General features: G+C 37.9%; 3 protein-coding genes across 9 annotated transcripts; 2 read left to right on the forward strand and 1 right to left on the reverse strand.

Moving 5' to 3' along the window:
- Positions 1-8791: 8791 nt before the first annotated feature.
- LARP6 (La ribonucleoprotein 6, translational regulator) lies at positions 8792-17307 on the reverse strand. 3 transcript variants are annotated; one of them, XM_049813009.1, is made up of 4 exons: positions 15514-15824; positions 12289-12386; positions 11987-12179; positions 8792-10840 (listed from the first exon to the last, which is right to left on the reverse strand). In XM_049813009.1, the coding sequence occupies exons 2-4, from the start codon at positions 12324-12326 to the stop codon at positions 9755-9757; spliced, it is 1317 nt and encodes a 438-aa protein (XP_049668966.1). In that variant the 5' UTR covers positions 12327-12386; positions 15514-15824; the 3' UTR covers positions 8792-9754. The 3 variants fall into 3 exon arrangements, with proteins under 3 accessions (XP_049668966.1, XP_049668965.1, XP_049668967.1); XM_049813008.1 differs by lacking the exons at positions 12289-12386; positions 15514-15824 and adding an exon at positions 17007-17307; XM_049813010.1 differs by lacking the exon at positions 12289-12386 and having other exon boundaries at positions 15514-15823.
- Positions 17308-19951: 2644 nt separating this feature from the next.
- Positions 19952-72482, forward strand: LRRC49 (leucine rich repeat containing 49). 4 transcript variants are annotated; one of them, XM_049813002.1, is made up of 17 exons: positions 19952-20102; positions 21022-21084; positions 21640-21727; positions 22442-22639; positions 24154-24253; positions 25202-25405; positions 27005-27071; positions 36865-37008; positions 41005-41066; positions 47547-47694; positions 55272-55355; positions 60190-60341; positions 63190-63427; positions 64529-64714; positions 68622-68731; positions 69414-69564; positions 71568-72482. In XM_049813002.1, exons 1-17 carry the CDS (start codon positions 20049-20051, stop codon positions 71772-71774), a joined length of 2256 nt encoding a protein of 751 aa, XP_049668959.1. In that variant the 5' UTR covers positions 19952-20048; the 3' UTR covers positions 71775-72482. The 4 variants fall into 4 exon arrangements, with proteins under 4 accessions (XP_049668959.1, XP_049668960.1, XP_049668963.1 ...); XM_049813003.1 differs by lacking the exon at positions 36865-37008; XM_049813006.1 differs by lacking the exons at positions 19952-20102; positions 21022-21084; positions 21640-21727; ... (2 more) ...; positions 36865-37008; positions 41005-41066 and having other exon boundaries at positions 25348-25405; positions 71568-72480.
- Positions 72483-116457: 43975 nt separating this feature from the next.
- Positions 116458-451256, forward strand: THSD4 (thrombospondin type 1 domain containing 4). Of its 2 annotated transcripts, XM_049812992.1 has the most exons (18): positions 116458-116595; positions 137130-137237; positions 141146-141215; positions 160095-160537; positions 175231-175660; positions 196166-196268; positions 250593-250729; positions 374206-374410; positions 412190-412365; positions 416146-416242; positions 417160-417402; positions 422789-422918; positions 424646-424850; positions 427403-427576; positions 437091-437264; positions 440518-440697; positions 443508-443652; positions 445046-451256. In XM_049812992.1, the coding sequence occupies exons 2-18, from the start codon at positions 137209-137211 to the stop codon at positions 445186-445188; spliced, it is 3084 nt and encodes a 1027-aa protein (XP_049668949.1). In that variant the 5' UTR covers positions 116458-116595; positions 137130-137208; the 3' UTR covers positions 445189-451256. The 2 variants fall into 2 exon arrangements, with proteins under 2 accessions (XP_049668949.1, XP_049668950.1); XM_049812993.1 differs by lacking the exons at positions 116458-116595; positions 137130-137237; positions 141146-141215; ... (2 more) ...; positions 196166-196268; positions 250593-250729 and adding an exon at positions 307132-307276.
- Positions 451257-567778: the final 116522 nt, after the last annotated feature.

Raw genomic sequence — 567778 nt, forward strand, 5'->3', positions numbered from 1 at the left:
AGACAGGTTGAGCAGCTTTCTGGAATGTTATAGTTACATATATCTTAGTCTCAGGATAAGTGGGCCTACAGTCGAGTGAGATGGCGTTCTCTTGTAAAATAACTTTTATAATATTCTTACAGGTTATGGCCTTCCCGTAACTCTACAGTAACATAGTATTTGGTTTATTAGCGAAGAAAAACTGTCAACTACCAGTTTATTTACTAAGGGGTTATCCTCAGTGTTCATTTTATCTGTCAAGTTTAACACTTTCTAAAGCAAAGTAAGACTCATAATTAGTGTCTGATGAGATTTTTAGTTTCAGACTATGTTATACAGAAGTAAGTTTGATTTTTAAGGTTTACATGTTGAATGTGAGATGTAGGTGTGTTCATTCAGAGAGCATAGCCCTGGTAAATGCTGCTATTTTCAACTTCCTTTTTTTTCTGCAAGCATACAGCATCTTGGAGATCTTTAACATTACGGACTGTTACATGCAGTTCTCAGTATTTCCATTTAATTGAATACCATGTGTCTTCAAAATACTGCCTTGCACCAGCTGTAGTACTGCCCCCAAACAGTTTGGTACATGATGACACATGGGTGCTACATAGTTTTGCAATTTAAAAACAAACAAACAAAAAACAACTTCCCAGATTATTAATGAAACCACAGTGTTCTGGATACATAGTGAAATGTTCTGCTGTCATATGTAATCTAGAGTAATGGACTCACTCTTCTGAAAAGTGTGTACTGACCCTGTCACTTAGACGCTTGCAGATGTGCTGCTGATTCAAAAAAACCACTGCTTTGCGTTTAACAGTATTTATAGTGTCTCAGCTGGTAATGGAAGTCGGGAGGTAACTTGGAGGATTCCGTTTGTGTGAAGTAAAAGAACCAGGAATTTATTTGGATGGCTAAAGAGTGATACAGAGTGTCGGGGAACGTAGCGGGTCTGCAGAATGCCTGACGATGCGTGAGCAGTGTGACCTTGAGCAGCTCGTAGTGTATCCTTGAGAGTCTGGAAAGTCCCGAGAAGAGCTGTGCAAACAAGACAATGATAAGAGGAACCGTCCTGATGACTCACCAATCATGAACTGTTAGTTACTAACTAAACCAATCATATATGAACACATACTTTGAAGAAGGTAATAAAAAGGTTTGTTAGAACAATGAAGTAGCCATTTTGCACAATCTGATGCTTGTCGTGTCCATGTCTACTGCGACAAATGGTGACCCCGATGCGTTCGGGCAAAGTGATCATTTAAAGGCGATAAATCTGGCACTACGGAGGAGTATAGTGGCGGTGGGAGAGCTGCGGAGGAGTATAGTCGCGGCAAGAAGAGCTGCAGAGACGGAGCCCGGTGCAGCTGAGAGCAGAGGGAGTCTGCTCGGTCCGGACCTGAACTTCGACACCTAAAAAGTTGAGCCACTGGGGACAAAACTGTTAGAATGGGGCAGCAATTAACAAAAGAAGAGGAGACGATTTTGTCTACCTGGAAAGCCCTATTAAAAAGAAAAGGGGTTAAAACCACAGAACAAAGCCTGGAAAAGATTTTGATATGGAGTAAGATGCAAGGCTTTGAAGCCACAACAGTTACTGCATTCAGTGTGAGTGCGTGGCAAGCAGTAGGATGGAAAATATTCGATGAGATCTCTAAAGGACAGAAAGAGGCATGTGAGTTGGCGACCATATGGCGTCTATTAAGCGAGACCCTGAAGGAATGGAAAGCAGAATGTGAGGCGAATGATGAGCAAAAGAAAGATGAGAAGCCAGAAAATGTTAGGAAGGGGAAAGATTGTGGCCAAGGAACAAATGAAGCTGATGCCGCAGCATCGGCAGTAGCGGGCAGGAAACCTCTCATGGGCAAAAGCAGATCATGCCCTCGTCCACCTCCTCCTCCTCTGCCATTAAATATTTTACAGGGCAATGAGGGGCCCTCCCCACCTAGTGGTGCAGCAGCAGGAGTGGTGACCCCATCAGCCCCCCCCCGAGGAGGAAAATACGGTGAATCTGGCAAATAACACGGAGCCGGAAAGTGAGAGCAAAAATGAAAACGAGGGAGAAGAAGCTCTAACTGACGCTATGCGAATTCTGCATCTTGCAGATAAAACCATAACGAAAAAAGCCCAGTCATGGACTCGCCCTCCATCCGCAATAACTGTAGTCCCAAGATCCCCTGATCGATTTTGGGAGGGAGTTAGGAGATATGCTGCCGAAGCTGGCAGCTGGGATCTAGTTGAACGCCTCAGCCTGTGCTTTCCAACACCAGCATGTCCAAAGCCTGTAGACATAGCAGCGGAGGCTCCTGATAGATTTCCTCTTTTCAAAGCTGCTGCAGGCACAAACCAGCACGGTGAGCACAATCCAATTGGCTGGAAAGTGGTGCAGGATTTGCAGAATAAAGCACAAAAATTTGGAATCAATTCTCCTGAGGTGATGCAACTTATTCGAATAATCAGCACAGATCTGCTGTGTCCATATGACATTACGCATCTCGCACTAGTGCTGTTTCAGCCCGTGCAGTTGCAAGTGTTTCAATCTACTTGGAGGCAGATGGCACGCGCAGCAGCGCAGAATAATTTACGACTGCCACAGGGTGACCCGAGGTTAGGCCTTGGAGAGGATGCTTTGCTTGGTGAAGGGCCGTATAGTAACCCTCGGCTGCAGGCTACATGGCCTCCGATTGTTCTCGAACAGGCACAACATATAGGGATTATGGCATTAAAGCGAACCGTGGAAATGGCAGCTCCAAAGCAAAAATACACTGCTATCCGCCAAGGCCCCAGAGAACCCTTTTTACAGTTTGTAGAAAAAATATCTGCCGCACTGGAAAAACAGGTAGAAGATGAGGTGTTAAGACAAATGCTGTGCAAACAGTTAGCAAAAGATAATGCTAATGAGGACTGTCAAAAAATAATACAGGCTTTACCAGGAGATCCTTCTGTTCCTGACATGGTGGCTGCATGCTCTAAGGTTGGGACAGTGGAACACACGGTGGCCGCCCTAGCCGATGCTATGAGAAATTCAGGGAAATGCTTTGGGTGTGGCAGAGAAGGGCACATCAAGGTAACTTGTCCGCACAAAACATCACCAGGTAAACAGCCGGTGAACAACAACCCACCGGCGATTAATTGCAAGAAATGCGGAAAACCGGGACATTTTGCAAAACAATGTCATTCCAAATTTCATGCTAATGGGCAGCCGCTACAGAGAAACCACAAAAAGAGCACGAGAGGGCGCGGGACGACAACAAATCCCTTCCCGGCAGCCGGCCAACTCCTCTCCATGAACAGTTATCGGCCGCAACAGCTGGCTCAGCAGGGCTGGATGTGTCCACCGCCAACACAGTCACTCTAGTCACGAAAGACATTGTCAAGGACCCTCTTGATGCAAGGGGTCCTATAGGACGAGGACTGAGTGCGTTGCTACCGGGAAGATCAAGTAGCACGTTAAACGGGCTAATTGTGCATGTTGGAGTTATTGATGCCGATTTTACAGGTCAAATTTGCACCCTGGTTTCAACCCCCTACCCACCAGTAACAATCCCAAAAGGTACTCGCATTGCTCAACTTACTCTTTTTTCGAGTTGTATTTCGAAAGCAGAACGGCGACGGCGATGCGATGGAGGCTTCGGCTCTACGGGACCCCCTCAGGTCTGCTGGTCTCAGACTGTTTCATCATCCCGACCACATATGACGTGCACGCTGTCGAATCACGGACGATCGCCGACCACAGTAAGGCTTGCGGAGCTCCTGGACACCGGAGCCGATGTGACTATCATTGCCGATTATCTGTGGCCGTCCACTTGGCCAACAGAGGACGCTGGTATGAGGGTAGTGGGGCTGGGAGGATCCGCGTGAGCAAGGACGGCAGCCACAGCAGTTCTGATTACCAATCCTGAGGGCCAACAAGCAGTCATTAAACCATATGTGATGGCAGCTCCCCTCAATTTATGGGGGAGGGATTGCATGTCACAATGGGGGGGTGAGAATTACCACAGATTTTTAACGGGGGCCACTGTGCTGCAGGGTGTTAGACAATCCACGCTTGTTTTAACTTGGTTAACAAATAACCCTGTGTGGGTGGATCAGTGGCCCCTACCAATTGAAAAATTAAAGGCCCTGCAAGAACTGGTGGTGGAACAACTAGCTGCCGGACACATTGAACCCTCTCAGAGCCCATGGAATACTCCAGTGTTTGTGATAAAAAAGAAATCAGGAAAATGGTGATTTTTGCATGACCTGTGGCAAGTCAATGCTGTCATGGCCACGATGGGGGCTCTGCAACCAGGCATGCCTGCCCCTGCCATGATCCCTCAAGATTAGGAAATCGTTGTCATGGACCTTAAGGACTGTTTTTTTACGATACCGTTAGCTTCCCAAGACAATGAAAAATTTGCATTTTCTGTACCTTTTATCAGTCATGCGGAACCAGCAAAAAGATATCAATGGAGAGTTCTGCCACAGAGCATGAAAAATTCGCCAACAATTTGTCAATGGTTTGTAGCACAAGCTCTGTCACCTGTAAGGGAAAAATTCCCTACTAGTTATTGTTATCATTATATGGATGACATTCTGTTAGCATCAGACAACAAGGAGCAGTTGAATGATATGAAAAATTTGGCCAGGAATTCGTTACAACAATATGGATTAGTTATTGCCTCTGAAAAGGTACAAAAATTAGAACACTGGAAACATTTGGGAATGACAATTACAAGCAAGCAGGTTGTGCCCCAAGCTGTGAAACTCAACCTTGAGGTTAAGACACTCAATGATGTACAGAAACTGATGGGATCCTTGAACTGGATCAGGCCCTATCTTGGACTGACCAATTAGCAGTTGCAACCTTTACTGGAATTATTAAAAAATTCTAATGATCCAACAGAACCCAGAATATTAAATAAGGAAGCGTTAAATGTAATTCACATGGTGGAACAATGTACACACAAGGAATTTGTTTCTCGAATAGATCTGTCTCAATTGGTACAATTCCTTGTACTAATTGACAAAACTGTGCCATTTGGTGCTTTGGTGCAGTGGAATTCTGAGTGGGATGACCCATGACATATTTTAGAATGGACGTTTTTATCATTCCGGCCACAAAAAACTGCTCCTGGATTGTTTGAACTTATTGCTGATGTAATTATAAAAGCCAGAAAATGATGTTTAGAACTAACAGGACGTGATCTAGCTACGATTGTTTTACCTGTTCAAAATTAGTATTTTGAATGATGTCTGGCGAACAATTACGAGCTGCAAGCAGCTATGGCGGGTTTTCAAGGGCAGATATCGTATCATCTACCATCACACCCGCTACTGAAATTTGCTCGAGAAATACCATTTGGTCAGAAAAATTTAAGCCAGCCAGAACCTGTGAAAGGCCCCACTGTCTTTACAGATGGTTCGGGAAAAACAGGTAAAGCAGCAGTAGTATGGTATGAAAACAACACCTGGAACAACAAAGTAGTATACCAAAATGGTTCTCTACAAGTAGTAGAGCTGCGTGCAATGTCTGTTGTTTTTTTCTATTTTTTCTACTCCTGTAAATATTGTAACTGACTCAGCGTATGTCGCTAATTTAGTTTCTCGACTAGACAAAGTGGTTTTGACCATGTCAGACAATCAATTATTATTTGATGTGCTTTTAGAACTCTGGAAAAGTATTCAACTATGAACAGAACCTTATTTTATCATGCACATCCAGAGTCATACCACTTTACCCGGATTTTATACGGAAGGTAATGCCAGAGCAGATGCTCTTGTTTCTGCTGTGACTCTGAGTACTGTTCCTAACACGAAGCAACAAGCTGTGTTATCACATCAATTTTTTCATCAAGGTTTTCGAGCTTTATGACGGCAGTTTGGTTTGTCCCATACTGAAGCTCGCTCTATTGTAGCTGCCTGCCCTGATTGCCAAGGAACTCACACTCCAGTGTATTTTGGTACCAATCCCAGAGGTATGCAGGCCTTACAGATTTGGCAAACTGATGTTACTCATAAAAATTAATTTGGCCAACAGAAATATGTTCATGTTTCTATTGATACTTATTGTCATGCTTTGGTAGCAACAGCACATAATGGAGAAACTGGAAAAGATGTGATTCGACATTTACAGGCGGCTTTCTCTATGCTTGGGGCGTGTGCCACGCCAAATTAAAACAGACAATGGCCCAGCATATGCTTCACAGAAAGTTCAAACATTTTTTAATCTGTGGTGTGTTACTCATGTTACAGGAATTCCCCATTCCCCAACTGGACAAGCAACTGTTGAGAGTGCACATGGCACGCTGAAGTGGCAGCTTCAAAAACGAAAAGGGGGAACGATTGGGGAGCCACCACAGGCATGTTTAGATAAAGCAGTTTATGTTCTTAACTTTCTCCATTATGGGGATAATTCTTCTCTACCTCCTCTTTTTCAACATTTCTCTTCTCTTTTTTCAACACAGAATTTACAAAAAGGCATCAAAGTACATGTTAAAAATTTAATTACTGGTCAGTGGAGTGGACTATGTGAGCTATTAACCTAGGGAAGGGGTTATGCTTGTGTTTCCACAGATGCCGGTCCTCCCTCGGTTCCTGCTCGGTGTGTTCGGCCTGTATTGAAACCTGCCTCAGGGTGAACGATGGGTGGTCTCACAACCTAAACAAAATGTTTGGGTCACTTTAGCAAACATGACACACCAGGACACCTTGTGTCTCGCCACCACAACCTCTGAAAATCCATTCTCTATATGCTGGGTAGGACTACCTGTGGACACCTGGCCAAACCCACTGCAGATACCGAATCTCTGTAATTCTCCAAAAAGTTGTACAAAAAACTGGGATCTTGTGTATGCGCATCTTTCACCAGTCGCCCCAAGAGTTAGAATTATTAGGATCTGTAATGATGGATGCTTGTGTGTTTTTTAATTACTCTTATAGCAATACCGCTCGCTGAGGCCAAAACGTTAATGCAACTAGTATTCTCTATCGCAGTGCAACTGCATGGTGTAATTATACAGCACCTAATGCTTCACGATCTTCTGTTGTTCGTTTTGTGCTACCTCCTGGTGTGTTTTTAATCTGTGGAGATCGTGCCTGAGGAGGCATTCCATCTAAACTGAACGGAGACTCATGTAGCCTCGGACGCCTCACGTTATTAACACCAAATATGTTAACGATTCTGAACATGACTCGAAAACATAGACAAGTCCGAAGGTCTGTTCATCGGTTTAGCAGTTCCTGTCAAGATGACGTTGAATTCTGGAATCGAGGCCAGATTTTAGCAGCCTCCATATTGGCACCAGGAGTTGGCGTTGCAAATGCCTTAAGAACTTTAAATAAGTTAGGATGTCGGCTTAGTAAGCAATCTAAGGCTACCTCTTTAGCTTTAAGTGGCTTTCTAATTGATGTTGGTAGTGTTAGACATGCTACGCTACAAAATAGAGCTGCAGTTGATTTCTTGCTTTTAGCACAAGGACACGGTTGTGATGAGTTTGAAGGGATGTGTTGTATGAATCTATCCGATCACTCAGAATCCATTTTCAGTAGTATTCAACAATTGAAGAAGGGAGGCAGGAAGCTGACAGAAAGCGATGAATTAGATTGGCTGACAAAGATGTTCAAGGGTTGGGGATTGTCTGGATGGTTGATATCTCTGCTCAAGACTGGGAGGGTAGTTATCCTAGTTGCGATAACTGTGTTCCTAATGTTGCCCTGTCTTTTCAGCCGTCTGCAAAGGGCCCTGCAGAGGGCAGCCGGGACAATATTTTTAGCACAAATACAAAAAGGGGGAATTGTCAGGGGACGCAACGAGTCTACGGAATCCCCGACAGTTCGAGAACAGCGCGACTTTGAGCAACCTGTAGTGTATCCTTGAGAGTCCGGAAAGATCCGAGAAGACCAGTACAAAAACAAGATAGTGATAAGAAGAACCATCCTGACAAACTCACCAATCATGAATTGTTAGTTACTAACCAAACCAATCATATACTAACACATACTCTGAAGAAGGGGATAAAAAGGTGTGTTAGAACAATAAAGTAGCCATTTTGCATGATCTATTACTTGTCGTGTCCATCTCTACCGCGACAGTTAGTTACTAACTACACCAATCACATATGAACACATACTTTGAAGAAGGTAATAAAAAGGTTTGTTAGAACAGTAAAGTAGCCATTTTGCACAATCTGATGCTTGTGTCTGTCTCCACTGCAACAACAGAGAACTGGGGGATTTCTGTACATTGGTTTCTAACTGTGTGTTACTGCAGTTACTTACACTGCAGAAGTGTTATGCTTAGAGTGGAAATGAAAGTTGGAAAGGATGTGGAGAAGTTTGGGAATGAAGAATCGTCTGGTTAGAACGTTGTTGCGCACTGTTACCAAACTGTACATTAGAAACTGAAACTTTACCTTCTTACTGTCGCAGGGCTATTTTTCAGGACTAAAACTTTTTCTAAGTAAAACTGCAGAGGCTCTTCTTTGGCTTCAGGTAGGATTATAGTTAATTTTAAGTGCTTCTTCCTGACCCTGCTTTTAAATTCAGAGTTACCAGTGAGATAACCATTGTTTAGTTTATAATACTGTATAAAAATGACTGTGACATACAGCCGGAGTGAAGCATCACCACTGAAGTAACCATCAGTAACGGGGCACAGGACCTTGGTTTGCCTTTTTTTCTCCCCTGAATGTAGTGGAAATTTCAAGTAACTATTTCTAGAATTTCAGATGGTATAAGATGAGGTTTAAGTATCTATTCAGGTGCAGCTCAACTTATTTTAAAAGTAAAACCAGATCTAGACAGAGTTAATATTGTCATTTATTTCCATCTGATTATATAAGATAAGACTTACAGAACAGTCTTCAATGCTCAGAGTCTTTATTCACGTCACATGAAAATACACACTTTGGTCCAACTGAACAATATTTCCTTTGGAGATGTATGCAAGCAGACAGCAACTGCTCACTGTAGCGTAACTTTCTCAGCTCCTTTTGATACAAACACAGGAAGTCCTCAAAACCTTTATTCCTTATGATTACGCTGGTAATATACCACAGCTTATTATAATACAACCGCTAAACTGTAAGTATTGCCACACTGCTCTTCAGGATCGTAGCTTTGCAAATAATGTAGTTACATGGATGATTTATATGCCTGTTTCAATATTTAGGCATTTCAAACTAATACATTAAAAAAATAACAATGCAGATAAGGGCATTACATTACATAAGTGCATAAGATGATGAAGAGACTGGAGCATCTCTCATGTGAGAGGCCTGTAGAGCTGGGGCTGTTCAGACCAGAGAAGAGACACCTCAGGGGGCGGATCTCATCAGTAGTCTTAAATACCTGATGGGAAGGCATAAAGAAGATGGAGCTAGGCTCTTCTCGGCCATACCCAGTCACAGGAAAAGGGGCACAAACTGAAACACAGGAAATTCCACCTGAATGTAAGGGAACACTTTTTTACTGTGTGGATGGTTGAACGTGGGAACATGTTGTCCAGGCAGGCTGAGGAGTCTCTATCCTCACAGATATTCAAAACCCTACGTGACCCGCTGTAGTGGATGCCGCTTAAGCAAAGGAGGTGGACTGGACAATCTCCAGAGATGCCTTGCAACCTCACCTGTTCTGTGATTTTGTGGAGTGAATATACAAATATACAAATGATAAAGTCTCTATATGAATAAAAAATCTTTTAAAATTAAATACTGAATTAACTCAGTCACTCAAGTGACAATTTCTCACCAGGCTTGAGCAAAAGCAGTTGACTGACTTGTGAGATTTGTTTTTAAAGAACGATTGATTCATTCTTCATAGCCTTCCTTCTTTCACATCCATTGTGGAATCCTTTAGTGCCATCAGGACCTTTAGGCAGCCGCAGCACCCCTACAGGCAGACCATCTGCATTTTGTATTTTCCGAGCCAACATGGGGCTACTGCCGGGACTCTTGTCTTGTGTTACGGTTTGAGATTTTCTTCTCTGTACCCAGGGGCTACCACAAGGAGTGATACTACTATCTGAGGAATAATCTGTACATTTCTGTGGAATTTCAGGGCTACTGCTTGGGTTAAGCTTGCTGTCTTCAGCCAGCGGAGACTTTTTGGTTACTTTTCTCAGTGAAGATGGACTATTCCAAGGACTTGATCTGGGTGACACATTAGGACTCAAGTGGTTGTTTGGGTGGATGATGGGGCTCAAATTACTCTTAGTATTTGTTGCAGTACTTTTGCGTCCTGACAACGGTGATGTAGGATTACTCTCTGGGTCAGAAGAGCTATTTGCTGAAGATTCGTCACCAACAAACTGAAGTTCCTCAACTCTCTTATTAAGGGATCTAGCCTTCTTAAGGCTCTTGCTGGTATCTTCATCTCTGTTCTTGTCTTTGTGAACTTTTTTCTTTGGAGGTTTCATGCCTATTAGGACAACTTTCATGCTGGCCTCTTTCTTTTCAGCACACATGAAGTCATGAGCACGCACGGCAGCATCTACTTCTTCAAATTCTATAATAGCACATTCCTGAGTTGCCAGTTGGGTGTACCGATTGCTGACCCTCCTGATATCAGGTGGTAGATCCCTCCCTGGCTTGAGAATACGAACTGATGAAATTACACCAAAAGTTACAAAGGTTTTGAGGAGATGCTCCATTACCCTTTCTTGCATGCATCCATTTTCTTGTTGTTTGTTAAGAGCCTGCAGCTCAGAAATCATGTGGATATCATAGACCAGTAACATCCTGGTAGGGAGGTTTTCACTTGGAAACACTGGAACTGGAGTATTTCTTCTAACCTTTCTGTTATCGTCATTGAGCTCAAGAGTGTCTGAGTACTTCAGCGCATAGGCTGTGGTCCTCCAGTCACGGGTAAGGTGTTTCACCTTGAAGACAGACACGGGTTAAGCAGCACAACTAATCAAACCCACTCAAACTAATTACAGAAAGCGTAAGGCAGATACAGGCTCCAGTCTACAAAGAGAAACCTGGATTTAAGTTTCATGTATCAGACTTGAGTGAAGAAGTAAACAGTTTTCCTGCTATAATGGGCATCAGTGAGTTCCTGTAAAGCTCATGGCATGTTCAATCTACAGAAGATAGGAACTGATGCTACATCTCAAACTGAAAATCATTACTTTATCTTAAAGCCTGCTCAAGTGATGTTCAGTCATTCCATATCTAGGTCTGAACCATGACAACATGCATGTTCTGTGGGTTTTATTTTGTTAAATTTGCCAAACAAGTAGTTTTGCCAAGTTTAGGACTTCATTTTACTGAACTGATTTTTCTTCCCTCAAAAATCTCACTTTAAAACCCCCCCGAAATGTCCCCATTTCCAAGGAGTGTTTTTAAGAGTTTATCTGTTATCAGTATAATCTGTTTGAAGTGGTCTGAGGAAACTGGGAGTGCCTTAACTTCTAGACCGAATAGCTCTGCAAAACTGTCAAGATTTAGAATCTTGGCAAAGTGTTTCTAACATAATTTAAGAAATCAGTTACATACACATATGTACATAGGAGTTCCTAATGTAAAAAACAAAAAAAAAAAGAAAAGAAAAAAAAAGAATAAAACCCACCTCACCTTTAAGTTACTTCATTTACCAGATACTTTTTACTAGTCTTAATTTTTGGATCTCTGTACATTTGCAAAGGTCAGACTCACCATCCTTTCACAGACACAGGAAAGTAACTTTACATAGCTACTCATGAGTAGCTGATCTAGAAATGACTTTTAATCCAACGTCCCATTTACTATGCCTTGCTGTCTCCCAGAATGGTAATTTAAAAGCTTAGTTGCTTAAAGCCTATGATTTCCCTAGCCAATCATGAACAAGTTCCAGAAGTGAAGTTCTGTATGAGAACACACCTAACCATCACATCAAAACTTAATCAACCCCTGAGAGAGGCTGATAAAGAGGAAGACTGTAAAACAACCTCTATAAAATAAGTTATTTCCATCTTATCTCTCCTAATGTTTTTAGATTCACCAGGCTTACACAAGGTGCTTCAAGTCTTAGAAAGGTAACTTACCTTCTTAAAAGAAGTGAGGAGTTTAACACTGACATAGCCCATCTTATTTCTTCTCACATGCTTTAGAAGGAAGGCATCTTTCTCAAGGTTCTCATCTGAGAAGTAATATTCAATCTGTGCTATTAACTTCTGGATCAGGTCATTTTCTGGTGGTTTCCAGTTCTGGTCAGAGTCATAATCATTTTCCCCACCACTAGAAAACAGTTAAATCATTTTATTAAACAGATCTTCATCTTATATTAGTGGATTCAAATACTCTTTCAAAATGAAAAGGCATAACCATAATGCTGATTCCAACTTACTTTATATGTAGGCACTGAACAGGTATCACCCTAGCCATCTGAGGCAGGAGGCCAGCTCAGAGGATGAAGCTTTCCAGTCAGCGTAAGAAGTCAAGTTCCTGAGCTCATTCCAAAAGCTAATCTCAGTGTAGAGCAATGAGACACATACACTAGCATCTTGAAAACACTCTGTCAACTCAAATCCTACACCAAAACATGAAATGCAGGTGCACAGGCACTTGGTGCTGTACAAAGTTCCTCCAGGGACAGTATTTTGGGTTTCAGTATGAAGCTATTAAACAATGGCTTGACATTTATGTGCTTCATGAGTAGTGTCACGTACCAGCGAATGAATAGTCCAACTTGATGCAACCATGATTTCTCAAGCCTCGTCACTGCATGCATGCAGGAGCCAGTATCCAGGGAGCAAGAAAGACTGGCAGGAGGACTATTGCACTTTTTACAGGTCACTTCCAGAGTGACAGAGTAACTTAACTAGCAGTTTACCAAGGGGCTTAAACTGTACGGATGTTTCAGATTAAGGACTTTGGTGCAGTAGCAGCTCATGTACCTCAGGAACAGCTGTATGGCACTCATATGCAGGTTGTTAAGAAGTCATTCTCATTTCCTCTCTTCCCCCTCCCATCATGTTGTCTAGGTATCTGTGCAAAACGAAGCACTACTGGGCATCCTATCCTCCCCAAAAGATATTGCAACCATGGACTTGAGATTAACTTCTTGCCACATACTGCTACAGCAACATGTTTGTTGCTGAAATACAAACGACCATTTAAATTGTTATCTAGCACTGAGGCAAATAGTTCACCCACAGACTACAGCCATAGAAGTTGCTATACAAACTATAACACACAAATCTGTCTTAACCCAGAGTCACTTTTTTTAAAGCTGTTAGCAGCCCAGTTTTGCTGTAGGACCATCATGAAAGTTTCTGTTAAGAAAAACAAAATAAAAATCATCCACTAAGCTCCGTAGACCCTATAAATCATGTATTATTTGGTCTCCTATGTGCATCAGCAACAAAAAAGGAGAAGCCACACATTTACTCCAAATGGTCCTAAACGGCTTTTTGCAGAGCTTGTGGAATCGTTAAACAAAGGAGCAGGCATCACACTAGAGTCCTCCGAGGGCAATCTGGCAGGGAGGATGCAGGCTAATGAACCACCTTGTCTTGTGGCAGTTTTGTCCTGGAGACAAACTGGAGACTGTTACCTTAATGCTGACTGACGTGCCGCCCATGCCTGGGCGCAGGCAGAAGCACTGCCTAGGCAGGTGCTTGCTGTACATCTGAAGATATTTTTCAGATCAGTGGGCTCTGCACAGGGAACGTGCTCCCAGCTGTGACAAGTTACGGCAGTTCTCTGGGACCTGGCTTTCTGAAGCTAACGATTTATTCACTTCTTATGGTTCTTCTGATGATAAGGCAACACATCAGATATACACGCATACTCACTCACACAATCCTGGAAGTCTCCTTGTTAAAATCTCCCTAGCCACTTAATGGGCTACAGTTCAAAGGAATGAAAAGAGTGAGAGAGCAAGAAAAAGAATTTAAGTTATTTGACAATGCCAGAAGTGGAGGACAGTAAGTGAAGTTATAAGATAGTAAAAAAACATTCAATGGCCAGCTGTGGGTGCTGGTTTGAGAAGGGAGACAAAACAAGGTTAAGTGTTTATTTTTCATTCGTGATTTTCCCTTACTCCACTGCTTCTCATTTTTCATTCACTACCGATTCAGAACTAGTGTGGGCACAAGAAACTTAGAACATTTTAGCATTTTTACATATCCACACTCTGCTAAGAAAAGCTTACTTTCAATTCAGGATGGAGCTTACAGGTTTTCTAGAGGATTTATTAGTACAGACATTTGCAGGTATTTGGAAGGTTTGGATGGAAAGAAAATGGAGCATCATGCTTCGGGGGAAAAAAAAAAAAAAAAAAAAAAGAACTGCATGTTTGCAATGATCAGTACCATCCTTACTTACAGTGTTAACACACTGAATAAGAGTGAGACAGGTCTCATTTCACCTCTCTAAATTAAATATTGGTCACAGTCTGAACGATACACCTTTTCTCTATTTGGTAGACAGTTCAGCTTTTGCAAAATCTTTAGGGCTTTTACAACAGCCTTCACTAAGTACTGCAGGGAAATTCCACTTACAGCAAATGCAGAAATTTGTAACTAGCTGCACATTAATTCATAGTAATGATCAACTGGTAGTATCTCTAGGGTATCAAGTCTGCTACAAAGGTAGTTGATAAACCCATGGCAGTCAACATTGACAAAAAAAAAAAGCCTAATAGTTATTCGCAACTTTCATTTACCTATTTATTTATTCAGAGCTTTGTGACGGATATGCTTGTCAAAACACGATAGACTGAAAACCTAGCTTTTAACACGGTGACTCATCTGGCTATTAGTCACACAAGAAAGTAAACACATATCTGCATAGAGAATAGACTTCGGGTTTTAAACATCAAAACTCACAAACAGTATATTAAATTGTCTGGATAGAGTCTAACCTTTTGACAAGTTTTTGCTGAGTCTCAAAAAGAATAAGGTATTGTATTAATAAGCACTATGTGGCAATATAATCTACAGCATTAAGTTGATGTTCCAAGAGTACAATCTCCCAAAGGCAGTGCAAATCTGCCAACAAAAACTAGTGGATACAATACTGGGTGCCTACTAGTGGGACACGTGGCTGCAGCAATCATTAAATTTCAACTTCTATTGCAAGACATTACATTTTAGACCGACAACATCATAAAGATGTTCACCTTTCAAGGTCAGATTCTTCCTGTGTCTGTCTGCATCCAAAATAAACTTAAGTTCAGCAAGAACAGCTTTACTTTATGTGCAGGAGAACTACCTGTTTGTTATAAACAGTCTGAAGGTTTTTCTGAAGCACCTGGCAGCTAAACGGCTGAGGACTGAATATCGTAAATACTCAGAGATCTCCCGAAGAACTGTGGTGTCTTGACCATGAGGAAATGGTTTTCATTTCTTGAGTTATAAAACCTAGAAACTGAGGAAAAAAATCTAAATTGTCTGCTAGCTTAGCTGGAGAGCTAAATGGCTCATGCCCAGCAGTTTTAGACCATCACTTACTTACAATTTTTCAAATGTTTGGGTAAATAACTTCCTACCAGATGTTTCATTCCCAAAAGTAAACCCGTAGCTAAGGTTACATGCAAATGGCAAAAGCATGTGTGAACTCCACTCACCTACTTCTGATGCAGAGCCTCTATAGTTCTCTCCAGGGCAATACCTCTGGCCTTTCCTGGATCAGGAAGAGGCCATTTACAAAAAGGCAACCTCCACAAGAACTGAATATACATCAGCACTGTCAGCAAACATTTCTGAAGACAGCACCTACTGCAGACGATTAAATTAGCGACATTTAAGAGTTAGCTATTATGTGTTACAAAGTTTGAAAAAATAAGCACCCATTTTTCCAGTCTAGGCCGGGGCTAGAAGCTCTTACACAAGCAACATTGTCAAAGAAAACAAATGTAAAAAATACTCTGAATTTAAGATATCAGTAATTGGAATGCAACACTATAGACTGCTGTACACAATTGATTTATAAAAATACAACAGTCACATATGATTGTGGAAAGAACAAGTAGACTCAGTTTAAACATTTTACTTGTGCCTAGCTACGCTCGCCTCCTGTTTCTGTGGCGCATAGCTGACAACTTCGGCAGCTGGAGAAAATTCCCCCTCTCCAACTACCCCTCTGTAATTAAAAATAATACACCGCAGTTCATTCTGAGTCAGTGCTAGGATATGAAGTTAGAGAATCTATTAGAAACAATTGATCTTCTAACAGAATACTGAATTTCATGCTACTGTACCTAAATAAGTTTATGTGACTCAATTTATTACTGCATCTGCAGCTTTAATACAAAACGTTAAGATGGACTACAACTAACGAGCTTTGTCTCTCTGCAGTTTTCTGGCACAAAAATCCTGGATGTTTCTTTTACAAGTAAGAGATTCTGGTAGGCTTCAAAGTAACTTAATTCCTGCAATTTATCATTAAATACAGACAACACTATTGGCATTACCAAGCAGTAAAGCGTAGAGCAGATTATAAAGTGGTAGTTCCTTCTGCCTTTAAGCTGGTCTCGATTTCATGTCTGGCCAACTTGCTTCCAAAGCCCTAGAACGGGTCTGCTTGTCCGTCTCTTAATTCTACTAAAGAAAATCTCTACGCTTCTACGCAATAAAAACCAAACGGGGAGGGGGAAAAACCCCCAACAACCCAAAACAAAAACAAAACCACCAAACCCTTTCTGTAAAAGGCAGTGAAATGGAAACCTCGGGGGCACCACAGCCCGGCGCTTCTCGCTGCGGGGGAAGCCACGTCCCGCTCCGCACCTACGGCGGGGCTGCGGCGCCCAGCCCCGGCCCCGGCCCCTCCACCTCCCTCGGACACACACACACACACACGCAGCCCGGGTGGGCGGCCCCCGCCCGGCGGCTGTCCCGCGGACGCCGGCCGTCCCCGCTGGAGGGCTTCCCGCGTCCCCCAGCCCTCCCCGCCGGCGTTGCATCAGCCGCGGCCGCACCGTTACGTGGGCGTCCGCGGCGGCCTCGCTCCGCACAGCCGGGCCCGCAGGCGGAGGCGGCCGCCGGCCGCGGCCCCTTCCCTCCTGCCACCACCACCACCGCCGCCGCCGCTGCCCGGCCCGCGCCCCGGCGGGGGGCTCACCTGGAGCGCCCGCACCGCCCCGAGTCCTCTTCGCTGCAGCTGCCGCCGCCCCGCGCCGCCGGGCACGGCGCGCCGCCGCCCTCCTCCTCCTCCTCCTCCTCCTCCGCCTCCGCCTCCCCCTCCTCCGCGGCCGCCTGCACGGCCACTCGGATCTGCACGGGGCCGCCGGCCCCAGCCCCAGGCTCCGCCGCCTCGGAGCCCCCCGGGGTGTCCGGCTGCCGCTGGGCCATGGCGCTGGGCGGCAGAGCGCGCCCCGCCGCCGCCGCCGCGGCGATGCCCCCGGCTGCGGCCGCCGCCGCCCGCCTCCCGCCGCCCCCCCTCCCTGCGCTTCGCTTCGCGTCGCCTCCGCTCCCCTCCCGCTGAGGCGGCGGCGCAACCAGCTGCGCTCCCCCGGGCGCGCCCCGGCGGGGGGCAGCCGCAGGGTCCGTCCCTCCTCCGGCGATGCTGCGCCCAGCGCGGGGGCCCGGCTGCAGGCCGGTTACGGTTTCTTGCCCGTCGACGACCGAACTGGGACTGCTTTTCTTTCAAAACAACTGGCTCCTCACGGAGGACCAACGCCCCGGCTTCTCATCTCCTTGTGCGGCCTTGGGGCTGCGCTGCTGCGTCCTGACTAGAGCGTTGCGTTGTAAGAAATTCAAAGAAAGTTACGCTGGGCTGAGTGTGGTTTTCATATGCCGAGGATGAGGTTTTGAAGTAAGAAAACCGAGTGAACAAGGACACGACTGGATACGTGTTAGTTCTGTAGAGCACTCCTCTGTAATTCTGCATGGAACTTAAACAGAATCGAAACATGCCCACGTAAGAACTTAGTAAAATAGAGGCCCCTTTTCTGAAACACTTGCGCGTTGATTTATTTTGAACTTAAGACTATTGCACTGTACTTCAGTGGACTGTTTCAGCTATTATAAACATTCATGTTTTCAGGATTAGAATTTAAAGCATTTCAATTCACCATGTAAATACTCATTCTTCAGTCAGGGAAGATCTTTCTTCCAACACTAGCTGAACCCAGACTGCTAGATGCAGGTTGGATCTTGAAGTCACCGCTTCATTTGTGGCATCCTTGGTTTTGTCTGTACAATTCATCTGAACCGTACTCCCCTCTACTGCCTCAATGTTTTCTTCTTAAAAATCTGGATGGACAAAAAGTGAGACTGTGCTCAGGGGCCAGTTCTTCTCACCACTGTGACGAACAGTCCTCGTGAGTCAGATTTGCTGGCTTGAACACATAATGGGACTACCACTCTGCCTCAGCGGGTTTGGCTCATTTTTTAACACGCCTTAAGCAACGAAATATTTTGTTTATGAAGCATGCTCACATGCATCACTAACCAAATCTCTAGTTCTCTGCTAATGGACAGCATTTTGTAATAGGTCTTGGGTAGGTCATCACTTTGCTATTGATTTCAGCGGGACCAGAAATACAAACACAAAATAGACATCCTAGGAGAGAGTACGTACAGGGATTGTGGGTCTGATTTTGCATTTGAGTGCGTGGGAATCCCTGGGTAGGAACTAGGTTAGGACCAGTACGAGCAAAGAACTATTTTGTGCTACAGCTAACCTAAATGACGTTTGAGACATTTCAGTGTATCTGATGACTCCTTCTGTCGAGGTTAAGAGAACTTGATTTTATAGGGAAGGACACTAGATCTGGTTTTTCGCTTTACCAGTGGTCGCTGCACACAATTGGCCTTTGGCCTTGTCAATGTTTATAGCTCATTTCTTTGAGGACTCCTACTATCATCATCTAGTCTGCTACAAAGATATTGATAATGTTGAGAGAACTAGCGTAGATGAAGATTGATGTTGTTTCAAACACCCTGTTGATTAGATTTCCATCAAAATTACCAGGCTAATTTTTTTTTTCTTCTTTAATATAGCAATGTTCTATAATGCTTAACTACCAGCAGAGATTAAGCAGTATTTGTAACTGTGGGAGAACTTAAAACTAAATGAATAATGTAGACAAGTCCCTTAGAGGGAAACCCATACCTCAGCTGATCTTCTGATACCCAGTTAGGATCACGATCCCGTGAACCTCAACCATGCAAAACCTTTGACAGATTTCTTATGGCACAGTCCTTGTTAGCACGGTATTGTCTACCTATCATAAAAAACCCACACCCGTATTTTATATTTCTCACAAAGTCAGTCATAATTCCGTTACGCTTCTATCAGCCTTTCAGCAAACGGTAACTGCAACAACAATACAGAAAGCTAAACCCGGGTTTGATGTGGAGGGGGAAGGAAGACACCGCGAGGCAGTTCACAGGCCTTCCGCACACAGCCAGCCACGCCGTTGCTCTTCCAGCCGCTGAGGGAGTCCTCGATGTGCGTGTTTAAAATCATCCGCTGCCCGTCTGTGGGGCTTCTAGGCTCCACGAGCTGCTTGGGGGGATTAGCAGGTACTGACCTGCCAGCAGCAAGAGGTGACGCCAGGCCGAGGCACCGATATCGGACAACGGACAGGACTCCCAGCACACCACGGCGGCACCCAAGCTCTCCCGGCCAGATTTTCACATCTTGTGACAAGTATGTGCCTAACAAGGCAACTTCTTGAGGCAGAGCGGGAACCTGGGAGGTATGTCCAGCTTCTTGCCTTTTCACGGGTTTTCATACACAGTCGCTTTAGAGTTAGCATTTAGAATCCAGAAAAATACAACCGTACTGGCGTCTTTTTACTACTGGGGGGGGGGGGGGGGGGGGGGCAGACGGGCGGACCGCCGCGCACTTGCGGGGCCCCCTCCCGCGCCTCCCCGACCCCTACCCCTCGGCCCCCTACCTGAGGCCGTTTCGCCGGGCACCATCGCTCCCGAAGCAGGCGGCGGGGGAGAGCGGAACGGCCGCCCGGCGCGACAGCACCTCCCGGCTCCCCGCCACTCGGCGCCGCCTCAGCCAGCAGGCGGAGCAAGGGCGCGGCTTGCCGGGAGCGGGCCGGAAGCGGCGGTCGCCCCGGTAACGGCGGAGAGATTTCCGACCGAGGCGGCGGCCGGCGCGGAGGTGTGAGGTGCGGTGAGGCGCTGAGGGAAGCGGCTTTCCATGATGCCCAGCAAGTGCCGGCCCGGCAGGGGCCCTCGGGCAGCGCCCGGCCCGGTAGGTGTTGCCGGGGTGGTGTGGGGCGGGGGTGGCAGCCGCCCTTTCTCTTCAGCCGTCCGTGCGTGGGGCGTCGGGACGCGACCGGCGGTATTCCTCCGCTACGCGGCCGCGTTCCTCCGCGCTGTGCCGCTCCCGGGCCGGGGCGGCCGGCTGAGCCCCCGCCGGTCCTCGGAAGGGCGGGCACGGGGCGGGGCGGCGGCGGCGCCTCTGAGGGCGCGGCCCCGGCCGCGGCCCCGGCCCCGGCGCGGTTCTGCGAGGCCGTGTGTCACCGGCCGGGCGAGCGGCTGCCCCGGGGCCTCGGTGCTTCGCAGCTGGCGGAGTCCGCTGCCGGTAGCCCTTGCCGCTTCGACGGGGGCGGCGGGGGAGGTAAGCGCCGGTGAGGGGAGGGAGGTCGGTCGGTTGGTCGGTCGGTCGGTCTTCTCTGCGCCGTGACTGGCGTGAGGAAGCTTCCCGTGCGTTATTGGTACGCCTCCTGTTATTTGCTGGGATAGTGGGTATAGAAGCCATTTGGTTATTTATTGCTGTTAAACGTTTTGGTTATTTAGCAGGTAGGTGCTACGTTTCGTCATATAGATCCAACTAAAAGAGCCAGCGTATTTTGCCTTTAAAAAAAATAATAATCTTACATTTAAATGTAAACACTTGTTTTCTTCATCACGAGGATAACATCCCCACGAAAGCCATGCTTTCAGTGTATTTTTAAAAACAGCGGGTTTTTTTAAACTAAAAATTCTGTAGTGTTACTTGGTGCTGTGACATATTTTTCATAATAGTTTTGCAGAATAATGCCTTTCTTGGCAGAATTTGCTGTTGAAAATACCTTCATTGTTTTAAAAAAAAGCCACACTCAACTTTTCACGTTGACGCGTGTTTTTAAAAACTGTGAAATTCCATTTCTTTTTCTTTCAATTTGCAGGTTAATAATTGTGGTCTTCAGCTGGTTATCCAGACCTCATCAATAACAGATAAAAGCAAACCAGTAATTATTACCTTTTCTTTAATAGTTATATTAATTAATGCAGTTGTATAGTACAGGCAAATTTGTATGCTTGCAGATAGGAACTGCCTTTTCAGTAGCAATATGTTGACTTTTAATATAATATCTTTTGTATCTGATAGTCTTTTGGTAATTTATTTCATCCTATTTAAGATACAAAGAAGGGCATGTACTATAGCCTGCCATAAACTTTTATATATATGATTTCTTATGCTTCCGTCTGTACCTCTCTTCCTTCTGTAATTGCAGTGCTCCTTATAAGGTGGGGTGGTTTTTTTCCTTTATTTAGTCAACTGTAGATGAATGGTCTGGTAACTTCCGTATTTTCATTTTGGTTTCCAGCACTGAAACTTGTCAGTCATAGTATCTTAATAGAACAAATACTTTTTTTATTGTAGCAATTATTTGATTTTTTTTTTTTTTAAAGCACTTGCAGTTTCCTGAGAACTATCGTTGTTACTAAGGTTATGTTTGTCTGTGTAAAGATGTTATTTGCATTTGGAAACTTTAACATTTGTCTTAAATATTGTATTACAGTTTGAATTCAGGATAAATAAAGAACAGTCATCTTTCCACAATAGACTTCTGCAGCATGATCTGGAAAAAAACTATTCAGGAAGGCAAGGTGATATTCGATAGGGTTTGGTTTGTTTGGTTTTTGCATCTCTTTATTAAGTGAACGGTAAAAAAAGACTGTATTACGATTAGAATATGCAAGAGTGACAGCTTTTCCTAATTGGCTACAGGAATTCAGTATAATCACTGCTGCATCATGTCCTGAACCTGCTATCCTTCTACTGCCTAGTGCAGATGGCTTTTCTAATCACTTTTTGCCCCTCATTCTGTCCATGGAATAGCATCTTTTCTTCTACCTACGAAGCCACTGTCTGTCAAGTGCCCTACTATATACTTTCCCTCAGAAGCCACACAAATCTCTACTGTAACATTTTCTTGGATGTTTAACATTTTAATGTATCTAGACAAAATTAGTTTCTGATTCAGAACACTGATATGAAGAGATAGTTTTCCTATTGTGCTTGTGTGCTTTTGGCTTTGAAAAGCAAGATATTTGGTGATATCACTGCTAACTGTGGTGAAGCCTGGAAGAGCCTTGAAACACAGCACTTCTTGTCACGCTGCTGCTGCTTGCCTGTCATAAAAACAGTGATTGGGTAGGATAGGAGATCAGTTTTATTATTATGGCAATTCTTTATTCATTCTGGTAAAAAATAAAGACCAACAGCTGTTCAGAATGGGTTGATTTTTAGGGATACTATGGAAGAACTTATTATGGAGTAAATGTAAGCCTGCAGTTTGATTTTTTTTGTTCCCCGCACAGGAGACCAAAGAGTATTAAGTCCATTGGTGCGTAATAAGCAGATATATCTTCCAGTACCATCCAGTCTGACAGAACTTTCTGGTTTGGAATTGAAGCAGAATACAGGTTCTTTATCAGGATTTGGTGAGACTTCTGTTCACACACCAACAAAATCCAGATCCCGACAAAGCAGCCACAGTGTTAGTTCACATGCTTCAGGTAACAGTGAAAACTTCTCGGTAGGCTTCTTGTTTGTGTTGTTTAACTGGGTGTCTTACTGAAAAGTTATGACCTGTAAGATACGCTGCTTCTGGCTGTCAGAATGTATGACTGAATAGCAAGTGTTGCCTACTGTTCCCTTTGGGTGTTAAGAGAGGTTAATAGATCATTGCTAGAAAACCACTAGAAATATTTTACAAAATATAATATAAGCATTTAAATACAGGCTTTTTATAAACCTTTCTTTTACAAAAGGGCAGTAATAGTGATCTTTCACATATGTCTTTAGGAGGATGACATTAGAAGAAAAAAGTCACTGGACTGCCATCATGTCATGTTTCAGACTGATTTTTAAGTCTCTGGTCTTATGTTTATTGGTTTAAAAACCTGAGACACAAATAATTTAAGACTTTTGCAACAATGTTAATTGATTATTTTTGTTTTCTATTTTTTTCTTCCTTCACAGCTTCCCCCCACACACACTTTGAAGGATACATAGAAAATGCTGGTTGTTATACTGGTTTGTTAGAGTAGCTAGTGATAAAATGTTAGAGTAGCACTGAAAAGATTCCAAATTAAACAACAAATCATTTAATTTATATAGGTATCTCTTCTAATGGCATGTTGTAGACAACAATGTATTCACTCTCTATAGTAGTAAAGCAATTAATTATCTTTGTTTATTGAATAATTTATGTTTTTCCCATTAACAAATTTGATTTATTTCAAGGGAGGGGAAAGGGGGGGAGGGACAAACACATGGAAGTTGAGCCTATATTCTTGTGGTAGTTTGCATGCACAATGATCTGTGTTTGACCAATATTTTTCAGTGGATCATTTTCCAAATAAGCCAAAGCTCGCAGAGCACATTTGTTGATTTATTTTGCAGTCATCCTCCCTCTTCCCCCTTATATTATCAAAATAGATAAAGATGGATAGCTTTGTAAATATGTTTTAAAAGGCTGCCTGTTTCTTTCTTGATAATGGAGTGAAATATAATACCAGTGTTTACTAGGTATTGCATGTACTTGCCTTTAAAATAATTTGCATTTGTTTGTGGCTCAGTGGGACTGTTTCAATGTTTTGGTGCTTTAGTTTCTAGTTCTATTGACATCTACTCGATCTTTAAAATCATCTTTAGATAATATCTTCTTTAAGTTTGGTTTCCGAAACTGTGAATCAATTATACAACCTTACCTTAAAACATCATTGGGTAATTCTAATTAAAAAAAAAAAAAAGGCACCTACAAAATATCGGTTTACAACAAAATATTGGTAAAAATCTCTCAGAAATGAAACAAATGGATGTGCTTTGGAAAGAGGATGTAGAGGCATGTAGCTGTAAACAAAAAATGGCAGGAAAGAAAACTGATAAAGTGCTGAATGGAGGCAAAAAGCCCTTTCATGTACCGTGTCTTCTAATAAGAAAGAAAATTCTGTTTTTATTATCTGTAGTTAATTAAATGATTTTACAAAGAAGTAGCTCATATATTCTCTGTATGATTGTCTGATAGATAACACAAATTTTGGGAGCAGTTCATCAATAACATTTCCTGTATTGCAACGTACTGCTGAAGAAAAAATACTGAATTCTGATAGACTTACCCTGGAAAGGTGAGAAGGTTATGGAGCACACACCCCATAGCTTGTGACTCTTGTGTCGACCATCTAAAGTGATGAATATCCTGGTAAAGCCTGCGGTCAGTGGTGTGAGTGGTGGGTTTGGTTTTGTTGGTTTTTGTGTGTATATATCCATACAGCAGTCGTCTAAAGCAGTTGGGGCTTTTCATTGTAAACTGAGGAGCTATCTTAAGAGTCGAATGCAAGGTCATGCACATAATCTAGAGAAAGAGGCTGTGTCTCTGTTAGTTCTAATCTGATACACTAACTGTAGAATGGTCTGTCTCTTTTTTTTTTTTCTTAACTGGGACCCAAAAAAAAGTTTTATCTGAGACATTTAATTGTAATTTCTTTTTTTTTTGGTGGGGTTAAGGTTCGTGTAGTCTAAAAAATTTTGTCAGGTCAGTAGGACTCCTTCTGGAATAATCCTAAACTAAGAATAACCATTTTGGCATAATTTCCTATATTTTTTACTTATCATATTAACACTTATTTAATGTATTTATATTTCAAATGTAAAGTTCTATAAACCAAAGAAAAATTGCATAGACATAGAATGCTTTGAATTCTGATCTAAACAGGCTGCTTATGTGGTATCTGGTGGAAAAAAATAAAGAATTGGCATGCTGTGTCTGTTGAAATTTAAATGTGGTCACAACATGAAACTTCTGTGTAGTTTCCATGTAACAAGCAAATCTCTGATTAAGAGGGCAGGCTTTCAGAGAATTCTGGAAGCACTTCTGCTATATTTTCATGCTAATTTTTTGGTATTAAGGGCTTACTGCCTTATTTGCAGAGTTTAATTAGCAAACCTAATTACCTTAGTATTACTTTAATCAAGATAATATACTTTCCTTAGTTCAGTCAGAGTGGGCGAGTAGAAGGTGGATTACCAACTTGTTACTTACATTTGTGTGTTGTTTTGTTTCTTTTTCCTTCCAGGCAGAAACTGACAGTGTGCCCTGTTATCGATGGGGAAGATCATCTTCGCCTTTTGAATTTCCAACATAACTGTATAACCCGAATCCAAAATATTTCTAATCTGCAGCATCTTGTTTTCTTAGATTTATATGACAATCAAATAGAGGAAATAAGTGGGGTTTCAACTCTGAGATCGCTAAGAGTCCTTTTGTTGGGAAAGAACAGGTAAAAATAATAAAAACTAACTTCGAGCACCCTACTTCATGGTGTAGCAACTGTGATCTATCATTGCTTCTGTTACTTACAGAGTTTTCAGATTGTGATGTTGGGTGTGACACCAGTGAGCTGGTCCCTAACACTACCTAAGTGTTCGGGATTCCACTGAGGAAGCACATAGTTTTTGCTCGTAATATTCTTCAGAAACTTCTGTTCTTATGTAAATTTTAGCAACAGTTCTTAAGTATTTTACATGTTTCCATCTAATCTTCTGTTCTGATTGACTATTGAATACATGTTCATAGATTTGTGTGACAAGTGGAATCTCTTTTCATATGAAGTAAAGTATTCATTGAGTCTTTATAACCTACAAAAAGTATTTCTACCTGAGGTATTTAGCTGGGAAGAAATCAGACAGATTAGAATCATGGATTTTATTGCTTATTCATTGATACTAATCTGTTGGGAGATATAACTTGGTAGTTGTATTACTCTCTAAAAATACAGTTCAAATCCTGTAGCCTTTAATTCTAATAATTTAATAGAAGTATCTGTGGAATTGCTCATACATCTAAGGGTTGTGCTCTGGTTTTTTTTGTTGTTGTTTGTTTCCTTGTTTTCTTTATATTCAGTAAAGGAAGAACTGGTAAACTTCTGTTATGTGCAGATTACAAAGAATGTATCTCCTAATTTAGCCTGTATTCAAAATTGACAACTTTCAATAATGCAGTATGTTACTAGAGCTTATAGCTTTTATAGTAAAAATGTCATCTGTAGAAATTAATTTTGTTTATGACAAATTATTGGGGCATGGGAGTGATAAATTTAAGCTGCTTTAAGGAATTATTTTCCAAATTGTAACTACATTGAGTGCTGTGTAGTTTGTCTACTTAGAAGTATGGTTTGGAGGTAGTTAATGATTACAAGTTAGATGCAGTTGTTAGCAACTTGTTTTCAGCTTGATCTATATGTTATCTCTGATTATTCTTGAAGCAAATGCATAATACACATGATGTTTAACGTCACCAGCCAGTAGATGATGCTGTTGAGTATATAATCTAGGTTTGGAATCTGAGAAAATAGGACAGGACAGAAAGGTTTTAAGACAGTTAAGTTGTACAGGGGGAGAAGAAATACTGGCACATCTAGAGAACGATACTGTCTAGAAAGGGCCAGTGGCTTTCAGTGTTTTTTTATTCTGTGTTCTAACAAACTCTTAAAACCCTCTGTGACTATAGTCTTTCTTTAAATTGGTTTGGAATTAGCTGTTTGCCAATAATAACTTTTTTAATTATTATTATTTAGATATCTGGATAGGTTGGTTCTTGACTTTGTTTTCTAGTGGTGCAAGTATTCCCTCCCTTTTCCTCTTCCTAGAAGAGCCACATGCATACTGCTGCTATTGCATTATTGACAGTCAGAAAGGAAAGTGATAGTCTTAGGCATACTCATTCACTTTTTTTTTTTTAACATGGTTCAGAACTTTGTTACTCTTATGTTACTCTTTGTGGGCAGGAACAAATTCCTAAGTTTTGTATTAGCTGGAAAATGAAAGATACCTTTTATCTAATATGAAAAATAATTTATATCGTAATTGAAATTTTGCAGAATAAAGAGGATCTCAAATCTGGAGAACCTAAAAAATCTTGATGTTTTAGATCTTCATGGAAATCAGGTACAGTACAATAACTTGATTCTTTACGTTCTTGTGTAGACATCATGCATTTCCTGTGTCTTTTATCGAACTATTGCTTTTTGGCAAAAAAAATTTGGCAGCAAATTTTGCAGCTTTTGATGTCACAGAAATCAGTAAATTAATAAAAAGTGGTATCACATTATTTTGAATCTTGGTATCAAGTCTCTTGTACTTCCAGCATTGTACTTCTGAAAAGTTACAGTGATTAAAATGCTGAGTCAACTGAGTATAATAGCATACCTCCAGAATAGCGATCTAGCATAAGTAGTTGTGGTAACGTTAAAGTAACACAGTCTTAGAAGTCATAGAAGAATGTAAGATCCCGTTGATTGTTGTGTTGTTTCTACTTACAAAAGAAGATCTTACAAAACAAGATCCCTTACATATCTATAGAAGAGTTAAATTTGTACAGAAAAAGCAGAACAGATACAAGCTCTTGATTTATTCATGCTTCTGAATGGATTTAAGTCACTTAGTCTATTCAGTTTCCCCAATTTGAGACAAAGCAGTCATTTCTGTTTCAAGTGGTGCGTAAAATTTAAGCTCTAGTACATGTAAGAGGAAGATACTTGTTCAATGGCTATGTCAGAAGCAGCATGGAATATTAAGGGCAAGCCGGATATACTATTCTTTTGTAAAATAAATTTAAAACATGTGTGATGCAAAATGTTCCATAATTGAGCTGTTTAAAACAACATATGGTAATTGTGACTTTGTAAGAGCAATGTGTGATTTTTCCGGATTCCTGTTCTGACAGTTTTGATGCCTGGCTGATTCCTGTATGTGTGTATTCTTTATTACACAACTGCTTGACAGTGGGGAATAGGAATGCTTTTTTTTAAAAAAAAAAAAAAAAAAAGAAAAAGAAAAAGGCAAGGTAACACTATAATGAGTTATTGTTAAATTTGATGCTATAAGTTTGTGTGTGGCTTCTTTGAATAACATTAGTCCAGTAGTATGCGTGTTGTATAGTGGCAGAGGCAGTACACAGGTAATGACATTGACCTTGGAGTCTTGGAGCGACTATGTCTGGAGGTGGCTGTTTGTGTAGTTGTAATCCTTTTCTTATTGTTTTTGTAAGGTTGGGGGAGAGTGGTATTTTTTTGATAAAATGACTTGTAGACTGGACACATAGCTGTGCCAGTCAGCACAAGTGGAGGAATTACTAATGGAAATGAAACGTAGGTCATGCACAACTCTTACAAATGATCATGAAGTAGATCTGATTTTTTTTCTTTTTTGATTTTTTTTCTTCCCCTCCAAGTGTCTGTACAACTCCCTTTAAATTAATTAAAACATTATTAGAAGTTTTGGGCATAATGCCCAACTGGCTGCTGCTAGATCAGCTTTGTAATAATAGGCCTCCTTTGGTCCAGAGAACATAACAATTATCGTGTATCAGGAGTTAAATATTAAATCTCTGGAGCATAATAAGTGTTTCTGTTTTTCAGAAAGTTTTAATCAGAAATGTACATGTGAAGGGCACAAATGTTAGGAAATGGAACAAATTGGTTTCTGCCTTTTTTTTTTTTTGGTAGGTTTAATGTGTTTTTCATGGAAACACCAAATGAAGACTGTGAACTTCTCTTCTATTAATAAATTATCTTTCTGTTCCTTTCCACTTTAAAGATAGGCAAGTTTTCATATTCACATTCTTTTTTTCCTGTCTTTGAGGAATTAAAATTTTAAAACACCAGTGTGCCATACGTATTATTAGTTATTTTTGAAGGTAGAAAGGAAGAAATGAAGAAGGGCAGAAATGCTGAGTTTGAGACATATCAGCTTAGTATACTAGTGTCTTGTTTTGAAGTCTGGTTTTTTTTTTCTTGTTTGCTTATTTAATCGTGAAGGGGGGGGGCTCTATCTTTTAACTTTTAGATTTATGTGGCCTTTATTTAGGGCAGCCTTCTAGTCTATCTTAAGTGATATTTCTTCCACATTGTAAATTTCACAAGAACAGACTTCAGCCACAGAATTGGTTTTAAGAACTTCAAAATATGTGTTCCAATATTCCAGAACATAGCAATTTAAACAGCAGATTTGTAGAATTAAAAATGAAGAATAAATAATCAAGAATACAGAAACAGAATACCCTGCTTGTCAGTTGTAATGATAAATAGTAGAAAACAGGATTTGCTTTATCTTGATAAGCTCTTGATACATCTGTTTCCTTAGACCACTTGTGGCACTATCCTGCACCCAGTTCTCACAGGAAAGTCAAAGCTACAATAAATCTAGTCAGTTGTACAGTTTGGAACCAGCGATGGGTAGGAATTTTCCTTTATCAGGATAGTTCTTATTTCAAATAAAAGGTATAATGGCATTTTTGTGGTGTGCATCACTTACGTCGTCTTTTCTTACAACTACGAAAAAATGTAATTCACTTCTGGTGTGCAAAAGTGTCATTGACTGCCAGTGTAATATGAATATCTGTATGTATTGTGTGAATATGAGATTTCCTTTGGACATCATTTTCCGTTGCTCACTTGAGTAACTGTGAAACACACTGTATAGGTTACATAATGTTATAATCTTTACTCTATTTCTTACACTTACAGATATTTTTATGGTACTTTTGTTTTCATTTTACATTCAAAGTTGTGTTTCTTACAGATGTGAGAAATTAAATAATGCTGTGTATATGGGAAACAGATATTCTTCATCCAGCACAAAACTTTAAGGCTATTGCCTAGAAAAGACAGCTGTCTGTGGCATCATCTATATCTTGTTGTCAGGAATATTTTCAGGATTTTCTTAAAGTGATATTCCTGGGCCACAATGCAAAATTCATACTGTTAAAGGCACTACTCAGACTTGCACACTTGGTTTTGCTTTTTTTTTTAATTGTATTAACTTAAAAAGGTTTTTGTGTTTTTGAAGAAAATGTCTCTTAATTTTAATTACAATGACAGATTTTATAATAAGTTACTAGAAGGAGTTTTGATATCAGACTCTCCAGGAAGAAATAATAGATTCTTTCAAGAAAGCTATTGATATGCTAAAACTTGGATGCAAGTTTTGCTTGAATGCTGTCTGCTCAATGAGCAAATTGTTGTGTAGACTGTAATTGACCTAAAACAGGGATGACACATAAATGAGTATTGTCAGATGCTATGAAACACAACAGCCTCACTCAGTCCCAGCGAAAGTGAAGGAACAAATAGTCCTGGAAACCATTTCCAAACATATTGCAGTAAGAAGACAACCAGGAGTAGTCACCATGAATTTATGTAGGAAATGGCTTTTTACAACAAAGTGACAAGTGCAGTGGATGGGTAGAGCGCAGTGGATGTTTTTTATCTTGACTTTAGGAAGGTATTTGACACTATCTCCCATTACATCTTTATAGACTAATTTAATTTAATTTGGACTAGATAGACGGACGGTGAGGTGAAATGACAACTGGCTGGACTGCCAGGCTCAAAGGGTTGTGATCAGTGACACAAAGTCTAGCTAGAGGCCAGTCACTATCGTTGTACCCTAGAGGTTGATACTATGTCAATACTTCTTAACACCTTCATTGATAACCTGCATTATTAACAATGCAGGAAATTGGAAGGAGAGCTTCATGCATGAGATGGTTGTGCTGCCATTCAATGGGACCTTGACAGGCTGGAGAAATGGGCTGAGAGAAATCTCATGAAGTTCAAGAAGGGGAAATGCAAAGTCTTGCACTTAGGGATGAATAACCCCCTGTACCAGTATGGGCTGGGTGCTCGCCAGCTGAAAAGCAGCTTTGTAGTAAAGGACATGGAGGCTCTGGTGGACAACAGGCTGGCCATGTGCCAGCAGTGTACCCATATGGCAAAGAAAGCCAACAGCATCCTGGACTGCATTAGGAAGAGTGTTGCCAGCAGGTTGTGGGAGGTGATCCTTTGGGCTCCCTGGTGCAAACCAGACATGAACTTAAGGGGGCGAATCCAGTGAAGAGGCACAAAGGTGATGAAGGGACTGGAACATCTCTGATACGAGGAGAGGCTGAGAGCTGAGATTTGCTGTGCCTGGAGAAGAGAGGCCTCAGCGAGTTCTTATTGATGTATGTAAATAGCTAATGAGAGAGTCTAAACAAGATGGAGCCAGACTTATCTTAGTGGTGTCCAGCACAAGGACAAGAATCATTGAGCATAAAATGAAATACAGGAAACTTGTTCAAACTTAAGAAAAATGTTATTGTCAGGGTGGCTGAACTGAGCAGGTTGCCCAGGTAGGTGATGAAATCTCCATCCCCAGAGTCGGTCTAAGCCTTACTGGACATGCTCCTGGGCAGCGTGCTGTAGCTGACCCTGCTTTGAGCAGGGGGTTGGAAGGAACGATCTCCAGAGGTCCCTTCTGACCTCAGTTGATGATCTGTTTCTGTGGCTAGGGTTACTTTAGATTAAATTCACCATCTTTTCTTTTCCTATTTTCCCTTTTTAGTGGTAGGGGAAATAGAAGAAAATAATAGTAGGGAAGAATAATTTACTCAGATACTAGTAAAGTGGCAATTCTTTATTGCAAAAATGTCCCCTGTAAAGCCATGAAAAAAATCTGTTGGGTGAACGTGGCAGTTCATTGAGCTGTAGTGCACTGAAACAATGTCCTATTACAGTACTCATTGAAAGCACTTTGTATTTGGGGTTAAGATAGGAGTGTTTCTGTGGTTTTCATGTTTGTAAGTCCCACACATTTGATGAAATTATGCATCAGATCTGTTCTTCTTTAGAGCTCTTTCCATGCAGTTTGCACTGATTATGTCTATTCATCAATACTGTTACTGCTTGAGAGTAAGTTTGATGTGGCTTTACAGAGTATTTTGGCGATTTATTTGTTGAGAAATAAGACAGTTGAATTTTCTTCAAATTTGTTGACTTGTCTTTATTTTTACAGAGTCATCCTCTGTGGTTCATATTCATACATGTATTAGAACAGTGATCTATTTTACAGCTTTTTGTATTCTTTGTATTAACGTATATAGCAGCTGTTTTGACTGGGGGTTTTGCCTTTTGAAGTTGCCATGCCTTAGTTAATAGAAGATGAGGACACATAATTTTTTGTGGTAAAGACAGTTATATTAAGGGGAGAGTATCTGGTGAGCAGCCTTCATCAGTGTAGAGGATTAGCTGAATATTTGCCTCTTGCATACAGTTTACTCGAGACATGAGTTAACTTGCATTCAGTGATTCTGGTATCACCAGCTTTCCTCTAGTCAGACAGACAATTCCAGAAAGTGGTTTAACACATTTGTTAGACTCCAGTAGAAGAGGAGAGTCATGTAAGTAAAATGCTACTATTTAAATGATATTGCCTGGCAACAATAATATTATTACTACAGTATACTATGGAATATAAATTGTTGCAGTAGTATTACTACTTCTGAGTTATGATACAGAACAGAGCTTTTCCATAGTCTTTGTTTTTATGGTTTGGATACTCTGATGTCATTAAATAAACCCCATAAAATTCAATGTAGCAAGTTACAGCAAAATCCAGTAAATCCTTTTGATGCTTTTTGGCAAGTCATTTTAACAGATTGACTCTTCAGTGACTGTGATATTACACAGTTCTTCCTGAGGACATTGAAGGTGCTCACATACCTGGCAAGAAAAAAGTATTATTCTTTTAACTACAATTTTTTCCCCTTTATGTTTTATATGTTATAGGGCATATTTAGAATAAAATAGAATAAAATATCCAGTACATAATATCTGACTAAATAGGTTTCATTCTTACTTCAGTAGTTTAACTTACTACAGGCATATTCTAAGGTGCTTGCAATAACTTAAATTTTTTTTTGGTGTTCAAAGCTATTGTTAATAATGCACAGTATCTCTTATATGTTACCTGTGATCCCAGATGATCACTGAACAATTAAATCTTGTATGAGTTATATTCAAGGTATTTGAAATGCGTTAGACTAACAAAAAATGTTAACTTTTTCATTATATGCGGTAGTTCTATATAAGGTAAGAAATCTCAGTACTCTCGATAGATGCAGAATATAAATACTTAAATGGGATATGGCCAGAATATGAATATTATTAATCTTATCTTTCAAAAATAGTGCTACAGCCTAGCTAGAAATTATTTATTTTTAATGTTTATGGAGTAGTGGCAGCTAAGAGGAAAGCTAGATTCCTGTTTCAGTCTTAGTCCCTCCCTCTCTCTTGGGGTGTAAATCAATCCCATAGATGGAATGCACATTGTGAAACGTCTAAGACTGGAATGTTTCCAAGAGGTTGAAGGTGAGGAAAAACAGAAGGAGGAAAATTCAATTTTTGTTCACTTTTGGGAAAATATTTTGATTTATTTGGGTGCTGGGTTTTTTGGATAATATGGTTTGGTCTGGACTTTGAGACTTCTCCCGCCCAGGTGAGAAAAGTACTGGGAATTTCATGTGCTTTAAAACAAGCTATAGTATTCCACAATGCTTAATGATAAACCTTGTATGATTTCTTTTTTTACAAATCAAGCCTTTTAAATGCATTACTAATGAAAGAAAAATCCCTTCATAGAATAAATATCCAAAAGAAGGTTAAAAAAAAATAATCAATTTAATGGCTAATGAAATACTGCACTCAATGGTTATGCTTTACAAAAAGGGCAAAATGTGAATTCACCTGTCATATTACTACTCTTCACCTGTTTTCCCACATGATTTAGTAAGGCTCTTGATTTTAATACTGCCCAGTAAGAATTTGTAAGAAAATATAGCATCTTAATAACAATTAATTAAATTTTTATGTAGAGACTGTTTCTATGGTTATTAACATAGTAACGTTGACATACAATATACATCATTCAGAGACCCTGCATGTGATTGTGTGGCTGGCATATTTAATGGACTACAACTTACATTTAATTTTGAACTTAACATTTGATTTCTAAATAGTGTGCTTCCAAGCACTCTGAATAGTCTATGGAGAGAAGTCTGATTGTTAGTTTCATCTTTGTTGTCAAGGTAAATACTATAAGTGGTGTATGTTCCATGGAAATCTCTTTAAAACCTTTTTACTTTAGGTAGGGTTAAAATGGGCTTTCGTCTGTCTTCTAGTGAACTAATGCGTTAAAGTTAAGTCAGGTTGAACTCAAATTTCAGGCTAACTTCATTTAAAATGAAATTTATTCTATAATGCTTACATTTTAAAAAGTTATTGGAGTTATTTTTTGTTGTGTTTAATTCTGGGAATAATTTTCCTTGCCAAAAGTTCAAGTATATAAGTTCAGGCCTGAACTTCTTTTCAGTGATCTCAGAAATGTGTGTTAAAACATGTAACTTTTGTGCAGTTTAATTTTTGATGAGTGATTATGTGGTGCATAACAATGTTTTCTGAAATAAATCTATTTTATAGCTGAGTATTCAGACATAGAAGCAAACAAGAATAGAATAGTGTTCTTGTTTAATGTTTACAAGTGAAGTCTTTGACATATTTGAGAAAGCAACTAAAAATGGTTAATAATCCGTCTTTATAATTAATAGAGAAGTCATAGATATTTCTTTTCAGAAAATATTTTTTGAATCCTCTAAAAAGATGTGATAATGACTTGTATCTAATTTTCACCTGATAGTATGTACTAAAACCTGGTATATCTTTATGTGTGCATGCATAATTGAAACAGGAAAATTCAGTAGAGTTAACCTTAGAACTTAGTAAAGTGATAAAGAGTATCTCTATATACTGCTGATGAAATAATTACCTTTGCGATAGCAGTAAAATGCCAGGATTAATATTCTACGTTGTGGCATGCTGTATTTTTAGCTAAGCAGACATCTGCAGAGGTCTGTGCTCTTCGTGCTAACCATCTGCTCTTGGCTTTGCTTTCACAAGTCTTTCTGTCTAATTATATTGTTCTAAATGGTGATATTTTCTGTTCTTTTTGCTGTAATACTGTTGTATCCTGATAATTTTTATTTTCTGCATATTAATAGCCATAAATGGATGATGCATAATAGTTTAATTAGCAGAAAAATCAAAAGTTGGTTTAAGATGTTACTTAATCTTTGGTTTGCTATCTACTTTTGTATGCTTTTGAATGGACAACTTGCTGAAATACTTTTTACAGCAGCTTATTCAAGTCGTATGTCATAGACTTACAGATACATACATGCATGTACATATGTGTACATGCATGTGTGTTTATCTATGAAAATTACCAACAACCTTATGTGTTCTCAAACTTAAACAACAGCTACCTTGCCTCTTCTCCCATTTTAGGAGCTGCTAGACACTTTCTGGAAGCTGGCACGGTCAGACTCATACTGGTCTAAAGCCTCAAAGTTCATTGTCACTGGGAAGGTGTGTGACACCAGTCACTATCTTGCTTGTCTGCATCTAAGTATTGTTGGCAGCTTTGAGGAGGAATAGCATGCCTGAATGCAGGGTGTTGAAGGGAGCTCACAGTGGTCCAGCAGATGATCATTCTAATTGAAAGGGAATTCATTCTATGTGTTAGGAGCTTTGTGCACTGTATCCACATGTTGTGGAAGGCTGAAGTGTTTTCCATGGGAAAACCTGCTGCCTTCTTTCTGCTATATAGCATGGGTTTCAGTAAGAGTATGATAGGAATATCCCCCTGTTCAGTGGCAATACTTCGTCGTCTTCATGATATGTTGACGTACGCAAGTCCCGTGTAAATGTCTAGATAGATGCAGGAGAACAGATCCCAGACCACTATGAGAAACAAGTATCTGGATAGAGATTCTTGAGTGGATCACTCTGAGAAATGCAAACAGCAGGAAATGAACCCAGATTGTGTCAACAGAGCGATAATTAATGCCTTTGTAAAACATGGTTGCATTTCTGGAAGTCAAAGATAAAAATAAGGGGCAGTAGCTATTATTACTCTTTTGATGATTTTTTTTTTTTTTTAGTCAATATCACCTGAATCTTTAAAATAGGGTATTAAGTATAAAAACAAACCTTGGGCAGCTGCCTGTTTACTGTAGTTTTGTCGCTTTGTTTGATCCCTCCATTTTCTAATCACAGGAAGCCATGAGTTGCCGAAGAAGTGCTGGGAACTGTCAAGCAAACGGGCTGTGTATCCAAACTAAGGATGCTGCTGCTTTCTTTTCTAACTTTTGAGTATGTCTTTCTGATTCTAGCAATTACCTGCTTGTAAAACTTCCTTACAAGTTCCAATTTCAGAATAATTGCTTTCTTCTCCAGAGGGCTGTAACTGCTCCTTGCCCCTGACTCACAGCAGGTTCCTGTCCTTATGACCTGCTGCAAAGTCCATCTGTGGAGCTCCTGTAGACAGAGTTGAGTGTGCTGCTACTGGCATTTTGAGAGGCATGAAGGGAAGTTGGTGCAGAGTTCTGTGATGGCAGGGAGATACGATGCCGCATATTCTTGTAGCATAGGTACCAGGAGATTTGGATGTGTGTTTGAGTGCCTTTGCAGACAAATTAAAGATCAACTGTACACAAAATTTCCCCATTTTGACATACAGTGATATCATCAGTGTTGTCTTAGTATTATGGTATCTTAGAGGTTGCTGCTACAGAACAGCACAGCTAAAGTAACCTAATTTCTGATGGTAAGGAAGGGTTGACTGATTTTATTGCAGTATGACTAGAAAGGTACTAGTGAAGTGAATACTAGTACTTAATCTCTATCAGACTGTAGCTTGTTTTCAGCAATTTATGACATGGATTATCATGGTTTAGAAAAATACGCAAGAAGCACACTATGGTATTAAGTTGATCACGTATACTTTTTTAAAAAGTATTTGCCACATATATCTATTGTATATCTAAAACACAGTATGCGTGTTAATAATTATACATCTTTCACAGATTACTAAAATAGAAAACATCAGTCATTTGAGTGAACTGAGAGTGTTAAACCTTGCCAGAAACCTACTAACCATTGTAGAAAACCTTAATGGACTGGATTCGCTCACAGAGCTCAACCTTCGTCATAATCAAGTCTCTGCTATAGTAAGGAACTAAACTCTTGTCTTTTCTCTTTTCCTTTTCTTTTTTTCCCCCTTTGTATTTAACAAAATGCGCTATTATTGTAACTTGTTTAAACCATATAAGCATTTCAAATTTGTGATATCTTGTGTTTTCACGTACTGTGTTGCTTATGTTGTTCTGCTGCAATACTTACTTTTACAACATAAAGGTGAAACAAGCAGCGATTTATATTTGGTGTTATTTTGTTTAAATGCGATCACTTGTAGTGATTCAAATTCTTGATAGCTTGTGATGGTTCTTGGGGTGGGGGGATATTCTGAGGAAGCTTTGTGGTTCTAACATACAAATTTAGATAGTTTTCTTCCGTACAAGTTTGTTTCCTAGAAACAAACCCTCTCAATTTCTGTAGCTCAGCTAAACAGTCTCAGACCATCTTAAATTTCATCTCCTTATGAATATTTCTAGGGCAAATGCAGAGAAAATAGGTGTTGATCTTTAAAAGCAGAATTTCCCAATTGGAGCTTTAACCTAACATTGCAAGTCTTCATGTTCTAAAAAATAAAGCTTTTCACTTTGCAATTTGAGTTCTAGTTCAGGTATGGCAAGTAGATTATTTGAACAAGCGCTTTTTAAAATAATATAAGAAGTCTACTTAAATAGCTATATTTTTCTGTCTCTCATAATTCCTTTAGTTCTTGGTCTCCTATTGCTGTGCCGAGCCTTTCATTTCTTGAATTTCTGCTATTTGCCATATATGAATTGTTTTTACAGTTCAAAAATAAATTTCTGCTCATTGCTGATTCTGTTACTGTACCTTCCCCCTACATCAGTTATGTTACCTAGGATTCTCTTCCCTTGCTTGTAGCTGCTGCCTTTTCATTCTTCTCAGGTGTAGCTTGTACTTTCTCCTTGCTTCCTGTTGTCACAAATGGAGAGTTAGCATGAAATTTATATTAGTGAGTTACAGGCTTGGTCTCTGTGCTGTATCTCAATGTTTTAGTCTTTTATGGCCAGAGGCAGTGTTTCAGAAGACAATGTTCTGTTCAGGGAAGTACTTTATTTTGTCTAATTGTTTATTGGGTTTTTTGTGGTTTTTTTGTAACCCTGGTTAAATTGAATGGACTGGTTTTGGGGCGGGTGTTTATTTTGTTGTTAATTGGATTGTGATTTTTGCAAGTATGACACTAACTCTCCTTCCTCTAGAGAAGCACTCTTAAGTCATATGAAGTCAAGTCTTGGACATGTCATACTGTCTGAAACCTAAAGTAGATATATGTCTCTTTCCTAAAATAAAATATTTTTCTTTTTTAATGATAGGTGTTGTCTTTATCTGTGTATGCAACAGTGTATGTGTATTTCTTTACTTAAATTAGTTTCAATTTTTTTGAAAAAAATTAAAGCTGCATTACTTTAGTATGGAAATTCATTATCTGCTGCAATATGAAATTACTGTAAATCCAGAAACATAGAAACAAATATATCATTTTATGGAAAGAATATCCAAGATATTGTTATATTGTTGCTGGAGTACTTGAGTAGTTGAGGGAGGGGGTTTAGATTTCTTTCCTTGAAGTTGAGGTTTAGGTTTTTGTATGGTTGACTGGGGGGTGGGTGTCATTTTAATCATGATATAGTTATGATGTAGCATGTAACTGTGAAATTTTCAATCTAAGTTCATTAAAAGAATTTGGTTTACGTGTTTTAGGCTTTGGACTGTGCTTTAGGTAGTTACTATGACACTATCATTACAAATAAAGCTTTTAAAACTTGATTATTCCTTTAAATTAAAGAATATAACCAATTAAAAAAAATTGCCATCCCAAAATAATGAAATAAAATCAATATAATTTAAATAACTTTCTCTTTCAGTACACTTTTTGTGAACCTTCCTTATTTTTCAACTCCTCTGCTCCCCCTCCACACCTGCTGTAAGTGTATTATTCTTGCATAGGAAAGATGATACTCTCATTTGTCAAAATGAGGTTCCATACTGAACTCCATACCCATTGCAGTTAACTATATTGAGTAATCCAAGTTATCCAACTAGATTATAGTTTGAGCAATGAAACATATAATCATCTCTTAAAATCCACTGGCCTTAGATTAGTAATTTTGGGACCATTTTTTGCCTTTAAGGTATTCATTAGAGTCTGGAAATCCTTGTATCTTGAGAGTAGTTATTTTTGTAAGAATAAACTGTAGTTCGTCCAAAGGGGTAGGATTTAGAAGGGCAGTCCTGAGGCTTGGTTTATAGCAGAAATGTATCTTACAGGATTGAAAGTGCCTTCAAGAAGTCTGACTATTCTGAAGAATAGCAAACAGACAGAATACATGATTACAGAGTGTCTCATATGGCATTAAAAGCACAAATCTATGCATACAATGAATTATGGAACGTCTGTTTGCTTTCCATCCAGTTGTGAATTAAGGTCCGCTGTTAGGAAGATGGAGTATATTTTTGTTTGAAAGATGGACCTGCTTGATTGCTTTGAGGTATTAAAAGCTTAGAATCTTGAGGTTTGTCATCTGCAGCTTGATCTACTAGACTTGAAGGAGGACTGGTCAAGGTGTTCACCATCTTTTCACAGAAGAACTCCTGTCCTGTTTGTCCACTGCCCTATATGACTTTGTATCAAAACTGAATTAGCTGGACACTTTAGTTGTTTTTAATCCTACTTAAGGTGTTTGCTGTCATGCCTGTGAGACTTAAACATACTTTACAGGACAGCAGCATGTGGTGCCAGTTATGGAAATTTGTATTCTCCAATGCAAAACTCTTTAATTAGTTAAAATCATCTCTGCTTAAGAATTACTGTGTACAACCCTATAATGCCTGTCTTCATGTGTATATCTGCCTGTATCATGTGACCCACCTCTTTAAGCATCAACGCTAAGTAGCCTTAGGGACAGAGCGGGGTCCAGGTGGAATTCTGTTCTGAACTCAATCTTTCCATGGTCTGATCTGGGAGGATTCAGAACCAGGAGTTTTGCAACACAGACCTGAACTAATAAGCCCTGCTTTATTGTATGCAGTGCTTGCTAGCTCACATGAAGTGTTTCAGTAATAGCAGCTACATGTTTTGTGTAGAGCTGCCTTGTGTTCACCTGTTTGGTTAGAATGAACCATCTCTGTTTCTGGAATGCTATGTAGACATGTCACAAATCAGATGGAGAGAGGAAGGGCAGTAGATTTGATTTTTTTTTTTTTTTTTTGTGGCTGAAATCTAGGTAGTGAGCCCTATGGCACTTTCCTGTGCTGTAACAGGTTTGAGTCCACTGCTTGCAAGTTGGAGTATGCTCCTTAGTAGGATAAGGAGATGCAGACTTTTAACTGAGTGGTTAGGTGTGCAGTCTGAATGATGGAAGAATTACTGCAGACTCTGCTGACTGGCCATTGTAGATTTATATTTCATAAATGAAGTTTGGTCTTACTTGATATGTTTCATCTTACTAATATTTGAGCTTTTGCTATTTAGAGGTTTTTTGCAAAGGTCTTTAGTGGCATATATTACATTGACAATTACTCGTTCTGGAAACTCATGCTTCCTTACAAATTTTAATTGTAAAGGTGACAGAGTCCTTCAGATTATTCTCTGGCAGAAGAGTCATTGGTAATGCCAATTGCACTGCTGTATTGTACTTCAAAAAACCTTATTTTAGCATGGTCACAAAATAAACTTTTTTTTTTTACAGTGTGTTTATCCTGCAGCTTAAATGCTGAGACAGCACCTTGGCTTATTTCCCAAAAGCCTGTTCAGAAACCAGCAGAAGCTTTATCCTCTTTTCTTTAACATCATTTGCTTTGCAAGTGATGCAGCTTGTTCTGCAGAGTGGATATCTGCACTGAAACACTCCCTTGCAGTCTGCACTAGGGAGAAGTGGAGCTGCATGTTCAACAGAAATCAGTGTTGCAGCAAGGTTATAGCGTATAGAAATGAAAGTATTTAATCAAGCAAAGTAGAGAGGTTCAAAAGCTACTTTCAGCTACTGAATTTATGCCTCTATCTTTCCTTCTAGAAAGATGTGGATACTTTGCCCCACCTCCAACGTCTCTTCCTCAGCTTCAACAATATATCTAGGTAAGGGAAATAGCAGTTTGCTTCCTATCAGTAATTTGAAGTATCCTATTGGAGCTGTATTTTGTTAAAATTTAAATTAAAAGACTATGAGTGCAGATATTTTTTTCCCCCTAACTTATCAGATGGTATAATCAAGCCATTGTGTATTTTCTACTTTAAACATAAAAATTCTTGAAACCCTTTGCATTTAATTGTAGTTGTACTATGAGTATTCTACCAAGAAACTTAAATTTTTAGTTTAAAAATTATTGTACTGTTTACAATGATGATCAAAATTTAAAAATAGTTTTGTAAGTATCTTCTTTTACTGTTAAACTAGATATCTGTTAAAGCAACATTATACAAGGTACATATTATATTTGACATACCATCACTCTATTTATGGAGTTACACAAACTGCTGAGTCAGGTTCTGCTTATGATGGTTAGATTATTTCATGCTTGCATTTTACTTGTCCATATATTAATAAAGTCTGAAAGGTATATTCATGGTTATTTCTCTTTCAAACCGTATGGCAGAAGCAGAATAGCTCAACTTTCAAAGCAGGGCTTCTATAGTTTCAAGTAAATAAGTGCATTTTGTTATAAATAGATAGAAATGTTTGTCTTCTATGCTTTTTCATATTTATGCATTTTTAGAGTCTGCACTTATACTAGTGCCAATATGTAAAAAAAAAAAAGTGCCTGTGTTATCTTCAGTTTGGTATGTCCTTTTTTTAAATTTTTTTACTCAATCATCACCAGTGTCCTTTGCTTAGAATCAAATAATTTAACGTGGCATAGGGAAAAGATGCTTCATGTTCTAATTACAGGAAATGCTGTGCTGTTCTTGTGGCATCTGCTTTCTCTGTAAAATGTTGTACTAAGTATGAGCTTTTATTGTAATAGCTGCTTGAACATTTTAATTTGACCTGCATTATGTATTTTGCAGACAGCTCCAACCTGCTTGTCTGTGTTCCTTAGGGTCTTAAAGTACCAATGCAGTAGATCTCCGTAAATACTCATGGTAATTAAGCATTTAAAAAAAAAAAAAAGAGATGAACTGCAGGAAACTTTAATATGCCCTTCCCTTAATTAATCCGCTAGAGAGGGGCTTAGCATTTTGCCTTTCTTGAATAATTGCCAGAACTGAAACATGTCTTTTGTTTCTGTTTTTCTAAAAAATGTCTTGGCTTGGCAAGAACAATGAGGGGACTGCAGTAGCTGGCTCCCTTGCCATCAGGGAGCATCACTGCAGTCAGTGTAATTTCTGTATCTTTTTATATACTTGGTATATTTTGTGTAGCTTTCTGATTCCTTTCTCATGTTTTATGCAAATTCATGTTATTTTTACAGTGTTCAAACAAGGAAAAACGTTTCAGTTTTTCTGTGAGGTTGTTAAAGTAGATTTCTTGAACTATGTAATCAGTAGTTTGCTTATTGGTACTTTATCATGATTGTTGTCATTTATTCATTGGGACTTCAGTTGAACTATTGATAGATCTAGTCTTGGTTTTCGTGTAAGCTAGAAATACTTATGTAGAACATTCATGCAAATATATAATTTGGTTTTAATTTGTAGTTGGAATAAGTATAAAAATAAAATCGTAATGTCAAATGAAAGATATTGCTCTTCTATAAATTCTGTATACATATGTGGGTAGGTAGGTGGATGGATCATTTTAACTCTTTGTTTACCAGATATTATTTTAAAACAAACAAATGAAAAATTTCTTTTGATGATCACATTTACCTTGTATTTTTGCAGTAATAACCCTTTATTGTATATGGTAGTTTTGAAGGCTAAAAACTGCCATTAATTCCTGATCTTGAGTTATGTAGTAGATATGTCTTCTAACAGGAAAATGATCAAATATGAAAGTATACTCTTGATACTTGGCTTGGTACTGTTTGTACTAACTGAAGTTATATGCAACCATGATACTAGTGAATTGCTGTGCTACATCTGAACATTCCTACAACCCTTTTAAATGATTTTGTGTGTTTTTGAGTCACTTACTTGGGTTGACTGTGCGCTATATGGTAATTCTGAAAAAATATTTTTCTTGGAAACAGCTGTGTCGATACAACTGACTTTTCTTTTAGGCAATCAAATTGATGCACAGATATTCTAATTCATTTATCTGTAGGTCCATAGAGAAAACTGCAAATGGAAACAAACAACGAAGTATATTGCCAAAACCTGGATTTATTTATGTTACAGGTTCATTAAAATATTATCTTAATAGAAGTAGCTTTTCTGACGCAGTGCTCCCATGGAAAGTTTTGCCACTTCCTATTTTTGTATGTCAGCAAAAATCCTTGAGTCTGAAATTGATACATACTGACATATATGAATTAATATTTCAGTAAAAATTTGGGAATGCCTTTTAAAAATTGTCACTATTTAAGGCATGAGAATCTGTCATAGGTTTAATCACTGACGTTCTTTTTCCCTCATGCTTCAGAGGAGGCCTCAGAATGCTGCTGCTTCTCTACAGAGCTTTTAGTAAAAAAGGATGTATTGGCAATATAATGTAAGCTAAAATCGAACGCTGTAGAAGTCGATGCTGATCTGAAACAAAAGTCCTGTTTCTGGCTTCAGCCCCCCAAAATCTAAGTTACAAACTGAAGGCATTCATACCTGATGGCTGAAGGTAATATATATCTATATATCTATCTATCTATAGATATATAGATATATATATATCTATATATCTAGAGCTAGTTATAAAGAAGGGGGAGAAATCCCATTTTTAATATGTCATGTGGTACTGGAAAGAGATTACAGAAACTTTTTCCTCAGGAAAGATATGCCACTGAGATTCAGAAGTAGGGTTATTGCTCATATTTCACAATGTGAAACCAGGGAGGACTATTTTTTTAATCTTGGAAACAAAATACATATTTTCACTGCTACACTGCTGTCCAGGTCAGCACTGTGTTGTGCTTTTTCATTTAGTAAGGCATGTTGTCTAGCCATACAGAGAAAGTTGGATACAAGCTCCAAGGACGTGTAACTGTTTTTCTTTATTTGGTTGCTGGATTGAAAACCTGAGAGAAGGACTGTTCTTAGCCTAATAAAAACAAGAAAATACCTTTTTTGTAGCAGAATGAAAATGTATAAATACATTTTTAAATACTTGAACAAAAGCAGTACAAGGGGAATGAAAGGTTGACTGTGGTAACATCTGTTTTCAACAGTAATTTAGTGGTTAGAAACCTGGGAAAACCCAAGTTTTCTTCTTTGGCTGCATGTTTTCTGAATATGCAGTTCCCTCTCGGGTGTTCTATCAGACTGTAGTGAGTATGTTGCCTTCCTTATCTTCTCCAGAGCTTTTCCATGTTATGGAACATGCTTTAAAAAAGTCATTGATGCAATGTCTTTTAATGTCATTGAAGTCTTCCTAAGCAAGTAGGCTGTAACAGAGGATAAATGTTCCTGTGTCCTATTCCTGCCTTCTAAATGTGTAAACGTGAATGTGTATCGCTGGTGGAGGTTGAGCTTACAGCATTCCAGAATACTCTGCTGCTTAGTAGTTGCCATGTTCTTGTGTGAGGCAGGAGACGGGGGTTTGCATCCCCTCTGGTAGAGGGGAGAATTGGATGCAGGAATCTGAGCATGCACACGAGATGTAAAATTGATCTATTCTGGAAAGATTTCCAGAAAACATTGTTCTATGTTGCTGAAGCTACCATTTTAGCAAAGAGAAGTTCATCTAGGAAGAAGGAAGGACAGGGAAGGAGAGGTGTTTGCCATATTTTGCTGGGACTCCTGCAGGAGAAGGTCTTTTGGAAAGAGAAGCAGACATTCCATTCAGGAAGATTGCCTGAGGCAGTCTGAAACAGCATCATCCACAGCTGCTTTATATTTCATGAGCAGGTTAAAGACTCCTTTGTGGTGAACAGAGGCTAGAGAGCATTGAGTTGGGGCCTCTGATTCCCGTAGGGTGGTCACCACTTGGCTCTGTCACAGCAGTCTGTGTGCTGGGAAGCAGACAGAGGCTTGCTTGTAAAGTATGCAGTCTGTTTGGTAAGAGTATTACATTAAAGCTTTGCTTGGCTTAGGATTGGGATACCAGTGTGACAAGTACAGTACATTGTTTTCTACACTGAATTTCTAAAGTTCTGGTTTTAATACATGTATACAAAGATGTGAAAACATGGCTATTTTGCACTACTGTTTTGCTCTAAAATCGAGCTGCTAATAGGGCAGCTACAAGCAGGATAAAGCAAGCACATCTGTTTTAGTTCCAGAATGAATGTTCTGGTATGCTGAAGCACTGAGAATTTCAAAGCACAGCAGTATGTATAAGTGGAAGGTCTTGAAAACACTAGCAAACTTTCAACTTTTCTGTCATTTCCTGAAGAGATTGGTTTTATTAAAAATCTGTAAATCATATGTAACGGCAGAAGTACTCTTTGGTTAAATGTTTAGTGGGAAGTGCTTCAAGTAAATATATTTCATGCTTTTAATGAATATATTTACAGTATTTGAAACTAAGTTTGAAGACCAGAAAATTTTCATATTTGTCAAGCAAAATCTATTCTAGCCCAATGGAATTTCAGTTATCTTTTCTTATTCTAACCTGTTAACAAGTTTGTGTCATTTGGGAAGATTATCTTTTATCTTCAGGACATATTGAGTATGTATTTTAAGTAATATGTCAGCCTGATCTTCCAAAAATGTGGTTAGGCAAGCCGTATTATGGAAGGGAAACAGGATCACAAAAAGAAGCAGAAAATGATAATCAAACTTGTCATCTTAACCATGTGTACAAAACACCCAATTCTTCAGATATGCTAAGCACCTTCACTGCCTTCATTGGAATCTGTACCTAGTTGATTTTCTCCATCAGTTCTTATGTTGTTTTAATACACTAAGCAGAAAGGTAGTAGTATCTTGCACTTCACTCTGTCATTTTTCTGCTGCATCCGTTGGGTATATTGTGTAGAAGTTACTTGCATGCTGTATTAATTGCACTGGTTTTTTTGAGATTTGTATTGGGCGATTTCTTTCTTTACTCCTGCTAGCTTATGTTGGTATCCAGGCCTTTATTCTGCTGGCTGAGACTGTTTGCTATTTGGTGATACTATCTTTATATTTTATCTGTATTTCTTGTTGTTGTTGCAGAAATTGTTTTACCTAATACCTAGAATCTTTCAGAGATATCTGATTTTAAAATCTGACATCCTGGTAGATCAGAAGCCCTTTGCAGCTGAATGTTAGTCCTCAGCAGATTATTGTATGTGTTCTTGAAAGTTGAGTGATACCAATGATAAAGGTAGTTGCCAGTTTATTAAATGACAGTCTTAAATATGAACATCTGTACTGCATATGATTTTTTGATCCCTAAGTTCAGGGCCTACTTATGGTTTGGTATCCTTCCAAGTATTAGTGGAGGAAGACCTTTCCTGCCACCAAGACCGAGAACAATTATAATCAGTTGATACAATCAGCAAGATTTTCAGAATATTAAACAAAGGCAGTAATTCCATTTTATCCACTTCAGAAATGGTCTCTTATTTCAGAATGTCATTAAGTATTTGTTTATCTAGTAAAGTGATTCTCTTTATATTTTTGTGATCAATGGTTTTTTTAATTTTCAGATTTTTTTTAACTTCATTCTCAAAAGTAACAAGTCCAATTATTTCATACTTTCCACTTGAACTTACTTCATAACACAGGCTCAACTTTTGGAGGCCAAAGTACATAAAGATGGGTGAACGTTTGCACATTTATACAGTTTAATCAATTCCTTAAAAGGGGAGTCATATTTACTTTATAACTGTTCAGCTTTTTTGAAATGAAGTTAAACAGTTCTCTGTTTAAATACTATTTATCTGAGTCAGCTGCTTTCTTTTCACATTCCATCTTCAATGACAGGAACATGATACAGGCTGTGCATGTCTAGATACATTTTACACAGGCCAGTTATTTTTGTCAGGAAACCAAATCAGATGTTGTCTAAAAAGCCAACTTTTTAGTGTTTGTAGACTGAACTCGGAACAACAGACACATCTGTTTTGAAGAAAATATGATGCTCTTGTAATTTTTTTTTTTCTTCCAATATTTAATGATGTCGCAGACACCCAGGATCATTCTGTGGTATTTGTGGTTGGCTTTTTTCTTGTATTTTTCCATGGTTTTCATGCTGGCTTTGATGGCAAATACACCTTGTATTATTTTTTTGGAATATGAATTGGTATGTATGCTATTTTAAGGGGTTTTTAGGTGAAACTATATTCCCATAGTTATAAGTTCTCCTTATTCTGCATCTCTTGTTTTTACCTGTATGTGAAGAGATTAAAAAAAAATTAACAGCAGGAGCTGTTGGTATTTCAAAATACTTCTAATTTGATTTATCATACACAATATTGATGGGTGGTTTTTTTTCCAGTACAGGTAAATATTAATGTGCTATCCTTAAGAAATAAAATCTTCCATCTCAAAATTATTCCTACTCTATGACATTAAAACTTTAAACTTTTTTGGTTACAGTTTTGAGGATATTCTGTGCCTTGCTGATTCCTCATCTTTGTCAGATATCACCCTTGATGGCAATCCGATAGCTCAGGAGACATGGTACAAACACACTGTTCTCCATCATATGATGCAGCTCCGACAGCTAGATATGAAGAGAATCACAGTAAGAAATTTCTGTTTTCGTCAAACTTACTAGGTACTTAAATTCAGAAGTAAAATGCAGGGGTTTCTGTGTATATATGTATATTAAGAATTACTGCCATTTTTTCTTAATTTAGTATGGAATTGAATGGTATTATAGACATTACAATATTTAAAACTAACCTTTTTTCTTTTGTTCAGTATTATATAAGGGCGTGGGTTTTTTTACTTCATTTTAACATGTTTATTTTTAAATGCTTAAAACTCTTCATTAGTAAGTACTGTGTGATCAGTTGCCATGTGACATGAGAGAATCTGCAAAGCTTTTGGTTAGGGCTTTCTAAACACAATCTTTTCTGGTTTGCTGTATAGCTGAAAAGGAACAGCACAGTTCTTCCAAAGGAATAGTTTGTTTACCTTAAAACTGGTGCTATTGGTAGTTTCTTTCATTTAAAAACCTTGTTGGTTTCTTTAGTCTGTCTCCCTAAGGAAACCTGGTGATCACGCTGTTTCTGGTTTTGTCTGTATTTCTCCCTTACCTAACCTACTCTCCCCATTCATTTCTGTTTCTGCTGCTCAAGTTCAAGTAACCCTGATAAGAGAGGACTTGCAGACAACTAAGTCTCCTACAGACTTCTTGAAAATATACTGTAAGGTAGAGGATGAAAGGCAATCACCGGGGGCATTACCATTAAGTCAACTATTTTATCTCTTAATACAGGAATAGCCATGCTAATTCTGCTGTGTCTACTTAAGTGACATGTAAGTGTAACTTTCTTACAAGAGTAATGCAACCAACAGCAAGATAAGGAGTATAATATGCTTTACAAGCAACAGTGTTGCAGTGTTACTTTTTTTGACCAGGTGCTGATACATATACCTTATTTTAAATGCTCATTTGCTTTGTACAAAGGCTGTACTGCATTATAAATTGCACCTGTTGTTTTACCATCTATCCTGTTGTCCTGTAGCCAATCCACTGTGAGTATAAAATAGAGCCAATTATGGTGTAAAATATAACATGTATGTGGAAAACATTTTAATTTTAAAAATAAAGTGCTTTGGGACATGAGTTACTTCCAGCATTGAAAATATTAAATACTTGTTTGTTTGCAGGTATTCTATGGGTTGGTTTGGTTTTTTTCTTTTGTGAATTTATACTGACTTAATTAAATACTTGCTAATTGCTTTGCTTTTAAAAAGATCATTTTCTCAGTATTATTTCAGAAACTTGAGTCACATAAAGAAAACATCTCTCTCTCCCTCCCCCTCCCCCAGCCCTTTCTCAAGAGGTGAGGGATCCTGGTAGAACTCTCAGTGATGGGAAAAACCGTAGGAAGAGCTCAAACTCCTTTTGAGGCTCTAGGGGATCCATATAGGTAAAAAGCTATTAGAAATGCACAGCCATGGGAAATACTTAATCTGGGTTCACACCTTGTTAAACATCAGAGAATCAACCACAAGACAAAAAGCCATAGAAAACCAGGCTTCACCAGTTGTGCTGCTCATAAATCTACTCGTAAAAAGAATGTGTTTTGCGTTCTTTTTATTTGCCCTCTGGTTTTTAAGCCTTGAACTTTAACATATTCTCCATGTAGAAGGTGCTATATGTTTTCTTCAGTAAAATCTGTGTTATCCAGATAGTCATATGACTTAAACAGGGATTTTAAGAAAAATAGCAAGTATCATGAGATTTGTGATAAAATTAGAGAGTTGGCAATGCCAAATCCATCTATTCTGCCTGGTAATGCAACATGCTGTTGCCATTGGCTGTAAGGGTAAATGTAACTTGGTGGGGGGAATGGAAGTACAATATTGGGTGTGTGCTTTTTCTCGCTCAATTAGTATACATAAACCCTAATTACATTTATAGGATCTTTTCTTCATCAGTCTGAAGAGTGTCCAGACCATTTTGAACTTAAGTGTTGCTTTGTCTTGTAAAGAACTGAGAGTTGGACCAGGATGTTGGTTCTTTCCGACTAGGAATTCTTCCATAACCTGTTCAGCAGCTCTTCTCTTCAAGAACTGAGTTTTACACAATTGTTACATCTGCTTTTAACTTTTCTTTTACTCGCTGGCTTCACTGAGACAAGAAAATTATTTCAAGAAAGAATAAAATCTGAGGGATATTTTCACAAGTTTGTAAGAGACTTTGAAGCTTTATTCATGTTGGTTTTCAAGAAGACATATGCTCTTTGGTGCTAGGCCTTTTCTGTGGGATTCTCTGGAGAAAGGGAACCTCAGAGCAAAAGTCTGGTGGTAACTGCTTTTGCCTTAGGGAATTATTCAGAAACATACAGCTGCCATGAAAGTCAAATACTCTGCACTTGGAATAAAACTTTTTTTTTGCATTGTAATTGTTCTAATATTTCTTAATATTAGGGCAGATTGGCCTTTATTCAAGGAATTGCACCATGTTATGACAACTTTTAAACCCTGACCCATGGGGAAGTTGGTATTTTCTTAGGCCATCTCATTCCTAAGCCATTTCTGAATGTAAGATTTAAGCTCTTGAACCACTGTGGCATGGACCCAGTGGTGGTGAAATAGTGGAGGTTAGTGACCTGTAACGAGTTTCACTGTAAGACTGTAAACACTTATTCATTGTCCACACTAGAAGAGGATTTTTCAGCTGAAAAACCCATCCGCTTTGCACTATCTAAAACATAAATTCAGTGGAAATCTTTTATTTCTCTAACTTTCATAGATCAATCTAGAGGGGGCTGAATTACAGTGGCTGGACAGATTACTGTGTGTCTGTCACTTGTATTAACCATCAGTAACTGTAACAGTTATACTTTTACCTCACAACTAAGGTGGACGAATGTGACTTGATTTGTGGCTCAATGAAATATTCCTATGTGAAATTGAAGTGTATTACAGTCAAAGCAGGCTCAGGTTGCATATGTAGTCATTTACATTGTTTGGTTAATGTAGTAAAATGGTTGTTTTTCTGGGCATTGAAACTTTCTGAATGTGTGTTGTAGTTTGAACTTTTTCAAAAGTGGACCTATCCAGTGGCACTTACAGTTTAGCTGTGACTTATCACTTTTTCCTCCAGTCTTTCGTAACAGTAAGCAGATACTGTCTGCAGACATGTAATAAAACATTAAAATATGAATGAAATGTGTACATATTCATTACTGAGAAATTATTTAACCAGGAAAACTTGCTATCCATCTCTTGAAATACACTTTCTCAACAGAATTTGCTAAGAGTATATATATTTAAATATGTGTGTGTATATATAGTAATAGTTTATATATATTTTTTAAATGTATCCTGGTTCCCAAATTGAAAGACAAGCTGCATATTTTTAACAGTAAAACTTTTGCTGCTTTTCACTGAGGTTTTATAGGTTTTGGATGCTTAAGTAAGAGAGCTGTGCTTTGTTTTGATTATTTGCTTAGATATTATCTCTGCTGATCAGGGAGTAGGTTCTACTGCTTTATCCAGAATAGAATTCATTGTTGATTCCATCACTACTATGAAGTATTCTGGGTTTTTCAGGGATGAATCCCTAATTATTTTTTTTTTTTCTTTCCACTTGAAGATAAGATACTTTGGGAACTTCTGGAGTCATTCTTATGGATCATAATCCTCTCTCTTAAATCAGGTCTTGTGAAAATATGCTAGATTAATACTAAAAGTAAAAAATGGAGGTATATCTCTTTGTCAAGTATTACTTGAAGAACAGTTCATCAAAAACTTTGTGCTTGCTATTTTGTATGGCTGTATTTTTACTAGAAACATCCTTACATTCTTGCTTCTTGTGTAAAGTCAGCCTCTATGGTATACGTAACAAAAGTAGCCTGCTTTCTGCAAGTATGTGTGAGCTGAATTTTGTGTATTTTAAGCGTACTATGTTGAGTCTCTTATGACTTGAAAGCTTAAATGTATATTCCAGGCCATTCTTTGTATTCTCCTTTTTTTTTTTTTTTTTTCATTACCTGAAGTAGTTTATATCAAGTATACTATAGCTGTTTCTAATCTATAGTAAAAATATTTGAATAATCTTAAAGTAGATGTACTTTGGAAACGAAAAATGAAATGCTGTATTCCTTGTGTGCTAACTTAGTATGTTTTTCTCCTGTGACTTAAATGGTATAATTTGTTGAAAAAGTACTTGTTTGACTAATAGTAAAGCAGTAGTGAGGAATAATAAGTGTATTCCGCTGAGGTCTCTTTAGGATCCTTCTCAGGTCTTGCTGGATTTTACCTCTTAAAGGACTGATGACATAGGTTTTGGCTGAACCTATCATTATGTGCTCATGTAGCGGCAGGGGGAGCTATCAGCATGCCAAAGCTACACATACACTTCTGTTACAGCTCTAATGGAAAGTTTTTATAAGGGTGGTAATAGCTTTAATGTGCCTTATTGTTCTTGTGTTCTGTTGCTACTGTTGCTTCACACTGAGAATGTAAACCTGCAGCCTCAAAATCTCATTGTAGAAAGTGAGATTTTATGGTTCTTTAGGAAATATATTTCTCTCTCTCTGATGGCTTCTTCGCCATTTAGTAAGTTTTTAATCTAATAAATGGAGGAGATTTCAATATACAAGAGGACATCCAAGTCCTTCTGTAGTGATCTAGCACTTCAACCTTCTGGAAAAGCATCCCCCTCCTTGCCCAGCAAAGTTTGGTTTAAAGATGAAACAAAGTTACGGACAATAGCAGCAGAATAATGAGGGGAAACAAAGAATAAGGGAGATAGAAAGAATTTCAAAAGAGCTGGAGCTAAAAGAGAAGAAGGGGTAATAGTAAAAATGAGTTGTGGCAAAGTTAAGGCCTTTGTTTTATAACTTTGTGGGTTTTCTGGGGTTTTCGGGGGGTGTTGTATATTTCAAGATTGATTGCATGTGTTGTGTAAGATTAATCAAGAAATGTATACGGATTTGATTTCCATAAAAAGTAAATTTGGCCCTTGATCTTTATTCAGATATTTTCTCTGTCATTCTGCCCTTATGAATATGGAGTAAAACAAGGATATATTTTCTGTTTAGGCTGAACAATTTCTTTTGTAAAAGAAATAGTATTTTTAAATGTCTGTAATTAGGATAAACTCTTGATTAAAAAAAGTCTTATTCAGTTAAGACTTTATTTAGAATGTAATTTGCGTTAGTTCATTTCATTCTTTGTGTTGAGATGGTGTTGGCAGGGGAAGTACTGGATGGACTTGAATGAGGGCAGTAGACCCTCATGTATGGAAGACAGTGTCATGAAGTTCACATTTGAACTAGATTAAGGGAAGGCTTTGAGAAGGAAGATAGAGTAAGAAGAGACATTTGTGGAAGCTGAGAGAAAACTTAGTTAGGGAACTTTGTGGATGTTTGTGTTAAAACTTGAAAAAAAAATTAAGTTGTTTTGAAAGGAACAACATTAACAAAGGCTAATTTCATATAGATTAGTGTCATTTTGTTCTCTAATTCTCACCTTTCCCAGTGCGAAACACAACTATACCTCAGTTTGGAGTTGAGTCTGACTGGCCAGCTGTTTTCTGCCAAGTAGAATGGATAATTTCTGCTTCCTCTCCCTTGGTGGGAAAACTAGTTTACATTTCTTTCTACATATTAATTTTATATAATCAAGCTTCTAGGGAACAACAAAAAAATTAATTTGATACTTCTAAACATACTTTAAGTTACTTAATATGTTCAATGTGTTGAAAAGTCATTAGAGAAGACTAAGACACCAAAATTGTAAACAGCTTGTTTCTTTAGGAAGCCAAGTTGAAAAACATAAATGCAAGGTCAAATGAAGAGATTTAATCAGAAAATTAAAAAAAAATCCAAAACAATTCTAACCCACTTTCTGTAAAAGGATATCACTAATGTAGTTTGCTAGTATTCGTACTTTATTTTGACTTCATGTTTTTTAAAGTAAACACAAACTTAGTATGCTGTGACACGTAATTGGGATAAGCAGCTGTCATAAGAATAATGTTTGTTCTTAACATTTTGAATTGTATCTTGAGGAACAGTACGTTTTTGTTTTGCATTATTAATTATAGATTCATATTTGTGGCATATTACCTGTATGGGGTTTATTTCATGGTTTTCACAGCTTCACCCTGAACCCTCCCATTCAGGTATTGGGTTTTATTGTGTGTCATTTTGTTGTATTGGGATCTAGAAGGCTGCCTGTATCTGTGTGTGGCTTTAATTATTTATTGTTGATCTTCCTTTAACGTGGAATAGTGACCTTTTTAGATCTCTTCTATCCTGGATAATTCTGTAATTCTATGATACCAGTCCCTTGGTAATACCCTGGTTAGGGAAAAACTGAAAAGCCCAGTAGCTGAGGAGGCTGCCAACAAAACATGGATGTCAAAATCCATGGGTTTCAGGGGGGCTGTACACAGATAAGAATAAGTTTGCTATGTGAACCTAACTACTTATGCTTTTGAAATTATTTTCTTAAAAATGTAATAGCAATGCGAAGTGTGAAGTTCCTGTTGTATTTTACTTTCCAGTCAGCATTCACCCATGTGCTTAGGGGTTCTTGCAATGCTCTAAACATAGCATGTTTTATTTATATAGAAATTTTTACATACCAATATGTCTTCATGGTTGATGATGCTTTCTGTTCATTTTTGTTTGTTAATATTCTTAACATATAACTTTATGGAAAGTGAAAGTGAACAGGTTAGGAGAGGAGCTTTCTATTTTGAGCGAAATCAAAACACTTTCTGTATGTTCTGGGAAGATACTTTAATAGGAACACCCAAATGGCATATGAAGTAAATCAAGATAAGTTAAAGTATGATTCCCAAATATTTGTGTTGGAAGGTCTCTACACTTTTTACTTCATAGTGAACATTTCTTTTGTTACTTGGAAAGTATATGTTCTAAAAATACTGTGCTGTGAGAATGTTTAGACTTCTGTAAACAGGGAGCATTCAACCTAATATGGGTGTACTGCAGTATTAAATGATGTACCAGGAAAATTAAGCATCTTCACTTACATGACTTTCATTATTTAGGAATCAGTGGCTTTCTTCTTGAAACTTCTGCTTGAATAGGTAATAATATTGATGAGAAACAATGTTAATGTACTATAGTTAACTTTGAAAATATTCTTTTCTTCTCAAGTTCTGTTGCTGATTGAGAAAAGTAAGCCCCTGGAAACAGTTTAGAATGATAAAAATCAATCTTAGATTATGATTTGAGCATAAATAGAATTGAGCTCATTCACTCTGTCTTTTCGTACAAAAGATTTACTAATTATAAAAACCACTACAAAGATAGGAATATATAATGCACGGTTATATTTTTAAATGTTCTTTTTCACTGTCATACTCACCATATGCTTTATACTTTTTCAAAGACCTTTAGAAATACTAGTTTTAAATAGCTTTATCTCAGTATTTGTATCTGAGTAGGTATTTATTTCTTCTGTATTTCTCAATTTATTTATAATTACCAATTTTACGGATTTTAATAATATTTAGAAACATTAAAATGTTAAAAATCCTAAAATTGTATTAAAATTTACATTTCAAATACTAACACAAAAATATATTAATAATTTATCAGTAATACTCTTCCGAACCTAATTATTTTCTCCTTTTATGAAGTTATTTTTCTTTTTTTCATCCAGGAAGAAGAAAGACGTATGGCATCTGTTGCAGCAAGGAAAGAGGAAGAAAGGAAGCGTGAAAGCCATAAACAGACCTTGCTTAAGGTATTTTCTGTGGCTGTTCTAAGCCTACTGTAAAGCAGTTTGCAGCAATAATCTATATCCTATTATTTTTTGCTGTAGTACTTGCATATCCCCATATACCTCTATCTCTTTAAACTTTTTTTTATAGCTTAAACAGTGCACTCCACAGTTGAAACTCTCTTCAGTGAACTATGCAAGTTATACTGAATACATGAGGGTGATATATGTAAAAGGAGGGCAAACTTCATTTTCATGAGTCAGAGATAAAGTAAATCCAGAGTAAAGTAAAGGACTTTTCAGTGATTTCAAATTTTTTGAACTTGGTCTCCCCCATTTCAGGTGAGTGCTCTCACTGCTGCCATGCAGGGTGTTCTGAAGTAGTTTTTCCTTAATTCTTTCCTGTTGAAGTTGTTCCTTTTTGTGGAAAGAGTTGAGCAGTCATCAGTGCAGGAGCTGGACTCCAGCTGTCTTCTTTTTCAGAAGAACGCTTATCTACCAGACCACCTGGCCTGGTTAATGCTTATATACATGATATGGAATAGCTCTAACAGGGGAACTGAGGTGCACTCCAGAATACTCTTATGGAGCTGGTGAGTAAATGACCTGTGTTGCTAATAGGAGACCAAAGTTCAAGGATCAAAGAGTGTCTGCATTCCTTTTGTTGTGTGAATATTGCCATTTGTCTCCAAATCATTTTTCTTTGGAGAAAAAGTGCCTAAAATTCTTTGTCATCTAGTAATGGTTATACAAAAAGCTCTTTCAATTTGGCAGTCAAACAAAGAATCAAACAATTTTCATGTATCCATATTGTTAAGTTGCCTAGGTAAAATATTTCATGAAGGGGATTAGATTGAAAGTAGTTGCAGGAGGCTGTAAGAAGTGTAGCAAATGTATACAGCTCTGAAAAATAGACACAAACAGAATGTTAACAGTATATTAAAAGGTGTTCTAAGTATATAAGGAAAAACAAACCTAAGAACCTGAATATATGAAGGGGTGGGGGAAGAATTCCATGTCTAGTGCCTAAGAATATACTTTGATTTCCTGTATATTTGTATCCATGTATATTTTGATTTTCTGTTTAAAAACAACAACAATATATCAAAGAAGTCTTAGATACAGTTTTTGTGTTTGTTTTGTATTTGTTGTTGTTTTGTGGTTTGGGGGGGGTGTTGTTGGTTGGTTGGGTTTTTTTGTTGTTTTTTTAAGTGTTGTAGTTTGGCTCCCCCCCCCCCCCCCGCCCCCCCCCGGTAACCTACTGATGTGTTTTAAGTCTCTTCAGGTTTGAAGTTTTGGTGTCAGTTCTTAGTAACATAAAGAAATGGGAGTTAGTAAATAATATTCACATATGGTGTTATTTTATGCCGTTGAAAAGCTAACTGTGTCTTTGGACTGGAAAAACAGTAGGTGTTTATTTGTAGTTCATGTTCTTAACCATTGATGCAATGTTTCCTTGGAGCAGAGGGATTGCTTGTCTTGATGGCCGAGATTTCTTAGTGCATTTACCTAATGGAAACTTCCCTTAGAAGGAAAAAATACATTTTTAATGTATAATGCCATTATTACTTAGACTTCAACATTAAACTGTAGATTTTGTAATTTAATCAAGGTGTCTTTATTACCTTCAAGTAGCTAAGTGGCATAAGAGCCAAATACCAATATCTTCTGCATGATTCAGTGATTTTTGTATATCTTTCCTTTGTAAATATGTTCTGTGTTACGATTCTGGTTTCTTTTTCCCTGTTCCACACATTTGAATTGAAAGGAACATATCTGCTCATAGATTCAATGTCCAGTGAAAAAAGTTGCGAACTACAGGGTTTTCTTCATAGTTAAATCTGAAGAAAATATTTAGAGAATTATATTCTGCAATTTTTATTGCTGTCACTTTTCTCCAAAATTTCTTAAACTATACACAGTGTAAATGAAATTATAAGCACTCATTCAGTAGCAAACAGTTGCTGTTTTCCTGTGTTCCTGCATCAATGAAGTTAATTTCAGCAATGACATCTCTTGTTTTCCCCTTGTTGATACTTGTCTACCCTAGCAGCAGAGTTTCTTCATCTCTCTTTTTCCAGACTATTTTTTTATTGCTTAAAACTCACTCCTCTGAGAAAGTTTGAGAATAGAGGCTGAACTTACTATTTACTGGAACAAGAAGTAGTTATCGGTAGCAGAATCTTCATACTTCTAAAATTTGCTTTTTGTAAAATGAATTCTTGGAAGTTTTCAAAGCTCTATAGGAATCCAGCAGCCCACAGCTGAGGGCTAACAAAGCAGTAGAGCTGTACAGTTGTTGAGGTTATGAGGAGACCCTCACCCTGCAGAACAAACAGAATTTTGTAAATATGATTGGAAGAAAATGCTGACTATTTCAACTTCCCCTACTTTCTGTGACATGGAGCCCAGTCATCACTGAAGTCTGTAAATGTTGGGCGCTTAGTGTTGTCTAACGAGATTAACACCATAACACTCTGGGCAAATTGAATGTGACATAGAGTTTTGAGCTCTTTAAAATGGAAAAACTTTCAGAAGAGGAAAACTTTTCCATGTACTTTCAGTGTCCGTTATAGACAATTATGGACATTATTTTAATCAACATTTAAAGTCTAGTAGATCTATCTTCATTATCAGTCATTGAAACAGATCGTGGTGTTTAATAGCTGCAGCATGAGGGATTTGCTTGTAGGTATTAAATGTTATACAGTGAAACATTTATATGCAGTTGTTCTTTATTCTTAAGGTAATACCTAGATTCCACAAATTAGTAGTCACAGATGATGAAATGCTTGCTTTTTTTGTTGATGTACTATTTTCTGTCGTTCAAAGAAATATTCATTTCCAGTGCTTTACACTTGACATCTCCAACACTGAGTACTGTGAGGAACATTCTTAGTGAACTATGTTACAGTGATGTCCATAACTCCCCCATGGTGAAAGGAATTATGTAAAAACATGATGGCAACAGTTATGTGTTACTTCTATAGATTAAACCTAGGAGCATAGTGAGTATAGGTCAAACTTAATGTATCAAGAGTGTTAATTTCAAATTGTAAAATTAGGTTTACCCTGGTCCCCTGCCTTTCTCCATAGGCATATGAAATAAACTAGCTTTTTTTTTCCCTTATTTGAAAAAACGGGCTATAATAAAACTTGGTGGTTTGTGTTGATTTTTTTTGTCCACAGCCATAGAGTCTGTCTTAAAACAGAAATGTAAATGTTCAATTTCAAAACAAATAAAGCCTTTCTAGCCTTCAGGATTTTTGGTACAGCCTTCTAAATCCTAATCAATATTGTGTTGTTTTCTTGTAACTTAATCAGCCCAACAAAATATTCTAAAGTATAGAGGAACTAATGTAATGATATTTAAAATTATGATATTAGACAGGCTTTTAACACTGGTAAGAAATTGATAAAGGTGGTTAGCTTATGCTCTAAGGAGATAATTGTTGACAGGGATTTACCTTGCCTGAGATCCGTTTGGACCCAATTTGAGGTGATTGCAACTTGAAACTAAGAAGTGATTGCTGTTTCAATTCAAAATTTCATAGCATTGAAGTAGAATATTCATTAGTACATCCAAAGAGTATGCACCTTTTCCCCTGTTTATGGGTAAAATTAGTGACAAATACACAGGCTGCCTATGAACTGCTTTTTATACTATATAGGGCAAATTTGGGTTTACCTCCCCCCCGCCCCCTGTCCATTCCAAAATATCAAGATGTTTGTCTGTATTCAAATTCCAGTAGTGATGTTCTGAAGTATATGAGAGAAATTAAAGGATTCTTAGAATATCATGGTTTCATTTTCTCCATGTTTTGTGGATGTAAATTTATTTAATGCAAAGCTCCACTATAATACTTCTCAGAAATTTTAAGTCACTGAGTTTCATTGTGGGTAGTCTTGACAGTGAGATAGCTGACTTCTGGAGAATGAGATCTGGTTCAGTAAAAACAGATGAAGTGAAACTAACAATGAATTTACCCTTTGATATTATTTATGTTGTGCAGTTTTCGTTTGATGAGAGTTCAGTTGCCAGGCCATGAGGTCTTACAAAGCACCTTGTTGTTTAACCTTTTAAAGTATGTTAAATTAGATGTATTAAACCATATATCTCTATATGATACAATAGAATAATAACCTCCATATATAATTGTAGGTAACTGACACAATTGGCATGACTATACAAGAACAAGTACTTTAATAGACTTTTGAAATAGTGGTTCATTGACAAGAACTGTCTAGAATATAAAAACTACTTAAAAAAACTATTACAAAATATTTGAACTTACATCTGTTGTAGTCCTTGTGTCTATCACAAAGGTAATTTCATTTTCTGTTTTTATAAAATGGACTTTTTACATTTTTCAGAAGATAACTTTTTTTCCCCCCACGCAGAATATGTTGCAGTTACTACTAAGACTTAACAGCAATTGTCTAACTGTTTTAGCTTAAGTGCTAGGATCACTCTAGCAGCATGGAGGAAAGTCCAAGCAGTCTACCCTGTTTTGTGGGAGAAGTATTACAAGCAGCTCCAGCCTGTCAAAATGAGACTTCTGTGGTTATCTAAACTAAATAATTTAACTTTATTCTTTCACGAGTTGTGGACTTATTATGTTACTTTTCTTGTTTCTATTACTGCAAGTCTTGTGAAATCATTCGTTTGCTGGCAGTTATGCAAAATAGCACTAGAGTGGTGCACTGATTTTAATGCATAACCACCAACCAGTACTATCACTTCCTGAATTTAAAACGTTTAAAATGTTTAGATTAAACAGCACATTTCTTTCAGAACAAACAAGTGTGTTGATACTGCACTGTCATAACTTATTATGACTTTTATATCTTGTTTCAGGAAAAGAAACGGTTAACGATTTGTAATATTGCTCGTCAGTGGGAGATACAGCAGAATCGAATAGCTCTTGTGGCTTCTTTAAACCAAGATAAAGATAACGAGCCCTGTCAGATTAATGGCAGTGCTGCATATGTGTTTCCTGAAGAAAGCAGGTATTTTATTGGGAAATACTTCTTGTTCATGTCTTATATTCCAGGTTACTACTTCTCACTTCTGACATCTCACTGTATTTCATTATCAAAAGTAATATATCCAAATTAATCCTGAAAAGATGTTTTACTTTGTGATTAAACCTGTTAGCCATTAGTAATAGGTAATACATATTAAATAAGTAATATAACAGCAACTCATTGACTGTGTAAGCTAAATTATTATGTGATTTTGCTAAATAAGGGAGGTCTTCATGTCTGCAAGAAATGTTAAATATGAATTCTTGAGCCTTCTTAAAGCTGTTAATTTCCTTGACAGCTTAGATTGTTGCCTTCAGTTGAAATGAACAAAATGAGGATGTATGAGCATTACAAATGTTTGTAACCTCTTTGTGTATCAAGACCTTTCATGAACTGAGTGTTGAATTCATGTTCTTAGTTTGAACAGCCACATCTCTTATTGGACACCTTTCATACCCATGCTATTTTAACAATAGCAGTTCTTTGACTTAGGAAAAATTATCTTAGGAATAAAACAAAGATAACTTTTGCATTGTTGGTTTAAAATATAACTATATTATTTTTGTGGTGCACTTTGTGGCTTGCTTATTTACATCTAAAAGGTGGCCATCTGGCATTCTATATAATTTAAAAAACAAATGCAGAATTTAATGAGCAACGTGTGCCTTAAATTGGCTAAAACCAGACTAGCACACTTTCAACCTGGCTACCTCAGGCAAAAGACTGAAAAAATAGGCTGCATGAATTTGGTAGCAAGTACAGTTTCTTGCTGTGCCTGATCAACACTGGAAATATCAGGTACAGGCAAGAAGTCTTTGCCTCTCACAAACCCGTACTACAGCCTAGTATTGGCTAGACCTGGTTTTTATACGCAGTAGAGTGCTGCATCTTTTGAAACATTTTTTTTCTTAGCATTTTTAAATTGCTATAATCCTTTCTCTTCTTGTGCTTCCACAGCTTTCCCCTGAACATATGTTTAGCCACTGCTTTCTTGCCTTTGTGGCTTCTTCACAATTTAATTCAGTGTTAGTAATCATCCCCTGTGACCACATCAATGTAACTATGGTAGCTTGAGCATCATCCTGTAAATGAACAGATTCTCGTTGCTTGAGAAATCATGCTTTTAAGTAACATTAAGACTTTTTCCATGGAGTTGTAGGAAAGATTTTGGTGTATTTCTATCTCTGCTTATGCTGGATACGGTGACTAAAGTTGGTTTATTCCTTGTAGTTTCCTGAGCACAAGTGTTAGGATTTTTTTGTCAAATCTACAGTAGTAAAACATAATACATAAAATCTGTTTCCATGTTCTTGTGAAAGTTTATGTGGTTTACGATTTGTAGAATATGTTGTAGAAATCAAAGTGGTTAGTTTAATGAAATACCAAATTTCAACCTCCCCGAGATGTTAACAAAATAAACCATGTGCTTTATTTGCATATACTATAGTTCTCTTAGGCAAATTACAGTGCATTTAGTTTTCTGAACTGGAGACATAGAGTTGGAATTTTTCTTTTTTATGACTGATTAGAGAAATGAAAGTGTAATAATGATCTTTATCATGAATTTATATTGGTTTAAATGGATTAATGAAGATGTGGCCTTGTGCTTTTGAATTAAGAAGCTGTAGATAACACTGCCTTTTTTTTTGCCTCGAAGCCTTATTGTTCTTTAATCCCCTCTAAGTTAAAATTGACATTGATCTACTACTGTGTTGTATAATGGTGAAGAATTTCAGAAGATATTGTCAAGATGAGTGACTAAGCAATAAAATGGCAGGTGAAATTCAGCATAATTAGCAAGTACAGCTTCACATATGAAGTGATGAACTCTCAACACTTCCAGTCAAGAGTGAAAGTTTAGAGTCGGTTGATTTTGTCAAGAAAACATCAGTCAAGTGAACACTAGTAGTCAAAAAAGCAAAATAGATTAAAAATACTAGGAAGGTAGTAAAGAATAAAATAGTAACAATCATTATACAACTTTCTTAACCTGTGATTTGTGCTCATATTGAATTCTCTGTGCACTACAGGTCCAGCCAGCTGAGTGTATCATGTTGGAAGTTAAGATGCAGAGAGATGAGAGTTGAGAATATCTGGATTTATTGCTTAATTTTAAAATCACTCTTGTGACTTGGAAAGATCCCATTATTTTAAAGAAACACTTATTCATCCCTATTAGTTATGGCTTATTATCCTTGTTTAATCCTTAAGATTATTCTCATTTCTAAGCAGCATAATGAATCCTGATATCCTGATCCGATAATGGGACATATGGGTTTGAGGAAGGAGCAGTACTCTTGTTCCAGAACAAAAATAACTGTTCAGTACTGTGAATAGCATTATCCTGGATTGGTTTTAGCAACTGTCTGTTCTGAAAGTGATGACTTGTGTCATAACTTTTACATTTCATGTAGAAAACAGAATGTGAAGGTGACTTTGCTTTAATAATAGACTGTTTGAAATTGTTTTTACATATCTAAAGCAACACGAAATATATTACCATTCTGAGTTAAAATTTTTAAGCAGATTATTAAATGAATGATTTCTTTCTTTTTTTAAATATTTCCCCCTGCCTCTACCCAGCTCAAATACACCCAGAGCCTTTCTGCCAAAGAAGTAGAACATTTGCAATGTTACTTGATGGAAAGATAATTTTCCAGCCCTTAATATTTTTGAACCAGATTAGTTACTGCAAATGAATGAATGCTGAGAAATGCAATCATATTTGACAGCTGGGTTTTGATAAATGAAAGGACTATCATTCAATAGAATGATGTTACTACCTCAAAATAATCTCATTTATATCACTGCATTTTTATTTCCTCCACAGGTCTCTTGATACAATATTGAGCAGTGCAGTACAAGGCTTGTCTGTTCTTGAGTCTCATTTAGTGGAAGTGGAAGGAGACACTCTTTGCTTGTATGGTGCTGGAGCACTGGAGTGCCTGGATCGAAACTGGAGTGTTCAAACAGCTGGAGTTATTGTCACAGTCTCCTTTATGTTCATAGAATTTGATGAAATTGTTCAAGCATTAACAAAACTGAAGATAAAATTTCCTAATTCTGTGGTAAGAATGCCTCAGATTTCAGCTATGTGAACAGCTATGGAATATGTATTCTCTAATAGAACCTTAATTTGGTATAGTTACCCTTGAGTGCTTTCATATAAATAGATAGGTTTGTGAATTACATATTTGCTTGGTGTTACCCTATAATGCCAACTTTAACTTGAAACTTCCTAAAAATCAAGACTTAAATTTACATTCTCACACAGGATGGTGTTTTCTTTTCAGACTGGTTATTATTTCTCTTAATTCCTTTGACCTAGCTAATTACTTTTAAGTTGGGAAACTGATGTGTAAATACAGTATTGCTCTTCTGTAATACTGTTATGGATTCATGGTATCAGGAGACCTTCATTTGTGTTGCTAGTTCAAACATCAAATAGCTGATAGGATAAAAAGAGAGAGGTAAAATTCAAAGGGAAAAGCTAGCTACATCAGTATAGCCTTTGGAATTCCTCAGTTCTTGAAGCAAAACAACATAAGTGAGATGTCCCTTCAGTACTACTTTTTTCTGTTTTTTTTCTTGGACATTTAAATCAGTTGTTTTGAAGCGAATAGTAAAATAGCGATAACATATATAAAGCAACTTGTTGCTCAGATGATATGACTCTTGAGCTTCCTGATTCTTATTAATGTTTTGAGTATAACAGAAATTGATGGTTTAATTGAGTTCATGGGGAACTTAAGTCAAATTTATCTATCTCAATGAAGCAATTGTTCTGTTGTTGGGGGAGAAATTCTTTGGGGGGGTAGCAGAATCTCAGCTAAATTTTTATCTTCACCATCAATTTTTCCTCCTTCCCCTTCCCTCAGTAATGTTATCTTGTAGCCAAATACATCATGCTCATAGGAGCACTAGTGTAGGGCATGGTTCAAAGGGTGAGCAGGATATGGCTGAATGCCAGCCTGCCATGGACAAAAAAAGCAGAATATTTAAAAACATGTATTGTACTTATTTTTATGTGTGGATGTTGCAGTTGCTTTACTTGCAGAATTAAACATTGTTCAAGTAGTATCACTGCTTTTTGAAACATTGAAAATATTAGTGTTCACTCTTTATTGTTTCCTTATTTAATTTATTGTGGTTTGACTTTTTTTTTTAAGCACCTGAAGTTTAAGGAGACAAATCTTGTGATGCTGCAGCAATTCAATGCATTAGCCCAGATGCATCGCATTGAACAGTTGACAGTTGATCCTCAGGGAAATCCGGTTGTCAACTTTTCTTTGTGGAAATACTATGTTCTGTTTAGACTGAATCATTTTAATCTACAGAAGATAAATGGAGTAAAGGTAGGATAGTGTTGCTTCCTTCCTACTGTTTGTCTTACAAGATAAATTAGCGTTATTTTTAAAAAAGCAGATAAATTGCTAATAAAATGAGCAGAACCCTGTTAGTGTCCTTTCAGTATTTGGGGCTGGGAATTTTAAGACCACTTCACCATGTATTTCTTGTGTTGTGCATTTGTTACGTCTACCTGTACTGTGTTATAATTAACAATGGTGATAAGATTCTTAGTTGCCATAAAAATGTTGTATTGTCTCAGATGTTTGCGATTGCAAATGACAGTCCATATCTATACCTGAGTGGTTGGGATTTGCCTGAAGGGATTTTTTTTTTAATATTTCTGCATGTGTTTCTAAAAAACAAACAAAACCACAAACAACCCCCCCCCCCAAAACAGCTAAAAAAATAAACTTTTAAACTGCACAATTTTATTTGATTTATAAGAAGCACTTCATTATGTTCAAAATGATCACAGTGCTGACACTGAATACTTGTGCAAAAATACGCATTTGACAGACTGCTTAGTAGTTTACAGTATGTGATTATTTTTTCCAGTGTTACACAATATAGCTAAAATCATATTTTCTTCTTTAAGCCTATCACAGGAAAAGTCTGTCAAATAGATTTTTTTTTTCTTCCTCCTGCTTGCTATGTACAAGATTGTTAGTGTGGTTTTTTGTTGGGTGTGTATTTTATGTTTAAATAAATAGAAAGTTAAGACACGAATACTGCTATTCTTTGTACTTTGTATTCCCCTTTACATCAGTTGAAAGTAAATTTATTCAAGCATATAAAATGTTTATTTTATACTTGGGCTTTGATCATAAAGGGAGTGAGAACAGTTATGATGCAACAGTGTTTTAGTGTGTATTCAATTTAAATGCTAAATAAGTTTAAGTGGTGGTGTGGAAGTTAATGAGAGCAAAAAAAATACATAGCTTTAGTGTGTAGATCTGGTATTTTAATTTGGTCATCATCATCATATGTTTTGGATTAGATACTTGTTATCTGGTACAGCCATAGCATGAATGTTGTGGTTTACTTGGTTTTAGTTCTGTAAAACATGCATTAGTTGCATGGAAGAGCAGGAGTTGGGTTAAAGAGCTTACCTGAATTAACTATCAGGGAAAGGATGAGAAAAGATGAAGGCAAATATGACTCTCTCCAACAGCACAGTATCTTGAAAAGAAAAAAAAAAAAGTGGTAGTAATCCCACAAGAACTTTAAAATAACCTTGAATTTACAAAAAATGCCCATCAAAGTTGATTTTAAAAAAACCACAACTATTTAAGCAGACTTTTTGCTACTATCTCAAAGTCAGCAAATTCAGTCTTTGAAGAGAAACTTTGAATTTAATAGTGCTTGGGGATGGATTTAGTAAATGGATTTACATGTAGCACAGCATGCTTTTTATCTATGACATATATCAAATCTTAAATACATATGACTGAAGAACATTTTTGTCCTCAACAAACTTTTTCAGCCAGACCACACTACATGAAGATGTGCACACAGAAATTTTTTCCTAGTGTCATTAATCATTTGAAAAGTGTCACAGCCAAGCAGAAGAAAGAGATGAACTCTGATTGCTGTTTTTCATTAGTCTACAGCAGAAGTCATGGTATCCAGCTTTGCAGATGTATATTACCTTTTCTTTTAAAATCCATAAAAGAAAATCCTGTTTCAATGTGAAGAATACAAACCCCTGAAGTGTGGTCTCAGACCTTAGATCAGCCCTAAATAATAGTTTCAGATGATGGAAAGGGTAATGTGCATATTCTGCTATTCTGATTACCATTTGTGTGCAATGTTTGTGAAGACTACTCTGTTGCCAGCTCTAAGGTACATATAATTGGGGAGTAAAAGCAATATATACTAACTGAAATAACTATATAAATTGTATAACTCTAACACTTTTAAACTTACAAGCTTCCTTATTTTTTTTTAATTTTCTCCCCAGCCTCTCTCTTTCATTCCACTTGTGTTCCAGGCTAGAAGCTGAGTCTTAGTCTTCCCCTAACAATGATTTTGTTCCCTTGTCAAACAGCTAAATTTACTAACTGTGAAGAAGCAAATTCTTTTCATTGAGATACACTACTTGAAGTTTTTCCCAGTGATACTGATCTCAGATTAAGAGTTGTCAAGGTCTGAAGTGACTAAACTCTACAAAATGCTTTATACCAAGTGGTATGGCATACAATGTAACAGATGCATCACATTTACTGAATTGGTGCCTGTTTTCTGTACTTGCCAAGTAGCAGGCATAATAGACTTAAATTTATGTGATGTTACAGTTATAATCTTTTTGTGATTAATGGAGCAAACAAGGTACTGGAGTAAGATAGAGAACATGAGTTTCTGTGAACTAGAGAGTGTATTCAGCATTGCTGGCTCTGTTGACCTGGTCCTTATGCTTCTCTTAACATAAATAAATAAATTAAAATCACTTATTTTTCCAGCAGACACTTCTGCCTGCATTGGTCTTTGTTTCCCTAGCTGCCTTCTGCACTCTTTGTTTTAGACCTTGCTTCTGTTAACAGATTGTTTAGCGAGGTCATCTACTATTGGGCTACTAAATAAAACTTTAAGTGAAAATGAGCAAATCTAAACACTGAAAATGGAATTGACTTTACATTTCTAATTTCCTGATCTATGTTTTCGCTGGTGAATTTCTCCCAGCTTTATGCTGTTGCAGTGTCATTTAGGTAAGGGTAGATTGTATAGTCTATAAACATTAAACAAGAATGTAGTAAAATTACATTAATTTGGATCAAAGTTCCATTTTACTCACACATTTGAATAATACAGAACACAAAAATTGTCTGGAAGTACTTAGTAACTATTGTGAGTATTGAAGTTTATTTAATAATGGATTGCTTTCCAAAAATATGTTATAAGATGAACGGAAATTAAATTTGATCTAGAAGTTAAGTAGTCACTGAGTGAGTTTCATTGTCCTGTGTTATCCAGGTCAGATTTAGATGATCATAAAGATTTCTTCTGCACTCACTGGAAAGCCAGGAGTCTGGAAACCATGCCAACAAACTTCTGGCAGTTGAAGTCAGTTCATAGTCTGGCCATCAGGGCAGGAGAAACACAGGCCATGGTCTCCAGAGGTTAGAGCCAAGACAAACAAAAAACAACAATCGCCACCAAAAACTAAACCGTTTCCACCTTCTTTATACAGAATTGAAATGTGTAAAATTAATTTTGAAAACTTTTCAACTATTGAAAATTAAAGAGATATCTGTAACTTAGTGTTGACAACAACCATATAGATGATGTTTAGAGAAGTATAATGGAGGAACGCTTATTTGGGGGGGGGGGGGGGGGGTGGTGAAAAATGCAGAGAAAATAGTCTGTCTTTTTTTTTAGTTCTCCCTTTTTTTTTTTTCCTCTCTAAAGCCTCTGTTACTATTAAGCCTTCTCTATGATGCTGCCAAAACAAGAGAGACCATAACTTCTCTTTTCACATGTGGGTGCCCAGAATCTTTTCATTTCTCCAGTGTAACTTGATCAAAAATTTTCCAGTAGACCTTCTGTAAGTCTATGCAGTATGGAGCAGAATTAACATGTCTGGCCTTCAGATACTCAATGTAAGAAATTGTTATGAAATTCTTTTCATGAAGACTATCATGAAGCACAGGATAGCATGCGTATACATTAAAGCTTCCAGAATTACAGGAAATAAAACAAGCACCAGTACCTCATTTGGTTTCTTTTAAAGTACGCTTAAGGTGCCAGTAAAAGCAAATCTATGTTTTGAAGATATGCCTGGAACAGATCTGTGTGCAGTGTTCTGTATAACAAATTTCAGTTAATTCTCAATGTACATATATAATGAAATATCAATGTGCTAGTTTTGAAACTTAACTTTTCTTTTTTCTTTTCATTTTCCTGCTTCCTTCACAGGTTACTGGAAACGATATTGTAATGGCAGAAAGGCTTTTTGGCATTCTGGCGTATGTAGCATCTTCTGAGCTGCCACATTATCGCATGCTTTCATTAATTGGAGAATCTAGGTAAAATACAATGAACGGAACTGGAATTTGTCCAGAATTTATTGTTTAATTCTGTTGCACACTGTCATGGTAAATTCTTTTTAGGTGAAGAGGTAAAAATTTCACAAAAAAACATCTATCTTACAGAAGGTAAGTTCTCTGCTTATTGCAGAAATAATAGCATCTCCCGAGTCATGTAGCTAGAGATTTTCACAGAAGTATGAAGTCTGCTGACTAATATTAAAAGGCACATCCACACAAATGTACTGCTTGTTTAATTCTCCAATTGTATTGGTATTGGTGAAGATTTATGGACTTTCACAATGAAGACTGTCTATTTTTAGTGGGTATTTTATAGTGTGTGACTGTGACAGTCAACAGATTTAAGAGTTGGTGCTATAAGAAAAAAGGTGCACAAAATATTTTTAGTCTTCTGTGATATGTAGTTAATAAGTTTAAGCTGCAAGACTTCCTATTTAGGAGATGCGATGTGATATGTGTCAAAAAGTCAGTTGTATAGAAGCAAATTAACAGAGGGTTGTATGTATTTTGAGTAACTTGAGGATGCAATAAACTTGAAAGTTCATATAGTATCTGTTCAAAGGGAGAAAAGAAAAAAAAAAGTTCACAATCACTAGAAACATCTGCACTTTAAAAAAGTTTCCAATAATTAAAACTGTAAATCTCTATCATCTTTTCACAGGAGGAAGCAATTCCATTATCTGCTGGAGGGAAAGGGAAAGAAATCTGGGATTGGGAGTGAGGAAAGTAGTGATAACAGAAGTGGAGGGGAAAGCACAACTCGAGCAACATTGAATTACATGACAAAGGACTTTCATATGGAAAAGCTTGAGGTATGTATATCAATACAAAATACTTTCATCCTCTATTATATAACCTTAGGCTCCTACTCACGGAATTTGTCTATATATCAAGTTTCAGTTCTGCTATTGAGAATGGTGGTCTTAAAATATCACTGCTTACCATATATACACATATGATCAATCATTTCATCTGTCTGATCTTTGCCAGAATACTGGATAATTGTCAGTTTCTGTCTTTAGTGAAGTGGTTCCTGAACAGTGCCACAGTCTCAGAAATATATTCTCACCTACAAGCCTTATGTTCATAACGAAAGGTACCTGCATTAGTAAAATATAAGAAGTGTGTATAGTTTTTTACAAAGAAAAATGTGTATTGCACCTTAGGATTTTCTAATGGAATTGGAAAGTCAGAAAGTTTATCCTAAAATGAATTGGTGAAGAATGCCTTCAGGCAAGATTTGAGATAGCGCAGGCTGGAGTAATAAAGAGCTGTTTTGTAGCTTTTAAATGAGCTAAGGGAAAATAAATATATAGGAAATGTATTAGGTTTAATTATTAATAAAATTGCAAGCTGGCTTGTTTCAGACAAGTGCATCAGTCACGCTTGTTTTAGTTTGCATTTCTGATCTGCTAACTATTTTGCTTGGGCAGAGGAAAATTGTTCCCAGGGAGAACATGCTTCTTTGAGCCACAATCTCCTTTCTGAGCAGTATGCACCCTGCTTCCCACATTTGTCCCGCTACTTGCTTTTTGAATTCAGTTACTGCATTGAGGTTTTGTTATCTCAGATCCATAGCATAAAAAAGAGACAGTGACTGCATGTGTGGAGAGATAAAATTAAAAAAACTTTTTAGTTTCAGAAGCTGTGATAGTAGCTCTTAAAACTTTGAATGGCATAGAGTAAGACAGTGAAGCGTTCCTCTTGTCCTTTACCATGGAACAAGCACTTTAATAAAATAAGCTTGGCACTTGTACAGTCCACTAAATATATACATTGTTTTCTCTTCCCAGTGCAGCAATTTACACCTTGTCCTTTGTAACAGCATTATGTATGTGACAGCAGGTATTATAGGATGTCACAAAAGAAGAGTAAGATAGGCAAAAAAGACTGATGCCAGTTGCCCATCAGCAGTAAACTAACATAATAAATGTGATTGAATAAGTTTATTGCTGAAGATTGCAGTCTGAGTCACTGATAAATAATTTGGTTTTTTAGATGAAACAACTGGAAAGTATTTTCTCTGCTTTATCACTCATTTAAGAAAACTTCTGTTTTGATGGCCTGAAGCATGACCTAACATTTTTAAGTGCCATAAATCAAACTAGTTGTATATTTAGCACTAATATAGCTTACTGTTCAAAGTTTATTATGGCATTTTATAGAAACGGGGATTAATACAGCTCGAGTGACTAAAATGTGGAGCTAGTAGTTGCACAAAGTGCAATATTTTTTATTATTTTTTAAAGGTTCAGGTTCCTTCAGTATGTGATGTAGTACATGTTAGGAACCATGCAGTTGTCAGAGTCCATCAGGTAACCTGTGGAAAGGCTGCATACTGGCATATTTTCCTATGACAATATGCTTAGTTCTTGTTAGGCCAGGTAGGTGAACATGTACTTTCCAACTATTCTGCTATAATCATGAAAAGCTGGGAAGGGAGAGAAAGAAGGAAAGTAGTCTGGTGCCTAATAATTTCTGTAAATTTTCACTGCTATGCCAGAAGACAACAAAAAATCATAATGCTGTTAGAAGATATTTACCTGACTATTTAAAAGTAGATTTCAGATAAATTAATTAATGAATATAATATGAATATTATGAATAAAGTAAGATTCTGTGGCCGCACTTATAAAAGCTTAACTTATACCTTGGGCCATGCAACTTAAAACCAACAGGAGGAAGTATGCAATGGCCTCTTTGCCTGCTAATTGCTATGTTTTTTAATTAATTGAATTTTTGTGGTTTTTTGTTTGCTCTTGTTTAACCTTTTCTTCCTTTGTCTTATACAACGTGTAATGGTTCTCCTATGCAGGAAATCAAGGAGAGAAAAACATTTTGCCAGACATACGTCGAGAACTTAGTGAAAGAAGCAGCTGACATCAATATGAAAAATGAGTCTTTGCAGAAGCTCTGGCCTCAAATGTTCATTGAGCTTGTCAGAGATGCAGTGATAGAAATACGCAATAAAAATTCCTACATGAAACTCTGCTTACAGCGTATCACTGATCAAAAACAATAGAGTCAAGGCTTGTTGTCTTGCAAGATTTTGGTTTCGGTAATCTCTGATGTTTTACAGACTTGAAACAATAGGATATAAAATTACCATCACTATGGCATACTTCACTCACCCCACTCCATGCACACACACCCCTCAAAGGGATGCCTTTAAATCTTAATTTACTCTTGATAGTTTTGAAATGTTTTCTTGGATACTGCTTTAACAATGCTTCCTTGGCTAAAGTGATGACATAGAATAGAAGTAACTTGGTGATTGTCATGTTTTACTAAGTTCTTGTTTATTTTTTTCTGCTACCCTTGCTTGTGTAGTGCTACAGCATTGATTTTTAAGGAACAAATTTACACTCTGCTTGCCTTATTTTTTATTGAATGCTTTTTAATTGTCATGTTTTTGAGTGTTTGCTGCTGTTTAAAAAAAAAAAATCAAGAATAGTAGCTGATTTTTTTATGAGCAAAAGCAAATAAATTATTTTTACACCCTGAACTTGATGAAGACTTCTTATTATTATTATTGACTTGTGAGGTTATAGAACACTTTTTCGCACCCAATGCCATCACACTGCTCAGTATATCAGCATTTAATGAGCCTAATTCTCAACTGAACAAATGGCCCAAACTTGGCTTCAAGTATTTTTCACTAATTTAATTTGTATTCGTTTGTGTGAATTATTATAGGTAAACTATGAATTCGAGGTATATTCACTTAAGTTTTTTTTGTTCTGTTAAAATATGTTAATAATACAATTTTTTTTCTTGATTACTGACTTACTAATTTTTGACATTTGTCAAGGTCAAATGAGCTAAAATGCATGCAGTACATTTGGTAAGGAAACTGATGACTACTGTTCAGTTGTAATTAATTTCTGTGACTGTGTGAAAATTTCATATTTGTTATCAATAAAAATAAATTCTTCACTTTTGCCCTTCACAGATACTGTAAATAAGTACTGAGTGCAAAGAAAAGGCTTCTGCTTAATGCTGCATGAAGAGATGAGACACAACTTGCCCCCCAAAATCAACTGTGAATAGGTGGAAAAAAACCATATTCCATAGTACAATAAATTCCACTGTAAACACCTTACCAGCTTCTGCCCAGAAATTGAATTTAGGAACTGTTAGCAAGCCCAGGTGATTCCCATGGCTAGTGTTTATATGAAGGAAGAAGGTCGTGCCATTTAATAAACTTATTATTATAGTTCCATTGTATCTTAAAACAATCCAGAACCTTTGTGCATTCTTTTACTCAATTCAAATTGATCTTCTTTTACTTAAGCACATTTATAAAAAAGAAATGTTCATAACCAAAGAAAACTTCCTGCAAGGGTTTCTATGGCTCAAAACTTAAGTTTATTTTTAAACTTTACCTGGACAAGTCTCTCTGGCAAAGTAGAGATGCAAATACATGTTTTTAAATTTCTGTGGCCTGAAAATAGCCTTGAATGAATAGCAGGAGTCAGGTGGTCATAGGCATTTTGGAATATACAGTCTACTTGCATTCAGGTCAAGCTGCTGCATCTAAGTTGTCAGAATCCACTTTCAGAGCACAGGTTAATAATGGCATGCATACTGTTAAATGTAATTTTCAATTCAGTTTTTGTTTTATGTGATCTTCTAAAGCATCCTTGGAGGTAGTTGCTTTTCAGTCTTTACAGGATTTAATGGACGTTAAGTCACTTAAACTCTTAAGGAAATGTTAAAAGTCCTGAAGAAACTGCTGCAGCAGTCGGTAGAATTTAATAGAAACAATCACCCCTCCAGGATTTTTGAACTGGTTCATGGAATTTGTAGTAAGATTAGTGTGTTTGATAGGATTTTTTTTCTTTCCATTGGAAAACTGCGCTGTCAAGTTTTATGGTTCATTTTATTGAGGGAACAAATTAAGACCCCACAAAATGTGAGAAAAGGAGAGTTTACCTTAGATAAATAATATAGAAATGATCATGCAAAAGTTTTTTGGATCCATCAGCTCCTTTACATCATTTGGGGGGGAAGTGGAGCAATTCCAGCTTCTGCATGGGGACAGAAACCTCAGCAGCTGTGTGAAAGCACAGAACTCTCCTGATGATGTAGCTGGAGCAGATGGGCCCCTTTTGAATCGGATTCAGCAGCAATAAAAGATGGAAAAAAAATGTTTTAGGAGGGGTGGATTGGTCTAGAGGAACAGGAAGTTCTCCATGGGAAAATCCAGAGAAAGCCAGACTTTGTCACTGAGGCTTTAGAAGCATAATCCTGATTAGAGTCTTTAAGGTAGGGTCTTGAAAAAAGTAAGTGAAATGAATCAGAGGGTGTTGACTCTGAGTTGTAGAAACATCTCTCTAAAATGCTTTGTATTCCCAGTGGTCTGTGAATGCTGCTAGTTTGGACTTTTTTCACTAATAGCAGCTGTTTCATAACAGGATTGCTAAATGGCTGAAGCGAGGGTAGCTAGGCAGCTATTTTAAATGAAAAGATTGATGTTGAGCTGCATACTTTTTTTTTCACATAGAACCAGTAAGAAGAAAAAAACCTTATATTTTTACTAATTCTTTTTAGGAAATACATGAATGATGGACTAAAGTGATGTTAGATCTAAGAGTGTATAATTTTAAGCAGCCAGGTGATCTTAAAATTATTAGCATGCTATATGTTGTTTATGTGTTTATCAAAATTATTTGTCAAGTCATATAGACTTGTGGGATACATTACTGTAGCTGCTAAGGAGTTTGAGTACCTAAAAATCTGAAGGTGGTATAAGCAGCAAATTCTTAGGTGTTCTGAAACTTAAGTACTATACATAGAAATTTTCTGTGGTTACAGGTATAAATTAGGGAGTTAAAGCAGCCATTGATTTTGAAGCTGGGGACCTTTTAGTAAAACCTTCCAGGCTGAAAGCAGTTATTTGTTTCTGCTTCAAAAGCCTTTAAATGCTGCATAAAACTTAATTCTGCTATTGTTAATATTTCATTGATATCCCATCTAAAATGGACCATTTTGGTCCCCTCAGCCTGCCGTTCTGCATAGGAGAGGAGCTATTATTGTAAAAATTATATATGTTAACTGGAAATCATCTTAAGGATTAAAAAGAGAATGTTTTGACTTGTAAGTATTTTGAAAACTTTTTCCCTGTTGATTTTTGGATTATTTATGCAGTTTCCTTATTTTCTGAGAGAAATTTCTTCTACGTCCAGACAAGGGCAGATAATGAGGTATCTTATTTTTCAGTTTCAGTTTAGCCATATCGTGCATGAAGGTTCCATTATGTCATGCAGAGTCCATGTTTATTATGCAATTGAAATTTGATCTTCAGTAAGGAAACTGGTGAAGAGCTATATTTCATACACTCCTTTTGACACAGGATCTGAAAAAGTAATAGAGCTGCAGACGTGCTGTCACAGTGGAACAAAGGGAGAGGTCATTCACTTGATGCAAACCAAAAGCTGATCCTGTCAGTTTTGAGGAAAAGAGGTACTGGGAAGAGGTTTTAACAGAGCATTGCAAAGTAAGTAAAACTGCTCTACTGCCTGGAACCAAGTGTTAGATCTGAATCCGGAAATAGCTGAAAACTCTGTTTTCCGGTCTGTGTAGTTCAATGATAGAAAAGTGAAATACCTTGTTCCCCTGCTACAAATGGTCATACTTTTATCATGTAAACTATTTAAAATAATAATACTTCAAAAAAGGTTAACCTATTAAAACATTGGCCATCTGCATATTAAGTTAGGCTATTGTGCAAACAGTAGTGAGTCCACTATCTATACGTACTGCAAATTCAGGACAAGCAACTACTTTTTTTTTTTTTTTTAAATCAGAGCAATAGGCTGTAAAAGTGACAAACACTGATGCTTTCAGTTGCTGCTTCTTATCATAGTGACACATCAGTATGAACTGCTTTTTGTTAGCTGGTTTGTTTAAAGAAGCTGAAGCAAATGCTTGCTATTTCATATTATTAAGCAACATTCCCAAAGATGTGATTTAGACTGGGAGGTCAGTATGCATATTCAAAATCACCATAACTGCTATTTGCTTTGATTGGGAAAACAGACTACTTGAATATGTTTCTGTTCCCACATCGCACAAACTCTGCTACATCCTGAAGTCCAGTTTCAGTGAAATTCTTTTTCTCTTCAGTTTAAGTTGGAGGCATCAGTCTTTTGGGGATTTGTAAGGCTTGGTGTTTTGTTACACACGTGTAGAACAAGGAGAGGGAAAAGAGGAGACTAGCTATCTTTGTTCCATGCTGTGATAAAGCTGCTTTTACTCAAAAGTGACTATAAACTTTATTTGCATACTAAAAAATAGTCTAGACTACACAGACTTTAAAGAATCTTGTAAAAGACTAATTGGTATCTGCTTCCACACATCACCTCAGAGCTGGATTTTCTTGAGCATGAGCTAAAAGAAAATGAATCTAAGGGACTGTTTATACAACCCAAGTATCTAATTTTGTTGGCTAGCTTTGCTAGGCTCCTGCTCTCGGGGGAAGAAAGATAAGCTCATCTGGAGGAACTCTTGTCTCTGTTTACTGTGGTGAAAACAGCATTTCTTTACAAGCTGTGTATTGGACCTCATATGCCATACTTGTGTACAGATGGGGTGGACAGATGCTTCTGCTTATTGTATCAAATGTCAGGAAGCCCTGGTGAAGAATCAAGAAGTCTTAACAGGGGAAAAATTGAGTCTTCTCAAGCTCTGAGTTGCTTGGTTTTGGTGGTTGGTTTTTTTTTTTTTTTTTAGTTATAGATAGATGTATTGCAAGCAGAAACATATTTGATTGATGGAAGTATACTGAGTGTAAAAAAAAAAAAAAAAAAAAAAGCCTGCAGGTTAGAATATTTATCCCAAATCTAGCATCCCCAAGAACTGTGTTTGTACAGGGCACTGCTATATTCCTTACTACTGACTCCATGACTTGAGGGCTTTATAAGTAATTCTTTTATCCAGCTTTTCAGAGAATACAAACTGATAGCTTCATGATTGCTCTGGACTTTGGCCAATTGGTACAGTATAAAATAACGTAATCAAGACAGCAGGATCAAATTTCTTGGTATTGTAATCTGTTGGTTAACAGGATGACAATGCTTAATCCTACCTTTTGTTGCAGTCTTCCTAATTAGGCAGCTACTTCCATATTAAGGAAAATCTTGTGTGCAATCTTCATTCTTTTTATATAGTGTATGGCATATAGTACAAAGCTATGTCCATAACCAGGATGCTTTCTAGTTTCAGACAAACTATTCTTTTCACTTTTGTTTGACTAGCATGGGTGTCCCAGAGGTTAAATGCTGCTATTAGCAGTGCTTCATTTTATACCGAACAAATCTGGAACTTTACATGAACACTGAGCAGATCATAAACAAGTTCATTCGTTGTGGAGTACTAGACATGGATAACATAAACAGCACTAACCTTTTCAAAGCAGGGAGAATGCTTTCAAGAATAAAGGTAACAAAAAGCCTTCCTGCATGTAGTATTGAGTACTTCACACTTAAGCACATGAGGACATAGCCTGGAATGACATGTGGTTTCCATCTATTTATAACATATCGTTAGACAAGAGCTTGTAAAGTTAATTCAGACTACAGTGGTGAAGAAATTGTGCCCGTGAATGTGATGTTTGTATTACATGCTCACATAGTCTAGACATCTTACTTGGTTATGCAAGTAACAAAGTGGTATTAATGTAATTCACACTCAGTGAAAGAAATCATTAACAGTATGTAGAGAAGCCGTGACTTTACAGTAAGTTTGTATTACATGCTCACATAGTCTAGACATCTTACTTGGTTATGCAAGTAACAAAGTGGTATTAATGTAATTCACACTCAGTGAAAGAAATCATTAACAGTATGTAGAGAAGCCGTGACTTTACAGTAATAAACATCGCTGAGTTCATTGATTGGCTATTGTATTACACTTAGAAATTATATTGTGAGACAATACGAGCTGTAGTTTGTGTTCTATATGGATGTGTAGCACATCTGCTGCCTGTTTGCATTAGGCTTTAATGATACATGTTTTCTAATAAAGTAGAGAAATAATTCTGAAGAGTGATGAAAGAAACCAAAAGCACAGAGTACGACTTGCTTTCTGTTTCTAACTCAGCACTGACAATGGAATGTATTAAGCTTCACATAACTGTCATATCCTGGGTAAAGTACATATCCTGGGTAAAGTTATCAGAGTCATTTGACTAAGAAGCTTTTGTGTAAGTCTACAAACAAGATCCTCCAGAGAAATGTTACTTAGATTCCGAAGAGATGTTAATAACTGTAATAAAATGTAAACATTCAGGGTTTTGTAATCCAGAAAATATGAACCGGCTTGTCAGTTTAGAGAAGAGAAGAACTGGGTAAATATTAGAGGGAAGGTTTTCCAGGTGTGACAAGTGCTGTTGGAATAGAGTGAATAGTGAAGAGAACATCTATTACAGTGATTTTGGATTCTTCTGGAGACTGCATGTGAATGCATGGAAACAGGAATATATAAACCCATGGCAAAACACATAATCACTCCCCAAAAGACATGAGATGAAAACCTCTCTGATGTTGTGGCAGTTACTTGTTGTGTTGTTTTGTTGTTGTTTTGGTTTTGTTTGGTTGTTTTTTTAAAATGCCCAACTAACAAACACTCTCATGCTTTTATAACAATGCAATGAACAACAAAGAGGCTATATTTGAATTTTCAACGTATCTTTAGAGGTTTTAATTCTTCTGTTTTCAGTTTTTATCTAATTGACAGCTGCATAAGCAGAAACATCACACTGTACATTCAAGAGTTATAATAATGCTAGTTGTTTTATTAGAGTTGAGGCCTTCATTGTCCTGAGGATCTGTGTCTAGACTAAGAAGTAATCAGCAAAGCAAAATTTTTTTTTCTCTTTTGCTTTTTAATGCAAGATAACCAGTCATTCTTTCTTATTGAGAATAAATGTGGGAATCTGTAGCCTATGACTCTTTTCTATATGAATTGCCAGCACTTCTAGATGTAACTGTAGACGTTGAGCTCCATCTATTGCATATTACCATTATTCAGCAAAATACTTAAGCACATGCTTACTTCTAATCACACACTTTAATATTTCCATTATTTTTTAGGATTTTGCAAGACTAGGACTCATTATAGCCAAAAATATCTTTGATTTTTGGCCTGAAACGAGATGTAAGGTTAAAGGCAGCCTGTTAATTAAGTATGTTTATTACTTTAAGTCTTTGGATCAGGTCCTTTTTAATTTTAAAGCCTGTTACTGTAGGTTTAATTGGAATTAATATCTTATGCAAGACAAATATTAATATAACCACAGTTATATTTAAATTATTCCAAGTATTATCAGCATTTAAACACATTCATACTGATCAGTTATTTTCATTTATTAATGTAAACTATGAACATTTCTTAACAGGAGGAATTTAATTGACAAAAGTAATTAACGTCTACCCAACATACTGTTCAATCATTGATGATGGAATGCAAAGTAGATTGCTTTATAAGAATATTTCTAGCCGTATGTAAACATCTGAAATTGCAAGTATAAGAAACAAAGGTGTAACTAAAAATGGAAGTAGAGAGCTTGTTTCATGGAACTGTAGATGCTGGGGTTTTGGTTTGTTTTGTTTTTCCTAATTAAAAAGTGAGTGGTGTAGGTCTCCACCCCCTTCCACCACCCCAGTGTAATTTACTGTAGATTACACTTTGGATTAAAGATGCTGTAGAACTGAGTCTAAACTCTACTTTCTTCATTTTGTTTGTAGATTGAATTTCTAGATGATTAACAGTTCTCATGATCCACAGGATTGTTTATGAAGCTTTATTTATGGTGCATTATTTCAGTGTGGACATACATCTCCTCTGCAGATGTAATAATGCAAGATTTAAGTGCAAGTCAACATGCTGCTGAAGATTCTAAAAGGTATTTGCATTGATTTATGCTCCTTATTAGGATGCATAATCAAAAATCAAATTCTAAACTAGGTAACCGATGTGAGCTAAAACCGTGATGCTATTGAAGTTGTTACAAGATTCCCAGTGATTTCCGTGACTGGGATTTCACGTGTGACCTACGTGTAAGGTGGGAATTACCCTAACCAACTTTTTTTTGTGTCTATGCTGATGACACCTATGCCTCAGCTAGTTGTCTAGAGCCTGTGCTGGCTAGAGGAAAGTAGACACATCTACAGTGTGAAACATCTGATGTGGTTTAGATGTCCATCTTTTCAATGCAGTGGAATTGCATTTCCTTTTTTTTTCTCCCCTGTAAGGGTAGTCTAGGCAGTCATCCAGATATTGATGTCTGCAAAAGTTTGAATTTGTACAGCCAAGTTCCATCCCTCCCACCTGTTGTCTGCTTCCCTCACAACTAAAACTGGTGTTTTCTTCCATGCCAGTCAGCACCTACAAAAGTAACCTGCTTTACGATGAACAAGCACATGCTCTACTTGGATTTGGGGTAAAATTTCAGTGTCCTAGATTTCCAAAACGAGAGATGCGTACCCCAAGTCATGCTAGACTTCAGTGAAATCTAAATCAGTAGGTGCTTTTGTCACATTTGAAAATGCCTTGAAGTATGGCACACAGGTTTTCTCCTTTGCTATTTTGTATACATATATTGCAAAAGGAGGAGAGTGACATGGTCACATGGATAGAGTGGGAGACTGTGAATTAGGGTAGATGTTGTTAGATAGTAGATAACTGCTGCTTCGCTCAGGTCATTACAGTACTATGTCCATGTGAGTAGGAAAGAGTGTTGCAAAATATGTTGAAAGTGGTGACAAGCTAGAAATACCCGTGTCTCATTTGTTACATTGACATAAATTTATCTCAGTTCAGTCAGACATAGCCATTTCTCTGGTGGTGAGCTGGCTGGTTGCAAGGCAGCTGCTGTGTCATATACAGTAATTATTATGTGCTAGGCAACTACAAAGAAAGTAGGTAATTTGCAGATAGTACAGGTATTCAAGTTGTTGAACGGATTCTTTGTATATTCTGCAGAGTACCATTTGCAGTATTTTCAGTTTTATTTAAAAGAAAAAAATAAGTGGTCTGCATCTTTGAAGAAAGAGTGAGTTACATAGGTTAAAAAATTACTTCAGAGATGCTAAGGACCCTTTAGCTTTATTGTTATGATTTTTTAAATTGCATGAATCTTTATTTCATTCCTGTTTGGCAAATAAACCAAAAAAGGAACCACAGGTGGTCTGAGAAAGTTGTATTGATTATTTGCTCTTTCTTCATTGTTGATACTGAACTTTTGCCCTTGTTTGATGATGTTAGCTGTAGGCTCACTCTCAGGGATTAACTAGAGGCTGTGTCAGGAAAGTGTTTTAATAGGTCTAGGTGTGCTCAGGGCAGTTTCCAAATTTGATCAGCATATGTTGGCCATTTAAGATTAGTCACTTTTTTTCACATCTTCTACTAACACCTCACTTCAACAAGCTTTGTCACGCTACATGGATAAACTAGCATTTCAATAATGCGTATCTTGGTATGTGATCTATGAATGTGTCTGAGGTATTTCAGCACAACAGATGAGTGTCAATTGTAAAGATTCTCATATTAAAGCTTATTTAATTTAAGGCATTTGTACAGCCTCACTGCTCTCTGGCTTTCACTTTTTATTCCATACACACCTTCTTATAAAATACACTTGTCAAATTCATCCAAAATGGTATTCAAAGGAGGCCATAGGATACAAAGCAGTGACTTGGAGAGGATCATCCCCTGATGGCCTACATTTTAACAGCAGCAAAAGTGAAATACAAACACTTGGTTGCATTAGGTATCTGGCAATGAGCTGACAAAGGTGTTAAGGTAACCATGTGCTGTATATCTCATCTGTAGTATATGTTAAGTGTTGGGCAGCTACAGAGAGTGAGGCAGCCTTGTGTATTTTTAGAGGTGTGAGAACTGTTGTGGGAAGCCAAATCCTACTATATTTCTCCTGCTCTACTCCCCTTAGGAGGCTCTCACTTTCCCCACCCTTTGTTTCCAAGCTCCAGTGTATTCTGTTGTTTAAGGAAAATATTGTCAGCATTGCTTGTAGCTTCAGCACTTGGTCCAACAGAAGGCAGGCACAGGCAACTTCTTCCTTTTCCCCATCTCTACAGCAGGGAACAGCTACAGAGAGGCTATTTCCTAATTAGTATTATTGGTGTAAAGCTAAAGTGGCATAGCTGTGTTATGTGAACAGGCCAAGAGGAAGAATGCTAGGGGTAGGGGCACCTGTCAGTGTGGAGCAAAATAGTTCTAGCACATGTAGGGCTAGACTCAGTGGGATTTTTTTTCCTGGCGCTTTTGTAAAAAATTTTTTTTATTGCTCTCATTTCAATTGAATCAGCAGATGAGAGAATCCATTACTTGGCTGCCACTAACACAGACTTCATTAACTAGCACTTTCACCTGTAACAGTCACAGGTCAAGTATTGCCTGGATTTTTTACTTTTTAAACTAGTCTGCCTTATTTTCTAGGGAGAAATCATGCCACTGTTTTGTTTATTGTTCATTGTACCTATAGAATGAGTGGAATTTGTGGTAAATGCAATGCACTGCAAGTAGGTATTCTTGTGTGACCTTAAGTGCTAAATATTTAACATCTCTTTGAAATATTTGCTGATTTAGAGGAGTCTTCCGCTGTGGGTTCTTTCATACGCATTTGTTTCAGAATACAGTCGATTCAGTGATTCCTAATCAGAAGCATTTGGAAATCTAGAATAGGTTTGCCAAGGTCTTGGCTTTTGGTCTTGCAGTATTTTGCTGTTTTGGGTTTTTTAATGGCAATTTATGATAACAGCTAAAAAAATCTTGTAAAACTTTAAGTAGGTTCTTGGAAATTGTCTTTAGCAGCTCACTTAAAAATTATTTCAAGATTTTGGCTGAAACTTTTTCACCTATTTTAGACAAAGCCTTAAAAGACTTTCTTAAGCATTCAAAACACAGTTTTGTGATGTGCTCAAGGCTACTTCTTTCATAAAGTTTTTTTTTTTTTTTCAAAAGGATTTACAGAATATTCTAGATATTAACTTGGTGAGTGTAACTGTTTGTCTTGTTTTAATTCTGGACTAAAGTAGTATGATGTTGGATGCTGTTTGGCTTTCCTTCATTCTAGCTTTGTGTGGTGACATCAGTCTTCACATCAGAGAAAATTAGAGCTTGAAGGTACAACATATTCTTGGCAGGAATTATGATACTGGGATCAGGATTTTGGCTAGGGTAAACTCCAGGGTGATCTCCTGGAACTGAATACCAATTATTTGTACACAGTGAAACAAAGCAGTTACATGCAGCTTGGTTACTGTGGGCCAATAAAAGTCTTTGTTTTTTAAATTTGTTTAAATTACTGGGATTCTTGGAAAATTTGCATCGACTATGAGATCTGAGAAATGAGTGCCTGCATTAGTTTCAAATTATATCACTCCTTTCCTAGGAGGAACTTGGAAAGGCCATGGGTTCTTTCTTCCAGCTGCATCTAGAAGTTTAGGCTCACTTCTGATCATACATAGGTGAATTAACTGGTTATTTTTGTGGCTGGACATCAGAGGCAAAGCAGCTCAAAATCTGTCACTTAGGTCTTCCTATTTTCATCTCTCTGAGGCTGTGTTGAGAAAGAGAGGAAGAGTGGATGGGTGGCAAAAGTAGAGCACTGTGGGCTATGAGATAGGGAGGGACTGTAATGGTAATCTGAAGTTGGGAAATACGCTTTTTAGAAGGGCTTCTTCTAGAACATGGGGAATCGGGCAAACCAGCTGCCTCTAGTGCATAGTGCTGTGGAGCGGAGGAAGGCCTATGGCACTGCAGTTGAGTGAAATAGAGGGCTAGACACAAGAAAAAGTGAACTGGGAGCCAGGAGTGCAACTTTTGATTTCAGGCCTGTACAGCTTGGCAAGTGTCTGTAATTGTCAGTGAGAAATACGTGCACCCCAACCTCAATGAACATTCATCTTTTTCTCATAACATTCTTTAACTGTTCTCTTTGGTTGCTCTCCCAATTCGTTCCAGAAGGCGGCTTTCTGCAGACTCTGTGTTAAAAGAGGATGTCTCTGTCGTGTCAGGTCAGCGAGTTAGAGTATTTTCTACTGCTTTATTTACTCTAGGAGCTCCTAGTGATCACTTTATAAAATGACAAAGAATTGCTGTATCATATGAATACCTATATCAATTTAGAAAGTGTAGGCCCTTTACAGATGCCTTGTGAGAAGTGTTGATAATCCTTACTACATGATGTCTCTTTCCTGGCACTCTGCCAGAGACATCCGCAGGCAGCACTGTGTTTTGTGAAAACCAGTAACTGTGCAAACTGTCATACAAGTCTGTGGCACCAGTCATCTTCATGTTTTCTAGAGGAACCAGTTATTTGCTCACTGCTATTTAAGGGTTAATAAATTTCTTGAGAAGCATTGTCATAGTAATGTTCTGTGTTAGAGCAGATAAACTCAAGAGAAGTTCAAGCTAGATTAATTTTTTCTGTTGGGGCAGCAGCTTGTTCCCATCTGCTGCCTTTGCTAGGAAGGTGGCAGATCATTTCTACGGAGGCAAAAGATGGCAACTAGGATAAAGTGCCCCCAGTCCTAATTTGAAAAGCACTGCAAGTGGATGAGAAGTGATGGGTGACAGCAGCTGGCTATCAACAGACATCTTTCCTTGGTGCCGTTCAGATATGAACAGAAAACATTCTATGGGCAAATGTCATGCACATATAAATTTATGATATTGTTCCTTTTCCAGACGTTGTAGCAGGGATGGGTCCAGCCCAGACACCTATTTCCCTTTGCTGGGGAGAAGTTTATAGCTTGAACTGGCTGAAATTAGTGTCTAAGGACAGAATTGGACCACTCATCTTTTAATGTTGTCTGGGAGATCATTTGCTAACCTGCCAGCCGTCCGGTGCTCAGTGTCTTCCTCATACATGGGATTTAAGAGGACAGTCTATTATTTCAGGATTTTCTCAGAGGTTATTATGTTGCTGACCTTAAGGAAGACATGGTTGCAGAGCCTGTGCAAGTCAAAGTCCTCTGATCTGAGATTACTCTTGAATGATTTGGTGGCTTGGAAGATTAGAGACAAACATGCACAGAATCTTCAAAGTGGCCTAAATGTCTCTTAAACAGACCATTTACTTTACAGAAAATGGTGCTGTTACTCCATTATGCCTCTCCCAAATATTTAAAAAAAAAAAAGAAAGAAAAAAAAAAGGAGTATTTTCTCTGGCAGGACCTGAGCTTCAGGCTATAGATCAAACAGGTTCAAACATTTTTCTGGCCTTTTTTTCTTTCTTTTTTTTTTCTTCCTTTCTTCTTCAACTTAGCAATTTTTTTGATTGATTCTTTTATATTCCCATCAACATGTACTCATATTTCATTGTGGTCTGGCCAACAGTCTTGATACAGAGACAAAAATCTTTAGTCTTGTTTAACCAAGCTAGTAAGAGATGTGTATTTTCATCCTGAAGTGTGGGGTTGTCCTTAAAATATGTTACAGGAGTTTAGTCTCAAGATTTTTGGAAGTTTCCAACACTAAGTACGTATTTAAATGCTACTTCATTGGCTTTGAGCTCTGTTAGCTCTTTCCTGGAGCTGCAACTAAAATCAACGTCCAACATGTAGCAACATTAATCCTCGCTCCTCTAATGTAACTGCATGCAAGAGGGAATGGAATTAGGATTACATGCAGTTACTTAAAGCATGTTGCAGCTGTCTTTGATTCTACAAAACTTTGTCCTTAAAACTGTACTGCTGGAGAATGCAGCTGGTTTTTGCATTGATGAAATTTGGCTAACTCTTCAGCAACATCCAGGCCTTCTTGGACGCTTCATGATAAAAATACAACACTGCTAGTGCTCCTGCTTTTATTATTAGTAGAGGTGCAAGTATGAAAAATATTTCTTGCTTTAACAAGAACTTAAGCATAGACAGTGCTGCAGAGAACTTCTTTCTGTCTGTGTCTCATTAGCTTGATCTGTATCTGGAATTGAAAAGGAGGTTTCCTGCATAAATAAATCTTTGATACTTCCATGATGTTCCCCTCAGTCTCAGCTTTGATATTCTTTCTTTCAAGAAAGTTAGGCCTTAGCTGTTCTAGTAGCAAAGAAAACCTCAAAAATGTGAAGTTGGATGTAGGTGCTACCAAAAGAAGTTTGCCCAGGGCCTGCAACAGTGGGAGGTGTGAACTACTGCCTTTACTTCTATTGGGTGTTAGCTCAAGTATTCAGCAGTGGTGTCCAATCATGTATATTAAGTATTTCATTCCTTAAAAAGAATGAAAAGACAAGAGGCCACAGAGCTGCATGATGTCTGGTCTGGAGGCATCTCATTTTGATGGGTCAAGCTAGTGGCATTTGGGAGTTGCTTTTGGTTGTTGGATTTAAAAAGGAGAAGCCCAAAGTTAAGCTTTGGCGGGATGGGAAACAAGGAGCAGGGCTGATGTATTTTTGGCAGGTCTGAAGTGTAGTTTATCCTGTAGGTAGAAATCCTATCACCCTTCATCTACATTCCTACTCTCACTATCATTAAACAGGAAAACATTAAAACGCTTCCAAGACTGAAATGGGACACTCCTTCCTGAAGTCCTGAACGCTTCCTGGTTGGTTGGATTGTTTTGGGGTTTTTTTACCCTGGTGCCTATCACCTTCTTCAGCCCTTTTTCCTTTAATAAACTCTGTTTTGAACCTGATCAAACAGGACTATACGTGCCAATCTGTGGATATGGGAGGTGAGGGGGGTAAAAACAAGCTTCTTTATGAAGGAAAAAACTACATCCACCTCGCCTTGTTTGGGTCCAGTGCTACAGCTGATTCTTTAACTTCATTGAGTTAATGACTCACTGGATGACTTGCTGCAATTGCTCAATTTTTTTTGCAGTATGCAGTTTTTCTACACTGGAAGACTTCTTTCCTGTTGGTATTGTTCCTTAAAAAAAACAAAACAAAAAAGGCATTTACCATGTTAGAGCCATACTGTGTTGTATGTACACATCAGGTACATGCTTACTCCATGAAGCTGTTTACCTAAAGCAGAGTTTGAAGGTCAGCAAGAGATTTTAACTGTAGAATGGGGTCTGGTACTTTCTTAAAACTTGGCCAACACAGTACAGATTTAGTGTTTTATTACTAGGAGCACAAAAGCATAATTCTGGTACAAGCATTAAAAAGCAAAACAAAAAAGTGCTTCTCTAACAGTTGTCCATAGTGTTTTGGATAACAGTATTTTGCTAGTGTTAGGAATCCTAACTGTTGTAAAGATGCTCACAAATTAAGCCCAGTAAGTACTTTAGTCCACATTTCCCTAAAATTGCTTATTTTATATTCTGCAGAATTACATGGAACTTTGATTGTTTAAAATATTATTTTGAGTTCTATGCTGTATATACTACTTACCATGCTAAAGCTGTTCCTACCAACAGAATAGTCTACGGCTAATTTTCATAGCTGTGCAAACTACTTACCTCCTCATATTTGTGCGCTTTTTTGTGTTTTATTTTTCTGGAAGCAAATATGTTAAAGTGCATAAACCAACTTCCCTGACTCTCATTCTCTGTTTTATTAAGTGTTTCATTTTGAGCATACAGTTTTGTCCCACTCCACCCACCTTTCTCAGTCTACAACATTTATCGGAAGCCTAGCAAGTTAAAAAATCTGAGAGAAAGAGTTTAGCCTGTGTTATCTACTGCACTAACTGCTATGCTTTGATCATGTAAGTAAAGAGGGGACCACCTGCATGCTTGCAGCAGCTTTAGGTATTTGTTGAATGTTGTCAGTCCGAAGTCGCCTTTGGATCAGTCCCACATTCAGACTTGTCTTTGTAAGAATAACAACTGCTCTGTTGTGGGAACCATAAAACAGTTCATATCCCCAAAATTTTTAAGTGAAATATCCTATTTCATAATGGTAGAAATTTAGGCCAGGTGTTTAGAACAAACAAACAAATGTAAATACAAACCCACTTTTTGAAGTTTTTTTCTTCTTTGCCCATAAGGTCTCTACATTTGGGGGGGGGGGCGGGGGGGGGGGAAGAGAGAAAACTTTTTATCTAGGCAGAATAGACTTTATCTTAGAAATTCACGAGGTGACTAAAAGCTTGTCTTTACACTCCTGTCATCCTTTTTTCAGAAGCTGAGTTGATAGATTAATACTTACATTGCAAGTGTATGCACGTGCATGTGTTTGCATGCATGCTTTTGTATACACTGTGTCTCAAATAATTTTACCAAGTAGCTGCCAACAGCAGGAAGTGCAGTTGTGTGTTTCCCAGTGACGTACATTCTAGAGCAACCTGAATCTATGTTCTAAATTAGTGGGTCGTAAAACTGAACAATTTATCTCAAACCAAAGATCTTGATAGGACACTTAATGGTTCAGCAGGCATTACCAACATTTTATTAAGTGGAAGCACTGGAACTTTATCTTGTGATTTTATGAATCAGCCAGAGCTGGTTGTGTCTGGCATTTTATAGAGATCTACTATACACATCCTACTTTACTTTTTTCATTGATAAGTGGAACTGTAACCCACACAATTCTCTTAATGCAGACCTGCAGGAGCTTAATTTTCTTCCATTGATTGTTTACAGTTAAGAATAATAACCCTTCCACTGTTTCATTAAGTGCCATTTTATACTTTTTGTAAGGAGAAATCCAATCGATAGAACTATTTCTATTGCATTTAACCTCTAGTGTAAATTATTTTAAATAGATAAATCCTATTTCTTAGACAATGCTTTACATTTCATCCTAGATGTTTTCCCTGTCCCTGACAGCTGTAAGGATATTATGAAAGAGAAAGTTCTGATGGGAAATATATTCCATTAAGTAGTTTATTCTTCAAATGTTACTACAATTGTTCTTGAATACATTTCTGAAATTACTGTAGAATTCAATTTTAAATAATAAACCTTGCCCCATTTTTTTGTTACTATTGTCTTTCACAAAAACATGTACTAGGTGAAGTGTTGCCATAATTGTTAACTTCATGCATCTGCCCGTACTTGTGTCGTATTTCAACAAAGGATTTATGTGAAGTTTAAGAATGTACTTAAATACTGCACTAAGTGCTTTTAGTGGAGCCTGACTCTTATGTGTTGTTGAGTCAGGACCCTGCTGGTGATAGTAGTAGCAATCTAATCTTCTCCCTCTATGAGATTATGGTTGCATTCTCTGCTCCTTCCAGGTAGAGGGGGTGGTGTAGATTTTTTCTACTCCTTTTCAAAGTTGAAACCATGAGAGTGAGAACATTCTCTTCTTTGGTGGTGTTGGAGTGCAGTTCATTTCCTTAAATTTACTGACAGTGCTGGAGGAAAGATTTTGTTTTGTTTAGAACCAGGGGCCAAGTAGTTGCAGAGTTTAATAACCCAAGACAAGGTTATTAAACAGACATATGAAAGGCCTTTTAGGACACTGGAAAAAACTCAGAAAACCAGAGCATCTGGCGAAAGAAAGGAAAACTAGTTTTGCCATGGGACTTGAGACCACACAGTAGGCGAACAACTGTAATATGCCACTTTGAAGCCGTTGCAATTTTCTTACAGACAAGTAGGACGACTTTAATGTGTGGACTTCCACCATTCTACAGTTCTTTCTTTGATTGGGTAATAAGTCCTTCTGTTTACCATTTCACCTCAGTGTGATTTGTCAATGTCTTAAAATCGGTCACCAAATTTGAACCAACATCTTCCATGAAACAACAAATAAGGAGAGGAACTTAGCAGGCAAAAAACTTAAGTCTATTCACCTAAACACTGCGGTTGTCAGTCAACAGTTGTTTGAGCCTGGCAACTGAGTGAAAAAGGCAGGAATTTGCGCGTTAGTCTTGAGGATGATTTGCTTAGCAGGGTCTCCCTCAGCTTGCTGTTGATTTTCAGCTGGTTCCAAATTCTTCATTCCAGAGCTTCTCCCTGAAAAAGTTCCAAGCAAAGTTTTGAGAAGTGTAAAATAAGTATATATAGTTTTCTAGGAGGCTTCAAAAAATGAATGATGTTGTTTTAGTGTCCCTTTGGACAACTAGTAAATGAGTAATTTGTACCAGTTCCTGGAGATCAGGAAAAGATAAAAGTAGCAGCACAGTAACTTTAAAACCTGCATCGACATGTGTACTGAGAACCTGTAGCCTTCATAAGGGCCCTGTCCCAAAAGTAAAAGACCAAGTTTATCTTTGCAAAGACTGTAAGATTGGATATTGGAAGTGAGGTCAGTTCTATAGATTTTAAAATAATTAATTTTTGTCTGCTGAGTTTTCTTTTTCTCTGCAATAGAAAGTTTCAGGTAAGCCCTGTTGCATTTTTTTCCCCTTACAGGACATGAAATTCACTATACTAGATAAATGTATTTATTTGACAAGCCCCCCTGTCTCGGTCAAAAATTGCCCATCTGTTTGCTGTCACTTACAAAGAACAAAGATTCGCTTCCTCATCCAAATACTTACCTGCAGGTTTTGGAGAAAAAGTATGTTCTATTTGCTTACTTTGTGCCTCAGGGAACCTTCAGAAGGTTCTTTGGGGTTTTGTCTTTGTGTTTTGGTTTGGTTTTTTTAATGAAGTGAAAAAGGAAGAAAAGAAGGGGTGAAAGAAGACAAATTGGGTGTAGAGGAATCTTGTAAGAAATGAAATTTGATTGATTCTAAAAAGTTAGAAATGTTTTGCCCTTAACTCTTGACATATTCTTTTAGCTTTTCTCTTTAGTAGTATAGATACATGTGAACAGACACTGTGGTGTGTTTAATACTATAATAGTAATGTCTTTTCCATGCTTTCCATAAGTTCTGCTATCTTATAAAACTTGATTTTTTTACAGGGTGTGTGGGGGTAAGAAACTGAAAAAAAAGTATGCTAGATGCTAGCTTTTTTTTTTAGTTTAGTTTTTTTTTTTTTTTAAATGCTTGGAACGTTTTGTTCAACAGCACGCACGTCTGTGTGATTTCACAGACTGCTGCCTAGGCAATAGCAGGTTCTCTGAAAATCTTGATTCTGTTCAGGAGGAAGCTGTCCAAGCGCACTGGGAGCAGGGCTAAAAGCAGTCTATGAGCACGTAAGACCAAAACATCAGAAAAATTTTGGAACTCTTCCTTGGAAGGGCTTGCATGCTCCAAATGCTAGACTTAGGGATGAAATATGGCTCAGAGCACCGATCTCAGTAAGAACCAAGGGGATGGAAAAAAAAATGTAGGAGATTAATATGTAATTAAAATTAGTGGTAACTTTTCTTTTTTCAACAAAACATAGCCAAACAATCGTTTAGGTAATTGCTAAAGATGTACAGAGCATTTTTCTTGGCACTAGGTAGTAGATTGTTATTGTTGTTTTCAAGTATAGTGACAGTTGTTCATAACACTAAGAGTCCTTTTGCAACTGCTAATCTTATTGCTAGAGACAGGGCAAAGATTGGACAAGCATTAGAGAAGAAATGGAGAGACAGAATTGTTTAACTCTGGCATTCCCCTGAAAAAGATACACAAGAAGGTAAAGAATTATTTTCTTGTATTTTGAGTATCTTAGAGCTTAAGACCTGGATCCAGCCATGCTTAATGGTAGAATTTGTACTTTAAATATATGTAATACTCTTGATAGTCTTCTAGTAGTTTTAAAGGAATAACTGTGAAGTGAACGTGTGGAGACTGTAAGTCAAGAGTAAACTGCTATGAACATACCAACATTCTTGAATGTTGCAGGTATTAGTATGAGGAATTCCAGCAGCTGTATTAATGAAGTATTTGTGGCTTAACTGTGAGGCAACATCAACTGTCCTTTCTTGTCCTACAATGCCAGTTGTCTCCCCACACCTGAAGTTTCATAGTATTTAGACTTCCAATTCCAAAGTCAGTGAATGAAATACTTGAATATCTTGTTTAAGATCACACACTAATTACATGGCCAAGATGGGAGAAGAGCCAAGTATTTTAGCTCATTATCCCACTCTCTAACCTTTATACTGCACTTGCCACTTTTATTAATAATTACCAAATCTTTATCTTTATCAAAGCAGGCAGTTCATCAAATAGAAGTATATTTGGTGATCTTCTATAGAGATACCAATATTTGATACTGCTGGTACAATTCCCAAGGATGTGATAATACTTAGTTAAAATAAGATAATGTTAGATCAATATCGGAAAAAAATATTTCCTCATGCTTTTAATCTGGATCAGCTAGATAATGATACTTCTCCCATTCTGGGGAAGCAGTAGTTCAAGTGTGACAGCAAAACTTGAAAGAATTTCCTTGAACTAGGCTCATTCCCAGGACTCACTTGAATGACTGTAATTTTACTGGTAGATACCAAATTTTTTTAATTTTTTTTTTCTGTTGACTCAGGAACAGGTACCTGAGCAACCTGATCCAGTGTCAAAGTCAGCCATGCTTTGAACAGGTGTTGAACCAGATGAACTCCTGAGATCTCTGTTATTCTGTATTGTCAATAGGAGCAGAATTAGATTCCCATTTGTATTGTCCTGTCTTATAGTCCCTCTTATTAGTCCTCTTAAACAATTGCTTTCAAGATTTAAATTGATGCTAAAAAAGTGGTTAAGCAATTCTATGCTAAATTTTTTATCTTGCAACAGTCATTCTTTTTGTGTGTGTTCCCCTGAAATATCATTTACTTATCTGTTATTAAAGGATTTTAAAAATGTATGAGTAATCATTAACTCAATTTCATTAATTTCACCGTGATTTTTTATTATTGAAATTACTGTAGTTGAAAATAGCCAAGCAGCTGTGACAAATTTGGGTAAGGAAATTAACTTGGCATTTCTTCATTCTCCATGTGTGTTCTAACTGTGTATTGTAGTATGTGCTGGTATTTTTTTTTTTTTTAATTTTTTAAAAAATCTGTCATGGGAGGCTTGCTTCATACAATGCTGTGTACTGAAGAGAGAAAGCTTTTTAAGAAGACAACATCCAGATCAAGCTCAAAGTTTGACAGGCTTCAGGTTTTCTGGCTATTACATACAAGCCTTCAACTGACAACTTAGGATTGTTCATGGGTTTCAGGCTGGTGCAAAACAGTGATTTCTTGAAAACTGCCAGTCAGTGTTTTCACTGAGCTAAAATATCAAAGAGGAGGACAAGTTTAACTTCTTGTCTGATAAAAGCACTTTATGGAAGTTTTGAGACATAGCGACATACTCATTTCAGGTGCAAACTACAACATTATCTTCACATGAGATTGCCTGGTTCTGCTAAAACTATTGCCATTGCAGTACTGTGAACCTAAGAAGCAAGGCTCTCAGTTCAGTAGATATTTTCAAAGTGTCATTTAAACCTGTTCAGAATCTATCAGGAGAAGAGATATGGAATCCATAATTACTCTACTCATAGGATCTTTGTCTACAATGGTGATTTCAGTTTTGCTTATAGAATCACATCACCATACTTAGAAATGTGTGGGTTTTCTTAGAAAGTTTCTGTAGTGGGGAATGTCTAATCACAAGGCAGAAACTCAGAGTGCATTAACAGGAAATCTAAGGCTCTGAGGAACTGTGGTGTGAACGCTTCTGCTAATCCTCCACTGTAAAACTACGGGGGGGGGGGGGGGGAACACGTTGTCCAAGTTGTAAAAGTTGAAAATCATGACTTAAGGGTAGGTTTGGTTTCTAACTCCAGTATAATTCATAAAAAGTTTTTCTGTCAGGCTATTAATTTGAAATCAGCTTCTTAATACCTAGACCCTAGCAAAGAGGTCAAGTAAATTTTGGTGAAATTCAGAAAGGAATAAAGGAGAAGAAAACTACAAATGTTCATTCAGAGGATCCTTGCTTAATCTGGACAATGGGTGCTGTAACTAACATACTCTGAAGCGGTGCATTTCTTGACTAAGACAACTATGCCCTTTCTACCTTCTCTTGGCCCCTTTTACCATGGTAATGCAGCTGCTGTGCCAGCTGACTTCATTTCAGCATATCTCGTTAGCACCTTTGACCTCAACAATTCTTACTTCTTTTTGGGAAGAAGATACCAAGGTAGCATCCAGCAGCTGCCCTCCTTGAAAGTGGTTTTGTCATGGTAAGGTAAAGGAGGGTGTGGCATCTTGCACTGCAAGTATATTTGTCTTTTTTTTTTTCTTTTTTCCCAGCACAGCTGAATCTAGTCCCATTCATGTATGGGTGTCTACAGAAAGACCTGGAAGGCACATGCTAAGTTGGATTTGGAGCCAGTTAGTGGGATTATTGTTTTCTCAGGTTATTATGCAGCGTATGGTATGTGAAACGCTTCCCAAACGCTGCAGTGTTTGGGCTGCAGTTTCAGTGATGGTTAGGCTAGACTGCAGCAGGGGAATGGAAGGGCTTCGCTGTACTACTTTAATGTGCCCTGGGTTGTAGTAGGTTGTCCTGGAACAAAGGACAACAGAAAATCACAGAATGCTTTCTGCTGTTTAGTTTAGTGAAAACCGTGTGAGAAGGATGGTGTTTAGTTATGGTGCTAGTTTAGAGCACCCAGGTTTACTTCCCAGAGAGCTAGGCAGGCAGTTCAGTCTCTCTGTGCCATGTTTCCCTAGCCTTAAAGTAAGTAAAAATATCCTGTCTGTGGTTCATCTTACTTTTGCTTAGCTAGGCTATAGGCTTTTAGGGATGGTGGTTTTCACTTGTCATTTGTACTAGTCTGGCATTATTAGCCTTGGTGATCTTTCTCAGGGCTCTTAAAAGCTACTGTTACACTATTGCTACTTGTAATTTTTAGAAGGCCTCCAATAACTTAAACTATTGTAGGAAATACAGTTGTGTGGCTGTTTTTTGATTCCTTACTGGTCAGTAACATTGGAAGAAAGTGTTTGGTAATTGCAGTCCAGTTGTTAGTGAACAGATGTCTCTCTTCTGGAAAGTTTGTCTCTGCAACTGGACTCTTTCCCTGGCAGTTTCATCAGCTAACTAGAGATATAAGCAGCCTCTTCCTGGTTACATACTTGAGGAAAAATTGCATTTGACCTCTTACTATCAAAGTGAAACTTTGGAAAAGGACAGAAATCAGTATACCTTCTAAAGATTAACACAACAGAGATGCTCTCTATTCTGAGGAATGCAGTTGTGCATTCTGGACATCTACTCCTGTAGGACAGTTTCCATAAAATACATGTTCTTGATCCAGCAGCTGACAGGAGAAAAAAAAAAAAAGAAAAAGAAAAAAAAAAAGGACTCTGGTACAAACCAGCAGTTCTTTGGGATGTGGAGAACATGTGAGTGTGTTGTGAATAGGTGTACTAAAAAATAATGACCCTGTAACATGCTGTTAGACCTTTTGGATAAACTCAACAGATGATTTGGTGGATGCTTAGGAGCAAGTCCTGAAACTGTTGGAATCAAAACTGTATAAGGATGGATTAAAAAACTTAAGGGTTTCAATACTGGATACTGAATGCTTATTTTTGCTTAGTCAACTACCTGTTTGTTAGACATGTTTTCTTCAAACTGTGGAACTATTTTTCAATATAATACATTGCAATTTACAGTGTAAGTCTTTATGTGAAGATCTGAGGTTCCTTTGGATTTTTGCTGAAGGTGCTGTAGGACCTTTTAGGTGGGATTTTTTTCCTTTATGTGTCTCTTTTACCACCAAACTATTCTTAAGCAGGGTTGTTAATGCAGATACTCCTGTTGTGTGTGGTTCAAATGTATGCAGCTTTCCCAGGGTTTTTGCTAATTTCTCCAGGTAGCCAAAAGAGGTCTTCCTAAAATATTTACTGGATTGCTTGGGTTCAGAGTCCTTATGCATATGTTGGTCTTTGAAAATTTATAAAGGATCTATATGCAGATCTCTATTCAGTCACAGACACACAGGTGAATGACAAGTTGGAAGGCAAGCCAAATGTATCACTACTGTAGAGAAGGAAAGAGAACAGCCCTGCAATTGTGGGGCTTTCCTGTATCTCTGATTTGTGCTCAGGACAGCTGAAAAATAACTGTAAATAAGGCCTGGAACAAATACTGAAATGGATATACTGATGCTAGCTTTAAGATTTAGCTCCCTGAAACCAGAAAGATGCATTTGAATGAGAATAAGTGTAACTAGCATTTGAAGTGATTTTGACGGCTGCTTCTGCCAGGTGGCTGCCAGCTATTGGCCCCTGGCTTGCTGATATGTAGTATGTGGGGTGCACATAACTACCTGAATTTAGTTTAGGAGGAGAGTCTGGTTATTTCATTGCGGTTGCTTAATATTTGTTGTGATCACATCCAGAGCAATTGTCAGCACTCATGCCAAACAGCATTCAGTGTAAAAAACTATCTTTACCATGCATTGTTTCTAGTCTACAGTTCATGCCCTCTAAATGAGAAGGGCAGAGCAAGTAGAAACCTCCATCAAGCTGGGGTTTGAAAGTTAGCGAGCAATTTACAGCAGCCTTTGATTGTGAACATAGATAAACTTTTGTGCCCAAATACACGTTTTTGGAAGTTTTGCATGCTCGTGGGGCTTTGGCTTCTAATCCAAAGGGGTTTTTCATATGATGTTAGCCTGAAGATGACCAGAGCATATTACATTAATGAAAGGAAAGGAAAAATGTGAATTTAAAATATGCTTCATGCTCTTGTATAGGCCTTATCAGCACCATCAACAGAAATGCACAGATTTAGACCATTCAGAAATCTGGCCTTCTATTTCATTGACTTATTTTCAAACCTTTCAACAGTGATAGGCAAAATGAGTTCAAGTAGAAGTTATTCCCGAGGGTTCTATGGCAAAGGGACTTGGCCTAGTATTTATGAATGACACAAGTTTAATATCTGGCAAGAAAAAAATACATGTCTGTAGTAGGAAAATTATATCTTGCTGATAATAAATGTCAGCAGTAATGCAGCAGAATCACAGATGAATTTGGGTTTGCTGCCAGCACACACAAGGACAAAGTCTGTTCAGAACCATTTTGGGAACTGGCATTCATCTGACGCATTCTGCACTTAGCTTGTAGTTACATCCTTTTCTGCAGTCCGAACAAGCAATAAGTAATTTCTCTAGTGTAAACAAGGATAAAGAGACTGATCAGAAAATGCCTGGAAGAAGAAAATAATCTGAAGTCAAAGGAATAAAGCAGGACAACTGTTGATGCAGAGCCATTTCATAGTCCAGTTGCCTCACAGGAAACCAGTGAAGCAGCTGCTGAGAGGGAGTGAGTGCCCTCACAGCAGCCTTCTAAAAGTCTGCAGATGCCATTACACATCAGTGAATAAAAGATTACTAAATGTATTTTTCAAAGGTGTTAAGACAGTCATAGTGGGACTTCCTTTAAATTTTGAAGTTGTCAGGAATGGTGATAATTTTTGACAATTTGAATGCAAACCTCAGCACAACATATTGTATATTATGTAAATGCATAGTATGAGAAATAAAGTGAAGATCTAGGGTACAGGATGCAGACAGCTGATAGTGAATTGAATAACTGGTGTTTAAAGAAATATTTCAGCATTAGTGTTGATGGCTGTTATGAACTTGACATTTTGAAGAAGTTGATGGAAGAAAATTGAATGGGCACAGGGCTGACATTTGGCATAGAAGTTTTAAAAATTCCTTGTGAAATACACAGCACTAGAGAAAACTGCAAAAGACTTCTGTGTACAAAATGAAGTCACAGGCTCAGGCACCATGATGACAGGTGGAATGATTGTCAAATGCTCAGTAGCATGCAGTGGAAGGAATAATTTTAGCCAGTCACACATAAATTGGCTGCAAAGCTCAGGAAAAAGATGAAATATAATTGTAAATGGCTCAATGAAATTATCTGCTCAATATGAAGCAGCAATCAGAGAAGCAAGCAAGCTGTGTAGATGTTTAAAGAAAGGTACAGAAAGTAATACTGAGCTTATTGCAATGCTGTGAGAATGAAGGGTGCTGCAGCCACGCCCTCGTATTACAAGGAAATGGAAATGGAAGGGGAACAAAGGGACCTCAAGTCCCAGGAGGACCTGTGTGAGAGGAAAGTAGGACTGTTACTGTTGATGAGATGAGAGAAGGCCTGACTGGTGTATTTATAATGATGTGTGCTCTGAATAAGCCCACCTGTGTTTCTTTTCACCTTTTCCATAGCACATGGACAAGAACATTCAAACAGTTTGGAAAGCAGTGTTTTTAGAGTTGCTTTTTAAATTTCTTCTTTTTTGTGCATGAACAATAAAACAATGAACAATAAAACTTGTCACCATCAGATGTCAGTGAGGCCAAAAGAACTGCTGAAATCTTGGGCTTTTTTCTGAAGCACTATCGTTAGTCACAGTAGGAAGAAAAACAATAGCAGATTTAACTACTAGCCTGATTTACAATAGCAGTTCCTATATTTCAAAATCCCATTTGAAGTGCAAGGCGATGGTATTTCTATTAGTGTTATATACGTATCTTCATTCCTAGTCAAACTCCCCTAAATATAGTGCGCATATCAAACATTTATTGAGGGGTATTTACTAGCCCATTCAATATTCTACCAGTTCTTACTGGAAGACCTTTATATCAAAATGTTTGTTTTTAAAGAGCAGGTATCTTCCTTTAAACAGTATTCCTTTAAACTCTACAAAGCAATTATTCTTTAAAATTCCAAGTCAGTATTCATCTTGCTAACATAGACTAAAGCTTCACAGTATATTAGGGCAGCAAGTTATAGATGCTCAGTTTTTAAAAGCTTATAAATAAGGATGGCAACCTGGCTCTGCTGTTTAGAAACTCTCACTAATTTCAGGGCACCAGGATTTGATTCACTGTTGCTATCCCTACTGATCAATACTTAAATAATGCCTTCAGATACCTAGAAAACTAATACAAAGTAGAAAGAATAATGTGTTTTCAAGTTCTGATAGGAAAAGAGATAAAGAACTTGAATTGCAATAAGATAAATTCTGCTTAGTTTTGGCTAATGCTTAGTTAGGGATAAGGTACTCCTCTTTCCTTGGGAGATTGTAAAGTCTCTGTGACTTGGGCTTTTAAGAACAGCTCTAACAGGCAACTGTCAGGTAGATCTGATCCTGCTGTGGGGCAGAATAGAAGTTCGTAGAGTCCCTGCCATTAGCATTTTCTATGATTCTGTGATTACAAGATTCATAGTCTCTGTGGGTTTGGTTCTTCAGCCTATCTTTGAAGTAGAATTATTGGGTAATTTAATAACATAGACACAAATGAAGGTGCTAGAAAGACAAGGAGTCATAAATTTAAAGAGATTAAGAAAATTGTAGCTATTTTGATTAAATACAAGAAATATAGTGAGATTGCAAGGACAGTATAGAAATAGTTTAGTCTGTGTTTAGGTGCCAGAATGTCTGCACATAAGCTTTAGGGAGTTATTTCTTTTTGCTGTCCATAGCTGACGCTTACTAACTCCAGCTGTGACAAAATTCTCTCCTTAGATTAATGACATCTAGGCAAATTCCAGGAAGGAGGTGAATTTGGATGTGAATTTAATATCTCGAAGACAAGGGAAAGACTTTGTCAGCCTAAAACGTAGTGGTTTTACAGGCAAAATTAAAATGTTGCTCCTGTTCCTTGAGACTTAAAAACTAAAATGGACTAGTAATATGTAGTATAGGAACAATCCAGGTGGGCAGAGGAATGGCCTACCTCAATCAATGTTTTCTGTCAGTGACTTTTATTTTGTGCCTGAGTAGAGCATAAAGCTGCACAATTTATGATGGTACTGAGAGGCTGACTTGATGACTTAAGCTCCTATAGCATATTGTTCTTCAGGGATATTGCAAAATACATATCAGATTTCTCAAGTCACATTTCAGGGTGTAGTTTATTATATAATAATCTTCAACTGATATTTAGGATTATTTTTGTACTACAGGGCTTGAGAAATAACTTATGGCTTGAACATAAAGCCCATGCTATTTTTGATCAGCTTTATCTTCACACATCATAACTTTGATAACAAGTCAGAGTATAGGGAAAATGGGCAAGATGCATACTTGGCCAGTGCTGAGCAGCAGTTTGCTTTTGAAAGCCTTATTAGAACTGTGACTTGACAACAAGCTCCACACCTCCTATTGCCTGGCAGTTGTGATGAGGGGATAAGAGATGCTGGTTGTCCCTTGATTACTGAACTTTTCTGTCACCCTTCATTAGGGGTGAATGAGCACATTATTGACTGGTAAAGCAGTGCACTGGCATCAAAAACAGTGTGTTGGAATTAGAAACAAACCTGTTGAAATGTACGTACTGCCAACAGCAGTGGGTTTCTTTTTCTGTTTGAAAACAAACCAAACAAAAAAACAATGCTGTAAAAGAACAAGAATTATAGCCTCAGAAGTTTTCATGTTTATGGTCCTGTGACAGTGAGTACCCACAGTCATAGAAGAACAGGGAGGGTAAAGGAATGACTATCAGAGTAAATACTGAGGAGGGAGTGTGACCAAGCTCGACCTGTCACTTATATCTGCTTTGTGGGCCAGAACCAGCAGTGTGGTAGGTAAAACCATTGCAGCAATTTATCGTATAAACAACAAATCAGGCCAGATTTATCTAAGCAGCTTTTTGTGATTAAAATATGTCCAGGCTCCTTTTTCTAAAACTAAAAGAGTTGCAGCAATGGCAAGATTAGGAATAGATAATGTGTCTCTCTGTGTGCATATGTATGTATCTATTTTGCGTTTGTTTAAGCATTTACCCTTATGAGAGAGTAGACAGTAAAAAAAACCAGTATAGAAGCATAGGAGTAAGAAATGGGGACCACTTCAACAAGAGTTGGCAGTTAATGTTGGCACGCTGGAAAGCTTTCAACAGCTAGGAACATTGTTTGGTTTTTTTTTCTATTTCAAGCGGAGTGGTGGTTGTTCAAGATGAGCTGGCAGAAGCTTTCTAGACAGCACCAGACCTTGGATGAAAATCTGTCCATGGGAGATGAAGTAGAGGAGGAAGCTGATACAGATTTCTTCTGTCACTTACTTTTGATTGACTTGTTTAATTCATCCTTCAGCATTTAGGGGACTGCATTTCTCATCTGCTTCTTGGTGCTCTGGCTTCTCTCTCAAGGTGTGTGATTATCAGTGATACATATCTGGATCATGACTCACCTTGTTATGTTACAGCTGGGCTTTGTAAGTGCTCCTCTTTCCCATATCACAGTGCTATATGCCATGAGCCAAGTGAAATGGTGTAGGTAGGTGTGAACGTCTGTAACAGAATGGACACATTTGAAGCCTTCTGTGTTTTGAAAGGGAATACAAGAATTTTTTTCTACGTTATTTAGTCTAGGGAAGACTTTTTCCTTCTCACTCCCATGTCCTGTCACTTTCAGCCTATTTTCCTCAACAGAAAAAAAAGTGCTCTGTTATTCCTAGCCTTGGAATCCTGTCATGAAGAAAAGTGTGAGAATGCTGAGTGTCAACACGTGATTCTCACAACCCTGTACATTGCCATAAGGATTTAAAAAGTTGGATGTTGTGTGTTTATAAATGTTACTGATTGTGTCTTGAATGTAACAGGTCTTAGTGCTACTCTTCAGAAGTCTATGGAAAAGTTTTCTTGCTTTCTTTTGAGCTAAGAGGCCTTTGATAATGCTTTTGATGGCTCTACAGGCCAGGGCCCCAGCAGAAGCAAAACAGAAGACAGACAATCTAGAATGCTTTTGGATTTCCTGGAGTGACATAGTTCCAAGGATAGTTTAAAAAAAAAAAAAAAAAAGGAACAAGAAATTCTGATTAAGTGATGCATTGAGTCTCTATTTTGTGTTGATTTTGTGTGATGGGCCATGAGGTCCTCCAGTCTCATGGGAGCCTTGAAAGTGCAGAATTATGATATCCGTGGATGATGCATTATCTCTTTTCCTAGAGTTCATTCATAACTTAGCCATCCTTGGACAGCCAAGCTGAGCAGGATTTGGGCTCGCTTTAAGATAGGGCTCTAGGAAGAGACAGTTCTTCCACCTTGTCAAACAATCCACTGATGTGTGAGAACCTTTGATTTCTGTGGTGGTTACTAAGGGTTTATAGATGCACTACAGTTTTTGGTGTTCGTTATATGTTCCCCTATCTCCTGCAGAGAAATGGTATTATTTCCTGAAACATACTTAACAGTTAGTTTTAAGGTTTGATTCTTTTTTTTTAATAGGTTCTTCCTATCAGTTCTTCCCATCAAAGATTATTATTATCTTTCAAAGTTTATGACCATCTTCAAACAACAGCCATTCTCTTTGTAAAAGGAGGCACAGATATATTTTCCCCTTTCTGTTAAAAAGGTGTTTGCTTCTAAATAATGCTTATTCCAAATCTTGTCTGATAAAACATGGGCCAGTACACATGTCAAGATTTGGTATTTTGTAAGCTATTCTAGGTTCCATAGAGAAGGTGTATGCTCTTGAAGGGTCTGTTATAGCAGGTTGAGTTTCATGTTGTATTTCTTATCTAGCTAGCTAAGCAATATCTCTGGAAGATGTCTGCACTTGCACAGGGCAGAGTAAGATTATGGTCAAGGATGGACAGATGGTCTTTGCTGGCTTATCCTGTAATTTCATGGTGAAGCAAGTGGGGAGGCAATAGCTTTATTGGTAAATGAAGGGTGCTGAACTCTTCATGAGGTGTGCTTCAGGATCTGTACAACTGGATTCTACGTCATATATGCACTACTACTTGTTGTATCTGGGCTTCTGATTTATTGCCCCACTTGAGCAATGACCTGATGCTGCTACAGTTGCAACTAGCAAGGTACAAAATCATAGAAGTGTTGCTCCGACTCATGTTCTTTGTTTTTGGTTACCTATAGCTGTGTGATTCAAAGACTCATCTTTCTGGACAGGAACTTGGTGCAGGAGGAGAGCAGGCAGAGTCTTTGAGAACCTGCAATGCACAGGCAGGCTGGGTGTCCTGTGGAACCTGATGAAGAAAAACCGAGTTTGCTTGTACAGTTGCTTTTTGACTCTTTAGGTACTACCCACTTCTGAACAGTGTGTATACAGAACACACTTAAGATAAATGTCTTTAAAATACTAGGCCGTTGTACTTCCTGGCTAAAAAGATGCTCTCAAGGCAACAGTCATGGCTGAGATAAAGGATTTAATTTAATTTGAACCATTTTTGAACAATGCAAAGGACACTAATGTGTTTGCAACCTAACACACCTTTTATTACCTAGATCAATAGCCCTTGATTTCATGTCTTGATCTCTCAACAGTAGAAGTTGTATAGAACTTCATTTACTACCAGGTAAAAAAGACCTCATCTGAGCATATTTGGAAAAATTGTATCTATCTGCTGAAACACTTAATTTTGCAAGATACTGGAAACTTTTCTGTTGGAAGATATTGAACCTTTTTAGCAATTGAAGTTTGATATTCTCACTTTTCAACAGTAGTGACTCTAGCACTTCTTACAATTGAGCTTTCTAGGGTAACTTTTGATGTTGCTGTCCGAGCCCAAAGTAATGTGAATCAGAATTAATCTGATTAAAAGAACCTGAAATTAGTGGTACCTACTATGAAATGGCCTGCATCTGACTTCATTTATCTGTCCCACTTTTTACTTCCCGCTTCTTTTTTACACAGGTGACCACAGAAGTAATTTTTCATCTTCTTTTAGACACTAAATGGTGCCAGTCAGTGTCTTTGGTATGGGTCTAAAAGACCTTGTAGTGCATTCTGGTAGACACCCCACCCCCCAAACAAAAACCACCCCACCCAACAATGTCTTCTAAAAAAAATTTTGTCACAAATTCAGTTTAATTCTTTAAAGTTTTATAATTTCAGAATATTGTACTCCCATTGCTTTTTCATTGCTTAGAGTTCTGATCCCCTACAACATTACAGTATTTTCTGCATCAGTCTACTGTGATTCTAAAGCGGAAGTGTTTCTAAATCATGCATGTTTAGATTTTGTTTGGTTTATTTATTTCTTTTTTTCCCCCAGACAGTTCCATCTGCTGTCAGCAAAGTTCTAAAGGTCTCATTATTTTTTGGGTTATCAAAAGTTTATGATAAGTTTTCTTCTGCCTACTGCTAAAGAAGTTCTTTTGGAGCTTGGTTTTACCTTGTACTAACAGTAATCTTGGAATTCCAAAAACTCTGTAATTATTTGCATTTCATGACTTTGATGGATTGTGCTTTACAGTTTGAATCCTGACGCTCTTCTGGGTTACATTTGGATTATTTTAGCAATTAGAAAAAGGCTGGTTTTGCACTTACGCATTTTCTTACTAATCTCCATCTTTTCTCCAATTAAGAAACAGTTTTTATTAAATACTTGGAAACTAGTAGGGCAGGAAGATTCATTCTCTTTTCCTTCCCCAACCTCTTTTCCCCCAAACTCTTTTCTTTCTAGGGGACATTATAGGACAAAAGTGAGAAAACCCAGAAAAGTATAGGAAAAAAACCAAATAACTGCAACTTAAACTTCTTTGGAAAACCCATCATCTCAAAACTATTAACTTTCCCCTAGGGATTAAAAAACCCCAGCTTTCTATCCAGCTCCAGTCAGAGATTGTGAGGGAATAAAGTTTGCCTTCCTACTGAATGGGTCCAGGGCTGGGTCTCTGGCCAACTAATTATTTCATAATCTGTAAGGAAATTCTCTAGATCCCAAAGTATGCGTAGGATTGTCCCATCCAAAAGAGAATGCCTTAGCTGAACAGCTTCATATTTTTCATTGCACATATTAGGGAACTGTGAGTTTGTGCAGGTAGAAAAACAAACATTGTACTTAGAGTTACTGCTGCAGAGCATTTCTATGATGTGTCAAAAACCTCAGCTGTGCAGAGCCAGGGCTCTCTGGCTACACTTCTGTTCCAGCCAGCTACACCCCATTGTAACCTGGAATCCCCAAATGCATGGTACCCTGGGAACATGGGAAGCGGAGCATAGTGCTAGTAAGATTGAAGATCTCTCTCAATCTCCAACAGATTTCTGGGCATTGTAATGCATTTTCTGTTCCTTTCATCTAGTCCACACCTTAAGTGGAGGTTATGACTTGGCTCTAGCTACTTCTGTTCACAAGCTGTGCTTAGGCTCTGACTCACTGTGCAGACAGTATATATAATATATGGAGAGATGTAGATTTCTCTCTAGCTTTCTGAAGGTTGAAGTTATTTCCATAATTTTAATAGAAAATGCTAAACTTTCAAAAGGAAGGCTGTTGAAGAAAAATAAATGGAACTACACTGGTTTTTTATAGATGAACGTTGAACCCTGGAAAAACATGACATAAGGTAGGCAAGATGTACAGATGCTTCAGTGGTGCAGTATGGAATTTAGGGAGTCGGTCCAGTTGTCTCTGGCTCTGAGCTGCAAAATGTTCCAAAAGATGTAGCGGTTGCTAAAGAAATAGTGGAAGTAAATTACATAATAATATGGAAAGTAATAACCAACTGACTTGGAGCAATTTTAATAGCCTGTAAAAAAGTCTGTTTTGCTACAACCTACTTGGTAGTTACGTAAGTACCAAAAATACTGCATATTATCTGAGATGCTATACTGGAGAACTGTTACTTTGTAGCAACAGAGATTAATGTGAGCAGAGGCACATTCTCTTACTAGTTGTTGTGTCATTTTAGGATATGGTAGTGTCCTACCAGATCAAGGGAATTGCAGCATCTTATCACAGAATGATTTATCAAAAATTATCTTCAAAATTTAAATAAAATCTCAGTCTTCTCGATGACATGAAAGATCTATTTTGACTTCAGGTAAAAGAATCTAAAAATGTGTTATGCAAAGAGCTACTCTTACCATAATTTTTTTCTGTTCGTTTACACAATGCCTGCCTCCTAAATTGCACAGCTGACATGTGCACCAATGCTATTTCAGTGAAGATGTTTTACTCTGTTCTGTGTTTACCACAACACAGTGGTGTGCCATGAATGTAGATGTGGAACTCTTGCCACCCATGTGCGCTGCTCAAACTTGACAAATGAAGGCAGAACAGGCAGAATTCATTGTAGCTCTTTGCATCTGTCTGTTGAATGTTCGTGTACGGAGAACTAGGCAGATTCTTCTTTCTCAGCCAGAAGCAGATGTACCTCCCCTATCGGTATGATTCTTTTAACTCGGTGGTGATGTTGGCATAAAACATTCAGTTCATCTCACAGCTCTCAAAGTCCCCGGGCAAGGATGTCGGTGTGACTAAAGAAATTTCATTCAAAGCTTATCAGTGCCATTCTGTATTCTGTATGTTGCAAGTTATACCTGAGAAGAGTAAAATGCCAGGTTTCATCAAAAGGAGTAACATTTAGTTACCACAATGAATGACTTTGGCAGGTGGAGATACCACAACAAGGAAACAAACTGTGCTCTTCAGAGCCCTGAGGAATATGACCTCTTAAGCAATCATGGGCCCATCTTTCTGTATAAAAATGATTACTTAAAAGTTGAATGTAAGCTGTTTCTTGCTTGCAATGTAAGGGTCTGACCCAGCTGGCTGAAATCCATATGGTATTTCTTCATTGATTTAATTCCATTTTGGATCATCTCATGTATTCGAAAATCCTATACATATGTAGAGGGTAAATAGAATCTAGATTGGTTTATTTGATCATATTGATTGTTCTCACATCAGTATGTGACTGGTACATATCACTTACAAAGGCTGCTTCTTAATTCCTATAAAATCTCAGAGTAGAAGGTCTAAAACATTATCTGTCTACAATGTAAGGACTTTTACATTAATAAAATGTCATGGAAACTAGCTTACATTTTAGTTTGTGAAAATTATGCTGAAGCCACATATGTGTGCATGCATACATACACACACACAAAATTCAAGAAAAGAACCAGCTACCAAAACCGGAATGCAAGGAGTGATTGCTCTGGTCGAAGTGCAGACTTTCCACAGATGTTTGATTGTACACATGGGGCAGGCTTCACTCAAGATGAATACACGGTACATAAAATGCACACTTTCCCTCTTCCGTTTATCTTTTGTTTATCTGATTTTGTAGAATGATATTAATTAACCCCACAGAACTGCAATAAACTAAAGGAACTGTAAAGTTAACATCCAGAAACACTGCAAATATAAAAATTGCTATGTAGCTGTAAGGTTATGTTTTTCTTCTTTTGTGCCTGTAAACACATCTGTTCAAAGCTACATGTAAACTTCTTTTCTTCTCTGTGCAGCTGAAATGCAGAAGGCAATATTTTTCCTGAAAAAAATTAGCAATGCCTACTCTAAGGAATTTGGGAATTGCACGGTATTTAGATAGCGAGGTGTATTGCACTCACTCTCTAAACATCTCTAAGTTGTTCTTCCAACATGAGAAAAGTGCCTTCCACAATAGTACTTCTATTTACGTCTTTATAGAATGTGAGAAACTGTCTAATCTGAGGCTCTGTTTGTGTGTGTGTATATATGTAAATATATACTTACATGTATAATTGTCCTGCTGAACAGATGTTTATATTACGTAGATTAGATTTTAAGGAAGGTAGATCAGTGAAGCGGAGTTCAGGTGTTTTGTTATGCTGTATGTAGCGCATAATAGCCCTCAGAATATGCCTACACTGAGATGTTCCAAGAACCCTATTCTCCTCATCCAGTTGTGCGTGCCTGTGCTTATCCCTTGTTTCAAGTGCTTGGAGTCTATAGACCATCTACTTGGACTGAATTTTGTTTATATTATGGACAAATAAAGACAACATATGAAGTCTAGTTTACTAAATTATCCTCATGTTAATCTTTCAGTGAAATAGAATATTTTATCTCTCCTCCCTACCCCCTTTGTTTCTCCCTTTATATCACTGTAGCAGATAAATTAAATTTGATTCACGGTTTAGAAGCAACAGCTTTTCTGGGAGGCCAGATTTTGTGTTACTTTAGAGGGCAGGCAGAGAACAGGCAGCTAAAAGAGCTGCTGCACAAGTGCTTGTTGGGAGGGATTATCATTGGGGCTCAGCCTTTGGCTGTGTAGAGTCCAGCTCTGTTTGGGTCAAACTTCATGGTGACAGCTCATCCTTGTGCTATGCCTGGCCAGGGAGCAAGCCGGAGATAGATGGGGCCCTGCACAGCTCAAATGGAAGAAACACAGTCAGGCTGGGTGGGCTGTGCCACCCGAGATTCTTATGTAGCTCAACTATGCTGTATCATCTCAGGGAAAAGATACTTCTTGCAATGAAATATCTGTTATTTGTGTGAAGTGTTTGGAGGAAGGCAGGGAGGAGACTATACTGACAACCTATTTTACATCTCTATGTAGGGAGAAATAAAGGAAAAAAAAAAAAAAAAGGCAGGATTTAAACAATTCACTACAGTCTAATGCTTTTTAAGAGCCCAAACTGAAATAAAAGGAAGAGTGTGTTTTGTACTGTAAGCGTTTGGCACTTGTAGTTAATCAGACTCGGTTAAATGTTGAATATTAGGCAGTTAAAAATTGTGTATCCTGTAGTTGCTAGATTATATATTGCTAAATCTATGGTCTGAATCTCTAGCATAGAAAATATATTCAAGTGCATTAAGGACTTCTTCTAGTTACTCTGCTGATAAACTTTTCAAGAATAAACCCTAGGGTGGGCTTATTAGATGAGGGAATTGTTGTTCATGAGTTATGTGGAACATGTCTTGGTTTCTTGCTGCAAAATCACTCCCTCTTTCTACAGAGGACAGGGTAAAATCTCGTTCAGATTATGCTCATAGGGGTTTGGCTGTAAAGATGACCTTTCACAGTGTAGAAAGTGTGTTACAAAGCAGCTGGATAGTCTTGGCCGTGACCATTTATGTACAAGGATAACTTGTACGTACCCTCCCTGAACTGCTGCGTGCATATGCCTCATCCTAAAAAACCCCCTTCTTTTCAAAAAGGGAAATTGAGCACATCTCCATTTTCCACTGCCCTGTCGTCTTCTCTCTTTAATAGCTTAATAATTCAGTCTGTACGCAGTGTTCAATTGCACTTTTATTCTTCTTAGTGCAGAATGGAAACCTTGACTGTATGAGGGCTAACACCCTCCAGTGAGAGTAAAAGACGATGCAGACCTATTACTGCTCAGGAGGTAGAGGGGAGGGGGCAGCCACAGTGTTTTCTTTCATGCTGTTCCTCATCCATTGGAAATGTTTTGAGGATAGACCAATGTTTTGACATAAGATTTGCCTGCAGGTCAGTGTGCAGGTTGCCTGTGGTCCAACTGTGTTCATGAATCAGGGGAAAAACATCTAGGCATGTCCACTGTATGGGGAGGCAAGCCCCATAGCTCAGTACTTATATCATCCATAAGCCTTTTATTTATTTTTGGTAAACAACTCTTTTCTGCTTCAAATTAATATCCTGATTGAGTTGCTGATACAAACGTTAAACTATTTAGCATCAAGTTGCCAGCAAACAGCATGACAAGAAATGATGACAGGAGTGTTCCTGCCAATGACTTACATTCAAAGTATCTGATCAGAGCCATATCACAGAGGCTGGATCTCTGGATGTTGTTCTCCAGGTTAGACATTTGGCGAGTGCTTGAGGATGGATACTAAAGTTTTTCTCAGTGGCATGCAATGGTTTTCAGATAATTTTAAGTTCAGCCATGAATCATTAAATCAGGAAAGTGGGTAATGTTGAAGAACATAACTGTCTGAAACCAGCCTCTCTTCCAAGCTAGATATGTGAGTTCAGCTGGGGGAGGGGGTGGGTGTGGTGTGTCTGATATAGGTGCAGTGATGTGTGCTGAAGTGCGGGGGCAAGAAATAATGAGTACAAATTATATATTAATACTTGACTCTTGCATTCCTGGAAATATTGCTGGAGTCTACCAAGCGACCTTTGCCATTGCCAAGGGAGAGCATAGCTAAGTGCTTTATGTCATATTTAATCTCCTGTCTTCTCAGATGTAGTTATTGTCTGCCCCCATTCTTCTCTTGGTTCTTCTTTCAACCTGTTCTGTTGAGAGTAAGACTAGAAATTTGGGCCCAATTCAGCAAAACACAGAAGCACTTTTAACACTGCTTTTCTAGGTGAAGAAGTGTCTAATTTCCCCTCCAAATCAGGGAAGCTGTTAGTTTCTCAGCGTACTTGTCTTCACTGTAACTTCGTGACAATTTTGCACTGGATCAGGGCTTTCCTGTGCATAACACTGGGAGAATTGTGTGCTGGTGTTGATTGGGTGACAGCTGTCGTGACTGCTAACTACTATAGCAGTGCACTGAGGCAATTACAATGACATTGCAGAGTGAAAAATAGTACTTTTCTGGAGTATGTTGGACCTAATTCTAATGAACTGTATAGGTATCATTTCCCTGAAGTAAATTATGTTGCTTTAATTTTCACACTGCTGCAGATGAAAGAAAGAATGAGGCCCAGCTTGTGGCTAGTTGTAGCTGAGAAGATTTCTTAAAGAAAAAAGACTCATGGGTAAAATTGCATTGCTTCCTGGGGTGGGGGGGGTGGGGGGGGGCAGCAGTAGGGAAAGAGGAAAACTGGTAAGTGTAAAATTAAAAAAAGACTTTAAAACACTATTTCAGCCCATAATCAATAGTGCTCTGACATGTGTTGGCAGGAATAGCACTGAGGTGACAAAGACTCCAGAGTAAATCAAACAAACAGCATGACGTCCAACTATCAATCAAAATCCAGCCTTTTTTCATTTCATGACCAAGCAATTGCATCACTATTCAAAGGGCTTATTCTTGTGTCATGTATGTTGCCTTAAGCAAATTAGCTCTGGGAACCCACTTGGGAGGAAAAAGAGAGAGAAAAAAAAAACACAAAACCCAAAACAAGAACCCAACCCCAGAATTTTGTCAGATGATTTATCCAAAGTCAATATTTATGAAGTCGTAACAGCCTGGGAGGAATCCATGCTGTTTCAGTACCACAAGCAGTGCCATTGCTTCCACAGCGTTTTTTGGAGTTTCACACCTCTGAATCAGCAAATAACTTCACAAAGGCAGCTAATGTGCCAGGGACTTGTCCAGACCATGTGTCTCATATTCACTGCCTGGAAGGGTCAAAGCTCACGCTCAAGAACAATTTTCTCAATATAATCCTGTTATTCTCACACTGCTTAGAAAGCTCAATCGTTGAGCTCCAGCATGGGGAGAAAAGCACAAATTTGTGATGAGTGAGGAGATGCAGAGCAAGGAGAACCGGTGTGTGGATTCTCCCCCTATCATTGGTGCTTAACGGAGGTGGTTATCTTGGCTGCAGAGCTTCTCTACTGGAAGCTTCTAGCCACATGCTGCACGTTGTGGCAAGCAGTACTACATATTTGCACTACAAGCACTGCTATTTATGTTTTCCCACTGATAAATCCCTGATTTAGGAGCACTTGAGGGAGTTGGGTGTTTATAACTACTCTTCTCAGCATTTCCTATCCTTTCTCTCATAGCTGCTTTTCGGCTAGAATACGGGAAATTTTGAGTCTTAGGTCTTTGTAACTGTCCCTTTGCATCCAGAGGAAATAAAGATGTCTTAGGCAAATATTGTTGGTGACTGGGCATCTACAGTTTCTAACCTGTGAAAGATGCTAAAGTCCATGATTATTTCTAAGGTCCAAGAGTTGAATTCTTACTTCTTTTCCGTGGCAGTATTAAGCATTAATAGGCTTTCTGCCTAGCACCGTGGCTTGCTTCCTGGCTGCTTGTTTCTGAACAACTTGGGCACCCTTTGCTCCCACTTACCATAGGATAACTAGTTGGTCACTAAGAGGTTTCTAATCCATGTTTTGGTCTAAATCTCCAGTTATTTAACAGTTGTCAATAGAGCTACAACTGTGAATGGCTATTTTTGGAGGAAGTTAGGTTTTAAACAGCTCAGATCTCCTAGCTCTTGAGGCGAGCAGGCCCATGTGGAGAATGCCTCTCTAATGGCAGACAGACTGCACCCAATATTGTGCCAAGTCACTCTCCATTTGTAAATATTAGAATGTGTTGTACTTACAGATACCGTAAAAGAAAGAAGGTTTAAATTATGCAGCTGAGAAACAACAAAGGAAAATAAATGTAAAACAGCACATGCTGTGTGTGCTGTAGGTCTACAGTCTTGCTATTAGATAGTAAAGATAAGAAAGACAAGCTAAAAAGGTCACTCAGTTGAATGACTTTCATGTTTTCCTAATGCATATTTTTGCTTCACCTAAATCTATGTAACCTTCTGCTTGTCTTTCATTCATATTTCCTGCTGTGAAGAAGGTGTTTTGAGAAGGATGCTTAAGCAGAGAACATGTGTAGGCAGGTTATTTGACATAAATTTTGTAATGCTAGCTTGAAGGGACTAAAGATGGTGATTAGCAAAAAGGCAACGGAAAAAAGTAGTATGTCCACTTAAAGTATCGATGTATTTGCATGTAGCACAGTAGTAGGAGCAAGGGATGTGGTCTATGTAGTTGTAGATGATCTGGCTGGTGCTTATCCAGAACACAGAGAAGTCCTCCAGTGTGACCAAAGAGAAGTATTTGTTATGGAGGAGGAAGTCTTTTTTTGTTTGACTAGAAACTCAAATTGCCCTGCTGTGCTTTGTGGCGTTTTCCTTAAGAGTGAGGCAGTGGTACCACAGCCCAGAGTGGCTGCAGGTCCCAGTGAAGTGCCATTCCTGGAACTCGCCCTCACATGCAAAGTAGAATAAGTATAAAACAGGCATGTTCTCCCATTCCTGTAATGTGACCTATTAACTGACAAACTTCCCATCTTCTATGCATCTCTGCTGTTCTCAGGCAAGGATCTGACAGGGGTGATTGACTTAGCACTGGGGAAAGTCATAGGTAGGGGATGTAAAGTGAAAGCTTTTATGAACAGAGTGTCTGGGTGTGAACTACAAAACACTACTGTTGTCCAGGATAGCTAAGCTGCAACTGAGCTAGCTACTATTCTTTTCCATTGGTGTCACGTATTCTTTCTACTAAATATTCTAGCTTAAAGAGTAACAGATCTAGGGATGAAGAGAAAACTTGAAAAACTACAATGTCTTTCTTCCAGGCCAGCAAGCTAACTCATGTCTCCATTTTTAATTTTTTTTTTTTTTCTGTTTGTTTTTGGGGTTTGCAGTAGTGGTTCCCCCCTCCCCCCCCCCCCATCTTGAAATCTAATGCTTGTATAGAAGGCACTTTCCAAGGCTTAACTGTGCCATTGACCTGTGCTGGACGTGTTGCAAATTTGACATTGTCTTCTGTATACTAGGCAGCAGATTTCTAACTCTTTGCAATGTTGACGCCTGCGCTCACAAAGAGAAGGAAATGAAGCAGAAAGATCCCACTGCGACAATTAGTGGCTCACAGAGAAGTATTGAAACAAATAATAAGTGGCTGAAACAATTCAAGGGAGGGAAACTCTAGCTTCCTACTCTACCACAATCTGATCTTCCTTCTCAGATTCTCTCCTTCCTTATCCCAATGGGGATTTTCACACACTTTCATTCCCACTATTAGTGCGAGATGTTTCTTTGTGACTAGCGAGCAGCAGTTCAGTCCTGCAGGGCAGACCCCTGTTCTACCCTGTTATCTGTTTGGCAGTTTTACCATTTTATTCTGTAATCTAGTCTGAATTTTCAAAGTAGCACTAATGTCTTGTTCCCAAACTGCTGTAACCCAAAGCATTTTAATGAAGCTGACTGAAATAGAATTCCTATTCTTTCACTGGGACAGCTGGCCAAAGAACTGGCTCACGGGCAGGGAAGTCTTTCAGCTGTGGAAGTTAAAATACCCCGATACCCCTTGCATCTCAAACTTGAATCTTTGCAACTTGCTGGGTGAGTTGCGCTGGTGGCTATCCCTGCCCTCACACAAGGAGACAAGATGTGGCTGGATCACCGTGTGCTGAACAGATGATCAAGTAGGTTGATTCCTGTCCTCACCCAGATCTATCTTTCCTTGGTGAGTTGACACCTCCCGCAAATGCATTATTTTCTACTGCAACTTCTGCTAGCAAATTAAAACTTCAAACAAGCACTTCCTTTGTGGTTTACCGCAGGAAAAATTACATTTAAAATCCTTATAAATGCTGTTTTCTGTCAAGCATTTATGTTTTGCTCTCTATTTAAAAGAATGATACCATTTCACAATCCCCTTCATGAGCATCTCTTGGATAAGAACAGCCAGTAGCCTGACTATATTGTTTTTTTCCTTAGATAGTCACGTTTGTTATGTGGGACCATGAAAGACTTCAGATAACATTGCAATATAATGAGAAGGGGAGACTCATAGCTCTGCAGTTGTTCAGAACAAATTGAGTGTCAGCCGCTCTGATGCACAGATAAGGTGTGGGAAGGACTGCTCCTCTCCCCCTCAGCAGCACGACAACAACTTCCTCTTGCACCGGCTGGGAAAATATGACGCATGCTGTTCCGAACAGTGCATGGGCAAGGGAAGGAGGAGATGGAGGGATGAGAGATAGGACTCTGCGTTAGCCCTTGGGAGGGAGCAATCATTCCAAAAGTCAAACAGAAAACAAGAGGGATATTAGGGAAATTAGAGTAAAGGCAGCAAAAGAGACAGGAGGGGAAAACAGAGACAAGTGTATGTTCCTTGGCTTTCCAAAAGGCCTCGTTGTGGTCTCTGCTTTAATGTACCACGGCTCTGACTCTTCTGATGCTATTAGTGTCCAGCCGAACTGGCCTTTGGGACCTCCAGCGTGGAGGCTAATGCTGTTCAGTTTCCCTTAATGTAGAAGCAACTCTTCATCCCCCTGAGGGCTGGCAGAGTTCAGCAGCTAATTTTCAGACTGGTACAGGTTAAGTAATCTTTCCCCTAGTATCAGGAGTTAGGAACTGTCTCAAGCAGATCAATCCCACCCTGTTGGCTAAGTACATTAATTACTTTATTAATACCTAAGTCCTTAGGTCTTTGCTTTTGAAAAGAAACTCTTGTGTCTGGTCTATCTGGCCGCAGTTGTCTCTCCCCCAGAAGCAAACGGTAGTTGTATATTTGGCGGAGTAGATGAAGTAGAACATCTACTTTGTAGTAGAGATTAGAACTAAAACACTGTAATCTGCTGGAGCTATTCTTGCCCGCATTCTACCTGGCTTAGAAATTAGTTACTTATTTATGTACTTCATTAGATCGTGGCCAGAGTAGAGCAGCTTTTGCTTCCTGCTAGATTGTCTACCACTGCCAAACAGGATTCAGTCTAGCTTCTGAAGCACAGAGACAGGTTTACCTGATACCAAACCACAGCATCACTCAGGACGGACTGGAGGAATTATCTCTAGATTAAATCTGTGGTTTCCAAACCCATTTACTTACTGCAAGCGAGACCTCGATCTATTGGAGGTAGCATAGCTACCCTTCTCTTAGCGTTATAATGCAGCCTTTCTTTGCCTGTGAGAAATGTTTAACATACAGCTGTATACAGCTGTCTTTTTAGAACCAAGATCTGCCATGGAGCCCACAAGACATCTGAAACCGCTGGGGAGTGCTATGCTGCGGCAATTGCCTGGTGAACGTACAGGAAAAAGTAAGTTTTCTGCAGTAGATCTTTTGCTTAGAGCCTCTTGCTATACATGAGCTTGGGAATGGAGTAGGTTTTTTTGGTGCAATGAATAGCACAGTCAACACATCATCTTTTACTGGTTCAGCTGGGTTCAAGTGTAAGTGAGCCCAAAATGTTGCCAAGAAAAAACAACCTGTTTTGCTGTGCTTGAAAGCAAATGGGTTCACCTGGTTGGGTCAGTTCCAGCACAAGAATAATAGTCTGGGTTTTTTTCTGAAGCATAAAACTAAATGTTGCAATGAACCGTTGCCAGTGACTATCTGGTTCTAAGGTTTAGAGCTCATGCTGGACACTTTATTGCACTGTTGAATAAAAATGCCCTTAGGGATCTGAGGTCCAGTACGCTTAAATGTAAAGCAGGAACAGAGAGCCAAACCCAATTTTTCCTCAGCTGCCGGCTCAAAAGTTATCAAGAAAAGATCCTCCTCATCTATGCTCCTCTGTGGTTTGCTTTTCCTAGTGCCAGCGTATCGCTCTTGCTGGCTTGGTTTCAAGTCTCAGACTTTTGGGCAAACGCTGGCAAGGATCACGCATTATCTTCTAGCCGTGAGCAATTTCGCTAGAAGCAGATGGTCTTTCATCCAGCCAGGGGGTAGGAAGGCGGCACTCGTCTCTTCCCCCCGTTTTCTCGTGGCGTCGGCGGGCAGCGGCCCTCGTCGCCAACACCGTGAGCCTGTAGGGACGGAAGAAAACACGGGCTGTTAACATACTTCACGACATAAACAATGCAGAACGGCTCTGCCAGCGGAGGAGACGCTCCCCTCCCGTCCGCTGGCAGCCCCGGGGCCTGTTGCGGCCCACCCCTCGCTCGGCACCTGCCCCGGCCTCTCAGCGTTCCTCGGCGATGTACCACCCTCCCAAACGCCGGTGTTACCGGGGCGCGGGGGAGGGAGCGCAGGTGCTACCGCGCCGAACGGCGCGGTAGCACCTGCGCTCCCTCCCCCGCGCCCCGGAGGGAGGCGTCGGGTCCCCCAGGCGCCGTCGTAGCCCCCGCCATACGCCGCCTTCCCCCCCGCACGTCCGCGCACCGGCGCTGCTTGGAAGGTGCGGTTCCCCTTTGCCTCCCCCGGGCTCCTTTCAGGCGGGTCTCCGCCTCATTCGGCGGCTTCCCCGGGGCCGAGCGTCGTAGCGCCGGCCCGCCTGAGGGAGAGGGAGAGGGAGGGGAGGACGGGCGGGTCGGGGCGGCTGACGCCGCCTCGCCCGGGCGCGTCTCGGCGGGGCGGCGCGGCCCCCAGGTGGCAGCAGGCGGCGGGCGGCGCGCCGCCGTTCCCGTTGCGCGGGAGGCAGGCGGGGAGCGAGGGGGAGAGGCTGTCCCTCAGCCCCGGAGCCGCCGGGAACCTGCCTCGGGTCTCTGCGGGGCGCCCTTGCGGCCGCGTCTCCGGCGTTCCCGGCGGAGGGGCCGCCGCCTCCCATGCGCCGGAGGTCCGCGCGGGTGTCAGCCCTCTCGCCCCCCGCCGCCCGGAGAGCGCCTCGTCGCGGGGCGACCGGACGGGACGTGCGCCGCGAGGGACGCCGGCGCGGAGCGGTGAGGAGGAGGCAAGGCCCGGCAGCGCCCTGAGGAGGGGAGCCCCGCGCCAGGTGGGCGGCGAGCGGGTCGGGCGGGCTCTCGGCGCTTTGCCGGGGGCGGCGGGGAGCGGGCGTCCGGCCGGCGGTGCCGGCTGCGGCTGGGGTGCGCGGGCAGTGCCGCGGGGCGGCCGCGGCTCGGGGGTGGCCGGAGCTGCGAGGCCGCGCTGAGGGCTGCTCTTGGTCCGGATCCGGGTCCGGGTTCGAAGCCGCGGCCCGGGGAGCTTTCGCTCTCGCCGGGCCGCGAGAGAGCTTTCTGGGCCGCTCCGCGAGATTCCTGCGCCTCGTGTTTTCGCCCGGTTTTGGCTGTGTAAGTAGCCATTTCAAAGCCGCTTTGCTTGCAGGCTCGGTTTCGCGGGGCTGCATCCAGAGGGTGTGCGAGGAGGAGCCGCTCCGCGTTGCCGCGGTGTCCCACCAGAAGCAGTAACCGCACGTAGCCTGAGCTGGATCCAGCAGTGTGTACGAGAGAGTAAAAGACGCGAATAACTTTCCTCGCGAAGAATGCGTGTCGCAATTGTTCTTGTTTCGGGCCAGATCTTTTGGTCTGTCTAAGCACAGAGTGCAACGCATGAACTGTGTTTGGCGTTCGGGATTTCTCTTCACGCTCTCCCTCCTCCTGGCTTTGTTACGCTCCCTCCTGCGCTTAAATTCTAGCAACACTCGAGCTGTTCGTGTTCCCTTCTCGGGCTACAGGGGTGTACGCTGTAGCAGGGGGGAATCTCGGAATGCCACCTCTTCTCCACCTGTAGCTTCACGTTTTCTCAACCGTCAGCGTGTCCACGCTGCTGCGCTGAATAGCCCTTGACACTTGCCATTAATTCGTCCAAACGTTTGTTTTTTTTTTTTTTTGTGCTAGAAGCACGAACAGTTCAGAAAACCTGTCAGCAGTGAGTTCCACAGGTATTATTAACCTGTTGTGTTGAAAAACTACTTCCTCTTGCTGCTTTTAAATCTATTGCCTGATGCTCTTTTATGCTTGTTCCCTACTTGCTATCTTTGCGCTATTTCAGGACCGCGTTCTTCTGTTGTCTACCTCAGCTGTCCCTTATTTCAAGGTAAAGAATTCTTAGCTTTTTAGTCACTTCTTGTATGGGAGTTCTTCCGCATCTCTTGCTATTGTCATCACCCTTTTCTGTGTTTTTTTCATTCTTTTATGTGTTTTTAATCAAGGGATCGGCAAAACTAAGAGTTACGTTCAAGATGTACTAATCTACTGGTTGATGTGATTTCCACCCATTCGGTATCATCAGGGATTTAAAATGAAACCTGATACAGCTGTAATTCTTGGTGCTTTCTTTTCCATCACCTCTCTCCCGTGGAATCTAGTGGGACAATGGAGTTAAATAGACTAGGAGGGACTGCCTTTCAAGGAGGAAAGTGCCGTAAAATGGGAATTTTTACTGAAGTTAGAAATAAAAGGTCAGCTGGTTTGGGTTAGCGTATAGAGAGAGGCCTTCAAAGTGAGCGTAGGTAGGAAACATGGATTATTTGTCACAGTTGTGCCCTGAACATAGCTTGTCAGGTTTTATTTAGGAGCAGGGCTAATCCCAGGTTTTGCTGATGATGACTCTAATCTGAAACAGCTCCGCTGGAATTGAAGGAGCAACTTCTGATTCCGGACTCTGACTCTCAGAAGGACTTGGAGGTGTTGCACGGTGCAAGATTTCTTGCACCATGTGCAAAGAATGTGTGTCGTTTCACGCTTTATACAACAGGTTCATTCAGAGCTCCAGCAGATTTAGTTGCAGAAAATTAATTAGGTTGCTGATAGGCAATGATGAGTTCTGTGATCGCAGTATAAACCCTTTGCTTTTGCTGTAGAACAAACTGAGTAACTGTTGTGCTAGGCACACGTGCATTAAACGAAGCCTGAAAGCAAACCCAAAATGAACAGAATAATATTGAAGACTTAGATTGGCCTGTGTGATTCCGTACAGACAGTGACAGCAGAAAAGTTAGTTTTCCACATAGTAGTCTCAGTTCTCAGTGATGTGACATCAGATGTGCGATGTCCATTCACAGCGCCAGTTGTACTGAAAATGGAGGTGAAGAAGTGCTGGTTGGACACTTAGTAGTGATACTTTGTTCAGATTTTTTTACTTTAAAACTCGGGTTTATCATCTACAGTGAACTGCAGTCACTGTAGAGACTTCTATGGGCTTTGAGTTGTTCTGTTAGAGAAAGTTAAGGTTTGATGGATAAGCACTTAAAAAACCAGGAAACTCCAAAGTCAACCATGCATAAGCAATTTTTACTGTGTTCCCTGTAGTGTTGTCTTATCATAACAGGCTTCAGTTTTAGAAGGTTGTTATTTTTTTGCAAGTAGGAAAAAAAGAGCAGAAAACTTCCTGTATCAGACCAACGTCTCAAATAGTTTGGACCTAGATAGTATCACTTCTACCGCTGTAGACAGGCAAAGCATTTGGTAGCTTTTAATTGTGAAATGGTTCCAGTGGTCATAGTGCTGCTAGCTGGAGAATGTATTCTATGAAAAGTCTTGTTCCCTTAAGTAGGCACATATACAGTTCCGTTATTAGTTCTTTTGTTTTCAGAAAACAGCTTAACCTGATATAAATGCAGTTTGGAGGGTGGATCGGGTAATTGTAAAGCTAATTCAGTTATGAATATGTGTGGTTTAAATATGTGATCAACACACATGATTGCATTGTTAATCTATAGTAGGTTAAGAGCGAGCAGATTATTGTGTGTTTTGCGTTTAAATAACTTCTCTTGCATTCAGGATAGTATGTGATGCTAGATTCTGTTTACATATGTTAGACTTTTAGGGAGAATGCATGGTCTAGTATTTCACTTAGAAGATAAATTAGGGAGATGTTAAGCAGATAAAAATAAAAAAGACTGATTAACAGAGTGATCTGATGGGCACTGAATTTGGCCTCCTATCTTACCCTGTATAAAGGGAGCATAGCTGAAACAGTGTGCTTCAGCATTGCCTGATTTTATTTTTTTTTTTTTATTGTTTTAGTTTTTGTGTTAGTTGACAATAACAGATACAAATTCTGTAATGTAAAACAACTTGGTTATCTCCTCCTGGAATGTTCTGTCCCACCCATTTTTTCTCCTGGGGACTTGTGAGTGTCATATCACACATGAAATTCATGTAGCTTCTCCCTGCAGGGTTATGGCATTCCCAGGGATGGGTCAGTGTTAGTAAGTTTGGTTGCTGTTAAACAGTCAGCACTTGTCAACACCATCTACAGACATCCATTACATGTTTTTTTAAATGGTAGTACCAAGTGTTAAATGTGAGGCTACTTGGCAGGAACTGTCCTTGCACTAGAAATATTCCAATGCTGATAAGATCTCAATATGATCCTTGTGAGAGAAAGTAGCCTTATCTGTTGGTTAGGTGATACACCTGTGAGTTGCTGGAATGTGGCTTCTGTTTTCAACATTACCATTGACCTGCTGTGTGCTGCTGATCAACTCTTATTGGCATCTTGCTCCATTTCCTTTATCTCTTAACAAGGTATGGTAATTACAGGATATTGGCCAACTGTTGAATTTCCTGAAGATAATTTGCATGCAAAGTGCTTTATGTTTAAAAAAAATAAAGCACTGGAATAAAAATACCTATTGCATGGGAACAAAGACAAATTACGTAGTACGTGCCTCATAGGTTTATTACTGTGTTTCTTCAAATCACAGCTTAAGGACTCGCTTGTTGGCTATTTCACATCAGTCCTGTGCTGCTGCTACTTGGCATCCCACTTAAGTATTTATTTTGGTCCTGGTTTTGGAATTTCCCTTCACAGGAAGATTCCAAACTCCTTATATGGAGAAAATTTATTTTAAAAAATGACTTTTTTTCCATCAGTTCTGTAGATTTTCTCAGTAAGTGCAAGAGCCACTATCTCTTTTCTTTAAAGCTCTGATCTAAGGCCCAATAAAGTCAAGGAAAAAGTTATCAGTAACTTCAGTGGCTTTCAGATCGAGGCATTCTCGTGTGCTGTGCTCTTGTCGTTAGAAAGAATGACCACTGGTTTCAGCCATGAAATCTTAGTGGCATTTAAAACCATCATTTCAGTATTTCTTTAAGGCCTGTCTGTTGATGTGCTTGCATTCACATGTAAGAAACTACTTCTGTGTATCTCCTGGCTTTACAAGCACACAGTGCTGTTTATTTCTCCAATGAGACTCGTGCTGTGTCTGAACTGTGGTAAAAGCTCATTCTCTGCTGGTAGAATGTCTTGACAGAATATATGAATGCAACTGTTCTCAGGCATTGGCTCATATTCCTCGTTTACGTTAATCGGTTGGTGTTAAACATGAAAATTTTCAAGTGTTGATATGACTGGAGTCTTGGAGTTCGGCCCTGCTGAAGCCCTAAAGTGCGGAGCTCTCCTTCCCTCAGACATTTTTCCATATCATCACTTCAGCACAACTGTCTGTGAAACACAAATCAAAATGAAATTCTGTTTCACTAGGAGCAGGGAATGCCCCACAACATAAGAACTGGGAATTTAGATGAATGAAGAATCAAACTGGCAAGTTATAATGTATTTATAAAAGGAGCAGGGAGGGAGGCTTTATCAGCACAGGTATATTTAACGTCTTCATCTGATTTGTGGAAAGAAATGGCTAAGCTTCAGAGATCTGGAAATAAATTTTGCTGATCAGCTAGTGACGTTTAGCAGAGTCACAGAAGCTACGTTTGTGGTCCAATGGCAGTTCGTTAGTGTGCAGTACTACCTCATAGAGCGTTTAGGAATCAGGAGGTAGGTCTGCCCCAGAATCAGTAGACTGGCCTACAGATCCTGAAATGCTAAAATGAATGTATCTGACCATGTTTTTGGAGCCCTTATTGTTTGCAGTCTTGTCTTTGACTGTACAGGCGCTGGTAACTTTTTCTTTTAACAGGAGTTATGCTTCTTGTATAGTCAGTTCCTAGAACTTGGGGCCTTTGGGAGACTCTCTACGTACCAAAAAAAATTAAATGTTTAAATTACAGGATTTGGTGGATAAAATTCAACCCTTTGCAGAGGACCCACTTGTTCATAACTGTGATCCTGTATTCCCCTTCCTTTAAGACTGCTATAAACTCACAAGTTATACATAGCTAGATGTAATTTAAATGTAGAGAGAAACGAAGTTCTTCAGAAAGCTACCTTTTTTTTCCGCATTTTTGTTGATTTCACTTTGCTTACTCTAATTGTGCTTTTTTCCTAAACCCAAACTCTGTAAAACATTGCAATAAATAAGAGAAGAATACTCCCTTTTTTGTTAAATTCAAGGGATAACTGTTGTGACCACAGAAGTTTCAACTTCTGAACTTAATCTGTGTCTGAGGGTTGTACTGACCTCTTCTTGTATAGGAATGAAGTTTAGCAGAGAAACCTGGTAGTGAGCAGAATCCTTCCAAATTTGTCTCTGTCACTGTAGAAGCAGGGCTGGTGCGACACCTTGGACCTTGCTTGCCCAAGAGGTGGGGCAAGGTCTGTCTTTTGTGACTGCATGGCCTAGTGAGATAAAAGAACAGGAGGAGAAGGCTGCCCAAAGTTAAACGTTTATTGTGTGCCTAGGGATGCTGTCCATAACATTGCATAGAAGTAGCGTGGTTTCCTGCTTGTCGCTTTCTACGTGAGTCATGATACCTAAGTTGGAATGTGTTTTCGCTGTTCTTGTTTTGGGAAAAGGATGGGTAAAGCAGCCCTTTTTAAAAGCTCTTCTTCATGAAAGCTGCTTCTTGGTGAAAAACATTTGTTGTGCCTGGTCTTGCTGGATCAGCACTTGGATATGTGTGAGCATGGAATACTACTCCCCCAGGAGAAAAACATCATTTAGATACTTGAATACCCTATGACTAAAATCTGTAATCCTGAATCAAGCGGATTCCCCTGATACTCTATTTGGATTAGCGGGAGAGAAGCGCATGGAAAGACAAACCTATCTCTAAATGGCAAATTCAGCCAAACTGTTGGCAATAACGCGAGAGTAAATGTTGACTTGGAAAGTTTTCAGATGTCCTGGATTTTTTTCCATGGTAAAGGTGCTTGCTGTAGTCGTGGCTTGGTAACACCAGACTGCTATTAGTTGGTTGTATATTATATTTGTATTTTTGTTTGGTTATTTTTATTTAAAACATGTAGTTTCTACGAAAGTAAAAAGAAGAAATTATTTTGCTTATCAGATTGGCAAAGAGAAGCAAGAGCCTGTCCAATCCCACCCTGCATAATTGCAATAAAATGACATCCCATGACACAAGCTGCCCAAAAGGGTGATAAATTACATGGAATGGATGCAATTACTTAATCTGGCAGCAATGAAAGCTCTGTCTCACGTTCCTGTAGTTCCATGGAGCTACATTCACTGGGAAGTAGTGTGGAACAGCGGGCAAACCTCCTTGCAGATCTTCTGGGTCTGTATGTAGAATTCAAGCACTTAACTAGAACAGCATAAGAATAAGGATTTAAAAGAATAGAGTGTGTTAACCATTAACTGTTAGTATTGTTCAGCTTTGATGTCCCAGGAAATAGTGTTCATGTGTCTAAACATGGGGGGTTAAGGCAGAGTGTCAGTTCTGATTTTTTTTCTGTAGTGCTAAGCAGCCATTAAAAATGTAATTTCCTATATTCCTTTACTTCTTCAAACATTGTTTGTACTTGTTAATACATATTGCACATCAAAAAGACTGTCTCTTCCCCCCTCCCCCCCCCCCCCCAGTTCAGGGGTTTGCTCCCAGTTTTTTGCTGGCCAAATTCATCACACCAGGGCTGAATGCAGAGTGATAGTTTGTAAGCATGTTTAAAATTTAAATAATTAGTAATTATTTTAAACAAGAAGAAAATCCCTATGCAGTTTTGAATTATGAGGGCATGAAGGGACTAAAATGTCTTTGCTACATTCATACTGTTAGAATTGGACAGAAACTGATGCGACTTCTTTTGAACCATGCTGTTTGTGATTAAGTTGTGATTGTTTCTACTGCTTTGAAATGGAAGAGGGGGAGAAACCATTTCTAAATGTACCTTGCTGGCAATTGAGTTTGTTTCTGCTTTTTGTTTTGCTGTTTTCCTAAAGTTATGTTAAAAGGGCTTTTCAAAACTTTGGGCTTTTCAAAATTCCTGTTTACTCAGGCCATACAGATTTTATGGTTAACTAGGAAACAGTGTCAAGCAGTGCCCAAAGAGTGATTACATTTAAGTTGCATTCCTTTCAGCAAGTCTTCACCTATCTCCAACAGTGAGTACTTAAGTAGAAGATTGCAAGTCACTGTATAAAACCCTAATTTTCTGACCTTAAGCAGTATGCACAACAGCAGTAGACTCCGATTTAAAAAACAAACAAACAAACCAAAAAACAAGCATACAGAACTTGGTCACTTGTTTTTTTTAAAGATCACCACTGGTCTTGCATGCTCTCTGCCTGTGGCATAGGGACTATTTAAAGCAGCAACTGAAGTCCACAGTGTTGGAGGAGCTACTCAGTTTTCTTTGTCAGCACTTTGTAATTGGCTGTTATTGTTGTCTTGCAAATTAAAGAAGTCTCTCATTCACATTTTTAAATCCCCATTTTTCAGTCAGTAGACGCAGGGATATTTTGCCTGAAGCATTAAGTGATATCAGGTGAAGGTCAGTGCACTGTAATAACCTGCCCTCAAGCACAAATACATTCAGGCTCTACTGCCAAGAGATGACCTTTGATTTCTTTTAACCTGATGCAGTAAGGGCCCTATTCAGAATTCTTTGCCCTTGCTTTACTTAGGCAAAATCCCAGCCACTTTGAATAAGTTTACTTGAGCAAGAATGGTTACAAAAGTTCCCTAAACATGCTATGATGATGGCAGAGGTTTCAGCATTGTAGATGAGTTCAGTGAACTGAATTAGGTTTGGCATTTATTGTGGTCAGAAAAGAGAAGTGAAAGGTGAGAGTAGATTTTGTTGTGACTTGCACGGCTGCCAACTCTTGAAACTACTTCTAAGTTACATCTGACCAACAGAAATAGGGAGCAAAGATGCTTATGTGTTATAACATTTGTTATATATAGGCAGAAAATAATACTTTAATGTGAAGTCACCACTGATTTTAGATACAGCCAGAAGGCTGTATATGCTGTCAGTGGGTAGGTAGACTTGTATTGTGGTAGTCACGCTTTCCGGCTCTTGTTATCTTCCTAATCCAGGTATGTTGTTGAGCTGTGAGATGCAGGGTCCCTCAAAACTAAATGTAATAATTTTGCCCAAACTGCTGTGTTGCAAGATGGGATTGCGAATAAGCTAATTTATCCTCAATAAAGTAGTGTATGGTGAAGTGGGAAGGCAGGATACAGTCACCTTTTTACTATGCTGTGACTAACTGTAGTGCTGTTTTCCACTGCTTTGTTACAAAGGGGATTTCCATTAACCTGCCTTTCTTTGCAAGCCCATGGAGGAGTTGTAGAGAAGTATGGTATTTCTTACTGTTCTTGCTCTTCAACCCTTCTGGTTTTTGCAGATATGAGAGTGGGTAATCGTATGCATCAGCTTCAGTGAGTCGACTTTGCGAGTAGCAAAATTAATTCGGTTCTTTCAAAGTCAGATTATACAGTCAAGTCTTAGGCCTACTGTTGGGCAAACCTCCCTTGAAAGCAGCAGCAGATTTGCTTACAGGCTGAGAAAAACTCAAGCCTAGAACCTGAGCTGGAAAGGGTCACCAGAAGTCAAAAGAGAATACAGTCTTCCTCTCTCGTTAGTTTAGTTTTTGCATAACGCTATTAGCAAGGGTGACAAAGGGTTGTTGGTGATTCCGTGGGGTTAGTATCTTTTATCTGTCAACCATAAATTCATTCTTCACAGGCCCCTGGACAGCATCTGCCAAACTATATATTTCCTAATAGGGATATTTTAATCTGCAGCAAGTGAAATGTTTCAACTTTGCTGGTCAGTGACTGATAGCCTGAGATTCCTTGAATGTATTATTATCTTTGTATTTTCGTGTCAAGGACTGATATCTCCTGTAGGAGTGTAACAGTTTATGCAGTTTACATTAAATAGACTGAAATACTAACTGTCATCTAGACCACCAGTGCACATGAGGCATAGCAGCAAGACAAGATTTGTAGGGTGTCTAAAATCCCTTTCAAACTGACAGGATAAGAATAAATAACTTCAACTCCCCACTCTTAAAGGATCTTGCAGTTCAGTTTTATAATGCAGGAGGCTGAAGGGTTCACCACATGGAGGTATGATTGATACAAGCATTAGGATATTTCTGGAAGTCTGAACTGAACCTGAACTGAATAAGGACTTCAGGAAAATTATATTGAGCGGCTTCGGTCTCAAATGGTAGAATTGAGAACATAAATTGTGTCTGGGTTTCTGAACATATGAATTTTATATTTCTTCTTCTGTCACTAATCATAGTGAATCTTCATTTCTCTTTCTTAAAAAGACACAATGATACTGTTTGACATCCTTACTAATTAAAGCTTGGTAACTTAGCATTTTCCTTTTTTTTTTTTATCTCCATTAACATCTTCTTCCCATAAAGAAGAGATGCACCTCTGCAAATGTACTCCTTTAAACGGTAAAGGCTTAGCAGCACAATTGGCATCTGATGCTACTATCTTGGTTGCCTATCCAGTTTTGAAACAGTGAACTTTTTATAAGATTCAGTGTACATCCAGCCCAGAGCATAAGGATATTCAATGTCTATGTTGTTGTGCTGGTCTCATCTAAATTCTGTTGTGGATGAAGGCTAAATAGAACTCTATGAAGCAGTTCTTCAGTGTGTTCTCTGAGTTATACCTGTATTTATTTGCATGCAGAATTTAATATTTGCAAAATATTTACACGACGACTTACTGTCATTCTTGCAGTTGGCTGTCAGAGATCCCTTGATAGTTTATTGTTTCATGTTAGGTTTAAATTCCCTGATATTCTGTTTCAAAATTATTAAAGAAATACTTAATTTCACGGTGCTTTTGTAAGACCTCTCATTAGACCTATCATTCGTCATTATGTAGGAACATAAAAGAAAACAATAAATCCTCAAATTCCGTTGTTGCGTTGCTGTGCCAGTATATGGGGAGCCTCACATCAGAGAGGATTTTAATGAGAAGTAAGCTAGAATCTCCTAATTCTTACAGTATTATTTATAACAAAGTAATTTAAAGAATCTTTTTTAACTAGTTCATTTCAAGATGTTTCAGGAGCCTAGACTGAAATCCACAACGCAAGATGCATAAGCTACCATGGTGAGCTGTGTTCCTGTCCGTGATCTAGCAGTTATCTGTACTGTCTCTTAAAAATAAAGCACCCAAGTCTTGCTATTAGGTATATGAAATTTCCTTCAGAACAGACCTGGGCAGTTAATTTGTTATGTTTTATTTGGTAAAGGCATGTTTAGGATTTATCTGAATGCCATAGTATCACAGCACGGGTCACTTATTTTTCAGTGGTCTCTAAGACGTATCCCCATGTGGGTTCCTGAGAAGCTTCTTACGTCCTTGCATCTGGCTACTAGCCAGTTGAAACCCTATGTTGCTCTCATATACTGCACCTGTTTAGAAGGTGTTTAGTGCCCAAATTCTCCCAAATGTTAGAGGACACTCTATTGTTTGAATCTTTGTGCTTTTAAGAACATAGTACGCCTGTGCCCCTCCATGCCCCGGTACAGTACAGTGGCTTAAAGTCATTGCCTAGTTGTTTAATGACAACTGGGTTGCAGCAGTACTGTTACCTGAGCAGTGCTAGTCACTTTGGTTTAAGGGGAGCTCAGTTCAGGTGGGAATTGCATGAAGGGGAAAAAACCCCAACCAAACCCAACTCTTCTTTTTGCCGAAATAAAGCAGTTGGGTTTGCTGCCTGCAGGAGAGGACTGAATGGAAGAGGACTTTAATCATGTTTAATGTTTATTACGAAAGCCCTGGTCACGTTTTTCAGACATTGGTTAGTACAAAATGTATGCCAGTAGGTAGTCGCTGTTGTTTTTCTCTCCAGTTACGGCAGTATTGAAATGTATGTTAAAACACTTGTCCTTGAAAACTTGTGTAGAAAGGGAATTGATGAGTTATTTTGGGATGGGTACCCACATTAATCTCCATTAGAGAGAGTACAGGAAGCCAGTGGTTTGCAGTGCAGCACTGGATTGAGTGACAGTGGTATAGTCATTGGACTACCAAGACCACCTTCCTTTGCTGCCAGAATGCGTGGGGGAGAGATACTTGTTTGGCTGTGGCCTGGCATATCCATTTATAAATGTATTTTCTTTGTAAGTAGACAGTCTAATAAACTGACACTGAATTGCCTTGCTTTTACCTGTACTAACAAGTAAGTTTGGATTTGGGGTTGGTTTTTTTTTTTCTGTTTTGTTTTTCAATCGTTCTTCTGTGTCAAAGTCCCATTCAAGTCTTGAGGGAATGCCAGCTTTTCTTTGGAATGCTTAACCCAAACCAAAGAACTACACAACAGGCAGAGAAATCTCTGAAGTTCCCTGGGAATGATTTTTATCCCATTTATAGTTCTGTACACAAAAATTAATGCCACAGAAGCCTTTGGAGTCACTGCAGCCAAAGTATGGAATTGAGCCTCAAGGATCTTAATGGTAATTTCAATGGATGCCTGTGTCTCATTTATAGATACATGTTCTAGTTAGTATCTGTTCTGCTGCACAGGGTTTTACTTTAGAAAATTAAGCATCTCTGACAATAATGGATATTAATAGCTATGGAGAAGAGAAATATTTAGTCAATCTTGACAAGACTATATTCCCTCAGGTAACTTGGATGATCTCTAGTGATCTCTTCCAAGGACTAAGAAGGCTTCCATTAGAGGTTGGCTAACAAGCTTGAAAAGTGGTTTGGTTTGACTTTTGGAGTGTCCTTGTACAGATACTGCTTTATCACTTGTCTGCTCTTTTCCCAGAACAGTATTCCCAGAAAGCATTGTTATTTGGAGGTACTACTTATGCAGGGAGATGTTTCCTCCACTGATATTCCAAAGAAAATATTTTCTTTCTGAATAAGTGAACAAAGATTATAAGTCCTCATTGCATACTCTCCTCCCTGTTGTGTTCTAACGCTGGTACCCCAAGCACCTCAGAAGTCTTGTGCGCAGGATAGAAGGAGCTTTGTGAAAGCTAATACTTTGAGATTACACGTTTAGGTAGTACCTTGACAGGGACACCAATTTTATTTTTTTTTTCCCCTGAGGACAGTGGTAGATTTAAGCATTCATCTAGCATTTAATTTCATCCTTAGAAAATCAGAGCTATAAAATTCAGGATTTTTATATTGTTAGAAATGTTCCTGTGTGTTCACAGAGCATTGCTGTCTCTTTATACTATTCTGTTAGTGTGAATCGGCCCTAATTTGGAGAATGGGCAGTTTCACATCAGGTTTTCTATTTGTGTTGGAGCCATGCAGAGAGTTACTTGTGGTAGGCTAATGAGACATACATCTATTTACCAGTAAATGAAATATTTATTTTGAATGGTACGTTGTCACCAGGAACACCTGATCTTCACCTGGAATGTTGCCTAATACTCAGGCCAAAAAAATTATTCTCTGAAGCACAGGCTCCTATATTTTGTTTCTTTTTTTTTCTATGTGAAGGATATTGGTGCTTGGGCACCTATTTACAATGTTTATCGAACAGTGTGGAAGTTAATTCTTACGGTAAGTGGTTTAAAAAAAATGAAAAAAAGACTTGTGTTCTGCCAGACAGATGTTCTCATTTAAGAGACAGCTGAAAAACAATGTTTCCTCTTTGCAAAAAGAAGGTATCTTCTAACTGCACAGTAATTATGTAATATATGTGATTTTTACTTGATGAGAGGGGTGTCTCCCGGCTGTGTCACTAAGAAATAGCTGATTATACTACTGAAATATGTTGTCTGTCACTTTCCTTGTACATGTGCCTTCAATTAGCTTTGCTGAAATATTTGTTTTCTATGACCTTTGCAAATAGGATGTGTTACAACTCTTCGAGTGAGGCTGGTGGGTCCTTGGTTTTCATGCAAAAGATGGTAGGTCCTCAGAACCATCATCTACCTCTTGATGTAAACTCCAATTAAATGCTCTTGCAAGCCTATGTTTTGAAGAAACTCAGACTAAGATAGGTTGAAAATTAGAAGCTTTTCTTTGATTTCAGAGAGACACCTTGTGTTCTGAAAAAAGCTGTCATTAAGCAAGTCATGAAAGGTGTGTAAGAAAAGCTCATTTTCTTTGACATATTTACAGGTAAAGAAATTAGTATGTCTAAAAGAGGGTCTAAGAAATTTCTGGTATCCCTAGTTGCTCTGAAATGGAGTTACATGCTTTGCAATATTAGTATTGTTAAGACATTTACTAAATAAACAGATATGAAGACTGACATTTTGTACATACTACTTTCTCAATTAAATATTTCTAGCCAGGGCATACTAAGTACCAGTCACAGCAGACAGTTTTACCTGAGTCTCCACAACATGGAGTGCATCTCGAAGCAGTGTATGAATGAAATCCAAAACACCACTATAGCTACTTATGCTTGGTAGAAAACTATCTAGAACAGTAACTTGTTGAAAAGAAATTCATGCTCTTACTGCTCATTTTGTAGGCAAGATTGTAGTTGTTTAATCATAGCAGAGTTCACACAAGTCTGTTTCTCTTGTTTGTCACAACAATGAAGGATTCGCCTATATTTTGAGTCAGTGCTTATAGAGATGTCAGGTATTTACACCTGACTTTTTAGGCTGTTAACCATTCCTTTTTCTGTATCTTTCAATATCAATAATCAGATTAATGTTGATCAGGATTATGGAAAGATTAAGAATGATTGTTTTATGAAGAGGGTCTTTAACATGTAATCTCCCCCTCCCTCTTACATGTGCAGTTACTTCTACATCCTTGGTTTGGAATACTCAGGTTGTGGCAAACAAGTTCTTTAAAAGGAGAGCGAAATTTATTAAAATATATGGAATGTGTCTTGTTAGAAGAGGTGATGGTTTCTAATATGTAGAGCTGTCATGAGTAGCACCTTTCATAGTTTTCAAATGCTGAAATTGCTAGGACTTCTTTCAGTTCTCTGGGCTGATTAAGTGTGGAACAGGCTGCCCTTAATGGTTGTGTGTGCAATGATTATTAGTGGATCTGTGAGCAAGGGGAATTTGCAGCCATGTCTACATGACACAAGTAGAATATACTAGTTGAACATTGAGTAAGTACTTTCAGATGGGAACAGAATTGCTCCGGTCCTTACATACTCATCGTATATAAGGTCTATCTAGTTTGTTCTGCGCTAGTGATACAGAACAGCTATGGCAAGAGTTGGAATTCCTTAGATCAGTGAATGGTGACAAGCTGGTATCAAGATTCCTGTACTAGCCTCTTTAGAGAAAGAAGGGAAGGTAAAAAAAAAAACCAGCCACCACCATGTGGCTTGCTACCTTAGCTTTGTTAATTGTGTGCTGGGCTTCTTTTTATGTACTTACAGATACCTGAGTGCGTATTTTGTATCCATACCCTAGCGCAGCAATACCAATTAACTTGTATAAAAGAAAATACTAAATACATGCTACAATCAGTTCGTCTATCCTCTGTTTATTAGAGGTGTTTCTAGTTTCCTTTTATTCTGCCTACAAAGGCTTTTGAAGAATTGAGGGATCTTTTCAGTAAAATATAGTATCTGGCTTTACTACTTCTTAGAAAATTGTGGAAAACTTTACCCTGAATTTAGACTGTCCTTAGAAAATAAGACAATAAAGTCAGGGAAAGGTGAATGACCTGATGAAGCTCTATAGGTCCCTAATTTGGAGCTTAGTAATGTTTTCTAAATTCGCTCCTGTAGAAGACAACATAGATTCAAGAACTGAAAGATGCACGTTGAGCTGTGATTTCCTGGCAAAACATTTTTCAGTTAGAAATGAGGTTGTCCACCTACACTGTCATCATAATAAATCATTTTTCTAAAAATTGTAGTTACTAAGCACAGTTTTAAAAATAATGCCAGGGATTTGGCCAAAATCTAGAGGAAAAATTAAAGAAAATCCTACTGGTAACATATAATATGACTGCAGCTCACAACCTATAAACAAGCACTTTCTTGCTTTTCCCCTTTACTTACAAGATTAATGTCACAACCTTTGTTAGATCTTTTATTAAATTATATGCGCTTCAACAAAGACTGAAGCAAAATTGTTTGAACTGTGGTACCCTCCAGCATAACAGTATTTTTACAAGCCAAAATTTGTATATTTTGAATGAATATTTTGGGAAATCACGTGTATGGTCACAGTTGGATTTCACCAACTTTGAGTTTGTCCCCCAGATTGTTAGAGGACAATTACATGTTATAGAATTGGATGCCAAATGATCAGGTTGCACACTTTTTTTCACTAAATTCCAAAGAAATGGGCTGGAATTGTTCTTTGAGAAGTGGAATGTTCGCTGAACTAAGACACAGCTCTAGGAACGGGACTGAAATTTCGGACTACTCCAGGATGGCCCTCAACCTCACAGATATTGTTTTACCTAGGGTCTTTTGCGCTTCCAAGTAGAAGCTCAACTTTATAGAAATGTAGGCACCTTCACCTAGATTAGTGGGTAAGGCGGTGGATGAGGTGGGGCCCTGAGGCACCAGGGAGTGCCTCTCCACTTCGTGCAGAGACTGTTGAGTCATTGCTCCCTATCGCAGGGGCGTGAGTCACCAAGCTGTTATGCAAAAGCAGATGATTCCAGAGGCTATGTTTAAAAGACAGTTAATGGTTGCACCTGTGAATGTAAGAGGCTTGATCCTGTATGATGTTTGTGGAGTATACTTACTGGACGGTGGGGTGGTTCTTTGAGACTTTAGGCAAAGGAATGAAAACTTCTGGATCTCGATCAAGCTTAGATTGGAGACAGGCACTGAGCTTTCTTGGACTGCACTAGTTCTGGACACACCCAGAAGGAGAACTTTAACATTTTCAAAGTATTTAAAGTAAAACAGAGAGGCACCTTCAGGGTTAGGTGGAGTAACTTGACATTTTTGTTTTAATGAAAATGTTTGCTCCACGTAAGCATCAGAGCTTTTCATCAGATCTAATGCTAGCTTTCTCTGTTACAGCTTTCAGAGGCAAGTGTATGTTTTAATGCAGTTAATGAATATTTGAAGAGACTGAAACTCTGGTGGTAGGTGTCAACAGCTGCAGTCCAAGCTGTTGGATGTATGCACAAATTGTGTAGCTAGATAACTCTGCTGCACTGTGAGGTGCTTTATCAAAGTCTTGTGAATGTAGCGAATTTTTATTGCAATCCAAAGGACTTGCATTTAACAACATTTAATAGGTGTGAACAACTAAACTAATAGATACGCTATGCTTTATCAATGTGCAAGGCAACAGATTCAAAGGCAATCTTAAAGGTATAATATTTTTCTTTAAGTATTTCTAAATATTATTTGTTTATGATTTTTTTTTCCTAAATAATACAAAAAAAAAAAAAGAGCTTTGCACATCAGTGGAAACATGACTTTGGAATGATGCTCAAGTTTCACAGCGACTTCAAGTTGCCATTGTCAGTTGCTGGCAAGGTATGTAGTCTAACCAGAAAGATAAATATTGAAGGAAATTTAAGTTGGCTTGCTATATATTTAAGTCGATAAGATAAAATAGGCTAAAAGCTCAGAGCTATTCTGAACTTTGTTGAGTTACATCATGTAGAAACATATGCTATCTCACCTACTTCTTGTGAGTTAAAATACAGAGTCTTGGATTGTTTCAGTAGGTACTGTTCATGTGCACACATTAAGAAGTTTCTGTTACAGTTAGTACGTAGATGCATATGGATATATGTGAGTCGACAGGACTTATGAGAAGTATAGGTTGATGCTAAAATGACATTGGAATTCATGAAAGTGAAATACCATCCACTCACAACACACAAAGGGTATAGTCACATGAAAAATTGCATGTGAGTGGTCCCATGATATTTAAGAGGTTAGGATAACTAATTCATTGGTTTTCTGCAAATTTTCAAACTGCTTTGTAGGAAGGCATTTCTTTAAGTTAATTAGCCAAGTGGGATATCTCACTGTTGTCTTCCCAGTAGGCTTTCTTCCTCTTTTCTTAACTTTCTGTACAGTGTCTGTGGTGTCTGTCCAGATAATTTTGTGTATTGCATCATCTAACCCTTTGAGAAATCTTGCTGTGTCCATTTCAGCAAATTTCTGGGATTGTCTTTGAGTCTACTAGATATTTCTTTTTTTCCGAGTTACTGCCATTATCCATCTCTGCCCCGTTTTGAAATGTCCATTACAAATTAGTATTTTTGTTTTCTGATTTCACTTAGACACTCATCTGAGCCCTGCTGACAAAGGGCTGCAGTGTCTGACTACAAATGGCCTGCTAGGCTGAGATGATTAAGGAGACTCCGCAGGTAATGGTGAGAATAAGCGTCAGAGTAAATTTCAGTAAATATCAAGACAAATAGTTGTGATTAGCTCATTACTTGGTAGTAAAACTGCTGAGACTGGCAGCAGCAGCAGTTTAAAGGTGTTGGGATCACTCACCCGCAGTGTGAAAGGGGAGGAGACTTTAATCGAGGTCTTTTTATCCAGTCTCATTTAATGTGACCTGATGCACATTTTATTATGTGCAATGAAACACCTCTCCCTTTATTTGTCATGCCATGGGTGTTCTGGAAAGGAGGTTTGAATTCTGTTCCATACTGTGTGGTGGGTTGGTTGGTTCGTTTGGTTGGTTTGGTTGGTTGGTTTTTTTTTGGGGGGGGGGGGGGGGGGGGGGGGGCAGGAGCTGGGAGGGTGGGTGGTTTTTGGGTTTACCCTGCACAGTTTCACAGATTTTGTTTTCATCCCACTTGGAGCTAAAATGGGGAAGATTGCTGAAATGTCAGATATTTTAATGCAGTGGAGAAAGTCTTGCTAACTCTGCGGAAGTACAGGAATCTGAGTTGTTACAGCTGATATATTAATATCTATTCTGCTGTAATAGATCGGTCTATAGTGCTTTTAAGCCCCTTGTGGGAAGGTAATTTGACTTTTGCATTTGCAAGACTTACTGCAGTCAGTAGCACATAGTACACCTCATCAGGCTTTTTAAAGTTTCCATGCCAGAATTCATGTTGTTTAATCCTAGTGTTAACTGTCTAGCCATTTCAGGTATTCATTTTGCCCTGGATCTTCTGGAGGGAAATGATTGTCATGTTTGCCCATTTTCATATCAAAACTGCCACTGCCAAAATGACATGTCTTTCACTAGGCTGTAAGCACCTAAATAATTTTGAAAACAACCTCTTAAGTTGCTTAGATACCTAGCAGTTTTTACGCTATGTGCTACAAATGATATTTCAAAAGAAATGCATCTATGAATTGCAGTAAGAAGTATTTTGAAAAAGGCGTTGAAATACTGTTGAAAGTTGAGTTTGTAATGCAACCTGCCATTGACAATGAAGATCCAGATGAACTAAAAAAATTGAAAACATGTGTGGATTTTAAGCACTTTTTTTTAGAACAATCTCCAGAAACACTGTAGGTCCCTCCCCTGATTCTTCGCAAAATTAGATCTAGAATAGTATCTTTTCTGCTTTTCAAATGCGATTTAGTTTACAAAGTGGATTAGGGGAGTGCATGTTTCTTTTTCTGTGAGTTTATATCCTGTAACAATGTTCTGCTGAGATTATCTCCCTCCATACAAGGACATTGGATAAAAATATTATTGTGGAGTGAAAAAAAAAAAAAAAGAAAGAGAGTACATCTGGAAGAACCCAGAACAATAAGAACTTGAAACCATGGTGGTTACAATCCATGTTACATGCATATCCTCCATTTTAATTAAGTGATATAAAGGACTATTGCCTCAGTATGCCTGGTAATTAAAAGTCAGGTTGCAGGAAGCGAGACATTTGTCTCCTTCACAATTAAAAATGTCTGTTAGTAAATAGTATTTTAGGAGATCTGTCTAAATGCTTTGTGTTAGTGCTGTGTATGTGGACTTGCCAAACATTTAAAGGAATGTAGCTTTTTCTGAAACTGTGCTAAAAGCTCAAGTGCTGTAAAGCGTTGCAGGGAATCTAGACTAAAAATCTGTTTTCAGAAGTGCTGCCCATCTTTTAAAAAAACAATTGTACAACATTAAGCAGTGAAGTTGGTGAATAAAATTGAGAAAGCCTCTTAGATCTACTGACAACCATGGAACTGCAGAAAAAAAGCCTGAAGTTTAGCTGAGCCCTAATGCTTTCTTCCTCATGACTAACAAACCTGTTAAATGCAGAACTTCTGTCATTATACTTTTCCAAATATTCAGCTTTTAATGCCTTCCATTTAAAAAACTCAATGGTCAAACAATTAAAAAAAAAAAAGGAATTTTCTTTTAAAGTTGTTAGAAGTATTTCCTAAAATAAATTTGTTCTTTGATTTTTGTTGGGGGGGAGGGCAGGGGGGGAATTTTTAGCTTGTCCAGTTACTTGCAAACAATCTATGTTTTCTAGCAGCAAAATCTGTACTTTATCTAACTGCACATTTTTTTTAAGTTCTTATAAGTCTTGTTCCTTTCTAGGCAGATTTTAATTATCTGGCTGCCTGTGAGAAATTGAGAGCTCTTCATCTATGAACAGTAATGTTCTCTTGTTTGTGTCCACTCCACTGCATTTCAACATGTAACCACTTGTAAATGGCAAGATACAGACAGTACTTGACTAAGTTCTGAAATGTATGGATTTAGGTTCAGTCCCAATAGTGGTTTATTTCCTCTTAGGCTCTCTCCCCTTCCCACTCCCCTTGATTTATATTGTATTTTCTTACTGCAAGGATCTCTCTTCTGTCTGAAAATTCCACTGCAGCATTTTAGGTGTCCAATATATGATTACAAATTTACCAAAATAAGAAGTCCCCAGGTGTCTGAACGTTTGAGAGTATTTCCAGACAAATGAGAGTTTGCCTACATAATAACCCTCTCAAGGACTGGTAGGGCTTCTATGCATTTGCAGTAGTCATGCAATGATAGAAATAAGGATCAGTTTAATTTGTATTTAGAATGCTGTTTAACCCCAGATTGCCTCCATGACTGTGGGTAAGGCATTTAACTTCATTGTGGCTGGGTTTGCCATCTGTAATAGAGATGGAACAACGCTGCTCTTCTCTGTTTTTTTTTTCTTTTTTCTGCAGACTGTATGAGCACTCACAACAGAATCATCCTTGCATTGCTCACAAAATGGAGAGTGTATTAATAATATTACTAGACAATAGAAATTGGTAACCCAGTTCTATGAATTCTACTAACACAAGACTTTAAATAAAGCCGTTTGCTTTATTGTCATGCAAGTGACATACCAGCAATGTGAGATAAAAAGGCAAGTAATTTTAACATCAGATTTGCATCCTTGGGAATCAAATCAAGATTTTGCATCCCATGGCCTTTCAGCAAAGCACTTTGGCACTGTTGAAGTCCTGTTGCAAAAAATGGGGTGTGTCCAGTCTATTCATGTAACATACACTGGATTTCCAGTTTGAATTGCTCTAAAGTCCCAAGAATTGAAGTAGGGATGACTAATGTAGGTCTGTATTCAGTTTAATAGACATCCTGGAAAATACTGAATAAGCAGTGTTAAATGTTTTTCTCTTTTCATTCTGTAGGATTTGTGTGTGATTGGCATTGTGCTGTACCACAGTGAAGAGGTATTTTTCACTTCAAGACACCTTGCATTAAAGGATCATGGTAGACAGTTTAATAGTTTCTTTGAGGTGAGTGATGCAATGAAACATTTTAAATCTTATTTAATATGCTCTTAACACACTGCAGTAAATATCAATTTGGTTGTCTCTTGCTTTGGTGTTAAAAGTGTTTGTATCAGGAGGATAAATAAAAATCTTGTCGAAAGACCAAAAAAATCAAGTACATGCATATGAGACATAGCATTCTTTGGTGACAGTAAAAAAAGGAAGTTCTTGGTGTTCGTTTATGCTTAAAGCATCTGCTAGTGTATGCCAATGTGATGGCATGTATTATTGGACAGTTTCTTTCTTTTCTTTTTTTTTTTTTTTTCTAAGAGGCTGTACAACTACAGTCACTGGGCTTAAATTATCGATTTACATGTTTTAGTACCTGTGCTGCCATTCATTCAGGGATTTATATTATGCATTCCTGATACAGTTTGCCAGTGGGCAAACAGGAAAGACCTTTCAAACAGCTTTCCTGACAAAGGAAACATTCAACTGTTTCTAAGCTGGTCTGTCCAGTTCTGTAGTTGGGCAAGCAGATTCAGATAAAACAAGCAGCTGTGATGCTACATGAACAAAAGTTGGCCTCCTGCGAGGAACAACAGCTGCATGCTCTTCATTTATATGGAGATAATGTCAGTAACACCTCTGATCTAACCTTCCTTCTTGTGAATTTCAGACATAAATCTTTGAACTGCAATTCTGGCACCTTCCTAATATGCCAGAGCAGATTCTACATCACAATGTATCTGTTGAATTTTATTGACACTGCCTGTATTATCTTTCCTGTTGAGACTTCTCCCTGTGTAGCTCCTCCCAAGCTGTCCCAGACTTAGGCTGTTCTGCAGACTTTCATTCAGAAGGAATTTGGGAATGTGAGGCAAGAGCCTTACTGCACTAGTCAGTACTAATCACTTGGCTAAAATACTTTCACTCCGATCTGGACAATCCACAGTTGGCCATGATAGCCCTTCATAAAATACAACTACTAAGGGACAGTGACCGGGCAAGAAATCTATTTTGGTACCCTCCAGCTTCATTCATGGAGAGCTAATACTGCAATGACAAGAAGAACTCTGAGAGGTGGTCTTAAATGACGTGTTAAATAGCAAACTTTTTCTTCCTACTCCTACAATAGAGCTAATACTGCTTTACTTTGCTCTGCGCCCTGCCCGTTAAACAGAAATTGGTATTGCCAGTAAAAGAAAGCCAGCATGTTTGCTCTTTGCAGCTTGGATAGACTGACAGTTTAAAGCCTTACTTTGCTTTAAACTAGGTACTTGGCTCCAAATAGCGCCTTAACTGTGAGAGCATGGGCTGTACCAGCAAGGTTCTTACACAAAGGCCTGAGTTAAACAGCCATCAATCAGCTGCAATTGGTACCTGACCTGTTCCTGTATACTTGAAAAGTTTTGCCTTACTTTGAGGAGCACTTGTTCTTTTTGGCTTTTCTGCACAGTAACCTGAAACAAACCCACTGAAATTGGAGAAGCCTATTTTTGTAGCTCGGGGGGCCTAATTTTAGTCAAGCATGACAAATAAAAAAAGCCTAGTCCAGAGAAGTTAGCCAAAGCAAGCTACTGAGGGATACAACATTAAAAAAATTAAATAGCCGCACACTGATTTGAAGCTAGAGGCTTACCTCAGGATAGCTTAAGTATTCCTGGCAGATTTCCTGTGTGTTTGAAATAGTAAGTTGATACCATTGTTTCTGAGAGATCCAATTGCAGATGCAGAAGTGAACTTAAAAACTAGCTTAATTGTCCTTAAGCACATAGGCACAGATGGTGATTACAGTGCAACCTTATTAATGAATGAATGGTCAGGAAAAGCTTGGCACGGAGTAATCACACATATACTAAAAGTTTGCCTTTTAGAACTGAAAACTTTAATCTGGTAAGTAATTTGCTTTGAAGATTACAGTTCTCAGTTCAGAACTCCCAACCTTGTACATGATTTCAGAAGAATTTATGTATGGAAATCTGTAGTCCTTCAGACTGATCAGAAAAATCCTGTTCTGTTGAGGACAAAAGCACTAATTCCCTTATGCAGTTTGAACCTTCTTTCACATGCTCTGGGGGATTATAGGGAGCAGAAGTCATAAGGGGGCAGGGAGTGGGTAGGAAGATTCTGAAAAGGAAGTTAAATATAATTTTTAGATGGTGTAGGCTGGACCTGTCAGAGACTGCACTCAGCCTGCTTAGAAGCTTGTCATGTTTTCATTGAGAATAGTTGGGAGATCACCTGAGCACTTGAAAAAGGGATATGCAGGTCAGCTAAAGACAGACTTGATGCTGTCATTTTGCAGTTCAGAGGTCTGAGTTCTGTTTCTATTTCTACCTTTGATTTCAGGTGTGATTGGCAAATCAGTTTCTTCATTCATGCATTTGGCTTCCATCCACCACTGTGTTATTGGGTCTTGCTCTGAACTGAACATTTTGACTCTTAACTGCAGTTTCTTTATAGTGCCTTACACTGGCTCTGCTTTCAGCCATCTCTGTACTTTGCTTTATCAGAAAAAATAGCTTTGTGAAATATAATACTTCCTTCTAAAGGACTTTTAAGGTGTTTTAATTGGGGTTTTTTTGGTAAATTGATGTAGCAGCAAGGAAGTAATGACTTTTTCTTGCCTTTGAATGGTTTATTGCTTTGAGAGAGAGGGGCATAGACTGTGGTGATGAGGTGATGGTAGGCCATGTGCAATCAATAGTTACCCAATGATTCCTTTTGCAGTATGTTAGCTACAACAAGCACAGAACACTCAAGAAAAAAATTCTTCCCAGTAGAAGAATATTTGTATCTGTGGTAATTAAATGCTTAGTATAAAAATACCTCTTTCGGTTTAGGAGATCTGTCTCTGAAAATACCTGAAACAGTGAGAAATATTTGAAGGGTTACTGTGTAGGGAGCAAAGGAAGGAACTGTGAGTAGGAAGCACAGCTGGATTTTGTCTGGTCCATTAGTTTGCAGATGGATTTTGTGTCCAAATCCATCAGTTTTACTTCTGCATTGAAATTCAGCAAATCATTAACAGCTTTCCTCTTTATAGAGGGTCCGAAGCATACTCTTTGTGGACTGAAAAGTCAAACTCCTGGTAGAAATAAAGATATCTTAATCCTACTTCTCATACCTTTCTGTGTTTTCTGATGAAGGGGCTTGCTAGAAGGGGGCAAACCAGTCCCCAGTGCAAATTATAGCAAACAAAAGACCGAGCTAACTGAGCTGAACTTGTAATGGGCTCCTAGGAGTCATTATGGTGGGGAGGCTTGACAGGACAAAGTTTGTTTGGGCTTGGTTCCCATTATGACTCCTTTCAGACTGAAGATGTGGGGACTGGGGTGATGCTTGGCTGCTTATCCTGAGACTCTGGTGAGCTGTGTCCACTACTTTCCATCTTCTGTGCCCATTAGGTTATTCAATTTCCACAAGTGTTAGGCAGTTGGTGAAGAACCTATTTTCTGCAAAATCATGGTGATTCTTTGCATGTTTCCTGTGTGCTGGAGGTGGAGTGTTCATCTGTAAAATGAGGAGCCAGAGCTAGAAGCAGACTTAGTTCACAGATGGGTGAATTCTTACATAACACTTTAGAAAACTTGCAAAGCATATGTCAGTTTGACACCAAATGCTGAGGTGTTAAAATATGCACTGCCAAAAATATTTTAATTTAAACATAAAGTTATGGGAGATACTATCAATGGATTCTACTTGGTGCACTTTTGCTTTAGAGACAGACAAATGTGTATGTACCTTCTATTGCCTGCTGTGAAGAGAATGTCATAAGAACATGTCATACAGTTTAGTGAGTCTGCTTTGGTTAGTAATGGTTTTCAAGTGTCTAAAGTTCTTGCAGTTTGAAGCCGTGTAATAGGTAGTAGATGTGTGGTTTGTGTTAGTGGTAATTACATCTTCTGTTTCACTGTTTGCTTTTTCAGACTTCTCAGTTCCCTAGCAGTGCTGGGATTTCAGTTTGTCATCCCACAGCCTTCAATTGAACACAGAAAGGTAAGCAGTAGAAATGTTCAGATTTTGTATACTTAAAGGTAAATGTAGAAAACAGACTAAGATGCATAAAGCAATGCAATCTAAATAAAATTCTGGGAATAAGGTGGCTTTTGTTCTGTGTGGGTTTTTTGTTTTGTTTTTTTTTGTTGTTGTTTTTTTTTTTTTTTTTTTTTTAATATAAAGATGTACTTGGTTAAAAGAGGCTCATCATGGTTAATTAGCTGAGTAATTGTATCGGGTGTTACAGGTCACGAATAGCTCCATGTCAGCTTACTCAAGCTTTGGAGCATTTTCATCATGTAAGACAAGGGGGAAGAAGAGCTCATGTGAGTGAGAGCAGTGCTCAAACATGGAGTGATTAGCAGAAGCATTGAGTTGCTCCTAGGTAGCTCTTTTACAGAGATGGAGATGTCTGAAACAGAATTTGGACCCAAACCACACTCTGTTGCTAGATTTAAATTGCTAGAGATCAGGGCTGGAAACTGCTAAACTTTCCTGTTGTGCTCTTGTGAATGGTTCGCTCATGATAGACATTGGCATGTCTAAGAAGGCTTGCAGCCTGCACACCATCCATCCTGCTCAGCATTAGTGAGGTCTCAGCTGGAATACTTAGGGTTTTGCACTGCTTTTCAGGAAAGTAGTGGACAATTTAGAGAGAAATGGAGGGCAGCAGTGATTATCCTCAAGAGGTTTTAAAATCTTGCCCCTGTGGGAAGTTTGAATGAATTCAAGTTGTTTAGTCTAAAGATTAGAAGACTGGTGAGGGAGGCAGATATAATCTTCAAATACTTGCGAGTGCTAAAGAGAAGGCTATTCTTTCTTTCTGTGGTGGAGTAGATGAGAAGAAATAAATTTGAAGTGGGACAAGGGAAACTAGGTTTGATGTTAGAAAAAATTTCTCATGGTAAAGATATAAACAAGAATAGAATGTATTGACTGGATAACATTTAGAATTTCCATGATGGAGGTCTCTGTGAATGTGTTGGACAAATGTTTGTCAGGAATGATGTCTAGTTATTGCTGATTCTACCAGACACCTGAGGGAAGACCCTTTGAGTGCTCTTCTATCTCTTTACAGGCTGTGACCTTATATAGGTGTTGTTCTTGTCTCTTAATTGGTATTCAGACTTAACCAATTAATTATTAAAGGTATCAAATAACCTATTTTTTAAAAAATTGCTTTTTACTATAGATTTTTAAGTAATAATGCAAGATGTATATTTATTTTTAAGCTGTACTTTTAAAAGGAGATAAAAGGCAAGTTTGTGGGATTTCCTTTTTTTATGTGCATATGCCACTGTTTTTAGGGTAAAAAAATTATTTGGACAATAGCTCCATAGGTATGGACTAGAAATCTGAAGTCATCCATTAGTCATAGTTCTGAAGAACATAGCTATCGTGTTCAACTCCTTGTGCAGCCTAATTGTAAAGTTAAATGAGGTCAGTAATGATGCGGGCTGAAACTGGCATGGTCCAGTCTGCAGCATTTCTCAAGCTGCCCAAGTGCTCTATTCTAAACCTGAGTACAACACTGTATTTTCCCCTATTTTAGATCTCTTCTATTTTGTTGTGCAGTTGAGGTGGTCATGCTGCTGCTCTGTTTTCAGTACTCTGTCTAATTAGACATTCTTTTGTAACATTGACAGTGGAGAGAAGCAGCAATCCAGCTTCCAAATGGCCTTAGGGGAAAAAAAAATCTACTAGCTAAAATAGAGTAAGTCAGAGAAACAATTGCTTCATTCTGTGAAGCTCCGGAATTAATTTTGATAAAATCAGGTTCTTTGTTTTCAGTTGAATGAGAAATGTTGTGGGTCTGGAGTGTCTTCTGTACTAGTTAAAGGGACTGAAGGCATGGCACTAAGAGGCATGGTAACCACCTTGGAGCTGTTCTTTTTACTGAAAACAAGAGGCAGAAGTTTCCTAGTGACAATCTCATACAGGCTCCAAGGCTGTCTGTCATTCTCGGCTCTACAGGAGAGGATTCTATTCATGCCAAGCTCTGTTTAGACTGGAAGTCTGTATTTATTCAACTTTTCAGAAACCTTCTGACCCACCTATCGGCTTCAGACAAGAGGGCCTGTTAGTAGCTCTGAAGGCCAAGTCAGACATATTTCTAAGTGAGTGTGAGTTCTCAGCTCTGTAGCTGTGGAAGTTGTTCCCATTCTCTTTATGCAGTAACCTGGACATGTGTTTGCTGGCATCCCCAGCCAGCATCTCCTGTGTGTTTCTGCACAGATCTCTCTGCTGTTTGACTGAGTTCCTTCTATGTGTGAGGAGGTCAGTTTTGCGGGAAGAAAGGGAGAGGACGAGGAAAGGATTTGGGGAGCAATATGTCATTTTAACAGTGTAGTGAATAAGAGAAGTGGTCATAGAATTATAGAATAGATTGGTTTGGAAGGGACCTTTAAAGGCCATCTAGTCCAACCTCCCTGCAATGACCAGGGACATCTTCAACTACATCAGGTTGCTCAGAGCCCCATCCAACCTGACCTTGAATGTTTCCAGGGTTGGGGCATTTACCACCTCTCTGGGCAACCTGTTCCAGTGCCCCACCACCCTCATCATAAAAAATTTCTTCCTTATATCTAGTCTGAATTTACCCTCTTTTAGTTTAAAACCATTACCTACCAGTACTATCACAACAGGCCCTGCTAAAACATTTGTCCCCATCTTTCTTATAGGCCCCCTTTAGGTACTGGAAGGCTGCAGTAAGTTCTCCCTGGAGCTTTCTCTTCTCAAGGCTGAACAACCCCAACTCTCTCAGCCTTTCTTCATAGGAGAGGTGCTTCATCCCTCTGATCATTTTTGTGGCCCTGCTCTGGACTCGCTCCAACAGGTCCATGTCCTTCTTATGTTGGGGGCCCCAGAGCTGAATACAGTACGCCAGGTGGGGTCTCATGAGAGCGGAGTAGAGGGGGAGAATCACCTCCATCGACCTGGCCACACTTCTTTTGATGTAGCCCAGGATACGGTTGGCCTTCTGGGCTGCAAATGCACATTGCTGGGTCACGTTGAGCTTCTTGTCAGCCAACGCCCCAAGTCCTTCTCCTCTGGGCTGCTCTCAATCCACTCATTGCCCAGCCTGTATCTGTGCTTGGGGTTGCCCCAACCCATGTGCAGGACCTTGCACTTGGCCTTGCTGAACTTCCTGAGGTTCCCATGGGCCCACTTCTTTGAGCTTGTCCAGGTCCCTCTGGACGGGATCCTGTCCCTCCAGCATGTCGACCGCACCACTCAGCTTGGTGTTGTCTGCAAACTTGCTGAGGGTGCACTCAGTTCCACCATGTCATTGATGAAGATACTAAACAGTACTGGTCCCTATATGGACCTCTGAGGGACACCACTTGTCACTGATCTCCATCTGGACATTGAGCTGTTGACCGCTATCCTCTGTACGTGACCATCCAACCAATTCCTCATGCACCAAACAGTCCACCCGTGAAATCCATCTCTCTCCAATTTTGAGAGAAAGATGTTGTGGGTGACCGTGTCGAAGGCCTTACAGAACTCAAGACAGACGACATCCGGAAGCTCTTGTCTTGTCCGCTGATGTAGTCACTCCATCGCAGAAGGCCACTGGGTTAGTCAGGCAGTGGTGTTTGGTAACTTTCATATACATACTCGGAGGGTACAGTATGTGGAAACTGAGTAACTGGAGCTGAATTCTAATAAAACATTAGGTTACACCCCAATCCTTATTGTTTAAGGTTAAAGTTAAGTATGTGTGCATGATTGATGCTTGAATGTACAGTGTTGGAGAGTGTTTGGATTCTGTCTTGTGCACCCTGCATATAGTTATTTTTGCTCTGAAAGCTATGGACAGGGAAATAAAATCAGAGAATTGGACTTGGGTGTTTGGCTGAGTAATTAATTAAAATATTTCCACATAGTCTAGATTTTTTTCTTAGACTAAAACTTTTCGGAAAATGAAATAAAACCCAGGGTGATCCCCAAAGCAGTTGATGGAAATCCAGTTGTAACTGCCTTTGGACACCCACAGTTAAGCTGAGATCTTGGGTTTTTTAGGACTTGAAAACACTTAAAAACATCAGGAAAAAACTATTTTCTGTTTATTTTAAAATCTTGTTAGATTTTCATCCTTTGTTTCTTTTTTTTTTTTTGTGAATCCGTGTTTAATGTCATACTAGTTTCAGAGAGGCTGACATAATGTAGATTTTTGAAAAAAAAAAAATCAGTTTGTAGTTTCCTAGCTCGTGTAAGAATTTTTATTTGGCTTCAGTATGTTAGAACTACTTAAAGTACTATTTAGCTACTCTTGACTTAGTGGCATATGTTTAGGACTTTAACATGAAGAAAGAAGTTTATCTTATCAAGCAGCAAGCTTAAGAAAACCATTTTTTAGGGGAAATTTCATTAACAAAATCTGGAATAGCAGAGCTCAACAGGTTGCTTTCCTCAGACACACAAAAATCTGTTTCTGGCATGACAGCCTAGGCACTGTTAGATAGAAGAATGAGCCAAATTACTTCCATAGTAGGGAAGTGCAGATAGTGGAATTAAGACTTGGGGGGATAACAGGACCAAATGGGGAAGTTTTTCTTTTTTTCTCATTTGCAGTTTATTCTGTAACTCTTCTGCTTCAGGAGTGCCCCCCACTGCCATCCCCAGACTAAATGTAATACTACTATTCCATTTCAGTTCTCCTTCTTTTGTTTCTCTGGGAAACTTAAGCTTGGCTATTAAAGTAGAAATATTTTGAACGCTAGCTAGTAAGAAGATACTTCTTTTTGGGAAAACATTTGACTGGGCAATGTTTCTTCTTTTAGATTTTATAATTTTGGAATTAAAGTCTCGGAAGCTTGTCTGTCATACAAAGTCAGAATTGACAAATACAGAATTACTAGTTTCAGAAATACCTGGCTACCTGATTTTTATATAGAATTAGCTTTTGTGCTTATTTACTTCAAGCGATGCTGTCTCTCCTGTCAGAAGTGCACAAAACCTGAAAACAAAGAACATCTTTACATCTTCCTACATCCAGACTTTTGGTACTTCTCTGTTTGTTAATCTTATTTCTGTAAATAGCACAGGTTTGGACAATAATAGAAATACATTAAATGTGGTATGTTCATTAGATAGAAATAAAAATTCCCATGCAAAAGACTTTTATGGTTTCGTGCTGAAGACAGGGGTTGTAGTGTTGGTCGGTAGCTTCTTGGAGGTTGGGTTTTTTATCACCTAACTTACTTGTCATTCATAGTATATAATTTCTAAGTATCAAGTGTACTCCTCCATAAGGCCAAAATACTCGTCAATATTAACAAAAAAGTAAGAAATGTTATGTGAAACCAAATAATTGCCACTTGTGTTTAAAAATTAACCAAGCTGTCTGAAACTGGTTAAACTGAAATCTTTCTTAATATTTGAACAATTAATTTTCCTTGTCCATCACTACTGGACATATGAACAGCCCTTCTGCTGCTCATCATGCAGTTAAGCTCTCTGTTTTCCATCCCTATGCTTATTTTATTGAATAAATATTATTTAACCTTATCTGATAAGTGTCATGCTGTGATGAACAGAAGGTTAAACTATGAAACATAACAGTCCTTCTCCCAGACAACCGCGGAAGTCTGTATTCCCAATTTTTCAGAAATCATTCCTGAGTAGATTTTTAATTAATTGTATGTTGCTGTGTTAAGAAAGCAAGCTGTAGTTATATTTGTGCCTTGTTTATTTTAGTAAAATTGGTAATGTAAATAGTAGTAAAGTTTGTCCAAATAAAATTTCTGATGTAAATATTGGTTTGTTTTAATATCTTGCTTATGTTACAGCATTAAATAATAGCAATGAAGCAATTCAAATTGCTTTGAATTTATGTGGATCTTTTTGTCACTCAGCTGTAGATTAGTGTTGACTCCAACGGAGGTACAGTATATTAACAAACTAATTTTCAATATATGGAAGAAGTATCAGGATATTGTTGAAGAATTTTGAGCCTGTTTGGGCTTAGTGTTGTTTTATGCTGGCTCTAAATTAAAGAAGAAATAAACGGGGTGTTATCTCTTGCTGTCAGACAGACAATGTCTCTATGAAAAACAGCTATCTATGAAGTGAATGTCGCTATACTCCCCACAATTTGGAGATGAATATGGTTTCAGATGTCTGTTGGGGTTTTTTGTGGGTTTTTTTGTCCCCCTCTCTCTTGTGTTGGATTTGAATGTGCTTTTAGAAGGGTCATCGCTGCTAAATGAGGAGAATTAAGGAACAGGATCAGGAGCAGAAGCTGAGGGAAGAGAGGGGAACAGGGGGAAGGGAAAGGTGGCCAAGATCCCTCATTTGGTCATGGTGAGCTGTTAGAGCAGTTCAGTTGTGGAAATTTTGCCCGAGTAGCAATGCAGTGTAATGGCTAAAACCCATCGTTACTCAAAGAGTAGTTCTGTTTATAAAAGGGAATTTCTACAGTTCACATTTACTTCAGGACAGCTTTCCTATCTGTAGTATACTGGCTTTTGGAGAGAGTGAGATTTTTCTGGTTTGATTGGGGGTGTGTGTGGGTGTGTGTGTTTCTTTTCAGTAGACACAGAAGTTTTCCTTACCTCTAGGAGGAGTAATTTCTGAGTTACCTCTGTTTTCGTTTTTCTTCTTAAATCTACCACATAATAGCATTGTGTTGATTGCATTGGCAGAATACGTGAAATTGAATTAGGAGCTTATCAGAAGTTCTTTAAAACAAATTAATCAGTCACTGTGGATTGACCGCGGGGATCTATGCACTTCCGATTTGCTCTAGGACAAGATGATTAAAAATACTGTGTCTCCCTCGCTTGCCTGAACCCATGCCCTTATCTAGAGTTTTAAAATCACTTAACATCTACATTTGTTTGCTGTAGGATAGACTGTTTTCTGGGCAGTCGTGTACCTCCCCGAAGTTTGTTCTAGGAACGGAATGTTTTTATATGTCAAGTAATGAAATGCTAATACTTAAGGGAATTCTGGCATATTCTTAGATTAATTGGGCTACCTACTTTGAGGGGCAAGAGCAAGGAGATTAGTTTTGGTCTTGCTCTCCTCAGTCTTCGAAAAAATCAAGAAGTAGGCCCCTGATCTCTTTTCATCTTCCTGTCTTTCCATTTTTGCTTTCCCTGGCAGTCTTGCTTGCTTGCTCCAGCACATGGCTTAAGATGCTAGGAATGATTCCTTCTTCTGGGCTATAGAAGGAGGATGCTTAAGTGTGAAGGTGTAGTGTACAGAGAGGGTGGTAACTTCAGGAGTACTATTTCAAGTGATAAGAATTTGGTTACTAAATCCGACTATATCGGTTTTAGGATTCATATAGGAAACTCTGTATATAAATGTGATCCTACACCTTAATTTATATTGTAATAATGACAGTGAATGGCAATGTTTCTTCATCTCCATTGTTCTTTTACCCTACTGTACGCCCTAAAAGTCAGTATTCTGTTAACTGAAAAAGATACAGCTGCCTAATACATCTGAACACACCATAATAGAGTAAAAGGTGAAGCATGAAGCACTATATCCTTGAAATACTGGGGAAAATTGGAATTAGGCAAAGCAGTTAATATCTAAGCTTGGCTTTTGGCCAAGACATCAGGGCTAATGCCTGATAGTTCTAAGGAGTACCACGGGATGGCCACCACACCTGGTCACCACCTTGCTTTTACATGTCCTGAGAAGCAGAGGCATGTAATGGAAGGCTATGTTCTTCCTTGCAGTCCAGGTAGGGTGAAGCTCTGCCCTCAGGTCAACAGTGAGTGAAATCTGTAACTTGTCAGGACTTGTTGAGCTGGAACTCAGCTTTTGCTAGCAGGCCTATTACAGAGTTACTGTGGTTCTATCCTGCTGGGCTGCATACACTCAACTAAATTTTACTAGAGCACCTTAGTCACCACATATCTGCATACAGCTGCTGTCGCTGTGTTCCTTGCAACAAGTGTTTGCAGCTGTCACACTTTTTTTTTTTCTTGTAATTTTTTTTTATAAGGTAACTGCTGTCCAAGATTGTTGTGTTTTCATACACATCAGTTCCATAAAAGACTACCAACTGAAATGCAGTCCATATTCCTATTGCAGTTTTCCACTGGTCAGTATATCCACTTGCCTTCAGCACAGTAGCTTGACTTTAGCTGTATAGATATACATGCTGTTGCATTCATTGAAAATTTGGTAAAAATAGAGCTTTTCTAGCTAATGACGTTGCTATTCTAATTACAGGGATCTTTAGGAAACAGGAGAGATGAGTTAGTCTATGCCAAGACTTTTTCTTTAACATTAGCTTTTTAATGCAACAGAATATTTAGAACAACAGCTGAAAGAATTTTCTTGCTATCTCTGCGTTGTTACTAATTCCCTGTCCTTGCTGTTGTGGATTAAAATGGTTAGGAAATTCTTCTTTGTTTGGGGGAAGTAGACAGGATAAGGATACATTATTTTATACAAATATACTCTTTGAAAAATCAAAGCCAATGGTTTTGTTATTTTTAACTTGCTTTATCATGGACCTCTGAATTTTTTATTTTATTTTATTTTTTTTAATTAAAAAATACTGACTTCTTTAAGCTCGGAGCATGAGGGGCTTAAAGCTTGTTCTGTGTTTCTCTGGAAAAAATGAAAGGATCTTTGTTCCAGTTGGATTCCAGAGCAGGTGAACTTACAAGGTCATAGATAAGCTTCTCATCTTCCTTCAGAGCAGTATTGCATGCTAGTTCTGTCCCAGGCTTTGGATCAGAGCAATGATAGAGATGAGAAGCTTTGTGGATTCACAGATGAGTTCTTCTGTTAGGGAATGTTGCTTTCTATTTTATGACAGCTTGTCCTCTCTGCTTCTGGAGAGATGGGTAGATGACTCACTGAGAGGGAGATCTTGAGAAGTGTTATGACAATTACTGAGTAAATAAAGTCCATGTTTCCACCACATGTGGATCCCAAAGAATTTTTTTCAAGTGTAGAAATATGATAGAATGGCAACACCTTTGTCACAGCTGAAGACGATTGACCTGGAAGAGGCCTAGGGTAGTACAACCTGATTGACGTAGGTCACGTGATAGTCAGTGGTGAGGAAATAGTTTATTAAAATAAGGAAGCCTAATTTGTGATATAGTAAGGGCCTGACGCTTATCATCTTTACCTTACTGTGAAATCAGAAGCAATTCTCCTGCAGATAAGGAGTGATTATATAGAACTGGTAGAAGTTGAGGTCAGGAGTGAGCCATCTATTTATTTGGAAGTACTTAATGGTCCCACAGAAAAATGGAAAAAACCCTCTGCCTTAAAACCCTAGGCTCACAGAGTGCAATGGAGGTGGTCTTGGTGTGAAAAAAATTTGCCAAACTTGGAGGAAGCTTCAAGCTCTGTTGGCACAAAAACTGTTCTGAACTTTTTTCAGATCTGTTTACTTTCTAGACTATTTAAATAATGTTAAAGTTTCTTCAGATGTGGTCAAAGTTGGTTGAAGGGGCAGTTAAGCTTTCCAGGCGTTGTAACTCCCTTCAGTGATTTGTGAATACAAAGGTCTTCTATTTCCAGGCTTTTTAGCCCTTTAATCTTCGCAGGCACAGATGTTCAGACAGAGTTTTTATACAAAGAACGGAAACCCAAATCGTTTAAGCTGGTAATATTTACACTTACCATGTACTGTAAAATTCAAACGGTTTACTACTACTCTGATTAAAGACTTGCTAAATGCACTAAAGGATTAAAATAGCAGAGCATACTAACCAGGCAGACATGTACACATTGCGTCATGATGTTTTGTTTGGCCTCTGCTCCATTTTTCTGCTAGCCTTGAGAGATCTGAGAAGTTGTTATCTGCAATTTTTAGGGGCTTTTCGGTAGATTGTTCTTTATCAAACCACCAATGTTCCACATGTTTCTTGTAAGAGGCATAAAAAATATGGTTGTTGCAAATGAACGTCTATAAAATGGACTGTAAAGACCTTCTGCTGGGAAATTGTCATGGCTATATGGGTATGGCCTTTATTGGAAATCAGCTGAGCTAATGCTGGAAGAATATTCCCTTAAGATGCTTAGACTGGTGAAAGAATTAAACCAGTTCCATAGATGTGTTTACAACACTGGCAGGGAAATATGATAATGTTACACTTGAACAGGTTCTAAAATCTAACTATAATTTCCTCAACCCATTCAAAATTTGGCATCCTCTGCTCTGAACTGCAGTTCAGGTCTAGTCTAAGTCCGCCTGCTTTTGTTTTTATGCTCTTGAAATTTTAAGAGGGCAAAGACTAGCTCTTACTTTGTGGGTTTGATCATTGATCAGTTATATGAGATGGTGAATGTTCATGAAGAATACTGTGTTCATCTCATCCCAGATATGATGTACACATTTTTAATAATAACAGTACACTATTACAGTGGCTTTTTGAATCCTTAGTTGGGCTGAACCTGGCTGTGGTAAAAGCTGCATGCACATCTTTTGTGACAGGCTTTGCCTTAGCGAAATCTTCAGTCAGTCAGAACTATAAAATAAAGGAGTTGTGACACTGAGGTAATGGAATAAATAAGAAGAGGTCATGTTTTCCAAGTGCCTTGACACTCCTTTAATAATGGTGACAATTTGGTGTCATAGAATGAGTTATCATGTGGCATAATGAGAACAACAACCATGGAAGAGACAATGAAAAAATGCCTCAAGCCTGAATAATGTTGAGGAATATTAATAGAATTAGGGCTCTCTGCTCTGGGAAGCACAGGACAAATACGATAGTAGTAGTTTAACATAAAAAAGGCATGCTGGCTTCTGTTAATTCCACTTTGCATCTAGCACATGAACGTGACTTTCCTGTGAATACCATTGGTAGCATTTTTCTGAGCAGGTGATAAAATGTTCTTCTGGACACAGTTTCTTTGGGTGAAAATAATATTGTAAAGCTTTGCAAAACATACATTCATACCTGTTACGTTCCTTTCAGATGTATAATTAGGAATATGATGTAGTTAATTTGTCCATGAATACACTTAAATTCAGGGCATTTAACCAGGAAAAAGAATTACTGGATAACATGTTAGAAACGAAATCTATGAAATATAACATTATTGTATCTAAACTGAAATTGGAAAAAAACCCAGGAATGTCTGATTTTGTTTAGGTATCTTCAGGTTTAAAGCTTGCCATTGTCTTGTATCCCATTTCAGTTTTGAATTTGGACTGCTATAACATGCTCAGTATCTGCAAAATACTTGGTAACATTGGCTGTGGCGATAGCAGCTTACGTAAATACATGGTTGGTTAAAAGGTATGTACTGTCACCAAGCATTATGATCATTACTACTGTGAAAGTCCATCATTAATTCTCCTTTGGAGTACTGTATGCATCATTGCACACCCATGTCAAAATGTAGGAGTGGAAAAGGTGCTGAGAATGAGGACAGCCTGAACTCTGGCCTGTTTTCCATACAAAAAGAGACTGAACAGATCAGGACCGCTGAATTTCAGAGGGAGATCCTGGAATTGTATTGTGTCAGTGATTTCAAATCAAACATCATGATGTGGTTAAGGAGAATACAGAATGATCATTCTTCATTTATCATACTGAAAAAATTTGGGAAACACAGTGAAATTGTCAGGTTGCATGTTTAACCAGAGGAAAGGAAGCACTTTTTCAATGTAAAATGCATAATCTTTTGGAAACCAAGATTAGAAATATTCTAAAAAAGAGATTAATTGTATTCATGGAGATAAAGTCCAGTAATGGGTATGAGAAACAATTTGAATATGGTGATTAGCTAAAGGAGGCCCTTAAATTGCTGATTAGCTGGAAACAGAGGGTCCATGGGTGTCTCTGAACATGTCCTGGTTCTTACAGTTTCCTAAACCTTTGCTTCTTTCACACAGTCAGAAATATAATACTGTGTTAAATGGGCCTCTGATTTATCCACTTTTTGCTACTTTTCTGAACAGTTCATTTGTATGTAACTGAAGTTTAATAGGATGACGTATCCTACAGTATTTAAAATAAGTTTTTGTCAGGCCTTGTCTTCACGCACAACTAGTTATGTTTGAAATATTTGTGGCTTTCAGTTCAAGTGATACTTCCTCTTCAGGGACATTCTTGCATAGTATAGTTTCAACAACTGCTGCTGAAATCCCAAGATGCAGATCTTATTTTGAAATTCTGACAGAGGTGGTACTAGAAATTTGCAATGTATTTCAATAGCTTGTGGACTCTTAGTTTTTGCAGGAATTTTTGATTTGGGATCAGAGTGATTGCTGAATTATGTGAATTCAAGAGAAATTGTTTTTCTATTTAAAATGTAGTCTGTGTTAACCTACTGGTAGCATGTTTAATTCAGTAAGATCTAAGGTTGTAATATAGTAGAAGTGAGGAAAGACGCAATGCGTGTCATAAGTCTAAAGCTACAGGAATGACAACTATTGTATTAGGCAGTGATTTAATGGTGAATTAGTCTGCCTAAAAGCTACTAAGTGTGTTAAAATTCTATAGGCTAACTTTAAATTTCTGAAATCCGTAAAATTTGGAAGTAATCAAGTAAAGAATATAAAGTTAGATTTTTTTTTTTTTTCAGAACATAAAAAATAGTGGATGTAATTAAGGAAGCAAGAGACATAGTGTTTTAAAGTATTCTGCTTTCAGTTTAATTCAATGTATTACCCATCTTCTACAGAGTTTTTGTAACTGTGTAATCTTCATACTTATGCTTAAAGATAAGTAAAATGTGTGTGTGAAATAGTTAAAATAAAAATTAATTGCATTGTAGTTCCTCTATAATTTATGGTTACTTTGAATGCTAGTTATGGATTTTTAGTTCTGCATTTAGGATTAAATTCCATGGTCTTAAATATTCCATGTGCGTTTATTTAGCTCTGTATGGAATCAGTATGAAGGTCTTGTATGCAGAACAGAACAAATGCCTAGTTAGCATTTACGTCCATGGAAGTTGTACACAGTTCCTTTGAGAAAAAATTTTGGTGATATGTTTTTAATTGTCCGTCTTAACTGGGTTAGTTAACCCAAGGAAGCAAATATGGTACATATTGCATGGACCTGGAGAAAATGAAGGAAAACAGATGAATTAGAAATTGTTTTCTTGTTTGCCATGTGGATAAACATCTCCCTCTTTTCTGTGTTGACTTTTGCTGTCTTAATAATTTTATTAGCTTGCTCTGTTTGGTGTTCAAAAACTAAGTCAAATCACAAGTATTATCTTACAGATCTTGTACAACAAACCAATTTATAAACAAACAAACCCCAAAGAAACAGGGAGGAAAACCCCCTGTTTCTTTCTTTTGCAAAGAAACAGAGATTCTTAGTATGTCTTAGAAAAATTAAAAAAATAAAATTGAAATTACATAGTTCCATAGACTGCCTGACCACAGTGGTATTTTCGTTAAGATTTTTGGTATTTTCATTAAGATTTTTGGGAATTCTCTTATCTGCTTAACTGTGCCTGAAACAGACTTTGGGCTGGCATTGATGTTTTTCTCTTATATTATTTCTAAACAAACAATCCCAATATTGAGTAGTTCTGACCTTCTAACAGATTCTGATTAAATTAGATCATTTGTGACCACTTAAAATAAGGGTGTTTTTCTGGCTTTTTTGTCTGTTCAGCCAGGTTCAATTTAGGTGAATAAAGTACTTCCTTTCTGAAATTTTAGTTTTATATACTTTGTACACACTAACCTCATACATTTATTCTACATATGAATGATGTTTTGGGAGGGGAAAAAAAAAAAAGAAAACCCAACAGACTGCTTTAGAAACAACCTAATTTGAAAAAGACGACTGTCAGAATAAAACCTGAATGTAATGCAGCTCCTGTTTATGAAAGTAGCAAACTAGCAAAATACAAGAAAACTGGGGGAAAAGAACAGAAAGGGATGCAGAGTGCTGATATGTAAAGGGAGAAGAGTGACCCTGCAAGTACCCTTCTAAAAATCTAGCCTCAATTCAGTTTGCCACTCACTGTTAGAAAGGTGACAGGTTTGAAGATATTTGGTACTTCACAGTCGCTAGGAAGAAAATTTCTGATTTAAAAAATCTTTGATAGCAACTTGATAGGTGTCATGACCCAGACTGGACAGACCAGGGAGTCGTGTTTAATTCAAAATTCCCTCGGGCTAAATTAAGGTGAAACGACATCAAATGACCAGTTAAAGATTTTATTCATGACAAAAGTAAACTGAACTGGGGAGGCCTAATAGTAGGTGGCAGAGTTTCTCACAACAGGAATTGGCATGAGATTACTTCTGTAAACCTTGTAACCCAGGGTGACCGTACACATCGATTCAGGGAATAAGGAGATCCCTCCCGTCGAGTCACGAGGTTCAGAGCAGACCCCCTTGGTTTCTAGACTCCTCCTCAGAGAAGGGCCCAGGGGCGGCTGGATCGGCTCTTAGTCTCGGACTTGGTCAACAGTTTTATGTCTTAAAGGGATGAGGTGTAGGGACTGTGGAAAAGGAAAAGGAAAGAGAGAAGATGACGGAGAGATTTCACCGGTCCTGGGTCCAGCGTTGGTTCAGTCAGCCGAGGGGTCCAGTCCCGTTGTGCTTGCGCACCCGGGGCTTCAGTTTGTGTCCTTTTATCATCCTTGCCCCTCTCCAGGTGGGCACCCAAACTTGTCAGGTTAATGAGCAGTTTGTGAGCTTTTGGGCTTGGGGGTCGCCTGGGGAGTAACTTCTCTTTCCCTGCAGACCCGGCCATTGTTTGATCTTTGTATCGGAACAGGGAGCTGCGCACCCCCCAGCACACCCTCCCCCTCCTGTTGCTGCTGTCTGAGCTGATGGGCTTTTCACCTTGGTTCCTTGCTGTGCAGGGTTTGTCTTTAAGCAGAACTTGCCCCACCACAATGTTTGAGACATTAACTCTTTCAGTCTCTCACAGTAGGAGTCAGTGTAGATGTAGAAATTGCAAGCACTTGCACACCTGAAAGCTTATCTTACTTTTCTTTACGTTGCTTACTGTACAGCTGTACCTAGTGAAATGTATTGCTTCCACTTAGAAACCTTGTCCTGCCAAGTAACTGAAAAATGTATAGGAAAGAAAGAAAGGGCTAGAATTATGGGGTGAAATAAAGGGGGAAAATAGATTGAACTTGTAGAGCAAAATATTTGGTTGTTGATTAACATGCAGTAGACAGAAATATTTTGATGGTGCATTTATAGTTAGAATGAATGTTACTAGGTCACCTAGAGAAAGAATAAATCATGAACTATGGGAAAGTACATTCAATGGGTTAGTTGATCTCTCCCTTTTGCAGGCTATGCAATTCTATTAAAGAAATTACTTTCATGACTTAATTTGGCAAGGAAAATTCAGTATGCATTTCACGTGTTCCCCAGTGCAGGCTCAAACTCTTCCCTTTAGAATGTGTGCTGTTTAATGGGTAATTTTTAAAGGGAGAGGAGGAGGGACCTAGTGTCAGGAATCTCTGAATATGTGGTGTTTTCGAGATGTTCTGGAATACTTCAGCTGTCTGCTGTAGGTACCTGTAATTTCTTGGCTATACCCTAGGGCTGTGATAGAATTCATTACTGGCTACAAAGTAACTTGGAAATGGCAGGACCAAAGGAGGGGAAGTGACCTGTGAGCCCTGTACTTCAGCTCCTCTGCCCCGGGGAAGGATCAGTTACACCTTGCTTGTTCCTGGTAGAGGTTTGGGCTCAGCTTCCATGGTGCCAGGATCTCCTCGGGCAATCTGTTCCCGTGGTTTGTCTGCCTTTCCACTAAGTAGTTTTTCCTACTAGCTAATTTGGATCACCTCTGATTAGATTTAAATCCAGTTACTTCTGGGTTGGCTCCATAGACATGGAGAACAATTTGCTGCAAAGATAAAATGAACAGCTCTTTGTATTTATTTATGTAAACTGTTCGGAAGACTCATTATTGAGCCCTATGTTTTCCATTCCTTAAACGAAGTGGCTTCAATTTATTCGGTCTTTCGTAGAAGGTTTCACTGAGTAGATGATGCCATTAATCACATGTCATCTTCTCTAAAGATTAGTCTGTAGCCCCCATCTTTCTCAAGGTAAGAAAACAGAGATGTTAAAAATAAAAGGGCATAACCTGATTTACTACTGAAAATTCCTGCCTCACAATTTTGTCATAACTAAGTAGTATTGATGAATTTGTACATCAGAATAAGACATTATGTTGTTACCTTTTGGTTAGTTTTATTATTATGTTCTTACTTAACTTGCTAGATTAAACCTTCTTGTGCTGTGTCTAGAACTCCCTCACTGTGAAGATTAAGGGGTGTGAAATTACTTTACATTGCCTTCAGTCATTTAAGGCATCATTTTATCTGAAACAATTCTTGCTGCAATGGAGTTTGGCAGCCAGAAAGTTCTCTCTGCAACAGGTTAACACTTGCCACTATTGTATCAGTTTCTATTTCTGCATAATGAAATATTTCTTATGTTAGTGGTGAGTTGAGTTGCTTGCAGACTAATAGATTTTAGTTGTTGCCTGCATGAGTATCTTTGGCTTTTTAAAAAAAAGGCTTACTGAACCACCAGAAATGATTAAGAAATAGTCTAGACAAATGAAACCTGACTTGTCTGATAACAAAGGACTATTAGTTTTATAATAAGCAAACTTTACTGCAAAAAAATTTTACTGGTCAGACCAGAAGAGTATCTCTATGTGTAACTGTTCTCATTTTATGTCTGTGGTAAAGCTACATGAATGTGTAGTTTAAGTATGAACAGGGAATATTCAGTGAAAAAATCACAAACTGAAGAGTAGCTTGTATAGTTGGTCAAATTGTGAGCCAGTGGTGTTCTGTTATTGGATATGAAAGCAAATGTAACAGCCAGAAACCAAGATCTTGTTGCATGTTATTCATAATTTTGATATTATGTGGTATTAGGTTGTACAGGCTATTGGATTTAAAAGGCTGATGCCAAATGGGGTACCCACAGAAAAAAAGACATATTAAATACAGAGACATCTGCTCCTGTTTTCAAATAACATTGGCAAAATGGGTAACATATCACACTAATGCAGATGCTTTTTATTATTCACAAGTTATAATTAAATGCAGTTTTTTCTGTGGTTGGTGATGAAAGTGTGAGAGCAATCTCAGAGCGGGGAAATGTTTCAGATTATGTAGACCACAACTGACTATTACACAGCAGCACCACAAACCCTGTGCTGGCTTGGCTTTTCATATTGTAATGGTCTATTCAACCCATGTTTGCAAACCACATTCCACCAAAGCCTGCCATGTTTATAGCTAGCTGATCAGTAATGTATGCTCACTGGCATAGGTGGTTTGCAGTTCAGTTAGTGACTGTACATGTTATCTGTGACTAGAGGCAAAGTATGTAGATGTTAATCTTTTGCTCTTCTACAATGCTGTTTGAGGTAGAATTATTAATGGAAGTTACGTGTTTAGGAGGTCATCCTTTGAAGGGGGGGGGGGGAAGCGACATACAGACAGACGAGGCTGTCTTTCCAAAGCTCACTTTGAGGTAGCTGCATACTTGAATAGGGCTGGAGAGGTATGGCAAGCATTTGTTTGTGGACAGTGCCTTTTTTGCCTCCTAATTGAATTGGTATGTGTGTGTACTTGTTGGTACAAAGGTTATTCAGAATATAAATAAACTATTAAAGGATGCTCATTTAAAAGAAAATTCTGCATATTAATAATTGTGAGAATCAGACATTGGAAGCCTGCTTTGAAAACTTGTAAATCAGACAGATGGGCAAAGGAAGCGTCGTGGTTTAACCCCAGCCAGCAACTAAGCAGCACGCAGCCGCTCCCTCCCTCCCTCCCCTCCCAGTGGGATGGGGGAGAAAATCGGGAAAAGACGTAAAACTTGTGGGTTGAGATAAGAACGGTTTAATAGAACAGAAAAAAAGAAACTAATGATGATAACACTAATAGAATGACAAAAGAAAAACTATGCATTTAATGAAAATGGATCTAATTTCTGTGCAACAAAGTTGAGCACTCTACCCAGCATGAAACACTGACTGTATTTGGCTCCAGGAGTGGGTAAAGCTTGGGGCACAAGTCCGCAGTGAGATGGGGACGGGTGGTTTTAACTTCTAGGCTGTGCTGATACCTTGCTAACCGCTAGGTCAGGGTATTTAAATATTTGGCCACAGTTTGAGTAACAGTCCCTGTCCTTCCTAATCCTCCCTAGCTTCCTTCAAGAGAAAAACCCTCTCTCTTTGGGGTTCTTCTTTGTTTTGCTTTCTCTGTGCTGCTGAATGGTGAGTATGGGCTAAGTGGCACTGAGCACCTGGGACAAACAATTTGTCCTGTCTTAGTGCATTTGATGGGGATTTCTGTGAATGTAGGTTTGGGTGGGTCATCTTGAAAAGCTCTTTTCCTTGAAGCATTAATGTGGGAGGTGGGGGAAAAGTGATAATACAAGAGTTGGCTATTGCAGTATTTTTGGCTGGTTGGAAATCAGCCCATCCTCTTACATTATTTGTTTCCTAAAAAGTTCCACATTAGATGGGAGTTCCTGAAATATTATTGCAACCACTAGCAATGTCCATTGTTGAGGCATGAGAGTGGAAGAGAGCAGTCAGTGTCTGTTGACCCGAGTTCGTCACCAAAAATTACCTTACTTCCTGGCTTTGCTAATATTATAACAGTTTTCAATCTCCACATTTCCAAAATCTGTATTATGCAATGTTTTCCATTGCTGAGAACTAAAGAAAATGTACTCCCATCCACATAGTCCAAAAAATACTTTTGGCCTGAACGGTTGATGGCTGTAGGAGACCTCCTCCTATGCTGGCAGAGTAGGCAGCCATTTGACAGGGAATAAGACAAGTTACTTCCTCCGTCGTTCGGTTTCACTTGTGACTGCAGAGTGAATGCCTTAAAAAGGTTATTAGTGCTCTCCTCTATTACAGTGTGAATTCTCGTTCCTAAGTCAATCTGTTGTGTCTGCAGGTTCCCCAGAGGATAGAAGAGCAAAGAGATGCATCTGAGGATAGCGGTGCAGGAATCCCAGGCATGTGGGGAAGTTGGGGCCCCTGGTCCGCCTGCTCTCGGAGCTGCAGTGGCGGCGTGATGGAGCAAACGCGGCCCTGCCTCCCGGCCTATTACCGCGAAAGGGGCTACCGACGGCCAGGACGGCAGTACCCGGCCTCAGAGAGAACTCTTCCTCATCAGAATTCCCGCCACCGCGAGGACTCGCTGACGGCTTATCCTGGCCACGTCATTTCTGCCATCCGTACGTCTGTGCCACTTCACAGGAATGAAGACCAGCTTTGGGCTGGCCTTCGGGCTTCTGCTTCTTCGGGAGGCCAGAATAACAGCCATCTGAGCAGAGGAGCCTTGAGAGGCAGCAGGCATTCTCAGTCCCAGAGGCAGAATGCCAAGCCAGAAAAGAGGTATGTGTCTAGGCACGCATTTTATTCTTGCTGTGAATGATGTATCTTAAGAATGACATGTCAGATTAGAGTTGATATTTTTTAATACTTACGGAAAAGTTATTAAAGACTAAGAGTGACTTTTACAATGTTTACCATCTTCTGTGGAAGGCTGTCCTCCCTGTTGACTACTTATGTCATAATACCCAAGGACAGATACAATTATTCTACAATTGTACTAGGCAGATCATCTTATTTCCCTTTAAGATTTGTTTCATGATTTATTGAGATATTTCTCCTTTTCTATTACACTCTCATTTGACATTTCCATCTTCACCATAATAATAAAAGCTCTATAATTGGATTCTGTACTTCAATAGCCATTCTGATTTTAACTGGTTGAAAAAAAGATTCATCAAACTTTTTTCATAAAGTATGGCCAACTGCCCCTTCACTTTTTTTCTAGTCAAAACTCTAGGTTTGCTTTGTATTTTTCAAAGGGTTTCTATTTATGGGCCTTTTGTTTTCTCTTTTTCCTTTTTCATTTTCTACCACCTCTTTTAGCAAAATTTCCTGTTTGATGAAACTAAACAATGTGGTGTTTAATATGCAGAATATTTTAAACACTGTATATATCAATTTCATAATATTAGCTGTTCAGTCTTTAAGGCTGGGTGGAACTGTGCTGTTACAATTAATTCCAATTAGTTTTCCAGTTTCTGGAGAAACACTTTTTTCTCTTCTTAGATACCAATTGATCAGATTTTTTTTATATATGTATGAAAGGAAAATAGATGTGTTTCCAGTTTGGAAACTGAGAATGGGCAGGGAGATTCCCTGGGAGGGAGCGCTCCTGAAACGTCTCTATTCTGTCTGTCTTTCCTCAGACTGTGTACTCTAGCAGTTCTCTGGTTCTTTCCCTCTCAGCCTTCTTCTGGGAGATGCATGGAGAGATTTTTTTGGGGGTAGTTAACAAAAAAGCCCAAACCAAACAAAAAACCCCCAAAACCCCAAACAGAAAACCCGCCCTTCATATCATCTGCTTCTTTAAGATTCTTAGGTGAAGCAGTCAAATAGAATTCCCTTTTTAAAGACATCTTGCTGACCCAAAGCAAAAAAAAAGAATATTACCTTGAGGCAATATTCCAGTCTGACTGGAATAAGACAGTAGGACACTCTGTTGCTGGTGATAAAGACATCCTCAGCTCCTGCAAGAAACACTCTCCACCTGAAACAATATTTGAAAATAGAAATTAACCTGTTAGCTTCCTGTTTGTCTCAGTGAAGCATAAATTGCAAAAGGGGGGACCAGCTGTTCAGATGTTGATCTTCCTAGGTGTTGGCCATTTCCTTTAATCACTGCTTTGCCTTTCTTTCAAACCCATGCAAATAGATAGCCTACAGCTGTGGAGTATGACTTCAGTATGGCACTGATAATCTTATAAAAATTCAGAGAATGCCAGAGGCAGGCGTTTAGTAGCGTTAACTTGACCGCATTGAGACAAAAGTCACATTTTCTTTTTCTGTTTTCCTACTTAATAATTTTCTATAATGTACTTCTGTTCTCAGCTGCACAGCGCAAGAGATACAGGTTGTAGTACACAGCTGGGTTATTACTAATATTGGAAGCCTGTCCTTGAACCGTCAGCACAAAGTCATTCAAAGCCCGTTTGCTCCAGCCCCTTGGCACCCTCAGTCTCCAAGGGAATCCCGGCTGGCCTGGCCTCTGCAGCAGACCTGCTGCCAGGCTGCTGGCACAGCTGGGTTTCCATCCCCGCAGGCTGTCCCTTGCTGCCGTGGTGGCCTCTGCAGGCCAGGAGAGACTGGAACAGTTTGAAACAGTCACTGCAGTTATGGCTGGAACATGAGAGGGCAACGAGCAGAAAATAATATTGACTGTGTGCAGAAGTGAAACGATGTTATTTCCTAATAACTGCCTCGCCGTATGAAATACTAAAATGATCATACTGTCCGTTGTGCCTCCACTTTCCTGTGTGACGGAGGCCTTTGCTTTTGAAAATTCTTGTGCTTTCCTAAGCACAGTGCAAGCTTCTGTACCACAGTTGATTTTCCACCCACACGCACGTTGCCCCTTGGCAAAAGACTGTGGATTCAAGGTCAGTGTTTTAATCTTATTTGCGTAATAACTTATTTCCATTTTGTGTTAGGAGGGTCCCTGGTGGTTTTGAAGCCTGTTGTATTGCATAACTTTCAGATTCTTTGGTGGTGACTGTGGAAACAGAATGAGAACAAAAAATGTTATTTGAAAATGAAATTATTAGAATGACAAGCCTAATAGTTTTCCTTAATTTGCTAAATCCAGAGTACAAACCTTTGCAAGGGAAATTACCGGTCCTGTCAGATATATAGAAAATGGATTTCAAAATGTAAGTTACTCTAGACATGATTTCTATACTGTATAAGAGTGTTCAATGTTCACTATATGGGTGATATTGGAAATCGGTGTCAGGCAATTAAAAAAAAATATCTGTGTTTCCACAGTATGTACAGTCAGTGGAAAGATTTTTGGGTATCCTATTTACTGTACTGGACTTTATATAAAAGCTGTAATTTTAGCAGACTTCCATAAAACAATAGAAGAGGAATGGACATTTGTGACTGAGATAAGTTCACATTTGATAGCATGATAAGATGGAATTGGATGGCTTCCAAGGCAAATACGTTTTGACAGCAATAGCAGTCCTTCAAAGCAGCCAGATATGTTTGTGTCATTTAGCAACAAGTGGAAAAGTTCTCTGCCTGCTTCCAGGCGGCTGACTGTTCCGTTTCTTTAGCAAAATTCAAAATATCATTTATATATCATAAATTTTGACGTACCTTGTCTGTGAAGAGAATACTCACATTTTCAGCTTTTGAAAGTTAGGTCATATGTGGTTCAATTAGGCTTTAGAAACCTGGGCTGCACATGAAGCTCAGGGAGAGAGAGATTTGAGGAACCTACACTTAGAAGCCTAATTGGAAAAGTTTAAGTGCTCCCCTTTTTATCACAGTGCTGTAAGTAGAGTTTTTGCATAACTGAAATGTGTTGGGAAGTTATAGTCAGTCACTGGAATGAGGATGGAAACACAGAAAACAAGCTGATGGTTCTTTGGGTTGTCTGCTGGTAAAGGAAGGGAGCTCTTCTCGGCTTTGAAAAGTTGAGTTCCCATTAGCACAGCCTTGTTTTTCATTTCACCTAGATAAGATGCGTGGGGCATACCATAGAATAAGAACAGGGATGAGGAGATAGTGGAAAAAATATCAAAGCATTTAGACATCTTTATAGAGAGGCAAGTACGGAAAAGTAATATGGGCATACAAAAGGATAACATGCTTTAAGAGAGAAAACACATCTCAAAAAGAAATATCATTCATGGACTAGGTTTTAGTACTTCTTAAGTGTTTAATTTCCAACTCTCTATTTTGGTGATAGAGAAGACAAAACCGCAATTATACACAGATGTGCTGAGTGTTATGATGCTTACAACTGCCACCTTTGCTTTCTGTACAAGTGAACTTTCATGGTGGAGCTGCAGAAATTCTATGTCTGCTTCTGTAGGCACGATGTGTACTTTGCATGTGGTTCTTAGGAGCAGAAAGAAAAAATACATTTATCACCAGAATAATGAAATAAGTAAAGCAGGTTTGCATAAATAGTGCAAGTTTAAAGAAATATGTTAATAAGAAAAGGGCTTCCCTAAAGCTCTTTTTGTTTTTGGAAGAGGAATGAGAGAAAAGATTTGCACTGAGGAAATAATCCAAAAATCATCAACTTCTCACACGGCTATAGCTCTGTGGTCTTTATTCTGCTGCCAACAGCTGACGTGAAAGTCTGCTGTTCTGCTTTGTACCCTGTATAGGGCCAGTTTGCATTTCTAGGCCTGTGAGCAATGGAAAGGAAGAGTGTGTCATTTAATGTCAAAACAGAATTTCCTTTCTGAAAGTATTCCCCCCCCCCCCCCCTGATGCTTTGACCAGGCAAATGTAGGTCACTCAGTTGGCAGGTCTACAATTAGCCTTTAAAGGGACAATCAGTTGTTATGTCCTTAACCAATTTAAGCATCATTAGCTGTGTGTTCTGGTGTAATTTTTGTGACCTGTTCTAGTCAGTTCCAGTTCGTAGAGGTGGACAAATGTTTGATTGCTGGACCTGCAGGTTCACAAAGGTATTATTTTCTCAAGTTCTGAGGCTTTATATTTATTGGCATGGTGTTTGCTTTTCTTAATATTTGGAATGAAACTCAGCTCAAGTACTTAGCCATCCCTCCTTTCATTATTTCTCTAATAGAATGAAAATGTGATGCATTTTACCCCAAACCTAATATGGTTATAAAAGCTTATTGGGGGTTGGTGTGTATGCAGGAGGAAGACAGAGGGAGAAGGATTTGATCCTTTTCTGAGGATAAGCTTTCTGGAAAAATATAAAAGCAGCAGTAGTAATCAAAGAATTCATTTTGATAGCACTTGGGGGATTTAAAGCCATATGAGAAAGGTGTTTATTTTTGTTCTGAATAAAATTCCAAACAGGTTCTAATAGCAGTAAAGATCACATGAGGTATTTCCTGGCAAAATGAATACCTAGCTGGGGTGGTTGTGGCCTCAGGCTGACTTTGTGCTGTCCCACCTCTCATCTGGTTATTAATCCCCCTGATATGCTCTAGGTCTCACTTATTATTACCTAATTAGTATCAATTTTTATTATGCTACTGTGAGCACACTTTGAATGGTATTACCAGAAATAAAAACCTAACATGATACTGTAATTGCAAGCCACCCGAGAAGCTTTCTTAATCTTAGTGCTGAACATTTCAACCCTTCCTGAAGTGGGTTGGCTTAAGAAGCTGGGGGGAAGCGAGAACGCTGCTAGCATTCGGTCAGATGTGAGACTGCATTTTACCAATGAATTATTGCTGGGTCATTAAGGGGTAGAAACACAACAAAGCTCCCATCACAACTGTAATGCATCTCAGCAGAGTTATGTGGTTACTTGCATTGAATTTCTGCTGTTTTACCTGCCAACTGCATGGTTACATTATTCAATCAAACCTTAAAGGTGAAGCTAAGGGGAAAAACTTGTAGACTTGTAACTGAATTTCCTGGGATCAGGGGCGTTATTCAACTCAAAGAAAAAGAGGACTGTAGTTTTTGAGTTCAAATTCTGGAATTCTATCTCAGTGTTGAAAGTGACATAAATGAGGATATATAGCACTTCCTGGGAGACCAGCAAAAGCCAATACAGTAAGCTATTGTACTGGGTGTATTGCAACTATGCTAGACTGGGGTATTAGTGGTGATCTCTGAGGATGGAAAATTTCATTTAAGATAGTCTACATGTGCATCTCTTATTAATCCAATTAATTAAACCTGTTCCTAAGAGGCAATTTAGGTAGTGACCTTATTCATTAATTCTACTCTGTCAGAAAAATGTAAATATTTTTCCCCCTAGTATAATATAGAAATGAGAGAAGAAATACCCCTGTGGTATAATCCATTTTCCTACAGAAGATGCGCTTTTTAGGTATAGTTGGTTATTCTGTGTCCTCTAGCAGTTGAAATTTTTAGGTCAAATATGCTTGCAATAGTTTTAATGCTTATATGCATATATGATACATGGGAAGTAGTGAATGTCCACAAATCATGGTGTGGTTACCAAAGTTACCAGAAGTGTAGACCAAACTAGTTAGTTCCATTGTTTTAGTTACCTTGATAATGAAAATCAGTAAAATGAAGTGAATGCCTACACTGATTTAATTGCAATGAAATGTGCTGATGAAGTGTGAATAATATGCTATAATGTGGCAAAAGAAGTTTGTGATGATAGCTCCGCTTTCCGATGTGTGATATAATCTCAGAAGGGGTGGTTTAGCTCTCATGACCAAACGTTCGGCAAAGGTAACTGCTCACCGCTCTAAGGCTATTTTCTAGGTCAGTGAGCAGATAGGCATGCATTGTCATAACGTAAAACAGAGTCAAAGGGCTCCCTTCTTTCATTCATGTTTAAGTGTTTTTCTCCAGATTGATTTAGAGCTGGTGGAAAGTGAGTATGTGGCTTTTGATGTGAATCAACCTGGCTGTTGAGAGATCTCCCCTTTGAGTAGATGGAAATATATTCCCAGAACCAGTAAATCACTCATTTTTGTTAAAAATGATTCTTGGGAAAGAATCTGCTAAAATACTGAGAGGTATAAACTTGATAGCAGTTATGACCTGGATAAAATAGTTTATTTTGTGACTTAAGAAGAGGGGGCCAAAAAATGCATGGTGGACAGTCTTTTTAAAGTAAACCTTGTAAACTGTGTGCCTAAGAGTATATAAAACATAAAAGAAAATTAAAAGCAGTAGGAGAGCTGGAAAGTAAATGATTGAATAGGACAGTTGTAGGCCAGTAACAGTTTTGAATTATGGAGTAAGTGCCAGGGATGAAAAATGTATATCTGAAATTATTTTAAGGATACTATTTCAGGAATAATAAAAAAATAGTAAAGTACATTAAAAAAATACATACCCATACCTATTCTGTTAACAGAAGCTTACATAATTGGGACCTGTTTTTTTCTACTTGAAGTTTTGTGTCTGAAAAGACTTCTTGGTCTCCCTTTATTTTTTTTCTTAATTACATTTTAACTGTTGGAATGATATTTCAATACCTTAATTGCTGACAGGAATAGCTAATAAGTCACTTTCAGTTCTTCAGAAGCAAAACCAAGGCAACTCTAACTATTAAATACTTGAACTATATGTAAATGGGTGGTGTCTTTTAAAAGCTGTCAACCAAAGGAATATAATGCTGCTAAATGGGTATTTTGCTATGATCTAAAATATTAGGTTAAATCTTGGTATACTTATCCACAGAAATAGATTTAAATGTTAGAATGTATGTAATTGATTTAGTGAAAGAGGATTTGGCCTACTGACTTAAGTATATGTGTATTCCTGTTAAAACCATGATGGGTAGTAGGACTTAAATTTAAGCTGAAGAGCTTTGATAAGGGTCTAAGGGGACTGAGCTCCTTTAGAACTAAGTTTCTGGTGTGAATCAAAGAAATGCACTTTTGGAGCATTTTTTAAAGAGAAATTAATACTGCAATGCAAAAGCACAAATCAGTATAATTTAAAAGACGTTTTGCAGTGGTACATAATGGGGAATAATGTTTGGGGAATAAAGCTATACATCATATTTGTACACTTTCTTCTGTCTTTCCTCCCACTTCTGTCTTGCACGCAGAACCTCTGTTTCTGACGATAGATCACTATTAAGTTCAGCTTGAGTAGGTGCTAGCTGTGGATTGATTGCTGTGTCGATAGGACAAAAATACAGTCAGCAGCACTTCAGAGATTAGTTTATAGGCAATTGCTTAGTTCCCAAGTGAGAAGAATAGGCAAGAACCTGAAGAATGCTTGGGTCCTGGGCACCCAAAGCAGTATCAGGCTAATGTGGTGCAGTTAGACCAGACTCACTGATGAGATGAGTTTCCTTAGCATATTAGAGGACTTAACTGTTAAGTCCAGGACAGGATTCCTGGTAAAGCAAGCCTCTGAAGACTCTGAAAAAAGCTTCAAACTCAACCAAACTCTCAACAAAATTAAAAGAAACTGCTAAGTGTTGGTTTCACAGCTATGCAAATGCTCTGTGATGGGATTCTGTTGTCTTTTATTACGATGGTGGTTGTGTCTGGGCATAAAGGGAAGAAAAACGGTCTTCCTTTGCTTACGGAATAATTTCTGCCAATAGGCAAGAGAAAATTTTGAAAAAAGTATCATGAAGCCTGTAATTCTTTTGCAGTTTTTCCCCCTCGTCCCTGGTGAAACTGGTGGCTGAAGTCTGTTACCTTCCCAGAATATTACATTACTCCTTGAGAAACAGAGTGAAAGGTTGTGAATTGAAAATGAGGGAAATTGGCAGTTTCTTTAGGTTCATTCTAAGAAAACATTCCAACAGTAGGATAACAGGTCTTCCATGGTGTGTCATATATGAGAGGTTTTGCTAATGTGCAACCTTGCAGTTTTTCATTTACAAGAGAAGTATTTTGATACTAGAAGATAAGTTGAATGAAATGCTGCAAAGCTCATGTAAAACACATTCTTTATTCTGTCTGATATCAGAAGAGAAAGAAAACGAGTTATGCTTCAGCTGGAAGTGAGCCAGGGAACCTCTGTTTAGAGAATGGTGGGAGAAATGTAAAGAGAAAGGAAGTGGTGAAAAAAGGGAAAAAATTAAAAAGGTATGTTGGAGAGAGGCTTTATAAAGAGCACTTAAGAGAACAGGTGGAAGCCCAGGAAATCTGTAATCTTACTTGTGTATTTTAAAGACGCTGCATATCCTTGGTTCAAAGAGGGTTTCTATTGCATATAAATAACAAGCCCACCAGCCCTGAAAGTACTTCATTCTCACTGAACCTTAAGAACACTTGAGGTTCAAAGCATTGTTCTTAGCATAAACTGTATGAAGCAGTGATAATGCATTTATTTGCCGACCAAGGCACATGTATGCTTATGGCTAAAATTAGAAAAAGCTACTACAACAAAATTTCTTTTTGTCCTTCAAAATGTGCTGCGAGGAGCCAGTTCTCATTATTGTCATCTGACTTATTCTCAGCATGAGAAAAATTGTTAATAGTTAGACCAATAAGAATACTAGCTAATAATGATTATTTTAAAATGTTTGCTACAATCCTTACACTAATAGCACAAAACCTGATTTTCATACTTGTCTGGGCAAATGCATTTTTGAATTCAAAAATATATTTAGATTGGCTTAAGTTTAAAGGGACCCATCATTTTTGTTATCAAAATGCTAAACAGATTTGTCTGAACAATCAGGGAGGTGTGTGTGTTTATGAGAATTATGCCCAAAGAAAGAAGATTACCAGATCTGCATTAAACAGCTGTTATGCCTCTACCTGAGATGAACACAATAGATGAGAGATGTCTACTGGCTATGGTCTGACATGAAACACTTGATGCAGCTACTTGCTTTTCAACATACATTTTTCTGTTAAGCAGTAATTTGCTTTTAGATGATAACTCTGGTTTTGGTGGCGTTCCCCCCCCCCCCCTTTGCTTGTCCATCGTACATGCAGTCTTCATCCTAACTGAATACTTCTTTTCCTCTTCTTATTCCCTCTTTCTTTTCTTCAGTCCAGTAAAGAACTGAAAACCTTTTTATTATTAAGTGTTTATTTGATATACTGGACAGTTTAGCCACAGTGCCTAACAGGTGAAGGAACTGGTGAGATTTACTTATCCTTGCCTTTTTGATACTTCTTCCTTTCTGTTGTTTCCAATTCTTGAAGGGGTATTTAGGACCTTTCTCCATGCAAAGTATTGTAGACATTCGCTGATTGATATCTTTTTATCAGAAGCAATTAAATCAAAGGCTTGGCCTACATTAAATAATTTTATTAATGTGAGTGGATCAGCAGAGGCAGAAATCTGACTGACATAAAGATATACAGCCAAAAGCCCTCATGTAAAATTAACTGGCCTAGCATATGAGAAACCTGGGAACATGTTTTTTCTCTACCTGAGCTGATCTGGATGACCTAGGAGGAGGAACTTTTCTCTAAATGAAACAGATGTAGGAAATGAACATGGGTCTCCCCAGTCCTAAGTTGTCTCTGCACATCTAAGGGCTAGGGACCCTGACAAGGAAGGACACCTGACAAACCTATTAAATTTCCAAGTATGAACATTAATTTACAGGCAATGGAAAATTAGCATGACTGTTCTGCTAATACAGTCATACTTGGTTTAGCTGAAAAAGGGAGTGGTTTTTAAAAGATTGATGTAGAAGGTAGCTTCCTGAAGGGCCCAAGCATGTGCAAAAAGAGCGTTGGATTTACACAAGTGAGAGACACTGCGTAATCCCTCAGAATAAAGTCCCAGGGTGATTTTTCCTGTCACCTTTTTTTTTAACAGTTGGTGTTTTCTCCTCTCTGGGAGTTGGGTTTCTTTTGAATATTAACTATTTATTGTATAGTTAAATGAGCAGTAAAGTTTTATTTTAACTGCTTCAGTTCTGAGTGTGATAATGGTGTATCTTAGTGCCAGTGATTGACTTCTCATACCTATTGGAGTTCAACCCTGCAATCATTCTTATGATCAGTGCTCCAACTTATGGTTTTAATACCTAAGTAAATCCATCTATAAACCATATCTGCTCTGCAGGGACTGTATTTATCAGAAGGAACCTAAGCATTATTCGTTATTGTTCTTTTCATATAGGCTATGTGAAGAGTTTGTGTTGACACAGTCATATCCTTGGTATGTCAGTTCAGTGCAGCATGTTGCAGGTTTTGGCAATATATTAGAATCCTTTCTAAATACAGCTATTTTAGGAATTGTACTGGTGGGAGGAATATAGGGCTCCATTCTGCTGCCAGACTCATGTAATTATTTCTGTTAATGCTGGAGAACCGTGAACTAACTATGGAACATAGACAGAATCTAACACCTTGCTGGAAAAGCTTTGTCAAAGTTGTCTAAAACTCCAGAGTCTAAAACTCGGATCTTGCTCAAATTGGGTTTTCAGAGTTTGTCTGAGAGCTGTTGACTGTGGTTCATACACTCAACTTCTCCTCCTGTAGCAGTACGTACCCAACATCCTATTCAAATGCTCTTCTTAACCATTGCTACATTAAGAAGGATGACTGTTGGGTTTTTAGCATACCTGGATATGTAAAGCCTAATGCTGCAAAATCTCACTCTAGCTTAGGTCTGGCTAAGTTGGGACAAGGCTTGGGTGTGTGCTGTTACTTGCTAATTTTTTTTTCCTCCTTTACCTCTTGCGTTAAATGTGAGTGCATTCCAACTCTGACCCAGGTCATGATAGTGTGCATTAAAAAAAAAAAAAAAAAAAAAAAGGACCAATAAGGAGGAGCTTCCAAGCCATGCTGTGGGGAGGAGTGATTTATGTGGCTTATAATGAATGACAGGTAAGAAAAAGTCCTGCTGGCAACTGAAAACTCTCAACAAGCCATTAAAGCTTGACATACTTCCATCTACCAGCGGATCAAAGCTGGGTTGATTTACCATAAAGCAAACAGTGTCAGCAAGGTTAGTTTAATTCTGATTATTAAGTTAATGGTAGATTTTGTCTTGTTTCCCTCCCCCTTTCCTTTCCCTGATTCCTCTTTCCCTGTTGTTTTCTCATTGTGTATGGAGCTACATAACACTCCGTCCCTCATTGCTGCATGACATCATAAATTCTGCCTGATACTCCCCTAGAATTATAAAAGTTAATTACCACCAAGCTATTTTTACAAGTTTCTTTATTACACTGCAACAAACTGCATTCCGAATTTATAAGGATGTTGCCAACTGTGAATGAAAGATGGTTTAAGGCAAAACAGACAGTGTTTGGAATAGTTTCAGTCCAGGCAATATTGGTTTAAATGAATGCATGAACACTGATAAAGATGTTAATAATTAGAGGTTGTGTGTTACACTTTGTTTCCAGAAGTTTGTTTGTTGAAAGAAATATGATGTTCCCAGCTACAAAAAGTTAACCTTGCATTTCAGAGGAAGTGTGTTCCCATGAAAATTCCAGGTCATAAATACTGCAAAACCTGAGCAAATTGAAACTTGTATTCAGTGGTACGCAGCAATGTCTTGGGTTATTCTGGCCCAAACTCTTACGGGGGAAGAGGCAACCATGGGCATGTCATCATAAGGGTGTTGGAAACTTAGGCTACCAGAAATGGTGCCTCATTTCTTCATCAGTAGGGGCACCAGCAACATTTCCAACTTACAGTGTAGAAAAAGAAGCCAAGATGAGACAGGAACTAACAGTAAGAATGCTGTTATTGCTTTCACTTCTTAGATGCTGCTGTTGTATGTTTGTTGTGGCTATCAACCATTTTACAAGAAAAAAGTCTGGCTTCCTTCAAAATCAAGTTTTTCTAATTTTTGCAAATAATTTAATGAGATTCCAGCAGCTTTTGGACACTTGCTGCCTTCAACCATGAGTCCTTCTTTCAGATACTAGTCATTCTATGTTTGACTACTATATGCCCATTTCATAATTTTTTTCAGGCCAAAGAGTCCTAGGTTATGTCAGCATTTCTCGCATGTCCTTCAGTTCTTTTCAGTTCTGATTCATGACCCTGAACTGAAGATAAACAGTCAAACATCAATCTCATTTCTGACCTTTTGCGTGACCTCTCCTAGTTTGCCAGGCAGCAGTTCTTCCAGGTGGGTTGGATGATGTTTCTCTCTGGAAAAGTCTAGTCCTTGCTGCTGCAATGAATTTGGCATTCAGATGGCTGGGACAGAGGCATATTCCTACCAATCTGCTGGTCTGTACATGGCTTATTGCTCAGTTATTAGCAGCTTTCTTCTTCTGTTGATGAAAAATACAAGTAACCTGACTTTAGATGATAAATTCAAAAGGCTAATTTTAGTAGACTGGCCACCCTCTGTCTATCCCTGCGAACACCACCCCATGCAGTCTGTGCTCCCTGCAAGGAAGCAGTAACTTTCTCGATGCCAGGAGTTGTTGCCAAGGTTCGTATCTCAGACACTTCATATTTGGTGCGGTCAGGTTGAGAAGAATCTGTCTGTAAGAATTATTACTGACTGGAGCAAGTAAAAATAAGGAGTTGTATGTTTTCCAAGATGAACCACTTTGCTCCAAAATCTAAGATGCTTCATGAGAACTATGATACTGAAGTGTTTTCAGAGTGCAGAATAGGACTAGAAATGTCAAGAAAAATTTTTTTTCCTTGTTTTGCTCTTACTCAGAAATGAAGAGTTAAGTTAAAAATTAAAAATAGCAGCAACATAGGGGGAATCAATTTATTTGCCCATTAAAACAAACCCACACAATACACAACACAAAACCGTGCACGTTTATATCACGTTGGTTTTAGTATCAACTTCTGAAATAATTGCCATTCATAATTTCTCTTTCTTTCCTCTCGTGTCCACTTACAGGAAGCTTTTTTCCCTCCCTTAATGCCAAAAACCATTATACTAATTTTCTCTACTGTAACTACCAAAACCCTACCTCCACAATGACCATCACTGTCACAGAGCAGATTAATGGGTATAAACAGCTCAAGAGTGCTGGTCGCTTATCTGCCAGGGTAAATCAACACTCTTGTTCACACATCCTTGAGCCAGCAAGATTGATTAAAAGCCCCACGTGGCCATAAAGCTAGAATGTTAAGTAAATGACTTCCAAGGTTCCTATGTAACAAGAGTCTTGGGAGAATATAAGACTTGGGAAGAAAACAAACACAAGAAAAAAACAAACCCAAAGAAGAGTCTCTTTGATCTGATGGCTGCCTGACATCTGTAACACTTCAGTTTCTAGAAAATAAGCATGTCAATTTATAACCTCTGGTTTTCACTGCAGTTCAAGTCTATTTTATATATATTAAAAAATATAAATACATTTTATGGAGAGAAAGAAAATGGCCTTCTTTTAATGGTGTCTCCCTTCCTGAGCTGCAAAGGTTACCCAAAACAGATGTATTCACACATTGCTTTGAATGGGAAGAAATCTTTTTTGCCAGCTTATTCTTCAGACTGTAGCATTAGAAATCAAGGCCTGATGCGATGTTGAGCTGTACAGGATAACAAGAAAAGTCTATTGCTTGCAGATAAAATTCCAGGATTAACCCTCTTGAGTGGTATGACCCAAATGTATTACTCATTTTGTCATTTTTTCACTTGTTATTTGGAGCTGAGTTTCTAGACTGAGTCCATTGTGTTGCTGTGAGTGTGCAGAGGACAAAACTACGCTCCCGGGACTACCAGCTGTTTGGGAGTGCTGATACAGGTGTAATATGCCCCAAAATGCAGGGTCTTCAGTAAGTAAGAAGAGATCTGTGCGCAAGAGAGCAGACCTGAAACTTCTGTGATTAGTGCTGGGGGCTGCCAAGCTCTTGTGTCGTGTTTTAGTAATGTACAGTGAAGGGTGGGCTTTTATCCTGACAACAAATTGAGGGGTCATGACTTTTTAGTTAAATGTATTGCTAATCCACATTTTGTCTATTAAAAAAAAAAAAGAAAAAAAAAAAGTAAATATGCTGGCCAAAAAAGAGAAAATAAACTGTGTGCCATAATAAGAATATTTTCCTGCATTTGTCTTTTCCAGAGGTCTTTCAAGTAAGATTTTGATGTTCCTTATCCTTTTTCTGTTTCCATTTTTATTTTTTGAGTAGCAAATGAAGCAGAACCACAGGAGGCCTTTTAAATGAATACAGAATATTTAATGATCTTTGCCATACTGAATTCAAATTTTCTTCTGTCATTACTCAAATCCACTGTAGCGATTTCCTGCTGTTATGCATCTCAAGCTTCTCAGAAACATGGTTATGAATTTTAAGAGTATACAGCTTTGATTTTCTGAATTTCCATTTTAAAGGAGCGTCCTAGGGATTAGAAGAACAACAATGACCTCCCCCCAAACTGGTACTTTATACCTTACCTAACCATTTGCCTTTGCTAGTTGACACTAAGTGACTTCCCATGTGACTCTCAGCCAAAGAGTGCCCAGGATTTAGTTCAACTAGTAGACTTCTTCAGGGATTCCCAATACACCAAGCAAGACTACAGCTTGTACATATTTTCCATAAAAGAGATTCAAGTTCTGGTTACCTGTTGCTTTGCAGTGAATAACTTTGACAAATAAGGAGTCATATAAGTATCTAACTGCTCTTTCACTTATGAATTCAGTAACTGTTTTCTCCCTCCTTCTCTGTTTTTAGAAGCAGAAACAGAAATCCCATTGGTCCAGGAAAGTATGGATATGGAAAAGTGCCATACATTTTACCTTTACAAACTGATACTGGTCAGCAGCCTCAGAAACTTCGCAGGCAGCGACAGTCATCAAGGAACCATGTATTTCATCAGAGTCCAAGTTTCATGAACACTTACAGCCAGGCAGCTAGTCCTTCGCTTCAACATGGGAATCTTTATCAAGAAGAAAGTGGGCCTCAGGCTGGACATCAAGTCCTGGGACCCTCAGTTTATCAGTCATCCTCATTTCCTGTATCTCAAAGCCTGTTTCACAGCAGCGACTCAAACCATCATGGGTCTGCATCACACCAGGCAGTCCAGGGTCAGCCCCAGCCTCAAAGGGCTGCAGCAATTGTTTGCATTGGCACCTACAAGCAATATAAACTCTGCAACACAAATGTAAGTCTCATTTTCCTATATTGAATTTGTTGGACAGCTATTGATTTTCCCTAGTGTGCTAAATGTTCACATAGTCAAGAAGTTGAACATTGTTTTTTATTAATTTAATGAAATTTTTTGTGGACTTACTTTAAAGTGTCTTGGGGAATACTGAAAATAGATGCATAATGTTATAGTTACTAATACCATACCTTCAAGGATTTTAAGCAGTCACTAAACCTACCAATACGTACAATTCTAATTTGATAAAGGGAGAAGCTGAGCCACACACAAGTTTAATATTTTTCCATGTAAGAAATGGAAAAATGGAGTTGGGGTAGACCACGTTATGGAGGTTTCCTGCTTCTCAATCCCATAAGATAAGGCTATCCTTTTGGGAGTGCTAGTCATGCTCTAAATAGCATTTAGAGCCAGCACCCAGTAGCCTAGATCACTCCATTATCTTTCCATGGTGCTGTGTGTGTTCTGTGACAGATGCTACTTTTACCAGCATTCAAGCTCTACATGCTTTGATTTTTTACTTCCTAGTTTATTGGAGAGAAAAATCTGTTCTGTGTTAATTTTTAAGTAAAACTTACTCTGCTATTACTTCATTCAAAAATGTTTTGCTGCATGTAGCTCTGTGGTCTGGGGCAGTCTCCCATTGTATCTGGGAGGCTGGTGAGGTTTTGCTGTTTCTCCCCACAAGCAATTTTCATCCTGCTAAAATTTTCAGTTTCTGTCTGTGTCATTTTAGTATTTCCTAAAGTACCTCTTCCTAATATTTGCGTCTACTTTGGGCTACTAACCTAACTTAATGTTGCAAACTTGAAGAAGTTTGTATTTGGATATTAGAAGCAGGATGTTCAAGAGTGGTCTCAATATGTTGACAAAAGAGGCCATATTTTTCTGGGTTGGGTGCACATCTGATTCTTCTTCCTTCTTAGAAATCCTGTTCTGTTCAGTGGAAGCCTGCATAGTGGAGATGTAGCAACAGATCATATGATCAGGATAACAAAAACATGCCCTAAGCAAACCAGATGAGTGCCTTTTTGCCTCTTACTGTAGCAGTTATTACATTTGCTTTATTTATGAATAAAGTTCATTGATTGAGACTGGAACAGTTGACTGAAGAGACCTAATGTCAAGAAAGTTCTAGTGTATTTGTCTGAAATGGAAAACATGAAAGGGCTAGTTTGAGCCTCTTGAGAATAGTCTCTGGTACAAATTGCTATTTTGAAAAACACTTTCTGTTTTTTGAAGGAAATGAGAAATGAACTTAGTGCCTGGGCATTAATTTGGAAAGTTTTCTGTGCTGAATTTGCTCACTGGTGTCCAAGCGATACACAAATGTCCCAGTCTTTATTTCATCCCTTACTGCATCAAGGCAAAAAGTTGGACAGTATTCTGCCTAACTTAAGAAATGTAACAGAATAGCTTCCAAGCAGGATCTCTTTTCAGAGAGCAAGGGCTGAGAGGTGAGGAAGTTAGGAATGAGGTGGAAGAAAGAAGCAATCCCAGGTGGCTGAAGTACGGACAAAGAAGGTTTGTAGGGGAAATTTGTTGAGAATGACAAGTGGGCTGGGGAGAAGGTGGCTGTGAGCTTGTGAATTAGACAGTGGCAAGACATGCAGGTCAGTATGACGAGCGGTCTGGCCATCAGCAAATTTCTTTTGGTAGTAGGGGAACAGGAGTGAAAATAGTTTCATGTCAATTTTAGAAACTGTTGCTTAAACAGGAGACTTCAGTAGATGAAGAGGAAAAAAATAGGTGAGCGTACTGTTGCTGCATCTTTGCCATTGTTGCATGTATAAATGCAGTTATAAAGAACTCAGCATTTAGATTACAGGAGACTTTTAATAACAAAGAGAAATAGTAGATGATGCAGCTCCTCCTAGGCATGGAACTCTACATGGTCATATTCTTTATTTAGTAACATTTCTGTTACCCTTGGAGAAGCTGTAATTGCCATTCAGGGTTATTTTTCTCCCTAGAATGTGGTAATTAATATAATTATAAAAAAGAAGTTGCTAAGAACAGTTTTAGTGTAAAGGCCAGGACGAGAGCAAAACAAGGCCGATAGTGTTTCACGTTGTTTGCTTGTTCTTCCTGATTAAATGCTTCTGCACGTGGGCTTTAATTTAATTTATCGGCAGTGACATGTACCAGTAGTCTTGCCAGCATGCAGAGAACAGTATCTTTTTCTCTCTTTTTCTTTTTTAATCCTTCCTGGAGCATACAAAAAATGCAAATCTCATTTATGAGAGGAAAGTATTCTGTTAATGGTTATCCTGGTGTTTGGCCACTCCCTCTACAGTTTTTCCCAAGGGCAATTAATTAATAACAAATTAAGTCAATCTGCCTTGGTCCATTAGGTCATTTCCTCATTATTGTTCATTTATTGTTTTTTCATTAATAGCTGAACTCATTTTACATGACTGACGGTTTGATTCATGAAAGTTAAACTTGAGGGCTTTGGTTAGTGAGAACCGCAGAAATGCTTGTATTTGTTCAAGTGTTCCTGCAGGTCGTTAAACCTATTTTCTTATTGTACAAGTGGCTTCCCCTCTTCAGCACCTTGCATGTAGGCTTTGTACATGCTCACCTCAGAATATACAGCTGCTTGTCACCTCCTTCAGCAGGAAACAGGCAGTAAACATCTGTCCTTTACACACAAACAGTACTGAGAGATCTTATGAAACCATAAGCTCTTTGCAGTACAATAAGATTCTTCAAACGTAGGCTGTATTCCTCCAAAATGGAGGAGTGATGAGTAAATCTTCCTTACTTCCCCCTCCATTAAAGAGAATTATATGGTCGTGTGGGTGAAGTAGAATTTGAACGCAAACTTGTTTGCGTTGTTTGTCACCAGAACAAAGGAAGCAACTCAAATGGAACATTTGTTTACTGACCACTTTTTGTTATTGATTGTCTGAAGCATTGCCAAGTCACTAGCTCTTTGTCAGTGTGTGCGTGTGTGAGAATATATTTGTAAATTAACTTCAGGCTGAGGGTTGCTTGGGCAGTGTACACAAGGAAGCTTTCAGGGTTCTGGACATTCAAGCCTACTTGTTTTGCAGCGTAAATTTGGTGATACAGAGTGCCCCTTTTTAAAGTTGGTTTCATCTGATTTATTTTATTGTTTGTAAAAATTATGACTTATTGGTAAAGATAGTAATTCTAAGTATGTCTCTGTCCTTAATATGCGGACAACTTATTGCAGCCTTTCAGTACTTAAAGGGAGCTTATAAGAAAGCTGGAGAAGAGAGGGTTTTTACCAAGGCCTGTAGTGTCAGGACAAGGGGCAACCATTTTAAACTAAAAGAGGGTAGGTTTAGATTGCACATAAGGAAGAAATTCATGATGCGGATGGTGAGGCACTGGAACAGGTTGCCCAGAGAAGTTGTGGATGCCCCATCCCTGGAAGTGTTCAAGGCCAGGTTGGATGGGGCTTTGGGCAACCTGGTCTAGTGGAAGGTGTCCCTGCCCATGGCAGGGGGGTTGGAACTAGATGATCTTTAAGGTCCCTTCCAACCCAAACCATTGTATGATTCGATGTTGTCCTTGGTGGTGAGTTCAGGCCACAAGGCCCCGCTTACCCTGACAGCTTGTTACCTCTCCTCTTCTGCAGTTCCCACATTCCAAATTGAATCAATACAGTTGAGTCTGAAGTCACACTGTAATCATGACCACTTAAATGCTCTGGTTAGAAAGCCTGTAAAATAAAATAGTGACTGTTTCAGTGATTTACTTACAGTGCAGCAAGGAGTATGAAAAAATAGGCAGGGATGAGTTTCACCTTGAAAAGCAACGCAAAATGGATGTTAAAACTAAACTGTCTTTAGCTATGCATTGAGGTATGTTTTTGACCAAGTTTATACCTTTACTTGTATATGAATTTGCAAAAAACAAGCTAAAATGTATGAAAGACTAATTGTTGAGAGCTCAGTGAGATATTTATGGATGAAGTTTTGCGGAGCTTGTCCAGTTTCATTCACAGTTGCTGGCTTGCCCACTGGTTCATATGGATTACTGTCATGTCTCCAGTTGGACTGTGTTGCCTTTCCCAGTATTTTATGTGACTGCTACTTAGCAAGAAGTCACTTGTGTTTTGGAGAAGTATCTAAATAGGATCAGAAAACAATGATCACTTTTACTTTCTCAGCCTGACTTTTCAGCTATATGTACTATTATTCTGGTAGCACACCTATGGAAAATTCAGCTACTGGTTCTGAATAGAGTTCTCTGCTTGGATCTGTGCTCCTGTGTGCACAGCACTTGAGAATGGCACCTTAGCAGGGAATGCAAAGTATCTGAAAACACGATTTTGGAAATGGAAAGAGGTTTTACAGTTGAAGAGATGAGGTGAGGTAAAAAGCTCAGGGTAAATCCCCAGCTCTGTCATGATGGGATAAATTAATATATTTAATTTCCTAAAGAATATTAATGATGATGGTACTAATTCTGACTGGTGTGGGTTAAAGCTTTTTTGGATGCAGAATACTAATTAAATAGAATTGAAATGTTCTTCAGGAATGTGTTGAGTCCATTAAAAACCTGTGTGCCTTTCTGTCACCTAAGCACATAGGTAGGCATTGGCAGGCTCCCTTGGCACCTGGGATCTGGGGCCATTTCACCAGCTTGCTGGCACGCTGCCCAAGCATTTTTGGAAGTTTTCCACTCTATAGAAAATGAAACATTTCCAACATTTCAAGTTTTAACAATGGTAGAAGAGGAAATGTTTTATTTTTTACAGAACAGAAAATGTAATTCCCTGACAGGTCTTTTCAGAAGTGATATGGGGTGCTGCAAGGATGTGTGTGTTCTTTAATGTAGTTCGGATGCTTAGATACTGAGGTAAAGCCAAAAGACGACCATGTATTTTTAAGATTTTTTTTTTTTTTTAACTGAAAAGCCCCTTCTTCCCAAAGAGCTACTGTGTGGTTTGTTTATTCTCATTTTGAGATTTGTATAGAGTAGGTGTTTGACATAAGTGGCAAAGTGGGGTTATGATGACATATCTTTTCCTGAGGAAATTTAACCTTGACTTTATGTGAGGAATTTTCCCTGCAAACACTGTGGGATTGTATGTGTGTTTGGTAGTCTGACATTCTGTGGGTGTACAGGAAGCTTATTAAAAGCTTACATTACTTAGGGTTGAACTGTCCTTTCTTTGACTGTTTTGATATTTTCAGGAGAATTTTATAAATATTAATTCAGAATGCATTGTCAGTAATGCAGGCTTAACTTACCAGGCACTGGCACAGAGATACTGCTCGTAAACTGTCATATGTAGTTTGATCTATTGTCCCTTGTATACGAAAGAATCGCATAGAGACATCTTTGATAAAGCTCTTGGACCAGAGTTGTTTCCTCTGCATCTCTGCACTGTGGCTTTATGACATCCCCTTCAACATCCGAGAACACTGTATTAGAAAATATTTTGTATTATAATGGTCTTATTAGAACTTAAATAGTTATGGGAAACTGTCTGGCTTAAATCATTAGGAAAAATATGGTGGGGTAACTTTAGAAGCTCTCCCAAATAGTTTTATTCCACAAGTGTGCTCTGTACTTCTGGCAGTAACAGAACACAAAATTAGCTGGTTTAAGCAATTTAATTATTACTAGGTTAATTACTGACTAATCTAGTAAAATGTTCATAGTAAGGCCAAAATCACACAATTCAGAAAAATTTGGTGTCTAGAGGCTTATGGTTTTTAACTGAAGATTCAATTGCTTACTTTGATCAAGAAATCTAAGTTATTTTAAACTAATCGAGCATCTAGGAGTACAAGAGTCACATTCTAATGACCTGTTGTGCCAAGAACTGTAAAACACAGACCAAAAAGATAGGTTCAGGTAAAAAGTTGGTAATGTATACACGGCTACAGGCATAGCCTATGTTCTCCAGGTCAGGGAGAAGTGACCTGTGGGATTCTTATGATGGCTCTCTTCATCATACAGAAATGATGAGATTTTTGTCTTTCTCCAAAGACAACTTAATAAGACACAAATAAAATACGGTAGAGCCTCGTGTCACATCCCAGTTTCTCAGGACAATGACTCAGGCTTGCTGATTCCCAGGTCAGGATCAAGGTGAAATGACACCAGAGATCATCATCCTTTAACTCACAAAACTCACTTTTTATTTGCTCACAACAAGAATTGGCGTGCTCACAACAAAAGTTGGCATGAAACTATGTCAGTAAACTGTGTAACATGTGCTAACCATATATCACCAAACATATACTACAGGCCTTGCTTATTTGGGAATCAGTTCAGGGAAGACAATAAGGGGAGCCCTCCCTTTGAGTCAGGAGGTTCAGAGTGGATCCCCTTGCTTTCGAGACTCCTTCTCAGTGAGGAGCCCAGGGGCAGCTGGATCCACTCCTAGTCCCAGACTTGGTCAACGGTTTATGTCTAAAGGGATGAGGTATAGGGATTATGGAAAAGGGAAAGAGAGAGAGAGAAGAGAAATATTTCACCAGTCCTGGGTTCAGTCAGCCGAGGGGTCCAGTCCCGTTGTGCTTGCGCACCTGGGGCTTCGGTTTGTGTCCTTTTATCATCCTTGCCCCTCCTTCAGGTGGGCACTCAAACTAATTAGGCTAATTAGGTAGCCTTTGGGCCGTGGGCTTGGGGGTGGTTTGGGGAGTAGCTTCCCCTTCCCTGCAGACGTGATCTTTCGCCTTACGTGGTGAGCTGCCCTGCTTGGCACACCAGAACAGGACACGAGGACGGGGAGCTGCGCACCCTCCAGCATGCCCTCTCCTCCTGTTGCTGATGGGCTTCTTTTCACCTGGGCTTCCTTGCTAGTCAGAGTTCCTTGTTAAGCAGAGTTAGTCATTAAGCAGAACTTGCCCCACCACAAGGTCTGAGACATTAACTCCTTCAGTCTCTGACACCTAGGGTAGAGTAAACACCTTCCGGCAATAAACCACAAGTACTCCACTGGAAAATGAAGGTTGAGAGTATGTATCAGTGATAAAAATCTGTAAAACATACAAGGGCATTATCAGAAAAGACACAGAAACTGAAATGTTCAGTTCACACTAGAGTAATTATATTTTTTTAAGGCAAGAAATGCCAACATGGCCATAATTAGTCAATGAAACTATCTTAACTCTATGTTGTGTCATGCAGAACAGATTTTTTTATGATTGAGGCATTTTGTGTCATGCTTCTAGTTTGAGTTCTGATCTTTAATGAATGGCACCAACCCCTTTCACCCATGTTTTCCACTCAGATGTTATGAAAGAAGAAGTGGGGTTCACACCATAAATTCGGAAAATCTGTATTGAGTGCCCATGCTGACTGCAATTATGTTTACTCCATAGACAATAGTACTGCTTTTGAAGCAGTGGCCATACATAACTTCACATTAAAAATGAAGTAGCTCAAACCATTATAAATACAGCTCAGGACAATGTACCATGGTTACAGTTCTCTCCATGTAAAAATCCCTCCTCTTGTAAAAATGTCCGGATAATCCTTGTGATGTTCAACCTAAGTTTTCAACTTCTTTCTTATATTTCATGCTATTGCTCCTAAATCTCTTGTCTGTGCTTGGTGTTTGTACGTGGTAAACAGTTTCCATATTTTAGCATAAGGGTTAGTCAATTCATGTACATCTAGTGCCATTAATATGTTTGGGGTTTAGCTTGAGCATCCTGGGAGCTGAATTTTCCAGAGGCTCTATCAACTTCCCAATATATATTTTCTTGATTTTTTTTAATGTACAGAAGTACTTCAAAAGGTATGGTTAGCGGTAGTACTTCAGTATTTTATAATACTGCATGAAGCATTGAGCTGCATTTTTCTTCTGTGAGGATTATTTTGAAGTTCTAAGCCTGTTAAATGGGTTGCATGCTGAAACTGAAGAAGTCTACATATTGGTTGAAGTTGAGTGAATTTGTGTCCAAGAATAGCTGAATATTCAGACCCTCATTTATGTATAGTAATAACAATGTTAATAATTCATTTAAGTGCCTCAAAATCAAAACCAAAATGCCTATCAGTTGGCTAAAACATTTGTTTCTAACTTCCTGGTGAACCATGAATGGTAGGTTTCATGTAGCAGTTGGAATTGTCTGAGAAGTTACCTTTCTAATTCTTAGAGTAAATGGAATGCATGTGTCACGGGGGAGAGGAAGGGGAAAAAGATCCACAGTTATCCGATCACTTCATCAGTTTTGAATAGCAGCATTACCACTTAAAATACTGTGGAGTGATTCGGGAACTTCATTCGGATGCTTGTCGAAATGAAACGATTATTTTTTTTGTTCCACAATAAAACGTGAGTGCAGGGTGATTTAGATGCATTGCCTGGTTATTGTTCAGACATAACCTCTGTGCCAAGATTTAAAGAGGAAACTGATCAATGAAAATTGTGACTTTGGAGTTGCAACCAGACAGTTGCATTCCTGACATATTTGTAGATTTGTTTAATAAGGTACTGTAAATTTGAGTGGTTATCATTTATGAATATAGACAAGTGTTGTGGGAGATATTTTAAGGCATTCCAGCTTGTCTTTGTTTCTTTTTGTCAATTCATATTGACAAGTCTTTGTCTGAAATTCTGGTGCGTAATTATTCAACACTCTGTAACTTGAACGAGAAATTTGCTTTTTATTCATATGTTAGTTTAATTGCATCCAGGTTTTTGAAGCAGAGGAAGCTGCAGATGTCTAGAAACTTTGATCAGGGGAAATCCCTTGAATTAATTTACAAATAATTTTTTTTAAATGTTGTTTTTATGAACATCTGTTAACTATTCCCATTAATTACAGGTCTAGAAAGCACCTACTGTCAGATGTCAGCATCTGCCTTGGTACATGAAAGGAGTAATTTTTTCCTGGTATTTTTAGATTAGTTCAGTACTGCTGATAACAATGAACAAGTTTAAGGGGCTTTTTCAAGCCAGGAAAAGAACATAAATTACATGAATACAGGAACTTGCAGTGAAAGTACCCACCAGTACAATCCCAATCCTCTCTTGTACTGACTGAGGTGAGTGGAGGAAGAAGGAAGTGCAGAGGAAGCTGCCGAAGTTAAGCTAAGGGTGCTGAAGAAGTGGTCTGTTAGCAATGCTGTTGATAGAGTTTTCAGTTTCGTGTTTTTTTTTTTTTTTTTTTTTTATTAATTTTAGATTTTTAAGCAGGATTCAAAAACAGTACATAGCCAAAACTCATGTAGAAGGTGAGGAAACATAAATGTAGTATTACCTCTAGCAAGCATGTGTTCCTTTGCCTAACTACAGAGTAGTTGTGTTGAACGCTGGTAGTCCAAACCCTCTTCCCCAGAAGTGGTGAAAATGGAAGTTAGCACTACATGCCCTGTGGTGCCCAGAACAGTTAAATAAGAGTTTTGCATATGATAACGTTAAGAGCTAAGTGCATACAGAACAATGCAAACCCCAGAAATAATTAAAGCAGTGGTGATACTAAAAAAAAAAAAAAAAAGAACAGGTTGTGGTGCTCTGTCTCATATTTCCTAGTACTTCATCAAGTGTGCTGTGTGTTTGTCCAGAAGTAACACCTTTGCAGGCAGCATATTGCACATGTAGAGACATGCAAATGTAATTAATAAAACAGAGTTTCTTTCTAGTGATAGGTTGGTAAGGCTGTTTATCTTCAAACTCTTGACTTTTGTGGAAAAGCCAATCTTGTATTTTTTATATCTGCCACTGCAGTGGTAGAGAAGCAATGGGTGATCTGTCTGTAGGCGGAAGAAGCCAGGGAAACATCCCCTGCCTCTTTCTGCAAACGCTCTTTGGTTTTTGGCTTCAACATTCAGTAACTTTCCAGCCAAGCAATGTACTGTTTTCTTTTTCTGTATTTCTGTTTCATTTGTTAAAGATAGCAAGCACACTATCTTGACGACTGTTTTAAGACCTCAGTTTGGGCCACTTTTTGGTGACAATTTTTTGTGATGATGTGTAATTTGACTTTGAGCAGCTGACTGCCGTTAAAAGGACTCTCTTAATGTGACAAAGTCAAACCTGTGAAGGTTTAGAGCTTTCAGAACTAGAGTTTTGTCAACAATCCTATGGTAACTCTTGTGTGTTGTGAAAAATATTTAATTACCTGATAATGTATTATTTTACCCCAGGGTCCCCACGTAGATCGACAGCTTAGGTATTAGTGATACACTACTCAATGTTATTTTCTTTATTATTCAGCCTTTGGCTTCCTGCCTTAAAAATGCTCCTTGAAGAAGATGAGAAAAAATGGCTTCTCCAGGGACTACTCATTGATACTATTACTGCAGTGTTTGATTTAACATTCACAAAGCAGCTGTGTGATAGCAAGATCTAATCTCTATTGTAAGAAAGGGAGCTGAGATCTGGAAGAATGAGGTTTAAAAGTGGTGTTCAATAATGCCCCATGTCGAGTAATTGGGATTGGATTTTTTTTGTATGTGTGTGTGTTCAGTATCATATTTATTACTAGACACTAGTCAAAGCAAAATTTGCATTGGCCAAAACTGTAATTCTGATTTGGCAGCTCATCTGCAAATCAGATCAAGAGGTTTTCAGGCAGACGCCCAAAATGGAAAGTACATACTTCACAAACTGAGAAAGGATTGGATTATTTGCACCACAGGTGACATTTCCCCCAAAAAACTGGTAGAGTAGCAAGTTCCAGAAACTGCAGACCATCTTTCATGTTCCTTATTCTGTGTTTCCATTGTAAACCTACTAGCTTCTACAGTGAATGAGATAGAGATTATATAAATAACTCTTCTAACTAAACATTCCCAGTTCATCCCCAGAGTATGTCCATTCTGCACGCTGAATGAGTCAGGGATCATATGGGAAAAAATAGTATGTAATCATATAGTTGAGAATGGACCTCACAGGCAAAACAAGCCAAATTACATAGTAATTGCATGGACAATCTCTTCTAAGTTGAGGTTAAATATTCTTTTAATGCCCTGTGAGTTGCTGTATGTAACTTTACAGTTTTACAACAAAACCAAAAAAGCCTTCAAAACCAGAATGCCATCATGTGATACATCACTATTCACAGGACTCATCAGACCACTGCAGTTGAGCCAGTGGTAGAAGGAATTTACCCTCTAACTAGTACTACAGGGCAATGAAAATGCTTTGCCATGGTATTCATAGTTTTTTTTCTCACCACAGGTGTTTCTGCCATTCCTCCAAATACAGCCTATCTCTGCCCTTTCCCTTTAGCAGAAGCTGTCCCACTGTATTTTCTTGCTCAGTCACACTTCCCACTTTCTTAGTACCTTGTCTAGTATTTTCCATCTCTTCTCCCCATCTCTCCTGCCTCCCTCTAATCTCTTCTGCTTAGGTTCCCCGGCTTCCCTGCAGTTTCTTCCAGTTTCACTTTCTTCCCACTACCTTCTTCAGCTGATTTGCTCAGCCAGTCTAATCTCTTGAATCCCAGTCCCAAGATTTATCCAAGTTTTTCCAAAGTATTCCATGCTTTTTAGGTACAGGCATTTGTATTAGGCTGCTTCCTTGCTTTGCCCATGCTGTCTGCAACAGGCTCGAGGGGTTATTAAGAGCAGAAGAGAGAGAGATATCTTCTTTTCCTTTCCAGTGCCTGCCCCTGATACACACCTCAGGAACACGTGCCAATAATTGCTGGAAAACCTCTCAGCCTCTTTTAGCCTCAGATGGGGAACATACTTCTTGTACACAGATTGTTCCAGTAGTTTAGCAGCAAAACTTTTAACAAGTTTTGACTGTGTGTGTACAAAGTACGATTATCAGCATTTTTTTCAAAATCTTGTGGCCTGGCTATATTTGGGTAGATTTCCATATAAAAGGTAGAGGATGCATTCTTGGAGAAAAAAAACCAGTTTCCTGGCTGACTTCATTTCACTCATTAAAATAAAATAGGCACTTATATTTTGGAAAAAAAAATAATTATCAGAATATTTGAAGCATGGGAAAAAAATGAAACATTTCTCCCCTCTTGTTTTCATTCAGACTCATTCTTGGATGAAATACTTTAGTCAAAAAAATGAGACTAAGACAGATACCAGGAGTGGAAAATTTTAGCCTGAACGGTAAAAGTTGGACGAACTCATAAGTAAATGGACAGTGCTACCAGCTGTAGCTTATACCAAAGCATGATAAAATAGGGTAAATGTATTTGCTGGTTAGTTTAAGGTCCTTTTTTTTTATTTTAAGTAGTATCGCCTAGGTAGAAAGAATATATTGCAGAAACAATATAAGAGTGTGTTGTATCAGAAACTAATTTTTGATGGAAACAAAAGAACTCTAAAATACAAATAATGCTGTAATTTCTGTTACACATGGCTCCTGCAAACTCATAGTCATTTTAAAGCTACGTTTATGGTGCTCTACAACTGTCCACCTTTTGTGGAAAACAAATTGTTCCACATTGTAGGACTTTTTTTTTTTTTAACAAAAAAAGAATAAAATGCATTTTCTCAAAAGACTTACCAGAATTCACCCTGGATGTAGTAACATCTGTACATTTGTGCCTGTACATTTCTGCCTCATGTAATACTGCATAAACATTTCTGTTGCCTGAGAATAGAGAACCTTCTCTATGAATATTGTGATTATTGCTCTAATAATTTTTAATTAAAAAGTGGAATATCATGGTAATACAAATCAGAAACTTCCCTAAACTTTCAGTCCTGCTGGAACCATTCAGGTAGTCCTTCCTCCCACACAAAGGCCATTTATTTAAATGGAATGCATGCAAATGAATTTCCATTTAAATTGGTTGGGCTTTCATATAGAAAACTGGTAGAGGATTATTCCCACATACTGATGAAGCTGGTAGAATAAAAGAATGAAGTAGTGAAACCTACATGACATAAAGACCGCACCCCAGAAAGAATAGGCTGGTCCAAGAACCATGTTTTTTAAAAATTAAAGAAAGTACTGCTGGAAACCCTAGAGTAGATGTTTTATCACATTGCCATCATTTTCTACAAACTACGAAGACTAGATATATCATCTTAGCTTTAAGTCTGTTGATTTCACTAGAGCTGCATCAAGTATGAGTTTGTCTCAGGGTCCTTCAAAGCTGATACTGATGGTGCCTTTCAAAAAAGCTTTTGGAGTGGCTGATTTTTCTAGTATAAAGAATACTACTACTGTTATATTAAAGCAACGATCCTTAGTACATAAACCTCACATTTTCTGAGGAGGACTGTTAGAACATGCTCCATTTTTCAGATGCATTTGAACAACGTAGACAGATTAGACACTGAATCTGCAGCGAGGCTGAAAACTTCCATGTTAAGGCATTCTTCAGACTTTGAGCCAGGTTGTGTCAAATGGAAATAACTTCTCATTGATTTCCCATTAAATGAGGCAATACTGTGCAGTTTAAGCACCTTGAGCATTATGTAGCGTTTCTATAAATAGGTATTTGAATGGAGGGATTCTTGTATTTGGTGGAATTTTTATGCAGCATATTTATATAGAAAAACGATACCACTGCTGAGACTAAGAACAGCCGTTGTACAAAGTAGTTATGATTTCTGTTGCAAATGCCAAGCTTTTGATGCTTGATTGGGATCATGTAAAGAATATCCTATGTGCACTCCAGTCTTGATACTGAAGTACTTCTTCGCTCAGGAAACTGGGCACTAAAAAGACATTTGGGACAGTAAAATAGTAACTACTTTCTGAAAAAATGGCTTTGGAATGAGTTGATAGTCATCTGGTCTTTTGCTGGATCAGAAAAAGAGTAGCAACAGTCAACTGGCTAGATCATTGGCAGGTGTGAATTGACATAGCTCTGACTTCCATAGCATACTTGCATATCACTTTACACCAGATAATACTCTGCTCCAGCACGGTCTGTTTTCAGTATTTGTCTTCCATTTTCTAATTGTTAAACTGAGATGTTGTAGAAACCAATTATTGTTTCTCAGATTGTTTTTTGTTTGGTTGGTTGGGTTTTTTTGGAATAACATTTGTAAAATTTTAGCAATAAACAGAAATAAATTATTTCCTTGACACATTTTTGGTACTACTGAGGAACTGTACTGTTAATTTTCCTACTGTAGCTCTTTAGTGAGCCCCTCCTAAACTTACAGTGCCAAACGTTTCCAGTCATGCACATTAGATCAGTGTAGATGCTTTGTGTGGGATGGATGAATGGCTAACATCTTATGTAAACCAAAGCTGGACTTAAATCTTTTACAAGTTGTTGAAAATCTTAAATAAAATAAGTTATTTCGATCTAATCAGATGGATCTGTCAGTATGAATTTTAAAAAAGCTACAAACCTGTAAAGTTAAGCAGAAGTACTTCTTTCTTAATCTGTTTGGTTGATCTTTCTTCCCCATTATTAGACATACTGTGTATTCAGCTGTAAAGTGCTATGGAAGGGAAAAAAGGTAAAGCAGTAACAGATGCACTTGCCACATTATACATTAATGCCTTATTTGTATGATACATTGCAAAATTAAGAATGATTAGGTTTGGGTAACGCTTCAAAGACTTTTCTAGTTAAATTCAGAGGACTTTCTTGGTGCAAAGCTGAAATCATTAATGGCGAAAAGGCTTCCTAAGTTCCAGACTGAGATGGTACAGTTCCCTTACCCATGGCAGTGGGAGCCAGCAGGTACCTCGGGGAAGGCAGGCACTCTGCCATAGACCATCTTCCTTGTTCCAAACACAAGCTCCTTGCTAGCTGAATGGGATTTGGGTAGAAATATAATGATTTTGTATTGTGTACATGTCTAAGGTCTTTTCCATCTATGACAGGCAACCCCTTGAAAGCAGAGAGGGAAAAGAGAAAGGCTGTGACCTTATATTACTTGCTCCCTTACAGTTTGCATCTCTTCAGAATCTCTCTCTGGTTAGTAAAGAAAGTTAGTAGTTTATGATGATGGTCATAACTAAGCTTAATGTCCATTGCGACAGACATGTAGGTGTAAATTCATCGCTTGAGGCAGTGCCGAGATTTCGACAATACAGGTGCTCATTCCTCATAAACTTGTCCAGATACCACTGCATTCACAGATGTTAATTTTCATTCCATGTCAAGCCAGACATTTATAACGTACTGTCTGTGGTCATGGACTGTAACTAGAGCTGGCTAGCACTATTTTTACTGCAGAGCTGTTCTTCACATGATTTCTAAAATATTGCATTTTCAAGTTTCTTGCATATTTTTGTTTTTCAGAAGCATCAATTCCATTTTAATTAAAAATCTGCCCGATATTTTGTGCCACAGATATCTAGACACATTTAATATACCTTATTTCTTTTTTTAGTTGGCAGACAATCATCTTCATGTTCTGTTACCATTTTTAAAAATTAGAGCTATTGGGGCAATAAAAGAGTCTCCAGTAGTTTAAATGGATCTGTTGCTGTCTTTCAGTGTGTGTTCAGCTAGACAACAGTAGGTTGCTTTGACGATGCATGGTCCTTGACAATGCAGAGAGAAACAACTTAGCAGAAGAATTAAAATTTGAAGGACCCCAGATTCTGCTTTCAGATGTGGACATGGAAATTCCATAGGTTTCAGGAGGAACAAGGCACCAGCACTTCAGAGCAGAAGTTCACTGTAGACATGGTGTATTGTTGTGTAAAGAATTGGAATTTATATAGTATGCATATTGTAAGGACATGCCACTTTTAAGAGTATGTTCTGAACATGAAAAAAGAATCTTCAGATTACTGTTTCAGAAAAAAGTATTTTAATTATTTTTCTTTGGAGATATGTTTATCCTTTGGAATGTTAAAGGATTGATATGATTAGATAGGACCACTGCAGAAAAGAAAACTACAGTACAACTAGATTACTTGGACTTAATTTAATATATAGTATTGCACACATAGAAAATATTAATTATGCCTGAGCCTGGAGAACCCAGAAGGACTATGGGGCCTTGGAAAAAGAGTTTGTCAGTTACTGTAGGTCATAAGAATGAAACAGTGTGACAAATCTTAGTCAGTTTTAATTGCCTTTAGAGGTGGTTTCAGGATCAAAATGGCCCATTTATGCATTTGCAGAAGTGCATTATCTCAGTACAGCTTTGCTAATAGCAGGAATGCATCCAGTGTGAGCACACATCTGCTGGCAGACTGATAATTTTCTGGTGTTTAGTCAGCACTTCATTAATTAACCAAAGTGTCAAAGATTTGTTAAAAAACTGTGCTTTTTGAGTGTTTCCAAAAAGCCAAAAAGCAAGTAGAGTGGTTGGTTTGTTTTACAGTCTTAGCTGTACTAGCAGCTCATTTTAAGAAAGCTGTAATGGTACATGACAAAGAGAAGTACTGTCTGTTGCTGTCCCTCAGAATACTTTCATATCTGCATATCTCAGATGACATTGAGGCGTAAATAAAGCTACTGCTTCAGAAGTGCAAAGTTTCTATCCACTGCAGACAGTGCGTTTCAAGAAATTTGGCCTGAGGTCCCAAAAGACAAAGGGATACTTGTAAAATGTTTTGTCTTAAGCACTGGCTGCCTCATCAACGCAGTGCTGTGCTGCTGCTCTGAAAGTACAGGAAGAAAAGTTGGACAAGACGTCATGCTCATTGAAGCAGCCACATCAAAATACAGCAGTGGAAGCTCTGAAAGCGTCTTACCTTGTGTGAAGATGTCCAGCACTTTGAAGGTGCTTAGCTGAATAAAGTCCTGCGTGCTTAATTTACAGCATTGGTTTTTCCAAGCAGCATATTTTAAGTAGGAGAGACATCATCTAAACCCATGCAAAATTATGGATTCTAGGGGCTGTTTCTAGTTTCATAGTGCACAACTGAAAGAATAATAATAATAAAAGTCTCCCAGTGTATAGTTTTCTAGATAATTTACATCTGCCTCTATGCAATGGAATCTGAGATTTATCTTGGTATATATGCAATGTATATTTTTTGCTGATCTGGCCTCCACAGACCTGGTTTAAAAAGGAGATTTTATTTCTTTTTTTTACAAACGTCCAAAGAGGTCATCTTGGTTTTGTATCAAAAGCTCTATGAAAAACTGTAGATAATTTCCTCAGTAATCAGAAAACAAAATTAAGTTTTTGAGGAAAAAACGAAATTCCAGAACTGTTGTTAACAAAACAGTGAATCAAAGTCAACATTTTGTTTTCCAGAAAATTGTTTTCAAGTCCCTAACAGACAACGCGATGGTAATGCCCTCATATCACTGAGGGGGAACCGAGGGAGAATCACACGATAAGGTTAAATATTTCAGCAAGTTCATTCCGAAAGCCTCTGGAAGATTTTGGAAAGAGATCCAGGCGGTTTAAATCCTAGTACTCTGGCTTAGCCACGGGAACATTTTTCATCTGTAAACATGCCAACTTGCCTGCTTTTTAAAGCAAAATTGCTGTTTGTTTGGCAGAGGGCCAGGAAGGGTGTAGGGACTCTGTCATGGGCAGACCCTCGGACAGAGTGTGACCTGCTGCAGGATGCAGACCACGTGCCGCAGGGGACGGTGCTATGGGAAAGCCTGGCTTTGTCCTCACTTGTCTTTCAGGATCTCCCAGCCACGTGTGTGAGCTGGGAAGCAAATGATGAACTCTGTAAAGTACAACTGTTAGGTGTTGTAAATATGAGCTTTGGGGGGGGGGTGGTTGTCTTCTCGTCACAGACGCCTGTTGCTGTCTTTCAGGAGTTTTATAGTCAAGCTATATGTGTTTGTGACTGCCCCGCTTTCGTAAATCAGCCTGGAGAGGGGGAAAGGAATGCGTCGCCACATTGACAGATATAGTAATTAAAATGTAAAAACAGGCTGTACTCTCGGGGAATAAATAAAAACCGAGGATCTACAGAAACCCCTATGCTAAAGTGTTGCTTTTGATTGTACAGGGTCATGCTTTTCCCTTTTAGTGATAACAGTGTATTTTCTGCCTGAAAGGTGTGCTAAAAAGCCAGAGGGGCCAAGAGAAAGTGCCTGGCGCTCTTAGCTCTTCTGAGAAAGGCTCAAGGATTTCATTTTCGGGGGGCTGAGCACTAGGTGATGTAAAACTGTCATTTCATTCAGCTATGCATTAAAATTTTAGGCGGGGTTAACAAAAGGTGTAGAGATGTTAACTAGTATGTACATATAGTATAACTCTTTTAAGCCTTGGTGATTCATAATCTATAGTAAGTTTGACTAGTTGCACCTTGTAGTTAACTCTTTAATAAAATATTTTAAAAAGACATCTAAAAAGAAAAATGAATATCATCTGTATAAAGAATAAAGCAAAGAGTTTTTGCAGACCGGGTCACGCTCTCAAATTTTTACTCAAAGTTTTATTTTGTAATTAAACTTTGATGAAAGAAATGGAGGAAGGACAACTGAGTTGGGACTTATAAAGTGGCACGGACATTACTGAGTTAGCTTTTTCTTCGGATTTCGGCTTGATCCATACAGCGTTTGGTTTATTTGCCAGTCCTTTGTTCTGCTTTAAAGCAATGGGGCCTCTGTCCTGTGGACAACTTTCAGTAAGTTTAAAACCAGAAATTGTAGCTATATTAAAATAATCTTAGAAGGGGCGGGTGTCGCTATTTTTTGGTAAGAGCAATGAGTATTTTGATCTTTTTATTCATACATTGTCTGTAGTTGGTATGACCGGGGTGTACAGGAAATGGTTTATGAGCCAGAAATACTGGTACACAAGAGCACGAGCTCAAGGCTCAGAAAAGGAAAAACAAGAAACAACAAAACTTCACAATAGACTGTCAGAAAATGTGTGCCAGAAAAAAAGGGAAACCATTCCAAAAAGAAACCCTTCAGGCTGGGTTCTTTGCTGGTGCAAACCGATGTTGTTATGCTGTAATTTAATGTAGTGACCTTAATTTATTCCAGCTCAGGTTCTGTCCCTTCACTTTTAGAATATGTGCTATAATTGGTTTCCATTAAAAATGTAAGCTTCCTAGCGTTGGTTGGTTGTTGTGACTGAATTACCCTTGATGCATTGCTGTGTCACAGATGTAAGGATGCGTGTTTCAGTTGTGGGAATATAGCGTTGCTTTCTGCATTTGGCACTAGAAAAGACTTTTGGTCCCACCCTTCTAATGTCGTTTGGTGGCTCATGGTCCTATTTTCAGGGAAGCTTTTTTGTTGTTGTTTTTTTTTTTTAGACAGTTTGTTGAGGAAAACAATATTTGCCTGTACTTGGAGATCTCAGAATGGTGGGCAAACAAAGCACAGAGTGCTGTTTGGCCAGAAACAGTGTTTATTCTAGAAGATTTGTTACTGTGATTCTAATGGAAGATAAAGTAGTCCGTGAACCTTCCCCCAGGCATGTCTTTGGTACAGTTTATAGCCCACTTGAAAAGTCTTGACTTTGACGTCTCACTGATCCAGTTAACAAACATCTTCATATATAGATGGTGGATACAAGCAAGAACTCTTCCGGGACCTCTGGTGTGATGACCAATCTTTCCCCCTATACCAATATAAGACAATTGACTTACAGTTGCAACAAGAGCTCTTCTTACTGAATCTCTTGATGTTCCTTCAAAAACACAGTTATTTAGCCATGCTGCTTTCATATAATACTGTCTCTAGTTTTCCCTTGAAATCTGTCTCCTACAGAAAAAATATTCTGCTGTTCTAGTCCAGTTCTTCATGTAGTTTCTACTGTTCTTGAATAGTGTTTTTAATAGCCATTTCGATCGTCTAAAGGGAACCTTAAAAAATGCACCCGTGACCGAAGCGTGTCAGTTTTCTACTAGCATAGAAATTGTTTTAATTACCCCCCTGCCTTTTCTAGAAATCTTTCTCCCCTTTTTGTGTGCCCACACACAGAGTAGTCTTTTGCTGTAACTGCTATAGTGTGAGGATACAGGCAGAGAAAGTAATTAAGTATTTAACTTGTGTTTACTTTTGGAATCTGCTTCACAGCTAAACCAGGCTTGTCTGCCAAAGGCTTGCATTGCAGGCTACCTAATAAAAGATGTTACTTCTATCTGTAAAACTAGCCCTGCCTCGGTATGTGTGTATGTCCATGCATGCACCTGTATAAAAGAAGCTCTTCCCACTATTTAGCTTCAAGAACTCTGGAGCTAGCATTTGAAAGCACAAGTTAAAATACAAAGTAATGCAATGACTGTAATAGCAGCATGTAGAAATAAAAAAGAAAAAGCGATAGTAAAGTATTGAAGCATGGGATGAAAATGAGAAGTTGGCATGGCCAGCTTTTAATAAGTTATGGAAGCATGTATGTTAAGGGTTTCAACTCTGTTGGATCTGAGCCCAGAAAATTAATAATGAAAAATGTGAAGCTATTGTGGAAAGGAAATGATTTGGATCTAATTTATTGAATTTATATTGAAGTGTCATCTTTTTGCTGAGGAAAATGACAGCCCAATAAAAAAATTGCCTTTTTTGTAGGACTGTTGCTCCATGAACTCCACAAATTTATTTTTTTTGATGCTGTTACTTAAAAGCACACTATTTGTTACCTGTTTTTGAGAAAAGGAGTCTCCTGATGTTAGTTTTGTTCATCTAGATTAGAATTTGGCAATGCCTTCATTAACCTTCTCAAGTGAATTAATAAGAAAGCAATAACAACATTGCTGTTGATTATAATGTGACTGTTTTTTTATTTAAACAGATGTGTCCTGAAAGCAGCAGAAATATTAGAGAGGTACAATGTGCATCATACAATAACAAGCCATTTATGGGTCGATTTTATGAATGGGAACCTTTTGCAGAAGGTAAGGGAAGACAGCTTGGTTTTGCATTATTATAGAGACTGTGTTTTGGAAAGGCAAATGTGTCTTTTACCCAGTGGAAGTCATGAAGCTTTGACTGTTTGAGTCTTGTTCATTTTGCTCTGTTTATCTGCTGCATTTATTCATGGTCAGACAAGTAGATAATCTCACATTGATATTTCTTATATTTTACTAGAACAAAAGCATTTAAGTCCTACTTTGACTGGTATACCATTGGCTCTGTATAGTGTTGCAACAATATTTCAGCTACTACACTGTTAACTGTCTTCTTTTTGTATGTATTTACTTTTGATGACAAAGGCTCAGTATGGCTCCATTTCAGTAGATGGGGTTAATGTTTTTTTACGCCAGCTTAGCATGTGACTCATGGTCCTTATGCATTCATTTCAGGACTCTCTGACTGGCTAATATGTATTTTCTAATGGTATGTTTGATAGTTGGGCTGCTGACTGTGGGAGGGATACCTGTGCTATGGACTTCCCCAGCTGCATGTTGAACTGATTGTCCTGGAACACAAAGCAGCAGCAGCTCTAGTAGTGGTCTGCCACCCCTCTAGAGTTCTAACCCTTGGAGGATAAAATCTCAGTCAGCTGGGGGTTTTAACCTTTCTCCAGAAACATGTTTTGTGAAATAGTTATTTATTTTGTTTGTCTTTCTGTAAACAAGAGCTGGGCCCACCTCAGTTGAGATTTGTGATTATTTATGAGGCAAAGAAGCTTCAAATATGTCTCTGGATTCAGAGGAATTTAGTTCACGTCTTGTTTTTCAAATTAACATTTTTTAAAAGTTGTTTTCCACAAAGCTTCAAAGACCAAAGAGGATTTATGCATAGAGAAATATGTATGCATACTGTGGACTAGCTATCTTTATTATTCTGAGACCATTCCGTCACTTGGCATGCATCACTAGTAGAAGAGTACAATGATTTTGTTGCCCACAGACTGCTTTACCAACAGGCTGTGTGCTCTGTACCACCTGTTCTATGCAATGTCTCGCCTCCAAATGGAGGCACAGTCTCACCTTAAAATTTTAAAACACAGGATATAGGCCTATCTACTTATCCTTTCTGGATTTGAGAAGAACAAAGTAGAAGGAAGAGAATTTACCTGTATTTTTTAAGTGTCTCTTGAATACAGCTTTTATTGCCTTCTGTCTAAGTAGCTACATATAATACAATGCCACACAGTTAAATAGAAGTAATACATTATGCCATGGCTTTTAATGTCTTACAGTCAGTGTTTGCAGGGGTTTCTCTTTGCCAGAGGACTTCATTACAAATAAAGGCTTCAGTGTACTATGACTTATCTTTATGGCAATGCTGTGCCCCTGTATGTCCTAAAATTGATGTAGTGGCAAGATTGTGCACATCTTCAGTGTCAGCGATCTGCCCTGGTGCAATTAGTGCTCTGTGTATGTTTTACTTCAGTCTTTAAATCATCTTGCTAAGTTGCTTTCCCAGCTCCAAAACGGAGGCAAAACAAGAGATTTGGAAAAGGAATGGGAAAGTTTCTTTCATGACGGAGGGATTCTTCCTGGTTCTCATGTTTTTATTTCTCCTCCCTTCACCCTAATAGGTTTAGAAAGAGAAAAGGGTGATAGGTACTAGTGATTTTTTGCCGTTAATAAACTGAGGTAATGTCTGTCCTGTAGTATAGAGCCTCATACTAAGTTTTGAAGCGAAAGAAGCGAAGCATCTGTGTAGGGCTGCAGCTGGGTGTGTTGGCTGGAAGACAGCACGTGCGGCTGTCACTGTAGTGCTCTGGGGGACTGAGGGAACCCCTTGCTGGACTGCATTGTGTGAATAGCTCTCTGAGCCAGCTCTCGGGGTTCTGTGCCTTGCCTCATTGCACGAAGGTAAAACGCCTGTTTTGTAACAATAAAGACCCTTCCAAAGATGTGCTGAAGGAGGTATTAGAAGTCATTGTTTATTTTTCAGGGGACTCAAGGAATGTTGCAAGTGTGTGAAGTTCCTTTTTCCTATACCCAGAAATGGACATTTCCGTGGGTACTTAGCATGTGCTCCCTGTAGTTCCTTTACAGGAGCAGCTTTTATCCACAATTGATGTTACCTATTTTTATAGCTCAACGTGAGTCAGTGCAGATTCAGGTGGGTTCATATCTAACTCCCAATTGATCTAATAAAAGTTTCTTTCTAATGTAGTCATGCCTCAGTCCTGGTTTTATCTGTTGTGGGTATAGTGAAGACTTGCAGAGCTATACCTCTTTATCTCAAATTATGAACATTTAGTATATACTATGCTTTTAATTAAAGTCTTGTTTGTCATTGTGAAGCTGCCCAAAAGGAATTTTCAGAGCTGTACAACTTTGGCAGTTTGTACCATGCATTTAGGCAGAAAAAAGAGCTTGCTACCCCAGCAAGTGTGTGGCTTAAAGCATAGTCTGTGGACAGTATGACTTCTCCTACAACATGGCCCCAAATTCTTATGATGTATTAGCCCTGATGCATCCCTTTTCAAACTGCTATTGACAAGACACAGCCAATGCTGAGACAGCTCAGCCCACCTCCATCTCCTTGCTTCCTACACAGCAGCTTTGACTCACTCTGCCCTGTGCCAGGAAAGATGACTCAGGAGATCTAAAACACGCCACAATAATTTCTTTTTCCCTCCCCTGCATAGCACGGCTTGTTTCTAATGTTTATGTTGGATCAATAAGGGCAGCAAAACCATAATTTACAGCCCTGTCTTCATGGTGAGTTAAGTGTAATTATTATTATTTTTTAAAAATACACATATTTTTATTTCTCCCATGTTCAGATTGGTACAGCTGCATTTCTAACCCCTGTTGTATCTGCTACTGCTCCAACACAAACTTTTGTCTTTATTAAAAAAGCCATATTAAAGGGACTATAAACCCTATGAATTTAGAGTGTTTAATGAAAAAACCCTAGTTCGTGTTGCAGAACCAATAGCATATAATGACTTTAAGGGCAGGATCTGAGAGGAAAGATCCAGTTGTGGCAGAGGGAAAACATCACAGTGACATGACCATAAAACCTGTAAGGAAGTTTAAATACACAGAAGCAATAAATGTTTTAATAGTTCTGATAATTGAACTCTTCAATTTGAACTCCTTATTTCAGCTAACTTCTATTTTTAATTGTGATGAAAAATTAATTACCTGAAGTGTTTGATATTTTGGTGGCTGCATGAAGAGAATCTATTGAAAGGAGAAAACCTATTGCTCCGTTGTAAAGGATAACTTGGTGGGAATCTGACCACAGGAGTCTCTCTTAGTGTAGAATAACTGCATTTTTTGAGAGGAGGGAGACAACTACAGACATTTTGTCAGAAATCCTGTATAAGGTTAAAGAAGAAATAAAGTCCTCTCCAGGAAAATCTCTGTCTGATGCTTCCTGTTCAGGAGGATACCTGCGTAGTCTTACACATCCAAAATACGTCGTCAAATATAGGATTTTCAAATCAACAACTGCAGAAAATCTCGGTCAGCTGCAGACCCTCTTGCTTTGAGTGCTGTTTGCTAATGACAGCCAGGCTTTTGTAATAGACCGTGTTTTATACTGCGGTCCTAGCCATGGGTTTCCGTTACAGCAGTCAGAATTACACCTGTGCCAGGCAGGCAGGTGTAGGAGCGGTCCCTGTGCAAAGAGCGCACTGTGGTTTTGCACTGCGCACTCCGCTCTCTTTAGACACGGAGTCCTGCAGGGACGTTCTGCTTTCCTGGCCTGTGGTGCTCTTTGGCAATCAGGTAACGAGGAAGAGGAGCTGCCGGCAGGACTGCCTCTGCCTGCATCGCCACTGGAAGAGGACTTCGGAGTCTAGGAGGAGCTGTGGTTGTACCTCTGGTATGTAAAACTTGAAATAGCTAAAAATGTATTCCTTGGGGACTTGGCTTTTTTAGTTCCTTTTAAATGTAGCAATATACAAGCAGAAAAATACCGCAAAGTTTGAGCATTTTCTCCTGAGACACAATTTCACTTTCTTAAAAAAAGAGGGTTTTGCGAATCAGAGCCCGGTGCACTGAAAGTCAGACATGGTTTGGCCCTAAAAGATATCGAGGCTTTGCCCCCTTCCCTCGTAGTAAAAGGAGTGCAAAATTTTCACGGAAATTATTCTGTTTCCTTTTTTTGAATTTTTTTCATTTTGTTACTTTAGAGCAAAATTTTAATGGGAAGTTTTCTATAACGCAGACTTGACCAAGCATTTCCTCCACATGATGTTTTTGTTTGCTTTTTGTCGAAGGCCAGCTCTAGTTTCACAGTTCCCCTTTCAGGTGAATGCGCTTGTTTGCAGGCCAGCATGCTTATTTACCTGCGTCGCACTGACAGCGGGAATTCTTGCTGTTTCAAATGTATGTGTTATTTTACACATGCAGCTGTAACTTGTATTAGAGCTCACTGGACGCTGGCTAACAAAGGCGGTAACGGGAATGAGGACGTGGCTAAAGGATCATCATAGTGGTGGCTGTAGAGATGATTTAGTTCCACTTGGTAGAGTCAAGATGTCTTTGGCTTAAAATACTGCATCAGCCAGCTGAGTTTCTAGGAACGGAGCCACGCTCAGATCTTGAAAGCCGTTTAAATAGTTTGTTGCTGGCAGACAGTCTCTGGAACCCGAAGGCCTGCGCGGAGGGGCCTCTGGAACCTGCTGTCAGCGGGCGGGCTGGCCTGGGGGGCAGCGCCTTTCACTGGCCGCGGCCTGCAGAGTCAGCCGGCTCTGGCAGCCAGAGGGGTCTCTGGAAGGCCCGGCAGAGTTCATTCCGTTCCCTCAGATTGCCAGGTCTGGCTTCCTCCTAACGACTTCTCTGCGTTTTTCGGTTTGATTGCCGAGAGACAAAAGCTGTACGGAGCCTGTACGCTGCATTGCTCTTCGGAGCATGGTTTGAGTCAGGCTGAGTTTCGGTCGGGACAAAAATTCCGGTAGCTGAAAGCAGCAGAAGCGTGCATGAAATGGCACTAATGCCACTGCTGCGCTTTCTGTGGTGGGAAAAATGGGTCCCCGGTCTCCCCCGATACCGTTGTTGCCAAACCCACCTGAGTGATTCAAAATCAACTGGAGTGAAAGAGGCCGACGTGGGCCGGGCGTCAGCACCCAGCCTTGTGGCGGGACGTTTGGGCGATTTCAGCTGGCATCTGTTACTTGAAATGTATCAGAATCCAGACTTTCAGTGGATGGAAGGGTATTTGGTCTGCATGTTTTTCATGCTGGATTTCATGGTACTCTTTCTCTAAAATGACTTCCATGTCCGCGATCCATCCTGAAGCCTGTGCTGTGTTCAGAGGAGAACTCAATGTAGAGGTAGATCTGTGCGTGCTGTGAAATCCTTTATGAGTTTACTTTTGTTTTAAAATACCTTCTAGTAACCTGACTTCCAGCTACAGTTGTCTCCCAGCTACAGCTGTGAAAAAGATAAGCTGTGAAGAAAATGAAATGTGTAATTTCCACAGGTGTCTAGCAAATACTGCAACTTCAGTACTTTGTGTCAAATAAGAGGCATTATGATTTAGACTGAATTAATTTTTGGTATTAGGACAGAGACTGAAGACTAATGCAGGGCTGCTACACTTATTTATTTGTGGTTTTTGTTGCTGGATTTGTAACAACAGATTTCACTCATTTTGAATGACAAAATAGCTTCTTGTAACAGATCAAAATGTAGTGGCCCAACTTAAGATGTTAAGTTGCTAAGAAACTTCTCCAGTCTGCTGGTAATTGGTGACACTGAGGACACTGAATGAGCTCCAATTAATATGATTTAAGTAATTATAAAATGGAAGAAAAGCCTAATTAGTCTTTTAAAAAAATCTTGGTCAGGTACTGAGAGGTGCAAGTAGCATTAAGCATTTCTGGAATGGAGTACCCAGAAGTCAGAGAGTTGTTATAGGGAGTATGTTAACAGGACAAAGCAGACACTGCCTACAGATCCTCAACAACCAGCTGTAAGCACAGAGTAGTTTTGCTGATGTTTCAGAGTTTGGCAGGTTTTGGCTCATTTGCTTGGGCTATATAGGCTTGTGAGGAAACTTCTATTCAGTTCTAAAGTCTCATCAATAAGGTGTTTTGTGGAGGATTTTCCATTCAGTTGATCAGCAGAAATCATCCACCAGAACTAGTGAACCTGCTGGGATCCTCCTGGGAACTAGCAATCCCTTCGTAGTAGTGTTTTAAGTCTGCTAAATGAATATCAGAATTCTGACAAGTAACACTTGTATTGTCAGATTTCTAGATGTTGCTTCTAAGTTTTCTGTCACTACAGTTGAGTGTTTGTATATAGCTACCAAATATGCACAAATAATTTTACAACAAGTGTTGGGGCCGGATATAAATGTGGCCTTCTGTGTGTTGTGTAATGTTGCAAATCCTTGAATATTCTGGGCCAACCCTGAATATGTTATACTTGTTTTCAGTGGTTTAGTGTGTTGTTTTTTCTTCTCCTAGAATTATGAGATACATGTATAAACAAATTATAGATATACATTGTTTATATGCATGTTATTAGTGCAAGCATTCATTCAGTGTCCAGTGTTGGATTTCTTTATATCTTAATGTAAAACATTCCTAGAAGCATTGTAAAGTTTGAAATATACAGAGAAACATAATATTTGTGTCACCTTTTTTGGTTAACTGGAAGTGGAACTTTAGTTTAGAGTAATTAGAGAATTAGAGAATTTGTCCTTGCATAAGATTAGTAAGGTAGGCCCTGGTGTATGTTTCCTGAATGCCTTGTGATTTCTTGGCTAGAGGAGTGGAGTTCTTGAGAAGCAAAGGTAACATAGTCCCAGTTTATGAACTCTTGGCCTTTCCTGATTTGTAACTGCCAGTTCCTTGTGGCTCAGAATATGCTGTGCTTAGTTTTGCGTGCAATACTTTGACAACCTAATTTTTCCCCCCAATGGACAAGAAGTCTTGCTGTTTTATTTATACTTTCTCTAGTAAGTTACTTCTAGTTAGTGAACATAGAGATGTTTGAGTATATACACAGTATTTCAAGAAATGATCCAGCTGTGCTGCAGTTCATCCAACTGCACGGTATTATATTCAATGAGGCAGCTGTTTGAAGTCTTCATTTCTCATTGCAATAGACCATACTTCTCTGCTTTTTTTTTTTTTTTTTTTTTTTTTTTTTTTTCCCCCTCACCTGTTAGAAATCTTCTGGATTGCTTTTATTCCATTTTGTGGCTAGTTGTTCTTAAAGCTTGTACTTTAATTGCATGCACTGTATTTTCTATGACAATTTGTTTTTGTTTTTTTTGTTATTCCCGTTTTATGTGTAATGCTGTAGCCAGACAGATTCATCAAGGAGGCAACAGCCAGAGTTTTGCGAGGTTTGAAATGTAATGAGTAGATGGTGTTTGCATCTGTTGATTAGCTACAACGCTAATAGCATGCACTTCTCTAATGGTAGGTAATAACAGAATATAGGTAGTGACAGAATTGGCATTCTTACATGTAATCACAAAACCTCAAAACGATTATGACCACCTGTTTTTTAACTTGTTTGTAGTATGTGTGTAGAAAAAACCCAACCTGTCTAGGAGTTGGTCTCAGTTTCTTGTAAACCAAAAGTTTATCAATTAAAATAAGTGTTAAACAACTAGCTGATATAATTCCCTTCTACATGCTGTTCACATGTACATTTCACATGCACTTTTCTTCAGAGTTATGAGCTAGCATAATTTGAGAATTAGGAAATAAATTTGGAAAAATCTAGTGAAAACTTTGTCCTGTTTTGTATTTTATGAAAACTGATGGCTTCAGGTCTTCAACTACTGCAGAGAACTGATGGCTTCAGGTCTTCAACTACTGTGTGAGTTGATACATGAAATGTACTGCAATTTGCTTTGCTTTGCCTTTTCTATTATCTGTTGGGCTACTTTTAAGTTGGATCAGTCTTAATCTTTAGCTGTTTCAGTAACAGTTACTTAGCAAATGAGCAACATTAAATTGAACAGCAAGCCAGTAGCAGATTAGTGTAAGATAAGTCATCCTGAAGTGTGCACCTGAAAATTTTGACAGGAGCTTAAGGACTATAGGCATACAATTCCTCTTGAATTCTGATGGAATATGAGCTCTGATTTCCTTTAGACTCATTGGAAATCCTGTCTGAGGCAGTGAAATATCCATTTTTCACACAATACTGAAAATTCTGTTTCATTTTTAACTGAAATATCTTTGAAATGTTGCTCACTTATGAGACTAGACTTTATCCAAATGCAGCAGAACAAGAAGTTCATTTGTACTATGTCCATTTTTTCTTCTTTATTCCTGATTTGTGAATGGATCACAAGAGAAAGCAGATGGAAGTTTGCAAAGCTTTAGAAGTATGGCTGTACTACAGTATCTGAGGCATTTCTTTGAGTTCATCAATAAATCTGCTTCCTGAACATCTGTTGTGTTGAGCTTGACCTGGAAACTGTAAATATCCTGTGTATTACTGAAATATGTAACTACTTCTATAGAAAGCTTTAATAAAAAAAAACACTTAGATACTTAGATATATGGAAACTTAATGCTTCCACATGGCAACTTACCTTTTATAGTTATTCTTCCTATATAATTTTATTAATATACATGTTTTGATTTGCATTTGTAAGAAGCTTAGTGATAGCAGAGCCTGGCTTTTACCTGGGATTCTGTGGCTTGTTACAATTCAAATAGCAATGCATACATATTTTTAACTGTAGTATTTTAAGCAGGGACCATACACTGATTTATGAAATTAAACTGTTTTCCTGTAATAGGTCACATGTACTGCATGTTGTAATGTTTCTAGTTCATTGTGCATACCTCAATTTCCCTGCTTTTCTACTTGCTATTTGGGGGGGAAAATGGGTTAAGAGGGATGGGAGTAAGAACATTTGGGTGTTTATAGATGGACATCTGGATGAGCCTCGAGAATTGGAAAAGAGTTGTTAGTGTCTTTAGGAAAATCAGAAATGACATCCATTGTATGTTATCATTCAGCAGTAAACTCGGTACACTCCAAAGTGGACTTGAACGTAAACCATGTAAGCAGAATGTATTTTTAAGAAGACAGGAAAGTGAGAGAAAGGAGACGAGCTGACAAGCTATATCTGTCCTAATCTTACAGGATTTAGATAAATTTAGCCTAGCTTTGCTGTAGAAGAGATGTTGTCTTCTGTATCCAGCTGACCAATATTTACTGCTTTATTTTAGTGTATCTGACCTGACTAGTTGCATTAATTGCGAGTTGGGTAAAGATCTCAGGAAGAATTATGCCCTTATTTCAAAGCACATTTCTTGGTTGCTTTGGTGGGAGCAGAAAGGTAAGGATGGATATCGTGGCTTTCGGGCTCAGATTAAGAAACAAAATTGTGTCCAGATTGTGCGGTAATGAAGATTGTTAGGCTAGAATAGAATATAGAGGGAAGGTTTGATTTTTGTAAAGCACATGTGGAAGTGAGTGGTATAGATCCTTTTAAGCTTACTTTGATAAAATTTGGCTTGACTCTCTCCACTTGCTACCAACAGCAAGACCTCCATGGGTTCAGATCAGTATTCATGTCCACAGTATCAACAAATTGCCTGATACTGTGCAAGCGTCTCTGAGAAATGCCATGCAAATGGATACAATCGTGATTTGAACCGAAAAAAACCCTCAAAACCCCAACAGGTTTTTTTCCACTGTAATATTCTCTAATTTTATTTGTTCTTCTGAAAATGAGTAAACAAAATCTTGGTTGAATTTCTATAGTAGATTTTTACCTGTTAGTGGCCCTTGGACAAGATACAGACACCCAGCATTCAGAAATTATTTTTTTTAAAAAAACCACCACTACCCTATAAAAATTAATCAATGGAATACTTTGATCCACAAAACCCAACGTCCTGGTATAAAGTACTTAGTAGCTTTATCACAGCTTTCTCAGTGTCTGACTTAGCTGTCAAGCAAAGTCTTTAATAAGCAGGACTACATGAACTAACAGTATATGACCTCACATAATTTGTAACAGTCCTTATATTTATATTCCTTATATAGCTTCATTGTCTCCAGTGGCTGTGCAGAGCAGTCTGAAGCTTGCTGCAAGTGGACAACTGTGGATTTGGATCCCTTTAATTTGGGGAGCAGTCTGGGTTGTACAAACGTGGGCATGGGAATACCTTAGAAGTAGAGTCCCACTAGGAATCAGAGGGTGTGGTTATGGAAGCAATCATCCAAGAGTGAAAATTAGCATAGACCAAGGTTGCTTTAAGTTAACATACCCTAGGAATTTAACCAGCCTTGGGCAATTTCAGTGGTTGGTCTTCATCTTCTCTGTGTCCTCTGTTTTGGATCTCTGAGCACAAGTTTCTCAGAGCCAAAACCTCTGCCATGCATGAAGTAGGAAATAAAGATAATGTTGATTCCTCTTTCTCGTCAGTTCTAGCAAGGGTTGTGTGGCAACCTTACCCAGTGGTAGAATGATAATATTTTTTAATCTCCATTTAATTTTGTAGCATCAGGTTCTTTTTGTATGTCGGGTTTGTCAAGATAAGGGAGAGAACAGGGTGGCAAATTAGGTATCTCTACTGTCTTATCAAAAGGGAGCTTTTCTTACACTTTTTGGTGCTTTGTGTAGAACAAGTGCTTTGGGATGCGTTAGTCTTTTTTGAGATGATATTGTCTTTTTTTTTACTCCTGTTGTCCATGGGGAAAGTCCTCCGTTAAGCTTCAGAGCCAAAATATCACTCCAAAAATTTGCCTTTGCTGTTGGATCAAAATCTTTCACTTCCTTTGGCTTCTTTATAGTAAAACACCAATGTAAAGAGGGCATCCTATTCTTATTCCAACACCTCTTTTGGGATGTGAAAAATGAATTTTAGTCTGAATTCTCCTAAATCTGTTCCTTTCGATGTTAGATTCCTTTTGTAGCAGACAGAGACTCGGATGCTCTGTACAGATGTATTTTACACCTTCACAAGGAAACTATTTCTTTTATGATTGTAGTCTTAGGAGTCTTTGTCATGCAGATCTGCACAACCATTTCTTGTAGTACAATGCACTAAAATGGGCGAAAACCTAGGTTTCACAGTGTTTTGCACGTGTGCGCTTCTTGCACAAACCCCAGTGATCATGCCATGTCTCCCAGATCCATGAAATAGTCTGGAGAATAAAATAGAGGTGCAAGATCGAGACTGTGTAATCATTTTAACATGTTATACACTAACTTTGGGGAATATTGAATAAGCACGGCAACAATAAGCAAAGGACTGTCAACATGTGTTCCATCTTTGTTGTTAAATGTATGAAATATTTATTCAACGCATTTCTTGTACAATTTTCAATTTTTAAAATCAAGAACTCTTGATTTTAAACACTTCCTTTTGTGCAGTGTAGGTTGGTTAACATAGAAGGCAAAATTGAAAAATGCCTGGTGAATATTCTTTTAATGTTTAAAAAGAAATGAACAACTGAGACATAGGGAGAAAATACAGAAAGTGAGCTTGGTAAGTGAAGTAGAAAAGAGGCTCCCTGCTAAAAAATACTTGTCAGGCCATCTTAGATTTTTAAAATTATTATTTTTGCCTCAGTTTATGTGGAAATAGTTTTGTTGATTCAATTATGCTTTTCAAAAGGTTTTAAACAGTTTCATAATATCTTCTATGTGTTTGGTTTCAAAAAAGCTTTCACATTTATCTACTGGGGCCGACAGTGATTGTCCTAATGTGGTATTGAGTGTGTAGCAGGCTGTGGAGCTCCCAGTCAGGCTGCTGCTGAAGTTAAAGGAACACAATAAAAATACGACTTTTTATAGGTCCTAATGCTCCAGGAGTTTTTCCCATTCACTTCAGTGGCTTTTGGATGAGGTCATTTAGAAGAAAGTTCACCATGTAACTAAAAAAGTGAGCACAACTGAGGTCTGATCCCACAAAACTTTGTGGCAGGTTGATCATATCCAGATTTCTATATATGAAGAGAATAGGTGTGTACCTGATTCTGTGGAGGCTCAGGACCTCATTAGAAATTTTCACAATTTCTTTGAAAAAAGATGACTCAGTTCAGACTCCACCTGTGGTTCCTACTCTGTTCAGGGGTTCAAGGAGCTTTTGCTGAGTCTGGGCCTGGTTCTCTTGCGTGAGCATACAGGCAGGGACTCGGAAGGCAGTGGCACATAAAAATGGGATTCAGAGTGTTCTTTCATTCTGTGAAGACTTCCAAGTACACAAGGAAGGGATTTTGGGACCGTCTCAGAGACCAAATTACTGCCTTCTTCACCCCACCCCAAGATGTCTCTGTCTTTTGTTTTACTGTATGTGTTCCTGAGCAATTGAAATTGTGACTACTAAATGAAACATTTATTCTACTTTTGACCTTTTTAAGTAATAACAGTTCTTCTAAAAATTCAAAGTAGTATATGTATTCCTTGTTCAAAAAACCTCTGAACACTGAAGGAACTTTTAAGGAAACAAACTATAAAAGGGGTACTAGTACATTTCTCTCTTTCCTGTCTAGTTTGGGAGACTGATTTCTTCCGATTATTTTTCGTTATGTTGAAAGAATTACATATTATGATAGTTTTCATTTATGGTTTGTTCATTTTGAGCCTGTTCCAGTATCAGCTGATACAAAAGGAAAGATAACATTAACTTCAGAAGGAGTCAGATGTGAATCTAAACATTTATGTTCACAGTTTCCATTTGTGTACTCAAAAATTGCTTATGCGTACTCTCAGCAGTAGAACTTGCGCTTTTGCTTTCTGGAATATTTAGGTGCAAAATTCTATTTTCTTAATGTAATTTCTATGTCATTGTGCAGATTTTAGAAATTAACATCTACATATACTGAAAAGGTAGATACGCAAGTTCTGGTTCCAGTAAAATTTGTGGATTTCACTTGATTAGCTTTATAAGTGGTTTAGCTTTAACTCATCAGTTTCGAAACTGTGGTTTGGGTCAGTCTACAGGAGGGGCTGGAAGCTTTGATCATGGTTATCAATAGTGGTGTGGTGTGAGTTCACAAGTCCAGAAGTTGTGGCTAGCTGAAAAGTTTAGGAAGCCTGCTCAAGTACAGATGATGTTAGGTTCAGATCTGGCAAGTCTGCTGCTGCTGTGTTTTAATAGTAGGTGGTTTATTGGTGGTTTACATTTAAGCATGATGTGGGGCACTTAAAGCTTGAGCAATTTTTGCCCGAACTAGAAAATCCAGTCTCTCAGGTAAGGCCATAATTGCAGGCTTACCAGTTTACGGGGATGCTTGGGTCGCTTCTGGAGGGGCTGTCCCGGTGTCTGCCTCTGAGCCATAGCAGTGGTAAAGTTTAAGACAGGCTTGTGAGTTACTGCTGCTTAACAAAAGTACATCCCTGGAAACGTGCTAACTGGTAATACCTACCTATACTTTTAGCAAAGTGTGGCAAACACAAGGTGAAAGTAATTTGCTTAAGCCTCTCTTATTCTGGTAAAACCTCTTTCTGTGGCATATGTGTGAGAAGACTTTTCTTTTGTAGTACAAGGTGAAAGCCTGCAAGGTTAGTCCCTGTGGCTCAAGCGGAGTACTGAAACTTGCCAAACTCAGCCTTAGTCTGGAGTCACTGTGCAAGACTTGAAGAGTGGGGGAGGGATGGGAGGTCGTAAAGATAAACTGCTACAGTGGGTTCATAAGGATTAAGTATTATAGCCTATTTTTTAATGTGGCATTCCTTTAAAAGCCCTCAGATTGACAATTTCCAGCTTCATCTCCCAGTATTTCAAAGGAGCGCAGTTTACAACTCTCATTGATGTAACTTTGCTAGAAAAATGAGGTTACTTATTACAATGAATGTGGGTGCCTGTGCTGCACATTATTATTTAAATATAGGCATTCCTGTGTTTCTGGAATATTCTGTTAATGTTTTGAATGGAGGTTTTTGGTAGTGCTGAGTGTTATGAAGGGAATTAAAAAGATTTTGCCAATTTAGCCAGCGTAAGTAGTTCAACTGGCATTTATATATTCTTGATATTCCTTCTTGTTATGATGAATTACTATTTTCAAAGCAAGGAAAATCTTACCCACTGTGAAAGAAAAGCTTATAATATGGATGAACATCAGAAGAAAGAGATTCCCAGTGGTAGTATATAAAATGAAAAGCAGAACTGGCTTCTATTGTGCTCTGTTTCCATTAGACATCTTGGAAGTTTTATAAGCACGGCGCATAATAAATATCTAAGCCACAGTTTGAGGTCTTTTACAAAGGAGAGACAACTCTTGCTAATATTTTTCTGGATCAGTCCTCCCTCTTACACCCAGATAGATACAAATCTCTGGCATTTGTCCACAGAGTCAACTTGTGAATTTGTTAATTTGCTTTCCATATTGCACTGTATAACTCTGAATTTAAATCCAAACACCACAAATTTAAAATTAAGTTTGAAAGAGCCAGAGAAACTGTGCATTAAATTTGCTCATATATCTGCAAGGAGAGGAGATCTGCTTCTGAGTAATTTTGGTCAGAGGCCTAAAAATACTGAAGTGCAACTCACTATGGTTGGTTCTGCTGAAACGGTACAGTGATCCCTCTGGAGAGAGATCACAAAGAGCTAACTGTTTGGATCCATTACACCACTGAGGTGGATATCAAGTATAAAAACAGAAACAGACCTCAAAAAGTTGAGCCTGATCTTTTTTTCAAATATAATAATATGAGTCTGGTGACATCATCAGATCTGAAAAGTAATATAGACTTTGACTGTGGGGTTTTTTTCATTACTCCAATATAAATGTAACCCAGTGTATGTAAAAGGCATTATAGCAAATCCACAAGCAATTTCCTTCATTGTGACAAATACTGTATCTCATTAGAGCAAAACAAGCCCCCAGTTATGTGGCAGAACAACTACTTAATAATTTCAAGTTCCTCCAACAATGCTGCCGAAACAACTAAAAAATCAACATCTAGTCCATTACTTTAATCAAGTAAAGTAATGAAGTTACAAATAACGAACCAAATGCAGATCTGGTGAAAAGCAGAGCAGTGCTATTGGCCCTACGCTCAGATAGCTATGACTGATGATGATGTGGCTTAAGGCATTGGAACTGGTATTCTGAGGGAGAGGGGTGGCTGGGCTGCAGAACTAGATTTTTGGCTTGCATAGATTTCCTATCTAACAGTGAGAAAGTTAGTTAATCTTTCTGTGTCCAGATCCTGACTCTCAAACTCGGTTTAAAATGCCCTTTTTATATCTCATGGGCTTTCTGTAATGCATATGGGGTGCTTTAACATTACTGACAAAAGCTAAAGCATCTGTAAGCAAACAACAGGTCAATGTTTACGTAAAATTTGGCATGAGTTGTAATGATACTTGTTGTTATTTGTCTGCTTTATGACTGTATCAGTTTCTGCTCTGCATGCCTTAGAGAAAGGGTTGCTTTGTGTTGTTGCAGTGTTAACATTTTGCATACTTGTTTTCATTCCAAGTGTGAACAAAAACTGAAAATGGGAAAATTTTCCAGGAATACAAAACAATTTTTAAGTATCAGATAATTTGGGGTCAGTATTGTTGAAACTTAAAAATATATGTATGATTGTAATATTATTTGCTTTTTTTTTTTTTTTTTTAAATTTTGCTAAAAGAAAATGTTTCAGCATTGAAATGAAACAAGGACGCGCAAATGATTTTGACTTCCCTCTGTCCATTTTCAGCAAAACCAACATATTCTGAGGGAAGATTTCGGTTTTCACGAAATGTAATTTTTGGAAACAGTGGGAAAAATGTCAATTGAATGAGTCCACTTTATTTGTAACCAGATTGAGAAATACGCTGAAAATATAATATATAAAACATGTCCTTAAGTACAGGGACTGAAATTATAATTTCCCTGTGAAATTATTATTGCACAAGAGCCAAGTGAAGACTTAGAATTGCTTAGAATAGCAATGTATTACACCATACTATTGTAGGACAGTGACCAATGCATTCTGTTTCTATGTTTGTATGTGTTGTTGTTTTTTGTGGTAGTATTTTGATTCTAAATTTTTTAAGGTCCAGTCAGTCACACCTTGAACTCGGTTTCAGAAAAATGCAGAATTTTAACCCTAAAGAATCCTAATAATCATCAAAATGCCTTAAACTGCCCCCCCCCCCCCCCCCAACATAACTGTAGAAGCTTTTTGAATTCAGATAAGCAAGCAGGAATGTTGGATTGATCAGACAAGGAGGGAACACTGCGAGGAACTTCATCTGTCAGCGCTCCCCAGTGATTATATTAAAGGATCTAACAGACAGACAGGCTCTGTCTGATTTAACAGTGTGGCTGTAATGTACTGCCCCAGCTATCTGCCCAGGGCTTTGCTTGAAGGTAACTGCTGCCAGCGATGGGACAGAAGTTCACGTGTATGCTGGCTGACTCCTCAAGTGCTGCTGCTCTTAGCCGCCGCCTGCTGTAGTCATTAACACAGCCAGGGAAGTTTATAGCTCTGATTTAATACAGGTAGTTTGAACCTGTCACATTCAGTGGGGAGCAGTGGCAGCTGAGGAGCTGGAACCCACATCTGCCTCTTGTGGTGTAGCTGTGGGACGAGAGTCTGGGAGCAGAGTGCAAGTGAATCGGAGTGGGCTCCTCTTGATCTGCTGCTGCAGAATTACCCATGGTGTCTGTCTCTGAGCCCTTGTGCAAGAGGGGTCTTAAAGCCAGCTCTTATCAGTGGATTCTTATCAGTGCTCTTGCTTACAGGGCTAAATAGTTCCCTGGTTATCATCTGTGCGACTTCCACTTCGTGAAACTTTAATGTGAATCCAATTTCTTCTGCTTTTACATATGTTGACAATGCATAATTGCTTAAGCAAGTCAAAAATGATAAAATAGTAATTTATAATTAATTAAGAGAAAACCTTGAAGGAACTGTTAGACTTCCCTGGATTGTAGTTTCCCCTCTTACCTCTGAATATCCGTTACTGCATTGAAAGAAAGATGCACTCTGAAGTGAGTCTGGTGCGTTTTGATATTAGAAGGTTGAAGATAGACTTTAAACTGCCTCAAAGTTGTATAAAAGTAATAAAAAAGGGTTTCTACTTATGTAATTTGGGATGTATATTAACAAACTATGGGCTAGATCATTCTGCTTTACTTGCAAAGCACAAGATTCTCTGGAAGATATCTGCATTGTTAGCACTGTGAGATTGGAAAATACTGAAATATCTCATTTTAAAATGTTGATTTTTTTCTTTTAATTTTAACTGTGCTAGTAAGTCTGAGAAATGTCAAGTCTTCATTATGAAATTTTGTCGTGGAAACATTAAACTACTTCTGGGCATGATGTTTGTGTTAATACATAAAAGTTAAAATTAGATAGAAATGAGCACGGAGACAAAAGAATGCAGAACTTTTCAAAGAAATCTACAAACATCTGTGCATGGTAATTGCAAAGAAGTGTTGCACTACCTACTTGAAATCCAAAAAACCAGAACAGAAACAAAACCCACTGTGTTTTCATATCACAGTAACTATTATCAGGTGAAGTAATCTGATACAGTATGAAGATATATGAGTATTGCTTTCTTTTTGGGGAGCCTGAATGCACCGATAGGAGTGTTGCAGTGTGCCACGCAGGTGTGACCAGTCAGGTCGAGAGGGATACGGTTCAGTACGGATATGTTGGAGCTGGTCCTGTTGGTTCAGTCCAGTTAAAACCAGCTCAGGACTGTAATAGTTCCTGGCTGAGTATGTTAAGGGCGTAAAGTGAAAAAACCTTTTTGTTTCATTGTTCTTTGACTGCAAGAATTTAACTGGTGGCATTAATTAGGGTGTCAAGAGTCAAATTACTTTCGTTCTGCAAGATGCATCATAGTTCGTACAGACAAGGGCATATCTTAGGGGTTTCAACGGTACAACCTGTACGATGCAGTTGGCAGGGTTTAGTGATCATGCTGGACCTTTGAGGGGCATGATAGTCATAAATCTTTGAATCTGAGGTTAAGAAGAAAAGCTGGAAGAAAAATGTGATACTTAGAATGTTACCTTTGAATTAATTGTGATTTGTAACTTCTGCTGTGCCACAGAAAAAGAAAGAGCAGTAACAAGCAAAAGGTGTTTTCTCCTTATGGCCTTAGCCTAGAGGATAGAGGGATTTCTGGGTTCTGAGGGGATCTTTTTCATGAGGTTCTGTGAGCGGGTTGTCTTTTGGGCAGAAGCCGCTTAGACCAAAATTAAATGATGTTTCAATGCCAGTGTGACAGACAGTACTTACTATATTCCTGAACTTCAGTCATTTCCAAGAGGTTCCAAGAAGCCTGATTCTGAACTGAATAAATGGGCACCACAAGAAGAGAAAACAAGCCTCTAGTTTGTTTTCAGCAGTTGGATGCATTTCAGTTGAGGTTACTTTTTTAACTACCATCATCTTCCAAAGCACTTGTAAAAATAATGTGGAGAGTAATTTGGTGTGTTGTTTAGCATGGTTTCTCTTCTTTCCTCAAAAGCAATTTACACTGGCATTGTAGGGTCAGCTCCACCAATTCCCTTGCAGTATTTCCTGGTTTATTCCCCTAGATTTTCCTCCTTTAAATGCTGCATTTGTAACACATGTAATTTTAGACCTTGGGAAGCATGCTTTGCTTTGTTAGATGCCCAGAAGGTCTTCCATGAATGAAATGGCCTTCTGTTTAGTTGTTGTAGTGCTCTTTTTCAAAACTAGTTTTAGCAAGAAAAGCTTTTGAACTGAATTGAATCAGAAATTTGAATTTAGGCTTCCTGCTGAAGTAAACATGTCGCTGTTTATTCTGGGGTGTTCCACTTTTTATGTTTTGGTTAATAACATTATGGTTAATGGTATAATGTATTATTCCAAGGACTACTCTTAAGCACTGGTTTGAAAAATATAACCAGATCTGAGAGTCTAAGGGTCCAGAGCAACCCAAGAAAATTCCTTTTGTTGTATATATTGGTCCAGAAACTGTCATGGGAAAGCAAAAATACCAGCCATTTTCTTATCCCTTGCTTATTCTACAGCATGATTAGATCTGCTGTTTACAAACAGACTGGCAAATTAAGTTGTGGTGTAAAGGGTGGAATTTGATTCAGCTAACTGGCTGGTTTTACTTGGCCAGCTGGAGACAGTATTGACTATGACAGTTAAAAGCAGGTCAGGAGTATGCTTCTTGCATCCTTTTCCTCCTTAGTTCAAGCATAGCACGTTTGAGAAAATGATCTACTGCGTGAGCTATGGCTACAGGGCAGTTGTTGCTTGCCACAGAAGCAGTTTTTGCCATGGAGGTCAAAGCGCATGTAAGAGAACGTGATTCCCAGTGCTTGTCCATTAATCAAATCTGAATTTCAGCAGGAAACGCATAGAATAAACATTAATTTTATCTCCATGAACATATAGAAAGGTAATAGGGAAAAGAGTAAAGAAAGATGTGCTGGTTAGCCTAATTTTTCCATCCTCTGTTTCAGTGTATATTTAGAACTTTATTTTCTGAGTTTAAATGGTCTTAATTCTCCCTGGGAGAATCTTCCATTATTTAATAATCTCACTGTCAAGTGTTCGGGTTTTTTAATGAGTTAGGTTCTGGGCTCGTGTTTGGGGGTTTTATTATTGATCTTACTTCTTCTGAAACCCTTAACAACTTTACTGAACATTCTTAATCCTTTTTTACGTACCTACAGTATTTTTCGGTGTTTATGCATTAGTTTGTCATTTATACTGTGTATGTTTAGCTTAAAAATAGTTGGAAGGAACGTCTGGTTATTTCTTTCCCCATTTATGGAAGGAAGATCTGGGTTTAAGACTTCCAAAAAGTTTGGCTTTCTCTAGTGACTGTTCATAAGCTTTCAGTGTTGGTTTTCTAGCACCACGGTTAGAGCTGTTACTGCATAGCAGTATGGATTACTTTTTGTTCGATACATTGAATTTCTTCCCTCCCCTTTCTTACTTGTGCTTCTTTTATACTGACAATCCCTTAGTCTTCTCTATTTTAAAGACCAAGGCACATCCTGGAGCTAATATGCAATGTGTTGCTCATTCACAGAGGTAAATGGAGCAGGGCCCTCCAGCTTCCTGCATGTTTGTACAGCCCAGCTCTAGTGCGTTTCACTATTACCTGGTTTAAAAATTCTATAGCAAAAGATAACATTTCTTATCACATCTTATAAGGAGAACAAACCCCAGCTGTATGAAGTACTAGCAGTTTGTCTTCAGTTTTCAGATATTGTTCATGTGCTACATACTGTAAAGCATGGAGAATTCATCAGTAAACGTGCTTAGCATCAGCCCTGGATGGCTGAGACAGAGGAAATGTGATCCAGTGTACTGTACGTGAAAGTATGCCTGCTCTTACTGTATAGCCTAGAGTAAAATTGAAATCTCCAGTTAACATATAGCATTATCCTTCAGGAAATTTTGGGGATTGAATGATCTTTTAATACAGGATTGCTTTTGGCCCTTCTTCTAATACACACTATTCTGTGAAGTCAGCTCTTGCTCATCCAAAAGTAACGTTAATTCTGTATTTTCACCACTACTGCCCCAGTCAACAGAAATTACTTAAGTTCTCAAGGACAACATATGTTGTTGGTTTCCAAAGGAAATAATAGGAATGGTGGATTAGCATTGAAGACCTGCAAAATTCAATTCAGCATAAATGGAGTTGAAAAATCGGTAACTTTACCGTGCCTGGGAGTTTAAAATCCCAAGCTGATAACGGGCAATTCAGTTGTAGCAGCTTTTAGTAATCAAAATCATAACGAAAAAAATGGTGGAAGACTTAAAAAGTATTTTTAAAGTCAAAATCAGGCGAGCTATCTGACTTTACAAGTCCCATGAATAATGCCTAATGCATGCACTCTTGCAGACAAAACTGCACAAATAAGCTTTTGCTTTTACTTACATGTTGATATTCATTCTGATGAAGTGTACCTCTGATCTATCTGTTTATCTGAGTTTAATTTTCATGGCATGAATGTTTACAAAAAGACAAAAATAAACAGTTACCAGTAGTCAGCACTGAAATATGTTTTTTTAGTTCACTGAATTGTGCACAAACAAATTTTAAAACTATGTGGCTAAGCCTAGCAGCAGTTAGTCTTATCTTATTTATACACTAATAAATCCACCCCCACCATTTAATTGAGGAACTGTGTGTGTGCAGGCTTGTGTGGTGTTTGTATATGAAGGAAATGCTGGATGTATGTGTAGCTCTAATGTATACTCTAAACGTTAATGAGTTTATAATGTAGGAAACTATGCTGCAGTACATATTAAGATATTTATTGCAGCATTTAAAATATTGAAATATTTCAATAAATTATTGCAATATTGCAATAATTTCACAAAATATTTCAATAAATATTTATTGCATAATTGCTTATTGAAATATTTATTGCATTCACATGGAAGTTGACTTTTTGTTGACCAAAGCACCTGTTTATATTGGATATTGATCACAGTTACTGCTGGATATTGAATTTGGAAGGCAAAGTGAAAGTAGCCTATGTTCCTATGCTTCTAACAGTCTAATCTAGTTAGCATGGGCATCAGTTGCAATGAAAATATGATGACCTGAAGATCTGCATGTATTGGCAACTGGCATATACACCTACACCACAGACAGCTTAAAAACTGTATACCTTTGTCTTCGCAGCCGTTTGTAGTCATATTAGCAAGACTGATATGCTAGTATGTGCCAGAGGCTATACCTCTACTTTCTGTTACAGCCTTTCTCTACAAAACCGTGCAGGACAGGGGCCTGAATTACAACTAGAGATTTGAAAGCAGGTGTTAAGTTTTCAGAGAAGAAAAGGCTGTGTTGTTAAGAACAAAGCCAAGTTTCAAAAGGATTTTTCTATAGCCTAGGATATTGGATCTCTTAAGATAAGAGTCAAATAGTTGTGAAAATCCAGGTATAATAGACATGTCCTGCTATTATCAAAGTGCCATTTTATTAATGTTTCTGTTCTGCTGATTATTCTGTGTTTCTTTTTCTATGAATTGCAAGGAAGAAAGCTACCAGTTTTCTTCTGTGAAAAAATCCTCAGGCTTATTGCTTCTGAGACTATTGCCTCTTGTCAGTTTTTTGAGATGGAGTTCGCATAAGGACAAATAAGTAATACATTGTTACCTAAAAGACCTTTTTTTCTGGGATTATTCGTGGTAATCTTTTTTTTTTGAAAGTCTGTGTCCCAAAGGGCCCCTGCGCTTACATCTGACATTGTGAGACTTCAGTAAAAGCACTCATTGTATTACTGTACCTTACTTGTCTTTAGCTACAGTTCATGTAACATACCTTGCATGTTTAATCAGTTTATAACATATGAAACTATACTGCAGTAATACTATTTTTCAAATATTAGACATCTCATTCCAGGGCCAGTGCAAACAAGCAGGCACTGAAGGGGCAGGTCAGCAAGGTATTTGGGTACCTAAGAAGTAGTTAGAAAATAAAAATGTTAATATTCTTTTACCTTCGTAGATTGAGAATTCTGTGGCAGTAGAAAATATTTATCATTAAGATGCAAAAGTTTTGGGTCTTCAACATTCATCCAAGTAATTATCTGCATACATTATCTGAGCAAAATTTTTCGACCGTGAGTTCATTTGAATTTCTGTTTCATGAGGAGTAGAAATCAGGCATACATATCTAACAAGAACGTGTGATCTGTAAAACATAAATGTATATGTTTAAAAATAATGTTATTTAAATGTATGTAAGTTTGTATAGCACAGAGAATCCAATTCTATTGAAAATTAAGTATGGTTTGGAGATCGAGTCATTCTTATTTTTTTTAAATTATTAATTCAAACCATGATGGGAATTTCCTGTTTTCTTATGTCTCTTTTAAAAAGTCCAAGAAACATATTAAAGAAGTCTAATGTAGAGCTGTGTTCCTCATCTTAACACAGAATACTTTAATTTCGGTATAAAGCAATACTAAATGACATGGCTTCGTCTACATGCAATGGGAGTGTGAATTTTTGTGGAAAAAAATGGCTATGTTGAGGACCAATATTTAAAGTGTATGCATTTTGGGAGTTGTTCTTTAGGTTAGCTGTGGTCTGATCCCATGAAGTAAATGCAATTTATCAGAAGCAGACTGTTTCCAGATTAATTTTATCTGAAAGGAATCCAGTTTGCATGCTTAGAGATTGCTTGGCAATATGAACTAACAATGGTGAGTAGGGATTTGGGAGGGAGTTTTGCATCGAAAGGAAATTCCTTATCCAAATTAAAAGTATAATGTAAGTACGTCTGTTGTGTATGCACGTGGTGTCACTGAGAAATCCCAATTTCATTAGTTCAGTCGTAGAATGGTTTTCTGGAGAAACGAGCGCCGTTTGCTTCTGGCTGAGCTGCGAGGCCTTGGCTCGTGTTCTAGCCAGCGTCCAGTGAATGTGCTGCTCTTCTCTGTGGCTCAGGAGATGTGCTGTGAAAATAGCAATTCCCATATGACAACTGCAAATGAAGTGAATAAGCTGTTGGAAGATTGTCGAGAATGACATTTGTATTTGGTCACTGACTAAAAGCAAGCTTCTGGCACAGAATGGGTTTAACTCTGGATGGCTGATAGTCATGGGTGAACAGGCCATGACCCTGTAACAGGTGAGTGCTCTCTGGAAATGAGGAGAAAACAAGAGGCTCTGGTAGGGATCATTGTTGAAAAGCAAACTTCTGCATGGGCACACTTTCCCCTGTTGTACTGTCTCCTCAATAAGGATAGAGAACAAAGTGCAGTTAGATAAAATAAATTAATAAAATGTACTTGACTACTACGGGAAGTCTGTCTGCATGCTGGTGCTAGAGAAGCACAGAGCTATGCTAAGGCGACCAGGCTTTTTAATCTGTAAATTCTCTGGTGATAAAGGAAAACACAGTGATGCTAATATATTTCAGTTATTTAATAAAGTTTCAGAGAGCTTAGAGAAAAAGAAAGCAAAAAATACCTAACATAAAAAATCTGATTAAAAACATTTGAATTTGACATTTTCCTCAATTTTATAATATATTTTCAAATATATTTAATTGAAAAGTAGGGAACAGTTGTGGGTTATGTGAAAACCTGACCCCTTGTGCTTGTAATGCTTGCTTTCAGTCTGTACCCCAGGAAAGCCCAAAAGAATGTCAGACTTACCGGAAAGAAAGGAGGACTGAATTATATATGCATGGAAGATGAGTTCACTAATAGAGTTGTAGGCTGGCATCTGATTTTGTTTTTACAGGTGCAACTCGGTTGCAACTCCTAAACTCAGTGGATTTACCTACTGTTAAGAAAGAGTTATAAGATCCAAATCAGAACTTACTCCTGAAAAGTCCTCAGAACTCAGAAGATGCCATATTTTGTTACTGACAGATACACTGATGGGATATTTCTGTCTTTGTAAAAGAAAGACATTGTCTTCTAAATTGCACAATGAGGAACCCAGTCAGATGATTGCATACTTCTTTGTCCAAAAGGTCAAAAGACTAAGTCAGCATTCTGAGACTGTGATTTCAGAGTTTAGTTCAGCCCAAGGTTATACAATACACGTTAATTTTTTTCCCCTCTAGAACTGTAATTATTTGGAAGAAGTACATAATATGTTTCCTTATAAATATAAATGGAAAATCAGTTTAAAAAGAAAAAAAAAAAAAGTTGAAGACAGCCTATGAGCTTTGGTTCTGGATAGAAAGAAGAAAACAGGAAGAGAGATCAGACTTAATGCCTAAAAGTCCTCATAGGGTTCTAGGGGTGAACAGACACTCAGCAATATAAAAAGTAACACCCATAAAAGCATTTTTAAGTGACGAGCTGAATCTATAAATTGAATAAGATTAGTAGGAATCTGTGGAAGTAATCCTAGCTGAGCTGCTGAAGTACATTGGGAACAGGATGGAGAGGTGTCTCTGTATGAGCTCTTCTGGAACACAGACTATGTGTGGGAGTGTGCAGATGCATGAAGGGAAATTCAGCATCCTGCGCTGTAGAGTGCTCTGCTCATTATCCAGAGTGCATTAGAAATGTTAGAACTGTTTGGCTTGCATGAGCTCATGAATTGGAGGGCTGCCTTTCTGTGTGTAAGGGTGGAGAAGGTATGCAAAGTATTTAGAGTATGTGTCCATGCATGTCCTGTAGATTGTGCTCTGTGTACTACAGCAAGGAAAAGTAGGGAACTGCTTTTCGGAACCAAAAATATGTTTATTTCCTTTTCCAGGGTCAATTTTTTTTCTTCTAGCTTCTTTTACTCCACCTTCTATCATGTGGATAGTTGTTTTACAATATACATAGTCAAACTAAAGCCTTGAAAAGCATCAGCACTGCAATGAAATTATGAAGCCTCAAAGACCACATTTTGGGGAGGGATTTTTGTTCATTTACTAAATTTTTGGCCTTCAGTGGAGTTACTTTTAAAAAAAACATTGTCTCTGCGCACATGAAAATCAAAAAATCATTTTTAAAATGGACCTAGCGATTGTCTTTTTTTAATCTGTAGCTTTAAGAAAAATACCAAATAATGTGACATTTAAGATAAAGTCAAAACAGCTGACAAAGCACTACTGGCTGCTTTTGGTACAGTAAGTCATATTGATAATAAAATCCATAAGAGTTAGAACATACGTGATACCCAGCAGAGATATTTCTGACTTACTGTCTGGATGAACTGTGCATGCAGTTCTGTCTGTCAATCTCATGTGTGGTTTAAGAAACTTTAGAATGAATTTTATTGCCTAATTTTGGGCACTCAACCTAAAAATGGGAGTTTTGACTGTTTGTATTGCTGTTTAGTATTCTGTGGTACATTGCATGTAATAATCACAAATTACTTGGATCCTGTGGTATGAAGATGTAATTAATTGTTATGGGTGTCTTTATGCATAAGTACAATACACATCAGGTTTTTGGGCAAGATCTCAGGACAAGGGGGTATTTTTATTGATGCACAGAGTAAGCTTTTCCTACTCATAAGGGGAAATCTGAAAGAAAACGTGAGCTACTTGGAATTGGAGTCTTTGGATAGAAATAAGAAGCTATTACGTGCAGTTGTAAGTCACAGAACACTTGAGTTCAGAAGGGACCTCTGGAGATCGTCTGGTCCAACTTCCCAGCTCAAGTGGGGTCAACTACAGCAGTCTGCCCAAGACCATGTCCAGTTGGGTTCTGAAATAACAGATTCATGAAATAACAGATCCATTGCATATCCTAGAATAAAAAACATAGCTTACTTTGAACAAGAGAAGTGGGTGATCTCTTAAGGCTGGTACTTTGCAAATAAAGCTGAGGTAGCTAAGGTGGGTCCTTGAAAAGTAGCTGCTGCACTCTAACAACAATTACTTGTTACAGACATTTTCATAAGAAACTTTATTAGTGGTGCATGTCTGAGTAGCAAATATGTATTACCACTAAAGACCTTAGTAACTCCATTGGGCAAATACATATTTTTAAGTCATTACCCAGTCATTTAGAGGTCCAGCTGGGTTCTGAACTGCACATTCAAAGCCCAAGTATGTTTTGAAGAGAGAACTTACACACATCAACTGATGTAATTGTGCAGTTCCCAGAGGCAGCATATGTCAAAGTTGGTGTTTCTAGTCTCAGGGGCGTCAGTAAAATTTTCCTTTAGTTTCTTCCCATTTGTGGAGTTTTTTAGCACACACAATATTTTTTGATGGAATAGACCTGCATGTTCAGAAACAAAGCCCCAAGGTGTGCTTGGATTGCTCATTGGGATCATGCAAATATGACAGCTGCAGGTTTTAGATGTGGTCCCATGTGCCAGTCCATTTCATTAGTGTAAAATAAGATTCATATTTCTTCCAAAACCTGAAACTGAGTTGGTTTCATGCAGCTTTGAATCCAGTAGCAAAGCTTTCATTTATCTTTGTAAAGAGCTACTCCTAAAACTTTCTTCTGTCAAAATAGTTAACACAGGAGCAGTCACTTGTCAGACACATGTGAGGCAAGGTCTTTCAGTAAGAACAAACTAATTGGATTAGAATCTAACCTAACTGTGGTGAATCTTTAACCAGAGGATGTTTCAACTACGAGCCACCCTGCAGGTGAGGACTGGGTTAGAGGGTTGCTTAGTTCAGCACAGAGTTCCTCATCTTTCTCCTGGCCCAAACCTAAACAAGCTGTGCGAGGCAAAGACCATCCCAAACAAATCACACAGATAAGAAAACTTTTGAAAGGAAAATGTGTCCCCCCAAAACTTGAAAAAAATTACAAACTATTTGCTAGAAAGCAAAGGAAACACAAAAGCTTTTAGTTACTCTTTCAATCAGCTGGAACAGGTAATGACCTCTCCTTTTAGGACCTGTACAACTAGAGAGTATTTACCCAATGTTACACATTTTTTTCCAGTAATAAAAAAGGATCTTAAGTGCTCTGGTGAGCTTGGTGAGTGCTTTGGTACTCACAGAAACTCGGTGCTTTCTGGCATGCCTTTTGTGCCATGCACTCTTCTGTAGTAGCATAGCAGTTTCAGCATGATGGTATCCTTGCTGTGGTGATTACTGAGGTATGTTAGCTCTAATTCTTCTAGCACTATTGTGTTAAGTGGCACAGATGTTATTTGCAAGGAAATCATGCTCCAGAAGAAAGAAGACACTCGAGGTTGTTTTTAGCATCCCCATTTTTAGGGCATTAAAGCTTTTTAAAGTGAATAGGGCATTTTATAGAAAATTCCTACTGCATCATTGGATTGCTTATTACTTTCCATGTTGAATTGTTTGTTTTATTAGCAGTTTATAGAGGGAAGTTTATAATTTCCTGTTAGTAGTAAGAGTGAAAATCTGCTATTCAGCTTGTGCATCTAAAATGTGTTTTGATATCATCTGTTAAATAAAATCTATGCATTAGAAAGCTTTTAATGAAAGCAGTGATGTGACACTTCAAGTATTTACGTATATGTGAAGGTTTAGGGATCTTATAATTAGAAGTGATCAATCTTTTTTGTTTTTCTTTTTCTCTTTATAAAATGAGTTTTTTTCTCTTTATAAAATGAGTTATTTTGCAAAAGGCATTGGTAACTGTTTCAAGCATTTGGAACAAATTGTCTTACCTCAGCAAGTAATACCTGGAGTTTTGTTTCAAAAGGTTTACGTGCTTCATTTTTAGTGTTCTTTAAGCGAAGTATTTAGCACTTCTGATTTCTGAGGCCAGTGGAGACTGTTGGCCCTTCTCCCTAACCCAGGAGGAGTTGACACCACGCCCAGAGTCAAGCAGCCCCTCTTCTGCAGAGCTTAATTTATTACTTGGACATAAGACTTGCTCTGTGGCCTACCAAAGGAATCAAGAGGCTCCCTGTAGATTCACTCCTCCTTAGGTAGGAATAGTTTGGCTTCCTCCCAGTCATATCTTGATAATTGATCCCTCTGCCTTTTTCTTAGAAGGGCAGTACATGCTACTGCCCTTAGATGTAGGCTTGTAGAACTATGAAATTTGTATGGAACAGTTCTCTGCTTTCATATATCATATGCTGAAATTCATGAAAAAAGGAATTAAATGTGTTCCTGGACCTTGCGATTGGATGTTTCGGGCTGGTAGGTCAGTTTCTTGTAAGGCCTTAAAGAAAAAAAGAAAAAAATGCTTGAAGAGCTAAGCACGGGGTGGGCGAGGGAGCAGAGAAAGCTGATCATTGTTTTCAAAGACACCTTATATGCAGAAGGCTGATGTATCTCAAATATATACATTTGTGTTTTGCCAGAAAGTTACCTTGACTTTAGGAGGCTGTCTAGTGAAAATAGAGGGATGCACATTAGTTCACCTCATCATGCTACTGCTGCTGTACAGTTCAGGTGCGACACCTGGATTGCATCCAGCCAGCTTGGGCCCACAGGTCTGTCAACACATACCTGCATGTATATGTGCCCTGTTGTAATAAGCCAGAGAGGTATTAGGGAGAAGGAAACACTCGGTTTGCATCCCAGTGAGGACCTGATCTAGTCATTGTGGGAGGAGGCTTCCTGTACGTTTTTTATGAACTGCATCAAGTTCTGTATTTCATCATGGCTTATCCATTGGGAATGTATTCTGTCTTCAGGTTGCCTTGGGAAATGAGAGCTCGATAGTGTAGTCGACCTTGCACCTGTGATTCCTGAAAGTAGTTTTGTGAAGCACCACTAAATATCTCCAACGAACATATAAATAATTCCTTTGTCTCTGGTTATCAAGACAGGGAAAGTCTTGTCCGTTCTTCTGAATGCAAAAGAAATACAGGCTGTCAGTATCTTGAAGGATGGAGAGAGTGATATTTTTTGTTTCCCATGAGTAACAAAAAGAAAAAGGTAATACTGCACGTGTCATGCTCTCTTGTTGTATCTTTTTACCCCTTTGCTTTGTGTTGGTATGGTTACAATTATCAGGAATTCTGATGCTATCTGGATAGTTACACAAATTTAAGTTATTGAGCATGTGGAATCTCTGCTGAGTATGATCTTGTTTTAGATCCAGAGAGTGGAGATTTTAATAGCTTGCCTTTAATACTTATAATAAATCACAAGTTGAAATGACTAGTTTACCTCATAGAAAGATGTGAATTGCTCATTGCTGCTTCTTCCAAGAGTTGCCTCACTCGTTCTGAATTGGAAATATTTCCAGTGGCCTGGAAATACTTTCTGAATTGCTAGATTACCCATGCACATTTCTGCTATGAAGGCCAGATCAGGACTCATTTAATTCTAAGACTGTAGAATTTTCTGCTAAGTAGTCGTCTGTCTGTGTGGTTTGCTCTCTGCTACCTTTAGTTTATTGTTGGGTTGCTGCATGTTTCCATGTGCGTCCATATATTTTCTTCGAAGGAATCAGTTCAAATAAAGGGGTAGAAACTTCTGTGAAACAAGTGACACACATAAAAGTGATGATGGACTCACAGTCTTAAGAATGTAAGCTGCAAGCAGTAACCGTCTTGCGGAATGCCTGTCTTGTCAGTATGTGCTTATGAAGTCTTTTAATATAGGTATTCTTTTAGGGACTGTATAAAATAGGTAATTTTTAAGCACAGGTTAGAGCCTCTCTTCTTTCTGGTGTAGAAGTTGGTTGCTAATCCCAGTCAAGCCTTCCACAGTCATAGAAGCATTTAGGTTGGAAAAGACCCTTGAGATCATCAAGTCCAAATCAAACTAGTCCACAGATACAGAAACCAAATAAATTCAGTGCAAGAAACCCCCCCAGTATTTTTCAAAGGGAATTGAGTGGTAGAGAAAAGCAGTTTATTCTCAGACTTCCAAAGGCAGTTGCAAAGGGGCAGCTTTTAAAGAAAAAAACCTAAATAAATACTCAAATATGTGGTTTAATTATGCAGTAGTTCTTATTATTCAGAAACACAATAGAAGAAAAAAAAAGGTCACCGAGTCACATATTTTTTTCAAGCTCTAGAAGAGCAATGAAGTGATGTAAAACAGAAGAATGGGGGAGAAATTGAGCAAGCTTTCAGGGGGTAAGATTTAACTTTGCCATGTGATTCAGCATAAAGAACTGCAGGAACATGAGGAGCTGTAATCCTAATGGAGCTATTTGCTCCCTGTGTGACCTTGGACAATCAACTTGATCTCTGTGAGCTTCAGTAAATGGAAATCGGCAAAAAGCAAGCTCAAACACTGTGCTGTTACGTAGCTGCAATTTCTACAGTAATCCACCAAAGAGAAAAGAGAAGAAAGCTGAGCCTTCCAGCACCTCAACAAAACCAAGAGCCACTGAAAGTAAACGTTTCTTATTACCCTCCTCTGTACTTCACTTTAGTCAGGTAAATATTCCAAATAAATGAGGGTCTGTTAACGTTCTAGAAGTAAGCATGTATAAATACGATTGCAGAATCAAAGTCTAAAAATGAAGCAGCAAATAAATCAGAGTGCTGTTTACTTTAAGGTTTAATGTTGTGTGCTCCCAGTAACCAGATGTAAGGTCTACAGGCTAGCATAAAAAACCAGAACTCCCAAACTGTGACTAACCCATAGTGTCAGATGTCTCAAAAAATATCCACAGGCTTGCTGACTGACTGACTGGAAATATTTTTTGATCTGCAGGCTTTCTGAACTTTAGTAAATGCAAGAATAGGAGTCATGACTTGCATAAAAATGGCATAGTCTGGTCCTTCTTATTGGTAGTGGACATCTGAAAAGTGCAGTACCTTCTTCTGATTTGCCTTCAAAAAGTCTCAACTGGCATTTCAGAGTGGGAACCAGCAAAAACTAAATTAAGAGAGTAAGCCTTGCTGCCATCTCATTTGCTTATTTTATGGCTTTTCTTATGGTTATACATTAGCTAATCATGGCCACCTCAGCTTATTGTCAGGAGAGGGCAGTCCCACAGTATACAGTGTCCAAAATTGAAATCTAAGAAGGTAGGCAGGCTCTGCCAAATACCAAATCCGTCAATACTGATCATCAGAGCCAATAGCACTGTTGCTAATGTTTCAAACTTAAAATTACCTTTCTGAGGCTGAGGGAAGAAACAAGCATTGCAACCACAATCCTGAAGTAATGTCACCTTCTTTGTTTGCTTTGTATTTGCTGATATTTAATGGCTGAAGTTTTCCATGCTTTTATAAAAGATGTTTTCCTCAAATAATTGCGTCATTCACTTTCTGAAGGACCATTTTACTCCACGTTAAACAGTCAGGAAAAATCCCAGTCTTTGGCCTGTTCTAAGGTTTTTTACCTGTTCTTCAATGAAGTGTGACCACACAGTTCATTGGCTTTGGGAGTGCAACCAAACTAAGATGATCCCATCTCCTGATACTTACTCCCACAAGTGACAAGTGGCAGGGAAAAAGGTGGTGATATGATGGAAGCCTCTAAAGCTGACTTCGTCACTAATGAGAATCATGTAACAACATCCTTGGGGAGCAGCATAAGGTACAAAAACTAAGGCTTAACTAACAGGAAACTATTTCCAAATAATCTCTGAAATAAATCTGTGCTTCTTGCCTAACCTAGTTTTATACATTCAGCCTATAGGTTGAGCAGATGCTAGATCCTGCAGAAGTGTATATTGTTGATTGTGTCTGCTTTTTCTGCCCATATATTGCCCATTGCACCACTTTAAATAAAATACATTTTGAGATTTTTGCAGGGTCTTCCCTGTGAAATCCACCGTATATGCTTGCAGTATGGGAGGCTCTACTATTATTAATATATTAGAGCAGTATTATGAAAGCTGTTGCATATCACAAAAAGTTTGTGCATCCTACCATACAAAAATAAACTGCTTGGTGTGACTGCTGCTGGTCCTATAATTAAAAAGTAATTTCTTCAATGGCACATATTTAAAAGACATGTTATTTTTAAAAGCTCTGTGGATTAAGTCCTGACTTCATGGTAGTCAATGGGAATTTTGCCATTCTACCCTTTTTCATGTGATGGTGGAAGATTATTTTTTATAATACTCAGGTTTGTACATGTTCTGGAGACACACACTGTATGAGGCTGTGGTCCTGTAGAGAATACAAGCTAGGAGAGCTGGTCATTCATTTGTGTGGGTGTGAATACTTAACTTGTTACCCTGTCTGCCAGCCAGCAGCAAAATGTGGCAGATCATTAACATAAATCTCTGAAAATAGGATTATGTAAGCGTTGATAGTGTTACCTAAGTGGCAGTACAATGGAATCTAGCTCTTTTTTGAAAGCATGATATTAGTGTGCATTACCTAATTTACTGGAAATTACCTAGTTTACTAGAATAGCTTGTTCAAATGGTAATCTAGGAAAGAAACAACAAAAAAAAATTAGTAAAAACACCTACGATTTTGCATCATGATTGGTTCCGTTTTATTTTTGGACATGTATTTAATATATAGGGTTGATTATGAACTGTAATCTAGTTTACTCACATCTTTTGCTTTGAAATTCTGGAACCAGCTTCTTAACCTTTGCTCAGACACTTCAGATTTTCGGTGTAAATAGTTCAGATTTATACCTGCAAAATCAACAAAAAAATCTGATCCCACTGTGGTTTTCTCCATTTCCTGAAATTTCAAGTGCATGAAAATCTTAGTTATTTCCAGAAGTACTTACTGTGAATAATGCAGATTAAATTGTCTGCATTAATTCAGTTTGTTGTTAAGAATTGTTTTATTGATGATGGTGAAAACATACAGTTTTAATGTATAATATATTTAGATTATTATGAAAATTTACTGTCCTTGTTTATCTCTACAAAAATAAGTGTGAGAAATAAGAGATCAGTAGCTATAAATAAGCTAATACCAATTTCTTAATGGGAATGACAGGCAATGTTTACACTTTTCATTTGTTCCCAGGCAGACCTAGTGCTCTGTGTCTGTCCATGTCTCTTCCTCATTTCCTAGTTCAAGCACTCTTTGCAATAGAGTCTTGTGTGTGACCTGAAACTGTGCTGGGAAACTGGCCGTCTCTGTTCCTGATGACATCAAATGCTTCTTTAAAATTTCCCATCAGAACAAAAACATTCAGTCACCCACTGAAATAGGTTACAGTAGTGACAACCCAGCATCCCAAGGTTGAGGCTTTCTAGTTTTATTTGCCAGCAAGGAATGTTTGGATGGTTGGCAAGGAACTCCCCAAAAACTCGGTAACAGGACTGCTGGTAATTGTGGCTGGAGTGCATAAATCCTACTAGAAAACTATAGCCGTCTTTGGTTTGGGGCTCACTGAAAGCGGGCTAGTCTGAATTTCAAAAAGTAAACCAGAAATTACCTACAGAAGACAGGTGGTATTTAAGTGTGCACAGCTGCTGTGGTTGGCAAGTTTTGCTGTATGTCCAATGCCAGTGGTGTGGCAGCACCAAGGATGGAGATTTGAATGGCAACCACTTCAGTGATCTGATATTGCTTGCTGGAGTGAGTAGAGTAGAGCACAGCAGATAGGTACTTTAGTGTTTTCATCCCTATAGTTTAAATTTTCTGTAATTCACATGTGAAATGAGACTTTCTCAAGTCTAGCAAGGTTCTGCTTTTACACACTTCAAAACTGTGATACAACATAGTGTACTTGGCGAAGCCCTGGGACCAGGCAAGTTTCGGAAGGCAAGGATGGAGAGGCGTTGAGGGACAGTCTAGGATCACTTACAGATCCTGTGCCAAGTCCAGCCATCCTTACTCATGTCAAATGATTTCAATTACTTGAACTTCAGGTTCTTCCCTTTAATTTCAGTAGGAGTGTTTCCCCTGAACAAGGACTGCATGATTTGATTTCCTTCACTGCCAATTTCTCAATTTAATCAGCTTCATAGTCACCCATCAGTTTTGGAGCAATTTGGGGGAAGGAGTGCTCTCATCCTTTCATTGTTCTTGAATATAGTCACACCAAGAACCTAAATATAAACAGATGTCTGTTTTTAAGAAGTCAGCATATTGCTGAAATTTAATATTTTTATTATCGTCACTGACAAATTTTATTGCAGAACATTCAATCTCTGGTTTGTGTTCAAACAATATTAAGAGATTGTTGCTGCACTGAAATTTGGAGGGGTTTCAGTGAGATCATTCTGCAGCATTTATTTATTTATTTAATGTCCTGACTGGCAGAAACTGGAATTACAGAGTTCCCTTGGCTACTGCTACTCACCTTGGGGAATGGGGTGGGGTGATTGACCCGTGGTTTGTCTTCTCCTGTTGCTCAGAGAATGAGATGGCTGTGCCTAACTGTGTTCTCATTTGCATCAAATCTGTATAGGAAGCAAGAGGGTTTAAATCAGGTCTTTGAAGCATAACCACGGGGCTTCTTTATTGAGGGTGGTGGCTAGATGAAGTTTCTTGGCATTGCATGGGCTTTTTGGCAGTGTAAGGGGGATATACATAGGGACTGGGTTCCTGTTCCAGAGTAGGAGCACCTGGAAAGTGTAAGCAAAATGAACCATGAAGAAATACCGAATTCTTTCAGGTATTGTACAGGTTCAGTAGTTACTGGTTCAAGTATGTATGAATCTAGGTAAGTCAAAACCAGCATGTTTGTTTTCAAGTATGTATATAAGTTTGCTGAGGGAATTCTCCACCACAATGGAGTTTGAGTAGCTTCTGTTAAAATCAGTGGTAGTTATCTCAAAAAATATTTTCAGTCGTTTCTCTAGCATCTCTGCAGCATCCTTATTTTAAAGAAAAAATTTAAAACTTTTTCCAAGTGATAACAGCTAAGTTGGAAAGTTTAACTTAAAAGTGTCAAAGGTCCTATTGTCTGGGGACAGCAGCTTTTGCTGGATAAATCTGCTTTTTGGCAAGATGGAAAGTTCTCACCGTTAGCTGGGTTGACAAATTTAGCCCATCTGTGACTCTAAGTTCTGTTTTCATTTGGGGCGCGAGCTGGGAACAGAGAGAAGGTGCAGCATATGCAGGAAGAAGGTGAACTTACTAAATTAAAAGCTTTGGTTTTCTTTACTAGAATAAAACATTTTCTTGATGGAAACAGTGTATGTTAGTCACTCAAATTAAAGAAGATATTTGAAAAATGTTGGATCTGTTCTATGAAAATCAGTTTAGAAGTCATCAGTGGTTCAAGTCTCCTTGGGGTATTGCAGGAACACTGGATAAAATCCAGTTTAAAATGAGGTCAGATTACACTTGCAATAATATCCAAACTATGGGGTTAGTTCTTCCTGCCTAAAACAGCTGCAGATAGAATTGATGCTGTGTCTGCTGTGTGAAGATGAAGATTTGTGTGCAGTGCTCCATCTCAGGAATTCTCGCTTTTAAAAGCTACACCTGTTCTGAAGACCCAGATGCCAATTTTGTCATGCTCTCTCAGTCTGAATGCTATTTCACTCTGAACATAAATCTGCTTTGATCACAGTGATATCTTGTCAGATATGATACTCCCCAATGTTAGGGAGCAGGAGACTCAACCTGTCTGGGTACTCTTTTGGCTCTTGTCACAATACTGTGTAAACATCTCAGCAGTTACAGGAGTACTTCTTGGAGAAGGGAAGTTTTATCCTGGTTCTGTGGTTTGTAATTTATAGAACACGGCTGGTTACTATTTTATCCAATGCAATAAAGCAAGTCTTGGCTGTGGCAGGATCTAATATGAAGCATCCTGCCTAAAATGCTATTTATTCTTTTCTTACCCATCTTACTTGATGCCAATAAAGGAGAAACTAAATGTCATTATTAATTTTACTCTTACAAGTATAAATGAGCTTTTGGTTGAAACACTGATGAGAAAGAGTTTTATCTTACCAATGTTGTAAGCATTTTGGAAATTACTCTGAAACCATCTCAAATGCTTTCAGTGTAAATACAAAAGAAAAATATTGTTGAGTGCTCATCTTTGCTGTTAGCTAGTCAATTCTAAACTAAGCATATTGAATCATATGTAATACCAGCAGGCATCTTTGTCCTATTTCTAGTACTGCTACATTGTGCCAAACCACACGTCATACCATCACCACTCTGTCCACAATCACCACCAAAATGGAAGTGATTGTCTTTCAGTGGAAATATAATATTAGATCAAGAATTATTTTCTGACTCCAATTATCTTCTAACATGCTTAGCTCCATTCAAATACATTTCATTCACATCTCATTCCCATGAGCCATCCTTATTGTCTTTTGAAGGACTCGCAGCCAACATTAAAGAGATTCTGTGGGAACTTTCTGTGACTCTGTATTTGCGGCCTGTTGCGGGGTGGAATTATGGCCTTGTACTTAGAGATGTTTGCAAATGGAAATGGACATCTAGCGTCAGTAAAAGAGTCTGACCAAACACATACAGACTGGAGAATCAAGAGAGATGGAAAATATTTAGAAGATAAAGCAGTTTGCATCTGATCGACATTTGTGTTGTGTATAAGGTGGTCAATAAACAGGCCATAAGCTTTGGAATAGCTGAAGTGTTAGCATATGTAAGGTTTATCTAGCACAAACACTTGGTAGGGTCAGTATCCTTGGATATATTGTAACAGAAGCTCACTGGTCTTTTAGAGAGGTGCAAAATTCAAAATATTTATTCTATCAGTAATCTCCTCCTCAGAATCTATCTGAATAGGTCATTTGCTTGGCAACATCTCTTGTCCAGTAATTATTAATTCCAGAAGAATAGCAGCTAATGCAACTTGAGAGCTGCTGTATTTTTTCTCTGACTTTCCTCTGTTTTCCTATAAAGACACAGTGGTTGCACTAGATACAATTTTGCTGTTCCCTTGCAATGATAGAGTAGTGCCAGTTAATGTCTACGCTCCTGTTTCACTGCAGAGTATTTTAGAATAGAGGAGAATGCCAAATAAAAAAGAGTATTGAGTGAGGAGGGATATTTAATTGCTTTTATTAGTCTGGGTATTGAATAACAGTGCAAAACCGTCCTGTGTTTCTTGTTAAGAGAAGCAGTGGATTTTTCTCCTCAAATCCTTGATTATTCACTGTGGATTGGGCATCACATTAAGTAGGCTGCTTAAAGGACTTAACCAGCTTACTTTCACCAGAAGACCAGGCAGTAATTCAGAAAGGGGGAGGGTAAGCTGCTGAAAACTTGTATGTATATATAGTTTTAAAGTGCTTGAGCCAGTACAGAACAGTTTCAATGGAAAATGGATAATGGTTAACATCAGCTTTTGTACATCTGCTTTTTGGCTAAAAGAGAGGTAATTTATATTTAAAGGCTATGAGTGCGATTCATTATTTTTCACAACAGTGTTTTACTGAAGTTTCCCGTTCTTTCCCCCTCAGATTCTTTACAGTCGGTAAAGCTACTGTTGCTATTTCAGCACAAATGGTTTCTTCCTCCGTAAGGTCTGTACCAGGTGAACCCTAAATCCCAAACTGTGTTTGCTCTCCATTTTTGGATAATATTTGTGAATAGCTTACATATTTGACTGCAGTCTTACTGCCAAACTTGAAAGGATTGCTGCATTACTATGTTGCATTGACTCCAACTTGAGGTAGGGGTGGGGAGAACAGCTTTAGCAAATTTTAAGGGAGCTGTATTAATATGTGTTCCTCTTTCTATGGTATGTTAATAAGTGTTAGCTAACACAGACATTTGAAAATGACTTACACATTTAAACATTCATTCCCTCTTCTCCCTAATTGCTTTGGGAAGAATGAATGTAACTAGGCTGGACGCGGTTTATTAAGTTAGCTTTCTTGAGGGTTTGGAAACATGTTTACAATGTCCCAGGTCTCCACTAAAATTCTGTATTGTTTTGTGTCTAGTAGCCTGGCTGCATGGACACAAAGCAACAGGGTAATTTGCCTCACACATTCATTGTAAGGCGATTATAAATTACAGCTTTAACACCTTAAAATTACATTTCACAAAAGTGAGAAACTTTATTGTTTCAGATCTTTGAAATGGTTCTGATACCTTCACACATAGGTAACTGTTGGCTACTGTGGCATGGAAATTAAAAAGTGAAGCTTAAACAAATATGCTCTGTATTGCTCCCTTATGATGATAACGATTATGCTGTCACTCAAGAGAAGGATTTTCTAGTTTTGAAGACTATACTGAACAACCAGGTGATCACCCTGATATTTTCATTATCGGAGATTCATGGTTTGACCTCCAGCATCCTATTAAGACATTTAAAGTGAGATGGCTCAAGAGGCGAATCTAAGGTTGATAGAAACTAAGGTGTTTCAGAGTATGTAAGATGCTTTGAAGTAGTTGCAGCGTAGTTCATTATTTAAGAGTAATTTTCTTATAAACTAAGAAAATTATGAACAGCAACCTTTAAATCAATAGCCTGAAACCCAAATATATGTGTTTGATGTTATCTAGGCATTTGATGCGGCAGTTACTGTATGGATTGGTTTTGGCATAATGGTGATAGTATTTCTGGAAAGATTTTTAGGTGTTAGTACTTATATTGCTCCTACTCTGTTAGACTCACAGCTGTACACTGGTCGAGCTGAAGTTCTTTCCATGTACAATTTTGGTGACAGAAAACTATGTAATTTAATTATGCTTTCTGTAGTCCAGAGCTAGAAGTACGATTTGCGAGACACTGGAATTTCACAGTTTACTGCCTTCCAGAGACAAAAACTGTCCTATCAGAAATAATTTTACAATTAAGTGCTAATAATCCTTGGTGCAATTCTCTGGGACGGAGTCCAGCCAGGTGCAAGAAAATCTTCCTTCTTTCTTGTTTTGAACTCTGAACATATGTGTATCTAGGACTGCACTTGAATATTTACATTTCTTTGGGGAGAAGCCACAGTGTGAGATTTATTCATGCAGAAACTGCTTTGAACCGTTTGTATCAATGGTAACAATTTCCTTGATGGTAAACAACAGCATCTCAAAGTTTAGTGTATGACAGCAAAAGTATTTTGAATGAAAGCTACTGCTGTATCTATTATAACTAGGCACTATGGAAGAATGAAGAAGTCAATCAATAAACATAGGAAAGCTTGAGTGCTCTGTGAGATCCTAGGTTAGGAAATTGAACCCTTTAAAAGAGCACAGGGACTTCAATCCATTTGTCCCAGTGCCAGTCTCAAGTGGTGGAGATTCTGCAGTCTCCATAAGTAAATAGGGCTTAATTATTCCTTCCAGTGGAAATTTTTCTGTGACATATAATATAAATCTTCCATGCTACAACTTTGGCCCATTACCTCCTGTCCAGTTCACAGTGCACATAGGAACACTTTTATTCTCATCTGTACTTTATTTCTACTTAAAGACTGTGCCCCCTCCGTTTTTCAAAACAGCACCCTGATTTGAATCTTGCCTCTTTGGTTGTGTTTTCTAGAGCGCTGGTCACTCACTCTCTCCTCTGGATAGTCTTCACATGGACCTGTGTCCAGAAGTGGTTGCAGTTCTCCAGCTGAACGTTAGAGTTACTGATGTGATTTGCAGAGTACCTTCTGTTTTATACCAACTCATACAGTACTTGCTTATTTTTTTTAAGTTCACCCCTTTGACATCTTGCGTTAAATGAGATCCACTGTCACCACTCCAGATTCCTTATGTAATTCCTGCTTCCCCACTAGTTGCTCCGCCTGTGTTTGTGCAGGTGGTTATTCCGTCATAAATGTAGGGTATTGCACCAATCCCTATTACATTTCATCCTGCCTTTTCAAACCCTTCCCCAAACTGTCAACATCTCTTTTGAACTCTAATCCTTCCCTCCAATATTCCTGCTGCCTTTCCCAGCTTGGTGTTACCTGTGAATATCATCTCTCTATCCCATCATCTACTTCATGCATGAAAACATAAGCTGGAACTGTACTTAAGAAAGATCTTGCAGATTCTCACTCCATAGATATCAAAACCCAGCCAGTGAACTACTGAGTACAGGTTTTGAACCGATTTTGCATGTCCCTTACAGCAATTTCTTCTAGATGGCATTTTCCTTGCTCAAAGAAGTGTTAAACACCTTAGAAAAACCAAGCTAATATGCAGCCACCACTTCTCGCACGCAGAGCCTGTTTGTAGAAGGAAATTAAATGGGTTTGACAAGATTTTTATCTTGACAAATCCATACTGGTTGCTACTGCTGTCCTGATTACTTTATGTCTGTTTATGAACAGTGGGTTTGAATTCTTGCGGAATTTTTCCAGGAAATGAAACTGAGTTGACTTGTTCAGCATTTCTCAGCTCCTCCTTGTTCTGTACTTCACAGCTCAGAAACTGTTTGTCCCTTTCTAGTTTTCTGTCATCTGACACACCCTCCATAATTCTCAATGATAACAACCATTCTGAGATTGCTTCAGTAATTTCTGCAAGTGCCCAGACTTGTGCCCAACTGTTGCAGGCACTCCAGGTTTATCTGCAGGCAACATGGCCTGTTGTGTGGCCACTTGAAGGTCTGATGGCAAAACCTACATTGTCAGCTCTTTCCATCTGTCTCGAAATAGCAAGCTCTAAGGGAGAATACGGGGGATGACAGGAGAAAGTTGCCACATTGTTTAGAACATCTAGTTCGATTTTATTGCATGTAATGATAATCTAGCAAAATTTGTAGGCAGAAGGGCACATCAAATTGGAAAGCACTCTGTCTGGTATCCTGCTTCCCTGCAGTGGTGACTGCAGCCCTCTGTAGGAAGAAGCCTTACAGCCCTGCTCTGGGCACCCTTGTGCTGTGCTGGGAGGCATGGGATTTTGGGTAATGCCACAAAGAGTGCAAAAGAGACAGATCCTAGTTTTGTGGGGCAAAATTCCTCATGTGAAAATAGCCTTTTATCAGACACTCTAATTTTCCCCTTAGCCGAGGGAGATACAGGAGGTGAGGAGAGAACCTAATCTTTCTTATTTTGAAGCCCGGTTGCTAAGAGCATAGAGGCTAGTGGTACTAGGGTCAGGGCTAGTGGAGACCAGCTCCCAGCATCAGGGAGCAATAACTGTCTCCCCCATGCCTTCCAGTTAGATCTTCCCAGATCTAAACTCACTGAGTTGGCACCTTTCAGTATTCTGCAGGGGTCTTAACATGTAGCAATCAAAGCATGAAAACTTTGAAAACCTAAATAAAAAAGAAAAAATAGAAACAAAGTTGCTAAGAAATCTTGAGTCTCAGCGGTGATCGTTGTAGTCTTTTATGTAAGAATAGTCTTAAAAGTAAATGTAATGTGATACTAAATTTCCAAACACTGAATGCTTAGGACTTTATCTGCTACCAGAGGGAAAGCAGCTTTCAAGTTAAGTGACTGAGCTCCAGGTCACTGGCATCCTAGGGAAAACATTGTTCTAACGAACATTCATTTTTTTTAATGAATGTTTATGAGAATGTAGGAAATAAATACCTTTGATGACTATGTAAATAAAAGCACAGAATGTTTTAAGTAATCCTTAAGTATTTCTTTGCATATTAAAGGACTGTGGCAGGAGGCCATAGAAATACACTTAGACATTTTAGACCCAATAATAGCTATGTTAATATTTAAATAAGTACAAGTCTCTTCTAGTATTTCGGAAACACTCATCACTGCATAATAATTTTTTTACTTAAGTCAATACTTAAGTATATAAGGCTCTGTGAGACCATATTGACGTGTGTTTCCTAAGGGACAGTGACAGTCAGTATAGGGCTGACTTAGCTGCTGCTTGTTTCTGCTTTTGTTCTTTCTGCAATGGCTCCTTGGGTGGTAATTTCTTGGTGGTGTTCCAGAGCAAAGAATCCTGAGTCACAAACCCTTAAAAAAGGGATTTAGTCTCTTCTCTTGCTTTGCCTATTGATACATGCACATGCTAAGGATCCTGTGCATAAAGAGTACAAAAGCAGATGCTTTCTTTCCGTTACAAAGCCTTTCATATGTGGCACAAGTTACAGCTTCTCTGCTTAGCTGTGAAGATGGTAATCTCGGACTTTTCCATGACAAGACTCTTGTGTGCTCGTGTCAGGTGTGACCGCTTCCCTAGTAGCCTGGGTTGCAGTTTGTTTAATCATTTGTGGAGCTGCTTATTCTAGTGTACAGGAGTGGGAAAATAGCTCAGCTGAATATAAGTAAAAATTGGTTCATTGTACATATTTATAGTTGCATTAATTTACACACAGGTGACTGGTATAATAGCAATACATTTACTGACAAGAACAGTATGTTTGGTTCAGGACTACGTGGTATCTTTGGCTCCCCAACAATGTAACTGGGCATCACAGAGAAGCAAAGTAACATGAGTGCTTTTTTGTAGACTCTGAGACTATCGGGTTGATTTACTGGGTCTTCCTCACTCCACCCCCCACCTCCTCCCCAATTGTAAACCTCTTTCTGTGTTTTTCCCTTTATTTATTCTGTAATTTCATCAGCACACACAGATGGATGCCATTGAAGAATCCATGCCTTCCTTTGTCAGTAATGACTGTCTCATCTTGTCTGTCTGCTGGAGCTTTTCACAAAAGCTTATTTTATGAACAGTTTGCTTCTGAAGAAAATATTACTGCTTAATAAAACAAATGTGTAATAGTTATGAATTAAAAAAGGTGGCTTATTCTCAGATTGTATAAATCAACTGTAACTTCCTTTAGTTTATGCAACCACAGGTAGTGGATTTTAAGGCTGTATTCATCAAAGCTACCATGTTCATGTCAGCACTGAAAACTATAAATGATGAGGTTATCAATCAGAGAGATATGAAATTATGTGCAGTCTGTTAATCAGTCCAGGAACTGGATATGTGGAAAAAAGATGTGTTTCAGAGTCACTGCCTCATCTGGAGAAAGCAGAGGTAAACAGGCAGGAAATGGTAAGGATTATTATGGGTAGATCCAAAATTATTTGTCTGGGAAATTTTTGCAAATTCAGTCTTTTAAAAGAAATTCAAAACATTGTGGATTGAGATGACTGAAAATATTATTATTGTTGCTGAGTTGTGTAATTAAAGTAAAATGAAAGTTGATTCGTATATACAAAAATTTAAAAAAATACATTGTGTTACCATTTCTTGTAAGTAATGATTTAACAGTTTTTATGGTTGAAGATAAAATGTTAGGTTTCTCCATCCCCTGGCTAAATAATTCAGAGAAGCACAATTTCAGAAAGCATTTTGACTTTAATGCAAGCTTTACTTTTCAGAGCAAGTTCTGTTTAAGAAAGAAAATAAAGATTTTTTTGCCAGTCATGCAACAAAACTAGTCGGTGGGAGCTGGCTCATTTTGTACAGGAGCTTGATAGCAAGAAACAGCAGCGCCGTGTTCCCTCCTTCCACTGCTGTTACATTTGGCTGCTTGGTAATTTTTTATCTTCATATCAAAGAAAGGTTAGGATGCACTCCTCATATTTAAAAGTGTGCCATTAGTTTACGTGAAAACTCCACCGGTAAACAAATATGAGGCAAGACTTTCTGTGGATTCTTGTTAGGAGTTTTATCAAATACCAGAGATCTGGATATTATACTCATGGTCTTGTCATGAAAAGCGTTACTTTGGGAATTTTTAGTGTTCAAATACAGAGTTCACGTTTTAATAGGAGAGAGACTTCTAAGATGTTTAACTATGTAAGCATAAATATACTCCCTTAAGAGATGACTGAAAGCTTTTGTCTGGAATGTTGCTGGGGGCTTCACAAGCCCAAACTTGAATCTCCTTTCTTCCCATCTACCTTTGGCATTTATTATTCTGAAGTGTGACATGAAGTCCTTCTACAGTAGAATTGATTTGAATAAAAATGGCCAAACACTGTGGGAAGTCTGAGGGCGGGATTTGGAGTTGTATTTACTAATGTTGCCAAAGTATTGATTTTGTACAACAATTTTACATTATTTGACTTTGCAAATTTTTTGGGGCTACTAGTGTGCTGATGGAGATATAATCATATTTCAAAATACAGATCTGGATGCAAGCTGAGATTTCAGAGGCCAGTAAGATTCTAACAGAGTCAAATAGAAATACTCAGTTCTTCCAAATTTTAAAGACAGACAGAAAGCAATATTAAGCTCCTTTCAGAACATCCCAAGCTAATAGCAGTTGGGACTGATAGGTCTCAGCCTCCCTCAGGAAGTGGTCAGCATTTCATGGGATGGAGCACTTTACGGTATTTTCCAGATGAGAAATTGTACTGCATGTAGCAGGTTTTCCTCTCCTATTAGTGCTAGACTTAAAAAAAAAAGAAAAAAGAAAAATCTGGCTGGAAAATGTGATTGTTTAGATTAGTTGTAATTTTTTTTCCCCCTCTGTAGTTTGGGCTTTAATAATATTTTCCCTAAATATTGTGATTTTATTTTTAATAAATTCTGTATCATACCTCTGCAAGAGAAGGCATCTTCCATGAAGTCTTAATGGTCTATATTCTACAGTTTCTAGGAGATGTCAAACCATACAATTACTAAATGGTCGATTTCATCAGATTTACATGAATTGGCAAGTTACACCAGCAAAAGAGTAAAACGGTGAGGAGAAAACTTCCCTACCTGTTACAAGCACCCATGCTTGACATTTTGGACAGTTCTTCACCCATCATCCTGTGAGGGTTTTACTGATACAGTATTAGTTGTTGCTGGATATAAAGGAAAGCAAAAATTGTTTAGTTTAAGCAACTGCTGTTTGGTTTTCTTCTACTTATTTAGCAATATTTTCACATTTTTGATTTTACATACTTGGAGCTGTTATTCAAAGCTTCACTAGAAGTGCCATCCACGTGAAGCTGCCATCTCCTGGCTGTCCTGAGGGCCAGAGAGTGCAAGTCTGTGTGGCTGCTGTGCTCTGTAGGCAAAGTGTAAGAGATGGCTTGTAAATACAGATCAATGCCTTGTAAAAAAAACTCTCCCCCCCGCCCCCCCCCCCCCGGAGAACTTTAATCTGTGTTGCATAGGGCAGTGGAGACATCCAGTGGCCAATGTCTTCAGTGACTGACAAATGGTAGTATATGGATTCTGACTGCCTAATAAATGAAAGGCTGATGTGTCTTGGCTTTGGCTGGGATAGAGTTAATTTTCTTTCTGATAGCTGGTATAGTGTTAGGGTTTGGATTTAGTATGAGAATAATGTTGATAACACACTGATGTTTTCAGTTGTTGCTCAGTAGGGTTTAGACGAAGTCAAGGATTTTTCAGGGCACTAGAAGTTGGGAGGGTACTCAGCCAGGACAGCTGACCCAAACTGGCCAAAGGGATATTCCATACCGTGGGTTGTCATGCCCAGTACATAAACTGGGGGGCAGATCGCTGCTCGGGAGCTAACTGGGCACCGGTGGGTGAGTGGTGAGTGATTGCATTGTGCATCACTTGTTTTGTGTATTCCAATTCTTTTATTATTGTCATTTTATCATTATTATCATTATTATTTTCTTCCTCTCTGTTCTGTTAAACTGTTCTTATCTCAACCCACGAGTTTTACTCTTCTTTTGATTCTCTCCCCCATCCCACAGGGTCCGGGGGAGTAAGCAAGCCGCGGTGCTTAGTTGCCAGCTGGGTTTAAAGCATGACAGGCAGCTCTTTGGATTTTTCATTCTTGCAGAAGTAATTCAAAATGGCAGACATGACTGAGCTCATTGTGGACATTTCAGAAGCTTTTATTAAACATCATAACTTCCCAAATACCTACATTCTTCTCCTTTTACAGCAGGATCCAGGTAGAACATTCATAGTACACCAAGACAAATTTTTAGGCAGTCAAAACAAAAAGAGATTTCATAAAAGCACATCAAACTTATACCTTTTTCTGATTTCCAGATGTCCGGCTGGTCAAGAGATACTTGAATATGTGTGGTTTTATGAATGACTTGCTACTAGTTGGTTTCTTTTAATTTCATTGGGAAATAATAATCAACTTTCCAGCTATTTTTAATGGATGACAGTAAATCTTCAAGGTAACATTAATAGTTTTATAATGACAAAGGGATTTGGGAGAAATGGAGAAACCAGGAAAAATAGAGTAAATTACAATGTTTGCAAGTTTCTTATTGCAAGTTTCTTATCACTAAATATGAGGACAAGATTATGGAACATCAGGGCCTTTCAGAAATATTTCTGTTCACTGAAGAAAAATCTTCACTGAGTCTACTTAGTAGTAGTTCCCCGTGACTATTTAACATAGGACTTACTGGATCTGTCAGTAGAACAAACTGTGGTATGTTCAAGTAAAGATGAGGAGTTTGTTTGAATGGTATCTTCCTTTTTGGCTTCATATTTATTAAAATGTACTTACAGTTTTCTTATAAAGGCTTGATTTATTTTTTTTTTTAAACTTAATATCTGGACCTCTGTGTAATAAATATAAATATCATATTAAGTTGTTGGGAGAAGGTAAAGTTATAAACATCTTTATTACTTGAGAAAATGAAAAGTGGAAGTAAAAAAAAAAAAAAAGAAATGTTCCTCCACCACTGGAATGAAGAATGGAAAATGATTTTTTTTTTTTGGGGGGGGTGGGGGGGAGAAATCCAAGCCAGAGTAATAAAAATTTATAAGAAGTTAACAAAACTGCAAGGGACAAAGTAAAAAATAAACACAGCTCTTTCTGGTTATTGTCAAGAGATGTTCCCAAGCCTAATAAGGACAAAGTATCAAAAGAGACTCAAATAAAACAGATCACACCACATTAGTATTTCTGTTGGAAAGACCAAATGTAGTTATATGATAATTATTTCCTGGAAAATGTTTGCATATTGTTATTTAGAAATCTGGCAACAGGTAACTGCTGTAAAAAACATTATTACTTTTGGCCACTTCTAACTGTCCATCAGTGGTAAACCAACCTGATTCAGGATCAGTTTTCTGTTATGGAACCTGATAGCCTCTATTGCTAAATTGCAAAGCTTGTACTAATGTTCCAGTACTGATAACTAAGCCAACAAAGTCTATTATCCTAAACAGCAAAACCTTAAATAAAGTAGTTCTGCTTTTCTGAAAGCTTTGTAGGATATGTAGTATTTTTTGCTTCCTACACATTTTCCTTCTTTCTATAGGAAACTGCATAAACAAAGTTGCCTGCATTTAGTACTACACCAACAATTGCCATCCAGGCTGAGCTCCACAGGTGATCACTGGTGGATGCTTTTTAGTATGGAATTTCCACATTTAGGTCTGTGTCTGGGATGGTGTATCACTCTCAGTCTGCAGTCTAGCTGTCAGCTTACAGCCGCGTAGTAGGTAAAAGGACTACTGTTAGTAGGATATTGGACCTGTCTTTGTTTTCCTGTACATCATGCGTCTTGAAGCACTTCCTACATGAAAATAAAACCTTTAAACAGAAACTTTGGTTTCACAAAACTCTAAGTTCTGCCTTAGTGAATACAGTACTTATTAAATGACATTTCCTGAATGGAAGGGACCACTGCTTTATTTAGATGACATTAGCCTGTAGACTTACAATAGCTTTACCAACAAGTATAGTGGTTACAGAAGCCTGAGACTTGCCAGACTCCTTACTGTACCGTTCTTCCTTCTCTGCCCTGTGGGCTTCTGTGGGATCACCAAGAATGTCAGTAACCTGCATGTCTATCCCTGAAATCCCACAGCATTGGTAAGCTTTAACTAAAGTTAAAGATGTTACATGGATAGACATGAGCACATCTCTTAAAAGTTTTTCCAGTGTCTGCTATGCTCCATTAGACTTCCTGTAAAGCAGATGCATAGCTTTTATCGTGAGTAAATACTGAATTACAGCCCATGGCAAGCTAGGCCCTGAAAATAACTGAGCTATGTGGAGACAACGTGTTCCTGGAACAATTGGTTCTGATACATCGTGGATGAATGTATCTTGGCTTGTTATGGAGAAGCACTGAAGTTGACTTTACAAGGCAGTGTGCACACAGAATGAAGCCTAATTTAAATTCGCTTAATCCCATAATGTAGTATTAGCATGAATGTGGTATTTGCTTGCCAAGAGTGTGCATGCCACTTTTCTATGGGCACCCTCAAGGCATGTTTCTCAAATTGCAGAACTTGTTACTAACTATTTTTAGGTGTTTAGGCAAACTTACAAAAACTGACAAATGGTAAAAGCATTCTGTGATGTTCTGCGGAGAACTAGGACTGCTACATAGATAACAACAGGGAGTCTGGATCTCACATTAAATTCAGATTTGGACCAAGGAACCATACCAAGGAGAGTTTGTACATTCCAGTCCCTACCTCAAGGTACGGGGAACCCGAAATCTCTTTGTTGTATCATTTATTCTGGTTGCACCTACAGCTAGCATTGCCTGTGGTAGGAGATTTAATGTGCATGCAGTTAGACACAGTACATGCTCCAAGCAGCTTGCAGTTTCAGGAGCTGAAACAGAAAGGAGGAACTTATTACATTTTGTGAGGGCAGTAAGTATACGGTTGTGTGCAGTGTCATTAGTTTACTGATCAGTTGCATTTTTATTTGATTTGTACATTATTTCCTGGGTTTTTTTTTTGTTCTGTGGCTATTTGTAATTTCCCTTTGAACAGCTGAATATATTATTTAGCAAATGAATTGCAGTTGGAATGCTTTCTTGTAACGTTTTTTCCGAAGAATATCATTAGATTGAAATTCCTTGCATTGGCAAGCTGCCTGTTGAGCTCTCTCTGTATCTCTCCAAGCTCACTGCTGACTAGCTCTACCACCGGCTTGGCCTGCTTAGCCACCGTGTCTGTTTTTCTACCCGCCGCGTTTCCTTGGGCTAGAGGTTGGTGAAGATGGCGGAATGCATCGGAAGAGGAAGCTGAAGGAAGGGAATAGCTGACATGAAGTCCAGAAGCACCCCCTACACATGCTCTGGTGTGGAGCCGCTCACTTCAGGGTGGGGAATTCCTTTTAGGCTTTCTGCAGAGGGAAGGCAAAAGACCAGAAGAAAGGAGGAAGGCCTGAGTGGAGGGCGGGAGGCATGGTTCTGTGTGTGTGTGGGAGGTTTTGGTGCTGTGTAGGATGGAACATGTGCAGGCGTACACAGTGACCCTCTCCCTCCTGTTCTTAAGGGCTGTGTCAGCCTTGACCAGCGCCGAGGGAAGGCGAGGTTAATTTGGGAGATCTTTGCTGCAAGCCATGCTCTTCTAGGGCTCCCGCTGTGTGCCCCTGAGCGTGGCGTAGGGAGCAACGTGCTCAACTGGGCTGCAGAGCTCCCTGTCAGTAAAGTTTTAACATTTGGAAGTATTCTTTCTCAACGAAATGCGAACATATCTAGTCAAAAGCTTCTGCAAGTAGGAATGGTTCCAAAATGGCGGCTTTCTGCCTTTTTAAACGTGCACAGGTTTTAGATTTGGGCTGGGTATTATTTGAGGACGCTAATTTCTTCCGCTTTCCTTTAATGAAAGCAGCGAGGGCCGAGATGGATGCAGGATGAGAGTAAAATCAGGCAGAGCTCTTACACAGAGGGGCTAATCCACCCCTCGTGCCAGGCAGTAAATGAGGGCAGAAGGCAGAAACGGAGTCCTGGGGCGCTCCCTGACTGCCCCCACACCTGACCAGGCCCGGAGGCGCAGGCGTGCTGTGAACCTTCCAGCAGACAGGCGGTGAGCAGCAGCGGCGGACACCCCCCCCCCCCCGCCCCCTCCCTGAGCCAGGCGTCCGCTGTCTCCCTCAGGGCTGCGCAGGCCGAACTTTCTCGAAGGGGGGGCGGTGTGGAGAGGGGTTGTGCTCCCCGAATGTGGCTGGAGCTGGGGCGAGCCCGAGAGAAAAAAACAAGGGAGTGCAGTTGCAGGGAGCATTCGTTTATTGTCCCGTTTGTTTTAACGTCGCGGTCGGGGGGGTTTGCTGCCAGGAGTTGCTGTATTTTGGCTCACGCTCAAGCGATCACGTTCGGTGCTCTCCTCGTCCCCTGAGGTGCCGCGGTGCTGCCGGAGCCTGCCTGCAGTGCTGGGCCTGTCAGGCCTGCAGTGCCTCTTCATCAGGGTGACAACGCCTTACGCCGACAGCGTGTTGTGGGCTCGTACAAACCTGTGTTTTCATAATAGTGGGATTAAAAGGAGTTTAGGATTGTTACTTGAGCATCAGCCTGTGAACCCTGGGGGAGGACAGTTTTTCCCATGCTTGCTTGTGCTTCCCAGCAGTCGTGCTGCTGCTCTGTCCTGCCTTTCAGTCAGGTAGGTGAAGAGACCTCAGCCTGAAATGCTGCTGAAGACCGAGTTTGAACTCCAGCCATTTATTGTATTGTAGTAACATCCGAATCCCTCTTTCTTCCCTTTAAAAAAATGCGTGGATGGGTTGCACAGTTGAATTTTTCATCTCAAACCAGTACTGCACTAAAATTTGCATTTAAAACAGGCTGTTTAGGGGAAATGACGTGTTGATATTTAACTGTGATTTAAGTTTAATCAGTTAAGTCACTCGTAGGAGAACAAAAGCAAATATAAATTCATGTGTGGGTTGCCCCTGTTCCTCCACTCTTGCATTCATTTTGATTATGGCTTGCTGTGTGAACTTGATAAATAACACTTCAGAAAATCACATTTCTTCTTTTTCCAGGTTTACACATATTTGTCAGTACACGTGCAATGCAAAATACGTTCTGTGTGTGAGTTTAGTGCATCAGTGAATAGCATAAACTAACTGGAAAGCAGGTTGTTTTTTTGTACTTAATGGTGTTACTGGTGCTAGTGATAGACTTCAGGTTTTTGTCTGTCTGGAAGGGTAATGATTTCTAAATCAGTGCCCATCTGCAGGGCTTTTTGTAGAACGTGTAAAAGGATTAATTTATGGTAGAAAGTTTTCACTGCAATATCTGCTCTGTGATGCAGAACAGGTGCAGTTTGTAATTAAACACGAGATCTCAGTACCTTTACTGGTGAAGTGGGAGGTGGCAGAACAGTGCTGTGGTCCTGTTCTCGCCTGCCTGGGTCTTGTTCCTTGTAAGGAAAGGTGGAAGCTAAGTTTCAACAGAGGAATTGAGAAAAACTCCCACGTCCTAGAGTTTAGACAAGCCCAGGATATCCCTGAATTACTTAAGACTAGTTTGGCGAGGATGTAATAAGAAATGTACTGATTTTTTTTATCAAGATACTTTTTCAGTCTGTAAAATAAAAACCAAATATTACATGTTACCAGGATTATTTACTAAAGGCATCTCCTTCAGTTCAATCAATAATGAATATGTCTGGCAGAACCTGCGTGGTACCATTAAATTTCACCCAAGTTCACTAATAAGGTAAGGTAAGGTGAGAATTTCCTCAAAGTTGTGCTAAGGTGGGCATGAGCATGAAAAGCAGATACTTTAGGAGGGCATGTAAAACAGTGCCTGTATAGTGAAATGTCTTAAGAGCCCATTTTTGAGTGGTAATGTGTCTTGCTGCCAGCTAGTTTGGAAGGTCTTAACCTAGAAGCCTTACTCTATTCCCTGAGGTCAGATAGATCCTTTTGTAAAGTCTGGGATCAGATGACATAGTACTAAAATATGATGCCTGTGTGGAATGAATCACTTTACAGCTCATTGTTTAATTGACATTTTATGTCCAGTTGCCACACTAATAGTGTAGCTTGACCTATAGCTTAAACTATAAAAACTCAAGAGTTGTGGCAAAATACTGGGCAAGGGAGGGTGTCAAGATACATGTGAGGTTAATAGTCAGTGGAGTACTTTTTACTAGTGTGGTATCTTGTTTTACAAGGGAGCTCTAAAATATGTTTGTTCTGCTGTAATTCATGCATAGTAAATACACAATGCTTACATAAAATCATAATGGGAAATGCCTGTCATTCAATAGGGACAATTCAGTTAGCAGATTTTGCTCTTCTTAGACAAATTTTTTTTTCAGATCTTTGACATCTGGGAATATTGTCTTTAGGTAGTAGTAATTTGTATATGACTAAACAAGGCAGTGCCTTATAGTTGCTCATCAAGAGAATCTGAATATCGAAGGCCAAAGGGTTATAGGGCGAGATGCTCATATAAACTTTTATTCTGGTGTATGTTTGTTGTTAAGGCTTGATTAATTTATTTATTTTTTGGTTTTGGTACTAGTCAAAGCCAGTGGCTGTTTTAATATTTCTTTTTGTATGAGCAGGAACAGTTCCTCATAAGAAAAAATGAAAGACAAAAGTTACAAAATCAAAGACATATTTTGCAGAACAAGTAAGCTCAGTCTGCTTGTGGTTGTTAATATGCTTCATTAGCAATGCAGTAGGCTTCCCTGTCCAATCATAAATAAAGGAAGAGATAGGTCCAGGAAAAAATACCATGCTTCAGCAGTTAATTTCTTCATCTTTCTGAGTAGCACAAAACTTTTCTTGGGATCTAGAAGGCAAATTGAGAATTTCAAGAATAAGTATTTTAAAGGATCAAAACCAAATGAGAGATACTAGGAGGAGGAAGAGTACAGGAATGTAAGGCTTCAGGATTTGAGCTGAAGGGAATCAACACAGAAGATAAGGATATTTCAGAAAACCTAAATGGCTAGTTTGACTTGATTTTAGGGAACGGGAAGATAAGAAAATGTACACTGCAGAGGTGCTGCTTGATAGCTAGGGTTATAGGTTATAAAAATAGGATACTTTCAGACACAGAAAAGGACAAGTTGATTTCAATTGTAATGAATCACTGAAGCTAGATTATATTTATTTGAGAATTCTGAAAATAGTTATGTGCAAAGTGACTAAACTGCTAAGAACAATGCTCAGTTTATCATTAAAACTAACTGTTACACTTGGAGATCAAACTGCAGGAAATACCTCACTTTTTTTTTTTTTTTTTTAAATAACTAAGTGAAGTCCTTGGAATGATAAGCTAGTGAATCTCTCTTTAAAAAGTAGCCAATGGAAAAATTACCTGGTTAAGCATGGCATGCGTAGCTGCTGCAAAAAGGGAACTGGGTAAACAGATCTTTGACCTCACTTAAAATTAGTAGAGTTTTCTGAGGATTTTATCAAAAGATTGCCAGATGCAATAGATGATGTATATGAGTGGCAATTAAATAGCTGTGTGAGGGGAAATCTAAGATGCAAGTTTCAGAATTGGTCTGCACTAACTCTGTGTCTGCACAGGGGGTAAATTAAGTTGAGCTAAAAGTCTGTTACTTTTACACAAAACAGACGTTAAATATATATATTTGAAATAATTGAATGTATTTGTTTTGGCTATTTGTTATGTTTTAGCTGAAGATTCAAAAATAAACTTAAGTCAAGTAGAAAATCCTGGGGATACCATGTTTTAGCATCTAAGTAAGGTGTAGAGCATCTCCTTTGACAGACTAAATAGTGGGTTTCGGTAACATTGTAGGGTATGAGCTGAAGCTTGGTGAAGACAGGGGAATTTTAGGTTTTTACTATGGCATCAAGGAAAGTATTGCTGAAAGAAAAAGGGATTCTGTTTGTACCTCGCCACCTCTTTGTAACAGTGCTACTCTTGGTTATAAAGAAACAGAAAATATTGTTATTTCAGTTGGCAAATAGGGGTAATGAACTGTGTGCAACTTCACCGTGACAGATGATTTGAAATAGAAAGACTACACAAATGTGTTAACAAACTTGGTAGCCTGAGATGTGGTGTTATGCTGTACTTGTTTAATAATAGATTTTCACAGGAGAAGATAACTGTGTTCCTCTTGCCCAGAGTTGAATGGACTGATTTCCTTCTGGTTCTTACATGTCAACAGAGATCACAAGGTTCTGAATAATGATGTGTTTTATATATTTTTAAAAATCAAAGAGTTGTTCTTTTCTTAATTTTCTCTTGAACTAAGGAATAGTCACTAAAGTGCAACTTGTAAAAATGAAGAGGAAAAAATAAGGGATATTTTTAAAAATTGGCATCTAGCTTGTTTTATGTGTTTCTTAATGCTAAATGTTAGTATGCTTATTTGATGTGGACTGACTGGTGAATATATGAGTCCAATTTGATACATGTCTCTGATTACAGTGTAATTTTGCTGACACTTAGGAGTTATGAAATGTAATAATATTATTATGCTTTAAGAAGACTAAATTTGGCAAAATTTTCATAAAACTAAAAATACTCTTGGTCATTTAGGAAAATATGTGTCATTAAAAACTGAGATACTGTTTGAATTTTCAGAAGGTATGTTGGAATGCTTACCTTGGAGTTGGTTTCTTAATTGCCATTCGTTTGATGTAGTCATTCACATTGCATTCAGTTTGCCTATTTGTTTCTTTCTCTGAAACCTTAGTGTTAGTTTAATGGACTTTTCCTTTTTAAAACTACTGCTGTGGTCTTTATAATGGGGACTTCTGTCTCTTTCCACAGTGAAGGGAAGTCAGAAGTGTGAGCTGAATTGCCGTGCAATAGGCTACCGATTCTATGTGAGACAAGCTGAAAAGGTGATAGATGGGACACCCTGTGACCAAAACGGAACTTCAATCTGTGTGGCAGGGCAGTGCAAGGTAAGGCTACTATCTTTAGCAAGTCTGCCTGTAGACCGTCTATGCCATATTTAATTTCTGTAAGAGGTTGATACGACTGTACCTGTGAAATGGTGTCTTGAACTTCTCTTTTTTTTAAAGTAGATGTGAAAAATGTTAACTTTTGTTATTACAGGTTTTATTTCTTAACTAATGTTTCTGTCTACTGAGAACAAACTATGGAATACTGAAAGGCTGGATTCAGAAGGTGTTCTGGCCACAATTGAGGTGACTTCCAGTGAGCTTTTTCCACATATTTAGCTTTCTACAGAAGAGGTTCTGTGAAACAATCAGAACAAAAAGATTGGAAGCTTAAATAAGAGAGAAATAGAGTATCTTTCTTTGATTAAACTTCAGAGCAGAGATATTTTTTTCAGTCTGGAACATAATGGTTTATGCAGTTACGTGTTTATTTTGATGTTTTTTTAGCTGGTATTAGTGTAACTTTTCTGATTGGTCCATGTTTGCCATTTTTAAGAATCAGGTCTTACTGGCTGTCCATTTACTCAGCAGTGATGGTTTTTTAGAAAATACTTGAGCGAATGGTTATTTTTCATGGGTTCAGAAGGAGCTACTGTGTTGACTTTTTGCAGTCTGCTATGTAGATTGCTTTGTAATGAATAAATACACTGCTTTCTGTGAGATGGTAGTAATTTTAAATAAATTGTTACAGTTTTTAGGAGAAAAAAAAAATCTGTAATCTTTCAAGTAGGGTTAGTGAAAAATGAATTCCTAGCAAGGGGCATTTGACGCCTGGCTGATGTTCCCCATATACGTTGGGAAAAGAAGCAGGAGTAGGTCAGATGTGACTCAAGAACTCAAATGGTGAAAGGTCAAGTTCAATTTAAATAGTTGGTTTGCCAGAGGAAGTCACGTATGAATACAACCTTTTCCTCTGCATGTCCAGCTTCCTCTTAACTTGTGCACATCTGGACAGTGCCATGTATGTTTCTGTTCTGTATTTCTGAGTGCAAGCAAAGCCATAGTTTGAATTTCCTTTGTAGATGATAGATCGGTGTGAAATTGATTATTCTTTAAAGCTTTCCTTGATCTCAAACCAATTCAGAAAGGGCCAGAAATTTGTTTTAATTACAGTTCTGATCTATGACTCAGAAAACTGAAAAATAGATTTAGTATACCAGCTGTTATATTTTCCCAGTACTGTGCAACTACAGAAGTGTATACTGATACATTTGTATTGGAGGTCTGGGATAGAAAGGCAGTGTTCAGCAGCCTAGTAGGAAAGTGTTCTGAATTCTGAAAATCAGCCATTGCCTGTGGAGGATGCCACTTCCCAAAGCTGCATATAAACAAACAACAGGTTGTGAATCCTTACTGTGAAAATGTGACTTGGAATTCATAGAATTGTAGAATTCAGATTGTAAGGTACCTGGGAAGGTCATGTAGTTCAAACAGGGCCCACTGTATCAGATAGATAGCTCTGATGGCCTTTTCCAGGTGAGTTTTGAACCTGTTCCAGTGTTTGAGCAACATTGCAGCGGAATCTTTTTCCTTGTGTTCAATTGAAATTCCCTGTATTGCAGCTTGTGCCCTTGGTCTCTCAGCCTGGCACTGCACAACTCTGAGAATCTGACTCCATCTGCTCTGTTACCCTTCCATTAGATGTAGACAGCAGTAAGATCTTCCCATAGCCTTCTTGTAAGGCTAGGAATTCCTAGGCTGTAGTGGTTTTTTGGTTTTGTTGTTTTTTAACTTTCTTTTTTGCTTTGGTGTTGAAAATAGACCTAAAAATCAAAATCTCGATGTTTATTAAAACTGTTCTTCAGCAATGCTTAATGCTCAGTGATGTAGTCTACCATTCTTAAAGAGTTAAATACAACCAGTTCTGTACTGGTGTTTAGTGCCTTATAGGCAATAAATTGCCATGAGAAAGCCAAGATAAAGCAGGTAAAGGCACTTCTTATTCTGTGCGCTTTGTAGGGGTTCTCACTACAGCAAAGTAGAGAGCATGAGGTGGGAGAAGTTGAGGGAGTTGACATCATATGCAGTAGTATTAACTGTACTTGTGCAGAAGGCTGAGCATCAGAGGCTTTGGGAGACAGATCTAGCTAAAATATTAAAAGGTTTGTATTTTTCTTCTGAAGAGAAACTTAATTCAGACATTTTCCAGCTTCTTGTGATTAGTTCTTTTGATCTGTAACAGTTTACTCCTTATTCATTACTTGCAACCTCAGTAAAATTGTAAGGTGGATGTCAGCTGAAAGAGACTTGACCTGTTCAGCCACGTAATAGTTATGTTGAAATTTTGTGTGTGTAAAACACACTCTACTTTTCTTTGTTTCAAAGTTTTGAATTAGTATTTGAGGGAGTATTCTGAGATACGTATATCAAACTAAAGGAAAATACAGTATTACAGCTTCACGGTGCTTCGAAGCGCTGTCATTATTGACTCAGTTCTTTTTTTAGTGATTTCCATAGTTCAAGATTAGAAAGTCAGTGCTACATCTTTGGTGAAACTTTGCCTCTAAATAGTCAGTAGCATATTTGCATTTGAGGGAAGTTGATGATGTTATGTCAGATGAGATAGGCTTCATTCTTCTTCTTAAAAGTACTTCATGTTTCAGGATAGATTCGTCTGTATTAAAATAACTTCTCTTGTTCCTTTTTTATCTGTTCCATATGTAGAATCTCATGTTCCCTATGATTTACAGATGAATAAATGAGATACACAAATGAATATTCAGTTGTATACATTGTCTGTGTCCTTGGACTCCGAGACTTTGTATCCCACTTGTGTAGGCAGGAAAACTAGTAAAAAGAAATGAAATAATTTTACTTAACACTGATATTATACGCTGTAGAGTGAACATGGAAGTAGCTGAAGGATGTAATGATTAGAGAATCAACTAATTTAAGTTTTGTACTGTCAGATGCTTAAGATAGTATTTTTTGGAAAAGTTGTCAGCGTTTACAGTTAACTGAAAATGTTTCTCGAGTAAGGAAGCTTATTCTAATCTTTGTACTAGGTAGCTCTTCCTTAACTGCACATTATTTTTATTTTTTTAACAGTCATAATTTAAATTAACCATCTAAGGAATTTATGGTCTGTTATCACCCTCTGTTGGACGTTTTGCTGCATTACCAGTACAATAATATCCTGGTGTTAAAAAAACATTATCTGGTTTCTTCCCAGGACCATTGTTTCTGGTTAGTATTTTCAGTTTACATTATTCTTAGAAACAAAAGATGGAAAATGTTGCTATAATAAAAATTACTTAGAAACAGAATAAAGAATATGATGGAGACAGGTTTACCTTCATTTGAAATAAAAATTAAACATGTATGAAGGTGTTTCTCACTTCTCATTTTTTAGCTATTTAAAACATTATGTAAGGCAACCACAAGTAATATTAGTTAGAAGTTCTTAATATATAAATTGCAGTCACACCTGTTAACACTGAAAATATGTTAAAGAGAAGTTTTGTCTTAACGTCAAAACCAGAATATTGAATACATTAGTTGTCTTCTTTCTGCATTGTTAACCAGTGCTAGGTAGAATAGTCTTTTAAAACGGAAGTATTGTTTAATCTCATCAGCAAAGATAAAATATAGCATAAGAGAAGATTTTAAAAACAGTAATATGTACAAAAGTCCTTCTTAAAGCCTGGTTGTTGTGGCCATTACAATATCATGCAGGAAGGTTAGAACTGATGTATATTTCCAAGTATCTCTGAACAACATCTCATTAACCATTTTCTTAGTGTCTTTTTTTCACTGTTTACTGTTCTTTTGTTCAACTGGCCTGGGAGTAAAAACTTCATAACTTGTCCAGCACAAGAGATGATAGGTAAAAGCTCATTCTTCAGACAAAGTTCTTTAATAAAAAGTTAATATGTTCTTATGATGAAATATCCTAATTTGTTTGTTGTTTTTTTCACTTTTGTATTTGTCTGTGACATTGCAATAGCTGGCACATACCATAATGCAAGTACTACAGAAAAATTTTACTCATCATGGAAATGATTATGTACTTCCTGGTGTAGACTAGATGCTGAATTCTAATGAAATGAAACCCTTTTAAAGCAACTAAATAATTGTAAAATAAAACTAGGCAAAATAGGAAGAACTAGGTGATATTCTACCTATGCAGAAGAAAGAAGTATAGCAATGATCATAGTAATCAGTGTTATTATTTCTGTGTAAAATTGTTTTTCTGCACATTTGAACAACATTCTTTCTGGAAAGTGAACAAGCTTTTTCATTGACAGTCCTATTGAGTTCTACTTCTGTTTTTTCAAAATTTTTATTTAGTGCCACAGCAGGTTATTGCCAATATATAGGCTTTGGATATGTTTCAGTATTATTGAGTATCTCTGTCCTGGTTTCAGCTGGGAAATTGTCTTCTTAGTAGCTGGTACAGTGCTATGTTTTTGAGTTAGGTATGAGAAGAATGTTGGTAACACTGATGTTTTCAGTTGTTGCTAAGTAGTGTTTATACTAAGTCAAGGATTTTTCAGCTTCTGATACCCAGCCAGCGAGAAAGCTGGAGGGACACAAGAAGTTGGGAGGGGACAGAGCCAGGGCAGCTGAGCCAAAGTGGCCAGTTGGGTATTCCATACTGTGTAACATCATGCCCAGTATCTAAACTGGGGGGAGTGGGGGTGAGGGGATGGCCACTCGGGGATTAACTGGGTGTCGATCGGCAGGTGGTGAGCAATTGCACTGTTCATCATTTGTATATTCCAATCCTTTTATTATTACTGCTGTCATTTTATTAGTGTTATCATTATCATTATTAGTTTCTTCTTTTCTGTTCTATCAAACTGTTCTTATCTCAACCCACGAGTTTTACTTCTTTTCCCGATTTTGTCCCCCATCCCACTGGGTGGGGGGAAAGTGAGTGAGCGGCTGCGTGGTGCTTAGTTGCTGACTGGGGTTAAACAACGACAATCTGTCATTTGTTTTAATACATTTGCTATGCCTCTCCTAATTAAATTTTCACAGTGCTGTTAAGTTAAAGAACACCTACCAATGGGGCTTCTTCTTGCTATTCAACTTGCTATTTAGCCAGAAGTGTGTTTTTTCCTTCTTTTGACACATTTTCTGCTTGTTTTAAATCACTGTATACTTTTTTTTTCTTCTGGAGCCAGTGGGATGATCCTACTTAGTAACTTTTAAGTTTAGAAGAAAAAATGCGAGTAGAATATTGAGGAGGTTTTAATAAATAAAGCAAAGTGTGAGGAAAGAATGGTCTTAATTTTGGCCTTGACCATAGTTTACTAAATGTACCAATAGGGAGGTATGTTGCATGTGTTTTTTGCACTCATCTAGGATACTTCTGCTGGAAGAAGTCTTTCCCAATACTTGGGCAGGTATGAGCACTGACTTGTAGTTTTGGAGACAGAAAAGAGGTTATTTGTGATCTGCGAAGCAAATCGGTTTTGCAGACATGTTAGTTACCACACAGTGGCGCACTTTACAAAAATATTATTTAGCATTTTGCATAAAACTCCATTTGTGGGGGAGCTGTGGATATCTTTTAAAGGTACCTGAAACAACTGTTTTCTCTCTCCTGACTTTTATATTACATTTTCTCTTGCATTGTAGTTTATTTTCATCTCCCAGTTACCTTCTGAAATTAACTGAAAATGTCTGAGCAGTTTTAAAACACACACAATGAGTAACTTCAGTAGCAAAATGACTGGCAGTAGAGATTTTACTTGCCTTAAAAAATAAATAAATAAAATTGCATCAGATGTTGAAATCCTTGCAAACTTTATAGGGAAGTAACTTAAGTCAGCTTTAGGAAGCATAGCCAAGCATGCTACATTTCCATCAGAAAAACACGATTAGGCAAGGAGCTCTGCATTTGGAACTCTGCTGATGTGCACTAGTATCCAGGTAAGAGAACTATAGGTGGCATTATTGTTTTAAGTTAGGGAACTCTTAATGGCTGTAGGATCAGAGTACCAGATTGGAATTATAAGAACCATGTACTTTCTGTAAGTTAGGGATATTCTCATAACCCATCTGTTGGAATATAAAGTAGTGCTATGATTCTTCTTGTAAGGGTAAAGAATCTGTTTTGTGCAGGAATCTCAATTTGGGTAACGTTGATTGCTTACACTTCAAAAAAGGGTCTGGGGTGGATTTGGGTTTTTTGTGTGTGTGCATGCCTTCTTGAAGTTGGAGCCAGACTTTTGTCCTTTCTCTATCCTCTTCTATTTAGTTTGTATGTTCTTCTGAGCAAGTATTCTGTACAGTGCTAGCTTCTGTGAAGCTTTTCTCCTTGTTCCTTAGTCAATCAGTGTTCATTTTTTATCAATAATGATGTGAGGAAGAACCTAATACCTGGATTAATATAGCAGGAGCAATGGCATGTGCTTATCTATATCTGTCCATCCAAATTACAGAAAATGTTTGTTGTTGCTTGTTCATCTTGCTTGGTTGCTCAGAAGAGGGGGGTGTATTCTTGACTGCACAGGAACTTTGTAGAGCTCTTTGCCTTGAGATATGAAGACTTTGCAAGCAGCCTGAGAAACTACCAAATCAAACATTGGTCTGTGCCTCAGTGGCATGCTCTGGCCAACAGTACTTTATTAGCCTAACTAGCACAAAGGTGAGTGAAGATTAGTGTCAAGCATTGTTTGTATTTGAGGATGACCAATGTAATGAACTGTTTCTAGTTATTTGACCTTATCCCTAAAAATGGGCCTTGAAATAGTGAATTACTTATGTTGTTTTCTACCATGGATGCCGCCATGTTAAGAAGGTGCATACTGCAGAGAATCGTCACCAGGGCTTTGCCCAGGATATGATCACACACAGGATATGCTCTGTGGAAGTGGAGAGCTAAGTTGTGGAGCCTAATGGCATTCAGTTGCTGAAATGCATTTCAGAATCAAATGAAAATAAATCCTCTAGTTTGTTAATATTCAAGGCTTGCTTTTTTCTTGATTTTTATTTGGTTTCTATCAGTAGTAGGTGAGGACACCATGCTCTGAGCTCAAGACCTTTTCAAGGAGTAGGTAGGATGCATTCAAAGAGGCAAAAATCAGCATTTTGCAAGATCTTTATTTAGTTTTGCTCATACTGTGTATGGAGCCTTTGTTGGAGGCGTTTTCTTTCAAGAAAAAATGGTTGATCTGTAGAATACACCGTAAAAGTGAAAACCTACAGTTAAAATAGAATGTGCTCTCCTTCCTTCTGCCTTTTCATATATACCATTATAAATCTTGGCTGTTGGAAGTAGGATTCTTCATTGTTTCTCTTCACAATGACTTGCTAATGCCAAGCATTGCATTGGGAAACACCTGCCTGGCCTTAATAAGGTATTAAGGGAAGAAACAGGTTCCTAGGATCTAAGAAATAACTCCTTTTGCCGCTTCTTCCCTTTGTTTGCATAGTTTTCTGTTAAGTGTTTTACAGAGAGTAAGTGAGCCTCTCTAAGGTTTCTTGACCTTACTCTCTAAAAAGTCTTTCTGCCTTCCTCCATTTATAAAGCAACACTGAAATTTTCTTTGCTATATGATCTTTGGCCATGACCTAATTTAAGTTGCTTCTGGTAGCTGATACACAGCAGGTGCAATCACTGCATGTAAAAGATACTGGAAGGACAACTTTACTACCTTTGAACTGAGCTAAAACTGATGTAAAATCTGATGATAGGAAATTGTGAATAGCAAAGCATTCAAGTCAGTTAAGCTCAAACAAAATGAGTAAGCACTAGATCTGTATATTTGTTCTTCTTCCCTTGTCTATCAGACTCTTGTCCTGAGAAAGACCTCACAATCCAAAGGATGGAGCTCCTCACTCTTCCATCAAGCTGCTATCTGAATCTACAGTTCTGCACTCTTTAGGCTCATTATAAATAACACAGTAATACAGATGTTATCAGGGTCAGATGTTACTTACAATGGCATTTAACTATTTATCCAGCCCATATAATACAGCATTTATACTAGCTCTGTGTTTTGGTTTTTTTCCCCCCCAGTTTTAAGCCAGTTATGGAGGGAAACTGTTCTTGATTCAGTTCAAGTTAATGCAGTATAGGTATGGAATAAAACCTACTGAAATAACCTTAAGCAGGCATGAAAATTTTCAATTAATTTAATTTAATGAGAGTGAATTTATATAAGAACTGCATGTCAGAATTGTGTTCATAACCTTTTTTTTTTTTTTTTTTCCCCTCCAGCACTTGGAACCCCAAAGCAAGATTTCATTGTTTGTTGAACTACAGCCTGTTAAGAAACTTGTGAAAAGAGGCAGCATAGTTCAATAACATTAAAATTTGGCTTACATCTCTAAGTACTGGAGAAAAATGTTATCACTGTATGTTAAAATGTTTTCACCAGAGCTGCTGGGAAAAAGTAAAATAAAATACTTATGCTAGAAAAAGCCTGATTAAACAAACTTTTTTCTTAAGTGGTAAAAAATGCCCGTGTCAAATAACTGAGGTAAAATCTCAGTCTTGAAAAATGTCCTAGTCAGAATTCAAGAAATTAAATGCTTTGTAACATTTTATTTATCATTTCAAGTTCCGTAGCCTATCAATAGAATATGTACTTGACATTAACTGATGCTTATAATTGTATTAAATATATTCCTTCTTTTAGATCAAATTATCTACATCATTTCTTAAACAGCAAAGAGGAAACAGCTTCATTGTGTAACTCTGAAGATTTAAAAAATAAAAACCTAGAACTTCCAATTATATTATATCTTACATAATTGTGTAACACTATAGCAGTAAAAAAAAATTAGGGGGGGAGGGAACCCCTACAAAAACCCCAAACTAAAAGCCAAACAAACATAAAATGTTTTTTTTTAACTGCTTTTAAATATTCTGCATAGCACATTGCTTGGAAAATGTTTGCTTTACTTCAGTTTGGAGCAAAAATAGGTGTTAAAGTGCACCATAGAATGGCTAATCCAAATTCTGATTATCTCTCTGTGTTCCACTCTATGTCTCTGTTTTCCTGTCAAATGTCGTTAATAATATATAACCTGCCTATCTGAAGCAGCTTGAGACATAGGAAAGCAAAGGAGTTGTGTGTAGCTTTAATTTGTTCTTATTTCTGCAGTTCTTTTTAACAATTATTTTGCAGATTCAGATGTCTTTCTGAAAAGGTAGTATGTAATCCTTAGTCTGCAGTATGCATCTGTCTTTACAGGTTGGATAACAGTCTTAGAAAACGCATATCAGTTTTGAGCTTAATTGTATCACTACAAAAATAGTTTTGAAAGCAAATGCTATTATCTCTAATGATTAAGAGACGTAATTAGGGAAACTCACTACATTTGAGGTGCTGTTCTCTCTAAACTAGTTTCAAAATAAGACATTTAAAAAATACAAAATAAAACTAAAAAATTGTAAAGTTTTCAAGAATGCTGGGGATACTAATGGAATAGAAAATAAAAATATTGTATGTTGTTGGGCCTTTTTTTTCCCCCTGATTAAACAGATTGATATATATCAGGCTGCGAGTGAAGCCAGGTTTGTTTATTAATCTGGCCATATTCCTTGGGCTGGAATAATCAAATGGTCACTCTTGGGTGTTATTGACTTTCTCTGGGAGCATTGAGTATATACTCTCTTCTTCAGTCTTTGACTCCAAGACAGCTGATGATCCTAGCAGCTGAAGAGTAAACCAACCTCTATAAATCCCTGCCAGTATTTTTTTTTTTTTTTTGCCCTGTTCCTATCTTTTAGACCTTTTTTTCAGCAGTTTAGTGTCATATCTTTTTTTAATGACAGGCTTTTTAGTTTTGACTTTATTGTTTAAAGTTTCTCTTTTTGCTTGAAGCTGTTGATATAATTTTAAGTGTCTTTGAGGCCTACAACTGGCAGTGTTTGCTGGGTAGGAAGTGAGAGAGATGAACTTAGTTGGTTTTGAGTTCACAATACAAACAGCAGTGCGTGCAATTTAGTAATCCTCCCAGTAGAGTCTTGTTGTGCACCTAACATGCTTTTAAAGAAACAAGATAAAATCCTGTAATACAGTAGTATACTACTATCAAAGGATGCTGAGAGTGTTTATTAAACGTTCAGTAACACACCAGTCCTTTCACATGGTTGTTCATAAACAAACCTAAGCCCTTGATCACTGGTTCTGCTTCTGAATTACTGGTTTTCTGCCATGATGTGGAAATGAAGTATAGACAAGAAAAAAGGAATATGGGTAAATATACAAAATAAATGTGATCTCAAAACTATTCCTTTTTCTCAGTCACTTTCCAGAGTATTCATGAGTGTCTTCTAACAAAATAAGCTATGATAGCCTGTATTAAGATAGGTTGCAGCATGATGCTGCATTGACAAAAGAGGCAAGCTGATGAAGAACTGTGTACTCTGTACTGTGGTTGAGGTGGAAGTGCTTTGTGATATCTCTTATGCAGAAATTACTAATTTATAGTAAATGCCTTTTAAGTAACCAAGAGAACCAAATCTATTTTGTGTTGTGTTACAGCAATTCAAAGAAAAAAAAAAACCCAAGAAATTTCAAACAGTTGAAATTCATTCAAGGGAGATGGGAAAGTGATTGTAAAAGAGAATCATGTAGCTAGTGCAAGACCCCTTTTCTGAGGTTGAATAGCAAAAGGAAACAGAGTAATTTAGATTTTATTGCAACAAAACAAAGAGGACTGCTCCAGAAATAATGTTCTGAAACTCAGAGGTAAGGGATCTGTTTAACACCTGGACAAGCAAGCAATGGGGAGAAAGTTATGGGGACTGACTGCATAACTATTAATTCTTGTTCTCTTATTTAGAACATGCATGAAAATTTTGCAGTTATTCCTAAATTATAAACGATATCATAAGAAAAAAAAAAAAGACCCTGATCTGTGGTTTTAGTTGGCTGGATTATGTTTCTTGTGCTAGAGATCAGAGCTTGGAAGTGTTCAAGACTTTCAGCATCTCATTCTGGTGATTAGGTTAGAATTCCCCCAAATGGCTTATAGATTACTCTCTGCAGAATGTCTAAAGAGATCCCTGCACCTTGATTAGATGCCTAAAACTAGACATTGCCAGTAGTCCCCCAGTGGACGGAGTGGTATTTTGGCTTATTCTCTGTGTGTTGTATTTATGTCAGTAGAGGCTGTGATGTATCAGTTCAGGATTGGGCTGCATCGATTTTGTGCTATTGTCCCAGAGAAATGCTGGAGAGGGGAACTTTTCACTGCAGGATGTGTGTTGTGTCATGCACAAAAATCAAAATGAAGAATCTGTGTTCTTGAAATGATTGTTGTCTGGTAATGTTTATACTAGAAGACTGTCAGTGTAAAGAACTACAAATGATTTTGTAATGATGAGTGGGAGGGGGGAAGTTGTACAGTATTAGAGCAGGCTTGATATGGTATGACTTATTTTGTGAGAATTCTCACTTGATTGTGTACTTTCTCTCTGCTTGCTTGATGAGTGTCTGTTAGTAGAGTTTAACCTGCAGTGGGGTTGGAATGTGTAATAAGACTACTATAAGTTATTACAAATGAAAAAAAAAAGGCTATGTATGTATGCTAGAGACAGCTTATTAGCAGATTGAAATGTTCACATGGCAGATGGGGTCATGAAGTAGGAGGGAGGCTATTTATGAACATTTGTGGGGAAAAATAAAGGCTTGTATGTGTGAGGATCTATGAGGGGAGTGCTAAAACAATCATTGAAACAATAAATGGAATTAGTATTTCATTTTAATTTTGATTTTTTTTGTTACTTTCTCTGTCAGTTTGAATTCACGCTGTCTCCTATGATGTCCATGGTCTAGAGATCACCTTTTTTTTCTTCATTTGCAGTTGGATAACCCCGTGCTGGTTTGTGGCTGCACTTCCTTTGTGCTAGTGCAGTGTTTTAGCAATTATGCGGTTGACTAGTGATATTTCAGAGCTCATCTTCAGGTCAGAGTTCTTAGAAGTACAGTATGAAAGGATATCTATTGCTAAAGGTTTGTTCTTCTTTTACAGTACTAATATATGAACTGGTGACAGGTTAATATTGGTAGTATTTTAATTACTATTACTAGTGATAGAATTACTGATAAGATGGAAATTTTATTACAGTTCTGTCATTTCAGAAACTTTAGAATTTAGGCACTGTAGGATTTTTTTGGTTAACTACAAAACTACTAAGAAATAATAATAAACTATGAGGAGCCAGTAACCCAGAGGTCTTAATGAAAGTAGAAGAATTTTTAGAAAGTGATGATAGTGCAACAAAATGTTGTCTGACCTAAGCTGTTTTTTACTAAGGAGCCAAATAGTAAGTAAATGCTTAATTTTGTTTTGATGATCTTTGAGAACAAATTGAAAATACTAATAAGAACTGTAACAGAATATTCCAAAATACCTATTATTTAATCAGGAAACTGAAACATCAGTCTTGGAAATCTGGTCTGCAGGAAATTAAGTATTTAGGCTTTGTTTTTATTTAACTACATTATAATATTACTTTAGAGCCTGGAAAGGGTCCAGTATGTTTTTAGGCACTTCTAAGAAAGCAAAAACGACAATTTTGATAGACTGGGATGGGCAAATTTGTCACATGAATAAATAAATCCTTGGGAGCAAGATACATATAGACAGTAGTTCTGTGTGTGCATATATTTTTCTTTTTATGCAGGCACTTGCACACACATATATAGATGCACCCAGAGCAAATAGTTAAGAAGCTGTTCTGTGTTAAAATATGCTTGAAATATTGTCATACTGTGTTAAATGAAAGCCATGAAAAATGGTACCACTGTGTTAGGAACACAGAAAGACATTAAATTTGTGGTAGTGTATGTTTTAAAGAAGAGACACTTGGAAAGCAGGAAAGTTCAAGCCTCACCAATACGTAATGGAGACCTGAAGTCACCAGACTATGCAGAGTGGCTGGGTGGTTGCTTCTAAGAGCTAGTATGGATTCAGACCCCATTCCAGCCAGACTGGCAGGGCTGTTCAGCAGTAGATTTCCTGTGTGACCTTGGATAATTGATTTAACCTCTGTGGTGGGTTGACCCTGGCTGGATGCCAGGTGCCCACCAAAGACGTTCTATCACTCCCCCATCCTCAGCTGGACAGGGGAGAGAAAAATATAACAAAAAGCTTGTGGGTTGAGATAAGGACAGGAGAGATCATTCACCAATTACCGTCACAGGCAAAACAGACTCAGTTTGGGGAAAACTAACTCAATTTATTACAAATCAACAAGAGTAAGGTAATGAGAAATAAAACCAAATCTCAGAACACTTCCCTTCCACCCCTCCCTTCTTCCCAGGCACAACTTCAGTCCCGGATTTCTCTACCAACCCCCCCAGTGGCACAGGGGGATGGGGATGGGGGTTTACAGTCATCACACGTTCTTTTCTGCTGCTAATCCTCCTCAGGGGGAGGGCTCATCACACTCTTCCCCTGCTCCAGCGTGGGGTCCCACCCACGGGAGACAGTCCTCCACGAACTTCTCCAACGTGGGTCCTTCCCACAGGCTGCAGTTCTTCACGAACTGCTCCAGCATGGGTCCTTTCCACGGTGTGCAGTCCTTCAGGAGCACACTGCTCCAGCGTGGGTTCTCCATGGGGTCCTGCCAGAAAACCTGCTCCGTGGGCTCCTCTTTCTGCAGATCCACAGGTCCTGCCAGGAGCCTGCTCCAGCGCGGGGTTCCCATGGGATCACAGCCTCCTTCGGGAAGCCACCTGCTCTGGCGTGGGGTCCTCCCTGGGCTGCAGGTGGATATCTGCTCCACTGTGGACGTCCCTGGGCTGCAGGGGGACAGCCTGCCTCACCATGGTCTTCACCACGGGCTGCAGGGGAATCTCCGCTCCGGCACCTGGAGCATCTCCTTCCCCTCCTTTTTCACTGACCTTGGTGTCCGCAGGCTTGTTTCTCTTACATGTTCTCACTCCTCTCCCCGGCTGCTGTTTCCGTCTGTCACAACATTTTTCCTTCTTAAAAATGTTATCACAGAGGCATTACCACTATCGCTGAGTGGCTCGGCCTTGGCCAGCAGCAGGTCAGTCTTAAAGCCGGCTGGTATGGGCTCTCTCTCGAACACAGGGGAAGCTTCCAGCAGCTTCTTACAGAAGCCACCCCTGTAACCCCCGCCCCCCGCTACCAAAACCTTGCCACACAAAACCAATACAACCTCTTTGGTTGTCGTTCATATAGCACTGCATAAGGATACCTGAGAGCGTGCTGAATGTGCACACTGGACCCAGAAGCTCATTTTCAGACTCGGTAGCCCTGTTAAGAACCAATTTTTTTAACTGAGGTGGGACCCAATAGTATTGTTACTTTCCTCCTTTGGGTGGTTTGCTGGGAAGTGGTTCTTGTATCCTCCACGTGATGCATCTTTGTCCCAAATGTGTTCGTAATGCCTAGATTCTGCATCTCAAAAGTGAGAACAGTGTGGCAAATCCTTGTTTTATAGGTTAATACAATTTGTGAGACCTAATGGTAGTGAAATGTACATGGGGAATGGATTAGTAGCAAAGTGTTGCACTTCGTTGTAACAAACCGGTTTTTTTTGTAATTTCTGTATCTTTTGACCACGTTGATCTGCAGGAAGTTCACCAGAACAAAGATGTGGGAGAGTATTCTCAGGGAAAGCAAGAATGTGAGTCATAATCCTTTGCTGAGACCAGTTTCAATTTTGATGCAGAACCTCATGTTTACAAGATACAATTTAGTTTCACAGGAGTCTATGCAGAGTTCCCTTCAGTTTAAATTTCACATTGGTTAAGTTTTCCCATAAGGGCTTTGAGCTTTTCTCAAAAGCTCAAAATAAAAAAGCATTCTGGATGTCATCTGGTACCACCTCAGTCTGTGAAATTTAATAAGATTAGATCAGAGATTGTAAAGCAGCATACAGCTAGATCAAAATGAGCTTGTTCAAAATTGGTTGAAATTGAATTTTTAACAGAACCTGAAATCAGCCAGACTTACTTGTGGCTTCGCAGTGAAACTGGCATCTGGCATCTAGATATTGACAGTTCTCCCTCGCCCCCCACCCCACCCCCCACCCCCCGCCAAGTGTCATGGTATTTGACTTTTCTTGAAGTCCTACAGACTGGAGTCACATGAATGTATCACAATTTAGGTTTTCATTTAAAGCAATGTAAATTTCCAGTTTCCATGGTTGCTAAGAGAAATATAAACCTGACTAGATCATACTCTTAATGGCTCAGACTTCACAAAAGCAGTGAGGTGAGTTCAAACCCTTATTAAAAATTCTATTGATTTGCAAGTCTGCCCTATTTTGGGGCCCCAAACATTTCATTGTAACGACAGGTTTTTCACATTGGCAGAAATAGCAGCAAAACTTGAATAAAACAGAACAAATGTGATGTTATTACATAAGATTGACATATTTAATCCTTTTTATGGCCACAGCTTCTCTGCAGTCACAGGAATATACTGTGTTGTTGCTGATGATGAGATAATCCAATTTCCTGGAATTCTGACAATATGGTATCTTTGAACAAGGGTATTTATACTTTGCTCAACGGCAGAGTTGTCAAAATGCTTGTGAATAACTTCCCTCTTTGTAACAAACAGTGACACCTGATCTGTTCAAAGTCTCTTGTAAAAACCTACTTGAGCACATGAATTAAACTTGATAGATTTTCTTTCTAAATTGTGGTGCATTTAAATGTATCAATAATGTCTGCCACATGACATTGTTAGCTGTGTAGTTTGAGGCAGCTTAACCTGGCATCTGAGTGCATTTCATAAAATGAAAACTTGGCCAAGGTTAAAGTTGTTGTGCCCACAGTCAAGCAATCCTAATCGTTCACTGGCAGTATTTTAGTATAGTTTGGCTTGTGTGTAGTCTTAACAAATCCTGTGTAGTGGAAATTAGAAACATAACTATCTATGTATCTCATAGCAGGGAAAGATGACTTTGAAACAAAAATCTGTTTTCTTGTATAAAATACAAAATGTTTTTACAGACGTTGCCTTTCCCTTTCCATACTAGAGCTGTACCTATAATTTTAGTAACTGTCATTTGCCAGGATGTTGACCTTACAGAAATTAGAAATGTCAGACACTTGTTAGTTACTGATATTCGGGTGTTGTTGATGCTATTTATATGTAGTCTGGCTTATTCTTCTCAAGTTCATGACCCCACAAGGAACTATGATGACAGAAGCGGGAATGTTTGTATCGGTTTGGTTCCTATGTAAATATAAAAAATATCTGCAGAATACTAGAGAGCAACTTCAGAAACTAGTTACGAGTAAAATCAGTCCTCTAATTCCAAACTTTTCTGTGACAGAGGCACTTTCTTTCCCTTTCTGTCCACGTTTATTCCCTGTATCCCAAGCTGTTTTCTGTAGAGAGGTGTAAGCCTTTACACAGAAGTCTAATGAACTCATACAGATTTTTCAAGCTTGCATTGGTGATATCTTAAAAAATGCAAGGTGGAAGAATTTCTTAGTATAATGTTTTTGAAGGGGATTAACTTCCTGCTATAGTATTAAATACGTGTTCTTACAAAACAGATGCTTCTTCTTTTATACTGTTCATGACATACAATTACAACAAATTAATGTAGTCTTGCTTTCTTAGAAGGGTTGTTTTACACCATAGCTGTATCACTGATTTGTTCTTTTTAGCACACACACAGTTTTACCCAGTTCAGTAGGGTGGAAAGTATGATGAAAGGAAGAATTGGGATTCTCTAGGTGTAACTTACTTGATGCTTCTATTGATGATAATTGGAGCAGAACCATATGTAGACCATTCTGCTCTAAATTTGCGGTGACACTGTTAAGGAAGAGCATTCTATAGAGGAAATAACAGTGGACTTTGAAGTCTTGCACAGCTTGGGTAGTATGAGAAGGAAATATGTATGTTTCACATACACGTGCAGTATGTGCACTACAACAAATAGCTTGAAGAAAACATGGCTTTAAATCAACTGGTACTTGCTAAGGTTTGGAAGTACTTTAGGGGTTGCATGCAAGACTACATTATGGCAGATTAGCTAAAAAACAGTAACCACCTGTGACTATGATGCTTATTCATGTCAAGCAAGAAATACTGCAGCCTGGATTTGCTGCAACTGGAGACTTAAGATAATCGCATTACCTTTCATTTGCTGTGGGCGAAGGGTTACACAATTATTGTAGCTCTGTTCATCTGTATTAACGTTACATTTCAGTAACTAGCCATAGCTTGAGTATTGATTTTACACAAATTAGAAAATGAATTTTTCTAAAAGAAATTAACCTTTTGAAAAAATGTCATCTTTCAGAATAGCTCTCTCCAAATTTTCTAGCAGCTTTCATGATCCAAAACAATATGAGCAAGGGGCACTGACACTGTTCCCTTGAGGAAGAGAGGTAGCTATAGAGGGGAAATGGAGTAAACATACTCATCAGAGGAGAACCCAGGCCTGCATCTCAACAACTTCAGTAGCATATTGAGCAATTTTTAGCAATTTCATTGCTGCTGAAAGCTGGTTTAGGCTAAAATAAATTAGTTCAGTACACTTCATGCTGGCATTTGAGATGGTGGTCTCCTGGAGAGAGTCAGAAAGATAGCTTGGATGTCTGATTTCTCCAGCTGGTCCATCAGGATTCAGGAGATCTTTTCTGCTGCTACTGAGGAAGTTGTCACTTCAGTAGGAATACTCATTACAACAAATTGATAATACTGGAAAAGCATCTTCTTGTTCTGTTTCATTTTTTCTTTTGGGTTGCAGTGAATGGTGAATTGTTTCCTTTTTGGCAGCTTCTTTGGAAGCGTGCAAATTTTAAGAGTGGTGGATGCCTCTCTGCTGAAGAGGACATTGGTTACTATTAATCTGTGAGAAACCAGTGAGTAGTTCTAGGAGCTACTAGTAATTATACAAAAATCAATAAATATGAATCATGCCTTTGCATTCAATGCAATAAACATGCATGAGATTTTTCTGAGAGCATTGCTATCTAGTGTGTGTTAAATGAATTAAAAAAGAGTATGGTGGCCTAGATATAGGTTTTTGAGCTTGCCTCATCTCCCCGCTGCTTTTGGTGCTGTTTGACTTTAATTGCTGCATTGCTTAGATGTATTTTTATATTTTAAAGACTACATTAAGCTATTTTGATCAGCACTTGAGTCATCTTGTGATAAAAATTCTACACTTTTGTCTTTTTGAACATTTCTCTTCGGGCTATTCAAGCCACATATACCACACATACATACAGGTAGGGCTTCTGTTGTTTTTGAAGGTAAATTGGCTATTTAAATTCAAATAGATGCTCTTTCTTTGTATTGTTCTGCTTTATTACTAGGATTTGTTCAGTGAATTAAATGTGTTTAAATGGTTTTTACATGAAGCAGAAATGTATTTTTCGGTCTACATAATTTTCAGTACTTAAACGCAAAGACCAGTATGTCTGAATTTACCTTAGCCATTGCAGAACATCTTTTTTGGGGGTTGTGTTGATAGACCAAACCTCATTTTATTATAGCTGTGTATGTGTCTAAAGCTGAAGAACAACTTGGCTAACCGTGTCCACTTTTTTGAAATAAACATTCACACATTTATGCGGTTAGTAAATATTCCTGTTTCACAATTTAAGATTCTCATAAACAGCTCATGGAGAGAAAAGTAAGTCTCAAGGTGTCTTCAGCAGTAAAATTGGAGAAGGACTGAATGTGAAATATTGAGAGTTTTGAGAGATTATGCCTTCACTAAAGCTTATCTAAATAAAATACAAACACAGGCAAATTGGGCCCTAAATTATGGGCCAGACGACTGCTTAATTTTAAAATATTCATCTCAGTGTTTGCTGAGAGGGAGGAAACAAATTTTAAAGTAAGTTCAGGTGGCCTTGTGCAACCCTTGAGTGTTAAAAAGAAGCATGATCTTTCCATCAGATTATTGTTGCATTCAATGGAAGAAATAGGTATGCATTGAAACTATATTTGTGTCTGAATACCCAGTATTTAAACCCTTAAATAGGTACAGTGGCCTGTGTGGAAGCAGCCTAAAATGTCTGTATTCTTTAGGACTGGAAAATAGTTGTCATAACTGTATGTGTCTCCTACCATGGCAAGCCTTTATTTTAAAGGGATTGTTGCAGTTTATGCTCACATTTCAAGAAATGGGGCATGACTGAAAAGTCTTTGACCTGTGGAAATGCTACCTGTGCAAGGATATTGTTTTACAGCTTATAGAATTTTATTAAAACAAATAAATTTTATTACTGTGAGATTTGTTTGTTTAGAGTTGGCTGTATGTGGTAGATGCGGTTTATCTTACGTGCCTGAAGTTTGTAAAGCCTGTTTGCCAACACAAAGTCATAATATGACAGACGTGACTTCTGAACTCTGGAATGTTTGCAGTGGACTCTTAGACTGCTCCAAGGTCATTCACCTCTGTTATGGACACTAATGAATTTGTACAGCTACTAAGGCTAGACTGGAGCTTGGAATTGCTTTTGTAGTTTGTCTCCCCCCTCTGATATAATTATAAGGCTTAAATTTCTTTTCTCTAGGAAAGCAAGACATGAAAAAAAAAAATATCAATGTTTTGCAAGTAATACTTGTACTTGTGATTTTCTTCAACCTTCTATACAGCTCTGAGATCATTGCTGTTTTCAGCAAGAAAATCAAATGGGATGAAAGAGATTTTGATATCGTTTCTGTTTTCCTTAAATATTAGTTGCTCATTCTTTAGTCCAGTCTTCATTTGACTTCCACCCCTCTTTCAGTGATAATTGAAGTAGTAAATCTATATATCAAAAAAAGGGTAAAGGTAAGAATTTTTGGAATAAAATTTCTATATAGATGTCATTGCTTGTTGCATATGATTTTCCAGGAGTATTATCTTTCCTGTGCAGTGTTCCATCAGTAAGACAACATGAAGATGATCAGACAGATTCATTGCAGATCTGTAGTCATCTTAGCTTTTAAAAGTAACTTTGTGGAAAGTATACTTCATGGATGCTTTACTGTCCTTGTCACTTGTCCTGATAAAGATAGTTCTCAAGACCAGATACTGGAGAGAACCAATTAAAGCATCCCAAAAGTAGATCATGAACTGCATTGTTAAGTAACTGGATCCTCCTGGACTATAAAATGCTTGATTTCTTCTGTACAGTGGTTTTTAAAATGTGGGCTTCCAGTTGGTGTTGCTTAACCTTTCAGTTGTACCAGATACTTAAAGCAGCGTATATTTCTGTATTATTCAGCAGCCAGTACAAGCAAACCATGATGTACTTTCTGTGAATCTAATGTATTAGGAGTTTAAAGCCTTGTGTTTTTGTAGTTGTATTAGTTTTAAATTCTGCACTGTGATATCAACCAGCCAGTGAAAACACTACTTAAGAAAAGCTTCAGGCTTATTTTTGCACTATGAGTCATTGTTAAAAAATGAGTTCATCTTTCTTACTTTCTCCTGCAGTGCAGCTTTGCTGAGCAAAGTCTAAGTATAACTGAAACTTGGGACCGCATCTCTCAGATAATGTTTTCTGTAGATTTGTTCTTCTCATGTTAAACTTTCTGGTAACTATTTTATAAAAAAGGTACAAAAAACCTTACCTGTCAGGTGTTTGATCATTTGAACTGTCAAGTGTCTAAGTGCCATTCTGAGACACAGACAATTATTCCAGTCTCATTAAATAGAAAGGTTTTGGTTTCATTTTTATCAGAACCATGTTATCTTTATTGACCTTGCTTACTAGGAAGCATGAGGAAGACTCATCAGTCTCAGAAACATGTTACTTGTATTTTCAAATCATCTTAATAATATAAATGAAACCATTGCCATTTCATATGCTAACAGTTTCTGCTACCTTTGCTACTACTCTCTTTTGAACATCAGTGATGCAAAGGGGAAGAAGTCAAAAATCCTCAGTTTCACCACTTGCATTGTGTTCCAGCGGTCAGGTTTTCCTGTGTGTAATTTGCCATGCTGTGGCAAGAATGAACATTGCCTGGTAGGAGCAGTTCCTGAGTTTCATGGACATTATGGACATTGACATGGGAGGAATTGTTCTTTTGCCCCCCTTTTTTTTTAAAAAAAATAAAAGGACTGTAACATCCTTTTTTTTTTTTTTTTTTTCTGTGCGGTTTTTGTAACTATATTTTCTAGATTGGATTAGATACAAAATGGTCTTATCTTGGATGAGTTTTCCAGGCACCTCTTTCAGTTTCTCAAATACATTGCTTTGATGTTCCTGTCATAAAGCAGGTCCTAATGAGAGAGGCTGTGTTTAAAAATGAGAAACACTGTTTATAAGATTTTGTAGCATATCTTCTTTTGGAAAAAAATATTGCAGCTTTTGAGAATTTACAGTGCAATTAAATGCAAATTAAATTAGATTATTTTGCTACTACAATTGTTTCAAGGCATTCTGTTGGAAAATATTGAAAATGGGTATTTTTTGGAAGCATCTTCTATTTCTTACAAGCCTTAAAGGTGGTTGAAATTTTTTCCAATTTTGATGCTATAGTGAGTCCAGTGGGATTTGGAACTATGTCCCATCGCTTTGAGAATTATCCCAGTCACCATGCTGCTTGATACACTGAGCATAGTGTTACCTACGAATACTTTGGCAGCTGTTCCACTTCCTATAGAAATTACAGTTGTTACTTGGAGGGAGTGCCACTTTCCAGGTAAGTATCGATTGCAGGCTGTTGAACCTTTCCCTTTCTTATTCTTTGCCTCAGCATTGAGTAACTCCCACAGAAATTGCCAAGGAATTTAAAGTGTTATCCCACATTCAGATCAGCTGTATTTGCTTGAGAACACGTGAAAATTTTGGTAAATCTTGCTAGATCTTGGAATTTCCACATCTTGGGGGTGTGCCCTCCCTCTGGGAATTGAGGACTACTAGGAGGAGGTCACTTCCACTATCCAGTACATTTTTTAAGTTAGCCTTTTACTTCTTTTATTTCAAGTGCTTTAAAATGAAATGGTTATTCTCAATTGGAATGCATTTTAGTTTGACCCTTCTCTCCGCCCCCCAACCCCCCACCCCCCCACCCCCCCAAAAAAGAAGCATTGTGCCTATTTTTACGTTGATCCAAACTGTTTACTTTCTATGTTTCTATGGAGCAGAGAACTTGTAATCAATAAAAGAATTAAGTAGAAATGGCAGCAAATTTTTAGTTGGTCCAGCAGAAAAGAGGCTGTGACTCTTAAGAGATTACCTGATAGCAAGGATGTAGGACTGTGGGGCTCCGCAAGTTGCTTAGCTGTTCATCACAGCATCTAGCATTACAAACTTATTTCCTTTTTTTGACAAAATTTGTACAAACAATTCATTCACATAAGGATTTTTAAAGTTCTCCATTTAATAAAACCTAGAGAGGCATTGAATTGTTGTAGAAGTTTAAGCTGCAGGACTGAATTCTTGATTACATTAGTGCACCTAGTTGAAATTATATTCCAAATTTAGACTTAACATATGTTGTTCTAAAAATATTTTAAATTAAGTTCAGCCCATAAAAAGAGGGGGAAGTGTCACTGCTCAGCAGTGTTGGACAATTATGTTCCTTAGTAACTGGATGAGTTGTGTGAAGCAGAATAAACACACCTGGAGAAAATGCTTGTATGCTCTAGTATCAGCTTTTCTTTTAGTTACAATTTCCAACACCTTTATTGAATCAGTGTACTTAAAAATGCTCAGTTTAGGTTTGAAGATATCTTGGTGGAATTCAATAGCTGGATTCCCAGTTAACTCTGATTGTTAGGATTTTCTGTAAAGATGGTTAAACAAATTATTTTTGAAGTTGTGCATATTCCCTAGAAAGCTGCTGTGCCTTCTTACAGCTTTACTGAACATTTGTTCTCCATTCTGCTTATTTCCTTTTTTAAGGGCTTGGGTCTAGGCCAAAGAGCACAATTATGCTTACATGGGCCTTGATTCTTAAACACATGCCTAACTAAGCAAGTAAGCAGTCCCATTAAAGTCAATGGGATTACATGCATATTTGGAGTTAGGTGCAGGCTTAAGTGCTTTGATAAGTTGAAGCTTTACTGACTGACTGAGTATTGTAACACAAAAACCACAGATATAGTAATAAATATGCTTAACTAATGTATCTCACATGGATAGTATCAGAAAAACATATTTAGTAGGGAAAAAAGTTACAGTAGATGAAAAAATTAGTAATTAATGACAAAATCCTCAAGGAATATTGAGCATTGCTGTTGTTACTGAAATAGGAAGTCCAGCATATGCTGCATTTTTTTAGTGTATATCAGTGGGAAATAATTGTAGTTACCTAATACAGAGAGTTACAGTGGCAGTAGCTTATATCTTGAACAGCATCATTCTAAGAGCTGGCAATTATTCACATGGGACTTTCAGCTTTGTACTTTTACTGGACTACTGCGAACTAGCCATTTTCATGAGTGACTTTACTCTCTGAACATAAAATTTTTTTTGGCTTTTCAGTGATTTCCAAGCAGAAATCTGCATCCAGACAAAGCAATACCATGCCGGTTTCCCATCAAAAAGAGAATTCAGACAAACTTAAGATGCAAATAAGTGTATTTCTGAACTGGAGTGTTTTGAGAGAGATGTCACAGCAGTCTAGTGATCAGCATCTACTGTGATACTAAGATGAAGTTAGCAAGGCTGCGTTCATTTGCGGACTTATACCCACGCTTGTGTCTGTTTTGGACCAAGGCCTTGCATGACAGTAAACCCACCACTTTCATAGCTGTGGGAGCTGACCTTTGTCTGTTGACCTTGCAATAGTTCCATGTGATCTCTCTGATTCTGCATGTGGCAGAGAAGTATCTTACTCTGCCTGGGAGGGAAAGGCCAAAAGCCGTAACAAGACAAGAAAAGTTGCTTGATCCCCTCAGCTTGCTGCTGTGTCTTCTCTTGCTCTCTAGCAGTTACAGCAGTAGCAGTGACAGTGGCCAGAAGGAGTCCGTGGACAGGTGAGGAAGAAATCCCTTCTATCCAGGTTGCTCAAATAACTCACTGAACAAGGAGATAAGAGATTTGTTTCTCTTTCCAAATTTTCTCCATTGCTATGGCATGATCAAAACAAATATTGTTCAGATCTTAATTCATATGAGCATTTTAAATCTTCAGTTTGTACTTGTGTGCATACTGTGAAATCAGATATTTTTTTTTCTTAATCTTTGAAGAATTGTTTTTACTGAAGAGCCTTTCCTCCCTCTGTCAAGCCCGGCTAGGTAACTGCACAAGCTTTATAAGCAAAACCAAGGAACTTTGCAGACCCCAGAAGGTCTTTACTAATCTCATGAGGGCAGTGGGCTATCATCTGAGAACATCTGCTTTACACAATATCAGGTATTACTATAAAATTGAATGCTTTTCAGATGCCAAACTGTGGAGGTTTTTTTCCAGCTATAGCATAGAGTTGGTTTCGGACTTCAAGTAACAGTTACAAAGTTGTTGAAACTAACAGATCATGACCCCGAACGGACTGAATGCTATGATACTGTTCAATTGCTGTCTGCCGCTGTTTCTGACTGAATTTTTCCGTAGGGAATAAATAGGTCAGTGCGAAGGCTTATGAGAGCAAAGATGTGTGTTGAGATTGGAAGGTTTCTTTTTTTTGCCTGTGCGTGTATGTGGTTTTTTGTTTTGTCCTGGGGACTTGAGAAGTTCATGGAAATGCTTAAATTTAAGTTTCAGGATTTAAGAGTGAAACGCAGGAATTTTATGTACAGCAAAGAATAAATAATGTGTCTTACAAAATCTTGGATTGTATTTCTTTACATTTGTGGAGATTTTAAAGCTGTAAGTATAACAACAGAGGCAGATATTAATCCCTCCTCATACTCCCGACAGGATAGTGCCGGAGATTAATCTAAAACAGTGGGTTTTCCAAATGTAACTTAAGTAGCATCAAATTTCAATATAGTGTAGTATCTAGGTTTCAGTGTTCTGGTATAGCTGATAGACACAATTGTATTTTCCTAGGTATTTTGTGTCTTACATTTGTGCTGCAAAACTAGCAGAGCAGATAGAATTGCTAGAAGAATCAGTATTTACATCTGTAGTCTTCTTCACTTGTATGAGGATATAATGTGTATATCAGTCTTTCATTTTAAACCTTTCCTGGTACTTGGAGCTTTTTTTTTACTATTTTGGGTTATATTTCTGGTAATATTTTTAGCACAATGTAATTTCACTTTCATAAGGGCAATGTCAACCTGGTTTAATCCACCAGCAATCCAGTTTATGCTCACAATAGTTGGTAACTCTGACACCTTTTATTTATTTAATGTCAGTAGGGGTCAAGTTTCATTGTAGGATTTACTGTACCACAGTGACAGTTGAATATCACTAGTCTTAGGAGGCTTTATCTTTAATTTATTTAGATTCAGTCAGATTCCTTGAAGATATTACTGTGTTTGCAGCAGTCACATTACAGCCAGATGATAATCCCAAATTATGAGAAAATATCTCTCTCCCCAGCCCTGGGAGCTTCTGCAATGACAATTCCATATTTGACTTGCTTTTTTATGTTTTATTATTTTATTTAGTTAGTTTTTAAATAGTGGTAGACCTCTTTTATTTGAGCCACCTCTGGCCTGCTGTGGTGTAGAAGTGGTCATCTATTCCTACTGGATTTCCTTCCTTCAGCAATATCTGAAACAATTTAGCAAGGTGTATACTGTCTCCTGCCATTTATCTGCCCATCATTTTTTTCTGCTGATGCTTTCTGCTTCATTGTGCCTCCATTGTAAGACAGAATATCTTACTGTTTGTTCTTAGGGTGGGAAGGGAATGAATTTGATAGTTTTGGCCCAATAACTGAGTAATTTGATGTCAGCGTTGATATTTGGTCTTTATAAATGTATTGTGTCTTAATATTCTGACTTTTGAGTTTTTCAGTAATTCAGATCCAATAATTGCAGCCTTTTCTCTTGGACTGGCATATTTAGGCTTCCTGCTGTATCATTCATAATGATTTTGATGAAAAATCAGAAACCCTATGATCAATCTATTCATTGTAATGAGCGTTAGTTCAAAAACTTCATTAGATAAGTGTATTGCATATTAGTCTTACCTAGTGTGGTGGAGCCCACATCATGACATGCCTGACTTCAACGACATTTCGTAAAAACATTTTGAGGTGGAAGAAGGGGGAGGACTGGTGTAACAATACTGCAAGAGAGGTAAGCTTTGTAATAAGCCTCTGTGCTTTAAAAACCTCGAGAATTTAGTAGATGGTATAAAAGCCAGAAGTCAGTGATCCGTGCACAGTTGCTGAAATATTTTTCTTACACTAAGCATAGTATTGAAAGGTTTGTTGAACAGCTTTTGACAAAAATTATTTCCATACTGTGATTTTGACCCAGTGAGTATTTATATGATAGTTTATATTTGGAGTTGTTCTAACATATTTTAAAAATGGACACTATATCTTCAAATCCCAAGTATGTTGGCATTTTGATAATGGCATGGTGCTGTTTGTGGAGTGACACAAAGAAGACCTAGTGTACTGAGTTTATTTTAAAGCTCTCTTTACAAATTGTTTTGTCTCTCTAAGCAGTCACTGTTATGAAGCCAGAAAAAAGCTAAGTGGAAAGGTTATACATTGGAGAAGCCTGTATGGGCTGCTGGTGGAAATTTACATAGCAGTTCCAAAACCAACAGCTGCAGAGTTCCTTCAGGAGTGGTGGAGTTCTGGTTCATTATTAAAGAGTGTAGGCTAGTTATGTGGGGGAATGTTGTCAGAGAAACTGCCACTGGCTATGTTGACTCTTGCGCACCAAGGAGAGTCCTGGAGGTTTGTAAGGCGTGTTGATTGTTCACTGTGATCTAGTGATAGTTTGGGGTGTGTGCTCCTTTAAGCAGAGCTTTGAATAAGTCACTGGTTTGGCTTAATTGTCTATTATTTACCACTAAGAATTCTAGATGAGAACTGGATATGCTATAACTATACATTTTTTATTAAATGCCATTTAAAATATAAGGTAAAATATAAGTAGGCATATGTAAGCATACTTTCATTCATGTCAGTATATGGAAAATAGTATCAGCTCATCTGTTCAGATTGCACAGGTATAAATCTCAGGAGAATTTTGTCTATTATATGATATGATGTAACTTCACAGTATACTGGCTGAAGTAAATGAACAGAATGGCTTCTTTTTGGTTTTGTTGTAAGCACATGAAAAATTTGACGTGCCATATCTACAGTTTGACACATGGATAGTTAGAGAAGCTCTAGCGTTTCTTCCCTTCCCCACCTACCTCACCTCCCTTGTGAAATAGTAGATTTTGTCACGGGTGCTTGCCCCTGTTCTTAGTCCTTTTCCTCTGATGCTGTGAGTGGGTTCTGACCTTGTTCCCAATACCATCTCCTGCCCCTCTCTCTTCTAGTCAGCGTGAACACACCAGGTCTGCCGAAGGATGTTTATCCTTTGAGAAAGAGGATGAAAAGCATTTGTGCCTGGATATTTCAATCAAGGCAGAAATGCCGAGTCTTCATTTCTGTTTCTGTAACTCTGAGTGCACTAATCAATTAACCTTTGCCTTGCTTCTGCTGAATTAGACTCAGAAGACTAAATCTTGCCTATTGTGTCTAGCTAATTCATGATTTAATCTAGTGACTCTTGCTTTAACATAAATTGTGTGCCTAAATATGTAGTGCAGCATACCCATTCATATACCTGAGCAAATCAATAGGTAATTAAACAATTTATCTGGTATAGCAGACAAAGGTTTTTGTTAATATTTCTGGTTTTGATTTATTGAGAGAATCTCAGACATACTAAGGAAGCTAAATCAGAACCTACTGGCTAGCTAGATAAAAAAGAACTATCTTGAGTTTTCCTGAGGATTTCAAATAGGCAACTCCTAGCTTTAACTGCTACAACTTTGGCAGTTACATGGAAAATAAGGAAAGGTAACTTGTAAAAAAAAAAAAGTTACACATGTTAACCAGCTGTTGGTCAGCGTAGTAATTGTGGAATGAGATTTACAGAAAAGCTGTATGCCAAGCATTAGCTATGTAATTCAAGTGCCCAATCCAGTTCTGTACAGATATATTTTAATAATGTAAAGGGCACTTTCTTGTGGTTTAGATGGTAATTGCATGCCATCTTAGATTTGGAGAAGAAACTTGTTAGTTAGTATGAATTCAGATAACTCTTTTCTAAAAGATTATCAATTTATCATTGTTTTCTCCTCAGTACAATGTCTGTAGCAAATCAGGATAATGTTTAAAGTACATGTTTATTGCACTTAAAATAACAGTGCAGAACTCTCTTCTGAGGCAGCATAGGCCACAAATAATACTGTAAGTTAAAAATTTTGGTAGAGTGACAATACACCAAGTCTCCTTTTATGGTGAGGTCTAACTTTGCTGAGGACTGCAAAGTATAGCAAACTTACCTTTAAGGGGTTTTTCTCATCTTTTTTTGTAAGTAATAACTCAGTATATCATTAAATCAATAATACTTAGTGGCCACAGTCATGAAATTTAGCTTTACTTTATTAGGGAAGTTGATGTTGTCTTGCTGGTTAGAAAATAGAATATTCAAATATTTAGCATGGTATTCTGCTTTTGGATCATGGAAGACATTCTGGTATTACACTTACTCGTACTTTGCATATGGAGACTTACACAAAAAGTGTTTTTAGCCTCGTATACATGAGTTAGAACACATATGAAATAGGACTTCAGCTATTTCAGGCCTGTGTCAAGATAATTGTGTCCTGAAAGATGTTTCAGAACAGCCTTGTGTTTAAAATCAAAAGTGGTTGTAAAATTCATTGCATTGACTACAAATTCTGAAAATTCTGTAAAATAGCACAGATGCAGTTTGAAACATTCTCAGCTTCCTCCAATATGTCCTGAATAAGGAAATAAGATGTGCCTTTTATTTCTGCACCGTTTCCTTGAGTACAAGTGTTAAATATCAGATTAGACCTACATTGTGCTACTAATGTATTTTTAGTCTTATTTTGATGGCTAGTTGAATTTTTTTAAGGTAATTTTATTATCCCATCAATGTAGTTACAGGGGCCATCTGTTCCTTTTGTACCAAGGTCATTTTGGAGCTGACACCAGCCCTCTGCTTGACTCCATAGATGTTTATTACATGAATTATCCATTTCTTCACACAGGAAGAAATTGCTTGAGTTAGTAAGTCTGTATTTTTCGCAAAAGCTTGTATCGTATTATGAACTATTAGAAACTGTTCAGGCTCACGTGTTTATGCCATAGGTATAGTTCCCTAATTACAAATAATAAGACTATGTCAAGATTTGCTTCTTACACACAGATGACCTGCATTGACACTTTAAAGGGTACATCTCTGAATCAAGATGGGGTGAGGCAGTTATTTTCCATCAATAATCTTCAGAGTCTGTCTTGTAGCTTCCCAATTGGAGTAAAAAGATCCACCCCCCACCCCCCACCCCCCCGCCTTTCCTTCTGGAATTGAGAAGAGTAATTTGTGATCATTTAATCTGAATGGAAGTGGAAGCCTTTCCTTTCCTCAGCTGGGGAAATCCTTCCTTAGCAGACATATTTGAAGATATGATTTATTGCATATAGTGAGTGAAGAGGTTGCTGTACCTGGAATAACAGTACTCTGTGTGATTCTGAATACAAGTCAGAGCAAAGACTGATTTTCTGCAGAAGGTCTTAAGATCTGCCTTCATCTGTGTGTGTGAAAGTAAACACAGTTTAATTTTTCTAAGGTTACCGTGATGTGCTTCTAAGTTGGCAGCTGCTGTTGCCTTTAACTGCTTAGAGCTGAAGCACTGTAGTGTTGCTGCCTTCTCTTTTTCGGCAGGAGAGAACACTCATTTGACAGAACTTCAATGTCAGCTGGGCTTAAAGTAGTTAAGCTTTGTATTACCCTGAAGTGAAATACCGTAATTGGAAATAAAGCACTAAATTATTGTCAGAGCTTCTATTCAAAATGGAATATTAAAGATTCACATACAGAAGATTTTCTTTCCTAGGAATCCCTTTGTAATTAGTTTTAGCCTCTAGTTGGTGGATTATTAATAATTAATGTGATGGTGTGAACATGATAAGTAATGATGTGATGCCTTGCACTAACTAGGTAAGTGAGTGTACAGGCCTACCTGAAAGGCACGTCAACTAAATGAAAGAAGGTGAAAATGTCTGTTTGGTTCTAGGATTGACAATACAAATGAAGAGTAGTTGGATGGAAAGGAATTTTAAGGCAATTTTCAGGAAGAATTATGCCTACAGTGCTGCACCTTCAATTTCAGAAAATACGTTCTTTTTTTACAAGCTAACAGAGAATACAGATGTGGTTTTCTGTGGGGATGATCGTTTCTTGGTTTTATATGAGGCTGTGTTACACTGATGAGCCTTTAGGGAAGAACATATTTCTGTGGTTGCTCTTTTTGCCTGGGCATGCCAGTCACGAAGGCTAATTGCTGGCACCTCATGCCTCTTGCTGAAGAGTCAGCTTTACTGATTTAAAGTTATGGGAGCCAGCATTATTGCTCACTTGAGAGCTTTCAGAATTTACTTCCAAGAGACAGATAATAACTTTCTGAGGACTTGAGGAACTATCAGGATGGATCTAATCTTTTGATGTTTGTAGTCTGTGTTTTCTGGCTTTGTAATGAATTTTAGGATGGAAGGATATAAAAGAAATACACATCAGAAAATAAACAATCACCCAGTCTTTAATAGGACACAACCTGAATGCTTGAGAGAACACTGTTATTTTTCATTAATACAATAAATCCCATCATGCAGCTTTTAACAGATTACAAACAAAATAATTCTCAGCAATTATACGTAGCATCAGAACTCATTAATTCAAGTGGTTGTAATACTGGCAGAGTAGCACAAGGAGTCTGTTCTGCATCATCCACCTGGCAGTTTATTTTCTAGCTATGTAATAGTCTCTAATTTATGGGTAAAATAATATTGCCAGATAACTAGATAGTAGCAGTGAAAAGTTTGTGAGCATTTGCAAAAGTTATGACCTCCTCTTATCACCAGTCACTGAGGTTTAGTTTCTATCTCCTCATACCTTTCTAAAAATTAGCTGCCTAACATTGGAAACCACAACGAAATAGCAACCCTGTATAATTGGTGGTGTTAATTAGCATCTTTTTATTGCAGAGGATCTTAAACAGAAAAGGAAAACTCATCACTGGTTGAACATAAAAGGTTTTAGCAGAAGTCAGGACATGGCTCAAAAGACACTGTTGGTCTGCAGTGAGTAACATGAGACGCTCATTGGTAACAGTAGAAATTCATTGCAGAACTCGTCAGATGTGCCTTCAGTCTGAACACACAGAGAAGACAGGGTTACAGTTTGCTAGGAAGTAGTGAGGAATTCAAATGAAATTTCAGCAATTGCTTTTGCCTCTCTTTGTAATACAGTGTAAAGTATGATGGTCTTTTGCATCTATGTTATAAGTTGTGATTTATGTCCTTGAGATAACATGAATGTACTGTTCAACAGGACTGCTGATATTACTGCCTTGCTATTGGTCAGCTTCTGAAAGCTCCCCCCCCCCCCCCCCCCCAAATCAAGAAGTCTTGCCTGGACCACATAATATCTCTTGGCTGTTTCAGAGGAGTGTGCAGAAGAAGATGTGGTGTCTTTGCAGAGAGATTTAATTCAGATTCTTTCACTCCTTAGTGTACCTTTTTTTTTTTTTTCTTATTTTTAGTCTCTTGTAAGATAAAAGTCACAATAATGTGACACCCCTGAAACTGAGGTATGCATATGACATCCAGTCAAAAATTTTTAGCCAAAAGCCTCATGCACTCAAATAATCTATTTCTAGCTTGCTTTGAAGCGATCTTTTGCCACGCTTTTTGGCAGACAGATAGAAGGTTTCTTGGCTCACGCTTCTTGCCATCCAGAAGCTTTGTAGTCACACGGTGCTGATACTGAGTGTGCCTGGTACTTTCTCTCAGAAAGGCATGCAGTCATGCTAAACACTGTTAAACTTTTACACCTTTTGCCCTTTGTCTATACAGTGCAGAGTTGCTGTCTGGCCAGTTTGAAGGATGAGAGCGTGAGTTGCATCTGCCTGCAAATTATCATGTAGGCTTTTCTTTAGAAGTAACACTGTATGAAAAAAGTCTAAAACGTACCATTTTTAGCTGTAAGGCAGCTCTCGGCTCACTTAGTGGGGTATCTTTGGCTGTTGCTCTGTGGTGTTTGTGTGGAGTGGTTGCACTCATTTATGCAAATCTTTTGTGGAAGTTTTTACCAGTAAACCTCAGCTTTCACATGGTGGACTACTATTTCAGCAGCTGTGCTTAGGGCTATTATCTAGAGAATATTACGGCTCTGAAAACATTCTGGCATGCCAGCCTTCTACTCAGGAGTTATTAATTTCTATGATAAGGTTTTAGAAGCCTTAGTTAATAGTTTACAGTTTACTGTGTTCAGATTGGCTTTTCTGGAATCTTATAACCCCCTGCCTGTGACTTGAGTCTCTGGTTAATTCCTTGGCACTGTTGCCAGTGAACCTTGTGTGGAGAAACCTGACTCCTGGCACAGAAGGATTATGTATCCCAGGGCTGGTACAGCTGCATAGAGCTCAGGTTGAGCAATTCCAGTACTCTGCTCTTCCAGCACTAGTGACCTACATCACTGTTTACAGGGCTAGCTTTAAAACCTCCAGGGGCTAAAGTTACCCGAGAGGAGGAGGAAATTGGCTCATACATTCTTCTCAGTTTTAAGAACATTGTTAAGGAAAACTATGAAGCCTTCTCATAGGGTGGGTATGTTTGAAAACAAAAAGCCAGATATTTTTCAAACTTTTGATGGTATAGCATTTACTGCTTGCTTTTTGTTTTTACTGGGGACTCTTGATAGTTTTTTTTCTTTGAAGCTCTTCTTTTTGAGGGACAAAGAAAGAATGAGAATTTGATTTCATATGAAAAGTAAAATGTAATCAGGAATTCATTTTAAAACCAGTTTCAGACTTCCTGCATGAACTCTTTGCTTTTAATCCTATGGAGCATTTATTTTACAGTGTTATACCAGCTGTAATAACTCTGGGCATAGCATGGTGTAAAAGGTCTGAGATTTTTGGAGATGATCCTTTTGGAGCAATGGTGGAAGCCATTTGGCAACATAGACCTAACTCGGTGGTGGTTGGTTTACCTTGTCCCAGCTGAATTACATTCTGTATTTGGACCAGATAGCTTGAAGACTAACTTGGGTATCTCTGCATTGCACTGTAATGCATGTGTTAGTGAAGACCTTCAGCAACCTGGGAGTTACTGGGTCCCGAAGTCACTGTTTCCTTGTTTAAAAAATATGTTTCAAGTACTTACTCTTGCGTGCTTTGTTCTGTTTTTGAAATATTTTACTAAATTGCTTGCTAGAAAAAGAGTTTAAAAATACATTTGTAATTTAAAATGCCAAGCTTATTCTCCAAACAAAAAAAAAGGTGTTGGCACTTTCAGAACCATAACAGAAGTCTAATGCTGAATACAGAGAACAGTCATTTCAGAGAAAAGAATGCTTTTAGAGATGTTTTATATTCTTGTTGCTTTATGGGAGAGATTTTCTCAAAGCACTGGGGGAAAATAAACACAAAAGATGTGTTGACTTGCACCAGGATCTGTGGTTCTATTACACTTCAGGTACTCTTGAAAATTTCCCCACTGGCTAAGTGGCTTCTTGGCTAAAAGGGATTTCATCAACTTTTCTTTGGATTTGCTAAGCATTGAAAATTCATTATTAAAATTTGATTGTGAAATTCAAGATGAAATTTTGCCTTTGGAAATCTTCTGCAGCAGTGCCATGTTGCATGAGCAGATCTTTCAGTGAACTGAAGAGACTCAATCTCTCAAACTGAGCTCCAGTTTTCTAGTCGCTCTTACCTTCGATGTCACTGACAAGCTTTTTTGTAGAAAAATCTCTGCAGGGCTGTGAAAAGGAGGTGTTCTCAGTAGTTCTGTGGGTCAGAAGTGCATGTCCTGATTCTGGTCACTATCACTGATACGCTTCGGCTTACCAAAGAGGACAGGCATGAGGTATGTTTATGAATTTCTTTTTCTGTAGGCATTGCATCTGCAATCTCTGTCTTACTGCGTACGGAGAATGTTACTGCCACCCACAGTTCCTGTCAGGAAAGTGTTAAAAGTTCAGGGGGAAAATGGAACTGCCGTATCATTTTTAATTACTTGATAAACTACGGATCAAAGCCATTCATGATTATAATGTTAATGGAATGTCACTGTTACAGTACTTCTGTCATTTACAGAGAGAAAACCTTTTTTATAAATGGTAAGTAGAGAAAGCCTGGCTTTGGTTGTTTCTAGTTGGCCAAGATCTTTGAGCTTTGCGCGCAGTTTTTTCTATTTGACATTCTTAAATGTGTAGTAACTAATTTAAGGGATTCAACTGAGTTTTGCAAGTATGTATTTTTATTGTTTTGTGAAGGGTGATTCTTACATATGTTCTGTAATTTTCCTTTTTAGTTCTTTTTTTAATTGTGTGCCATGAGTAAAAGTCCCATACTTTTAAGTTTTTGAATAATGGTTAGCTAAAATTGAAACGCTGCAATATTCTATAATTTTCACACTTAATGAGGAACAAAAAGTCTTCCAGATAAAATTATGGTGGTTTAGCTCGGTCAGTGTTTGTGGTGCCTGTGTAGATTTTTGCTGCTCCTCTGCAACCTGTTCTATACAAGAAGTCCATGATCTTTTCTTTATAAGCTAAAATTGTATTCTTAAGGACCATTAGTGTTATTTATATAGTAGGACCAAGTGTTGTATCTCGCCGAAAAGGGTTTGTTTGGGATTGTCTTTTTTTTAATAGAGCATGTTTTACTTGCTGTTCATTATCCTTTCTAAGATAGACATAAGATGCATGCAGGATGGTTTTCACTTCCATTTTGTCCTTGTTACCTGTTTGGCAAGCATTCTATGTTGTGACCTGAATAATTTTATATAAACTCTTTCACTATTTCCTGATATAATCACTTCAAAAGAGTTATTCCTAATGTCTTCACTTGGATATGAAGTGCTAATAATACACAACTAAATGGATGTTATGTTCCTATTTCATAGGATCCTTTTAATGTATATGACAAAACTTTGGGCATTCTATATTAATGTTCCATTTACAGAACAGGTGATTTTTCTGGTTTTATAGCATGCAGGGGTTCCAGTTATATGGACAGTGCCTGTTGTGCTTATGTTCTATCCTCAAGTTCCTTTGCTGGAATGTAGCAGGAAGGGAACAGAAGTTTTATTTCTCTGGTGACAAATAGCTGGATAGCTGATCTGGATTACAAGAAATCAGAAGGTTGAAGAGAATTGAACAGCCAATTTTCCTTAAAAAGCTTGTTTCTGCCTGGAAGAGTAAGTCCTCACTTACCCATGGATTCATACTAAGGCCCTGATACTCCACCCCTAAACCATCCAGTCCCTGCACTTTTCTCACTACATCATAAAAACTTTTATTCTGGTTTCTCATCTCAGTTTAATTATGAGTATTAGTCTGACTCCTCCTACCACTTGACACACATCTTCCCGTCCTCAGCCTCTTCATTTCCCACATCAACTCTATGTTTTTATTACTAACAGTGTTAGCCCCTGCTTCAGTAGTCATTCTCTAGCCTCTCCTTATTCCTCATCATTGTGATTTTGAGATTCCTGCAGGAATGTTTTTCATTTTAGACAAGGGACCGCACAGATAGAAGAAATCCACACAGGGAATAAGAACATAGTGCAAAAGTAGTATCAGCCTTTGTTTTGTCATTTTTAATGGCCCTTTTCTGTATAGACTTATATTCAGCTGGAATGTTCATATTTGCAAACTTACTAATGCGACTGCACTGCCTTCTGTCCTTCCAGAATTCCAAGTCTCCCTTTACTCACAATTTTCTCTCTCAGGGTTATTGTGTCAGAGGATGGGCAGCAGATACCTGCATGATTTCTATATGGTGATGTTGGTTAAAAAGTCATTAGTGTATGGACAGCTAGCCTGTTCATTTAAAAGCAACATTGGGAATAATCTGTAAAATATCTTAATCTAACCTGGCTTTGAGGATAAAGCTTTGGTTTTTTGTTGGAGCAGTGAAAGGTGATTAGATCACACCTAATTAAAATGCAAAATTTTTACTAGCTCATGACCAGCTCAGACTAACAATAACTTTCACACTGTTTAAGAGTTCAATTAAAAATATTTTAAAATCTCTAACATTTTTTTGCATTCTTACTATGCTTATATGTGCAGTAGTGACACAAGACATTGGCCTGAATTCATTTATGGCATTAATTGCTATTATAACTTTTTCTCCTGCTTGGTGTATCTTCCATACTGATTCTGACTTATGGTGCTGGAAGCGGAATTAAACTACAGTTAGCTATTAATACTCTATATTCAGAAGCAGAAATCTGAATAAGACCATATTTTATAAGCACTAGCCCACACCTTAGAAAGAATCTGGTGAAAAGTCAAAGGTTTGAAAACATGGCCAGGAAAATGCTCATTAAAAAGTTTAAATGTAGTAGACCAATCAGAGTGGGTTAGAGCAAACAAAAGCCATGTGTTTGAGTTAACCATTTGCTCTGTCAGTTTGACAAAATGTAAGTCATCACTGTATCCTAGTTGTCTTAAACTTTTAATAGAGGCTAAACTGTCCACAGTATTCTAGGTCTCTTCACGGCTGAGCTCTTTGCTACTTAATAAGTCAACTGAATTTAATCTTGCATGAAACAAAGTTAAGTATCTTAAATGTGCAGTGTTTTGCTTATTCCATCAGATCAACAAATACTTCAGTGTTGTGTTGACATTGGGTAATCCTGTTGATTTTGGTTGAAAGGTTGCCTAGTTTTGGTTCTTTAGTTGATCAGAGACTGATGTTTGTGCCAGATTTTATTCTGTTTGTTGAATAAAAAAATGTAGAGCAGAAGACAGGAAATGAAGAACATGAATATCTGTCTAGTGAAGAAAACAAAAAGTTACTAATGCATTCACGTCAGCTACTTAATTGTCCATTAAAGTCACTGGCAAAATTGCTAATAGTATCTTTGTAGAAGCAGATTCAATAGACAGTCAGTGACACTTCTCTCTGAAATGTGCCCTTCCTTTTTTCAGCTGTGACAAAGAACATTCCATTTAACTTTCACTTTGTTTTGTTTGCATAATAACAGCAGTCTGAAATAATTTCCAACTTTCCAATGTATACTACATTTCCCTAGTGTCACCAGCTATTTGATCACAGAATCCTGACAGCTGTTCTTGACAAATAGTTCATGCAGAAGCTTATCTTGAGCTGTCTAATGTGAATTTCAAATCAATCTGTTCAGTGTTATTGTTTGTATAGTACATGCTCTCATCAACTGTAATACCCAATCAACTTTTTAACCCATACATTATTCTGCACATATAAACTGTCAGCTTTGAATGTTTGGAATCTGTGTTAATTTCTGTGTAGGATTTGAGATGTGTCTGCATAAGAAGGAGAACTGGGGATCACCTAAAGTGTTTTAGAAAATAACTTCGTAAGAATATTGCAGACAGCTAATACTCAAAGCCTTCTAAATACTTTTAAATGGAATATAATTTTTTTGTACTTTTTGGAAAATCTTTGCAGAGTTGTCGCTATTGTGATTGCCTGCAAATAACTACTGGGCTAGAAGAGAACCTTGCAGAAATAACTAGGCCAGTGCTTCTACTAGCTGAAAGAATATTGCACAAAGAAGTCACAACGACATTTGCGTGGCTCTCCAATAAGAAGAGAGACACATAAGCAGTAAAGACTGATAGAGGCCTTTCTGTAATTGCCTTGGCAACAACTGCACAGAGACTGTGGAAGAGGGAAGCTGTCGTTGTGTATGTGGGATCTAGAAAACTTCTAACACTTCTATTTCTCATCTTTCTGTTCGTTTAGGACTGGAAGGAATGTTGAGTATAAAATCATTACAATTTTGGAAGCGATGGTTGGAACTGCATCTGCAGATCACAATCCAGCCTGATAGTTTTCCTATCTGTGTCAGATTTCACTAAGTATCTAATTTTTCTCTAAATTCACTAATTTCTCCAAAATTATGAAATTTGGTCTTCATTCAATGCTAGTCTTAAAATTTAAACTTGATCTTGAGTTATATTTGTACGTGGATGTCTATCTAGAAATGCACACAGCTCATTTCACTTGTGCTTAGGTGCCAGAACCTAACTTTTCAGAGTCCCTGACTATTGCCGTAGATGCTAGACCGCCATTAACCCTTCTCATACTACACAACGATGAGGGGACAGAGGGAGATTTACATGCTGTATAACAACAAAACACGAAGCTGCAAGCTACCAGCAGCTGTGTAAATGTCTTTGCCTCCTTCTCAAGATATATATTCCTTAATTGGTTCTCAGTACAACTGCAGTTCTTTCTCACTGTAAACCTAATTTAAGACAACCCATGTTTAGGGAAGCCAATCCCAGATGCTCAAGTCAGAGGTTGAGGTGGCACATTTGTAAAGAGTTTTTTGCCTCTGGCTGAAAAAAACTGAAGATAGCTGCAAATCAAGATTTAGATTATATAATATATCAGTTTATAACAAATGTTAAAACCTTTGAGAAGAATACTGTATCATACTGTCTGATCATCGTATGTGACGTTTTTATTGCAGAAGTGCCTAAGGTGCTGTACTTCTGCCAACACAGCAATTAATTCTTTCCAATATGTTTGATAGAGGATACATGGTGAACATTTGGCAGTTCATACACTTTTACTGTGCAGTTTTGATCTTGCTTTATGCAGTCAAATTCTGTCTATTTTTCTGTAGTTTCATTTTTAAAAAAATCAGACCTGTCCACTCAATTTGCCATAAAATGTCTTGCTTCTAGTGGCAAACCTGTGCTTCGTATTCCAGTATGTGTTTCCAAGAATGAGTGTTTTATATTAGCTTGAAGTCTTTTTAAATGACTGCAAGCACACAAGCACACAGAATATTCAGTGTTTGCTAACTTCTCTTATACAAAATACTGTTTAGAAAACCAGTATGTTACATAGTCTAAAGATCATCACTTTCATATCACATGGTGGCCAGACACGGCAGCTGAAACCCACATTTAGAAAGGAAAACACTTTAATATAGTGAGAGTTGATAGGCGTGCATCGAAGTGAAATGTTATTTTTGTAGTGATCACCAGGCTTCAGACCTCCCATGCTAATCATAAACTTTCCAGGCCAGTAAAGCTAATTTGTTCTGTTATTGCCACTGGCCTCCAGCTCCCTTTCCAAAGGGGGATATTGGGCTTGCTGCTAGCTAGAAAATTAGCAAAAGGCCTTCTCTTTCTCCTTTAGGCCTGTTTTGCTTATGATATTTTGGTTTGTTTATGGGTGTGTCTTAGATGTATTCATGAAGAGAAGTTGGATGAGCCACCCTATCCTTCTTTCCAGTCTTTCTCTATTAACTTACACTGCACTGGTTATGGCAACCGTATGTTCAGGCCTCATCTCTTCCTCTAAAACATGTCCTTCTTTCTTCCTGGAAATGTTAGCCTGGGAGAATTAAAGGCTTTTGTGTATTTGTCCAGGCTATCCAGATATATAACATTATGCCCAGTGTTGCAACCTAGTGAATTCTACAAAGTTACACCAACCTTTTTTACATGTATGGAAAAGGCAATTTGAGATGTAGAACAGGTATGCCAAAGGACAGCTTAAGATGATAAAGGTTGCCAGAATACATCAGGTCGTTGTGGTCAGATCCCCTGTGAATTGACAGGTCGTGCTGTTCAGCAGGCTGTCAGCAGGCTGTAATTGAACAAGATACAGACCCTAGAGGTGCTGTGCATTTACAGTTCTTCAAGCCAAAAAGAAGAAAAAAAAAGAAAGAAAGAAAAAAAAAAAGGCAGATTTGTAAAAAGCACCAGCAAAATGACAGCCAGTGCTGAATCTCCATATGGACAATGGTCACAGTTTGGACTTTCTGCTGACAGAATGTCATGTCCCCTGATATTTGGGTTTGGTAGCTCTGTCTGTTGCTGTTTACATGTTATATGGAGCATCCCTGAGGATGCTTTCCTTAAAGGCTAAAGAAGTTCTTTATCATCATGATTTCAGTTTTTTCCTTCAGCTTTCCCATGGCTGATGGGTGCAATGAGCACACGTTTTAATCAACTGAAGAAGAAAGCTCTACGCATATTGTGTAAGCAGTGTATTGTTTATATTAATATAAACTGCACTAATAAGCAGTATAGTGTAAGCAGTATAGTGTTCACCGAAGAACAGTTGTGTGTCTATGTAAGTTGGAAGAAGGACTTTGACATCAGTTATTAGAAGAAAGTAGAATTAATCACAAATAGAAGTTTAGGATTTTTATTTTCTCTATTTTTCTATTTCTTTATTTCTGAATATCTGTTTAAGCTCGGACTTGATTGGAATTTTATTTGTAAAAGGAAAGATTATTCCCTGGCCAGCTTCTGATCTACAAAGAGGGACTATAAGGTCATTTTCAAGAATTTGGTTTTGCTGTGTTTTTTTTCCAAATGGAGACAGAATTAATTGCATTTTTAAGACTTCATAGCCTGTTTTGTGAAATGATAGGGAGGTCGTCTAAAAATCTTAAGATAGTGTTTGCAAAAGTGCGATACAAGAGACAGGAAAAAGTAATATCGGTCCATTTCAGAAGAGCGATGTGTTTATTCTGTTACTATTGTAGTGGGTTTAATCTCCTTGAATAGGTAGGTTGATATGCTCAATTTATTACTGGGAATTTCTGTATTACAGTGTCCCCACATGTATATTCAGATTAAGCATCGTGTGACTGATGTGAGTAGTAATAGCAGTATTAAACTGGGAGCATGCTAAAGCCTGATTGAGTTTGTGGCAGAACTACAGGATTAGATGCAGAATTATCATATAGAATTGTTTACGTTGGAAGAGACCTTTAAGATCATCAAGTTGCATAACAAGTCTCTTCTAGAGCAAATTCATTAGAACTTAATTTTGTGTAAAACTAAATGATTTTATTTCTTTAACATAATTTAATCCACTTTTCTGAACTTGAAAGTAATTCAAAAGCAACTTCCAGCTCAGAAATTTGTTATGAATCTGTCACTTATACACGTGCTGTACAAATTATGACCAAGATGGGCCCAGCATGCAATATATTGAAAAGTTTGACTGTTATAAAAATGTTCTCTGTGGTCTTACTAAAACCAAAGTAAAAATAAAGCTACCTTAAAATCATGTTTTTAAGCTCTCCTGTGGTCAACTCCGGTCACATCTGGTAAACTAGTAACAGTAATTATTGCACAGGAGCTGTTATCTGATGTCTTTTCTCATTATGCTTTAGGAATTACATTGATGAGTTTGGCTTCAAATTCTTAGTTGCTTTTTGTTACATAAATAAATGCAAGAGGATATTTTGCTTTCAGCACTTTTTTTCAGAACCATAGTTCTGACAATTTTCATTTTCCTTTTAGTGTAAGATACACCATGCTGTAACTGATGAAACTTCCCTGTTGATTTTCATTTTGTAAGAGGAATGTTAAATTAAGCATAATGGGTGTTTACTCTCTTTTGGATTAAAACTCTATATATTCTTCTAATTAAAACAATGTGCTAGACTACACATAACATAAACATGCTTAGAGAGGACGTTTGTTGGGGAAGGGGTGCCTGAATGTTATTTTTTTCAGCCATGTATTGGACAGTGCCCACTTCCCCTCTATTATGCTCATTAAAAAAAAATTTCTTTGTCTAGATTTACTCTCTGCAGTGCTGCTATGGGATGCTTGCTTATATATTTAAGTCTGTAGGGTTTTTTTTTATTATTATTATTTTTATGCAAAATGACCAGGTAACATCAGCAGACTTTCTCCATTTTGAAATTAGTTGGGAAACTTACGTTTTATTCCAATTCTTAACCTATACATCACTTTCTGTTCTCATCTAACTACAAGTTCTTTTAATAATATGGCTATTCTGTGAAGGTAAAAACTAAGTGCTGGTGCTGATGTTGGATTCTCCACACGGGTTTTAATTTTGAAAGCCGTGCTTGCTGAAGATGTACTTAAATAAGCCTTGTGGGCAGTATAATATTGCAAGAGGAATGAGAAGGAGCATTAATATGGCTGAGTGAGGCCCTATATGTTTTCCTTTGAAATATCTTCACTGCTTGCCAAACTGCCTTGGCAGTGAATAGCATGAAAGCTAGATGTGGAATTGTGTATGTGTACTGAATTTTATTTCCACAATGTAAGGAATATAGTCTGTGACTCCTGCACAAATTTGAAGGCAGTGATTGAAAGTGTTAGGGTAGTAGGATGGACGTACTGAAGGACATAATTGGTAATCTCTTGATACTCTTAAAGTTGATTATGCTCTCCCTAGTAATGCATATAATAGTGATCTTGGATACAGATTTCTAAGAAATTTTCTTCTTAGATATATTGATGATTTTCTAAATATGAATATTAGAATATTTAATAGGTAAAACTGGGTACAGTATCTGACTTGGAATCCTTCATAGTTACAGTTTTTTAGAGGAAAGCAAAAGGTCAGTTTTTTCTAGAAATAAAGGTTACAAATTGAAATCTAGTCTTTAGTAAACATTTACTTTAGTGTCTCTAGGTTGCAAAAAATCTTCAGAAGTGGCAATTCACTATATGTCCTAAGAATTAGTTCACACAGAACCTGCTGATTCTACTATTCCAATGTCACAAGACAGGAAAAGGAGAGAAAAATAAGCAGTATGTGGCACTTAGATTAAATGTTTTACATGAAAGTTAATATATACTGATAAGACCATGCTCCAAGGAGTCAGGCTGTTTAAAAATATTTGTTGGAAAAGCAGTAATTTTTTTCCCCCTCTAAGATATTGGCAAAGTAGCTGTTTTGTTATCTGATGGTAACAATCAAGCCGAGAGATCATGAGGAAACAGAGACTAATAATGGGTATTACAGAGAAGTCTACTTGAAAATGACGTCAGAGACGGAAAGATAGCTGAGAACGTTGAGGTGAAGGATTGGAAAAGCTGCAAAAAAGCACCTGGATAATACTACATTTAGCTTAACTTTAATCTGTTTGATGTAAAAGGAGTGCTTGGAAAGTTAAAGAATGAGATTTTAAAAGCCTTTTTAGGATAAATGCCTAGTCTTCCATGATAATACTTCATAATAAATACTTTAATTCATAGATTAATGCTTGATTTAATCCTTGTCTATTTTGGCTTTGGATAAGTAGTCATTAGTGGTCCACAGCAGATTGAATTTGTGTAATGCCATTTACTATCACATTTTTACCATGTATACTAAAGGATTCTTTTGATCTACTTGCACATAATGCATTTAACAGTTTGAAACAATACATATTTTGTATGAACTAGGCTTCTATTCCAGCATATTGTGTAGAACTTTGTACTGTGAATTTTTATCTGTGAAACATTTCACAAGAGAGAAGAATATAATTCATTTTCAGTAGAAAGAAAGAAGGGAAAAATCAGTCTATGGTACTATAAAAATGAAAGAAATGGTTACTGGGATTGAAAGAGAAGCAAACAATCTCCAGTCAATCCCACCTTTTCTGGTTACATATAAATTAACTAAGACACTATAAAACTATTACTTACTTCGCAGGCTTGAGGACACAAAAATTTAAAAGATTCTACACGTAACAGTCCAAAACTTTATTTTGATATTTGTTATTGTGTGTGGGTAAGAACATATGCTGAAAATCCTATCATTGCACTTTATTGGGTGTATTTCCTTGGAAAGGGACAAAATGACTGTACTCAATTGTGAACTTGCTTCTAAAACAAGTAATGACAAATCTACAAACTTACATAGACAAAATAAAACTTCCAGTTTGGAAATAATAGTGTCTGGTTTTGTTTGCTTGTTTGTAGGTTGGGGAATTTATGTATTTGTGTATACTTTTTTCCAGATGATGGGTATTAATAAACAGCATTCTCCATGCAGCTGTCTAATATCACGGCAAGCTCTCAGTTTGATCTTCAAGTGGTTTCCAAATACATCAGCAGCGTAGCTGTGGTATTAGTCATACTTACCATCCTCCACCAGCTCATGTCATTGGGTTGCTATATAGCTTTTAGTAATTCTTTTTTAAATTAATAGACAGACTGCTGGCATGAATGATGACTCGATGGCTAGACTACTAACCTTTGAATGTAAGAGAATGTTTGAAAGAAAATTCAGTTCTGTGTTACGTCACAGGCTTACTTTTTAAGGTGCAGGCCCCTGGGTACCAGAAATTTTCTCAGTTGAAGGCAGCAAAATAATAATTGTCTTTTTTTTTTTTTTTAGATTAGTTTTTTCTGGAATCTCTTTTGTCAGATGAGGAGAAGTTTGAAATATCTGTAGTGCTTTAAGGTCATCAGTAATTGGATTGATCAGCAGTTTTAGAAGAATCCTAATCCTTACGAATTATGAATGAAGATGGCATTTTCTTTCCTGTTGGAGCATGATTGTAATGCATACTTGGCTAGTGTGTATTGGTGATTCTGAATAAGTGATAATTAATCTTGGGTTAAAGTCACTTGGACAAATTCCTGTAACTAACAATTTGGACCATATCCATGAGACCAGGACACTTTAGAAATCTCGGTATTCTGATGAAGTTCAGAAATGCTCTTGGGAAGTTCTCTTTTAACTGCTGGAATTTGTGATAGTTCTGTTGGGATAACCTGGAGATCTGTGTAGTAGGATAATTGTGTCCTTTTGATGCCTTGAGAAATCTCTCTCCAGCTTTCCCAAGTGTAATCATAATGTTGGCTATTATGTGACACTATTTTCTGCCAGAGTTTCCTTTCTATGGGAAGTATGACTTAAATTCATTATCTTTCAAGAGTCACCTTTTCTTACAGTAATATCCACAGTGAAATGAGCAAGCTAAACAAAACCCCCCAAAACTCTAAACAAACAAAAAATTAAAGATGAGAGAAATTCTGTCTGTCTGTCTGTCTCTCTTTCATTTTCTCTCTCTCTCATATTCTCTCTCATTTTTTAATTTTGTAACTGTTCTGGATGCTTGCACTAATCTCTTGACAGCATATTTAAAACAGCAGCAATAGGTGGTTTGCAAATACATGTGAAAAAGGCAAGTCAAATCTAAACTAAATATGCTACCAATGGAATGGCAGGGTAATAATGCTGTTACATTAGGAAAATAACTAACTGGTGAGTTCCATTACTTGTTTCATTGAACACGAGCTAGCATGTGGAATTGTATGTAAAAATTAAGTGATATATTCATTGGGGAATAGTTCATTGTGAGGAAGTCTTCCCCGAAACATTGGCTGAAAATTATTTAAGACATGATCCATACAGATGTGAAGTATAGAAAAGACTCGGAACTGTGCAGGAAATCTTCAGAAGGAAATCTTCCTTCTACACTGAAGGAATTTTCTGTGGTTTTGTTCACTTGCTTTTTGTTGGAATTCTGATTGTTTTCCAGCCATGTGATGGTGTTGGCTGCACAGATGTGCTTTTACAACCAGATTTCTCAAACAGTCAAGTTTTATGTCTCTCTGCGGGCCTTTAAGATTAGAACTGGTGTTATTGCTAGCTTTAACCCACGTAGACAGTCTGAGTGTGGGGATAAAGTAATCAGCACCATTTGCGTCTTTCAAAATATACATAGAGAATGTTTCCTCACTTCCTTTGTTCTCTGTGGCCTTTTGCAAAATTCTTTTTTTTTCCTTAGTGTTCATATTATATTTATTTACACCTTGTTATCAGCAAACAGTATTTCCAGATTTTGTGCCATTATGTAGAGATTTTACATTGTATACTGTAGGCTTAGCTCTGTAGCTAAAATTGTACATAACTGCTTAAAAATAAAATGGCATGCTAACTAACTTTAAAAAAAAAATGTTTTCAGAGTATTGAACTATTTCATGCAGTCATTTTGGGCTCAACTTTCCTCCTTATATAGTAGAAAACTGTTCCTGAATTTAGGCATGCTGTTTGTCCCATGAGAAAATTTGACAGTACTGAACTTGTTTCAGTTGTCTGTTTCAGGAGGACAAATTTCAAGTTAAAGTATACTGGACATGCTCTGAGTACTTGGAGACTTATCAGCTGTTTATACAAGTATTTATCAGTTTTGCGAGTGGCTGATTGTATAGTAAATTAAATATTTGAGGCACAGGAATGCATAATTATTTTAAGATCCTTGTTATCTAGTTTGAGCTGCGTATGAATTTTCAGAATTCATATACAAGACATCTCGCTCAAGATTTAACATAATGTATAGCTGTATGTTTCCAGTTTTCTGTGTTGTAGAAAACAACCATGCACAAGAATTGGCCATTTTCTTTTTGGAAATGACATGTGTGTTTGCAAGACACCTAGAAAATCAAAGTCCAGGTATCTGCTCTACCTCAGTGCTTCCCAAACTTTTAAGCATGTGGGACCACTGTCTAGAGTCCAGACAGCTGGAAGACTCCACGTGTGATGATAGTTCATTTGGTTCTAATGGGCAACATCTGTTTAATGTGATTACTTTAAAAACAAGCACATTTATAAGATAAACTATTCAAAAATCTATTATGTAAGCAATCAGAATTTTGTTTTCATCAAGACAGTAAAGACACACAGTTTCTCTTTAATTAAAAGAGTTCATTCTTTTTTTTTTTTTTTCCATGGCATACATCTGCAGAGAAAGAGAAGCCTTGTTCTTGCACTGCAGCTGTGCTTCTAATTTGTACCTTATTTGCACCAGCAGTGTAACTGATCTGTTGGTGCTGTGTGTTCTTGACCTGGCATGGACCCCCAGTGATGAAAAATGAGGTAGATTTTGACCCAGGCTAGTGTTAATTCTTTTAATTCTTTTAATTTGCAATGCAATTAGGGGCAGGTTGTATGCTATAGTATGCTCAGACCAGATGGTTTTATTAGAAGAGGTGGTCTTTGGCTCAGGAGTTTTGTAACTAGATGAGAAAAGTTGGGGTGTGGTTGCTGCCCAAAGCATAAGTTACATTACTATGAGATTAGTTTTTTCTGCTCACTTCAGGTATCTGGGTTGTGTAATGAAGTTACTTTGGAAATCTTCCTCCTCTGTCTTCCTGTATTTGGTCTGAGGATGAGTGCTTAATCCAGTGTGTTTTGATCAGTATTGCAGTTAAATCTCAAGTCTTCAGCCAACCATACACATTTCCTTTGGCAACACAACAGCTGTTTTCATTTTTTCTGTCAGAAGAAGAGAGGAGAAACCTAGTATTCCCATAAACTACAGAAAGTACAATTTGATCAGGAATACAAGTCTTCCAAGATTTTCTTCCTTTCTTCTTCTTTTGGATCTGAAGTAAGCTGTGGTTCAGTACTTCGGTGACATCAGAGAACTAGAGGTGCCTGTGCTACAGAATTGTCCTTGGCTCTGGTGCTCCAGCTGTATGACTGCTGGTCTGATGTTTACTTTCTTTTGTTAGGAGGAATGCTGATCTAGTCCTGTCCCCTGAATAGTGTAATGTATACAGTACTGGCTCCCTTCTCAAGGTTACCTCTATTTCAAGACTGTTTATCTGCTGCCTGATACAACCTTCTTCCTTTTGCTTAGTTGATATCTACCATTGCTAGCCCTGTATACATGTGATTAGAAATGTGATTTTTGTCATAGACACAGACTTTCAGGGCCCTGATTATGATTAGGCTAATCAGTCTTAATGGCCCTGACCAGCCTCACCCTGGTGGCCATCCCCCGACACCTCTGCTCATGGGACCAGTAGCCCTGTTTAAATTTAGCGCTGGGCCTTCAGTCCCTGCTTGAGCTACCTTGGACATGTGCCTCTCTCCAGCTCAGCCACAGCCATGCGTGCACCTGGCCATGGACCCTGCTGATTTGCACCCTGATCCATGGACAGACTTCTTGGCTTGACCTTGGACCTGCCCCACCACCGCAGACTTCTTCGGTGATCTTGACTCTTGTTTGACCCTGCATGCCACTCCTGGATCTGCCCCGCTCTGTCTTGTGGCAGTGGGACAAAGTCCTAGCCAGTGAAGGTGCCTGCCTTGCTGCCCTTGTTGGCATGCTTGATGCCTGGCTCCCCGTCCCTTTAGGGAGCAGCCAGCTGTTGTTGCTCCCTGACAGAGTTTTTGAAGGCTGACTGATACTGTTTTACTGCTTTAGTTAAGTAGTAAGCATGAAAAAAGTTGGCGAGCTTTTGCAGAGCTTTTTTTTTCATCTTTAGTTGGCAGATGATGCTCATTTCTTGCAAATTTAGGTTTTACCATAGTGTTTTTTACACGTTTCCTACCTGCATATTGGACTAGTATGCTATAGTTGATCCACTCTTGGGGAGGACTCACAATGATTTTCAAAGTTCTTTCTACATCTGTTTTCCCTAGTCTAAAAGAGTATCATTACGGCTTTGAGATTTCTACCAATGTAGAAAATAACAGGACAGGTAAAGTATGTTCTACATGGGCTTCCTCCTCTGAAAGAATTTCAAGAACATTTCCAAGCAAAATTGTAAATTATGATTACATTTGCAGTCCTAACTGATTAGTTTTCCCTTGGAGACAGCTTGTTCCCATTGTTTTATGACGGCATGTTTGATGTAGTTTGCCATTTGCCAGCTGGACACTTGGGAAAATGTGAGTTAGCGCTAAAATCTAGTTTTCATGTGTTGTAGTTTTGGACCTGAAAAAAAGTCTCTTCCTTATAATTCTGGTCATGGCCTATTACATCATGCAGTTTGCTGCTTTTTTGCCAGGACCTCTGTTTATTTGGTTTTGTAATTAAAAAATAAGTATACATACATGATCCAGAGGCCTCACCTTTTTCCTTATTGTATCTTTAAAATAATTTCTACATGTAGAGTTAGAAGTATCAGCCTTTATCCCTCATGAAGAAGTAAAAGATTTGGAAATACCATGATTCAAATTTATATCTAGAATGTTTTCTCTAGGAGGAGGCTTACTTTTCCCTGGAAATAGACATGCATTTTTTGAGTAATTTATAATTAATTTGATTCAGTTAAAGATTATTCAAAGTTTTTCGAGGGGATTTATTTTTTTAAAGGTCAAACAGGCCTAGTCCCATTTCTTATTTTAGGTAAAGTATCCAAATATAGCAGTGGTACCAAGTAGTTTATTGCAGTTTTGTGATAGTTGCAAAGGAACCAGTTCAAATATTTTAAAGGGTAAGGCCTGCTTTTTCCTTCAGTTCCTATTTTTATGTGGCTGCTCATTTGCTACGCTTCAACATGAAACACAGATCAAAATGCCTTATGTGAAAGTAGTGTGATAAGAGGTAGTTTTCTAGAAATGTGTGTCTGGTTTTTATGCATACAAAGAAAGAGATTAAGATTTTGATCCATCAAAGAACTCTTCCTTTTGGTTTCACCACTTTTTTGTGTATAGGAAGAGGTAGAAGATGGCATGAATTATGTTGGATCGTGTATTATGAAAATAGGTAAGAAAATAATATTAAAATAAAGTGTGAGGAGGGCCAGAATATGGCGCTAAAACCTTAATGCCTTATTAGGAAAACAGAAGACATTGATTAACAAATGCAGAGAGAAAATTTTTTGTCACAAAATGAATGGTATTCATAAAAATTGATTCAAAGCATGGTGGCCACTTTTTCTGTAGTCTAAATGTAGCGTTGGGCAGAGGAAGGAATGCCTCATAAATGTTGTCTTATTCTACTTGCACTATGCAACTACTGTCTGGGGAGGCAAAGAGGTGCTTTGAGAAGTTGGGATATAAATCAGAATTCTATCATCAAAATGCAGAAAATTGGAATATGGCCATGAAAAATATGCATTCTAGCCCAGCCCTGGACAGGTGACAACCAAGGGTCTTTTCCTCCCTCTAGCACGCTGTAATGCCAGAAAAGAGAAAGGGATAATAGATTTAGTACTGAAGGAAAGATTCAAGATGATAAATTAATTTGAGGTTATTACTCAGCTCTTTGAAGGTGGACCTTTTCAGTAAAGTTTTGCTTTGTAATCACAAGTCTGAGCTTTAAAAATTTGAGTAGGGAGAAGAGGAAGGAAATCCTCAGATTTCCTTTTCAGGGTTTGAGCGTAGTTTAAAAGCACCATGCACTGCCAGTATCATGGTAGAAAGAGGAGAAAAAGAAAATGATAATGAAGACTAACATGTTATTACTGAAGTAGCTGACAAACTTCCAGTGATGTATCATAAACTTGGCTGACCTAATTATATACAAATACCTATTTGAAACTTGCATTGCAATGCCATTTCCACAGGACGCAATAATACTTTTTTAACAGTGTACTTTCCTCACAAGAAAGAAACAAAAAGATGAGAAACAGAGGAAGAGGCAGAACTTGGAGTGAATTTAGATGAGAAACAAGGGGGGAAAAATGGGGATCATTCAGTTTAGAAAGGGAAATGAGCAGGAATAGAAGTTAAAAGGTAAGTTGGAAAGTGGTTAACTAATAAAAGCATTAGAAGGACACAAAGTGACTGTATGGACTAATTTATTAAAACCTCTTTAAAGGTCTTTTTTCCACAGCATCTCTTTGTCTTTTCCATAACTGTACAGTGGGATCAAAAACATGATTAGACATACAGATAGATAAGAATATCCCTAGCTTCATTATGTAAGATAACAGTGGAAGACATGCTGCCTCATGCAGTGGTGTATTATGGTAGCCAGTCGATATTTCAGTTTTGGACGGAATTCTTTTATGGACATAACTATCACCTTAAAGGTTTCTTTGGACACGAAATTATGTGAATTCAGCTGCTTTCTTAATTCAAAAGGGTACGAATAAGGTGTTGGGAGTTACTTGGAGAAGCATTAGTATCTGCAATACTTAAATTGAGTTAAAACTTCAAGAAAAAATGCTAAGATGCACTGAAATACATGTGAGGCTCTGGGACTTGTTTCCTCCAAGGTGCTTAGTGTCTGGGGTTTGTTCTTGTAGGGCTCCATGTACTTAACCTTCAGGCTGTAATACATCGCTCACACTTTTGACTTCCTTCCCAAGCTGTATGGTTTTTGTTTTGTTAAATGGCATGTATAACCATCCAAATACTCTGTACTGGTCCTTGTACCTATTGTTAATTCATCTGTTCTTGGTCAAGAAACGACAGAGATGCTGATGAAATTCAGATTCATTGTGAGTATGAGCATGCCTCTTTCAAAAGGACTGCAATAGCAAGGAGAAATGCTTTAACTGTAGAAGGGAGGGTATAGGAGAGAATCTCTTGCTCTCTTTCTTCACCTTGTCTGGCCAGTGAAATGCAGAAACCACTGAAGTGGATGTAAAAGCCTCCATGGGCGTAAAGAAATCCCTTTGTTGTTCAGCTGCAGTATTTCCTGAATCCAAGAAGGCAGGGCAGGGAGTGGCATTTTTCTGCATGCATCCTCCTCAGTATATTGTTTTGACTTCAAGGAAAATACATTCTTTATGCAGTCTAAATTCCCTGACTGCTTAGAGACACACATGAGGTGGCAAGAGAGTTCTTTATTTCAAGTGTTTAATTAAACACAAACTTTTTTTTTTTTTTTAAATCAAGAAAAGTTATAGAAGAAATTTTTAGTGAATTTTTATGGCCAGTGTCTCTCCATAGTTCAGACTAAAGGGCAGCAGTAATTTATTCTAACCTTAAAATATCTGAATAATAAATTCAGAAGGTAATGCTTCCTGGAAAAAATGAAACTAGATAATTACTGGAAATGCCTATCTGACAGCTTTAAATGTGGCAGCAATCTTTACACATGACTTTGTCAAGCATATAAGACTTTCTCTGTTAAACTTTTGTTCCTTTTTAAAGTAATCTTTAGATCACTAATTGGGGAAGATGACCAATTAAATAAAACCAAAATATAGTAGATTTTCCACTTGATTTTTCTTTTGTTATTCATTAGCATCTCATAATTTGCACTAAATTTCTAGTACATTCAGCCTTTTTTCTCCTCTGTTAAATTTTTGTATGGAACATTGAAATAAAAAACCAACACCTTTTCTTAAATACTAATAGAATATGCAGTGTCTACTTAATTTGCTTTTCCTGTTAATAATTCCAGGAAGATGGTGTCTGGCCAAAGCAAATTATCAGAATGATATTTTAAATACTTGTTTTAAGAAACAGATAAAAGGCTTGTGGGTTGTGCTGTAGCGGCAGACTTGTTTCAGCCTTCATCTTCCTTTAAATAGTTCATCAGTTTACGCTTCAGCTGAGTACCAGCGGACATTCCGGTCAACCCTCTGTTTCCTCCCAAATTCAGTAGCATTGACATTGCACCCGTAGTGACAAAATGTGAATTAGACTAAAGATTTTTCACTTGTACATATTAATACTTGTAAATATACAGAAATCATCATCTTCTTGTAAAGTAATTCAGCCTGAAATACATAGTTACATTTCATGTTATCTTGCATTAAGAGTTTGAGAGTTAAGCTCTACAAATGTTAAAGCTGTAGCAAGTAGAAAGGAAGTCTTTAAAATGTTGTTTTAACTCATGTTTTCTCTTACTATTACTTTTATATTAGGAATTTGGTCAACTTCCTAAGCAAATATATCTTCAGTAGAATGAAGTAACTGTGAGTGATTTTACCTAAGCATAGTGTTTGTGATTTCACGTTGAATTACAGGAAGGCTGATACACCTGGAAGAGAAATTGCTTGCTTTTGATAAATTTAACAACTTGTCCATGTTTGAGTTTTAGGTGCAATTGCCACAGGAGGTAGCTAGTAAGCAAACTTCATAAACTGATAGATATTTACAAACTCCTTGAGACTGATAGTTAATTTGTTCACAGATGAAAGTCAGTACTTTTTTAATGAGAGCTATACTATCCAAAGATCCATTGTGTATTTTGTATGTTTTAATTTCTGAGAGTAAGAGATAGGAACTTTCCTCAAAAGATCCTGATGTCTTTTTCTGATTTTAAAAAAATATAATTTTGGATTTTCTACTTAAATTATTTTCGTAAAATAATAATGGTATGATTTTGTGATGTTTGTATGTTTCTAACTAAAAGCAAGGATGCTTTTGTGTTGAAATTAGAGATATTTTATTTATTCCATTTTACTATTGTAAGGTATTTTGGTTTCTCTACCTGCTACTGCAGAACTTCATATCTTAAGTAGCTCTACAGTCAAACTGATTTTTTTCTATTGCACGAATAGTTTTGTACTAGCGTAGTGATTGTTGAGGTTTGCAGAGGAATTCTGATCTTGGTTGCAGCAGTGCAAGCTTGGCATAGTGTTAAGTGTCAAGTTACTTTGTGCTGCAAAGAAAGGCTGTGGTTGTGAACACGCACAATTCCATCCAGTTCAGTTGGATAAAGCTTGAAAACATAGTAGCAGGTATGGACAGATATCTTGTCTTATTACGGAGTACAGAATACCAGCTTCTGGACTTCAGGGAATTCTGTCTGTATATTTTTGTAGAGGAAAGATTAAATGCATATGGAAAGAATTACTTATATGACTTATTAAATGGGAATGTAGTACGGTTTTCTGTAGTCAGAAACTCATCCTAATAATATTGAGTTAGACTTTGATAAGGTTTTTTATTATTTACAGAGGATATACTGCTTTCTGGAATGATCAGCAGAGAGACGACTAAAATCACAGTTACTCCCAATTTTTTTAATTTTACTTTTCTACCTGCCATTAAAAAAGAGAGGATTCACAATTTTGTGCCTATGCTATATATTTACTCACAAAAATTAGTTCATTTTGTGAAGAACTGCACAAAAAGGCAAAGCTTCGTTTTATGGAAACAGTAGTCAATCTGCATGAGGCAACTTTCATCGCTGGAGTTTTTGTTACAAACTGCAACATCTGAAATAGTGTATTCTTTTAAAACTTTTTCAAGCACTGAAACTGTAGTTTTAAGTGTCACAGTTGGAGCTCTCATGTTGAAAGTGTTTTGAGCTCTGGTTTAGTTGGCCGTTTGCTTACTAACCTTTTTTCTTTTGTGGTACATCTAGATATTTAAAAAATAATATGGAAGGACAGGTTGGCTTCCTGACAGGCTTTTGATGGAAAATTTCCTGAAGTTTATTTGGCTTTACATTTTTAGTCCGGAGACATTGCCATGGACAACCTGTGTACAAAGTACCTGTAACAGCAGCTCTACATTTAGCTGTCAGCACAATAGTATAACCTGCAAACCTTCAGTTTGCCTTAAAAGGGGGAGAAATGCTTCTTTCATTCAGGTCTTGAAGGGAGATGTTGTATATGTGAGATCAACATAGTAGTATAGAGTTCTGGATGATTTTTGTCAGAAAGTGCCACTAAGGTTATAGTGTCAAGTTTTCAAAAACTGCAGGTTTGGCTGTCAGTCACGACGCTTAAAACTCTGTGGCCGGCTCCCTAAGATCATTCAGATCATTCGGAAGAGCCTCTCATGAGCTCCGTACTGAAACTCTCACTCTGGCTTTTTAAATCTTAAGCTTGTACTGTTCCCTCGAGGGGAGTCAGCTGAAGGGACTCTTCTGCCATTGAGAGCCCTAGTCCTGCTTGGCCTCCATTGCATTGCTTCCTACCTGGTATGCCCTCACAGAACACTGTGCTAGCAGATAGTGGCAGTAATGCTGCCAGAACCATGGCACTGCAAAGGCCGTGTAATGACGGGGCGGGGGGGAAGGTTGACCTGCGAAAGGTGGTCTGCTGATTTGAGAGGCTAAAAAGGACAGGTTTTTCTGTAGAAGTGGAGGAGACACAGCATTATGAGTCCAGCTAGGCAGGAGAAAAGAAAGTACTCTTTATGGCCAATAGTAGTAGCCTGTAAAAGGAAAGGCCTGTGAGGGAAGAGGTGCAGCGACAATGATGTCTTGTTAATACAGGTCAGATTTAACTATGCTGGAGAACCAGATATGCAAATTCAAATACAGCAGAATTTGGACTTTTAGCAGCAGTGAGAACGCTCATTTTCTATGCAGGTGTAGGAATTTCATTTAATTACAATTCTGAAAGCTCTCTAATACATAAAAGTATTCTGTTGTTATGATTTGTGTCTTTCGCCTCTCATAGCAGAGGAAAAGAATGATTGGTAAAGCTAGTTTAAAAACAGGGTGAGGAGTCTGACATATTCAGCTGTGTATACAAAGCTAACCAAATTACAAAAAGAAATCCAATACATGGCAATGGTGTGCTTCTCAATTTCACCAAAATTTTTACTTCCTGCCTCCTAAAATCCTGAGATATTTTAAAGTACCTGTATTCTGAGTTCATGTGGTTTACTGTCTGACATACGAGACCAGGTTATTCTTGGGTCAAATTTTTGAGATTTCCCCTGCAACCATAAGGATAAGAAATATGTATTTACATGAAAGATGAGAATATAGTGTGATTTCTTGACTTCAGGAGTTGGAACTTTAAGGAAGACATAATGTCTCACATTCCCATGATAAAATACTTAAATAGGCAACAGTAAAGTCAGAAGAAGTTAAAAAGTAAAATGAGAAAGGGAAGGAAAGGGAATACAGGACTGGAGTGTCCTGTATGTGTTATAGACCAGTTGTTCTCTCCTGTTGTTGAATGTGATAGATCATTGGGGTTCAAAACTTGTTTTATATTCTGCATTTTTATGTTGCTTAGTTTACCATAAGAAAATGTCTATTGCGTAGCGATTACAGACATACTCAACTAAAGGGAAGCCCTCCAACTTCTATAGCTCTGTTTCCAATTTTACTAACTCTTGGGACAAATATTCAGTGGTCTGCTTGCAAGGTGTAATAATTCAGCTTTGTATCAGACTTTCAATACTGCTTTATTCTTTACGTGAAAATAGGTCTTACTCATCTTCTAAAAAAAAAGATTTTTATTTTCAAAGGCTTGCACTTCTGCTTGCTTAGTCAAAGCAGGTTATTTGATGGGTTGGACTGTTACAAATCAAAATTTCTTTTATTCAGCTATCATTTGAAAAGGAAAGAGAGATTACATCCATATCCTGCTCCAGGATTATCCTAAAGGATGAGTGTCCGTTTCAGGAAGCAGTTGTGACATTCTTCAGGGCGAATGGACACTTGGGTTCCCTGTAGGCCAGGAGAAGGAGCTGGTAGATTCTGACCGAGTCCCTGGCAGGATCAGGCCATGCAGGTTGCAGCATTGTGCTGATGGAGGGCTGACTGTAAAACCATAGGCTGCTTCCTGGTTAGATTTTAATTTATGATTTATTTATTATAAACGTCTTCATTAAAAGGAGGTGCTGTACCTTTAAGTAGCACATGCCGTCTAACCATCAACAGGCATCTTTTGCAAGCTGCTTTAGCCTGTTTCTCCAATCATGCCTGCCTAAGTCAATAACGCATTGCCAAACCTCCTCGTGCATTAAAGGTTACCGTTTAGCTTGTTCCATGAATCACAGCAGATGCATAACTTGGCAGTGACCATTTCTGTCCCTCCCCTTCTTTGCTTTATACTAACTACAGCCCCCCAGCTCATTGCTGGCTGAGCCCCCTCCCCCAGCAGGGAGAAGTCATTACATGAAGAGATCAACTTACCAGTTGTCTTCAGAGCAGTGGCTGAGAGCAAAGCTCCTGGTCGTACAGTGAGTGCGATAGAAAGGGGGAGAGGGAGAAGGAGTCGGTACCTAGAAGAACTAGGGGCTGATACTGAGACACAAGTGCATCTGCTAGCTGTTAGTACTTGGCAGAGGGTTTTCTCCTCCAGGGTAGCTCTAACTTTGGGTAATAATGTTTGTCAGCTACCTGATACTAACGTTGCTCTGCTTTCAAACAGCAGTGTTAGCAAGACCTGGGAGCGAGGTAAGCAAAATATAATGTCTTGTCAAAAATCGTCTTGTCAGAGTTGTATTTTCTTCCTATCTGTTAAGACGGATTGTGAATCATTTTTGTGTTGCCAGAGATTTTAGAATTGCATTGTTTGCTTCATGTATAAAAAGCTATTGTTTTGTTTTGGGTTAGGTTTTGGGGGTTGTTTTGTTTGGGGGGGGGGGGGGGCTGGTTGTTTGGAGGGTTTTTTGGGATTTGTTGGGTTTGGGGTTTTTTGTTTGTTTGTGGTTTTTTTTTCAAAAGCCTATAGGTACTAAGGGAGAGTAGTTTGAAAGTTAGCTTCTTTTGATTTGATATACAATATGCTTTCTGTGAGAGATGACTAATTTGTGAATTTTTCTTTACTAACATGCAGAGAAATACGATACTCTTTGCAGCAGTAGACGGTAGTGTTCTGTTCAGATTTTCTACAAAAGACATGCATGATTACAAAAGTTTTTACAAAGGATGTATTTTGGGGATGTGAGCATGTAAAAGTTCCAGGTTCCATTACTTTAATAACAACCTTTTTGTGCAAATATATGTAATGTTTAGTATGTGGCAGGGCAGAAAGAACTTTATTTTTTTTAAACTGTATGTCAGATCTTTAAAGAGGGACTTTATGCATTCTTAATATAAGAAATCTTAAGTAATGGAATAGAACAGCCCTTGCTATGCTCTGAAAAGTTGCTACTTGATTTATGAAGAGCAGTTTTCCAGGTTTTTGTTCTCATCAGAGAAGTTTTTCATCAAGTTTTTTTTCATACCAAAGCAGAAAATTTCACCTACTTCTTTGTCATTTAGGAAATAATTCGTCAAGCATAGTACTATTAGATACAAAATATTCCATCTAATGAAGTTACTAGCAGAAAACACATTTGATACTCATTCTCCCTCATAACGGAAATGTGATGTATAGTTATGCATTTTAAAGGAACCATTGGATAGTTTTGTTCCATAATATGCCTGCCTTAAGTAAATCTTCTGAAAACAGTGATTCTGCTTTAGAGCTTTGTCTTTTGTTAGCCCTGTCATAAGTTTATAGTAGCCTAATAAAGTCCAGAGCAATTACTTTCCCTGGTAAAAGAAAGTGGAAGTGAACTGGAAAAAACACCTTGTCCAACAGTCTGTGGTTGACGCTCTCGTCATGTAGCTCGTATGTAGCTCATTTATAGATATAAACTGTATTTTGCTTTCAGGGTGTTTTAAAAAGAGAAGTTGTAATGGTTTTGATTCAAGAAAATGTCTTTTAATGAATTCTTGTGCTGCCTTTGATCTAATTAAAGCAGGGAAAATTTTCAGCAGAGGCTCAGGGGATTTAAATGGATTGATGATCAGAGCAACTGGAAGCTGATCATTGCCCTCTAGTTGTCACTGAAGTTTTTAACTTCCTGGTTGATTGTTATTGAGCACAGAAAATGATAGATGGACTCACCTTGTCCAGACTGAGGGACCTTAAAATGTGTGGTGGCTCATATGGAAAATATTTCTGTCACCACCACATGCACATGTGGTCTTCAGAGATCCATATAAAGAACAAATCTAGAGCAGCAGCAGTGTTGCCTGCCAATTATCCTCGTTAGCAAGTAAAATAAAAGCAATGCTGTGTTCTTACCTGGAAATGAATTTCTGCAGTAAAAGTGCAATGTGGAATGTTTTAGTGCTGTGATCCATATGCCAAGTACTTTAAACTGTAGTGTTCTTCTTAGTTTTTCAGCTAATACAGCAGACAGAATATGAGAAATGGCCTGTTACTTTATCAGTGAATCTTAGGTTGTAGGTTTTAGTAGGTAGTGAGAAATTTTTTTCCTTTATTATGTTCATATGGCTAATTTTGAAAATCATATAATAAAAATATACTGTCTACTATTATTAATATAGTAATTCTTTGTCCTGTATTGTAAGAGACCACCCGATTATTTTGTGCATTTCCCTGTTCCAGCTGCAGAACCTTGGCTACATAAATATTATTTCTCTAGGAAATTACTCAGTTAAGTTTTTTTCCCATGGTGGACGGACAGTGAATTGAAGACAGGGAAAATAAGTGAGAAGCCATATTTAAAAGGAACCTGTATTGTAGTTTTGTGCTCCTTTGAACTGTTCTGTTTACTTCTCAATATTTTAATTGATTTATAGGTATGTGTTTCTAAAAGTTGTGCTCATAAAAGTGTCAGTTTGTCATAGATTATAAAGTCAATGGGAAGTTGCTTTTCTTGCCAGCTTGCGCTCTCTGTATTTTAATGCTGCCAAACTTTGACCCTTCAAGAAACAGAAAATTACAAAAATCCAACTTAGGTTTTTACCCTTATAACTCTTAAGGAACCCCTAACACTTGTTCTAATGTGTGTATAATTATGTTCTGCTTTTCATTTGTTGTTAAGGAATGACTTGGCATGAAGTCAGTGAAACTGCATTGCATCACTTTTCCATTCAGGAGGGAAATAAGGGTGTATAGCTTTGCAGCTTATACGGTGTTTGCAGTTGGCCAAACCAATATTTTTTTCGTGTGCTTCTTAGGAAATGAGCTTGACTCTCTTCATCCATAGCTGGGAGCTCTAGCTAGTACCTCCTTCCAGGATCAGCCTTGCTAGATAGTCAGAGTTCAGCTTCCTTCTCTCTGGGTTGTCCAGGAGCAGTTGTCCTCATCAACAGACTGTACTGCTATCTTCTGTGACCGAGAAAGAGCTAAGGCTAAGTTGGCATCAGATGGGAAACCTCTGTGATGAGGATTTAGAAAGTAAAGATGAAGCAGTGTAAAGATGTGATACTATGCAGAATGCATGAGGCCTGAACTCCTAATTTCAAAACAATACTTAGTTAAGGTTTCCTCCTTCCCACTAGTAATCTGGTGGTTTGGAATCATCTCTAGCATGAGAATCCTTGGTTTGGCTAGATACGTTGGGCTTGAGAAGTCTTTGAGCAACTAGAGAGTCTTCCTGAGCAATAACCTATCCCCATATTTTTAAGTCTTCCTGAGCACATCATTATTCTTCACTCATTGTCAAGCAGGTAGCCTTTTAAATAGTTTTCTCAGTATACTTGATAGATACTTGTATCTTCAGAGGAGAATTTCACCTTCCTTGAGATTTTAGTAGTTTCAGCTGAATTCCCCTCCCATTGTAGTAGCTTCTTTAATCTTGTACACATTGGCCATGAATCAGTACTGTCAGTACTACTTGAATCAGTACAGGTGTCAGTGAAGCTATGCAAATGTACTAAAGTCACCAGCCTGGCTGCCTCGGCAAAATAGCAAAATCAAATTGTACAATTTCAAGTTTTGTTTGTATTGGTTTCTATTAGCATTTAAAAAATTCAGTCTAGCTGACAAAATGTGTGGACAAACAGAACTAGGCCTCTTGTGTAAATTAAATGTTGATTTGATCTGTATTTTAATGTGGCAAGTAATCATAATCTCCCTAATCATAAAAATACATGATCTACGACAACACAGAACTTTGAACAGGTTTAAGTGAATGGGAACTGGTTTGTAAGATTTAAACCTAAGTTTTTTTCAGTTCTTGAATAGTATTTGTTCAGATAACAGGATGTTTTGCTACAGTTAATATAATAAAGCTGTTTATAGAAGCAATTTTTTTTCTAAATATATGGATACTATTTAGCTTTGAGAATATCTGAATACTAGATACTGTTTAGCTTCCTTCATGAAGCAGTTAACATGAAGAGTAGAAGATACTAAACGATGTCCTCAAAGATTGTTTTAATTTTATTTTTTTATTATAAATGCCATGTTTGTTTAATCGCAGATGTAAATGCTTCCCTTTGGAATTTGGGCATAAAGAGGGTGAAAACATAACATTCTATCTGTTAAAATGTGTAAGGGAGTCTGAGCAACTTTTGAGTCTGAATCTTTGCGTGCTACAGAATCTGCTGGTTCTGATTGGTTGCTTACGGGCTGATACTTGGAACGGTTATTTTACAGTGTCCCATGTTGCAAGACCAGGAATAAACACATAGAAATGTAGAGGACCCTATTGTCATGAGCTGCCATTCATTTCTGCTTTCACAGTGGCTGTCTTCTCTGCAGTATGTAACTTGTCCACAGGCACCAGAGAGGCAAGGCGAGCTTGTCAACACTTTAAAAGATCATTCAGTTCTGAACAGGTTCAGGTATCACAAGCCCCAGTACACAAATGCAACCCATTGCAAGAAACTTATGAACACTTACAGGTCCAAAGCATATTTAACTGAAAAACTGGCAAAGGAATTAGTAAGAAACTTTAGAAGATTTGGTTCAGACATTAATCCAAAATATACACAGTTTGCACTTAGAGACAAGGTTCCCTTTCTGGCCAAAAGAAAATATACTAATAAGTTACAAGAAAATGAATGGTTTTAAACTGTATTTGTAGGTAAACTGATTTCTTTCATGCCTAAAGGTAGGTAGATTGTTTTGGTTTCAGAAGATACTAAAGAGAGTTTCTGTTAGACCTGAACCTTTTCTCCCATTCCTAATTATTATCTTTCCTACCTTGTTAAAGACCTGTGATCCTTATTGTAAGCTTGAAGTTGTAATTTTGCTTCTAAAACTTTGCATGTGTGCCTATACGCATGTGTATGTATGTATAGAATTAATTCTGTGCTCTACTGGGCTGTGAAAAAAAACCTTAATAGAGCATTTTAAAAAAACACATTCAGGGTATGTGTAGCCCTGTGTAGAATTCTTTCCTGCCTGCCAAATTGGTTTCTGAGGTTAGCTGGGGAGTACAGCTCATCCCAGCATTGTGACTTAGTTCCATGTGGTACAATATGAATGGGGCTTTCCCTTGCAGATCTCAGAAATAGGCTGCTTAAGCAAGAGGAAAAAAAAAAAAACAAACAAAACAAAAACCAACAAACAACTTGAGGTCATGGCCCTTTTGACACTGTTTCTTGACTGAGTTTTTTCTTATCAAGGAAGAACTCTCCTTCTTCTGACTTGTTGGAGTAAAATTTCTGACCCTACTCAGTGGAATCTTCCAGTGTTACATGGGCAAACCTGATGCACATGTGGCAAATGGTGTGTACTTGTGAAGAGGCATGGGGAGACAGCTAATCAGCAGGTCACACAAGAGTAGGCTAATGAAATTTCAGTACATTTCTGTGGAGGGACAGTGTGGAGAATGAACATGACAATGCTTACGCTACATGACTGTTAATGATCCCCATTTATTGCATTCAGCTTTGTGTTACCAGCCGTATTGGCATGGCCTTAATAACTGTTTCATCTGTGGATTTTGTTGTCTTCAATTTTCTTATCCTTATCATAGTCGTGTGAGGTAGGGGCGTGCTATTACACAGCTATTACTTACAAATTCCTGGGCCACAGAGGTAAAATACCATTCAGAAGCTCAAAACAGTTGTCAATAAGAACAACTTCTAGATATGCTTGACAAATTAGCTTTTCCAGCACCTTAATGGTTTTGTATCCTAGCACTGTCTCAAAAGAAACTCTGTACGGCCAGAAAATGAACTAGTTAACCTATGTCTGCTCAGTCACCAGGCTACAGTTACTGATACAACTTCTTCAATTATAAGCAGGGAGCACATGATATGACCCAATGAAACAAGCATTTCCATCTCTGACTTTCATGGGGCCAGCATATAAGAAAACATAATTTCTCCCACTGACATACTGACAAAAATAAATTTCTCATCTCTGTACCTGAGTATTCCCATCTGCAAGCCAAGGTTAATAGGGCTTCCATTGATTCTTCTGAGAAATTGATGCATCACCTTGACTATATTTTCCCATAAAACATCACCCTTAACCCTTCTGTTTATGAAGCATGAGGATGTTTGAGAGCCTCTGTGCACTGGTAACTAAGGAGGGACTGAACCATTTATTTATTTAGCATACATTAAAGAAAGTTATTTGGATTTACTTTAAAATTGCCCTGTTTGGAGTTAGAAAAAAACCAGATGGTAATTTACATATGGCAGTAATTGCTGACATCACCAGCAGAACATCTGAAAGTGAGACATACCATAGTTGAAAAATAACCCTGTCAAGTAAATATCCACAGACGTGGCCAAATTATAAGAATATGCTGTGTATCACTGTTGCTGTAAGTACTACAGAACAGGTTTATTTGACCTTTGGCATTCTTGCCTCACTCTTCCTAGCTTTGTTGTCTGTCTCAACTGCAGTATTAGTAACACTACCCTATTTTGCTTTAAAAACTTTGATGTAAACTTATTGTAGTAGGATGTTCATTTCAAAGTTAATTACGTTCTAGCAAAATGGCTCAAAATGTATTCTTTCACCCTTTGTGATTAGGTGGAATAAATGTTCTTCCAATTTTCTTCTCAAGATTTCTGTAGGACTTTTAGTTCTTCCTATACTGCGTATCCTTACCTATTCTTGTGGGAAAGACAGGACTGAAATATTAGCGGAGCGGTGTGTACTGGCAGAAGTCTGTGAGGATACCTCCTTAGTAGCCCTCAGATCATAGGCCTAGATCCAAAGCCTTTTGACTTTGGGCTCTGGTTCAAGCTATGCTGAGCTTCTTGTTCCATGCTATAAACATCTAAAAGACAGATTGAGGGCTACAGTAATTCCCACAGTAATTACAGCATCATGCTTAGTCTTACCATAGTTAAGCTAAATTCATTAAGTCATTACCAAATATATGGTTACGTGTGATGGATGAGCTAATTTGTTTCTTAGACATGGTTCATAGACCATTTTCTGGAAAGCTGTTTTGGAAACTTGTTGGATTACTTATTAGATAGACATATGTTTTAAAGAATTTACCATGAATTTTACACCTGGAAATACTATTTTATCTAGAAACTAACAGTTCGCAAAATACTTTCTTTATCATATTTCATTACCAGTATCAGTTCTCTTGATTTACTTGCTTTATTTTTTTTTCCACCTTTGCTTTTTGAAGTAATAATTCACTTAAAATCGAATGCCAATGAATGTATTTTTATCACTGCAATGTAAATGCTTTTTCTTCTGGCACAGTGAGTTTATCTTGAATTTCGTAGAATTTTAATATTTTTTCCAAACATGCTGAGCGTATAAATGGAGAAATGAATTTAAGAGGCAGGTAGTTTGTATTAGGATGTATTGAAAGGTATTCACAAACAACAGAAAAGGGGAGAATAAAATCTAGTAAGTAAAATAAGTCCCTGTAATTGTAAATTTTTTTTAAATCATAACAGTCATTGTATATATAGGTCTTCTAAAGAACATTTGTTTGGTTTTGCTATCTCTTTATGGTAATGTTATAAGGCTCTGAATTTTTTTTTTTAAGTGCTCTGATGTATAATAGGGCACAGGAATGTGTTCCAAGACTCATAAAATCTTTAATTAAAAGAATGGAAATTCTTGTAAACTCCTGGTGGTTGCCTTTAAGTAATATCACTCCTTAAAACACTTCCCCCTCCCCCGTGCCCCGCATCTGAGATTATCTTCATCTTTCATTTTGTGTACAGCAATGTTACGTGGCTAATGTACATTTTAAGGAAACTAGTTGATCAATAGAATTACCCAGCCTCTTGCCACCTGGGCCATTCTGGAAATGAGACCTGGCACACAAAAGAGGCTGTGCTAAGTAACTAAACAAATGCCCTGCTGTTAAAGTCAAGACTGTAATTTTGCTACAAGCTTTCCTGCAGGTATACTGCTATAGATGGATTACTAGCAGTGCTCACTGAGCTGTGGCTCAGAGCCTGTGAGTCAGGAGTTGCAGGGAATTATGCTGTGATCAGGAACATAAAGCAAATTTTCACTGCATGGTTGAAAGACAGTGGATAGAAGGGGACTGGTATGTGTGAGACATATCCCTGTCCTTACTTGATCTGTAGCTTTCTTGACTGTTCGTTCCATATCACTTATTATTCATCGCTGCCAAAGGACAGCAGCAGGGATCAAACATCATCTGCTGGTGTGTTCAAGGACCCAAAGGCACCAACACAGCAATTATATCACTGACAGCAGCTACATTGCTTCTCTTTAAAGACCCTTTCTAAATGAGACACATAAAAGTGGAGCATGAGAGAGTATTAAATTAAAGGTTTGCCTGTGTATGTCATTGCCTGAAGCTGTCAATCTGTTTCTTCATGGGTTACAGGTATTATTTTCTCAGCGTGTGGGTTGTGAGGAAGGTTTTATCAAGAGACAGAAGCGTTTGACAAATTTCCACTCCCACCTATTTGGCAGACACAGGAGAGCGAGGTGAATTAGGAGTCAATAAATTAATCCTTCCAACCATAACTGCTTTTTGATGGCAGCATAATGTTTGCTTCCATTTTTCATGAGATTTCTTCCCAAAATGTCATGGTGGTGGGAATAAATCCTTTAACATTTTTGACTTAAAAATTATTTTGTTGTTAAAACATGTTGGTTAGAAACCAGTTCTTTCACTGAAAATTTAAAACTTTTTGTAGGACTGTTTTTTGAAAAGATACAGACTAATATGTAAGTCATCACAGGTAAAGGATAACACAGCAGTAGAAAGCTTGGTATTTTAATACAAGATTGCCTCCTTGCTCCTTGGAAGTTGAAATTAAAGAAGCAATGGTAAAAACATGTGGAAATGCTGCATTTTAATCCCGAACAGTTAATAGATTTACCATAAGAAGTTACCCCCCCTCTAAGGAAAGATCTCTTCCTTCTCTTAATTCAATATTTTCAGTATACTTTCGAAATGAGTTTTAATAACTGCTACAGAGACAACAAAAACACATTTGATAACATTCAGTGTATGGAGGGTGTATTAACATCTGTGCATGAATAGAGCATTTGAAACACGTGCTGGACTCTTGCTTGTAAGTACTTGAAAACTGAGATTTATTTAGTGCTCGAATGAGCAGGTGATAGCGAAGTATTCTAGCCAGGGGCACCAACTGTTTTGATGTTAGCTGTGAGCCAATATCCTCTAGAAAAGCACAAGGACACAGAATAACTGTATAAATAACTTTTCTTATTTCCTCATTAAATGGAAAATTCTTTGCTGAAATGGTAGAATTATGTTGTTTGAGCCAATCTGTTGAACTGAAGACAATTTTGTTAAGTATTTGCTTATGTATTTTGATACTGAGAACCTCAGGCACAGATTTTCTTGGCACTGTGGGGGAACTGGAGGAGGATAAGCGATCGGGGCATAGTAGCCCCACACCATTAAGGACAGCACACACGTACCATGCTTGTGACATGAGGTGATTACAACATCATTTGCTTTATAGCTGTTTCTTGTCCTTTTGAAATTTTCAGGTACTGGGGTGATTGTCTAGTATTTCAAGGTTAACTATTCAATGTTATCCTTGGGCTCCCTGATAGACCATACACCAAATGCTTGTAATGTGTTACATTCATTGAGATACTTGGTTATGGTGATATGATGGCACTGGGAAGAACAATGCACTACCAAAGAAACCAGTGATTAAGAATGATCAACATAAGAAATGGATATTTCTTCAACTGTTTTACTACGGTTCAGGACATTAACAAAGCTAAAGCAAAGCAAAATGATAAGCAGCCCCACTATTAGACCATTCTGATAGTGGAACTAAGAAAATACTAATGCATCCAGCTGTCATAGCGTGGCTTTTGGGGATTATCTCTGGTAACACCAAGGCAGCAGAGGCTGGGTTGTGTCCTCCTTTTCTTTCTGAATGACCACCTCTTCTAATTGTCAGATGAGAGTGAGAAACACTAGGAGTAACAACTGATGTCATGATGCTTTATTTGTAATGGTAGAAATCAGTTTCTAAGCACTTAAAAATGGTTAATAACTAAGTAAGACCATGCTTAGGGTTTAAATAAAGGCAAACAATCATAATAACTTATTCAGAAGAAATTAGAAAGATTAGTAGCCTTATTTTTAGATGTACTAACATCTCTTCACATAGCTGTGTCAATACTGAGAGGCTTTAAAGGAAGACCCTACTCGTAGTGAGAATCAGACCAGGAATCTGTCAAGTACAGTTCTGGTTTCTTCTTTGTTCTCACTCCTAACAAACTACCTAAATATCACACTATTTTAAAGGTGATAATAAATGTTATTTGTTAAGTGTGGGTTTTTTCTGTCCATCATTGTCGCTTTAGTAGTGGATACATTGAGTCATTAGACTAATTTTAATTTTGTCATTCTCACTGCAATAGATACTACTTGTGACAAAAGAACCATCTAATTCTTTTATGATTTTCCCAAAGGCAGTTTTAGGAGAGAATAATTAGTAAATACCTGTTTACAAGACAAGATACAGTGTACTGAAAAAGTAAGTGTTACTTGGAAAAATCTAATGTGTTTTTCCATGTTGTCAGAAGTCAGTATTGTGATGCCCAGAAGTCCATTGTCTGTGGAAAGAATGGCAGTTGGTGTAGCCATATATGCAACCGTTCATTTTAAGAATTGATTGATAGCAGATGAGATCAAAAGTTAACATCTGCAGCTGTTTCCAGCTCCTAACTAAGCATTAAAGAGCTGGTGAAACTGTATTTTAGTGAAGGAGAAACACTTCAGAACTTGCAAGAACAAATTTCAATGCTTATAGCACTGTTCTCGCTCAAGTTTCAGGACTGGGTTGTTCTCTCTGTTGAAGAGAAAGCTGGGAATACCTAGCAAGCATGTTAAAGTCTATAGAACTTTCACATCTCCCTATAAAGAATAAGAAGTTAGTTCTTCATTAACAAACTGATGTAGCTAGAAAATGCTGATAATTCTGCTTCAAGTCAGAAGAACATTTCTATTTTATCAAACAGTTTGGCAAAATTTCAGAAGGTAAGAAGTGAACACTGTTGCTTAAAACATTGTTTGCTTTAGGAGGATTTGGCCATGAATCTATAGGAAGGTAAGGAAATGACCTGAAAAACAATCAGCCTTGTGAAAACTATTGGAGACTTCATTAGGGAGACATTGCAGGGAAGCAAAAGTGGAGGATCAGCATTGGGAATGTCAAGGTGAAGTCTTGGCTCAGATGAAGATGATGAAAGCCAAATTGTTACTGATTTAAAACTGTCATAAATGGGGTTTCATTCTCAGCAACTTGGGATTTAGGAAAGAGATGTCATTAGCCAAATCCTGCTGGCTTGGTTAGGTGGAAGTCTTCCTATATGCATTGTACAAACTTCTGTACAGTGGCTGAGTTGTAAATGTATTGGTTGGGAGAATCTGGAAATAAATGTGGTGTCCTGCAACATAAGGAAGGAAAAAAACCTTTGGTGTGGGGCATATCTAAAAATAGTAAGAGCTGACTAAACTGTGTAAACCATTTTAAATTTTAGACTGGCAGTGCTAAAATTCAGGAGTAATGCTGCCCCTTTTTCATTCATAAAAGTGCTGTGGCATAGCAAGTTTATTATTTTCTCCCCCCGCCCCCCAATTTTAAAACATTGTCAAAAGGTGGAGACTGGTGAATGGTCTGTGTGTAATTCAAGGAGCATCCAGGCATGTGCCTAGCACCACTTAATCACATACAGCTCTGCCTGGGTAACAACCTTCTGCCAATGGGTGGAAGAATCAAACTACGTTTCAGTCAGGATGTGTAATGAAACCAGTCTCACGGAAAGTTGGGTTGTAAGCTGGATGACTATTTAATACTGCATGGGGAGGGAAGTGTTATTTCAGCCTTATTGTTCCTCTTTTTTCCAGATGGTAAATGTTCTTACATGATAGAACTGCTGTGCGTGCCATCATTGGTGGTTAGTGTAAGTTTTTCTGTTGTCTTCTGTCCATGCTGTACGTGATGAAGTCTTTGTATATGGCTTCAAAGGGCTTGCAATAGCTGAGTTCTCAGGCCAAATCAGAGACCAAAAGCAGTATTTTCCAGTTGTGTGTTCAAGGAAAATAAAAATATGTGATTATGTCCTAGCACTTTGTGGTACTACAGCAGTTATTACAGGATTATCCCAGTTTTCCTTTTCTTGATTTTTTTTCTTAACCTCTTTTTATTTTTTTTTTTACCTGTCTTAAGTACAAAGGATGTTTATGTTTAAAGCAAAAGATTGCATCAGTGTTGTGATCTTTTTCCTGGTAGTCATCCTGTTTGGTAATCACAACAGTTACAGTAACTAGTGAAGATTAGAATTTCTAACTTTTCAACATCAGCTATGATTAAAAATTAAATGATATACCACTTAAATTTTGGTACCTCTTTATCAGAGACATGCCCTGTTCAGCAAAGTACTTGAACATGTTCACAGCTTCAACTGTGTGAGAAGTTCCCTTGAAATAGCGTATGTGAGTTTCTTGCTCAGATAGGACCATAGTGAGCATTACTTTTTGAAGACAGGAATGTCTACACAAAGCAATGGAACCATGTTTCCAACAGTGTTAAGACCACAGTGTTACTGGCAACTAAGGAAAAGGTAGGAATAAAATTAATTGTGTGGGACTTTCAAGCATGATTATAAAGGATTTTTTCTAAGTGTGTATTTCTTATGCAGTGTCTTGAGACCTCGATGTTGTGGTAAATGACATCTTCAGACGTGTGAGGTTTATAAAAAATTACTTAGGTTAAGAGTTCCTGCTGGTGCAGATGTTGGGATGTAACATTTTTTGCAATTGACTAGTAGTGCTGAGATTAATAATGAAGACATTGTTAAGAGGGACTTTGTAATGACGTTTAAAATGAAGTCATCGCATCTGTTCTTCCTGTTTAAAAAAACCTCTTTTCTTCCTCAAAGAAAAAAAAAGAGTTTCAGAGCTACTCATAATTTTATGCTTGGGAGAAAACCTGTTTAATCAGCATTCAGTAGTTTAGCATGAAAAATATCAGAAGCTAACCAAGTTATAACTAAAGAAAAATTTGACAAGTTTTACTGCTTTGATAGTTTTTATTCATTGACTTGAGTCCATGGTAGAAGCAAACTCTGCTTGTCCATACAAGAATCAGGGTTCTTTGATTAATTGATCCTCATTCACTGTTGATTTCTGATGCTTTAGAATTTATTAAAGCCTAACCCAAAAAAGGAAATAAACAAGATGCATCTTTGTTGTACTTTGGTCCAATAGTTTCCTCTGCATCACTGTCTTAGTATGATAAAGTATTAACTTAATGAAATTACTTCTTTTATACTTGTATCCCTCAGGCTGCCCCCTGCCACAAAAAAACCCCAACCTAAAACCAGAGAGATGTTTGCTGTGATTTGGTTTACGTCTATGAGAATATTAAGCCTTTGTCTCAGAGATCAGGTGATGCCTAATTAGCACTGTTATTACATGTTGTGTTTTCAGCCCAGCTGGCAACTAAGCACTATGTGGCTGCTCACTCACGCCTCCCCCATGTGTTGTCCCCCCCGCATGGGATGGGGAGGAGAATCAGAAGAAAAAGGTAAAACCTCGTGGGCTGAGATAAGGACAGTTTAATAGGACGACACAAGGAGAGAAGTAGTAGTAATAACAATAATACTAATAAAAGAATGTATAAAGTGAGTGATGCACAATGCAGTTGCTCACCACCTGGAACCCAGTGCTCAGCCTGTTCCCGAGCCGTGATCCCTCCTCCCGCTGGCCAGCTCCCCCAGTTATATCCTGGGCATGACGTCATATGGTATTGAATATCCCTTGGCTAGTTCGGGTCAGCTCTCGTGGCTGTACCCCGTCCCAGCTTCTTGTGAAAATTAACCCTGTCCCAATGGAACCCAGGACAATACATTATTCACTCACTGGATTGTCAGACTTACAGATATGAAGAGGCAGTTAATTTTTTATCTGATCTGAAATTATTGTACAATAACTACCTGACAGTTATAGAACTCTGAGACATCTTTGCTTGGATGCTTCAGAAGGTTACAGTGATGATGGTAAAAGGATTAAAAAGTCTTCCATAGCTTTTGGGGGGTGGCGGTGTTTGAGGCGGAGAGGGTTTTGGCTGCTTTGTTTGTTTGTTTGCATGATTTTTTTAAGATTCAGGGCTTCTGGAGGACAAAAGTAAAAACTCAGAGCAATATTCAGCTACTGACAATTTTTTTTAGGTATGCTTTTACCTCCCTGTAGATTTTGGTTTACAGTTTACTGTTCTTAGTGGTTTTATAGGCAAGTAGGCTGACAGCAGAGATGTTTTCTTCAGTGCAGTAAATACCTGTGGGGTTTCTTCCTTCTATAAAATTGGCTTAAAGCTTGAATCAAAATTTTGCATTTTAATTTAGTAATAGCATACTTCTATTTAGAAATCCATAGGTATGTAAACAAAAAAAATAAGTGAAGTCTTCATATTTTTTATACTTGAAAAGGTTATCTTTTTTCCTAAACTTTTTGTCACACAGATGCATTATTACAATGCTAAACTGTGAGAGATTCTTCTTGGCAGGAGGTATTGTAGTCTGTAAAGTAACAGAACCGACAATACGTACTACTTTCTCGTATTTGTGTTGTTTGGATATGGTTGTTTCGATAACGTATCATACCTTAACATTCATTTCAAAACAGATTCTTCAAATAAACATAAAAATAATTTGTTGATCCTGGTAGTACCACTCAAATGAAGCTCTGTGGCTGTTTGTAAAGGTAAGGTAGCATGGAGAAGGTTAAATGTAACAACTTTTCATACATGTGTTATGGTCAATAACAAACACTTTTATAAGATTCAGTTGTAAAAAAAGGCCTAATGAAACTGGAATACTGATAATAGCTATTACATTTGTCACGTTTCTAAGTCTTTTCATGTTTTAATTCAACATTTTACTTTTATCTTAAGATATTTGGAGCATACACATATAGTTAAGCCCTAAAAGTGTAGATTACTGCAATGACATTTAGGTAGGCCTAGAAAATTTTCTCAGCTAATTTATGTAAGAAATTTCATACTCACTTGTTCCAAACAATTTCGCTGTAGTCTTTCTGTTTGGTTGCCTATGAGGACATGTACGTAGAGGTCACTTGTGTATCTCTCCCTTTTGTCTGCTTTTAGCTTTGCATATGAATTGTGGACTTCTGAGTTTGGAGCTGGTTAAACCATGAAGAATTACTATAACTGTAATTGTGATACACAGTCAATCTAGAAAATAAGTAACAGCTTTTCTGTTAAAAAAAACTATCCAGTGCTTACCAATGCATTTAGATGTAAGTATAAATGCAAGCATTTAGTCTCTTTGTGGTCTCTTTGCATTTCATCAGAACATACCATTTTAAAATAATTCCTAATCAGACAAAAAAGCTGTTTTTTCACTCATTCTTTTATGAGTTGTTATTGACAAAGTGTCCTTGATGTGATATTGGTATATATTGCATCCCTGAGACCAGTGAACGTGAACTACTAATTTTAATTGTATTTTATAGTATCTTCTGGATAGAAAATGTGATGTGATATTGCTTCTCAATTAAGTATACACAATTTTTGATGGATTGCAGCCTTGATGTGTATTTGCGTAGGCTGCATAAAGTCCAAACTACAGACCACAGTCTGTGAAGTCACATCAACAGTTCTAAAAAGTTATCAGATGCATGAACGGATTGCTTTAGCAATTGGGTGGCTGGGTTATTCTTGGGGTTTTTTGTTTTATTTTTCTTTTCTACATCTATCCTGTAGAATGGTTTCTACTAGGGATTTGTTGAACTTTTTCAGATAAAATACAAACTGTAGAAACTTTATGGTTGTAAGTCAAACTAAACTTCATATCCTTGAAGTTCTAAAATATGTAACTAAATTTTCTCCCTGGTATTTTCTACTTTTAAGTATTTTTACTGTTTTGTCTAGACAAAAAATAGAAGCAATAGTCATACTGGAATATAAGATTAGAATTGTCCTTGTGGGTAAGCATGTTCAATTTTTTGTTGCAGATCACCTTATCTTATGATCTTTCTTTTAAACCTGACAATTTCCATCTTTGTTCCTTTTTTTTTTTTCCCTTCTGTCCTTGAAGGTTCCGAGATAAGTAGTTAAATTTAGGAATATGCCTTCTGTTTGGAAATAAACGTACAAAACTTGAATAGTCTGAATACTTGACAATTTCCTGGAAAATATGTAAGGTCATGAACATCTCTGTAAGGCCTTTTGCATTTTCTATTTAAAAATTGGAGTGATTTTTGGAAACAGTTCTACAATAGCAACTAAGAGAAAAGGCAAGCTGCTGATGGGTTTTTTTCTGATTTGGAATGCCATCAGAATTGTTTCACCAGCTTTAGTTTCTTCCTGTCAATACATTAATTTCTGTAATTGCTTCAGTTTTGGTGGTGCAGCCCGACACTGATTTAAGGGGTCTTTCCCATATAGATCCTCTGTTGTCTAGTTAGTCAGATATTTCAAATAAAGCTTTTCTGAAGTTGTGACATTCAGAACAGGTAATTTCTGTATGGATTCTCTAACAGAGGTAAGACAGACTTATACTGTCAACTTTTTCTGACTGGGAGTGCTGGCAGGATCACTTTCTTGTACATAATGTCCTGTTACGAAAGCCCGTGGTGTCTGTCTCTAATGTATAGGTAAGCTATTGAAGTTTTCAGTGTGTTTAAAACTGGTCAGATCTTAAAACTTCCCATTGACTAGTCACTGTCCTGCCATATATTTCTTGTCCTGCCTTGATTGACTTAAGAGGAGGAAAACTTCTGGGAGTATCTGTAGCTGTAGTAGCGTCACGTAAGTACTACTCAGCCATAGGTACTCTTCCTTGGTAAACTCCGCTTCATGAGAATAACTACAATCTTAAGGCAGATTGCTTTACCTGGCCGACCTTACTTTTCTCATCTGTTAAACAGGGATAATGCTAAATTGTTAGATGGTAGAGTGCCTACAATAAAAGCTCTATGTCATGACACTCTGAAAATTATTTCTGTTTTCGAGTCCTACATGCCACTCACTTCTGTAACATTCTATTCACCTTGCCAAACTTACCTTCATCTGGGAATCCTGAGGTAAAATGAGGGAGTCCCAACCCACAGGGCAGCATCAAAGTGTCCACAAATGGTCTTAAAAATTGCTGGTGTCACTAATCCCTTATTAGATATAATGAGGCCCTAAAATTTCTTTTTGAATTGCCTTCATTAACCTGAGTCCTATGTAACTTGGAGAGGCAGATTTTAAATGTCTTTGTTAACATAGCAAGAGAGGTTATTAGAGGTTAATCCCTGAAGCATGACATTTTTTTATGCAGCTATAAATTTATTTGTGTACGTTAAAAATACAAATGGTTTAAAGTTCAGCCCTTGCAGTCTGTCTGGAGCTTAACTCAATGCACAATCGTGGCAGATTTCCAGATAGTGATTGTGCCAGGCTACAGAATTGGTTTCCCTGTAGTGGTGAAGCTGAAACCATCTGACTCCACATACTTGAAGCCAGTTTACTGTTGAATTGGCAGCAGTTGCGGTCAGGCTTCAGTTGTAAGAAAACGCTTTATTATTTCCAAGTTTCCCTTTCAGTGAAGAACACTATAGTGAAGATTGTAGAACTGCCTGTGTCTTTCTAAGATCTATCATGGCAACCTGGTAGAACAGCATCTATTTTTCATCTGAAGAGTTAGTGGTTTCAATTATGTAGAAGGCTAAAGTAATAGTATTTATTTGTCTCCTGACTTGTTTCCTGTTGCTGTAATCTTTGTCCCTTCTGAAATGCACTGGTCTGTCAACAATGCAGAGAGTTCAGTTCCTCTAGTGGTTTTAAAACAGGTGGAGTCATAACTGATCCGAATATCTGCAGCGGCATAGTTCAGCACTCTTGCTGAAAAGAAAAGGAGAAAAATGCCACAGAGGTTTAAACCCACTCGCTGTGTGAAGTGACACAAGTTGGTACCTTCTTCCCATCTTAACCTCCCAGATAAAATCCATCCTCACTGCTTTTGTTTATGGTAACCATGCATGCTAATACATTTGCAGGACCATCTGACTTTACAAATTCCCTATATTTGGCTGCCTTTGCCCAGATTTTTTAGGCAAGTACAGCAGTGGCATCATAACAGATTACCACATGTGGCTTCCTTCCCAAATGGAAAGTCAATGTGTTTGTTAACTTCCTTCAGATAAACCTGAGGGAGAGAATCCCTTCTGTTCCTGTTACTTGAAAATATTGAGGGTACAAAGATGACAGATTTCTTTTTACAGAAAACAACTTTTTGTTGTAAGGAAGATGAGAATCTATGCCTGTATTACAGATCCGAACTTTTCTGGAAATACTACTTTGCGTACTGTTGCATCTGTTTTCCCCCCCTTAAGTATAATTAGTTTAGATTTTGATACAATAACTTGATTTGGATGGGACAGCCGGAGTTTTTCCCTTCCTGAAAGTCATGAAGGACTTGCAGTAGGAGTAGCGTGGGAAGTGAGGGCAATCAGGTGGTAGCCCTGTGCCCCAAGGTTATGGAGACATAGGATTTTGGTGCAGGCAAGTCTCCCATTAATGTAAATTTCTGATATTTGGAATGTAGGCTTGTGTGGCACCTCCCCTGCAGCAAATCCTTCTTGTCTTCTACAGGCTTCTCTTCCTGAAGTCCAGCAACAACTTCTGTCCTATATGATTGTCTCCCTAAGTGCTCTTATGAACCTGGATGCAAAGAGGCCAGGTGGGGTGGAACAAAAGAATAAATAAAAAAATTAAACTATTATTTAAGTCTTTAGGCTCTAAACGTTACAGAGAGATTATTAAAAAAGTAGTCTTCATTCTATATCTAGTGGAGTAAGACTGCATACAGTTCTGTAAGAATGATGGGACAATTGAAATATTTGTGTAGTTCATCCAGTTCCCTCAGTTCATTAGAAAGGTTTAAACTTTCTTTTGAAATATACTGAGTATGGGAAAAGTTGTTTTTAAAACTTTCAGATTTGCGTTTGAATTAAGGACTTTCCACCAGTTAGCAAGCCAGTTAATTTGTCTGAACATATGTGTAGAGAGTATCGCAGCTTACATAAATCTTTTGAAAAATGCTATGTGTGGTTGATACACAGGTGAGAATGCTTTGTCTTAGTTTCTTACACATACAGAACAGAGAATACTGAGGAGAGGTAGAAAATTAGTATGCAAGAGATTTGTATCTGTTTCCTATTAATTTTTAAATTCGGCTGCCTGGGTGGAGCCTGAATCCTTAAGTCCCCATTCAAGGAGTGAGGGAGAGGTCTAAATGTCTGTGATAATTAATTTCAGGTAGCAGATCCAACTTTTTTACATGCATACTGGCAGAGCAGAAGAGTAGGACTTAAATATCAAAAGGCAGAACTTGAGGTATTAGATTCTTTGATAGTGTTATGTCATGCAGTTTTATCAAGGTTTCGTGCTCAAAGTGAGCAAAAAAGTTCAGTTAATTTATGAAAAGTTGGGTTTTGTGAAGGTTGGGAAGCTATTTATGAACTTGAATCTCAAAAGAAGCTAAAAGGGAGGGGGAGGGAAACGTGCAGAAGCAAATTAAAAATTAAGCAGGATATTTAAAATGTAGTTCTGTGCAATGTTGAAGGTTGGCTAAAATTGGTTTAATCAAATTTGTGCTTTATTGTAAATTTTTTAATTATTTCACTTCTGTTTGTACCAGTTTTTGCTCTTAAACTATTACTAAAGTCCCCAGATCTGTTTTCTCACAATACCGATGGTGTTCAGGGCTGTCCAAAGCTGAGAATTCACACAGAGTGCACGTATATATGTGTGAGAGAGAATATATTTACTCAGGCAAGTGCGAGCATGGTAAGATGCCTTGAAGACCCAGGACAGACATGTCACAGCAGTGATATTCTACCTATTAGGTAACAGAGTGTTTTATTTCCTATGAAGCATTTCTCTGAACCTAAATCTTTCTATATCTCAGATATTCTCCACAGTTTTCTAGTGGGGCTGTGAGACATACTGAAGAATAGTATCCCATGGGTTTCAACAGGACACAGATAAGATGAGGTATATGGCTGTAAGGAGAGTTTCCCACTCATGAGATACACAGCTCTAAGCAGAGCTGCACATTCAAGTAATCATTGCTTCTGTGTTTTTTAGAGGAGTTTTTATTTTAGGTCCCATATTATTTTTTTCATGATTGCTAAGTAAGAACTTGTACTCAAAAACTGTAACTGCACACAGAATTAGTATCATCATAGTCACTTAACTCTATCAATAGTTGTACAAGCCTATTCCTTTTGTCATATGCATTCTACAACATAATGTAAGTATTATGAAATTATTGAGATGCTCTTTTGTATATTGTGAAGTAGTTTATGATTTTCGTGGCTGGAAACATGAGCTACTTACATGCAGCAATGACTTTCACTCACATTCTCCTTAGCTTACAGAGCCACCACGTATGTTCTGAGCCAAACCCAGCAGTTCTTACCCAGGCAAAACTCCCACTGACTTCACTGTCTTCAGTGGGAGTTTTGCCTAAGTAAAGACTGAAGGATTTGGATCACCAAATGTAGAACATAGAGTTTTCTATAACCTTGGGCTGAATTGCACAGAAGACAGTGGGTGTTTGAAGGTAAAAGGAAATACACTTTTTTCTACAATAATTTCAGCCCTGTTAGTGCTGAAGTTAAAAGCATTCCTTTTAAGAAATCCTGGCTTCTAAACTCTGCCAGTGTCTGGGGCTGGGGACGTTAAGAATTACATTTGGAATTCTTTGTACTTTACTGCCAAGTTTAAGGGGATACTCTTCAGTGAATTAGAGTAAGTATTAGTATGGTTGGTGTTTTTGTCATGCGGTAACAGAATAGATGTTCTGTGAAATATAACACTGTACTTGCTTTCTCTTGCTTTAAGTTTAAAACAAAGACTGGCAAATATCCCACAAATATAAAAACCTTGAACCAGGTCCAGGAAACTTTATTTACCCAATACAATAAATATACAAAAAGCCCATCTTACAATTATTTACTGCTTACAACTTGTTTTAAAAGCTTATCCAGTAAAATACAGTTAGAACAGTTTTCTTATCACAGTGTTTACTGCCCAGGTACCAAGAAGAGCATATGTTTTTACACATCAGTGCAAAATAAGCTTTAAATATTAAGAAATCAGAATATTAGTGTTTTACACCCACTTTTCCCTCGTTCCTGTGTCAAAGCAAAATGCAAGATACTGGAGGAGCAAGCGTGGAGTGCTTGTATAGCAAGAATGTATCAGTAGCATCTTCCTGGCTGTTTGTACAATGGGATTGATGATTTCGATACTGAACAGGATGTGAGGCCAGGAATTTTTCTTGTGAAATTAGTTTTTTGTGCTTTCATGCTTGTAGAGGCTGGGTATGTCATAAATGCAGCCTGTTGAAATGTTACTGTGGGCCAAGCTGGTGGTTGATAGGAATTGCGCAGGAGTGTTTGCTTTTCTAGAAGCAGTTTATCTGCTCTCTTCGTTGGTGGTTAGATTAGGTACCACAGTAGCACTAATCTGTGGTGTTCTGCATAGTGCTGGAGAAATAAAGGAATGTGGAAACAGAACAGGGAAACGTTGATGAGACCTCATGCTGAACCCTGGCATCCTGAAACCCTGCCTCTGGATATAAATCCTGCGGTGTATCCTGTGGCCAAAGCTAGGAGGAAGGGAAGTCTGCCAGGGAGGTCTGGAGCCACACAGGACTGTAGGGAGGGGATGGAAGGGCTGGATCCTAAACCATGATAGTTTATTCAGGCCTACGGATTTCATAGTCCCTTTTAAACAGTGTATGTCAACCCAAACTCTTTGTTAATGTTAGGCAGACTTTGAAGATTTTGTGTCAGAACTTCAAAGTGCTGCTAACTTTGCTCTAGGGTAGAGAGTAGAATATTTAGGCTCTTTCTTAATTCTAGCATCAGGTTTCTAAAACTCTTATGATACGTCTTTTCTTTATACTGAGACTGTATGCATTGTATGCAGAATAACAGAAATCATTCTTTTGGAAACTAATCTTCAGATATGTGGAAACAAACTTATGTCCTGATTTCTTTGAATTCTAATCTGTGCTTAGAGATTTTTAATAAATAGATAGTAGGAAACATCATGTAGTGACTTTTTTACAGCTTCATTTGAAATGGTGGTTGCAATTGGGGAAAAATTCTTCAGAAAGAAAATATTTTAAAAGTAATATGGTAAGTACATAATAGGCCAAATTCTGTGGTCTTTATAAAGTTTCCTGATCCTGCATTTTGCAAGTCTGTGCTCCTTGCATAAACTCCTTGAATTTCCTGGTCATTGATCTTGCTCAGTGTAGTGGAGGAGTGGAGAATTACTTTTCCTCCTGTCCTGTTAACTGTGTGCTTGAATATCTATTTGGTCTTAACGCTACAGAGCACAGAGTAGTGGAAACTTATGGTTCTGCTTCATATTAGTTTGCACTTCAGGCAGTTTATTCAGCATTGACATTGGATTATGGAATCTTCTAGCATGCTGTCTTTGTAGTCTGACAGGTACAATGGTCCCTGCTACCACATAGCTCACCCTCACTTCTTGAGCAGGAGGGATGTTGGCAAAACTTCATCTGGACCGATCCTGCAAATATCTGGGAATTTTAAGACTGTAATGCAGAATTTTCCAATGAAGGAGAAGTACCTCACATTGGAACTATCATTACCACAAGCACTGCTGTGCTTTATCAGTGGGAAATAACAAGAAAATTTGAAGAAATTTTTAAAAAGTGTTTCATATACAGTGTTTCCCCCTACTAGTAGTGACTACATTATTTTTGAGTTGTCATTTACATATTACACATCAGTTATTTATAACCTATGCGATTAAAAGCTGCATTGCAAAATAGTAAAATCTAGCTTAAATGCCTAATTATATATCCATAAAGAATGAGAATATCAGGCCAAGCACATCAGTCAATCAGTAGAAAGTCAAACGTTTCTGCTTTTTGACAAAAATTGTGATATTTGGGAATGGGTGTTAACAGTTCAGGAAGCAGAGATTAATACTCAGTGATGCTTGGTGAGCCAAGCATAATAAATAAGACTTGCAGTCATTCTCCAAATTGAGAGGACAGGTCTTGGAAAACTATCTGTTATTCCACAGCCTTGAAATTAGGACTCTTACATAGTCCTGACTGAATTTAGAAATGTGAGAGAACAAATTTTGAATTGAGCAGTAAGTAGAATGGGAGTAGGTGATATGCTTTGTATTCTGATACTTTGGCAAGGCTGAAGTAGTGATTAATTTAATTCAGAATGATAATTTACTTACGGACATAAATACATTCTAATTCTCAACTGCTGAAGCATACTTTTAATTTAACTCTTTTAAATTTTAATTCATTTAACTCCCAGTGATCAGATGGTTCAATTACTTGCACTTGCTTACACTTACCGATTGAGAAGAGGGTGGCGGTGGGAGAACCAGCTTGGCATTAAGAAACAGTCTTTACTTAAAGTTGCTTTGTGTCTACCATTCCATATATTTAGTGATTTTCTCTAAAGATTAAAATTATACTCGTAGTTGGTGTTGAAGTAATATAGTCTCTCTCTTGATTAACAGTTTTAAACCATTAACATCTTTCAACAGTGCCAGGGAAACTGTTTTCTGTAAATGATTTGTTGTAGAACTGATGACTGGCTTGATAATAATAACAATGGATTTTCAACTTCACTGAAGATAAGGAAAAGTTTTAGAACTCTAGAAAGAAGCATTCCAAATTTTATCTAACAGAGGCTTTCTGGGGGTAAAATTAACAAGAAAATATGGCTTGCTATGGAGCTTACCCTGCAAAGCTTAAGAAAAGGTCTTAGGGCATACTGAAAATTATGAGCAGCTCATTGTGAAACAGTAAGTGTTGTAAATGAGTCGTGATGATAATTTTTACATAAACATTTCTTGGTGTGACTCATTTGTTGCCAAGTGGCACTTTGGTGGTGAAGGATGGTGAGTCTTCATGAGGATATTTACCCTAGCTTTCTTCAGTTTAAAGTTCTAACAGATGGGCAGTGTATAAATGTTGGGTGTTGTAGAACAACCACTCACTCCTCTGGAGCTGAGTTCCTGTCTGCTGCTTTTCAGAAGTCAAGCGTTAAGTGCTTTCAAATGCAACAACCTATGGCAGCCAGTGTAAAATTTCACACAGGCTGGAAGATTCTTCCATGCTGCATCATGAATAGTTGATGAAGGGTGTCCTGCATGTGAACTACTTGTCCTGTTTTTTCTTTTCATTCCTTTCTTTCACTAAGGCTGAGATTGAAAGGCTTACAGATAACAAAGGCAATTTCTTCAGCAAAGTTTTGAACACCAATACAGATGCCTCCTTTAGTCAGGCTTAAGCCATGGAAGCCACTTACTTAATTTCCTTTATCTTTAAAGTTTCAGTAGATATTAAGCGTGCAATCACAGTAAAAGGAACTCAAATTTTTAGGTCAAGTACTTCAATTGCTGTAAGGGATTTAACTAGACCAGATTTAACCAAAGATTAAGCCAGTATCATCCATTTAGTTGTTAGAGATGCCGGAAATTGCAGATAGTCTCATTGAGTTCTTTTTAACTGTTCTTTTGTAGCCAGTCCCAACAACTTTTTTGTTAGTACAGACTTCACTTTTTACTTGACAATAAATAGTACATAGCATAAAAGAGAATTGTTAAGTTGTACTCCATTTTTTGGAAGCTGCAGCAGCTTTGAGGTGTGCATTCTAGAAAACTAGAATAGGTGCTGGATTCTTAGGCAATATGAACCTGCGTAGTAGTAATAGCTAAGCAAAATTGCCATGAATGCGCAAAGTATTGTATCTTGGTTTTACTAAGAATTCAGCAGGTAGTAGAATTTTAATTATATCAAAGAGGTTTTTTTATTAAAGAATAGTTGGTCATCTGCTTCTTAAGCTTGATCAGAAGGTAGGTTGGTTATGTGTGGTATGCCAGTTCCACTAACATCATACACTGCAAAAATGAACTAAGCAGAAGTGCGATAAATTTATAGTAATTTTTGTTCATTTGTTTGTCAGTCCTTGCATTTCTTGCCTAATAATGCCAAAAATTGTGGATTGGGAAAGAGAATCATCACAACTACAGTAGCAATATTGGTAATTTGGCTGAGCTTGACTCCCATTTGGGTGTTCCAAGAATTCTCTCTTACCTACAAGAATCAGTGATGGAGTAGTCTAGTCTGCATTCACTCCTCAAAAGAATATACTGAAAGAGGATGTGGGTGTGAGTTAACAAGTGGTTCAGGGTTAAAGAGGCAGTGATACTAAAGATTTTGCAGTTTTCTCTCTACCAGCTTCCTTTTGAGAAGCATGTAATTTCCTTTTTCTTTTTTATCACTGCTCTGTAAAATTTGCTGAAATTACAGCAGTCTTCTTGTTGAAAACTACCATCTTCCGTGAGAAGCATTAATGTTTGTGTTGTTTTTATCTGCTATTGTAGTAAGTGACATCTTCATTGTATCCAGAAAAGAAATCCTTTTATACTGGGAGATGGCAAAACCACTTGAGAAATATTGAAGCAGTAAAGAATGATATGCATCTGCCTTCATGAAGTAGATTCTTTTTTGCTAGAATTTTGAACGTGTCCTCATTAAGTCAGAAAGAGTACATAGGGCTATGATGGTATTTCGTTATTTACCCTAATACTGCATTTTACTAGTCTTTTTAAAGTAATTTACCATCAACAGGTGAAATGTAGTTCAAGAAAAGAGCTCAACTAGAATAAATAAAAACAACCATGTTCATGTCAGGAAATGGACAGTAGACTTGTGTTTAGATTTACAGGTGTAGGAAATTAAGGTCATAAAACTCTCTATACAGTATCTTATGGAAGGAGAAGGTGGGTTTTGTGGTAAAATCTCCAGGCAAGTTGATTTTACCACTCACACTCACATACCCACATATACTCTGAAATACCAAGATGTATCTGTCAAAGTGGTTTGGCTGGGCTCACTTCTGTGCAAGGTGAAGGGCAAGGAATGCTGGCTGTCCAGTCCTCACTCTGTCTCCTGGGTTGTCTCTTGGCTGGTGAGGAAGACTTAGGTTTTCAACAGATCTCTTCTAACCTAATAGCTATTTAGGAGTGACTTTTTGACTCAGAAACTCACTCCATAAACCCAAAGCAGAGTTGCTGCACATTGTCCATTTTTTCTTGTTAAGGGTAACTTCATGGCAACAGTCTTCCTGTTGCACCAACAGGGAACAGAATGATAAACATGACGTGGGGTAGCGAGGTTGCCCTCCTGCTTTTGCCAGAGTACAGAGTCTTCCACTGGTGAGTCATGATGCAGTGCAGGCTTTCTGTTCTTCACATAAACATCATGTTCCTCAGTTTTGTTGTAAGGAACAGTGTCCTTTGTTACCAACCCAGGCCATTTTTTTAAACTGTTGCTTTGCTGTTTCTTCTGGGGCTCATATATATTTTCATCCATACCAGTCTTAATATTTTTGGTACAATTCTCTATGTGGACTTCTGTGTCATTTTGAAGATGTCACTCAGTCAAGCGGTGTTACGGTTTACCTCTGTGAAAATATTATGAAGACACTCTATGTTTTACTGTCTTTTGGAATATTTCAAGAAACTGCTTTTTTAAGAGTTTTTACAGAGACTTGGCACCAACATGGAGACTAGTCTGTGCAATTTGCTTGCTTATTAAATTTTCTCATTGTATCCTCTGCTGATCTAATTGCTGATCTTTTAATTAAAGTTCTTTACCTTAAAACCGATTTTCCTCAGCCAACACTGATGTCTTTACAATCTCTTCTGATTTCACAGCCAGTCTGTTGTCACTAAAACCACAGTGTAGTAGTATTATGCAACATACTTTAAATTCCTTTATGCTGTTTAACTATTTTCCTGGCTACAGTAAATTTTATTAAACCAACATTGTACTATCTGTCTTTTATTACAACTTCGGAGTTTCATCTGAACTGAACTATCAGGCAAATTTTTCATCTATTTTATTTATTTTGTTAATGATACCGATGTTAAATGTAGAGGTAAGCAACACAAATGCAGTCTAGAATGTTCATGTGGAAATACATTTATTCTTACACAATGAGTTGTCTGTATTGCATGATGCTATTATCCACATGCTGGATAATAACATAGCTATGATTAGAATAATGATTTTCAGCAAATTCAAGAAGAACTGTTGACGGCAATTTATAGAGTCCTTCAGGTATTCTGGCATAAGTAGATATTGCACATTTTGATAGTGCTCCCTGATTCTTTTAAGGACTACTGAGCACATCATCCTGTGACTTTCCAGTTCCAAAGTTATGTAAAATAAAACTACTTAGAAACTACTCCTGAGAGCTGTTTTGTTCAGGTGAGTCTTTTAGGAGTAAAGACCCAGATTGTGTGAAATTGTAATTTTTAATGTTTTGAAAGCATTAGTTCCATTTTACTACTTTTTAAAATTTATAACCACCTAGCTGACTTAGGTCAGTTTTAGGACTTTAGGAAAGGGTTGGGCTTAGTTTTCTGCTTGACTTTCAGCTTATTTCTGAGGGCAGCTCTTTACTTTCTTTGTATAGTGATACGGTTTTATTGATGAATTAATTTCCCCTCTCCTTTTTTCTTCCTTTGTGTTTGTATTTTCTTTCATCTCTAGTTTGTTATGGGTTTTTAAATACTTTTTTGTATTCTTGCATACATTTTTGAAATGACATATGCTTCATGTATCATTAGATACATAGAAAATTTTTCTTTTTCAGTCACTCTGGTGCTTTGTGCACATATGATCAATTTACTGTGTAATACAGCTGGTGAAATGGTGAACATGGTTAGTTGTGAATGGTTCTGTATGTAGATTTTGCATGCTGATATCACACTATTAGAAAATTTTGTTCCCGCCACTTTTGTAGACAGATGCTGGGAAACCCTACCTACTGTGGTTCCTCTGAGGTTAGAGAATTCTGCTCTTCAGTGTATGCAAGCTCCTCCCATTGCTTGGGAGAGAGCTGTGTTTCTTCAATATTTACATAGGTATGAATGCAGAAAACAGATGCTTGCATGAATGTTGGGAAATTTGATCAGGATATTGATTCAGTGTAACAGCAAATACAGCTGTCACAATTCTGTGCTCTGGACTATTTTATGAATTTGTTCCAGGTGGAAATTCACCTCCCTTCCTTCTCTCTTTCCTCAGATGGGAAACCAAACTGTGTGTTCTCTTGGCTGGTTCTTTCCTTGCTTGCCATTGGTATTTTGTTGGCTGCTCTCATATATCTTTTGGCTGTTTTGTAATTGGAAGAACCCAAGTTTGACAGAAATTTTATTGACACTGTACTACCTGCATTTGCAGTTACTTGTTTTGTACTACTTTGTGCTAGGGGAAAGAGCAGAGTGGCAGTTGGGGTTTTTGGAGGGTTTTGGTGGGGGTTTTTTTGTGTGAAGTAAGTCTGGGCATATTTCAGAACTGGAATGAGGAAATGATTCAGGTGTTTGGTTTTTTCTGCAGTTGTATAAATTAATGTGGGTGGATGCTACAATAGTCTCATTTTTATGAGAACTAATTATTAAGCTTTTTATGAAATAGCAGTATGAGGTACCTTGTGGCATCCATTTAGGTAAGATAACTGCATTTCTAAGTTCTTAAATGTGGATGTTTTAGCATATTTTTCTGGGATGTATTATAGTTTCTGTGGCTACTATACACACATTTATGATACTTTTCTTTTAACTTCTGCTTATTTGTAGCACACCTTGTTAAGTTATAGCTTGGTCCTGAAGACCTTATTCAGGGCCTCATTCAGAGGAAGATCTCCACTGTAGTCAAAACTTGTAGGGGGGTTAGGTCTTTGGGATGTTTTGTTAAGGTGACTTTTCGGCTTTAAAGCATTTAATAGAATTTAAATGATGTTTTTTTCATACAGGAGTGCTTAGTAGTCCTGGTAAGCAAACATTTTAAAATGTTTAAAGATTCCCTAAAATTGCTTAGGCTTTTGTTTTTCATCTGCCCTGCATTCCACTGCATGTGCATGATAGCTTTTATAATGTTCAGTCTGATCAGCAAATCCTGGAGAAGTGGCTGTCTAGTTAAGCTCAGCAAGCCTGAACAGAATGTGTTTGTTATCCCAAGACCATTAAGTAGCTGTATGGCAAAAAACGTTCTGTTCTTTATGACTTTTTCTTTCATATGGGTAGACTTTTAAGCACTAGTGAAAACAAAGATGCAAACAAAAGTGACAAGACACTTGGAAGGATGATGGGGCTGGTCACTTTTGTATCTACTCTTACAAGCCTTGTCCTTTATCAGTGGGGAATGTCTGCTTCTTAACAAATTTGGACTACAAGCACATAAGCCTGGCAGAACTGGAGTATATCTCAGTTCATCAGAAATGATACATGTGTGTGGATGAGTTTCTTATGTTGCCTAAAGACAACATAAACATAAAGCTAAAGGGTTTGTTTTGTGTTGCATAAAAAAGTATATGTACTTATCCCATCGGCTACAACCTATCTGACTACTTAAGCAGTGTTTTAGCAATTATTATATAGGAATTAACATAGGTTAGCAATTATTATTCAGCAATAGTTCATATGTTTCTCTGTGTGGAACAGTATAAAATATCTGCAATATGTGGGACACTGAGATAACTTAGAGACAAGTAGTGCTTTTTATTAGCAGTCACCATACATTTTATGTTGTGCACATTGGTAACTATGATCATATTGTTTTAGGTAGTTTGACCTTTTTGGTAATTTGCCTTACTTTCTATTTCATATATGTGTGCACAATATTTAAACTGGCACAACCAGGATGGGTGGTATATGTATGCTTCTATCTTAAAGTTATTTGTTATTAGTAATTAATTTGATTCAACCTAGACTAGAATTCCCGTTGTAATCAAAAAAGCGCTGGAGAAGAGGGCATGTAATAAACTGTCTGCTAGTATTTTGCTTTGAGATACTAGGCTACAAGATTTACTGTCACTCAAAATTCTGGAGTTTTCATAGCACACCATACCTACTTCTTCAGTTTTGCCTGTTGTAAAAGAAAATACATAATCTCATTGACTGAAATACTGGCTATTCTTTTAATTGAACTGATCCTAGAGAACTGCACAGACTATAGATTCATTTTGCATTTGGGGACTGACAATTTCTTTGGCAGTCAGAGGAATAATGTAGGTTGGAATTTAGGCCCCCTCTATTCTTTACATAGAATACCTTTTCTGAAACAAGTTTTTCTAAGCAAAGGGAGTTCCCACCATATTCTCAGAAAATTATATTAACACCTACATAAGTAAAGCAGGTCTTGTTTCTGGGTTTTCCTTTTCTTCTAATTTAAAATAACAAAACACAAGATGTAGCATAGTGCTCTTTCTTCTCAGCAGAAGGATTCTTACTTGGGATTGTGCAAGTCTCATGTGCCTTAGTCTAAGATACTTATTTTCAGTAAGGTTTTGTTATTCCCACTTCCTAGAGGTCTTTGCAACAGAGAAAGCTTCTTTTAGGTTTTTAGATGGTTTTACATATCAAAAATCTCTTTGTTCTTCATACCTGATAATCTGGTGTCTCTACAGTTGGCCAGTAATTATATTGTGGTGGGCATTAGAGTAGATCTTTAGGAAATTAATAATTAAACGGCATTTATAAGGAGTTGAATACTATTTCAAATTCACAGAGAAGTTTTAAGCGAGTTACAATCTGATCAGGATACAGAATCTAAATTCTCTCATCAATTGTATGTGCCATAAAAGCCTAGATGAGTAGTTGTGCTCAAAATGGATTTTAATTCTATTTTGATTAATAGCATAAAAGTGATTCCAGAGTTTTTGATCTGTGGCCTTCTAGAAGACAGAGCAAGCAGAACAGTCTTGGTCAGGAGAACAGTTGTCTGGGGTGCCTGGCTGGATGTCAGAGAATTTGCACTGTTCATGTTGTGATGGACATTTGTATTTACATTGCACAGTTGAAATTGCTATACCAACCTAAATATTAGTCAGAGTGCCTGCTGGTTGCATAGGACCAGTTCAATAAATCACAGTCCAAAGGCACTGGGAGATTTAGCTAGGTGGTACACACACCTCATTAGCTGTTGCTGAATAATATTATGGAAAAGTGATACATTTTTTCCACAGAGTTTGCCTGATTGAGAATTATTTTTTTTCCAACAAATGAAGGAGCAGAATTACTGTTAAGTACCCAGATAACATATTTAAAAGGTTAAGTACAACATGTGTTTTATCATTTTTCCCCTCCCTGCCATGAATAAACAGATACTTGAGTGATAAAGTAGAGAGAAAAGATTGGGGAAAAGCATGAGAGACTGAAAAAGGAATGGGACTCAAATTCTTCACAGCAGCTAGCAAAGTAATGTTTTTGCCTTCAAGCCACAGTAGATACAATAGAGCTAAGTGAAAGGAATCAACAGTTTTCTATTTGAAAAGCACTCACTGGCAGAGTAATAAGTTCTAAAAAGGCAGAATTAAATGGAAGAAAATCCTCAGTTTAGGGCCAGAGGAAAATTTGTATTTCTTTCCAGCAGGAGCCTAAATGTGTATCTGCCTTGAATAGAAATGCGGTGTTACTTTGGCTTCCTATAATGTACTTTATCAGGTACTTACAGTAGAGAGAATAAGCCTAAAGAGTAGTTGTTTTTGTGATTTTGCTGGGGATCAAGAATGGGCAGACTATGTAGTTAATGCTAAGTGTCGTGTCTTGGCACAAAGAATGTGTAATAATTAAATTACATCAGTGCGTTCACTGGTAGTTTGGAGTGAGAGATTCTGAAATGTCTAAAAATTGGTGCCATACAGGGAGTGAGAATATTACATAATCCCTGTGGCCAAGCTAAGTTACTAGCAGATGGATTGTACATTCTGAGAACAGAAGTGCTGGGAAAAGGATGCGTGTACTTTGCTGTTAGCATGATAAATATAATAGATTATAGGTTTTAGTGTAGAAATCAAGCTAGGAAAATACTTCCTATTGTTGAACACGAATTTCTTGAAAAAACAGCTCTGTTCTTGTTGCTGCAGCGCATCAGTGCTAGATAATCCCTTGGCTTTTGGAGTGCCATCAAAGCAGATAGGGGTGCTGTTAAAATTTACTTTGTCCTGTCTGGAGGGTACCACTTCCAGCAAAGGGCAGGGAGAATGCTGGTAGATAAAGAGGGTTTGAGAGCATATTGGCAGATATACTTTAATATTGTAATTTTCCTGTGTTTGAAACAGTCATATGAGCTTGCTTTGTTTTTTAAAGACCTGCTCCCCCCAGATATTACATCATGGATTCACCTTGACTCTTATAGAGGCCAGCAAGTGTTTAAAAGTCGTTGGATATCAGCTGTTTGCTGAACAGCTAAAGTGTTAAGACTTGGAATCCTTTACTGCAGTTTCTGCAGGTTCTGGCTGTGAACTACTCACCTTCTCTTCTTTTGTCCCTGTGCTGGGAGAATATGCTTCCTCTAAGTTGTGCGCCAGCTTCTGCTTTTGTCCTTGTCACCCACTGACTGTCTCTTCCTTGGTCATGTACAGTAAAATACACCGTTGATGAGCTGCTTTTACTGCTTCAGTGACAGGAGGCTGTTTTCATGCACTTTCCTTCCTGACAGTAGCAATTGCAGGCAAAGTCTTGAACTTACTTGAAACTCTGGAGCATGCACAGTATGGCTGGGGTATTTTTTTAGTGTTGTGCTGCCCAATTCTTAACAAGTCTGTGTTGACTAGATGCCATGGTGATACTCAGGGGTTTAAATCTGGACTAGACATGGACATCATTTCATAAGAAGAGAAAAGAGCACATCCTTGATACTGTCTCAGCCTCCTTGCCAATGTTGAGTCCCTGATCTTAAACAAGAAAAGTACAAGAATTTCTGAGTAAACTAGTTATAAGTTCTTTTAAAAATTATTTACAAAACACAAAATTTTCTGTAATCCTAGTTTTTTGGAAAAAACTAAATTATTTTTACTGTGTATTTTCTTTTCTTTGAAAAGAAATGTTCAGCTTGTTTCAAGTACCTGGCAAGGAGATTTTCAGTGTGGGTTGTTAAGTCTTGACAGAGCTATAACTATCTAAAAGCATCAGGGATATTATTGGAAAGCATTTGAAAATATTAAAAATAATAGCCATTACTTTAGTTAGCAGCTCTGCCTGTATTTCTTTTTTTTTTTTTTTTCTTTCTTTTTCTTAAGCTAAATTGTAACTTGAAAGATTCCTGGGATGAAATTGCATCAGCACAAGGAGTCTCAAAAGTGGGTACACCAAGGTGGAGAGGAAGTAGAGACATCAGCCAAGTGGCAGTGAGCATAGCAGGGTGAAGAAAGGTCAAAGCAGTAGTTGGGTTCATAGGAGACCCCCTATGCATCGAGTTCCTGGGTGTTGCTGCTGTTTGGGCCATGTACGTCATAGCTCTCAGTAACACAGTTCCAGGTATAATAGGCATAATTAAGCCCCCAGAGGAAAAAAAAAAAGCAACACTTGTTACAGAATTTCAAATTTTATTAGAATTAAAGGAATTAATTAAAGCTGTCCGGGGAGATAATAAAGAACACTGTTTTCTGTGCTACTTCTTTGTGAGCAACATAGTGGATAAAAAGAAATACATGCAGTTGAAAGGGAGGGCTGATGAGTGTTTATTGCACAGAGATATTCCGGCTATGTTAGCTGCTGTTTCAAGATCAGACATCTGTCCTTAAAATATTTTGCTGCTTGGAGGTTTTTTCTTTATCTTGAAATAAAGCCAAGTTTTTCCTTCATAAAGGAGAACACTTGAATAAACATAACTGTAGTGTAAAGCCAGTTGGGACTAGTCTACTGGCAATGGCCAGAGTTCTTTTCACATTGGGAATTAGAAAGACAGTGGATCTAACTTCCCCCATCTCAAGGGTAGCTTGCACAGTCTCTATTCTTGACTTCTGTATTATTAAGCAATATGGAAGAAACAGAAGTTTACAGGAATACTACACTAGGCTACTGTTATATATGGTCTCTTATTTTTCAGAAAATATTAAATATTTCTTTCTTTGAAATTGCAAAACATGCAAGTATTTGCTAAGTACAGTATACCCATAGGGATGTTTATTTACACATACCAAGGAGGTAAAACTTGTAAAGCTCCTGTTACAGAGCAAAAATAGTTGAGAAGTCTGAGTGGCTTAGAAAGCTGAGGTTTGTGTATCTTGGGGAGCATTGTTGGCATGTGATGGTACTTAACTATGAATTGGATTCTGCAGAAGTTTGCATGCATTTCTTTTCCATAAAAAAGAACTTGTAAGAGTTGGATTCTCTGTATGTTAGACTAGGTCACAAGAGTTGTAATGCTAGTAATGGCTGAAACTAGTTATTTAATTCCTTTGTCCTCAGTTTACCTGCCTATAAACTGCATGCAGTGTAGTATCTGCCTCAGGGATTTTAGGTTTCTACAATCCACTGAGAACTTGGATGAGGTAACCAAATTGTTACCTGTTAAAACTCGAGATCTGCTGTTTTAACAGATTATGCTAGTTTAACTTTTATTTTGTTCTTCAGTAAAAGAGAAAAAGATTGAAACAGGTCTGCAGTGACTATGCTTTGCTTTGCCTCTGGGCATTTTATTTTTAATCCAAATTCTACTGCTCTGAGAGACTTTTGGCATTCATTTATCTCTGCTCATCAGTGAAGGGGACTGTACGGAATCCCGAGGAATCAACACTGTCATAACACAGACTGCAAGAAATACTTAAATAAAATAAAAACTGGCTATGAGCTTGCACAGTAAAATTCAGGCCCATCTCTCATCTGAATCTTAACAATGTTGTTGGGTTTTTTATCTTCACTTTTTGTTTATTAAGACTTATACATTTCATCAGAGTATCTAAGCATTCATTGATTAATGAATGCCTTGTGAAGGCATTTTTTTAAAAGGAATTTAAAACAATTGCCTGGTTTTGATCATTATCAGTAATTTAATGTTGCTGCCCTGGACTGTTTCAGTTGTGCTAGCTATTGATGCACTGTGTAAAGGAAAATCCAGAAAAAGAGTGCAGAGACACTTCATACATTTTGTTTGACCCTTAGAAAGAGCAAGTGGATGAGAAATTAACTGTTTTACTATCAGACAATAAACACTTTGGAGAGTTTGTCTTGCTTCTCAATTTTAACATAGTTTTCAATATAGACAGTTCAGATTTCTTGAAGGAATAAGTTAACGACATCAAAACCAGAAGTCTTTGCAGACTAACTTTCCTTTGTGCAATTTTTACTTCTTTTCTTTTTTTTCAATCTGGGTTGAAATTTTCAAATGTGTTAAAAAAACTTGAAAAGGCATACAGAGCATCTGTTGGAGTTGTTAAACTCACTGAGTTAATGATAGATGAAGCTGGCCCCCTTATTGCTGGAAACTGATCCACTTTGTGAGACCTGTGCACAAATTTAATTACAGGATCAGCATGAAAAGTTGGATAATAATTTTTTTATATGTCATCCATTCAGTTGGAACCCATGTTTTTCTCACAGTGCATGTACAAACTGCGAGTCTGAGTGTTCAAATAGTTGGTGTGTGGTTGCTGATACGTGATTTTTGGCATGTTGGAATGGGTGTGTGTCAGCTTTAGGGGGCATAACCAGTTCCATGTGTGAAATTGGGCACACATATCTGTAGACTGACTTGTTGAAATCTGTGATGAGAAGTTCTAGTGTGGTCCTAAGACTCACAGCTGTAGAAATCTTTAATAGTAATAGAAGGTGCATAGGATCACATGCCCTGCCTCACATGTAGTGTTTGTAAATTAAACAAAAAAAGAATGAGTGCATATAATGAACCTTTTCCAAGACCGAGCTAACTTTGATTAGTCTAGGAAATGGAATTTAAAACAAATCTTGATAGGATCATTTGCCTTGGACATGGGTATTTACAAAAACACATGTTGTGTTTTCTAAAATAATTGATGATGGAAAGAATGTGAACGTGTCCTTAACATGTTAGACTAGAATATGCAGCTGTATTTCTTTTTAATACATATACACATAAGTAAATTCTTGTTACTCTCTCTGCGCTTTTCCAGTACTTAATTAAGTGCACTTGATAGAGTGACTGTGTGGTAGTTTTCATGCCATTGACACTTAAATAATATGAAGCTGGTGGCAACCTAGCAGCACGGCACTGTTAATACCATATTGTGGTTAGAGTAGAATGATTTACATGTATAACCTTTGGCAATAAAAGAAACCTATACAGAGACTAGTTTCACTGTAGAACAATCTTCAGTTGTGTTTTGATTAGAAAACCTCTCCTAACGTGTTTTTATTAGGAAACCAGAAAAGCACTTTTTTTTATATGGGTAGAATCTATTCAGACAGCAGTCTCTCTTCTGCATGGTCCTTCAGATCATTCAGAGAACTTACCCAGTCTTCATTAACAGTTTTCTAAGGTCACATCTCTGCAATACCCACCACAACTATAAAACTTGCACAGGTACAACTTGGAATGTAATGTGGAGTCTGACCAAGGACCAGTGTTGTCCATTAATTTTCTTCAGCCTTTACTTAGGACATGGTCTACAAAACTTCCTGCTCATAACCTGAAAAAGAAAGGGAAGGAGGAAGGGAAGGATGCACCTTGATATCTAAATTATTCAGAGATGTATGGTTTGCACAAAGAAGAAAACCCACCATTTCATTGTACAGGCTTCTTAGAACTGTGACCTATGTGTGTACTGATTGTAATGGATGCTACATGTAGGAGAGTAATGCTGAGGTAATGTGGATAAATCTTATGTCATTTTTTTTTGTTCTTATGATATATATTTTTTACTCCAGTTGAAAGCATTACTGATTTGATTCCAATGTCAAGATAAATTGCCTCCAGATATTTTTGAATAGTGGGAAGGTTACAAATATGATGACTGCCTGTCAGAGAAATATAATCCTTGTCACAGTAGTTGAATGAAACATTTTCTGAGTTTGAAAATTGTATATAGAATAATTCTTCATGGAGACCTGTTGCTTTGCAGGTTTGGGGAGGGGAGGGAGTGTCTACATAATAACAAAAAAAAGCTATCTTGTTTGGTGTCATGGGAAAAAAACTTGGAAATAAAAAAGAACAAGATTCAAGTAGACAAAATTATCTGCTGCATTTCCATTTATCTTGTCTTCTTATTCATCTGGTTGTAAAACTTGCTACACAATCCCTTCTTATGTAATCAGTGAGGATCAGAATGACAATGGTAGTATCTCTGTTTTTTAACCTTTGTGTTTGACATGTAAAAAAATGCTGTCGTCAAAATTGTTTCTCAAATAATAGGAGAAACAACTTTTTTGTATATTCTGTCTTCTAATTCATCTTTGCTGAAAATATCCAAATACCTGATCCATGTTTAGACAACTACTCAAAGCTCCTTCCTTTCTTCTCTCCAATATATCAGTCCGGGAAAAAGAAATGCCTAAAAGACACAGAATCATCAGCAATCATCTTTGAAGCTGGGGAAATGTAAGGCCTGAGAGCTGACAGATGCTACATGTGACTCAGAGTATATTTCATCATGTTAAAAACACAGACAGTCCTCTCTGTCCGCTCTTGTGTAATATATGTACCTCTCTGGGAAGATAATCTGGCTCAAACTTCAGTGCGTCTTTCTCATATCTTCTCTAATACAAATATGTGCAGACAAAACTGCAGTGACTGAATAAATTGATGACTTCCTTCTCTGAATGCCTTGTGCAGTCTGGATGTAGCTTCAGGAGTAGGCCAGTGGCAGTGCTGCAGTTGTAAGTACTCCTAGTGCGAACCCCACCTCATGTAATGTGTTTACAGGAACTGTCCATAAATTAAACTTGTTTGTATCCTAGCGGCAGGATTTGTGTTAAAGTAGTGATGGGGATACAAAGGATATAGGAAGTACACGGTGACTGTGTGGTCACCATGGGCAGTAAGAAACACAAGTCAAATTCCTGAAATCTGACCTTTGTTGCATATGTATCCATTTTCTAGTAATCTAGGAGACATAGTTATTACATTCCTTTTAACTGTTTTCCTGTTTTACAACAAGGTATCATTGTGTTTGAAATTCAGACTATGTTTGACATAACAAAACTTAAACTCATATTTGAATATTTGAACAGCTGTTGAGTCCACACCGAGGAGAGTCTCAGTAGTTCTCAGATGCCCTTGATGTACCTAGCTTGATTCTCACCTTTTCACTAACAACCAAAGGAAAACCAAAGGAAATCAAATTTGAGGTCGCATTTGTGATCTCAAATTGTCCATTATATTTTCAAATCTCGTTTCTCAATCAGGCATAGTCTGCTACTGTGTGCTGCAGCCTGTGCATTCTTCAGCATTTACAACTGCAATGTAGAAGTTGAATGGAATTCAATAGCTCAAAAGCTAGTTATTGTTTATCTTCCCTATAGCACAAAAATTGTTTGAAGAACTGCATGAATCTAAGTGCAACTCTTTGAACCTAAGTGCTCTGGGAGAAGAGATGAATGAGCTACCTTGAAAATCAGAAAAGAATCCAAATGCTGTTGCTGTGACTTTCACAGAGCATTCCAAATGGGTGATGCTCTGGGGAAAAATTTCACCTTGTAAAATTGCCTGCAGTTTTCATATCTATTTTGACCTGTCAAGATATTCAAGGAAGAAGAAGAAAGATGTTGAGAAATAGTTCCACTGAAGCAGGGAAACAGTGTTCGAGATCAAACACTTATAAGTGATTTGAAGAAAGGTAGTAGCAGAAGGAGTTACCTTCTGAAAGCATTTTAGAGCAAACAATACAGTAACACTATGGGGGACAGCAGTGGGATGACCTCATCAATAATTGGATCAATTGTGAAAGTGGTGCAGTTGCATTCATTTGCAGGTATATCCGACTTCTGCTTAGCATGCCAAAATTAACCAAAACTTTAATGAGTTCCACCCTGAGAAAACACTGTGAATGTGGTTGTGGCTCTGTCTGAGCAGAGCTTATAATGATATTTAAAACAGGATTGAACTTTTGAAAAATGTACATTCCTAAAAGCATATCTTAAAAACAGTTAGATTTTTAAATGCTATTAGATGTAACAGCCTTCTGCATAAGCACTAAAGGAAGCTATATTCAAAGAATGAGATTGGAAGAGGAAGATAATTAATGTATTGAAACAAACACAACAGAGTAGGAAAAACCCCCAAACTTTGAATTCCAATTTAAATGTGAATTTTCCCAAATTTCTGTAATGTTCAGAAACTGTTTTGAAGTGTTAGTAATCCTCTCATGTATAAATTAATACTATGTCATAATTTGTACTTCATAAGACCTTGTGCTCGAGAATGTTACTTCACATGTAATGAATGTTACTGCTTGCTTTACTTTTTAAAGGGGAATCAAGCTCACCCAATCTATTGAAGCTCTTTGAAGGGGTATATCAACATAATGGGGCAAGGAAGATCTTACTTGGATTTCCACAGCTTTTGTGCAAGTTCCCTCAATAAAGGCCCTTAAATAAATTAGTTTGTGATGTGGTAAGAAGAAAGGTCATACCATAGATAAGAAACTGGTTAAGAGATAAACCCCAAGTATTAGAACATACAGTTCTAAGGCTTCTTAGTAGAAGAAAATAGTAGTTTTTAGCAATGTCTTGGCTTAGGCTTATACTGTTCAGCACAGTTAAAGACAAGTCATCCACTGAAGAAAAGATAGCCCCACTTAAAAGAACCATGATGACAGTGAACTAGTTTGCCATTCAGAAAAAAACATTCGGACTTACACAGATGTTTTTATGAAAACGTCAGCTTATTGTGAAATGTAAAAAAGCAAATCAGAAGTTAGCAATTAGGAAATCAATGGAAAACAGAGTAAGTTGTTCTGTGTGTGGTTCTATGTATAAGTATGTATAGACAGAAAAACATACACGTGGCGTATGTGCATCTCAAATGTGTGGGTCCCCACCTCAAATAGGACCATTTAGAACTAACAGTAGGTGCAGTTAAGCCAACAGAGATGGCAAGGGAATGGAATAGCATGAGCAGCAATTCAATAGGCTGAACATTTCCATCTGGAAAAAAAATAACTTGGGTAATGATTGAGTGAAGTCCATATAAAACTTGAGAGTTCATGGAGAATGTGAAGAGGAAATGATTGCCATTGTCTTTCTCAATACAAGAACTAGAAGGCATTGGCAGAAATTACCTAGTGTTAGTCTCAAAATAAAATTATGTGGCCTGTAGTTAAACAGTGGAACTTAATTGGCATAGGAATTAGAGCTGCTAAAATTTAGGAACTAAGCGAAGCATATTCAATAAAGGACTACTAAATGATATGAAAGACATTATATCTGACTTAGGAAGTCTTTGTGCCTCAAATAAAAAATACAGCCTGGAAAAATACACTGTCAAAATAGCATATATTTTTCCTGGTTTTAGGATCTCTCTTATGCATTCATTGTTGATGCCTTTGAATAATGGACCTTTGATCTGACTTGGCATGACTTTATTACGTTTCTGTGTTCTTGTACTATAGCTGAAGAGTTTTGGCCATTGAATCGAATCATGCAAACAGCCTGATCATTCACTGCCTCGAGATTCTCCTGAAGCTCTTCATACTCAGACTTTTTTGCTAACCTGAGTATCTTCACATTAGCAAGAAAATACTAAGAACCAGGAACTTCTAGTGCAAATTAAGGATGAAGTCATTATTGACACGATGGTGAAGTTGAACATGTTTTTCTGAGGCAGGCATTAGGCCCCATTTTTTTCCTTATTTGTATGCCAATCAAAACAAAGAAATGCATACAGTTTTCCATTACTTAGGGACCTTGTCACTGATGTTTTGCACATTTTCTCTCTGATTAACCGAAATAAAAATATTTTCAAGTTTGTAGCATTGAAATACATCAAGATAACTAAATACAGCTTTTTGCTTATACCTGATCATAAGTCTTGATCCTTCAAATATCAAGAAACTGTGCTAGAATATATGAAAATGTTGAAAAATTTTGAAGGGAATTAAAAACTCCGTTGAAAGTGTCAAGACTGTTGCTAGTATAAATAGTTCTGTACCATATGGTCAGTGGAAACTATTCACAGTATCTTCTAGACTTAATAATACTTTATATTTATGTAGTTCAGGAGGCAAGGACTAGTTAATTTCCTTCATAACATAACAAACTGCATCCTGGAATGACGAGCCTATGAGAATGAGTTAATAAGCTGTATTTCACTGCTGCATGTCTAATTTGGCTGTCATGTTTTATTTTGTTTTGAAGAGCACTGGTGTGGCGAAGAGTAAAAAGAGACCAAGTAAAGCTCAATTAAGACCTGCACCTTGCTTAACTATGGATTATCTTCTCTTACATCATTAAGGAAAGTCTTTTTGTTCAAATCAGGACCTTCCTGTAAAGAGGGCATTTTCTTCCCTGTGTCCAAATTCTACTTGTAAAGGAAGTATTGCTTACGTTTCCCAGCCCTTGAGTTTCCCCAACAAGGGAAAACAATAGAGTGTCAGGACAGCAGTCTACTTTGCAACTCTGGTTAAGGTTGTTCAAGAGCTTAGTAACAGTTGTGGAAGACTTGTATGTTGTCTGTATTGTCCAGGAGACTGAAAGTGTTGGCTGTCTTTTCTCTCCAAGCAGGTGTTCTGTGGTTTGGAAGCAGTTATTCTAGATTTTTAGTGAGAGAGAGGTCTGCTCACAGTGAATTCTAGTATTTCTTACCTTTTCGTGTCTGTTTTGAGATATTTAAAACAGCTTAGTTAAGTAGCAGCTTAAAAAAATCCTTAGGTTTCAAAAATAACTCTTTTGTAATTCAAGCTTCTAAATCTAACCCCTGTGCAAACCCCATGAAGTCATATACAGATGTAACTGAGAAAGGAACATGGCATGTTCAGTGTCATTATCTGTAGAAAGACCATTCTTAAGTTTTCATTTCCTATGAGAAACTGCTTCACTGTTGGCTGAATAGGTTTAGGAGCCTAGAAAAGGGATTTTGGTCTACAACTCTGAGTTTGAGGAAAATCAGCATCCTAAAAACTGGACTTTATCAGAGAGGAGAACAGATAAATTATGAACAACCAAATTCCCTGGTGTAGTGTTTTAACCCCAGCCAGCAAATAAGCACCATGCAGCCGCTCACTCGCTTTGTCCCCACCCAGCGGGATGGGGGAGAGAATTGGCTTGGGGGGGGCGGGGGGGAGGGGAGTGAAATTCATGGGTTGAGATAAGGACAGTTGAACAGAACAGAAAGGAAGAAAATATTAGTGATAATCATAAGAACAACAGCAATAATAGTAATAATAAAAAATGATTTGAGTATACAAAACAAGTGATGCACAATGCAGTTGCTCACCACTCGCCGACCAATGCCCAGTTAGTTCCTGAGCAGCAATTCACACCCCCAGACCAACTCCCCCCAGTTTATATACTGGGCATGATGTCACATGGTATGGAATACCCAACTGGCCACTTTGGCTCAGCTGCCCTGGCTGTGTCCCACCCCAACTTCTTGTGCCCCTCCAGCCTTCTTGCTGGCTGGGCATCAGAAGCTGAAAAATCCTTGACTTAGTATAAACATTACTTTAGCAACAACTGAAAGCATCAGTGTGTTATCAACCTTAATCTCATACTAAATCCAAGACATAACACTATACCAGCTACAAGGAAGAACATTAACTCTATCCCAGCTGAAACTAGGCCACCTGGTTTCTGGCTGCAAAAATGTCACTCAAAACATTAATTGCATTATTTGATAGGGTTTGAGCATGAAAAACGTGTAATGATGTAAACTGATTAGTCCCTTATAAGCAGTTTATTAAAACAAGTGAAAAGGAGGGCTGTTTTTTGTCTAAAATTATGGTATTCTATATCACTATTATTTTTATATAATTATATTCATTGGTATAGAAAGATGGATAGTTTTAGTTAAGTGTTTTTCCAGAAATATATTCTGTCCATCTTCAAACATGAGTTCTACAAGTAGGGATGGCGTGTTACTACTTTTTCATCCCATGTCTGTTACCACAAAACCATGTTGTAAAAAGGAAATTAATCTCTGCAAATAATTTCTCACATGTAGGTGAGGAAAATTCTCACTGCAGTACAAACCAGGTGTATTTAAAACAATGTTTTAGTATACTGTATAGACAAAAAAATTATTTGGACTAAACTCTTTTCAACCCAGAAACAGTAAAAGAACATGAGTGAAGGATGTGAGCCAAGGGAATCTATTGCAGACCTGTAGCATCTTGGTTGCAAGATGATCAAGGAAGAGCTTATGCAGATAAGTAAGAAACAGTTCCTGGAAAGTCTATGTTTCACATGATAGTAAATTCTATTTTTGTCTTTTTATCAGATGGGATATTTCTGAAGTTTGCTTCTTTGAATCTCAGCATAGTACTTTGGCACAAACCTTACAGTAACACCATGTTAAGAAACAAGCACTAGTTAAATCCAGTCCTCGCTGGCTGAAGAGCAAAGGATCATCTTTTTCAAGGTCAGTCTAAAAAGTCTGACAAATGCTCAGGGCCACACAAGATCCTAAAGAGAAGGGATCTGCAGCTGTGTGGAGTCTTCCACAAAGAAATTTTCTCAGGTATTGCTTGCATTCATAGGAAATGGGTGTTCCTGTTTCTGCTACTTGTGATGCAGACACAGACTTGGAAAGGGCTGTTTTATGCCATCACATCCCCTGCTCTTGTTGTCTCCTCCCTTTTGGATTCACACATCTCCTTCCCCTACAGCATTGATGTAGAGCCAGAAATCCAGATGGCTGAATATTAGATGGGCTTTGTAGTTAACTTGTGTAACAGAGCTAGGGTGTACTGCCTCCTTTCCTAAATTCTGGTCAACAGGAGAATGTAAAGCAACAGAGCATTTAGATTCCACTTGTCTTGCAGGGGATTTGCCATAAATTGCCCCCCCCCCTTTTTTTTTTTTATTTTAAATGCTTTAAGAGCTGTTATTTTCTATAGGACAGGCAGAATTTTGGTATTTCAGGACTGCAAGCTCACATAGAGCTTTGCAAGGATAAAATCTATTTTGTTTTGTTTATTAAAAAGTGGAAAACTTGACCCTGTAAGTTTGAAAGATTTTTTTTCAAGTATTTCAGTTACAGCTCCATGTAGTATATAGTTTTTTCAAAAAGAGAAAGCATTTGTGCTTGTGCAAAATCACCCATGTGGTATAAATGGATGTTAATTGGGATGATACTATGTAGCTGTTCAGCGCCAAGTATATAAAATAGAAAGAAAATAGAACTGTATTGAATGGAGGATTCCACTCCTGACTGTGACATTGACAACGTCTGCTGCATTGTGGAGTCGCTGCTCTGAACAGGCTGTATTTTTCCACCATTCAAACAGGAAATCAACCAGTCCATTTTTCTGTCTCCTGTTCCTACATGGCAGGATAAAACCAGCATCATAGAGATCATTAGGCCATAGAACCTTTCTTCAAACAATTAAATACTTACTGTGGAAGCAGAGACTCTCACTGCTGTGTGGGTAGAGGCGAATGTTTGCCTGTAAATGCTCAGGAGGCTATTCTAAACTTAAGTCACCACTGAGACTATTTGTGTTCTTCAGCTCTCTTCCTTATGTTATCTTCAAATATTATTACTGTTTGTTTATGCTTTTTATGATATTCATGAACTAGAATGTAATAATGGTAGGTATTGTAAGAGTTCAGGAGAAAACTTAAAATGCAATCTTTTGAGGCCAGTAAGGAGTAGATATGTTATATTGGGAAAACAGCCATATCTTTGGATGGGTTATATTGTGTTTAACACTTGTTTTCTGAAATATCAAGCTTTTGAAGAGAATTCTGGAAACCCTTCATTTAATCCTGAAATGGGCATAGTACTACTTGCCAGCAATAATACTGAGATATGATCAGGGTGGTACTGACATGCATTAGCTTTAGCCACTTAGATAAGAGGTGTTTTGAAAAGGCTTAGAGTTAACATCAATGCTATAAATTGTATTATTTTATTTAACTGTTTCTTGTCATTGCCAGCAAGGTCAAATTAGGCTAGATTTTAAGAACCGTTTCATGAATTTTCAGACTGCACTGTTAGTGGGTTTGGTACATCTGTACATGAAGCCCTGTCTGCATTTTTGAAGGCCTTAGCCTTATGATCCACATTATAAACATACACTTCGTCTTTGTGTACAGATTCTAGGAAAAAAGATAACCTTCTTCAAGAGCTGTAATGTGTGGAGTTGGTATCTGACCTTAGATATTGAAATGGTTTTCTGCTTTCCTGGTTGCGTTGAAATAGAAGCATAAAGTTTGCTTATGCTTGCTGCCTCTGTGATATCAAGTAATTTGGCATATTTGCAGCAGATCACTCTATTCGAGCAGGCATGAGTGCTTCATTATATGTGATTTGGAATATTTATTTCAGGTTAGATTTAGTCTGGTCTCAGACTAAAGCAACTTTACTGTCCTTGTGGTTTTAAGTTTCCTGAAGTGAAAAAGCAATTAGTGCATTATAGAGATGTACATGCCATTTGAACCTATTGTACCTCTTGAGCATTAGAACTTTTTTGGATATGGACATTCTAGTTGCAGAAGTAATGTTCAGATGAAAAAAAATAGCCAAACTTTCAATTTCAGGTACTTTTTGGTTGTTTTTTGTGTCACAGTATTCTCATCCTTAATGAATGTGAGCAGTTTGATCCACTTGAAAGTGTGAAGACAGAAAAGTGAAGCCCCAGATCCCTAGATGTGCTTCTGAATGCTCTAGCAGCAGATACATATATGAACAGACTGACCCTAGGGTCCAGGCATGGGAAAACTAGTTGTCTCCTATATTATGGTCACATGCTTGTGGTTGGATTCAGTGCCTAGAGGCTTCTGAATGGTTAAGACAGATTTCTTCTAACCCATGCAGAAATGAGTGCTGCTGACTGAATTGTATATGATCAAATGAAGAAAAAGCCCTATAAGCCTTGCACTTGCCCTCAATACATGTTTTCCAGTGGAATGTATATATTATGGTGACACATCTTAATCTCCTTCACTCTTAAACACTACTAACTCGGCCACTTCAAAACACTTGAGTAACAAACTTCTTTAATAAGCTGTTTGTAGAGTAGAGGTCTCAAAGTTGAATAGCTATCTTTACTTTGATAAGGCTATAGCCAGCAACGGTCTGTTTCGAGTTCTGCTCTTTATTGCTGTGGGATTGCTGGTGATTAGCTTGATTTCATAAACCTTGAATTGGTTCTGTGTATGGGGAGAGCTACAAGTCCCATTTATGGTATCTTTCCTTAGAACAAAAACAATCTGAGAGAAATTGTTTTGCTGTCAGAGGTATCAGTGTGAGATGCATGCTTTATATTTTTAATCTCCTTTTATTAGCTTTTACTAGTTGATATCTTTAAGACCATCTTTTCATGATTACTTTTCCTGGATGGCTTTACTTTTTCCACTGTAACAAGAATAAAACCTTTTTTCTCTCAGGTAATTCTCTAGCCACCAAGAAACCATTGAATGTCTTAGTGAAAGAGTCTTTATATGTCTTTATGTGAGTAGCTTTTTTTCATTAAACTGGTGCATATCTAGATACTATAAATGTCATCTGGATTCTTAAAGTTGTCAAAAATGAATAGTTTGTTTCTTCTTGCTCTCTGAAATGTATCTGACAAAATGAAGTTCAACATAAAGCACAGATAGGTAATGAAAACAGCTATTGTGCAGGTAGAAAATCTGTGATTAATTAAGTGGGCAGCATCTGGATATGACCACAATCTATTTGTGAAGGGCTGTAAATGGCATCAAAGATTTGTGAGCATTAGGTCTGTGGACAGCAGGAAATATTTGAAAGCCAAAGTAGGATCAAATGTTGGGGTAAAAATTATGGTTATTGCTAACCACAAATCAAGTGAGAGCCATTAGAATGCTGTTTGTTATCCTGTGGTTGGATGTAAATTCTCAACATTGTTCCTTTGATTTGTAAAGCAAATGAGGGTTAGGCTGCAACTTTGAAGACACGAGAGATGTTAAAGACAGACAAGCAGGCTACACTATCTTTATTGCGCTCTGCCTTTGGAAGTTTTCTCAAGGTGTCTCTTGCTCTACAAGTATAGGCATGGTTCCTCACTGTTGAACACCCTGTTTATTTTGTTTCCGCTGCAGGACATGCACCACTGAACCTTGCACTTTTGTTTGTACACGTCAAGTACCTCACACAGTAAAATGCTTAAAAAGCTGGCTGTGTGGTGTAATTTGCTTGCTGTTCTATTAGAATTCTATGAAGCACGTACATTTTTGTTCCCTCATGGATCAGCAAAGCTGATATAAATTCCTGGAAATCTGTATCATTCTTCTCATTGACAAATGGCTCCGGTGAATGAGGTGTATATTTGGTGGGAATCCCACCAGGAGAGGGGATGTACTGGCATATGCTAGCTATTACTCTCGAGCAGTCATAAAATCTTCATTGGTGTCTCATGTAATACCTGTCACAGATAGCAATGAAAGGAATAATCTTCATCTAACTGTAGGAGTTAAATCTGTAAGTTCATACGTGAAGGTCAAATATTTTCACAGCAGCCAGAGAAAACCAGTATTGTTATTCTCAGCTTCTTCACATGTTGAGGAGGGAGCCATCTAGCCAATCTCTAGGCAGCCTTGCTTAGGCTTGGGGGGAAAAAAGCCCCCCAAAAACTAGGCTCTTCCCTAGTGGAGAGGAGTGAGATGTATCAAAGACAAGAAACAGGAGTTGAGGTGGAAGTGTCAGAAACTGTCTCTGTGGGAAAGGAATTTAAGTCCACTAATGCAAACTGTAATTCTGAAAGATGAGGAGCCAAAGCTTTCAGATGCCAAAGCAATACATGTTTCTTGTTACTAATCTAATGTACCTCCTGTGTAGAGGGAAAGGATTACATGTGCGGCACTTCTGTGAGTTCCAGTTGAGTGAAATTAGTAAATTTGGGACTTTCATAGTTAGTATCTCTTGTGATGCCCTCTTTATCCAAGCTTCCTTTTACAAGTTCTAAAGGGGGAGCCTAGAACATAAACACCAAACTAAAGCAATACTGCATGTGTTTAATGACTTATTTAGCCCCTCCAGTCCAATATCATAAATGACTTTGTGGATAAACTAATATCTTCTGGAGTGTGTCACATATGCATGTGACATGCATTGCCATAGAGCCCCATAGATAGAGCTGCACAATTTTATTGTAGCTAAGTACTTTACCCATTCTGGTGTAGAATTCTGTTAAGATCTGATTTTACTAACGTTCATGTTAAATTTTATCCTACAGTTTTTACCTAGGTTAAAGTGCCTGATCTGAGATGATCATCATTTGTATGTCAAAATAGTTTTTTAATATTCTCTCCTCAGTATTGCGCATCAAATGTTTTTAATCGCAGTGAGAAATTTAGAAGATTCAAATTGCTCAAACTGTGTGTCAAGTATATATTCTAATGTTTGGGTTTGCTTTTTCATTAACTAACCTTATTGCTCCTCATTCATTTTTCTAATTTACTTCTTTGAATTTGTGTGTGTTTGAGGTATGTGGAGGCATATTCACTACTTGCTGTGAATTTGAGCCATTAGAAACACTAATGTTAAGTTGCACGTGCAAATGGAGGGAGGGGTATAGATAAGCTGTGGGGTACAGTTCTGAGTGAAGAGAGTGGTACTAGTGGTATAAAGGGACATACTTCTAAGTTTATAATTTTCTTTCTCAGCTATATACTTATGCATCCATTACTTAGGGGAAAAAAAAACCCCAACTTTATTTTTGCAGTGTTGCTTGGTTATAAAAGAGCTAGGAGTTGTTAGACATAAATATTCATCTGGAGAAAATGAGCAATGAGCTATTCTTGCCAAATATCCTTGGCCTTTTTTACCATTTAAAATTTTGAGTTTATTGTTTTGAAGTAGTTTTTTCATTTCTGTGACATGTCCATGATACAAATTTGGCTTTGAAAAAGATGCTCAAGGCTTTCTTTAGAAAAAGAAATCTGGTATTGGAAGAATAAAAAGCATATTTGCTTTATGTTTGTTTTAGTTTAAAGATGGTGTGGCATTTAATAGTAGTGCATAAATGAAACCTTAATTCTTGAAGGTATAAATATAGATGTCTACATCTAGCCAGTTTTAATCAAGTTTACTGCTTGGTCTACAATGACTGGGTCTCGTAAAACTAACAGAGATATAAATGGAATTAATAAGAGAAAAGAAAGAACCATTGCTAGTTGGTGGTGCAACTTCGAATGGAAAATACGAAAAGGAAGTGATCCAGGTCATCTTACAAGATGTCCAGTGGAAACAGTTGAAAGCTGGTATTGTTTTATTTTGATAATCATTCCTTTTTTGTGGTTTCACGTTTCTTTGTATCATTTCATGGTATTTTCACTTTCCTTCTTTTGGAAGAGGCAAAGGTAGAAGAGGGACTTGGGTAAGGAAAATAGGAAAAAGACGAGGAGAAAGGTTTATCTTTGACACATTCAGAAGCTTTTAATGCTTTCTCTTCAAAAACATTCTTAAAGTAAATGCCTTGTATTTGTGTGCTTGGAAATGACTTCCAGAAGGATTGGCTCTGCAGTCTTTCTGAGGGCTGGGATTAGGGTGATGTCGTGGCTTAACCACAGCCAGCAACTAAGCACCACGCAGCTGCTCACTCACTCCCCCCGCAACCAGTGGGATGGGGGAGACAATTGGGGCAAAAAAAAAGTAAAACTCGTGGGTTGAGATAAGAATGGTTTAATAGAACAGAAAAGAAGAAACTGATAATGATAACAAAAATAATATAACAACAACAACAACAACAATAATAATAATAGGATTGGAATATGCAAGTGATGCACAATGCAATTGCTCACCACCTGCTGACTGATGCCCAGCCGAGGCAGTGGCCCCCAGCCAGCTTTCCCCTGGTTTATATACTGAGCATGATGTCATATCGTACAGAATATCCCGTTGGCCAGTTTGGGTCAGCTGCCCTGGCTGTGTCCCCTCCCAACTTCTTGTGCCCCTCCAACCTTCTTGCTGGCTGGGCATGAGAAGCTGAAAAACCCTTGACTTAGCATAAACACTACTTAGCAACAACTGAAAACATCAGTGTGTTATCAACATTCTCATACTGAATCTAAGACATAATACTATACCAGCTACTTGAAAGAAAGTTAACTCTATCCCAGTGTAGGGATTGGCGCTCGGAAGATCTCGCGATGTACGGAAAGAGAACGGTTAAAGGAGGCGGGATGACCGACAGACAGTATATAAGGGCTTGACGCAGTTGAATAAACGCCATTTGCAGCATCCTCATATTGGTGTCAGTGCTCTGTGGCCCAGGGTATGATGAACCCTGTGCCGAGTCCCACGGGGTAATCAGACGAATGTCTACACCCAGCTGAAACCAGGACAGATGACCAACATGCAACTGAGTCTCAGGTCCTCCTTCTTGCCCTTAATGAAGATGGACGTGGCATTTCCTTTTTCTAGTCATTGGGCATTGCCACCAATCGTCATGAACTCATGGATGTGATGTCATCCAACTCCACTGGCACCTTTGATTGTATCCCATCTGGTTCCAAAGATTTGTGTACATAAAATTTTCTCAGGTGCTCTGTAATTTGATCTTTATCTACTCATTTCCACAGACTCAGTGGGAGTGATTTAATTATACACAAAAATACAAGCAAGTAGAAAAAAAATAGAATATATATTTCTGTTTGATACCCTTAAAACCAGAAGTCATTTTAATTTGTTAGTAAATTTTGGATTGTGAAGACCATGGAATTGACATAATTCTGCCTTATCAAATCCATGGAGAGGCTGACTCCTGTGACTTGGCAAATTTCCAGTTGATGTCAACTTTGAAGTCAAAGAGGATTCCTTTTGAGGAAAGACAGCAGGATTTAGATTAAAATACTTATCAATGATTGATAAATGAAGTCCACCTGGTGTCCAGACAAGGAGAGCAGATGATGCAAGAAAAATCAGTTGGAGACTTTTTCCTTCATTTCAGCTTTGTATAACACTTTATTTCAGGTTAAAATACCTCCCAAACCAAAAGAAATCTTTGGATTGACTCATAAATTTTAAGAACATATTACCAATAATAAAATAGCAGTAATTGTTACTCATGTAGTAGAGGCTAATTTGAAAAGAAAAGCAATACAAACTTTGTGTTTAGGTGTGAGAAATTAATTTTTTGTGTGTGTGGACCTTCTACATTTTGATTTCACAAGGATTCTAAGTGCCACCTTGTGGACAACATTATTAATCTTGCATCTCATTACAGGACACAAATTGGTGAGGTACAATAGTAAAATTTAGTTTCAAATTCTGTGACGGAAATTAGTTATGTTTTCTTTGGGGATTGGAGGATTTTGATTTATTATATTTTCCAGTATTGTTAACTGATATTCTGAGACTTTACCTTCTTAATCAGAATATGAGTATTCTGTAAGAAATCTCTGAAGTCAAAGAACATAGTACCATTGGCTTCATTGGCTGTGAATAATGCCAAACTCTACTAGTCTTACTGTGGATTACTACATGATTTTTGCAGTTCTTGCTGAAACAACTTTGTTGGTCACTCTAAGATCCTGAATGCTAGCTTATGTGGATCACAGATCTGGTTTGAGTGGCAATTTGTTACGTGATATAAAGAAGTTTACTAAGGACTGTAAATTGCACAAACCCAAGTATTTTAATTAGTAAGTTTCCCTTTTTCACAGCTACCCAAGCTCTGGGTTCTCTTCAGATTCCCTCTAATAGTCACCAGATAGCCCCACCCTATTTGAGAGAGGACCAAGCATTTGTTCCCAGTAGTGTTAAATAATACAGCCTTTTGTTTAGCAATTTAAAACCTTTCAAGGATCATTTTTTTGTCAACTCGTTTAACATTCCAAGATTAAGAAGAAAAAACTGTTTCCCCTTAACTTTAAAAAGAATGTAGGAGCATGCAGGAACCGATGTATTCTACATTTGTTTTCTTCTTATTACACATTACTAAGAGCTTCAAGACTGTCTAGGTTTTGAATCACTGTTGGCTGCAGTCTTACGTCATGACATACAGTAAAATGTAGGTAACAACTGCACACAGTGCCAGCTTCCCCTGATCAGGAAAAAAATTGAAGTTGTGCATTTTCTGCTTGTTTCAATTCAGAGAGTTTTAGCGTGGCTAGAGCAATATTCATTTTCTTATTTGGGGTTTCTTTATTCAGTAAGCAAGCAGGAGATCTCTTTTCCTTTGACTGGAACTTGGAGTAGTGAGGTAGTTCAACAGTCAGAGGAAAAAGAAATACTAATTTGGTCAGTCTGCTCTGTCAGGAACAACAAGGGCATTCTGATCCATAGGAGAAGGTGAACCTGGAGCTGAGAATCACAGCAAACCAGGCAGACAGTGGCCTTACCAAAAAGGGTGTATGTCCCCAGTTCCAGAGCAAGTAGGACAGGTCTGCTGATGGTTGCTAAACTCAGCCAACAGTCCGGATGTCAAGGCCAATCCCTAATGATGAGCTTGATCCTACATCAAGCCAGAAAATCAAGTCAGCAGGTCAGGACCAGAGTCAGAATCAGGGTGGTACAAGATGCACAGGTATACCTGCAGCATAGCTCAGAGACTAGTGGCAAGACCCTGACCTTAGAAGCACCTCCTGGGAAAAAGGAGGTCAGGAGGCATCTCAGCTCTGTGGTTCGAGGCTGGATGGCTGCATTATGAAAGTTAGCCTTGAGCCTGGGCAGCTAACCTCCCAAGAGTGGGACACAAGATCTGACGAAGGGAATAAACAAAACTCAGCTTTGTCTAGTTCACAGCCTGGGAAACCAGGCTATCCTGCCACTGCCAAGCTCTGGTTGTAGTGTTTCTGGACACCTTCCTTGGGAGTGCAATGCCAGAATTTCTAGCCACTCCTGCTCTGACTACCAGCTGCAGCACTGAAATCTCAGAGGTGCTCATATTGGTTCTTTTTCCTGCTTCCTAAACACAATCTGCCTTTCTGGCCCAAGCCCCTTTTTGTAAACCTGCTTTCATCATGTGATACTTGTATTTCTCTCATGTTTCGTAATGTGGGCTGATTTATCAAACCGTGTTACCCAACTTATATTAGACTGATGTTGACTTAACTGGGACTGAACCTAAGCAGCTTCAGGCCCAGAACTAGAAACCTGAAATGAGCCAAAAAACATTCTAGTTTCACTTTCTGCTTCTCTGGTGAGTTGTCTTTTATGTTTAGTTTCCCAAGACATTATTCAACCTAATTATTTGCCCAATTTTCACAATTTCAGTTGCAGCGGAATTGAGTCTCCGTGATGGGCATGATTCCCCAGCTCTTCCCATTCTCATTGACAGTTTTCCTTAGCTTCCACAGTCGTGTTCCAGGCTGTGTGTTAAATGACATCAGTATTTTCTATGTTGCAATGGGGACCAACAAAACTTTCTGTCTTTTTGTGGGATCAGTGAAGAAGAAATTGATTCAAATCAAAAGAACTCTAATAAAATTACTTTCTCATAAGTTTCTTTGTCAAAAGGCTAAACAGGATTACATGTGTACATCTAGATGTTGTCTTGCCCAAATGGATATTTGATGGATGAATCACAGATCAATGAAGCAGCAAAACTTGTGTTCAGATTTCATACTTTATTAAAGGTGGGTGTAGTGTTTGCTAAATTAGTTTAAATCTTGTATCAGTTCTTAGAGACTCCTCAGATAAATCCTGGAGTTAGTTACAGTCCTGTTTATGTGAGAGAGAATGTTGTAAATAACAAATAAAGGATTCAGTATGCAGTTTGGCCTCAGGAGCTTACGTGCAAACTTTTGTTTCAGAAATTGCAAGCAAGTTCTGTGACTAGATGACAGAAAGGGGAACAGATATTATCACTAAAAACACATGTGAAAGCTTCTCAGACTTACTGGGGAAAAGCATAGCTAACCTCTGAGACAGCAACACTGGCATGGTTCTTAAAAGCTTTGAACGCAAGATCTTAATGAGGGAACTAGTGTGTAAGAGAACTCCCAGAAAGGCAAATATTTACAGCTTTAGCTTGAAGCCTCTGTCACAGACAGGAAAAAAAGAGTATTGTTTATTATAGACAACAATATTTACATACTAAATGCTTTGCTAAAAAGTCAATAACAGTGTTTGCAGGTGTGAATTTAACATTGAGATGGGTAAATCTGTTAGGTAAATTGGGATTGATAAAACAAATCTTCTGGTTCTGGCTACAACGGCAATGATCATTTCCAGTGGCAAAAGTGTGAAAGAGATTAAGGTATCTGTGAAGCAGCCACCAAGTATAAAAGGCTATCAGTGATAGCGTTAATTTTTTTTTTCTTTGTATCATCTAGCTTTTTGTACTTGTCCTGGTGGGCTTGAGGGTTGTTTAATTTAAGATGAAATTTGGGGACTAAACAGTAGAATCATAAACCAAAGGAGAAAATTAACAACAGTTATTCCTTCAGAGTTCAAGACCTTTATAAGACTAGATACAAAGAGTCCCCATGGAGACCTCCTAAGTTATCGTCTGGAGTGAAAGGGCTCTGAAAAGCCATTAATCGTGCTGCATTTGTGGTACAATGAACCCCACAACTTGAAGCGGAAAATCCTCCACACTTACAAAGGGCCATGAAGTAAATTGTGATTTCAGTAAGCTATTCCAAGTAAATTATAATTCCTCTTTTATCTTTTGTAGGTGGCATTTCACTGGAGACTAGAGCTAATTCTTAGGCCCAACTCCCACTGATTTTGAAGGGAGTCTTTCCACTGATTCAGTGGGATTTGGATCAAGAGTAACTGATGTAATACAAATATGCATGAAGTAGATATTGTTGGACAAATTTTGGAATATTGACTACTTGCTGCATGTATACTTTGCTTATTAACTATGTGGGGGAGCAGGATTAGAAAAGATTCAGAAGAAAACATTCTTACTGATCCTTTCAGAGCTCCCTGCATATCCTTGGCTCAAGAACCTGCTGCATTCACTCAGCTGAGTGTGTCTAGACCATGGTCACTGAGTGAGGCATTTTATATGAAGGTAGTGAACCATCTTTTAGAACAATTGGACTACAAGAGAGCTAAAACAAAAAGAAAAGAAAAAAAAAGTCCAGCGTCCACTAGATGTTACATCATGAGGAGGTGTGGAATATTCAAAGGAAGGAGAGTTGGACACTGAGCGCAACCGACTGCCATAAGAAAATAAACCACCAGCCTTTAAAGCTGAGCAGCTTTATGCTGTGATTGACTTCAGCCATACATGGTTTTTGAATGGGAAGGAGAAAGAAGAATCCATTTAAGGACTGAGGAGGAAAAGCAAGGAATTCCTGTAAAAGTGGAGGGCAGAGTACTTTCTAAATGTATAACGGAGCAGACTTGTGTTTTCTGGCAACTTGTCCTGAGTAAAACATCAATAGAATGCCATAAGAGTGAAATCCCAGATGTCTGGTAATGAGACAAGCTCTTTATGTTGTAACCCCAAATGTCCTTGTATGAAAGTGGCTCCATAACAATAATTCATACAATGTCATGAAGCAGCACATGTACTTTTTAATTGTCAGCAGCTCATACTGTGTTACCTGCATATGCTTTTTTCTCTTAAGAGCTCTTTCTTCTGTCATGCTCCTGCCCAAAGGCTTTTAAACTCTGACTGACAGTCTGACTGCCAACAAATGACTGCCTCAAAATGCCTAGGGCTCTCTTGCATCAGGTAGAGAGGTGGAATTTCAGGCTTTGATACTGCATGACAACATTTCAGTGTTGAGCTTGTATGTAAAGCAGAGCTCTCTGTTTAAATGAACTAACCTTGGTGCTCAGAATTTGCTTATAGGCGTGAGAGAACGGAAAAGCTGCTATTTCCCAAAGCCAATAAATAAAATTCAGTCATGGCAATGCAATAAAAGCTTTGCAGTGTATGTTCTTAGAGTCATGGAATAGTGAACATTACGAAGTACAGTTGCTGAATTCAGTCATTTTAATCTTCTCTATTGTGGACTTTCCAAATAATGTCTGCTTAAAAAAATTACAGCACCTCTAAGTAATACCAAAATGCTGTTAACTGGAAACAGAAGTGAAGATTTAAGAAGACAATAAAGGCCTTGAACAAAACGCACAAAGGAAACAAATAGTATGTTTAGGAAGGGTAAATTTCTTTTAAATGGTTCCAATGATCTGCTCAACCATTTAAGGTGAGAAATTAAAATAAAACAAATCCAAAAAACACCCAGCAGCATTTGCTTCACCAGTACATTAAGTTGAGCAAATATTGGGAGAATTACATTCACAAAGAAGAAACTGCAGTTGAGTTAGCCTGCGTCTGGGCTCTCTTTTACGTTTTTCGCCTTTGTCTTCCTTCCCTTTGCTTCAGCCATCTCTCTAACCATTTGCAGTCTATTTGAATGGTGGGATTTGAGTATTTTCTGTAAACACAAATGACTATGTACATGTTCAAAACCAGTACAAAGCTGTGGTAACTAGATCAGCCTGTATTCTGTATACATTTGAAAAGAAGCATATGTTAGCAGCCAAAAGAAAAGAAAAAAACACTGTTGAGTCATTAGTGCTCTCAAAAATGTAAGTAGTATATCAATGAGCAGCAACAGGAGGGAGGTGATAATGGTAGAAGAAAGGAATAGCTCAGATGGAATGAATGCTGTGTGTCCCCCCCCTCCCCAATACAGTGAGAAACAAGATGTTGCTTATAGCATAAAAATTGGCAGATTAACACTGGAAGCATGTAATGATACATTCTCAGGATCAAGAGAGCACTGAGAGGAGAAGCTCTATAGGTGTTAGATGACTGTTCCTCCTAAGGCCTCTTTCAGCTTCAAAGATTCCTACAGATTTCAGTGAACTTAGCTGAAATCTATATACTGTATTCTGAGCTTTAAATACTGCAAGGAGAGCTTCCTAGAAAGTATTTGTCAATGTCTTTTCTGTAAGTTATAATAGAGAAATTTATAGTGTTCATTGTATGTTTGTGGAAGCAGAAAATACAAGTTATGAGAAGAGCATTAGAAATGTAGTTAAGCTGCTGTTGAAGTGTCATTCCTACAGATCATTGTTTTACAACTGGAGTCTAGTTAATAACCCAGTTGATGCACAAACCAAAAAGAAATTACTCTCACGTTCCCAAGCTGTGTTGGCCCTATAGTGCTAGGGAAAATTGGGCTTTTTTCCTGGTTTCTGCATCAACAGAGTTTCTAAATTGGTTCTACTTGTAAAACAATTTTCTTGGAGTGACATGTCAATAGCAGCTTTAAGTTTGGATATAGGAAACCAAGTGAAAATAGTGGTACAATGGAGGCGTGGTCTGGGACTTAATGTCTGGAAGGAGTTTGGGGTTCTCCCACACACCTCCAGTGTGACTGCAGGTTGTTCTAGCAATCTTATCTTACCAGATTTAAAAACAATCTGAAAAGGCGGCTGCTTATGTACCTCTTCTCCTGACTACGTCCATGCGTGAGTACTTGGTGGCTCTTGAATAGCTCAATCATCATCCCTGTGTTGGTTGGGACTTGGTTGTGAGTGATGGACTGTGGTGTTTGGAGGGTGGCTTAATAGTCTCCATCCATATGTGTGGCTTGTAGGGTTTTCTTTGTTGGCCATCCTGGCGTTTCCTGTGTTTCTGGTAGCTGTATTCTGCTGTGGGACATGGTGTTGTGACAGCTCATGGTGCTGGGTGGGTCAGCTATGCCCTGTTTTTACGGGGTTTTGGGGAATGCCTTGTCTCTAATGCCTAGGTACAATGATGCCTGTAACAGCAAGCCCTGACTCGGGCATTTCTGTCCTCTGCACAAACCCAAATTTTATTCTGAGGAATATAGAGGTTCTAATTATTTCTAGTTACTTTTCTGCTTTTTAGTAACTTAAAGATAGTGCTATCAGATACAAGGTATATTAAGTATCTGTTGCTTATCTTAAAAATGTCCCTTGAGGATCTGGAGCTTCCCCTCTAGCCAACTCAAATTCAAGCCTGTATTCTAGGAGTAAATACCATGCGGTTTGTCTGTGTGCTGTTTAGCTGCCAACCATTCCAACTGCTTGTGCACATGCAGCCACAAATTCCTACTTATCTCCAGGCTATACTTATGCCATAATCAGTATGAAAATTCCAGGACATCAAATCTCTTCCTTGGCTTGCTGATGAAGTGCTTTGTATGTTGTCACAAAACAGAAGCTGATTTCTCTTATAGATAAGTTGGGGTTTTTTTTAATGAAACTGTTACAAAAATATACAGTAGCATTGTTTTTGTAAAAATACAGTTACATTCCTGGTCAGTGAAGAAGTCTTTAAGTTAGCATTTCAGCTGTTAGGAAGCTGTTTTACATATTGTACAAATGGTTACCTCACATAAATGTCCTGGGGGCAATACTCAATTTCTAATGTGCGAGTTCAACTGTGTCCATTTCATTACTGGTTGAATTATTAAGATAATGTCTTCCCGTTTCTGTTTGAAAGGTTTGGGAAGTCAAACCATCAGACTATCTGGAGAAGACACCTGACATGGCAAGAAAAGCTCAGTCTATCTTAGAAATTTGGCTAGAATACAGGAAGCAGTTTATTAAAATGGGGATAAAAGAAGGTCAAAGATAATTTCTTAACAGCAGAACCATGAACAATGTAGAGCAGGAGTTAGTTAAAAAGATAAGGTTCCAGCATTTGGTAGAAAAGACCAAAAATTATGGAAGAATTGTCTTGTTTACATGCTTTTATCACCTTTCAACTTTACACAAAGTGGCTCTAATATTCCCTTTATTCATCTGTTAAGAATCTTAGCTTTTTCCTTTTTTCTGTTAAATTTTTGCTGTATTTCTAGCTTATTATGACATCTTTCCTGACTTTCAGCTGTAGTGTGATCATAGATTTTGGGAATGATTTCTTTGTGCTTGAATGAGCATTTTTTTTGGTAGACCTGAATAAACGTGTTCACGAAAATTTTTAGAGTTTAGGGAAAAGCCAAATGAAACTAACTTTAAAAACATTTGTAATGTTCCCCCTCTTTTTACAATTATTTTTATCCTTTATTGTTCTCGGAGCTGCCATAGTTTATTTCATTTATTTTGAAAGGAGGGATTAGGTAAGTGTAGAAACGTTTTCTTCTATGGACTTCAGTTAGGCATGTGCCTGGGGACCTTGGCGGTCTTGCTGAAGAGGAAAACCAGGAGAGGACAACTCAGAAGAGGCAGTTTTCCACTGACTTTGCTATGGATCACTGGAACTTCAGTTTCTCTGACAAATTCTAAATTAAACTGACAAATTCTAAATTAAGCTAGTGGCAAGTGAAGCGCTAAATTGTTGTTGTATAGTGCCACACAGCCAACAGAACCTAAGAAGATAGTGCAGTACTAATTAGTAGCATGATTCTGTTGGGAAATTTTTATGTTACAGTGTATAGTCTACTCTCTAAATGCTTTGTTTGACAGAATATAATAACAGTAGACCAGAGCTATAAGGTACTTAATGTTTCTTCTTCTGTACTAGTGAAAATAATCCTATAGACCATCTAGGAGAATGAAAGGAAAATAGTAATTTCTAGAAGGGAAGTGGGAGAATTGAAAATCTTAGATACTGAACTTGTGTTGGATTTACTGTCCCCATGCTGCTTGTAGGGCAGAATCTCCTCAACAATAACAACCAATAATGACTGCTCAATAAGCTGCTACTGCAGAATTAGTCCATCACATGTATCACTGCTGATCTGTTATGGGTCAATTCCTCATTTTAGGAAGGAAAGAAACCAGGCCATATGGCTTGTAGTGCAGATATGACAGAATAAGGGTCATTTCAGGGCAGATGTATAGCTGTGTAGACACACACACACACATGTTAGGTATTACCATTTGTTGCTTATATGGATGAAGAGCACAGTGACTGTTGCTTTTTTTTTTTTTTTTTGTGATGGTGCTTTATTCAAATTACTAGTGTGCATCCTTGGAATGGATTACTTGGGTGCAAGTATAAGAAAACACAGTAAGCTACAGAAGTAACAAGATACCTGGAAAAAAACCCACTGTTTTTTTAAAAAATGATTCAACTCATGGACCTGAGAAGCATAAAAAGCAAAATAATAGCTATGTGCTCAGAAGGTGATGTTTGAGTCATCTACCACATAACCTTGAAGTTATTACCTATTTACAGGTCATTTTTAAAGCATTTTCTTGCTCCTTGTTTGTTTTTTCTGCATCATACAATGGCAGAAGTTCAAAATAATTATTTCAGTACCAGTCTATCATTAATTCTGCTTTATCTTGGCTTGCTTTAAAGTGATGTTCCTTTATAGTACAATATATGCAAATTTACAATACGAATGCTGGAAATGCCAGACTCCTGACATTTGGATCAGTCTGTGATACCTAATTAAAAAAGGTATATAGTTAGAACCGATTCATCCTGTCTTCCTTCTCTGAATGTCAATGGGAAGCTAAATATAAATTTTGCAAAATCCTTAATCAGTCCTAGTAAATATTTTCTCGTCAAAAGTTCATATCATTCTGAATTAATTCTGAAGATGGCTTGTTTTAAATGAAGCCTGACAAGAGTAGTTCCATGGGGAGTTTGAATTGTAGTGTTACTGCCTCAATATTTATTCTTTTCAGACCATTTCATAGATATTCCAGGAAAAAAAAAAGGCAAGAACAAAATAACATTAGTGTAAGGGTGACACATTTGATAATGCTAGCTAGATGATGTATATGGTAGTAGTAGCTTTATGACTTATCAGCTAGTTTTCCTACATCAAAATTCTCAAACCTCTATCTGATAGAATTTCAAAATACTTTATCAAATGGTCTTTGTTAAAGGTTTGAGGATGTGGGCAGACTACTTTATTTCTTGCAGTCACTGTGAGGAGAACATATGCCCTCTGTGTCGAATTTCTCTGGAGTCATGTATCCTGTTTTGGATTTTAATCCTTGCTTGTTAATTTAAAGTCCTTGTAAGGTGCCTATGAAAAGTGTCTGTAGAGTATTTTACCTTGTGGGTAAACTGAATAATCTGTGCAACGTCTTGCTTGCCCTTAATACATACATCTAACGACTATGTATTCCCTGTCTTAGGTGGCAGACTGCGTAAGAATAGTTCTTACTCTGTTCATATTTGAGTCTCATTTCTCTGTATGCCACACAATCACCATCCTGTATCTCTTTTCAGATTTAAATAATATATTATTAAGAATAATCTGTTTCATTTTCTAGCCACTAAGAGTACAAATGAAACTAGGTAGCAGCAAATGAGAGCTAACTACTAACAGCGAAGCATCTAGACACACTGACAGGATGTTTTTTTCTTTTTAATCTGTCTTTCTATTTTCCACACAAAATAATGTGACAGGATTTGTGTGCTAAAGTTAATCGTTCCATGTGTTGGTAATGCTTCATGGATTACCCATTTGCTTTGGCAGTTTTGTGTGAACATGCAGAATTTCTTACCCTGATGTAGTATTCTTCTAATGTAAACCACAGAGTATTTTTACTAGTTGCTGCTCAGGAGCCTGGATACTTACAAGGCAAAACGACTCAAAATACCTGATGTGAGATTTGGAGGATCTTATTTTTCTTGTTCCTTATATGCAGCAAATAATTAATCCTTAGCATTAGATCCAGTAATTTTTAGGAAATATTTTCTGTCAGTATAATATTTAATAATTCATGTAATCCTGCTTCTCTGTAGAAATTACGTGGTATTAAACAGCTTAAATTCTAATATATTCAAAATATAGTTTTAAATAGTTTGACACTGTATAGAAGGGAAAACAAGTAAATATTTTAACTGCAAATTAGAATACTGAAAAGATATTATCAGCTAGCAAAGCTAGTTTTAATTGTCTTGGTATTTCATTATTTTTGTTGGATTCACTATCAAAGGATGTTGAACTACTTTAGAAGGATGACCAGTAGTTTGAGAAAGGAGGTATGCCTAGTTCTGATAGTGTTACATTATACCACCCTATAAGACTCATTTACCAAGTTTTTTAGAATATGGAGAGGAGAAACAGTAACTTAAAAGTAAAGGCATCATATCTTGTAGTTAACCCCCAGAAATCACCCACAATGCTAATCATTAATCTCAATACTTCTATTTATTCCACAGAGCAGATGAAAGAGTACATGTTTCTTGGTGGCTAAATCAGTGATACCAAGTTGAGGGAGATGTTGTATTGCTCAAGCAGATCAGCAGATATGATGGCTCCCATGAAGCTCTGTTTCATAGGACGGTAGCATATAAAACCTTATTAGCAGTAGCCTCAGCAATTTGTAGAACTAGGTTTTACTGATAATATATGGTGTTAAACAGGTCTCCTATCAGTAGCCAGGTATTCTTCTGCTACCCACTTAGCTTCTTGAATGGTGTTTTAGACCATGCACCTTGCCTGATTACTCTTGTCACATTACCCTGCCTAACATTTCTTTACCAGCTGGATCAGCTGTGGTATATCCATAACTGTCCTTGACCCTTTTCTTAGAATTTTTTACTTATACTTAAGTATGACTTCTGGTAAACATTTTATTCTTTTGCTTTCTAGCTCCGTGGATGCCCAGAATCCAAATTAGTTACATATTAAAGCTTTTGGCTAACTATCGGTCAATTTAACTGATTTTTGAAGTTAATGGTGTTAATATATTACAACTCATAACTGTGGCTTTTCTACCTATTAATACAGTGCAGCTAAAGCAACAGAGGCAGGTTATTGTCATGTTGTATTATTTATGCCACTCTACCACATAGATTGTGATTTTTAATAGAATCATTTAGTACTGGAATTGTAACATCTGTTTTCCATTTCAAGGATCAGCACTTCATGTTTTCAGATGCCTGGCACCATCCCCATTCTGTTGTATACATAGTCCTAAATCCCTATTAAGTCCACCACTGAATATTTCATCCAGATTGTCCCTTGTTTCTCTCAAGAGTTTTTATTTAATTTTGGCATACAGTTGGCTGTAATTCTTGAAGGATGTCTTTCATGCTAACTTGTAACTTAGAAGAGTTTCTTGAACCGCTTTGTAAAAATAGTTGAGTGATATAGAAGATGCATAGGTAGTGCAAGTCAAAAGTACCTCTTCTAAGAAACAGCACTTTGCCAGAAAATGTTTTAAGGGACAGGTGTGTCCTAGACCTCCTCATATTGATAGCCAAGGAGCAGCTTGCAGTAGTCCTGTCCAAAATCCTTTTGGTGGGCAGAATATATTTACCTTTGTCTTCTCATTCATCTCATATTCACAAACCTATTTCCTTAAATGTGTATTACATGATGAAAAACAACTATGAATTCTTCATTGACCAAAGCCTTCTTTCACCATTGTGAGAATGTACTGGGCTGTTAAGTTGGGTGTAAATGTATTTGGCACCCACTTTACGTCTCAACCTGCCAGAGCTGTACAAGGAGGCTATCTGAGATATCAGACCTATCTGCTTATCTAGCAAAACTTCTGATCTTCATATCTATTGACATAGTTAAGACTTATTCATGTTCCAACAGCAAATATTGGAAGGAACACTCACAGTGGATTCCAGTTTGCATCACTTCTTTCCTTGACATAATTTTTTTCTTGCTGATGTATCACAGTGTATTAGGCAATGTGGTAAGGGGATTTATGTTTGCTGTGTATACATGTGTTTAAATGTAATGAATACCGCATCCTGAGAGAAGTTAGAATTCTGTTTACTAGCCTAGTACTACAATGATGACGACCACTCCAAATATCTGCACAGCTTCAAGCAGCTGTTTAAAAGCAGAGAGAAAAAAGAATCAGCTTGTCAGAAAGGTGTTTGTTTCCTCTTCCCAAAATTACTTTGGACCAAGGCCCAGGACATCCTAAATATTGAGTCCTGGATGAGTAACAGGTGTCTGATCCAATATGTCATGGCCCGTCAGTGCTAGAAATCTATGCTTTATACAGTTAGAAGGAGATTCCCATAGAAAATGTGGGACACAGCCTTGCTATATGATATCCTTGCTGGATCTGGAAATATTAGAGAGTACACAGCCATTTTTATATGCTTGCCTAAACTGTATTAAGCAAACGTCAAGGTTTTCTAGAATGTATTAGTTATAACTGCCCTCTTCTTCTGAAACCTATGCAATATTCATCTTTAAAGCACCTAATTTCCATGGAAGCCTCAGTAGACGCATTAGTAAAGATTTTTAATTTTTCATCATAAAATTGTAATTTGTTGCTAAATACCTGTTCTATTGGTATGTAAAATACATATATGAGTGCACTGTGTGTAATATATATGATTTATTTATTATCTTATTGTATTTATTATCTTATTTATCTTGTGTTATTTATTTATTATCTTATTGTTTATCTTTGTCGTGGTTTAACCCCAGCCAGCAACTAAGCACCACACAGCGGCTCACTCACTCCCCCTTACCCAGTGGGATGGGGGAGACAATCAGGAAATAAAAAGTAAAACTCATGGGTTGAGATAAGAACAGTTCAATAGAACAGAAAAGAAGAAACTAGTAATAATAATGATAACAAAAATAAAATTACAATAATAATAATAAAAGGATTGGAATATACAAGTGATGCACAATGCAATTGCTCACCACCTGCCGACCAATGCCCAGTTAGTCCGCAAGCGGCAATTCCCCCCACCCCCGGTCCCCCCAGTTTATATACTAGACATGACATCACATGGTATGGAATACCCCTTTGGCCACTTTGGGTCAGCTGCCCTGGCTGTGTCCCCTCCCAACTTCTTGTGCCCCTCCAGCCTTCTTGCTGGCTGGGCACCAGAAGCTGAAGAACCCTTGACTTAGTATAAACACTACTTAGCACCAACTGAAAACATCAGTGTGTTATCAACATTCTTCTCATACCGAACCCAAAACATAACACTGTACCAGCTACTATGAAGACAATTAACTCTATCCCAGCTGAAACCAGGACAATCTTATTTATATACTTGTGGTTCTGTAGTTTTTTCCTCATTGTCAGTTGCTGGTTTCAGAGTATTAGCTCCTTGTCTCCAGTAATTCATTCTTTGTATCTTTCTCAGTCATTTATTTGAAAGAGCATTTAAACATTACAGGCACTTTTTGTGACACAGGCTCCTTTTACCCTATATGGGAAGAATTCCAAATAGTACAGCCAAAGATTGACAGCTGTTCTGTATGTCAGTCAAAATTTGACTAAGAATGACATGTGAGTTTAAAACAGGTTTGGTACTTATTCCCTCCAAAGGAATCCCATTTTTACTGATTGGTTGTGGTGCTTCTGTGAAAAGTAGTTCTAGTCAGTCTGACCCACAGTAATTCTGCGTTACGGTCTCAAGGAATGAAACACACTTTTCTCTATTCTCTTTTATTTGCTAAGAGTATGAAACTTGTATTAACCTGTGTGGGACTCAGTAGTGGTAGAGAAGATCATTAAACATTTACGCTAGCAATTCATGTTGTGTAACACCTCATACTTGAAAGAATTCCTTCCATAAAACAACTTGCTGGCAGTGGAAATTTCCTGGAAGTCACTATATAACAGGCTGATGCTAAGTACCAATAAATTTCCATCCAAAAAATAGGCAGTAGAGAAAGTGTAAATACTCTCAGCAACATATCCTTCAAGGAGGACTAGTACAGAGATTAATCAGTCATGGAGCACAGCTGTCTTAAATTTAGATCACTCACATTTTTCAGATTGTTTTAGCAGGTCTGAAATCATATTGTATGATTTGGTATAGACACTTGTAATTCCTATGTTTAAGCAAATGCATTACATTGTTAGTAATAAAATGCATTTTGAGGCAAAACACAAAATTTGAGCTCGTACATGATTTTAAGATTTCCCCAAAGCAATGCAAATGGAAGGTGTTAAACCAAATATTTCTATTTGAATCCAAAATATCTTTGAAATCCTGCAACAATCTGCTCACACTAGATTTAATAGGATGGAACAGATTTTTAGTTACCAGGTTATCCCACCATGAAACACTAAGTGCTCGGGGATCTTCTTCATTGTCTTGCTTCATGACTACAAACAGATATCATTGTCAAGCTTCATATGATCCTGGCAATGATGAGTTAGATGGTTTTATCTGTGTTTCTTGGATAGTCATAAAAAACAAGTTGGGTGTTAAATATTTATATTGGAACTAAGCAGACTCTGGCTTGCAGTTTAGAACATTTTTCACAGCAAGGGCCAAGTGTTAATATTGGGAATAGGAAAGAAATACAGTGATGCCAAGGCTCAAGATACTCCCTATGTTGTAAGTTGGTGGTATCAAAAAATTCTTTTTTTCCCCCCTCTTACTTGGATGTTTGCTTCCAGGAAAGACCGTAGAACAATAATAAACCATTTTTTCATCAAGAATTTTGCAAGAATTTACAAGTATTTTTGACTATTTGAAATAATCGAACAATACTCTGTCCTTTATTTTGAACGTTTTCCATCGAATTACTACATTTCATAAATAATGTGATAGCCTTCTTTTCTACTGTGTCATGTAATATTTCATTCTTACCTGAATGAGAAGTTCTTTTTCGCATGTGCCAGTTAATCATTTAGGTAGATGGTAAGTATTCATCCTAAATGTTATTGAAAGTCTGTAAATACAAACCAGCAAGATCAATGAACAGAAATGTTTCTGTAAAAGAGGAGATAGTCTCTACCATATGTGCACTTTTAAAGTGCGGTAAGTTGGAAAGATTTTTTTTCTGGCTTGTGTCAAATCTGTAACATTTTTTCCTGCCCTTTAATTTACACTGTTTTAAATTATTTAAAATTTTTTAAACTACCTTGTCCAAGTAGGTGTTACTGAGTGGGTTGAAGATTTCCTACTCAGTGAACAGGAGGATCATTTCTGTAACTGTCTAGACACAGTATAAAGACTGTTTAGAAACCTCTTTTGGTGAGAATAGGCTCAGTGCTCAATTTTAGAGGAGATTAAGACGACACTTTATATATAAAGTAGTTCTGCTTTAGTGAAAAGCCCGTCTTGGATCATAACAAAATCATAGCTCTTCATCTCTTTTGTGACTAGCAGCTACAGGAACTATGTTGTTAAGAGATTCTTTTCTTTCAGCTGAGGAGGGTGTAATCAGCAATGATGAATGCATTAGTGTTCTTTAGTGGGTTCTGGTATTTTTGGTAGTAGGCTGTAAAAACCTGTCAGCTAACTTGAAATCCCCAAGTCTGTGAGCCCTCTGTTTTTTATTGCCTTTTTGCATACGAAAGAACAAGGGAAGAAATTGCTGAAATGCTAATCCACAAAATCTTTTCAGGATTGGATGTTCTCTGAAAGTCATACTGTCCTCGGTTGTTCTGTCTGAAGTCTGCAGTTACAAAGTCTTGGAAAAAGAAATCTTACTTTATTTTGCAGAGCATTGGCTGTGACGACTATCTGGGTTCAGACAAGGTGATTGACAAGTGTGGAATATGTGGAGGGGACAACACTGCTTGCAAGGTTGTGTCTGGAGTTTTCAAACACACGCTAACAAATCTTGGCTACCACAAGATAGTGGAAATTCCTGAAGGAGCTACTAAAATCAACATTACTGAGATGTCAAAGAGCAACAACTATTTGGGTAAGTTGCATCTCAGTGAATAAAGCATTCTTTGTGTGCTAGTGCAATGGGTGGAGGTTATGCCAGGAAAGGCCTTCTGAGCAGTGTGAAATAGATGTCAAGAGCAAGAGAGGAGAAGGGTGTGGGGGGTGGGGGAGGAATCATTAAACAGATGTTTTGATCAGAACTAACTGGCAGTTTATAATTCTCGCTTGATCTCGCATGACAAACACAGTAGACCTGTTCCCATCTATTTCCCTGTCCGTCTGGTTTGGCTTTGGTGTTTCCTATTAGTTGGTTCCGCTGTGGTGATTACACTTCCCACATCATTAACCTTCTCTGAGTGGTCAAGAATCCAGCCAAGCAGCATGCTCATTTATGTAAAGCGTATCGAGACTGCTTGAGGAGAAAAGAGCATCTTCTGATTGCCTAAAAATTCAGTTCTTTTAAGGTGAAAGTATATCAAGATTGTATTGAGATAATGTAACGTGATACTGAGGTGGTATCCACAGAATGCAAAGTCATTTGTACAATTGTTTATTCTGAAGCAGGTCCTTAATTCAAAATCATAGAGGATTCTGGAATCATAACATCTTGTGGTATATTTCTAGATCTGTCTAGTATGCTGCAAATTGGAGATTATCTGCAGATCTCTGTCTGTCCTGTGTGCATTTATGAACTGTGCCATTCCATGTTGTAACCTTTCATGTTCTCAGGTTACAAAGCCCTTAGTTTGCCTACATTTGTGCTTCTGGTTTTGGAGCCAAATCTGATTGGAGAGAGAAGAGTTGGTTAAGATTTGTATAAACTGCCCCTCCCCCCTTAATTTCTCTTCACCTGTCAGTCCATCCTTAGATCTGTCTTAAAAATTGCCATAGAAAATAATAAAAATGGAGCTACACGAGGCCTTTCTTGCTAGCTTGGTGTCATTATTACTAGAACTATTTGGCTGTTCCTGGAAGTTTCAAATCCCAGTACTCCTGTTTGACAGCTACTTTATCTCACTTGTGGCTGGTAAGCATCTCAGCTACTGCTCAAGTACAGGAAAGGAAAGTGCTCATTACTGAATTGCTTCTCTCCTCTTTTCCACTTTCTTCTCCGTAATTCCTGCTGGAGCTCTAACTACTTCCACAGAAACATTTGCCTGTAGATGGGAGTTTATTATGGGGAACAGTCTGAACTGTAATGCGAACTCCATAATTTTACCAAAAAAGTGACTCTTTAAAAGTGAAGAAATATTACAAGGAAATAACACAGTCCAAGGAAAGCAAATGTTCTGGACCTCTTATAGGGTGATTTTATCAGTTCTAATTTGTCCTGGTTTCACCCAAATGTATTTTCGATACATTATAAACACTTACGTACACTAGGATTCATTTTTTGATGTGAACAGTTTGTATAGCATCCATCAATACTAAATTGTTTGATGATGAAATAAAAGAATAATTCTGTCTAAAGAGCTTCCATAGGTACTTGTACATTTGGTAGAAAATGGGTGAGAAAGCAACTTACTTGGCAGAACAGTGAAAGTATCCACGTTACTAATATATAAAATCATGGAGTTGAATGTAATTTTTCTGTCAGATTTACATGCCAGCATCTGAAAACAGCTGGCAGAAAAATTCCTTTAGCTATGTTAAAATATCCTGAGCCACTTGAACATTTTTGGAATGGGCAGGACAGAAAAAGAGTAACATCTTTTGCTTAAAAATAACCAGGCTGTTGGCATGTATGGGAAAGTGGCAAAGTTTTTCTTTCCCATGCTACTCCTTATCCCCTGAGCTCTTGGTTTATGCTATCATCTTTTCTTTCTTTCTTTTCTTTTTCTTTTTTTTTTTTTTTTTTTTAATCCATTTCATATGTTTCATTTTAAAGCTGCTAGTATGGATTTAGTCTGCTAAATTTGCCAGCTCCCTCCCCTGTTAGGAATTCTTGAGGCTGTAGTTCCAGCTAGAAGGTCTCCAGCTTCTCTGCTTACACCAGTACATGATAAACTTGGTTTATTGAGGCAGGTGAGTTGCACCAGGACAGGAATGAACATGTTCTAACAGATCCGAAAAATGGAACTAGAGAAAGATTTATCAAGCAATTTATTGGACAAGTGAAATGGTAATTGGGATGTTGGGTTTTGGTATATTGATGGTCACAAATTTCTCACTGATAAAACAGCATTCAAAATTTAGACATGCACATTTTTCTAGAGCACATAACACTGTTAGAGCTGGTAAGCTTCAAAACTCAGATCTGGTATTTACTGGTTTCTCTGTATTTATGGTAATAAGCAGAAGTCTTTAAAACTTAAGAACTTTTAAAAAAAAAAAAAATCTTAAACTCATCCTTATGCCACAGCAGCAATAAGAAAAACAACCCAGCAGCCATTCCTTTAAGTATGTAGTTGAGTGCTTTGGAAAACTGAAGTTTCAGGTCCCTGCTCTGTCATAGTCCAGCTGTAGGCATCAGAGCTGCTTGTAAGCAACATTCTTCTTGTTGCAACCAGTGTAAGTTAGTTGCTTTTGGTTTTCCTTTGACTTTGCACATTTTATGGTTTCTTCAATGCAAAATCATAACTCAGCTCAAGGTCACTAGAATTCTTTGAGAAGATGACAGCAGATGTTTCTGGGAGTCAGAGTTATCCTGCTTATCTGTGTTCAGGAGACTGTCTTGAGTTCATGTGGTTTCATTAAACAATATTTATAAAGCTCCACACCTTTTCACTGCTTTTTTAAAAGTACGAAGCAGCTAAGCAATTAGGAAAGTGTGTTTTCACAAGGAGGTATTTCTGTAAAATCAGGAGGTGCTGAAAGAGCAGGCAAGAATGTGAGGTTTTTTACCCAAAGAGTTTCAAACTCAGCTAAAAGTCATCCAAAAATTTGACAGTCTCTCCATACTGCTTTTGTGAATTTATTTGTAGTAATCTATTTGTTGCTCATTGTTGCAAAACCTGTGACCCTCATAAAAAGCATAGTTCTAATGATGATGCTGAATATGATGGTAGCTTATTAAGGTTTACTAATTTTAAGTATTGCATTTTTGGTTTTTGCACACAAGTTGGAGTGGTTGCAGAGTAAAATTTGTAAGTTCTTGCTACTTGACAGCGAACTTTTGTTAAAAGAAAAACCATGACAGTGCTATATGAAGCTTTTAGTGTTTCTGGAACATGTCATTATCTGGGTAGTCAGAATGTGCAGATTAAAGGAGATAGCCTATTTCAATGGTTGTTCAACTGGTTGTTCATATAACTTTATAATTAACTTCACAAAAACTACAAAATCATAGATTTCTTGTGCATCTACTGGTCTATACTGTTTTATTTCTGTATACCTTAAAAACCTTCAACAACATTGTTTCTGTTTTCTTCTGCTTATGTTTTCTTTTTTGAGGTGTTCTCCTGTTTTTGAATGAATGAATTTCATACAGCACAAACATAATATTTTCTTCTCCCCACCCCCCCCGGTGCTAAAAATCCTTCTAGGTTTTCCGTTTCTTGAAGATCTTTACTGTAGGAAGAGTGTCGATCTGATAAAGGAAGGTATTTTAACAGTCAAATTGAGAATGGCCTGCGACATTAACTGGTGTTTCTTAGTGAGACAAAATGAACTACCTCTAACAGAGCCAGAAGGTAGATCAGAAAAACCCCAGGAAACATCTTGTATTTTTTCCGTGTGTGTGTGTGTTTGTGTGTTCAGAAAGAAAGCAGTTCGGTTTTGGGCTGCTATTAATAACTTAATAATGTATTAATCAGTCTGTATATTTACTCTGGTATTTTTTTACAGTTAGAAGCAAAAGCTACATATTACAATTTAGGTTTAGACTCTATAAAGTGTAAACAAGGCTATAGGCTGTACAGTCCTGAGCTACGTACAGAATGACTTGCTTCTCAAAGTAGTTTTCAGCATTACTTTCTCACTGGCTGGTGTGTTAGACCTTTCGGCTACAGAACTGCTGACCTTGGACAAACTTTTCCATTGGCAAAGCACTTATGTCACATGCTGGTCTTGTACAGAAAAGAGACAAAGACATACTTTTTATCCCACTGGTAATCATCAGCTGGCCAGTTCTCATACACTGAAATGGGAAGCTTGCCACTGAATTAAGTAGGACAATAATACCTTAAGTGGGACCAGTACATTACAGCACTTATGCTGCAAAACATGTGGTTTTGAGAATAAATACTTTAGCATCTTTGTGATTGGGATTTGGGATAATGGCAACATTTTAAAGCCAAATGACATGAATCCGAAGCAATTATTTGGAAGGTGTTTTTTTGCATGTTGGGTCTTGAGTACCTAATTCAAAGAAGCTGGTTGTTACCCATATCCATAGCCTCAACAGCAAGAGAATCTGATGGCTGGGGGTATCAATAGTAAAAAATAGAATTTAGCTTAATACAAGAATGAAAGATACAATGGTTGAAAATGTATTAGTTTTGAAATGTGCTTACCGTGTGTAATGAACTTATTCTGATTGGAAGGAATCTGGTGATGTCAAGCAACAGTTTGTTTCTGGAGCAATTGTCTGAATCAGGAGTCATATGACTTTGAGATTTGATTCTGCAAATGGTACCAGCCATACTGCCTGCCATCGTTGGCAGGAGGTGTTTATGAGATACCTTATGAAAGTATATACACTAGAGTTTTGGCAAGTCTCTTAACATTTGCCTTACCTGAATACTGTTTACTACAAAGACGTTTCATAGTGAGATTTATTTCATTGCTAATTGTAAAGCTCTTTATCCTTTAGGATATATTATGTATTTCAATTTTCTTTTTCATGGAATTAAGTTATTTCAGCCACTAAATGAGATAGGGAGATCTTTGGATCTAATCCATTTTCCCTGCTTTCTGTAGAATGATACTCTGCTATTCTAGCATCTTCTATTAGCACATGCCAATATAGTATCTTTGTAATTAAACTGAGATACACATTAATATTTTTTTAAACAAAAGTCCAAGAGATGTTAATAGCATTCTTGTGAATATTGGTGTGCCTGAGCCTGAATATGGATTTAAGGAATTTGTCATATGAAAACAAGAGTGGCAGATAGTAAAGGGGCTGTAAAAAGATTCTCTAAAAAATATTTTGATTCAGTATTCCCTGCAGCAGGTAACATTCAAACGGTATGTCTCATGATGAAATATTGTTAGCAGCTCTTGAGCTTAAAGGAACATTTTGAAATCAGTTTAGAGATTCAAACTTATAGCAAATAAAGGGGTTAGATTAGAACACTGGCAGGGAATTTAGGAGATAAACCTTGTTAGAGGTACTGCTGTATTACATGTGATCATATGAAAATTTTTATAATTTATATGTTAGCAATTAAGTAATTGATTTCCTTCATGTGGTGCTAATTAGATTATTACACTTTAAAATATATATATTTTTAATTGCTCTTAATGATTTTTTTCTTATAATTTTTATACGAGATTAAAGGTTTCTGTGCAAAAAAGTTGCAACAGACACATATAGTAAAATGGAGGAGAGAGGATATGTGTTTGCATTTTCAGGGCTTGGAATAAACATGCAAGAATATGCCAGCAGAGGATAGTTTTTCTATTTTCTCAGTTTACATACAAGGGATCTGCCTATAATAAACTTTTGTTACAGTGCTTAGGTGTGCATTGGGTTCAGTGGCTGTCCCAAATAAGTAGTGAGAGCTATTGGTGCACCATAGATAATTCTTACATTTCTGTTCAAAAACAAAATCTGCAATTTTTTCATTTGAGTTTAGGAAGTGCTGCAACCCAAAGCTATGCTATTATGTGTGTTTATTGTGATGGACTTGTGAAACCCCCAGAGGGACTTTGACCTTGTATTTCTTATTGTGTATATTATTCATTGAGTTCATTCCTGTATGTGTCAGTCTATGCATGAGAGTTGGAGTGTCTTTCTCACATATACAGCTTACTGAATGCATTACTTATAAACTATGTAATTACAATATCTGGATTAGAATAACTGTTTTTTTTACCTTTTGTCCTTGGTCCTCTTGCCTGTTCTCTGCTGGAGTTAAACAACAAAGACATTTCTTTGTACAGACGACAATGTGCTCCAAACTGTGAAGAAAAGATTTAAGGAATCACTTCTTAAGTAAACTGAAGTTATGTGCAGCAAGTTCAAACCATAAGGAAATTTCAGAGTAAATTATTAATAGCTGAAGAGGCAGTTACAATCTCTGTGTAAATTTAACCAGAACATTTTGAATAATAGTCATAAAATACACTTTTTATGAGTAGGAATCTTAGCAAATCTGTTGTGTATTTATTTCCTGAATACTGAACTGAAGAGTCAGGAAATATTACACAGAAAGAGGAACAACTTGTTTTTTTGGAAAACGTTTGCAAAGCCAAGCGTTCTTATAAAAACATGGTAATGCTATTATCAATTGATAACTCCTGCTCATTTGCTTCTGCCTCATCTCCTTGTTTCCTCTCTCAGTCTTTTCCTGCAGTGCTTCAGATTTTACTTTTGGTTAGGTATTTTCTGACTCTGCAAAACTGGCCATTAACAGAAGCTGAACCAATTTTTGACCACCTCAAAAAGTTCAATTCTGTGTCAGTTTTAGAAGAGACCTGATGAGCAGAGAAGATTCTGATTTTTTCCACTTCACTTAATTCAGTTTAGTTAACATTGATTGCTTAGATGTAGTTAATAATTTATTAATAATAATTTGAATTAATTGCTCTCTGCTTGGCCATGCTTTAATTCAAAACTAACACAGGTCTACTAAGAGAGTTGTCTTTCTCAACATGGATTTAAAACAGCCTCAGTACCAAAGTGTCTAATGCTGACCTATCCAGGAAAATGCTTTAACATGACTGTTGTTTTATGCACAGAAGCTCAGAGTCTGATCAGACAAACATGCATTTTTTTAGCATCTATCCAGTCCAGTGCATTTGAGTTAATATTACACTAATTGCTGACAGATTCACTTCAGGATTTATATTTAGACTACATATGCTGGCCTGAGACTTTAAATGGGTTGCATTTCCTTAAGCTGAAAAGTAAGTACATTATTGTGGTTAGTTGGTTATGGCAAAACTTGTTTACATAGGTGATTTTTGATCATTTCATGGTCTTCCTCTGCAAACTGTAGTTTCAGTGAATGTGGGGCCTACGACCTATTCTTATTTTGGGTCGTGATACTTACCTTTAACATAGCCAGCCTGGTTATCACATTGTGTTTGGAGGATTCAAGACAATGGTGAAGAGGCATGAGGAGTATCTGGTTTATGCCTGGAGATGGTAGAAGTCTAAGAAGTGTATTCTGCCAAGGCTTTTTGGGTCAGTCTGAGTTTGGATCTTGCTGTCTGTGATATTCCTGTCACAGTGAGCATGTTTTTTCCCTATTTAAAAAGTCATAGCTAGGGTGAAGTGTTCACTGTGTTACATTTAAACAGTCTTTGTACTTTCTTCTGTATACTAACTGTATTATTGATAATTTTCTATTTATTCAACCATTCCTTCCTAAAAGGTAATGGTATGTTACAGGACAATTGAGATTACTGCTTATCCTTTCTAGGCACAGTTGTATGTGTGTTGTCACGAGGGCTGGTTCATTCTGTGATTTGGAAGGCCTTTTCTGTGGTGATGCTAGGTAAACCTCTAGGACACACCAAGCCAGGGAGGGTATAGGATCTTTCACTTGTAAAAGCCTTTAGAAGATAATGATTTTTGACAAACAATATGAGCTTATCATCGCATTTAAAAGAACAAAACCAGAAAAATCCAGGACTGGATTTTCCCATTGAATCATGGTAGGACAGCTTCATGTAAGGTATAGGCTGGGGGGCAATCTAAAATCCAGTGTGAACACTCCTGAAGCTGTAAAGGTGATTTCACTTATGATCTGATACAGTGCTACTTGAAGTCCTTGAAGGTTATGCCAGTATTTGACCTTTGGATTTCAGCCTATGTTTGAGGATAATGCATGTGTAGAAAAATTACAAAGGAGAATAAAAACTGTTGCAAGTTTGCTTCTAATGCAGAAGGGTTAAAAACTAATAGGAGACAGTATATTAAGACAGATAGAAATGTGCAGTAGCTATCTTTCTAACACTTCGTACCTGAAGATTGTTACTGAGATGCCTGGTTCTTCATGCACACCCCCCTACATTTACATATCGTTTGAATTATTGTCCTGAAAATAGTTTCAAATTGATATTCTGCAGGGAGAGTTTCTTTCACTAAATAAATGTTCATCTTATTGTAGCCAATATGTATTACTTGGTTAGGGTGATCACTTACTAAAACCCTTGAAGCTGTTAAGACTTTAGATGAAATTCAACCCTGGTGTTAATGAATTCAACTCTACTGAATTCAAGTTGCACAAGAGTCTTACCTAGTCTAATGACCTGTAGTTGAACCAGAATATATCTAGGACATTATTATTTGCCGAGCATATATTTTTTCAATACTGGTGTTGCTTAAATAATGACATTTTAGAGTTTCTGGCAAGGTTATCTTATTATAGTAAACTCCGAGGTGACCTTTTCCCTTCTGGCTTCATTTAACAGCCAGCTAATATCTAACACTCTGTGTAGTGGTCTGTAGGCAAATTTTGAAAACATATAAAAGAAATGCTTTCTCAAAAACTGGTTATTCTTTTTTATATATTAAATGGCAGATCTTAAAAAAAAAGGCAGACCATGTTACTCATCTGGGTGATGGGAACTACTCTTTCTCCTGGCCTTAGAAAAGTGGTTAAGCCTTAAATTCTGTATCACAGCTTTCCACTACTGTCTTACAAAATAGTCTTCTGCATGTTGCTTGCCATTGATGTTTTCACTTACAAGCTTTTAAATAAGTTTCTCCTTGCTTGCTGATTGTGGGGAGATCTGCTGAGAGATAGCTCTAAGTTGGGATGCCGAGCAAGAAGCCTGGCTGACTGGCCTAGGAGACCAGTGGCTTTCCATCTGGCTTGAATCTCAAGGACAGTTCTCCGTGTTGCTGCTTTTCCCGGTAAATGGCTTCCTGGCCTTTTTCCTCTTTTTCCTCTGCATTTGAAGAAGACTGTCTATTTCTTTCCAGCACCCATTGGCTAAGCTTTTTGGCTCATACCTGTTCATTGATGACAGCGGGTTTGACCAGTTTTGGAACTCACAGAAATCATGTTTTCATTTCCTGTGTTTCCTTGTTCTGTCATAATTTGACAGAGGTGGTGTTCGTGGTTTTTGGGTGGTTTTCTTTGTGGTTTTTTTTTTTAACATTTGTTTGTAAGCAATGTTCTTATAAAAACAGCTATCACTACAGCAGTGCACCAGCTGAAGCCTGCTGTTGCTTTGATGATCTGCCCTGCAAATACATCATCTGAGCAACAGCCAGCAGCAATGGGTCCCACTGAGGTGCTTGTTGCATAAGTTCTGTATTGAAAGAATGTGTTTTTCCTTCTCTTGAAATATGGAAAGGTTGTTTTGAAAGGAAGGGAAAGGGATAAAAAGAAGTATGCAAAATAGTGAGAGGAAACTCAGAAAGGCTGGTTGTTCAGTTTGACTTGTAAAGCACCCAGCAATCTGGTTGCTTATATGACTTTGCAGACCCTCTTGGGCTGGAAGCCTCTGGAGAGCTGACTCTGCAAGATTTTCAGTATTTCCTGCTTCTTGTCAGACCCCAAAATCTTTTCATTTCAGCCTTTTCCACAGTGTTTTGATTATACTTCTGCTTCCAGTTATGGACAGAACCAAGGAACTTGAATGCAAAATTTCAAAGAAAATGTATTAAAAAATGAAAGAGGTGGTCTGTTTGAACAGTTTTTGTTAATCTGAACCCAATTAACATGAGCTTCTTAGATCTCAAAGCTTTAGATTATTTTTGGCTTCTAGTTGATGACCAAACAGTCAGCTAGTTTGCATGAAAATACATCTTCCAATGTTGGTTTTAGTGCAGTGTTTGGAATATCAATACATAGTTCGTTCAAGGCTTCTTAAAAAATCTAAGCTCTTCTGAACAGTGTGTTTTAATTGAGCATCTTATGATGCATACATTTCACGGCCCTGACCAATATTCAGTAACATGGATTCTGCTCTCACAAATGCAGCTGACTTTCTGCTTTCACTCCATTCTTCTTTGTCTCTAATATGGCCACTAAGGGACCATTTTGGAAATGTCATATACTCCTCAGAAGTCATTAGCTTTGTGAGTTGATTGAAGTCCATCATACGTAATCTGTTGCTCAGTTGTCTTTTTACCTGGAGTAAACACTACTTTGACTAAGGATGTTCTTTTTTAAAGTTTTGATCAAGGTGTAGTGGTCTTACCTTGCTAGTCATGGGTCTGATACAATACTTTTCTTCTCTCTCTTCTTACAAATTTTAATTCAAAACGAATTTTGTTTTCTGAGTTAGCTATGCATAAAGAATGACCGGCATCAGTCCAAATTCATAAACTATCCCTAGGCAAATTCCCAAATCACATGAAGACACATTTTGTCCTTTTCTTGCCAAGAGGAGAGGTTGATACTAATTTAAATAGTTGTTCGAATACTACACAACAAAACTTAATAAAAAAATGGTTGGGAACCTGGTTTCAATTGTCATAGATATTTCTGTACAGCATTCTTTGATTCCCTAATCTTATTTTATTCTGAGCAAAATTCTCTTTTGGATGGTGAAAAACCTTTCTTTGTTCCTTAAGCATCCCTTGATCTGGTCTGATAGAATGTGTTCTTACATCTTTGTCTGATTTTGTAAAAGAAACATTTTTTCTTTTTTTTTCTCTATTGCTTCTCTTATTTCCCTTTGAACTTCTCAGATTCAACATTTTTGTTTCTTACTCTTTTAAAAATCTCTTTTAGTAAAATAATCACCCAGTAGAAATTCTACATGATTAGTGGCTTCATGGTTGGATCCAATAAAGAGATTTCATCTGCAGAGAATATTTTTATATTGCAGCATTAAATTCCAAAAGAAATCCAAGTCTTTTCTAATACCCAATATATATGGGGGATTTAAAACTTGATTTATAGACTGTGTGATTAGGTTAGTCAAGGGAGATTAAACTTTATCCTTTATTTCTGAACTTGCCCAGTGTCTTTGTTTTCTATCAAATATTACTTCAAACACTGTGTCAGAAATATTTGGGTGCTTAGAATCCTAACAGACCCAGTCTTCCTTTCATATTTGTACCAGTGGCAGCAGTAGTTGCCCCCCAGTCATGGCTCCATTTGTTTTACATATCTGTGTTATAATCATACTGCTGTAATTGTGAAAATTTTGGTAGCGTGGCTGAGAGTTCTGGGTCAGGTGAATGTCTGCTGTGAGACTTTGTACTTGTTTTTAGTGAGCTACTTGGCAAAAGTTACCAGCTCACACTGCTGGTCTAGAGTTGGCTTAGGGACCCCGAGGTCGAAAAACTGATTGTCTGTTGGCCACTGGTAACTGCAAAATGCTAATAAGGGTTTTTTTTAAGGGCATGATAGTCCAGCTGCAGCTAGTCTGCATTAAGAGGTTAACACCTCAGTCCATCTCATTTACCTACATTCTCCTACACCAGCTCTTCTACTGAAGAAAATAATACACAGCTTTGAGTCAGCATGCAGTCAGTTGGCGTAAGTGATTGCTCTGGCACAAGGCTACAGCTGCAGCTATTTCCTCTGCACCTATAAAAATCTGTAGCTGGTACAGAGCAAGGAACACCTGAACGTAACTTAAAATAAGGATTCTATACAGGAGTTTCACTGAAATTATGGGAGGTAAACCTCAGGGAGGAGCCAGAGCAGGGCTGTTCATTGTGCAGGAGGACTCTAACCAAAGCATAACATTTAAATGATAAGCAATACCAGAGCTTTGGAAAACTTTGGGAAGAGATACATTTTTATTGGCAAAAAGAAGCCCCATCATTTGTCTTGTAAATTGCTTGTAAGGACTTAAGGCAACAACATCTTAGTGTATAATGTGTCTGCAGATGTTCAGTCTTACTGCAAAATAAAGATTCCTTCAATAAGTGGAATTATAAGTTTACTGTTGAGTTTCTGTCATAACACTTCATCATTCTCTTTTAGGTTCATATTCCAGAGGACTGGAGGGATTGATTTTTCCTTAAGTGTCTGGCAGAGCTAGAAGAGGTTGTTACATATCCAGAACAATAGTTCCCTCTGATTTTTTTTTGTTATTCTTACCAAATACTTCTTCTTTCGTTCCCCAAGCCTAATTAATGCAGGGGAAGGCCAAGCCATGGGAATTGGTTTGAAGTCAAATTTACATTATAAACAGACAATACCTTTCTTCAGTTTTCTTCTGCCAATAAAAAAAAGATTGAGAAGCATGATGCAGTCTTATATTTGTGTTAAGAGATTATAACTTTCCAACATCATCATTTTCTGTTGCATTTTTAATAAAGTGGACTTCTGAAAAGATGTCTCCAATGTGGCAGTTGAAAAAAGCATGTAATCTTAAGAATTTAGCGGTTTCTTCAGACTGCATCTGTTAATACAGTGAGAAATTAATTTTTCCTGTAACCTTTGTCTCTCTTAATAGCACATCATAATTAATTCCTAAAGCTTTTGAGCGTCTAGTTCAAAACAGTTCTTCATGGATTGTTTTGAAACTGTTCATACGATCCTAATGAGCAACCCACCTAGTTTATTGTTAACTACCAGTGGTTAACTCTTATTAGAGGGAGAGGTATTGTGCATTGAAACTGCGAAGTGTGTCAGTTATTTAAAAGCAAAGTTTCACTGGTTTATGAATGAAACAGAGGGTTCCTTCCCCGTGCCTCTTAATGTGGGCTCAATTCCGAGCGTTGTGCAGAAGACAGATTTTAGAGAACTGCAAAGGAAAATACAGGATTTTATTCCATTCTGTTAGTTTGTGAAGAAGTGTCATGTATTTGTAATTTAGTACGTTGGTATGAACCTTGTAGGTAGTTTTAATTTAAAAAGATAAACATGGGAAATTCTGTTAATGTGTTCGGATTAACCTTGAATTACCTTGTACTGATGGTGGCCCTTTGGAGTGCTTCTTTGTAACAAACTGCATGTGGTAGTTCATGTGTCAGAAGAAGTGCGTACCCAGAACCCAGGGAGAAGTACATCCGATGACAATACAACAAACAGAAGTAGTGTTTTCACAAGCTATTTATGACAGTGCAGCTTGTATCTTGGTTCTTTGCCTTTATTTGTCTTCCGTTAACAGACTGTGAAATGAGCATACTAACAAGTAGAACACAATGTTATTGTAAAAATAAAACCAGACAATTATTTCAGAAATTCAAATGCTTGAGAAAACAGCAGTGTGACTTTCTTTATGCACCTTGGAAGATGAACATTATATTGTATTTATGGAGAATCAGGTGAGTCTGATGCCTTAGGATGTTTGATAGTCTGTCCTGCCAGAGTCATGTTCCTGAGTTAGATTTTGTTGGCTAAAGTTGAAAGTTAAACTGAGAAACAAAGCAAATAAAGAATCTTAAAATTTACTAGTCTCTCTTTGTTTTCAGTTTAGAATGTGTGCTATGTCTTTAGCAACTCTACCTCCACTGCGTACACTTTTGAAGCAAAGGTGAAATCAAATGGAGTTGTTTTGTTCCCACCCTAGAATTTCTCTAAAGATTCAGGAGTAAGAAAAAGAGAGTGTGGAATTGGATGTAAGCATTTGCATTTTATTTCAGTATCATCCCTAATGCAGATGAAGCAATAGCAATTTAACACTTTTCTGGAGATGAATTGATGAAGGCTTTTTTCAGTCTGTTAGCTTCATCACTTCTTTTAAGCAAAAGACAATAGCAATATGGTCAGGGCTCCTGTGAAGTCCAACCAAAATCAGGCATGTTGGAACCCGGCTAGGCTTCAGAGTTAGTTTGATGCATCTCCATCAGCCTTAATTCTGCAGGTCCAGATGAGTATTCTCTAAAGAAGCTTAAAGACCCTCCACTCTCCTTAGAATTAAAGAGTTAATAAGTTACCTGTTAGATTGCAAGGTAACATTCTAAAACTGAGAGTGCTGCATGTTAAAGGAATACAGTGACAGAGCAGATACAATATTACTGTATAATGAAGTCCAAAATTTTCTTTAGTATTTCGTTAGTATATTTTGTGTATACATCTGAGGATGCAGATTTTCCTGGTGAATTTAGTGTCATTAGTCACAGACTAATGCTGCTTTCTTTTCACTTGGTTGAATTGTGCCATTTTCATTTACTATTTTTGAATTTTCATCATGTCTTAGAGGTAGAATGAATTAACAGGACTGAAGAGTAAGCACTGACTGTAGCATCTGCTCATACGCGAGTCATATGTTACTCCTTCATTTTGGTATACCTGTGTCTTAAAACTGGTACAATATTGTATAGGTAGAATCAAATTCCTGTTGGATTTAGATTTTAACAAGAACTGATAACTGTTACGCATCGCCACCTGCTTGTGCTTCTTCTTCCCTCCTCCAGTATAAAGCAGCCATACTATGGCTTTCTCCCCTTGAAAACTGAAAAACAGCTTTTAATATCTGAGTTGTAGTTTTCACCTCTTGTTCTATTGTCCTTCTGAGGTAGTTCAGTACCACCACTTGCAAGGGTGAAATTTTTACTCTTCCTAATGGTGCGGAATAGTGGAATTCTTTAGGGCTGCATGTGTGCTGACACTGACAACTTAAAGTCTTAAAAATATACTATGTCGATGAGGTTTTCAAGCAAATGTTCAATGTTAATGGTAATATGTTTAATTGGTCTAAAATACTTAAGAGTCTGAAGTACAGATTCTGTTTTAGCATGTGGTGTCAGATAAATTATACCAATCTTTTGCAAAGTGTTGGGTTTCACAACAGAGGTGAAAGTGAGGGTGCTACCAAAGGTGTTGCATATTTGCATCCCCAGCAGAATGATGGTGGATTTGAGTTAAATGTTTATGTTGAACCTCTTGACTGTCATGATGATCCGACTTTCTCAGAGTCCAAATCAATATAAGAAAAATCCTAGAACTGATCTTCTGATGGAATGAAATAACGGGTCAGACCTTTCATCTTGTGCATAGTTTTGCATACACAGGGCCTATGAGCATAAGCAGAGCGCCCAGGTTTCTTGTTCTTTGAAAGGCTCCCAGACTTGAATAGATCGTTAAGATGTTCCAAAAGTATTTCAGGACGCTGCCCTTTAAAATTGATAATAAATAGCAGTGTAGCCAGTTAGCACTTAAAATCCATTCAGCATGGTAAATAGTTCCAGAGGGAAGGGTGGGAACAGTGACTAAAACTTCTTGCTGTGCAAGGGTGCCCTCCTTCACCTTCTCTTGGTAGTGTTTTCTGCTGTGTATGGGTTTGTACTTCATGCCTCCATCCAGAATTTGGCAGTTGAAACAAAAGCTCCTTGGTTCTTTGAGAAAATCATCACAGAAGGTGCTTCTTATCTTCAAAGTGTTTTCCTGACATTAATTAATTGAATCCTCACGATCCTGTGAGCAGGATAAGGAGCAGCCTGAAAATGCCCATTAAGCACTCTCACTGCAATGAACTGTATTAAACACTTTTGGAGCCAAGCTGGATAAAGTGTTTTTTCTACTGCCCAAATAACTTTAAATGTGTTTGAAAAGCAGTGCACAAAAATTAAAAATGCTTTTGAACTTTCGGCAGACTTTTATGCCTACATGCTTGTGGACGTAAAAAAGCTGCTGTTCAAACAAGCAGGGGCAGATCCTCAGCAGCTTGTAAATTACAATGGTGCCATTGATTTCATTGGAACTGTGCAGCCTTAGACGAGCTGAAAGGCCTGGCTTTTTGCTTGGGAAGTGAAGCAATATGTAGTAACACCTGATTTGAATAAAGAGCTTTAAAACCTAGTAATCATAATAGTAATAATACCTATAATGAAGATATACTTGCAAACACATGGAATAGATTTTGTGTGAGACTGAGTCAAGAGAAAGACATGTTAAATGAATGGAAAAGAAAGGCAAAACAAAATAAAGTCATCATATTTGTGGATATATCCTAGTTTGAAAATGGAAAATATTTTATCTCTCCATTGAATTACCAAAAATTCCTTTCTCTCTCAAGCAACCACTTTCCTAAACTGTATCTGACAGTAAGTCATTGTATAGGGAACTGATTTGTGTTTTGGTATTTAGTGTGGGGTTTGTTTCCGTCTTGACTGAAGTTAATCAGGAAATGCTGTTAAGCACTGAAGTTACTGTGTGGATCTTTGATAGGATTATAAATAAAAAATATGCAGTGTTGAAACTCACTGGACTTGGAATATATGCATATCAATATTGCCCAGAAAGATCTTTAATATTTAGTTCATTTGTGGTCAGATATTTTCCCTAGCAGTTTTGGTCCTTAAATAATGTAAGCATGATAGTTTGAAAGTGAAATACTTGTTAATCAAGTAGGCTGTGAACTTGGAACACTGAAACAGAGATTGATTAGAAGAAGACAGATAAATATGTCATACTGAAGACTATGAATAGTATTTCAGTCTGCCAATTTAAATGAGAAATGTTACCTTCACTGTATTGGATTTGTGATATCTTCCTATTTAGTGTAGACAAAAATGAACCTAAGAGATGGGAGAAGAGCTCTTGAATAAATTATTAATCTGTTGTGTTTGGTATGTTACATGAAGCTGAGGTTGCGGTAACATACTGTCTTTTTTGGTCATTGGCAACCAGGGCGACAATGGGAATTTTTGTAGACAACTCAGAGTGCAGCAATATTTCTTGGTTTTGAATAGGTTTTAACATGGGTATATTGGTGAGTCCCAGGCCTCTATGTATGCATGCACAAACACAAATTAAGGGCCGACAGCTTTTGGGCAATAGGTATAGAAGATCTTCATTCTCTAGAAATTTAATCCAATTGTGTGTTGCCCTTTTTCTGCTGCTTTCATATTCCTACCCTGCCTGAGTAAGCATTGGAAACCATTATTGGTTATCAATGGGTGCACTGAAGATCTTATGTTGTTCACAGCATCAGTTGCTGGATAAAGTGCTGAGCTTCCTGCTGTACTCCAAACTGAGTGTGATGATAGAAATAGAAGTCTGTGTCCCAGGGTGATTAACATTGAGCTCAGTTCTGATGAGGCGCCTAGCATCCATCTTTTCTGGAATTAACTGAAAAAAGGTGTTACAAAGCCTTGCAACCTTTCTCTTCATGATGGATTTAGAAGTGGGAAGAAACAGTGGTTTTAGATCATTCATATATTTGAGAGAGTATTGAACAACTCCTTTGACAAAAAAGAAAACTCCGCTAGCTGATCAGCAGGACGGCAATACTGAGCTTCACAGAATTTCACCATTCAGAGAACAGTATTTGCTGCATTTTGGCTGTGTATGTTATGCCAGTGAAAGCCTTTTTGCGTGTTGCTCAGCCAGTACCTTATTTATATGGCAGTGGTTTGCAGTATTACTCCATGTGTTTTTTACCTTGGCTTTCGTGTTGGATGGTTTTTTTGTTTGATTGGTTTTTTGTTGGGTTTGGGTTTGGAGGGGGGGGTGGCATTAAGCAGAAGACAGTGTCAATGCAGATGTATGCAATGATTTTATTGGCTTGAATGGAAGAGACGTTGGATCAGCTGGTTATGGTTTGTTCTGATGAGGTGGGCAGGATTGGTGTTTTAGTGTTGGTTGTTGTTTTTTTTTGGCAGGTAGTATAGAAACAAAAATTGTGTAAATAGAAAAGAAATAAAAGTAGTGGAGAAAGTAAAGGAAAGATGATGCTAAATGAAAGGCAGTATAGTGGGAAATACCAAACCCCATTCAAACAAAACCTCACTCTACAAATGCTAAGGGGAATTTTAACCTGGATTTATAGATCTATCAAAAGTCATCAAAGACGTATCTGTGGATTGCTGTTTACTTGGATTGGTAATAATCATCTCTGACAAAGAGGTGTTTTTAAATGTAGGAGACTCAATAGCTTTATTGGATGACTGTTCCTCAAATTCAGTTGCTTTATGTTATAAAATAACTATACAAGCTCTGCAAACTTTGGCAGTTGCTACCAGTCCTGCTGTGCGGTATATAAAGCAGTTGCATACCACATGCCTAGCCTCTAAAGGATCCTAAAGCCTCTCCTAAGTTTATATAGTTGACCATCTTTGGCTTTCTTCTCTCAAAAAAAATGTTCTTAGTTTTTCGGTCAGTAGTCAGACCATTTCTGTATTTCATTAGTGAGGAATAAGAGGTAAATTGGAAAATGCATTGTATGCTTCCAGTTTAACAGTTGAAATTAAACAAAGGCCACACAGAGAGCTTGGTTGGTGAAATAAGACCCATAAAGAAAAATACAGTTTTTAAAAGGTTGTTTTAGTTTACTTGAGCTCTTAGTTCCAAGTTTTCAGTGGTGCTTCATCATTAATATTAATAGTATAATAGCAGGGTAGCTATTGAACTAGTGCTTACATGGTTAACTATTGGAGTCAATGCTGTGAAGCATAAACAGGCTGCAGGTCGAATGGATGTGTTGGATGAAATGTTTTCCTGCTTGAAGATGAGGAGTGCTTTGCCAGTGACCTTCATGTTACAAGGAGGTCACCTGACAAACTTGATTTTCAGTGCTGTGTAGGCAGAGGTCTGCCGGAATGAAGAAGGGGACTGAGCAGGAGATCTTGGATCCTTGATTCTGGTTCACTTGGGCTATAAATTCTACTGGAGGAGAGAAGGAGAGGGGGTTGTTCAGCAGAAATTACAGTGCAGTACAGCAGAGTTTCTCCCAAGCCATGTCCTTTCCCACTTCAAAGCAAACGACCAGCATGCTTTCACCTTTGTGTTACATTGCAGAAGAGAGTGGAGTCAGGCTTTTGCACTGGCAGTGGCTCCCTCATGCAGCATGAACATTCTCCAAGACAGTTCCAGCCACTTTTATCTCATTTTGTTCCCAACAGGATTCTAGACTCTAAGCCAGTATGTTAAGAGCGGCACTCAACCCAAGATGGCACTTCAAGTCCAATTTGTTTGCAGAATTATACTACACGTTATTTATGGATCACAATATATGCAGATAGTAACATCTTACCCATCAAAGTAGTGGTAGCTTGCTCTGTTAATGTATTAGGGTATGGGAGGGGATCTCTAAGGTACTCACTCAGCGGAATACAATGTTCATAGAAATATCAGTGCTTTGATTTAGGACTTGGCAGTGGCCTGTGAATGTAACCACTTTAAATTATGGCAATCATTATGGTCTAGCCCACAAAGAAATGGATTAAGAAGATTGATTTCTCTATATTTACCCTCTCCCTGATAAAACTCCTATTTTTGACTTGATTCAGAATGAAATAGGTCATACAAAGTTAAAGACTTCGGTAAGAATCTATGCTATCATTCAGTAGCATGAAGTATTTTTCTAGTTATGTTCAACCTGTTGCCATTGCAGTAATTATTTAGTTTGTGTTTCTAACAGAAAGGCAGTTTAAATGACTTTTGGGAGGGTAGATATTTAACAAGCTCTTTACTCACAGACAGCATTCATAAAAAGACACACTTATTTATCTTAAATATGGAAAACGTGTTCCCAGCTGAGTATGAAACTAGGTGTACTAGATGTACTTTTACAAAAACCTAAATTCACTGTTAACGTGAACAGCGTGAAAAATGCTGTCTGAAATGCAGAAAAAATAGATTCTAGATTATATAAATTTTGATTGAAACAGAAATGAAGGCTATAGCTGATCACTTTTTGTAGTTCTGAAAAAGTGATACTGGAGACATTTCATTAAAGGGAGAGGATAGAGATTTCAAACTAATAAGAATTAATCAAAGCCAAAGACAAGGTTTTTTTCTTTTCTAAGGTGGAATTGTAAAGAAGTATGAAATTTGCTTCTGAAACATTGACTATTTAATGTTCAGCATGATAAATTAATTGTGGTCATATTTCATGGTTTAAGAGCATAAAATTGGCCTGTTGTTGCTACTGAGATTCCTCTAGCTCCTCTGGAAAATCTGGGCCTGTGTTAGTCTGTATATATATCACAATCTCTACTCAGTGTATTGATCAGGACACCTACAGGACTGGAAGCTGAAAGTCCAGAAGACCGAACTTGAGAAATGTGAACAACTGTCTGCAGAGCAGTTTGCAAGAGGTTTACTTGCACAGTGTAGGTAGAAGAAAATAACTTGTTGGTAAAAGAAGGAGAAAAACAACTTTCTCATTATTTATATATTCTTTCCCACGTATGCTTGGAAAAACTTTAATTTAGTTCTTGATGGCAAAATAATTACATAATTTGTACTAGTGATACCTAACTCATTTTCTTCTATTATCTATTCAGAATCTGGACTCCACTGTTTTATCTATACTGCAGACAAAATACTGCCATTAATTAGCCAGACTTATTTAATGATCTGGAGATAGACTCACAAGTCGCAAATCCATAATTTTTTTCTGTGTTTCCATGAAAAAGTTTGATCAGAGAAAAATTTTGTTTCATTAGCTTAATAGGTAGTTCAGGAATAAAGAACAACGATACAATGAGAAGTAATACACTGAAATGATTTGTATTTGGGATAATCCCGTGCTTCTTTTCATGAAATAATTCAGTCATATTCTTTGTTGTTCTTGGACCTATTAAAATCATCAATAAAATGAGATTATTTCCATTTTTGTCATGTCTCTGGGTTTCTGGGCTTACCTCCAGGTATCAGTTGTGTGTTTCACATGGTTTGATAGCTTTGTCAGATAAATACCAAATCAGTTCAGTCCCAGAACATCTTTTTTATGTTTAAATGTGCGGACCGACATAAACAATAACATGTGTGAGACTGGCCTGAGCCTTTATAGCTGGAAAATAATGTATGAGGGAAGTGGATACCAGTGCTGAATTGACTTGCTATATTTCCAGCTCTCCTTTGACCACCCACCTTATTGTGCCAGGAATTCATCTTCTGACAAAGTGTTCTCAGGTAAATGGAGACAGCCTTTCACTAGTGTATATATTATTATTCTTTGCTAAGAGCCAAATACTCGGGAGGATCTATAATAAATTAATGTTATTTTAAGCTGAAGACCAAGATCTACTATTCTGTTGTCAGCTTTTATTGGAAGAGAGAATAAGTGAAGAATTGAACGTTTTTTCAGGGCCGAACATGGCCAGCGGAACAGTCTGTTTGGTTTATTTTGCAGCCTGTATCCTTACTGTAACAGCCACTGAATTAATGAAAGCTGCTGTATCCTTACCATAATGGCCACTAAATTAGTCAAAGCCAATATTCTCCCACCCATAATAACCTCAGCTCTCTCTTTGGTCTAGTAACTTCAGTCTCTGTGCCAGTGCCCGGTTAGATCGTCCCTGTGTGCTGGCCCTGGTTCTAAACCCTGCCTATGCTGCTGGCCCAGCTGGCTGGCCTGGCGTTGCAGATAGCTGCGGGCTCATGCTGTAACCTGCTTTTCAGTAAGGGAGAACTATTGTAGATCTCTCCTCTATCCTGTTGTCAGCGTTTGTTCAAATGTTACTGTATTTGAGACGTCAACACCTTTGTCAGATTTCCTGAAATGAGACACTAGGTTCGAAAGCCCTCCAGTGAGTGGGAATGGCAGACACTGAGCCAGAGGAATTCACGTATAAGGTAGGGGACCGAGCAGTGCTTTGCAGCTCACAGATCTGTGCGTTTTGAGTTACAGCATTCAACTTTACCACACAGAACATCCAAAATTCTTGAGCAATTCCACTTGAAATTCGAAACAGCTTAGGAATATTCATTAGCTCCAGTTCTTCACTGCGAGGAATTAAAGCTATTTAGCAAACAAAAGAAGCAGTTAATAATTCTTTCTACTTCAGCTTTTGATTTTCATGAGATACAGTGCTGAGATACCACAATCTGCTCTTTTAACTTAGCTGTCTTAGAACTATTCCAGTTCTTGGCAATTGTCAGGAGCGCAAAGAGGTACAAAACATTTTTTGTTATGCCAGCTGGAGGAAAGAGTGGGGTATTTGCACATGTGCATTTCACTGTTCTGCCCCTTCTGACTGAAGTAGTGTCTAGATTAGAAGATAATTCAATTGCATTTATCTGCCCATAGGACTTACGCCAAATGTGTGCTGAGTTTCTGTGCTGGGCTAACTAATGTGCAGCTGAGCTGTGCCAGAAGGCTCAGCTATCACGTTCAGAGCCATTAGCAGCCAGTCCGATCAACTCCTGAAATATAAGAACCAGATTCTAACTGAAATTATGTAACTAAGCCAAATACTATAATCTGCAGGTTCAGTGGGAACTGCATAGCTAAAATATCACATGCTCTGTTGGAAATGTATCCCTCCTGGAGACTACTAGTCGTGAGTGTTGTTTGTTATTTCTAAATACTTGGTTTACAGCTATTGCCAGTGAAGAGTATTTCCCAATCTTACTGAGGGATGGTAGGAAATATGTTGCTAAAAATTCAAGCCATACTTTTTCATTGGGATAAAACTGAAATTCTTGTTAAGCCTTATAAGACCTAAAGTTCTGAGACTGCCACTTAGAAACCTTAACCTTAGGTTATGCCCTGCCTTCTTTAAAGAAAGAAATTAATGATGTATAAGTAAGAATGTGAAAAGACTTTTTGAAGTTCTGTTTATAGAAGAAACCCCACAATTATGAGTTACATTCTGCTCATCAATTCCTATGTCCTTCTGAACCACAAAAGTTCCTGAGGTGCTGTATTTCCTAAAACAGAATAGTAGATGTGCAACTGCATATACATTTAACTTAATTGTTCTACAGATACAAGACATGCATGATTTCTTTCTCTGTTCCTCTGAATTTTAGTGCTGTACTTTATCTTATCTCCTCATTTCATTTCACTCAGTCTACTTTTCTGCCAGCCCTTCCTCTTCAGTATTTTCAGAATGAACCTGAACAATGGTAAAATTATATACCATTGAAAACAGCAGAATATTTACAGTGACTTTAGTGGAATTGGGAATTTAGTCATTTCCTCCTACCCTTTCAACTCAAGGGAACTTTCTGTACAAGTTAAAAGAGAATGAGCTTTTTATAGATTATGTTAATAGTACTTAATAAAATGTATTTTGGGTATATAATTATAGAGAATGGCTATGTAAAAATAAATGGAAAGGTCATCATTCTTTATCATATACTGTCACTGTGTAGATTAGTTGTGCAAGTCCTTTTAGTTTAGCTGATTTACAGAATAATGGGAAACCTGCTCATTTTCAGTTATTGTTGGAATGATTCTTATCCTCAGCAAATACTGTGCTGGCATTCAGATAACTTGTATCATACTTCCCCTTCAGTATAGAGGACTATAATATACTACTCCTAAAATACAATGACTGTGTTTAAGAGTTATGTCATTTCTTATAGGATTTTTTCACTCACTGCAGTCCATACACTTTGATACAAATTGGGTATTGAAACACCCTTCGTGCAGAATTGGATTGTTGTATCTTTAATTGTGGTAGTGGTTGTTGAGATCTTTACACAAAGCAACATTTGCATCTATAGTTAACAGCATACCATTAATGCCTCCACACTTTTCTGAACCTCAATAAAGCCTATCATGCTAAAGAGGACTTAGCAGGTTTATTTTTGCGCTAGAGACCTCATAAACATAACACTAGTATAAAGATGAATTTCATCTCTGTTGTTTCCTCTTATTCTTTCATTTGCTTTCCCAGTAAATATTAGTATGTCCTACAATAAATGCTTTTAGAAACGAATTGTATACTCCAGGTAAGCTATTTAGAGTCATATCTCAACATTTGGGAGTATTGCCTCTGTGTAACCTACTCCCTATGGAAAGCATGGAAGTCATGTAAATGTTATTAATTCTGTATTTATGAATAGTAATATTAAAGGTCATCAATCCCTCAAAAGCACCCATTTGAAAAATGGGAAAAGGCTTTTTATTAGAGCAATTTTAAAGAGGGGAAGCAATAATATAAAAGAAAGCCTGAAAATGAGGCCCAAGATGCAATTCATAAGGAGTGCTTATGCCTTGCAGTGGAAGAACTGCCAAAATGCTGAAATTCTGCTTTAATTAACCTTTTTGCTTGCATCATCTAATCTGCTTCATGAACTCCCTATTTCAAAAGTTCCAGCCCATATACAGACATACATTTACAGTCTTACTCTAGCAGCTGAGTGAGTAAAAGGATTTAAATACATCCTCTGATTACCACTACTATTTATATCTGCTTTCAAAAGGTCCCTGGTTAGATTTTTCACTGTTGCACACTGTTCCCCAGTGGGATTGAGTATGGTGTGTGGGAGAGCAATAGTGACACTGAAGCACCGTAAATGGGACATAATCACATATTTTGCAAATGCCATATCATATATCACTGTATGTGTATTCTGTAGTAACTTGCATGTGCCAGAGTGTTGGAAGTTGAAGTGTACTGTAGTGAGAGAGTGTGTTTGTTTCATTTTGCTTCTCATCTCATCAAAGAGACATAACAAAAGAGGAAGGGTAGACTAGCTAATGTGTTTTTCAGTTGGCTATTAGTAATACCTATCAGAGAAGGCTGTATTAAAAAACATGAGGAAATACTGCATCCTCTTCTGATAGAAGCTAAAGATGTATGCCCTTTTGTAACATGGAGATTTAATCTGAAATTTGTTTGGAGATTTTATCAAAGCTGCCGAGACTTTGATCCTGCTGTAGTGTCTGGGCCTGAATAGATTGTATGGCTATATGATAAATCAGTTTTGTTTCTCAAAGCCCTTATTAGTCATTGCAGTAGTAGTTAATTGTCTGTTCTGCTTTGCTGCCCCAGCATTTTACTTGTGCTGATGCATCAACATGGCTTTTGGAGTCAGAAGTGAAAAGAAGGAACAGGCATAACTTAGTGAAGAGAAAGCTGCATCAGCAGGGGGAAATTAGAGAGCAACAGTTTAATGAATACTCCAAAAGGAAAATAAATGACTGTTCGCTGCAGTGGCAGAAAATGAGTATATCTGTTTGCAGTGATTAACTGTAAAACCTTTACCTTTAAGCAAGTAGATAGTATTTTCTTTTTGCAGGTAGCAAAAAATCAGGAATTTTTTGAAAGCTATAGTGGGATTTATTGCCTCAGATGATCTGCAAGAACAGGCACATGAGGAGCTCTGAGCAAGATTAAACTTCTTTCTCTGAGAACAATCTCAAAACTGTGATGAAATAAAGAAATTATATTGACAGCAGTATTTTACTGTGAAACTTCACCCATGCTGCTTCTCTAGAGATTTGATAAATTGATACATAGAGAGGAAAAGAGAATTACACAAGTGATCCAAAATTCTCTTGTCATTGTAATTAAAATTTGGGAAATACCTGCCAAAAAGTAGGAAGTTCAACAAAAGGCTGAGGCAGGATGAAAACTATGTACACATCTGTGTCAAATTCATCTGGTACTTGCGGCCACAGCTCTTTCAGGAAAGCAACAGATGTTTGTGAAACAATATTTTCAAATGTTTATTTTAACACAATTAAATTTCAAATTCAACCTACATTTTTCAGAGTTGGGCCAAAGGTACTAAGGTTCTGACACCAAAGCAAAACATTTTATTTCGTGCCAAAGTAATATTACTTGGATTTTTGCGTTTGGCTGGTCTTGTTTGCTGAGCTTTACCATCTAGAACAGCTGTAGATAGTGTAGAAAGGACAATCAGTTGTTTGGGTTTAGACCGCTTTTAACAGCGGCCTGCAGGGGAGCTTCGAATGGTAGTCAGAAAATCTAAAATGAAAAGTTAGGAGACTGCATGTGTTCTCCAGGCAACAAACCATTGGAAAAGTTTACAATAATTTGTCTTCTGTGAATGCAGTGCTGCAATCACTGACACATCTCTGAGCATAATTCAGAATTGAAGTGTAGATTGATCACAGCTACAGCAGACAAATGAAGCACAAAAAGCCTTTGTAGTTTAGCTTTATCAGTTCATTAATATTGGACTTGCTTGTAACAGTCAAACACAAAAGAAAAATGTATCACAACTAGAGGACATTTCCAGAGAATCTTAAGTATTTTAAAATACTGTCAGATTATTTTGGACCAAAACCAAGGTCAAATGAAATAGGTAAGACATGAGGAGGAGGAAGCCTTAAAGAACTATCTTAACAAATGTTATTTATTTTAAGCTTGTCCTTGGAAGCAACTGCATTGTGAACATCTCAGCGCTTGGTGATTGCATGAAATCCAGAAAAGGAAATTGCCCAGAAACTGAAGTAGCGTTGGCAATACTGTTTTCATTAAGCCTGCTGGATGCATCGTGGAAAAGTGGCCAAGCAAGATGAATGGCAAAGTGTAAATGAACTCTGAAGGAACTGGATTCCAGCACAATCATCTAGTATTAGTAATGAAGATTGTTCTGTGACATCTATATATAACATAGGTCTGCAGTACGAAACTGCAGATTCAGAAAAGCCAACTTATAACCAGTAATAGATGTTGAAGATAAATTTTCCATCAGCTCAATTGATTTCTCATCCACCTGTTCTAACTCTACCATTAAGTCATCTATTCCCATTCTAACACTAAAGATGACGTGGCCAGTCTCCAAATCAATACAAATTTACTAGATCACATTTTTTTTTAGAAAAAAAAAGATGGCTCTCATAATCATTAGGAAATGCATCCAGAAGATGTCTGTTCCCTCACAACTGAAACAGCAGTAAATTAGACCTAAGACAGCAGAGCAGGAATCTCTTGTACTGGCTCTTTTTTAACTGTGTCACTGTGAAAGGATGAAACCTGCCAAAGTAGAACTTCAGGACAAACTTGGCAAAATTGGTTTAATGCAATTCACTGTTTCAAATTTATTCTCATATGAAACAGGATTTCTTTGATTTGATATGATATGATAGCTCCCCAAGTAGAATATCAGAAAAACCTCCTTGAGAAGGATTATGCTGAAGAACATAATGTTCATCTGAAGTATACTGTTAATATTTTAGATATGAAAGAAAACTGCATAAGCCACTCCTTGGAAATAATAGTATACTTGAATTATCATTTCCTTGTAATAGTATTGCAAATCTGATGGTTTTATCTCCATTTTTATCTACTCTGTACTATGAAAATATTTAAGCAATTGCTCGAATGCTGCTGTTAGCAAAAATCCTATGTGTCATACTTAATTGGTGTTGTTATGACTACTACTAAGTTCATGGATAACATGCAACAATATCTTTGGGAAATAAGCATATGCCCAACCTACTCAAAGCTGTAAGGAAAGATGTTTGCTAGATTTCTAAAAAGTTGATTTTTAATTTCCTACTAGGTCAAAAAATGATTAAGATTTGTAAGGATAGGGGTCTATATTATACTATTTTGGGTAACTGTGTGGAAAGAGACAACCAGAATTTCAGATGCTTACCAGATCCAAATATGAATAAGTATCTCAAATTTGGATACTTGTGCAGAAGTTTCTGGTTCCTAGGCTTTGAAAAAGGACTGGAGGTACCACAGGATCCAGCTTATTCTTGGTTTCAGTCAGGATATGAAGAACACGTGAAAAGTGGTATTATGCTTTTGTGTTGTTTGCTTCTGGTCCTCCCTGGACTGCAGAATAGTGGAGGCATGCACAAGGGACTTTTTGTCCTGAAGGTTGTATTAGAAAGTATTCTTCTGCCTTAGGATTATATAAGGTCATATAGTACTTCCCAGCGGAAAGTCCCACTCTCTGATCTGGGTCCTTTCTGACACTGTTGAAGTGACCAGTAATGGCTTTGAACTTCCAAAACGGTTAGAAGTTCAGCAACACTTTGTCTTGGCTATGCACAGTTAGAAGATGCCCCATTTTTGTCATAGAAGATCTGTACCCTTGCCCTGTTTTGGTTGCCAGTGAAGAAACCAAATACAGTGCAAGAGATGAAGGTGTCCCACCTGCAGAGATACTGTCTTCAGATTAAGTGTATACAATCCGATATTAATTTAGGGCCCAGTCAATGAACTGCTGACCATTTTCTAGTATCCTCAGTTGGCTCTAGAGTAAGGGCTTTGTAGGATCAGACCGTTAAAAGATCATTTGATTCTTGCTGATTATGAGATACTTAGTCCTACTAATATTTCTTGAATTAAGCCTGGAGTCCTCTGGGAGCTTTGCCATGACCTCAGTAGGAGTTTGAATTCAAAAGGTCAGCAGCAAATAATACACAATTCAGTTCACAAGAACTGTGCCATATTCCTCCTAAATATTCTGTAACTAAGGTGTGTTCTGCAAATATCTATGCTTTTGGAAAGGGGTTATTTCAGAGAATCCATTTGAACTGATGCATATGTCATTATTTTAAAACTGTAGGTTATTGACTCTTTAGGCATTTGGCTTTTCTTCTCTTTATGCATCAGAGGTACTTTAAGGAGCCTAGTAGCTATACACTATGACTTGTAGTATTTCTAGATTGTGGTCAGTACGCTCTTTCTTTATTGACTTAAAATGTATTGGGTCTTCATACTGCAAGGCTGAGAGGCATGAAGGCAAGCTATGTTTTGTAAAACCGAACAGTTTGTTGGTTGTTTTTTTTTTTAAGTGTCTTCTACTTTTCTATTTTAAAAGTTGTCTTCCAAGTACTTTTGGAGAGAGAGTTTTGTAATCTATAGATACTCAGAAGTAGCCAGTGATTTTAGGAGTTCGACTTGTGGCATGGCAGCTGGTCAACAGGCTGTTCAGAGTTAATGGCCAGCTTGATGCAGTCCATTTGTTGGACTTTTCCAACAAACTTGCCACTTCAAGTCTCCCTTACTATTACATTCCCACTGCCAAGTTATGCGTGTTTTTTACCATGAAACTGACTGGCTTATCTCACAGGAGATTTCACCAAAGGGTAACTTTATGGTTTAGTGGTACAAGATCTACCATTCTATACTGATTTTAATAACCCAGTGTGTGAATATTTTAGATTTATCTCTGAAAGCTCCATATAATGTATTTTCATACAAGAAAAATAAGTAGTAGAAGTGGTGTGTTTCTTTCACTTCTTTCATCATAGTGCTTATTCAGAAGTAGTCATATGATTTATGACAGCTGTTTCTGGGCACTTTCTTTGAATATGCTGGGAAGGTGGTTGTGACGGAAAAGGACTTAACTGCAAGGTTCAGGCAAACGACTTGAACTTCACTTGCAGATTTAACTGCAAGGTTCAAGCAAACGACTTGAACTTCACTCACAGACTGAACTGCAAGGTTCAAGCAAACAACTTATTTGAACTTCACTTACAGACTTAACATGCCACTATTGCAGGTTTTACCGATACAATGGAGGAATGCACTATTGCAATTTTTTAAGGCAAGAGTAGTACATCATTACAGCCACAAGCGATTCACAGATAACAACAAATGCATTTATAAACTTAAAGCATAAACAATATTCACTTACCCCTCCAGGTAAGGGCTCTCAATCCCAGGGAAGTTACCTTGACCGGCATCCCGATCAAGGGCGGGGAAGGGTTTCCTTCATAAGCCAACTGCATAGTTAGAGAAGTAACTCCCCCCATTTCCAACCTGAATCTTAGCGTTTTTATCCCCTGACTTGTGGAATGGTGTGTATGACTGTGTCTGAGTGGATTATAATATATGTCTAAATGGATTATGTAAATCTGAGTGGAGTTTCCCCTTATCTTTTCTTTGTTGGTCTGTGATTGTTTGAATACACAAGGTTGTCATTTGAAACTGAATCTGAAACCCTCCAGGTTTTGCGTTTGGTTTTTTTTTTTACCTTGCTCCCTCAGCAACTGGATAGTGGTTGGATTGAGACTCAGGGCATACTATTTGTTAAGGGATTTGAAGGCTCAGTTTGGGTTTTGGTTCTTTGAACGGTGCAGCCACTGCCCTGTTTACTTTAGGGTTTATCAGACAACCCAGGGCTAAGCTGTCTACACAGCTCCTCGTGAGATGTCTCTGCAGAGAGACAGGGCCTCAAGGCAACCCAAAGCTGCCTCACTTTTCTATCCCCCCATGAGTCGCCTGTGTGGACTAGACATGGTGAAACTCGTTTGTGAACTATGAGCCAGACAGTCCACACAGTGATGGTGTTTCTAAAGAAAACTAGTTCACCCAAAACATTCTTACACTTTAATGGGACTTAAATGGCAACAGAATTTAAAATAAATAATAATTAAAAAGCTTATTAAAGTAAAATACCAAAAATATGCTCCAAATGTGATGTGTCAAATAAAAATTGTGGTGAAGTGGAAAAATAAGATAGTTGCTACAATTTGCCTATAAGATGCTTTGGTTTAATTGGCAGCTGCAAAACAAATGTGGCTTGAGATCCCCATCCATCTCACCCATTTGCCTGTTCTAGTTGCCTTTGTTGAGGAAATTTATCATAATATTTTTACCATGTTTTATCAATCTTTGACTTGCATCTTGAGTGCATCTGCAGCTTGTCAAGGTTCCCTGGATTAAATTACCAGTGAGACATTTGCAATTAACTTCAACAGCACAAGCCTTCACTTTGATTCCCACTGACCACAGTTACAAGCATGCAGTCCTCTTCCCAGCAGAGAGGAACTACTCTCTGCTTCTCTCTCTTTGGGCCAGGACCAAATGAAGGACACTTAATAATTTTAATATATGGGAAATAACTTTGATTCTGTCTGTCAAAAGACTTTATATGGTTTGTAAAGCAATCAAGCAGGACTTAGAACACTGTTCTCCCAGACAAAAAGGCATTAGGACAGAAAATAAATGTACTGTATTATTCTGAATATTAGTGCTGTTGCCAGGCTTGAGAGGTTTCATTTTATTATTGGTACTGTGCCTCTGCAACTTTGGGTGAAAATGTACTGTGGATAGTGATGTACCAGGCCCACACATAAAATATTTCTCTTCAGATATGAAATAGTTGGAAACATAGGAGTCATTCAGCAGGAAGGTTACAAAATATATCAAAATGCTTTTATGGATTGGGATGTTTCCAGTTTTCTGAAGCACGGGTGGGACTTTGTGCTGGGAATAGTGCGTGTAGATTCTTTCTGGATCATACAAAGCATTTAGCATCTATTTTATAAATTGTCAATGCCAGACCAGACATACTTTATATAATATAAGGTGTGTTTAACATTGCATTGACTAAAACTGAACATTTACATAAATGACCTGTGAAAACCTACATTTGAGGAACATGAGGGTAAATAAATTGTAAACTCTTATTTTACTTTGCACAGTGCGCTAATTGTTGTAAATGTTGCTCAGATAGCTGTCCTTCATATAGTTCTATGAAATTGTTGCTTTCCTTACCCATCCACCAAATTCAAATCCAAACTAATGGTTTATTCCAAATTTCACTGTAATTTTCCCTGTAAATACTCTGCTCCCCAGAATTGTTTCCCTTGAAAATTGCCTGGCACCTTCACAGCAGATGTTCAAAACCCATTTATTAGATTTTAAGTCATCCATTCATGCTAACCACTCAGGCATTTATAAAATTCAGGGGGGGGGGGGGGGGGGGGGGGGGTGGTGCATGTGTAGAAATGTTTATTTTAGTATTTAATGCTAAGCTATTGATTTTACTTTCAATTAATTATTACCTTTATTGCAAGTACTTGAATCTTTTTCTGGCATTTTTTCTGTCAATATTCAGAAATATTTACGTAATCTGAATTAAAAAAAACAGAGACACTCTTTTTCTCTTTGTATTTTGGAGTATCTTTAAATGATGCTGCCTGATATGTAACAATTCCACATGTGTAATTGTTGGCACAGGTTGGCAATACCTGACAAATTAACATGAATACACTGTAAATTACGTATCTTACAGAGGCAGCTGCCATATGTTCCTATTAATTGCTCACTTTTCTTTTTCTCCTTTTTGTTGTATTATGTTATAATGAGATAAATGAAGATGTGATATGAACCTTTGCTCTGTAACTCAAGCTGAATGTATTTTTTTACATTGAGTTTATGTGAACTTTAATTTTCACAAGCAAATGTTTGGGGCTTTTCCCAGAAGTAGACTTAGGAAAATGCCATGAGAAGAGGCTTTCCTTGCATAATGTGAACTTACCATGAAATGAGAAGTTCTGGAAGTCCTGAAATCTTCTTCTGCTGTAGATTTAATGAGTCTCGTTAAGTACCTAACTTAGGTACTTAAAAATATCTGGAAAACTAATTTTGTTCAAACTTAACTTGATAACTGGAAGTATGTTAGGAGTTTTCATATAGAGTTATTCCTCTAACCTTTGCAGTGGGTCTGTACATGTAATACTCTTTTACTGACTCACCATTACTCCACTGTGACTGACTGACATTTTCCTTTCATGAAGGCAGTTATTTTCACACATACAGTTCATGAGTGAGTGAATTATTTTATTTTTCAGGTTAATATTTTTTATATTGCAGGTGAATCATCTTAAGATGGCCAAATTGCAGCTATTTACTTTGTTTTCAGAGTTGAGAAGCACTGGAAAAACTTCCTGGTCAGTTTTAAGCAAGTGGGACCCTGAGTCATTAAAGAGCAGACAGTAATCCTGGAAACAGGGAGATTACAGAGGTGCAGAAAATGAATCAGGCAGTTCCTTTATGTCTAATAATACGCATATTAGCTGCTGTCATGGGAATGAGAGCACATTTTTGATAACTGTCTTTAGGAGATACGCAATGGTACAAACTTTTTCCAAGTTCCTCTCTGTCTGCTTGAGCGACACTAGGCACTTAATCTAAGGTAGGAGAGTTCTGAGCAGAAGAGCAAATGCATTTATTTGAATTGTATCCACACTGATTTTTTTAAGGTGGGGTGGGTTTTTTTGGTTGTAATACTGTAAATGAGATGCTGTAGTTCTAATAAGGAAATCGCCAATTTGAAAAAGTTGAGTGAAACTTTTAAAAACTGGAACACCAAAACTCACCTTAGCTGTTAAATTAGCTATAGCTGAAGGGAGAGGACAAAGAGAAGTGCCTGATTTATGCCAGAACAGCTGGGTTAGTATATGGTAAAGAGCAGTGCATTTTTTCCTGTGTAAGATTCTCAATTTACTGTTACATACTTAAAAGTTTTATAGAAAGTTTTGATACAGGCTGGATGATGTTTTTCACAATAATAATAATAATAATAATAATAATAATAATAATGATGGAGTCTTTTTACTTGTAGCCTAGCTTTGACATATACTAAGTTCACATCTTTGTATATTTTTCTAGTTCTGAGTGTTGCAAACTTTTTTGTAGTTTTGTTTTGTTTTGGTTTAATTCATCTGAGAGTATGAAGTGGTCGCTAACATTCAGGATCTGAAGCATGTTGTGAGCTAGAATCAAGAAAGTTGACAAGATTGAAAAACACAATGAAAGGGAACTATAGTAATGGAGTTATCTTTAAAGTAGTGGAGAGACGGATTTTTTAATATTCTGATTGTAGTGATGTAGTTTAAATTAGGATTACAAAAGTTACTCTTATAAACCATCAAACATCAACTTCTAACTGGAAATACTGAGCTTGAAAGTGGATGCGAGTTCATTGTTTACAGAACTTCACTCTGTTGCATCACTGCATCAACTACTTTCGATGTAAATTATCTTTCACTTTTTTTTTCCCCGAGTTGTAGGGGAGACTGTATAGAATTGTTGAACAGGAAGACAGGAGCTGCAAAATATCTTTAAAAGGAGAGCTGTAAGCTGAACTGTAGAAAATTAATAGTCTTCAGATAGTTGAAATACAAGTCTTAATGTATGGCCTATTGAGATTTTGCCGTCAAATTGTAGACCAATCAGAAGTCTTGATCAGAGTTTGTATCCTGAAATATTACATATCTCTAGTGCAAAACATTACTGAAGGCCACTGTAAACAGCACGGTTTTAGTTAAGAAGCTGATCCCAGGATGAATGGTAGATGAAATCAGCTACAGACTATATGAGGAATTCCTCATGAGGAGTTAATGGTAAAGCTTTTCATAATCTTTCATGCTTTGGCTAAAAATATTAGCACCATAAAAATTCTTCAGGGGGCAGAGTTGAGGTGGTAGCTGCAGAGTGATCGAAACATAAAAGAGGCACATTTTCCCTTTTTATGGGGAGGCCTCTTTCTGACCTGTCATATGATGGATTTGAAATGAAAGTTTAATGGACTCTCAGTTTCTTAGACAGCCATCTTTCTACAGCTTCAGTACTAACAACAATTTAATCTTAGCCAGCTCTCTTTTATTTTTTTTCCTGAGCTGTTGAGAATTCATTTATTTTATTTGTTTAGCAGCAGTATAAGAAAAAATACTCAGATCATAAAGTTAAGGAAGTGTTCCATATTAGAAAACAATGTAAAATCAGTCTCCAATAAATTCTGCAGAAGCATTTACTCCACAGTTGTTTGAATTAAAATGTAGCAAGCGTAAATAGCATGTAAACAGTGTGAATGGATTTCATCTTTAACCTATATCCAATACTATGTGAGCTGTAGTTTTTCCTCCCAGCACTGTGTGAGTAATGATAATGCCACTTTCATGGCTGATGTTGTATAAAATATTTTTCAACTAATGTTCATGGTATAGAGACTGTTTTGTTGATGTGTCAGAAAATTAGACCTGGGAGGCAAGTGGATGTATGATAGCTCTTGGGAAAATAATCATGTAGCATTAAATAAAATAAAATTTCAAAATGTGTGAATGCATTTTTACAGGGTCTGATCCAGAGCCATTAATGTTATTTAAATTTTTTACTTCAGCTGCAAGCCAAGTGCACCAGGTTCTTGATTATGCCAGCTGTCTTAGCGCTCTGTTGGGAGTGATAGAGGCTAACTTTGCTTTCCTTCAGAAGTCCAGAAAGGTGGGAAGCTGTCCACCATGACTCATGCCTTCTGAGCTTATGTGGGTGCAGCTCTGTCTAGCCACTCAGATCCACTGAGTATTTTACATAGGGAGAAGTCAAAGTTTGAAACCTCACCCATCAAGGCTCTTTACAGGGACAGGGGCAGTCCTATGTATTTCCTTGGAAGTAAAGACTGTCAACAATATGGGCTTCTTTCTCATAGGTCCGGAACTGGTGGTAGCCAACTGCTTTAATCCTTAACCTTCCTCCATCATACATTTTGTCCAGAATGATTAAAAAAAAAAAATTCTTTACAGCGTAGAAATGATGGAATGTAATAATGTGAAGTCTCTTAAATTAATTTATCTACTTCTATACCCATTCTGTTCAGTTACTACCTTATTTTCCTCTTAATGAAAAACAGATGCGATCTCATTAAAAAATTTTCTTGCACAAACTGGGATACTACTAATAAAGACTAAACTAATTCATATTTTAAATTTGCAGGTTGCACACATGTTCTCGTATCACTTTTTCAAAGTAGGTTGCCGAGTCCTTAGCCTCTCTAGAGGAGTGACTGTATCAGTTTAGTGCAGGCATGACTAATAAAGCCCATACAACTGCAGTTCAAATCTGTTGTTAGTAGTTAGATAATGTATTAGTATTGCATACCTCTGTTTCTGCATGTATTATAAGGCAAACTAATGCAAGCTGACTTGAAATCACAAACATAACTGAAAATTCTAGTTGGTTGAGGCTTGAAGATTGATAAAGTCACCCACTTTGTCTAATGAACCATTGCTTTTTCATTAATGAATAACAATGGTAAAGACTTAAGTACATGAGAGACATTAAGAGACATAAGTACATGATGGTATCTAAGCACTATTTACAAATTTTTTTGAAAAAACACAAGTAATCTTCTATAAACAATTTCATCAATATTAAGTAAATTAAAAAGAGTTAGTTATCAGCAACCACTTCCATAGGGGAAAAAGACTTTGAATCTTGCAACTTAACAAGGCAAGGACACTGACAGTGTCACTGTCCCTTCACCCAGTATGTTGTGTTCTGAGTTGTTCTGTGCTGGATTTTCTTAAAGCCTGGTTATCAGCTCAGTCTTCTAGTAGGGTTACAGAACTTGCTCTGTGGATCAAGGTAGTGATCTGTCCAGTTCCCTGTATTTTGTGCTGACCAACAGTAAGGTGTTTCGTAAGATGCTGTAAGAATATATACTTGGCAAATAGAAAATAATCTGCTCAAGTTATAGGTCTCAGCCTAACATACATAGGATATTATGAAGTTCAAACTTAAATATCAGGATGTTCCTTTGCAGCTATTTACTTTTATTAATTTTAAAAAAATCTACCAGTCCAATCCTTTCTTGTATCTTATTAAAGTGTTCCCCTCAACAGTTTCTTGTTGGATTGAATCTGTGCCTATAGACACACATCATGTGAAAAGTATTCTTTTTAATTTAAAAACCTATTTTTGAATACTTTCCCTTATTTTTTCTTGTTTGGAATTGGAATAATTAATTTTTAATCCATATTTCTGTATTTATCTGCATCTTTATCTGTAACTATGGAATTTTCTCAATACAGAAGGTTTTCTTTCAACAAAGGGTACTCAAAGAAGAGTAACGAAGTGATTGACATGGTTTCTGAAATGTGGCAGTAGTATTGCACTTAAAATAACTGATTTATATAAAAGAACAACAGTATTTGCAGTGTGGTTCTCTATTGCTGTCTTTTTTTATTTTAACATAACATGCCTTTACATTGACATTTTGTGACCGTTTCTCACCACATGGTCACACTGATGTTCTTCGCTGAGAGGCCTGCAGCAAAAGCAGAAAGACTGCTTCTATTGATTAATAAAATTAATTCAATGTCTGGAATATATAAAAACAATTTAAGTTTCTTCTCTAATGTGTATTACTTTGGAATTAACAGCATAAATTCAGTTTCCCATCATTTAGGCCATGCATGTAGGCTTTTAAAATCTTTCCCAGAAGCATAGTTATGTATAATGCTGAGAGTATTTTAACTTGAGTATCGCAGTTGTGACAGGACAAAGAAGAAACAGTCTCTGGAATACCTGGCTCCTTGACCCTAAATTTTTATAATTTCAAAGTTTGTGCTTTGAATTTGCATTAAAAAGTAAATTGCTGAGAAATATACAGCCAAGGTTATTAGTAGATTTTGTTGTCTGTTTTAAAATCTGTGTTTAAAGCAAATTCTTTTGTAATAACATTGAAAATCTGTGAGTAGAGCCTTTAGGGAAAGGGTCATGTCTTCCTGTGTACTTAAACAATGTCTGATGTGGTTTCGGCCTCAAAATACTACTATATTTTAAAATATATAACTGTAATATTGCATAAAATTAGGCACATGTATGTGGGGACCTTCTGACCTTAAGGACTTAAAATTATAGTCACATAGACAAGTAGGAACAGGACGGAACAGAAGCACCTAAAAATCAGTGACTTGCCCATGGTGACAAAGGGAATGCACTGCACAACTGGATATTGAATCCATATTTTATCCTTCCCTGGCTAGTACCTGATTTGCAGTCACTTTTCCTCATGCAAGAGATCCTACTGGCATTTTCAGAGAGCTTGTCATTCCAAACAGTGCTGCAGATCAGGGCTATGCAGATGTTCTGGCAAAAAAACTGTTCTGAAAAGGAAATGGAGGGAGTAGCCAAATGGCTTCATGAATAATAACCGGAATGTTTGGCAACCCAGGATATTCATGTGTCCCTAAATTGTTTGGTGCTTCTGCACTGTACAACGTACTGATTTTCTGTATATGCCTCTGTGTTTTGTTCTGTCTAATCACAAAATAGTCAATTCAGTGAGAAGAGAGTGGAGGAAAGCCACTGCCTTGGCATTCGTGTATGTTCAGTGTATGCCGCTGGCTCACAGAGAGTCACATGACAACCTGTGAGAAACTGTTGGAAAAGGTTGCCAAGCTACCTTGGATTTTTCTGTCTTTTCTTGCAGCATAAACATACCAAGCGTTCGGACAAAGTTTTCTAAGCTTGGCGCTTTTTTGTGCTACTACTAATATAACTCTGTTCTTTTCAGCAGCCACACAGCTTTGTCCGCTGGCATCAGAGAACACCTAACAGTGTGTAATGCACCTTTGGGGATTTGATTGGGCACCAGTATGTGAAGGTGATTTTCTCTGATCAAAGTCCTTGTGTTTCTGTCCCCATCCTCTACAGCGCTGCGGAGTCGATCAGGACGGTCCATCATCAATGGAAACTGGGCAATTGATCGACCTGGGAGATATGAAGGTGGTGGCACAATGTTCACTTATAAACGCCCAAATGAAATCTCCAGTACTGCAGGAGAGTCATTTTTAGCTGATGGTCCAACAAATGAAGTCCTTGATGTCTATGTAAGTTTCTTGTATTTAATCTTCCTGATGGAAAAAAACTGTTCAGTTCATTGTTAACATGCAACACATATTGCATTCAATACCAATACCTTATTACTGTTTTGTTCCTTTAATTTTGAAACCATATTTTTTATATTTTACTATTGCTTGCTCTTACTCCCATCTTGCTCCAAGTCATAGGAAATCTAAATAACAATGAAGCCTTTTTGTCTCAGACTTTACTTATCCAGCAAAACAAATTTTTACTTGTTCAGTAAAATAGAGATAAAGCATACAAATATCTGGGGTTTTTTTGTGAACTGAATTTTCTCTGGATACTTTCCTACTCAAGAAAATTTAGCATAGTTGAATTTTACAGTGAACTGAAGCAAATATCTAAATGAGACAAGGCCTCTCACAGAGTGACATGGTCTCAATTTTCTTGAAGAGAAACATAAGTCCAAAAAACTGTAGAATGTAGGATTTGAAGCAGGGAAATTTTAATACAAAACTGTGCTAGGAGACCATAGATAATAGCCATTTGAGAAAGGATGAGACAAGGCAAATTGTGGCTAAGGGGGGAATTGTATTGGAAAAGCTGGTTCCTTCAGATGGGACAGCTTTTTACAGATTATTGAAATAAAAAATGTAACTGGGATTGATTACAACTTTTTCAAAGATAAAGGTTAAAGGTGTGTTCTGAGATTATATTTTCACAAGGTAATATTCATTCATTGGAAAAACTAGGTTAACTGGTGATACGGTTGTTTCATCCAGCTATGGCTTTTTTGCCCTTAAGTGCAATATGGAGTGGAAAAGTGAGCGTGCTGGATTGTTTCATTGAAAAATGAGTAGTAACTACCCTGATTACTCAGCTGGGAAATGTTAGATATTGGCAAAGTTATTCGCCATCTGCTATATGGTATCTTAATAAAGCAATGTAATAATTATGCAAACATGACTTCTTTTTGGATAATTTCTGATTGATTGTAATGTAAGACTGGCAAAAGCCCAGAATATTAAATGGTTGGGCTTGTAGATTCAGCAGTGCAGAGTCCCATGTTTTTAAAATACATGTGTCATTGTGTAGTTACAGGATGCTCTGAGCTGAGGTTTGGTCTTAAGTTTTTATTGTCAGCTGATTAATGCCTAATACCAAATGAGCCAGAGAGAAAAGGATCAGGAAATGGATTAAACAGATATTTCCAAAGTAATACCATAAAAAAACCTTAAGCTTAAATTTATCATATTTTAATGTTTTAGTTGAGGCTTAGTCTCTTTTTTTGCTTTTGCAATGCATATAAGAAAGCTGGCATGATGAGCGTAGCTTTATCAGTTTTGCTCTGTGGCTGCTATCGTGGATTGCCACATCTAATTTGACTGGACTCTTATCTGAGATATTTCTTGTAGATATGAGGAATACTACAATTAATTATAACCTGACAGTTTCGTGTCTTTTTCAATAGAGTGTGAGAAGATAAAAACAGATGGTGCTAGATGTAAGAAAATCAGTCATCGGTATGACACAGCCTCTCTTACCAGTTTGAAATTTGTAGCTGTGCAGATACAGATGTCTTTTTTCAGACTTTGTCTTGCAGTTCCTGAATCATGTAATTCTCTTTTCATCCATACTCATGATCTTTATGCTGTGTGTAGAAAAATGAAGAGATTTGCAGATGGGAACTCCAAATGGCTTTCTGTTCCTTTTTTCTGAGATCATGCTGTCTTTCTTCCACTCTAAAAATGTAGAGAAAAAGCTTTCTAAGTTACAGCAGGTTATGACTAGCAAGATGAAAAGAGATGGAAGCTTTGTCCAAGTGTGAAGTATACGTTGCTACAAAGACTTAGGTGCACTAAGTCAAAGCAAAACTATTGTATAATGCCAGGTGTTTTCCTGCAAGAAAGCTGTGACAATATATTCATAGGGACTTCATCAGTTAAGCTCTTTATAAAATGTGCCTGTCAGTTGTTTTGAGAAATGTGATGGGAAAAACAGGAACCATTGGAAAGCTGTTCCTGGAAACATCTTAAGAACAGGGTCCTGGTTCTGGAAGGTGGGGCGCACTCTTCCGCTGAAGTCAGCTTCACAGTGCTCAGTTCTCTCAGGACCAAACACAAAGAAGGTGTATTTTTTGGATAACAAAGTGACATGGGAAGGACCAACCCTTACAAAAAAATATTACAGGCAATGCATTATTAGATGGTTCAGAAAAGTGAATGATCTCTGAGGGACGGAGTTTAGAGGAACAGCTATTATGTTTGGCAAGGAAAAAGTGATTTTGACACAAGGAAAAACAGAGGTCTGAATCCCTAGTTGGTGTTAATTGGTGTGACAAATTTAGTGAAACCATGAAGCGTAAGCGTGCTCTGCTGGGTCATAAAGCCATTGGCATAGTATGACTATTCTTTCTGGCCCGTGGTTTGTCAGAACCAAAGAGCTAGTGCAAGCTCTGATGTTTGTTTGGTTTTGTTTTGTTTTTTTTTAAAAAAGGTACTTTAAGTTAGAGTGTAATCTGAGGCTTCTACCAGACCAATCCCCATAAAGAGTTCAGGACTTTTAGAGCAGCAGTGTTAGTAGAAGCAGTACTAAGTAATCAAAGCTAAACTAGTGAAATTAGCAGCTGATGGCATTCCTGCATTTCTAGCATGAGTATGCTCAGGCTTTCAGCAGCAGCAACGTAATACAAGCCAGTTGGGTATGGAGTGTGCTGCTAGCAGTTTTAAAAAGCTTTCATAAAGTCATATCTTGCTCAGGTCTTATTATGCCTAACTGCTTAAACAAGCATACAAGAAGTGGCACAGACTTTCAGAGGCGTGCTCGTGTCGGCTCACATGGGCTTGTGCAGCAGTGTTCTGAAACCACTTGGCTTCATTTTCACATTTACAAGGAGAAAAGCTTATGGTTCCCGCCTGTGTTTCATAAAGAACACTTTGATAGAGTTGTTGTGGCTAGCTGTAAAGCAGTGGGAGTCTGTCTGCACTTACATTACATCTTCATTCAATTGAAAATTAACATGGAAGGATGCAGGAGGGTTGCATGGGTGCTCTTCAGATGCTGTAATGAGTATGGGCCTTTGTAATCTTTTAACTTGATCTCTATTGAGCAATGCTTATGGTAAGAGCGGCATACTGTTGGTAATTTTAGCTAGTTGATTGTTGAGTCTCCATTGAGTGGTGCAGAGGTAGCTGCACAGTGATGAAAGGAACAGTTTAATTTGTGAGATGGTACATGCAGAATAAAACGTATGTGCTGTCTGCCTGTGTTCTGTCCAAGTTCAACTGATAAACCTTAAAAAAGGCAGTTGGTTAGATTTGTAGATTGGGGTCTGTGGTATTTCTTTTTCTCTGATTTATTTCTTCCTTGCTTATCTTTCCTCAGGCATATGTCAAGCTCCTTCTCTCTGAGAATGCATTGATGACCTTAGGACCGTCTTTTCTGCTGCTGAGGCCTGGTGTGAGCCTCTGCTGCCCACGCTGGCGAGAGGCGAGGCTGTGGCTGGTGCAGCCCACAGCTGCACCTTGGCCCTGAGCATGCCAGTTTTACATTTTTCAGAGAAGATTTAGAGAAATAGTTTCTCTGCCATCACAAGCTAACTCTGTTTGCACACATAGTAACCTGTATTTTCTTATTTTTTCCAGAAATAAATACCTTTTTTGCATTTCTTGAGACAGTCATTAACTATTGTTTCTATCCTGACCAATGATAAATAATGTTACGTAGTTGATGAGTTCAAGTACATATTTAAGCATTAGTAATATAACAAGTGGAAGAAGTGAATATATGGGTGTTTTTCTTTTTAGATGATACATCAGCAGCCTAACCCGGGTATACATTATGAGTATATCATTCCAGGAGACAATGTCATTAGTCCTCAGTTGCTTGCTCACAGGAGGCCAGGTAAAATGCCACTATTTCCTATTATTAAACACATTTTGTTACCCAATAAGCTAATGGAGAAATTAATACAATTAAATTCAGTGTAAATGCTGCCACTGATGTGGGAGAGGCCCCGAATTTCACCCTATGTGTTGGAAGAGAAGTCTGCCATAGATTTGGTAACTTCAGTGAATTAATACTGGCAGGGATTATTTATACTGTAGCAGGGAATCTGTTCACATACTTCTACTTCCAGTAACAATTTTGTTGTTAAAATGTTAACCATGGCCTTGCATGAGCTGCAGTGTTGTAACCATGTCTCAGAAATGAAATAGAACATGAGTTTTCTCTTCAGAGTTTGAGATAATTTAAAACAATCCTTTGCAGTTTCTCTTTCCTCTCCCAACTGGAGAGGATCAAACACAAAGCTGTTGCCTCCCCATGCTAGAATATGGACAGCTTGTGCTCCTGACTGAGCTGTGGATATGTCTGTGTGTACTGGTATGAAGTTCTGAAGGACAGTAGAAAATTTGCAAGTGAGTTTGGACCTATTTTTAATGTTCATGACTTGCCTTGACAAATTTCTAAGTGTGTTTGCAGTCTGTAATGAGGAGCAGCTGTGCTGGGACATGGGGAGGCACAGAATACAGAGCATGGTACAAAAAAAACTTTGGGAAATTTTGACACTGGGTGCATTAACGCTACAATGTGTTTGGAGATTCTTCAAGTTTTCATGTATTTGCTGGCTGCGACTTGGTTGTCTGAGTTTAAAACAACACAGTCTTCGCAGGACACTGTTAGGAAGTCTCTGCATAGCAGATTAAAGCTGCTTTCAAGTTTAATGATGCTCCAGTTGTGATTATTAGTGGATGAAAACATAGACTCATATTTGCAAGTGGGGCTCATTATTTTACTTTTTTGTTATTGTCCATCATCAGGGGAGCCCTTGAATGGTCAGTTAGGAATGCCAGAAAGCACAAATCAAGAGGACGAGGATTTGCATAGGGAGACAGACACTCTCACTGGACAGTCAGCTGGAACTTTTCCAGTTATTCAGCCAGGAAGATTTCCTTCTCATCAGCCAGAAAACCAGGTGCCTGCTGTGCAACCACCAAGACAAAACCGAGAACACAACTGGAAACAGATTGGAAAAACTGAGTGCACTACTACATGTGGGAAAGGTAAGTGCTTCATACACCATGCACAGAAAATAGATGACACATGGGAGGATTCCAGCGTGGGAGAGGAGAAGCATTGAGAGAAGCACTGTGACTATTCAGCAGCTCTTGTATGCACAAAGCATTGCTGGACCTGGTGTTTTCTGTTATCTTACAAGGAAAAGACATGTCAGTACTACTATGTGTGCTTGTATTTAAATCAGTAGAAACAACAAAATTAAAAACAATAAATACAAAGTATGTAAATTAAAAGGGAATATATGGCATTTGCCTCTGAAGGAAATATTTCGGGGTTTTATGGCAAGCTGCTCTCTCACACACCCTTGATACACAGCTGCTTTCCTCAACATTCTTTGGCATCCGTTATCCTTCCATTTGGCCTCTCCAGCTTTGTCAGATGCACCCTCAGTGCTTTTTGTGTCTTTGTCAATAGTTTTCTGATCTTTACAGCAAGGTTTCACAGGGATTCCATCAGCCATATCTGCCTCATTGGATGTTCCTCATTGGAACAGCAATAATGTGACTTCAGAAAACTGAGGTTTTTATAGGGGAGAAGTGTGAAGAAAGAGGGATGGAAAAGGACTGGTAATTAGTGGGCTTTTGGGATGTGATGGATACACTACTTTGAGCTTGCCAGATTAATCTTTGCCATAAGACTTTCACAGTGACCACAAATTCAATAATGCATAGCACAAGCAATTATTTGGCAAATAAGTTTTTTGTGATAGTAGAAGTGAAATCTTTTGTACTTTACATAGCCACCCATCACCATACCTAAAAAATTGCAGAGCTTTGAGATAAAGACATACCAGTGAGGGAACTCAGCTGATCGTCACCAGTTCATACACACTGAGAACATTTGCTTCCTAATTAGTTTGAGAGGAAGCTTTGCAAATTGGTCCAAGGCCAGATAAGTGTCTATGTTACAGCTACAGATAGAGCTAAAAAAATCCAGCAATATTGATACCAGTCAAAATTGCTTCCCAGTGTATTGAGAAAACTTTTTTCCTTGGAGAAATTACTGCAAAAGTGTTAGAGCTAAAATACAGCCTATAAAAGTCAGAAGACTTTTTGTGGAGAAAAGGAGGGATTGTAAACCAGAATTATTTTGGTTGGCATTTAAATACACTATGTGCCATTAATAGAAGTCATATGGGCAGAATCCTTAATTGCACCTGATTATTGTTTAGTAGCAATCAGTGAGTATCTCCTGCTGAGTGTCTGAATTATCATATACGCGGTGAATTTTAGTATCCAAATAAGGTAATTTATGATGCAGTTGCAGGAACACATCAGGGTAAATATGTTCTTCCTTTACATTGTAGAAGTCGGTTGTACTTCCTGTGGACCTTATGGACATTTGAACATAGTTCTTGCCATTTCTTCGGTGATCTAGTAGCCATTGGCAGTGATATTAATGAAATCTGATTCAAAATGATGATAGCAAAATTGTAGGAAAACAGAATTCGAAGGATATCTTTCAGCTTCCTATACAGCTTAAATTTAGTCCATGAAATTCAACAAGAGAACTGTCAAAAATTAGAATCTCTCTTCCCATAATTTGGAGAACGTGTGTGTGTTCTGATTAAGTTAAATTCAAAAGAAATTGGACCTTGAGAGTAGGATCCTGACACTGTTGAGACTGTATGAACATTCCTTGTGATCTTGGTGTGAGAAGCCTATGTGAATCTCTGATGCCCATAAAGCATTTCAAGTCAAACTAAGTTATATAGGCTGATGAAAAATGGAGTGAAAAAACCCAGAAAAAAATCTTGTGCTATTTAAGGCTTTATTTTCATTTTCTATGATTCAATATAGGACACTTCCTTCTTTTTTCTTTTTTCCATGTTTTCCTTTTTTCTGTTACTTTATTTCTTCATGCAGAAATGTAGATGATACGTGGTCTTTAGTTTGTTGGTTTTTTTTCCAAAATGAACCTGTCAAAACTAAATAACTTTAGAAAATTTTAAGTTGGAATAAGAAAGAAAGAAACATTATTTTTGTGCTACCTAAGGAAAAAGGAAGGATAAATTAACAGTTTTGGTGAAAAGCTGTGAGATTGCAAAGCACTTTTCAGTAAAACTTTTGCTTGGAAATAATCTATTATCATTTTTTTAAGAAGTGAAAATGCTTCTCATGAGAACTGCCACCAGCTCTTGTCCCAGATTTCCATTTAAGATGACTGTGCAAATAGATCTGCTAGAATTTGGACAGTGTGGAAACTGCTACTGCATCTTGCCAGGGAAGTGAAGTGAAGTAGCGTGTTATCCCTCTCTGTTGTCCAGAGAGAAGAGGGCTGGTGCACTGCAAATTCCTCCAGTCCTGGAGCCACAGGAACTTCATCGGATTTTGTCTGAAAGATCTTACAGGAGGAGTACCTCACTTCATCTTCTTTGAGCACAACCTGTCCTTAAAACTGTTATCTACACCTTGGAAATTATTTGGGATAATTTCTTATCAGCCATGGCAGCATGTTTGTTACTTTTTTAAAGAAGAATTAGAAAGGAGATTAAAGAGTGCAAACTGCTGATTTTTTCCTTAGGTTTCAGAAAATATACTAGCTTTTTCTGAAGTATTAATTTAAGTTAGCTGGTGAGATATAAAGCCTTGCTTTTGATAGAATTAAATTCTTGAACAAATATAACTTCAGTGGGAATTGTAATTTAAATTTTCTATCCTGAAATTGAAGGGTGCCAGCCAACAGTTACCATCAACTACAGCCACCCTTATTTTATTTAAAGTTATAAAGTTATAATTTAGAATTACTACAGATCTCTGGTGCAATATTTTTTTTAATACATAACTGAATGTATTCATCTCCTTTCTTTCTATTTCTTGATCACAAGTATAAGTTACCTGCTGGCTGCATGACAAAGGAAATTGACTTCAGTAAACCCAGGATGAGATGTTTGAATTGTTAATCACAAAATATGATAATACAATTTAAAAAATTATTTAGCAGTTACCTTTAAATCTATAGAGGTTTTGAGCTCCAGGAGGTAAAAACCATGGAGCTAATTAACCACAGATCTTAGACAAAGGCTGCAAGTTCAAGTGGAAAATTAGAAATGGAAAGCTGGAGAAAACTGATCTTCAATCCAGTGTCCTAAGTCTTGTAGTGTCGATAATCTTACGAATCAGTGTCACTGACAGTGCAGGATTTAGTAAACCCACATTTGAGGTACGTAAGCTGTAACTGTTATAACCTAGCCCTTTTCTACTCTGTTTTTAGACACAAATACCAACTAAGATGCAGCTGAGTTTTCTGTGCAAATTGCCTAGGTCTTCTAGACAAGATGGGACTTCTTTTTGCCTTTGAGTCAGAGGCATGGCAGTTTGGTTTTTGTAAATGTGCAGACATACATTTTGATCTAAGGAAAAGAAGAGTTAATTTTGTGGAAAGATGAAGCTACTGTACTGTTAACTTGTGCTCTGCTTCTTCCTATCTTGCCAGTAACACGTTAAAAAAAACACTTTTCTGCAATCTTTCTGATGCATGGTCTAGAGACACCATTATATAGGGTGCATTCCTGAGACAGTGGTAGCTTTCTGAGATAAACATAGGTGTTTCAGACAAGAGCAGTGCGAGTGTGAGCAATATGAGTTCTGTTGAAAAAGTGCTTGCTTAAACCACCTGAATTTTGTTTTTTATCTCATTCTGTTTCTGATTGCAAACACTGAGAATTAGGCATTTATGACTCTGTCTTTAGGTTGTACACTATATTTCCCCACATTATGAAGCATATTGTTAATATCAAGGTCAGTTTTACTTAAAAAAAATCAGCCTTATTCAGAACGATCACACATCATCCATGCATTTCAAAGGCAAAATGACAAACAACAAATCTGAGAAGGAAAGCATTCCAGGAAAAGGAGGAAAGCATTCCAGGAAAAGTTTGTGGGAAGAAATGTAAACTGTGTATCTGCTTGTCTGGTTGAATAGCATTCCAGTTGTGCTTATTTCATTCTGTGGAAGAAAGTTAGGTTCAAACTAAGCAAAATGTTTCTCTTTCAGTTCAGAGTTACTTTTCCTGTTCGTGGTTTGGTTTTTTTTCTCTGCATAATTCTGAGTATCTGCACTAGTAAGGCTTCAATACCAATAAATAATTAATGATTTGGAGTTAGTTGTTGTAGGATAGCCTAAACCAACTAAAATCACCCAATTTTTAAGTCAGTAGGTCTAGCTTCAAGTGATTGAACTGGCAGTTGTGGGTTGTACAATCAGACAGCATCTCTGTACTCCTCCAGGATCACCTGCCCCTGCTTACACCTCTTTTACTTCTTTTTTATGTCTAAGTTTTGTTAGGAGCTCCTTGCTTATCCATGCAGGCATCCTGCCACCTTTGCTTCATTTCCTACTTGTTGAGGCAGACCCTTCTTGAGCTTGGAGGAAGTGGTCTTTGAATATCAACCAACTCTGCTGGACCTCTCTTCTCTGTAGGGCTTTATCTCATGGGATTCTTCCAAGCAGATCTCTGAAGAGGTTTGGGTCTGCTCTTCTGAAATTCAGGGTTGTGGTCCTGCTTTTTGCCCTGCTTCTTCCTCTCAGAATCCTGAACTCATGGTCACTGCAGCCAAAGCTGCTGCTGATTTTCACATCCCTGACTACTTCTTCCTTGTTTTTATGTATCAGGTGTAGCAGAGCACTTTTCCTGGTTGACTCCTTGATCACCTAAGTCAGGAAACTTGTCAATGTACTCCAACTTTTCACTTAAAAAATACAAGTAGACATGTTAGCACCTTGCTCTTTGTCATCATTTTGGTAGTCAATTTGCAATAGTAATAGAAGTAGAGTTCTGTCTTTCTGCTCTAGCATGAAAATTATTTAAAGACAGAGCATTAAATATGGAGAGTAGTAATTTTTAGTGAGTCTGTAGTCTACAGTAATATTTAACTTGTAAGCTTTATGTTATGAATCTTTTCAAAAAAACAAGTAAAGTGGATAATATTCTCATGTGTTTACTCACCACGTAACTTTAAAGTAAGGAGGCTCAGTCTATTTCCAGGAGCACAACAGAATGAGTGCTAAATTTTTCCTCCTGTCAAGCCTGTGTTGTGGCTGCTTGGCTGCATTTTTTTAAACTGTCTGAATACTTAGTGTTTGTACTCTCTGCACTATAAAGATCTCATGCAAACCAAGGAGCATGTATTGCCAGCCTTTCCTACAATGCCATGCTGTACTTAATGTATACAAAGGATGTCCCTTTATACTACAACGGAAACAGTATAGCATTCAGCTCTCACTTATATTTGGAGATTTTGGATAAAACCTTAGTCTATATTTCCTGTTGTTAAGTTATGCTTTTCCTTTGTGCATCAGTGTTGGATGCTAGTGTTATGACTGCAGAGTGTTTTGCAATGCATCGCCTGATTTTCTTCTTCATTTCAGGGTCACAGTATCCAGTTTTCCACTGCGTAAACAGAATCACTCATGAGGAGGTGTCTGAGAGTTACTGTGACAGCAGCACCAAACCCATTCCAGAAGAGGAGGCCTGCAACCTCTTCCCATGTCCAGCTTTGTAAGATACTACAATTTAAATCAAGTGAAATAAGCCAACATCACTGAGGTTTTGCATGTGAAAGAGGCTATTCTAAGTAGGAAATTAGTTTGGACTTCTAAGTACTATGTACTTGTGTCATAAAGTGTAGTGGATGTTTTTTCCTTAGTTGTTGGTGGCCTTCTTCCCCTTTACAGGGAGCAATAGCATTCAGAGAAGACAAAAGAGAGGTTGGCAACAAGTGAGCATAGTAATTTCTCAAAATTTGTGTGATTGTTCAGGCATACACACTATATGTGGTCTCTCTATGGGTACATTTTTTTCAAGTGACAGGCTTCTGCATATACCTGTCTAAAGAAGAGGCTCAGTAGGTTATATCACTCCACATTGGATCAGTGTGTGATAGTACCCTCCTGTTCATTCCATGGTATCATATTTAAAGATGAGGCTGACAGTGCTCACAACAACTCTCTCATAAACATCACCTCTCTTTCCTGGAATTCAGTAGTTCTTCAACTTGAAGACTGGATTCTGAAGTGGTAGTCCTTGTTTCCAGCACACTAATACAACCAGCTCAGGTGTGATTTCCTTCTGAAAAGACACTTGCCATCAGGACACTGTGACTTAAAATTGCCCAAGCAACTTCTTGTAAATAGTCAAAAAAAAAGGGGGGGGTCAATTCATCCAGGGTGTATACCAAGAAGAGAAAAGGGTTAAACCCAGTTGCTATTATAGCAACTTTATTTCAAGTCAGCAGCTGTATTTTCCATCTCTCTTGTGGTTACATTCTTTAGTTCTCTTCTAGCAGCAAGTGGCCACTCCTTATACCATGAAGTTTCTAATGGTATAAGTGCTGTTACAGTGTTAGAGATGCCTGACAAGCAATTTCCTGGTGTACATGAGATACTCAGGAACTTTTGAAGCCAATTGTTTGGAGATGTCTTCTCTTACCAAGCATTTTTCCCACAACTCACAACAGTTTCTAACAACTCATATTAATTCAGCTTCATTTGTTTACACAGGGTAATATCAAGAATATAAACAAAGCTGTGTAAATATTTATTAGAAAGAATACAGAGATTTTGGTTGCTCTCCACAAGAGTTCTGAAATAAAATGTGTGAACAATTTGGATACTTCCCTTAGTTGTGTATGTCTTCATGCTTGAAATGAAAACTGAAAGGGGAAAATTACATGTTTATACAAAAGTGATTAAATAAATACAGTAAAATCTTGGAATGAGAAGAATACATCTAAGGATTTTTTTCATCTCTAAAATGAAATGTATTCATTCATTGCTTATCATTTGCTATTTCAGTTTTACTGATGAATGAATGCCTGGATGCGTTATGTGATTTTTTTTTTTTTGTATTGTCCTTTTTTCTGAAGAAAAATTTTATGCAACACTAATTAAATTTTTGGGAAGTGTCACTAGAGCAATAATATATATTATAGATAGATTCTTTAAAAAAAAAACCCTAGCTATTAGTGGCTTAATTAATGTTTGTAATGTGTCTTGAAACCTTGAATTGTGCGATCTGTATGTATCCTTACTGTTATCAACCACTACAGGTAGATTGGTTACATGTATATAACATTGTCTTCATAAAGGATTAAGTTATGCATGCAGAGGCGTGTTATTTTATAAGATTCTGTACCAGCATCCGAATCATGTCATCTGACTTCTGTTAAGATTAGTATTCAGGAAATCTTTACTGAAAAAATACATCATCTTTTTTTTTTACTTTAGCTGGGATATAGGGGAGTGGTCCGAGTGCAGCAAAACATGTGGCCTTGGTATGCAGCATCGACAGATCTTATGCCGGCAAATGTATGCCAATCGTACCTTGACAGTTCAGCAATACCGCTGTCATCACCTGGAGAAACCAGAGACAACCAGCACTTGCCAGCTGAAGATCTGCAGTGAATGGCAGATTAGGACAGAATGGACTTCAGTAAGTACGACTGATTCATGTGGGGCATAAAACCTCAGAAAAGAGTAAGAGTTTTCTTCCAGGTATCACGAATCAAACGTGAAATTTGTTTTTGTTTATAACAGGGAAGTGTAATGTGAAAAGCCTTGGAAATATATGAATCTTAATTCAAGAAAACCCTGCTTGATTATGACCATTAAAGTTTTACTGTTAGTAACCAGAAAGAAGCTGAAGGAGAGTGATTGTGTAGTACAAAACACACAGATGTGCGTGTACAGAAGTACACAAGCCTTCCGAGCGCTGGATTTTTTTTTAAATACTATATGAAGTAGAGTTGAGATGGTCCTGATAGGTTTGCCTCCAGTGGCAAACTTACTGCTCTTTCTCATAGCATGTAGTTCCAGGAATTATTTAACCTTATTTATGTATTAAGGATAGAGTCAGTAGTTGCTGTTACTGTAGTTGGTTTGAGGCTATGCCAAGACTTTCAGATGAATGTGGATGGTACAGGTTTGAGCCTTAGTTTCTGTGTTGCTTACAAAAGCCTGACAACCATCCTAGATACTTTCACGGCCACTGTGTGAAAGAGAAAATATCCTGGTGTATTAGGCATAGTGGTAAACAAATCTCTTTCAGTTAGCCCTGAAACAAGCAAAAAAAATTTAGAGTTGCTGAATTATGTGGGTGGATAGACAGTGAAAAATTCCAGCTTAAACCCTCAACTTAAACCTTTTTCCTTTCTGCTGAAGTGCTTCCTTGTTCCTAATTCCCCTAGCCTGTGCTGGAAAGCATGTTGCAGCACACAGTGTGTTGTGCATGGGCTAGCTGCACTGGCAGTAGCAGGACAGCTTTCCATCCACACAGTCACAGTAGGCTAAAGAGTCATGCAGCAGATTTTGTGTGGCTTTATAGTGGGTCTTTCCCCACGGTAAAGTCTATGTGAGTTAACTCCCTCAGTGGCTGCATTTCTGAGGCTGATGGTGTCTTTATTAACTTCCTAGTCATGAAGTATCTGTGATATGTTGATATATTCCTGATAAAAGAATTAGAAATACCTAGACAGACAAATGTAAAGATACATTGGTTGGTTAATTCATATTCATGATGAATTAAAATCCATCTGGAGTTAAAGGACAGTAACATTTATAACAAAGGTAAAGTTTTGATTGTTTTATTGTGTTGATGATGAAAAAGGGGAGCTGGTTTTGTGTGTCGTTGCATTTTGAGAAGTATTTCAGTGTACAGAGCCTCTAGGCATGTACTGCATATGGTGAATCAAGCTAAACAAATGCTTTAGAAATTGCAGCTGGTTGAATATAAACATAATTCCAATAAAATGCTGTGATTAATTTCCTCTTGGAAGTAAAATTAAAGTTCTTGGCATGAGGAAGATCCATCATAAAGAAAGGAGCAATTGAGTTTGCAAACTGGTTTCAGTAGAACATTTATTTGTGTTTGTGGTTACTGAAGTACAGTTAGATTTTCCCTTTGGAGATAGGTCTGTGATCTTAAAAGTAAGACCATCTTAAGATTTTGATGTGCTTACCATTTTTTTCTGAGATACAAATGTCAAAAACTTTAATCTAAATCTGATTAGAAAATATGGCATTGTGGTAATTTTAAGTTTGGAGGCAGCAGACTAGAGTTCGAGAGTGACTGTAGGCAAATCGCCCCCTTTATGACATAAGCAATGCGGTAGTTGTTTTTATTTGTATTTTGCTATTTAATGACCTCACACATCTAGGCTGGGTTTTGGCCAGTATTCTAGAATGAACAGTTGAAGAAATGCAGTTGAAGAATCTGCAGTCTGAAGATGAAGTCTGTGAGGTATCTTGGTGTAGGGAGTATATATTACATGATAAATAACTTTAACATGTAAATATATTAGACATGAGTAAGCATTCAAAAGCAACAAAAAACCAATGAGGCTGGCTTTGGAAGCTCTGCTCAGTACCTTTGTATGCAGGTACTGCAGTCTTTAATCTTCAGATTCCCAGAGATTTCCCCCTTGAATTTTAGAGTGTTTACAGGACTCATCAAAACATATCATGCATACACAGCAAAAAATTATGTTCCCATCTTGCTTCATGATCTGGATGCTTCACATCATCGGGCAGAGATATCAGATATCAGGCAGAGATAGCCGTCAGTACTCTCTGAGGTTGAAGAAAAGAGGGCAGGAGAAGGCGACCTTTACTTCTAAGATGGATTCAGAAGTTGTGTTGCTTTGCATTTCTCTTGCTTCATATCTGCTTATAGGTCAAGATCAAAATTCTGCAGAATATGTCAACCTGCTATTCAAATACCAGCAGTTCATTTTGATAAGGTACAGCATGGCCTGTAGAAGACATGTTTTCCAAATGTATCTGCATAGTATACTGTAGAATACTACAGACTGAGAATATGATTTAAAACTACTAATGTGGGTTTTTTTCCCTATTCCTAGCAGTCTAGAGTAGTTCTATAGCTTCTGTGGATGTCTTAGCAGGAATAATTGAGCTCTACATTCCCAGCTCCCTCATAAACCTCTGCAGTTCTTGCATAGTCCTGATGCAACCTCCCTTTTGTTACAGTGTTCAGTGCCTTGTGGAGTGGGGCAGAGGACCCGAGATGTGAAATGTGTCAGCAACCTTGGAGACATTGTTGATGATGAGGAATGTAATATGAAGCTGCGGCCAAATGATATTGAGAACTGCGACATGGGTCCCTGTGCTAAGAGCTGGTTCCTTACAGAGTGGAGTGACAGGGTAAGGCTTCTCATTATCTTTGTGCTGCCAAATCTTCTAAAACAAATTATTTGCATCAGAATTTAAAAATACACATCTGTACAGCCATAAAAGGAGTGATCTTATTTTCTGTGTTTATCCTTGATCTGTTAAACAGGCAAGACCAAACAAAAAATAATGATCCCAAGGGCATCTTGAGTTTGTGTTAGGTACAAGAATGCATAGAAAGGGCAAGCGTGCGGGTACATGGCCAAACATCTGGATTTAGAATTGGCTCTGTGTCTGAACTTCCCAAAATACTGAGTGTGCTGAGATTTATTATTCTGCCTTGCTTAGCCCTGAGTCTCAAGATTCAGACTCTAAAAGTTTCCCTACTGTTTTTTTAAGGGATGGAAGTTTGAGGCCTGATGTCTGGGTTTAAGTTCAGGATGTTATCCTATAGCTGTGAAAAGAGGGGAACAACTTCATATACTCAGGCAAGGTTGATTCAGGCTTTTGTACTTTGTGAACATGGATGGGGTTTTTTATTCTAATGAGTCAGATTCTCCACATGAAAGCAATTTTAAACCAGTGGTGATTTACCTTGTTTTGTGATTGGGCTCAGAGTTGTTGTTCAGTAGTGATACTTGTATGCTTTCATTAAAAGGCTTACAAACATGGGCTAAGAAAAGCCTGGTATTTTGGTCCCTCTTGTGGATGCTGGCATACCAATTTCAACTGTAGACAAGTTAAGCCTTCAATCTGTAAAATCCTGATTGCATTTCCCTTTTCTTTGACTGGTTGTTTTGGCAGGCAAATAGTATAATTTATCATTGAAGCTGTAAGATTACATTCATAACTTCACAGGTTCATTATTTAGATCATTTTGTGGTAGTATCTCAGAAAGCTAGGAATGTCTGGCTCATAGGTTATGCATTAGTTTGGACACTCAGAAGATTTTCCACGTTTTAGATGCAGAGAAGGAGGAGGAACTTCACAAGTAGGACAGGTACCTGGTATGTCACATAATTTTAAAAAGGCTGCTCAGACTCTTGCTACAATTAAAGGCCTGCAAAATTTTCAGCCTCCAGACAACTCAAATAGATTTTATGAAGAAAATAAATTATACACTAATAAATCTTTGTGGTTGTCATTGGAACTTTTTTTTCAGTTGTTATTCACTCAATGTACACTCTGGCATAGCATGGACAGAAAGTTACCAGGTAAAGTACAGGTATTAGTGCAAATGGTGAAGTTTTTGCTGTAGGGGAGATGACAGTGCCTTTTTTTCTTTTTTTTTTTTAGCTTGTAGACCTGTTCTTTGTACAGTGCTATTAAAGTGGTGTTTTACAAGTAAGAGAGAAAAATGAGATGCCCTCAAAGACATCTTTCTTGAAAAAGCTGGCCCAGCTATTATCAGTGCAGTTCCACCACATAAAGCACCTACATTCCAGTGAAGACTCTAGCATCAATATTTTCTTCATTATTCTACATTGATATTTTGTCCTCTGCAGAATTAGTTTTTGTAGCTGAAGGTTATGACTGTAGAATGTTATTATGCTTATTTATATGTATTAAATGAGACATGAAAGTGAAGCAGGTAATGTGGAAAATGTTGGAGTTTTTTCTTACCACAAACGTTTTAGGGTCAGAGAGTAAAGAATGGATTTTGTTACCTTCTCAGCTTACGTAAGTGTACAAATTAATTTCTTCCAAATGCTTGCTACTGTAGTTGGCATTATTCACCATCACTTCTGCCAGCAGTGGGTTTGGAGTTAAATTCACAAAGAGAATGGAAGGAACAGCTTATTTCAGGAAAAACATAGATTCGGGCTAGAATGTGCAGAATCTTCTAAGGTTCACACATACCTTATAACTTGGATGTTCAGAGATGTTTAGTGGCAATGATTCCAGTGGAAGTCAGTGGAATACAGGAGTAGTCAACAGCTTTGCAATGTCAGGGCTTTAGCCATTAGCTTTCTTATTGTGCCTTTCAGGGGCTGTTTTTTAGGGTCAGAAGTCTCTCTCTGTAGAGTCTCTCTCTGTGTGTTTCTACTGAAAGACGAAAGGAGAATTCTGTCATGGAATGGAAATGGGCATTCCCAGGTGTATGGACTTTGCATGTGTAATTTCCCCAAACAATTCTTTAAAAAGTACTTTAAGCCAAGCCACACTTCAGCAATAAGCATAGATCAGCGATGGGCAGCCACAAATGGTTCAGATAAGCAGCCAAAAGTTCAAATGCTTAAAGAAAGCTTATTCAAACCTCCCAAGTCCGCAAAACTGTGGTGGAAATCTCACAAGAACAGACGTTCTTTGTGAGATTTATTACATGCCTACTTCAGGTCCCAGCTGGAAATACCACGGAACAGTCTTTCCCATTGTATTTTGACATTTCAGCCGTGGCTGGAAATAAGAGGTAAAAGAACTTATCATAACTTTTGAGAACGTTGGAACTTTGAAATGGTTGAGTTCAAACTCGGTTACAACCATAAGAGAAGGCCTGGCCTGTACTTTTCTGAACAAATTTTGCGAACACTTAATGCGTACTGTTGCACATCAGCAAGTACAGATTTCCAGAGGCCTGTCAGAGATCAGTTAGGCACACACTTTCTCTTTCAGCAAGGGATATATCAAACTTCCATGTCCGGATTTATGTGATGCATGGGGCATTACAATATAGCCTTGGTTAATTAGCGAAAAAGCACAGTAACATAAAAATTACAATTGTCTTTGCTGCCAACAGATGTTAAATTTCAGGATTTGATAACTGTGATGTATATTTGTGCAGAATTTGACAAGGGTATTCTTTATCCCAGGGAGAGAAAGAGATGAATAGTCACAGCTGAGTTTTAAGAAAAGGACAGGATCTAATTTAGTATTGGTGGAAAGATTTGGGGTTTTCTTATTTTACTGAAACCTTGCAAAGTTTTAATTGATGCAAAATCGTGTTAGTTGCCTTCATTTTCATTAATGGTTTCTGTGGTTCTGAACTGGAAGATTATATCATTAAATTTCCCTAAACAGAGCTTCTGCAGTGCAACATATGTGCACTTAAAAACCTGCAGAGTATATACAGAGTTGTTTGTAGTTGTGTCTCCTTCCCAGGGTGGGCTATATGTAGATTTACTCCATAAATAACACTTGGCTGCCTTCTTGCCATGTTCTCCTGTCTTGTTTTCCCACAACATACATTTATGTATTTTATGGCCCACCTGTTTCCCCACCACGGCATTGACCTTCTTGGATTCAGTTACTGCACAGACTGATTCTTTATACATATAATTAATCATAAGTAATTAAAAAAACCTCCATGTTCCTAAAACAATACAGTTATTGATTTGAGTTATTTTGATAAACAGGTATCAGAGTCCATTGTATGTATGTTACACACACATACACTTTTACCTGCAAAGCTCATGAGTTGTGTAGCTACCATGCGCACACTAGTGGAACAGTAAAGGAAGGAAGGAAAGCAATTCATCCTTAAGAAACAAACCCTTATTTTCTGAAAAGTATATGCTCTGTTATTTGTCTTTGAAGTAGATCTAAACATATATTCCGATATCTCCCAGGCTCGATCCTGAGAGAAACAGAAATTTTTACTCACTTCAGTGGGAAAGATTACAGGTTAAAAGTCTCTAGCAGCAAAGTGAGACTCATCTTACTTTGTATGCGACTATCTTTACATTTATTATTCTATCCTGAGTATAAATAAAAGAATTTACTTAAGTTTCATGGCTTTGTCTTCTACATGATCTTTAACCGCTTTTGATTATAGAGAGTCTGGACAAACTTTTGTGGTATTTTTATGTGCGTTTGTAGAAAAATGGCTTCCTGTCTCATAATTCTCTTAAGATGTTATGCTGCATTAAAAAGGTAGAGTTCCACCAAACTGCATCCATTAATCAGTAGAGTAAAGCTGGTGAATCTTACTGAAGTTAGCAACAAACTTGGATTGATGGGAGCAGATAAGATTCTTGTAAACATTTTACATGACTGATTCTTTGACAGCTCCAGTTGCTGGAAAGTTTACTTCTCCTATGGGTCAGAATGGGAAACTGCATTCTCCTGATTTACAGCACAGCACACTCATGGGTGTTTCCTTCCAGCTAACTGGAGCATTCCCCTCTTGCATTTTTGTTTATTCCTCATTGCCATCTCCCCTGTTCATTTGTTTCTCATTTTATGTTTAGAGCACACTTAGAAAAGAAGCCAAAATACAAACAATTCTTAGATGTTAATGAGATTCTGAGGCCAAAATAAAATCTTGGGAAGAAAGAAAAAGTGCTGCACATCAGGGAACAAAGTCAAAACAGATCAAACACATGCTCTGGATTTCACTCTTCATTAAAAGGAGTAACAGCAATGCTTCTGTAATATTCTCCATTAGAGAACTGTAGCATGCTTCGTAAAAATCAATGTTTTATTCCTCACAATCCTAAAGCATTACCTAACAGGTACAAGTGGGTTTGTTGACCACTCAAATATGGAACCACCAATGAATATTGCAGCTCACACTGTTCTTTCACTGTTTTTTATTTAAATCTGGATAGCTCACATAAAATCTCCTAGATCCTGAAAAAAACCAAGGGAAAAGAGACCACCACGGAGCTTGTGCAGGTGTTTTGTTATTTTTGATTATCGCTGTTTATTTTCAGCATAAAATGAAAACAAGATAAAATACCCCTTTCCATTGATTTCATGTGGGAATCATATGGAAATATAAGTTTTGCATTCTTTGTGTATAAATTGGTAACTCACTTCGTGATTTGCAATGAAACATATAACCAGGAGAGTTTTGAAGGAGACATTGATAGAAGGGCGGCCAGGACCTGCAGAGATTTCTGTTTCCTTCTCTAGACCTGGTGTCCCCTTGTCACAATTCAGCTGCTTGAGATGAAAATTAGCATATAAAAGTCTGAATGGCAGGGAGGAACCTTGCCAGCTAGGGACCAGAGTATCCCAGTTAGGTCAGCAGGGCAGGGGCAAACGAGAGTCCAGATTATCAGGCAAGATCACAGTGATGAGGCAGGTCCAAGGTCAAGCTGGGAAATCAATCCACAGCTCAGGTTGAGTGCCAGTAGCCAGGGTTAGACACAGCCCAGTGATCCTGGGGCAGGTCCACGGTAATGGGGCAGGGTCAAGGTCAAGCTGGGAAGTGATTCCAAGGGTGAGGGATCAACAGGACCCATGCCCAGGCTGTGGCTGGGGACAGGCACATCTCTGATAAAGCTCAAGTGGGGACTGAGGGTCCAGGGCTGAGGTTAAATGGAGACCCTGGGCCATGGGCAGGGGTGTGGGCAGAGGCCCCACGTGAGACTGGTCAGGGCCAGTAAGGCATACTGGTGCACTCAGGCCCTGAGAAGTCCTTACCGTTCCCAAGGGAAGTGATACTTATTTGTTGTGTGAGCCAGAATAGTGAAGAAGTCCGTTCCCTAATGTTACCTCAGGGAGCATGGGTAATATCTAAGTACCAACAGTGTTACCAATTACATGTAAAGAAAGTAACAGTGCGTATGTAGAAGCAATCATGATCCAGCTGAAGTGTCCAAAAATTCTATGACCGTATTTCAAAACTTTTGTTACCTTGGAAGTGTACCATGGATCCGCTAGACTAAATACAGGGATAGTTTGACTTCTGATCCAGTACCTACTGTATGAATAGATGCACTCTAAAGGGAAATAATTTAAATCCAGATATCAGAAAGTGTTTTGGCAATACATAAGGATATTTCTGTGTTTCTGACTACATCCCCCCCGCCCCCCCGCGCTTTTTTTCCCCCTTTTTTTTTTTTTTTTTTTTTTACAAATCAAGGCTGCTCTTAACAGTTTTATGTCCTTTGAAAATCTGCTCCTAGTCTTGGAACTGCAGCAGAAGTGAGGTTCTGAAATACAATTTTTACTTTATTATTGGGAAAACAAAGCTTATATAATCCTTCTAAAATCCCTTCTGAGAGGGATTTTGTCAGAGTAGGTCAAATAATGCTAAAGGGTTTCATGAATGTGTTTCAAATATAGATCTTCATTTTTATTTTTTGCAGTAGTGTAACATTAGGAGGATGATTCATAAAAAACTTTACTATCTTGTGGAGAGTAATTAAGTTGATGAAGGTTGAAGTGTGGTAGACAGAAATCCTGCACAAATGGGGATGTTTTATCAGAACTCAGTTGCTTGTTCTTTAAAATTTTAATTAAGGCTAGCAATGATGCTGAGACCCGGGAGAAAGGACTCTCGAGTTCTGGTAGATTTCCTGCTGCCTCTTTCTTGTGGTCTGTTGCCCCAGCAATGAGTAGGGCTGGCCATTACTGAAAGGGAACTGGCACTGTTAAAGGGTTTTTTTGCTCTACCATGCCCTGTGGCTGTGACAAAAATTCAGGCTTCCACTTGCAGTTTTCCAAGTTTGCAGGAACTAGCCTTATTTTCCTGCACTGCTGTTACAGTTGTTTTTTGACAACTATCAGAGCACTGGATTAGGGGTGGTTTTTTATTTTTAGTTTTTAATGGGAATGGAAAGCTTCTGAAACTGAACTCGAGGGAAGGACCTCAGGAAGAGGAGAAATGGCAGACTCCTTAAATCTAGGGAGGGTGTTCCACAGACTAAGGTTTCTGAGGAATTTCTGCCAATTAAAACAAGACAGTGAAACAAAATATCTTTAATAATAGGACCAGAACAGAGAAGTTGCAGCTTGTGAAAGTTCCTCATGCCATACAATGTTATGTTATGGCAGTTACTATGTATTTAATGCAACAAATCAATGGCACAGAATTGAAAGTAGTGGGTGTGTCAGCTGTGAAAACCAAAGGGAGAGGATTCATTATCCAAACACTCCCTATTCTCTGCCTTGGGCTTTGGAAATCATGGCTTTCACATGGAAGATTTTTACTGAAAGGAAGAAAAAAACATGAAAACCCAAATACTTAATGCAGAAACATTCAGGTTTAAGTTTGCTTTGTAAATCCTTTGAGGGTAGTTAATCTGTAGTAAAATCTTGCAGCAGAGGGTGGGACAACCCTATACCTTCCCATTTGGTATTTCCTTTGTTATTTGATATGTAAGCCTAGTTCATGCATAATCATTTAAAACATAAGACTATGGAGATTTTCTGGATGACTTTGTAGACTAAACTTGTTCCCAGCTCTGGCTTGCAAAGGAGAAAAGCAAATTAGATTGTCAAATGAAAATTAGTTAGAAATAAGAAAAGTATTTGCAGAGTATATGCATAGTTCTCTATGCATAATATAATTGAACATACTTGCTGAGGATAAAATATGAACAACCACAAAATTTATTTCTGTACAGTGGATTTGAAAAGTAGCCATCTTATGGGGCTCAGTTAAACAGTCAGTTCACCTAGGAGTGGACTGTTTGAAATGGGTTTAGTTTAGTTTTAGTTCACATAAATGGGAAAATGCTCACTACTAGCAAAATTTACATCAAGATTTTGCCAGTTTACTTTGAAAAGACCTCTTTAGGCATCAGATCTGGTTTCCTGAGGAGATTAAGTATATTTTACATATCTGTGTGAAAGTGGAAAATTTTGTTGTGCACCACCAACAAAAAAGGTTCATTATGTTACTTACAGGCATCATTTAAGCGAAACTTAATTATTTGATCTTGCAGATGGAGGAAGAAACCATTTCAAACTGAAATGAGCAGGTTTTTTTCCTATTTCTGTGGAGTACATAAGCATCTCTTTAAATTCTGAATTTCTAGTTATACCAAAATTGTATTTTGTTTGTTAAAAAAAATGACTTGTAAAAAGTTGAATCACTTTTTTTAGTTTTTTTGGTGATTCCATTTCAGTAAAGCTTTGCCCTTCTGTTTGAACATCTGGTGAAAAAAGCTGATAGGAAAAATGTTTTTCTATACTGTATCTGTGGAATAAATATAACGTGGCTACATGTTTCACACAAATAACCAGTATTCTTCAGTGCAAGTGAGTGAAGAGTAGTTTGCAACCAACTGTACGTTCAGTCACTGGTCTCTCTTTTCAGAAGATGGATGACTGTATTAGTTAATCCCATTATTAATCAAGCTACTGGTCAACTCTGTGTCTCATTACCAGTTCTCTGAATCATTCTTACTTTTTTTCAATAAAATTTAAAAAAATATTCCAATACAGAGTTACATTTATTCACAAGTAATGTACTGTTCATTGTGGAAGTAATGGACAGTTTCTCCTAACTAGTTACATTGTATGTTAAGAATAAAATCTGAAATGTCAATCAAATGCATCTTTTTCTCCCACATACTACATACTTATTTGTGGTTTTCTCTGCATGTGTAATATAATTGGTTTTAATTGTTTAAATTCAATTATATACATATCTTTCAGCATGCTGCACATGTGGGGTTTTTTAATTTTAATGGTCTAGACATGAAATGCCAAATGCCTTTTAAAAGCAAAAGAAAGAAAGGGAAGATTAAGAAAGAATTGAGCAACAAAACCCCAGTCTAACACAAGAATTGATTGTTTCTCTGGCAAGTTTCTGTTTCTTAAATGTCAATAGTTTGATGCTGCCTAGACCAGTGGAATGTTGGAGACTTTCCCACTGAAGTAAGTGAAATGACCAAACTGTAATGGCATAAGTGGAATTTATCCTGCATGATTTATGGATGACATGCATACTATATCTGAATATGTGACATAAGAATCTGCATATCACTATTTATTAAGAGCTTTCAGAATGTAGCAGTGAAAATCTGAGAATGGTGAATGTTAGTTACTGGGAAGTCATGTAATTAGAAAGCAACATTGAATTTACATAAACTTCTACATTCACCTCTTCTGCTAATTAACTCTAATTAACTAATTAACACTTCTGCTAAAAAAAAAAACTAATTAACAACTTAAAGTTGAAACAGGCTGGGCAATAATTAGTGGTAGTTACAATTATTTGCTGAGGATTTACCTGAATCTTTTGAAAGCACCTGTCAAAAAAATTTTATCTTTTTCTACTTTATTGTGCTCTCTGTCAACTCATTATATATATATATGGAAAAGTTCGAGGACGCACTTTGCAGTCATTTTACTATCAATGCCACAGCCCTCAGAGTCTTTCTAGCCCTAGCCTTGTCCTTTTAACTAGTGTAAGAGCTCACCTGGCTGACAGCTTGAATGGTCAGAGCAGAAACTCCTAGAACAATGCAAAGGCTGAAATATGACTGCTGTCTGAAAAGCTGCTTATTGAAATTATCCCTTCTCAGATCTGTTAACTGGTATGCAAAAAGATGAATAAAATGAAAACTGAAAGAATTTACAGACAGGAAGAAGGAAGGAGAAGTAAAGAAGCTAATTAAAAGCTATTAAAAAACAGATTTCCTTCTTCCCTAATCCTTCAGTTTCTTTCATTTGTGACTGTAAAGGACAGGTACTACTTGTAGTGTATTCAAAAGTATGAAACTGTAAGATAATTTGCTACAGCTGAATTACAAGTAAAAATAATTGACTTTGCATAAATCATTTACTTTTCTTGATTGTTGCTTCTCCTCGTTTCATTGTGCGGTCTGGAGGATGGACTAGTGAACGTGTTCTGTCTTTTTCTCCCCAGTGTTCTGCGGAATGTGGTGATGGAGTCCGTACGCGTTCAGTGGTTTGTATGACGAACCATGTCAGCAGTTTGCCTCTGGAAGGCTGTGGCAATAACAGACCCTCTGAAACGACTCCCTGTAATAATGGACCCTGTGCTGGTAAAGTGGAGTGGTTTGCTGGGGGCTGGACACAAGTAAGCTCTATATCGAACATAAGTATTTATTTTCTGCTGGTATTTGAATTTAAAAAATGTATTTTTGTGCAGTGAAGATGTGTGCTGTAAGGTATTTCTACATCTTGTGGAATATTTGGAATTTTTTTTCTCTATTTTGCTGACTTGATGTTCAATACTTTTCAGCACCTGCTGGTTTTTCACTTCAATGAAAATTAGATTTTGTTCTTCTCTTCGTCTGTACCTTCATTTTTATTTCTCCTCTACTGATACGGTGTATTTATAAAATGAAAGATAACAGAAAGCTGCTTAGCATATTCAGGTGAATGCTAAAGCAACAGATTCTCACCTTTTAAAGTAGAGCATTTGTGATCATGCATATCTGCAGGGAGATAGATATATTAATAGATAGATATATACAGGGAATTTCCAAAAGATAAATAAGACAAAAAACAATGGCTAAACCCAAAAGTTGGCTTCGGTACTGTTGTGTTGAAATTCATGATAATAGATGAAAAGAACAAAAGTTGGTTAGTGGCCTGTATCCTGATGCTCTTTCCTCAACGTAAACTCTTCCCTTGATCCACATCTCAATAGTCCTTCTCTTCTAAATAAACATTTCTGCTGTCAGGAACAAAGACATTCCAGAAGCTGTCAGCGGTTGCCCAGACATTTACATCCCTTTGTGTAGACTCTCATACAGCCTAGAGAGCCTTTTGGACTGCTGGTACCAGCACTTCATGGAGTTCTTAGGGAAAAGTGTCTGGGCTGGGCTGTTAACTCACTGCATTTCAGATTCCAGGTGATAAGGATTTGGAAATTAAACTGGTACAGCTGAGATGGAGATTACAGGGCTACTACTATGCTAATGCTTTCGAGTGCAAGTGATAATTATTTGTACTGTGTAAGAGTAATAACAAAATCATATTTAAAACATACTTAGCTGCAGTTCTAGTAACAGATAAAATCTGGGTTACTCACACCACTCAGTGCAGGTGAATAGGAACTTCGTATCCGTTCTTGCTACCACAGAGAGAAGCATTCAGTAAGTCATCTTAACTCTCCCCATTCTGTTGAGAATAAGAAAGTTTCCATCCTTTACAATTTCATGTTCTTTTAAGCTAATTCACCTTCTTTCTTTGCATGAGATTGAATTGTTTGATGCACACCAAGGGCACAAATTCTTTGCTGTATGTTATCTAAAAGAAGTATCTGACAGGCAAATCCTGACTTTTAAATACCAAAATGAAAGCAGGCAGTAGACCAGAGCAGGATGGAGCACTGGTGGATGACCTTATGTATTATACTCTGCTAGAGCTAAGGCTGAATGTTAAGATACTGTCTTTTGGATGAACCATTAAAAGAGAGCAATGACAGAGATGCTCAGAGTTAAAGGAAGCACAGTTATGTTATTTCCTGTAGAATTTATTTGGGTGGGTTCATCTCAAGGTTCTTCATTCAGCTCAAGGTTTTTGTGGGTATCTCGTAAAGGGATCATAAATTCCACCCAAAATATAAACAAAGTCGCCACTTTTAATAACATTTGATTGGTATAGGCTAGAAAAATCCTTTGAAAATCATAGTTGTTTACGCAACATAGAAACCAATGTGTTGCTGGAATAATTTTCTAAAAACCTTTTTACAAGTGCCAGACACAGTACTGTGTCTGTATTTAACCTTTAAATGGGCAGTAAGAGTCCATGTGAGTTTAAATTTGCTTTTCAGAACTGGAACCAGCACTGTATCAGATAGATACTTGCAAACATGAAAAGAACACCCTGATAGATCAAGGCATTTTCTAAAAACCACACAGAATGTGGGGTTTGTAAAGCTGCAAAACTGTGCTCTAACCTTATAACCCTCAAAGGTTCAGTGCAGCGCATACAATCCTGCTTCAGCAAGAAGCAGTAACACTGTTTGCGGAGAAAGTAAGTTATGCTTCTCTTCTTATTAGAAAAATAAATACCAGTTTCTTTGTGTAGCTACAGGTATAAAACTACACTTTTAGGTTTCTTCAAAAGCCTGACACTTACAGTCATATGTCATCTTCTTCATAAAAATAATTAGAAATGTGTTTTGAGTCTGTGGTACCACGTGGAATAAAAGTTCAGAGAAGTACAGTTTTAACTGCTTTTCCTGGTTTTGGCTGGGAGAGTTATTTTCTTCCTAGTAGCCGGTACAGTGTTATGTTTTGGGTTCAGTATGAGAAGAATGTTGATAACACACTGATGTTTTCAGTTGGTGCTAAGTAGTGTTTATACTAAGTCAAGGGTTTTTCAGCTTCTTATGCCCTGCCAGCAAGAAGGCTGGAGGGGCACAAGAAGTTGTGAGGGGACACAGCCAGGGCAGCTGACCCAAAATGGCCAAAGGGATATTCCATACCATGTGACATCATGTCCAGTATATAAACTGGGGGGAGTGGGGCTGGGGGGAATTGCTGCTTGCGGACTAACTGGGCATCGGTCAGCAGGTGGTGAGCAATTGCATTGTGCATCACTTGTTTTATATATTCTAATTATTTTATTATTGTTATTTTCATTTTATTATTGTTATTATCATTATAAGTTTCTTCCTTTCTGTTCTACTAAACTGTTCTTATCTCAACCTACGAGTTTTACCTTTTTTTTTCTGATTCTCTCCCCCATCCCACTGGGTGGGGGTGAAGTGAGTGAGCGGCTGTGTGGTGCTTAATTACCAGCTGGGGTTAAACTGCAACACTGCTGTAACCATTTTTAAGGTTAAAAATTAAATACGTAGTACCTGATCCTTATAGTCATTAGTCACTTGATTAATTAAGTCATTACTATATCCTTCGGCATTTTCTTGTCCTGGTTCCTAACTGGGACTCCTGGCTACTGTTAGTACTACATAAAAATAATAATAACCAAAGGTTTATCTAGGCTACTATTCTGGTTCTGAGAGATAAAAACCCTACTGTAGGAACTTAAGGAATACTTTACCCTTTTTCTTTCTTTTTAAATCATACATATGCCAGTGATGGAAGGAAAGATACAGTTCATTTTACTGAGGAAAGAACGTGGAAAAGAAATGGGGTTTTGATGTTAGTGTCTAGGTATGTGTCCAAGAATAGGGAATAAGCAAAACTTTACAAATTTTCCTGTTTGAATATTCATTTAAAATGCAAGTATGTGTGTGTGTGTGTTGTTCTATTTCAGAAACAAATAACATGGAGAAACATGTTACTTTGGAAACAAGTTGAAGGACATAAGTAGAATAACAAATTCCACCACGTTTTTTTTGTTGTCTGATACAGTGCTCTACTGAATGTGGCAGTGGATCTCAACAGAGAGAAGTCATTTGTGTTAGGAAAACTGAAGGAAATTTTGATGTTTTGAACCCTTATGAATGTTCATATTTGGAAAAACCTCCCAGTCAGCAATCCTGCTACCTCAAACCCTGTGGATCTAAGTGGTTTCATACAGAATGGAGCACAGTAAGTCTATCCCATTTTATCTAGTTTTGTTTGATACGTCTTTTTCCATTTATATTGAAAGGGAACACCATTTGGATAAAACTATTAATCATGAAATGGACTTAATCTTGCACAGGAACAATACTAAAAAGAAAGCATACTCTCTTATACCCAGTGGAACTTAGGAAAGTTAGAAAGTATCTTGACCAGAAGGAGACACTGCATAGTTGTCTTTTCATCACTGATCTCTTCTTCCAAGAATCTTCCTGTTTTATAAAGTTGGTTTGCCCCTTAATGGGACTATGTAGTGCACTTAGAAGTTCTTTTCAGGCCTCTATTTTCATTACAAGTAGGGAGCATTTAATAATGAATGAGGGATGTATTCGGTTTTTAAAGTCAGTTTTACCATAATATTTTACTGTAAACTCTTCACTCTAATACTTAAAACTTTACTGAGAGAAAACTTACTGTAGAGCTTCATGTATCTTCAGTTTCCCCTGGAAGTGGGTAAGCTAAATTCACCAGTGCCACAAAATCCTTTGGTTTCATCTATCTTTCCACGATTTCCTATACCTGACAAAGCTTACTGGATTTTTACAAAAAATCAACATTTTTCTCCTAAATGAAAATTAGAAAGTCCATTGTCATCTTGGAATGAAAAATGGTGTGAAAACTACTAAGATGACATCATATCTAATGCAGTAACTTACACCTTTCCTTGAGCCTTAAATCAAACTCTGAATGACAGCTCTGAAATGTGGAAGCACCTCAGATGCCTTCTGTTTGAGTTCCCTTAATCAGGAACCTTTGGAAATACCTCATCCACATGACATGACAGAGAAATTAGTTTGGTTTTCCCTTTTACTAAATGCTCAGTTATTTGACTCTCCTACTGGCAGCACTAGAAGGAAGAAAAGAAGGTAGAATGGTTTTAACAGAATAAGTCAGCTGAAGGGAATCCTGATTTTTCTTCCTTAATTGTAGGTAAAGATGTTTATTTGGAAACAACATCCAAGTTAGGCTCATAATAAAGCCGTGTAGATTGAAGTATGTTCTTTCATGTTGCTGGAAATTCTTTGGAGTCTTTACTGAGCTGTTTGCTAAGTTATTTAACCTAAACTAACCCTTTAGCAAACCTGTTTTCAAATGTGAACCTGCAGGTGTGTAGCCACAATAGATGCAGCTGTCCGCATCCATAGAATGCAGCAGATAGATTCCTTCTGAAAGTGAAAATAAATGCTCTCTTAGGCAGGCACAGAAGAAACAAGGTGCTAAGACTCAGAATCTGACAGTTATTTAGAGATCCCTAGTTACTGTTTAAATCCCTACTTTCTAAGAAGTGGTGTCTAAAAATCCTTAAAGTTCTAAGCCTTTGTGACCATCTTCACTGTAGGAACAAATACGTATGCTAGCTGAGGTTTCACAAGATCATTCTCTAAGTGTTTTTCAATTCTCCTTCTGATATTGTTACTGTTATCAACAGAGTATGTGGTCTTTCTTACTGTGAGACCTGAAGAGAAAGGATTATGGGGTTAGCTGTGAGCAGAATAGCTGGTTCAAAGGCCCTGTACTAGGTTTTGAAACTGTCCAGTTCATATCTTTAGCAGACTTTTTAATATGACCTAATATAAATGGCATGGCCTCTCAGTCATGGAGATTAAATGGCTGGCTAATGCAGAATGCTGGCTTTTGTGTAGTCTGTTGTATGTAACATCTAAATTCTGTCTTTGTTCCATTTTAAGTCCTTAAGATCTCCACAAACCTGAACTTATTGTTGGATGTGGGATAATTACAATATTCTATACAGGCATGTAATGAGTAATTATACAAAAAACGCAAGTGTTCCATTACTGTCTCCGGGGGCTATGTCGTTTCTAAAGTGGAAAAAGGTTGTACTTAAAGATGAAAGAGCAATTTAAGAATATGTTATTGAGAATATTTTAGTTAGTTTGCTACAATATGATTTTATGATAGTGATAAGTTGGTTTTGCAATGCTAGGAAAAGAAATAATTGTGCCAAAAAAGTCAGAAAGGAAACATTCTTACCAGTTTGGGGCTATTAAGGTTTTAATCATTAGAAATGACACAGGTTTAATTAAGTTTGTGAGCATTTAGGTCAAATTGGACACTGAGCCAGATCTCAAAGACCTCACTCAGGCAAAATTCTTGAAGTCAACAGGGGATTTGCTTCAGTATGGGCAGAAATGTGTAATAATTGGCTTTAAAAAAACCATGACAAGCAAGTACAAAAGTCTCTGGCTTCATAACAGACTTTGAAGGAGCACAGAAATATTTTCTTTAGAAATTCAAAGAAATCTATGCTTAGTAAAATTGTTGTGCTGCAAGAAGTGAAAAATAATTGAGTGCTAGAAAAAAGACAATTAAAATTATTCCTGATTGTATATAAATGGAGGCAAGAGGGTAGTGCAGTCAAGTAGTAAAGTTCAGTGCAGGAAGTTCTTAAAGAAAGAAACATGAATGCTGTGGAAAGAGTAGATTTGGGAGATATAAGAACAGGACTAATTAGACAAGCAAGAAGCTAACTAATACATTCAGAAAGGGAAATATTCTAGCGTGCTTTCAGTTACGTAGTGTCTACCATGTTTACTTGTCCAGTTGTTGCCCCTGCGGTCAAAAATGTTTTTGAACCTTTAATGAAATTGCACCTGTATGTTAAGGACTTTATAGTTGGAGAACAAAAAACAACAGAAGTGGTGAAGTTGATAAAAGGCTACAGCAATACCTGGGTCTGGCTTCAAGGTTCCCGTTTTTTTCTTTTTGTATTTGCACATCTCATATGGTCTTCATGAACTTCAGCTTTTGTGTTCCAGTGTTCCAAATCCTGTGAAGGAGGATTTCGGGTTCGAGAGGTACGGTGTCTATCAGATGACATGACAGCCAGTACTCAGTGTGATCCACAGCTTAAACCTGAAGAAAAAGAACCATGTAACACACAGGATTGTATTCCTGAAATAGGTAAGGAAGAGGAAGCTTCTGTTTTAACTCCATCTAGTGGAGAAAGTATTTAATAATTTTGCAGAGGTTTTGGAGTATCTTTATCAAGTTCAGGGTTTTATTTTTAAACAAAATACAGCTCTTCTCTATGGTGTAAAAGTAGGTTTTCATTTCTGATGAAAAACGTTTTCCTTGTAACATGTAAGAAACTGGCTTACTTTTAAAGTTGGTGAGAATGTGAGAAATCTGCTTCTGTGAAAATGGTACATATAGGGTGGTTTTATGCAGGCTCTTTGCATTCTCGAAGGTTTCTCTTGGCAGTCTTTAAAACGAAAAAAGGATCATGTGTGATATATTGTATTTGGTAACAGGTTCTGTAAGACCCAATAACATTAAACTAAGACATTAAGGGCAATTAAGCAATTTCCTTTTATATATAGTAAATATACACATATACATAATTTGGCATTGGAATTAGTCATTCATCTCATACAGACTTGATTTTAATAGTAATGAGAATGACTAAGGAAAGGAAGATGCAAGTATTTAGAACCAGTTTTAACTCTTACATACTACAACAATTTTCATTTGAGAATTATTCTTCAACATAATTTAAGATAACTATATAAAAACCCTGGTATACCAATATTATTTAAAAGTTTTTATTGTATTTGTGTTGTTATTTCTTTATTTAAAACAGATTGGTACAGGATTGCTCATTTTTACATCTGTTATTGGTGTTGTCATTCAGTCTTAACACCTCAGTTTCTGTGATTACATACATGATCATGTGAAAATTGTAGTTGTCACTTAAAAGAGTATTTCTAACCCTGTTGGTTGTAAAGGAAAACTTCAAAAAGTGAACAGACCACATTGTAACAGCTTAGAAAAATGGGAAATGTTAAGTACATGAACTTTTGTCTTTTTTAATCTAGTTATTTTAAACCATTTGTAAGGAGGGAGATGGTTTACTATTTTCCAGTATTTAGATTCGTCAGTACTTGAAAATAACATTGGCGGGTTCTGGTGCCATCTGTACACTGCCACAAGAGATTAGTTCTTGGGAAGCTAAAAATGAAGTGGACGGGTACCTGAGTGAAGAATACTTTCCTATCAGCTTTATTCAAGACAAATTTTGTGTTTAAAAAACCCAGCAACAACACCCTTCCCTTGCCCCCAACCCACAACAGTGTAAATGGGGATAGGTACATTTCTTCCACAGTTTTATTTATCTTTATATTAAATGTAGAAAATCCTGAATAATCTAACTTATTTGCATAGGTAGCCTATTCTAACCTGACAATGAATGTTTAAATACAGGTCCAAGGGATTTTACATGATAAAAAGGGGATTGGTTATTTGTTGCTCCAATACTGTTTTCTTCAGTTTCTTCTCTCTCCCTTTTTCTCCACAGATGAGAACTGCAAAGATAAATACTACAATTGCAATGTGGTGGTTCAGGCCCGGCTCTGTGTCTACACCTATTACAAAACAGCCTGTTGTGCATCCTGTACACGCGTGGCAAACAGACAATCGGGGTTTCTAGGACGTAGATAACAAATACTCTTCGACTTAAAGCGGCAATGTCAGTCTTTGGATGGAGCTTGAACAGAGTTACTGTTTTGACTACAGCAGGTTTTAGCTTCTTAGAGATGTTCTTTTATATTGCTGAGTACATCAAGACTATGGTTAAATCTCACACCCTTTCAGTTACAGTTATCGTGCAGTTAACTTCTTTAAAGTGTTTGTTGTGAAACCATGATCTTTTTAAAGCATTAATTTTTAATAATACTATTCTTTGCACCTGCTCATCAGATAATTATTTAAAGAACATACCAGCCATAGTATTGTGAAATTAATGAAAACTAAATCAATCACAGGCAATTACTGGAGATATTTGACCAGTATGGATGCAGCTGCTGCATTATTTTCTGAGTGCTTACTCTTACTCGGTATTCTGGACTGCCTTAAATTAGACGACTAAATCAATGAAACATGGACATGAGAAAAATGACTTCACAAAGAACCAGCCACTTGAAGACCCATTTATCATCACTATCTTAGCACTCAAACGTATATTTTTAATTACTTCAATCCATTCATAATAAATTAGAGTCACTGTTAAGCTCTCTCAGTTGTACTTTGAACTAACTTCCTGTCCTCAGGCAGCAAACATATATACACTTGACTGCCAAAAAGTGCCTTTATATTTAATTCATAAACTCTTGAAGTTACACTTTTGTAATTTTGTATGGATTTTAAAATATATTCCCTACCAGAGTGCCACTAGTATCTAGCCTTTTAAGTCTTTAACAACTGCAGCTGTCAGTGAGACAGATTTACCAGAAAGGTGAAGAGCCTCTGCTGGTATAAAAAAAGTGATTGTTGCCATTGGCAAGGTCTCTTTCCTGTAGGGCAGTTATTTCAGTGAACTGCTATCTTGCCTAATGTCTTGTCTCTGCACTATTGCTTAACAACTACCGTACCAAAGTACTTTGTCCAGACCTAGTCTGACTATGTCACCAGTTTCTGAAACAACCACCAAAGGATACAGGCCTCTGTGCTTTATAGTAGTCTGTTACTCTTAGTATCAGGCAGCAGTATGAGTGTAGTAGCTGAGTATCTGTAAAAAGGAGATCTTAGCTATTGACATTCTTCAGGTTTTGATCAGTTATTGCAACATACTTGTCTTTTTTTAGTCAATGTTTCATCCCGCAGATCTGTTCATACCACTCCTTTTCTACTACTCAAGAAAGACTGCAGACTTAGAGCTGAATTTAGGTGGTGATTTTTCATTTCTGCAATTACTGTACTCAACCTTGGGCCTTGCTAGAGGCAAATAGAATGTGCTATGCAGTGCAGATGAAAGCTTTTGCATAATCTGCACATTCTCTAGCCTTTACCTGAGAGGTCTTCAAATGTGTAAATAAGGCTGAGGGGAAAAAATGAACACCTCTGCTTATTCAGCTGTTTATTACAGCATATTGCTTGTAAATTAGTGATACCCAACTGTGCATCTATTTCTAAGGTGCCTGTTGTCTGAGTTGAAAAACAGTTTTAATAATCTATGTTAAGTCACTCCCAGTGATGTGATACAACAGTGATTAAGGTGTCCTGCTACTGATGAAGAGCCATGTTTGAGCCTCATTGTGTATTCTTTTCTTCTTACTGCTTTGGTGGAGAGGATGTGGAAGAGAGAATGGGGCACTGGGAGGCAAAGGTTGCTGACTGTGGTACTAATCACATCAGTTCGTGTGCTGGAAGCCACTGGAAGGTGGAATTCCTGTAGGCTAAAAGCTGCCTTGGATTAAGACAAACCTTAGATTTTTTGATTCAGTCCCTTGTGAAAAATATAGTTGGACATGATGAACTACTACTGTTTGGCTAAGTGAAGTGAAGAAGTGTTTTCTCTAAAATTTGAAGTTACTCTTTGTGACTATAAACTAATAATGTCATTGGCTGTTTCTGTACACCTTGATTTGGGCTTTTTCTCTGTAATCAATTGATATAAAGCTGTTAGAAACAGAAGTGCCAATTAGAAAACCTTTCATGTGAGTTCATGAATCTTTCACAATCCTATTCCCCCTATTATGAAGATTTATCCATGAAGATAACTTACAGATTTGTGATCGTACTATATTCCTTAGATTCTTGACCAAAGACTGGTATGGAGAAAGTACAGCATAAACAACTCTGGAATCCAGTATTTGTAAATACAGATTTTAATCTGGATATCTCATTGTAGCAAATCTTGGCATACAGTATATAATTTTTGCTGTTGTCTCTTTTGTCCCAAGGAAGTGTATCCTGTCAGCTTGAGGGAAATACCTGTTCCACAAAAAGGCTTTCTGAAAACCACAAGGCGAATGAAATGCAGAGAGGTAATCAGGTTTGCAATCAGTTCATAGAAAATAACCTGCTCGCACACACTTTTGGCTGTGAGACAGTCAGTGACTCAGCATATAGACAGGTGATTCTGGTCTTTTATAAAATATGTTATTCTGCTCTGGAATATATGGCCATTGGGTTATTTTACAAAGATTATCATCTTGTAGGCTCCATTAAGCTGCCACTAAAGGAGCTAAATATCAAAGAATATATACATACACATAGCAATATAAGCCTGTATTACACCTATATATAGGTATACAGCTTTGTGAATTGACGCAGTGAGTTATGGTTATACAAATTGTACTTTAGTAAAGGGACAGTTTTCAGATGTACCAGATATAAAAAAAAGGATTGATTCATCTAATTAAACATCTAATGATAAGGAAACTGCCAGAATGTTGCTGAACTTAATCATTTATCATCTCTTCTTTTGTGTCAGCATAATCAAAATATAGTTGTTCCTGCAAAACGAAGTAATGAACCCTTTTTTTCAGCACTTCAGTGTACTAATATTATTTACACAAAGTAAGTGCTACGCTAAGATTTCACCGTCCCACAAAGTGCACTTTTGAAATTCTGACTATAGGAAGTGTTTGTTTTAATAGAGCAGTGCACCAGTTTAGGATCATGCCTGCAAAGGGCCTGATTTTACTTTCACTGTAAATCAGAGGTGGCCTTAATGAATGCAGTAGACTTAGAGCAGGTGTAGAACCAATGTAAGAAAGAAATGATGCAGGCTTCTGAGTTTCAATGCTTTAATTTCTTTTTCTGATATTTTAACACTGGTCAAAAGCCTGCAGAATGGTGGAAAAAAAATGCTTCCTTGCCTTAAAGATTTTCACCTTACACAATCCAGTAAGACCAGAGTAAGTGTAGGAAGATTGCTGTAGATTGTTGATTTAAAGAGTCTAAGCAGCCTAAGTGCTTATAGGGGTAAAATCAGCATACAGCTTTCATGTCTTGCAGACATGCAGCTGGCCAAAATCGGCCTGATCCAGAGCAGGCTGTGTGTCTCAAAGTACTTTCCTTCTGGAATTGAGGACTGCTGGTGCAGTTGTTCATCAGGTTATCAAGGGTCCATCAGGGTTTGCTAGCTCCTGCGCAATGTCAGATCCAAGCATATGTAGGTTGAATTGAGTATAGCGCTTGCATGCCAAGTTTGAGAGCCCTTACTAGCAGCACTGAATTCATGGAGTTCTCCCTTTCTCTCACTAGCTGAGAAAACTGAAGAAGATGGCGTGGAAGCATGAGGGTTGCTCCTGTGAGAATGACCTTTGTCTGACTTGGCCAGCAATGAGACAGAGTTAATATTTGCTTTAGTGTCTCTGACCTTCAGTCCCTAGGGCTCTGAATTAGAAAAGGGCTTGTTAGCAGGCAGTCAAGTGCTGGGGAGTGCAGCGCAGGAGACAGGTGTTCTTGCAAGCCTGCTAGCCTTGAAGTCCAGCTGTAGTGTATGCCCACTGGCTCGATGCAGGACTACCTCAGTATCCCTGCACAGGGAGCTAGTGTCTTCCTCATTACACGCATAATCTGTTTTCTTTTTTTCCCCAATACTTCAGCACATGGAGAACTTTCTGTATGAATAAAGCAGTATTTAACATTAATGTTGTTGGTTAGATCCCACTTTCATGACAATATGGTGTAGTTCAGAGTTTGGTTCTTTTATACAGGAAAAAAAGCAATGTGTTGCAGAGCATGTTAAGTTGATGACATGTTAATGCAAAGACATATTTTAGGTTACTTGTTCATAGACTTGATAAAAGTGGTCAGTATAGCTGTGACTCAAGTACATGAAACTCATAGAACAGAAGACCACATGGGGCAGCAGTATTGCCAGGACCTTGCTACTTACTTGTCTTATGTCTGAGTCCTAGAAGGCACCAATGGTCACCACTGAGGGAGGAAGGAGGTAGGTGCTGGAAACGGCTTATGGCTAGTAAAGGGGAGGTTATGCCTTCCTGAAGGAAATACTTTGCTTCCACTCTTTATAATCTATACCACCGTAAGTAGTAAAATGTGCTTTCCGGGGCTTTGCTTTTCTTCATCCTCATGCGGATGTGTCTCCCTTTTACACCCACAAGTGTCCTCCTCTTCCTCTTATCTCACCTCCCTCCTTTTGTCCTTTGGATGACAATATTCAATTTTGCCAGAATCACTCAAAATCCTGAACTAGCCATTTGGTTGGTAAGAATCCGTGTTAGATATAAGCCCAGGTATTAAGAGAGCTATTTTCCTGCCAGTCCAGTGATATTTGTGTGTGTGTGTGTGTGCGCCCATGTTGGCTAGTTTTAAATGCATAGTATTAAAGTACCTACTGAATTAATTCCTGTGCAATGAACCTGTGATTGAACAGCGATTGAAGTATGTAGTGGCCGTTCATTCTCACATCTAATATCTATTGCATAAAAAAAAGAAAATTATCCTCTTCACACTCAGAAAGGAAAAAACTGTGTGTCTACCTGGTTTTCTTGAAACTTACACTTACTGTCTTCAGCTTCTTAATAGCTGTTCTGTCTATTGGGCAGATAATTCATGTACGTGTCTGTAACTGGAAAGCAAAACATGAAATTTTGAACACTGAAAAGAAAAATTCCTTTATTCCTAAGCTTACAGAGTGTGTTTGGGGGCGATACATTAGCTGTTGTTTAGAAAATGGAGTAAAATAATTATTTCTATATCAGAAATGAAAAATCATCCACTAAGCATTTTCAATATATTTTAAAGCAAACTTGTCATCATTATAACCTCTCAGTAGTGTGGGTGAAATTCAGACCTGGTAAAAGGGAGAAAATTCCATTTAGGAGAACTCACACCAGACCTGAACTCAGCTCTTTGCTTCTCAGCTTTTAGCAACCAGACAATTTTAAGAATGTGAGTTCCCAATCTTCTATATTCCTATTTACTATAATGGGTTATAGATATCTACCACTATATCTGGAGAGGACGGGAGCTTAATTTTAAGAAATCATTGATCTTCCAGCGACAGTCTATCATTGCTACTTGCCCTGAACTGTTTTGTCCATGGTGTGTTTGGGTCTCGTGAGACCAGTGACCTTGGCAGGGGTTGGGTACGTAGGAGCTTGTGAAGTCCCATTGTAGTCACTCAGGATCTACATAGAGGATCAGGAAGGAATGGAGACAAAAGAAACCCTAACTTTTTTAATATGTATAAAATTGTCTACTTGACCCTCGTAATTGATTTTGGCAGAAGGATATACTTTATTATAACTTATTTTGTCATTATTTGTAAATACAAGATGTCTATGGGAAATATGTAATTCTGAGCTGTGTCTATGGAACAAGCCACTGCACCAAAATATTTCAAATATTTAGAATAGGCAGATTTTTTTATTAAAAGGGACCTAATATGTATTTATTTGCATATACCATTCAAATTTTGTCCAGCTCTTTCATTATACTAACCCAGCTTTTTAGGGAATTTTATAGCACAGGTATTACATATATATTTTTGTATATATGTCATACTGTAAATCCATAATACAATTTTCTAAACTTTCTGATTAGCCAATTCCTTGAGTGAATTAAAGGGGGAGAGTAGAGGCACATTGCTTTCTGACTCGTTCAGGAATATGTATCCATGGCAATGCACCTGAACCAGAACTGTACAGCATCCTTTTCATATTGTATACATTTTCTCTTTGATGAAAAAATGTTAACTATTTTTGTTTATGACTAATTTATTTTTTGTTATTGTGAAAAATAAAGTAATTCAAGATTAATTTATGTGACATGATTTATTTCTTATTTGCTTGATCTGTTCTTCCAGAGTTGAGAATTAAGTACAGGCCATCAGCAAGAGTATAACACACTAAGGGAATCCTTACTCAGATTTAGGAGTGGGCAAAATAAAATTATGTTGCAAAAGGCTGCAATAACCTGCGTTACAGCCTTGCAGAAGCGATAGCAACATCCCGATAGACTGCCCCGAAGATAATCACGCGTACGACGCAGGGGAAGGGCGGCCATTTCCTGGTGGTCTGTCAGGGCCTGTTCGTTTCCTGTGCAGGTTTGCCCCCAAGATATTCCCTCATATAACTGTGGGGTAAAACTGCAGGATGAAGCTCTGCCACTTCCCCACGCGGACTCGGCAAAAGAATTGGTTTGTATTTTTGGGAAGTGGGACATAAACCCCCTGGAGCAGCAGCAGCTGCTATGCCTTGGTTGAGCTGGCATTCCGAGTTTTTGAATCTTGAAATTCTTCATTTGTAATTGCTTCTATTTTTGAGTTAGTGCATTACCAGTGAAAAATCAGCAATGTGACAGCAAAGTACTCTTAAGTGTGGGTGCAGCTGAAGCGTGTTCATACCACAAAATGATGTCTTGCACTGTAGAACAAGTATCCTGGGTGCTGAGGGAACGTGCAGGCTCTAGGCAGAATTTCTCTTGGTAGCTGATGAAGGACCGTACTTTTTTTTCCGCACTCTGGCACAACCAGACCAGCACTATGGGCAGCTCATTACAAATTTCTTTATAATTTTACTATAAACTGGTGAAATCCCAAGGGAGAAAACCAATGCCTAAATCTTTTTGGAGATAACGTCATGTTATTTGACCTTTCATCTTTGCTGTTACGAGAAGCCCTGCGCAGTTCAAGAAAAGTGGAAGTTACCGGTATTTGGAGTTAGCATTTTATTCCAAAATTCAGAATTACGGGGGCATTGACCAGATCAAACACACGTGATGTGCCCCGGGGACGGTTCGCGCCGTTGGGCTGCCGCGGCCGTTGGGCGGCCCCGCCCCGCGCTGAGGGGAGACTGTCCACGGCCCCTGCGGCGGACGGAGCCAGCGCCCCGTCCCGCCCCGCGTGTTCTGAGCGGGTTTACGCGGAGAGTACCGGTCTCGGTGAAGGGGGACGCGGGTTCCCCCCTCCGCGGTCTGGAGGTGCGCACCGACAGGGTGAGCGCGGAGCCAGCCTGGGCCTCCTTCCCCGCGGCTGCGGAGCAGGGCGCCGCGGGCGGGAAACCAGCGCTTGTTTCTCTCTCTGGGCTCTGCAGGTGCCGAGACTTGTGTCCGTAAGTGTTTAAGAGACATTTGGGTTTTTTTAAAAAAGTAGAACTTGAATTGTTAAGCCATAAAATTTCAAGATAATAGACTCCTTGTTCTTCTCCCATGTGTTCTTCATGTTCAAAATAAAAATGCACTGTAAAATTAGGAGTCCTGTAGCAGATGCAGTACTTTTTTTTCCTCATCTTTGTTCAGAAGCAAGGTGGTCGTGATACGTGTTGTAAGTTGTCAGAGCCTTCAAGCCTGAGTAGCATGAGAAGTATTTCATATTACCAGATGCTGCCCGTTTCAGGCCACAAACCGAGTGGGTTCACTACTTTCCATGATTTGTGTGAAGAGCGGACCTGTCTAAATACAGAGGCTGTAGCCCAAGTTACATAAGCTGTGTGCAACCCTACACTGGTTAATTGTTGAGGTCAAAATGTTCATCTTTAATGCCTGACTCCACAGCCTATTTCCATGTTAAACTTTAATTTGTCAGTTCAGAATATTCTTATGTAGGCAGTCTTATGTAGCTATGGCTAGCCACATAGTCATAAAAGGAAATGGGAACCAAAGGAAACCATTATGGAGAGTTTATTGATGAGGTGAAATCAAAGAACTGCTCTTAAAAGAACCCAAAAACTTAATTTTGGCTCTCCACAGATCATGTTCCAATGAGGAACAAAACCAGAAAAATCAGTGCTATCTTCCTGACCTATTTACTAAAATAGCTAGGCTGGCCTGAGCATTAAGAATGAGTTGCCGCCTTTGAATTGGTTGGTTTTGGTGGGGGTGTTTTGAGGTATATATGCACAGAGAGAGAGAATGTGGCATAACACCTATCCACAAAAAAGTTAGAAGCTCTTCACAGAATGGTTGAAGTTGGAAGGCACCTCTGGAGACCATCTACTTTATCCCCCCTGCCCAAAGCAGGGTCAGCTACGGCAGGTTGCCCAGGGCAGTGTCCAGTCGGGTTTTGACTATCATCCAAAGGTGTTTTCTTACTTTCAGGTGGAATTTCCTGTTTGTTGTTCAGTGTGTGCCCATTGCCTCTTGTCCTGTCACTGCACACTCCTAAGAAGAGCCTGACTCCGTCATCCTCAGTCCTTCCCATCAGGTAGTTATACAAATTGATAAGATCCCCCCTAAGCCTTCTCTTCTCCAGATTGAACAGTCCCGTCTCTCTCTGCCTCACTGTGTGTGAGCAGTGCTCCAGTCCTTTAATCATCTTTATAACCCTTCACTGGACTCCGTCTACTAAGTCTGTCTTGTACTTGGATAGATCCTTGTACTTAATTGATCCTGATGACCTATAACTTCATGCTCTAAGTGAGCCAACCAGGACACTGCACACCAGATACTCTTCACTGTGAAGACATGATATGATCCAGCTAGCAGGAAACTGCACTTATTTTTGTGGTGTACCTAGCACAAGATTAAGTGATGAAAAAAGCATCTAAAATGAAGGCAGTAAATGCACAAAAGATGTACTTAAATCATGCAGTTAACAGCCTGGTAAGTAAGTGCTGAAATCCTTCAGGTTTTTTTAGTATCTCTTCTTTTTTTTTTTTATTTTTAGTTCTCTGACTGATTACATGTTTCTCGTTATAATTGGCCGTATGCTAGCAGTTCAAGGCTTTGGTTACAGATAATGAGATACACAATAATAATAATAGTTTTGACTTAAAAATTCTCAGAGGCCTTGTTAAAAACATGTAGATACCTCGTTTATGCTGTTTAAATCTTAAATGTTAAATTGTTTAACTGAGTTACTGTTCATCAACTATTACTTCTTGCCGTATTATAAAATACAATTTGTTGCAATTATATGTTAAACAGCTCATTTTTAGTAGATGGATGCTCAGAAGATTGAAGTGGATCTTACATTTTCTCTATGTCAAGACACAAAATGAGAATTTTTATGTTAAGGTCTCAAATTTGACCTTCTTCAGGAGTTGTACCCATATTGAAATGCCACTTCTCTTTGTTCTGAGCTTGTTTTCTGGTTTCCAAGGTGCTTTCTCCTTCACTGTATCACCAGCCAGTCTCTTCCTGAGCAGTAGGTTTGATGCAAGTGAAAAATTCTAATACGTTCCCAGAAGATGTCTCTTTTGGAATTCTGGTACTAGATTTGCTTTTGCTAGAAGTGAAGTTCCATCCTTCTTGGTTTGCTGCTTTTGAAAATTCTTCTTCATTTACTAATTTGAATTTGTGTGAAACAACGTGAGAGGCTTTTATCAGGGGACTGGTTGCTGCTGGCTTCTGTGGGAGTTAACACTTGCAAACCTAAGTGCTGAACTTGTCTCTAATAGAGCTTTTCTTTCTACATACTTCTCTCAAGTAAGTTGAGAACACGTCTATGTTGAACTGACTCAGAACGTTAATGTGCTAGATTGCTAAGGAAAATAAGATCTAAGTAAAATTGTATTAAACCTTTAATTCTGTTTTGACTGCTAGAAGAAAAACAGGCTCATTAACTCCAGTGGTTCTAAAAAGCAAGGATTTTGTCTTTACCAGTGATTTGGAGGCATGGGCAAATTAAGTCTGTGTGATGTTAGTGCTCCTTACCAAGAACAAATTGCTATTCAGTAGAGCTTTTTGTCTCAATGTTTTTTCCATATTTAATTTATGAAAGAAGGGAGAAAAATGCTGTATGTATGTATCAACCCCTTATTATTATTACTCTTCTATTTTACTAGAAATTATGGATTTTTTAGAAACGTATGGATTTCTAAAAACTTGATGAATTATATGGAACAACTATAAGTGAAGACAGATAGGCAGTAAGTATAGATGAACTTGGAACTGTCATCTGTGCTTCCAGTCAGTGGCTTCCACTGCTGATTGTGTGCCAGAACGTGCTTTTTGTTCTGGAGACTTTTTAACTGGTTAGGGACGAATGTTCAGTCCTTACTGAAGTAGGGTGGATTCAGAGCATAACAGGGGAGAGTCTGGAGTGTTGGTTACTGTTGATGGTCTTCAGAAAGTTGAAGGGAAGTGCTTCATAGTTTCTTTCTCTGAACTATGAGGAATGTTGAGATTGGAACATGAGTTGTGTTGTCTTCAGCCAGATGACTTCTACAGTTGAAATGCCTGAGAAGATTTGATTGCAATCTTGAGATCCAAAGCCGAGATTTTGATATAAAGTTGAAGCAGTTACTGAGTGGAGGAGAGGAAATAAATGCACGTAAACGTCTGGCACAGCTTTGGGGACTGTAGATAATTTCCGTTGATCTTCCCTTTGTTGCACTGGCCTGTTTTATTTTGTTTGTTCTCTGTTACTCATTTTTGGTTGTGGTATATTAAAAGAAAAGTGAATATTTGAAGAAGGAAGACTCTGACTTTCAAAAGAGGAAAAATCCAATAGGGTACATCAGGAACCAAAAGTAAATTTACTCTAATATTAAAATAACTTTCATACTGCATTCCTACTTACTCATTGTGTAATTCTGGGTAAGGCATAGAAAAGTAAATATTTAAAGTGCACGAAATATGAAATTAATGTAATGCACCTGTACTGAAATTGCAATTACTAGGACATATGTACGCAAATGGATCAGAGAAGCATACCAGTAATTATCAAGAAAATCACATAGTGTGCTTTCAATTTAACTGGTGTCCAGTAACTGTAAATTCGTTAGTTACTTTGCACCAGACTAACTGCATGGTGGTTTAACCCCAGCCAGCAACTAAGCACCATGCAGCCACTCACTCCCTCCGCCCTGGTGGGGTGGGGGGGGAGAATCAGAAGGGTAAAAGTGAGAAAACTCGTGGGTTGAGATAAAGGCAGTTTAATAGGTAATGCAAAAGCCACGCACGTAAGCAAAGCAAAACAAGGAATTCATTCACTACTTCCCATGGGCAGGCAGGTGTTCAGCCAACTCCAGGAAAGCAGGGCTCCATCACACCTAAAGGTGACTGGGGAAGACAAACGCCATCACTCTGACCGTCCCCTCTTCCTCCTTCTTCCCCCAGCTTTATATGCTGAGCATGACGTCCTATGGTCTGGAATATCCCTTTGGTCGGTTGGGGTCAGCAGTCCCGGCTGTGTCCCTTCCCAACTTCTTGTGCCCCCCCCCCCGGCCTCCTCGCTGGTGGGGTGGGGTGAAAAGCAGAAAAGGCCTTGACTCTGTGTAAGTCCCACTCAGCAGTAAGGAAAACATCCCTGTATTACCAATGCTGTTTCCAGCACAAATCCGAAACATAGCCCCATGCTAGCCACTATGAAGAAAATTAACTCTGTCAGCGAAAACCAGCGCAAACTGCTAATTGGAACACAGATAAACTTTCTCCAGTGTGGTAGGTAAGCTGTAATCTGAAAGTGGTATCTGTGAAATGTACCTCTGCAAATTCTTTGGATAAATAAATGCAAGTAATGTAATTCCCCAGCATTCCAATTTGGTTTTCTTGCTATGTACATTTAAAAAACCAAAAACATATCACCCCAAACCTTAGTGAATGATCCTGTGCAATTGTGTGGATTATAACTACCTGGACCTTAGCATCTCTAGTTCCTGAATCTTAAGTCAGATGACTGAAATGGCAGTGGATAACAGTGTTATATTAATCCAGTGGAAATCGGATCCTTTTGGCATAGAGAACTGTCTGCATCAGGTAATTATTTTTGCTTTATATTAAGATGTATGACCAAGAGTCAGCCCTTGTGAGGAAGAGGTAGCAGCTACTGTCTGTATTGCTCAGGCTCTGGAAATGGTAAACACGTGCAGACAATTCCTAGCTGGCTTTTATATTGTCACATGTCCCTGTGGTGTGAGGCTGAAAGAAAGCACAGAAGTTTGCCAGGGAGAAACAAACATTTTGGCATTGTGTTGTGTGGAGCTTTGTGAAGGTATCCTTCCTTTTTCTGGAAAACTCTGACATCAGTAGTAAGAGTTTATGGAATCCATTAATCTGATGGTTGGAGAGTAAATCAGCAAAATCCCACTGAAACTAAGGGAGCTGTGCCAGACTGCAATATCAGGCAGTCTCTGGTCAAAAACTTTTCTATTGTATGAATAGATCTACTATTACCTGCGAGAGAGTGTCAAAACCGTATTAAAAGTGTGTTTCCCTGGGAAGTGCACTAAACTGTGTATTCTTTTCTTCAGAACATGGCTGGCGGTTGCTGCAGCTTTGTATAAGCTTTGGAAGGGACAGACCTTCTGACTTCAGACTGAAATGGGAGGAAACGTGCTGGTGGAAGATGATGTTACTGGAGCCAAAGATGCTGCATTGGAGCAAGTCTGAGGTATCCTCTGTTGTTTTCTCTTGAGGACTGTTCACTTTATTACATCTCCAGAACTTTAAAGCTGTGTAAGTTCCACATAGCCTTCTCCACCGTGTTGTAGCTCTTTGCCTACAATCTGTGACACCTATTGCTGCTGGTCTCGGCAACCAGTTGAAACAGCTGCTGCTACTTCTAATTTACAGTCAGGTGGTGTCAGACTGCAGAAGGTACTTCAAATAGATAGATCAAAAGGCCTACTTAGTTAAAATTGAAATACAGGTAACACACAAAAAAGTAGCATGTTACTGTTTCTCCAAGAAGCATTCAACATACTTTTCCCACTGTGTGGTAACTTGTTTTTACAAGCAGTAGAGATGAGCAAAGGGCTAAAATCATCACATACTGTATTTCCACCATTAGGATGTTCTCTTTGAACCAGATTTCCTGCTGTATGAAAAAGTCTCTTGACTTCCTTGTTTGCTTTGTGGAAAGAATGCTTCCTTTTTTTTTTTTTTTTTTTTTTTTTACAGTTAAAGTAAAGGTTAAGTTTTCTTGGAAATGGTTGCTATTGCCCTAGAAAGAGAGAGTATGCTAAGGATACAGACAGAAGAAGTAGCAGGAATGTGGGTTGCTTAAGAAAGACTGTCATAAATTCACTAGGTCAAATGGGCTTTTAACTATGAGTGAATGCAGTTTGGCTGCTGCAGAATAAAGGGAAACGAGAGTTTGTAAAATCCAGTCTAGCTTAATTGCAGAGAAGCACCTGCCTGAAAAATTATTTTTGCTTGGTAACTGAACCAACTTGCTCAGCACTGAATTTTGGCTAAGACTGGAGAATAAAATGCAGTAATACTTTATAGTTTCATCCTGGAGATTGGCGAGTGGTACTCTCAGCTATATAAATGCACAAGGATCCAGTCAGACTTTTCTGATGTATTTTGACTCAAAAATCTGAATAATTGGGAGCCTATAGCAGCAGTAAACCTTTATGCTATTTTAACAACAAAGCAGTGAAGGAGAGGACAAGCAAAAACACACATGCACGTGTTCTACAAACTTTTTTATAGTTGTTAGTAGATAACATTGGGAAAACTGTTTATTTGAAAGATTACTTCCAAAAGAAGGAGAGTTTCTGTGCGTGCTTCACATTCTAACACTTAGAACACAGTGCCCATTTTTAATCATGTTCTTGCTGTAGCAATTTGACACATAGTTCTTTTAGTTGACATAAATTGATAAGTTATGCTGTTGTAGCAGGTTGGTAAGTACAGCCTGTGGGACTTGGATGCGGAGCATAAAATACTTCTTATGTTACTAATGTAAGTGAAGAATGAGGGCAACAGATAATATGTGTGTGGAAGACATGCAGACAATGGATCAGCTTCTTAAGTTCTTAATTCTTGCTGATGTATGCTTACGTGAATACCTATGCTATCTCTGTGTTTTATGCAAGCACTTTTAAGGGCAAGATTAGAAAGCCAAATTGTGAATTGTTACTGTAATCTGAAATCAAAATGAAGTAAATTAGAGAAAGGTTACATTATAAAATACTGCATTTGGAATGTAAAATTAAATGATCAAATGCAAACTGGAGAATAACTGCATTACAGAAAATCAAACTGAAAGAATAGTTACAGGTAGCACTTCCAGCAGTGACTTTTTTTGAACTACCTGAGTTCACGCAAGAGTAATGATTTCTCTCTCACTAGCACTGACAAGATCTATACTGAAATCCTGTGTCACATGGCAAGTATTACTGGCAAATTGAAAGGAGTTTGGAAAAGGGAAACCAAAATAAGTGTTTGCCTCTATCCACTATGAGCAATTTTTAAATTAATTAGATTTGTTTATTTTAGAAGAGGAAGCTGGACATGGATTAACAGTCCACAGTATGAATTTGGTTTAGGGTTTTTGATGTAATTATTTTCAGCATTAGGAGGTACTGATCAGTAAGAGGGTCTTGCAAGGATAGGAGGAATAAAGCTGTATAGTTTTCAAGAAGGAAGATTGCATTTAATGTGTAAATAACAGAATTATTTTCTGACTGGGGGGATGTGGTGAAATTGTTGTAGGATAAGATAGTTTAGACAGATACCTCTTTTTGAATCTTGCCTCAGGACAGGAAGATGGACTAAGCAGTCTTTTGAAACTAATTCTGTTCTTGGCTGTACAGTACAGCAATAATTATAAGAATAATCAAGAGATTCTGTTTGTCTTGGGTGTTCCGTATCCTGTGAAACAGGGAATAGGCTGTGCTTAATTTTGGGAAATGTGTATTTGGAGGGGGGGGATTCTGACAGAAAAGACTGTTTTGATTGGGGATCTGGCAGGAGAGGGTAAGTAGATGAAATTTATATACAACCTCCCCTTGCTGAGAGCTTCCAATTTCTTTTGATTTTAATGAGCTCTGAATTGAGTACTTGTTTCTGTGCTACAGAACAATAGTTTAATTGTCATTCAGCTAGATTCATATCCCACTTCAGGGACATGTTTTTGTTTGGTGTTTTTGTTTGATTGATTTGGGATTTTTTAATAAACATGTATTTTAAAATATGTATTCATAGGAAGTGCATTCTTTTATGCATTCCCTAATTATGAAAAGTGGATCCTCCAGTCTTATTTTCTGGAGACCTCTGTTACTTCTTATGGACAAGCCCTGGATGTCTGGCCTGAGAAACCACGGGCTGAAGCTTTATTTTAGGTATATTCGTTTTTCCAACCAAAGGCCTGTATTGCTTAAAGCCACTCCACTCATTCTTTCTATCATCTTTCTTGCATACCTGCTTCCTAATTCTTGCATGCCTTTTCTATCTTTTGCAGGCTGAATTTTCAGTCCATCGACACTTCTTGAACAGCAAGAGAAATATAATCCAAAGTTGTTTTGCTTAAATAGCACACCTTCACAAATTGCTAGGATATGCCAGTCCTTAGGTGTGAATTTCTACGGTGTTTATGTGAAGTACAGACTTTCTTTTCTGCTGTGAGATTTCTGCAATATCAGAACCTTGAACATTTTAGCGTAGTCCTATGGTTCCTGAGTTGTCAGTTTTCCTAGAATTGCTTCAATAACATACTGAAATTGAACAGTAAATCTACTGTGATTATGAATGTTTTTAGCAAAAAGGCTGAAGCGCTGGGCTGTCTGCATAAGCAATAACTGATCAGACCAAGAGTGCTATAAAACTCAGTTGCCACTTCTGCCATTCCTTTTCAGTTCTGCTGCTGAAGACTGGTGATTTTTCTTTTAGAAGTGCAGAGGGAATGACTGCCTTCTCCTCCCCCTGCTTCCAGCTATAAAGTTGTAGTTTCTCCACATTAACACAATATCGGTACATTTGGCATCTTCTCAGTCCTGTGTTGGAAAGACATTGTATAATTCAGCATGAGACTTCTTGGATTCATTGATAATAATGCCAGCATAGCTGCATGTGATACAGCATTTGCATCTTTCTTTTTATCACTCAGAATAAGAATGCAATAAAATGCTTGAAAGTAGTTGTCAGCTAGTTTGCTTCTTTCAGTTTGGCTCTACAGCCTCTTAGCATTACACAGGAGATGCAAAGTCACTTTTTACTAAAGGAGAACAGTTTTATTTTTTCAGTTTGAGTTTATTAATATTTATTGGAAACTAAAATCTGCCACTCTTTGAAAATGACTTGAAGAGTCTTGATAAGTATTTTCATCTAGATAAATTTAGTATCATGGGACCTTGTATTTAAACACGTGTATTTCAGTTACATACCCCATTTTGTGGTTTAATGTGCTTTAATAATCTGCACGGTAATATTTGAATATGCTTTCAACTGAATATATCCCAAGCTGTGCCTGCTTTCTGGGTGCAACCTTTTTTTTTTTCCCTGACGTTACCAACAACAACAGAAAATTTTGATAGGAATTTAATTCTAAAGCTTAGATCCTTTCATTTTCAGAGTCTGTGTTCATACAGAGCACCTGTATGAGAAGATCACTTCCCTTTTACTTGATGTGGATGCATTTAGTCTGAGGCAACATGTAGCCTTCAGGTACTTGAAGCAAAGCTAAGAATTTTGAAATAAAACTCGATCCATTCATTTTCATTTAAGTTAATGCCGTGAAGAAAAACAGTCTTTTCCACGACTGAACTTCTGATGTCAAATGACAATCAGTAATGACTGCAGCTAATATCAGTGTGAACATTCCATTTTGGCTTGTTTTGCTGTGCTTTTTTTGTTACTCTCATCTGTTTTTGTTTTATTTTTCAATATAAGTCAGCATTTAGCTGTGCTTGAGAAGTAGCATGAGTTTTCTTTGTACAGTGCCTTTCATCTTCAGAACATTGCAGTATGCTTTCCAAAAATTGGAAAGTTGGGAGCACAAATTCTTAACAGTACCTTCCCCATTTCATAATGAAGAGACTTCACAAGCAGTTCTGTTGAACTAGTGGAAGAGACCTGTAATAGTTCTTCTGTCAAAGGGCTGGGGCAGTAGTGAATCTCCCAAGAAGACCCTCTCTGCTACTAATCCAGATCATTTTTGCTAGGGGAAGTTTCTAAGCAGGGATATGGATCAGGTGGTTGATTTCTATTTTCTCCCAATACCGTAATAATGAATATAACACTTTTCTTCCACGTAGAAGTCCAAAGTACAGCATGTTTGCCCAGTGTATATAAATAATCTCATTTATCTGAGTTAGATTTGTAACACTGCAATGTCCGTCGTGTCCCGTCCCCCCCCCCCCCCCCCAAAAAAAAAAAAATCTCTAAGGTGCTCTCCCTTTCATGAGGTTTCCGTAGGAATGATTACATATTCTGTCTCTCACATGTTCCTACCTCCCCACTGTTGGGTTACGAGTGGTGAGAAAGAAGTTTGAAAACTAAATGAAAAAATAATCTTTTTTGAAGCTGTGAACAGGTACACTCAGAAGACGTAACAGTTCGGGGACAAGAACTTGCTGCATTACCCATTGCTTTGTGAGAGCTTAACTCAGTTTCCAGATTGTACAGAGAAAAATTCTGCCATGTGTCCAGCATGCACACACACCATGGGAAGCCTCTGAAGAAGACTTAAGGGCTGGGCCTTTGCATGCAAGTGTCTTTCACCACAGCAAATGATCCAAAGAGCAGCTTCTATAAATACTATAATTTCCAATTGGAGAGCTTTCTTGTCCTTTCCTGTGGATTCCCTTGCCAACCATTTTCTCAGTCGTGAAGTAGAGATGGTTCTGTAGCCAGCATGCACTTGAATAGCCCTTTGAGAGCTAAATCCAATACGGATTTTTGTTGGCTTTTGTTTGAGGTTTTAAACTGGCAGATTATTTTAGCAACATTTGTAGAGAAAGATTGCCTCTTGGTGTTGCTTTTTATTTTCCATTGTTGTAACAACATAGTAAAATGAGCTGGTGGCTGCTGTCTGGTCTAATCTTTATAGCAAGATTATTGCATTGCTATGCAGCACTGTTTTAAACAATGTCATCTTTATCTTGGAGCACAAAGGACAATGGCTCAACAAAACTTTTTGAACAAAGGGGATATACATTTATTTGCAGATTTCCCAACACAAGTTTTGGCACTTCTTTTGTCTGAAGAAATTGTATTAAGAAAATGCTAATTTGTCTTTCTATCAGATGATATTGAAACTGAAGTATAGTTAATGGTCATAAATCAGAACTGGGCAAAGTTCCATTCAGAGGATCACGTTTAAGAGAATAACTGTGCTTTCACAGTTTTCAAGTATTAAATTGCTTATTGGAGACTGCTTTAGAGATCAACGATGGGAAATACTTATTTAAAAGTAAAGGATGCAAAGATACAGCTGGTTTAACAAAAATGAAGTTTAATCAAGTACTTGATCCTGGCAAATAGGTCAGAGTGTTGCTACAGCATCTCTGCATTCTTGAAGAAGGTTAATGTAAGTTGGGGTGTTTCACTGTTCCCTTTTTCTTGTTGGTATTTTGTGGTTCTTTCTTAATGAAGTGTGTTATTGCAAAATGACTTAATCGATAATGTGATCATGCCACTAATTTCAGCCGGCTTCTACCAAGATATCTTAAAATTAGAGTTGTAAGTGCATGCCTTAGAATGCATAGCATTTTTGTAATTTCATGAAGAATTCTATATGAAAAGACTACTCTTGAGTGAGCTTAGAGCTTGTTAATACAAGATCCATTTCCATTACAAGGTGGCAGTGGTGCAATGGTAAGAGAAAGTACTGGGTCATGGAAGTTGCCCAGCAAGAGAATGATTATTTCTTCTTTTTGTTTACAGTGAGTATTCTGACCCTATTTGAGACAAATACCACAGCTTGGTAATGTAATTCATGAAGTGTCAGGTACAGTGAGGTACAGCAGATGGATGCATGCCAGTATTCAAAGGAATGCAAATGGTTTCTTTCTCTAGGTTGTTCTGGAGAATTCCTAGTCCAGAGGTGGTTTTTTTTGAACAAGATTTTTTTTTCATGATGTTTTTATTAAGTTTTAAGAAGCAGCTGCAATTGGTGGCAAGTATCTAAATGAGCTCACAATAATATTCCTAAAGTACTATCTCAAGCTAATGATTCATTCCAACACACTCCCTAATGGCGATGAGTTCACTACCAAACATAATGCCTACATTTCCAAACTGGTATGAGTTGCAGCTGTGTTACTGTCTACAGAGTTAAAAGCTTATTGTGATCTTCCTTTGCAAATGAAGAACAATAATGATAATAAACCTAAATATTGTTATCTTCATCTAGAAAAAAGGAAAGCTGAAGTAGTACCTTTAGGGTTTTAAACAAGTAAAATACATATTGTCCATAGTATACTTGCCATTAAAGGCTCAGCCGTTTTTTATGCAAGGGGTTTAGCATCTGTAAGTCATTCATAATGAAGTCTAATCCCTTAGGTGCCATGGAAAGCAGAAAGCAATGATAGTTGCAGTTAAGCAACTGATAGATTGATAGTTGCAGTTAAGCTTGATTAACTAAGCATTTAATGCCAGCTGCTGGATAGGATTCAGGGTTTGGTTCCATTGCAGCCTAACCCAGTTGAACCCAGTTGAAATTGGTGGTCTTTATTTCTTTTGAAGGATTAACTATAAATCACTTTAGTTAATTTTTTTCTTGCATCTGTCTACAGCCATTTAAGCATAAACATCCCACTGGAGTTTAACTGGATAGAACTAGGACAGAAAGTTGCCAGCAAAAAGATCATGTTCGAGTCCTTTGCTTCAAGAGAACAAAGTATGCCTGAGCTTGGCTAAAAGCAGAACTTTTTTTTATGGCAGTGAAAGGCATCTGACATGGTCTTGCTTCAGTAGCTAAATGTTACCATAATGACTATGGGAACAATATAGTACAGGGAGGAGAGAACAAGGAAAAAGAAAATTATATTGTGGAAGGAGCACAAGAAAATAGAAGTGTGCTGTTGTCTATCTGGGGAGGAGGAAGAGTGAGCAGATTCTTTGCTCTCTCCTTTATGCCTTCTCCTTTAGCTTTTATGTGTATGTTAAGCATTCAGACTTCTCATTCCCTCATCAAAACAGCATGAATATTCTGTCAAAAATACTACTGCTTTGTGAGATATTTGAAAAAATGAGAAATCCTTCAAATCAGCATTTTATCCCAAAACCTGCTTCAGTCCAGATTCTGCTCTAGAGGCTCTATGAATACATCAGTTCGAGATTGAAGCTGTAAATACCTTTCTAGTGTTCTGTACTTTCATAAAAGGCTTGGCTTTGATCCCAGTATACTGTATTATGTTAGAAGATTATTAGGATGTTGAGTGTTGAATTAACTGAAATGAACTCTTTGAAAATTTATGAATGATATTTGGCAAAATGGTATAAAAAAGAACATGAAACATCACAAACGGAAATGCAGTTGCTTACTGTTTATATAGACAGTGTTGTTTTCCATGCCACAAATATTTTAGACTATCCAAACTGTGTACTATAATGTTGTAAACACATGACCTTGTCAAACAGAGAAGAACTCAGTGTACCAAACAGAAACCACCTTAGCAGAAACAGTAAGTAATAAAAATCAATTTATAAGACAATTCAATGCGCAATTCTGTTTGCTAGAAATAGTTTGAGGATGTGTCAGGTCTGACAAATTATGACATTATTTGAGTAATGATTACTTTAATTAGTTTCCAAACCAGAAAAATAGAGGTTACTGCTTATAGGTTCATATTTCTTTTAAATAAGGAAATGTACTAATTTAATTTTTTTCATATTCTAAATACTACTTGTCCAGTCCACTTCAGATATATTGTAGCAACTGTGTTCCCCCCTCCTTGATGTCCATTAATATAAAGGTTCAGTGGCTGGCCAGATGGAAGTGTTTGTTTGGGTCTTAGCTTCTCAAGAGAGTCGAATCTGGTAGCTGCTATGAGGACTAAATTCAGGCTGGTGTTAACAGTGGAGTTTTACACTTTTCTAGTACCTCTCCGCATAAATGTTACTTCCACTTGGATGCACAATTCTCTAGATATTTGAGTGTTGCTTTAGAGATCTAGGCCTTGGAGGCATATCGCTATACTAGAACTTCAGCTTAAAGTTCAAGTTCCTGAACTTTCTCCTGAATGGGAAAATTGGAGTGGATAGTGAATAAGCAAATCTGACTTCTAAGGTACAGAAATTGGGAAAAGTGAACTCAAACATTGGCGCATGTTTGGAATGCGACTGAGACTTTTAATACCTAGAGAAACACTAGCATCTCTTACATAATATTTATTTGATAGCAGTGCCTTGTTATGCACTGTAGAATTGACTTACATAGCTGTATTAGTAAGTAGAAAGGGCATTCTTTTCCATGTTATCATTTGTGGGGTAGTGACGAATGAGAAAGAATAAAAATTGTGCACTAGTAATGTGTTTCCTTAAGCCAGTGCTTAAACATTACTTAACAGGTGGAAATGAATATTTAATTTCGAATATTGCTTGAAGAAAAGGGTAGTGTATTACAAATCTAATTGAAATGAATCACATAGGGAGAGGAGACTATACAGTAAAATAAAGTTCCATTGAGAGTTGTATAACACCTAAACAAATCTTGCAGTTACAATCTCAAAAAGTTTCATTGCATGTAGCAGAGTATAGGGTGCTTGATGAACCAGAAGTTTGGTTGGTAAAGTCATGTAACTGCAGTATTTTAAAAAATACTCAAAGATACATTTTGTTGCACATCTTCCTTATAACTGCTCCTATTGCCTACTTGAAAATAACACTAATAATTTGTGGCATGAGTTAATGACTTAGGATTGCTGCTTTTGTTGTGTGGTTTTGTTTGGGTTTGGGGGTTTTTTTTCTTTCTTTTCTCTTTTCAGAGACCTGCTGGGGTTTTGGTTGTTTTTTTCTTTTTTAGTCTTTGACCTTCAAGCTTCAGGTTTCTACACAGCTTCTCGAACTCCCAATGTCTGATACTTGCATAATTACTGGGGAGGGGTTAAAGTGCTCAGGCAAGCTTCCTCAAACTTTATTTAATGATGTGCTTCACTATTGGAATGGACAGCTTAATTTTCTTAAACACATAAAACCCCCTTATTTTAGAACTTTTCAGTTGCAATGCTAAGAGGTAGAAGAATGTTTACCTTATGTTGAATAAATGCTTATATTTAGAAATGATCAAATTCTTCCCAAAAAAGCAATTCCTAAACCTTTCTGTCACTGAATTTGAGTGTGAAAGATGTTGCCTCAAAAAAGACTGCTTAAGGTCCCAGATCTTCAGAATTCAGTGCAAGCATGTATCTGGAACTTCATGCAGTCTTATAAATGTGAATTCTAAGAAACCCTATAGCTGTTCACAGGTATCTAAATGTGTATTTACCTTAAATTTGATCTGAGCAGAGCAGACATTTGCTGCCTGCCTTATGCGTAAAATGGCTAAAGGTTAATGTAAGTTCATGAACTGAGTTGCATTGAAACGATTGCAGAGTCATTTTGCTGTTAATTACTCTCCTAAAGTTACCATTTTGTCAGATTAACCTGCCCACAAATTTGGGATTGCTGATTTAACACGTTTCATATTCTTTTCAAGACATTTCAACTCAACTGGATTAAGAGGATATTCATCACTTAATAGGATATTAATTTCAGATTGCTTTATGGGGATGGATGGTGCAGAGGAGATGTATCTCTGGCAAGTTCACAAGTTTTTAAGAGTCTCATATTCTTAACTGCAGTTTATCAGTGCTAGGTTTCTATTTCTCAAGCGGGTGTCCATTTAAACTAGTCACAGTATACTATTTATTTACACTTCCCATTGCATTGGGTGTTAACATGCTTCCTTTTTGCATGTATGGTTTGAAGGCTGTTCACTAGAAAACATGCATGGTGTCATGATACATGTTCTCACTATTGTGACTGTCAGCTGTGGTAGCTAGAACTAGAGAAGGTAGAGTATTTGTGTTTGACAGAAGACAAAACTGTTGGTTACCCAAATCTAGACTAAATTAAAAAAGGTATGAGAACGTAATGTTTATGTGAGCTGGAATCCAGTTGCCTAAATGCACAACTCTAATATTTAAATGTTTGTCGAGTCCCAAGGTTGGAGCGACTCAGGTTCGTGGATTTCCTTTGTCCTTTTTTCCTTTCCTTTTAAGGTGAAACGACACCGGGGGAGTTCAAACAACAATCAACATTTATTCAGCCAAGCTAACCTTGCCCAAGTACAAGTGAACTTATCAATATGAACCTTGCATCATGCCATTAAGCCGCCATTTGAAAAGAGAAAGGAGGTGTAGAAAAAAAAAAAAAAAACAGAAAAAGGAACATGAACTATGTGAGTGAACTGTACAACACATGCTAACCATACATAAGCCTTACTTATTTGGGCATCAATTCAAAGAAGAAAATAAGGAGAGCCTTCCTGTTGAGTCATGAGGTTCAGAGTGGATCTCCTTGCTTTCTAGACTCCTTCTCAAAGAGGAGCCCAGGGGCAGCTGGATCCACTCCTAGTCCCAGACTTGGTCAACAGTTTATGTTTAAAAGAATGAGGTCTAGGGTCTGTGGGGAAAAAAGAGAGAGGAAGAGAGAAGAAAAGGATTTCACCAGTCCTGGGGCCAGCGTTGGTCCAGCCAGTCTAGAGATCCAGTTCCAGAGGGTGTGCATCAAGAATTCATCCTCCCTCCTTTTATACCTAAAGGGTCTGCCCCTGTAGGTTTGGGTTTGCCATCATTGAACAAGCACAGTGTGAGCTCAGGAACATTACAGAGATGAGTCAGTGGTCTCAACATGCGCAGTTCACATTCCCAGGATTCTCTGGAAATGGGTTGGTGGGTTTTTGGGGTCATCGGGGAGTTGCTTCTCTCTCCTTGCAGGCATGACCACGATCTGTCCTTTCCTCCAGGCACATACATTGTGCTTCTTCTCATGGTCGCTGAAGATAAGGAATTGTGGCTTTCGAGAAGTGCGGTCTCACCCTCCGTGGGCCTCTCTTCCAGCCACGTTTTCCTGTTCACACAACTCCAGTGCTTTTGCAGAGGCTGTCTTCACCAAATTCTTCAACAAATGTTTGAGACATTGGCTATAATATGTTAGACTGTCACAGTGCTTGTTCAGCTGTTGCCCGGTCTAAGGCATAGGTTCTCCCCACGGTCCCCTCCCCCAGAAAAGTTTTCCCTGTGCTTGGGAAGTTTTACTTCTGCATGTTGTGGAGGCTTGAGCTTTATTCCCTTTTCCTTGTAAGTCAGCTTACCCTGGTGTTTTGTGGTGCAAATGCTTTCTCTTCCTCTTAACGAATCTGTTCTGGTATAGAGGAAATCAGTGAAAAAGAAACCATTGAAGAGTATCACCTTCGTCTAGTGGTTATGATCCTCAGTTGGAAGAACTCATCCTTGCTGCAGGTACTGTTGTTTAGTTTATTCAGAGGCTGTTTAATATCACATGGCACTAACAGCATGTGGCCTCTTCTCCAGGTCAGAGACCTTGCCCCTGCTCTTTCTTCTTGAATCTTAAAATTCTGTATGTAAAGCCCAATGGCTTCAGTAGGTGAATTTCACAACAGGTAGCTGCCTGGTTGTGAAGCATACTCCTGGGGGGACAGGTGCTGTAAATTAAGGTGGAAGAGGGAACTGAACCTCATCAGACTCTAGAAGAATGAGGTAATGGGGGGAGAAGAAGGATGGTAGTGGCAGCCTTCCTTCTCTGTCATACTTTAAAATTTAAGAATGGTTTTAATTTTTTTTCTTCTGCAGAGGGTACCAGGTTTTTCCTCCCAACTAGGAGGAAGAACTCCCTAATAGCACTGAGTGATGTGTCAAAAATCAAGAGAAGATAAATCCACATGCCATCAGGGTTTCCTGCTGACCATCTTATGAAGCTCCGGTATCAGTGGGCAGGGAATTTCCTTTCTGTGATATTTTAGTTTTCTCTCAGTATTACAGTTAGATTAAGTTAGATACCTGTAGTCTAAACCCACGTGTCTCACTTAAAAGATCTGAAAGAATTGCCTGTTGCTGAGATGACAAATTTTTCTTTGGATCTGCACTGTGGGTTCTTTTGAGACTCCGTTAAAGGTAAGAACTTAATGTAACATTGAAGTATGCACAAAAATCTCTGCTATGGTAGTTGAGAAGTTGTTCTATTTTTGTGATTATTTTCTTATATCTTGCAGGGAAGTTATTTTCATAGGCCAGTTTAAAACACTGTTTCGTTCTAATTGTGCAGTCTAAATGGTTAGATAACTTTGATTCTGACTGAAAGTATTACAAGAGAGCTGTTAGGGGCTTTTTTGCTTTCCTGTGCTTTGCTTCAGTATTAAGTTTATAAAAAAAATGTGAATCTAGTTTTCTTGTTCTGGCATGTAAACTGCTTAAGTTGACCAATTCAGTGTGGTACCTGATCTAACTTGAGTTTGTCATCTGTGATTGTGTTTCTTAGATGCTAGAACTGATTACAGTCAAACTGACTTTACAACAAGTCTTGATTGAACAGTATCCCTGTGCAAAAATTTTATTAAGGTTCATGACAAAAATTATAGATGACTTTAATTCATCATTCATACGTGAGTATTTTTTATCTCAGAAATCTTTTTTTTTTTTTTTTCCCCGTGTCAGGTTAATTTGTGTGAAGAATGATCCTGGGGCACTGTGCCTAATGTGACTTCTTATCCACCAGCATTCTTAATTTCTGTGGGGCTCACAGGAGGTGAACCCATGTATCTTGTCCATGGATTGCTTTATTTTGCCTCTAGTGAGTTTGCTTTAATCCTTGAATCGGCTACAACATTAACCTTAGATGAGCCCTTGGGACTGAGTAGTTCTGTGAATATTGACATAGGCTCATAAGGAAGAATTTTGAAAATACATTAGTGACTGAACTCAAAAGTTACAGTTTGGGAATACAGTATCTGTGTAAGAGGCTTAGTAAAGGAGTGAAAGTTTAATCCAAAGTGCTAATTATACTAAATAATTTACACTAGTAAAGGCTGAAGAGTTCCAGAAACTGGATGCTAAAATATGAGATTATGTTGAGCTACATTGAATTTTAAGTGATCCACATGCATGGGGAAATCCTAATGTTGCATATGAAGCAATGAGCCATGAGCTGACCCATTAACTCCTCAGGAGTAACATTAGTTCTGTGGAAGGATCATGGACTGGTAAAAAGCGATGTGAATGTCCAGAATTGTTGGGAAAGGAACAGGGAACAATATGAGAGTTGTAATAGACTGAAAAGGCTGGAAAACAGATGACTAAGATGACATGTTGATAAAGGTCTGTAAAATATTGGAAAGAGGGTATAATTGGTAATTTTTGTAACAGAACATGCAATGAAGGTAGTAAGCTCAGAGGAAGGTACTTTCAGTGATGTGTAAGCTATGAAACTCCTTCCCCAAAGCATGTGCAAATGCTAAAAATCTACTTAAGGTTAAGTAAATTCATGAAAAATAAATTTATTGAGTGATTTTAAGTACAGAGACTGGTTCATAAAGTCTCTGACTTCCAAACAGTTGGAACTGGATCCTGGCTCAGAAAGACTTGGTATCAGCCCTTGCCTTCTTATGCTGCTTTCCATGGCTTCTCATTCTGTTTTGCCTTCAGTGTGTTCTTTTCTGATGGGGTGCAAAGCAGGGTTGGGACAGGGAGCAGGAGTGAGGCAGAGGTGGTAAAAATTATAGTGGGCTGCAGGTACCTTTTGGTGTGGCTCACTGTGTTCCCATTGGAAGAGTGTGAGATGAAGTCTGAAAGCAGCAATGTGTCTGTTCCACTTGTTTTGTAAGTCCAGAAAACTATGCCTTGCTACTGTGCTTATTCAAAAGGTATATAAAAATATATTTAAAAAAAAAAGTCTGAAACACCCCTTTGAAACAAATGCTTCACTTATATAGTTTTCAACAATTTTATTTTCTAATAAGAGCAAAATTTAAAAAAGAAGAAAAAAAAAATCTTCAACAGCTATCTGTTCTATTTGAGAGGATCTGAAATACAGTTGCTTATCTATGACCAGATTCTGCTCAGATTTGCCAGAAGCACGAGGAGAATTGATGAGAGGAGTTAGGGAAAAGAATCAGTTAACTTTGTAATCTGTGTGCTAGGGAAAAATAATTATCTGACCATTGCAAAAGCAGGGTGACAAGTCTTATAATGGCTATGTGATTAGTAAGCTTCGACTGTGGCAGTTTCCCTGGAAAGGAAAGGTGAAAATTGTTATGTTCAAGCTGAATACTGTCAGTGTATACCATCTTTTTCTTCTGGTTTCTTTTCTTGCAGTGTGGAACTGTGGATTAGTACAAAACTAATTAATTTCACATACATATAGGAATACTTTTTGTGGTCAGCTAGGCAGAAGCACTGGTCCAGTGAACATATAACAAAATCCAAACCACTGTATAAATGAAATGCCTCTTTTATATCCATGGGAACTAAGTAGGAGTGATACAATTTTGCCATTTGCAGGAATGGGGGATTCTTGTATATAGAGGCATGCTTCGTTCTTTTCTCAGTAGGATTTTAGGCATTGCTGTCCTTGGCAGGGCAGATGGGCTGGAAGCAAGTCAGCGAATGTGGCTTATCAGTGAAGGACGCCTGAATGTAGGCAGGGAGAGCCAAAAGAATAAATGGGACTGGCTCTAGATGCAAGTTCCTCTTCCAAGGTTCCAACCAATAACCATACAGATTAACCCTTGCAAAGGCAGGAAGGAAGAGTTCAAGAATTTTTTTTTTTAACTGGATTTTTTTTTTAATTGGGCATAAATGGCAAGGTTTTGGTGGTGGTGGCAAGAGGAGGGACCTGCAGAGATGGCCCCTCTGAGAACTGGCTAGGGGCTGGCCTGTGCAGGATGCAGTTGGCTCCACAGTGGACCCACTGCAGGACATACATGAGCCCATCAGTGAAGCTGGTTGAGCCTCTGTGAGAACACATTTAGGGAAGGGCAGAAAGTGTCCAGAAAGAGGAACAATAAGGCCAGTGTAGCAGGAGGTGCTCCATGGTGGAGCTGATAACATCCTTGAAGGGACTGTGGCACATGGATAACCCACACCAGGGCAGGTGCTGCCCCTGAAGGGACTGACTGCAACCTGCAGGGTTGATGAGGGAGTGGAGACTGGAGTGGGGTGAGGGGATGTGTCTGGAGTGAAGTTGAGCCTGGGAAAGGGGGAGGAGAAGTGTTTTCCATAAGTGTTTATTTAACTGATTGTCATCATTTCTAAATACCTGAATCTGTAATTAAAATGTTAACTGGCATGAAGTTAAATTTCCCGAGTCTGTTTTGTTTCCACAGTAATTGGTGAGTGATTTTTTTTCTGTCATTGTTTTGACCCACAAATTCTCTCCCTTTTGTTCTTCCTATTTTCTCCCATCCTGTTAGCAGAAGAGTGTGAGTGGCTGTGTGAGTGCTTGGCTGCTAGCTGGGGCCAAGCCACTGTGGGTTTGTATGTTCTTTTTAAAATTCATGAATTAATTGTATCTTAAAATATGTGGGATTATAATATGAATAATGGAACACAGTCTGACGTATCTCCTCTTTTCTAATAACAGACTTACCCATATATGCTAATAAACATATTGCTTTAAAGTAAAGTTCTAATTAGCTTTCTTGGAGCGCTTGGAAACAGCAGTATAGTAGTAACCCCAATGATGGACTTTTGCATTCTTGAGCCTTGTTACCCTGCCCTTTCTTAGGAATTGGGAACAGGTGATGGTGATAGAAGATGCACTGAGCAGCAGACTCCAACTGCAGCTGGCTAAACAGCCTTGTAAAATAAATCTCTCCCTTTTGTTGGGGCTAGCTTTTAACTATTCAGGATATTATGTATTTAAAATTATTACATTCCTTATATCTGAGGTTATGTCATTATGTAGTGAAATAATCTGTAATCAATTTGCTGAGCAGGTAGCATGCACCTGCTTTCTGAGAATAAAATATGAAATGATCCCTATATAACAAAAAGACTTTAAAAACAAGAAGTCAGAATGCCCTTTTCAGAGGATTGGATGTGTGAGTAGGTAATGGAAATTTCTTTCAAATGACTTTTCTAGAAATAAAAACTGGAGGAAGAATGAAGTAATAGCAAAAGGCAGTTAATATAGACAAACACTTGAGATGAAGATTGGCTCACATCTTTGCCTCTGGCAAATCTGCAAGGAGAAAAAGAATTTCATTATTTTAAGTGGCATGATAATGACTATGTAAGTAATTTATGAACCTGAGTTATGCTCCCCTGGAACTGAGTATCTGGACTGAAAGTACTGGGTTGTCTAGTCCTGAGCAGTGGAAAGCTGGTATTTCTAACAGTGGACTAAGTTCTGATCTTTTATTTGCCGCTTGTACCAGCGTAGCATCAGTTGATTTTGGCAGATATATAACTAGTTACTAGCTTGAGGGAAGACAATCCTTTGTTCTTTTTCTTTAACTGCCATGATCCGAGTCTGGACATGTGATGATAACCCAAGTTCAGTACTTTTTCAGCTTTATTCCTTCTATATATTGGAACTGAACTGTCAGCCCTTACAGGAAGACAGATCTATGTTTGGACATTATGGGATTCTAAAAGGTATAAAGACCAATTTTTGGAGTGTAAATGTATTCTGATTAGGGTCAGTTTTAGCAGTGTGATCACAGCTTTAACTCTCATTATTGAAGGAACAACATCATATCTTCGTATCTGCCAAAGAGACCAGATTGTAACTTTTTCTAGGGTAAACAAAACCTTCTGCAGAAAGAATTCTCTTATCACATGCATTACATTGTACCCTTTTTATTTTGTCAGCAGGGTGATTATGTTTTAACAGAAGCCAGATATTTTAAATATGACTTGTTTGCCCTTCTACACTTGGACAAGATTTAGAAGTCTGTTGTGACTTGGTTTCAAAGACTGGGCATTATTTGACTATGGGGAAGCCCCAGCTTTGGTTCTGTTGGTAATGGAGCAATGCTGTGCAGCAGGTCTGTTGCGTGCTTTGGGCTCAGTGTTAGGAGAGTTGTTAACTGACTTGTTTTTTCGTTGAAAGGTTTTTTTCTTTCATTAGCTTAAAAAAAAATATTTTTTTTTTTTGTAAAAATGGATTCATTTCTTTGGAAAGTTAATTTTTTTTTTTTATATAGGTTCCTGTATCTTTTATTCTTCTTCAGATGAGTCATTTTTATTCTTCTTTACATGAGTAAGTGGCCTTGCCTAATACGCAACTCCCTGCTGCGAAGATACTCCTTTCCAAGTGCCATTCCTGGGTAGACAACAAACAAAAAGTCTTAAAATTTGAGACTTTTTTCCAGTTTCTTCCCCCTTTTTTTTAAATGTGAACTTAGTAGAAATCCTGTGTATTTTTTCAGATGAGGTCAAGGTATATGTAAATTTCTCTCTAGAAATAAGTAGAACTAATTGCAATTTTTCACCTTTTTAGCAAAATTTTAGCTCACCATTAAATATATCCTTCACAGGAGCACAAGAATGTGGCCTTTATTTCTGGATCCTTAATCTGGATGATAATAAAATAGCTCTTCTGTCAAAGACAAATGCCAATACCTCTTCAAAAGTTGGACTTTTTGTTTTGAGTGAGTCTAAATTTGATTAACATCACCATTGGTTCCACTCTTACACTCCTATTCAGTGTTAACATGAAGCAAACACACTTTTCTCAAAGAGGAAGTCATTGTCATTCAAGACAAGTTGTACTGAGGATTTGTATTGGGGGAGGGAGGGGAAAGACATGGTCCTTTGCAGAGAGAAGTGCTTAATTTTTACTCGTGTAGTTTTGCAGATTTCAAAGTAAACTTTGCAGTGTTAATATGTCAAAATACTGCCACTAAAGTATATAGAGAAGATAAACTTCTGCTCTTCATGGGATGAATATAAGCATTGCAGTACTTTATTGATAGAACTTTTTTTTCATATAATTACTCTCTAGTTTAATCATTTGATCTTTTATGGATCAGTAAATCAAGAAGCAGCACTGGTTGTAGCAGAAGGGCTCGCAAGCGTGTTGAATGCCTTGCTTAGAAAATAATTATTGGAAGACTGTACTTGTAATGCAGTCCATGCCTAATAAATATCAAGTTAAAGTTATTCAGTGATTCCTGTTAGAGGCTGAATCCTTTGCGGTGAATGTTCCTGATCTTCCGTGCAACTGTGGTGACTTTTTACTGTTGAAATATCCTTGAATACAAAGGAGGCTGAGGAGCATTCTGAAAATACCATGACTACACCAGTTAATGTTAGTGCCTCTTTCTTTGCTTACACAGGGACAAAAAATAGCAGAGCTATAAATTTTTTGCATGCAGACACTTCATTTAAAAATAAGTACTTAGACCTAACCATTTACTTGCTGATTTTGCAAGGTGCAAAATCTTGGTGTCCTTGACCATACATATATGAAGGACTGATTCGCTGTTGCTCTGTGCTTCCCTTTCTTCCCCCTGCCTCAGCATGCAGTGCTATCTGCATCCTGAGAAATGTACAGGTGTCTTAAAACACCTCGGTGTTTTGTTCCCCTACTCAGGTACACTTATTATGAAAATGGAGGGGGTTTTAAGTTTGAATTATGATCTCATATGCATGTAAGAAAGGCTCAGATGATTTTTGGATCTTCTGCCCCGACATGTGCGGGATGGGATATCTGCTGGATCATGTAAAAATGTTCCTCAAATTGTATTACCAATATATTTTGTTTTGTTTTGTCTCTACCTGAATGAAAAGCAGCTGTCTCCAGACACAGACCAACAGAAGACACCATTTTTTTTTCTGTTATAGACACGTTTTGAATAATAGAGGCATACAGTTAATTCTGCTAGTGGTCAAAAAGGCATGGTAAGGTTAGTGTTCACTGCTGAAGGTGTTTTATTATGGGAACCACAGCAAGAAGTCTTCAGAGATCATGTTGGAAAGCTTTGGAAGGGTTTTGCAGAGCAGGCAATCTTTTTTTCAGATCTGGAGTTGCAATTAATAATGTACTTTTGGGCCTTGTCAGTTACTTTTGACTGTTCTTAAATGTAGAAGTTAAAACACCCTGTTCAGAATGCATTGAGCAGAATCATTAGGAAAAAAAAAATTAAAAACTCTTTGAGGCTTCCTACTGATAGTAATTTGAGAGTTACTTAGGTATGTAAACATAGATTAGTTTTACTTTCTGTTGTAGTAGCATTGAAAGTGCTGAACAATTGGTAGATCCTGTAGCATAGAAGAATCCACAGTCTGTCACAACTGATTATTACGTTTTAGTGCAATTTAAATTGAATCTTGTCCATCCTCAGGGACTTAGGCATTTAATTGTTTTCCCCTTATATGATAGAGTAGTAACTGTTCATATTCCCATCTTTTAATTGAAAGCACTCAGTTTTTAGGGGCAGTGATGCTGAATTGAATAGTTTAGTACAACTATTCTGGTTGATACAACTATTTGGTACAGCTATCTGATAGTGTATCAGATATATGTCCTAATAAAGTTCTCGATATTTGCAGTCTTTCCGTGTGTCTCCTATTAGTAACTTGAGGACTAAATTGTTATTGCAGTCTGGGGAAGTGATTTCCACTCTGTATTCATTCTGCTGATGCTAAGCGTAAGTATACGTGGAAGCTGCAGGCTGTTTTGTGATTCACCCTCATATGGTGCTTCTCCATGTTGCCTGGAATAGTTAAACGTGAAGGTGTGATTATACAAGATGCTTGCTCTGTCCCCAGGCTTTGCACAGCTGGCTGCACATAAAGTAGAAAGATTTTTAAGGAGAGAAACATACTGTTTCCTTCTGTGGCTGAAAAATACTCTGGTGTGAAAGTTCTTGCTTTTATTTTGATGGGGTTAGAAGACAGCTATGTTGGAAATATTAAAAGAAATTTTAAGTTTGGTACAGATTCATTTGGCGGCAGAGTCCAACGGTGCATACACACTCCACTCCAGTTCAGAGGGTCATGGAGGAGGGTCCGCATGAGACTGGTACGCCTGTGCACAGCTACTTTCTTCTGTGCGCTGTCTGGCCCAACTCAAGGAATTTTGCATTGGATTTGTAAATTGCAAACACTGTTAGGGAAATTTCACAATTTGAAAACATTTAGACTTAGATGTCGAAGGAAGCCATCAACAGTTAATGAAAGCTTCTGTACTCATATTCAGTCATATAAGAATGTAATCTGAGATGCAGAACACATTTCTGTGTTTAGATCTACTGAGCATAGGTAGTTTTTGAAACTGCCTCATGGCTGTAAGCTATGTGTGGCAGGGGAGAGAAGAGGCAGGGATTCACAAAAGATGGTGTGCCAATGATAATTTTAAATTGCTTTCTGAAGATGCGAAGAAGGATATAGTTTGCTAATGGTACCACATGCCACCTAGTCCTACCATACATTTCACTTGGGTTTCATTTCTCTGGAGGATGACACGTTCATACACTGATGTGAACTTCTGTGATTCAAATGAAATGTTGGGTGACATATAGATCTTAGGGAATGTATTAGATCATATTTCCAGGGTGTAAAGAAGCTGGTATGGTGTCTGTTCCCATTGATGATTTTCCCTTTTTTCTGTTCAGTCAGGTTGTCTGCAATGTGCAAAGATTAAATACATTTTTCTCGGTATGTGGTTGTATTTTTAATGCATGATAGATGACAGAAACCATGTTTGTATAGTTCTAGCTTATTTGCTATACTTGATTTCCTCATATTTTGCCATCAAATACTGCTTGAAGAAAGTCTGTTATGATTTAAGAAAATAAATAAAAACTTGAGAGGTTGAGAAATCCATTTATAGTGACAAACTCATTTATCTAAAAGTCCTTGTGACATGCAAAACAAATGGTATCAAAATAAATGTTGTTATAGTTTCTTCATCAGAAATTATGGGAAACCAGCAAATGTCCTATGTGAAAGTAAAATTTCCAAGAATGGCTATCCTGAAAGAAAAAAGAAGTAATCTAAATGCTAAAAGCAGTATAAGCTTTTAATTGCATTTTTAATGTATATGCAATTAGTCATTTAAGTTTATATATTTCTATACTGCTTAAAATTGTCAATTTTGAAAAATCCTGGCCCAAACTTTCTTAGTATTTGTAACAGGGTGTGTGGGTGGGTATTCTAGTGCTGGCTTCAGTGATAAGGCAGGCCATAGTGAGTCTTGGGAGGATGACACAGCAGACCAAGGTGGGTTGTTTTTTTAATGTGGTTTACAAGGATTCTTTACCTTATTCCAGACAACTCTTACAGTATGGCCTTTATGCCAGTATTAGTTACACATCCCTATCTGCAGTCTGCATAACACATAGTTTGGCTGAATCTGAGCATGTTGTTCCATGTCTATTACAAATTAATCTTTTTTGGCAAATTTAGTGGCTTTTTTTCTTCTTATTGCCTAGCAGTCTGTTGCAGGAATCCTAGCAATTCAAGCCTATTGACTCAGATGAATAAACAATGAAAATTGAGTCCTAAGAGTGAAGAGCTTGAGTGTGAAAGGATGACCTATTTTTTCTGTCACATCAATATGAGTAAGTGTTCAAAGAACAATAATGTGTTAAGTTATATACTACAAGAGCTTAACCTACCTGATGTTTTCCTTTTAAATGGTAAAATGTAAGCAGGGCTCAGAATTTGAAATGGCATCTCTGAAGGTATATATAGAGGCAGTGGTCAGCTTTGCAAGCAAACCAAAGTTGGAATAAACAGGATTTTATCTACAAACGAAGCTTTCTTGCTCTAGCAATTGCAAACAGACAGTTGGGGAAAAAAAATTTTGTCTGATGTGTGTAAATAGGAAACATAATTAGCCACCTCATTTTTGTTAATTTGGATATTTTTGTCTCCTGACTCCTAAGATTTGCATACTAAAGTGAGTAGCGGTCTTGTATTTGGGAAGTGTAAGACTAGAATACTAAGCACTGAGTCTCCAGGGATGGAAGAGTATATTAGGTGACTCTCCAGCATCTTCTGAAGTAGGTGGTGATTGGAAAACATTACGCTGAATATTCTATCCTAAATTAAATGAACATTTACATAAACCTTAGATCACATTTTGCCTTTAAGCCATGTTTGTGCAGATAGAGCACAAAGCTGCTCAAAGATCCTGACAAAAACATTTCTGGAGGTGCTGTAGGTGATTTCCTTTGGCAGGAGTCTACCCCAGTGGCTGAAAAATCCCATCCTTTCATTTATAGAGATTAATGGTGCAAATTGAGGTACAACCTTTGTATTAGTCCAAAAGAAAAATGTGCTTTTTTTTTTAATTCTGTCCAGACTTGTGAGCAGGCCTATACTGACAATTACCTTCAAACCTTAACACTTGAACAGAAAGTAACATCAGAATTTTGTTGACAAGAGCAGTAGCCCAGAGTTCTCAGATAGAATAAATCAACCCAGTTCTAATGAAAGCAGCTGATTTAAACCAATTTGCTCAATGTAGGAATCATGCTGTGTAGGGAGTCAAATGCACCTGTCTTGAATAATGAGTTCTTAAAACAGAAGAACAAGCAAATGGCCAAACAGTCCTTTTTCTAGTATAGCCTCCAGGCTTCCAGAAGGCAGTGGCTTAGGACCTGTGTGGGCAAGTATTTCTGTGGACTAGAAGATGATGAAAGAACTCTTTCTGAATGAGGTACTACAGTGAAACTAGGGAGATTTCTGTTCACTCTTTCATTACTTAATTTCTTTGTACTATTTCTATTCTTGTTCTAGAAATCACAGCAGTGGAGATAGTGGTGAGGGGAATACCACATCTTCCCTCTCCTTTTTCTAGTCTTTAACTGTCAAATGGCAGAGACTGACTTACTACTTGTAGAGTGCCTTTCTGAAGTGTAGGTGGAGTCCCAAACAGTGATACTGATGTTTTGAAATAAGACACATGTTCTAGCAGGAAATGGCCCAAGTCCTAAACAGTGGGTGAGCCATGATTCTGTTTTCAAAACCAGCATTCAAGAGAGTTGAAGAAGATCAGCCTTTTAGGCATTCAATTAAAAGGATGCTTTCATAATTGAAAATAAAGTTTTAGTGTTACCCTTTGAAATGATGCAGTGTTAATTAAGAGCAAGATAGTATGGGTGAATGTAATAATAGGACGCTGTTCTCTTATATCCAACATCGTTCCTGACCTGCTATGGAGTTTTTCCACTAGCTGTGAGTTAATACTATAGCAAGCACTGAACCTTCCTACTCGCCCATTGGGGGACTTTATTGAAAGGTGAGCATGAAAAACTTCAATTTCTTTTTAGGATTTTAAAGTGAAGAAAGATGGATACGTAGGGGATGACAATGGGAGATTTTCCTATTTTCTAAGGCAGGAAATTGCTAAATTTATATTAAAATTTATGCTAAAAATAAGATTTATTTGGGAGTTTCATCTAGTGCAGCTCTGGATGTGATAAAAGGCAGTTTTGTGAAGATGCTTTGAAATCAGTGATTGTTTACGGTTGATGAAACAGCCATCAGTGAACCCACTAGAAAGGTGTCAGTGAACTAACTGGAATACGAGAAAGATTTGAGTAAAAGTGATTCTTCCAGAAGGAGAAGAAGAAAAACCTATTAAAAAAAACCCAAACAAACAACCAAACAAAAGAAAGCCCTGTCTAAATAGCAAATCGGATATGCTCACTGTAATGTGAATACTAGAGAGCTGTATTTCACCCTTTCATAGAAATGAATCAAAAGCCTAACATTGCAGTATTCTATTTTAAGTTCTTTTCAGAAGTAATATGTGGGTTAATCTTTGTGTTTGCAGGCTTCATTTGGAGTTCCAATTTGTTTGCCAACCATTTAAATTAAACTAATAATGTAGTGGTAAGTTTTAAAGCAGCCTGATATTAAATTAGATTTCTTGTGCCAAGATGCCTGCTCCTGAATTCTGGTAACATCCTCCTTATTAAATAAACCTTGATATCATTAACAGTTCTGCAGATGTTTTTGCTATTCTATGATATATTTGCACTATTTATTGTGTGTCTGTTACCTTACATCCATGTTACTAGATTGTATTCAAAACTTGGGAACTGCCAAGAAAATTGGTTCTCTATAAGTGGAGTTTCTGAGCATTGGACAGTGACATTCAGTTTCAGTTGTAGGGGCTTACCTTTTTTTTTTTTCCCTACTAGACCTTTGTATACTAAATATTAATGTTGTCATTGGTTTCTTTAATTTTTTTAAACACAATGTCTATGGAAGGAACTAATGACTACAAACCAACAGATTACAGGTTTCTGTACCATGTAATTGTGCCAAAGTGTTGCTTCATTTGGCGAGTTCAGACACCTTGATGGGGCATACAGTAAATGAAAAATAGAGGGACTAAATCTCATGCATCTCAAAAGCTACAATCTTGCTTTAGTTCCTTTGAGTTGCTATGTTCCACAAAAAATATTCCCTGGAACCTAAATTTTAAGAAACTGAAGAAGTTTTCTGGTACTAGTTACAATATATGGTATTAATTCCCTGTATTGTGTAAGAATTTGATTAAAGTGACTCTGCTGCCATCTGCACCACTGTATTTACTCTGTGTGTGTAAAACCACCGTTTTATTAATTAAGCCTTAGATTTCTTTGTTCTTTTGAATTCTGAGCTTTACTGTCATCAACAGGCAATGCTGCTTTGTGAAAACTTTAGTGCAGTGTCCTTGTTTTTTCTGGTTTGCCTTCAGTCTCTTTTGCTATTTGTTTTTATTGTAGTTCGTGGAATCAATTGTACGGAGATGTTTTCTGCTCCATGTTTTTTCTGATTCCTTGCACATCAGGATCCTGATTTATGGCTGGAGTTCCTTGCAAGGCACATGTTATGCTAGTAGTAAATGCAAACCCAAATAATTTATGAAGTGCTAAAACATTTTAAAATAACTTCCCAAATTTCTGATATCTTCATAATGTCATCTTAATGATTATTCATTGATGTCTATTGGCATGAAAACTGTGCATAAGATGATGTACAGTACATGTTCGTATCTCAGGACAAATTACTTGTATTTTGAAAAGCTCTTCTATTCAGGTGAATGGTAATAGGTCAATCCCAAAGATTTCTTTAGTTCTAGTGAAACTTCTAAAGGCGAGTGACTGCTAATGTAACACAAGTTTAACGGGTGATAAAAGTTCTTTTATAGTTATGACATGATTTGGAATTGTGCAGTTTGTTCTCAAACAGCAAGATAAATGTTACAATTACGGTAAAAATGTGTGGAGAGGTTAAGGGGAGACTTTTCCCTTAACTTATTTCAGCTTTCCAGTGTGACTTAAAACTTGCTGTCTTGAAGCCAGTTATCTAAGTCAATAATGTGCAAGATTGTTTTAGCCAGGGTGGCTTCCTTTATTTTTTTTACAGGCAGAAGGTCTATTTGAAATTAAAAGACTCAAAAGCCATCAAGGGTCTTTCCAAGTTTGGTTTAAATCATTTTAAATGTTCCTCTCTCCTGTGCATACTGCCTCAGTGAGCAAGTAATGATGGATGCCACTTCATGGCTCTGCAGAATGTGACTAAAATAAAAAGATCTTTCACATTCCGAAAATAGAAATTATACAAGGTGGCTATTTCACATGTTTTGGAAATAATGTATGCCCTTCTTACTTGCAAGTATAAATTGCAATGGAAAAATATGCATGTCTTGTTTTCAGTGTGAGCTTCCTTCAGTGAACATTATTTTTCTGTCTGTGATGCATCTTTTCAAACTGGTTTGTACCTTATTCAGCATCTTCAGTGCCATGTAGGAAAGAAGTCCTTTTTTATTCTGAAGGCAGATACTCAGCATCAGAGTGTATTGACTCAGCATCAGGGTAAATCATCAACTTTGCTTTGGCAGTCTGTTTTCTATTTGAGTATTTATCTAGATATATTGGAAACTTAAAAAAAATTAGCTTCAGCATAAAAATATTTTGCCCATGTTGAATCAGCCATGAACATAAAAAGGAAAATACTTTTTATTGGCTGCAATGTAGGATTATCTTCTCATTAAGAACCTGAGTAGCAGTGATATGGCTTGAAATTGAAATTAATTAGTTTCTGTTGAAGGCACTTATTAATTCTTACTATTATTACAAATGCTTGGGGAACCTGATCCAGTGAAACAGAAAATCAGATGATCAATGAAATTATACAATAATGACTTCATGTTATTATTATGAAGTCAAGTCGTGTACTTCACAGTTATTTAGAACAGTGATTAATTAGATAAATTTGACTTCCATCAAAGCATTTACAAGTATTAGCAAGTACGTGGTTCTCATTTTTCATATCTAGACCTCAGAAGTATTTTATCTATGACTTTCCTAACTGTACACAGTGCTGTAGGGGTTTGGATTTTTTTGATGCTACCAAAGCCTGTGTCTTTGCTTAAGTTGCTTTTCACACTCTGTGATGATGGCACTGGGATTCAGGAGGAGCACAACGCTGCAAGTCAACTTCGGTGGTAGCAGACAATACACAGTCTTGGAGAAATATCTTCACCTGGCTCCATTTTATTTCCTTTATAATGTAAAACAGAGATGAGGCCCTCTCCCAAGGTTGTGAAAGACACTTCAGTAGCATTTGCAGTCTCATTTAAAAAGAAAAAAATATAAAAGAATTATGGACTTGTCATTGTCAGGTTGCAGCAAGGGATTGTCAGGCTGCTCCCTAAGGAATGGGGGGCGTGGAGGCTTTGCCAGCCAATGCAGGTGGGGCAGGACTGGGGGTCGTGGCCATGTTCAACCAAAAGTCTAGATCACCAGGGAAGTTTGTGGTGATGAGGCAGATCCAAGGTCAAGCTAGAAAGTTGAATGGCATGTCAGGATCAGGCCCAGTGATGGTAACCAGAGTCGGACACAGCCCAGTCATTACTGGACAGTTCCGTTGTGATGATTGAGTCAAGGTCCAGCTAGGAAGTCGGCCCACGGGTTTGGATCCAGATCAGTGGGGTTGATGGCCAGGCACAGGTATGGCAGTGGCGGAGCTGGAGACAGGCATAACTGTGAGAGCTCAGGCAGGGACTAATGGCCCAAGCTGAAACGGAGCCCCTAGGCCCATCTTCAGGGGGTGTGGAGGGCAGCCCCAGGTGACACTGGTCAGGGCTGTTAGGGCCTGTTAGTACACTCATGGCCCTGATAACCATTCCTCATATCCATGCATAGTTTTGAAGATAAGATACTTTTCCAAAAAGAAAATGTGAAAATAATATCCTGAGGAATAGAGACCTATTGGCAATCTTATATGAGACATTTATGTAACTGTAATATGTTGAAGACGATAACTAAAAGTACTGGTCTAGGGAAAGAGTTCTGCAGTACAAGCAGCAGCTGCCAGAGGGGGAATGCACTAGATGGCAGCAGTCAATTGCTGTGGCAGTGGTGACCACAGGTTTCCCAGAGCAAGACTGGAGAGCCTCAGTAGATGACAGACACTATTGGAGAAGACTTTTCTTGTCCCTTGACTGTTGGCCATAAATATGATCACTGTAAAAATCTAAGTCTCTGTTTCATCATCAAGTGGAAAAAGGATTCTAGCTGCAGGGCCTGCTTGCTTTTTCTAATGGATCTTCTATTCCTGACAGTAAAGTGTTTACAAACATACCTGATAAGTATGTTTGATATTAATGTGAATAGGATTTCATGCAATGGATGACTACTGAGGCCCTCTGAGAGTTCATTCCTGAAATGGAAGAAGAGCACAATTACTACTATGTGCTCTGGACAAAAGCTTGGTATCATGGTGACTACAGTAAAAGCTATTTCCACAGGTAATTCATAGTTATACTTTTGCAGTGGAAGAGAACTGGGGCGTCTGTGGTAGACCACTGCTGAAGAAAGAGTTATGTACAAATCAGCCTTTGGTGTTCTGTTGTCAGTTTTCTTGGTCCTGACATTGAGGAAAGTCTCGTGTAAAGTAGCATAAAGGGGTGCTGCAGAACTGTGCCCTTATGGCAGTCATTTCAAAGGACATCACGTAAAGTGTTCTTCAAAGGAAAGGAATGAGTAATTAGCTCCCAAGCAGCTGACTACTTAGGCATTGAAGGATGTCAAAAAATTAGAAGTTATTCACTGAACATCAACACAAGCAATCACGTGGCTACAGACTTTCCAGGACTGAGGAAACAGGCTGATAGCCAAGTTCCTGAAGTATCTGAGAACTTGAACAAGACCAGAGGTTAAACCTTCAGGGGAAGGTTGTTCAGCCCAGTCTCCTGTGTTCTCTCACTGTGGTAATGATAATGCTGCAGTGAACCATTTGTGCTCAAATCACTTCTACATGTTTATGATTTTGGCAGAATAGAGGACACATAACTTTAAAAGAACTTGAATACTATGTTTGTCTCTTTTAGTGGTGGAATTATTATGTTGTTGTTACTTTATTCCTCTTGTGATGATTGATAGTCTTTATACAAATACCAGTCAAAACATGGGGGGAGCAGGTATAGCATAGTGTAGAGAGCTATCTGAAGGTTTCAATGCTGAGATGACAAAATAAAGAAAAGGATACCAGGGACTCTGTTTTTCTGATTGAAAGCTGCCCAAGCACAGCCTTTGTCAGTATGAGGTCCAGACCATTTATAGAAACAAGATAGGCCCATTTTCTCGTGAAACATTAGAATTGTTTCTATTTTAGGATAAATTATTAATATTTTAGATATTGATTCATTAAACTTCCTTTTCCAATGAAAAACAAGGTGATTAAAATAAACAAAACAACAGTGCATGCTGTTGTGGTTTAACCCAGCAGGCAGCTAAACACCACACAGCTGGTTGCTTGTTCCCTGCCCCTTCCAGTGGGCTGGGGGAGAGAATTGGGGAAAAAAAAGTAAAATTCAGGGGTTGAGATAAAGATAGTTTAATAGGACAGAAAAAGAAGGGAGAATAATATGATGATAAAGGAATTAGAATATACAAAATAAGTGATGCACAATGCAATTGCTCACCACCTGCTGACTGATGCCCAGCCAAGGCAGTGGCCCCCAGCCAGCTTTCCCCTGGTTTATATACTGGGCATGACATCACATGGTATGGAATATCTCTTTGGCCACTTTGGGTCAGCTGCCCTGGCTGTGTCCCACCCCAACTTCTTGTGCCCCTCCAGCTTTCTCACTGGCTGAGCATGAGAAGCTGAAAAATCCTTGACTTTAAACTAAACACTACTTAGCAACAACTGAAAATATCAGAGTTATCAACATTCTTCTCATCCTAATTCCAAAACACAGCACTATACCAGCTACTAGGGATTAAATTAACTCAATCCCAGCTGAAATCAGGACACATGCAAACAGGGCAAATTTCTGATGCAAACTGCATGTTTTCCAATGGCAAGTCCAGCCCTTTTTCTTAGCCATTTTCAGTGATATTTGACTGGATCATGTCTGTTAATACAGGGGAGCTTAGCAGAATATGCTTTTCTTTCTCAGTAAAGAGTGATTATTACATTAATTTGCATATGTTATTCCCTTTCCCAGTTTAAGGTATTTTAAGTTCTGCAGAGTGGTTTAATAAAGTAATATAAAAAGATGAGGGCTTCTTCAATAAATTCTGCTGATATATATGATATCTAATAATGCACTTGGGGTCTAGAGGTTTGTCTCTTTCATAGGGCATTTGTGGCAAACCCCTAAAAGAGTTTTTTAGGGTGTTCTGGGTGACCTGAGGATAGGGGAAAGAGCAGGAATGATTTACAGTATTGTTATGCTTGAGAAGCGTTGATTAGGCAGTCTTTGAACATGTAGAGCAAAAAGAGGTAGGTTTGGATTACAAATCTGAGTTACAATGAACTTGTCTGCTTGTCTCTAGAAATGCTTCTAAGATTATTTATTGTTGTCAATATTCCTATGACAGATTCGTTGCAAGGGCTTGCATTGCTTTGACAGGTGCTCTGCGTGCTGGTACTTAGCAAGCTGCAGTGTAGAGAGTCGTTGGGAGGGGCACTCATTCAGAAATTTCTTTACTGGGCAATATGTGACAGGCAGAAATGCAAGGAGTATATAGTCAGGTACAGCCCAAGGAAATCAGTGGTGTATTGGAGGTCAAAGACGTTGTACTGGGCATAAACGGCAAGGGTTTGGTAGCAGGGGGTGCTGCAGGGGTAACCTCTGTGGGAGGAGCTGAGGCTGCCCTGTGCTAGTCACAGCTGCTTCAAATATTTGAATTTGTATATATGTATATACACACACATATATATTATTAAGATGCACTTGTCAAAAATACGGGGTGGAAATAAAGAATCCCGAATGTGCACTGGTAGAAAAGTTTGGTCTGAGTAAGTAATCCTGGGTTGGGCCTCTGGTGGTAACTTGCAAGTACTCTTTATTTTCGGAGAACTTCCTTCTTGCAGTCTTACTGGGTTAAAACGATAATGAAGCTACATAGTTACCTTGTAGGGGCTGATGAATTAAGGGTTTTGCTACATGATTTGGAATACTTACCATTTAGTTATTGAGTTACTTAACTGAGCTTGTTACCCTGTAGGTTTTCACATTAGCGCATTTCGCATTTCCCGCATTAGCTCCTATTACAGTTAACTCTGATTGCATCAGTTAAGTGTCCCGTCCCCCCCCCCCCTTTTTTTTTCAATAAGTGTGTTGTATTTTCCTCTAGCAAAGTGAGATTAAGTTGCATCAGAAGAGAATAGGGCATTATTTGTTTACCGACCCAATGTTGTGTTTGAATATTTACTGCTTTCCAAGAGAAAAACAGCTTGCAGTCATATGCTTCAATCAATAAACTCCTGTTAATTTAATGAGAAGCATGGTGCATTAGCAATATGTATTGAGTTTATCAAAAAAGTACGAATGTACTAGAATTTATAATGCTTTTACCATTTTGAGAAAGTATGGTGATATGACTGTGATTGTATGTCTTCAGTCCATCATGTGCTGGTTTTCATCTGTGTTAATAGTCACCAATAGGACATTTTAATGTTTCGGGAAAAAAGCTGATTGGCATTTATTTTACAGTAACACTAGAGAAGGAAGTTCCTTTCTCATATAAATATACATGTTATTATATGGGGGTTGATTTCTCATTTACTTTTTAGAAGCAGAGCTCATTTTAGTAATTTTTCAAATATTATAAAAGAGTATAAATGCTGTGTGTTTATTATTACAGAGGTGCTTTCATTACTACAGATAGAATTACTTTGCTACCATAAAAATGTTGTGACACTTGAAAAATTATTTATTTCAATTACAGCAATATTTAGAACTGATTCCTTTGAGGTCTGAAGATCAACTTTGAAATATAAAGTCTTTCTGGAGCTTCAGATTGAAGTCCCAGAAGGGATGAATCAAACCTCTATCTCTTGGCTGCTAAATTAAGGGGGTTTTGCAGTTTATTGTGACAGATGTGTTGGCTGAGACCTTGCAAAGTAAAGTGTCATCTGGTCTGTTCTGGACGTCAGGAGTCTTTGTCACAATGTGAAAGTATTCAGTTTCCTCGCTCTTTCCAATTATACGAATGGTTTTATCTTCTTATAATGCCCTTCCAATTTGTCTGTCTAGATTCCAGTAACACAGGATTTATATGAATCAAGTGAGTTTCTTCTTCTAGTGAAAGGAGCATACAGTGTGAGAAGGAGCTCTGCAAACATTACAGAATTGCAAAATAGTTGTTCTGCTGCCTAGCAATTGCTATCCTTAAAAAGCTAACTTTGTGCTGGAAACCTGCAAGATGAGCTACAGCAGTGCTCAATAATGGATTGACTTAGACAACACGGCGATTTTTCCCCCTACTTTTTTTGCCATAAATTACAGATCCTGTAATTCCAGTGGTGAATGCTCGATGAAATCTTGTTTACTGTTGCAAGAGGAAAAACAGGTGACACGCTGTCTTCCTCTGTGACTTCTCACATGAACTCTCTCATCATTAATTTTTATGTAAGCCTTAGTAGGCCTGAGCTTTTTTTTATTAAAATGCTAATATCTTGACAGTGCAGAATGGTACCGTTAAACTAGATTTTAATGACTAGAATCACAATCAAAAATGAAGTTTTAATAAGAAACTGTAGTGCTCTTTCAAGAAAATAATACATTAATATTCTGAAGGTCTAGGAGTGTTTACAGTGTTGCCTTCAGAACATTTTATCATTTTCAGGGCTGTTCAATTATCTGGTACCATCGCGCTGCATGTTTGAGATATTCATAGTAAAATACAGTAACTGATATTTTGGTATCATACAAGAAAGTTTTCTTGAGATCTCAGGTTCGTTAGCTACATACGCTTATCTAACAGCTTGTCTTGCACTATTTCAATATATGACAGGTTACTTTTGGCAGAGGTGAAGTTGGAAAGTTATTGCAAATTGTTAAGAACAAAAGTGGGGGTTAGGAGAGGCTGTACTATGGATTGTCCAAAGCTAGACAATATTGTAACGTAAAGAAAGAGAAGACACCCATTTAATATCCAGTACAAACCTACCTGTGTGCTGCTGTAGCTTCAGATATAGGAGATCTTTAGTGGTATAGAATTAATTTTATATTGTACTACATAGCTGGTACCTCTCTTTTTCCTTATGTGTGTGTATGTGTTTAGGTATCTATCTAATGTACATAAAATGATTAATTGTATGGTAACTGCCATAGGCTATAGATCCATGTTTGCTATGTCTAAAGAAACTAGGAGCCATTAATACTTTGTTTATTTTCTCTGTAAAGAATAGAAGATAACTGAGAGATTGGGGGGGGGGGGGGTTGTGTATAATAACTTCATTACAGGTGGAAAATGGAGAAAGAAGGTTGACATTATGCTTTGAAAGATACATCTAAGTATTGTCTTTGAGTTACACAGGAAATTATTTGGTTTCCAAAAGATAAGAGGAGGTCCAAGGAAAGCGTAAAATAGATGAAGACTGCAGGAGATGTTAAAAGCAAGAAAAATCCTTGGGAATAAAACAATTGTCTCATTTACTAAAATGATAAATGAGGTGGGGGTTGGTTGGTTTTTTATTTTAAAAATAAAAACAGCTGTTAGTAATCTTCTAAAAATTAGTACAGCTAAGACTAGTCACTGCAGTAGTAATAGATTTCCTCCCTTAGTAAAAGGGAATGCTCCTAGGGAATTAAATAATTAAAAAATGCTTAATACACCCATAACTTGGAGCAATCTTATCTATCCGTATTTCCTGGTGATATAGACTAATTCTAACAGCCTGTTAGACTTACAGTCACAATTCGTAGTGCGGGCACTCTGACTTGTGATAGTAGCACACAATATTTTCTGGTTATTTCTGTACTTGTCACTGGTACACTTTCTTTTTCTGGAGTTACACAGCTCTGGTCTGATGTTTCAAAAGGTAACAGACTTAGGCGTGTATTTGCAGAAGCTTTGGATTGCCAGTATTTTTGATTTTTGGTGCAGGTTGTACACCATTTAAGATACTGATCTCTTTCTGGAACAACAATTAAAAATTGTTGAATAGAATTAGAATAGAATAGAACTTTACAAAAGCAAAATGTTACTTGTAGATCAAAACACTGTCATTTAATGATATTTAACAACAAATGACAAAGTCTTTTATTAATAGTCTTTTATTATGTATTGCCCCTCTACCTCAAACATACCATTAGAAGAGGTCATATACCATTAGCCAGATAAGAAATCATTGTGCAAATGTGCCTGTAGATGTCAAAGACGATGTAAAAAAAAAAAAAACCTGCAAGGGACTTGAATTTAGTCTTATGTCCATACACTGAATCCTGATGTGTCAGACTTACTGCACGGTGATAGCTGGCAGTAAAGGACCCTTTAAACTATGGCCTGAGACTTCAACTTTGTGGGCCCATGTTCAAAAATAACACTGGTTACTCTTTTTATCAAAATTGACTTTGTGTTGATCTTCACTGGGGCCTCACTTGCTTACAAATGCCCAACTTCTTGCAATTCAAACCAAGGGTGACTCAATGCTGTGTATGGACGTGGTGGACTATATTGTAAACTTACTGATCTTTCTTCTGCAGAGCTGTAGAAAACAGTGTCAGTTGCGCTTGGGGCGGAGGCAGAGTGGAAGTCCTTAAACATTGTGTGCAAGACACAGTAAACTGAGAATTGAGGATTTAAATGTCCTCCACCCATTAAACCTCCATCCACTAATCCACTGGTCTTATGTATACTGATTAATGGTAGCAGGGCAGATTAATGGCTCATTTTCTTTGTCGTAGAGGTTACTACTGGTCTGTTATGAGTTTTTGTGTCATTGCTGCAGCTAGAACCTGCAATGTAAAAATAAATTGCTGAAGGCATACAGTCATGGAGAGCTGTGGCTTTCCCATATTCAGAAAGATTATATTAATTAAGGTAGCTAAATTTATGTTGCTACAGAAATTTGTAGCATAATAAAATATGTTCTAGGCTGCTTCCTGAGGTATGATATACGAAAATGGAAGAATTCCTCAGTAGGGGCATTATTATATATGAACTATATTTTATAATAAATCAGCTGCTGCATTTTACATGAATACTACTGCATTTTGATAAAATGCAAATAATAAATTAGCCACTGTGTTTTACATGAATACTGCATCTTCACTGTATGTGAAGATGATGGTTATCGTGTGCACGTGTGCAGAAAATGTGTGTTTGGTAGAAGACCCTCTAAGAAAATTCCAGCAGAGTTTTGAATATAAAAGCAATATATTGGACTTAGACTAGTATTGCTTTTAGATACATGGCAGCAGGTATTCTGTTCAGTGTTGTGATCTTAGGCAAAGTATGCTAGAGCATTCCTTTGTGTGTCTCAACGTTTATATTCCTAATGAGGTTTTCCAGTTGCTCATAACTTTCCTGGGCCATGGAAAAGAGAAACAGGGCAGAATCTTCATGCATGTGCACGTAACTATGGTGAGAGCAGTATATTATATTAACAGGTCTTGTTAGATGATTGATGTAATTTCTGCTGACGGTAGAGAGATATATGATACATATTTGTTGTGCATTATTACTGAATCTGTTTATTTTGTTTGAGCACAGGTATTTGAGCTGATTTTCATAAATGATCCCAAGTTAAGGTTAATAAATCTATTTTGCTAGTGCTGATACGTGAGAATATAGCCATGTCATCAAATGTACTATTAAAAATTAAGGATTTGCAGGCATGGATTCCCCTGTGCAAAGTAGTCCTACGTACAATTTATATATGGAAGTGTGTTTCTAATATAATACAGTCATGGTGGTCATCAGGAAATGCCTAGTAAATGTGACTTCTACTGAAGAAATTTATTTACAGTATCCATTTATTTAATTTTAGATTTCAGAATGAGTCTTGCAGTGCTGAAAAGTTGAGCATAATTCTAAGGGCTGATGTGTTCCCCATATTGTTTGGCTCGCTCACTGCTAAAATTTGTGTAGAATAATATTCACAGTACAGAGGGAGACAACTCCTCAATTGCTTTTTGTTACTTAGAATTTTCTATTTCACTGCAGTTCTACAAGGAACTTTAAAACCTTGAGACGCACTATGCCCTTTTCCCCAATCAACCTGAAACCGATAGAGGTTTTTAAACTTGCAAGATAAGGGATAAACTAACCAAACTGCTCTCTTTCATGCTTCTTTTCTTATCACCACGCTGATTATCAGGGAGGTTTTGGAAACTGTTAGAAAAATGCGTTAAGTACAGTTTGCTGGTTAGCCTGAGCTCTGTGGACTGTGGCCAAAAGGGGCTGTCGGCACTATCTGTTTGCAGATTCCTTCTCGAAGTCAGGAGGAGGATTTGTGTAGCTGCATGGTGAACAGCAGCTGACTAGCTGAAAATTAAACAGCATGACCTTTTTCCAGTGACAACCCTCACTTGGATTTAGTGTGTATCAGTGCTTAAATTTTAAGAGACCTGTGGGAAGTTCACTACAGGTTGTGTGATAACTGCCAAGGATTTATTTCCCAAAGCAGTTTTTCTAAATGCCTTGTCATTCCATGGGGAGAGATGAGGTTTGATTGTCTTGCTCTGCACTCTCTCTTCATTTCTTTATGCAAGTTGTCTGACTTGCTTCTTATTGCAAGTGTATACTTTGCCTGATATTTTTAAGCCTGAAGATTTTAAGCAGAAGAATAAATTAGTTCTCTGCATTGAAACAGTGTCTTTGGTATGGAATATTATGTTACCATAAGTGAAGGGAAGAAGTACAGTAATTTCACTAGAAACCCCTCAAATGCACAGTCTGGTTCTCTTTATTGCACCATTTAAATTTCAGAAATAACTAACTTTAAAACTATTAACATGATTATGTAATACTGCAATAACAAGTGTCAAGTGTAGTTATGATTGCTCAGTTGTGGTTCTAAATTCCTTCTGTCAGTTTGATTTGTTGATCGATTATCTTGTGGAGTTGATATTTCCACAGAGAAATGAAAACTTAAAAAAAAAAAAACAAACAAAAAAACCCAACCCAACCCTTCAATGCTCTGAACAGGATAGCAAGACAAGCTTTGAGAAAGAACTCGAAGTTCCTCAGACTGCTTCATGATAATGTAATAAAGATAAAGCTTTTAAAAATAGCTCTATACAAATAATTTATGATTAAATGTCACTTCAGAAACTGATACCCCTAGATGGTGCTGTTACTCAGATCCTGGTTTACTAGGAAGGCATTTTCCTGATCAGTTTTTCTTTGCTTAGATGACGCATGAGGCGCACAACAAAATTAGTGTACGCTATATTGGTTTAAATGAGAGCAGAATTAAGCATAGAAAATTTTATATAACATCACTGATCGTGAGGTCCCTTTAACACTATGAAAGTGAACAGTACATTCATGAGGTTTGGGAGGTTTTTTGTAAATATGCAATTAGTGCCTTACCAGGAAAGTGGGCCATAACGATCTGTCAGCCACATTTGTATATACCCAGCATAATGACTTTGCACCTTTATTGTACCTTGGATGAATAACTAAGGATTTTTGGCATTTATTTAGTGTACAGGTAAAGTTGATTTTCAGTTAACAAACTGGATTTTGCAAAAGGAATGCATAGTACTTTAACAATGCCATAATTTTAATTTTAGGAATGTATGAACATTGCAACAACAGTTTATCCCAAGGGAAGCAGTGAAACCAAAATTCTCACTGAAGTCTGAAATTTGATGAGATGTGGTCCTGTTAAATTTCCTTCATGGAAATTGATATTTTACTAGATAATAAATTTTCTGCTTATTTTGCATCAATTATATAGGAATAATTACAATCAAATTCTTTTTCCCAAGCAGTGCTCTGAACACACTTTCTGTAATAATACATTTCTGCTGCAATAGATTTGCTTTTCATATTTCATTGCTTGAATAAGCAAAAGCAAAATGTGATACCAGTAGAAATGCAGTGACATAAGTAGAATCAGAGAGGGATTCTGACTAGATATCACCAAAATAATATCTCTGAGCTATTTTCAGCCATTTTTAAATTGGAGTTTTTCTACATGTAGAAACCTTTGATGTCTCTCTTGGGACCTTTGTAAATGATCTTTTCCACACAAGTCAATTGCTGCCATTTAACATTGCTAAGCAGTTGAACAGATTGAGTAGCATCTGTAAAGAAAACAATTACATACCTCCATATGTAATTCTGGGATCAATAAGTTGGCTTCAGCAGTTGCATCTTAATCAGTCCCAGTTCCTAACATCTATAGAATTTTTTATTAAAAATAAAATTTAGTTTCCAAACGTAGATGCTGTGTGCTTAATTGTGTGTAAATAAAAGATAATTAAGAATAAATGAGATAAACAGCCTTTAAATTAAGGTAGCCATTCCAAGTGGTTCTCAAAAATTCCCAAGTCAACTCTACCAATTTCCAAGTATAGTAAAGGTCAAATGTCATCAGCTTTGTAAAGTTTGCTTAGAATCATATTAAGTTATGCTTCCTGGTCATTGGTGGGGGCATATTTGGAAATCTAAAGATAGACCTATCACACGTAAAGATGACTATTACTAGCTCCTCCTAATGCATCCAGAGGTGCAAGTGAACACCATGCGAGGAGTCGTCATAAAATCTGCATCCTAACTGAAGCTGCAGTGGCAGCTATGGCTGGAGGGAGGACTGGAACAAGAGGGGGTGATACACCACCTTGCAGAAGTAGCACCTGTCTCCCATTTTCCTGTTCCGAGTCTTTGCCATGCTGCCCTTAGCTTGAACTGTCTCTCCACTGACTCCTTTGTGTCCAGTTCTTACCTCTGTGGCAAGTTCTGTGTCATCCCTCCTTGACCTTTTTTGTCACGTTGAGAGTGCAAGGACTATTCCTTGGGCACTTCAAAGATTTATATTTTTTTTCTAATATATCTTCATATTCTTTTTTATCAAACACTGGAGAATGAGTACAGCTGAGTGTGAGTGAAATGCAGGTCTTCTCTTGTGGCTTTATCAGTGAGGTAGTTTTTATGCTTCCGCTCTGTTACACTGGTGCAAGTTTGTCATTAATAATGGGCTGCTGGGGTGTTACTGAGGTCATAATTTGACCTATAAATCTTTATTACTTTTGGTAGTGCATGAGAAGGGAGCAATGTGCCTTGGCTTTAGGAGTTTTCAGAACAGTTGAAGAAAAAAAAAAAGTCTTACTGTAGACTGAACAAGCAGAACTACAAGTATTGGGAAGTGGTCATTATGGAACCTCACAATAGCATGTTCAGAGAAATTATCTGAGTGATAAACAGAGTTCTTTCAACTATTCCCTTATTTTAAAAGGATCATTAATTCCTACCTCTCTGGAAATGAAGGCTAATAAGCAAAAAAGGGGAAAAGTAATTTAAAAATCAACCAGTCCAGAAGGGGCACTAAACCCATGATATGCATATTAAGTATCTACTTGCACAAAGTCCTCTTCAGCAAAATGCTTGAGCCTTTTGGCTATATGTCAAGTTACATCAGAGGTTCTGATCAATAAAGAAGCTGTTAGCCTGAAAGCTGCTTACCGCAGGATGTCTATCCAGGAATATCTATTAATTTTGTGTGGGTGGTGTTTTGTGTATGTGTGTGCGTACCTGTACATGATTTCTTTGTTAGTCTTGTGCTGATTCCTTAAATCTAGAGGCTTAGCATTTTAAAGCAATTAGCTGAAATAAGCTTCCGGGTTTTTTGGTTTTGGTTTGTTTGGTTTTTTGGGGTTTTTTTTGCTTGAGCAGTTAAAAACTGGCATTTAATAGCCTGCCATTTTAAAGTACTGCTGCATAAGCTTTGCAAGCTGCACTAAGCTGTAGGCAAGTTTATGTAGTACAATGCTGTGCCCATAGAGAATACTTTCTGTGAATGTTGTCTTCCTTTACTAACAAAACTCTATGACTTTACTGCTGCTTAGTCCTGTTTGTCCAAGTATAGCTAATAGAACTGTTGCTGAGAAAGTGATTTTTTCTCTTTCTTTGCGAATGAAATTCTGAGGGCAATTGTGTGTTTATTATATTATATTTATGATGGGAGCAGGGAAGGCAAGTAAGGACAAATATGTTGGCAGAGGAGGATGCTGATGATAATGATTTGCCATTGTGAATGCCAGGTAGCTCTAGCTTTCACCAAAACATAATCAGAGGTTGGCAAACTATAGAAAACCTGCAACAAGAGTGAGTTTAGACCTACTACTGCCCTTAGTTTAAGTATAATAGAATTAAACTGAAAACAGAGTGTATTTGTGTGCCTGATTGCTTAAAACCAGTCATTATAATTTGGTATACTGATGCAAGTGGGCTGGGGTAAACTGGTATTAGTTGATGTAAATCCAAATTAATATAATAACCTTCCCATTCTGGATGAGTCAACAGAATTAACAAATGTTGTAATCTCATTTATTCCTCCATGGTTCATACAAATAGTTCATAAATAGCAAAAACAAATGATATGTCAGGACTGCCTCTGATACAAGAAGGAAGGGATAAGCATGCTTTATTCTTGTCTACAAATCTTCCTGTTTCAAGTGTGTCTTATAATTTGAGAAAAGAAATAGTCTTATAAGGCTGTTTGAGACCCTGTTGCGGCTTGCTTACCCTTTGAAGAGAAATATTTAAGAGGGTGTTTACCTTGCTTTAGCCCACAAATAGCAGAATAAATATAGGGGAGAGACATTTGAAAGCCAAGGCATCTCTTGACTCTTAATATCCATTAGGAGTAAGTGAGAAGCTGGATCCTGCTCCATAAAGACACCTGTGTGCACAGCTACTACTTAGCCTCCTAACTCAATGATTTTGTGTCTACGTTAAGATGGGGACTTTATCAGAGTGAATTACATGTTGAGGTGACATTTCTGTCTTTTAAAATTTGCTTCACAGAAGGTATTTATAAGTGTCATCGCAAGAAGCTAGTTGTTTCTTAATGTCTTTGGTAGGGAACCATGTCCTTGTTTTATTTGCTGTGACTTGCATTCCTTCCTCAGGTTTCTGTGATGTCTAGAAATTACATTCCAGGGTGCCTTGGTTCTGGGCCAAGGCAATATATGGGAGATGTTTGTATTGAGATGGCTTATCTTTCTATCACATTCCAGTGAGAAAGGATATGAACTGCTTTAAGCAGTGGTCCTGCTCAGCTGTTTCAGAGAAATGCTGTAATCAGAATGTGAAGGAGAAATGTATGTTCCTGGCTGTAATTCTGGTGGAAACTAGATTACACTGCGGAGCTGCTGAGCTGAGCTTCCTGGTGTGATGGAGAGCTTTGCTTCAGAAACAGCTGTTGAAGGTGGCAGTGTGATTCTTCACCTGACTTTCACCTGTTTAGAAGAAGGAGCACAAAAGAAGTGACAGGTACCAGGGTTGTCCTTCTCTACAATTTACTCCGTGAGTTGCCTCTGCCTACATTTTTTGTTAAAAAGTAGCTGGCGAATTCAGTGAGCAAGTGTCAGGCAAGAGTTGTGAGTAACTAAGGGATGCAGCCAAAAATTCCATATGTTTTTTCTTCAGACTATTTCCAAGTTTATCTCCTATTTAAAAATAAGAATTTTTATGTTTCAATTTTGCAGTTTAATTAGGTGCAGCTTTCCCCTACAGATTATTCACAAGATGAAAGCTTCATGGTTTTTTTTGTCCAACTCTTTTTGATCTTTTCTTTTTCCTCCTTTTTTTTGTTCTTACAGATACTGTGCAGATTTTAAACCTTTAGGTAGCATTGTAATGGAACAGTTCCCCTCATATCTGGTGTTTTTAAAACCCAAGTCACATGCTGATGAATGTTTTTATCCAGAAAATAATTCTAACAGCACTGATTATGACGTAGAAATCACTAAACTTTGTTAAACCTCTCAGTAAAGAAGCTTATATTTTAGATTATCCCTCCCTACCCCCATTTGCCTGCCAACCATTACAATTAGTATTAAGAAAGGAAGATTGTTGTCTTCACCAGCAGAATTTGCAAGACGTGTCAAACTCGGACATAGTTGATGCTTTTGGTAGCAGTGGGTAGTTAGCTGTCTTTGAGATTAATGTTACTGAACCCCCACTGAAAGGCAGGTTATGACAATGATACCTTCTCACCGGGGAGGTGCAAAAGGCAGAGAGTGAACAATGATAACTTATTAGCTTATTAATCAGGTCAAATTATGCTTGCACTGGTGGGATATATCTCATTCATGATGATGCTTTGGAAATAATCCCTTGGCTTTTAGAGTGCAGGAAGTTACAAGGCAGCCTGACTTACGCTCCTGTATGGAGCTGTATCCTGGAAGGTGGACAGTGGTGATGAGGCATGAAGCAGACACTTCTTGCGTACGGAACTGAATCTTCATCCTTCATTGCTTGTAATGCCTCTAGTTATTGTTGCTACAGGTTCACTTTCTATCCATACATTATAGATCTCCATTTCTCTGGAATGGTCAGTAACATCTCATCTGAAAGCTGTTGTTAGAGCTGTATGCTGTACAGTTCGTGCTATTACTGTAATTTTCATGGAAATGCATCTTGCATTTTATATATTCAAATCTCATGAGCAAAACTGTACATTGAGGGTTGTATACTTTATCTGCAACAAGAAAGGTTGTAGGGAGCTCAGTGAAAATTCTGTAAGATCAAAAGAATAGAAATAGCCAAATGATCAAATCCTTCTTACAGTGCTATAACAGGTCTACAGTTGGTGGACCTACATTGCAAATGTCTTCTGTGTTCTGGAATTGCTACGAAGACCAGCAGTTTCAGTGATTTGGAATACCAGCTTAGTAAAGGGAAAACAACAGGAGCTTGAAATGTTTTGCTCCTCAACGCTAATGGATTTGGAAAGTATGATTAATTTTGGCCTTTCTGTAGATGAGTTACTGTAGTATATAGCTATAAATAAAGTAGCTATAAATTAAATTCTTATATTTGTCTTGTACAAACAAGACATAACTTTAAAGTCTCTTGAAAATACTGTACTTATTCTGGAGGACGAGATAAGAGGGGTGTCCAAAGTATGATCTTACAGAAAATGACAAAGGTTTATTTTAAAGCCTGAATATCAGTGGACTTAAAAGATTGCAGTAGTGGTTTTAATATTGCTAAAGGAGGGGGAACTGGAAAGCAACCCAAGGGAGCTGTGAAGCATAAACCAACCCACCTCAGACAAAGGGTATCTGTGATGTAGAACTAGCCTAGACAGGCTCTTTTGAACCTGTTTGTCTTGATTCCACTGTCTGGATAAAATCTCTAGAAACATTATAGAATAGGAAGACTGGACAACTGAAATATGTTTAAGGCTGATAGAGACAAAGAAACTAGGGAAACTAAGGTGGTATTGCACGAAGGACCTTTCTTCGGCCTAATAAGTTTCTGACAGCTTTCCTGTGACTACAAACATCTCCAGAGTGGTGCTTTCATCATTTAGTGCAGCCTGGCCTCTCACTGCTCTGTCCTTGATGGAAATTTGTTGGAAGGTGCAGGGGCAGGTTATTGGGGGTACTGTTAGACTAAAGCAACCTACCTCTTTTCATTATTTACTTTTTTTTTAACATCCCTTCTGGTGGTAAATTTCATTTTAGTTTACCCTTTTATCATTTTAGTTGCCTTCTGTAACTTGTTCTGTTCTTCAGTAATCAATTGAAGATAATTGACCTGAATGCAAGTCCTGGAACAAAGCCAGAAGAGAATAATAATCTCAATCTCACGGTCTTTACTGCAATTCTGTTTTATTTTGATTGTCATTCTGTCAATGCAGCGTCAGAGTTGGTTTCTTGGCCACTGCTATCTGTTTTTAACAGAGCTTTTAAAATGTATGAATTTGTTGTTTATTGTGTAGTTGGCTTTATGCTAGGGAATTCATATCCATTACCAAGGAGATGAAATATCAGCATCCTACCCTAAGCAATTATATGAAAGAAGAAGGGAAAATAATTTGCTCAAAATGTCTTTTCACTTCTTTGACTTTGAATTATTTGCCTGTTACAGGCTATAGATTTTGTTTGTTTGTTTTATTTCTTGAAAATAAGTCCTGAAGTAACAGAGAAAAAGCTTGTTATGCAGAGTAATAAATTGGAAGGAAAAAAAAAAAAAAAAGTTGATTAATGAAGAGTATGTATAACTTGCCCAAATGAGAGTTAAACTCTTCAGGTTCTACTCTTCATTTATAGTAAGGATTGTTTTATTATTAATATTTTACTGAAACTCAGTTTTAGGAAATCAGGACTTCTTTTCTATTTTAACTGTCACATATTGCACTTTATTTAAATTGGTGTCCTGGTTTTACCTGGTGTAGAGTTCATTGTCTTCCTAGTAGCTGGTACAGTGCTATGTTTTGAGTTCAGTATGAGAAGAATGTTGATAACACTGATGTTTTCAGCTGTTGCTAAGTAATGTTTAGTGTGAAGTCAAGGATTTTTCAGCTTCTCATGCCCAGCCAGTGAGAAAACTTGAGGGGCACAAGAAGCTGGCACAGGACACAGCCAGGGCAGCTGACCCAAAGTGGCCAAGGGGGTATTCCATACCATGTGATGTCATGCCCAGTATATAAACTGGGGGGAGTGGGGGCGGGGGATCGCCACTCAGGGACTAGCTGGGTGTCAATTGGAGGGTGGTAAGCAATTGCACTGTGCATCATTTGTATATTCCAATCCTTTTATTATTACTGTTGTCATTTTATTAGTGTTATCATTATCATTATTAGTTTACTTCTTTTCTATTAAACTGTTCTTATCTCAATCCATGAGTTTTACTACTTTTCCCAATTTTCTCCCCATGCCGCTGGGTGCGGGGGGAGTAAGTGAGCAGCTGTGTGGTGCTTAGTGGCTGGCTGGGGTTAAACCACGACATAGTGTCATAATGCTGTTGTCATCTCATTTCTAACTCATACACTTGCATTTGAACATGAAATGAGGAATTACTTTTCTTTTTATCTGTTGTTTGGCTGTTATGGGGAAGTGACTTGGAGTTCTGCAAAGTGCGGCCAGATCATCAGGTATTGTGTCCCCTATGATATAGGCTAACCTATGGAAAATTTGAGAAATTTTGAAAGGTAATACTGAATTCTTTCTCTTCTTTCTGGAAAGAAAGAAAGAAAGAATTCTTCAGAATTTTTAGTCCTGAATGTACCATGTTAAATCCCATCACATTATTGCCGAGTAACTCTGCTCTTCAAAGAGGCATATTAAGGAAACCTGAAAGGTTAACTCCAGAAATGCACAGAGATAATTCCTTACCTTCTCACAATTCCCTGTCTTTGTGCAGAGACTTTTTTTCTTGGCTATGACTCGAAAAACTATAGGGAATTAAGCATTAGAGAAATGCACGTGCCAATACTGAAATAGAAAGAGTTCTTCTGAGCTTAGATTCTGTGCTTGTGTTTGACAGGAATTCCTCTTTCACTCTTCTGCATGTCTTTTTAGACTAAGATCCGACTTTTTTCCAAGTCTGGAAATTTCTTCTCTAGATTTGTCTGTTCTAGCCCAAAAATAGACCTATAGACAGACAGAAGTTATCTGGTAGCTGTAGGACTGTATTCAGTGGCCTAAATGCTTTTTCAAGGAGGAAGAAAGAGGCCAATGCTGTAGGTCCAAAACCTTTTTTTTTTTATTTGACATTCCATCTATATGTGTTTAATCTGTTACAGTGGTCAGATTTTTGTTTGCATGACTATCACTAACCCTGTCTTTTGACAGGCACTGAGCAGAATTCAGAAAGGAAGTCTCTTACTGAAAAATACTTATTTTGAAGACACACATTGTATTGTTTTCCATCTTAAGAAAAAAACAAGTTCCCAGTGAACGATGGCTACCCTTTTCATCAGTAAGTCGTATCTGCTAGATTCATGTGAATGCATTTTACTTTGAGGAACAGCTGGTGGATGATTTGGCTATTGACTGTGAGCTGTACCGTACTTTTTTGTTGCCGTACACAGTTTGTATATCATTTAGTGTTGTATAGTATAAATAACAGCATCTGGATTAAATCCAATTATAGATATAAAAGATAACAATATTTGCATTCAGCATTGTGAACTTCCTAATGCAGAACCCAAAAGATGTGAAATTAGATGATAGAATTCCTCTATATATAGAAAACTTTTATAATATTTCTGGGAGTTGATCTAGAAAGTCTGGATGGAAACACTTGAGGGAATGGTTGGAGTAGCATTTTAAGAAGAAAACTACTTGTGCTGTCAATTTTTTTCATGTTTTCTACTGTGAGTGCAAGAAGGTTGTTCAAAACAAGAAGCTTGGTACTGATTTAATATGTTAGTCTTGTATAGGTGTTGCAGAATGTGATACAGTCTAGGGAGCTACATGTTCTTCATTTGAAATTGAAAATGTGGGCAGGGCAGTGATGTGATAGTTAATGGTGTTTGCAGTGATTTGCATTTGATGTGTTTCCCCCTCATTTCCTAAAAGTGCATCTTCTAAATTACTCCTAACAGTGTGCAGGAGAAGAGTTATTTAAACCACTTTTTTACTTCTCTTCTGGCTTTCCCCTTGCTTTACTTTTTTTTTTTTTTCTGCTGTTTTTATCTCTGAGGTTCAGTGTTTCAATCCTGGTGAAATAAAATCTGAGTTTTGATCTTATTTGAGGATCTTACTGCTCAGAGGAGGTCTGGGCGATTGTGTTCATTTGCTTATTTGAATCCTGGTAAGTTTGAATGAAACACATCAGCTGGGAGCAAGGTACCTTTCACAGGTTTCACATGTTTACTTTTTGACAACTGCAATTCTGGAGCTTGTTAGCAGCCAACCATGTTATTAATAGAAATTAACTAAATTATTTATAACAATAAATAGCCATCTAGCATATTTTAAACAACAGTTTTTAACAGTCTTGACTGATGTCAAGAATCAGGAAGGGTGGCAAATGGAGAATATGTACATTCTGCTTCTGATGTAAGTAAAGGAAATACATAAAAATCTGTGGCCTCAGTGGCTACAGAATAGGTCAAAATTCCATAGTTTTGTCCATGAAATATTTTTTTTTCTGTAAAAACCTTATGAATAAATTATACTCTGAAACAATTAGAAAAGGTATATGGAAATGATATACAGTAATTTTTAATGTTCTTACCTTATTTTTAGAAAAATCAGCCATCCAAATCCCATCTTATTAGCAGTGGATTGATGAGTAATTGTTGCAGCTTGCTCAGATTGCTCAGGATTCAAAGATTTAGAAGAATTCCCTGCAGATGCTGGCTCCTCAGAACACATTTCCTGCTTGTGAATTTGGGAGGGCAAGTGTCGTTATTCTGCACTAGACTTCTCTCAACATCATGGGAGGATGTGATCAGGAGTTAGGTTTAGTAACTGATTTTTGCATTGATTTAACCTAAATTGGGAGTCACAAGTTAGTACCTAGCTTCTTGTGTGAGCAGAGGCTTTAAAAACTGTTGCTTTTTTCTTTTGAGATCTATGTGGCTAGAGCCAAAGGTCTGTAATTAATCTTAGCACCTGCTGAAACTGACATTTTTGGTGGAAGTAATTTAGTAAGGATTTTTATTTTCCTCCTGTCTTGATGGTGGCTATTGATAGAAATGTCAATTAACAGTTGGATGGGGATTATCAAACTGCATTTTGTCATTGTCTGGAAAGTCCTAGAGCCAACACTTAGTAAATGCATGGATAAATCAATAAAAATGAGTGATATCTCTAGCATTCTACTGAAATACTGCAAGTACAAGAGTGGGGGAGGGAATCCCATAAAAGAACCTTTCAGGTGGCAAGTTTAAAGGTTAGAAACATGTCTTTAGTCAGCCAAAGAACTGATTTTTCCCAGAGTGCAGTCAAGGAAAACAAGTTTGGTTTAGATATTGACCAAAAGAAGGACTGTTTCTTGTCTTTTGAAATACTGTATTTTGCTTTTATCTAAGGACACAAAATAGATCTGTTCATCAAAGGCTTCGCTGATCATGTTTCTGTTACTGATTCTATGCTGAAATAAAAAAGAATCTGATTATCAAATAAAAAAACATTGTACAACAAGTAATGATACTTGCACTATGCATTTGTTATTTTATTAGCATTGAGGTCACAGTGATGGTCCCTTTTCCTGTTTCATACTTTCTATGGTTAGTGCTATTTTATAGATGAACTGGGGGGGGGGGAATCTATTAGCTTGTCCCATCTGTCTTCCTACCTTTTTTTTAATTTGATAAAATAAAAAACCTGCAGCTTGTAAATATTGCCTTTCAACCTTTTGTGGTGAACATCCAAAAAGAGTCTTTGCTGTAACCTCTATTGGGTGGCTGAAGACCGCAAGCAGGTTATGTGGCATTCCCTGCCACTGCCATCCAGCCCAGCATTCTTTTCTTAAGGTGAGGCAAGCCCTGCTCCCCTGTCATCCCCTTCCATGTCATGTATTCATCGTGGTAGAATCACTGATCCTGGGATTAGAACCTCAAGAAACTGGGAGTTTGTCTGCAGACACCTGTTGCTACTTCTTTTGATAAAGCATTATAAAATCACATTACTCCGAGTTCTTCAAAAACATGCTTGTATTGACAGTAGATGCTAAAAACTGATAGCTTAATACACAGGTCATTTGAATGGCATCAGCTATATATATATTTTAGTACTGTTTTTATGACCAGATCCAACCTGTGCATTTGGCATAGCTCCTAACTTCTCTTCACTGGCAAGCAGGGCTGTGCCTTAGCTTAATAGGTAAGGCTGTGCCTTTGCCTTCATGGTTAAAGGCAGTTATTGCCAGTAATATCTCGCTTTGTACTAGAGCCCAGCTTCCTGCCAGCATGCCTTTAGTCTCTTACTAAATTTATCTTTGACAGACTACTTAGAGGTAGCACCTGTATCAGAACATGAAGCAATTCTAATTTTTTGGCCAGTGTGACAGCGTCAGGTGATGTGATGTTGCAAACACCATCTCTCAGGGTAGTTGGATTTTTCATCCAAACATCAGCACATATTATGTGTTTTCTTGGTACCGCTGCTCATCGTAGCTTTGTTGGGGTGCAATAATATTTCTGTTGTGGATGGGACAATGCAGCAACCAAGAATTTTGTTAAATTACAATGAAATTTTTCTATTACTACTGACATTGCAGTTCTTAAACTGGCATTCATTTATCCCATTGCACTTGAAAAATTTCTGAGGCCTTCTAGCCTGTGGCCTTGTTGCTTGTATTTGTCACCATTTAATTGTTTTTGTCATGCTTTCAGTTTGCTATACTGACAGGAAATGGAGGCATATTAATAGCTTGATCTGGAGGAATTTTAGTCAAATACACATTTTTGTATGAAGTTCTCTTTTTTTCAACATAAAGCTTGTCTCATCATCAAGAAAAGATGCCTTTGCTATCTTTTCTTTTTACTGAAGAACCCATGCTCGGTTTGTTTCTTATGTTAGGAAGTATCTGTGCCTAATGGTTTTGAACTTTGGCAGTAGGAGTCAATCTAATACCATCTCTCAAAGCCAATTTTCAGTTGCTCTCATTTTCTTTTTCGGAGATGCTTTTTTATTTATTTATTTTTCCATACTCAACTGTTGATTTACAAAATAATTTTTTATCTCTCAGTTGACAGCTTTAGCCAGTAGATTTCTATGCAGTCTGACGATCACCAAAGCCTTCCGTCCTATTTCTCTGTATTTCTCCTAAATACAATCAGGTCACTGAAATAAGCTGTTGTAGCAATTTAACGTACACTGTAAGCTCTCATGTGAGAGGAAAGATTGGTTCAGTCTTCTTCCTACTTTAATGTCTTACATGGTTGCAATTGGAAGGGTCATTTGTTCCCGAGCAAACAAACAAAAGATAACTCATGCAGGTGACACTCGGGCAACCAAAGCCTGTCTCTTTAAATGATAACACTGTACGTTCTTGCATTCCTGTTTTCTTCCCTGCTGGTGCTATGATAAGCTCCATAATTCAGTAAGAACGTCACTGCTTTCACGGATTCTGGAAACAACTTTATAGTTGTTCTAGGCTGCTTTATCAGTCATAATTCCTCAGTCTTGGCTCACAGTATGGTTAGAAGATGACTTTCCATGTGATGAGGTTTTGAAGCTTTTGATTTCTTTTGTTTGTAACACTCCATGTGGTCTTGCCAGTGGAAGAGAGGGGGTTAGTGCCGAGTTCTTTGTCTCATTCCTGAAAGACTTGGGAGGAGGGGAGGATCTAACACAGTCAACCCCTTGTGCTGTACTGTTATAGCAAGGGTCTGCAGACAACTGGTAGTATATACAGTAAATAGAGGCTAGAATGTTCCTCTTTTATTCCCAATTTTACTGAAATTCTAAAGATGAATGGGATATCAAAAAAAATTGCCACAGAAAGGAACTGTCTGAATTTTAATCAGGGTCAAATCATTGAACACAGCTGTGACAGATGAATGCAAAATTTAGTAAAGTATCTATTGTGACACTGTAAATTAGATGTCTCAAATAATTGACATATTACTTGGCACTGTAATCAATCTGGGTTAAACAGTTGCACATAAATTATTTTTGCAAACTGTTCCCTGAGATAGAGATGGTGAATTTAAATTATCGAAGAGATAAATGCTCTCTCCTTGCTGTTCATATGTTTGGAAGAGGTTAAAAACCACTTGTTTGTGGCACTAACTTCTAAGAGAGTTTGTTTTGCCTTGGAAGAGTTATTGCTAGGTTAGAAGCTGCATAGTTATGTAGACTTTTGAAGCAACATTCCTGCTTTTGTTTCTGTAGAAATTCAATGGTTCTTGGTAACAATTTCAAAAGAAATTATAATCTGTGACCTGGGAGAATAGTTTAAAAAAGGAGGGAGAGAAGAAAAAGATTCGAAGATGTATTTTCTCTATCTACTACCCCTATCTACTGTAGGGGTAGTATCTACTCAGACCTCATGATGCAGGCAGCCACGCCAAACTTCTGTAACTTGGCACCTTGTGTGCCAGTAGCAATTTCCTACAATGGGTTCCTAATTAAAATGCATATTGCTCAGAATATACAACAAATAGCATGGTGCAGTACTGTCCACAAGAGTAAACAATATTGGTGGAGTCACAAAAAAGAACTCGGTGCTAGGGAACATCTAACATAGCGTATGAAACAACTGTGGAATGCAGAAGCTATGGCTACAGCTATACAAGTCGCACGGAGTGTCATTGTATGGTTATGGGCTGGTATGGTAAATGGGCTTTCTCCCACCCCCAGCACTAAGTAACTTGGCAGAGAGTGGGACTCACTGACAACATCTCTAGCCAGCTACATGACTCATGGAGGTATTTACGATTAGATGAGAATATTTGATAAAAGCTGGGTATAAAACCTGCTACAGAGGCATCATAAAGATGCCAAGCTCCGTATAAGTCATATGTTAAACATGAATGATAAAGAAGCATGAAATTATGCTCTATTTAATACTAGTGTTATGTGCAGAGAAAAATATGGGTGGCTGCTGCTGCTGTTCAACGTAAGCATGGCAGCAAATCTTGGAGAGTTTGGAAGAAGAGAATTTGGGGGCCTGTGCAAATCAGCAGAGAACAGGGTATTGTGTGTGTTTCTTAGAATACTTCAGGAGAACAGAATTGTTAGACATAGGAAATATATACTAGGGTAGGCAATCGGTCCTAATACTGTAAATCTTAGTATTTTGGAAAGTATACTATTTGTCCTCATTTCCAGCAAGAGAGGAAACTCATGGGCAGAATTTAAATTATTGGCATCATATGATAGGTCATATGATGATTTATCTGGAAACAGACCTCAAAATGTCAGTCCTGTGTCCTGAACAGTTTTATTTCCCAAGTGTATCCAATAGCCACTAAATACAAAAAGGAGGCTTTTCCCTTCATGAGCACAGGAAAACAAAGTAGCGGTTAGAGAAAATTTTTGAAAACCAGTTTATTGTGCTACTTTTTGTGTAACATAGAAGAATAAAGCCAGTATCAGATGTGAAGCTGGCTAGGCAGAAAAGCATTATTCCCACTATCTTTACCTTTTCTTAATCCCCTCCCCCCACCCCCCCGGATAGTCATTTGGGTTTGTAAGCAAAGTAGTTTTGAAAACATTTTCTTTTGCCCATTGTTATACATAAGAGATTGTTTTCAGGTCATTTTTTAGAGAGTAGTGGTTTTTTTTAAAAAAAAATATCAACCAACCAAACAAAAAAAAACCAAAAAAACCCTTTTCCTAGTGGGAAAATTGAAAAAAAATATTGTTTTGGAAATTTTCTCCTTTCTCATTTAGTGAAATGAAAATATTTTTACTGAACCGACATTTCATTAAATTTGTGGGGGGAACCTCACAGGGATTGGCGGGTTCCCCTTGTTAAACAAGGGCCTACTTAAAGGGATTATAGAAAAGTAAATTTAAACAAAATTTGTCATTCATATGAGTAGTAAGGGTTTTTTCCTCCCCCTGTGAAGGCCATCTTTTGGTTATGAGAATTTATTTCCAGGTAATTCTGTCACTGTCTAATAGTCAGGAGAAAAAATTATCAACTATTTGCCTTTAAGGAGGTCTAGGAAAAGCAAACCAAGAGGGAGGAAACAGTGTCTACAGGCACATACCTGATACTAAACGTAGCACTAATTGAACCACAGAATGTGTCATTCAAATTTCAACTTTGTGCCATTTAGTAGATGTATTGCAATATGTACGCTTAAAGCATTAGTGTACCTTCCACAAGGTAACTGAAACTAATGGCCAGCTTTAGGAAACATCTTGGGGGTGCCTGGAGAGCAGCCTAATCATAATGCCTACTTGCAGAACTGGCAGAGGTGGGGCAGGAGGTAACTGGGACCAAATACGCTGAATCCCAGTTAAGTAGGGCCACTTCGGCATCTGATTTTGCTGACCAGGCAGAAGATTTGGAGTTTCACGGTGGTAGAATAGGAGGCTTTCAGATGGCAGAGCTAGGAGGAGACATGGCAGTGATTAAGAAGTACCTGGATAAAAAACAGGCATGTGGCTAGGCTCTTGCAATGCTGCATTACCTCTTTGCACTGTGTGCTTCCGTGTGTGTTATCCACGTATGTGATAGTTTACAATCCAGAAGGTAGGTCTCTAGGTATGTCTAGATGATTACAAGAGATGTTCTAGTTTTTCTCATTGCTACTTAATCACCTAGTTAGTACTGTACACAAACATAAACTGTGATGTTCTTGCTTCAGTATTGCACCACACAATAAAAATATACCCACGAGTCTGTTCCCTTGCCTGTATCCTTGCATGCATAGTCCTAACGTGCAGTGCTGCCCAACTCTTCTGCTGAATTTGCTGTAGTTTATATAAATGAGACATTGGTGTCATTTATGTCTTCTGATATTAAGGCCTTCCGTTCTTTTGTAAGAAGAGAAACTCTGGTGTTTGGTTTTGGGGAAGGCATTCCTCATAAAATTAAAATGGAAATGAGCAATAATAGCAGATGGGGTTATACAATATCATGAAAGGAAGGCAATTTTCCCAGAGAATGAAAACTGCCAGAGGGCTGTTACAGTACAATTATCCTGAATTAGGTACTCTTCTTCTGTAAAATAATGACTTTCTGTCTTTTGATGTGTTCTAGTAAGATCCCTCAATCTTTTAAATTAACGCTGAAATTGCAGGCAAACAAACAAAAATTTAATAATGTCAGTTATTACTGGTATAACTCCCTGTGTCCTAACCTGGGCCTCTTGTCTGTTAGCTTCAATAAGAAATAACCAGGTGGTTTTAGGTTCTAATTTAGTTGTTGGTGAGTCTTCCTTTTGTAAGACAGTTAGTTCAGCTGTTGTGTTTTGGAAGCCATCTGTCAGAAACACATAGTGGGGCTTACAAAAATTTTCCAAACTTGTGTTGTTAGCCTTAAGTGTCCACAAAATCTTACAGGTTATAAATAAGGTTGAATTCTCTTTACCTGTTTTATTCTTTCAGCCTTCTTGCTAATTTGGGGGGGTAAGGGGGTGGCAGGAGGGGGGAATATGCTTAAACTGTTAGAAGGACAAGATTGAAATTCAGGAAATAATTAAAAAAATGGTTGCCACTGCTAACAGAATAAAGTTGATTTATATATCTTGAGGAAAATGTATATGGAAAATTATTGATAAAATATTTTGGTATCTCAGAATAGTTGCATATTAGTAGCCTGATACCTCCATCATATCTGTAATGTTTGTGTCGTCCTGTAGCTGTTGATGTTACAGACTTTCTGCTGAGGGCATTGTCCTGTGACAATGCACTGGGCAGAGGCTGTACCAGCCCTGGGTTCTTCATGTAGCTCTGCAGGTGAGTTGCTGTGTGACACTGATGTCTTGATTTTTATAAGAGTGTTACATTGAAGCTGCTAAAAACGTGTATCTGCAGAAACAAAACTGCAATTTTAATTTGCTTTCTTTGCCTTTATAACTGTTTATATAACTTTAAAAACTCTGTGGTTTTTATTTAGATTTGGGGAAACGTATGTCTGCTATGGCTGTCTATGCAGAGGTTAGCACTATGAGTTTTGATCTCCTTTACGTAGATTTCCAGTAATGCAAATGGAAACAAATATTGCAGGACAGTAAAGGCAGTAGTGACATGCCAGCTTAAACTTGGTGGAATTGATGGCATGTCTTTCTGGTAGCAGATCAAACTGGTAGTCCATTTGGAGCATCTGTAGTCAGCTTCACTTTAACATATGGAAACAGTTCTTTAATGTTTGGAAAGCTTCAACAAGATGTAAAACTTAAAAGCTTTTCTGGTTTTAAACTTAATAAAACAAGAAGAGTTAAAATCACTTTTCCTGCAGTCATTTAGAAACTATCATTCTTGTGCCGTTGTACCGAACATTTCCTCTACAGGATTTTTATGCTTGGATACTTTGCTTCATGCTGTTTCTGACCAAAACATTGCCTGTGATTATCTCCTAAGCTGTATCTCCTGCACAGTGCTCTGTCCATGGAGTATATCTGGTCTTCCTTCAGTATTAATCCTTCTTCCTTAAACTCTGCTCTGATCCTGGTCAACAAATCTTCACTCCCCTCTGATAATGTATTTCTTTACCCAGATTCTTTCCCCTGTCGCTTACGCTATTCCCCCCCCTCCTTTCTCTCACTCTCCCCACTCCTTCCTGTACAGATATTTGAGGGATTAAATGTTACTGGCGACCTTACCTTCAATTTCAAGTGATACTAATTTGCTTTGTGAAGGGGATTATGATCCTTCTGTTCAATACCTTGCTAATCTTTCTGGAGGCTGAAGTAGAAGATTTCTTAAGTTGTACGTCTGTCTCCCTATCAACTCTCTTCTTGTTTCATTACATCTGCCCATTATTATGTTTGTTCACTTGGAGATCATTTAAGCACTACCCATATCAACTTGTCTTCCGTCATCCATCCTTGCTTACCATTCGTAAGTCAAGTTAACCCTACAGCAAAACTCACAATTCACATCTGATGTCTGTGTATGTTCAAGTTTGACCTTCTGAGTATGCTGTTCATGGATCTGACTCATCAGTTACGTCCTTGTATCATTTCTTTCTCAGTCTTCTAAATTGCATCTTCTATTCTCAAACTGATGATGTTGGGAAAATGTAAACATTTACATGTGTTTATATGATTGCCTCTAGACCAGAAGAGTTGTCTGTATTGACACCTGATATTTTTACTGCTGGTAATTTGCTAAAGCTCATGAGAATGGGAATTCTCTTTAAATTTTATGGACTGAAAGTTGGAAGATGAAAAAAATTTGGAAGGTTTTATACACAGGTGTGTAAAAATAAGTAAATAAAAAGTTAGACCTTGGGTATTTTCATATTTATGGCTTAAAACTATCTGGAGCTTTAATATGGGAAAATGTAAGAAAACGTAGAAACGTTGAAGTTCATCAGTTGGTTTCCAGTCAGGTGATATTAAAGGCAAATGTTTCTTCACTAGTTTTCTTTAATCCCTCATTTTAATTTATGGGTCAGATATAGCTGGGAATTTTAGAAATAAATGAGAGGTCTCTGGAGAGTTACTGACAGATGGCATGTATGGAAGTTATGTAAACAAAATTACTGGCAGTCTGTCTTCAGGAAAGACAGGTTGCAGTGTTGTTGTGCCAAGAATATGCAATCACACTTTTTTTTTAGTTGTAGTTTGTTGCATTTCAGAGTAAGAGCTGTTATGAGAGATCTGTATAAATGCTTTCTATATAGTTCTGTAAAACATGCCTCACCAAACAGAGTACAATCTGACTAATCAGTCATTCCCAATTTAGTAGTGTAATTTTGCTAAGACAGTATGTTCTGGTGTTACTAATTTTGTTTGCCATTTTCACAGCTGAAGTACAGCTGAGCATCTGATGACTTGTGTCCACATTACAAGCTCCTGCAGCAGCTAGTGATGAACATCATAGCCTGGGGCAGACTTACATTTCTGTCCAACTCATAGTTCAATAGTTCTTGTACTGACGCACTCCAGGAAACTACCCTTATTAGAGGTGTCTCCTGCAGAAAGCCTAACAAAGAGAAATTTGGATAGTTCTTCCATAGGACTTAACTTCCTTTATCAACCCAGGTCTGAAATGTTTTTGATCTGACGCTCCCTTGGGCCAGGGGGGTGAGAATTGACAGAAGGTAGGACAAAAACTTCATTGAACATTTGCATGGCTACCTTAGCTACATTTTGAGGCTTTCCACAATTTCAGTATTATGATGTCCTTCTTGCAAGTGTATGTGTATATGGAGGTAAACAAAGAGAAATAAATGAAACAATTTTTTTTACAATTAAATAAAATCCTAGTGCAGTAATCAGAGCCTACTTTTGGATTCAGTGCTGCATCGCTGTTAAGTATATAATACTCACATGCAACAAAAATGTGTCTGAATACATCTGGTATTCAGACTTAAAAAAACTGGGTATTTTGGGTTACCCATGTGTGCTGGTTTTGGCTGTGATAGAGTTCATTTTCTTCATAGTAGCTAGTGTGGGGCTATGTTTTGGATTTGTGCTGGAAACAGCTTTGATAATACAGGGATGTTTTCCTTACTGCTGAGCAGGGCTTACGCAGAGGCAAGACCTTTTCTGCTTCTCACCCCACCAGCGAGGAGGCTGGGGGTGCACAAGAAGCTGGGAGGGGACACAGCCGGGACTGCTGACCCCAACCGACCAAAGGGATATTCCAGACCATAGGACGTCATGCTCAGCATATAAAGCTGGGGGAAGAAGAAGGAAGGAAGGGAGGGATGTTCAGAGTCATGGCGTTTGTCTTCCCAAGTAACCACTAGGCATGATGGAGCCCTGCTTTCCTGGAGATGGCTGAACACCAGCCTGCCCATGGGAAGCGCTGAATGAATTCCTTGTTTTGCTTTGCTTGCGTGTGCGGCTTTTGCTTTACCTATTAAACTGTCTTTATATCAACTCAGTAGTTTTGTCACTTTTACCCTTCTGGTTCTCTCCCCCATCCCACCAGAGGGGAGCAAATGACCAACTGCGTGGTGCTTAGCTGCTGGCTGGGGTTAAACCACGACACCAGGTTAAAACGGATTCAAGTTTTCTGCGTATCTTAAATCTCTAAAGTACCATAATAGAGAAAACATATATAGCAAGGCTTACACTAAACTTTTTAGACTGAGGACCAAATCTCCACTACAGACTTCTGTGTACCACAGCTTTCCATTTGTAAAAGGGGAGGAATAGAATATAGTGTGAGAGTAAATATATTCAAGGTTATGCCATGTTCAGTGACTTTTTAATAGGTGCATGAATTTTTAATCACCAGAATAGTAGAAGCTCCTTAGCATATTACGTAATATCCTTGGCAAACCTTTAAAAGAATAGCCCAAATTCAGACCACGTGTCCTTATATGATTGGTATGTGTGACTATGTACACCAAGTTCTCATTGAGTTCTCCCTTGTGCGAGACAGAATTGTATGTTTTGTTTGTCAGAAATATGGGCACCCTGTGCACCTAATGAGCTTAATGTGCTCATTTGTGTGTTATTTTCCTGAAGAAGGCTAACTTGAAGAACATGCAATATTGCCTTTGGTGTCACAATTTAAAATAGAGAATTCTGCTTAACCAAGATACATTTTGCTCACCTCTGAGGTGAAATCACATATCCATGCTGTAAGAAACTGGTAGAGAAAAAATCCCACTACTTTAGACATGACATCTCAGTTTAGGGGCTGCTGAGTGGCAGCAGCTCATCTTGTTGTTTGAGATGATTTATTTCCACGTTCTTATACTCATTCAATTCTGATGCTGCTTGATAGTTACCTGTCAATGAAGTTGCATCTTCTGATTTTAATCTCAAGATGTCAACTCGCCTTTGTGAACCTGTAGTAACAGCAATATATAGAATCATATTTGTCAGCTTGGGAAACCTCTAATGACAGCCGAAGAATGTGGAGTTAGTGATCTGACTCTGTGTAGTTCACAAATAATCTGACTGAACAGAATTTCTGCTGGTTGGATTTATCGGTTTTGCAGCCTCAGTCGTAAGTAGAATGAAGTCATAATAGAGTTGCCCCTAAACAGACATTCTTTAGGATTTAAGACATACCAATTTTCATTATTTGAGAGAAATTCATGTCATGGAGTATTGTGGCCTGACATGTTTGTTTTTCTAATGTGCAGTAGTCATGTCATTCCTAAATTGAAATAGACGTGGCTACGTAACAGCCAAAACATAAACTTTCAACTTACTCATCAGAGGCTGTTGCTTTTGATAGATTCTTTCCCTGTATGCTCCCTTCCTGATCTCATGGGAATCTTCACTTCATTGCTGACTGAACTGAAGAAATATTCACAATCCCGAAATGCATCAGTAGATTGATCCGTAGTACTCAATACAATGTCCAAAACAGATTATCACTCAGCAGCTGCGTTACAATAGCATTTACCACAGCTTCAAGTAAGCAAAGAAATGAAGCTTCCCTTATTCAATGATTTAGGTAAAAAATAATGCACCTCTCCATTGGAAATTAGTTTAGCTGTGTTCCCATCACTAGGAGAAAATTTCCTGCCTGAAGAATTATACTGAGGTAGGGAGAGGAGGAGGAAGGGGAAGAAATTTATGGAGGCAAGTCTGTTACATAGTGATATGTTATGTTGTTACTTTTTTTGTTGCAAAGTTGTTTTCAAACTGAATACTCTGCAGAAGAAATAGACTGTTCTCCCTAAAGCAAGTACACCACAATTCTAACTGCCATTTCTCAAGCATTTGGGTACTAAAGGATTTTGAGTTCAAATGTGTAACTTCAATATGTGCTGAAAACATTAATAAATTACTTTGCCTGCTTCTAGCAAAATACACTTCTGTAGTCAAGCAGAGATTTCTGATAATATCCAGCTATAAATTACTGTCGTACAGTCCTTACATCCTACAAAACTGCAGTATCAAAATTTAATAGGATTGTTACACTGAAAATACAGGAGCCTTCAAATTCAATCTGCGACTTGACTCTTCTGTATATTAAAAGCTAATGGAAAGAAAAAAGTCTTTCCTTTTATTGGCTCTACATTAAGTGCTTTGAAATTTAAGTATGAAACAATCATCTGGAATGTTTTAAAGCATCAGCAATTACAGCAGCATTTTACATTTATCAAATTTTTTGTTGACATAATCTCTTCTTATATAATATAATCATTGTCCAAGAAAACAAAGTAGAAAGACTTAGTGTATTCTGTACTGATATGCCCTGTTGTTTTCCAACTGCTATGTTCACTCCTTTGACTGTAAGTAAACAAACTTTTACAGGGTGGTCTGGAATGTTGCATGACACTGTACATCCGCTGTGGAAAAAATGGCACAATTACTGCGGTGTTGAGACTTGTGTACCACGGAAGGTCTCACAAGGGCTGCATCACAGTGTCTTCTACCAGTGATTAGTTTTATTTTTCACCTATATACAAACTCCATACAATGCTGCACATTGGCAAGCTTTATATTGTTTAAATTCATCCTGCAAAATTCAATTTTGCCCTTTCACCCCTTGAAGCAAAAATTTGGCTGAATGAATGGGAATGGCTAATTAATGAGTTTTCTGTGTCACCTCATTGAAGAAAGGATATAAAAGATGGATTAAATGTTGCCTGTCTTCCTCCATTATTACCAGATGTGTTAGTGCCAGTGTTTGTCAAGTTACCACTCATGCATAAGTGAGGAATGAATGGGATTCCTGCACTTTGTCCTCATCTGCAGACTTGCCACTGGGAATAAAGAAATATGAGACTAGCAAAGTTTCTGCTATACTGGGTTGTGGAGCTGTGGAAAGGAGCCAGTATCAGCCACTCAAAGATAGGTGGAGGTTTTCAAAAGACTAGAAATGCAGGCACAGCAGAAGATTGAAGTCTGGAAGGCATGAACAGGTTTCGGGGTACCTCTGTGTAACAGAAGGAGCAGTAACTTATTCAGGATAAAGCTTGAAAGGTCTGGTGGAGTTAAGCATGAGGAAAAAATTCTTATGGAATTGGTGCATGTGTTTTTTTTGAAGAGTGAGCAATTTTTCATATGCTGAATATGTTTTCTCAACTTTCCACAAGCAGAATTCAGATTGTTTAGGAATCATTAGGAATGACTCATTAGGAAGACTGTGTTGGAAATATTGCGTCTGTAAGAAATGCAGGAGCCAGCCCTAATGAATGGAAGTTGTTCTCTTAACAATGTGTAGAGTAGCTTCACTTTTTCTGGGGGCTTGGGTTTTTTTCTTTTTGTTTGGTTTTGCTGCCTCTTGAGGCATGCATCAGCACTGAATTGATATAACTGTCTATTCAGAGACATCTTTTTTAGTAACACACCTGGTTAACTATAGTGCAAAAACCAGGATTTTATTTAAAAAAGAAAAAAATCTGTTACAGCTGCGAGTACCTATTGATTGAGGATAACAGTACCAATTACTATGGGTGAGTTACCACAGGAGATTTCCCTGATTTAATCCACTAGTCTCTTCAGAAATGATCTCTCATGGTAGGGCATGTGTTCCCTGATGTGGAAGGAGTGCAAGTCTTGACCCCAAGTGCATCTCTCTTCTGGATCCAAAACAGACAGTAGGGCATTTGTTCAGATATCTTTGGTATTTACGTGGGCTATTGGGTTTCTTTCTAACTGCACTTTCTTACGTTCACTGCTGAACTCTGCATGTCCAACATTGACCCCCTTCCCTTATCTCTGGAGCATAGGGCACTATGCACCAAGAACACACTCTTTTCTTAAGAGAATGAAGGTGAACACTGTGGCTGTGCTGAGTAGCTGTTTCATGCTAGTGACTGAAACTGTCAGATAAAAAAAACGGGACAGAAGTTAGAAGTGTGACTAACAGTACCTGCTCATGTATCTTTATTTCCTTGTAAATATGAATCTGCAAATATTTAAATAGTCCCTGCAACAAGGAATGTAGGGACTACCTGGATGTTACAATGTGAATGAAGCACAGTACCGATGAGTAAATGCAGTTGTTATTTTTGCACTCTCTTATTGATCCAATAGCAATGATTTTTATGGCAGTGGCCATGTGGATTATTAAAATCAAAACAATGATCTGCAAATTTTAGCTAGGTATTTCTTACATAATCAACGTTTCAGCAGTTAGGAATCCTATTTCCCTTGAGTTACAGAACACTTGTGAATGAAACAATGGTGTCAACGGTAACTATGTGCTACAAATGTGGTATCAGATCTCTTCTTTATTAACTGTCCTTGCACTGTAGACAAATCAGTTTATAATATTTTAACTTTCTTTTTGATATGTAGGCAAATACTCTTTTGTAAGCTGTTAATACTGTTTTAAAATATATTTTCTAGAATGCTTTTTGGAGAAGTGTTGAAATCAGTGATGATTACTTTTTTAGATAGATGATTTTCTTGAAAATAATATTTCCTGGAACCATGAATTTATAGAAGTACACTTCCCTTGCACTAAATAAGCTGTTTTCCCCAGTGTATTCTGTTTCTGAATCCTTATCCTACTCATTTTTTTTACTGTGAAGAAGATAATAAATTAGTATATGTTAATAAGTAAAATGTAGGTTATTGTGTTGTAACGTGGCAGCAGTGGAAGAAAGACCATCATTTTTCTGAAAATCCCTGTTGACTAGCACTGATGGAACGATAAGAGGAAGTGCGTTCAATTAAGTGGTTTTGATATATTATTTAATTTAAATCATTTTATCCCAACAGATAGGTAGTTATCTTTTTCTGACAAGAACAGCTAGTCTGTACAGTCACTCTTTCATTGTTTTTACTTGGACACATCAATATAGCTTTGCTGAAACAAGCAAAACCTGCTCATTATCTTCTCTTGTTCTTTCCAATTCATCACCCAGGGGCAGCCTCGTCCTTTTATCATTTAATAAATCTTTCCACATATATCCTTAAGGCTCTGAGCACTCCAGGCTGCACTGTATCTACTAGCCTTGGATCTATTTATTGGCACAAGCATAAGCACACTGTACTCAAGGATTGCAAACATATGTCTTAGACATAGCTCCTCATCTGTCTATAAAAACACAGAACTACTTCTCTAATTTTGAAAATGACGTTTTCTCTTGTATACCTTATTGGGGCTTTAAATTGTAATTTTCCAGTCATTCTTGCACCTGATAATACAAACACTTCAATATGCAATGTAAGATTATTCTGTCTGCTGTATTTTGAATTTAGAAAGCAAAAGGATGAATCTTGCTACAACTGCACTCAATAGAAGTTGCTCTGTTGAACGTAGACAGCTCTGAGGGTGAAATGTTCATTGATATGCTAATAGAAACTTCTGGGAAGAAGATAGATTTCCAGATATGCATGGTGGGTTTGGGACCCTGAAAAGCAAAGAGCTGTTCAAATTATGTTGCCTAAACTGCTTCATTAGTTTTGTATACAAGTTTGTGTATTCCTTTTACAGGGGTAGACGCTTAGACTTGAAGTGTTAAAAGTCAATTCAGCATGTACTGCAGTGGCATGGAAGTGTGCTTTCATTAGAATCATTGGGTATTGTGTCAGGTTCTGGGTTCTCTTACCTTAGGCACCAGATGATTCGTTTATCACAGCATAGTGGTTGCTCAGAAGTATATTTCAAAATACTCACCACCTACCTTAGTATATTTTATTGTTTTTCTACACATAAATATTTGAGCTATTGAATCTGAATCACAAATATGCATAGTGGCCATAATTTAATGAGCCTGTGCTCATTCTTACTCCTTGATCATCTTCTTCCTTAGAACCTTCAGTACTTAACTGTCAAGTTTAGAGCTTCAAACAGCAATGAGGTGTTGAGATTGCTTCATGAAGGTGACAGGTGTGTTCTCCCTTGTCCTGGTTTCAGCTGGCGTAGAGTTAACTGTCTTCCTAATAGCTACAGTGCTATGTTTTGAGTTCAGTATGAGAAGAATGTTGGTAACACACTGATGTTTTCAGCTGTTGCTAAGTAATGTTTAGTCTAAAGTCAAGGATTCTTCAGCTTCTCATGCCCAGCCAGTGAGAAAACTTGAGGGGCACAAGAAGGTGGCACAGGACACAGCCAGGGCTGCTGACCCAAAGTGGCCAAGGGGGTATTCCATACCGTGTGATGTCATGCCCAGTATATAAACTGGGGGGAGTGGGGGCAGGGAATCGCCGCTCGGGGACTAGCTGGGTGTCAATTGGAGGGTGGTAAGCAATTGCACTGTGCATCATTTGTATATTCCAATTCTTTTATCATTACTGTTGTCATTTTATTAGTGTTATCATTATCATTATTAGTTTCTTCTTTTTATATTCTATTAAACCATTCTTATCTCAACCCACAAGTTTTACTACTTTTACCGGTTTTCTCCCCCATCCCACTGGGGATGAGCGGCTGCGTGGTGCTTGGTTGCTGGCTGGGGTTAAACCATGACATCCCTCTGTAATAGTAATTCACTGCTGAACTGCTGGCATTACAGGTTGAATCTGTGATGCTCAAGATGAGAGCCGATGTTGAGTATTCTTGCCCCCTGAAGTCTTTGACTGAAAGTCCATTTGGTTGTAGGAAGGCATAGGGAAAAAAAAAAAAAAAAAAAAAAAAAAAAACAAAAAAAAAAAAACAACAAACCAAACCAACCAAACAAGCCTGTAAGCCAGATCAGAGGGAAGAACAGAATGAGTTAATAAAATGTGATGTATTATAATAAATATGTTGAAAAGTAGTAGTAAATTATGACTGATGGAGATGAGGGACTAAATGTAATTTTAGAACTCTTTCCAAATGTATCATGGAGAAAAATCATGTTTTCTCTAAATGAAGACAATGAAATTATTATCTCAAAATGGCTTAAAAAATAGAGTCCCATGTCACAGGGGCATATAAATAGATAATTGATATTAATGTTAAAATGCTGAAATGAATTTTCATCATATTTAACATTTGTGTATTAACTAAGAACAATCACAAGAAGCATAGAACAATCTTTTGCATCCCAGAGCTGCAGTTTAGATTTTACATTATTTGGAATATATAGATCATATCCATAATAAATTTAAATATCCCAGCCTCATTTTGAAACTTGGGAAGTAAGGTAGCACCAGTAGACTGGGAAGACGATAACTAGGGTCCAATTCAGTAGCACAAATGAGCAATCACCTCCACATTTCTTTTAAACTGTGTACATTTGCTGTTTTTCTTATATCTAGCAAAATTATAAACTAAACACTAAAATAAGAAACACTAACATTTTACACTGTAAGGTTAAGAAAAGTGAAGCTTCTTAAGGACACAGAAAGAATTAGGTATTATAATAAATGCAGCCATCCTTTTTTACTTTCAAATAAACCCCCTTAAGTATGGATCACTGCTCCTATTTAAACTTGTATAATTAACTTTGTATAAGCACAAAGGAGCTTATATTCAATTGCGATAGGGCATGGTACAATGTCCAGATTTTGCTTGAGGGTTTGGGCTAAGGTTAGGATGCTTATTAGACTGCATGAGACGTTCCCTTGTGATGCTGTGCAATGTGAAAGGAATCAGTTCTGTGCTGAACTGGATTTACAATGTTGTATCACCATATATACACAGTTTGTCATAATTTCTTTCCTATGTCTTTGACTCAACAAAGTTTCAGTTCTGTTGTCCAAAAGCTTTTTATTGAACCAGACAAATTTTTTTCAACAGTTAATCAGGAAATTAATATAATGAAGCAAATATAATTAAGAAGGGGGTAACATTATGATGAAAGAGAGATACTTTATATTAAGACAGTATCCTTTCAAGGGATCTATACTGGTCTATAGCAAGCACATACATTTTATCTATTAGTGACATACAGTCTGGGTTAAGGTAGAATGAATGCAAACTATGAGATTATCAGCAGAATGTAGCAGTTATTGAAGTGGTACCATAAGGCAGTCAGTAAAGCATTTCTTGTGTACCAGTTCAGTATAAAGTATGGATGAGGTAGACTCACCAAGGAAACAACATGAGTCTGGGCAACAAGAAAAGCCATGAGAAGGTGAAGAAAGCATAAACCGCAAACTAATTCATATACCCTTTCAAATTACTCAGAACTTTCTTAATAAATTCCACAAGCACCATACCCATCAATCAGTATGCTATGTGCTTATACTAGGAGACCTAATAAGTACAGTAATTCATCATATACTTGCATGGTTAGTGCGACAAATGAATTATATTTTCTATTAGCGTTTTACTCTTGTAACCAGCTTACACTTCACGTACAATTTATGTTGCAATTCACGGATTGCTCAGGAAAGTGTTACAAATATATCTGCACTGGAAAATGGCAGAATGTTTTGCATTTTCAGAGAAATGGCTGAGATGACAAGATGTCTTTCCAGTTCTGTGTCACGTTAAGTCACTCTTTCACCATTATTATTTTATTACTGTACAAATTTATGTTGGCTTTCTATTCAGATCCATTCATGTTCTCTGCCTTCTCCTCTCTGTCAGTGAACTGTTTGGGTAATGCATTCCTTTAAAGAATTTTATGAAGTAAATAATATTTATTAACACACTTGCTATGGTATTTGACAAATAGCACATGGCCGTATAGGTCTTATTCTAGCAAAATTCCTATTGGATATTAGTTTCTGATACAATTTCTAAAATTGAAATCAGATTCATTTGGTATAGCAAGAGAACTTAAATTCAGCTCCGTGATTCATGATATAGTACTTAACCAGTGTAAACCGTGCCTTTTCAATGTGGTAAGGTCTCTCATTTAAGTTATGTTGTCTATCCTATAGAAAAATCTTTCTCAGAGTTCCTAATAATAAGAGTAGCAGTACATGGACTGTGAGGCTACTGAAAGAAGATTGACATAACCTTCAAGTAACTCTTTGAAAAGGAAAAGACACCTCAGTGGCAATTGACTCTGTATGTCTTAGCTTCAGAGTCAACTATAAGCTCCTAAAGAAAATCAAACCTCAAGCCATTCCTGATTTCCTATTACCTTATTACTATATTGTTAGTGTTTCTAATAGTTTTTTACCTTCACTTCTTTCTTATATTTATTGAATTGTATTCTGTGCAATCAATCTGTCTTTCAGTATCAATCACGTCAGTTATGTTTTCTTGTGGAATTATGATATCATTTATCAGTCTTTCTGCAGGGCTTCCCAGGCGCTTGCTGCAGTGTTATGTAAGCTGTCTATATGATCAAAATAGGCTTCTGATAACAGTTCACCTATCTTCCCTATATTCTCTCCCCCTCCCCCTTAAGAACAGATGTAAATTACTACCCTTCATAGGATGAACCAGCCAAGTAAAAGCATGAGTAAGCTACTTGTCTCTATGCAGCACATCTCTACTAATGTGCAGAACGGTTTCACTGCAGAGCTAACCCAGAGTTTCAACCCCCAGATTCCTTTCCTTCCACACACATACAGCCTTTTATACCGATTTGTTTATACTTAGAATGTAGTTTTGTGGCAGGGGCTGGCTCAATGTTGTTCTGGTGAGTGTTAACATTCTTCAAGGTCATTCATGCTGTTAGCTTCCTAATGTGCTAGCAATAGACCGTGTGAGTATAGTACTTAATGCAGTCTCCTTTGTAGTCTCATTAACATAGATATGGGGCTTACTTAAAAACACCTAATGTTTGGACAGAGTCTGTCTAAGTGCCGTTCACCTTGAAATACAGGTATAAATTTGAAGTTATTTTTTCAATTCATGACATTATTAATATTGCTGAGAGGGTGAAGTAAGGCATTAACATAATTGTTTTAAAAGATTTTGTAAAACAGATTTAGAATTTTGTTTATGCCTTTACTGTAAAGCAGCTTCTTCTCAGAAGATGTGATCTATCTGTTGTTGAAACCAATCAAAGATATCCCTTCGACAGGAATTATGTCAGTTATGCTGACGCTTTATTTTTCAGTATAAAGCAGCTTCTTTGTGTCTTAGTTGTAGTGGAAAAAAATTAATTTTATTTCAACAACAGTGGCTTTCTAGTTCATGCAAGTTGGACAGTCCTGCCAAGCTACGCTAAGAGCATCTGCTTGCTTGTTTACAGATGGTCTGGTTTGCTGTGGATGTTCAGTGCTTTGCACTACTCAGCCCATGGTTATGGCCTCAGCACTCTGTTAGGTTTATTTATTTAAAAAAAGGAAATAGAGTTTTGAGGACTTGGGATATCCTTTCTGTAATGAAATGAAAAACAGAAAATGAAGGAGAAGGAAAGTTTCTGAATTATTAGTGGATGCAAAAACATAGAGTAAGTGATTAAGTATCTAAAACTACGGTCTGCACAGTGAGTATTGTGTAATTTGTAGAGAAAACCCATTGTGTCTCCAGTGTTATAAATTTCAGTGTTGATGTAATAATACATGCACACGAATGTCCCCCTTCTGATTTCAGCTGTGATTTAAAATCCATCCACTCAGTTTTGTGCTGTTGTCCAACTGAACACTGTAATGTGCTATAAAAGTCAGCATTTAAAATTAGTCATCAGCCTTGAGCATGTAAAGCAAATACACTTGAACCCCTGGTGTAAAGTAACATCAGTGTTGTCAGGGATTATTTCACTAAATCCAGCTCGCAAGGAGAAACCTTGAAATGCCTTCCTGGATCATCTGTTGTCATTTTCTTGACTTAGAATGAGCTCTACAAACCCCATGATCTTTGTACTGTATTTATGTTCTTAATACTAAGGTCTTTCAGAGTTTATTGTATGCAGTATGATAATTTTAATAGTCTGTTACTACTAATTTGTTTTAAAGTTTGTAACATCAGTGCTTAAATTATATTTTATAGCTGAGAAAGAGTGAAAGGTTTTTGACATGTGGTATACTGACTGCTGTTTCAATAAAATAAAAAATTAAGATGCAAATTCAAATGTCCGTATTCCTCTAGCGGTGACAGTCAAGAACTGTGACAAGAGCTTATTCTGTTGTGTCAAATATGTCTATTTGAAATGCATTTTTCATTCTTGTGGTGCTTAAGTGGATCCCCAGTCTTGAAATATCTTTCCTGGGAAAACTTACTGTCCGTAAATAACCAAAGTCACACTGTAAGTATAATATTTGTTAGCCTATAGCTGTGTAAATAATGTACAAATATACTAGTCATTTCCATTCAAATAGAGAATTGATTACTTTTAATACTGAAAAATGTCCAGTCTGTACTGTTAAGGTTTTCTTTGAAAGTATCATGTAACTGAACTGCAGATAAAGCTGTTTGAATACTCCAGAAGCCAACAGTTATTTCAGAAGAATATAGTTATTCTAACATTACGCAGATTTAAAAAAACGACAACAACAGCAGCAACAAACATTTTTAATGTACGTTCTGTGTGGGATTATTGATAAAACCCGTTGGTTTTACTTTAAAAATATGCAAATTTAAAGAGCTTCTGACTGAAATACTTTTAACTCCAAAGCTGGATGCTACATGCAGAGAATACTTCAGCAGTTTGAAATTTGGCACATATAAATCTAACCTTGAATTGTTTTATTAATGTTGTTCCAGGTCACCTGAGCTCATAAGAACATGACCTCTTTTCAGCATGTATCATTGCATATTAGTGTGGGCCAGTTCTTAGGGAACATAAGAATCTACGTCCCAGCAGAGCTAGAGGTAAGTATAAGGTTTTTCCTTTTTTTTATTATTTCCCCTGCACCCACCACCCCCCCACCCCCAGTAATTTGGGATGGTATATATAATATCCCGTAGCTGCAGGTGTATGATTTTTCTTATGCATGCTCTCCTGATGTATAACGATTGCTGTTTTCATTTACTGTCACAACAGTCTTGTCAGTTCAACTTCTTAATTAAGTTGAAATGGGTATGACCAACTTACTCTGATTGGTAGTCTGATACTTGATTATCAAGTTGTGAGCTGGGTATTGTACAGATTGGGTGCTAGTCAGTATGATCAAGAGCATCTGTATTTACCTACTAGTGGTAGCAGATTACCAATGAATATGAAAAAAGTAATATTTACTTGCACTTTAATTTGCATGGGTTTGATTTTCAAAACAAGGATCTGAACTTTCAGTAGAAGAACATAACACAGAGTATGTGTTATGAAGATTTAGAAGTGCGAGTACAAGGGCAAGCATTGTTTTTGGATAAATCAATAAATGCCTGGTTAATTTGAACAGTAGGAACATGGCAGTATTGACTCTGCATAGAGCGTAAGAAAAAGTTTAGCCATTACATCTTTTCCATAATGTTGTACTGTGTTGCTCACTCATAATGCTGTGAGATGAGTAATATTTCAGAAGTAGCTTCCTTTGGACTCCTAGACAAACCAAGTACCCTGAGCATTATTTTGAGTTAGGGTGAGTACTGTATTTTAAAATCCAATTTCCATCTTGATTACAGGTAGATTTTTCTGTACATCTTCATGCTATTCATGTTTTAAATAACAAGCACAGACAAAACCTTTAACTGTTTGCTCTCTCAAGTACAATTTAAGACTAGGTGTTAAGATTTAACTTTCTAAAAATCTGCTAGTCAAGCTTTGTTTTAAAGTAATCTTGACTTTGCATTTCGTTTTGATAACCACAAGTGCTTTACAACTTTAATTAAAAGAGTAGCAACAGGAACAAATAGCATTGACTACAGACTCACCAATGAGTTACACCTGTTGAATTTGAGTTTCATTTCCCAACCTTTCATGTACTAGTATCCAGAAAGCCTTTAAAAGTAATGATAGGTGGCAGCCACGGCCCTAATGCAATTTTGGCCCTCACTGCAATTTTGCATCCTAAAGCACAGAGAAAGTTTTAGGACTGTATGATAATCTAATTGTTTCTGTTTCACTCTTTAATAATGACAACTTGGTATAAATTGTAAAAGGAGCATAAATTACTTCTTTTCTTGACAAGACATACTGTATGTATGCTATGGAGTATAATATTTGTTGTGTCATGCCTTTTCTCACACCATCAAGTTAATCCTTTTTCACTGGAATTTTCCATCTATCCACAGTACATCACATTTGCCTGCTGAATAATTGTACAGTTCTTATGTAAACTATGGCCATAATATTTAATGGATTATTAGGAAAGATGTGTTATATCTAAACACCAGCTTTCTCTTGTGACTTAAGTATTTGTTGGGGATTGTAGCTGCAGAAGGCTTGTCCAACTTTCAGGGGAGTATTTGAAACATTGAGAAGAGGGCTAGTCATTGGTGTTCTTCCTGATATTGAATGTCATCTTGGGTTGATAGTATCCATCCAGAGTTTGAGTGATGTATTACTCTTCTTTGATGAAGTATATCAGTATATAGGTTCCCATTAATCTGTGGACAGGGCTTTTTGGAAATCAGCTATTTTTCCTCTACAACTGAGGCACAGTCCACTTTTTAAATGGCAAAATGTTAGTTTGTCTAATAATGAGATTAATGCTGCTTTTACTGGAACCAGCAGCAAAATTTCAGTGTGCAGGGCAGGAGCTACATTTTGTCAGCTTCAGTGGACTGAAAGTTAATATGATCTGCCTCAAATATACTGCTGTGAATCTTAAAAAATGTACCACTTTTGGTGATATGAAAACACACAGATAATGTGGAAAATGTGAACATAATGCACATACTCTGCATAAATCCCTGATTTCATTTTCTCATAGACTTAACATGCATAGAGAGAGTTTGAAGATTTTCTGATTATTTCATCACCTGTTCCTATACCAGCACACCATAGTTGAATAGCTACTTTAGAGATATTGCAATCCTGAGGTGAAGGCCTCAGGTGACAGGAGAAAAAAAAAAGAAAAAAAAATTCTTGATGCATTTTCCCAGTGGTTAGTTGAATATATTCAAATTAACTCCATTCTAGCTTATTTTACTTCTCATGCAGCCTTTTTAGGCTCCCCCAGATCAAGGAAGATCCATGCACAGTCTGGCTTTAATTTTTCAGTCAAAATACAATCTCTTAATTCTTAATTAATCCAAAATACTTAAACAGATTTGCAACATTTGATCACAGGGGTGTTCTTTAATTTTTATTTTTTTTTTAAGTGGCTGACTGAAGAAGTGGTATATGACTTAGTCAGGTGTACTTTCAGATTATAATCTATGTTAGATTCTGTTCTCTCCTGACACTTAATTCACAGAAAGTGTCAGATGCATGGGATGTGGATTTAAGACAAAAAAGAAAAACCTATCAAACAGAAATGTTTTTTCATGCTGGCTTGTATGTTGCTTTCTTAAAATGATAGGTAGTGAGAGTAAGGGTTATATCATGTGATTCAAACTAGCACCATATGGTTAATGTAGCTCAGTGTCTCATGATGCAGTGAAATCATTTCAGTTTGATGCAATTAAAAATGACAAGTAGAAAATAATATTATTTTTTTTTATGTTACAGTGCCCATATCCAAAATAAAATGCTAATCCAGTATTCTGCTTTGTAGAAGATGTTTTTATGCTATTTGTGTAGTCAGAAAGTTCTGCTTTCAGATGCATCTGGTTTTTAGCAAGGTCTTGCTTTTTGGTTGTTTTCTGGATAACCTGATGAGAGTACAGCAAGACAGCTCATTTGCTCCAAAGTCAAAGTAGTGTGGTTAAAATATAGTTAACTATAAAATGTGCTGGAGTCCGGAAGTGACCCAAAGACTTTCTCCCAAAAGTTAATTTGGCAACAATATATCCATCCCCTACACATCAGTAGAGCTGTGTTCTCCTGCTGTGACCTTCAGCAGATCACGGCAACATAACACGTACGGTATGCCTTTCCAGTTTTGTCTTTTTTTCTGAATCTAGCAGTTCCTATGTTGGGAACTACCCAATGCAATTCTGATAGTTCTAATTATGTGTGTGCTGATTAGCTATGGAAGCCTTTACAAGTGTATGGGCTGTGCAAAGCCTGTGTAAAAGCCTAAAGGAAATTGTAAGATTGTTTCTGTGCTTGTAAGTGTAGCAAAAAATCAGTTGAAAGGGGAAGATGGACGATTATGTAAGGAGCTGGGGGACTAGTATATGGTGATTTACAGGGTGATGATTAATCATGTTCCACATATTAAAGTCTATTCCTTTTTTTTCTTGTGATAAGATTCTTACTTATTAGGGATTATTGTCTGTATAAGTGCTGTGGCATATGCTTCTTAATATACTGATTAATCTTCTGTACATTTCCCATAAAGTCTTATGTTCAGGTTATCCCTGAAATGGTGTTTGAATATGTAATTAGAAAGTAATGGACTTATGAATAATGTTTCAAAGAGTCAGCAGGTGACCTCTTGTCATTGGATGAATTCTCTCTAGTTGATTCAGTTGCCTGTCAGCATGCCATTATACTTTGTAACTTTTTCAGTTAAGGTTTTCTGTGCCGTATACATTGTAAGACATCTGTACATACTTTATTTCAAAAAGAATTTTGGGAAGTGGGTTTGATACAGGATGAACATTTTGATTATAAAAAGATTTCATGCTCAATCAACTATAGGCTTAGTTGGCTGATAATTCTTCAGGCATGAAGTCTCTTCTGGTTTAGATACAAATAATGTATCTAAAATAATGTGGAATACAGTGATCTCTTCCTGGCAGGTCATACTTAATGTCTCTACAGCTATGAATTAACTGAATTAGTGCCAACAAAAAAGCATTTGCATGCAGAGGTTTGAATTTTGATTTTAGCATTAAAGCACTTTCTAGCCAGACCTGCCTTAGCAGAGGAGGCAGAATTTACAAGACACATGGAAGAGGAGGAACAGGTTTTGTAATAGGTGCCACTCTGACAGCATTTTGGATATTTTAATTCATATTAAGACTAATGGCAAAGAATCAGGGAAATCATGCTATGTGGATCTGCCAGCCATTTTCTTCTCCTTAGAGAACTGCACAACCAGAGCACCCTATTCTTCTGGCACTGTGGTTGGGGAGGAAGACAGCTTCGGACAGTTCTGTGCTAAATCTGCTTGTCCAGGCCTTGTTTCAAAGTGCGGGGTTTCTTGTTCAAGAAAAGTGTACCCGTCAAACCAAAAGCCTTAGGAAAGGCATTTCAGCCTGTACGTTTTCACAGTGGGAAAGAGCCCTATTTACAGCAACAGTTCAAAACATTTAATACACTTGCCAATTAATAGAACTACTTAGTCATCTCACAATTATCCAAGGTAATGGGAGATAAGAATGGGAGAGAAATTCAGTATAGTACAAGTTGTATGTAAATTAGGCTTATAAGAATATATTAAGTAAAATCATTTTTTAAAAGCCTGTAAGCAGTTTTCTGTAGAGAGTAGGTGTGGGCTGCTTTAAACAGCAGAAAGCAGAACAGAGCCTGATGTAAGTGGCTTCCCTAGTGTGACTGGGAGCAGGGAGAGAAGCAGTGCAAAGGACCAGCTTCATGCCCTTTACTAATACTCAACTATGCATCACTGAGAATGGACTGTAGATCCAACTACAGCACCAGACAGGCAAAGGTAGTGACAAATTGTAAGTACCACTGAAGCACTAAATCAAGCATAGAAGAGGATTAATGCAAATAAAAAGAAGTGAAGAGAGCTTCCTAATCATAAAGCTGTTGCTGTAATTACCACAACAGAATCAGAATTTGTGTCAGTTATGTGCCATTATGTCTGCTCCACTGCTCTTCTGACTATAACATGTGCCAAAGACATGCTTCTGTCTTTTAAGTAGATTATAGGAAAGGTTAGAAAGCTCAAAACTGCACGCTGATTTTTTTCTTTCTTCCACCCCCACCCCCATGTCACTTAGGAACAAACACTACACGCTCCCCATGTGAGACTTTCATAAGTAGGATCACATATTTTCTTCCTCAAGTATACAAAAAATCGATTAACTGCTCACTAAAATATATTGAGAAAGTCCAGAGGTGCAAGACAGCGCCATCTATTTCATCATCAGGGGATTTTGTCGCTGTCAGGATGTGTGTTAAAGGCCACATTTTGTCTTCACACACAATGTCTCCTCACTGGAATCAAGGGACAATATAAATGAGATGAGGCAGTGGTTTCACTTAAAATGTCCAGTACTGAGCATACAATTAAAAAGGATTTGAATATACAAGTGATTTAGCTGTACTGGGAATCACTGGCACTGATAATTATCCCCTTCAGTTACATCCTTTGTAATAACTAGTCTTACATGTTTGTTGACAGATTACATGGTATCTTCCTATTTAACTTGGTGTGCTACATCATCTTGAAAAGAATCAAATATAAGCATCGTGTATGTTCTCACTCAGAAAAGTATCTACAGAGTAATTACAGACTGCATGCTTCTTCCTTGCACTTACAAAGAGTCATTTTGTTTTCTGTTTTCCAAGAAATATCCCTTTCAATATATATATGAGGTGAATTCTGCTTTTTCTTAGTGATTTAATCTTTCTGATTGTGAAAGGGACATGTGAAAGCATGTTTTGTCATCCCAGTTTCTTCTATTAAGCATCCCTCAAGCTACAGCAGCATGTCACAATAGATCATAGTGTCACCATAATCTGGTGCAAATTTTATAAGCGGAAGACTTTGGGGGTTCCATAATCATGCAACCTAATACACAGGCATATACCATTTTCTGAATAAAAAATAAGAAAGGGAAATAATTATTCCCTAGTGTTCCAAATAAGTCAAAGCATGTTTTTAATGTACTTACTTGCTCTAAGGATAATACTACTCACAGTTAGGTCTTACAACAGTGTATTTTGCATCACTGTGTTGGTGATTTACAGACCACAGCAGCAATGTCTCTGTATGTATCAGTACTGTTTACAGATGAACCTGTGTTAGATAGCTGTGTATCATTGTCTACCTACCAGAAGTTTTTCTAGTGTTAAAAGTCTAATTTTACAGTTTTAGTGATGCATAGCTGTCAGTGACTGGGAGAGCAATGTATATGACTTTAGGCAACAAACAGGTTTTGACATGCTTGTATTTAAGCAGTTGAGTAGCCTGACTGGCCTAGGTACCCAAACATAGAGAATAACTCCACTCTTACTGAGATCAAAGAGCAAGAAATAATAAGCTGAAGCGCTTACATTTTAGGTCACTGCAGTAACAATGAATGCCCACCATTCATGGTCACTGAGCAATGAGAAGTAAGTATTTAAAGTGAGTTAAAATGGTACTTGCGTCATTAGGTCATGTGAAAATGTGTGTTTTGGAAAAGTTGTCCAATTTGCAAACAGACATTTAATTGGAGTTATAAGTTAATTAAAAACTTTAGGATTTTTAGTGATTGTGTGACAGCTAAAAACAACAGTGCTCTTGAGGAGGGGAATCAAACCACCACCACCACCAAAAAATACCCAAACCCTACAATGTAACTCTGCCACACTGGTCCCTCTGTTTATTCTCTCAAATTTAAGAATAAATATGTTGTATCAACTTACAGCAACCAGCAAAGGTGATGTTGCATTGTTTTTTCCACTTAGGATTTTATGAAAATAAGAACACTTTAAAATTTAACCAAAAAGGTTTCTGGGTGTTTATGAATCATGTATCATGTATAAGGGGGAAAAACACTCCTAAGTTATTTTCCACCAATTGAAAGGATTCATACTTAGGCCCATTTTCAGGTGATGGAAGGCTTTTGGTTTTAGAAATACTTGTGATTTTCAGAAGTGGAGAAAGCATTAAAATAAAGGAGGTGAGAAGAATTCTGGATATACTAATCTCATAGATTTAAAATATTTCTGACATCATGGAGTTTTCATTTATTTAGCCTTTTCATGAACATAGAGACTTTGAAGCATAAACCTGGACATTTCATCAACCAGCTTCATCAAAACTGGCAAGCATGTTTCAGGCATTTGATTCAGGCTAATGTATATAGAAAATTAACTATTGCATTAAACCATAAAATTTTTGAGATGATACTATAGTTGCAGTTGACCAATGTTATGTATCTCTTTAGTGTCAAAACCACAGGAACTTCAAAATATCTACCAATTTCCAGAATTTTCCTCTATCTGAATTGTAGGATGTATTGCCTACAAGGCTAGATCTATACAATCACTCTTTTTTTCTTTTTTTTTTTCTTTTTTCTTTTTTTTTAATTTATTCTATTAACTGGTAGGCTAGATTCTGACTTAATTGCCACGGATACAGATCTAGGTTAATTTAGTTTAGGTGTCTTTAGGTTTTCATTGGTGATTCCAGTCTGAATCTGCCCCATATTTAATCTCTCTGTGGTAGCTTATGAAAAGGGAATCCATTGCCTTTAATTAAATAAATATACAATTATTTACAGCTTAACAACAACAAAAAAAAAAAACCCCAGTAATGATTTCATTATTTTTAATGTCACTCCCTTGTACAGGTTGTTTGGAGTTAGGAAAAAAACAAAGAGAGTGGATCTTTTAGGGGAGAGAATAAGTAGTTGCCCATTGCCACTTTGAAAGTCTTGTAGGAGAAAAAGCTCCTTTATTGCTGAATCTGTACACTGTTAGTGACATGTAAGCCTCTAAGTAGTGCTTTGTCAAGGGTGTCCCAAGTGTCATTTGTGTTAAAAGCTGCAGAGAACTGAACACATTGGAGTTTGGCATATGGCCTCTGCTCACTGACAACTGTCATCTGTTTATGATGCCATGGAAATATTTCCATTATTATCTTGCAGTCCGTGGAGATCCTTCATTTAAGAGGAAAGTGTTGCAAAAGAACTTGGGATCTGAATAATAAATTGGTAGTAAAACCTTTTAATTAGAAAAATACATTGTTTATTAAGCTATAAAAACAGTGTTTGCATTTCTTTGAGAGAGTTATGGAATGAGAACTCTGAATTAGTTAAAAATGCGATTGTGGTATTTCTACCCTGCAAGGCTCCATAGCTTTTCATTTTTAATACTTCTCGGATAACCAGTGAAATAGAATAGTAAATGTTCGTGATGAATAGTAATTATTCTATAATTATTCATTTAATTTATAATTTGCATTCATATATCTAATTAAAATGCAGTATACTGCAATTAGGCAATATTGAGCTGGTAATATCATGTAATACACACAAGGAAATGCAAATTTAAGGCTTAGTCTGTATCTAAATGTTATCAGACTCCTTGAGGGTAATGTTCTTTGCATCCAGCTACCCTGGATGTAGTTTGCACTCTGTGTACAATCAGTAACTTGTAGGGACCAGGGTTTTTTTTTTTTCTATATATTTAAATAAATCATACTAATTCTGACTAATTCTGTTCATGTCAAGGGGTTTATAGTTCTGATAGGTAAAGGAGATCAATATCAAGCCCTTCATTTGCAGTCAGCAGCCTTCTAACAATGCCTGAGAGCCTGAAGAAAGGGCAGTTTTATTTTCAGTGTTTTGAAACAATCCCATTTGAGTATGGTTGCAAACATTTCTATTAAATGTCATGTGTGTTAGTCTGAAACCCTTGAGAAAAAACAGGTGGGTAGGTAAATAGCTTAAATTTTGCTGGACAGGAATTGAAATATATCCAGACTATATGTCTGCTTTATTAGAGAGCAAATAAAGCAGTTTTGTGACAGTTTTATCATCAGCGGTCCAGTGAGTTTGAGTGGCTTTTAGAAGAGCATAGCTATGCCATTAAACTCAAAGAAGCAGCCATTTCTTTTATTTCTCCCAACCAAAAAAAAAAGTATTAGAAAGAACAAGATTGTGTTTTCTGGATATAATGTATGGACTCTTCATCTTCTGAGAACCTATAACTTTTTTTTCTTGAGAGCATTGCTCTTCCTGTGTTATTCTGTTTTGGAGGGAGACTTTCTTTTGTGAAAGATCACCCTCATTTATCACCACTCTCTCTGTTAAACTTTAGGATTAATATGCAGATTTGTTCTGTGGCTGATGGAACACTGATTATTTCTCTAAATCAGTTTATTTTGGTATCTAGTAAAGAATCAAGGTCGTTCACAATATAGCAAGCCTTAAAGGAAGCATATGCATCTTATCATGTTATCATGTAGCTTAAACAGTTAACTAGGGCAGATGAAGACTATGTGTCATATCCTGGTTTTAGTATAAACTTAGAGAATATTGGGAGGCACTGATAATTAGTGTAGTAGGAAAAGAAAATACTGCTTTTCACTTTTCTTGTGTTCCCCTAATGCACATCTGTAGCACAATGATGAAATGTTCTGTGTGTGCTTGTTCACTGGTTGCGTACAAAGAATAGCAGCTTGAGGGGCTTATCAATACGTATATACTTCTGCAAGTCTGTAGTTTCTTTCATGAAGTGAATGCTTACAAGAAGAGCCAGTAGTTGTTTTTTGATTGAGAATGTACTGAATGATCTCTCTGTGAGGCTTTCAGACAATTAGAGATCACCAGAGCTCTGACTGAAATCAGTAGGAAGTTGAGATAGTAAGTGTGACAAGAGCTGTGGGATTTGAGTTGTAAGAAAGAAAATTAAGTTTGTTCTGTAGTTATAATAGTGTTGTAACTGGATATCAGGACTGTCCCTATATGAACACTCACTGCATGTAAGTCATTAATTGGTTATCCAGGAACTCCCTCGTTCATCATCTGCGTAACGGAGATAATGGAGTGGTTTGCATCTGGGTGATTGACAGGACTCCCAGCCTCCTTCACAGTAAGGTATTTGACTGATGGCTTCAGGATCTTTCCAGGTGGGAATTCTAGTCGGTTCTCAAGATTCCCTGTGCCAGCTCCTGCTGTGTTTAGTACAATTTGTATGCTTAAATTATTACAATTTGTATGCTTAAGTTATTGCCCTGAGTGGAGTGTCCCAGAGGGTTCTGGCTGCAGAAGAGGTCAAATTGAATATAGGTAAGACATTTGTATATACTCTGTGAAACTGTTCCTGTGGGTGTCAAAATGGTCATATATAGTTAAGATGAAAGCAACGGATTATGCATGTGCTGGAGTGGTTATGTAGGACCTTGGGCCAGCTGGATTCTGAGGTTTGAGCAGAAGAATGGTCTGGGTAGTCTCTCACAATCCAGATGAAGATGATCCTGCAAGGACCCTGGCAACAGAGACTCCCATTGCATTCCAGACAGAAACTGGCCATCCTGGTAGAGAGATTTGTTTCCCCATATGAGTGTTACCTGATACCTAGGTCCTAAAGAATTAATTTTTTCTTTTTAATGAATACTCTGTCCATGGGTGTCAATGTAACAGTAAGCACCGTTGAAAATCAGCATCCTTTTTTGTCATGGCTAAATAAAATTGTAAGAATGCTCGCTTTTCTCTGTTTCATTTCATTCACAACATGTTCATCAATTCAATTCTGACTGCAGTGTTTGTCCCTACTTCTGTCTTTCCCAGATACTTGCCACCCATCAGATCTGTCAGCTCAGCTGCTTAAATGAATCCTGTCTGACCTGTTTCAGTTAAAACAAGTGGCTGAAATAGATCAGAAAGAGCTTTAGCAATGCATCAGCTTTTTCATAGTAGTGATCAGTTAGTGTTTATTGGATTAATAATTAACATGACCATACTCTTGCAAATACGCACTTTTATTGCTAATTCATTTTGGTACTGATTGAAGGAGATTTATATTTTATCCCAGTAAACAAGACTCTTCATTTGCCAGTCTCACTTTGCCAATGTCTGCAGTTTCCTTTGTTGACTGTTCATTCCAAAAAAGAAATAGCTTGAAACAATTATTAAAATAGCTTGAAAAAAATTTTAAAAGCTTGCTTTAATTTATAACTTGTCACTTTTATGATGCAGTCTTAATAAATATCTCATTGCTCATTGCTTTCTTTGACTTACTTTGTTCCTAGCTCCCAATAAACGAGGCTTTGAGTGATGATGATGGAATCATCACCACTTTTGCAATGAAAGACTTCTGCTAGCTTTTTTTTTTTTTAACCAGCTTAAGAATGGCAGCACTTTTAGATGCATCAGAATATAGCAATTACTTAAATGTTATTACCAGTGTACTGTTTCCTTAAACTTTTTTTTTTCACTACAAGACCTTGTACAAGACACAATGACCCTCTTTTGTTTGCCTAAGATGGTATTCTGTTTCCCACTGAGCTGTAAAACCTGTTTCCAGCTTTCACTTAACAACTTCTGCTTATGTTATTCGTGGCTTAAATGGTAGTAATTATTCAAGCGTAAAATAAGTATGCATCCCCTGTGATAGTTTAATATGTTTTTCCACTGCGCAGTACTGTACATTGATTTATAATGCATAATTGTAACCTATTTATATAACCATATTTAACCGCATATAACCATGTTTATATAAGCACTATAACCATGTTCTGCAGAGGATGAAATGGAACATGCAAACATACATTGCAGGTATGTGCTTTATGGTTATGCATCCAGGGTAATAGCAGAGACTAGAAATAAATTTGGGTGACTGGGACCTTTTTACAGCAAATATCTATACAGTGTTTGGAAGCTTAATTTACTCAGTGAAACTCCCTAGAAAAGGTGAATGATACCATAAGTGAAAGTGCTGCTAAATCACGCAGGGTGCTCATGTCTTACAAGTGAAGGGAATTGTCTCCAGAGCTTTTCTTCCTGCTTCTGCTCAGACTGACAAGGAAATAAACCAGTGACAGACCTATAAGGATCAAGAGGAAGTAGGCACAGATGACATGAGTAGGGTGACCAGATATCCCAATTCAAAGAGGGTAGTCCTGGAGTGAGAGCCACTGTTTTATGCCAGATGTTATTTGTGATGTAGCAATTTAATTTGGTTTTCCCCTTTTCAAACCTTACTGCCACGTAGCCTCACCCTCCAAAGGTCACTTCTGGGATCTGTTTGTGCTCTGTAATCCCGAGCCATCAGCACAGTTCCCAACATTTTACCAAGACAGATTAAAGTCCTGTGGCATAGATCATATAGTCTGCTGATGGTGAGACTGTTGGTGCTAAAAATCTTGGTTTCCATAAGTTCCACACTCAAAGACTGGATAACTTTAAACGACAGTGGACTTCCTACGGCTAAACTAGTGGGAGTGGAACAAAGCTATACCACCTGCAGCATCATTTCCAGATAGTAGCTATTGTGCCAACAAAAATACGTGGAGACATGGATCTTGTCCTATGCTTCAGGAGCAACAGGCATTTTTAACAGCCACTAAATGCTGTGTCTTTTGTTGTTGTGAACCTTGTCTCTGTGGTAACCATCCAGAGCAAAAACCAGGATATGCTTCTAGCTTGCATTGGTTTCCAAGCCAGGTAGGCTTGAGTTGAGTTTGTTTCCAAACCAAATACAAGAGATGCGCAAAGCAAACTGAACAGCTCTAGGTCCAAAAAGGAAATTTGCCTGATTTTGTATGCATATAGCGTATGGCTGTTAGGAAGAATAGGGCAAAATTATGTGATGTTTTGCCTGTGTGTTTATTAGGAGAAAATCAACTGTAGGACCACTGTAACGTTAACAACAAGAATGCTGGTTTTCACTCAGGCGCTTCGTCTGGTCAGTTGTATGATATGCCTTACCTAGGCACAGAGTTTAGAAAGTGGTTGTCTTGTGTTCAGATGGAAAGATTTGAACATAAACAAAAGGATTGAATTAGAATAAATACGTTGTAATTATTTTTTCTCTAGGCATAATTAATACTAATGCTGCTAGTAATGTTGCTGATGTTTTCAGAGTTGCAAATTATTAACTAGGGCAGATGAAGACTATGTGTCATATCCTGGTTTTAGTATAAACTTAGAGAATATTGGGAGGCACTGATAATTAGTGTAGTAGGAAAAGAAAATACTGCTTTTCACTTTTCTTGTGTTCCCCTAATGCGCATCTGTAGCACAATGATGAAATGCTCTGTGTGTGCTTGTTCACTGGTTGCGTACAAAGAATAGCAGCTTGAGGGGCTTATCAATACGTATATACCTCTGCAAGTCTGTAGTTTCTTTCATGAAATGAATGCTTACAAGAAGAGCCTTGGATACAAGTGTCAAAAGAAATGTATTTAAATGCAGACAGGCAAAAAAGGACAATTAAAGGTAATGTCCAGTGTAGGGCGGTGTGTGTTATTATGTATGTGTATAGATACATATGCATGCATAAATATATATACTTACATATACATGTGGATGTACAAATTTGTTCTTTGCTGTCAAAGTTTAAGCTCCAGAGTATGTTTCTTAAACAACTAATGGAATTCTCCTAGGTTTTCAGGGGAAATTTATAAATGATGTTCATGTATGCATCAATATCAGCCGAAGATTTAGCTCGTAGTCTTCAACAAGAATAATTGCAAAACACTTTGATGATATTGCAAAACTGCCATTCAGCAGTGCTGACCATATCATGGGGTTTCTTTGTGCTTAATTGTTTAGAAAGAATTAATTTTGTTTTAATCTTCATCTCTGTCTTCACAGCTAGGTGCTCTCTGAAAAAATTAGTATTGGGTTTTCTCTTTGTTTTAACTCTGTTGCTTGCTGTGCTGTGGGAAAAGACTTCATGAACTTTGGCTTGGGCTCTGAGGTAGCTCATTGTAGCTGGTAAGTTTCTTGAAAGCATTAGCCAAGAATTCTTTCTGCCACTTGCTTGGAAGTGGTGCAGAGGCAGGATAGCCATTTGTGGAACTAACTGTCCTTATGTTACAAATAGTTATTGCAGTCAAACAGTATACTTTAGTAACCAAACTCATTATTTTGACAGGTCTCTGCCAACTATTTGCAAGCAGTTTAACGTAAAGAAGCTACAGTACTGTTGAAAGTTACAGAAATTATTGTTTTAACTTGACCAAGGGGCAAAAAAAATTAAACCTTCATTACTTATTTGCCTTTTCAGGTAGCTGTGAATGAAGCAGACTTTTTTCATGAAATGTACCTGCAAAGATATCATTAGATCAATTGTTTGATTCAAAAAGTAGAGAGAATATTTATAAGAGGGAAGAAAAGAGACAAAATCCTTTTTATTACATTTTACAGCAGTGGGGAACAAAAGCTTTGCTGTTTTAACTTGGAATTAATGACCAATTAAGAGGTACTGCAGTTGTTTTATGAGCAGCATCACATCCATTTTGTTTCTGGCATATTGCTAGTTCATTGCTTTGATGCTTTCTTGTTCCCTAAAGAAAGGAGTTAATATTATGGGATGAATTATGCCATACTGTGTGTGCCTTTGTCGTTCATCTCTAAAATTGTGGTCTGTTACTTTGGCTCTCAAAAAAGAGGGGAAAATTTGGTGTAAGTAGCATAAAGATAATTGCTAGGAAAAGGACTACATGCATGTCATCAGTGTCTGTATGAATATTTGTATCCATTTCCAGTCAGATTTAATATTCTTATGATCTAAATCAATAGATGTATTCACTTGATGGATAGTTCCATTAGTGCACAGTCTCTTTGTCCCCAGGTGTAGGCAGTTTATGGATGGAGGAATGTGTAGAAGCGGTGATAGACTAAGGATGTTTTACTGGTCTGTGTTGTGAAGCTGGTCTCCACAGCATCCTACAAAACAGTAGAGGAAGACTCCTCCAAGGGACATTTCCAAGTAGCTTGATGAGTCAGTCCTCTGTATGGAGCTTTCCTTGGAGCAGCTCAGCCTTCCATTGCAACTTCCAAGTAACAGTGCTAGCTGGTAAACAATATGCATCTCAGGAAATATCTGTCTATGGACTCATCCATTCCTTACAAAACACGATATTCTGGTTAGATAGTTCTGCAGAGAAGGGTGTTAGAAAGCTCTCTCCATTGAGAGGAGGTGCGGACTTCATTTGTTAATGAAGTTAAATCCAGATGAGAGAGGGATTGTCATTGAAATTAAAAATAATAAAGTATTTCAGTGTTAGGAGCGTGAGTTTATGCAAATGCAACTTTTATACCTGCTTTAAGTACAGCTTTCAAGCAGAACATGTTTGAGAGGCTGCAAACAGTAGGAGTCAGCTGATTTGGTTTCAATTCACAACCCCCTGCTGTGATAATTAGCAAAAAGATGACAGAGAATTAAGCATGAGGGGTTTGTTTCTTAAACATTACCTTTTGGATGAAGCATAAATAATGAAGCAAAATATGTCCATAATTAATATTTTGTCATTCCTACAGTTCATTGAGGATTAGATCAAACTGCAGGAGCACCAGAATATTAAGTAGCTTGTTCTACTCTTTAAAGAACTGATATCAGATTTCTGATCACACTTCTTGTTTTTCAGGCCGTAATGCAGACCTATTTAGAAATGCATAAGTAGTGAAGAATTCAGCTTCATGTAGTATTGGGAGTTAATTAAAAATTATCTGTTGTTCACAAACAGCCGATTTTAGAATTATCTGGCAGAAATTCAGATTAGATACTTGCTTTCCAGAGTAATAATGAGGAATATGTCTCCTCTGTTGGCATTTTGAAGCATCGTTATGGGAGTCAAATTGTATATTAAATGGTAGATGGGTGGACTCATTCTGTAATTGTGAAAATTGATCTGATCTGTAATTTTTTCAGAAAAAAAATCTGAACTAGTTTTATGAATTTGGAGAAAGGTAAATAAATGCTCTCTGACGTACTATCACTCATTGCATGGGAATGCTGTAGATACAGGCTAAATATATATAAGTATATAAAGACCTAAAAGACTACTTAGGTAGTAGTAATTGCTAAGTTGTAACTCATTTAGGACCAAATTTTGGAAATTGCCAAGCATTTGTGAACCTGTTAACTTTCTAGTGTATAAAATTCTTAGTAAATCATTAAAAAAAGGTGATAGCACCCTCATGTTTTCATGGATACATTTTCAATTTATGAGTGGGTCCTTTTGCATGAATTCTGTGACTGAACTCTAGAGGTTCAGGCGCTACCTGCAACTTTCTTTGGCCACACTCATTACATGGTGAAACCTGCGTGTTGCATCCCGGTTCACATTAGCATTCTCCTTTGGACTCAAAGACCCATTGATCTGATTCTCCAAAGCCATATCTGTTCACTAAAAAACTGGGTAGAGTATGGAAGAAACCTCTTCCAAATCAGTAAGATTTGTAAACGAACTGAGTGACAACTTTTGAAAGAAGTACTTGCCAGGACTGTGCTTGAACTTTAGATAGGCCATGATTTTGTCATTCTGTCTACTTATCATAATTGGACAGGGAATTTAAATAAATCAATATAAATAAATAAATAGAAATGCACATTCATTTGTGAATGCAACCCTCAAAAAAGTGGTTGTGAGAGTTTTGTGCCTGCCTTTAGACATCATGTGAAGGGAAGGATGTGGGGATGCCTGATCTCCTGAAAGTAACAAGGTAGGAGGACAGTGTGCTGGAGGGCCGAGGGGGTTGATTGGTTGGTTTTTCTAATCAAAAAGTAGAATTCTTTCCTTAATATTTAATTCCTAAATGTGGGATCGAGCAAAGAGCCTTGCTAGAACAGGAAACCTGTGTGTTCTTATACCAGGACTTCTGCTGCCTCAGCAGCCTCTATAGCGTGTAACTGACATTGACAGGGGAGAATCAGCAAACATGGATTTCATAATACAGCATTTGCACAAAAGTTTGAACTATTTTTCCAGATTTAGTAGTGCACAAGCTAGGCAAAATTCTGATTAGGAGAAGCGATAACCTTCCGCTTCGTTCAAGGCCACAAAATAATTTAACTGTAAGAGTATCAAGTGGATTCTTGCAAGCTCAGTTCCCAAACTCATCAACCAAAATCCAGTCTTACTATACTTGTATACTTAATTTTAAGGATTTTTACTTCCTAGTGTCTTATTTTTGTTGATTATTGATCTGAGGCAATCAGGAGTGTTACTCGGAAATTGATGGTACATAGATAACTTGTCACAGGGGACAAACTTCAATTTAAGTGGTTTAAATCAAATCAGGATCAAAGTGGTTTATTGTCTTATTAATGACTCATAATTAGTCAACTATGAGGGAACTGTAAATTCAGAATCAAAATGGTTTCTATCAAAGCCCTAAACACAGGTATGTTTTGAAAAGTTCCTTATTAAAATGAGAGATCCAAATTCCATTGCATCTCGTTAAACACCAGAACAAATTTCCAGTACCTGAAGTAAAATTATTTAGAGTAGGAGAAGCTGTTAGAGCTAAATACAAAGTCCTTTCTGCCTTTCACACCCTCATAGGCAGCAGTGACCCTGCAATCAGAATACAGCCAACACTGCTGTTGCTAATATGTTCATCCTGTCCTATGACCATGTGGTATGTTAGTCAAGAAAGAATCTGTCCTTTCTGTAGCCTAGTTACCTAAAGGGAGAGGATCCTGTTTGATCTCCAGCACAGAGAAAAGATGATACAGAGACTTAAGAGGCTGTGTAAGCAGCAACTTAATTATCCTTTCTAGCTTCAAAATACAGCATTTGGGAACTGATAAAATTAATTCTCAGAAAAAAAAATGGGGCACTACAGTTTAAGGGACAATGTAGCTAAGAAGTTGTGTTTTATATTACTGTAATCTGGCAAACAAGTTTAAGCTCCTTGATAATTATATGGGACTCCATGCTGATCAAAGTGGAATAGTCTGGTCATTTGTTACAGCAGTGGTCTGTGTTGCTTTGTATAATGTTTAATATTTGGTAAGTTCAGCTCATTAGAAGAACGTGATGACCTTGGATCCATATCTCCAGATTAATTTGTAGTAAGCAGGATGCTATCTTGAAGAATTTAGCTGCTTGAAATCTGTTGTAAGTGAAGAACCTTTAAAGTAAATTTCTCTTCATTTGCAGCATTGTGTATCGTGGTTTGCAGTTCTGATACCACGTTGTATTGAACTGAATTGAATCCTTTCTAATGTGATGTCATATTCTGTTTCATTTTTATCTTGCGTAGGGTGAGGTCGTTGCTTTTTCAATTGCAAACCGAATGAAAGATCGAAGAGACCTCTGTGGCTTCAAATGTTCCAAGTATTGATATTGTGCATTAACCCATCCATTTCTGGATACTTTGCCTAGATGAATGCAAGAAGTGTGCATTCTAGAGAAGAAACTGAGATTTTTCATTTCCCAGTATTCTTTTAAGTAATCTTTGCATCTGTTAGAGGTACTGAACCAGAGGCAGAATGGATTAAATGACAGCTCACTCAGCTGGCTTAATTGGTGGGTTAGAAAGAAACCCTGTTAAAGGCATGCAACTTTTAGTGTTGTATTCTTACTGATTTTTGTTACTTGCATGATGGTAGTACCTGTTGATGCTGGCTATGACTGGTTCCCTTTAAACATGGTGTCTGGGTAAGCTAATATTAGAACACAACACTTGTACTGCTGTATGTATGGTATAATCAGGAAAGGCTGAGGCTGGAAACACCTAGGAGTTGCAGTGGTGCATCCAAAACCACGTCGCAAGCCACTGGCAGCACTGGAGAACAAGTTTGAGGTCTGTTTTCTGCTTGAGTGCCATATGTTGTTGGGGTTTTTTTATCATGGCTAGTGTTTATTTTGAGCTTCTTTTGGGGTAGGGATGGGTGAAACTGTTCAAAAACTTGCTACACTCTCTTATTGATGGAGGAAGGTGGAAAGTTTGCACTGGTTCAGCACTAACTGCCATATACCCCACAGCAAGTTCGTCGTACTCTTCAAGTAGTGTGGGCTGCATCTAATCTAAGGCTACAAGGCTAACCGTCTAGGCAGCTGATGGACATCTTACAGGTGTAGGCTTGGACATCTGAAATCAGACTTAACTCTCTTGGATATTATAATCCCTTTTAGTTTTATTAATTGTCAGTGTTGTTACACTGACCGGTATCTCAGAACAACATTTCTGATTAAGGCAGAAATAGTAATTACAGTTTACATAATTGTCATTTCTACTTGAACTTCAGCTGCTTATTCTGATGAAGCTGTATTATAAATGTGGGATTGCAGTAATTGTCATCCTGTTCTTTAGAACAGATAGATTAAAGATAAGACAGGAAAATACAATCTTCAGCTTGATGTGAAGAGCAGGGACTTTGAGTGAAAGGACTTGGTGTTATGGTTACATGATAGTTACAAGACTTTTAACATAATCCAGAAAGATTTGGAGGTCTCAATAATAACACTGACATCTGGCATCCTCTGAAGGCTGTAACAGCCACTTGATATATGAAAGAAAGGAACTCTCCTGTATCGGTGCTCTCTCTTCTGTTACAGAATTCCACCCTGCGGGTAGTACTCTTCTCTTTGGATGTACTGGGTTTGTATTTTGTGAAATGTAGGCATTCTGAGCAGATGACTGCTACAGCAGACATGCTTGCAGTGGCTATCTCTAAAGTAGCAGTATGCTAATATTGCTACTAATGAAGCCAGCACTGATCTGGATTTGTTCACTGTGCTGTATAATTTATGCTTGAAGTTTATACCCTTCACTGTCATTTACAAATGCAGCATATGTTTTCTGGTGCTTTGTGTTATTTATTCTTTATCAGCTTTATACATTTAGTAGGGTAAGTAGGAGGCCACCCCACATACAGGAGGAATGCCAAAGAGTTGGAGTTTTTGGAGGAGACTGAAAATGGAACAAAGCTGGGTTGAAGCTGAATAGCTTACTGCAACAAAGTTCATTTTTCTCCTCATGAGAACAATACCTTTCACTGTCCCTTTGGCCTTCACACTAGTTTTCTATAAACCTGTTTCCAGCTGCAATGGAATTTTATTTTCTTCCTAAAGTTCTTTGATACTCTCTTTACGGTTGCCATCCAGCTCATCAGTCCTATTAGATTGAGATGAAGAGCTGCTGTCTGGCCCTGCTGTTTCCTACCTTCTTCACTGGATCCTGAATATCCTTAGGCTTCCCCCCCCATATTCACTTACTGCAAAGCTGTTCCTTGTGTTCCTGTGTCCTAACCACATTCTTTCTAGCCAAAAAGACTGAAGAGAACCTTGTGGAATGTTTGCTGCCTTTTCCCGCCATTTCAAAGAGAGTTGTTAATCATCTTATTTAAGGCCAGCTTCATCTTCATAAATGCTGGCAAAACAGAGGGATCATATATTTCTGACCCCTTAGTGGTAATAGCTGATGGCAGGCATTTTGAATAAGGAATAAGTCACAGGTTGGCCGCCTTTAATCGTGTTTTGATGGTATGGTGAAATTCCCAGAAGTGTAGTGGTGAGGTTATGAGGTACGAGAACATTTTAGAGATGTTAGTATGAATGCATTCACATCTGTGAGGCGTTACCATCCTGTGGTGCTGGAAACCATATTGAGTCAAATTAAACATTGTTATTTATAATTTCATTATTTAGTCTTTTTATTCTGATGTGTTTACAGAGAATTGGGGATATATTGAAATGCCTGTGGTCATAAGTCAGTCAGGGAAATGTTGCAATTCTGTTGTGTTTCATACGTGATTAAGTTATTCTTGAACTTCTGCATTTGCTAAGCCTGAATTTTGTGGATTTTAAAGGCAACAAATCAATTTGAAGCTGAAGTGTACTGTATTTCTTTCTATATTGTTTTTTTTAAAGGTCCTTTTCTGTCTTCCATTGATCAGTGTAACCAATGGCAGATTTTGCAGTAGCCTTCAGTCAGATCAAGTTGTTTCACTCTGTAAACAGAAAAGTCCTTGTATTCACATTGTCTGCTTGCAAGATGAAATGCCAGACATTTCATAAAGAGCTCACAAATCAGCTCTTTAACATAATTAAGGGAAGAAACTCTATCATACTGTTCTATGAAGAGATTTGAATGCTAAGTGAAGAAAGCTTAAATCTTTTTGCTTTTCAATTACATTGTAGCATGAAGGTTAAATTAGACAAATTTTAAAATTCCTATTCTTATGCTTAACATTTCAGTTACATATATTCCAGTTTATATGACTATTTAATGATGACAAGTTTTCATATATTCATATATTTTATATAAATATACACACACAAGTACAGATACATCAATAATGTAAGACAGTTAAAACATTCAGCTTTATGATTTGTGGGAAATCTGTTGCTTCGCTGTTGGCAGCTTTGTAATAAATGAGTACATTGTTTATAGTTGACACTGCTGTGTGCTGTAAAGTGTACAGATATGCATTATGTTACAGCAACTGATGTAGCAATTTTTCTTTCTTACCTTTAGTCTTAGAAGGAGTCTAGGATCTTAGGGATTGCATATGCAAATATACTCCTAAAGCCTCTCACCAGGAAATGAGGAACACCTCACTTTTCCACAGTTTCTTTTCAACTACTGAAAAAAAGTTATTGAAAATCTGTAGTACTACTGAGTGAGAACACTCTTCAGTCTCCTTGTGTAACTTCTGCAAAGTAAAGGAGTGCTTTGGCCATCTGTTTCAGATTGAGGGGAGTTAGAAGGGGAAGATATTTAGCTAATTCAAAGTAAGATTATTTTATTGCTAGTTTCACCTAAATATAAATATTTAGCAAGTCATACATTACTTATTAAGAATGACATTCATTAGCTTTCATGTGTAATTTTTAACTTCAATACAGTTGATCATCACACGCAATATAGAGATCATTAAGAATAAAGTAAGTGTGAATTCTTCAGTATTAGTATGGGAGGCTAACACTCATTGCTTTAGCACTTAACAACAGATACTCGATGATTTATTTAGAAAATGGGGGAGAAATCTTAACTGGTTTCAGACATACCAAGAGAAGCATACTTTTTCCTGTTTTTCTTCACCAGAGAGGAGTCTAAAAGGTTCTTATAATGACCACTTGGGAAGTTTTCTGTCACTTTTACATTTGTAACAACTCTGTTCTTTCCTTGTGTCCCAGGTTGTCCTTTATGCTGACTATAAAAAGTCATTTCATTCAAGTGCAGACACTTCTGTGGTGGAACCATAATGTAGGAGAGGAAATGAAGAAGAACATCATTTCCAATTAAGGCTGCAGAGAGAATTTAGGTAGACAGAATGTAATTACACAGATTGGAATTTGCCCAGTGTTCCAGGTCTAACAGCTCTATAATGAAATAAAAATCTTTTGTTTACAAATATTTATTCTTGTGAGTGCATCCTACACTCAGTTCCAATCAATTTCAGTATTACCCAAAAGAAACAAATGACAGCTTGATGCTATGAGTAGCAGTAGCATTTTAGGGGCAGTCTTTTATTGATTTGTTCTGGGATTTTTACCTCCTGAACCATGAGATCTAATTCGTCAAATTTTGTGTTTCTGTTTTTTCATATTCATCCCTACAGTGGATGAAATCTTACTCTGCTGATCGAAAACAGTTGGTTCATTACTTGGCAGACAGGTCTGGGGTTTTTGTTTTGGTTGGTTGTTTTTTTTTCTTTCTCTCTCTCTCTCATAAGGGATATTAGGGAGGCAGAAATACCAACAGTTTGATCTTTGCCTTCTGTTGCAGTAAACTAGTCTTGATTTAAATCCATTTGTCATTCCTTGCTGAGTTTCCCCAAAACTAGTCCTGAAGGTCTCTTTAACTGTTTTAGCTGTTGAAAGATTTCTGGTTAGTATATGGGGATCTTTATCTGGAACAGTAAGTGCAGTGTGGGTTTTTAAAGGCAGAAATAAGAAATTAGAGTCATCCGTGTGTTTTAATGAGCTCAATCTGTCCTTGAAGGAGATTCTTTCCAGTATATTCTTGTGCACACAGCAATGGGGGGGTGAGAGGAGGAGTGTTTACTATAGTGATAGGGTAGGAAGAGTCCTGTGATTGTTGATACCCATTGAGTAAATAGCTTGATTATCCAGGTAGCATTTGTGATCAATGTGAGCTCACTCTCAGTGCTTGAGATTAACCTAGTCTGAAGTGCTGTGTCTAGATAGATCTTACTTCAAGGAAACTTGCACTCAGACTTGAAAAAGGTGATTAGTGTAACCCACCCCTGAAATGATCCAAACAAGAATACTCTGTCTTTATTATTGTGCACTGTGAATAGTGTGTTTAGGCAGCATTTTTGAAAAATGCATAAGTAAGCCAGACACCAAAAATTCATTGACCTCCAGTAGCATAGAAGCACCTAATTATTTTAGGCAGACATAAAAATCAGTTTACAACAAGCTATTGCAATAATGAAATGCATTACTAACCTGAGCAGCTAAAACCAAAGCTTCAGCCTTAGAATATCAGTGAGGTTTTATTTTGGGGGGGGCAAACTGTGGATTTGATACTTACAACTCATGCCCTCCCATATTTTCCTTCCTGCAGATAAGCTACATGGCATCATATCCATAACAAAAGGCAAATATTAGCCGATTTCTACAGTTGGTAAATATTCGCAATAACAGAAGCGTACAGAGTAATGAATTTTCTTTGCACTTCATTTACCTATGTGGGAAGCTCTCAATTTTCTAGATACATCTTACCCAAATGCAAGTTGTTGTCTTCAGCGTGAAAGTTTGTGGACAAATTATTAATGTACTGTGACATACAGAAGCTAAGGCTGTGTGGTCAGGTGACCCTTATGGCCTTAAACACTGAGACTTGGAGCCTATCACTCTGATACTGCCATTATAATCCTGAGTTCTGTTTTTAGCACACTTGAAACTGGTTGTATGTGTTTAAAAAAACAAAACACAAACAAATCTTCCTAAATATAGTTCCCTTATCAGTCTCTAAAAGGAAGATGCAACCAAACTTGTTTGTAATGCTGAAAGTCCATGAATTTCAGCCATACCTCTATCTTCCCAATTACAAGAAAATTACAGCTTACTGAGCAACTGCTGCAGAGAGGAGCTAGAGTCTGTTAAATATTTAAGTAACTGAAAAGAATCTTTTGCTGAAAATTATTCCATGGCTATAAAAAGCATGATTTTTAATTTTCCATAGTAAGAAGTAGTCATGTAACAGATTCCTCTCATTTTTTTACTGCAGGCACTTGAGATTTTAAAAAAGGTAGGATAGCAGATTAAAAAATATCAGTAACCCAGCTCTATAGCAATGGTCTGTGGAAGAGAAAGTCCACACATTGTGCCCTGAGCACAGAATGTGCTGGTTTAGTGAGGTGCTGAAATGCAGAGTTCAATACCCAGTTAACTCTTGAAACACTGCTGATGGTTGGTTGCCTCTCTGACGCTGATACATCAGTCCTTTAGCATGTGCAGTGGAAAAAAGGTTAAAAGAGTGTGTGTGTGGTTTTTGTTTTCTTTTTTAAAAATAATTGCAGCATAGCATATCTGGAGTTAGTAGATTGCCATGTCAATGTATCTACGTTAATACAGCCTGCCTTCACCTTGCCCTCTCTGTCCTCAAAACAGACTTCATAGTAGGACTCCATCATCCATGTACAAGTAGGAACTTGAAAGCATCGACTGCTTTTTTTCTTCTGCTCAGGACACATACAGACAGGCTGGACCTGGAACTTGGGAGCTGTAAGATGTTTTCCACAGCCGACAGGCATACAAAGAGGGGAGCAGAGCCTGTTACTGTGGTGACTTTTTGATTATCCCTGATTTTGCTTTGTTGATTCAGACAAAAGGATGTTGTAATTTAAAGCATATGATTATTCTTAGTATTTCTTTCTCAGTCTTTTGAATATATTTAATAAATGTACTTAATCATGAGTCTCCATAACATACTCTTCTATGCTTACTATCCAAAAAGGTAAGGTCTTTTCTTCATTTGTGTGGAGTTTGGGTCTTCAAACTGTACACATTGCTGGTATAACAAGGAGAAAACAAATGTGACCCAATGGCATACATCGTGATGCCAAGTCTCCAATGGTAACTGTTGGCTTGTTTCCCGTGCTCCATTTGTTCATTTAGATTAGCAAGCCAGTAAATACACCAACAGGAGAGCAGCAGGCATGGGTAGGCTTCTTATCCATTTCTGGCTAAGGAAATATCTTCCTATGAAGCTGTCTGACAGAAAAAAAAAAAAACAACCAAAAGTCCCATGTGTGGGTATACACCTTCATATAGTTCTTCTATAAATAATTAATCTCCCCAAGCTTCCAGGAGTCATGGAATAATGATAAAATGAAGGTGCTGTTACATCATTGTTAATTTATATTTTCCTAATCACAAAAATCTGTATCTGCGGATGGTAACTTAGTTGATTATATCTGATAATTATTGTATGAGCTTTATATTAGTTGAGAATAGAACCATGTAGACTAATAGATTGATGGTCTTTGTAATTTTTCTTATGATTAATTATAGCTGTGGTGATGGTTTTGTCTTTTTTTTAATATACTATTACGTGTCATCTTGAACATGTATTCAAAGCTTATTTTCCTGAAGGCATGATAGGTGCAGATGTCTCAGTGAGTTAATGCATGGATCTACCCTTTCACTTTTTATTTCATTCAGTAGAATATATTCAGCCTGGTTTAGATTTCTGTAATCTGCAGAATTCAGATCCTGGGGCTTCAGGAGGATGTCACTCCCTTGTGTGTTCTTTCCTATTACCTCTTTTGCTTGTGTTTACTTCTTCCAGTCCCTTAGTGTAGAAATCAAGTCTAAATGCAGTACTCCTTGATAAGACCTCTTCTCGGGAATGTTATCAGGATCATCAACCCTGCTTGGAAGACTGACAGAAAGAAATGGTGAGGAAAGGAAGGACATCACCCAAGCTCTGACGCATGTGCGTAATAGGAAGATGGCAACAGAAAGCATTAAGCTTATGTTTAGTCATTTGTAGGATCTCTCCAGTAGATGTGCAATTGAATTAAACTTTTTTCTGCCTACCAAACATAAAAATCTGATCAAACTGCCTACCTTCTTGTTAGTGTTCTCCATGGCAAATACTGCATGAACAGACATTATGAGCCAACTTTTGCCTTCTTTCACATGGCTCCAATGGTTTGAACCATTGCACGTACTCAGAATGCAGCTGTTGTGTAAGAAGTTGCCTTTTCTTACGCAGAGATGGATCCTAACTCCATTAGATTCGGTGGGAGTCTTCAGCATTAGTGGCTTTAGCAAATGTAATCTCAAGCCCATAGTCAATTTTATAACCCTACTGCAATTTAAGTTCTGTCTTGTGCCCTCTAATCCTTTTACCAGTCTTATTCCTCATATTTGAACTCACTTCCTTCTTCAAAGTGGGTCTGTCAGTTGAGAGTCACTATACATTTTGTTTAAGCTTCTTGCAGAATTTTTAATTAGAATAGTATAAGAACTGAATCCCTCCAAAGATTTTTACTTGGCTTGCTTTTTTCATCTGTTGTTTAAGATTATGCAATTTTCCAGGGAAATACCCTTTTGGAAGACAGAATGAGGTTAGCAATACAAGCTTCATAGTGGGTTTAGAGAACATTTGCTAAAAAACAGATTCCAAAAAAAAAGTCTCAAGATAATACTACTTCTATACTCCTTGCAGTACCCATCATGGGATTGAAAGAAGGTAATTATTTTGGCTAGGAAATTCCTGTGATGATACTATGATACTTAAAATATGATAAAAAGTTGCCTCTTTAATGGAAAAATGCACATGTATGTAGCTATGGTCAGTTAACATGTGCTATAAAGTGACCTGAATGTGTTTTCAGAACTGTATTTGCAAATTTACAGGGTACTTGTAAAAACAGCTGTATTTGCAAATATTACACAAATATTGGTTCTTCAAAGAAGTGAGCTTTCTAATTTATTTCCTCATGCCCAAAAAAATAATGGCTTTAAAGAAATTGAAAACCTGAATCATTACCTTACTTCTTGCTGTTCCTGAGTGCAGACCACTGCACTCCAGGCTGTGACAGTCTGACAAATTCAATGTCTCAAACATCCACTAAAAGAGCTTTGGTGGACAAAACGACCTCTGTAAACATGCTGGAGTTTTGCGAACAGGACAATGTAGACAGAGGAGAGGGCCCCACGGAGGGTGGGAACGCACTTCTCCAAAGCCTCAATTCCTTATCTTAAGTGACCAGGAGAAGAACACAATTTATGCCTTCCTGGAGGAAGAAGGCCCCATGGAAGTTGGGACTGTGGTTCTATCTTAAGTGGTCATGCCAGCAGGAAAAGAGAGGCAACTCCACAATGAACACCCCCACCTAAGCTCACTAACCGATTCCAGTGAACCCCGGGTGTGGGAACTGCGCATGTTGAGATCATCAACTAACACACTATAAAAGAGGAGAGAACGAATCCTCAGTGCGCGCCCTCCAGAACTGGATCTCTACGCTGGCTGGACCAATGCTGGACCCAGGACTGGTGAAACCCCTCTCTTCTCTCTTTCTTTCTTTCTTTCTTTCTCTCACTCTCTCTCTCCCTCTTTTCCTTCTCTCTTTTCCACAGTCCCTACACCTCATCCTTTGAAACATAAACCGTTGACCAAGTCTGAGACTATGAGTGGACCTAGCTGCCCCTGAGCTCCTCTTTGAGAAGGAGTCCAGAAAGCAAGGGGGTCTGCTCTGAACCTCGTGACTCAACGGGAGGGCTCTCCTTCTGATACATTTCATGTTCCTTTTTCCATTTCATTTTCCTGTACTTCCCTCCTCTTCTCAAATAGCGGCTTAATGACATGTTGCAAGACTCATATTAACAAATTCATGTGTACTTGGACAAAGTTAGCTAGGTTGAATAAATGTTGGTTGTTGTTTGAACTCCTCTGGTGTCGCTTCACCTTAATTCTGACAAAGGAAATCCACAAACCTGAGTCGCTCCAACTTTGGGATGCGACACAGGCTTAAGACTTTTCCTATCAAGGCAGTTTTGAATGGACATATTTGATATAACTATATATCCCTACTTTTCCAATTGCCTGGAAAGGTTCAGAAGCAGAACTTAGCTGTCATTGTGAACTTCATTTTCAGAAAACCTAAAGAAGTTGAAGTCCATAGACAGATATGATGTTTTCACTGAGTTTTGGAGTAAATTCTGAATTCTTTAATGAACCCTGAGGATTGGAACTTGTGATAAACTGCAAGCATTGGGGGTTTAGAAGCTGGTAAATTTGTACTTGCGAGGGGAAGAGTTTTACATCCAAGTAATTTTGCATTTCGCTAGTTATATGCTACTACCATTTTTGAAAGCACATCCAACAGTGGTAAAAAGAGAAGCAGGTTTCCACCAATCCAAATGGAAATGTTGCTGTTGGGAGAGAGTTTGCAGGTAAATTGTGCATTGAAGGGAAGAGGCTGCAATAATTAGCCTTAGTTGTCCTGGTGATAGCTGTTCTCTCTTGTGTTTGCAATATTGCATTTTTAAGGATGCCTTAAAAACATTGGCACAATAGTTGATAGAACTTTTTGACTTTCAAGTTAATACAGATGATTGCTTTGAAGAGATGGAATTGGTACATTCGCAGAGAGAGTTGAAATGATACTAGAAATTAAGAGATGGTGATGTCTTTCTCAGGTATAGTGTCACTAGATGGCACAAAAAAAGCTGCTGTTGTAGTCTGTATCCTGTGGAAGTCCTGGGAAAAGAGACTACAGTTTGCTTTTGGTTTTTGAAAGAGGGAAAGAGAGAATGTGCTCAGATAACTTCATTAAAATCTCTTACAAGGAAGAATAATACCTGGACTAAAAAGTCACTTTGGACTTACGTGGGCTGGAAGATTCTCTGAGCTCAGGGAATCTGATGCTGCTACCTGAGGGTAATGACAAGACACAGGTAAACTTATTGCAGCTTTGTTTCTGAAGGATTTGCATGTACAGGTGACCTTATTTACACTTCAATTGTAAAAGTGTGCCTGAACACATCACTTGCTCACTTGATTGCAGCCACTGTCACAGCAAGTAATTGCACCTGTGCAGTTGTAGGGTTTTCTAGTTCTGAAAATGAGTCTCAAAAGCCTTATTAGAACAGCACTGTGCTCTTACCTGTCCCTGGTTCCACTTCCCTTGTTTTAAATCAAGCACATAATCCACAGCGTCTAAACCACACTCAAAGCAGCTGAATTGAGCATGTCTGACAGAATTTTGGATTGTTCTTTTTAGAAGTAAGTGCTCTTGAACATGTGAGAGGAGTGGTACAACACGTAAAGTATGTTTTCTCACTTCAGAGTTATTAAAATCCAGATATTACTGTGCAGTCAATACTACAGGCATGGATACAAGAGGAGTACATTAGAAGTTTGCAAAACATACAAGGCTTGTTCAGGATCATATAGACACCTTCTGTAAACTATAGAATTATGTAAATAGATTTGTACCTCAGAAATGTTAACTTATTTTTGTTCATGAGGAAAATAATAAGTTTGGTAGGTTGTAAGTTGCCAGGTCACATAGGTACCATTTAACCAACTGTTAAATTGCTAGAATAGAAAACTGTCATTAAGACAGCAATGAAACAAACAGGACTGTAGACGAATAATAGTCACTTTTTTGAAGACCTGTCAACTTCATAAGCTAAATTAGTTGTCACTGTCTTGCTGATTTGAGATAATTAGGGGGGATTGGGGGGGGGGGGGGGGAGGGGGGGCTGGTTGGGAGCAAGGGGTTTCACAGTAAGCTTAACAACCTACCCAAGAAGACTGTCTCCCTTACCTGCTGGTATCTCTCAGTCTTAATGTTTGAGATCCTGTGGTTAAGTTTTCATCAAAGATCTATATTGACATCTTAATCCTGCTCCACAGTTTTTACAGTTGAAGTTTTACCATTCATTTTACTAGAGCACCCTAATGTTTTCTTTAGAAGGCACAAGGCTAGTTATAATAATAGGACTCAGCTAAGTCATAAGAAAATTCCCACAATGATAAAATAAGGAAAAGGAGCATTATGGGAGCAGATTAGGTCATACTGTAGTGTCATTTAATTTGAAATTCATGTACATTCCCAGCCTTTCTTTTAACTTGCTTCATAACTTCAGTACACGAGCTCCAGGCATTTCTTGTTATATGCTGCCTATTTGGTTGTGCAATTCTTTTCTGAGAGCTGAAAGCTGAATCTGCCATTTCAGTTGCTTCAGTACTAGGAGTGCTTCACAGAGGTATTACTCCAACAAGGACTGCTGGCAGCTGTGAATCATAAAAATGGATAATACAGCTGTAGGTGCAGGCAGAATTTTAAGCAAAGTAGTAAAGTTATAGTTAATGCCTAAGCAAAATTTATATGCACATAATAACTTTTTCTACACTATAAATAATTCAGATGTTGACAAAAAACCCTATATGTTTTAAGTATCTTCTTGATGCTAATATTTTACATACATAGTTCACAGACATTTTCAGGTTAATAACACTGTAATTGTGCCATACTGTTCCACCCTTGTGATGTTTCTTTTGCACGCAGCGTGTGGTATTCCGCACAGAAATGGTACAATCACATCATTTTTTAATGCACAATCTGTATTTTTACGCTGAGGTATTTCAAAGTATCCCAAACCTGCATCCTTTCCTGGTGAAATCAGCTGGTTTCCCCAACATTTTTTAACTGAGTTAATTTCTTTACAGGCATATGTCAGTTTAGCTTACAGTAATAAATTACTATCTTAAAGATAGCTATTTATAATGCAGTAGCATCTGGAAGCCAGTCAGTAATTGGCCTTTGCTAAATGCATTATGCTGTACTTCTCTGGAATCAGGAGCACTCCTACTCACTCTTCCTGTAAACAATGTGCTGAGAGTTACAAAAGCCTTACATGAAGTCAGACTCAATCCCTTTCTTTTATATGATGGTATAGACACTCTGTTTTTATCAGTACACATTGTCTATTTTATTAGGCTATTCTCACCAGAGATTAAAAGTATTTTCCCAGAGAGAAAGTAGGAGGCTTGATAGCCCAGCAGCTGCTGTTTTAAATATAGATGCCAGTAACTCACACAGGAAATGAGGAGCTAATAAATACCACCAGGAACCACTTGCGGGTTTCTTACAACTCTGTATGTAAGTACCAATCGTGTTAAGCCATATAAGGCTATCAATTGCTGTGAAACCACAGAAGGAAGAGGAGGTATACCAGGTTAGAGGATGAATCACTATCACCTATGAAAAAGAGCTTGTCTGTGCTTACTGCAGGACTGTAAGGAGGGACGGGATGTATTTCTTCCCCCAAACCCACCAACACAAGCACTGACAATAATTCTTTACAAACTGATAGCAAGCGTTGCACAGGCTTATCCTAAGCATATCCTCCAGGAGGTCATCTTTCTTGATACTGATTTGTTGCCTCTGCAGAATCAGCAGTCTGTCAGTTTGCCTTGCAAGTTAGACAAGCATTTCAGTAAAATAAGAAAAAAAAAAATATTTAATGAGTTTTAGGCAGTCATATGGGCAATAATTGAAACAAATGTTGCAAATAAAAACCAAAAAGACCTGACAGTTTCAGGGATTTTTTGCCAAAAGTGTTGTGCTTGTTTTCATGGGGCAATCCTGTCATTGTATTCACAAGCTCTATTGTAACTCTTCAGTAAATTGTGGTCATCGAGGTTGTTGGCTGAACATTTTTGCAGATAAAGCTTTTCAGAAGGTGGCATATCTGTTTCTAAACCCCCTCATTTTCAGATCTTTACGGTACTCCATTATCTTTCTCGTTCCTACTAAGGTGAACTCTTGGAAACCTACTGAGATCTAGAAATTCCATCATGTGCTCTTGAAAGTTTGACACATAACTGGACATCAGTTTTGTTAAACTTGTGATCTTCACAGTATGCTGAACTTTTGATAGAAACCACGTATAACTTAGATGGATATAGTACTTAAAAGATTCCAGACATCATATAGGGCACTGGTCCTGCTGTCTCTCTTAAGAGCAGGCTGTCTCCACCATAGCCAGTTCTTCTCATACTTCATTTTCTGGGGACTTCTAAGTCATTCTTCATGTCCCCTGTGAAGTCACTTGTCTTTCCAATGAGCACCACCCCATTTTCCTCTTGCCCCATTCTTCAGCGCAAAATACACCCATTCTCATCTTGACCAACTAGTTTTTTAGGCTTTGTTTGTTTCAGAGCAGCTCACAAGAATAAGCAACCTCACAGTGAACAACTTTTTAAATTGGAGCTTTTTTTTTCATCTGCTGCAGTTTGGAGTCTCTTTAGGGTAATCTGAACAATGTGTCTGTACTGTGTAAATAGTAGCTAGTCTTCCTCTCTGCTCTACTTCATACTCATTCTACTTCATATTTAAAGGCACTATCATCACCCTGGGGACTGATCTTTATTCAGTTCTAGGGCGTCGTGGAACAGGATCAAGTGAGAAGGTGGAAATGTAGCAGAACAAAGCTGAGGCAGAAAGTTGCGTGTTTCAAATAGGTGCTAAATGCCAGAGGTTCTGCGTCTATTTTGAATGTGATGGTGCTCTCTTAGCACGCATGTTGTCTTCTGGAGCCAAAAAGGTACACACAGAAATATAGACCCTTAAGATCATCAAGTCCAACCATAAACCTGACACTGCACGAATGATGATTGTGTGACAGGGCTGTTGGGAGAGTTTGGCTTATGTAGGTTTTTGTTGCTTGGTTTGGGTATTCTGGTGAAATTGGGATGAAATAGCTGCAGTCATTTTGCAAGTTTCAGTATTGCACACATAATATTACTTGTCCTTCCTGGCATTTGCAGATCTAGTATACACTACCTCAAATAATAAGTAATGAGGTTTCCTTTCCATTTCAATTCCCTGATCTTTTCAAATTAATTTCTTTATAATGGATAAAAAATGTTAATAAAGAGAAAATAATGAAACTCTTTCTGTCTTGTGAACCTTACCTGCAATCCTAATAAATGCAGTTTATCTCTTCAGAGGCATGGGTCATCCACATTTAAGTTCTTGAGCTATCCTGAAAGACCAGCTTCCTTTGCAGGGAAAATTCCTTCCTGTACATCTGGTATAGCTCTGCCAGCATTTGCAGTGGGGGAATTCATGTCAGAAGGGAAATGATCAGTGTATAATCAGTACCACTCTGCTGCCCAGCTCTGTTCATCACACAACGCAGTTGTACATTTGCACTAATACCACCACTAGTGATTGTGTGACTTCTTTCCACCTAAGCTCTTTATTATGCTTCATGTAGTGGCTTCCCTAGTGGAAATGAATGTTCACCAGGCTTCTATTTTTCAAAAATGGTTTTGATCCAAATTCTGAAAAGCACTGTGCTGCCTCTGAGAATATGAGCAAAGTGTGCAAATCTGTTTTGAAAATTGGGCTGAGGTTCTTCAGGCATTTAAATTGCTTTGAAAATAATATCTAAAACTTAATTCTTTGAAAAGCTTAAAGCTTTTACAGTTTAGACAAAAAAAAAAAAAAAGGAGAAAGATTTTGTTCAATATTTAGGTAGCATATAGTAGCAGACATTAAATGGTTACATTTGCCTCACCTCTGGTTCTTGCCCTAGACTCTACAGCCAGTCAGCCAGTGAATTACATGTAAATAAAATTTGCTCACACCTTATCTAGAAAAAAATCCTTTTTCTGGCATGGTTGTATGTGCATATTTCCCTTTATTGTGGGGTGGGGAAGAGATTGATTTTGTACATAAAGCTTTCCAAATACACTATGATAGAGTATTCTTTATCTGTGTTGTCAGTCTTGTGAGCTGGATAGGCAAAGAGGAACAACTTTTGGAAAAAGGGCTGAACTCCTTCACTGTAGAGTTTTGCCTTTGCTAAAGTTCTGCCTAGTCTTTTCCTCTTCCTTGCAGATTATTGGCTTGTATCAAATGGCAGTGTGACTCATTTTGCCTGCCTGCAGACCAGCATTTCCACACTCACACATCTTCAGCAGCTTTCTGACTCAGCAAGAGCTCGTGCTCTGCTCTGTCACAGAATAGCAGACTGAGTCCTCTGCAGCGTGGGAACTGAAAGTTTACCGCCTTACCGTTTCCTTTGAACTACTCATGTGATGAAAAATACATCTTGCTTCACCAGCTTCTTTACATACATCTGCTTTTCTAGTTTTGGTCTGCTATCACATATGTTGGGTTCTAGCTACTCTGTGATTTAATCATTTAAGCTAGTGGAGAGTTTAAAAATAAAAAAATCCTGTAATAATAGTTATACTTTGCGCTGTAATCTATTGCATTCACTCATGCTACCAAAGTTAAGCAAAGAAAATATGCTTGGGGCATAGGCATGTGTGTCAGGTAACACGAAGGAAGAGTTTCTTACTTAAAGTTTGGGGGTTTTGTTGGGTTTTTTTCAAGTGAATGGGAAAATCAATGCTGCTACTGTCTGGAGAAAAGTAGTACAGAGTACCTGTAACCTCATGATGCTCCCTAACACAGATCATTTCCAAATCAATTATATAGTTTGTGGCATTACAGAAAGACTATTGAAGTTTCCATACTAACTCTGTTCAAGAGAAAACATTCACCACCCTCACTGGAGGTGAAGGCCCCGTATGAAAACTGTCAGTAGTGAAAGCTCTTTGACCAAACACACTGCATACTAATGAGAAAATTGAGACATGAAAAATGCCATCTCTGATACCTCAAAGAACTGGAGAATAAATTAAGTTATTTTTGAGCCCAAATAGTCTAAATTAGGTGTAGGTATCAAAGGTGACAAATACTGCAATTCAGAAAATGCTTTGGTTTTTTGCAAAAAGTTCTGACATTGTTCAGCTCTGAGAAAATGTCTTTCTGTTGCTGTTATTACTCTGCCTGCTGTGCAGAGAGATGATACCACTATTCTTGGGGCCTCTGGAGCAAGGGGCTGATGAGTTTGAACTTGAAGAAGTTGCAAAATGAAGGTGTGTTTTGTACATAATATTGGGCTAAATCTCCTGTCATTTACACTGATGTAGGGTTACTGTTAAAATATAATAAAGCCAGTGTCTGGAGACGCAAATCTCAGAGTTTGCACTGTGCAGGTTTTATACTGCAGCAAGTAGACAGGACATTTTCCAGTGCACTAGGGAAAGCACATAAGAAAATAAATGGGCTTTTATTACTGTATTTAGTGGGCATGAATCCACTCTTTCAGAACTGAGGTTGGATGCTTTAGATCTCTGCAGTGCCATTCATTACGGGTTGGCTTCCGTTGGGTGCACAGGACAATCCATTAAATGATTGCAAATGAACAGTGAGCTTTTTTAAAAGACAGGCTATAGTGCGCTAGGGCTAAAAGCTGTGCTGGCCATAGGAGTTTTCACTGGTAGCCCATTCAGCCCACACAGATTGCTTCAAAATTTCAGCAAGAAGGTTGTTACCCCCATCCCAGTTATCAGCTGGCATACTAAAAGCCCTAGCATATTACTGCAACTGAAAAACTACTGGAAAGCTATGAATTCCAGTAGATTTTTAGCAACGGAAACCATACTGGGTTTGAGATAACATATACATTTTCTTTGCATACATTTTTTCCAGAATATTTTTGCAAGTGTTTATTTACATCTTTGAGTATGTTTTGTTTCAACTCTGTATCCCTGAAGAAGCAGACTTTATATGTACATGATGAAATAGGGGGAGGGCAGTGAGGTGTTCTCTGAGTTAGATAAAAGGGACGAGAGCGCTTCAAGCTATGACCAGCTGTAGACCTTTGCATATGTAGGTCATTAAATGAAGTGCGGTTCAGATCAGCTGTCACAAATGAGGCTTTGCACATGTATGTTAAGGACCTAAATTGAAGTGCGGCCATCTGTGACTTGTCTGTCCCCAGTCAGTGTGGGCCTGCCCTCTCTCAGCCCCCATCTGGCACAAACAGCACAGGCTGTCACTCAGCTGCTGGTGGTCAAAGAAAAACTCTCCTATAGCTGTCTGGGCTTTGGTGTACAGTCTGGTACTGATGATGTATGTCACAGCTCTCTGTTGATGATGATATCAAACCTGCCTCCTCCCATTCTCTGCCAGTCCTTCATATGCCCTTTTTTACCTTTTACAGCTTGTTTTAAAAGATACAATACTTTGGCAGCTTGTTCTTGTTTCTAGTCTCTTCACTGCAAGATACTTTCAATTATAAACAACATGGACAGGGTGTAAAGTATCAAGAAGCAATGTTACAACAGGTCTTTGCTAACTGCAGACAGGATAGTGAATGTTAACCCAGACTGCAGAGAAAGATGTTGCAGTTTAACTTCAACTTTTAAAACTGGTCTAGTGAAGAAAGAACTACAACCACTGTGCATGTCATTAACCTTGTTTCAGCTTAGTCCAGTTTAATCCAGTTTCTGATAGACTTAAGAAAAGACTAATTGGGCTACATATTGCAACCCATCACTTCCAAGTCTCTTAGATTATTACCTCGTCAAAAGAATGAAATATCTTACAAGCTGAGCTAAGCACTAACCAGCGAAGACAGCACGTTCTCATTGTACCCACATACATACCATAGTCAGAAGAAGGAAAAGTTGCTCGTTTTTCACACCGCACAGTGGAACTGGCAAGCCTGCTTTGCCCTGCAAGTACACTGCTTCCATCTGTGAAGGCTTCCTCAACTGCGACAGGCATATGTGCGCTGCAGTGTTGACATGAATATTCGTTTGAAGCATATTATTTCTAGTGCGCAATTTGGCATGGTAAAGTCAAATTTTGTGACTACAGTGTCTCTTGAGTTAAGGGTTAAATGTACATACTCTTCCTGAATGTTGGTCCTATAACATTCGTTCCGATCAAAATATTCTGCTAATAAGGTTTCACTTGGCCAGAAATTGGAAGAAGGATAGGGAGTAACAAATGTGCTGTGTCAGCAAAAGCAGTCTCAAACAGGAATTCTTGTATAGTAGAATCATTGAATCATAGAATCGTTTAGGTTGGAAAAGACCTTTAAGATCATCAAGTCCAATGGTTAACCTAGCACTGCCAAGTCCACCACTAAACCATGTCCCTAAGCTACACGTCTTTTCAATACCTCCGGGGATGGTGACTCAACAACTTCCCTGGGCAGCCTGTTCCAATGCTTGACAACCCTTTCAGTGAAGAATTTTTTCCTAATACCCATTCTAAATCTCCCCTGGTGCAACTCGAGGTCATTTCTTCTTGTCCTATCGCTTGTTACTTAGGAGAAGAGACCGACACCCATCTCACTACAACCCCCTTTCGGGTAGTTGTAGAGAGCGATAAGGTCTCCCCTCGGTTTCCTTTTCTCCAGACTAAACAATTACAGTTCCCTCAGCCGCTCCTCATAAAACTTGTTTTCTGGATGCCTCACCAGCTTTGTTGCCCTTCTTTAGACATGTTCCAGTACCTCAATGTCTTTCTTGTAGTGAGGGGCCCAAAACTGAACAGTGTTTGAAGTGTGATGTGATCTCAGTGCTGAGTACAGGGGAACAATCACTTCCCTGCTCCTGCTGGCCACACTATTTCTGATACAAGCAGGATGCTATTGGTCTTCTTGGCCACCTAGGCACACTGCTGGCTTGCTGACCAGCACCCCCAGGTCCTTTTCTGCCAGGCAGATTTCCAGCCACTCTTCCCCAAGCCTGTCACGTTGCATGGGGTTGTTGTGACCCAAGTGCAGGACCTGGCACTTGGCCTTGTTGAACCTCATACAGTTGGCCTTGGCCCATTGATCCAGCCTGTCCAGATCCCTCAGTAGAGCCTTCCTACCCTCAAGCAGATCATCACTCCCACCCAACTTGGTGTCATCTGCAAACTTGCTGAGGGTGCACTCGATCCCCTCATCCAGATCATTGATAAAGATATTAAACAGAACTGGCCCCAGTACTGAGCCCTGGGGAACACCACTTGTGACCAGCCGCCAACTGGATTTAACTCCATCCACCACCACTCTCTGGGCCCAGCAATCCAGCCAGCTTTTTACCAAGCGAAGACTATGCCAGTCTAAGCCATGAGCAGCCAGTTTCTCCAGGAGAATGCTGTGGGAAACAGTGTCAAAGGCTTTACTAAAGTATAGGTAGACAACATCCACAGCCTTTCCCTCATCCACTAAGTGTGTCAACTTGTCATAGAAGGAAATCAGGTTAGTCAAGCAGGACCTGCCTTTCATAAACCCATGCTGACTGGGCCTGATCTCCTGGTTGTCCTGAACATGCCGCATGATGGCACTCAGGATGATCTGCTCCATAACCTTCCCTGGCACCGAGGTCAGTCTGACAGGCCTGTAGTTCCTGGGATCCTCCTTCCAGCCCTTCTTATAGATAGGCATCATATTTGCTAACTTCCAGCCAACTGGGAAACTATTGCCTTTTACAGTAGTAGCAAGATTAAGTTCTAGTTGGGCTTTGGCCCTTCTAATTTTCTCCCTGTATAACCTCACAACATCCTTGTAGTCCTCCTGAGTGACTTGCTCCTTCTTCCAAGGTCATAAACTCTCCTGTTTTTTTCCTGAGTTCCAGCTAAAGCTCTCTCTTCAGCTAGGCTGGTCTTCCCCACCGGCTCATCTTTCAGCTTTTTGTTTGTACATGGGGACAGCCTGTTCCTGCTCCTTCTAAGATTTCCTTCTTGAAGAATGCCCAGCCTTCCTGGACTCCTTTGCCCATCAGGACTGCCTCCCAAGGGACTCTGTCAACCAGCCTTTTTAACAGGCCCAAGTCTTCCCTCTGGAAGTCCAAGGTAGCAGTTCTGCTACCACTCCCTCTTTACTTCTCCAAGAATCAAAACTTGTCATTTCATGATCGCTGTGCCCAAGATGACCTCCAACCATCATATCACCCACAAGACCTCCTCTGATCGCAAACAACAGGTCCAGTTGTGGTGGGTTGACCCTGGCTGGACGCCAGGTGCCCACCAAAGCCGTTCTATCACTCCCCTTCCTCAGCTGGACAGGGGAGAGAAAAATATAACAAAGGCCTTGTGGGTCGAGATAAGGACAGGAGAGACCACTTACCAATTACCGTCATGGGCAAACCAGACTCAGCTTGGGGAAAATTAACTCAATTTATTACAAATCAACCAGAGTAGGGTAATGAGAAATAAAACCAAATCTCAGAACACCTTCCCTCCATCCCTCCCTTCTTCCCGGGAACAACTTCACTCCTGGATTCTCTACCAAACCACCCCCAGCGGCACAGGGGGATGGGGAATGGGGTTTACGGTCAGTTCATCACACGTTATTTTCTGCCGCTTCATCCTCCTCAGCGTGGGGTCCCTCCCACGGGAGGCAGTCCTCCATGAACTTCTCCAACGTGGGTCTTTCCCACGGGCTGCAGTTCTTCACGAACTGCTCCAGCATGGGTCCATTCCACGGTGTGCAGTCCTTCAGGAGCACACTGCTCCAGCGCGGGTCCTCCACGGGGTCACAAGTCCTGCCAGAAAACCTGCTCCATGGACTCCTCTCTCCACAGATCCGCAGGTCCTGCCAGGAACCTGCTCCAGCGTGGGCTTCCCACAGGGTCACAGCCTCCTTCGGGAACCCACCTGCTCCAGCGTGGGGTCCTCCCTGGGCTGCAGGTGGATATCTGCTCCACCGTGGACGTCCCTGGACTGCAGGGGGACAGCCTGCCTCACCATGGTCTTCCCCACGGGCTGCAGGGGAATCTCTGCTCCGGCACCTGGAGCATCTCCTCCCCCTCCTTTTTCACTGACCTTGGTGTCCGCAGGGTTGTTTCTCTTACATGTTCTCACTCCTTTCCCTGGCTGCCATTTCTGTCTGTCCCAACTTTTTTCCTTCTTAAAAATGTTATCAGAGAGGCATTACCACTATCGATGATTGGCTCGGCCTTGGCCAGTGGCGGGTCAGTCTTAGAGCCAGCTGGTATTGGCTCTGTTGGACATGGGGGGCTTCCAGCAGCTTCTTACAGAAGCCACCCCTGTAACCCTCCCCACTCCCAAAACCTTGCCACACAAAACCAATACACCAGCAGAACCCCTTCCCTAGTTGGCTCACTCACCAGCTGTGTCAGGGAGTTATCTTCCACACACACTCCAGGAACCTCCTAGACTTCTTACTCTTTGCTGTATTGTATTTCCAGCAGACATCTGGTGAAGTCCCCCTTGAGAACAAGGGCTAGTGTCTGTGAGACTTCTCCCTGCTGCTTATAGAATATTTTGTCTGCCTCTTCATCCTGGTTGGATGGTCTATAACAGACTCCCACCATGATGTCTGCCTCATTGGCCTTCCCCCTGATTCTTACCCATAAACACTCAACCCTATTGTCACTGTCATTAAGCTCTAGACAATCAAAACACTCCCTAACATACAGGGCTACCCCACCACCTCTGCTTCCTCACCCATCCCTTCCGAAGCGTTTGTAGCCATCCATTGCAATACTCCAGTTGTGCAAGTCATCCCACCGTGTTTCCGTGATGGCAACTATATCGTAGTTTTCCTGCTGCACAGTGGCTTCCAGCTCCTCCTGTTTTGTTGCCCATGCTGCATGCACTGGTGTAGATGCACTTCAGTTGGGCTACTGATCCTGCCACCTTTTTGAGGGTAAAGCAACAAAGTTGTTATGGAAATGTTTACAGCTGTATGTAATCCATATGTATAGAGAGGTAAGATAATATTATCTGAGGGATATTGTGCATATATCTTGCTCTGGGATGCAGATTATAGGTTTCCAAGCCTAAAGCCAATTTAATACAAATATTTATATTTTAATTTTTGGCTTATTCTTAATTCATTTGCATGCTTACCATGAACGAGACTAATACATAAACGATAACTGTGAGGTTTGTTGGACTGAGTATGGTCCTTATCCCAGACTTCTGGACTCAGTAGAAAGATTTCTCCGCCTTTTACAGGCACTGAGGCACTGGGTCATATCCTGAATTGTTTAGTTAAGAGGAAAACCTCTGTGGATATTATTCTCATGTACATATATTCCAAACTAGCATTATATCATGTCACAGCCATTAAATTTTTGTTGGGTTTGGTTTTGTGGGGTTTTTTAAGCTAAAAATGCGCAGATAGTTCAAATTATTTTGGAGTTTAAACTGCTATTACTGTATAGCTTTATTACAGGGACAAGTCACTGCAGATCTAGAAACCCAGTGATTTACTAGTGATATCTTTACAGTGAGGGTATAGATGAGACACTGAAGCTACATTTCAGACTTGAATATTTTCATGTTCTGTAAATAAATTGCAATTTTGAATGTGGTCATTGGAGTGTGAGAGATTGTTTATTCCCTTTCTATGCCATCATCTGCAAATTGCTTAATAACACAAATAAATGTTACATAAACGTTAAGGTTTTCTTCTAAGCAGCAGAAGCAATGTAAAAAAAAGATAATAGTGAAAGGCTTTCATTTGCTGTTGTAGTCCTGTTAAGACCCTGTTTGACTACCAGGTTAGATTTGCTGTAACGTGCGGATTCTATTCACAGCCTTTTAAGATTTTCTGGTACTTGATGTTAGGCTAAGAAATCAGTTTTGTTGAAGAGAAAATATATTCTGATTGTTCTTAGAGGATTAAAACTGGATGGCTGATACTGTTACAAGTATCAAGACCCAGTGTTCTGATGGACATTGCCACCCACAGGGCAATGACATTGGATCTGCTCGTGTATGAACTCCTAAACCACAGCAGCTTTCAGTCTGCCCAGCAGGTGCCGGACAGCAGTAGCAGACAGTAGTCTGATTTTAATCCCCATTCACAAATGCTTCAGAAATGGAGTATGAGTGATGGTAGGTTTATACACAGTGCCAGGAAACTGCCTGGTGTGTGCT

The sequence above is a fragment of the Accipiter gentilis genome, chromosome 10 (assembly GCF_929443795.1).
Source record: "Accipiter gentilis chromosome 10, bAccGen1.1, whole genome shotgun sequence".
NCBI lineage: Eukaryota > Metazoa > Chordata > Aves > Accipitriformes > Accipitridae > Astur > Astur gentilis.

Coding starts and splice junctions, on each gene's coding strand:
- LRRC49 (XM_049813002.1), top strand. CDS start 20,049: ATGATGCCCAGCAAGTGCCGGCCCGGCAGGGGCCCTCGGGCAGCGCCC. Junction 55,356..60,189: donor ATAAACAGACCTTGCTTAAG/GTATTTTCTGTG, acceptor ATCTTGTTTCAG/GAAAAGAAACGGTTAACGAT. Junction 64,715..68,621: donor AGAAGATAAATGGAGTAAAG/GTAGGATAGTGT, acceptor CTTCCTTCACAG/GTTACTGGAAACGATATTGT.
- THSD4 (XM_049812992.1), top strand. CDS start 137,209: ATGGTAGACAGTTTAATAGTTTCTTTGAG. Junction 374,411..412,189: donor AAAGAGCAACAACTATTTGG/GTAAGTTGCATC, acceptor CATCCTCTACAG/CGCTGCGGAGTCGATCAGGA. Junction 427,577..437,090: donor TTACAGAGTGGAGTGACAGG/GTAAGGCTTCTC, acceptor TTTTCTCCCCAG/TGTTCTGCGGAATGTGGTGA.
- LARP6 (XM_049813008.1), bottom strand. CDS start 17,236: ATGGCCCAGCGGCAGCCGGACACCCCGGGGGGCTCCGAGGCGGCGGAG. Junction 12,180..17,006: donor GGGCGGTGCGGGCGCTCCAG/GTGAGCCCCCCG, acceptor ACTGTTTTCTAG/TGGTGGGGAAAATGATTATG. Junction 10,841..11,986: donor TCCTCACTTCTTTTAAGAAG/GTAAGTTACCTT, acceptor TCTGTCTTCAAG/GTGAAACACCTTACCCGTGA.